General features: G+C 45.3%; 6 protein-coding genes and 1 long non-coding RNA gene across 20 annotated transcripts; 5 read left to right on the top strand and 2 right to left on the bottom strand.

The window, feature by feature from the left end:
• The first annotated feature begins 41,761 nt into the window (after positions 1-41,761).
• PDE3A (phosphodiesterase 3A) lies at positions 41,762-339,088 on the top strand. 2 transcript variants are annotated; one of them, XM_082238785.1, is made up of 16 exons: positions 41,763-46,767; positions 254,176-254,226; positions 302,860-303,120; positions 303,716-303,870; positions 305,410-305,525; positions 307,581-307,800; positions 312,021-312,106; positions 313,620-313,789; positions 317,288-317,425; positions 321,838-321,949; positions 324,098-324,211; positions 325,580-325,779; positions 327,120-327,323; positions 329,200-329,355; positions 330,270-330,510; positions 336,285-339,088. In XM_082238785.1, the coding sequence occupies exons 1-16, from the start codon at positions 45,724-45,726 to the stop codon at positions 336,491-336,493; spliced, it is 3,477 nt and encodes a 1,158-aa protein (XP_082094911.1). In that variant the 5' UTR covers positions 41,763-45,723; the 3' UTR covers positions 336,494-339,088. The 2 variants fall into 2 exon arrangements, with proteins under 2 accessions (XP_082094912.1, XP_082094911.1); XM_082238786.1 differs by lacking the exon at positions 254,176-254,226 and having other exon boundaries at positions 41,762-46,767.
• Positions 339,089-355,370: 16,282 nt separating this feature from the next.
• SLCO1C1 (solute carrier organic anion transporter family member 1C1) lies at positions 355,371-387,865 on the top strand. Of its 2 annotated transcripts, none has more exons than XM_082238897.1 (15): positions 355,371-355,844; positions 358,437-358,588; positions 360,194-360,335; positions 360,425-360,557; positions 361,348-361,424; positions 361,592-361,738; positions 362,235-362,333; positions 363,281-363,526; positions 363,803-363,967; positions 367,958-368,153; positions 373,610-373,766; positions 376,962-377,146; positions 381,919-381,983; positions 382,483-382,600; positions 384,374-387,865. In XM_082238897.1, exons 2-15 carry the CDS (start codon positions 358,460-358,462, stop codon positions 384,594-384,596), a joined length of 2,082 nt encoding a protein of 693 aa, XP_082095023.1. In that variant the 5' UTR covers positions 355,371-355,844; positions 358,437-358,459; the 3' UTR covers positions 384,597-387,865. The 2 variants fall into 2 exon arrangements, with proteins under 2 accessions (XP_082095023.1, XP_082095022.1); XM_082238896.1 differs by having other exon boundaries at positions 355,372-355,844; positions 361,303-361,424.
• A 6,206-nt stretch (positions 387,866-394,071) lies between these two features.
• Positions 394,072-424,852, top strand: LOC309541257 (solute carrier organic anion transporter family member 1B3-like). Its single transcript, XM_082238901.1, has 15 exons — positions 394,072-394,205; positions 397,094-397,262; positions 406,961-407,102; positions 408,164-408,296; positions 409,838-409,944; positions 410,699-410,845; positions 411,970-412,068; positions 413,567-413,800; positions 414,759-414,923; positions 415,775-415,970; positions 418,319-418,481; positions 419,188-419,372; positions 421,847-421,911; positions 422,713-422,830; positions 424,528-424,852. Exons 2-15 carry the CDS (start codon positions 397,131-397,133, stop codon positions 424,739-424,741), a joined length of 2,100 nt encoding a protein of 699 aa, XP_082095027.1. The 5' UTR covers positions 394,072-394,205; positions 397,094-397,130; the 3' UTR covers positions 424,742-424,852.
• A 5,704-nt stretch (positions 424,853-430,556) lies between these two features.
• LOC309541260 (solute carrier organic anion transporter family member 1C1-like) lies at positions 430,557-462,285 on the bottom strand. Of its 4 annotated transcripts, XR_014223679.1 has the most exons (16): positions 461,762-462,131; positions 452,869-453,002; positions 452,507-452,648; positions 452,256-452,388; positions 451,002-451,129; positions 447,657-447,803; positions 446,181-446,279; positions 444,500-444,745; positions 443,026-443,190; positions 442,724-442,919; positions 441,720-441,885; positions 440,161-440,336; positions 438,030-438,094; positions 436,885-437,002; positions 431,451-434,047; positions 430,557-431,394 (listed from the first exon to the last, which is right to left on the bottom strand). XR_014223679.1 is itself a non-coding variant. In XM_082238906.1 (15 exons), the coding sequence occupies exons 2-15, from the start codon at positions 452,965-452,967 to the stop codon at positions 433,831-433,833; spliced, it is 2,097 nt and encodes a 698-aa protein (XP_082095032.1). In that variant the 5' UTR covers positions 452,968-453,002; positions 462,170-462,285; the 3' UTR covers positions 430,557-433,830. The 4 variants fall into 4 exon arrangements, 3 of the variants coding, with proteins under 3 accessions (XP_082095032.1, XP_082095030.1, XP_082095031.1); XM_082238906.1 differs by lacking the exon at positions 461,762-462,131 and adding an exon at positions 462,170-462,285 and having other exon boundaries at positions 430,557-434,047; XM_082238904.1 differs by having other exon boundaries at positions 430,557-434,047.
• LOC309541498 lies at positions 453,037-475,001 on the top strand. The gene is made up of 3 exons (XR_014223755.1): positions 453,037-453,297; positions 453,455-453,559; positions 474,772-475,001. It is a non-coding gene; the product is annotated as an uncharacterized lncRNA (long non-coding RNA).
• On the bottom strand, positions 472,651-508,857 carry SLCO1A2 (solute carrier organic anion transporter family member 1A2). Of its 6 annotated transcripts, none has more exons than XM_082238881.1 (15): positions 508,821-508,857; positions 498,542-498,649; positions 495,328-495,469; positions 494,221-494,353; positions 492,482-492,588; positions 490,252-490,398; positions 487,896-487,994; positions 485,751-485,984; positions 484,257-484,421; positions 483,850-484,045; positions 480,102-480,267; positions 479,019-479,188; positions 477,678-477,742; positions 475,981-476,098; positions 472,651-474,537 (listed from the first exon to the last, which is right to left on the bottom strand). In XM_082238881.1, exons 2-15 carry the CDS (start codon positions 498,587-498,589, stop codon positions 474,324-474,326), a joined length of 2,004 nt encoding a protein of 667 aa, XP_082095007.1. In that variant the 5' UTR covers positions 498,590-498,649; positions 508,821-508,857; the 3' UTR covers positions 472,651-474,323. The 6 variants fall into 6 exon arrangements, with proteins under 6 accessions (XP_082095007.1, XP_082095006.1, XP_082095005.1 ...); XM_082238880.1 differs by lacking the exon at positions 508,821-508,857 and adding an exon at positions 503,962-504,067; XM_082238879.1 differs by lacking the exon at positions 508,821-508,857 and adding an exon at positions 503,577-503,727.
• Positions 490,427-528,273, top strand: IAPP (islet amyloid polypeptide). Of its 4 annotated transcripts, none has more exons than XM_082239357.1 (4): positions 490,427-490,446; positions 520,446-520,542; positions 520,759-520,896; positions 527,640-528,273. In XM_082239357.1, the coding sequence occupies exons 2-4, from the start codon at positions 520,463-520,465 to the stop codon at positions 527,809-527,811; spliced, it is 390 nt and encodes a 129-aa protein (XP_082095483.1). In that variant the 5' UTR covers positions 490,427-490,446; positions 520,446-520,462; the 3' UTR covers positions 527,812-528,273. The 4 variants fall into 4 exon arrangements, with proteins under 4 accessions (XP_082095483.1, XP_082095480.1, XP_082095481.1 ...); XM_082239354.1 differs by lacking the exon at positions 490,427-490,446 and adding an exon at positions 519,799-519,978; XM_082239355.1 differs by lacking the exon at positions 490,427-490,446 and adding an exon at positions 519,988-520,128.
• The last annotated feature ends 20,816 nt before the right edge of the window (positions 528,274-549,089 follow it).

A 549,089-nucleotide genomic window follows, 5' to 3' on the forward strand; every position in this document is an offset into this window, starting at 1 on the left:
GGAATTGGAAACGGATGAAGCAGAATTCACTCAAGTCGCACACAGCAACTTTCTGTCTAAGGAGTATTTGGGCCTAATTAAGTGAATTATCATTAATGAGTATACAAATGTTATTCTCTATATGCTCCACATTTGGTTATAGAATGCAGAGGCAAACAAAATGGCTAAGGATAAATAACTTAAAAACCTAGAACCCTATATAAAAGAAGGGGTTAATTTGTGACTACCTAGGCCTAGTCCACACTCCTGCTTGTCCAACCACTTCCCCCCAGGGAAAACCTGCTCTTTACAGCTGAATTTGAGAAAACGTCAATCAGGTTTTCTGTGGACTGATGTTTGCTCCAATTCAGCAGGAAGGAGCGCGTTTCACCAAGCAAGGGACTAGTGGAAGTGGGGATGAGCTCTTAAACAGCTCCATTCTCCTATTATCGTGGATGGACAGCCATATGTTGTTGAACTACAACTCCAATCATCCCTGCCCATTGACTATTCTGGCTAGGGCTGATGGGAGTTGAGGTCTGTGATGGAAAAGTTTGTTTTTGCTGGGGCAGGTTGGGTCCCCAAGTATTTTTCTTTTTCTTTTCCCCATGTCAGAAAATGGTGAATATACGGCAGCCTCTGATTGGCCGAGGTTCCAGGAGGGGGAGTTGAAAAGGAGAGGCTTTGGAGAGACAGGGAATGAGTTTTGGAGGGAGTGTTGGGAGGAAGTTTTGGAGTAGGTTGGGATTGAAGTTGGGAGGATAGGTAGGAAGACAGGGAGTGAGAAAAAGAGTCTCTGAGCTTGGTGTGAAGGACAGTTTGTGGTGTCTTGTAAGAGTAATTAAGCCAGGAATAACTGGGAGGCTGAGGTTGAGACAGGAGAAGAAGAAGCTGTAAAGAGACAGTCTACTTAGGTCTCATTCCAGTCAGAAGGGGAGAAATTCTTCTAGTAAGAGAAGACTCCCAAACCAGTGAAACCTTGGGTCTATTACTTGGAGTACCACAGGAGTAGGGTTGTCTGAGGGATGTGTAGCTGACAGAAAGTAGCACCTTGTTAAGAACCAAAGTATTAAGTGAACCAAAGTATTAAGTGTGAAACAACGGAGACAACCTTAAAGTGAAATAACATTGTAAACTGAAGTATCCTAAGTTTTATCCGCTCGTGTCATAGACTTCCTTGCTAAATAAAATCGTTATTTTTTAGGAGTCTCAGGCTGGATTTGTTCAAATAATTATCAAGTTTTACCTCACGCAAGTCCTCAACATAATCTGAGGTAGTCTGCGGAAATCCGTGGGACTGGTGTTCTGTGAGTTGGGTGCACACTCTATTTTTAGGTGAGAGGACGGGCCCAACAGTGCCAGGGGGAAAAGTGCCGTTGCAAGTCCAACAACATCTGGAGGGCCACTGGTGTAGCATGTTTTGACATATTTTCCATAAATGCTTTGAAATAAACTTGTGAATGAACAGGGGTGGACAAACCTGTTTCTGCATGGTAGGGAGTCATGATGGCTACAAAATATTGATGATTTTAAACTAGGTGGCAAACCCAGAAAATAAGATATGCCCGAAACCAAAAGTTCATCGAAGATTGGGGAAAATTTGTAGATTATCTGAAAAATATATGTGAGGTACAAACAACGCTAGTGGGGTTTCAAGAAGCACTGTAAAACCTTAAGAGGTATTGCTGAAAGAAAATAGAAGGGGAGGGAAGACAAATGGCAATGCAACTAAAGGAATGCGTATCAAAGGGTAAAAATGGATGATTACCAGAGAAGTAGAAGGAAGTCAAAAGTTGTATTTTGTTAAAATTAGGTAAAATTTGGATAAAATTGTATGACTATATATAAAACTAATAAAAATGTATGCAAAAAAAATAATAATAAACTAGGTGGCAAACCCAGCTTTGCCTCTGTATAATTAATGTATGAAATGGCCCCTTAACTCTCGTTTATTCTTACTGAATAACACACGGCAATGTGGATGCCTCTCTAGATGTTGTGACACAACTGAGCACAAAGGTTCATGAGGTGGAGGTGCTGGTCTTCAACTATGTTTGGATGCCGGGTGCCATTTTGAATCAAGATGGCACACCAAAACATGATTTCAGCATGACTTCACCCAGTTTGATGTGATGGTTACAAACGAGGTTTCCTGGGGTGGAGGGGTTGCTTTTCAGCTATGAATGCCATTGGAGGCACCCAGCCATGCATCTGTATATGTTTGTAAAGCCCCCAAACTCACAAATTACACTATTCATTTAGAAATCTCTTTTGTTTTTTTTGTTTCTTAGCAGTCACAGGCAGCTCTGGGTAATTTCTGCTAGTCTTATATAATAATGCCTTCTAATCTAGTTGCAATCCTTACCACAGGCATACCTGGATTCCAAATTATCAAAGACCCTCAGAAGTTTTGTATATATTTAGTCTGAACACCTAAAGCAGCTCTGTTGGCTTATATCATGTTTAAATACTGTTTAGAAAGGTGCGACAGGGAGAGAGAGAGAGAGAGAGAGAGAGAGAGAGAGACTTAAAAACAACCCCGAGCGTTCTTTGCTTATAAGCAAATGATTGGGTCTTTCAATGAGGAGATTAGTGCACTGAACCATCCATAATATAGGCTTCATTTGCCACTCTTACACGAGAGGGAACTGGAGTATGAAGTTATAGCAAGGACTTAAACAACCTTTAAAACTTAATGAGGGGTGCCCAGATTTGCCTGTGAAAGGAAGATTATCGGACAAAACCGGACACCTTCCTTCTTCATTCATGTTGCATTTCCATTACTCATGTCCTCGTTCTTGCAGTCAATGGTTTGTTAAGCCACATTGCCTAATGTCAGGGAAGGGTGGGGATGTGCATGGTGGGATTACTTAGTAAAAAACAACAACCCATATTCTGACTGACAGGGAACACGTCAGACCAATACTTGGCAGTCAAGCCACCTTTCCACACTTAAAATGGTCTTGACAAAATGGCCCCCTTGGTGCCTTCTATGTGGTATTGGATATACATACTTTCCATAATTTCAGAAGTTAAAAGAAGGACACTTTTCTAACACAGAAGGAGACACAAGAAACTAGCTTAATTTGCGGGGTATCGTTTGTAGAAGCCAATCCTGGGTCACCTGTGAGAATTGCTCTGCCCATGTGAATAACATACCATGAGAAGCCAGTGGGCTGGTTCAGATGTAATGTCTAACCATAGCTGGGCACTTTCTGCTCAACCATAATGTGCATGCCCTCCCTCTCTACCTCTCAATTGCTCACATTCCCTCCTTTATTTCCAGTTTCATGGCAAACCATAGTTTACCATTTTGTCCAGCTGGTATCCATCGGGTCAGGTATGGCAGAAGGCAGTGAAGGCAACAGGAGGTGGAGTCAGTGCCATAGGCACCAACTCCATAGGGCTGAGGTGTCTTCACCTCCCCCAATGCCAGCAAAGTCTCACACCTTTGGGGACACCTTCTTATTTTAGCTGTACACCTTACATCAAACAGATTTCACAAGGATTTCCATCACTAGATCTCCCCAAACCTACAGGACTCTGCTTCCACAATGAGCCACCAGGCAGGGGGACATGACCCACGACAAACCGAAGAATAATATCCCTCCTTAGCCAGAAGTCTCTGCACCAACGTTTCGCTCAAGAACCAGAATTTTTGTTCTCAAGCCTTAGCAAACTAACCACATATTCACTCTTCCCTGAAAACACACAATTTGCAGGGTTCCAATGTTATGTTTGAGTCTGTTATGTACTGAGTTGAATAGGATCCAAAATGCAGCAGTCTGATTGGTCCTAGAACAATAGGATTCAGAATGCAGCAGTCTGAATTGGGAAACCCATTCCTTCACTAGAACAATGCAGCAGTATGATTGGTCTGCAGGAGCCACCCAATCCAGCTCCAGGTGGAAGTGAATCCACAACCTGATTGGCCTACAGGAGAATACCGGAATTAGCCAATCACATGCAGCCCATTGTGTAAATAATGTATATAAAGCAGATACTTTGGGGGAACTTTCATTCCTCCTCGCCACTATGAGCTGAATAAAGAGCATGAAATTCACTCTTGACTCTTCAGTATATTTCAATTCTGAGATTCTATGCAGCCATTTCAGGTCATCCTTTAACATGGAGCAGTGATCATTTAACATTACACTTTGGGCTGAATTAAGCTACGCCTGGTATAACTCTAAACCCTGAAGGAATCCTTAGGTGAAGTGCAGTCTATTCAGGCCACAAGCTTGCCGGGTTCAGTTAGATTGCTTCATGCCTTCAACGCTGAGCCTGACTTCCTAGTTCCTCGCAGCTACACCTAAAATTTAAGATTGCCTTGGGATTGCAATCATTTCAGCAGCAACCCTGCCCCCCGCCCCCATTCTTGCAATCTTGTGTTGGGCTATTAGAAGCTCACAGTACACAGTGCTTATATAATGACAAAAATATATCAGTATCAAGATCCAAGTGCTCAATGTCACCACTTCCACTGTGTATTATTATTAATCAAGCTTTGAATCAGATATTTGTACATATTGAGGGCCCAAATGATATTTGCATTTAATTTGTTAGAAAAACAAAAACAAAACAGCATCATGTGTGGTGGTGATGGTGGGAATTAATTGGGATTATAGCAGATGAGGGAGAATAATAATTTTATTATTTATATCGCACCCATCCAGCTGGGTGACCCTTTGCTCCCTCCTATGGTCCTGAGGCTGTCGCTCACACTCACATTGGGAAGAAATATGCTGTTGGCATCACAGGCATTCCTCTCAATACAAATGCCAGCTTCAGAGGAGGGATTTTGCTCAGGACTGCAGCAGGGAAGTCATAGAATCATAGAATTTGAAGGGACCACGGAATTCATCTAGCAATGCACGAATCTTTTGCCCAGTGTGAGGTTCAAACCCATGACCCAGAGATTAGCAGCCTCATGATGTACTGACTGAAGAAAGGGCTTCGCTTCGCTTCCATGACTGCTGCAATTCTGATAATTATCGGCCTCCTCAAACTGCACGTGCTGTTTGCATTTTTTAAGCCCTGCACATTATGGGCAAATATTCATTTAATGCCATGTTGAGTTTGCTCTTAAAGGGGAAGGTGTGTGTGTGGGGATCATTATAACATAAAGTTATTGATTTTACCTCAGTATGGGGACTGAGGTGCTGTTTGAAGTGAGGAAGGGCTTCACCCTTAGGGGTGAAGACACTTTATTTCAACCTAAGGGTCACATCTGCATCTTGGGCTCCATGATCACTGCAGATGGTGACAGCAGTCACAAAATTAAAAGACGCCTGCTTCTTGGGAGAAAAGCAATGACAAACCTAGACAGCATCTTGAAAAGCAGAGACATCACCTTGCCAACAAAGGTCCGTATGGTTAAAGCTCTGGTTTTCCCAGTAGTGATGTATGGAAGTGAGAGCTGGACCATAAAGAAGGTTGATCGCCGAAGAATTGATGCTTTTGAATTATGGTGCTGGAGGAGACTCTTGAGAACCCCATGGACTGCAAGAAGATCAAACCTATCCATTCTTAAGGAAATCAGCCCTGAGTGCTCACTGGAAGGACAAATCCTGAAGCTGAGACTCCAATACTTTGGCCACCTCATGAGAAGAGAAGACTCCCTGGAAAAGACCCTGATGTTGGGAAAGATGGAGGGCACAAAGAGAAGGGGACGACAGAGGACGAGATGGTTGGACAGTGTTCTCGAAGCTACCAGCATGAGTTTGACCAAACTGCGGGAGGCAGTGGAAGACAGCAGTGCCTGGCATGATCTGGTCCATGGGGTCATGAAGAGTCGGCCACGACTAAATGACTAAACAACAACAAAGGGTCACATTCCCTCCTGAGCAACCTTCGAAGGGCCATATGCCAGTGGTGGGAGGAGCCAGAGGCAAAAATGGGTGGAGCAAGAAATGCAAATATGACCTTTGAACAGTAGGCTACTTTCCACATACACTCTTCATGCTTCTTTCTCTCCTCCATCCAGGCAAGCAAAGGGCATTTTCAGAGTTGGAGGACACATTCCAGCCATGCAAAAGCCAATCAGTGTCATCTGGGACCTGTAAAGGGAGTGGCCTGAGAGGAGTTCTGAGTGCCAGGCAGAGAGACCCTTGGAGGCCATATTCAGGCCATTGACCCAAGGTTCCCCAGACCTGCCCTGCCTGCTGATGCTGCATTCATTTACTCTGCAATAGCTTGTCCACCAATTCAGAAGCCCCAACTGTGTTTATGTTTAAAGGTCTAAGGAAAAGCGTATACCTCTGCAGCCACAACAGGTAAAATGCAGAGTACGGATTCACGAAGCCATGCATTTCTGTGGTCTCTGGCAATTTCACATGTTGCCATTTCTAATTCCATTCTGTCCTGTATTTAAATTCATATTTTAATGAATTTTACCCCAAATGCTGCATGCACAAGCTCACACATGCTCTGCATTTGGGGGTGTGTTTTGAGCCCAGGATCTGTAGCACAAAATTGAAAAATTGAAAAATCCCAGGCATAATTGTGCTGATATCTACTGTCGGGAGGTGCAAATTAGGATAGATTGCCTAAAAAATGTGGATCAAATGGAATCTCTCTCTATCCGAACTGCCGGGACATAGAGTTAGCTGCTAGAGACCCTGGAGTAGTGCTGGGAAGAAGAAGAAGAAGAAGAAGAAGAAGAAGAAGAAGAAGAAGAAGAAGAGGAGGAGGAGGAGGAGGAGGAGTTTGGACTTGATATCCCACTACCCTAAGGAGTCTTAAAGTGGCTAACAATCTCCTTTCCCTTCCTCCCCCACAACAAACACTCTGTGAGGTGAGTGAGGCTGAGAGACTTCAGAGAAGTGTGACTAGCCCAAGGTCACACAGCAGTTGCATGTGGAGGAGCAGAGATGCGAACCCAGTTCACCAGATTATGAGTACACCACTCTTAACCACTACACCACACTGGCAACTCCCCATAACAAAAAAAAAAATTAACAAGCTGCAACTCTAAAGCTGGGGCAAGGAAGCTGTGGCCCTCTAATGGTCACCCTCCACAATGACAATGTTCAATCTCCACTGTAGACGCATTGAGCCTCTGAATACCAGTTGCTTTGAACTGCAGGTAGGAGGAGCAGACTTGCTCTCAGCTTGTGGGTTTCCCACAGACATCTGGTCAGCTCCTGTGAGAACAGGATGCTGGACGAGATGGGTCATTGACCTCCCATCAGCCCCAGCCAGCATGGCCAATGGCAAGGGATGGTGGGAGTTGTAGCCCTCAACATCTGTAGCACACAACCAAAGGCAAAGGACAGGGACAAAGCAGGAACCGCAACTTTTCATGACATGCAATTGCCATTGTCAGCTCTAGCTTTGCTTCCTCCCCTGAGATGATCTTCAGTTCATTTTTTTCCTGGATGCAGAGCAATAAGAGATCAGAAAACAGTGGTGACTTGAAGCGGGTCCTTTGCCTTGCTTTGGGATCAAGCTTATTCCTCACTATAGAGATTTTTTGTGTGAGAAACACACCTCTTTATTATTATCTGCAGCTTTTCTGCTGTTCTGTGGATGAGCTTGGCTCTTGGTGCAGTTGGTTCTGTTTGGGAGCACAGCATCTTTTGGATTCAACTGTGGAGGAACGGCTATTGTGCCTAAGCAACATGTGAGCTGTATCTGTCCAAATCTAAACCCACAGTGCTTTTTTCATTGACATATAAGGCAAGGCCCAGCCACCTCAAAACTAAACAAACCTTTTTCCAAGGAACTTACATTTAAGGCCTGCTCCAGCAAAGTGCAGGGAATAAGAACGTAAATAGTTTTATATTTCCCTTGTACTTATCTCTCCAAATAGCACGCTCTGCCTTGCACCCTGGATAGGAACAGCTGCACAGCATTACAAGGAAACGGCAGATAATTACATAAGATGACTTCAGGTTGGTGGGGGTTTTTTTGTCAGTTTGCTGAAGATACACGGAGGAGGGCAAGATATGTGAAGATGTGCTTTATGAATTTGAGGAGGAAAGAGAAGAGGCGTTATGTCAGTTTATCTGATGTTTATTAAAAATGTTTTGTTGCTGTTGTCGCTTTGTTTTTGATTTGCCATTGAAACTTCCCCTTGGGCAAAATCTTGAGGTGAATTTGGAGGTTCCTGCTTGGAGCAATCTGAAAGAACTCAGACGAGACTAGCGATATTTCTTGAGGGAAGTTTCTTGTAAAACCAGAGAGGCCAAAAAACCCAAAGAGCACTGAAGATGTGCAGATGGAACTCAGGTTCTTACGATACTCCCCGCCAACCAGGAGATTCTGTGGAACATCTGGCAAAGAAAGTGCAACCGGAATTTTAGGATGCTAAACGCAAGAAGCTGTCTTCTACCGAGTCTGTCAACAGGTCCTTCTAGCCCAGAATGTCTTCTACGGTTGGGTCAGGACCCATAAATGATCCAACAGCAGCACTAGTACCATGCAAATGTATGGTGAAAGATTAAGAAATGAGCCCCTAGATATATGTTTGGGTTAAAAGTGGTTCTTGGGTTTGAAAAGGTTGAGATACCTGGATAGTCAACTCTGACTGGCAATGGTTCTCCAGGGTTTCAGGCAAGGGTGAAACACAAGGGTAAAGAGTTGAGTCTTGAACTTTCGCCAAAAGCTATATAACGAAGATATCCGATGCCCCTCTGTGGGAAGGAAGTTCCACAACTTAGGGCTGCTACAGAGAAAAATGCATGGTCCCCTTTAAACAGGGATCAATACCTCTTTACTCTTAAGGAAGCCATCACTACACAGCACCACCATGTAACTTTCAGACAGAAGAAGCCGAACTCTTGTGCTCTTCCTTGCCAATGGAAGGCCAACAGCAATGGGTTGAAATGGAAAATTCAGGCCACAACTTACCAGAAAGCAAATCCCATCAAACCAAATGGGACTTACTTCTGAGTAAGCATGCCTAGAGCTGCGTTTTAAGTATCCACTTAGCGCAGTGTGGATATTGTCACCTAAAGATAGACTATTGGATTCTCATATCATAAATGTGTATAGACTGGTTGGTTGCCTTCCAGCATTTGGAAAAGAAACCAAATGGTGTATCACCATTAACTTTGTATGCAATCCATACAGAGAAATTAACACTGAAGCACAAATACTTTTGATTTTTTATTATTATTGTTAAATATGACTTGAATTGGATCAGGCACTAAATGTCTCCTCCCTTGTAATCAATAGTGTTCTAATTCCGTGCTTGTTTTCCATGAATTTCTGCCAATTTTCAATGCTTTTCAAGCTCATTGTACATAGCCTGGAGGGACTTTGCCACGCCCCATGTAAAACCAAAGGCAGCAGTAAATACGATGAATATACAGTAGATGACTCAGACTAATTTGGATACATGCCGCTTGATTCTACTCTTCTTTTTTCCGTATTCAAAGCTCTCATCCCCTATTTTTCTGCTCCAAGGAGGAAGAACAGTAATGCGCTACAACACAGAAGCACATGCGCAGCAAGCAATCAGCTTCTAACACAAAATAAAAAACATCTGAATTCTTTTTCTAACCCTTGTTGTAAACAAAAATTGCCCTTTTCCCTTATGGGGTATCCAAGAGCCCATATAGAGTCCTTACATAGGTTCCCTATTGGTAGGAGAGAATAACAGAGGCCAACCAAAGAATATTGAGAAGCAAAGCAGCTAGTAAGCTTGATCTTTATTGATCTGTTGCAACAGGGTGCTCCCCTCACCCACAGGAGAGGAGGAGGACCCAGAAAAATGGCGCGCAAGGCCTTATAAAGACTTTTGAAATTCCCACCCTGTAGATCAAGACCAACCCCAGAAACATCATACGTACATCACAGAAGGGATGTACCCCTCAGATACATCATAGCTACATCACAGAAAAGGTGGTCTTAAAACAGAAATTTGAATGTTGTTTTTCTCCTGTCCTTGTTTATCTCCTGTCTGGCAGGTTACTTGATTGGATTGCCTGGGTAGCCTGGCCAGTCTTTTGTAATGATAAATACTTAGTTCCTGGGCCATGTCACAGGCTCACACCCTATTCAAACACAGACATACCCTTAAGACAGGATTTGTGAAGGAAAAGACAATGGAGAGGTTTTTTCCATTTTCCTTTTACCTTGCAGAGAAAACATTTGGTCAGTTTGGGACAGTTTAGGAATCAAAATGGTTCCAGGTCGGTCTTCCTGTGCTGATCTATGTATGTGCTTGGTTGGTACACTTATGATCATTTAACATATATCTAAGACCTCAAAATTCCTATCACACCCTGAAAACAAATTTTGCCACTGTGGAAGTGGGGGACTGTTCTATAGCCTGGGGGGCTCATCAATACCATCAGAGGGGTCACAATATTTCACATTCACATTATTTGTGTGGCTGGTGCAAGCCCATTTGTCTCTGCTCTGACACCTGACCACTGGCTCTTTTTAGAGCCAGACAACAGAATGTGTAGGGTTCCTCTACGCCTCTTGTTTTTCTTTAATTAATTACAAGCATGCATGTGGAGGGTGATTGTTTTTGGGATTGCTGCGTGAAAGAAGAGGAGGTTTATCTCTCTTGACCCCGTTGGAAAACGCTCTCCTCTGGCGCAGCTCTGAAGTTTAGTGAAAGAAAGAGCTCCCCTCAAGACCAATTGAAACTGCTTGCCTGATCTTTTTTTTGGGGGGGGGGTGGATTCCACATCACAGCTGGAGTGGGAAGTGACAAACCTCCTCTCCCCTTGCCCTGCAATCCTGACAACAATCCCACCCCTGCAATTAATTAAAGAAAAACAAGGGGTGCGACTGCATTGCTATGCAGTAGGCGCAATGTGTCGTTCGGCCGTCAGACCCCGTCTTTAACTCCGACCTCACTTGGCCCTGACAGCTGATGCAAAAGCAGGCGAGAAAACGGTTTATTAAATGCTTGCTCTGAAATAGTCCTTCAATGCGAAGTCTCTTCCAATCCTTATCACGTTTGAGAAGTCCATTGCACAGAAGGCGGCAGCTCTTTTGCCGACTGATGTATTGGTATTATTCCTTGTTACAAATTAACTCAAGAAGTCTAGTGTAAGACAACCGCAAAAAGCAAAAAAAAAGAGGGTCATTCGGAGGTTCTCCTCATCATCCAGGGCTTCAGAAATAGCACAATATGCAAATGTTTGCTGGGTTCATTCTCCAGTGTTTCATGATGTTGATTTATTGCCTACCACCCAGTGGCCTCTGGTGAAGTTTAGCATGCCAGAGTCTGTTTTAAGTTTTATGTTTTATGTTCCACCTTTTACTTTAAGATGTTAATCAGTTACCAGTTTCTCTTTCATCTCCACTTCCTTTCTTCTCAGTCATCACGTGTTCTCCGCAACCGGCCGGTTTGCATGAGTGGCCTGTTTCACTAAACATGTTATCTTCTTCTTTGCCACCTCCGCCTCCATCCTATTTATATATCCCTAGGACTCTCAGATTTTTGTTTTAATTTAGTTAAGCTGCAGTAGCATTGGATCACACATAGTTATGTATTTAAACACATTTTTTTTACTGCTTAATTAAAAAAAATAATAATCACTAATTGGTATACAAAAATACAGCAATAAAGCAGTATCACAAAAAGAGAGAGAATATAAAAACCAGAAATAACAGGATCCAGTTTTATGGATCATGGAAAGGTTAGGAGGGAATGATATGACTTTACAAGACAACTGGTGATGCTTTATATATGGCAGGGGCAATGGTAGAAAGTGCCTGTTGATGGGGCCATTGCCCTGTGATATTCTGTAGGCTATAGCAGTGTTTCCCAACCGGTGTTCCGCGGCACACTACTGTGCCGTGAGACACTGGCTGGTGTGCCGTGGGAGGGAGGCGGGCGAGTCGGGCGGTGAGAGGCGGCGGCGGCGAGGATCCGCGTCCGGGCAGCAGCAGCAACAACAGCAGCAGCAACTCCCGGCGACGGCTCCTCAAGCCCCGCCGCCGCCCCCTCCTCCGCCCGCTATCGCCGCCACCACCACAACAGCCGCCGCCGCCTCAGTTGCCGCCGTCCCTCAGTCCCTCGCTCTGCTGCCTCCTCCCACCCCCCAAAGCTTGGAGGTTCCCCGGCAAGGGGGAGGGAAAAAACTTTCACTTTCGTGCGTCCCTCCCGGCGTGACGCTGCGCGCTGACGTCACGGGGCTGTGCCGCGAGATTTTTTTCCTTAAACAGGTGTGCCGTTGCCCAAAAAAGTTTGGGAAACACTGGGCTATAGTGCCATGAGTAAACTTTCCCTAGTCGATATACTGTGATATACTCTTGAAAGACCTACATTGGTTCCCAGTATGTTTCCGAGCATAATTCAAAGTGTTGGTGCTGACCTTTAAAGCCCTAAAAGTCCTCGGCCCAGTATACCTGAAGGAGCGTCTCCACTCCCATCATTCTGCCTGGACACTGGGGTCCAGCTCCGAAGGCCTTCTGGTGGTTCCCTCAATGCAAGAAGTGAAGTTAAAGGGAACCAGGCAGAGTGCTTTCTTGGTAGTGGCACCCACCCTGTGGAATGCCCTCCCGTCAGATGTCAAGGAAATAAACAGCTATCTGGCTTTTAGAAGACATCTGAAGGCAGCCCTGTTTAGGGAAGTTTTTAATGTTTGATGTTTTATTCTGTTTTTAATGTTCTGTTGAAAGCCGCCCAGAGTAGCCAGATGGGCAGGGTAGAAAATGATAATAATAATAATAATAAAAATAATAATCTGATATTATTGATCTTCACTTTTTAGGAACTGTATTTGGAATGAACCTAACCCTCCCCCTAGTTTTGCACACTTCTCCCACTTATCTTCCAGCATGGTCCTTAGAAGGTGCTAAGAAACTTGTTTCTAGCTTGTTTTTGTGGTTTTAAGTTAACTACAGCTTGTTGTTCCATTAAAACCTGTTAAACTGTGGTTAACTTTAATTATGGCTTGTTAGAACAAAAGGTTAACTAGAGTGCAGTCATAATGCTGAACTGCTGTGAATGGAAACAGTAAGTGACAGCTTTCAATCTCATTCTCACAGCCACAAGAGAGGTAGGCTCACCTCCTTTCCATCATGATAAACCGTAGTTTGCATGATATCCCAACACAACCACCATCTTGCACCAGAATTTGTATTAAGAGGAGGATGTGCATATTTATGTACTTACGTACATATAATCAATGACTTCCCTTTTCACGATCCCTGACAGATGGCCATCCAACTTCTGTTTAAACATGAAGGAGAGTCCATCCCCTTCCGAAGGAGTCCATTCTACTGTTGAACAGTTCTTACCACCAGAAGGTTCTTTCTGGAATCTCCTTTCTGGTAACTTGAATCCATTGGTTCGGGTCCTACCCTCTGGGGCAGCAGAAGAGAAGCTTGCTCCATCTTCCAGGTGACAGCCCTTCAAGATATTTGAAGATGGCTGTCTTCTCTTCTCCAGGCTAAAGATGCCCAGCTCCCCCAACCATTCCTCAAAAGGCAGGTTTTGCGGATGCTTTACCATCATGTTCTTCTGATGATGTTCAATGAACCCAAGTTTTATTTATTCCACTCTACTGAGAACACAAATGAAAGGGTCACCGCGTTCCATTTCAGGAAAGCATAAGCACTGATGATGCAAGCCCTCACGTATGTGTTGTGCTTTACATGTGCACCGATCACCCAATTATGTCCACTAAAACAAAATAAGCATCTGAAGCTTGAAAACCCATGTGCAACCCAAACAACAGCAGAGTCCATCAAGAGGGTAGCGCTAGAATGGCACGATCCAAATACATTGGGAAGATGATTGTTTACAGTCATAGAGTTTCATCTTTCCTAGCTTCCTCCCCCAAAAATAAATTAAAATCCTCCTATTGTGCCATTTGCTAATTTGACAGCACTGTTGTTTGGCAGACGGAGACTTCTCTACAGTCTCGGAACAATGCGCAAGGGCACATTTGTTGAACAGCATATGGTACATTTTCTGCACCACTGGGTGTGAAGAATTTGGGAGCGATGCAGACAGTTTTAACTTTCTACCGATTTTCTTCAGATTCGACTAAACAAATACAGATACATGACACATGCTTTCCTTCTTCATGCGTTGCTGATGCATAGAGCTAAGCCAGCCATTTGCAACTGCCAAGATCCTCCTGAAGCTGGCCATCTATCTCAAGTGCGGAGCCATGGCCACAGTTTTGAATTGGTCTGTTCATTTTATTTAAATATTTCTGGCCCATCTTATGGCCCAAAGGATCCTCAAGGGAGCTGATCCATAAATTATTGTGTAATAAAATTGGATTAAGCGCACGCAAAACCATCCCAGCGAACACGGAATCACCAAAAACAAATCATCATAGCTCATCTTAAGGAGGTTCACCTTTAAGTGTAAACCGAATTGAATCCCTACCCATCACCACACCCCTTATTTCAGCCCCTCCCCTTTATGGGTGTGGGGAGAGATCTTTTAATGTGAATTAGAGTTTATGCGCATCAATGCCTATGCAATTCAGCCCCAGTCAAGTAATACCTCGACCCCCTTTCTGTTAAAACAGCAAATGGATGAATGAGGTCTACTTGCTTGGGTGTTTGCATACAAAAATTGTTGTTCACATTAACACCTGTGGCAGTTGCAGCTTTATTCTTTAGATGAAGCTATGGTCATCTAGGCCTGACACAGGCGTGACAGTGCCTAGCTAGAATTAAAAGTGAAAAGAGGAGACATGGGTGTGTGTTACTGGGGCCAAATTTATCCCAAGTTGCTCTTTCTCATCTATACATCTCATTGGCCTAGAGTATTGACCGTTTGATGAAGGGGGAAAGTCTTTTCTGCAGATGATGCTCCTATAAATTTCCTCCGGTTTCCTGCACTTTCTGCCTTCTATAGTTCATTGGAGAAGGATGTGGGTTTGCGGGGTCCTTTTCCTTTCGTTTCTGAAACTGTTCTCTCGCTACTTTTGCATAGAAGCCCAGGAGAGACTGGAGATCCTCAGCTTATGAACTCTGCAAATTATGCAAGACTCCTCTCAAAAAGAGGACACAAGCAGATAACAGATCTGCATCATTTTTGCATATGCTGATTTACATGTAGAGATGCAAATAATTGCTGTGATTTAAATAGAAGTGCAATATGCCTCATTGTTGTGGGGGACACTGTGACCAGATACACTGTGTGCCTGCTTACTCTGCTACCCATTTACTCTTGATGGGCAATGTCAAGGACCCTGAACATAAGAACATAAGATGATCCTGCTAGATCAGGCCAAAGGCCCATCTAGTTCTGTATCCTGTTCTCACAGAGGCCAACCAGATGCCTTTGAAAAGCACACATGCAGAATAGGAGTGCAACAGTGCTCTGATCACCTGTGATTGCCAGCAATAGAGGAATCTTCTTCTTCTTCTTCTTCTTCTTCTTCTTCTTCTTCTTCTTCGATCACTCGTAGCCGAGTAAGATTGTCTTCCATAAACCCGGTTTTAACAATGAGTGACTGTGGATTGCCAATGCAATTCTGGGCCTCATCAATAGGAGTATAGCATCTAGATCAAGGGAAGTAATAGTGCCACTGTATTCTGCTCTGGTCAGACCTCACCTGGAGTACTGTGTCCAGTTCTGGGCACCACAGTTCAAGAAGGACACTGACAAACTGGAACGTGTCCAGAGGAGGGCAACCAAAATGGTCAAAGGCCTGGAAACGATGCCTTATGAGGAACGGCTAAGGGAGCTGGGCATGTTTAGCCTGGAGAAGAGGAGGTTAAGGGGTGATATGATAGCCATGTTCAAATATATAAAAGGATGTCACATAGAGGAGGGAGAAAGGTTGTTTTCTGCTGCTCCGGAGAAGCGGACACGGAGCAATGGATCCAAACTACAAGAAAGAAGATTCCACCTAAACATTAGGAAGAACTTCCTGACAGTAAGAGCTGTTTGACAGTGGAATTTGCTGCCAAGGAGTGTGGTGGAGTCTCCTACTTTGGAGGTCTTTAAGCAGAGGCTTGACAACCATATGTCAGGAGTGCTCTGATGGTGTTTCCTGCTTGGCAGGGGGTTGGACTCGATGGCCCTTGTGGTCTCTTCCAACTCTATGATTCTATGATTCTATGTGGAGGCCAATTCTGGATCCACATGTCCTTCCACAGTGGGACTTTGGTATCTGGGCAGCAGTTGATCATGGTGTGGATTTGCCAAGCATGCCTTCCTCTTAGCACGTTTCTCCCTTGCGTCCTGAGTTCAAGTATCTTCAAAGCCCTTTTGGGCTTTGGGAAAGGCTGTTCTCCAATTGGAGCAATTGTTAGTGTTTATACTACATTTTTTTATGCTTTGCCTTGAGACAGCCTTTGTTGACCACCAGCATTACGCTTTCCATCCTTAAGTTTGGAATAGAGTAGTTTCTTTGGAAGACGGTAATCAGGCATCATGTCCAGTCCAATGAAGCTGATGTTGAAGAATCATTGTTTCAACACTGGTGATCGTTGCTTCTTCCAGTACACTGATATTAGTTCACCTGTCTTCCCAAGTGATGTGTAAAATTAATCATGCCTCTGCCAACAGAGGTAGAACACAGTCATTGTGGTTAATAGCTGTTGATAGCCTCACTCACACCTCCCATGGTTTTTCATCTTTATATTGGAGTTGCACCAGACAGCCCTTCAAACAGAGAACCTCCTCTTACAGAAGACGGTCCTCTGTCAAGTAGGACACAATGATCTCCATATCCAGCAGCCACCATCTTTATTCTGCCATAGTGCTGCTAGGCACAACATTGTCTCTCTGCAACCTTATGCCAGGTAAGCTGGTAAGCTCGCTGGGGAGGTGATGTCTGAAGGCACCTTGGCCAGAGCTTCCTTAGACCTGGTGGCAGCCCTGGATTGACACATACTTTTCTCCTGGCAGTGGGTATGTAATAAGAATAATTTCCCTCTGAAATGTAGGCTGCCCAAGATGACAAGGCACCCGGTAGGCTGCAAACTCTTTTCTCACATGGCAGGAAAGCTGTTCATGAGTTTGGCTCAAGGGCCCTCCTTCCCTACTGTTGGAACAATAATATTCTGAAAGTAAGAAGCATAACCATTTTTGCTCGTTTATTTGTTTTGCATCTAATATGTACCAGCAGAATAGGCACGGAGTACATCATGTGCACACTTTGAGAGGTGTAATTTTAAGAACCCAAGTATGTGGATGTAGGCGTGCAGAAATAAGTGTGTCTTCGGTTGAAACGGTTCAATGAAATGGAACTGCTGTTGTTATTATTGTTTCTGTTTCTGACTTCAGTGCTGAAATACTCAGACAACACCCAGGAAAGCAACTGTAGGAAACAGTTCGAATTGTAGTAAATGCATTCAGCATGACCCAGCCAAACCCACAGTTTATCCAGTTTATTTGGACCACAGACTCCTCGGAGGATCAAGAAAGTCCTGAGAAACTTCCACCAAAGATGCTCAAAACCCTGCTGCATCAAAGAAGCCAACAGCTGCAGAGAAAGACTCCAGGCCTTTAACCGATCAGATGCAGCACCTAAAAGGCAGGGATGTAATCCTTATGGCCAGTGGTCAAGGTTGACGAAGGTGTGATCCAATAGCCTTTGAAGACCTGCAAGATGTTCTGCCCACCCTGCACCCACTTCCTAGTTGTTCCAAGAAAGACAACTTGCTCTGTCTGCTTCAGACTGCTAACCATGGTCCTGAATGTAATAAGGACCTTAATCCTTGTCCAGGGTCCTGACCCTGCCTTAGTTTCCACTCTATTCCAAAGCCATGGCCCTCCCAGTCTCAATCTTTACTTGGATGGTCACTTCCTCTCAGTGATGGAAATTGAAATGGACCAAGACAAGGTTGTGGAGGGTCTGTGCTGAAGGGCCATAACTTAAAGTCCCAGGTTCTATCCCTGGCATCTCCTGGTGGGTCTGGGAATGTCCCCTGCCTTAAACGGATCGAGATAGAGGAAATGGATCAGAACCGAGGAAGAAATATCTCTGATGTAGAATGATCTCATAAACACCTGGGACTTAAGACATCATCATCATCATCATCATCTTGAAGTGGTCTAATAAGGAGCTGGCAACAGGGAGATGAAGGATCAAGGGTACCAAATGAATGTGGACATGAAGAGAATAGGCCAGTTTCATGGCTACTAGCACTAGCCATGATGGTTGTGTTGCCCTCCTGGAGGCAGTATGCTTCTGCATACTAGCTGCTGGGGATCACAAGCAGGAAGAGACTGCTGCTGAACTCAGATTCTGTTTGCAGGTCTCTCATAAGCATTTGGTTAGCCAGAGCAAGATGCTGGACTAAAGGGTTCTTTGATGCAGCAGTGCTCTTCTTACATTCTTAACTATATCCGCCACGGCCTCAACCTGGTTTAATACCCTGGCTTGTAAACAGATGAAATCACAGTTTCCCAGTTCAAATGTAACAGTTAAACTGTGATTTAATGAAGCACAGAACTGTCGAATTGAGTCTCGCAAGAGAAAGGAGGAGGCAAAGGGAGAAAGCTGGGTGGTTCATTAGACCAAGCATAGTTTATTACACTAAGATGTTTACATCCAAATCTGTGCAGGGACTGGTAGGCAGATAAAGAAGAGCAGAACTTTGGCATGAGGTTGTATCTTAGAGCACTCTGCAAGCATTTATGAAAGACGTGTCTTAAAACCACTGTGTTTACAGAAAATAATGGAAAATATGACTCACAAGGTGTTTGTTGAGAGATTTTCCTTTGTAGCTTTATTGAGCCACAAGCAAATGTAGGCAATTTAAAGTTGGCTAGATAACACAATACCTTTTATTGTACCCAGAATAATTCATATAATCTTTTACATGATAGAGTAACAAGGAGAAAATAACAAGTGGGACCTGAATGATTTGTGGATTCAACATTATTCTTCCAGTAAAAAGTATCCCATTATCCGCTTTGGCTAATTACACACATGTTATTAGAAGCGATATGTTAATAGATATTTTAAAGATTTGTTTTTATTATACTGTTAACACGTCTCGTCCTGTATAACCATCACAACTGTTTTTCCCCAGTTGCAAACATGCACCGTTTCATATAGCAAACTGCTTAAAAAAACCAAAATCTGATCCACCATTTCTAGCTATGTTAGAAGAGGAAGAAATGTTACTGTTCTGTGCAGTGAATGGAAAGAGTAGCTGAACTTTTAAAGATCATATTTAAGTAAGAATGCAGCTTGTAATCTTTTCTGTTGGCATAGACACAATACAGTGGTACCTCGGGTTAAGTACTTAATTCGTTCCGGAGATCCGTTCTTAACCTGAAACTGTTCTTAACCTGAAGCACCACTTTAGCTAATGGGGCCTCCTGCTGCCGCCGCACTGGCGGAACCCGATTTCTGTTCTCATCCTGAAGCAAAGTTCTTAACCTGAAGCACTATTTCTGGGTTAGTGGAGTCTGTAACCTGAAGCATATGTAACCCGTGGTACCACTGTATCTGATAAATGTGAACTGCTTATTAAGTAATTATTAAAGTTGCAAGAACTTCCCCAAGAAGGCAAGGTGGCAATCCCAGGATGTCAACAATTCTCTGAATTTCTTGTAACACCATTACGCCTTGAGTGACTTCAATTCAGATATTAGATGACCCGCCCATTCAGTACTAACTTCACCACCAAGCAACCTGCTTCTGGTTTCTCTTTCTCTGTTCTCCTCCTCTCATCTCTGTTTGACCCTTTCTTTTGCAGATTTGCCTTGGAAATAAATATTCCAGTGCTCATAACCAAGGATACAAGTAAATATGCAAAAGAGGGGAGGGGGGCTTTTTGACAAAGCAAGCAAACAAATACCCTTACTTAAAATTCTGTGGTTAGATGATGAATGGATAAGCAACTGCCCTGATGAATAAGCAGCGGCTGAGACCCAACACTAGGAGCGGTAAACAAAGCAGTCCTGAAAACACATGGATCCACTTAAAATCTTAGCCTGCTTCATTCAAGACATGCTAATGAGGTAAAATCACTCACTGTGTGTGTGTGTGTGCGCGCGCGCAAGCATGCTAACATTGCCAGGGACTGCAACTGAGAGGCCTGGGCTCCCTATCCTCACTTACACAGGAGCCAGTGACTATTGTAAATAGCCTGAAATTTCATGGCTGACCTTTGAGCAACGGCTTACAAGACCCCATTTCAGCTCCAATTCTATGAAACCAAGGCTCTCAAACTTCGCAAAACAGTTCCTGAAACAGAGCCTCCCTTTAAATGGTATTTTTTCTCACAACACCCTGAGAATACGGGCACTTCATTTGCTGTATTCGCTTCAGGGATGGCGAACCTTTTTTCAGTGCCAGTGGTGCGCGGGGCCAGAGGAAAAGGGGGCAGAGCCATGGATGCAATTTTTACCTTTGTACAGTAGGCTGATTTCTAGACCCACTCACAAACGTGTCTCTATCCTTCATTAGGACAGGCAAAGGGCACCATCGGAGAGTTGAAGGGCACGTTCCAGCCAGGTGAAAACATTGAAGGTACACAGTAGAGCCCCTGAGGGGTGTGCATTGAAGAGACGGGTGTGTGGCTTGAGAGAGATTGCTGAGGGCCAGATACACAGGCCTATAAGTCTGGGTCTGAGGCTTCCCATCCATAATTTACCTCAACAGAGATTATGCTCTCCATTGCTGATAGGGGAAGGTTTGTCATCGCTCCAATGTGACTTCCGACACGATCACATAGCCAAAGCTCATTGGCTACGTTCCACTCTCAAGAGTGCAAAACAGAGTGAGAAAAGCACTTTCTGCCTTCGCTCTGGTTGAAATCTATTACATAAGCTCAGGGGTTGTTAAAGCTTCACAAAGCTACTATGTATATCCATGTAATGGTGACCAAGCTTCTTCAGGCTCAGTTTGGAATAGGCTCACCAAAAAGGAAATCTTTTCAGATCAATTTGGATTGGGCATTAACATGGCTCACTTTGAGTACGGGCTTGCTTTGAGCCCCAGGGCACAGCCTCTGCCCAATGATGCCATTAAGAGAATGACCTCCTGACCCCTCACAATTCCCCTCTGCCCCCTTCACTTTCCCCAAACACATATTGGGGGGTGGGCTGGCAGTGACCAAAGAAGATCCCCTGTTGTTGTGGCAGCCTAAATTAGCTCTAGAGCAGTTTCAACTTTCCATCCCTGACCACTTGCAAATTGCTGAGAGTTTGGTTGGACCACTTAATGGTCTTTCCCCCCTGCTTACTGCAGCAATTGAAATGCACTCTTCTACATACTGTATGATTTTTAATTGCATTTTTAATTGCTCCTTTTATTTCCTACATATTGCTTTTTATTCCATGGAATTCAGATTGCAAAATAACACAATACAATAAAAGGAGCAATAAAAACAGAATTTAAAAAATCAACATGGCTGCTTAAAGCGATAGAGGTATCACCTCCTGTCTTCGACCTTAAATCCACAAGCATGTTGCGGACCACTTAAATAATAATAATAATAATAATAATAATAATAATAATAATAATAAATTTTATTTATATCCCGCCCTCCCCAGCCGAAGCCGGGCTCAGGGCGGCTAACAACACTAAAATAGTGCAACATTATAAAAACATCATAAGAATTAATTAAAATCAGAATTGATGGCAACCATAAACTAAAGTATTGTAAGGATTGCCAAAGGAGGGAGTCAGGCTGTGCCCTAACCAAAGGCCTGGTGGAACAGCTCTGTCTTGCAGGCCCTGCGGAAAGATGTCAAGTCCTGCAGGGCCCTTGTCTCTTGTGACAGAGCGTTCCACCAGGTTGGAGCCGCAGCCGAAAAAGCCCTGGCTCTAGTTGAGGCCAGCCTAACCTCTCTGAGGCCTGGGACCTTCAAGATGTTTTTATTTGAGGACCGTAAGTTCCTCTGTGGGGCATACCAGGAGAGGCGGTCCCGTAGATACGAGGGTCCTAGGCCATATAGGGCTTTGAAGGTTAAAACCAGCACCTTAAACCTGATCCTGTACTCCACCGGGAGCCAGTGCAGCTGGTATAGCACCGGATGAATGTGATCTCGCAGCGAGGACCCCGTAAGGAGTCTCGCTGCGGCATTCTGCACCCGCTGGAGTTTCTGGGTCAGTCTCAAGGGCAGCCCCACGTAGAGCGAGTTACAATAATCCAGTCTGGAGGTGACCGTCGCATGGATCACAGTGGCTAGGTCAGGGCGAGAGAGGTAAGGGGCCAACTGCTTAGCTTGGCGGAGATGAAAAAATGCTGCCTTTGTTATAGCTGTAATCTGCGCCTCCATAGAGAGGGAGGTATCGAAGATTACACCCAAACTCTTGACGGACGGTGCTGGCACTAATTGCACCCCCGCAAGAGATGGGAGTTGCCCCCTCAATCCCATATCGTCCCGTCCCAGCCAGAGGACCTCTGTCTTCGAAGGATTTAACTTCAACCGGCTCCCACGTAACCATCCAGCCACAGCTTCCAAGCATCTGATCAGTGTGTCTGGGGCCGAGTCAGGATGGCCATCCATCAACAGATAGAGCTGGGTGTCATCAGCATACTGATGGCAGCCCAGCCCAAAACTCCGGACAAGCTGGGCGAGGGGGCGCATAAAGATGTTAAAAAGCATCGGGGAGAGAATCGCACCCTGAGGCACTCCACACACCAAGGAGTGGCGGGATGACAGTTCCCCCCCAAGCGCCACCCTCTGTCCCCGACCAGAGAGAAACGAGCGCAGCCATTGAAGGACTGTGCCCTGGATCCCCACGTCGGCAAGGCGGTGGTCCAGGAGTTCGTGATCGACCATGTCGAAAGCTGCTGACAGATCTAGAAGAATCAGCAGCCCCGACCCGCCTCGATCCAGCTGTCTACGAAGATCATCTGTTAGGGCGACCAGAGCCGTCTCGGTCCCATGACCAGCGCGGAAGCCGGACTGGAATGGATCCAGAGCCGATGTTTCATCCAGAAACCTACCAAGCTGTTCAGCAACCGCTCTCTCAATCACCTTACCCAGGAATGGAAGATTCGAAACTGGGCGGTAATTGGATAGATCTAAGGGATCTAATGATGTTTTCTTTAAGAGCGGACGCACCACTGCCTCCTTCAGTTCTCCTGGGAATGTCCCAGTGCCAAGGGACAAATTGATGATATCCCCCAGGGGGGCCCGCACCTCGTCTGGACATGCTCTAATCAGCCAAGACGGGCACGGGTCGAGAGGACAAGTGGTGGGCTTTCCAGCTCGGAGGAGTCTGTCCACATCGGCTGGGGATATCCGGTCAAAGTGGTCCAGTACTGGACCCGAGGACAGTCGAGGGGCCTCCAGTTCCTTTATTGTATCCAAATTGGCAGGGAGGTCATGGCGGAGCGACAGGACCTTCTCCGCAAAAAAGCTCGCAAATGCCTCACAGCTGTGTGTCAGATTGTTATTTAAATTTGGCTGTCCTTCGAGGGACGTTAAAGACCGAATTATACTAAATAATTGTGCCGGGCGAGAGCTAGCGGATGCAATGGAGGCCGAGAAGTAAGACTTCTTAGCGGCCTTCACTGCCATCTCATAGGTTTTCATAAAAACCCTATAAGATGTTCTTGAGGCTCCGTCACGGGCACCCCGCCATACTCACTCTAGCCGTCTGAGGTCCCGCTTCATTTTCCGAAGCTCCTCGGTAAACCGGGGAGCCCGGTTTCTGCGGGGTCGCAGAGGGCGCTTAGGTGCAATCTCATCGATGGCTGCCAGGAGCTGGGTATTCCAGCCCTCAACAAGCTCAGTCAATGAGTCACCAGGGGGAGAAAGGTCCCGGAAGGCTTGGCGGAATCTATCAGGGTCCATCAGCCTCCGCGGGCGAGCCCAAATCGGCTCACCACCTAAGCAGGGTGGAGGTGGAACATCAATCCTGGCTTTCATAGCATAGTGATCAGACCATGGCACCTTCATCGAAGGAAACATGATCACATCTATACCAGCGCCAAAGATCAGATCCAGCGTGTGGCCTGCTTGATGTGTGGGGCCCGAAACAAACTGGGAGAGCCCTAGTGTCGCCATGGAAGACACCAGGTCCAGAGCCTGTGAGGAGGGAGTGGCATCAGCATGGATGTTGAAGTCCCCCAATACCAATAGGTTAGGGAACTCCAAGGCCCAGCCGGCCACCGCCTCCAGCAGGCCTGACAGGGTGGCTGCTGGTGCGCTAGGTGGCCGGTACACCAGCCAGACAGCCAAGCTCACCTCGGAGCCCCACACTAGGCCAACACATTCAATGCCGGGGATCGATGGCGGTGGTAGAGCCCTGAAAGAACAATCTTCCCGGATTAATAATGCCACCCCTCCCCCCCCGGCCCACAGTCCGTGACTGGTGGAGGACGGAGAAACCCGGGGGCGCCATCTCTCGTAAGGTAACAGTTACCCCTTCGTGCACCCAGGTCTCCGTCACACAAGCCAGGTCGACCCCCTGCGAGATGATGAAATCTCGCAGGGTGGCGGTTTTGTTGCCTATAGACCTGGCATTGCACAACACCAGTGACGGAGGTGAGTAATCCTTTCTCACCCTACCCTCGTCTCTCGGGATGGGGCGCAGATTGGAAGGGGTACGAGCATATCCGTATCTCGATCCCCTTCGCCTATGCCATCTGCCCCCACCGCCATACCTCCCTCGCCCCTCCACAGTAGGAATCCCAAGCCTCATACTCGCCTCCATTTACAGAATATAAAAGCAAACAAAAAATACACCGGAACAAAACCAATCCCCACCCCACTCAACAAACCATCCCACCCCAACCCAAAATAAAACAAAACAAAATAAAAATACATGGATAAAAAACCACCGTTTCTGGTGGTACAACAAAATAAAAAGTAAAAACACCTTTAAAACATTTTAAAATATATAACACGCTTAAACATTTGCTGCCACAGCAGCAGTGTCCTTAGAGTTGTGGCGGTGGTGAGTATGGGGGTCGCCCCCAGGCCCAAGGTGGAGAATGGGCTTGCAGGGGGAGCGGTCCTCCCCAAGACTCACTGGCAATAAAACAATACAAACAAGAAACAGTAAAAATTACAAAAACATCAAATAATAATTCTACAAGCCCAACCAAACATCAATCCCACCCCCACCCCCCACATACAAAAAAATCCAGAATTTAAAAAAAAAATTAAAAACACTCTGTGCCTCTCCGGCAGTAACAACTGTCCTAGTGAGGCCTGTCAGGCCCCGCCCTGGGCCAGGTGGTAAGTGGCAGGGAGGAGCAGGGCCCTCAGGCACTCACTCAGGGGAGTCCTCCTGGGCAGCAGGCCGCAAGCAGCACGCAGTCCTTGTGAGGCCCCAGGCCCCGCCCCAAGCCAGATGGTAAGTGGCAGGAAGGAGCAGGGCCCTCAAGCACTCACTCAGGGAGTCCTCCTGGGCAGCAGGCAGCAAGCAGCACACAGTCCTTGTGAGGCCCCAGGCCCCGCCCCAAGCCAGATGGTAAGTGGCAGGAAGGAGCAGGGCCCTCAAGCACTCACTCAGGGAGTCCTCCTGGGCAGCAGGCAGCAAGCAGCACACAGTCCTTGTGAGGCCCCAGGCCCCGCCCCAAGCCAGATGGTAAGTGGCAGGAAGGAGCAGGGCCCTCAAGCACTCACTCAGGGAGTCCTCCTGGGCAGCAGGCAGCAAGCAGCACACAGTCCTTGTGAGGCCCCAGGCCCCGCCCCAAGCCAGATGGTAAGTGGCAAGAGCAGGGCCCTCAAGCACTCACTCAAGGAGTCCTCCTGGGCAGCCTCCTGTGGACCACAGTTTGGGAACTCATGCTCCAGAGATCTCTGGAGGAACACCATCGTGTACATATTTCTGAGAACTGAAGGGGAAACATATCTCCTGGGGTCTTGCTACTTGCAATGCTACTAGCAATGACCACCAATTTGCAGTGGTGTGGCATGGGTTGCCAGCACCCAGGGCTGCACCCAGGGGAGGGGGGTGGTAGAAAGGGAAACAGATGGTGTATGCATGTGCATTCAACTGCCTAATGGCATCCACGTCACCCAGGAGATCGCAGCTGCAGAGATAAGAAACGAAGAGTCATTTCGTTGTCTGGAGACGTCACTTCCTGGTTTGCATGGAGAAACCATTTTCAACAGAGCCCAGCAACAGAAGTGCGCAGCACCAGGTGTTGAAATTTTGTGCCCTAACAATTTTGTGCCGAGGGCAACTGTCCCTGTGGTCCCCATGCTATGTCACTGGCAACTTAGAGGTAAAGGTACCCCTGCCCATATGGGCCAGTCGTGTCCGACTCTAGGGTTGTGCGCCCATCTCACTTAAGAGGCCGGGGGCCAGCGCTGTGCGGAGACACTTCCGGGTCACGTGGCCAGCGTGATGAAGCTGCTCTGGCGAGCCAGCACCAGTGCAGCACACAGAAATGCCGTTTACCTTCCCGCTATAAAGCGGTACCTATTTATCTACTTGCACTTAGGGGTGCTTTCGAACTGCTAGGTGGGCAGGAGCTGGGACCGAAAGATGGGAGCTCACCCTGCCACGGGGATTCAAACCACCGACCATACAATCGGCAAGTCCTAGGCACTGAGGTTTTACCCACAGCGCCACCCACGTCCCCATTGGCAACTTGGAAGGCTTCAAAAGAGGAGTAGCCAAATTCATGGAGGATAAGGCTATCCATGGTTACTAGCCATGATGACTATGCTCTAGCTCCCAGTTGCTGGGAATCACAAATGGGGAGAGCAGGTCCTGCAAAATCACATCCCTGATTTTGAGTGTGTGATGACTCTCACACAAATATAGTTGCAGGTTCATTTTTCAGTCAAGCTGCTTCTTGGTTTTTGCTACATCCATTTCTGAGTTCCATGTTAGCATGGCTTTAAACTCTACTGTCATCACGTGGTTGCAATTGTAGTGTGTGTGTGTGTGTGTGTGTGTGTGTGTGTGTGTGTGTTTGGTGTGGCAATGCACTTTCCATTCTCACCCACTCTGCAGTGCTGGCTGATCCTGATTATAATTTAGTATTCAGGTGATATACAGATTACAGTTATTCAGGATTTAGATACGGTGTTTGCACAAGAACCACAGGGAATGGAATACATATTTGCATTATTTAGTCAAGGTTTGGAAAGGTTAGGCACATTGATAGAAATTACTTGTTTACCAAAGTGGGAAGCCCAAATCCCCCTGTGATCTACAGACCCTCCAAGTGTCCCTATTTTCCAGGGATGTCCCTGATTTAGAGAAGCCATCCCGGTTTATGATTTGATCCCGGAATGTCCCACTTTTCCTTAGGATGTCCATATTTTCATTGGAGAGAAGCTGGAGGGTATGGAGTTATCCAATCCCCAAGCCGTCTGAAGGCAATCCTGTATAGGGAAGTTTTTTAAAAAAATGTTAAATGTTTTATTATCTTTATATATGTTGGAAGCTGCCCAGAGTGGCTGGGGCAACTAAGTAAGAAGTGTGGGGTATAAAGAGTAAAATTATCATTATGGAATGAGATTTCCCTATTTTCATTGAAGAAAAGTTGGAAGGTATGGATCTAGTCAGGTGGGAATCTCAAAAACTCCCCCTTCCCCCCTGTGTTCATAAAACCCTTGGCCAGGATGTAACATCACAACAAAAGTATTCATTCAAACTGAAAAAGGAGCAATGGAATGTGCTGGATCCCAGTCTTTAACTTGGTCACAACCTGTGTGTCTTTGAGCATACAGGAGCATTTGGTAGAGCTGACATTTGTTTTATTGGGTGCAGGATTTGCTCCCACTTATCTGGAATGCTGATCATAAAAAGTTAAACATTTCTCTAACTAAATGTCAGGCCAAAGCCATAGTTAAACAAACAGCAGGTACTTCCCAATTGACTCCACCAGAAGGCTGCAGCCACAAATGGAGCCTAACTTTCTGTTCCCATATACTATACTCTAGCTGTGGTTTATATACCTCGTGTTTGCATGTGTGGGGTGATTGTTTGTTCAGGAACTGTCAAAAGAAGGGATTACTTGGGTTAGCAAATATTGATCAACTTCACTCTGAAGTGAAACTGCCCCATTATTTATACTAGAGTTTTTAACAGGAAAATTTTGTCCAGTTTGGCAATGGCTCTGGAAGTTTGATCTGAGGCTGGCACCTGCCCTAGGGAATGACTTGAGACTGTATGTCATTAGGCCTTAAATCCAGGACTGTACCGGTCACCAATTTATTTATGGTCTGAATTCAGGGATTTGTCAATGACATATTAAATCCTGGATGACTTGGGACCTAGGGAATCTGCACTGGCCCCAGCATTTGCCTTGGATCTGCCTTGGGACATTAAAAAATATAACCCCCTAATCTGTTTGTGATCAATGATTTTAGTTACTGTCTTAGTCCACGCATGTTGTGGCCATAGCATCTTCTGGTTCTCGCTAAAATAACATTGCAAAAGAGGATTTAGAGCTTATACTGACAATAGAATGTGTAATGCAAAACTTGGACTCAGGTCCAAGTGCACAGCTATAGCATCTCTAAACCCAACCAAAACATCCGTTGTGATGTTTAATCTTGATCAAACACACTTAAGGCTCGATCTTATGGGCCACTGCATGGGCAAATAAAAGATCTGAAGTTAGCAAGTGTTTTTTTGGCACACTAACGCCTGTTCTTATGCAGTGTCATGACTTATGGTGTGACACTGGTGCTATAAGCCAGCCCACGTCAAAACGGCAATGCTAGCAGCAGACATCATTGCCAGAGAAGGGACACACCAAGCTGTTGAGCAGATGATGAACAACAGCTCACCTGTGTACCATCACAGTGGCACTTTGACCACTTCAGAGCAAAAAAGAATGTCTCACCTCTTACATAAACAAATGATCACTGTTCTAGGCAGGAGGGGTCTCCACAGATACCATTTCAGCATGGAATCTGTTCCACACAATGGAGAAATTAGGCCTTTAATATGGGGGCAGCTACCCATTAGATGTAAGGGATGCAGGTGGCGCTGTGGGTTAAACCACAGAGCCTAGGACTAGCCAATGAGGTGGTCAGCGGTTCGAATCCCTGCGACGGGGTGAGCTCCCGTTGCTCGGTCCCTGCTCCTGCCAACCTAGCAGTTCGAAAGCATGTCAAAGTGCAAGTAGATAAATAGGTACCACTCCAGCGGGAAGCATTTCCGTGTGCTGCTCTGGTTTGCCAGAAGCAGCTTAGTCATGCTGGCCACATGACCTGGAAGCTGTATGCCGGCTCCCTCGGCCAATAAAGCGAGATGAGTGCTGCAACCCCAGAGTCAAGTCACCTTTACCCTTTAGACATATGAGCCAATTCCTAGGGGCCTAAGTTCCTTTGCTGACCCCAATAAAATATTTGGAAGGGCTGCACGCCCCCCTTAGTTGATGGACACTGCTATTCAAATGTGGCTTGTGATAGATTATGCGGGGTGAGGCTTATCTGTCCCACCCCCATATTTTATTCAAGATGGCACCCCTGCCTTTAGAACTGCCTCTCATTTTATATATATCAGACAGGCAGTGTCTATTGTATTTCAGACTTTTCTTTTTCAACTATTAAGTGAAGATTATATCGCTGTCTGTATCCGCATTGGTTTGAAATTGCTCCATGAAATCCTCTTGTTCGTGTTGCTACTGTTAATCACTTTGAGATGATTCACGCATGGAATTGAGTATAAACAAATACACAAATCAACCACATCTGCACAATGCACTTATTTGTTATAACTTCTTATAACAGGATTGCAATGGAAAGCTGCTCGTTTGACCATCCTTGGGCAAGATGTTCGAGTTCTTCGTGCACATGCATTCCAGGAGTCCAAGATGTCCAAACCTTCTTTGAGAAAATTCTTTCCATCCACCAACACAGTCGGCAACACCTGGTTCCAGAGGCCACAGTCAACATCTACATCCCCAAGTGACTTCTGCTGGACTGTATTAGCAGGAAACCCATTCTTTCAGTTTATTAAGGTGGCAGATCAACCTTTCATATGAACAGAAGAGAGATGCTGGATCAGGCCACCAGCCCACCTAGTCCAGCGCTCTTGTTCTCACAGTAGCCAACCAAACGCATATGTGAAGAAGAAGAAGAAGAAGAGGAAGAGGAAGAAGAAATGGAACCTCTTGCTTCGGCCTTGCAAACAGATCCAGGGATCAGAGAAGAAGAAGAAGAGTTTGGATTTCATATCCTGCTTTATCACTACCCTAAGGAGTCTCAAAGCGGCTAACATTCTCCTTTCCTTTCCTCCCCCACAACAAACACTCTGTGAGGTGAGTGAGGCTGGGAGACTTCAAAGAAGTGTGACTAGCCCAAGGTCACCCAGCAGCTGCATGTGGAGGAGCGGGGAATCAAACCCGGTTCACCAGATTACGAGTCCACCGCTCTTAATCACTACACCACACTCAGGTTCTGCTTGCATCTGAATGCCAGTTTCCAGGAATCAAAGTAAGGAGTGAGGCGCTGCACTCATGAGAGCCAGTGTTGCCACAGTGGAGCCTAGGGTTGCCATATTTCAAAAATACAGAGACCCCCAAAATTGTTGAGCAACCCGATTTTTCGATTGACATGCCTAAGATCCTGGACAAAGTGCTGCCTTTCAGAAATCCCCCCAGTATATTAATTCCACCTTTGAAATGCCAGCAATGTCCATGAAAATCTCAATGTATGGCAGCCTCAATTCTCCCCATCTGTGATTCCCAGCGACAGTGGACATAGAACACAGCCATTGTGGCTAGCAGCCATTGATAATGAATCAGAATATGTAGTTCTAGAGGGTTAGAATATTCTTTTAATAATTTCCTATCTCTAGAAACTTGTAACAGACAGTTTCAGTACCATTTATTGCTAACGTTGTTGTTGGGAGGGAATTGCAACTCCTTTTGAATGACTAGGTGGCTACCGGCAGCTTACTGCCCTGGTGCTCTTTCTTTCTGAGGGATCATCAGTGAGCTTGGTGCATTGCAAAGTAGCACAAACAAAAGATCCCTGCCCCAAAGAGATTGCAGTCATAAATCTTGACATGGTGGAAGGCAACAGTGAAGGGAACGGAGGAAATAAATTATAATAATTTGGCTTTGTGTTGACTGGGGAAGAGATTATAAATAAACAGCAAGTCTGTTAATCTGTGCCAAACTGGCAGTGACATCAGATAAAATAATAATAATTCTTCCTGTTGTCAGAAATGGAAAAATTGGGGCTCCTGCTAGAATGAAAGGTTATGTGGCAATGTATCATTAATAAACCAATGCATTCTCGATCCCCCTCCCCACAAATCACAATGCAAGCTTCATACTTGCATTCAGGATGGTTTCGACTCCGGGTTCACACCACACCACTGGATTCTAGTTGATTGCCAAGAAATATGTACAAAAGAACATGTTGGTCATTTTACGTGTGCTTCAAATTTTGGTACCAACTTTATTTACTCAGGCACTGGGAAGGTCTGGGAATTTGATCTTGGCATATATTTTGAGCCAGGGAAGAAAGATGAACAGGAGATGGGCAAAGGCAAGAACTGGCATGCGTTCATCTTGTTTTATCCCAAAATACATTCTTGAGCATTCGTGGGGACCTTTTGAAATCCTCTCTCCCAGCTCAGCTGGCAACACTTCTTTGCAAGACTGTTTGCATTTCTAATGAAAAAGCGAAAGGTCAAATTTCAGCTGGCTGAAGATCTTCTGCTAAAGCGCAATGTGGCTTACAAGTTAAACCTGTGCACTAGTTACGCCCGAGTTCAGCGGTACTTAACTTCCAAGACACAATGCACGGGATGGAACTCAAGCTGATCCTCACAAATTGGGTATGATGCTAATTACTGCTGCTCCCTGGTATGTGTGCATACTGTATGTTTACTAATAGACCAACCCAACTGCCTGCATTTTGGACTTTCCTAGTGAGCCTGGAAATGGGAGTTGCCATAGGAACATAGGAAGCTGTGCTGTACAAAGTCAGACTGTCAGTTTTCCAGGATTTCCATCGAGATAGAATCATAGAATAGAATCATAGAATCATAGAGTTGGAAGAGACCACAAGGGCCATCGAGTCCAACCCCCTGCCAAGCAGGAAACACCCTCAGAGCACTCCTGACATATGGTTGTCAAGCCTCTGCTTAAAGACCTCCAAAGTAGGAGACTCCACCACACTCCTTGGCAGCAAATTCCACTGTCGAACAGCTCTTACTGTCAGGAAGTTCTTCCTAATGATTTTCTCCCTGCCCTACCTAGAGATGCAGCAGGACTAACCTCTGAGTAAAAATGCATTGGACTGATCTGAAACTAATTAACCAACCATGCATCCAAATTCATAAGGGACTATTCTCCCCCACCCTCCCTTTTACCCCATTCCTTAGAAATTGAAAGAAGCCACATAGGACTCCTGTTTCTACCATTTCTTGCCCAATCCTGATGGCAAGTGGCGTGCAAGAGCTCCCATCTATTTAATTTGGATTTAAGAAAGGGTGCAAAGAGCTAAGGAGGGCTGAATTTCACGTATAAGATTCATATACCCGGTTCTGCTCTCTGTGTATATTCTAAACAAAACACAATGTAGACTGGAGCACAAAGCAAGCGGCTCTTCACCCACATTTCGTTTTAATTTATTCAAAGAAATAGGGCATGAATAACACTGCATGGCACTCTCCCACTGATGTCATCTGTGTACACCACTCCAAAGAAGGTCATTTTCACATCAGAGAAACATAAAATTGCAAGCACAATGCGCAACCCATTTCCTCTCCAAAATGCCCTGCGTTGACGCTTGTAGGAAGAAGCAAACCTCCTTCTCCTCCTCCTCCTTTTTAATCCTCTACTTATAAATATTTTGAAGACAAAGGGGAAAAGGGAGACTTGAGAAAGAAAGAAACAAACAAACAAGGGAGAGTAAGATGCAGATGGGCACATTAAAAATAATGAGGATTTTAAAAACCAACGCATAGAGGTCAAATCACTGGAGAGATTACTGCCAAACTGGTATCCTGCAGGCTAGATTTTAACAGAACTCCATTATACTACCATGGTTATATCTATCCTTCTAACACAGGTGTCGTCAGCCTTTTCTGACCTAGGATCCACTGTAAACCCAAACACACATTTAATATTTTACCATATATTTGCATGGTAGCAGTGCTCCTGTTGCGACTCACCTTTGAAGACCAGTGTTCTAACAGGAAACTTAGGCCTTGTTTGCATGTCATGTTATTCCAAACCATGGTTTAACGTGTGGGCTTCTGGAGAGGAGCTTGTTTTGCTGTAATGCTTAGTGTATCATCTGAACCCAGGCATGAGCTCTGCTGGATGAGCCAGGGTTAAGAACTTAATTCGTTCTGGAGGTCTGTTCTTAACCTGAAACTGTTCTTAACCTGAGGTGCCTCCTGTTGCCACCGTGTTGCCGCTGCGCGATTTCTGTTCTCATCCTGAAGCAAAGTTCTTAACTGAGGTACTATTTCTGGGTTAGGGGAGTCTGTAACCTAAAGCGTCTGTAACCTAAAGTGTCCGTAACCTGAGGTATTGTAGATGATAATAAAAAAAATAAAAATAAATTTCTTACCTGCACTGAAGATAGTTATTGTTTGGATGGGGATTTATCCATTTCCGCAGTCACACAATCAATCAATCAATCAATCAATCAATCAGTAGCTCAACTGGGTTTCACACAGTCACAAAAACAAATTAAGCAAAAAAGCCTCAAAAATGAAAACACAAAATAAATAACAAAAACAAAAGTGCCAAACTTAATCAATTCTGAAAGTCCATTTGACTTCCGAAATGTTCAAAAACCAAGGCACAGTTTCTGATTGGTGCAGGTCCCCCGGAAACAATAGGCGATAGCTGCATCAGATGTTTGGCTTCCAAAAAACATTCAAAAACCAGGACAATTACTTCCAGGTTTTTGGAGTTTGAGAACCAAGGTACCACTGTACAACTCAAACTGATTAGGACTTGGCTGTAGTTGGCTGTGGGACTAAAGGCAGTGCCAGTCCTCAAGGAGACTGGATGGGGCTGAAGGAAATCTATACATTCTGCTAAGCAAGTTAGCAATGGGAGTCTTACAATTCAGTTCCCATTTAAAGGCAACTTTTGCACTTTGCAAAGAAAGAAAGAAAAAGCAAGCTGAAATACAGACACTCTTCAAGATGGGCACTTTTCCGAATTCTGCAATGCAGGTCTCCAGTCAAGTGACAAGACACAAAATGCCAAGAGGGGGGCAACCAAAATTTGCAGATTTCATCCATCCCTATTCCGGAGTAAGTCCTGCTCAAGTTCAGTGAGACTTACTCCTGGGCTGTCGCCTTTAAATCCCATGAATTTTCCTTAAGGAGTTGCCTTGTGTGACTTCATCTGTAAGACAGAAATTAAAAGTGATGCTATTGATACTTTAACAAAAAAGAAAAGACAAAGAAATCAAAGCTAAATTAGCAAATGGAACCCTACCTTTTTAAATGTTATGTTTCCTTAAAGACAAAAAGAACTAGTTACTCTTTTTTCTTTCTTTTTTATAAAGTGGGTATTAATAGAACATTCTTTTTATAAAGTGGGTATTAATATACAGTGACATGTAAATATAGAAGTAACCAAAAATGAATTGTCCTTCCTCCTCTCCCCATATTTTGTCAGTGACTTATAAAAGTTTTAACTTTTACCCCAGAAAAAACAACAGAACCTTCCCCTATATTGCTTCTGCTACCTCTGACACTATTCTCCACAGTGGTTGTATGAAAACCCATCTTGTTTGCAAGTGATGGACTGGATGACTAAAGGCCTAGATATTCTTTTAATCTGTTCCCCCAGAGTGGAATTGTGGAATCGAGACATGAAGTCAGTCGATACGTTTCATAAAAGCCTCTCTTCATTTATTTATGCGGATTTTTTGGGGGCGTCCTTTCCCTAAAAGCATTAGGCCTCCCTTGCACATTCCATATTTGTCCATGTGTTTGAGTTAGCCTGTGGTAATAACAACCACACAGACAAGCCTCACAGCTGCCGTAGGGTTCCAGGAACAGGGACCCAGCTCACTTTTTGTCCTCCCTCCTCCGCACCAAAGTCTAGTCAATCCAAGGTGAAATGTCATCCTTCTTGAAACATTTTCCATAGAAAACATGACAAGGGGATGTAGAACAAAGAAATCCAATGGTTACAATAGCATCAGCAAAACCATCAAAAACATATCCAAAATAAATGGTTAAAAAAGAAAAGAAAATCAAGTTCCAAAACAGGCCCACCTGAACAATGCAGTTTTTGAAGGAGATTTAAAATAAAGCAGGGATGACTCATGCTGAACTTCTGCTGGCAAGGTGTTTCACAGGGCAGGACATGCCACACCAAAGAGGGACCCTTGTCTCCATGAACACAGCAGGCTCTGAGGCAGAGGGAGCAGTAGAGGGGTGCTCCAGGAGGTTGAGTCAGGCAAGGGCCCACAGCTGGCTATGTGGGGCTCACTAGCTCTGGGAGGAGGGGTTTGATTCCTTAGCTGGAGTAGGCTTGGAACAGGTGAGGGTCACCTGCCTCGTCAAGCCCAGATGCTGCAATCAGCATGCAAACTTCAACAGGGGTGCAGAGCTGAGATGCTGGGTCTGCTCAACTGCCCATGTTGATGGACCTTGGCTTAGATCAGGCACCCCCAACCTTTGGCCCTCCAGATGTTTTGGCCTACAACTCCCATGATCCCTAGCTAACAGGAGCAGTGGTCAGGGATGATGGGAATTATGGTCCAAAACATCTGGAAGGGCGAAGGTTGGGGATGCCTGGCTTAGATGCTCCTCCTGGACCTCTACGGGACTGTGTTTTGGGTTTGACTCTGGACTGTATCCTGGCGGCTGGACTCCAGACTTGGCTGACCTTGGACTACATTTCTTGACCTTTGGACTCCGCTTGCATGGACTGACCCCCCAGACTTTGGCATCATGACTTGCAGCCTGGTAGGCCATGGGTTCAGGACATCATCATCATCATCACCATTTGTTTATATGTCATCCATTTGACTGGGTTACCCCAGCTACTCTGGGCGGCTCCCAACAACAAACACTAAAAACACAATACAACATCACACACTGAAAACTTCCCTGTACATGGCTGTCTTCAGATGACAGTGGGGGATGTGGCCGGAGAGTCCAGAGGCCTGGAAGACTGTATTCAGCCCCCAGGTCTGAGGCATCCTTTAACAGAAGCCCGACACATTGAAATAGCACAGGTGAATCTTCTCCCTACCACATGAAGAAAAATGTTCCCTGCTAAATTTCTGTGTATCAAACAGAAGAGCAGGAGTAGTATAGAAAGTTGGCAACCCTATGGTTTGCCCCTAGAATTTGTAAACAAGAGCCAAAGGGTTGCCACCTTATTTTGCTCAGGATGTGTGATACAGGCCCCAAGCCTTTCCAAAACGAGGGGAATTGTGGAGAGCAGTTTCCTGCTTGGCAGGGGGTTGGACTCGATGGCCCTTGTGGTCTCTTCCAACTCTATGATTCTATGATCCTATCCTTGAGCTTCCCAGCTCTTACACTCGCTCTCATTGTCAGCTAGTCAGGCAGGATTTAGTAATCTTTTCCAGATGCTCCAGAAGCATTTAAGAGAGTTCTGCATTTTTCAGCGAAGGTCAAATGACCAGCAATTTTATTACAGGTTTCACTGGCAGAGTCCGGTCCAATCGCCGCTGAAGTCGGCGATAAAAAAAACCTCCCATGGATCTTATTGGCGCTGGATGGAACCCGCACGGCCGTTCGATCTGATAAGCGCTATAAATACCATGCACGGATATTGGTTGAAGGCTGCTGTGGGAAAAGTACCACGGCTGAATCCCCAGCAACAATCCAGATGCCTGTAATCCAAAGGGCTTAGGGAACAGTAAAATAAGCAGAACAGAATATTTCACTGAGATCAAACTGTCTGCACTATCTCAGTAAAGATTTCTGCTAAACCGCGGCTCGTAAACGAGTCATTGCTTAGCAAGCTGGTTTTCAAAAGTTACACAGTAACTCGGGGAACCCAGCAGAGCTGGAATAGCATAGGAGCTAAGAGTTTAAGGCTGCAACCCAAACTGCGCTTTCCTGGGAGTAAGGCTCACTCAATTCAGTAGAACAGGGTTTCCCAAACTTGGGTCTCCAGATGTTTTGGACTACAATTCCCATCATCCCTGACAACTGGCCATGTTGGCTAGGGATGATAGGAGTTGTAGTCCAAGAACAGCTGGAGACCCAAGTTTGGGAAACCCTGTAGCAGAACTTATTACTGCATCAATATGGTCAGTATTGTTTCTAACTGACTGGCCATGTCTTTGGCTGCAGGTCTGCACTGTCAGCAGTGGACACCCTGCGTCAAGTCATACCTGTGGGATAACTTCTCCAGGGACGTTAGGTCATTTGCCATTGCCTTCCACAGGTCAGGACAATGCTGCCTCAGGCAGCGACTATCAGCCTGTAATCGTATTACTGTAATAATCGCACATATACAAAATAGGCGTCGCTTTCCGAGGTGCCCTGGCAAGTGGCTGATAGTGCTTATAAATAGCCATGCACAGCAAACAAGTGATAAAAACCTAATGCACATACGCAAATATTTAAAAAACAATCGTGGTTTGTCTGATAGCATTTCTTTCAAGTGTGATCGTCATAACATGCGATAAGGAGTAACTGGCAGTGAGTTCCGTGCTACACATTGGTAAACATCACGTGGCGCTATCACAGTCAATTCCCAGCACGGAGGCACAACAGACTGTAAGAGAAGCCGTTTCAGACTCGGCTCCGAAAGGTCCATTGAAGGGCTGAGACTCATCCTGTAGCAATATAAAGATAAGTTACATACAGTGGAACCTTGTGTTATAGACAGGATCCATTCCAGAGGCCCGTCCATAACACGGAAGTGATGTAAGCTGAAGTGCCGCGTCTGCACACGGCACAATTTAGTGCTTCTGCGCATGCGGCGGAACCTGGAAGTAACCTGTTCCAGTATTTCCAGGTTGCTGTGGGACGCAACATGAAAACACGTAACCTGAAGTGGACACAGCATGAAGTATGACTGTATAGTACATGCTGCCAGTGTGGGCTTAGTTCATCGTCATCATCATTATTATCAAATTCTATACCACCCTTCACCTGGACATCACAGGGTGGTTCACAAGAAACATGAATAGAGGAGAGTATCTTCAAGCCAGCTGACAAAAGGAATTGGATTAGAGTCTTGGATTGTAAAACATAAAAGCTAGGCATTTGAGCCTGCAAGGGGGGTGGGGTGGGGATTATTTCTCATCCCTGACATTGTGATGTGAATTTCAGGGCAATATTTACATGCTGAATAGGTAGCTCTTTGTTTTATTTCTTACATTTACATACAGTGGTACCTCAGATTACATAAGCTTCAGGTTACATACACTTCAGGTTACAGACTCCGCTAACCCAGAAATAATACCTCGGGTTAAGAACTTTGCTTCAGGATGAGAACAGAAATTGTGCTCCGGCGGTGCGGCAGCAGCAGCAGGAGGCCCCATTAGCTAAAGTGCTGCTTCAGGTTAAGAACGGACCTCCGGAACGAATTAAGTACTTAACCCGAGGTACCACTGTACTGCCTTTTTATCTGGGGAACTTAAGGCAGTGTACGTGGTTTTCCCCACAACCACCCTGTGAGGCTGTGGCATAGCATGGATTGCCGGAGCCCAGGGCAAGGAATGTATTCTGCTTCCCAACTGGCACCTCCATGCAGCACTGTTGCTGCTGAATGGAGCTATGGAGCTGCATAGTGATGTGATCTGAGGGAAAGAGTGGGAGAGTTCTGGGGGCCAAACAGCCGCCATCAGGCCATCGTAGCAAGCATTAAAGTTGCAGCCCTATGCCTACATACCTGGTAGCAGGATTCATTGAACTCGCTGCAGTAGATGTGCACAGGACTGTGTTGTGAACACCACTGCTTACTCCCATGCCATTGGAAACTAGTCGATGTGTCCCTTGCACTTTGAGCACTTCTGAATAATGTCAGAACTTCGATGCATTCAGAGGTTTGTGGGAGGTTTTTTTTGTAGCAATGGCAGCTGCCGTGAATGCCTCTATTTGTACCCGGGGAATTGATTTGGTACACCAATTGTATGGTCACAAGCTGGCCTGCACAACTGTGCAAATTTAATAAATGAATGAAATACGATTAACATTCTATACTCTTCTAAATGTGTTTGTGGGAGCCGTGGGGGGGGGTTATTGGTTTGCGTTTTTTCGTTCTTGTTTTTATTATGTGTTTTCATCTTGTGTTTTTATGTCGCGAGCCACTGTGAGATCTACAAATTTGAATAAATAAAAAATAATAATCTTGGAACCCCGGCAAAACACTTAGGGTGTTGTGCAGTGCCAGCAAAGGGTGTGCCCTGGGGAGAGTTTGGGGGGGGCAGAGAGAGAGAGGCCTAGAGACGAATGTTTGGCCCCTGGGACTGAGGTGCCTCCCCTTGATGTGCTGGACTTGGCTAGATGGATCGCAAATTTCTGTATGTCTTGGCGAGGGAGTGCTTTTGACTTATCTTAAAAGACAGCGGTGAAACGCACAGCAAATTGTATTTAGGAGTAGAAGCTCCTTGCATTTGATAAGGCAGAATTCCGTAACCTCAATAGTGCCAAACTTAAATTCTTTGAATAGTGTGTTTCTTTCCTTCCTGGGTTTTCTGGGTCTAGAATTATTCTCCACATAAAATATTCACACTTCCGGCTTTACATTAGTTCACAGCAATTTCTGGGACGTTATTGTATTTGCACTGGCAAGTAAAAACAGATGATCCTCTGTGATCAGCGAGTATATTCATCATCACACCCATCTCATGCTGTAGGTTGCTTGAATGAAAAGAACAGGATATTGATCAAAGTATTAATGAAAAATAGCACACTTTTTCAAAGAAATTAATATGTATCTGAAGTCGAGCTGCCCAGAGTTAACACCTAGTCCCCAAATTACTATATTGGTGCAACAGTGGTGGCTGGTGCCCAGTAGGGAAGGAGGGAGGTACAGTCAGAGCCAACAATAGGTGAGGCTAATTTACTGTCGCTTTGTCTCCACCCTCTTCCCTGCACTGATACTGAGGAGGAAGGTGACAGACAGGGCTGACAGCCAGTGCAGAATGAGCTTGGTGAAGCAGTGTCCTCTTCACCATTGGTTCAGCCTGCACTGTAGTACAAGTGTCAGTAGCTGGCAGCCTTTTTATTGAGATGCAGAGCAGGAGGAGATGATAAACAGACCTGTGGGAGATCAGTGTCTTTTGTTGTTCTGTATGTAAGAACGTCTGAGCTTTCTTTTTTCCTCTTCCCTCCACACCACCTTTCCTTGTGTGCTATGTTTTTTAAGATTGTAAGCCGAGAGCAGGGACTGTTTCACTACTGATCTTTGCAAGCCTCTCCAGGGGCCTCTTTGGCTTAAAAAAAATGTAACTCCCCCCCCCAACCCTGCTATGACTAAATCTGAATGAATAACATCCATACTTGGCAAAATGGTCAAAGACAATCCCTGAGTCAATTAGGCTGTACTGGTTCTCCCAAATACAGAGTAGTAACTTTTTAAAGTTTTGCCTCTGGGTACAGAACAACAGGAAGAGCTTTCATGTGTACTTTCCCCTTTCCTTTTTCAGGTGGGACACATTTCTTATGCATTCCTGAGAGTCACCCAGACTCAAGCTAGGAACCTTCTGCTTTGCCTGCTAAGGTCTTAAATGCAATGTGTGGCTGTGACAATCCTCTTTCTGCACAGCCAGGAGATGTGATCAGGCAGAGATTTTAAACCAGGTGGCAAACCCAGCTTGACCTCTATATAATATGTGAAATGGCCTCTTAAATCTGATTTATCCTTACTGAACAATCCGTGTGGAACCATTGAAAAGATCCAGGCAAAGAGCTTAAGAGGAGCTCTGTTGGGTTAGGCCAAAGGCCCACCAAATCTAGCATCCTGCTATCACAGTGGCCAACCAGATGTTCCTGGAAAGCACACAAACAGGACTTGAGAACAATACTACTCTCCCCACCTGCAATTCCCAATAACTGGTATTCAGAGGCCTACTGCCCTCCGATACCAGAAGGAGCTCACAGCCATAACAGCTAGAGACATTAACAACCTTATCCTCACAAATTTTAAAACCACCCGTTGGCGGCCATCACTCCATCAAGAAGCAGCCAGTTCCATAGTTCACTAGCCATGTGAAGAAGTTTCTGTGTCTGCCCTTAATCTCCAAACATTCAATGTCATTGGATGGTGCTAGGTTCTAATATTAGGAAGGAGAAAAACATCTCTACCCACTTTCTTCACACATAATGGGATTCACAGGTTTTGCTCCCCATTGCTCGCCTCCCACCTAAACTAAAAAGCCCCTAATACAGGGGAATCCCCACTTGCACAGGAGGAGGACTACGTGAAGGAGAGTCTCCACCCCCATCGTTCTACCCGGACACTGAGGTCCAGCGCCGAGGGCCTTCTGGCAGTTCCATCGCTGTGAGAAGCCAAGTTACAGGGAACCAGGCAGAGGGCCTTCTCAGTAGTGGCACCTGCCCTGTGGAATGCCCTCCCATCAGATGGCAAAGAGAACAACAACTACACTGGTACCTCAGGTTACATACACTTCAGGTTACATACGATTCAGGTTACAGACTCCGCTAACCCAGAAATAGCACCTCAGGTTAAGAACTTTGCTTCAGGATGAGAACAGAAATCATGCAGCAGTGATGTGGCAGCAGCAGGAGGCCCCATTAGTTAAAGTGGTGCTTCAGGTTAAGAACAGTTTCAGGTTAAGAAAGGACCTCCGGAAAGAATTAAGTACTTAACCCGAGGTACCACTGTACCAGACTTTTAGAAGATATCTGAAGGCAGCCCTGTTTAGGGAAGATTTTAATGTTTAATAGGTTATCGTATTTTAGTGTTCTGTTGGAAGCCGCCCAGAGTGGCTGGGGAAACCCAGCCAAATGGGCAGGGTATAAATTATTATTATTATTATTATTTTCCTAGCTGCCACGTGCATCATCAGGACACGTGAGTGGGGGTTCCTGCATTCTGCTACCACCCTGCCCCATTGGGCTCCCGTTTCTGCTCCCTTTCAGCACTGAAAATGTTGCATGCATCTGGAGGAGTGCATGTGCTGATCATGCGCACCTGGGGAATTGCTGGTATTTTAACCTTTCCTCAAAGGGGAGTTGATCCCGCTCCTCCAGGAAACTTTGGGACACCGTTTTCAGAATCCCGGTTTCCTGAAAAACCGGATCCAGCTAGTGCTCAGTTCCACAGCGCCATCCCAAGGTGTTCTGAAAGCTGCTAGTGACAAACATATTGGCTGCAAGTGCGCTGGGAATTATTTTACACCTCCACTTTCTGTTCCATTGCTGCTGTCTATTATGGTTGTGGAAAGTCATGATTTAAGACGATGCCCTCTGACAGCATCTAGCAGAACAGATGCATATTCCCCTCTTGTCCTTTTAACCCAACAGGGTCAGACAGTGAACAAGGCATAAAACCTCAGACAGACACAAATAAATATTAAGACGCTGAAACTACCTTGAAATCTTAAAACCAGTGATTTATTTTGCGGGGTGGAAAGGCCAGAGAATTTCCCTTCTCCGATCGGCCGATTCCTTAGCTTTCAATGTTCCCAAGCTGGCAAATAGGTTCCCCCCCTCTGTGGTTTCGTGCTAAATATATTGCTACTCTCTGTTGACCTAGACTGTGGCTGTGAGAATGAAGGTCTTTAGGCCTGCGAACAACAAACGCCTGTGTGTTTCTGGACTTGCAGGAAAGGTTCTATTACACATGCATGTGCCCTAAACCTTTAAGGGATGGAAGGCTGTGGTTCTCCAGTTTAGTTAAAATGGTACCACTAAAAAAGGAACAGAGCCTTTATAAAGTTCATTTAACTAGTTCAAGTTCATCCTGTCCAAAAAAAGAATCCAGCACGTCCCTTTGTAAAACTAAGCAGTTCGGGGTCACATTCTGCTCACTGTTCATACGAATGATGCTCTGCAAAAAATGTTTGGCATTCAGAATGTTTCAAGATTCTGTGCTGAAATATAAAATATGCTTAGCCCCCTTCTATTCTGTACATATAAAGCAGTATCATCATCACTTGAAATAGACTAGATTGGCCTTTGGCCTGTTGCAGCAGAGCTCTTCTTGTGGGCTTGCTTCCTGGAGATGAAGCTACATGCCTTTAAGGAAAGGTTATGACATTTGGGGCTTCTTAGGTTAGACACAGCGGTTCTCAACGTATGGGTCCCCAGATGTTGTTGAACTTCAACTCCCATCATCCCTGATGCTAGCTAGGGGTGATGGGAGTTGTAGTTCAACAACATCTGGAGACCAACAGGTTGAGAAAGACTGGGTTAGAGGAAAGGTGAGGAAGAGGGGACATGATAGAAGAGCACAGAATTATGCATGTTATGGAGAAATAAAAGTTCACCCCTCTGTCAAAACACTAGAACTTCGGGATTTGTTGGATTGGTCCCCAAGTCCAACTCCAACTCAAAGGTGTAATGTTGGAAAATGTTGATCATTTCTCCGACCTAGGCAGTTCTCTTTCCACAACGGTCAAAATTGATGCCGAAATCCAGCATCGCCTGAGTTCTGCGAGTGTGGGTTTCTCCAGATTGAAGTGCAGAGTGTTTGAGGACCAGGACATTTGCAGGGAAACCAAACTGCTTGTTTACAAAGCTATTGTACTACCAACCTTACTGTATGCTTGTGAAACATGGACCACTTATAAACACCATCTCCAACTCCTTGAAATATTCCATCAATGGTGTCTCTGAAATTTTTTACACATCACTTGGGAAGACAGGTGAACTATTGCCAGTGTACTGGAAAAGGCAAATATCACCAGTGTCAAAGCAATGCATCTTCAACATCAACTTCGTTGGACTGGTCATGTTGTGTGGTTGCCCAATTATCATCTTCCAAAGCAACTACTCTATTCCGAACTTAAAAATGGAAAGCATAATGCTGGTGGTCAACAAAAGAGGATTAAAGATTGTCTCAAGGCAAATCTAAAAAAATGTAGTATAAACACCAACAATTAGGAAACACTTGCCTGCGAGCACTCCAGTTGGAGAACAGCCTTTACTAAAGGTGTCATGGGCTTTGAAGACACTCGAACTCAGGACACAAGGGAGAAAGGTGCTAGGATGAAGAAGGCACGCTTGGCAAATCCACACCGTGATCAACTCCCACCTGGAAACCAATGTCCCCACTGTGGAAGGACGTGTGGAGTATGAATTGCTGGGAACTGAGAGGCCTGTTGCACTCAGATGCTGTTTGCACTCCCCATAAGCACCTAGACCGGCTACTGCAAGAACAGGTTGCTGGCCTGATTACGGGCTTAATTCTTGGGAAGAAGGCAGGCAAATATCCTGCTGCAGCTGCAACCCTGTGCCAAGTGAGCCCTGTGGAACTTACTAATCAAACATTGCACACAGTTATTTGCACCCCTTTTCCTTGCAGGCCTGTCTTGTGCAGAGTGTGGAGGTGCAGACGCCTGTCAAAATAAATGGGCATCCTTTGCAGAAAGCTCTGCCAGTTGGCACCGAAAGCAACGCCCAAGCACAATTGCACAGAAACAACCCCCCCCCACCAAAAAGTGTGTAAATACTCTCCAGGTGTGTGGATCTGTGATGATAAGCCCCAATCTCACACATGGTTAGTACAACCTGAACATGGCAGGCCTTCCTTCCCAAGAGTAGGAGTGCTTAGGACAAGGTAACTTGACTGTGACCTGTAGCAGCAGCACCACGAGGTGATCGCTGCCTGGAGGCTGTGGTGGAGGTGCCAACCAACGGGAAATCCATGTGCTATCTGAGTCTCTCTCTCTCCTTTAGTTACTCACTCACCCGGTTTGCAGAGCAGTGCAAAGACTAGCAGCAAACACTGCCCGATCCTTTCGCTCCCTCCCCTCTCGAACAGGAGCTGGTGCACGCTTGCACGAAAAGGAGAGGGGGGAAAAGAGGGGCGGGGGCTAACGCCTTTCCTCTCCGAGCCCCCTTCCTCCCACCGACCCTCTCTTTGGAGGAAGAAAGAGGCTAGAAAATCCTCGCCAGGTCTGCTCGCTCGAGCTTTCTTCTTCGCGGCTCGCCGATCTCAGCGGGACCTTTTCGTTTTGCAAAGGCACCGCGCGAAGCGAAGGGGGAAGCGGTTTCTCCACCCCCACCCCACGTCTGGGGCTTGCTCTCCTGCGCAGCCCTCCTAAACTATCCCGCTTTGCATCGGCTGCCGTTCCCCCACCTTCGGCTCCTGCGATGAGCGGCAGCCGCCTCCTCCTCGTCCCCAGCCATGGGGGGCGGCGGCGATCGGCGGCTTCTGCTCGGGACCCCGCCGGCAAGGATCGCCCCAGCAGGAAGGCGGAGTGAGAAAGGCGCGCGGAGCGGCAACACCAAGGAAGCGGCGGAGGCGCGGGGAAGAAAGGCGGCGGGAGAGGAAAGGAATTCCCAGCAGCAGCAGCCTCCGGCCCGCCCGCCCTGCGCGCCTCCTCCCCGGGCCGAGCGGCGAGGGCGCCCCGCAGCACCCATGGCCTAAGAGGAGCACCAGCCTGCAGCCCTCCCGGATATAGAAAGCCCCATGCCTGGCCAGCCTTCTGCGATACTTAGGGTCTTGGGTTGCCTTCTTTCAAAAAACAGAACAAAACCTGGGCTGGAGGAGACTGGATTTTCCAAAGCCTTTGATACGCGTTACAACCCTCTGGAGCCCAACTCCTCCTGAATTACCATTGTTTCCACTTTTACAGCAACAACATTCGCTTCTTTTGCACGTAGCCCCTCAAACCTACTTCAGCTTGGCTTTTGTTTTTTAGGGGAGTAGGGGGAAAATATATTTCGGGACACTTTTTTGGTAATTCCCTCCCCTTGCAAGGGCGCTGTTTGGGGGCATCGCTATACTTGCGCGCGTGGAAAACTAGCAAATAAAAGTATTAGGTGGGGTGGGAAGGGGTTGGGAGTTGCATTTCCTCCCCCACCTGGAGAGAAAGTGGGAAGGGAGAGAAGGGAAAGACCTCTCGCTATGGCTGGCAGCAGCGACTGTGCGAGCAGGGTCCGAAGCCAAGGCAGCTGGAGCTCGGGCGAGGAGAAAAACTCTCCGTCTGCAGCGGCGGCAGAGGGAGCCTTAGGCGCCGGTTGCAACGGCTGCTGTTCCTCTGCTGGGCCGGAGGAAGTGGAGAGCAGCAGCAAGGAGAAGAATGACCATCATCCCCATCGGGTAGGAGGCTGGAGGAGTGGCGAAGAAGAGGCTCTTCCCAAGGTCTGGACGTCCTGCAAACTTTCCTGCGCTCTGGGCGCAGGCTCTCTGGCTCTGCTCTTGGCGCTCGGGACCCGCTTGGTGCGCAGCGCCGGCGAGGAAGAGGCGGAAGAAGGAGGAGGAGGAGGAGGAGAGGCCGCTGAGGGCGACGGGGCGCCCGGCCCAGGTGCGAGCTGGCCCCCGATCCCGGGCTCGGCGCTGTGCTGCCTCCTCCTGGCCGCCTATTTCTGGCTGGGCTGGGCCTTGCTGCGCGCCGGGGTCCGCTTGCGCACGGCGGCGCTGCTCGTGGCTGCCTGCTGCGTTGGGGAAGCGCTCGCGCAGCTGGCCTTGGCCCCCGGGGAGGAGCGCCTGCTCTCGCTGGCCGCCACTGGGGTGGTGCTGGGCTGCTTGGCCGGCGGGACATGGCTGGCGCTGCGGCTCCGCCACGGCGTGCTCATGATCGCCTTGACTAGCGCCCTGCGGATCGCCTCGCTCGCCTCCCTGGAGAGCATCCGCGCGCCTTGGAGACCTTACCTGGCTTATCTGCTCGCCTTGCTGGGCATCCTTGGCGCAGGCTACGCGCGCCACGCCTTGCGCCGCCGCGCCGCCGGGAAACAGGAGGAGGCGGAGGAGGAGGAGGAGGAAGGCACCGAAGGGGCGGAAGGAGCGGGCTGTGGCGCTGCTGCTGCTGCTGCTGCCCGGCCGGCCAAGGAAGAGGTGCCGGTTTTTAAGCGCAGGAGGAGATCCAGTTCGATGATCTCCGCCGAGATGGCTGGCTGCGGCAATAAGTCCCATCGCAGGACCTCCTTGCCTTGCATCCCCCGAGAGCAGGTAAGGGGAGATGGGCGAGGGGATGGGAGAGGGGCTCTTGGATGGAGAGGGGTGTGTGCGGGCGGGATGGGGAGCAGGAGTGAGAGAGAAAAGAGACTTTTGCAAAAGCCCACTGCTGCTTTTTATTCTTGGCAAGGGACGCGCGCAACTTTGGGAAGGAAACTTCTACGCGTTCAAACTTTTTTTGCACTCGCCATCCCAGTTCTCCCTTGAAAGCAGAAACCACGGTTCTCGGCATCCCAGAATAGTAATTTAAAAAGGCACTGACGCAGAAGGGACCAGACATTTCGACAACCGTTTGGCCCTTCGCGTTCCTCCTCTTGCATTTTTTTGGCTTTTGTTTTGGACAGGACCATATTCTGTTGTGTGCATTGCATAATTTAAAATCTCTCTCCGAAGATGATGCGGAGAATAATTGCTCAGCTGGGAACTGGGAAAACAGATGTTCGTATGATTTTTCTTTTTAAAGAAAAGTGTAGTTGCTGTTCTTCATCTGTACAGTTCTGTGCACATTGGAGTCCTTAGAGATGTTGCTGTTTTAATGTCCAGTGTTCCTTTAAGGCACGTCTTCATTACAGAAAGAACAGATGTTCAGCGTTGTTATGTTTGGGCCATGTTTCGTGCCGAATAGTTTGAATGCATCCTTTTAACTTTGAGGCCCATAATGGCGCAGCTGACACTTTTGCACACCTACCTTTTAATCTTGCATTTTGGATTCTGCAGATGAGACAGCTTACATTCTGTCCAGTATCACCTCATTTTTTATTTTATTTTTACAGTGGATGCACAGCTTCTATTTATTTGAGTTTGGCTGCAGAAAAAGAAAACGTTGTGGGAATCGGAAGGTTAAGATGTTTTGGAAACTTTTCCGTAACTTGTGGAAATCTGTGTAGAAACTGTGTTTCTTTGTGAAACAAGGGGAAATGTAGAAAATAAACACCCTGGAAACATAACATTGCATTTGAGTTAGCCTGAATTGCTTTTTAAAAAAAGACCTGCAGTGTGATACACAACTCGGTGGAGCTGAGGTATTCACATTTAACTCTGTTTTCGAGCATTTAAAGTTCTTGCCCATGGATTTTGAAGACACCAAGGTCCAGATCCTAAGTGAACTTGTAGCTTGAGCTTCAACATGTTTTCTTGGAAGTAAGCCACACTGAACTTCAAGTAAATGTGTATAGGATCACAGCTGTACTTGCAAGCAAGCTCAATTCACGAGCCTTTCACTTAGCATGCTAAGAACCAGTCTTGGTAGTCCTTTTTAATCCAAGTATAAGTGGTTTGTTGTTTAGTTCACCCAGATGGCAAGATGGAATAATATTTTTCAGTAGATTCTGCAGGGATGATGTCTTCTTTCGTCGTGGCATGAACTCTTTCAGTATTGCACCCAAATCTTAATAATGTAGTGTGGAAGCAATTCTCAGTTATTTTTAGTGAGACTTACGGTACTTCCTTGGAGTTGTTTCCGAATCAAGGGGTGGGATGTTAGGTAGCCTGAGATCCAAAACACACTTACTTGGAAGTAAGATCAGTTAAACCCATGGGATTTTTTTCCTCATTGAAATGTGCTTGGTGTCAGGTGCTAGTTAACTCTGTGCGAATAAAGTTTAGTATTGTCAACCAAAGGGATATTTTTGTGTCCTTGGAAGCAAAAGTGGTTATTTTCCAGGCAATGACATCAAACCATTTGGTGTGGATCACAGGGTTTTTTCCTCCCTCACCCCTCTTGGCCTGGGTAGATTTACATGGTTTTGTGGTTGCTCGGGACATTTTCTCAGCTATACATCTTTGAGGTTTAATTTGCCACAAGTGCAATTTGTTAAAAAAAATATTCTGGAATACAATTTATATTGAGCACACTTTCAAAGTGAAAACAACATGAAGAAAATCTTGGGAAACTGACCTGGATTCCTGTGCTTTGCCGTGTTATGTGACGCATGTTAAAATGTGAAACCTCACATTATTATTATTATTATTATTTAAATTAGGTCAAAAGAGACTATTATTGAATAGCAGGTGATTCGAGTTTTATTTTGTTTTGAAATTTTAATGTGCGACTGCCAGGACCGTCCCACTACTTTCTGTAGCAGTTTAGATAACGGTGACTTTCAAGAAAACATGTTTGTATTTAATCACTTTAATGTGGTCTGTTAAACTCTATTCCGGCTGCTCTCATTTGCTTACAACAGCTTCTGAGATCGCCTTATTTCATAATGTATGGAGTTAAGGATACAAGAGGCATGAAATGAGTGGTGTCAAACATCAGTGCTGTTGAGTGGCTTATAGTTTATGAGTTTGCAGGACATTTTGAGGGTCTCTGATCAATACAGAGAACTCGAATCGCCGCCGCTTACATCTTCAGGAATTCTAAAGCAACTTGTTCCTTTCGGCTTGTTGACCGCAAAACAGACTTGTCATTTGTGAAGGGAAGAAATGGATAATTGTGGGTTATGAACAGACCTTTGCTAAATGCTGCATTCATACTGTAGTACAGTATTTAAATTATACTTTAAACTCATTGATTTAGATTTGTAAATTGTGCCGCCTCCCCCCCCCGCACCACAAACACACACACAAGGTTTTGTAAATGTTGGTTTTAAAAGTATGTAAATATTGCATTGAGAATCAGCACCGTCGGTGTTAGCCCTATATAGAGGATGAGGGTACAATGGCAGAATGTGTGCCTTGGTGTATTTTTGTAAACGAACATTTAATATTTGAAAGTGAATGTTCGTAGGAGGTAGAGAAAGATGCAGTCTTAAAGATGACACCCCCACAAAAACAAACAAACAAAAAACCCCACCTTGTGATATGGTAACTCTTTCAGGCCTGTGAAACAACTGGATTTTACTGCATAGTACATGCAAAAAGTTCAGGGTCTGAATCTGAATAGTCAGAAAAACAATATGCACAAGTGATTGAAATAACAGTGTTACTGCAGGATGGCCACATTTTCTCCTAATTTGAATTCCATTGCCCTCTTGAAATGAGGACTACATTCCCTAAAAAGAAAACCTACACTGTCACGCTAATTAAGTATAGATTATAATGTTATTTTGATAAATGGTTGTTTTTGAATGGGCCGAAAAGTTGACTTTTAAGTGTACTTTTCTAACTTGAGGAGGGTCGGGAGATCTGAAATCTGAAAAGATTGTGACTCCTTCCTTACGATGAATAGTGATGCTGGAATTATTTTCTGTATGCCACGGTACATGCATTTTGAGGAGCAGAGGCCGTAGTCGCAAAACGAGGCACAAGGGATGGTTGCATTGTTCAGCATCCAATTTTGTTCATCTGCAGCAAGTTTTTGCGAAAGGTTTCAACCAAAAAGTAGGAAGAGCAAAGATGTAACGAATTATTGCCATTAACCACTCATGGGCTTTGGATTTGCCTTCCACACGAGTAGATTCGGCGGAGGTAATTCTGCTTTTGATATTTCACAGCTGGAGCTGGAAGTGTTTTTGTCTCCCCACTTCTCCGATATATTTACTCTTTGCATCAAGGTTTGTGATGCATTACAGGAAGAAACAAGGAAGGGTCCCTGCCTGAAGGAAATTGCAATTGAAACTAAGCCTATCGTAGTTGTGACTCCTCAAGTCGAATGCAGCCCCTTTTGTGAGTTTGCTGAGGTTCCTGGTTGTGCTACCTGCCTGGGATCACCCGAGAAGGACATTGCCGGACATTTGGCAGGTCACCGTACCTGGCTGGTGGGCTGCTGTCCCCGTGGCTTGTCACAAATTGTCTAGGTCTCATCTGAAGCTTGACAATGGGGGGAAAGAAGAGAGCGAGGATTGGAATGGTAGAACCAAAACTAACAAGGAGGAATGCAAGCAAATGCAGTTTTGGGGCTTAGTTGTGGATGGGGATGCGATATGTGGAAGGATCATAATAGACTCATAGAATTGTAGAGTTTGAAGGGGTCTTGAGAGTTTACCCCCCTGTAATGCAGAAATCTCAATTAAAGCCTTCATGACAGATGGCCATCCAACCTCTGCTTAAAAACTTCCATGGAAGGAGAGTCCGAGGGAGACCGTTTCACTGTCAAGCAGCTTTTACTGTCAGAAAGTTATCCCTGATATGTGGTCGGAATCTCCTTTCTTCTAACTTGAAGCCATTGGTTCAAGCCGTTGCCTCCGGGGCAGGAGAAAACAAGCTTGCTCCATCCGTCCCTTTAGATATTTGAAGATGGCTATACAGGGACGTGGGTGGCGCTGTGGGTTAAACCACAGAGCCTAGGGCTTGCCGATCAGAAGGTCGGCAGTTCAAATCCCTTTGACGGGGTGAGCTCCCATTGCTCGGTCCCTGCTCCTGCCAACCTAGCAGTTTGAAAGCACGCAGTGCAAGTAGATAAATAGGTACCACTCTGGCGGGAAGGTAAACGGCGTTTCCGTGTGCTGCTCTGGCTTCGCTAGAAGTGGCTTGGTCGTGCTGGTCACATGACCCGGAAGCTGTACACTGGCTCCCTCGGCCAATAAAGTGAGATGAGCGCCGCAACCCCAGAGTCGTCCGCGACTGGACCCAACGGTCAGGGGTACCTTTACCTTTACCTTTACCCTATATTTTCTCAGTCTCCTCTTTTCCAGGCTAAACATTCCCAACTCTCTCAACCGTTCCTCATAAGGCTTGGTCTCCAGACTGCTGATCATCTTGGTTGCCCTCCTCTGCAAATGTTCTAGCTTGTCAATATCCTTCTTAAATTGTGGTGCCCAGAACTGGACACAGTACTACAGGTGTAGTCTGACCAAGGCAGGATAGAGCAGTCCTATTATCTCCCTTAACCTGGACACTACTTCTGTTGATGCAGCCTAGAATAGCATTATCTTTTTTTTGTTTTGTTCAGTGGTAGAACAACTGCTTTGCACACAGGTGATTTCAATCTCCTGCATCTCCAGTTAGAGAGCTACTGGCAGTCAGTGCAGACAATATTGAGTGGTCTGGCTTGGTATAACCCAACTTCTTGCATTCCTAGCATTTGATCTTAGGTTTGATTTCCCATGGCTGGGCTTGAAAGCTGCATTGTGCAAATGATTATTATTGGTACTATGCCATCCATACATGATATCTTAACAGAAGTACCATGACAGGCTGTTGCTCCAAAGGACCTGGCAATTGCAAATAGGTGTCAGGGAAACTTGAAGATAGGCTTAGTGATGGGAAAATGTGGGCAGATATCATTGCATGTATTGTTTGGTTTCCATATTATGAGATCACCACAAGTTGCTTTCTGGCAGGTCAGCCTTCTTTTGTCTATCAAGCCCAGTACTGTTGTACCCTGACTAACAGCAGCTCTCTAGGGCAAATTTGTGAGTTGGACTCCATCAACCTCTGTAACCAGATATAATGGGAGTTGTAGTTCAGGAACATCTGAACTACAAATGCCACTTCAACTCTAGGGTTTCCAGCAAAGGGATTCCCCATTGCCAGTTAAAAGGATCAGGTAGGAATTGAACCTGAGACATTATGAATACAAAACATGAAATCTATCACTGAGCTTTTGCCATCTGTTAATGTGAATGGCTTCCTTTTGTGCCCACTACCACACACCAAGGAAAGCTGAAATTTAGGCCCCAGGCTTCCGGGTAAATACCTGATCAGAGATTTGAAAGGGATTTTCTGGCAGTACAGTGTGCAAACTAACGACCTTCGTATCTTTTTGCATTTATGCTCTCAGTGTACACAGCGCTTTGCAAAAGTACGCGATGAGAGGTCCCTGTCCCAAAGTGTCTCGCAGTCTTAAAAAATTGACACAGGTGAAGGAGAGGGAAATGGGAGACTGGGTAAACAGGGCGAATTACGCTTGGGGAGCAATCCTATGCACAGCACCCGATCCAAAGCCCATTCAATAGCAGGGCGGCTGCTGCTTTGCCTAAGCCTGGCAGAGGGAAAACAAGCCTTTAAAATATTGTTGCCAGTGGAGAATCCAGCTTAAGTCCTGCCCCTGGAATGCCCCTTTGCGGGGCTTAAACCAGCCTCGGCTCAGCCATCTTCAACGGGCCTGGCCCCAGCTGAGCTGGGATGAGCAAGTTTTGCAGGTGTATCTTTAGCTGAGCTGGGGTTGAGGATGTCATGCCAGCTGAACAAGTGATCCACTTCATCCTAGGCTGTCCATCTTGGCAGATCTTGGCACCTGACTGCCCCCTAGCAGTGGGATTTCGGGAGGTTAAGGGGTTATAAAAAAGGATTCTCTGAGGAGTGTCTATTTTACCTCCTTATCTGTTTCTTCCTTTATCCCTCTCATCTGCCTTCTTCATTCCCATTGTTTGTTATACTAAGGTGTGTGTGTATATATAGTACATAGGATTGCAGTGATACAGTAGCTTATATTATTGACATTTGGTGTATCCCAGGACAAATACTTCATGCTGTAGCAGTGTATGGATTAGATCAAAATTGTAAGCTTCATTGCAGTTTTTAACAACTTGGGTTGATGGTGGGTTGTTTTGTGTGTGTGTGTGTGTATTTTGGCAATATTTGCCACTGTTTTTATTTAGTATGCTTATATACTGCTCCCCCCCAAGTGATTTCAAAACAATTTACATGAAAAAAATAAATCTATCATCATTACAAATCACAGAAGCTTAAGGTAACAATTGTTGGACATTGCATATGTGTGTGTGGGTTTATATGTGTGTATAACATAACAAATATAGTTTTAAATAAATATAATTTTATATAATTTAGTAAAAGCTTAATTATAATTTTTATTTCTTAAGGCTCTTTTTTCATTTTTTTTTTTAATTAAAAAAATACCGATTTACCCCATTCTTGGAAAAGGCAGACCTGGATTTCAAAGGCATTTTTCTGATTTTGCTCACTTTATTGATTAAAATGTAATAATAAATTTTTTTTTAAGCCCTTACAATTTGAGAGGTGTTGGTGGGGGTGGGGGAGTTTGGCAATTAATAAAACTGTTTGTTAAAAGTGTGACATGAAGTCTTTTTTTTTTTTAAAGGAGAGCCTTACTGGAGGTAAAGAAGTCAAAATACAGTAGAGGCTTTCAGCTCTTTTTAAATGGTGTTTAAATACACACACGCGTACATAAAGATGCTGTGCTGAAAGAAATGCAGTGTGTGCTGGGGGTTGCCGTGTCAATTGGATAAACATCTGGAACAGTGACCCACTGATGAAGTCTGTGTTTTGATTTTGTTTGTGAGTGTGTGGTGGGCGTGAGCGACCCACAATGTTTAGGGTGTTAATTGTGCCACTTACATGAATTTGTCTGCTGTACGAATTTTTCCTTTCTGGGAAGTTCTTCCTTAAATTTCGGGTGCTGCTGAAATGAGCCGTTCTCCATACCTACCAGTAATCAAAATTAAAAGTTTTTGAAACCGACATTAATTGTCTCTTTTAAAAAAAGAATTATTTTTTTTTAAACCCCCACATAAAATATCTGGCTTGTTTCTGAGAAATGGGGTTGCATCCTTTCAGTCTTTCTATCTGATGTTAACCAGTTTGACATGCTGGCCAATTAGGGATGGGGAGATCTGTCAGTTTGGGTTTCTTTCTGTTTCTCAATTTCCCAATTTCAGGTCCACTTTACCTTTCTACGCCGGTTTGCGATTTTTTAAAGAACGGGTCGACATAAAAATTCACAGCATTATAGTACCAATTTGTCCTACCATTTCAGCTAATGTACAGATATTTACATCTTCACATATATAAAGTCCTTTTTTTTATATGCCATTTTCACAAATATGTGTCTATATATCTGGTTTTGGAACAGTAAGGACTGAGGTCTTTAACCGGAAGCAAGTGTATTAGGATTGCAGAGCAAAGAGGTGAAGATTGTTTGCAACCTCACGTGCTGGACCCTAATATTTTTACCTTTCATGGCGAAATTGCTATAGAGTTCCTTTGATGAATAAGAACGAGAAAGCAAGCAACATTAGCTGCGGTTGCTTTAGATCAGTGTAGATAAGTTTCTGGGAATTTGCATAATGTAGATGGGCCCTTCATTTGCTTGCTTGTGCTTTGAAGCTGTTTTTGCTGTGTTTTTGTAGTTTTTGGGGCCGGTCCTTCGATCCTAACTTTGACGAGAAAGGCATTTTTCTTATAGTCGACGATATTCTAATGAAGGGGAGGACTTCCATTTGTTAAGTTTGCAACAGTGTTCTCACACTTAGAAAGGCTGCCCCCCTTCTTTGCCATTCTAAAGCAACAACAACAACACACCACCCTGTTGAGGTTTTATGGTATGTAAATATATATGTTTAGTAGACTAATGTATTGGCTGGAAGCCTGAATAGTTGGCTGACTGCCCTTTTGTAGTTTAAGATGTGTCCCCCCCCCCCCGGTGAAATAACTGGTATTATTCTCTTGCAGGGCTTCTTTTATGCAACCACTTACTCTGAGCTGATAACCCTTTAAAGCTGTTTTTAGTCTTAGGTGAACTGAGTTTGAAAGCAAGGAAGAGACTATCCAGGGAGAACTTGATAAGTAATCGGGTAAACCGTAGTGGTACAGTATCGCTGCACTTAACTTGGTTTTTGCAAATACGGGTTGAATCCAGAAGATGTGGCATGAGGGCGATTTCAGTGAGAACACATGGTGTTATGGGAGTGAATTCAGAGGCTGAAACAATATGCATTTCGCAGCCTGTGAAAACTGGATCCCTCCCATCCTCGTTTAATGTCAAGCCGATAGCTCTGAATACCGTATTTTTTGCTCTGTAAGACTCACTTTTTCCCTCCTAAAAAGTAAGGGGAAATATGCGTGTGTCTTATGGAACGAATGCAGGCTGCACAGCTATCCCAGAAGCCAGAACAGCAAGAGGGATTGCTGCTTTCACTACGCAGCAATCCCTCTTGCTGTTCTGGCTTCTGAGATTCAGAATATTTTTTTTCTTGTTTTCCTCCTCCCAAAACTAGGTGAGTCTTGTGGTCTGGTGCGTCTTATAGAGCGAAAAATGTGGTGAATTGCTTTCCATGTTGATACGTGTAAGGTCAGCTACATCAGGGATAACCAAAGCTTAGTGGCATCTAGATGCCGTTGGACTACAGTTCCCATCACCCTTTACACAATTGGCCTTGCTGGTGGGGGCTGATGGGAGTCCAACAACATCTAGAGAGAACTACGTTGGCTATCTCTGCTCTACACAGTACAGAAATTGAAACTGGGGATGAGGACCCTGTGGTCTCCAGCCCCTATAAGCCCCAGTGGTCAGGGATGATGTAAGTTGTATTGCAACACCATTTGCAAAGCCTCAGGTTTTCCCATTTTCTGGTCTTCATATTACTGCCCACCATTATTCTCCCCTGCCTGTTTCCCACATTAATAGGGTAAAGGTAAAGGGACCCCTGACCATTAGGTCCAGTCGTGGCTGACTCTGGGGTTGCGGCGCTCATCTCACTTTATTGGCCAAGGGAGCCGGCGCACAGCTTCCGGGTCATGTGACCAGCATGACTAAGCCGCTTCTGGCGAACCAGAGCAGTGCACGGAAACGCCGTTTACCTTCCCGCCAGAGCCGTACCTATTTATCTACTTGCACTTTGACATGCTTTTGAACTGTTAGGTTGGAAGGAGCTGGGACTAAGCAATGGGAGCTCACCCCGTCGCGGGGATTTGAACCGCCGACCTTCTGATCGGCAAGTCCTAGGCTCTGTGGTTTAACCCACAGTGCCACCCACGTCGCTTCCCACATTAATATTTGGTTGTAAAGTGTCAGCACAAGGGCTGGTAGGCATATGTGGCAAACCATAGTCTTCGTTAGTGTGCAGCTGCTTTCATTGCTACAGTATGATGTCTTGCTAAGGTACCATTTGCCAGCCTGGTGCCCCGCCCCCAGTATTTTGGACTCCAACTCCCATCAGCCTCAGCCATTATGGGCAGTGCCTGGGGGTTGATGGAAGTTGTGGTCCAGCAACATCTGGAGGGTCCTGGGTTCGCATGTTCGGAGGGAAAGGCCGGCCGGAATTTTTGCAGGACCAAAATTTCACACGCCACCTGGTTCGCTTTGCGTCTTTCAACCAGCATAATTCTTTTTTTCCAGGGCGAATGCAAAGCCTGTGAAAACGTAAACCTTTTGACTGAGTCGGAAATAGTTTTGAGATGGGTCCTCTTCGAGCCCCCCTGCCATTTCTGCGACAAAATGTTCCAAACTAAAATACCTTGTTTATATAAAGCCCCGTTCTGTTCATGACCATGTTTGGGGTGTCTCTCTCTCTCTCTTTCTCTGTGGTGCGCGTGTATGAAAACAAGTAACAAAATTATTTTTCAGATTATTCTCCGAAGGTATTTTCTCCTCAACCACTGGCAGTAAGTTGATGAGTATTCCTACCCCCCTGCCGACGAACTGTTTTAATTTCCGAGGGAAAGCTTCAGTCACAGCTAACAAAGGAGAGCCAGTAGGGTTCTCTTAGCGTTTGCACCCGCCCTGCCGCTTTCCGAAAGGCGTTCGAAATAAATTTCTTGAAAAGGTTTTTGCAAAGATCTGCTGGGGCCGTATTGATTTTTGTTCACTCAAAACTGCAGTGGGAAAGGTCAAACTTTCCCCATGCATGTCTGAACATTACCTTCTCTCTCCCCTGCTGCCTCAACGAGGAAGAACTAATTAAATATAAACTGATTAGAATATAATTGTCCTTTAGAACCCGGTTGATTGTGGTGCTTCATCATTAGTATATTTAGTACTTTTGTACAGTCATACCTCGGGTTACAGACGCTTCAGGTTGCGTTTTTTTGGGTTGCGGACTGCCAAAAACTGGAAGTACCAGAACAGGTTACTTTCGGGTTTCAGCAGTCGCGCATGCGCAGAAGCGCTATATCACGCTTTTCACATGCGCAGAATCGCCAAATCACAACCCGCGCATGCACAGACATACCGCTGCGGGTTGCGAACGTGCATCCCGCACGGATTACGTTTGTAACCCCAGCGTCCACTGTATGTGGTTAGGGAGACCAAATGCAAAAGGAGAAGGGCAAGTGAGACCTGGAACAAAATTTTGCGGTGTGGAGTGAGTGTTCCTGTTCCCCATTGCTTTTTATGGAAATGGAAATACGTACTCCTGCAATTCCTGGGTTCTCCTGAGCTTGTTGATTCTGCCCTAAGGAACCACACTTTCAGAAAGGGTTTGCAACTAGTATTAGCGAAGATAGAGAATCCTTTTGTGTCTCTCTGTGTGAGAGAGATCACTTTCTCTTAAGGTGACTGTGGCGATCACATAGGGTCCCCGGACGTTTGACGGTCTATTGATCCCTGTGCTTGCTTCCCCGCTGCCACCAACCCGTTTCTCTCGGGTACATACAGAGTCCAGACAGTTGTTAACATTAAAACAACTAAGCAAGTTTATTTTATAAGCATTAACAAGTTTATGGTTTCAGAGAATTTTTCTTGTCAGTTTCTTAATCTTAGTTTCTTTACCGGCCTATACCTTCCTAATAACTGCTAACTGATTATCCCAACTGTCTGTCTGACTCCTCCTAACAGTTTCTCTCACTCTCTCACATCAAAACTAGACCAACCCAGAGACTTATCCTCCCTCTTCCTTCTCCAACTCCCAACAGCTGACTTCCCAACAACTCCAACTCTAACTCTAACTCCTCCCCTTGGGTTCCCACTGGCCAATCACTTCACACTCATTTAACCCTTTCCTTATGACCCACCTAGGAGGGCAAACACCACAGTGACCTACCACAGACTGCAAGCTGGCAGTGGGCAGAGTCAGAGACAAATGTGGGTGGGGCTGCCCCATCTCTTTCTCCCCTCCTCTTTCTAACACCCCTGCTTTATTCACCCTTCCCAAATGACCACCACACTGGCCATGTCACTTGTGATTTCTCCTCTTTATCCAGGCTCTTGGGATGTAATTCATTGTAATTTTGCTAACTGTGCTATGTCACTGTGGTTTGTTGTGTTTTTATTTTTAGATGTGATATATTGTAGTTTTATTGGGGTTTGTTAAAACTTTTATTATTGTGATTGTGATATTTTTAATCGCTAGCTTGCCCAGTGCTTTAATTGGTACATGTAAGAACCAAGACAGAAATAAATTTTAAAAGAATTTCGCCCATGCTTCAGCCGAAAAATGCTTCCTGAGCAGCTTACAAATATCAGTGATTTTATTGTAAACCTATCTAAATGACATATAAGGAAAGGGGGGGGAGGTTGGGGAGGCAGGAGGAAAAAAACAAGCTCAGGGTCTAGTTCTTAGTTACAAGGTTTTTGTAACGATCAGCTGGAAGGGAAAAATGTGCAGAGGAGGAGCCAAAGGTTGTTGGTGTCTCAGTGGAGTGCTGCAGTTCCATCTCCTCTTCTCTTGTGGCTGAGGTAGATTAGGGTTGAAGAAGGAGCCTGATGGAACTGGCCTTTAAGCAGAGACCCCATCCTTAGTGAACCTCTTGGGAAAGATCTGTCCCCCTGTCCCCCTCTTTCTCTATATACAGCTTCCTCCAAACCATGGGTAGGCAAACTAAGGCCCGGGGGCTGGATCCAGCCCAATCACCTTCTAATTCCGGCCCACGAATGGTCCTGGAATCAGCTTGTTTTTACATGAGTAGAATGTGTCCTTTTATTTAAAATGCATCTCTGGTTTATTTCTGGGGCCTACCTGATGTTTTTACATGAGTAGAATGTGAGCTTTTATTTAAAGTGCATCTCTTGGTTATTTGTGGGGCATAGCAATTCGTTCATTATTATTTTTTTGAAATATAGTCCGGCCCCCCACAAGGTCTGAGGGACAGTGGACTGACCTCCTGCTGAAAAAGTTTTCTGACCCTGCTCCAGACCCCTGAAATTAGGATGAAGGCAGTATTCCCTTGAGATGCAGGTTCTCTGCCTCTGGCATATAGGATCCTGTACCTAAAACTTTGCACAAGAGAAGGATTTTTTTGGCAGGTAGCAACCATTAGCCAGGAAAAGGTGTCCTTGATTTAAATAATAATAATTTTAGGGTGTATTTATTTTAACATTTGGCTGGAGGAGACTCTTGAGAGCCCTATGGACAGCAAGAAGATCAAACCTATCCATTCTGAAGGAAATCAGCCCTGAGTGCTCACTGGAAGGACAGATCCTGAAGCTGAGGCTCCAATACTTTGGCCACCTCATGAGAAGAGAAGACTCCCTGGAAAAGACCCTGATGTGGGGAAACATTGAGGGCACAAGGAGAAGGGGACAACAGAGGATGAGATGGCTGGACAGTGTTCTCGAAGCTACCAGCATGAGTTTGATCAAACTGCGGGAGGCAGTGGAAGACAGGAGTGCCTGGCGTGCTCTGGTCCATGGGGTCACGAAGAGTCGGACACAACTCAACAACAACAACAACAACAACTGGCTGCAAAATTAGTATTCCCATATACAGCGAGAGTACTGTCCATTCTACCCCTTCAGGACCTGAACTACTGCATTCTGCTTCGTGTGTGCTATGAATGGGCGAATCTCTCCATTTTGGTTCCCTTCCTTCCTTCCTTCCTTCCTTCCTTCCTTCCTTCCTTCCTTCCTTCCTCTCAGTTTCTCATTTTCCCAGTCCTGAGTTCACTTCTCCACAATTCCACATCAGTTTTCATTTTTTTAAAACTTATTCATGAAAATTCACCAGCACTGTAGTGTGAATTTCTTTTACTGTATGTGTGCAGTTCTGCCCAATGTACACAATTTTCTGCAAAGCAGTTTCCCATAATATAATGCCTTTTTGCATGTTATTTTCTTCTAATATATACATTTGGGTTCACCCTTTATTGTATGTGTTGCTTGGTTGGAGAATTCCATCACAAAATTCGGAGAAGTACGAATTTTGAAGGTTGGCCGTTTTATTGTTTTCAATAGTTCAAATAAGGTAGTTTTTCCTTTACACGTGAGCTGAACTGAATTTCTCTTGCATCCCTATGTATGTTTGCACTTTCCAAAGAGGCAGTTTACATCACTTGTAAGTGGGATGCGGGAAAGTTGTGGATGCTGTCGAGACACGGACAGGACTGGTGGTCCCCGAAGGCAGTTCTGTGATGCAATTGGAGCCCTGGAGCCCTCCCTTATTTTCCTCTACAGATGTCAACATCCCCTTGCAAAAATGGTATTATTTGAGGATTGCTGAAAATTACAGTATCGAGAACAAGGTTTGCACTGCAGACTTTTAAATTACAGATTTGTGGTGTCTTTATGTTGAAGAATGTGTGTTTAGGGGAATGGGAAGCATGCTTCAAAATGTTAAGTTTGCCAGACTTCTGTAGTGTGCTGTGATGGTTGCCCATGGGATCTGCTTGTGTATGATTTAGGCTTACTACCCCTTTGCATATGGAGAGAGACTCAGGGCAAGAGTCGCTTTCTCTGGAAGATTTTGAAGGATCCAGGCACTGACCAGACCCAGACCTGCTCAGTGTTAGTGACATCGTAGCAGATGAGTACCTTCCGTCGATGCCCTGGGACATAAAGAATGCCCCATCTGGATATGATCTTCTTCTACTTGGCTGGTCTTCTATGATGAGTAAGAACCTTGGGTTCTCAGCAAATAATCTGGTTAATTAAGATTATTTTCTTTAACCCCCCCCCCCAATCTCTTGGCCCAAGGATGTACATATAATCACATTACATAAGTATGTGTGGAACAGTAAAAATTCATGGGCTTGTTTTCAGGGTCATTGCTGCATATTATGAATGTAAAGCTATGCAGTGTTCAGGATCACCCCGGCCGTATCCCAGTCCTGAGCTGATCTTAAGGGCAGGCTTTATATTTCGTTAGATTTCAGCCCTGGTGAGTTCGATAGGATGTACTCTCCAGCAACCGCGCCTAGGATTGCAGCCTTAGAAAAATGAGCATGTAGTTATTTCAGTTTTATTCCAAATTAATGATGTCATTTAGTTGTAATGGTGAAGCTCTGGGGTGCGCTGTTTGCATTCGGCATCTGATTTTCAGTGCATTTTTGGGACCGACTTAAAACACAGGTAATTAAAGCTCTTAAATACAGCCCTTATTACTGGTTTGCCAAGAGCTTCGGGTGAATAAACCATTTCTTTTATTAATGAGCTCACGTGCCACATTCCCCACATTTCCTCCTGTCTTCCAAGGGGGCGTTTAGTTACTGAAATGAATGGGATTTATTTTTCCTAAATGAAATTCTCAAATTGCTGCTGCTGTGTAAATTTCCAGATGTGTGACACAGCCTCATGCACACCAGTGGAAAATGAGCAGCTCACAGGTCTAGCCCCATAATGAGTAATGTTTATCTGGTGTGACCGTTTTTAACTGTAATATGCTGCTTCCTTGAACCTACTGATTGAATTAAGAGCAGTTGTGCTACAGTTCATGTGTTTGTTTAGATGCTTAGGCCATCCTATTCTGACTCTGTAGAATAAGCAGAAACACAATAAAAACCAAGTCTATGGCCAGATTTAATGGCACCCCAGTTGAGTAAGTCTGTTTTAAACCTGCATGAATTTGCGTATGAATCAAATCGGATCAGGCTGCGACACACTAGTCAGAACCCACCAGTTGAAGACCAGTTTAGATTGGTTTAGATGGCGCAGTGGTGCCATCTTAGGACGGGGTGCCCTCCTGTGTGAGAATCAAATAGGAATTCTAAGATGGCATTGCCAGCTGCGGGGCCTGGCATTACTTTTGTTAAAATAATAATTAATAGCTTCAAAAACAACACCACGGCTGTCTGATTACTCAGGGGACCTATTTTAATCAGTAAAAAAAACAAAAATACCTGAATGTATAAACATGGCAGCCTAATAAAAAACCTATTAAAATTAAAATATGCTACCTTCCGTTGCCAGACATTTTCCTCAGAGAGGCTCATTTATTTTATTTTATTTTTGCCTTTTATATTCCGCAAAGTGGGGAGAAACTAAAAGGGAATGACATTCCCTGACACCACTGTGTTTATTCATTTGCTTTCTTTCTTCATTTATATCCCAGCATTACTCCAAGGAGTTCAAAATGGCGCCCGAGCTTTCCCCTCGCCTCATTTTGTCCTCGCAGAAACCCTGTGAGGTAGTTTTAGGCTGACAGGTAATGACTGACTCAAGATCGCCCAGTAAGCTGTGTGGCCGGGTGGATATTTGAACTGGGGGATATCCCCCAATCGTAGTCCCAGCCCTCAAACCCAGGGTTGGCGAATTGGATCCAGACAGTGGACCAGATCTTGATGGGCGTCTTTGACCGGAGGAATGGGCATGGCATCAGGCGAAGTGTTTTCCTTTTGCCAGACTGGCTCGAATTCAAGCTGATCTGTAAAGGAGGAGGGGAAAGTTTCTGTGCTTGCATCAGCCACATTGGGGAGTTGGTCTTTGTGGGATTGGGTTTGACACTGAATCTAACTGCTGAATGAAAATTCTGCAGGGATGGGCTCTGTTTGGGAATCATTTCTCCCCTGTGAAGAGGGATAGGTGGTTGTTATTTTTCCAATCATATTTTATTAATTTTTAATTTTTTATCATATATAATAAACACACAATTGCATTTTTTCTCTTATTTAAAGAAAAACAAATGGTTTTAACAATTCTGTCGGTGTCACCTATAACCTAAATACACACTTCATCATGAACAATGCAATTGTGTTTGACTGACTGCTATTCTCTTTAAAATTCATCTGAATGGAAGTCACAGGAGGGTTAATTCCCTCCCTGTTTGTTTTCAAAGGGGAGAGTGGCAGTTTATTGGTGTGAATGACATTTGTAAGTGAGGAATTAATTTTTAGGGTGCACTTGGGTCCCATTTACTTAACAACTGTAGGTCTCTGAATCCGATTCTGTGTATTAGGTGGCGAGGGAGATGGAAGAGAAATGAAGCCAAATTGTAGGTGTGCTCGAAATGATGAAAATTGGCATTGTTTTGTTGGAACCTGGTTTCCTTAGGCCAGGGGTCGGCAACCTGCGGCTCCGGAGCTGCATGTGGCTCTTTTACACCTTTGCCGCGGCTCTGGGGCGGATACTAGCAAGGGGAGGAGGCGCATTGTACGCCCCAACACTCCCACTGTAGCGGGCGCTGTACTGGCTGTGACATGTCCCGACGTCACCTTACCGCCCGCCTGCTACATTGTAAGGGGCATGTACGCTGGTCACTGCATTGAAAGGGGGCATGTACGCTGGTCACTGTTTTGAAGGGGAGTGAAAAACACACACACACAAAAAGGTAACTTGTTAATTTAACGTTTATTTCTATGAGGAGGAGTAATTCTGAGGGGTCAAACAAAGAAGTAATAATAAAAAGTGACAAAAAAGTTATTTTTATAATGACGAGTTTTGCGGCTCCCAGTTTTTTTCCCTTCGGAATAGGGTCCAAGTGGCTCTTTTTGTCTTAAAGGTTGCAGACCCCTGCCTTAGGCGGTTGCCAAGTGTTTGTGGTGCTGCTAGCAGGACTGGGCCCACCTATAGTGCTGTGCTTTTGGGAGGCAACTGCAACTTGTCCGCCATTTTTAATTCCCCACAATGCCTCAGCGTAATGCAGCACTGTGTGGAAATAAAAATAATGTGGGGTTCTCAGCTGCCCAGTGCGGATTGCAACACTGTTGTTGCCCACCCATGCTGCTAAGCATACTGGGAGTGGTGGATGACAGCAGATCCTCCCACCCCCAAACCTGTTTGTTTCGTTATTGCATTTCTATCCCACCTCTTCCCCCAAAACTCAAGGTGACAAACATGCTTTGTGTCTTCCCCATTGTTATGATCACAACAACTCTGTGAGGAAGGTTTGGCTTAGAGACTGTGATTGGTCCAAGGTCTCCCAGTGAACTTCATGGCTCAGTGTGGTTTTAAACCCACATTTTTCCAGGTCCTAGTCCAGCACTCCAACGACTACACTGACTCTCTTGCCTGTTTCCAGCCTTGTCTGGTACCCAAAGCTATCCTAATGGGATAACAGTGATGTGCTGAGTAGAGTCTTATTCTGGACCTGATGTCACACACCTTTGTTTTTTAATGAACCATTTGGATCAAGGACTGGCGGATATCATTTGCCAAATTTGCAGATGACACAAAATGGGGAAGAGGGTGCAAGCACTTTGGAAAATAGGACAGAAAGTCAAAATGGGCTAGCTAGAATGAGCTTGTCTTTTTGATAAAGCTTCTCAGAGCAGATTGGAGCTGTTCCTCTGTATGACCAGTTTGTTAAGAAACAATATTACCAGACTCCCCTTCTCTCTCTCCCTAAATATTTGTCATACCAACCTTGATTAATGGATTGTGTTTAGGTGGTGGCTAAGAAGCTGTCGGGTATGTGTTCAGCTATCAATAAATCAACTCTGGGAGATAATCTGAACCCCAGGGGCATTTTGTGGCTTTGATTCTGCCCAGGAGTGGGTTGAGCCCTTCTGACATCTTGCAATTGGATGAGTTTTTGCTGCTCTTTGGAAAACACTACAGCGCTGTTGCTGCTGCCAGAATTAAGAACAAAAAGCAAATTCCACCAAGTGTTTGCTGCCACTTCTGTATTTGCGTGTACTTGCCTTTCCAAAGTTTGAAGAGAATATAGCTGCAATGTCCCCCTGTTTTCTTTCTTTCTCTGGCAAATTTTATAAGCAAATTCAAGTAGATTTAGCATTAAGGCACCGTATTCCTGAAGGGAAGCTTGAGGGAGCTCAAAAATCTGAATTTCTTTTCACCATCTGCATTTGGGCTTTCCTTCATTGCCTCTTGCAGTGGCTTTGAAACTGCACTGTGGACAACCCTGAGATTTCGTCTCTGACGTGGTGTCCTCTGGATTTCATGGACTACAACTCCCATAATTCCTGATCTTTGCCCAGACTGGCTAGAGCTAAAGTCCACAATATCTGGAAGACACCACATTGACTATCAGATGGGGAACCTGCTGCCCTCCAGGGGCTGCTGAGCTCCTGCTTCCATCACCCTTGACTGTTGGCCATGCCAGCTGGGTCTGATGGGAGCTGGAGTCTTAGCAGCTGGAGGGCTGTAGATGTTCCCCATATCTACACTATAGTGTGCCAGGGTCCTGTGATAGATGTGGGGCCTCTGTATAAAGTAGTGGCACCCAACTTTGTGCTCCTCCAGATGTTGGACTTCGATCAGCCCCAGCTAGCATGAGCAGCGATCAAGGATGATGGGAGTTAGTCCATAGACAACTAGCAGACAGGATTTCTAAATGGCTTGGGCATAAGTAATCTGTGATTCATGATCCTAGGAAGCTGCCATTGTAATGAGTAACAGCATTTCTCCAACTCAGTATTGCTGGGAAACAGCTCTTGAAGGTCTCCCAGGATCCAGTCCTACCTAGAAACACCAGGGTTTAAAACATGCAACTTTGGTATTCAAAACATGTAAGACTTAGCCTATCTTAAGTATGTTTTTTTGGTTAAGAACATAAGCACTGTCCTGCTGGATCAGACCAAGGTACAGCTCGTCTAGTTTTCTTTTGCCAGAGTCCCACAGTCCATCAGAAAGTGGTCAGTTGTCCACAGTTGGACCACAAGTGGGGAACTTGTGGACCTCCAAATGTTGTTGGATGCTGGCTCCCATCAGCCCAAGCCATCATGGCCAGTGATCTGAGTTGTAGTCCAGTGCCATCTGAAGGGCACCAGATTTCCAGGCCTGGCCCACCCGTGAGGCAGAGTGAAGCCACACCTCGGGCGGTGGCAGTGGCGTAGCGTGGGGGGTGCCAGGGGTGCCGGCCGCACCAGGCGCAACATCTGGGGGGGGGGCGCGAGTCCAGAGGGAAGGGACAAGTTCCTTCCTCCGCCGGGCTCCCCGCCACCACCGCCAGCCTTGGGCCCTAGCGCGCGCGCGCCCCCCACTGCCGCTGCGCTCCACTCACTGTTCGCAGGAGGAACAGCCGCTGCAGCAGCGCCGACGCCGCCACCGACGCCTGGCCGGGCACGGGCAGCCTCCGCACCCTGACGCCGCTGCCATCCCCTCGGCCCAGCCACAGGCGGCGGCTGCTTCTGCCGACTGGCAGGGAGGAGAGCTCCGAGGGGCCTCGCCATGCCCTGCACTCCCCAAAACCCTCCGAGAGGAAGCCGGCGGGCGGGCGAGGGTCTCCCGGCAGAAGGGGGCGCCGCTGGCGCCAAGCCCGGATCTGGAGGGGGCTCCACAAATAATAAATTTAATAAATTCCTGCTGAGCCTTTTTTTGGGGGGGGGTCCTTGGCTCCTTTGCTCGCCCCCAGCCCCAGTGGCGTAGCGTGGGGGGTGCAGGGGGCCGGGCGCAACATCTGGGGGCGCTCGCTCGCACTCAAGTGCTAAAATCCACGGGTTAGGGGGCGCAAATTACTTGCCTTGCCCCGGGTGCTGACAACCCACGCTACGCCACTGGGCGGTGGAAACCCCAAAGCAATGCCCCGTCTTCCCTTCTGCCTCCACGACTGGCCTCAGTGCCAGTTTCCGCCATGATCTCACAAGATTTGATCTCTCCGGGAATCATCAAGATCTTGCCGGAAGCACTTCTCTGACAGCAACGTAGGCGGCGTGATTGGCAGCAGCACAGCAACAGGGTGGGGCGGCACTTCCTGTTTTGCCTCAGGCAGCAAAATGGGATGTGCTGCCCCTGTAGATTCTTCATCCCTGATCTACCTTCTGATTTATTGGGTATTTGGTGGCATGGGGATAAGGTTTTCCTGTGTGCTCAAGCAAGAGGTTTGTTCCAGGCAGACGGCGTCAATAAAACTAATTAAAACTGCTTGTTTGTGCAGTGAAAACTGCAAGATTTCAAGTTTGTTAAGGGGTGATTAAAGTGAAGCATCTGTTTGTGTGGGTATGGTCACATGGCGGTGTGTATCTGAGGTATGAATCTCTGTACAAACGGGGACATTGCTAGGGCAGGTACCAAGCTGGCGAAAGACCCCAGTGTAACAGCTTTGTACAGCCGCATTTGCAATCTTAATATGAAGCTAATGAATAAACAAATACAGGTATAAACATTGTGTAAACATGCACATAAAATCGGCAATAAAACAGCCATAAATATCAGTTTTATGTGTCCTTGGAGGCATTGCATGTCTGTTTATGGTCAGAGATATAGAAGGCAATACCAGCGTACCAGCTTTGGGGCTGTGAAACACCAAGATTGACACGAAAACAAATATTATTTTAGTAAGTAGAGGAAATTCTTTGTAAGGCATGTACAAGAAAGGTATTTAACCCACCTCAGCCATTTCCTGCTCAACTACATCCAAACAAAATCTTTTTTTTCTTTTCTTTTACCTTTTAAAATTATTTTAAACCCGTGGTAAATGGACTCATCGGAAAAAAGAGGTTTTAGATAACTGAAATATCAACCGTGTTCATTTTTCACTATTCCCCCCCCCCCCGGTTCCTTCTTGTAACCAAACTTCTCATTCTTTGTCTTTTAGAAAAGTCATGGCATGGAAAATAATTTCTCTAGCCGTTTAGCTGTAAAATCTAATGTGTTGATTAAAAAGAAACGACGCTGCTGCTTAGATGGTTGGGTTTGTGTAATTGCTTTTTACAGAACAAATTGCCAGTTCTTTGCTGCAATAACTTGCATTTTGTCCCAGAAAACTGAGAGGCTTGTTTAATGGGCAATTCATTTCAGGGTTTGAAGACGCATGCATCTGGTTCCTTGCAGTTCACTGCTAACCAAGTTTTACTCCAAAGTACGATTTATAAGGAGCTAGCTTTCGGATAAATATGTCTAGGGTTTCAGCATGAAAGGGAAAAACAGGCAACTGTTGTCTGTTTGCAGACCTCTCACTTTAACCATGACTGTTGTTGTTTTTGGTGGTGTTTGAATACCCAAACTAGTATTATTACTATCATCATCATCATTAGTGGTATTGGTATCGTGGTCTTGAGTTGTTGAAGGCTTTAATGGTCAAAATCCTGAGATCCTGTGCCCACCTACTTGCAAGCACACCCTACTGAACTTACTTTTGAGTAGACAGCTGTAGGATTGCACTATGCACGTTAAATTTAAATGGAGCAAACCGCAGTGAAGGTACTGGACTTACCTATCCAACCTCTCTGTTGGTAAGGTGAGAACCCAGTCTTGCTGGTGCCCCTTCGCTCAGAAAGCTAAGCTATGGTTTGAATGCACATTTATAGTCTTAGCTAGGGGTCTGTTGAATATTCTCCAGCAAACACTTGTTTTATAGAAAAGGGGCCTTCTTAGGGCTTGAATATTTTTTTTCCTGAAAGACCTCCAAAAGTGTACTTTTTCACACCTGCTTGATGACATCCAGCTTAGGTGTCTTATTTATTCATTCATTTTATTTATGAATTGCTTCCCACGAAACATTATAAAGTGATTATTAATATAAAACATCAACAAAAAAGAAAAAAAGCTCCAGACAATTCAGTTAAAAGCAATGACAACAACAACCCTAGTCATGGTTAGGTGTCTGCATGCAAAAATCACACAGGTCTCTTGCACCTTTTTAGGGTTGTGTAAAAAAGAAAATTGCATGAGAAACTACGCAATGCAAAGTCTGAATTCAGAGTGAGAGCAATGCTTATGCAGGAAGCGTTCTCCTCTCTTGGCAATAGTAGCGCCTCTGTATCTGCCTAATAAGACTTAGCGTGTTGACTCCACAGTTTGCTTTCTACCTTTTTTTAAAAAAAGATGTCTGAATGACTTCCTTTAATAAAGAAAGAAAAGAAAGGCAAGCATCTGGGCCTCCTGCTATTGGTGAGGAGAAAATGAAGACGAACTAGAAATCATTCAAAAGCTGCACTCCCAAATGAACTTAATACATCTTTAGTTCACCCGGGTATTATGGGAACTACTTTCAATCAAGTAATTCATCTGAGTGAATCCATTGCAAACACTGATTTAGTGTCATTTTAGGTAACCTCTTAAGGGGCACCACACACATACACACAGTCTGTTGGCACCAACAGAATGTGTTTTCCCCAAGCCTTTCAACAGGAGAGAGTCAGAAGGAGGGGATCCTGCAAGCACCAGGGAAGGCCTCATGTGGGCACCACTTTGGCAACCCCCGTTACCTTAAATTGGTCCTAGTAGAGTTTAGACAGATAAGGTGGTTTTGGGGTTGTCAGCATGGCACTGTAACAGCCTGATAGGGCAAGCAAGCCACTGGGGCTGCTTGCATTGTTCAGTATGAGGGAGGAAGTGGAGATATGGATCTTTTGAATGGTTTAACGGTGGAAGTGTTTGTTTCTTTTAATGGGGATTGGTCTGGAACAACCTATCAAGCCCTCCCTCCCTCCCACCCACCCCATATCCTGTGTGTGCGTACGTAGGGAGGTTTGAATTAGAATTTTTAACATTGTTTGATCGTAATGTTTTGGCTTGGCTTTTCTTTTTTGCTATGGTAACTATATGTATTCTGCTCTCTCCCCCCCCCCTTCTGAATTGTGCAATTTAGTTGAGATAATAGCTCGACTAGCTGGATCATTTGGGAGCCATTATGGCCTTTCTCAGATAAATAGAACCTCAGACTTGACAGCTTTAAAACCGGGATGTTTCCGTTCCTCTCCCTACCAAAGCAGAAACCCCAAAAGGGAGGGAGGGAGAGAGGGAAAAAAGTAAAAAATAAAAATCACTGCCAACAAGAAGAGAGACAATTCCATCGGAGATCTGAGCCATGCAAAATGAATGGTTTGCTCTGCCTCCCCCCCCCCCAACCCTGCTATTATTGTTTACAGTTCCAGTGCTCCTCTTTTCCAGTGGTTATGTTTTGTGGCTGAGATAATAGTTTGTAAATTATCCTTAGCTATGGTTCTCTAAGGGTGTGTGTGCATCTTCCCTCGGGATATGTGGATGGTTGGCATTGGAAGCTGCCTTTGGCAGACCTGCTGGTCTGTCTAGGTCAGTATTGTCTACACTGACTGACAGGAGCTCTCGAGGGTTTTCCGACTGGGGTCTCCCCCAACCCTTCCTGGAAAAGCTGGGGATCAAACCTGGGTCCTTTTACCTGCAAATGCAATGCTCTACCACTGAGCTACAGCCCCTCTCCAAAGCAGGATTGAAGAAAAGAGGCAGAAAGAGGAAGCCCGGATCTGCCATAAGGGAGACAGCACATGAGGAAGTTTGCTTGTATGCCCCCAGAATGTGACAGGGCACTTAATTTGCTGAGGGTAGGGAGATCTGCTAGTCTGTCTGCATTGCCACTGGCTAACACCTTCTGTGCCAGATAAGGACCTTTCTGTTTGCCCAAGCCTTTAAAATATATTGCACATTCTGAGCCTCTTTGTATTCAAAGCTGTGTTTTAATTTTGGCGGGATGCAAGGTGAATTTTCGTCCTTCATTGTACACACTTAATTCATTCCGGAGGTCCATTCTTAACCTGAAACTGTTCCAGAGGTCCGTTCTTAACCTGAAACCACTTTAGCTAATGGGGCCTCCCGCCGCGCAATGTCTGTTCTCATCCTGAAGCAAATTTCTTAACCCGAGGTACTATTTCTGGGTTAGCGGAGTCTGTAACCTGAAGCATATGTAACCCGAGGTACCATTGTATTAAGGCAGCTGTTTATTTTTACAGTTGTTGTTGTTGTTGTTATATTACCCTATACCCAAATGTCTCAGGGTGGTTCGCGTAAAGGATGCCTCGTTTTGTTACTGTAATTGCTTTTCGCTTTTGGCTTGGGAATCGTAAGCCACCGAGAGAATTTTGTGAGGGGGGCTTGAAAAAGTTATAAGTAAATAATACCACTTCAGACGGCAGGAATTTAGGTTATCAGCTCAGCATGGTCCAGGTAATTCAAGGGTCCAGTAAGATTCCACATTGTTCTCTAAAGCTTCATAATCTGACCCGGCTCCATCATCTGAGCCACTCGCAGACCAAGCCGCTTCCAGGCTCATTCGATTAGCTTACATGTTGCACACCCCTGATTTCCATTGTGCTTCTATGCTTCGCCGATCTGTATCCCTTCCATTTTTGCCTTTTATTTTCAGGGTGGATGGTCCTAAGGCTCGTGGTATCTACTTTGCATTTACTAAAATCCCAAGATCCACCAACCAATGCCCAAGCTGCAAAGGGCGTAATTCTTACCCGAGGACTTGGTTTTCACATCAGAATTGAACTGAGCTGATGGCCCTTCCATTAAAAAACAAAAAAAACCCTCTGATTACTACCACACCAAGTTTTCTTCATTTCTGTTATGATTTGGTGTGAGTATCTATCATTTCACTGCTGCTGCTGTTATAAGCGGTTGAAGGTTAGGAATCTTCAATGTTCTACTACTTCAAATCACATAGAGATCTACCAGGAGATATCACAATCTACTTTCTGCCCATCGGTGCTGTAGCCTATAATTTATTGTTCAGTTAGCTTTTCTGCTTCCGTGTGTATATGTGTGTGTGTGTGTGTGTGAGAGAGAGAGAGAGAGAGGGGGAGAGACAGTGTACACAAGGGAGCGTCCAAATAGTCCATTTGCTGGGTCTCGATGAGTGGAAATTGGTAGCTGGCAAATATGGCTGCTGCCAGCCAGATCCGGATGCCTTGGTGCTTAATCAAAAGCACCGGACCTCAGCTGGCAGCTCAGCTCGGCAATGATGTTGAGGAAAGGGAGCAAAGTATTTCCTAGGCTTTGATGGAGAGGAATTGGAGAAGCTTAAAAAAGAAGAAAAGTGCCTTTCCTGGCTTGAGAGCTTAAAGCATTTTACTTGTTTGGAGAGTGCTGGTGTTGAGATTCATATACAGGTTTTCAACACAATTCTGTTCCTAGATAATTGAATTCTGAACATTTATATGAAAATGGAGTGTTAACCTTTCTTCTCAACTTCTGCATTACAGGGTGTTTCTCTCTCTTTCTTTGAAAACTATTAAGTAACTATCTAATACAGAACTATCATTTTGATTTTGCAACCTGTCCAGCTTGTCTACCTGTCATCCTAAGTGTCAGCTGAGGCATAGCAGAAATGTTTGAATTCAGTTTCATATGGGGGGGGGATAAGGTTTTCAGGAGTTTTACAAAAAGTCCACTCCTATTTGTGTGTTTCTTTTGGGTTGTCGGTGAATAGCCAGCTCACACGTGATGCAAAGCCATGGTTTGTTTTACAAACCACAAGTTAACCACAAGTTGTCCCACAACGCTTGTTTCTCCAAAGTTTTCTTTGTTTTCCAGGTGTTCTTGCCTCATGCCCTTGTCGTTTAGTGAATGTCTGGACTGGAGTTTCCAAACAAGCCATGGTTAAGGAAGGTCACTGGGTTCAGTTTAATAAACCATGGCCAGGTTTTATGCGTAAAGCAGTGTGCTGCTTAATCTGACCATCTCTGAAAATGTTGGACTGAATAACAAAACAACACGGCATCAGCAATTTAGTTGAAGGAAACATGAGAATAAGTGAGATTTCAAAAAAAAAGAAGATGAATTTTGGAACAACATTATGTCAAAATTAAGTATTTAAGTATTTGATAAAAATATTTAAAGTCGGAGACATAATATTTGAAAATTACAAAATAAGAGTTGAAACAAGGTGATAAATTGCTGCTTATAAGTTTACAATTGGGAGCGCAGGAATGGGAGATGTGAGGAAGTCCAAAAGGTTAATGAAATATGGTTGTTGGATATTTGATTCTGTTGTATGTTTTTTATTATATGTTAATCCCTTTGCTTTTTTCTGTTTTTCTTTGTCTGTTGTATTTTGGGGATGGTATCTTATGTGCTTGGTGAATTTATTGTTTAAAACCTTTAATAAATATCTTAAAAAAAAACAAAAACAAACTCTGAGCATATTTACATCACAGGTAAACATTGAAAATGGAAGGGAGATAGTAATTTGTATGATAAAGAGGATGAGGGAGGATGAGAGTGCTAATGGAGCACTCCCTATCTCATGCCCAGGTTTACACATACTACTACACCATGGTTTATGAAACAATGGTTTATTAAATCAAGGTTTTGTGTTATGTACAAACCCTGCCAAAAAGCTTAACTATGGCTTGCCTTTTGCCTGAAAATTATGAACTGAAGCCATGGTTTCTTGTTAGTTTATGAACCTTAGTTCAACCATGGTTTGGCATTGTGTGTGAACCCAGTAGCCTTCCTTAACCATGGTTTGTTTGGTGCCAGACACTCGCTAAATTACAAAGACACAAGGCAGGAGCTGCTAGGAAACAAATATGATGTTAGAAAACTTCGTTTGATGGTTTGTGGGAAACTTGTGGTTAGTTAAGCAAATAATGGCTTGTGTTATATGCGAACCAGTCATAGATGAAAGATCAGGAAATGTTATAATTACACTGGGCCCGTAAGTTGGGGTCCTCCATTGTCAGTTGTTGATTGCAGAAAGCGCCAAACACACAACTTCAGTTCCTACTTGTGGCACTCTAGAGAATTCTTCTATTTCCTTTGTGCCGAAAACAGATACCTGAAAGCGACTTTGTCCTTCTCAAGACAATTAATTGAACTGACAGCCTTGTCCTAGCAACCCAAGATTTGTCAACAATGTTGGAAAACCAGTTTTTGTAAAAGACACCTTTGTCGTTTCAAATGTCGTTGGCTACTTTTTAAAGTGTAATTGTGTCAGTAATGAATATTGTGACATTGTGTTCCCTTTCTAAAAAAATTTTTTGGAAGAGCAGTTGGTGGTAATTTTTCAGCACAGCAGAAAAACAGTCCAGATAGAAAAGGGCATTGCTGCAGTTACAGTTGTGGTAGAATCCTCATCTTGTAAACAGCAGGAATACTGCAGCTGTTGTGGAAGCACATTAGACTCTCTTAAATTTCTGTTTTTTGATTTCCTTGTGGCATATCCAGACTTTCTCATTTGAGGGCTGAGAAGCCGAGCATGTTGAGTTCAGATGAGTCCCTCTGCCCTTCAGTGCCCATTTGGTGTTTATCATGCCCTGAAGGGTTAACAGACATAATTTTTAGAACAGAACTGAGTGCCTCTTATAAATGCATAAATTCTGGAGACTATCAGGAAAAAGCTTTTGGTGTATTCTTCCACAGTAACGTTGTTGTTGTTGTTTGTTGTTGTTATGTTTAGCTTATTACAGCATAGAAAAGGCCAGGGATGTCTGTTCCCAGATAGTGCCAGTTTTGTGCTGGGACACAGTGTTAGTGTCATCGTTTGGGGGGGGGGGTGGGCAGGTTGTGAGAAGCCCATCACCCCCAGTAGGCTTATTCCTGGCTGAATTGTGCCCTTGACCTGCGAAAATGCCTCTTCCTACATTTATGGAGGAGCGGAGAGATGTGCATGAAGAACCTTCCGAGCTCTGCATGGCTGCAATGGAGGCAATTGTCCAGAGGTAAGAGTCACCTCCATTGTCCTGCCCACAGTGGCTGCTGGCTCTGTGCTCCACTGCCATATGGACTTTGGAAGGTTTCCGCCAAGGGAATGCGGGCCTTGGCTGAAAACTGCTTCGAATCTCTGGTTCAGATGGTCACAAGCAAATCGGCACCGATCCTTTGCTCACACACTGCTTGCCCTCTCCTTTGCTTTGCGGACAAGGGAAGGATAAGGCCCCACCTGCACCACGCATTTAAAGCAGTGTCCTAGTGCTTTAAATAACCATGGCTTCCTGCAAAGAACCCTGGGAAATGTGGTTTGTTAAGGATGTTGAGAGGGTTTAGGAGACCCCTGTTCCCCTTAGAGAGCTACAGTTCCCAGAGTTCCCTGGGAGGAGGGATTGATTGTGAAACCACTCTGGAAACTAGCTCTGTGAGGGTCTCCTAGCTACGCTCAGTCAACAAATAGCAAACCATAGTTCCCAGGATAGTTTGACAGTAAATGTGCTATAATAGTAGTTTAAATGCATAGGGCAAATGTGGCCCAATCAGTGTGTCCCATTACACACAAATCAGGGAAACGATGCTTTATTCTAACTCATGTTTGCTAAAACAAACCGGAATCCAGCAGTAGCTTGGCATAATTCTTTTGCTAAATTAGTACGAACTGCAGTTTCCCACAGTTCAGTAGTGAAGGAGGCAGAGATTCTCTACTGGAGATCTTTGGACACTGTGTTCCACATTGCCATTTTGGAGGTATACCTTTTTCACCTTGGCTTTCCTTTCTGGTTCTGGAGCACTGCATTTCATTTCTCTTTCTCCCCTCACCCCTTGTCCTTGCAAAAAAGAAAAAAGAAAAAAAGGAAAGAATGAAAAAGAAAAGGTAGTTCGACCGAGTTATGTTCTAAAGCAAACAATAACAAAGACCTCACAGTTTTGTCCACTGAGATGGGGCAGGGAAATTCTCTGTGTGTGTTTGTGAGAGAGAGAGAGGCCCAAATCTCTACTGGCTACAGAATCCTGGGAGGCAAATATGCACTTGAGTGAAAGTTAATTCAACATCCCCCCGGCTTTGCTTTTTTATTTTCCCTTTTTGCACATAAGGGTCTGTGTGTCCAGCTCTTTCCTCTGACATTCTGAATTCCTTGGGGCAGACGATGGGTTCATTTTGGGTCCTTGCAGTATAGTTCCAATGAAATTAAATTTGCTTTCCTCTCTCTCTCCCCCCCACCCTCTCTCTGTCTCTCCCTGACACCAGTCTAAACTTTATTGAACTTTGAAAGTAAAATCCAGTTCAGATTATAGCTCAGATTATAGCCAGGATCCAAAGGGCAACACGCAGAACACTTAGCATTCACAGCGGTCCTTTAGGAAGTTTCCTTGTACTGAGTCAGATCATTGGCTTAGCAGCTCAGCATGTTTTGGATTACAGCTTCCATTATCCCCAGTCAAGATGACCACTGTTCAGGGAAGATGTGAGTTGCATTCCAAAATGCTGAAGGCCTCAGATTCAGTAATTATAATAATAAATTATAGTAATACTAATAATTCATATGTCGCCCATCTGACTGAATTGCCCCAGCCACTCTGGGGAGCTTGCAACAAATTATCAAGTCACAGTAAAACACCACACGTTAAAAGGCTTCCCCATACAAGGCTGCCTTCAGATGTCTTCTAAAGGTTATGTAGTTACTCATTTCCTTGACATCTGATGGGAGGGTGCCACTACCAAGAAGGCCCTCTGCCTGGTTCCCTGTAGCTTCGCTTCTCACAGTGAGGGAACTGCCAGAAGGCCCTTGGAGCTGGACCTCAGTGTCTGGGCTGAACAATGGGGGTGGAGACATTCCTGCAGATATACAGGCCTTGCCAGGTAGGATTGGGCAGCCACTGCAAGTCAGTGTGGACAGTACATGGTGCAAAAGGAAGTCTGGATGAATCCTTTGTGCAAAGCAGTTGCTCTATAAGGCAAATATAGGAGGAGGAGAAAAAGTATGGGGTGGGGAATGATGTGAGGCCCTCGCTCCTTCATAACGTCTCCTCTTGGCCCTGATACCTCACAGGCTGTTTTGCTTGTAGTAAATAATATCCTCCACCCACCCACCCCGCAGCTTCATCTCCCTTCAGAAACTTGATATAGCTCCTCCAGCAAGACTGCGAGTGAGCAAGGCTGTGATGATGTCTCATGCGATTGCTCAGTTTGCGTGTCTTGCGTCAGAGAGAAATTCTTCTTTGTTGGCCTGTGTACACATTGTCCTCTCTTGGTCTGCAGTTTCCTGCATGTGTTGCAGGAGCGGCTATGCGTAGGTATGGGGATTCATGTTCTCTCACTGGTAGTTTTCCACATGAAGATATTTGGCAAAGAAAGCTTAAGAATGCAACCACGGAGAGAGAAGGGGGGGCATCTGTGTGTGTATCGAAAGCCGATAAAACTGAGATGAAAAAGTGATGACTTTCAACTTTTAAAGAATTGCATCTAAGCAATGTTTTTCTTTCTTTCTTTCTTTCTTTCTTTCTTTCTTTCTTTCTTTCTTTCTTTCTTTCTTTCTTTCACAAAAGGCTGAATTTTTACAGAATGAGAGTTATGGGGTCCAGAAAGGTGTCTAAAATATGGATCGAGGCTGTGTTTATGGGACAGAAAGTGGAAATCCTTTGACCCTGTCCCCATGGGTGCTCAGAGTTGTCAGGAGACCCCTTTTCCCTCAGAGCTACAGTTCTCAGAGTTACCTAGGATTGTTTGTTAAACCACTCTGGGAATTGTGGCTCTCTGAGGGAAATAGGGGTCTCCTGACAACTCAGAGCACCTGTAAGAAACTGCAGCTCCCATGATTCTTTGAGTGGCGCCATGACTGTTAAAGTGGTATCATAGTGTGAGTGGGACAGGAGAAGGTATGAATAAATCCTTCTGTAGGGGGGGAAGTGTGTATGTGTGTGTTTTCAGGTTGTGAGTTTGATTGGCGCTTATCAACTCAGGCCTAAATTGCACAATTGCGTTAAGTTTGTAAGCCAATTGAAACAAATCATTTAGCCTCCCCCCAATTTTAGGTTGCGGGGGTAGCACCTAAAAACATTTCATACACAAAACACTGTCCCAGTCACCCATCATTCCAATAGCCTGGCCAGGTGGGCCAATATTATCCCCCCTAGATTGCATCTGAGGGGGGAAGGCAGAGGAGGTCAGGCAATCTAGTGTCTTGTGTGAGACCACCTAGTGAGTTGAGGCGAGGGTTGCCCTTGGGGGGTGAAGAGTTTCTGATTGTCAGTGTTCATTCATGCATGTCAGTATTCACTAAATTTGGACATTCATCAAAATATGGCGTTGATATGCTTCTGTCTCATTCCCTGCATACTGAGCTGAGTTCTTCAAGTACAGTCATACCTTGGGTTACAGCCGCTTCAGGTTGCATCTTTTTGGGTTGCAGACTGCCGAAACCTGGAAGTACCGGAACAGGTTGCTTCCGGGTTTCAGCGGTTGTTCATTCGCAGAAGTGCTGAATCACGCTTTGTGCATGCGCAGAAGCGCTGAATCGCAACCCGCTCGTGCGCAGATGCGGGTTGTGAACGCTGCGGGTTGCGAACGTGCATCCCGCACGGATCACGTTTGCAATCCGAGCATCCACTGTCTATTGCAAAAATGGAACCATCCACACAGTAAATATCGGTGGGCTCAAGGTTTGCAGGAGTGCAAAAAGTCCAAACAAACCTGAGCCCAATCTAGAATTATAGAATCATATAACTGTAGAGTGGGAAGGGTCTCCAAGAGTCATCTAGTCCAATCCCTTGCAATGCAGGAATCTCAGCTAAAGCATCCATGACAGATGGCCACCCAACCTCTGCTTAGAAACCTCCAAAGAAGGAGAGTCCACAACCTCTCGAGGGTATACCGTTCCACTGTCAAACAGCTCTCACTGTCAGAAAGTTATTCCTGATGTTTAGCCAGAGTCTCATTTCTTGTAACTTGAAGCCATTGGTTCGAGTCCTGCCTTCCAGAGCGTGCAATATAATGCTCTCCAGCTCTGTTTATGTGAACCATTGGGTGGGCTGAATGGAAGGCGGTATCCAGGAAAAGCACATGGCTGGCTGGGATACCGGAGAGGAGTTGCACTCCAGCGCTGCAACACTTTGTTGCAGTTCCCGTTTGTGCTGCCTCTCAATGGGCAGGCTTTGCCTCCGTTGTAGCCATGCTTCTGTTAATGACCTCAGCTGGCAGCCTCTCAGCAGGGCAGCCTGTCGCTGTGGCTGCTGTCATTCAAAAACAAAAGCTCTCCCGGCTTCCCTTGTCTCCAGTCTCCACCCCTCCCGCCTCCCTGATGCGAAGAGCAGGCGAGGTCTCCATTCAGAAGTAACTGTAGGCAGTCACTCCTATGGCGTGGTTAATTGCCCTGCGTCAATTGTGAAACTGATTCAGCCTTATATTGATGTGCCATGCTTCATTTCCTCCTAATCTGGAGAGCACAAGTCCCTTTTATCACTTGCGATACCTGCCTGCCTGTTCTCTTTCTGTGTGGCTGTGATGCGGCAAGGACACCCCACCCCCCACCTGCCCCCCACCTTCTCCTGGATAGATCACGAGCCCATTTAAAGCGGGCTTTTGGTGCTCATTACTGAACAAAGTCCTCAGCTGGTGTGAATTGAAATAGCTGCATCCAACCTGTGACAATTTTCGCTGGAGTCAGATGGGCTATAGCCTGTTGATCTGGGGTGGGGAAGAGATGAATTGGTACAGGAGTTAACTGTTTCCCCACTTTCTAAGTCAGTTTAGGTTGGTCCAGCGCAGAGTTGAGATACCTTTTCTCCTTTTTATATATATATAAATTTTTATTAGTTTTTTAACATACCATTTTCAACAATAATTAAACATACTTTTACATCTTATTCTATTTTTTTGACTTCTATCAGTACTCTCTGAAAATTTTCCCATCTAATCTCTTAGTATGCATTTCTTATTTTCCCTATTACATTTCAAACTCATAACCAATATTTCTATCTTTTTCTACTTTGTAACACTTCGTATATTTCTCCTTACAAAACTTCTTGTAGTCCTACTAGCATAATTTGTTGATTACAGTTGCTCTTCAAATAATTCATATACTTCTTCCAATCTTCTGTAAATCTCTGGTCCCGCAGGTTTCGAATCCTTCCTGTCATTTTGTCCAATTCTGCATAGTCCATTAATTTTGTCTGCTATTCTTCTTTTGTCGGAATTTCTTCTTGCTTCCATTTCTGGGCTAACAGTACTCTTGTCACTGTTGTTGCATATAAGAACAATTTTACATCTTGCCTATTAATGTATTGGCCTTTAATGCCAAGTAAAAATGCTTCTGGTTTTTTTAAGAATGTGTATTTCAACATCTTTTTCATCTCATTATATATCATTTCCCAGAAGTTCTTTACTTTCTTACATTCCCACCACATATGATAAAATGTTTCTTCTTTTTCTTTACATTACCTTTTCTCCTTCTTGACCTACTTGGGCTCCCAGTTCCCTATCACCTCCAGCCAGCATGACCAATGGTCAAGTATGATGGGAGTTATAGTCCAGCAATGACTTGAAGGCACCACAAGGGCTGCTTTGGCTACATATGGATCAGGAATTGCTATTGAAGTAGCACCTGGTGCCATGCAGGGACAAGCAGAAAGTTGAGCTGGAGTGTACAGTTGTGAAAGCCACATTCTAGAGCTTGCGACATTCTAGAGCTCATGCACACTCTATCAGCAGATAATTCACAGCAGAAGTTGCACGCAGGAGAGCATTATTTACAAGTTTTATTCAGCGTTGATCAGAACAAAGAAAGACATGGCTGCCTGCGTCAGTGTCTCCAGCACAGAGAGAAAACGAAAGCAATAGGAACATAAGCATCCTGTGAAAACAGGAAATACGCAGACTCTGTGACTCACAGCCTGCTCCCTTTTAAGGTGGAACGGAAATATCCTTACATCATCTAGCTGCTCAGTCAAGGAATCCTGTTAAATACTTGTCATGCTTTCAGACTCTGAAGTCCTGACATCTCCACTGTTTGCAATGTGGCTTCACTCTGGCTGTTCCTCCCTAGAGGAATCCTAGAGGAATCCTAGAATCATAGAGTTGGAAGAGACCACGAGGTCAACTAGTCCAAGCATGTCCAACTCCCAAGGGAGTGCAATCTACTCCCAGTATAAAAAAGCTGGCTGTGATCTACCCATTGTCATTGCTGCCAGGGGTTGTTGAGTTTTGACCAATGTCACACATTAAAAACTTCCCTGAACAGGGCTGCCTTAAGATGTTTTCTGAATGTCAGGTAGTTGTTTATGTCTTTGACATCTGATGGGAGGGCGCTCCACAGGGTGCCATTACTGAGAAGGCCCTCTGCCTGGTTCCCTGCAGCTTTGCTTCTCGCAATGAGGGAACCGCCAGAAGGCCCTTGGCGCTGGACCTCAATGTCCGGGCAGAATGATGGGGGTGGAGATGCTCCTTCAGGTATACTGGACCGAGGTCATTTAGGGCTTTAAAGGTCAACACCAACACTTTGAATTGTGCTGGGAAACGTACTGGGAGCCAATGTAGGTCTTTCAAGACCGGTGTTATGTGGTCTCGGTGGCCGCCCCTAGTCACCAGTCTAGCTGCCGCATTCTGGGTTAGTTGTAGTTTCTGAGTCACCTTCAAAGGTAGCCCCACATAGAGAGCACTGCAGTAGTCCAAGCGGGAGATAGCTAGAGCATGCACCACTCTGGTGAGACAGTCCGTGGGCAGGTAGGGTCTCAGCCTGCGTACCAGGTGGAGCTGTTTGAGCTTTCTTGGGGAGGAGTGTCCCAGAGTCGCCTCTGAAATTTTTTTTGGGATCAATAATGACCACCCAGGCGATCATTTCACTTAGTAAGGCAATCGACCAGGGACACCCCCACAAACAACCAGTAGATCATGATCGACCTGTTGGACATGCCTGATCTAGTCCAACCCCCAACAATGCTGGAATCTTTTGCCCAATGTGGGGCTTGAACCCACAGCCCTGAGATGAAGAGGCTCATGCTAAGCCTAAGACTATTGAATTTTGCCCATGAAGCCCTCTGGATGCAGGCATGAGTGTATCTGATGAGTCACAAATGCATCATGCTTCTTCAATGTAGGGGGTCCTTGGCAGCCCTTCTACATGGGTTCTGAATAGATGACTCCTTCCACACAGGGGAAAGAGTGTTCTTGGTGTTCAGCTCCCACCTCCTTTGACGCATCATTGTACTGTTTTCCCCAAGTTGTGTTTTACACTTCTAATTTACAGTGGTACCTTGGTTCTCAAATGCCTTGGTTCTCAAACAACTTGGGACCCAAACACTGCAAGCCCGGAAGTAAGTGTTCTGGTTTGCGAACTTTTTCGGTTTGCGAACTTTTTTCAGAGGCCAAATGTGCTCCGTTTTGAGTGTTATCCTTCCAATTTGAGTGCTACACTTCCATTTTGAGTGTTATGCTGAGATCTGTCTGTTTTTGCTATTTATTTTGCGTTTTTGTTTTTCAGGCTCTTTTGTTGTTGTGACTGTGTGGAACCCAGTTCAGCTACTGATTGATTGATTGTGCGACTGCAGTACATTGTTTATTGCTTTCATTTTATGGATCGTTAGATAGTAAAATTCATGTTAAGTTGCTGTTTTAGGGGTTGTTTTTAAAAGTCTGGAACGGATTAATCCATTTTGCATTACTTTCAATGGGAAAGTGTGCCTTGGTTTTGGAACGCTTTGGTTTTGGAACGGACTTCCAGAACGGATTAAGTTTGAGAACCAAGGTACCACTGTACAACTAAACTACAGAATCGGGGTCATAGGAAGCTCCTCTCTGGATGTGCCTTTTGTTCCACCAATTTTGTCTTCTTCTTTCTCCCATCTATGTCTCTTGCTTGATCTTTTCAGTTAGCACCATTAAACGCAAACAGACCACAAAACCTTCTGCAGTCCTGCTTTGTGTTGTTCCATTTTATCCATGCCAGTCTTTGCAGGATGGGCTGCTTTTGAGAAACCAGCTATTTCTAATGGGTGTTCCAATAGCTTCATGAAACCAGCTTGGATTCAAGTGGATTCCTTTGTCCTTTGAAAATAAATAAACGAGAGGTGTTACTTTAGTCTTGTTGAGCTCCTTCAGATGCATCCACTAGGCTGCCAATACATTGATTTGGTCTCCAGAACTCCCCCCCCCCCAGCAAATGGAATTGCTGTTATTTGCATTTTGCAGCTAACTTTAGGTGTTTGGTTTTGCTGACTGATCTTAAAATCAATTTTGCAGGTGCTCTCAGAGAAGAAGGGAATTCTTAGAAAGGGATCAGGAGAGCACTGTGACTTAGGGGCAGAGGGAGAAATTCGATTCTGTTCACATTGGAAGGCAAACATACCCGATTCACATTTCCCCAAGCAATATGTCAACCGGAGTATAGCAGAATTCTGCAGTGCATTTCTCCAGACAAGTAATATGTACAAAAAAAGCATTATCCTGATGGTAAAGTGTATTTAAAAATACATGTTAGGAAAAATTGTTTTGCAGACATTCGTATATTAAATGAAAGTGCATTGAATTTTGTATGGGAAAATTCACACAAAATATGCTGATGAATTTTATGAGTAAGATGTCCTTTTGATGGTGCATTTGTTATTTCTTTCTTTTAAACTATTTATATTCCACTTGCAATGTAAAACATATCTAGGCAGCGTACAAACAACAACAACAACATTACAAAAGTTTATATGTATAATAGCTCAGGCCAGGGGCAATTTACAGATTCAGCTGCTCACGCTAGAAGTGCAATAAACCAAGGCTGTAGTTTTTTATGTACTTGGAAGTCAGTTGCACTGAACTTTTTTTGGCATTACTTCTCAGCAAAGGTGCATAGGATTAGGTTGAATCTGGTACACGTTTGCTTGTGAACCAGTCGTAAGAGTCCATTCATAACTCAGTCTCCCCCGTGGTTTTGTAGAAAAGGCTGGTGAGGGTTTCTTTGGAGGTTGCAGAACTGATTGTCTAACAGTGAGCATACTGGAACACTGCAACTGTGTGTGTGGGGGGGGAATGCAACTGCTTCCTATCTCAGTGCAATTTTTTTTTAAAAGATATTGTGGTTGACATATCAGGATCTTATTTCTGCTCCTTGCTTTTCTGAATTAAAGGAAAAAGGATTCAAATGGCAGGGAGCATGACTTTTAGCAGGACAGTAAGATGAGGGTTTTTTGTGTGGTGGGGAGACTGCTATTTGTGTTTTTATATGCAATAGGTATCTTTCCAGTTTTGAAAGAGTCTGTCCCCGAGAGCTTACAACCAAGCAAAAATAAATGAATTGATTTTACTAGTGGGCAGCAAAGATGCAAATTTTCGGGAAACTAAATAACAGTTTTCGGACAAGTAGCCATCTGTGCAGACTTTTTAGTTAAAGCAGCAAGATGGCTGTACTTCCCTCCCCACTCGCCCAAACCCTGCACTTCCAAGTGAATATCTGGCTCTGTCTCCTCCTTACTTGATTTAATAACTCAAGGTATTAAGGAAAAGTCTCTATCCTTTCTTATCTTATTCGCCTTTCTTAGCAACGAGCCTCACTGCTTGCGTGAGACTTCAATATTACGACGCCCAGTCCTGCAGACTTGTGCCAGCATTGGATTCGTTCCCGTTCATTCAAGGAAGTATTATTCTTTTATCCCTTCCCCGGGGGCAAAAGTCGTTCCCGGTCCACTTAATTACTTCAGGTTATTGTAATTGAAATTTCCACTAGATCAGTCTAGCAAAAAGCTGTAAGTGAAGTTACTTCCAATGGACACCCCGTGCTTCTGTTTTCACTGGGTGCATAATCTTCAAATCTCTCAAGGTCTGAGCCGAAACTCTGCTTGGCTCTTGGATTCTACTACAACAAAGTTTTGGTTTCTTAAGAAATCAAATCCACTGTGTGAGTGTGTGCTGCTAAATGAGTCATGCAGAAATCTTCTTCAGTTCGGTGAGGAAACATACTGAATTCTGGAGCAGGGACTCTGATGTGGAAACCGACAGTTTATGCAGGGGATTCCGGGCATCACACCCAAAGCCAAAACTGTGTACAGTCAAACTTTGGTTGTCGAACGTAATCTGTTCCGGAAGCCCGTACGGCTTCCGAAACATTAGACAACCGAGGCACACCTTCCGATTGGTTGCAAGAGCTTCCTGCACTCATGCGGAAGCCGTGTCAGATATTCAGCTTCCGAAAAACATTCAAAAACCAGAACATTTATTTCTGGGTTTTTGGTATTCGGGAGCCGAAATGTTAAAAAATGGAGCCGTTCAAGAACAAAGGTTTGACTGTATAGTCAAAACAAATTGGGTTCAGTGGCAGGTGGGATTGCAGGTGGTTTTTTTCCTGGAAGTTCACCCCCTTTTAAAAAAGGTTTTTTTGCCTAACACATGAAGCTGAATTTGCAGAAGTAAAGTGTGCATAATTTGTGGACTTGCTGTAGTTGTTTTGGTTCATCCATTAAAACTACACACATACACATTATTTAGTGTCAATGATCTAAGCTAAGGAAAAACTTGCCGCTTGATTCAACCAACCCTCAGCTGAGTCTAGTGAAGAATTCTGGTCTTTTTTGCTCTAATTGCGGCACCCTTCCTTTTTCCAAAACCTTACCCCCAGTAGAGCTGTAAAGGTGACTTTTATTGGTTATGGGGAAGTAAAGTTAAGGATGAAGATGGACATCAAATTTCAAGAGAAGTTGCAACAGCTTCATCTAAATTGAGAGCTGTCTGGCTTTGCAAGTGGCATTGCAAACTTAGATGCCCTAAATTTGAATGCTGGATGAGTTCTCGTTTCTCTCCATGTACAGTGGTACCTCGCAAGACGAATGCCTCGCAAGACGAAAAACTCGCAAGACGAAAGAGTTTTTGGTTTTTTTAGTTGCTTCGCAAGACGAATTTCCCAATGGGCTTGCTTCGCAAGACGAAAACGTCTTGCAAGTTTGTTTCCTTTTTCTTAAAACCGCATTCCTATGGGAAACTGTGCTTTGCAAGAAGAAAAAACTCGCAGAACGAATTAATTCCGTCTTGCGAGGCACCACTGTAGTAGTTCATAAATTTTCTCTGTGTGTATAGATTCATATGTTCATCCTTCATGTTATCTTTTGTTTTGTTTTTAAGCTAACAAAAATGGGAGGAGTTTTGTTCATGATGTTGTGGGTGCAGGCCAATTGGTGCCTTCCTCCACACTGCCACGGAGAGGCCACGCAGAAGGCACCAGGTTTGATCCATAGCATGTCTAGGTACCACTGGGAAAGTCCTCCTAGTCTGGAACCCTGGAGAACCACTGCCAATCAGTGTGGACGATGCTGGACCAGAACAACCTTCTCAAACCCAATTTCCTACAGATATTTGTTGGATGCCCATGTCCAACAACATCTGGAAGGCAACGGGTTGGGGAACATTGAACTGGGTGGGCCAAGGGTTTGACTCTAAATATCGCACATTTCTGTGTTCCTCCATTCAAGCTGAAACACTCTGGAAACTTTCAGGGACAATCTCCCTACCCTGCCCTCCGATAATTTACACCTAGAAGAGAAAAATGTACATTTGTATAAAGTGAGGCAGAAACATTATCACGACTTTGCTGGAGAGAGTGCCTTAGGGTTTCCAGCTTCTGCAAAAGCACTTGTCCAATGATAACCAAATTTAGAGTGTGAGTCTGCAGGCGTGGAATTATCTGTTTAAACCTTGCTGTACAGCACACAAATAATTCCAAGCGCTTGTTGTAAATAAAGTAACTAAGACAGTGGTGCAACTCTGCCATCCTTATCTGCTTGTTTGACAGGCAGACTTAACTGTATTTCCAATCCTTCCTCTTCTCATGTGACTTTCTTCTCCCCTGACCCCCCCCCAAAGTACAAATTTTAATACCCTCCCCAATCCCCTTTTGTGCCAAATGTACCTTGGCAGCATCTAGAAAAACCCAATAAAGTGGTGCAACACTCTCACTGCTGTGTGATGGTTAAATTTAAACCATCTGACTTTGAATGTCTGTTTCATGGTCTGGGTCATAACAATCTGATTCTCGGCCCTCTATTGACGTCAGCTTAATGGGAAATTTCAAATAGAACCTGTATTAGATTTTCACTATTAAGTTAACAATACAAAGTTTTTGCAGATGCCTTACATAGAGGAGGCTGTTAGCAGAAATATTGCATTAATAAAAGTCAGGCCTGCAGACACACACATGAACTGGCTCTCTTTGGCTTTCGAGCCCTCACCCCCCCCACCTTGCCACATTTGAATAAACAGGCTACTCCTGTTTTTTTTTTGAGACTAGGATCTGTTCTCTGCCGTATTTTGATGTCTAGCAAAACAAAGGTCTTAGCTACTTACGGACACTCTTACGAAGTCAGCTGACTTTTAAAAAGAACAGTGTGGTTTCTTCCTGTTTCTTGCTCACATGCATACATTCCCATTGCACATTGTTTTCCCTTTCTTTCCTTTCAGTGCAAAGGCTTCATAGACTATGTTTCCACAGTAAAAATAACAAAAGCTTACTAGATTTTGGCCATCTTTTGTGTGGCTGTCTGTGACTGTGTACACACCATACATTTAAAGCACTCTTGCGAAATCCTGGGAACTATAATATATACTCCCCCAGAACTACAATTCCCAGAACCCTTAACAAACTATAGTATCATGTATGAGCCTTCGTGATTGACCAAGGACCAGTGTTAGAAACTCAGGTATGTAAGTTACTGTATTTTTTGCTCTATAAGACTCACTTTTCCCCCTCCTAAAAAGTAAGGGTGTGTGCATCTTATGGAGCGAATGCAGGCTGTGCAGCTATCCTAGAAGCCAGAACAGCCAGACGGATTGCTGCTTTCACTGCGCAGCGATCCCTCTTGCTGTTCTGGCTTCTGAGATTCAGAATATTTTTTTTTCTTGTTTTCCTCCTCCAAAAACTAGGTGCGTCTTGTGGTCTGGTGCATCTTATAGAGCGAATAATACGGTAAATGGCACCCTAAACCTAGGTTATGGCCGCCACAACAGAATATAGGCATCATTTCTCCCTGATGAAATTTATTGTTAACAACAACAACAAGAAGAAGAATAATAATTTCATTTCTACATTCTACATTTAAAGAAAAAATATCAAAGTGGTTTACAACATATTAAAACATCAACTAAAACAATCTGGAATAAAACAAATTCAAGCTTCAAGGAAAAGGAAAACATTTCAGATCTCTAAATGACTTTTTGCTTTCCCCATATTTATTTAACTACTTAATTTATATTGCTGTCCATAGCAGAAGTACTATTGCATGCCATTGTGGTGTAGTGGTTAGAGCAGAGTTTTCCAGACTTTTCATGTTGGGGACACACTTTTTAGTCACACATCATTTTGTGACACAGTAATTCAGTTTTGTTAGCAAGCTTGTGGTTAAACTAACCCCTTTCCAGCCCTGGGAGGAGCGCAGGGAGCATTTGCATGACACACCTACACCCTGCAACCGACATACTAACGGGTGGCGACACGCCGTTTGGAAAGCTGTGTCAGGCTAGGACCTGGAAGATCAGGGTTCAGATTCCCACTCAGTCATGAAGCTCACTGGGTGAGCCATAGTCTCTTAACCTAACTCACAGGGTCGTTGTCGGGGTTAACTGAGGAGGGGGCAGAACCCTGTGGTCCTTGGAGAAGAAGGTGGGATATTAATGCAGTAAATATGCTCTTCTGCTTACCTGCTTAAGGAAGCTGAAGGGGCCAGTCAGGTAGAGATGTCAGTCGCTGACTTGGCACCCTGAGATCTCAATGTGGTCGCAATTGAACCTGCACCAGTTGCAAAATGCGCCTGGTGCCTGGGAGATTTCAAACACTGCTAGGACCACACTCCCCTGCGGGGTTTTGAACACCTCTAGGGCCATCAGAACTCAGTTAAAATGCCTACTGGAAAAGAAAAGAAGAAGGGTACAGTAGGAAGGGGGCATGTTTGACCTTAATTGCAAGCTAGTTCCATAAAATTGGGTCCACGATATTGAAGGCATGGTTGCTGCTGGGTCTAAGCTGTGCACCAGGGCCATGGGGGGCCGCTAACCCCTTTATTGGGCATGGATGTAAGCCAAGTTGTTAAGAGCCTTGAGGATTAATTCCAGAACCTTGAACTTGGTCTGGTAATAATAGTAGTAGTAGTAATAATAATAATAATAATAATAATAATTATTATTATTATTATTATTATTATTATTATTATTATTATTATTATTATTTATACTCCGCCCTTCCCGGTTCAAAAGCCGGGCTCAGGGTGGCTAACAACAAATTTAAAACACTTTAAAAAACACTTAATTTTAAAAGCAGCACAAAACACAGTACAAAAACATGAATAACAATAAAATTAAAAAAATCAATTAGATAATCCCCAGGGCCAGCTGGCTGAATTGGTCCTACTTGGGCCAGTGAGGAGGCCAGGGGAGAATTAGCTGTGGGGTCTCAGAGCGGGTGATCTTCATAAAAGGGGAGAGGGAAGGAAGAGAAGGAAAATAAAAGATCAGGCTGAATTCAAATTAAAGGCCAGGCAGAATAGCTCTGTCTTACAGGCCTGACGGGAGGAGGTTAAATCCTGAAGGGCCCTAGTCTCATAGTAGTATACGAGCAGCCGCTTCAAGCTTCTGATCACTGGAATTCTGTGCTGGCGGTTGTGGCCCCCAACCACAGTCTTGCTGCAAAGTTTTGCACCAACTGGAGCTTCCGGGTTAGGCTGAAGGAGAACCCCGCAGCCCAATAATCAAATCTTGAGGTTACCAATGCACAAACCACCCTGGCCAGACTATCCCTGCCCTTATTTTTGAGAGACTGGGGTGAAGGAGACCAATGGATTAATAATTCCAACCCCCCATCTCTGCTCTTTTCAAAAGTGATGGCTTCATATACTCCCTATTATTGGATGAGTGCAGACTTGGATAAACACTGCCGCTTTGCCTGTTTGCAAGATGACAATATTCTGGTGAAATGTTTGACAGTTTCAAGTACCTGACAACTCCTCAAGAAGTTTGACATTTATCTCAGCGGTATGCTATGTGGAATCTGAGAAGTGACACTACACTTCAGCGGGAGTCTGTCTGTTCTGCTGGGAGCGTGAAAACATCAAAAAAATGCCATTACATTCTAGAATCCTAGCAGACTCTAGGATTCTTGGAAACAAGACATTCCTTTTTTCTCCTCCTCCTCTAGAAGCCTAAGTTAAGAAGGTTACATGTATTATTAAGGATGGATGCAGTTTCTATTGGCTTTCAGCTTTGACTGCTGTAGTATCTGTTTGCTGTGTTTATTCTGCATGGGGATTGCTATCGGATTATTGTCTAGTGTCTACAAATTCCAGGGTCTTGCTAAACCTAATGGCTGGTTAGTGGTCATGTGCAGCTGACCTTAGAAAAAGAAGAAATGTTTTTAATGCTTTAACTCAGCACGTTAAGACAAGGATGTGGAATCTTCAGCTCCCATCCAGCTTTGACCATTGATCATGCTGGTTGAGGCTGATTGGAGTCCAACCTTGTTTGAAGCTGCCAGCATTCTCCATTCCTATTTTGGGCGAGATCTGCGTACAATACAGGCTCAAGTATATTCACAGATGCTATGGCATGCCGAAATCTGTTGCTTTTAAGTGATGTTAAGCAAAGGCAGCAGAGGAGCACGTTCCTGTAGCCAGGAAGAGCAGGGAAGAATTGGTCTGGAAGGCTGTCTTAAGAGTCAGGAAGCACTTGGATAGCTTTGTCTTGTTGGTGTAAAGAAGTTCTTCTTGACTTCTGCAGCTCCTCCTTTGGATAGGGCTAACAGCGTTCAAAATTCGCCAGGCCCAAGGAACATTTTTCTCCTGGCTATTGGCCACTCTCGACCAAGTGAGGATGCCTGGGCGCTAGGATGGCACCTGATGCCTGGGGATCTTGCCTGTTTCCACACACTTAACAACACATCCTGTAGAATTCTGCCGGTGATATTTTATCTGCACAATCAGAATAAATTTCAGAAACCAAAAATTCATATTGAAAAATACGACTTTTGAACTTTCTGTGCCCCCAAGTGGCAACAAAGCATTCCGTTTTGGCGACTGTAACCCTGGTTTATGGGGTTTATTTGGTGCCTAGCTTACATATCTGAGTTTTTTTTAAAAGAAATATTTTTATTAAACAATTTCAGCATAAGAAATTATCAGTCCAAATGATCAATTACGTTATTTTCCCCCTCCCCCCCACCATCCCTCTCACTCCCCCCCACCAAGGGCTTCCCTCAGCTCCCCTCTCTGATTTCTTTACACATATCGTTCTCTGCATGTTATAAAATTGTACATATCTGTGCCTTATCTATCAAATGTTCAACTCATAAATTTGTGGGTGTTTATTCAAAACTTGCCAAGGAGTCCAGATCATTTTGTTGTCTTTTTAGGTAATTTGTAAAAAGTTCCCATTCTTCCTTGAAGTCACGATCGTCCTAATCACACAGTTTGTATGTCAATTTGGCCAATTCCGCATAGCTCATCAATTTTTCTTGCCGCTGTTCTTTCATTGGGATTTCCTCCTTCTTCCACATTTCTGAGTTTCTAACACTGACTAGGTGATGGTCTGTAGCAGGCGTGAGAAAACTCCAGTCCCATAGGCTTAATTTGGCCAGGCATGGGTACCAGAATGGGCCACCAAGGCCTTGCCCCTCAAACCATGAGCTATGTACATGATGTCAGGTGTTGGGCAAGTCGAGATGTGGCTGCCAGTGAACCATCTGGAGCCTTGATGTGTGCTCCTGATTATTCCTTGGCAAGGGAGGCTTGCTGTCAGTGCTGAAAGTGACAATAAGTCTGCTGGGCTCGGCTGTGTTGCGGACATCCCCGTGGGGAAATCAGTGGCACAGCCAGCTCTTGCTGAAATTAGCTGTTGAAGTCAGAAGTAATCAGCTGATCAGCAGTCCTGCTTGGCTCTTTCCTTTACAGCATGGCTGGGGAGGGCGGTGTATAAATAAAAATTATTATTATTATTATTATTATTATTATTATTATGGCTTGAACCCAAGCCATGCTACAAAGAAAATGGGTCAGCTTATATATTTTGATTGATTGATTGATATTTATTACGGCCATTGGCCCGTCACACGACAGTTTCCCACCAACATATATATACTTAAACCTCCAAATTTAAAACAGCCAAAAACTTACAAAAAACAGACAAGAACCAAAGCAAAATAAGCAAAAGACCAACAACATACATTACAATAAATTTGCAACAAAAATATCGCCCTCTGCTCATAAATTAATAAAAGACATCAGTGGTGATATCACCTAGTTACATCCTAAAACATAGATCATGGTTTAAAAGGGTTATCCGAGCCACACAGGAGTCCGTTTTTCTTCTTTAGGGATAGGACGCTGATCAAAAATCTGGCAACTGTGAGTGATCTTAGGGGGTCTTCATCATTTAGTAGATATCTCAGTTTGGCTTCATTATATATGTTTCAGCCTACCACTGCTGAAAGCCAGAGGGTCTAAGCTATAGGTTTGCTTAGCATTGTGGAGAACTTGGCTTGTGGTTTTCTCTTCACCAAACAAGAACAACCTTTGGTTACTTGGAAGTGAGACAAAGCAACAGCCTGGGTAGTGCTAAGCCAAGCCATTGTTTTGTTCTGGGTAGCACAGCAAGGCCAGGTGAGGAGAGAAGTGTCTGAATGTTTCTCTGGATGAATGTTTCATCATGCTTGCTCATTTGTGGTAAGCAATTGTTTGGTTTGCCGTTATGTGCAAACTGGTCCAGTTGGTTAGCATAAGCAGTAGTTTAGGAACTTAGGAAGTTTCCTTATACTGAGTCACATCTTTTGTCCATCTACTTCAGTACTGTCTGCTTGGACTGGCAGCAGCTCTCCATGATTTCAGACGGGGAGTCTCCCAGAGTCCTTCCTGGAGATGCCAGCAATAAAACATGAGACCTTTTGCTTGCAAGTCACATCCTCTACCACTGAGCAACAGCCCTTCCTTTAAGAAGACCTTAAATTCCACGTGTGCTAGGAAGCAGAAAACCTTTTCTTCCTTCTTTGTATTACCGTATTTTTCGCTCTATAACACGCACCCGACCATAACACGCACATCGTTTTTAGAGGAGGAAAACAAGGGAAAAAATATTCTGAATGAAACAGTGGACGTATCATTTTTGTGCTTCATGCTGTGGCCACAGACATGTGATCTGATGGTGAATTTGGGGTGACCCAATGCAAAAATCCTGAGAATCCCTGTGAATCCATGCTTTGTAACCATGTTTTTGCACCATTGCAGCCCCAGGCAACAGTGGGTGCGTGATTTTGGGGGCCAGGCTGTAGCTATGGACATGCTATGTGCTCTGATGGTGAATTTGGGGTGACCCAATGCAAAGATCCTGAGGATCCATGTGGATCCATGCTTTGTAACCATGTTTTTGCACCATTGCAGCCCCAGGCAACAGTGGGTGTGTGATTTTGGGGGGGGGCAGGCTGTAGCCATGGACATGCTGTGTGCTCTGATGGTGAATTTGGGGTGACCCAATGCAAAGATCCTGAGGATCCATGTGGATCCATGCTTTGTAACCACATTTTAAGTGGGGAGGGAAGGAAAAACACAGAAGGCTAAGAATGCAGGAGAGGGCTATAACGTGAGGAAAGGAAGGCAAAAGTTTCCCCCCACCCACCCACACAAGCCAGCCAGCGTGCTCTCTCTCTCTCTCTCTCTCTCTCTCTCTCTCTTTCTCTCTCCCTCTCCCTCCCCCTCCCACCTGCATGTTTTCCGGCTGCCTGATATTTTTTTTTTTTAACTGCCTTGACAGAAGAAAGCATTTTAACTGCATTAAGAACTATTTAGCAGCGAAACCTAAGCTTTGCCATCCCTTAAGAGGTACAGACACTGTAATCTTCCAGATCGCATGAATTTACAGGCAAAACACTGTTTAAGGATTTCATCCTTTTAAATGGAAGAAAGCATATTTGAATGCTGTGTGTCTCCAAAAACAAAAAGCAGAAAGTCAAATCAGAATTTTAAACTGAACCTGTAATCTCTCTTCCCTTCACAAACATTGTTCCCTCCGGAGCAGGGAGAGGAATTAGAGGGACGCTCTGCTTTCCTCTCTGCTTGCCTGGAGGGGAGGGGCTTTCCCTGCTCTTTGTTCCGTTTGAGCAAACACAGCAACGAAACAGAGGAGGGTGGGCAGTAAGACCCTGAGGCAGAATGCAGGAAAGCACCCACTTCCTCTTTCAGGTTTCCCTTTCAGGTTTCCCTTCTCCCTGAAGCGCGGTTTGATTTTTGCCTCATTTTTTGGCTCCAGGGACCACACATTCGCTGCATAACACGCACAGACATTTCCCCTTCCTTTTTAGGAGAAAAAATCTGCGTGTTATAGAGCGAAAAATACGGTAAATATGGGAATCAAAGTACCATGAATTCACCCTCATTTTAAAATTTCCAGGACATTTCCTCCCGTAACAGAATAATTTGTAATACCGATTTCAATATAAGCATGCAAATCATTTTTAAACAAAGTTGTGTTGTGCTGAAACAGTTTCATACGATTTTCTCCCCTGCCCACTGCTATTGACTTTTTCCGAGTTCCACACTCTTCTTCGGTCCAGCACACTCTTTGCTGTTTCAACCTTATGTAAAAGTTCCTCTGTTTTTTGTGTCTCCCACTCCAAAGCCATCTTTACAGCCTAGGAAGACTTCATTAAGCTGGACTGGAAAAAAATAATATATCTCATTTTCCCAGGCAAGTAGGCATCAAATTCCTGGGCCTGGCTAGAGCTCAGAAAATATTTTGAATTCCTAGGCCCCAGCATGAAATTACTAGGTACCCGTGCAAAAAGGCCCCTGGGATTTTCCCATCATGTTTGGCAGCATGAGCCTTGTAATGTTCAGCCCAGTTCAAAGATGTGTGGTGTTCCGTCGCTGTTTGATTTGCTGGTATAGCAGCTCAGAGGAACTGGGTTGTTGGAAGATCATTTGCATACTCTCTCTCTTTCTCTTGCAGGGTTTCTCTTGCAGCGAGTAAATACAGGAGGCATCCCAGGCAGAGGGAAATAACTGTTGCTTTCTTGTGGGTTTGATTGTTGAATAGGGCTGGACAGATCTGTCAAATTCGGTTTTTTTATTTTTCCTCCCCCCCCCCATTAATTTATTTATTATTAATGTTGCAATACATATATGAAATCTTTACATATTGATACATATACGTTATATTCGTAAATTCACATTTTCACATTTCATGATGTAACAACATTTATCCATTTCTTATTTCTTGCCCTGTGTCTTTCCTCCACCCGTGCGTGACTTCCTTGTTATTATTTTGTAACTTTATTATTGAGATTGTAATTTTGTATCTTAATAATTAAACATTCAATCTTATATATCTGCTTAGCTTAACTCAACTTTGTGAAATCAGTCTATACATATCAATAAATTCTTGTTAGAGCATCTTTTGGTCATGTATTCTTCTACACATTTCCATTCCTGTTTGAGATTTTGATTAGATTGCATTCTAATTGTTGCCGTCATTTTTGCTAATTCAATCATTTCAAAGAATTTACATTGCCAATCGGTTTCTTAATTTTTCAACCCCTGCATTTCTACATCAGCTTCTGGATTTTTATTTTTAAAAAGCTCATGAAAATTTACTTATATTTTAGCACAATTTCTCCCCCCCATATGCATATTTTTGCAGTTTCCCTGCAATATAATACATTCTTGTATCTTGTTGTCACCAATGTATGCATTTATATGCAAACTCTGCCCTAGTATACGTGACATTCTTTGGCTGGAGAGCGGCCTTGCAAAGTATGGAGAAGTACGCGTTTTGAAGGACGGCTGCGTTTTGGTTCTCAAATCATTTTGGAAAATGCAAATTACGTCCGAGTGCCTTTAAATGAGAACTGAGGCAAATTTCTCCCCATCCCAAATTGGGACATAGGTTAGCAACAGATAACGTATTGTGCTCAAGGCCCGTTCTTCTGCTATTGCCTGGTCAACAAAATACAGTGGTACCTCGGGTTAAGTACTTAATTCGTTCCGGAGGTCCGTACTTAACCTGAAACTGTTCTTAACCTGAAGCACCACTTTAGCTAATGGGGCCTCCTGCTGCTGCCGCGCCGCTAGAGCCCGATTTCTGTTCTCATCCTGAAGAGTGACTAGTGGGGTGCCACAGGGTTCTGTCTTGGGCCCGGTCTTATTCAACATCTTTATCAACGACTTGGATGATGGACTCAAGGGCATCCTGATCAAATTTGCAGATGACACCAAACTGGGAGGGGTGGCTAACACCCCAGAGGACAGGATCACACTTCAAAACGACCTTGACAAATTAGAGAACTGGGCCAAAACAAACAAGATGAATTTTAACAGGGAGAAATGTAAAGTATTGCACTTGGGCAAAAAAAAATGAGTGGCACAAATACAAGATGGGGGACACCTGGCTTGAGAGCAGTACATGTGAAAAGGATCTAGGAGTCTTGGTTGACCACAAACTTGACATGAGCCAACAGTGTGACGCGGCAGCTAAAAAAGCCAATGCAATTCTGGGCTGCATCAATAGGAGTATAGCATCTAGATCAAGGGAAGTAATAGTGCCACTGTATTCTGCTCTGGTCAGACCTCACCTGGAGTACTGTGTCCAGTTCTGGGCACCACAGTTCAAGAAGGACACTGACAAACTGGAACGTGTCCAGAGGAGGGCAACCAAAATGGTCAAAGGCCTGGAAACGATGCCTTATGAGGAACGGCTAAGGGAGCTGGGCATGTTTAGCCTGGAGAAGAGGAGGTTAAGGGGTGATATGATAGCCATGTTCAAATATATAAAAGGATGTCACATAGAGGAGGGAGAAAGGTTGTTTTCTGCTGCTCCAGAGAAGCGGACACGGAGCAATGGATCCAAACTACAAGAAAGAAGATTCCACCTAAACATTAGGAAGAACTTCCTGACAGTAAGAGCTGTTTGACAGTGGCATTTGCTGCCAAGGAGTGTGGTGGAGTCTCCTACTTTGGAGGTCTTTAAGCAGAGGCTTGACAACCATATGTCAGGAGTGCTCTGATGGTGTTTCCTGCTTGGCAGGGGGTTGGACTCGATGGCCCTTGTGGTCTCTTCCAACTCTATGATTCTATGATTCTATGAAGCAAAGTTCTTAACCTGAAGCACTATTTCTGGGTTAGCAGAGTGTGTAACCTGAAGCGTCTGTAACCCGAGGTACCACTGTAAACAACTATCTGACTTTCAGAAGACATCTGAAGGCAGCCCTGTTTAGGTTTTTAATGACTGATGTTTTAATGTATTTTTAATCTCTTGTTGGAAGCCGCCCAGAGTGGTGGGGGAAACCCAGCCTGATGGGCAGGGTATAAATAAATAAATAAATTATTATTATTATTATTATTATTATTATTATTATTATTATTATTATTATTATTATTATTTCGGGGCACTAAAGTAGTCATGAGCACCCACTTTTTCAGTGTGGTCTGATCACTTTGGCCCTATGAGGTGAAGCCATGCACTAAACTGTAGACCTTTCCCTTGGACTCTCGTGGGGTCTCCTTCTCCTCCAGATGTCTTCTTGCGCAGGGCAGAACGCGTGGCAAGAAGACATCTGGAGGAGAAGGAGACCCCGCGTGGAACTGTGACTGCTGAAGGAGGGAAGCCTCTGAAATAAGACTCCACAAATCACCAAGGATCAGACCAGAAAATGTGTAATGGTGAACAGCAGCTGATCTGGGTCTTCCATTTGATAGCCATAAACATGCCTCAGATGGTTATTAGGGAAGACTTGGCAGAAAAGAAATTGAAACTCTAGAAAATAAAAGTCTGCTATACAAAGAGCTCCATTCTGCATCATTCGCATGGCCACCTCTGTGGGGATGAAGCTACCACTGCTGTTCTCTGCTTTGTCCCTGGGCCAGGGGAAAAAAGTAATGCCTATCCATTGAGTAAGGAGAGACAGAGCACGCTGCCTTTGAGAAGGACACTCTTATCCAGCTGTTTATGGCCAGGAAGAGAGAAATAGCTACACAGTGTGCAAAAAATCCTTTCCTGTAACGTCTTGGATGAAACAGCAGCTGAGTCTTCAGCCAGTGGTGTATCACAGGGGTCAGCAACCCTTTTGGGGCCTCTGAGCACATTTGCAGAATGAGAGAAGCTGTTGTGGGTGCCACAGCTACACCTGTAGCCAAGCACACACAGTGCAACTTGGGTTTTTGCTGCTTTTAGTGGTATAGCTTTTTAGATTCAATTTGTAGCTGATTGTCTGCACCTTTGGCCACATGTCACTGTTACAGAACCTCCAAGTGTCCCTATTTTTCCCCAGGGAGAGTCCTGGATTTACAGAAGCCATCCTGGTTTCTGATTTGATAGGACGCCCCTGTTTTCATCGGAGAAATGCTGGAGGGTATGGAGTTATGCGACCCCTGAGCCAAGGAGATAAGTAGCTATGCAACCTTTAGAAGACATCTGAGGGCAGCTCTGCCTAGGGAAGTTTTTAAAGATTTATTGTTTTATTATGTTTTCACATATGTTGGAAGTGGCCCAGAGTGGGGCAACCTAGTCAGATGAATGGAGTGTTGTTGTTGTTGTTGTTGTTGTTGTTGTTGTTGTGGAATAGGACGTCACTGTGTTCCTCGGAGAAATGTTGGAGGATATGCTCATTAGCGGGTGCTTTCATAGCTTGATAACGGAGTGGGGTGTATTTAGAAACTAGTTGACTGTACAAAGGTGTGCTCGGTGCTTCAGCTTCTTTAGAAGAAGAAGAAGAAGAAGAAGAAGAAGAAGAAGAAGAAGAAGAAGAAGAAGAGTTTGGATTTGATATCCCGCCTTTCACTCCCCTTCAGGAGTCTCAAAGCGGCTAACATTCTCCTTTCCCTTCCTCCCCCACAACAAACACTCTGTGAGGTGAGTGGGGCTGAGAGACTTCAGAGAAGTGTGACTGGCCCAAGGTCACCCAGCAGCTGCATGTGGAGGAGCGGAGACACGAACCCAGTTTCCCAGATTACGAGACTACCGCTCTTAACCACTACACTTTGTCTCCACCCTCTACTTGAATGTGGCCCTTGGAAGGTTACTCAGAAGAGAATACGGCCCTCGGGATGAAACAGTTTCCCCGCTCTAAAACCATTCCACATACTGAATACTTCATTTCCTGCACTATCGAGTGTGATCAGAGAGCAGTCCTCTTTGGGAAAAAGCTCTCAAGGGGAACTGAATGAAATGGCTCATATTCCATTGATATTCCTGGATATTCAGATGGTCCAGCGAAGAAGGCAGAGCAGGTAAAGTGTCTCCACCCTCATCGTTCTGCCCAGACACTGAGGTCCAGCACTGAGGGCCTTCTGGCGGTTCCCTTGCTGCGAGAAGCCAAGTTACAGGGAACCAGGCAGAGGGCCTTCTCGGTAGTGGCGCCCGCCCTGTGGAACGCCCTCCCACCAGATGTCAAAGAGAACAACAACTAGCAGACTTTTAGAAGACATCTGAAGGCAGCCCTGTTTAGGGAAGCTTTTAGTGTTTAATAGACTATTGTATTTTAATATTTTGTTGGAAGCCGCCCAGAGTGGCTGGAGAAATCCAGCCAGATAGGTGGGGTATATTTTTGTTGTTGTTGTTGTTGTTGTTGTATTGGAAGGCCTTTCTCCCAATAACTTTGGAGCAGCTTCGTACTTTCTGGGCCAGGCTGAGCTGCTACACTCTTTCTGCCAGACCACCCTAAAATTCTATGACTACGTCATGAGAACATCCACCAACAACTTGCTTTAAGGAGAAAATGGGGTGAGAAATCACCACACATTACCCTTGGGAATATCGGCACACTCTGGATTGCTATTCAGTGCTGTTATTACTACAAACAATGGATCTAATTAGCATGTGCAAATTTTATGCAGCGCTCTGTTCTCTGTTTTTTTGTTTTGTTTTGGAGACGTGTGTCACCTTCCTTTTTGGTGACCCAAAAGCGGCCATGAGCTTTAGGAATCTTTGACTTAAAAACTTGTCCAGCTTTTTCTGCGTTACTAAACTCAGCTTGGGAATGGAGATGGAGGAGGCTCCCATTTGATTACTTATTTTTAGTATCCAGGGTTTTTAAAAAATATATTTTTGTGGATGAAATAATTGGTGTCCCAGGGAGAACAATCCGGAGTGATGAGGCCTTCACTCTGCTTTCGTTTCTCGAATTTATTTTTTAATGGGAAGGCCACATAGTAATGCACCGTATGCATGCAACCAGAAACCCATGTGACGAGTTTGCTTAACTTTACAGAAGTGGTAGCTTAGGGGGGAAAAGGAAGAAGGAAGAAAAAGTTGAGAGTGGGAGGAAATAACTTACAGCATCCCACTGGCAAACGCGCAGGTACAGTTTGGCAGGAAAGTGAAACTGATTTAATTAAATCCTCTTCACAGGCTTATAATAGCTCCGTTCAAAAGGAGGAGGATTGCAGCTTCATTAGCTGATGCAAAGCTTTCTGGAGGCAGGTGAGGAATGACCACGTTTGTGGTCTGATCACAGGGATTCCAAGTGAGAACACATCTTTCCACAGCAGGTAGTTGATGGCCTGATTTTAATTTTGTGTGTGGCTTTCTTATATATAGAAATAGTTGTTGTAAACCACTTTGATTTATAAAAATAATGTAGAGGTATCATTTCTACCCCCCCAATAAAATATTTGAGGGGACCCTCCCCCAAGTTGATGGACTGCCATTCAAATGTGGTTCATGTGCCACATCTTGTGATCAATTATGTGTGGTGATGCTTACCTGCCCTGCCCCCCCAATATTTTATTCAAGCTGGCAGCTCTGATGCTCATAACTCTTCCCTCCAAATTGGCAAAATTACCTAGCTCACCAATAAAAACAGTAAAAAAGAGAGTAGGAAATGCTACCCAGCAAACAATCCCCTCCCAAGCAGCACTCAGGTACAACTCTTCTCATGTCTTGTTTTTAAAATACTACTACTACTACTACTACTACTACGAATAATAATGGGGCAGGGGTCTTAGCAAAAGCACCATGAGATGTCAAAAGTATGTGGTGCCCATGGGCTCTGCCTTGGGGAGCCCAGACTTGTCAAGTAGACATCTAGTGTCTCTATTTAGTGCCTTGATTTAGGGTTTGATCCCATCATGTACTCCTTTTTCTAGGCGGGGGTCAGGCTGCTCGATGACAAAGAGATCCTTGCCTCTGTATGTGATCAATACTGCCTTTAGCAGTGCTCAGCATTTTTTATTTCTTAAAAAAACACACGACCTGCTGGTACGTTATGATGGGTGTGAACAGCACCTATACGTCTCCGCACTTAACAGTTGCCAGCTGGGACGGAAGGTGCGTGCAGATAAGTGTCCCATCTGCTTCTTTCCGAGGGACTTCTCGTTTACCTTCCATCTAATTAAGATAAATGACCACTGTATGTTCTAGCCGGCGCTTGTCAAGGACAAGCGTGCCCCTTTCATGTTCTTTCCCTGTTCCAAATGGGGCAGGGTGGGAAGAGGAAGTGGCACATGATCAGGGCGAGAACTTGCGTGTTCATAAGCATGATTGGAACAACTGATTGGTTCAAAATTTAGAAAGGAGTACGACAAGGGTGTATATTGCGTCCCTGCTTATTTAACTTATATGCAGAAAGCCTGGTCTGGATGAATCCCAAGCCGGAATTAAGATTGCCGGAAGAAATATCAACAATCTCAGATAGGCAGATGACACAACTTTGATGGCAGAAAGTGAGGAGGAATTAAATTAAATGAGGGTGAAAGAGGAGAGCGCAAAATATGGTCTGAAGCTCAACATCAAAAAAATGAAGACCATGGCCACTGGTCCCATCACCTCCTGGTAAATAGAAGGGGAGGAAATGGAGGCAGTGAGAGATTTTACTTTCTTGGGTTCCATGATCACTGCAGATGGTGACAGCAGCCATGAAATTAAAAGATGCCTGCATCTTGGGAGAAAAGCAATGACAAACCTAGACAGCATTTTAAAAAGCAGAGACATCACCTTGCCAACAAAGGTCTGTATAGTTAAAGCTATGATTTTCCCAGTAGTGGAAGTGAGAGCCGGACCATAAAGAAGACTGATCACCAAAGAATTGATGCTTTTGAATTATGGTGCTGGAGGAGACTCTTGAGAGTCCCATGGACTGCAAGAAGATCAGACCTCTCCATTCTGAAGGAACTCAACCCTGAGTGCTCACTGGAAGGACAGATCCTGAAGCTGAGGCTCCAATACTTTGGCCACCTCATGAGAAGTGAAGACTCCCTGGAAAAGACCCTGATGTTGGGAAAGATGGAGGGTACTAGGAGAAGGGGACGACAGAGGACGAGATGGTTGGACAGTGTTCTCGAAGGGACCAACATGAGTTTGACCAAACTGCGGGAGGCAGTGGAAGACAGGAGTGCCTGGCGTGCTTTGGTCCATGGGGTCATGAAGAGTCGCACACGACTAAATGACTAAACAACAACAAAGCATCATTGGGGTTGAAGGCAGCCCATCCAACCAAGGAAGGTGCTCTTATGCGTGAGTGTGTGTGAGATCCTATTGTTAACAAAAGTTGGGAGCGTTCCCCTCTCTTTGCTGAGCTGCAGCAAAATCCCATGGGGTTCCATGCACTTACCCCCAGGGCCTGTGGTCCTTTGGAGAACTGAGCCACTGTAGAGACTGTTGTAGCTTTAAGAAATAGGGTTTATTCACCTGTTTACAGCTTCAGTCTGCATGGAAGGAGACCAGATCTTACAGCATGGTCATTTCAAGAGGGACTTGTCCTGCACAGCAGTGTAGCCCTGGAGCCCAAGGCATCTCTCCCAGTCTCTCCCTTTTTTTGACCCCTCCTTCTTCCCAGCAACCCTTGCTCAGGACTCTCTTCCTATCACCTTACACACAGTTACCCTGGCAACCTCCCAAATCCCCAGTCTCTATTCACGCCTCAGGGCAAGGGGGGCAGTTCTTTTTCATTGCCAATGTCTCTCAATGGCCCTGTATGGCCCTAACTTGGCCAAGTTGTTTTGCATAGGCTAGCTCAGGAATTCCTCTGCAGCTGGTATTTCTTCCTTCACATCCCAAGTAATCAAAATCCCACCATTTATTAATTTCTAGAGTTGGGGGGGGGGGAAAGTCCCCCTCCCAAATCCTTAACACCATTTTAAGGCAATAATTCCAAGCATAACTTACATGAGTTTGTAGGAACATGCTGTTAGTGGTTCCTGCCGGTGTGTGTGTACGTCTGCATCTGTAATAGTATTTATTTATGTGATGTTTCTATAAACAATGAGCTGGTAGGATTTCTTGGAGGAAGGCCCTGGAAAATTCGTCAAGGGACTGCCTTGAAAGCAGATGCCATTCATACAGTGGTAATAAGGAGCTAATTCCTGGAGCTGAATAGAAAGCATATCTATGCAATGCATCATGCCTATTTGGATAAATATTATTTTCAATATTCTACACATAGCATGAATGAAGGCATGTAGCTCACTGCCAGTTATCTCTCCAGACTTTGGTGAGTCTACCCCTTTCTTTACATCCAGATGCCAAAGATCTAATCTTGGGCGGTCTTCACAGAAAGTGTGTTCTTTCCCTTCCTCCCCCCCTCCCCCAAGAAGCTCTGTGTGGCCTATCAGTTACCAAAACTAAGAGGGAAGATGTGTGGGGGAAGTGTCTACTGCTACTTCGGTGGGTGGTTGTTAAGGTGGCGGGCGAATTAGTCAATTTCAGTCCCTCTCATTTTGTCATTTTCCCAGCCTTGCGTTCAGTTCTCCACGATTTCATGTCGGTTTGCGAATATGGGAAAACAAATCCCTCCTGAAAATTCACCGGCACTTTAGTAGTGCAAATTTCGCTGAATCTTTGCGTGCTGTTGTGCCCAATATTCACATTTTTGCGAAGGAGTTTTCCCTAGTGCAATGCAATTTTGTATGCCGCTTTCACAGATATATGCATTTTCATGCAGAATTTACCCTAGTATGCACATTTTTGAACGCACATTACTTCGCTGGAGAACTGCACTGCAAAATTTGAAGAAGTGCAAATTTCCAAAGATGGCTATGTCTGTGTTCTCGTATTCTTCCAGAAAGCGTGAATTAGGTAGATTTGCCTTTAAACAAGAACTGAGTTAAATTCTCCCCTCAGCCTTTTGCTCCTTTTACTCCCATCTCAGGCTTCCAGGAAAAGCAGTTGCTGACCAGGAGCCTGGGAGTTCCCAAAACCCTTCCACTCTTTCCTGTAGGATGCGTGATGCAGAGAAAAACGCCATTGCTTTAAGTGTGTTTCATGCTGCAAGCTGGCGCTGTGCGATGGAGCTGGATCACACGATGCCATCAGGTCTTCCTCATTCGATGTGTTGCTGGAGGCCACAGTGAGCAAAGCCATTTAACAGTTTGCCCAAAGGCTAACTTGCCACTCTGTGTGTTGTCGTGGCCTTGATTGTCACCTATTGTGCTGTGTGTGTGTGTGTGTGTGTGTGTGTGTGTGTCGAATTGCAGGGCTTAGTGGAAAATTGGGCTACGTGACTTAGCTTGAGCAGCCCTGTGACCGCGTTATGGCAAGCACTCCACTCTGCAGCAGCGTGTTCTGCCCTGTCCGTTTTCCTTAGCTTCGCTTGACTAAACATGGATTTTTCTTTTCCCCATCCCCACAACGGTCGCTGCTTTAAGTTGCTGCATTTCTCTCTTTGCTTTTGGCAGGACCTTATCTGTTAAGGCGCCTGTTTTGCAACGCCGTCTCCCTGCTGATGCTCATCCACCATCACCTCTATGGACTTTCCACCAGCTAATAAAAAAGTCTTTTCTTCTTCTCTCCTTGCCCCCAGAATTTTCAATGACTTTTCACTGCACTCACAAGATTACACGTAAACATTGAACTTTTAATTTTTTTTTAAAAAAAATAAGTTTCATGAACTTAATCTGATGGCCTTGTCCAAAAGTTGAATTGCTGGTCATTTTCAGCCTTGTGCACCATCATGGCAAATGTTGAAATTAACAACTCCCATCCTGTAAATCACTTGCAAATAAATAAATATATTTTAATCAGAAATGGATAAAGAGTTGGGCATGCAATTGTGTGTCACTGCATACGGGAGGGGGGTGGGGGTGGGACAATTATGCCAGTTATAGTAAGAAGAACAGTGGCTATATTTTAAGGAGTGTCTAAAATAGTATGTGCTATAAAAAGGGAGAAGGATGAAGGGGACATCTGGGATTCGGGAGGTAAGACAAGTTTCGGGGTTTACGTTAGTCATAGCCATTGCAATGTGGTTGAGGTTTATGTACAGTGGTGCCCTGCAAGACGAATGCCTCGCAAGACGGAAAACTCGCTAGACGAAAGGGTTTTCCATTTTTGAGCTGCTTCGCAAGACGATTTTCCCTATGGGCTTGCTTTGCAAGACGAAAACCTCTTGCGAGTGTTCCAATTTTTTTTCGCTCCCCCCTTTTTCTAAGCCGCTAAGCCGCTAATAGCCTTTTAGCCGCTAATCCGCTAAGCCTTTAATAGCTGCTAAGCGTTTAATAGCCGCTAAACCGCTAATAGCGCTAATCCACTAATAGGGTTGCTCCGCAAGACGAAAAAACCGCTAGACGAAGAGACTCGCGGAACGGATTAATTTCGTCTTGCGAGGCACCACTGTACTCTTCAGTATGATTAGGTCTGCACCCAACCCTATATACAGTATATGCACCTGCATGTATACAACTTATTTTAGTCCCCTACCTGTTTAAAAAGAACATGGAGTGACTTACAAAATAATAACATAATTTAAAATGTCTAAGAATGACTTGGCAGCAAAATTTGTAGTTTGGAAAAACGGTTGTAAACAAAATTGTCTTCACCTATCAGTCAAGGACAGGCCAGGAAGTGGCTCAATGTTAATATGCATGTTGGTATGGCTTGCGATGGGAAATGTGGGTTTTTGTTTTTTAAGTGGGGGGTGGGATTTGTTTCTGCGTAACTTTGTAAGGCATTCTTGTCCTTCCAGGGCAACGGGGAATCGGGAGTTTTCGGGTTTTGGCTTCAACAGATTTGTTGATTTCTCATCCAGCTTTTCTGCTGGAAGGTTTGGGGGCTCTCCTGTGAATGGGGATCAATGGTGCAAAGGGTTTTTTTGGGGGCCAGAGATGCCAAGGATATCAAGTGACTTGGGTAAGAGCGTCACAGACTGAGGAGACTTGGATTCGGAACAGATGATGGGAGGCTGAATTGGTGCCTGGTGGCGCGAAGGCATAAAAAGAAGCCCATCTCTTGTTTGTTTGTGAGTGTTTTGTCTGTCTTATGACACTGCTAGCATTTCATTCGTCTTGAGCTGCACAGCCTCCATGAACATCATTGTTGATGTTGCCCTTTTTGCACGTCCAAAGCATTTTGCATTGATTATCTGAGTCACCTGTACGGCGACATACAGAGGCGTTCATTTGCACCCTCGTATTGCAGGTGTGTGTGTATGTATAGGGTGAGGGGTGGAAATGGGGGCTTGCCTATGGCAGCCTGGCAAGTTCATAGGTGAGATTTGAACCATGGCTTCCCCATATCACAGTAGCTCATGCCCAGAGCCATCTGCTGTCCAAGCTGGGACAAACATGTCCCAAGGGCAAAGGGCTGTAACTTGATGGTCTGTGTGTCTGCTTTGCGTTCAGAAGATCCCAAGTTCAATTCCCCAGCTGGGAGAGACCTGCCTCTTGAACCCTTGAAAACCACTGCCAGTCAGTGTCGACGATACTTAGTTAGATGGACCAATTGGCTGGCTCTGAATAAGGCAGCTTCCTGTGTCCCTACCAGCCAGTTATCTCCTCCCATCCATGCGTTAAATGCAAAGCATCGCATAAGGGCTGGCATATGCATCCTTGCGTCCTGCTCAATCCGCCGACTTCTTGACACCCGTCATGGCGATGTCTGCATTCCATTCCATGCGGCAATTGTCGTGATGCCCTTTTCTGTTTCCCCCCGTTTTAATTAACGGATCAGTCTCCGTTTCTCTAATTGGATTTTAAGTGAAAAATTAATTTTCCCTGCAATCCGCGTGTTTGCGCATGGCTTTGGACAATAATCAGAGGCGTGCATGCGCCTGCCACCGGCTGCGCACTGCTGCTTAACAGTCATAGCTTGGAAATGCTGCGCTGGTAAAACTGGAGCCTGCTTTAACCCCCCCCCAAAAAAAAACACACACACACACGCTCATCATTACATTGCACTCCTACCTCTTCTACCTTAATGAAAGCATAAACAGTTTCCAGCCGAACAAAGTAAATGCCAACTCCTTTTGTTACAGCCCGGAAGAACGTACCATTTAACGTTTGGCTCGGCCACACCACACCACTGGAGGAGAATAGGAGTGTGTTTTTGTGTGTGTGTGTGGTTCAGTGCCCTGTGGTGCTGTTGCAGGGTTTATTTTCTAATTCAGTCCTGAGGCCCGTTGATGTACTGCATCATTGAATCAGTGCTGTGCTCCAAAGGAGGCTCTTAAAGCCAGATAAAACCCTGCCCTGTATTTCACGTTGAGCTGAGCATTATTTTTTAAACAATCACCTTTGAAAGGCTTTAATGGAATTAGCTTCTTTTTTAAAAAAAGCAAAGGTTGTGCGTATGTGTGAGAGAGAATCAGTGGAGTGTTTTGCTACTACATTATTAATGCTGAAATTTAGAAGTGTTCAAAGCACTGCGCAAGCTCAGCCTCAACAATCCTGGCAACGCACCTGCTACGTAGGCCTTTGCGATTTTCCTTCCTACATGCAACTCCTCTAATTGCACACACATGCGGTACTGGGATCCTGGAAGTTTTGACCAGAAATATTAATACTGCCCTCCCACCCCAGATGGACTCTCACCCAAACACTTTGTTCTCTGCAATGGTGTAGATTGGGGCTTCCTTGCATCCCAGGTGGCAATGGGGCGAATATTTCAGCTGCCCGAGATCTGCTTCGTATCTGTCTTCCTGTCTTAATTCAACTCCGGCGAAGGGAGGGGAACGGGGAGGGGGAAGCGGCTACATGTTTGTAGGCAGGAAACATTAAATGATTACGGTTGATGTCAATTTCCTCCGAATAGCGAGGTGCCTTGGGATTGCAGGTTAATCAGAGGGCACGCTGATTAGCAAACCTTGTTAAACCTCATTGCCATTCTCTGGATTGGAGGAATTAAAAACGATAATAATAATAGTAACAACAAGGCACCACTTTATGCCAATAAGTGGCACTTAGCCATGCGCCCAAAGACTCTGGCCATCAATCTCGTTTGCTTGGCAACAGATGGCCGGGATCAGAGGGTTGCAGCCAGAGACAGAGCAGAGGGCAGTACGCCTCGGCGGTTTTAACACCCATGCGTTTGCAGACGGTGACAGGCATAGGATGTGTTAAAGGAGCGGAGGGGAGAGGACAGTAATGAGAGAAGCCTCTGGCCTACTCATCCAAGGAGCAGGGATGGGAGCAGTAGGAGGCCTAGAATTTTAAGAACAGGATAATGCACTGAAGCGTAATACCTCTTTGGCTTGGCACCCCTTGCAGAAGGCAGCAGCAGAGCTCTGACTAATGATGTCTGGCATGGCGGCCGCCTGGCCCTTGTCCCTGCCCACCTTCAGGGCAGGCCTTGCTGCTGTGAGCTCTCCTCCCCAGCTTTCCCGATGTGCATCGCCCCAGAGACAAATCTCTCCTCCTTCTTGACCCTGGGAAGGGTGCTTCTGCAAGGTTCTGCTTTGGCACGGGCCTCACCCTGCACATTAAAAGTGCTGTGATGCCCCTTTAATAATCACGGCTTCCCCCAAAGAATTGTGGGAAGTGCCATTTGCAAAAGGCGCTGAGAGTTGTTAAGAAACCCTGTTTCCTGCATGGAGTTACAGTGCTCAGTTTCCCGAGGAGAGGAATTGATTGTCAAAGCATCTTGCCCTCAGATGCCCAGGCATAACGCTCTGCAAGGCCTTTGGCTTTCAGTATGCTTATAGGGCCATGATGGAAGGCTCCTTTATCCTAGGTAGGGATGGATAAACTTGCCAGTTTTGGTTTGGGTCAGTTTCTCCTTTTCCCATTCTTAAATTCAGTCCTTCACATTTCCATTTCAGTTTTTTTTTTAAAAGAAAAATCCTGATGAAAATCCACCACCATTTTAGTATGAATTTCTACTAATGAATACAGTATTTGTATGCAGTTTCCCCTAATATACACATTTTTGCAAGGATAATTTTTTCTGCAATATAATGCACATTTTCACTAATATGCACATTTGAGTGCACACGTTACCCTGGTACATGCTTTTTCGTGCATATTCCTTGGCTGGTGAACTGCACTGCAAAATTCGGAGAATTATGAATTTTAACATACTGGTGTGTTTCGGTTTGCGAATTCTTTCTGCAAGTGTCACTTAAATAAGTTTGCGCTTGTATGTGTGAACTGTCCCAAATTTCTCCCCCATACCTAGATCCAGTTTGCCACTAGCTTGGAGTTGCCAGAGGCTCATTGCCTATTGGGCAGCTTTCTATGGTCTTGAATAACATTTGCTTTTTAAAATTCATCTCCCTCTGTTCAGATAGATCAAGAGGTGATTTCAAAACAACTTACTGCATAATCCTATGCAGATTTCCTCAGAAGTAAATTTCACCAGGCTATGGATCTTTCTTCCAGACGAAGTATGCATTAGCTTGACAGCCTTAGTCTTTTCTTTTTTCCCTTTTTTTTAAAAAAAACAACAACCTGTTTCATTCATATTTAAGTATACTTCTTGCAGCTCTTTGCTGCCCTCAGAAGCCCATGTTTCACAAACGCAAACGTTGGAATCAAAAGGCAGCACTTGAATGGAGCTGCTTGTGACGCACACGTCTGCTTTCACAGTCAGTTCTGAACAACCTTTGCCCTTCATAAGTTGCCTACTGATTATCGTTTGAGCTCCCTAAATGTGAATGGGCTGTGAATAGCTGGTAATTTTAGGTACCTGTTAGGGGCAAAAACAACGGAATACCAGAAAGTGGGGACATTCTTTTTTTTAAAAAAAATCAATCATCAGCAGCAGCCAACCTCCTTCCTTTAAACTCTTCCATAAAACACATTTTTATTTGATCATATTCACCATTGCAGATGTCAAAAGTGCCTCCCATTGCAGGGATGATGTAGGGTTTGTAGGGGGATTTTTTTTTATGATGAAGATGATGAAGATGATAGTGATGATGCATTTAGTTTGGGACTTTCAAGTGCATAATGGAAAAAGCCAGAAAACAACGGCATCTAAAATAAGTAAAATGGGAGTTGTTGGGTTTCTGAGTCTTAGTTTCTATAAACAGTAGAAGTGATACAATTGTTCTTGGACTGTACCACCTGACTGTGGGTAGAGGGGGAGGCATCACTGTGACTGAATGGTAAATCATCTCACCACTCCTGAAAAACTGGCGCATGAAGAAGGCTAGGCAAGAATTCTTGCAGCTTGTGTGTGTGTGTGTGTTTATGTGAGTGTATTCAGTCACGTGGCTCCCCCCCCCAAAAAAAGCAATATGAGGTGGTATTGTCTAGCACAATGGCTGTCAATGATGCAGTTGTAATGCAGTAACATGACAACTTCTTGAAAAGGAGAAAAGAAGCTGTTTCTTTACCTCTCCAAGCGCTGAAGTTATGTCTCTCTGGCCGTATCCACACCAGACATTTAAAGCAGCATCGTAGCACTTTAAATAATCATGGCTTCCTGCAAAGAATCCTGGGAAATGTAGTTTGTTAAGGATGCTGAGAGGTGTTAGGAGACCCCTGTTCCCCGCCGAGAGCTACAGTTCCCAGAGTGGTTTAGCAACCAACCCCCCTTCCCAAGGAACTCTGGGAGCTGTAGTTCTGTGAAGGGGACAGGGGTCTCTTAACTACCCTTCAGCATCTCTAACAAACTACGGTTCCCAGGATTCCTAGGCTGTTAAAGTGGCGTCAGACTGCTTTAAATGTGTAGCATGGATGTGGCTTCTGTCTCTCTTCCTCCCTCAAGCACAGAGTCCTGCTTTTGAAAGCTGTGTCCGTGTCGATGAAAAAGAAAAGGTGAGGTTAAAAACACATCCTATAGCAGGGAGGGTGGGTTTTGTTGCGTCACGAGCACTCGCATCTTCGTCATTGTAATCTTTTGGTTCTGCATCAGGAGCATCTTCTCGTCGCAGATAGGCAACCACATCCTCTCTCTGGGTTTCTTTCTGTAGGGTTTCCTGTGTCATTGGCTCTTGACAAGCAGATGGTGTTCTTGTGGGGAGGGAAGGAGGATGTGGGGGAGCTTTACTTTGCTTTGAGACCGGTGCCGGCTTCAGGTTTTGGAAGGCCCTTCTGGACGACCCTCTACATGCTACCCACCCTCATAAGAATATAGAAAGTGTGTTTCTGGATCATGCCAGCAGCCCATCCAGTCCAGTATTCTGTTTACACAGTAGCCAAGCACATTTCTCTGGGAAGCATTCTCCTCACTTACAACTGCCAACAAGAAGCCAAGTTACAGGGAACCAGGCAGAGGGCCTTCTCGGTAGTGACACCCTCCCTGTGGAACACCCTCCCACCAGATGTCAAAGAGAACAACAACTACCAGACTTTTAGAAGACATCTGAAGGCAGCCCTGCTTAGGGAAGCTTTTAATGTTTGATGTATTATAGTATTTTAATATTTTTTGGGAAGCCGCCCAGAGTGGCTGGGGAAGCCCAGCCAGATGGGCGGGGTATAAATAATAAAACTATTATTATTATAATAATTATAACCAGCATTCAGGTGCCTATTGTTTCAGACAATCGTGGCAGTGAATTCCGTAGTTGCATAAAGAAATACTTGCTTTTGTCTGCCCTGAATCTCATTGGAAGCCCTCAAATTCCAGTGTTGTAAGAGATGGAGAAAACCTTATATCTACCTGGTCCACCGCATGCATAAGGCTTTCATGCCTTCCCTTGCCTTCCTCGCCACCCAGCTAAAGAGCCCAAAATAATACCGTTCCAGCTCTATTTCAGGCCTAAGATTCAACCATTCTTCTCTCAGGGCTTTTAAATAACTGCTTGCTTCTTGTCACATGTGGCAAGCGAGGCTCTTTCCTTAGATGACCAGTCAACATATTTCTATCCAAGTCAGTGCTTCTTGGATGTTGGCATGCTTTTCTCGGGAGACAATGGAGGGAAAGGCGCCTTCGGGGGTGAATTCAAAACTGTTGGAAGGTTACAGCAATTGTTGTGGCTGTAGAGACTGCTATGGGAGAGACATGTTTTGTTGCAGTTGGGGCAGATGAAAGCATCCAGTTGTGCTGCCGCAGATCAACCATGGCGGTTCTCCCTGCGGCCATTGGTCTCTGCAATGGATACACAACCTGATTGTCTGTCTCCAGGCACTGGGGTGTCATCTGTGAAGGATTCCCACATGCCAGAGTTGATGTTGCCAGCCACTTTCATGCCATGTTTGCAGACATCTTTTCTAATGCCTCTTGGATACGCCAGGCTATTTGGGCAAACTCACTTTCCCCCTTGGGCTTTTTCATCTGAAGCACGTTTTCTCCCTCTGGGGACTCTGTAGCTGACCCCTCACAGAATTACAACTCTCAGCAACCTTTGACAAACTACAGAGCCCAGAATTCTTTGAGGGAAAGAATTCCTTTGCCTGAAACCCTGTGCAGAGTTTTGATCCTGTTGTGAAATCCATGAGGGTATAGCAGCCTTGATTTTGGCGCCTATGCACCCTCCTGCCCTCCTTTTGGACAAGGGAATGTGATCTCAAAGAAGGAATAGAGGATGCTTGTCTGATTTATAATCTCTTTGATGTCAGCCCTGCTTCGGTCAGGGCAGGAACAAGGTAATAAGTGTTAGGACTCTTCGTTCGATAATCACCTTTCTTGTTGTCGAGCGCTAGCCATCTGCTGCGGCAGACAATATGCAGAATTTTTTTATTTTTATTTTATTTTGGGTGAATGTTTAACTTTTGATGAATGCTCTATTGTTCTGGGGGGCAGGTAGGAGGGCAATGACCTACCACTTGGAAGCTGTGCGATCTGGGCACCTTTTTCTAATTACCATGCTGGGTTTATACAAAAGCAGAAGTACAGTGAGTACCCTCTTTTTTGTGGGGTGGCTGGGAGGGAGGGAGGGAAGGTATGACTTCCCTGTAACACCTCTGAAAGATTTAACCCATTAATGTGTTTGGAAAACCCTTCTTTGACGCATATGAAATAAGGCCTCTTATGTTTGACTGCCACATTCTGAATATTCTAATACTAAAGTACCCTGATAATCTGGGATGTTGGAAGAGAATGAAGTATCTCCTGCAGTGGGGCTGGAAGGGCAGAGGGGATACTCAGCTAAGAGGAGAGATGGATAGAATATAGTGGTGTAGGTTCTCTGGATTCCCCCCGCTCATTTTCATTGGAAATTTCCGGTTTGCATTGGGAAGCTTTCTCATACAGTATTTATCATTTTGTTGTTGTTTAGTCATGTCCGACTCTTGGTGACCCCATGGACCAGAGCACGCCAGGCACTCCTGTCTTCCACTGCCTCCCCCAGTTTGGTCAAACTCATGCTGGTAGCTTCGAGAACACTGTCCAACCATCTCGTCCTCTGTCGTCCCCTTCTCCTCGTGCCCTCAATCTTTCCCAACATCAGGGTCTTTTCCAGGGAGTCTTCTCTTCTCATGAGGTGGCCAAAGTATTGGAGCCTCAGCTTCATGATCTGACCTTCCAGTGAGCACTCAGGGTGGATTTCTTTCAGAATGGAGAGGTTTGATCTTCTTGCAATCCATGGGACTCTCAAGAGTCTCCTCCAGCACCATAATTCAAAGGCATCAATTCTTCGGCGATCAGCCTTCTTTATGGTCCAGCTTTCACTTCCATACATCACTACTGGGAAAACCATAGCTTTAACTATACAGACCTTTGTCTCTGCTTTTTAAGATGCTGTCTAGGTTTGTCATTGCTTTTCTCCCAAGAAGCAGGCGTCTTTTAATTTCGTGACTGCTGTCACCATCTGCAGTGCTCATGGGGCCCAAGAAAGTAAAATCTCTCACTGACTCCATTTCCTCCCCTTCTATTTACCAGGAGGTGATGGGCCCAGTCGCCATGATCTTAGGTTTTTTGATGTTGAGCTTCAGACCATATTTTGCACTCTCCTCTTTCACATTTTGCACTCTTTCCAGTATTTATCATTTAAAAAAGAAAAATACCTGTCAGGGAACTGACATCGGAGGAAAGGGAAGTGGTAGGGCTCCCAGAGACTGGGAGAGAGTCAACAGCCAAAGCAGGGACCAGCAGGGGGAGCGCGGGGTCTCTGGAGGAGGATCTCAGTAATGCTGAGAGAGACGCAGCAGCCCAGGCAGGAAGCAGAAGGGGAGAGAAAGGGGGGAGAGACACTTCGAGCGAAAATAGCGGGGAGGTGTCAGAAGCAACTGCAGGGAGACCTATGCTTCGCCGGAAGCTGTCACGTCGTGAGTCCAGGAGACGCGTTTCCGTTAAGGAACTTCTTTGCTGGAAGCGCTTCCGCAGACAGCCACTGTCGGACTCTACAAGTGACTAGAGCAGACATGTCTGAGGAGCTCTGTCACACACAGAGGTTTGTGGGGTCGCACAAACTCTGAAGGGGCACTATTTTAAGCACAAGCAGCTAATCATCCCCTGACAGCAGTCCGACAGTCTCTGTACGCTGCCTGTGCAGGAGAAGGCATCATGAGCGACCCAGCAGGAGCCGGAGCCGCAGGGGGTGGAGCTGGTCCAAGCTTGGAAGACAGATACCGAGCATTGGAGGTCCAACTTGCGCTGCAGACGGCGAGGCTCGAGGAGAGGAGGGCTCAAGATGCAGACAAGAAGGGGAGAACCACTCAGTTCCCCAGAAAGGTACCAGGATTAGTGCAGAAGTTTGGGGGGGACCCCAAGGATTACCATGCCTTTAGGACTGAAATGCAATATGCCCTGAATGTGCAGTTTGATGAGTTCCCTGATGAGGAATCCCGAGTTGCTTTCGTAATTGGGCATCTTGAGAAGGGGGCGCGAGATTGGGTTCGACCCCTGATGGCAACGCACAACGATATCCTGAAGGACACTATGAAATTCTTTCGTGCAATGGATATCATGTTCTCCAGCGATATTGAGGAGGGGGTAGTGCGCAGACAGCTAATGGCTTGCAAGCAGGGAAGCAGATCTGTCCGTGAGTACTGGACTGAATTTACCATGCTGATTCACAGATTGGGGTGGGATTTATCGGCTGCACCCATTCAGATGCTATTTGAAGAAGGTCTTTCTTCAGCTGTGAAAGACGAGCTGGCCAGGAGCCCCAGGGCGGTGTCTATGGATCAGCTGACCAAATCTGCGCTGACCATTGGAGCGCGCCAGGAGGCAAGAGCCTTGGAGAGGCGGGAAGGGAGAGGGGAACGTTGGAAGGAGTTACGCATTCCAGACATTCCTGAGCCAGCTTTCCCGCCGGCAGAGCCAATGGAAATCGGAACAGCCCGCGCGCGCGCAGTTTCAAAGCCCAGTGAGGGGGCGAAGAAGGAGGGAAAGGGACCCCGGAAATGCTATCTCTGCCAACAGCCAGGCCACTTTGCCAGAGTCTGCCCCCAGAGGAAGGAATGGCAAGGGATGGTGGGAACTGTTGAGGGGGAAGAGCAGGGAGAAACGGAGCAGGTAAAAGCCAACGCCTGGTTGCCAGCAGGGCACTGCAGCCAGGCCAAAGAGCAGTGAAAGTGCCCCTTCCCCAAGTGCCAGTGCCAGAAGCTCCTCGACCTGCTCTAGTGATTGAAGTGTCGCTAGAGTTGCAAAATGGACACCCCCTAAAAATAAAGGCGCTGTTGGACTCAGGCAGCTCCTGCAATTTCATGAGCAAGGAGTTTGCGGCTGAACACCAGATACAGACTATCCCCTTAAGCAACCCCCTGCAGGTGACCACGATCGATGGCAGAGAACTGTTGGGAGGAGGCGTCAGCTTGCAGACCATCCCAATGATAATGAGGGTGGCAAGGCACACAGAACTGATAGCGTTTAATGTGGCCACCTTGGGAGGCGCTCCCATTATTTTGGGAATGAGCTGGCTAGCCCTACATGATCCGCTGGTGGGCTGGCATCAAAGAGTGGTTTCCTTCGGTTCCGCACATTGCTTAGAACACTGCAGGGGGGAAAAGGGGTCAGCAGGGGCCCAAGCCACCCTAGCAGGGACGGAAGTGATGGAGAAGGGGAAGGTGCCATCACAGTATGCTGATCTCAGCGACGTGTTCAGCGAGAAGGAAGCTGACCAACTACCCCCGCATAGGCCCTTTGATTGCCAGATCAATTTACTCCCTGGAGCACAGCTTCCTGTAGGCAGGTTGTATGCCATGTCAGACAGGGAGATGCAGGAGTTGCGAGCGTTCATTGACAAGAACCTGAAAAGAGGCTTCATCAGAGAGTCCAAGGCAGCGGGGGGTAGCCCAGTGTTTTTTGTGGATAAAAAGAACACGGACCAGCCGAGACTGGTATGTGACTTTCGGGCCCTAAATGCAGTGACAGAGCCGGTGGCTTTTCCTATGCCCAGGATTGATGATATTTTGACCAGGGTGCGAAAAGGAAAGATTTTTACAAAGCTGGACCTAAGGGGGGCGTACAACCTGATACGTATAAGGAAAGGGGATGAATGGAAGACCACCATGTTCACCCCTTTGGGGGCATTTGAATATCTCGTTATGCCTTTTGGATTACAAGCAGGCTCCGCGTGTTTTCAAGCCTTTATGAACCATGTACTGGGGCCTTTGCTCTACAAGAATTGCGTGGCCTTCTTAGATGACGTGTTGGTGTATTCGGAGAATGAGGAGCAACATGTGAGAGACGTCAGAAAAGTGTTGAGCAGGCTGCAAGCCAACAGACTGTGGGTGAAACTGGAGAAGTGTCAGTTTCATACCAAGGAGGTGGAATTCCTGGGGTACCGCTTGTCAGACAAGGGGTTGGCCATGGACCCCGGCAAGGTCCAAGCGGTGCTGGAATGGAAAACCCCCAAGACTAAGAAGGATGTGCAGAGGTTCCTAGGGTTTGGAAACTTTTATCGTAAGTTCATCCGAAACTTCGCTCACCTGACGGCGCCCATCACGGACTGTCTTAGCAGCAAAAAGAAGTTTGTTTGGACGGGGGAGGCGGAGCGAGCGTTTGAGGAACTGAAAAAGGCCTTCGCCTCTGACGAACAACTTCTACATGTGGATTTACAAAAAAAGCTGAGGGTCGAAACAGACGCTTCTGACAGAGCCATAGGGGCGGTGCTTCTTCTGCAGCCGGGGAAGGAGGGGTCCGAGTGGCGACCGTGTGCCTTCTTTTCGCGAAAGCTGAACAAATCTGAGAGAAACTACACGGTGTACGACCGGGAACTTCTTGCGATTTATGAGGCCTTCCGGAGATGGAGGCACCTACTAATTGGTGCACAACAGAAGGTGCAAGTGCGCACGGACCATAAGAATCTAGAGTATTGGAGAACTGCGCGAGTGCTCAACCAACGGCAGTTGAGATGGGCCCAGGAGTTCTCCAAATTTAACTTTGAGATTTGTTACGTACCAGGCCAGGAGAACGTTAGGGCGGACGCTCTCTCACGCAAACCTGAATATTTGGAGGGAGAGGGTGCACCCGAAGAGACCCATGTCATTCCCGAGGATCGCTGGGTGTGTGGGGCGGCATTGGTGGGGCTAAGGGAACTGATAGAGGGAACGGTGCAGGATGAATATGCCCAGGACAAACTCAGGGGTCTCAGGAGGGAGGGAGACAAACCCGGGGGTTTTGAGGAGAGAAACGGGGCGTTGTACTACAAGGGAGCGTTATACGTACCTGAAGGAGAATTGAGGGAAAAGGTACTCAAGCAACTGCACGATAGCCCCACAGCAGGGCATTTTGGGCAACACAAAACCATGTGGCTGGTTACCAGGGAATTCTGGTGGCCCAAGGTCAGGGAAGATGTGCGGGAGTATGTGAGAGGGTGTGACCGATGTCAACGAGCCAAGGGGGAGAGGCGGGCACCGGCAGGTTTATTAGAACCACTACCCACGCCGGAAAGACCATGGGAGGCAGTGGCAATAGATTTCATGACTGATCTGCCCAGGTCCAAAGGGAAAACAGCCATTATGGTTGTGGTAGACCTGTTAACCAAGATGGCCCACTTTATAGCCTGCTCACATGCGGTCACAGCAGAAGAAACCGCTAAATTGTTTGTGGAAAATGTGTTTAGATTGCATGGTGCCCCCTTGAGGGTGGTTTCGGACCGAGGGAAACAATTTACTTCCAGGTTCTGGAGGAAGCTCATGAGCTTATTGCATGTAGAGGTGAATTTTTCCACTGCCCGCCATCCAGAAACCAACGGGCAGGCGGAAAGAGCTAATGGTGTCCTCCAGCAATATTTGAGGTGTTATGTGAATGACAGAGAGAATGATTGGGTGGAGAAGCTGGCGTTGGCAGAATTTGCCTATAACAATGCGGAGAACGTGTCCACGGGAATGAGCCCTTTTTTGGCCAATCACGGGTGTCATCCCCGAGCCTTCCCAGGGGGGGAGGGGGAGAACTGGAGCGTTCCAGCCGCAGAACAGTTCGTTGAAGAAATGGAAGCGATCCATCGCCAGCTCCAACTTAATTTAAACAGGGCGAAGGAGGAATATAAGAGGCAGGCAGATAAAACCAGAAGGGAAGGAGAAAGCATTAGGGTGGGGGACCAGGTGTGGTTGTCCACCCAAGGGTTACCATTTAAAGGAGGTTGTAAGAAGTTAAGACCCAAAAGGCTGGGCCCATTTGAAGTCACGCAACAGGTCAACCCAGTGGCTTTCAGACTCCGGTTACCTAACCACATGAAGTTGCACCCAGTGTTCCACAGATCATTGCTGTCACCGTATATAGGGGACAGAGAGGGGAGGGTCAATAGGGGACCAGCTATGGAGGAAAAAGAACACAGCTACCATGTAGCGGAGATTCTCGATTCCAGGTGGAGGGGAGAGCAAGTAGAGTATTTGGTAATGTGGGAAGGGGAGCCGGAGTCGGAAAACACCTGGGTCAGGGCAGAGGATGTAGATGACGAGGTTTTGATTGAAACTTTTCATCAGAGATTCCCTCGGAAACCCCAGCCAGTGGCGAGGTTCCGGAGGGAATACTTCGCCACCACCGACGAAGAAGAAGAGTTGGAGGGGTTCGCTGATTCCGAGGTGGAGGAGGATTCAGCGAGTCGGAACGAAGACCGATGGAGGGAAATGTTCGAGACGTCGGAAGATGAAGAGGATTCTTTTAGGGGTTTCAGCTCCTCACCGCCCAGAGGAGAGAGTAGGGGCGGGGGAGAGGGGGGCCCTGGAGGGGAGGTGGATGTCAGGGAACTGACATCGGAGGAAAGGGAAGTGGTAGGGCTCCCAGAGACTGGGAGAGAGTCAACAGCCAAAGCAGGGACCAGCAGGGGGAGCGCGGGGTCTCTGGAGGAGGATCTCAGTAATGCTGAGAGAGACGCAGCAGCCCAGGCAGGAAGCAGAAGGGGAGAGAAAGGGGGGAGAGACACTTCGAGCGAAAATAGCGGGGAGGTGTCAGAAGCAACTGCAGGGAGACCTATGCTTCGCCGGAAGCTGTCACGTCGTGAGTCCAGGAGACGCGTTTCCGTTAAGGAACTTCTTTGCTGGAAGCGCTTCCGCAGACAGCCACTGTCGGACTCTACAAGTGACTAGAGCAGACATGTCTGAGGAGCTCTGTCACACACAGAGGTTTGTGGGGTCGCACAAACTCTGAAGGGGCACTATTTTAAGCACAAGCAGCTAATCATCCCCTGACAGCAGTCCGACAGTCTCTGTACGCTGCCTGTGCAGGAGAAGGCATCATGAGCGACCCAGCAGGAGCCGGAGCCGCAGGGGGTGGAGCTGGTCCAAGCTTGGAAGACAGATACCGAGCATTGGAGGTCCAACTTGCGCTGCAGACGGCGAGGCTCGAGGAGAGGAGGGCTCAAGATGCAGACAAGAAGGGGAGAACCACTCAGTTCCCCAGAAAGGTACCAGGATTAGTGCAGAAGTTTGGGGGGGACCCCAAGGATTACCATGCCTTTAGGACTGAAATGCAATATGCCCTGAATGTGCAGTTTGATGAGTTCCCTGATGAGGAATCCCGAGTTGCTTTCGTAATTGGGCATCTTGAGAAGGGGGCGCGAGATTGGGTTCGACCCCTGATGGCAACGCACAACGATATCCTGAAGGACACTATGAAATTCTTTCGTGCAATGGATATCATGTTCTCCAGCGATATTGAGGAGGGGGTAGTGCGCAGACAGCTAATGGCTTGCAAGCAGGGAAGCAGATCTGTCCGTGAGTACTGGACTGAATTTACCATGCTGATTCACAGATTGGGGTGGGATTTATCGGCTGCACCCATTCAGATGCTATTTGAAGAAGGTCTTTCTTCAGCTGTGAAAGACGAGCTGGCCAGGAGCCCCAGGGCGGTGTCTATGGATCAGCTGACCAAATCTGCGCTGACCATTGGAGCGCGCCAGGAGGCAAGAGCCTTGGAGAGGCGGGAAGGGAGAGGGGAACGTTGGAAGGAGTTACGCATTCCAGACATTCCTGAGCCAGCTTTCCCGCCGGCAGAGCCGATGGAAATCGGAACAGCCCGCGCGCGCGCAGTTTCAAAGCCCAGTGAGGGGGCGAAGAAGGAGGGAAAGGGACCCCGGAAATGCTATCTCTGCCAACAGCCAGGCCACTTTGCCAGAGTCTGCCCCCAGAGGAAGGAATGGCAAGGGATGGTGGGAACTGTTGAGGGGGAAGAGCAGGGAGAAACGGAGCAGGTAAAAGCCAACGCCTGGTTGCCAGCAGGGCACTGCAGCCAGGCCAAAGAGCAGTGAAAGTGCCCCTTCCCCAAGTGCCAGTGCCAGAAGCTCCTCGACCTGCTCTAGTGATTGAAGTGTCGCTAGAGTTGCAAAATGGACACCCCCTAAAAATAAAGGCGCTGTTGGACTCAGGCAGCTCCTGCAATTTCATGAGCAAGGAGTTTGCGGCTGAACACCAGATACAGACTATCCCCTTAAGCAACCCCCTGCAGGTGACCACGATCGATGGCAGAGAACTGTTGGGAGGAGGCGTCAGCTTGCAGACCATCCCAATGATAATGAGGGTGGCAAGGCACACAGAACTGATAGCGTTTAATGTGGCCACCTTGGGAGGCGCTCCCATTATTTTGGGAATGAGCTGGCTAGCCCTACATGATCCGCTGGTGGGCTGGCATCAAAGAGTGGTTTCCTTCGGTTCCGCACATTGCTTAGAACACTGCAGGGGGGAAAAGGGGTCAGCAGGGGCCCAAGCCACCCTAGCAGGGACGGAAGTGATGGAGAAGGGGAAGGTGCCATCACAGTATGCTGATCTCAGCGACGTGTTCAGCGAGAAGGAAGCTGACCAACTACCCCCGCATAGGCCCTTTGATTGCCAGATCAATTTACTCCCTGGAGCACAGCTTCCTGTAGGCAGGTTGTATGCCATGTCAGACAGGGAGATGCAGGAGTTGCGAGCGTTCATTGACAAGAACCTGAAAAGAGGCTTCATCAGAGAGTCCAAGGCAGCGGGGGGTAGCCCAGTGTTTTTTGTGGATAAAAAGAACACGGACCAGCCGAGACTGGTATGTGACTTTCGGGCCCTAAATGCAGTGACAGAGCCGGTGGCTTTTCCTATGCCCAGGATTGATGATATTTTGACCAGGGTGCGAAAAGGAAAGATTTTTACAAAGCTGGACCTAAGGGGGGCGTACAACCTGATACGTATAAGGAAAGGGGATGAATGGAAGACCACCATGTTCACCCCTTTGGGGGCATTTGAATATCTCGTTATGCCTTTTGGATTACAAGCAGGCTCCGCGTGTTTTCAAGCCTTTATGAACCATGTACTGGGGCCTTTGCTCTACAAGAATTGCGTGGCCTTCTTAGATGACGTGTTGGTGTATTCGGAGAATGAGGAGCAACATGTGAGAGACGTCAGAAAAGTGTTGAGCAGGCTGCAAGCCAACAGACTGTGGGTGAAACTGGAGAAGTGTCAGTTTCATACCAAGGAGGTGGAATTCCTGGGGTACCGCTTGTCAGACAAGGGGTTGGCCATGGACCCCGGCAAGGTCCAAGCGGTGCTGGAATGGAAAACCCCCAAGACTAAGAAGGATGTGCAGAGGTTCCTAGGGTTTGGAAACTTTTATCGTAAGTTCATCCGAAACTTCGCTCACCTGACGGCGCCCATCACGGACTGTCTTAGCAGCAAAAAGAAGTTTGTTTGGACGGGGGAGGCGGAGCGAGCGTTTGAGGAACTGAAAAAGGCCTTCGCCTCTGACGAACAACTTCTACATGTGGATTTACAAAAAAAGCTGAGGGTCGAAACAGACGCTTCTGACAGAGCCATAGGGGCGGTGCTTCTTCTGCAGCCGGGGAAGGAGGGGTCCGAGTGGCGACCGTGTGCCTTCTTTTCGCGAAAGCTGAACAAATCTGAGAGAAACTACACGGTGTACGACCGGGAACTTCTTGCGATTTATGAGGCCTTCCGGAGATGGAGGCACCTACTAATTGGTGCACAACAGAAGGTGCAAGTGCGCACGGACCATAAGAATCTAGAGTATTGGAGAACTGCGCGAGTGCTCAACCAACGGCAGTTGAGATGGGCCCAGGAGTTCTCCAAATTTAACTTTGAGATTTGTTACGTACCAGGCCAGGAGAACGTTAGGGCGGACGCTCTCTCACGCAAACCTGAATATTTGGAGGGAGAGGGTGCACCCGAAGAGACCCATGTCATTCCCGAGGATCGCTGGGTGTGTGGGGCGGCATTGGTGGGGCTAAGGGAACTGATAGAGGGAACGGTGCAGGATGAATATGCCCAGGACAAACTCAGGGGTCTCAGGAGGGAGGGAGACAAACCCGGGGGTTTTGAGGAGAGAAACGGGGCGTTGTACTACAAGGGAGCGTTATACGTACCTGAAGGAGAATTGAGGGAAAAGGTACTCAAGCAACTGCACGATAGCCCCACAGCAGGGCATTTTGGGCAACACAAAACCATGTGGCTGGTTACCAGGGAATTCTGGTGGCCCAAGGTCAGGGAAGATGTGCGGGAGTATGTGAGAGGGTGTGACCGATGTCAACGAGCCAAGGGGGAGAGGCGGGCACCGGCAGGTTTATTAGAACCACTACCCACGCCGGAAAGACCATGGGAGGCAGTGGCAATAGATTTCATGACTGATCTGCCCAGGTCCAAAGGGAAAACAGCCATTATGGTTGTGGTAGACCTGTTAACCAAGATGGCCCACTTTATAGCCTGCTCACATGCGGTCACAGCAGAAGAAACCGCTAAATTGTTTGTGGAAAATGTGTTTAGATTGCATGGTGCCCCCTTGAGGGTGGTTTCGGACCGAGGGAAACAATTTACTTCCAGGTTCTGGAGGAAGCTCATGAGCTTATTGCATGTAGAGGTGAATTTTTCCACTGCCCGCCATCCAGAAACCAACGGGCAGGCGGAAAGAGCTAATGGTGTCCTCCAGCAATATTTGAGGTGTTATGTGAATGACAGAGAGAATGATTGGGTGGAGAAGCTGGCGTTGGCAGAATTTGCCTATAACAATGCGGAGAACGTGTCCACGGGAATGAGCCCTTTTTTGGCCAATCACGGGTGTCATCCCCGAGCCTTCCCAGGGGGGGAGGGGGAGAACTGGAGCGTTCCAGCCGCAGAACAGTTCGTTGAAGAAATGGAAGCGATCCATCGCCAGCTCCAACTTAATTTAAACAGGGCGAAGGAGGAATATAAGAGGCAGGCAGATAAAACCAGAAGGGAAGGAGAAAGCATTAGGGTGGGGGACCAGGTGTGGTTGTCCACCCAAGGGTTACCATTTAAAGGAGGTTGTAAGAAGTTAAGACCCAAAAGGCTGGGCCCATTTGAAGTCACGCAACAGGTCAACCCAGTGGCTTTCAGACTCCGGTTACCTAACCACATGAAGTTGCACCCAGTGTTCCACAGATCATTGCTGTCACCGTATATAGGGGACAGAGAGGGGAGGGTCAATAGGGGACCAGCTATGGAGGAAAAAGAACACAGCTACCATGTAGCGGAGATTCTCGATTCCAGGTGGAGGGGAGAGCAAGTAGAGTATTTGGTAATGTGGGAAGGGGAGCCGGAGTCGGAAAACACCTGGGTCAGGGCAGAGGATGTAGATGACGAGGTTTTGATTGAAACTTTTCATCAGAGATTCCCTCGGAAACCCCAGCCAGTGGCGAGGTTCCGGAGGGAATACTTCGCCACCACCGACGAAGAAGAAGAGTTGGAGGGGTTCGCTGATTCCGAGGTGGAGGAGGATTCAGCGAGTCGGAACGAAGACCGATGGAGGGAAATGTTCGAGACGTCGGAAGATGAAGAGGATTCTTTTAGGGGTTTCAGCTCCTCACCGCCCAGAGGAGAGAGTAGGGGCGGGGGAGAGGGGGGCCCTGGAGGGGAGGTGGATGTCAGGGAACTGACATCGGAGGAAAGGGAAGTGGTAGGGCTCCCAGAGACTGGGAGAGAGTCAACAGCCAAAGCAGGGACCAGCAGGGGGAGCGCGGGGTCTCTGGAGGAGGATCTCAGTAATGCTGAGAGAGACGCAGCAGCCCAGGCAGGAAGCAGAAGGGGAGAGAAAGGGGGGAGAGACACTTCGAGCGAAAATAGCGGGGAGGTGTCAGAAGCAACTGCAGGGAGACCTATGCTTCGCCGGAAGCTGTCACGTCGTGAGTCCAGGAGACGCGTTTCCGTTAAGGAACTTCTTTGCTGGAAGCGCTTCCGCAGACAGCCACTGTCGGACTCTACAAGTGACTAGAGCAGACATGTCTGAGGAGCTCTGTCACACACAGAGGTTTGTGGGGTCGCACAAACTCTGAAGGGGCACTATTTTAAGCACAAGCAGCTAATCATCCCCTGACAATACCAAAGCAGTTTACAGGGACTGGTGAGGGGTGTGGCTCGGGGAGACTTTTGAGGTCCATAGAACATTGAATCACTGGCCCTGAGGTTCCCCCCTCCTGCCCTAGAAAGTGACCAAATTTATCAGGTTTGTTTTACTTGTATTTAGCAACAAAATGATAATAGCCTTGAAGCTGCCATGCTTTTGCCTAATACTGCCTTTTGCATTTGGCACCAATTCACTATTGCTTATGAACTACTGAAGCAGAAGCTTTTCCATGGTGGAAAAAAAATCCCTGTTTGGGAACATATGCCATGGAAAATTTCCCACCTCACATCACTGGTAGTATCTGCAAGTTTGGATTCTTCTGTCTCCTCCTCCTTTTAATGAAAAAATGGGTTCTGCACATAGAAGATTATTCTCTGTGTTTCCAAGACCAATACGCTTTGCAGATGAGTGGATAACCAACCCAGTCTTAGCCTTAAGGTGCAAGTGAGAGACTGGGATGAAATCTAGGCTCAAGGCAGTCTATGTTCAGATCCATGAAGGAAACCCCAGAACAACATGATCCATGCATGTGAGGTGGCTGTTTACCAGACACAGAGTTGGGTTTTCTCTTTGTGAAGTCAGGAAACTTGGGTTCTCCTGTTGTGTTCTGATAACGTTGTATTTTCCTCCTCATGGGCACAGCCTGCATTAAATCATAAAGGAAAAGTATAATTAGGCACCCTTAACAATCAGCTCGCACGTTGGCAATAATAATCAAGAGTTCTTGAACTTTTGTCTGTTGGTTTATTATTTTTTTGTGAAAAGTGCAAATAATGGTCAATGGAAACGATTCCCTAAAAATGATGTTTGTTTGTTTTTAATTTTAAAAAATGCAGTCTCAATCCATGTTGAGAAAAAGAAAACGTTCCAGGTCTACAAGTGGAATAAAAATAACACAGTATGGATAATACTAATCTTCTTTGGTTGTAAAAGCTAATTGGCTCCCTCCCACCTCTACCTCAGATCTGTTTATGCTTGCATCTCAATAGTTAAAAGGGGTGGTTTACATTTCAGAAGAGATCAAAGTTTTTGACTTACCAACTTGCATCCCTTTGCATGAGGATCTTTGGACTTCCAGATGTTGTGGCCCTCCAGATGTTGTCGGACTCCAGAGAACCGCTCAAGTCAGAGTCATCCGTTGGGGTGCCCTCCACATGGTGCTAGATTACAACTCCCACTAACCATTGAACAGGTTGCCTGAGGCTTATGGGACCCTCACAGCATCAGGATGACCACAGGGTCCTTGTCTTTGTTTCAGATAACCTTCCAAAGGAAGTGATGAGACGCCTTTGGTTTCTTCCACCAAAACCATAGCATCGTCTTGTTGTGGGACTGGGTGAAGGAGGGCTGACAGGGACTGCTGGGGAAGCAAGCAAGCAAGAAGTGCCCCATCTGCTTTCTTTCTCTTGCCTAAGACCAGGGCCAGGCATCTTTTTCCAACCAAGGGCCTCATTCTCTTATGGACAATCTTCTGAGGACCACAGGCCGGGGCTGGACAGGGTCAGAGGCAAAAAGGAGCAGAGCAAGCAATGTCAGTTTCCCCCTTCTACAACAGACTACTTTCTAGGCACACTGACACGATCCTTTGGCAATTTCTGCCAAAGGGCAGTGCAGAGTTCAAGGACACATTGTTGAGCTTAATTTAAAAACAAAAGACAGGCATCCACCTCACCTTGTGTTTTTATCCTCTCTCTCTCTTTTTGCTTTACTAGTTCTCCAAAGAGCTCAGGATGGAAAAAGTGGTTTTATTTTTGCAGCATCCCTGTGAGATGTGATTGTGGCTGGCTGGGAATTTGAACCTTAGTCTCACTATTGCACAGTGGCTGAAGGTGTTCTTACTGTAATGTGTTTTACTGCGTATTGCTGCACCCTGAATGATCGTATTTTACTGCAGATTTCTGTACTTTGCATTACTCTGGTCTGCTTACTGTATTTTGCAGAAGGATGGAGGAGGCTTTAGTTTGGTCTGCATATTTAAACAAGCTGACCTAATTTGTGCCTCCTAAATTAGAATGCAGCTCGAAACATAATTATCCTATGGGTTTTTCTAAAATCGTTATACGGTAGTACCAAAATGCTTAAATTTGCGTATGCATACTTAAGGATCAAATGAATTGGTTGAGATGAAACATGCATTTTAAATTGCTGCTTTGGGATAAAATGCATTTTAAGTATGCATTTATGATTTATGATTTTTTAAATAAAGAAATTGCAGATTAATGTGTAAATGCGACTAAATGGGCTTTGAAAAATATGGAGTAGCATAATTGGTGATATTCAGTGAAGTTTTACTCAGAGTAAACCCGTTGAAATTAATGGGTCTTATTCATTAATTTCAGTGGGTCTGTTCTGTGTAAAACTTTATTGTATAGCACTTAATATAATAAACCTGTTCACAGTTCTGTATTCTACAATCTTAATTTATAATATTAATAAATATGGAATGGGGTTCAACTGCATCATTAAGCATATCATTCAAATAGTGTATTTAAAAATCTCATTTTTTCCTATGAAAAATACCATTTCTGCCTCTCTGGTACAAAATAATAATAATATTTTTAAAATTAATAATATGTATTTTTTTTTTTTATTTCCCCAGCCACTCTGGGCAGTTTACAACATACATAAAAACACAATAAAGCATCAAACATTATAAAACTAAATATCCTATACGAGCAACAACCCAACCAATTAATCAATAGAAACCAATAATAGCAACAATAAAAATAACAATAATAAACATTTTCGGTTAAATCCAAATTTAAATAGATGACTTATGAATTAAAATACAGATATTTAAATAAACATATGCAAACTTGTCACAGACTTGAAATAGACTGATGTCTCCTTCCCTAATTTTGCATGACTTGTCTTGATTGCAGAATAAAAAAAAATACTATAAAATGAGACTTTCAAAACCAGTCGGGTCATTTGAATTGTAAAGTTGGCTGCAAATATTTTTTATGTGTTGTACATGAGTATATCGTGCTTCTGTAACCTCTTGCAGGGCTTAGGTTTAATAAAGCTTGAAACGGCTTACCGTATTTTTCGCTCTATAGGACGCACCTTTTCCCCTTCAAAAATGCAGGGGAAATGTGTGTGCGTCCTATGGAGCGAAGACGCCATAGCCCCGCGACCCTCTCCCGGCTGGAGAGGTGACGCGCGGCTATGGCAGGAGCCTCTCCGCTGTGCCTTTCCGCTGCTCCCTGACCTGCTCTTTGGGGCTGGTGGTGGGCTTCCCCGCCCCAAAGAGCAGGTCGAAAGGAACCTGAAGCCTGGAAAGCGAGAGGGGTCAGTGCACACCGACCCCCCCTCTCGCTCTCCAGGCTTCCAAGGTAGCCGCCTGAACGCACCTTAAACGGCACCTTGTTTTAGAGCGGGAAAACAAGAGGGGGAAAGTTCTCCCCCTCTCTGTGCATCGCCTCCTGCCGCTTCACTGAAGGGGCGCTGGGCAGAGAGGGGGAGAATTTTCTTTTCTTGTTCTCCCCCCTCTAAAACAAAGTGCGTTCTATTGTCCGGTGCGTCCTATGGTGCGAAAAATACGGTAATTATCTTCAGTAGGTATCATAATTATACAGATCGAAAAGAGCTAAATGCACAAACAACTTGCAACACACAGACAATGCAATCAATAGTCTGTCTGTGTCAAAGAAGAATATTAGACATTCTTGCTTGTGACTTCTGTGGCCTGTCCACTCCAAAGAGTTCACTTAAAACTACCAAAGTAGCAGGACAACTACAGCAGACTCTGATTTCACTGTCAGAGACAACATGCCTTTGAGCACCAGCTGCCAGGAATCACCATCGAGGACAGAGCTGTTGCTCTCATGTTCTGCTTGTGGGCCTCTCATGGTCATCTGGATGGCTGCTGTGAGAAGCAGATGCTGGACTAGATGGGCGCTTGGCTTGATCCAGCAGGGCTCTCCTTGCAGTGAGATTCCTAATCTCTGGGTTGTGGGTTTGAATCCCACGTTGGGGGCAAAAGATCCCTGCTTTTCAGTGATTTGGAGTAGAAGACCCTTGTGGTCCCTTCCAACTCTACAATTCTATGATACCATGGAACGGCAGAGTTTAGATTTGGTGTATTTGGCTTTTGTTCCCAATTCTTCTTCTTCTTCTTGTTTAGTCGTGTCCGACTCTTCATGACCCCATGGACCAGAGCACGCCAGGCACTTCTGTCTTCCATGGCCTCCCGCAGTTTGGTCAAACTTATGTTCGTAGCTTTGAGAACACTGTCCAACCATCTCGTCCTCTGTCGTCCCCTTCTCCTCGTGCCCTCAATCTTTCCCAACATCAGGGTCTTTTCCAGCGAGTCTTCTCTTCTCATGAGGTGGCCAAAGTATTGGAGCCTCAGCTTCAGGATCTGTCCTTCCAGTGAGCACTCAGGGCTGATTTCCTTCAGAATGGATAGGTTTGATCTTCTTGCAGTCCATGGGACTCTGAAGAGTCTCCTCCAGCACCATAATTCAAAAGCATCAGTTCTTCGGCGATCAGCCTTCTTTATGGTCCAGCTCTCACTTCCGTACATCACTACTGGGAAAACCATAGCTTTGACTATATAGACCTTTGTCGGCAAGGTGATGTCTCTGCTTTTTAAGATCCTTAACTGTTTACTATTAAGTTTTGCAAGGTATGGAGAAAGTACATAGAGAAATGTCCCCAAGAAAGAAAGAAAGAAGAAAGACTAGAAATTGGGGACTTCCAGTGACGCCAAACGTTGGAAGATTCATGGCAGACAAAGACAGGGTGCACTTCTTCACACAGCACTTTAGTTAAGCTATGGAATTCGCTCCCAGAAGAGGCAGTGAAGGAACCAACATGGATGGCTTTAAAACAGGATTAGACAAAATTCATGGAGGAGAGGGCTGTCGATGGCTGCTAGCTAGCATGGCTTGTCTCTGTTATTATTACAGTTGGATATAATGCTAGTGAACACCAGTTGCTGGAAATCACAAGAGGGGAGATTACTCTTGAGGTTGAATCCTGCTTGCTGCCTTCCTACAGGCACCTGTTTGGCTACTGTGAGAACAGGATGCTGGACTCGGTGGGTCTTTGGCCTGATCCAGTAGCGCTCTTTTTCCATTCCAGGGTCTGCTGGGCTCAGAACCGGAGATTATATAATGCAAAAACAAGACCTTTGGGCTGGGGTAAACACAACTTGGAAATGACCTTCCAGTTTGGGCAGAGAGGGAAGAGAAAGATCCGGCCTTTTCTGATTGAATCAGTGGTACTAAAGTGGCTTTGGGCATCTGATGCGATAGTGCCGCGAAGCATTTAGCATGCCTGTTTTTAGTTCTGTAACAGCCACAGCGGACTTCTAAAATAAACTGTGAAGTTATGGGCTGAAGTGCTTTGGCAAACTTCCCCAGAAGGTCCTCCGCTGGTGTGAAGCTTGTGACCAAAGCTGGCGTGAGTCCCCAGCCCCGTCCCCAGCCTAAAGCATGTACGGTTTTCTACCTGAGACTGGCGACAGCTTAAAAGGTTTCATGGCTTGTAAATGTCCCTGACTAGCAGGCTTCGCTAACACGTTGCTTATGGCTTTAGCAGACCATTCCCCTTTTTCTCAGTCCCCTTGTTTTTGTAGTTTCAGATCTTTGGACGGAGCGGTAGGCACGTGGTTTTGAGACCCTTTAGGACAGGCATGTCCAACTCCCAAGAGACTGCGATCTACTCCCACTATAAAAAAAACTGGCAGTGATCTATCCATTGGATTGACCAAAGTTATTGAGCTTTTTGGGGGGAGCCTTCACCAAAGTTATTTAGCTTTTTTGGGGGAGGAAAACCCTAAGCTGCCGAGCTTTTTTGCCCCCCCTTTTTGGGGGGAGATCAATCAGGATAAAGTGATCCACCAGTAGATCGCAATCGACTGGTTGGACATGCCTGCTCTAACAACAACAACAACAACAATTTACTATTTATACCCCACCCATCTGGCTGGGCTTTCCCAGCCACTCTGGGCAGCTTTCAAACAAATAATAAAATACAGTAATATAGCAAACATTAAAAGCTTCCCTAAACAGGGCTGCCTTCAGATGTCTTCTAAAAGTTTGGTAGTTGTTCTTTTTGACATCTGGTGGGAGGGTTCCACAGGGTGGGCGCCACCACCGAGAAGGCCCTCTGCATGGTTCCCTGTAACGTGGTTTCTCGCAGTGAGGGAACCTCCAAAAGGCCCTCGGCGCTGGACCTCAGTGTCCGGGTAGAACGATGGGGGTGGAGATACTCCTTCAGATATACTGGACTGAGGCTATTATAAACTCTAGTCTTCCAAATCTGTTAATGTCTGCCAGCAACACCCAGCGTAAGAGATGGTGACTTGGAAAAAGGTAGCCTCAGGACCGATCACACATGCAGCACATTCAGCTCTTGGCTTTGCATTTGGCACAGAGTGTTTGGATTTGCCTGGATTGCTGGGAACCTCAACTTTCATTTGTCCTAAAGCAAGTTTCTAGTCCTGAGTGTGTGCAATATGCTTATAGAAACCGTTGGAACACTTGGGATCGGCTGAGATGGCACAGGTTCAAAGCATTTTGTTTCTTTTAGAAATGGCCTGCATGGTGCTGTATTCCTTCTCCCGGTCTTGGAGGGTAAGAGAGCGGGGATAAAGGCTTCTGGCTTTTAACACTGGAGGGTTTTTTTAAAATATGGATTATGTTTTGTGTATTTCAGTAGGTGAACAGAAACTGCCTGCTTCACTCAGTGAGTTGGGTCAACTCCTTTGCCTCTTCCTTTGAGGTTACACTTGCTTTACCCAAAGGTTGCCTTCAGACAGAAGACTGGCCTCCATTGTCATCTCTTCAAAGTAGGGTCCACGTTTTTAGCTGTGTTGGCTTTCCTCCCCACGGCTTAACAAATCGAACCTGCCTGAAATCCAGTCTGTGCACAGGAGTCCTGAATTTCTTTGCAAACGCTTTCCCCTTGAACATGTGGCTGGACTTCTGTCTCGCAGGATCTATTTTGCCTTTTCACTCATGTTCCAATACCCCTCAATCAGAGCCTGGTGCTAACGGCATACTGTGTTTAGAGTTTAAGAATTCTGATAAAAATCTACATTGACAAATTTTGAAAGGTAAAGAATGCATGGTTTTGAATGCTAGCTAAGTATTTGTACATTTACTTAAAAAGAATTCTGAGCCTGGGATTTGTTCGGAGTCCTTTCCACACGGGAATATACCGTAAAGTTTTTGTTTTTCATTTCAGCAGTAAAAAATTGACATGGGAAGCGAGCAAAGAGTTGTTTTGTTGCTCCTACTGCTAAGCTATTGGGAATCAGAAATCCTTAGCAATCTACGGCAAATCACCTGAAATCTACCTGTAGATCCTGATCTACTGTCCTCCCACCCTGCCATTTGATAATTTCGGTGTTAGGTGTGTTGAAATGATATCCTTTTGGTATCATTTCTTTTCCTCTGTTTTCTGTGTTTTACTTTTAACAGTTGGTTGCTAAGTAGCAAAAGCCGTTGATATCATTTGTTGAGTCACCTAAATGTTGTTGTTGTTAGCAGGATCATTTGTGTGTATGTTTGATAACCTGCTGTCTTCTGAAGATGGGTCATCAGCAATGTGCCTTTACATTATTGGGTGCCAAAATATGCACAAGATATCCCCGATATTCGCATAATCGACTTGGCTATGGCTTTCAGTTACCTTGCTTTTATCATGTCTGGTCTCTCTCCAATAATAATAATAATAATGATGATGATGATGATATTCAGAAGGATCGATAAATTAAGGAGACAAACCAAGCTTTTCTCTCTCTCTCTCTCTCTCACTAAAAATTGTTAAAACTAAGCATCAGAACAGACTCTTCCCTGCCTATCCCCCTAAAAATAAAGTTCATGTTTCCATTTCAAAATATGGGTTTGGTTAACCCCCTTTGAAGTGCTGCTACATTGTCAAAATGAACGTGTTATTTAAGATCAAAAGGAACAGGATATGGACGAAACATATTTCCGTTTATTCAGTGTTGCAAAAAATATATTAAAAATTATTGCCTCCCCAAAGTTCAGTGTATGGTTTTGATATGTTTTAAGTTTATAAGCACTCTCTCTTCCTTATCTTAATGTGGACTGTTTTATTTTCCTTTAAAAACGATTCAAAGAGTATGTGAAATCTGGAAAGTCTAAAAAGGCTGAGCTTTTAACCCTCATCATCTTCTTTTTTGCTTTTCCTTTCTTTTTACTCTTTCTTGAGACAAAGATGAGGCTGGTTAGCTCAGTTGGTAGAGCATGAGACTCTTAATCTCAGGGTTGTGGGTTGGGTGAAAGATTCCTCCACTGGACTAGATGACCCTTGCAGTCCCTTCAGAGGGCACAATTCTATGATTCTACGTACCACACATTATCATTGACTACAACCAAGGGAGAAAACCTATGTGCAAGAAGCTAGTTAGGATGGTGTGAGAAAAGCCGGGGTAAAGTTGCACCAGATCCAAACCCTGGGCATTCAGCGGGGCTGCTGCTCTGATTAAGCCTGGCAGAGGGAAAACAATTGGATTGCCAGATCACCTAACTGAGCTCAGGATGCAGCCTAGGTCCAGCCTTCTGGTCCTAATAATAATAATAATAATAATTTATTATTTACACCCCGCCCATCTGGCTGAGTTTCCCCAGCCACTCTGGGCGGCTCCCAATCAAGTATTAAAAACCATACAGTGTTAAATATTAAAAACTTCCCCGAACAGGGCTGCCTTCAGATGTCTTTTAAAGATAGGATAGCTGCTTATTTCCTTCACATCTGAAGGGAGGGTGTTCCACAGGGTGGGCGCCACTACCAAGAAGGCCCTCTGTCTGGTTCCCTGCTCCTGCAATGCCCCTGGAATACACCTTTTCTGAGACTTAAGACCAGCTTTGACTCAGCCAACTTTGGAAGCTGGGATGAACACGTTATGCCAATGTATCTTTGGCTGAGATGGTGTTGGGGACTTAAAGTTGGCTGAGCCAGGAATCGGCTGACTCAACCAGAGGTCCACTGCGTCCTTATCTGCTCATCCTGATGGACTTTGCCATCGGATTTCCCCCTCAAACTTATCATGAAGAAATGAAGTATTGCCACATTTAGTGGCTGCTTCTGTGATAAACCATAGTTACGCAGGTCAAACTAAGAGTACCTTGGTATTGTCTGGATTTCTGTTTTATTCACTTTAAGGTCTAAGCAGCAGCATGCAAGGGTTAAAGAGGGAAATCCACTGCAACTAAATTGTACAAATTAAAAACACGTTACAAATTGAGTATTAAGTGTTCTGGACTCTCCCTCCAAGCGTTTCTTGTAATGCTTAATAGCGGAGGCTGACACTTAATTGTAATAAATCAGACCAGTTGACTTATTCCATTGCACTTTGTTAATCGACCGCATAGTTTTCCAGCGTGAACCAGAAGTAAAGCATTTCCAGAGCTATGCTTGGACCAGAACTCAGCGAGAACCAAGCATAATGGTAGCTGGACCTCTGCTAGAACCAAACCCAAAAGTTTAAACGATTTGTCTCCATGATTAAAAGGGTGCATGTGAGGGAGAGAGATTTTAGAACAATACGGAAAATGGAAATATGCAGAAGTTAATTCCAGTAACTCTAGTCATGGATGGAACAAGGCCTAAAACTTTCTGGAGCATCGTTAGCGGACTGAAACTCTGTCTAGGGCAAGTGGGCGGTTCCTGTTAACTGACGGGAGATCCTTAGCGAGATGACTGAGGTCCAGCATATCGTTGGGCCAAGTGAGATGCAATGCAGATGCTACACGTAGCCATTTCTGCATTCCAGCTGGTGCCAAAGGAGGGAGCCAGGGCTTATCCGGGGGCCTGTGTGGTGTACGCCTTCAGTATTGTCTGAGGTGCATTGGCTATTCCCAAGCACAATTCTGTTCTGAGCATAATGCAAAGTGCTGGTTATTACCTTTACTTCTTAAGTAGTAAGAAGTACTGAGAGCCAGTGTGGTGTAGTGGTTAAGAGTGGTGGACTCGTAATCTGGTGAACCGGGTTCGATTCCCTGCTCCTCCACATGCAGCTGCTGGGTGACCTTGGGCTAGTTCCACTTCTCTGAAATCTCTCAGCCCCACTCACCTCACAGAGTGTTTGTTGTGGGGGAGGAAGGGAAAGGAGAATGTTAGCCGCTTTGAGACTCCTTCGGGTAGTGATAAAGCGGGATATCAAATCCAAACTCTTCTTCTTCTTCTTCTACAGTGGTACCTCGGGTTACATACACTTCAGGTTACAGACTGCGCTAACCCCAAAATAGTACCTCGGGTTAAGAACTTTGCTTCAGAATGAGAACAGAAATTGCATGCTGGTGGTGCGGCGGCAGCGGGAGGCCCCATTAGCTAAAGTGGTGCTTCAGGTTAAGAACAGTTTCAGGTTAAGAACGGACCTCCGGAACGAATTAAGTACGTAACCAGAGGTACCACTGTACTAGAATATCAGATATGACATGACTCTTTGACATGACTCTGCCGTGAGGTGGTGTTGCATAGTGGCGAGCGTGTTGACTGTGACGCCCCCAGTTTTAATCTTGCATTGTCCACTAGTCTCTCAACTTGGGTCTTGAAACCCCTCAACACACATTTAAGAGATTTGTGGGTGATGGGGGAAGTAGGGCGGCACAGGAGAAGTGATAACAGTGACAAATTTAAATTTATTCTGGGGCAGATGCTAGTTTCACCGATCTAGGCCATCTCCCCCAACCTGCCCCGCCCGTTGAAAGTACTCTTGAGCAACACCAATCCTAACTCTTGAAGACACTTGCGGAGACACGTGCGGGATTTCAGCCCACATTTCCTATTTAAAAAATGACAGGCAAATTTATGTATTTAAATTCATTCCGCCCCCATCCTGCCTGCCTGCCTGCCCATTTGTTACGTGGTAATGAAAGACCCCAAGAGTGTAAAAATTCAGAGTTCTGCAAATGGTATCTTCAAAGCAAAGCACAGCTGAAACTAAATAATTCACCCAAGACGGAGTAGAATCTCTCTCTCTCTCTCTCTCTCTCTCTCTCTCTCTCTCTCTCTCTCTCTCACACACACACACACACACACACACACACACACTGCACCCCCTCTCAGCAACCCCCCCAAAACCCCCAGAGAAATACTGTAGCTTTCCAGCTGTTCTACTTTTTTCTCTCTCTCCCTCCCCTGCTCTCTGTGACGCAAATCCAAGCAGCATCAGCCTTGCCGTAGGGTAGGGGTTCAGAGCTCCTCTCCCTCCCTCGCTCGCTTCCATCCCCATGCTGATAACTAATCAGAGCAGGGACGAAACTGGGACAGTCAACCGACTCTGCAGTGTTCAGAATAGAGATGTGGAGGGTTTGAAGGGAGTTGCATCTGAGGGTTCCCTTGCTTCAGTCAGAGAAAGCAAGAGTGCTCCGTGTTTACCTTTCCCATTGCAAGCACCCTGAGAGTGAGGACAATCCAGCTTGGAGCATTTTGGAGCGTGTTACCCAAATCAAGTCAGAAATTTTATTGATCGACTAAATGCAGGTCGTAGCCAAGGATCCATTCTTAGCAACCAAGCCGAGATAATAGATAGAACATAATCATGATAATATATAGAATCATAGAATCATAGAATCATAGAGTTGGAAGAGACCACAAGGGCCATCGAGTCCAACCCCCTGCCAAGCAGGAAACACCATCAGAGCACTCCTGACATATGGTTGTCAAGCCTCTGCTTAAAGACCTCCAAAGTAGGAGACTCCACCACACTCCTTGGCAGCAAATTCCACTGTCGAACAGCTCTTACTGTCAGGAAGTTCTTCCTAATGTTTAGGTGGAATCTTCTTTCTTGTAGTTTGGATCCATTGCTCCGTGTCCGCTTCTCCGGAGCAGCAGAAAACAACCTTTCTCCCTCCTCTATGTGACATCCTTTTATATATTTGAACATGGCTATCATATCACCCCTTAACCTCCTCTTCTCCAAGCTAAACATGCCCAGCTCCCTTAGCCGTTCCTCATAAGGCATCGTTTCCAGGCCTTTGACCATTTTGGTTGCCCTCCTCTGGACACGTTCCAGTTTGTCAGTGTCCTTCTTGAATTGTGGTGCCCAGAACTGGACACAGTACTCCAGGTGTGGTCTGACCAGAGCAGAATACAGTGGCACTATTACTTCCCTTGATCTAGATGCTATACTCCTATTGATGCAGCCCAGAATTGCATTGGCTTTTTTAGCTGCCGCGTCACACTGTTGGCTCATGTCAAGTTTGTGGTCAACCAAGACTCCTAGATCCTTTTCACATGTACTGCTCTCAAGCCAGGTGTCACCCATCTTGTATTTGTGCCTCTCATTTTTTTTGCCCAAGTGCAATACTTTACATTTCTCCCTGTTAAAATTCATCTTGTTTATTTTTGCCCAGTTCTCTAATCTGTCAAGGTCGTTTTGAAGTGTGATCCTGTCCTCTGGGGTGTTAGCCACCCCTCCCAGTTTGGTGTCATCTGCAAATTTGATCAGGATGCCCTTGAGTCCATCATCCAAGTCGTTGATAAAGATGTTGAATAAGACCGGGCCCAAGACAGAACCCTGTGGCACCCCACTAGTCACTCTTCTCCAGGATGAAGAGGAACCATTGATGAGCACCCTTTGGGTTCGGTCAGTCAGCCAGTTACAAATCCACTGAGTGGTAGCATAGTCAAGACCGCATTTTACCAGCTTCTTTACAAGAATATCATGGGGCACCTTGTCAAATGCCTTGCTGAAATCAAGGTAGGCTACATCCACTGCGTTCCCTTCATCTACCAGGCTTGTAATTCTGTCAAAAAACGAGATCAGGTTAGTCTGACATGACTTATTTTTCAGAAATCCATGCTGACTTTTGGTGAGCACAGCATTCCTTTCCAGGTGCTCACAGACTGTTTGCTTAATGATCTGCTCCAGAATCTTCCCTGGTATTGATGTCAGACTGACTGGGCGGTAATTATTTGGGTCCTCTCTTTTCCCCTTTTTGAAAATAGGGACAACATTTGCCCTCCTCCAGTCTGCCGGGACTTCGCCTGTTCTCCAGGAATTCTCAAAGATGACTGCCAGTGGTTCTGAGATCACATCTGCCAGTTCTTTTAATACTCTTGGATGCAGTTCATCTGGCCCTGGAGACTTGAATACATCTAAACTAGCCAAATATTCTTGTACTATCTCCTTAGTTATTCTGGGCTGTGTTTCCTTTGCTGAATCATTTGCTCCAAATTCTTCAGGTCGGGCATTGTTTTCTTTATCGGAGAAGACTGAGGCAAAGAAGGCATTGAGTAGTTCAGCCCTTTCTGTGTCCCCTGTTTGCATTTCACCATCTTCTCCTCTGAGTGACCCCATTGTTTCTTTGTTCTTCCTTTTGCTACGAACATACCCATAAAAGCCTTTTTTGTTGCTTTTAACCTCTCTAGCAAGCCTGAGTTCATTCTGTGCTTTAGCTTTTCTGACTTTGTGTCTACACGTGCTGGCTATTTGTTTGAATTCCTCTTTGGTGGTTTCCCCCCTTTTCCATTTTTTGTACACATCCTTTTTTAATCTTAATTCAGTTAAAAGTTCTTTAGATAGCCACCCTGGCTTCTTTAGGCACCTTCCATGTTTCCGTCTCATTGGTATTGCCTGATGTTGTGCTTTTACTATCTCCCTCTTAACAAACTCCCAGCCATCATGAACTCCCTTTCCTTTTAGTATTGTTGTCCATGGGATCTCACCCAGCACTTCCCTAAGTTTTATGAAGTCGGCTTTCTTAAAGTCAAGAAATTGAGTCCTAGTATGCTTGGCTGCTCCTTTCCGCTGTATAGTAAACTTCAGAAGAGCATGATCACTCGCGCCTAATGATCCTTCCACTTCTACCCCACTAACCAGGTCATCAACATTGGTTAGGACCAGATCTAAAATGGCTGTTCCTCTTGTTGCTTCTCCCACTTTCTGGACACTGAAGTTGTCTGCAAGGCCAGTGAGGAATCTGTTTGACCTTATGCTCTTGGCTGAGTTTGACATCCAACAAATATCCGGGTAATTGAAGTCCCCCATTACTACTATCTCCCTTCCTTTTGCATGCTTGGCCATCTGTTCCAGGAAGGCATCATCTATGTCCTCCGTTTGGCTTGGGGATCTATAGTAAACTCCCACAATGAGGTCTCTGTTATTCTTCTCTCCCTTAATTTTGACCCAAATGCTCTCACTTTGGCTTTGAGGATCTAAATCTTGGATCTCTTCACAGGTATACACATCCCTGACATATAACGCCACTCCTCCTCCTTTCTTGTCTGGTCTGTTTCTCTGAAATAGATTGTATCCCCCCATTATTACATTCCAATCATGGGACTTATCCCACCAGGATAAGTCCCATGATTGGAATGTAATAATTATCCCATATAAAGCATAGACTTTCCCGAGTTGGGAAGTTTTCACCGTGAACTTAGCCTTGTCGGACATAACAGGCTTAGAGCCACGCTAAGGCAACAGATGCTTAGATTTGTTGATGCCACTAAAAGTGGCTTTAAGAATTCCTTTGAAATATTTATAATTTACAATACAACCTATAGTGCTATCTGGCAAGGAAAGGGGCGAAGGAAAGGAAGCTCAGATAGACATTTCTCTTGTCCGAAAAGCAAATGTCTCTGTGAGGCTTGCAGCAAGCATATGCTAAATAATGCATAATGGTGCAAATAAAATTTCATTGCTGTCGTAAATGAACATGATGTCCTTCTACAGATGCTCAATTTATTTTTACGGGCTTTCTTCAGGTGTTTCAATGACTCTGCTGCCAAGTTTCCTTAGTGAGTGTGTGTTTGCAGTTACCCAGAGGATGCCTGTGGGTTAAAAATCAGGACTGCATCAGATAGCCTTTTCTTTGGATTTTTTTTTTTGGGGGGGGTTGCAACTTGCGTTATGGTAAAATTGGAATCTTGCCCTGAACCCTCCCTTAATTGTCTGAATGTTCGCCCTGCCTGGCCTCCAGCTGTTTCTTCCTGCTTCCTAGATTTATGCCATGAATGACCCCGACTCAGTCAGGGATCGTGTAGTGAATGGTATAAGATCACAGAGGGTTCTTTCCTCCCTGTCTCCTCATAATACAATCCGGGGTCAGCGAGTGAAACGGAATGGTGGGAGATTCAGAACAGACGCACTGCGTAGAGTTCTTCACACAGTGCATAAACTATGGAGTTCCCTGACACAAGGTGTTTATGTCAGTCACAAAACCTCGATGCCTTTAAAAGGGAGATGAAATTCAAGGAGGATCAAGCTACCAGTGACTGCTACTCACAGTAAAGGTAAAGGTAAAGGGACCCCTGACCATTAGGTCCAGTCGTGGCCGACTCTGGGCTTGCGGCGCTCATCTCTCTTTATTGGCCAAGGGAGCTGGCGTACAGCCTCCGGGTCATGTGGCCAGCATGACTAAGCCACTTCTGGCGAACCAGAGCAGTGCACGGAAACGCTGTTTACCTTCCCGCCAGTATTTATCTACTTGCACTTTGATGTGCTTTTGAACTGCTAGGTTGGCAGGAGCAGGGACCGAGCAATGGGAGCTCACCCCGTCGCGGGGATTCGAACTGACGACCTTCTGATCGTCAAGTCCTAGGCTCTGTGGTTTAACCCACAGCGCCACCCACGTCCACAGTAAAACAATCCCATCAAAACAACACAGGAATTAAAGCAGGACGTGGAATGCCCACCAGCAGCTAATAATAAAAAACTAACTGGGTTCTGTGGGCACACCAAGGATGTTTGGTCTGCCTGAAACAAAAGGATGATCCTTTCAAATCTATACCTCTTATAGCTGTCTCCATAGGCTCCTTTTTGGCCGTGGCCCCAACCTGGTGGAACGCTCTCCCACAAGAGACCAAGGCCCTGTGGGATTTGGCATCTTTCCACAGGGCCTGCAAGACGGAGCTGTTCTGCCAGGCCTTTGGGCTGGATGCAGTTTGACTTACTTTCTTTTGTACAAAACAGGCCCGAAGGAGGCCCCCAAGCCGCTCACAGGTCCTTGTATGATCAGTTAGTTCTGATCTCAATTCCAACCTGATAATTGCCACCTGCCCAGATTTTAACTTGCCTGAATTAATTTTAAGATGTATTTTAATTAATTGATGTCTGTTTTTATGCATATTGTGTTGTTTTTCTGATGTTAGCCGCTCTCGGCCAGGGAGGGTGGGATACAAATGAATTATTATTATTATTAATAATAATAATAATAATAATAATATGATATTCTCACTTTGCTTCCATGCTGGGTGCTGGCTTCTCTATTGAAAATTGTAGCTCTTCTGGAATACACTATAAAAGTGGCTGGCTTGAGCAGCTGTGATGGTTAACACAGACTCAATGGGTCCTGGTCAACCCCCAATGTGACATGATGCTTCAAGTCAGTCGCGGAGCTGAACCGTTTACGGAAAGGATTAGTTAGAAAATGGACGGTTTCATGCAATTTCTGGCATCACTTATTCAGCCATCTTGATTCCTTTCATAAGCTATCCTGAATTAGAAACCTGGGGTTGATTAAGATGTGCCGTTTGATGGTTTCACCTATATAGGGCTCCTCTCATCAAATGCTGTGCGGTCACAAGAAGGGAATGGTCTTAGGTTTTCCTTTTCATTGGGGAAGTTGGAGGATTCTGATGAAAACAAACAGGAGTGGAAATTGCCAATGCTCACTTACTCATCTCAGAGTAAGTGGAATTCAGAGTAACTGAAATTCAGTCCAGTGGATACAATCAATATTTGCTGTTGTTGTTTTCAATCTGCAGACAATATGTAATTGATTAGGTCCTCTCCTCCTAGGGTGGATTTGATTTAAATCAAAACAATTTAAATCACAATTTAAATCACTAGTCAGTAAGACTTGATTTAAATCACTAGTCAGTAAAACTTGATTTAAATCATTTTTTAATTTTTTTTACAGAAAGACTCATTCTTGCTGGTATAAACTTGATATTTACAACCAGATGAAGGTTTTATTTTTGGAATAATAAATTTTCAGAGTAGTTTTTACAGTTATATCAAAAATTATTGATTTGGCTATACTATTAGAAATACATTGACAGATAATTATGAAATTATTTTGAGGTTTAATAAGTTAACTGTTTATATTTGGACAACTTTTCTGCTGTACTTTATTGGAAGGATAAAAACAATCATTTCCTTAATAACAATTTAAACAATTTATTTAACGAAACAATAACATTATAGCATATGTATCCATGTTTGTTAACTGATATGGTTAAATGATTTTTTTTAAAAAAAACAACCAACAACCTTAGACTGAGTTTTAGCACACATGTAAAACAAATCCTTATTTCCTGATGAATAGCCTTTGGACTATAATGTAACTTAAATAGAAAACTATCTTCAGAAAGATTTTTTTTCTCCAAAAGCATTTTATTTTAAAATAATTTGATTTAAATAACAAAATCTGATTTAAATAAAAGAAATCCGATTTTAATAATAATAATAAATCATTGATTTTTATCCACCCTGCTTCCTCCTTCCATTTGCCTTGTGTTTCATTTGCACTGAAATGAATGGGCTGAAATAGCACAGGTTACCTAATTTCATCCCAGTGGACAGCAGTACAAGTGATTTAGTTCGTGGAGAGAGATGGAACTGCAGAGGAAGGAAAACAGTGCTGCTTGCAACGAATATGGAGTGAAGTGGAAAATGACGCCTTTTTACATCCTTGTTCTTCTCCCTTTAAGATGGATTTCTATGTGTCCAAATGTAGGATCCCTAATGATAGTAGGAAGGGCACCTCTTAGCTGTATACTTGCAACAAGGGAATAGAGTGTTCCCCAGTCTTCCTGGTCCTGAGGAATTCTGCGTCAAAACACTATATGTTGTCCCTTCAACTAACTTCTGCTTTGACGTGGTTTGGGAAAGAAGAAAGTCACTGATTAGAAAGCATCCCTTTATTTATTTTACGAGGCTCAGCTTGTAAGAACGTGCACTTTAGATCTGAGTTTATGGCTTTATTTAACAGCTCTGATAATCTGAATGAGTCCACAACAACCACCCATTTTACTTTTATACAACTCTTGGTTAAGATAAGCAAATAGCGAGGGACACTTGTATGGCTGTCTTCCCAGCAATATTTCACGGGAAACAACTTGTCCAACTTGCTGTAGTTAGCAGGAGCTGAGAGAGAGGTGTCGACACTTTTTGGTACATACACACAAAGCATGAACACGTAGCACACAAGGCGTGAGGCAATACTAGCCCATCTCCTACACACCAGTGACAATCATGCTATCCTGGTTTCACATTATAGTGCAACAAAATGTTGCAGCGTGGAGTGCTCCTCTTCAGGGACACCCAGTTTCCCTGTCCCTTCCTCTCAGAAGTCAGCCATCATTCTGTGGCAACCTGACTAAGCTCAGTCCTCTGTGTGCTGTTTTGAGGTTCTCCCTGTCGTAATTTTTGTTGCTGTTTTCCCCAAACCCGCTGAAATCTTCACCTCACACATGGATCAGTCCATTTCTTCACACTTGAAGAAAGATGCAGTTTTGCATAATACTCACCTTTTTTTTGGTAAGCAGTATTCCCAAATATAATGCATTTCTTCCTGTGGTTTACACTAATACTTGCATTTTTAGACATACATCATCCTAGCACCTGCATTTTTATATGTATTACTTGGCGGGAGAACTGCATTGCAAAATTCAGAGAAGTGCAGGTTTCATAGGAGGACTGTGTTTTAAGTTCACGCGTTGTTTTGGAAATGGCAAAACAGGCAACTTCAATGTTAAATGAGTCAAATTTCTCCCCTACCCATAGCTGAAAGGGTCAAGCCCTTTACGCAGCAGAAATAAAGTTAAAACGCTGGCAAATTGTTTATAGGAATCGCGATCTCCCCTCTGTCTTCCAGTGCAACGTACTCCTCCCCTCTTTGAAATGTCACGGCGGTAGAATGAGACTACAATCTCATTTTAAAAGAGTCCTCTGGGCTGCTTGATGTTCCAGAAGATTTCTCGGAATTGAACTTGGGGAGGCAGATTGGAACACAGTGCAAGGCTTTCCCCCCTTTTCCTTTCTGCTGGGTGTAGCTGGAGAACTTAATTGGGTGTTAAAGGCTTTCCACTGAGTCTGATGCTTCCTTTTCTCCTTTATACTACTTCCTGTTGCTAATCTGCCTTTGGAGAGAGGCTCCTGGCTACGGAGAATACACAGCTATTTAGTGCCAGAAGAACTTGGTTCTATTTGTAGGGATGTCGAGGAAATGAGATTGCCCAGCGGGAGTTAGGATGGTTCCCCCGCCTTTCTTTTTATCATTCTTTACCTTTCTGCATTGGGACAGTTAGGGATTGTATCCAAACCCCATTGTTGTTCCCATAATGCCATGCCAAACACATTCATTTAATGGCTGCTGTTAGAGCTGTGAATGTGTTCTGTTATATTTCATTCCTGTGTGTGTGTGTTTTTTAAAAACGTGAACTGTGAATGGGAAGGATTAGTACCTCGAAGCCTGGCTTTATGGTGCATGTGGGAACAATGACTATACGAAGTCAAACCATTGGTCCATCTAGTCCGGTATTACCCATTTTTGGCTTTTTAAAGGTCTCAAGTGGATATCTTTTCCGCTTCTTGAGCTGGATATGCCAGAGGGTATCTCCGGTCCACCCTAGTTTTGTGGGAGAGATTTAAGTGCATACCAGGAAACGTAGGTTTTTGTGCTTGAAGCGGCTCCAAGCCCTTTGTTGCCCTAGCGCAAAGCAGATCCACTTTGAAAAACATACTTTTTGCTGTTAGGAAAGTGATGGGGAAATGTATTGAAAAGTGTGGAATGAGCAAATGATTAATGCATCTGACAAGCAAATCAGGAAGAATGTAGGAGGAATGCTCGTCATTGTATAAACTCCCTGCAAACAAATCAGCAGATGGTGATGATCAATAAAATTGATTCTGTATACCTTTTGTCCAAGCAAATCAAGATGAATGGATGGTCACGATCTGGAGGAGTCCAGTGGCTGAAGCTGTGACTGCAAAGCTGCAGGAGCTCTTGACAACATCTCTTTTCAAAAAAAGCAAAAGTTTCTATAGAGTATAACTGTCTCCAAGAGAAAGGAGTGGCTTTTGTCTTCAGTCCTAAAAGGTTGACCATTTTTGACAACCTTCTGTTGGCTGAGCATCAAGGAAGGTGTCCATCTGAACCCATCATTGTCCACTGTGCTGCAAAATAATAATAATAAATAAATCCTTTGCATGTGTTGAAGATGGTTGTGTGCATTTCTTAGATGCACGAATATCCCTTCATTTCTAAAATATCCCATTCATTTTTCTCTGTGTGAATGGACCTGCGTGTTATACACCTCTCGCACACAGGATGCATTTATCATAGAATCGCCCAGTCATTTGAGACCCATATCACATTTTCTCTTTGGGTGGAGTTGGAGAGCCATATTGTTCCAAAGGCACCCATTTTTTGCTGGAAGATTATCTGATCACCAGGATGTTTCTTCAGATGGTGTCTCACATGAAATAGTCTTTCAATCACTAGGTGCCAAAGGGTGGGAAATCTCCCCATTGCCCTATGAGTTGGTTGAACTGACATGGGGTGTCCGAATCCACCCTCTCTCTTAATGGAGTTCACCATCAGAGTTGTTTCAACATGCAGATGCATTGACCATCAAAAGGAGGAAGGCTCAGCACATTTATTGAGTTTCCAACGAGATAATCTGCACCCACATTGAGACACCCATTATGCACCAGACCTTTGAACAGGCACGTCTTAATTACTGAGAGGAGAGCTTGAGAATGAGAAATTGCCCTGTTTTCAAAATACGTTGGTGTGCGTATTCAAAACAGTTCGTCATTGAATTTTTCTGTTTTTATGTGAACTGCAGTTAAACTCCTCCTCCCCTCCCCCGGTAACTTGTTGCATCCTTTGGTATTTAACTATTTGCTGCTATTTGTTTCCTGACGACGATCGGAGGCAACTCCTTTTGTAAAATTCTGCTTCTTTCCTAATTGGCTTCTTCATGCTTTTAGGGCGAGTTATAGGCTGGTTGAGGGTTGCCCCCCCCCCCCGCTCCCCAAATCCCTCTTCCCTGGCTCTTTTACTTTGGTTCACGATAGGGATGAAACACCTACCCAGTTCTGGTATAGAAACCGCCTGAATAAAAAGGAATAAAATAAAAGTGATGAGATCTCTGTATGAACAAGAGCAATTGCCTCTGGCTCTCCCAACCTCCTCCAGCTTTCCCCTCTGGCTCTCATCCTCCTTGACAGCCTTTGATGTTGCCATTCCTGGGCTCGAGTTAGTTCCTGCTTCTCCTTTCACTCATTTCTCCCTTTTGCTTGTTGCTGTCAAGTTGAGTTCTGCTTGCATGCTAGGGAAAGAGAGTCTGGCTCCGTAAGAGCTCACTGCGAGGCAGCACAGACCGCCCAGCAAAGCTTAGGCCAGAGGACCTATTGATGGAGCAGGCGATGGAACAGCTCTCCTGCCTTGCACCCAACCCTTTTTGTATGCCCCTGTCTGCTTTCACTGGTGTTATAGGGTGTAGGGCTTTCAGGTGTACCATACAAACAAAAATTCCAGGGTTGGAGCGGGTGCACCCTCTGTGCATTTAAAGGCCAAGTCGCCGAGTTGTAGTTTTGCAACCCTACTTAGAGAGACAGGAGGACAAGGTCGTTTCTTGGCTGAGAAGTGGATCGCTGTGAGATGATACACCAGAAATCGTAGCGAAAACTGCACACCAGTTGTTGTTGTTTTAAACCCTACTGCATGGTAGGGCTTCTCTTTGCACACTGCCCAAAAGCAATGGTGGGAATAATCTTTTAAAGATGTTGGACCAGTTGAGTGCCGAATGCGAAAAACTGGCCAGTGAGTGGCGGTCTCATAGCAGCAGTGTTGTTGTTTATCATTTTTCACAGGGTATGTTTAATGCTCAAAGTACTTTGCAATTCTTATCTCATTCACCCCCTTAGGGGTAGGGTGTTGTTGATGTTCCCTGCCCCCCCATTTTTTTCAAAAGGAAAAATAGGATGGAACTGAGGCTGAGTGATGAAGCCGTCGGCAAGTCTCAAAATATCTTTTTGAAAGCTTGGGAAGGGGGGGGGGAGTTGCATCTTTTACTGATTTTTAGAAGTATGACCCAAATTAAAAGAAGTTTTAGAAGACAGATAGACATTCCGACTGTGATGGAAGAGCATGTGCATTTTAACACACGTTCTCTGTTCTTGAAACAGATTCCTCGGAATGCTGTAAACATGCGGTGAAAAAAATACTTCTGCGCCTCGCCAGAATCTCCATCTTTGTTCTTTGTAGAACAAGAACAGGAACAAGAAGATTAACCAAAACCTACTGTATTTTTTTTTTTGCGGGGACGCGGGTGGCGCTGTGGGTTAAAGCCTCAGCGCCTAGGGCTTGCCGATCGAAAGGTCGGCGGTTCGAATCCCCGCGGCGGGGTGCGCTCCCGCTGCTCGGTCCCAGCGCCTGCCAACCTAGCAGTTCGAAAGCACCCCCGGGGGCAAGTAGATAAATAGGTACCGCTTACCAGCGGGAAGGTAAACGGCGTTCCGTGTGCGGCTCTGGCTCGCCAGAGCAGCGTTGTCACGCTGGCCACGTGACCCGGAAGTGTCTCCGGACAGCGCTGGCCCCCGGCCTATAGATGTGAGATGGGCGCACAAACCCTAGAGTCTGTCAAGACTGGCCCGCTCGGGCAGGGGTACCTTTACCTTTACCTTTACCTTACTGTATTTTTTGCTCTCTGAGACTCACTTTTCCCCTCCTAAAAAGCAAGGGGGAAATGTGTGTGCGTCTTATGGAGCGAATGCGGGCTGCGTAGCTATCCCAGAAGCAAGAACAGCAAGAGGGATTGCTGCTTTCACTGCGCAGCGATCCCTCTTGCTGTTCTGGCTTCTGAGATTCAGAATATTTTTTTTCTTGTTTTCCTCCTCCAAAAACTTGTGGTCTGGTGCGTCTTACAGAGCGAAAAAGAGGGTATGTCTTTACAGTATTTTTTTTCTTTTTCTTTTTAAAAAGCTGCTGGTAGGAACATAGGAAGCCGCCTTATATGAAGTCAGATCCTTCGCCCATTTAGCTTAGTATTGTCTACACTGACTGGCAGCGACTCTGCAGGGTTTCACACAGGAAATCTCTCCTAGTCCTGCCTGGAGGTGCCAGGATTAGAACCCGTGTCCTCCATGGAAAGCAGATGCTCTAACCTCCAAAAAAAATGGGCTGCAGAACTATCAGAGGCAGCAAGCAAAGCTAGGAGGTAACTTGCCATTGCCTTTTCCCTCCCACCCTGAAAGCTTGAAAACTTCGCTGACAACCCTTGGAAATGGTAAAGCTAACCAACTGTAACTGCATGCATTTACTTACTTCTCTTCCTGGTTTTCTGTTGTAACTTTGCATAGTGTGGCAATAGCAATTCTGCCTTCTCTTCAGCACAGCCGGATTTGAAGCTGAGTGGGGTGGCCGAGAGTGGGTGGGTGGGGGGGAAGCGCTCCTCTTTTCCACAATGGCTGTGTTAATTTTAAATCATTGATAAAAGAGGGACTTGCTCTATTCACTGTTCTTTGCAATTATGTCAAGCGGCCCCAGTGTCTGCAGAGACAATGGCAGACAATCAATTGTTCAATATCCTCCCTGCTTACACTTGCACCTGTTCCCACTTGGACCAGTAGGAGGTTGCTCTGGAGAAGTGATTTTGCTCCTCATTGTGTGGAGTGTGTGTGTGTGTGTAAAAATAAAAAGAGATAGAAACACAGAAACCCCCTGGATTTAGGCAGAGCTAACTGGACGGGCCATTAGCAGGGGACAAAGGCCAGTAATGGCACATCAAGGAAACCATCAGAGGGCAAGGCCGCCAGGCAAGAGGAAGTGGGGGCCCTATTGGGCAGAGGCAAAGGCCGTGGTTTAGGGATTGAACTTTGGATGACTTAGGCTGGGAGGAGGTCCTTGGAGTCTGTTAGCAGTGAAGAGGATGGGCAGAGCTCCATGTGAGCTGGTAGTAACAAGCTGAAACCAAGAGACACAGAGGATGGCTTTCCGCTGTCCTTTGAATTCAATGCTGCCTTTATGAGGAAAGCCAGACCTTCTTGGATGTGCATGCTCTGCAGCCCCTCCATCTAGGTACAATTTGGGTATATGCATAAAACCATGCGTCATAAAAACACTGCAGTCTCTGTTGTGCCTCATTGTTCCCAAAGGGAACACAGGCTCTAGTAAGTGTGCCTGCAACTCCTGGAATCTTTGCACCGCTCATGGAAATAGGGGTTCCGTGTAACAATACAAAACGTTTAGAGAATGTAAGGAAATTTTTGCTTGCATCCATCTAAATCCGACTCCCCGCCATAGTAGTAACGAGGATGTCAGGGGTGCCACAATGACAAGTTGAGCATGTTGGTGAATGCATTCATTTGCTGTCTGTGTATTGCTTAAAACAGTATTTTGTTTAAAATAGGTGTGTTTGTAGTGTGTATGTATGTATGCATGCATATGCTTTGGAGGTAGTGGTAAAAAGAAACCAGTATAGGCAACAATCGATTTGCAGATGTCGAATTGGCGCACGATCGCGCATGTGCGCATTGTGGTGACTTGGAAGTAGGCAGAATGAGTCGGGGCAAAGCAGACTTAGGCATGCTCTGGCGTTGCGCAATGACCCAGAATGCAACCCCCATGCAAATTGGGGGGTGCCTATAATTAAATTCCATCGCCCCACCTCCGGTGAGCTAAGTAATATCAAGGCGTTTTTTTATTTTTATCTACAGTGGTACCTTGGGTTACATACGCTTCAGGTTACATACGCTTCAGGTTACACACTCCGCTAACCTAGAAATAGTGCTTCAGGTTAAGAAGGTTGCTTCAGGATAAGAACAGAAATCGGGCTCCAGCGGCGCGGCGGCAGCAGGAGGACACATTAGCTAAAGTGGTGCTTCAGGTTAAGAACAGTTTCAGGTTAAGAATAGACCTCCAGAACAAATTAAGTACTTAACCCGAGGTACCACTGTGTTTTGCAGCGCTTATTTACAGCCCAATTGTAATAAAACCCCAAAGCACTTTACAATTCAGAATGCTTGTTCCGAGGGGCAGTTCAGGGAGGGTGTTCTGTCACTCGCCACCCATCCTACACCGACAGGAAGCGAAAAACGGGAGTGGGATAGAGCTGCAAACCGGAGGCTTTCAATCAGCATTAAAAAGGGCCCTTTTGTTGCATGGATCGTATTGGTGATTATCTATTATAGGAGGACATTGGCCTGGGGGAAGGGCATCTCTGGATAATAATATAGCAGCGCGTCACAAAGAAGCTCCCTTTGAATCCCAGCTGATTGCGGAAAAACAATGCTCCAGCTGTGAGGAAGTCCACCTCTTGTGCCGGGAGCAAAACGTTAACTCTTGCAATTAAATTCGGACAAGGTGGATTTCTGGATGCCCTCCCCCCTTGTTTCTAAGCAGTTTTGCCTGATACTGTACGCACTTCAGCGTACGCACTTGGGACCTGCCGCTCACGCCTGGGATTAACTGTATTGTAGTTGGAAGCAAAATGCACCAGAGAGCAAGTAGGTCTGGGCCCTATGACGTCCCTTTGTAAGAGAACAATGCGGCGGTTGCAACCGGAACTGTTAAATAACTGCAACTTTGGAGCATTAGCCTGCCTCCTGGCATTGCTTTGATGTTATCATTTTTTTAATTGCTGCTTTATTTGGAAAGGCAACTGCTGTGCGTGGAGTATTCCTCTAGCGGCAATTTGCATCAGATCAGAGGACACAGAGTACGGTGAACTAAACTGCACGCAAAGGGATAGGGGTGGTGGTGGTGGTTTGGGCGGTCTCTGCTGCTGCTCCCACTCGCCTTCGGTCATCCCACCGACTTGGCCCCCCTTGGGCTTACGGCTCGCAGAGTGTTGAGCAGGCCCTTGTGCGTGTCGGCATGGGACCATGCGAGAAGGAAAACCGAGTGGACAGTGATGCCAGGAAAGCTGTGTGAGCCGTGTGCTCCTCTGCAGGCCCCAGAGGGCCTTTCTGTTCTCTGTCAGTGGTTCATCTGAATACCATATGTCACCAAACAAATGTTCCCAGCCATTCCCCTCTAACGGGCACGGCAGACATCACGTTCCAGGAAATTTCCATGCCCGGCTCCGAGATAAACAGTAACAGGGCCAGACTAATTGTCAAGTGGGTTAAAAATGCAGAGAGGTTTTGAAATGCCTTTGCTTTCCCTTTTAAAATATTTTGTGTGTGTGTGTGTGTGTGTGTGTGTGTGTACAAACACACACAAACACAAAAACACACATATATCACTTTTTAAAAAGGAAGGTCCATTTTCAGGTCAAGCTGATTTACAAAACAAGCAGTAGAATAAGCATGCGTTTTTATATAAATATATAAAGTACAAATATTTGTAAAGGGGATTTATTTATTTATTCATTAATTCATTTCCCACCTTTTCCCCTGACAGGGTCTCAAGGCAGCTTACAGATAAAATAAGAACAGTTAAAAAACATGGGGGGTGGGGTGGGGATGGAAACAATCATTAAACAAAAAATTAAGCATAATTAGAATTAAAACTATACCTACATATGTATATCATTTATTGAAAACATACAACTGCAACAAAAATAGCCTGGCACTACGCCTTTCTGGCTTCTACAATGTTGAGCTGGATTGTCTTGAAACCTAGAGATGCAATCTTCATATATCAACTATGTTATCTCTAAGCAAAGATGCACCAGTCCGTGGTGGCAAATTGGCTGAAAATGGGCACACACACACCAAGCCTTGACTGGGTCCCTTGATTTTTCCAGTTTTCCCTTTGAAGCAGTGCATTCCTGGACTTCCTATCTCAAAAATCATCACAGCACCAAGTAAAGGTATGTCTAGGTAGCACTGAACATCCTGCTGTGCTCGTCTCATCTCTCTCTGATTCCTAAAAGAGGCAGCCAGATTGATAGGTGGGCAAAAACCTTGTTCTCTACAAAAAGCATCTGGCTATCACAGCATCCCAGAAGTCCGCTCACCTCAGCTGGCCATGTGGTGCCTCAAGTGTACCTGCCCACTTTTGAAAATCAGAAAAAAGGGGGAAGGGAGCTGATCTATTTGCAACTTAATTAGTCTGCGCTTTGCACCACTGCTCAACTCCTGCTGAGGAACTCAGCTGTGTTGCAAGCTCAGCTGGACTTGGAGCACAGGCCGAAATCAAGATATCTGGTGTCAGAGCAGGAGATAGATAGGTAAAGGTAAAGGGACCCCTGACCATTAGGTCCAGTCGTGGCCCATTCTGGGGTTGCGGCGCTCATCTCGCTTTATTGGCCGAGGGAGCCAGCATACAGCTTCCAGGTTATGTGGCCAGCATGACTAAGACGCTTCTGGCGAACCAGAGCAGCGCACGGAAACGCCGTTTACCTTCCCGCCGGAGTGGTACCTATTTATCTACTTGCACTTTGATGTGCTTTCAAACTGCTAGGTTGGCAGGAGCAGGGACCGAGCAATGGGAGCTCACCCCGTTGCGGGGATTCGAACCGCTGACCTTCAGATCGGCAAGTCCTAGGTTCTGTGGTTTAACCCACAGCGCCACCCGTGTCCTAATGGAGATAGATAGTGCATCCTTTAAACCAGGTATGCACTTGTCCATCTTACCTCCCACAGGGCACCGAGAAGTGAAGAATAATCATTGCAAGGATAGTGGTTTTTAGTATACGGTTTCCTTGCTTCGCAGCTGTCTGGGATAAATGGCTTTTCATTTTTTTGGTATGCTGGTGACACGCGATGCTTAGTGGATGCCTTTCTAAGGATGGATAATTGCATAAAAGAGACATTTTTTATTGCCTTTTGCTTTTAGTACAGTAAAGTCTCGCCTAAGCTGTTTTATCCTCGTGGTTTTTGTTTTTTTTACTCCTTCCCTCTCTTTTCCCCCTAATCCTCATGTCCTAGAGCCATGTTTTGTAACTTGTCTTTCCATAAAAATTAAAGTAAAACCATGCTGGTATACTGTAACCACTCTTCGTTACAAAAGTCCAGATCAGGTGTATTCTAGTTTACTCCCAAACTGTGCGCCGAGAAAAAGAAGAAGAGATTGCAGTTCCTATTCATGAAGCTGTTACCCGTGCATGCGTTGTCATCCACACATGTGCAGTAGCTGTATGAAATTTCCACACCTCGGCTTAACTGCATGATAGGTCATGCTGTGTGTACACTGATTCAGAAGCCGTCCGAGGAAATATACTGGAGCCAGAGTAAACGGTAAAGCGCAACCAGTTTATATCATGCAGTGCAGCATGTTTACTCAGAAGTAAGCCCCATTTACTCCTGTGAGACTGGCTGCAAGGTTATCAGGCACGGGATTGCAGCCTTGCTGACAAAACTGAGAGATTCGGGTTTCATCCCTTGTTGCATTTCTTCTATGAAAAGCAGAAGGGTGGGGGGAGGGTGTTTTCTAAATGCCTGTTCTGACCTTTTGCTGTGAGAGTGTCTCTTCTTTTTCCATCCCAGCTCCTAATACTCTATTTGTTTGTTGTTGTTTTTAAGGAAAGGCCAAAGTTTTCATGGCTGGTTTTTTTGGTGTGTGCTTAGAATACAAAATGGGAATGGGGTAGCTGCCTTAACAGTGGCTTTCTCTGCAGACACAAAGAGTTGTAGGGACCGCGAGCATCATCTAGCCCCCATGCAATGCAGGAATCCTTTTTGCCCAACGTGGGGTTCAAACCGAAAAAACCCTGAGATCAAAGTTGCGCATGGTGTCAAGTCACTTGATGCCATTCATGGGTTTCCTTGGTCCTCCAGGATCTCTGTGTTCCTTCCAATTTAGAATCATAGAATCATAGAGTTGGAAGAGACCACAAGGGCCATCGAGTCCAACCCCCTGCCAAGCAGGAAACACCATCAGAGCACTCCTGACATATGGTTGTCAAGCCTCTGCTTAAAGACCTCCAAAGAAGGAGACTCCACCACACTCCTTGGCAGCAAATTCCACTGTCGAACAGCTCTTACTGTCAGGAAGTTCTTCCTAATGTTTAGGTGGAATCTTCTTTCTTGTAGTTTGGATCCATTGCTCCGTGTCCGCTTCTCTGGTTTAAGCTCCAGCTAAGCCATGTAAAAACCAGTTTCTACCCTATAAAAGTGCTTTGATGTGTCTTGCCTATTCTGTGACAAGGCCTTCATGGAGGAGGAGGCCATTGATGGCTACTAGTCATGGTGCCAGGCTCTGCCCTCAAAAGGTAAGAGCTGCAATGCTTCTGAATGCCAGTTTCTGGAAACTACAGGTGGGGTGAGTGCTCTTGTATTCGAATCCTGCTTGCAAGTTTCCCAAAATGGTTGGTCACTTTGAGAACAGGATGTTGGACGAGATGAGCAAAATGCTACGTTCTTAACATTTGGTTAATTATTTCATTAAATAATGAAGGAGCTCAAGGTGGTATTCTTGGAGGATGTATTCAGAGCAATGTTTACTCAGAGTGGACCCCACACTGAAATGAATGGCCAGTAATTTCAATGGGTCGACTCTGAGTCAACGTGAGTTGACTACAACTTATGCTTTTGCCTCTCCCACTTTTATCCTCGCGACAACCCTGTTATGTAGCTTAGCCTGAGAAGCTGTCAATGGCCCCAGGTCACCCAGTGAGGTTCGCAGATGAGCAGGAATTCAAATCCCAGACCCAGATTTAACATTCCATGACTGCCAACAAAAGAGCTGTTGTGCTAGTGTAAAGTGGGAATTATGGTTGCATGCCCTCCAACAATTCTCCAATGAAAATAGGGATGCCTAATAATAATAATAATAATAATAATAATAATAATAATAATAATACACTGGCCATCTGACTGGGTTGCCCCAGACACTCTGGGTGGCTTCCAATATATATAAAAACATAATAAAACATTAAACATTAAAAAAACTTATAAAAAGTTGTATAAAGGGTGTATAGTTACTTATATCCTTGGTTTTGGGATTCCACAACTCCATACCCTCCAACATTACTCTGATAAAAACAGGGACATCCTAAGGAAAAGCAAGATAAAATCAGGAACTGGGATGGCTTCTTTAAATGCAGGTCTATTCCTGGAAAATAAGGACACTTGGAGGGTCTGTGGTTGAGCAATATGAAGCCAACTCATCAGTTGCACTAGCAGAAGTTTGTTTTAAAGCAGCCTTGGGTGCAGTGCAGGATTGAGGAAACCTTTTTCCCAGCCATCTCACTTCCCAGCGCAACCTCCTGGGGATCGCCTGGCATTGTTGGGTGGGACCAGTGGCAAAAGTTCAACGACACTTCCAGCCAGGCTGAAAGCACTCCAGGAAGGCATGAAGCAGAACTGGTGAGGGCCTGTGTGGCCTGGAGAAAGTGCTGGAGGGCCAGATTCGGAGACGTTTCTTGATGACATTTGTTCCCTGAGATGAGAGGCTGTGGTGACACCAATAAATAAGTTGGGATACTTGGCCCTGAACCTCTGCCATCGACATTCCGTTCTCGTTGCCTGCCTGGCTCAGAAGCCAAAGGATCTTTCTGGACCACTGAACAAAGAAATGCACACCACATCCTTTGTCGCTTTATTTATTTATTTACATGAAGCCAACCCACAGAGATGGGATTAAACTCCAGAGGCTGGTTCCCTTTCAAGTGCAAATGAAGGAGAGCCCCTGCCCGGGAAGAAGCTTGGGAGCTTACACAACACCCAGAGGAATGTTTATATGGCGGGGAAAATCAGCGCCTGATAGCAGAATATCAACAGACACTTCATTTATTTAGTGCCCTGGCTTAAGAGGAGAGAACAATATGTTTTAAAACATCCTGGTTTGCATGGGAGCCTTATCTTATCTCTCTGTGGGCCTATTTTATGGCCTTCCTATTGAAGTTATGTCAACTGCAAGAGAGATTGTGGGGTGACCGCTCTCTCCCGCTCTCTTTTTTTCTGTTGGAAGGTAGGTCAACAAATGTTACTGTGGAAGGGAGGCGGGTCGCTGAAACACCTTTATAACCTGCTGTGGGAAGCAATCCCAGGCGGTTGTGATTTACGGATTGAGCCTGTGAAATATCTCTTCAAGGCCGACCATTTTGCTGATAAAAGACCTATCTGTATAAATACCCTCCCACTTCTTGCGTTGCCACAGTTGTCCCAGGCGAACGTCTACTGATTCAGATTGGGTGAATAGTTCTGAATCGGTGGTGGGAGTGGCGGTGCCTATGTTTTCAGGTGCTCCAAAGGCCAGAGCCTTTAAGGTTTTCACCTCAGGTGTCTCCTGTTGTTCTCACAGCTGAAGCACATAGACAGGAGTTTAGTGAACTTGCCCACGAAAAAGCACAATAGAGAGAAAGCTGCTCCCAAGAAAGGCATACCTTGCTGTGGATCGAGGGAATTTGTATTTTGGGACAATGGAAACGAGCCATTGGAAATAATATTGAAACAAGGCCTGCTGGGAGATGGAAGGTTTGAGAGAGATAAAAGCATGCAAGAGTCAAAGGGAAGTAGTTTCCCCTCTGAAGTGGGTGGCAACACCAGGAACGTGACTTCTGGTGATATGCTGAGCAGGCTGCACTTCTGTGAGGTCATCCGGGCTTTGCCAATCAGGGAGTGGTTGGGAGAGCTGCTCTGCTTTGTGAAGGTCCATATCCTGCAGGTGAGTACAGCAGCGACCTTGTCCTGAACCCCTGGCTGATCTGGCGGCAGGTCAGTATGTCAAGTCCCCAGTACAGGGTCAATCCATGTGTCCGAAGTCAAAACCAAAGCACAGTCCTGCAGAGTTTCTGGAGCATCCAAACTGAGGTCCATCAACATGGGCAGTTGAGCAGACACAGCACCTCAGCTCTGCTGTCCTGTTAGACTTTGCCTGCCAATTGCAGCATCTGGGCTTGATGAGGCAGGTGACCCTCACCTGTTCCAAGCCTACTCCAGCTGAGGAATCAAACCCCTCCTCCCAGAGCTAGCGAGCCCCACCTGGCCAGCTAGGGAGCTGGGCTGTGGGACCTTGCCTGTCTCAGCATCCTGGAGCACCTCTCCTGCTGCTCCCTATGCCTCAGAGCCCACCATGATCATGGAGACAGGGACCCCTCTGGCGATGGGCCCTGCTATTCTGGTTCCTGTGCACTGACCCCTATCTTCCCATCATCCTTCATCACCCCGTGAGTACTCCCTCCACCAACCTCTCCTTCCCCATCCCCAGCTTGCCCCTTTGTGTCCCAGTCCTGGCTAAACCCCTCATGGGGATCCTCTTCCTCCTCCCCATGGTCTATGACAGATCCTGGAGGTGCAAATGCACCAAGTGAATTTCTCCCAGTGGGAAATCTGAGCCAGGTCAGGTTTCCAGAGCATGGTAACGATGCTGGCCATAGAAGCTTGTGCAAACGGCAACTTTGGTGTGGGTGAATTGCCTCTAGGAAGAATGTGGGTGCTGTAGGAATTGTCTCTGTGAGGAAGTAGGGATATAGAAGGATTAGATACTGAGTGGCAAAGTTCAGGTGGGGAGGAGGGACTTGCCAACATGATGCACATGCTCTCAACATTGGAAGCAGCCTTTATTCCGAGTTGGACCATTGGCTCACCTAGTTCATCACTGTCTGCATTGATCAGCTAAGGCCCTCTGGGGTTTTAGCCAGGGGTCTAAGCCCCCAGCTGGAGATGTCAGGGGTTTGGACCTGGGACCCAACGCATGCAGAGTGCATGTATTCCCACTGAATTGCTGCCCTTCCTTCCCCTTGGAGATAAGGGCTTATCTCTAAGGTTGACACATTTCTCTTCTGGCAGTGTTCCCGTTGCTGGATGACAGAGAGCAATTTAACAAGGGAAGACTTCCTTGTAAGTGCACCTCTCACCCTTAAAAAACAGCAACGAAACCTTCCCCTGTTGAATTTCTGCATGCAGAGAACTCTGACTCGACTCTCTTCCTTGCCTCCAGCATCCATCCATTGTAGTCTGACAGCAGTGTAAACATTAGTAATTGTAATAGCAGTCATCTTTGCATGGGGATTTTAAGTCCCGAGAGTTTTACAGGTGCAAGCTTGCCTAATCTTCTTCCACTCTGGAGGGGCTCTCAACTTGGTGGTTTTCAGGACAGAGAATTAGCTGTTGCTGTGGATGGTTAGGTCTTCATTAGGAAGATCTTGATGAAGATCACTGGGGATGCTGAGAGCCCTGTTAGCTGCTGCTTGTTAGAAGGTTACAGGGGACATATTTTGGATCAAAACTTGGATAGTACAGTATGGGGTGAGGCTTGTGGGAGACTTCCCTACCCCTCCCTCCATAATTCACTCACTGGCAAATGACATATTGCTGCCTTGGCAAGAAGTGCTTTTCTTTATAGGGAAGGTGGCAATTCTGATTTATTTATGTACTTTGAATTTTGTATCTTACCTTTTAACCTCAACAAGGAGTGTCTATTTATTTTTTCTTAATCTGAAGCCCAGCACTTCTGGACTCTAGACCTTATGGATCTTTGCCTTCTCTTTTGCATTTTTTGGTGTTAGTTGCAAAGCTTTGCGTGAGGGGCATGGGACTAATACATAGACTTGTGGAAAATATGGACTGAGCCCATGTCCATATGGGAAAAGAGATTAACTAGCACTCTTAAACATCTGCCTTAATGACCGTACATCTGTACTTGTAAGGGGAGGGTCTCCATATCCCCTTCTTGACAGTCTAAAGGTTGTATATACAGGCAGGTAGCCATGTTGATCTGCTGTAATTGAAACAAAATAAAAAAAAATCCTTCCAGTAGCACCTTATAAACCAAATAAATTTGTTATTGGTATGAGCTTTCGTGTGCATGCACACTTCTTCAGATACCAAAGGTTGTAACCTCCTTGGCTCGAGGGTTGCATAACTCTATACCCTCCAACATTCCTCCGATGAAAACAGGGATGCCCTAAGGAAAAGTGGATCAAATCAGAAACTGCAATGGTTTCTGTAAATCCAGGACTATCTCTGGAAAATAAGGATACTCAGAGGGCCTGTGTTTCTCATGTTCTAGTTTTTAGATCTGTTGGTGGTTATTCAGGTTCGAACATTTACAGAGTGTAAGGGCGGAAGTCAGATCATGTATGTTTCTTGTATAGCATATTTTCTTTGGCAGAGACCAGCCAGGCACCCCTGGAATGGACATTGTTGTGATGGCCATGGTTTTACTGCTTGTCTCCAGACTCTTCATCATGAATAGCACATGAAACCCTCAGAGTTTACCAACAATTTAAAATAAATTATTATTATTATTATTATTATTATTATTATTATTATTATTATTATTATTAACCGTTGGTAATCTCTGAGGGCTTCATGCGCTATTCATGATGCAAAGTCCCAGTTCTCCCTCTGTGATGTAGGGTTTTAGGTTCAAAAAAAGAGAGAGGACGAGGCTTTCCTTACTTTCTCCCAGAAACATTTCTTCTAGAAAGCACAGGAGTTGCGTATTCCTGCTAGATTGGGACAAACAAATGTTGAAGGTAGATGGAAAGTGGAGCTGGGAAGAATGGCATTTACTACGTAATGGAAAACGAGAATAAAACATAACGAGCTGGATTGGAAAACTGTGTGTTTGGCTTAAGGTTTGGGCTGTTAATATTTTTAAAATAAACTCAGATTTGAAGCCTTGTTTCTTTCTGAGCAATAAAGATACCGCTTGGTTAATTATTACATGGGGCTCAGTAAGTTCCTTGAGAATTTTTCAGCGTTCCTCGTAAACTCTCTTAGTAACAGAGCAGGATTGCCACATTCTGCTGTTTCCGTTGATGAGTGCCACTCTGATGGTTCTCTTTTTGTTTAATGCTGCTCTGCTTGGAGGTGCAAATGATGGCACCGGAGGCCAGCCGGGTTAGGCTTGCTTCCTAGAGTACCTGGCTTGCAAACAGTGTCCCAGCGGACTACAGGCTTTCATGGTAGGAAAAACTGCAGATTCACTGTACCCATGGTACCAGACCTTCTAGCCTTGCATTGAAAAGCTATGGTTGCCATTTGTTAAAAATGAACTATCTGGGCATGCCATGGGACTAATAAAAATAATAATATGAACAGCAGAGTAAGCCAGACTCTAGAGATGGAAGGATCTCTTAAATTTTGCTTTCCCGGTTATTTCTTCCTTCCAGCCTTTTATTCTATTCTCCAGATTCCTGATACATTTTATGAGTTACTTGTTCTTTTTTCTTCATGAAAATTCATCAGCATTTGAGTGCAAAATTATCCAATTTTTAATGTAGTTTTCACAAATGTACACATGTTTTGCGGTCCATTTTTCCTAACAAATGTATTCTGTATGTTATTTTCATTAGTTATTCTAATTTTTATGTGCACTTTCCCTCCAATATATGCACTTCTGTAAACATTTATTGTTTGGAGAACTCCATCACAAGATTCGGGTAAGTCTGGATTTTGAAAGATGGCCATGTCTAGATTCTCAAGTTTTTTGGGAAAGTGTGGATTTTATATTCACCTTTAAAGGCAAACTGAGCCAATCCCCCCCCTTCCATAGTCTGAGCATGTAGTATTTTGAGTCCCCCCCCCTCACTGTCCTAGAAATCACAGAGGAAGCCCCCCTGTCTTAATAGAGTATTGCTGCACTTCAGTGAGACAGCTTTGTATCATGCTGGCGGGGGAATGGGGAACTTGCAAGATCCTGGATTAAACCCCATCCAATTCAGGATGGAAATTATTGGAAACCATAGATCACCTCTTGACAGCACTGTATAGACCGCAGCCTGATAGCATCCAGATGTTGTTGATCTACAGATCCCATCTTCCCTGACACATTGGCTGGGGCTGATAAGAGTTGCAATCCCCCTCCCCCCAAAAAATCTGGAGGGGGCACCAGGTTGGGGTAAGATGGGGTAAGATGGGGTAGACCAAAGGTACCCTTTAGACATTGTCAGACCCCAACTCCCTTTAGTCTCAGCATGGTCAGAGATGATGGGAGCTGAAGTTCAACGAAGCTATAGGACACTGTGTTAACTTTCTCAGGTGTAGTCTGTGTAGAGCTAGATCCTGGACTCAGGTTTGTTACCTGGTGCTCATGTGAAGCTGTATTAGTTTTCTTAATGAATAGCAAAGCTGAGGTTCTTGCATTCCTGTTTTAATTGGTGTTCAGATATTTTTAATGGAATATTTTAGCTGTGCTGAAGTATATTGTTAAGGAGTGTTCCTCCCTTCTTTTTTGGATGGGGGTAGCTACTTGGTGCAGTTCTTTCGATTGGGAAAACAATTTGTGAGTAGATGCGTCAGAGCTGGTACTTATTGATGAAAGTTACTGTTCGGCAAAACAATGAAATAAGGTTTTAATTGTGAGACTTCCTTCTGGACAGAGGCCATTTGTTCCCAGTGTTGTTGTTCTAGTGTTGTAAAATCCCACAAAAGCAGAGAGTCACGCCAAAAGAAGCAGGACCCTGGAATCATGGTGCTTATTGAATTAATTACTACATTGAGATCCCACATGGGAGGTTGACTTGAGCTGAGTCAGATCATCTAGCTCATGAGTAGGCAAACTAAGGCCAGATCAGGCCCAATTGCCTTCTGGATCTGGCCTGCGGACGGTCTGGGAATCACCGTGTGGATCGCCAGCACACGCGTTCTTTCCCTCTCCCTCACACAGTGGCACCGGCACCTCCTCCCTCCCTCCTCCTGGCTTCTCCCTGCCCTGCCTAGAGGAGGAAGGGGGCTGGGCTTTGTTGGTGCCAGCAGCAGCGCTTGAGCAGCCGCCATTTTTAGCAGCCCCTCTCAGGAGGCCTTTCGCGTGCCGCTCATCGTCCCACCGCCAGCCCCTGCCGCTCGCAAGACACAGGTAAGCAGCTACCGGGGCTCGTGGTGCTCTTGCACCATCTTTCCCCAAAATGTAGTCTGGCCCCCCACAAGGTCTGAGGGACAGTGGACTGGCCTCCTGCTGAAAGTTTGTTGAATATTGTCTACACTGAATGGTAGTGGCTCTCCAGGGTTTCAGACAGGAAGTGCTTCCCAGCCCTACCTAGAGATGCTAGGATTGAACATGGGGCCTTCTGCATGCAAACCACATGCTCTCTCACTGAGCTGCAGGCATTCCCAAGGTGGCATGTGTGGTTCTCTAAAGAGCTCAAGGTATGTTTGTGGCTCTCTACCTTCCTATTATTTTCCTTACAGCTGCTCCATGAGTTAGGTTAAGTCCAACCAGTTTGTAAATAAAGTAGTCCACACTAAGTCGTGCATTCTGTTCCCTCCCCCATGGGGTATTATTATTAGTATTATTGCTGTGAGGTCTGAGTATGGTTGCTCACGAGTAAACAGCCAGGACTCTGACCTGCCTCTTTACAGGTTTTATTTGGTGCAAACTATGTACAGTGCGGGTGGTGCTGTGGGTTAAATCACAGAGCCTAGGACTTGCTGATCAGAAGTTTGGTGGTTCGAATCCCCGTGATGGGGTGAGCTCCTGTTGCTCGGTCCCTGCTCCTGCCCACCTAGCAGTTCAAAAGCACGTCAAAGTGCAAGTAGATAAATAGGTACCGCTCTGAAGGGAAGGTAAACGGCGTTTCCGTGCGCTGCTCTGGTACGCCAGAAGCGTCTTAGTCATGCTGGCCACATGACCCGGAAGCTGTATGCCGGCTCCCTCAGCCAGTAAAGCGAGATGAGCACCACAACCCCAGAGTCAGTCAAGACTGGACCTAACAGTCAGGGGTCCCTTTACCTTTATGTACAGTGCAGACACCCAAAGTTCATGTCTCCCTCAGTCGCTATCAGATTCCGAGAGTGGGCTTTTCCTGCCTCTTTACAGGTTTTATTTGGTGCAAACTATGTACAGTGCGGGTGGTGACAGCTTGAGACGCCCAGTCTCCGTCTTTTTCCCTTACGCTTGAGAACCCTGCCAAAACTAGGCGACGGAAGTTGTATCTCTGCATCCCTATCGCCTCCCTGGGATCGGTGCTGGGGCTCGCAGATAAGTCTGCGAGCCTTTGCCTCCCCTCTCCCTACCTTCCTTCTTCCGTTTCCCCTGAGGCTTCGCTGACACCAGTCTCTGACGAAGTGTTACTGCTGATCAAAGTGGGAGGCTCTCTGTACGTTCCTCCCTCCCCCCTCTTGATGGCAGTCCCCTGACAGCTACAGTCATACCTTGGATCCCGAACGCCTTGCAACTCGAATGCCGCAAACCCGGAAGTGAGTGTTCTGGTTTGCAAACGTTCTTTGGAAGCTCCTGCAGCCATTCGGAAGCCGCGCCTTTTTGTCGAACGTTTTTGGATGTCGAACAGACTTCCGGAACAGATTCTGTTTGACAACCAAGGTATGACTGTATCTTCATTTTTACACCACTCTATATTTTAAAGAACAAATCTCAAACAATCTTGCAACATGTTAAAACACAAAATAAAACAATCCAGAATAAAACTAATTCAAGCTTCAAGGAAAAATATTTCAGATCCTTCTCTAAGTGACATTTTGCTTTCGCCAGTCGCCAACCCGGCATCTCCACGTGGTTGCAGTTGGACCCGTGCCAGTCGCAAAACGTGCCTGGCACCTGGCTAAGACTGAAGGGTAATAAAATACCATTTAAAACTCCAAATACAGCCACACCTTATAACAACACAAAAATAAATACACAGAGTAATAATATTATTAATATAGTGATACCTCAGGTTAAGTACTTAATTCGTTCTGGAGGTCTGTACTTAACCTGAAACTGTTCTTAACCTGAAGCACCACTTTAGCTAATGGGGCCTCCTGCTGCTGCCGCACCGCCGGAGCACAATTTCTGTTATCATCCTGAAGCAAAGTTCTTAACCTGAAGCACTATTTCTGGGTTAGCGGAGTCTGTAACCTGAAGCGTATGTAACCTGAAGCGTATGTAACCTGAGGTACCACTGTAAAATTGGCCCAGAAAACAGCTGCTAGCCTAGGGAAGCTTTCACCTGAAAGCAAGGGTTGCAAGTTTCAAGATAACCCTGTTTCTCCATTCTGTTTTTTATTTTTAAAGAAGCGATAGTCTGGTCCATTAAAAGCAGTTGCTGCTTGAAAGCCAGTAGCAAGTACAAGGGGGAAATATATCTGGAGCCAAACCAAGCAATGAGATTTTCAGTTCCACAAACCAGGAGAAAAGCTTTCCTGATGACAACTGATACAGAAAACAAATGTTTTCCACTCTCCCCCACCTTTTTTATTATTATTTTCACCATGACAAAGTGCTGGTGCATTTTAAGAGTTCTCATGCAAACCGTCGCGACACAAGGGGATCTGAAGGCTGTGTCCACTCAGATTCAGAGGCTCAGAAAGGCAATGCTGATAATTGGTTTTGCATGTGGCTGTGTTTTTTGCTGGGGAGTGGGGCCAAAACAGCTCCCTTGGCTCCTTAACATGTTGTAGGCTGTGTCTTTGTGCGTTGGGGTCCCTTGACTGGCTTCTTCCTGCCCATGTTTTCTGCAGAAGATCTGGAGATCAGAGTCACAGCTGTGTGAACTAATGTTCCGATAAATAAGTGAATTATCTTGCTATTTGGGCTTCGTGTTTTGAGTTTTGACTTCTGGGGTTTTATTCCCCACCACCACCTCCCATAATCTGTTTTCTTCCTCAAACTTAGTAACATCTTCTCTTCCTGTAGTAGCAGGAATCATACTTGAGAGCAGTATTCCACAAGGTTTCTCAGGAAATCTAGTCGCGATGGCGATGTTCTGCCTCCACTCTTGGAGCTGATGTGCCTCTGCTTACATGCCTGGACACCATGGACCTATCAGGCCACAATTGTGAACCTGAGGACCACAGGCAACATTTAGTGGGGTTGAAATCAGGCCAGAACTTTATTGATTACAGATATAAGTGACAGGTAGGTAGCCATGTTGGTCTGCCGTAGTCAAAACAAAATAAAAACATTCCTTCCAGTAGCACCTTAGAGACCAACTAAGTTTGTAGCTCATACCAATAACAAACTTAAGGTAAAGGTAAAGGGACCCCTGACTATTAGGTCCAGTCGTGGCCGACTCTGGGGTTCTGGCGCTCATCTTGCTTTATTGGCCGAGGGAGCCGGCGTACAGCTTCCTGGTCATGTGGCCAACATGACTAAGCCGCTTCTGGCGAACCAGAGCAGTGCATGGAAATGCCGTTTACCTTCTCTCTGGAGCGGTACCTATTTATCTACTTGCACTTTGACGTGCTTTCGAACTGCTAGGTGGGCAGGAGCAGGGACCGAGCAACGGGAGCTCACCCCGTTGAGGGGATTCGAACCGCCGACCTTCTGATCGGCAAGTCCTAGTCTCTGTGGTTTAACCCACAGCGCCACCCGTGTCCCTATAACAAACTTAGTTGGTCTCTAAGGTGCTACTGGAAGGATTTTTTTTATTTAGATGTAAGTGAGTTTGGCTTAGCATTGGGGTAGCCACCCTCTCCTGCAGCCCATGTGCTGGAGGGATAACAGACCTGCGATGTACATCAGATAAATGCAACCCCCACAGACTTGCCATATCAAGGTGGAGCCATGGCCCTCAGCCCCCATGTGGACAGAAGCACCTCCCAATGGATCCCTTTAATTGGTTCCCCCACCCCCAAGGAGATGGAAGCAAAGGTTTTCCCTTTCACCAAAGACTAAGCGCTTACCCAATGCCGCATCCACCAAAGTTGTCATGATTGATACGAGGTAGGCGAAACCCTCAGACAGGCCCAATTCGTCTGATGGCGGGGGGGGGGGGTTCTCCCTGGCCTGAATATGGCGACCGTAAGAACCATAGCAACGTCCACCAAGATACAGCATAATTACAGAGCAGAACATTATAAACATCATAAATGGTTTATGGGAATGGGGGAGGGAGCTCTGAAGCTGAACGCTGTGCCAGCTTTTGTTCCCGAGAAGACCTGACTCCCCAGGAACCTGCCTCAGGCCGGCCTGCCCACTCCAGTGGCCACGCCTCCAAGCCCACCTGCGATTGGTCCAAATTGCAGGCGGGCATGTTTGAATCTTGCAGCTGGCTGGAGAGGTTGGAACCTCTCCTATTGGCCGCTGGAGCTCGAGATCATGCTGTGGAACAGAAGATGGCAGTGGAGGCATCTCTAGGCCAGAAACACGGTGTCACCAAGGAGGGGTGAGTGCGGATAATATCAGTTGCTTGGAATCACAGGTGAGGAGAGCACTGTTGCATTTAGCTTCTTGATCTCAACATGGCTCTTGTTACGTTCTCACTTTGGTGGCCAACCTTATTTTCAGGTAGTGCCAGGACTTGAGCAGGCATGCCACAGCTCAGTGCCCAGGTGCCTGGAGGTTGGAGCCAGTATCGGCGTGGCTCTTCCCACCCAGGCTGACCATTGGCTGTCGCCAGTAGGAAGGCCGATCAAGGCTTCTGGTTCAGGCCACAGTAGTCTACTGATTTTGGCACCTCTCTGGTTGCTAGAGTGTGGGAAACTACCTTCTACTGAATCAGACCATTGGGCCATCAAACTGAGCATTGTCTGCACTTACTGGCAGCATCTCTCCAGGGTTCCAGGCAGAGGTGTCTCCCTGGCTCATGTGGAGATGCCAGAATTTGCAGCTGGGACATTTGTAGGCAAGGCATGTTCTCTGCCACTGCACTGAGACCCTTCCTGGGAACTGAATAGGTCAGTGACCTTTGCCACAAGTGCGGAAATAGAGCTGTGGCCAGCATCTGTGGCTTCTTTGTGCCGTGCGCGCATACACACACACACACACACACACACACACACACGAGATGATAATCCCTCTTAGCCTTGCATGGAACAAATATGAGGCTTCTGTTAAATGGAGTATAAAGATATTACCCTCTCCACTTTTCCCCTCAGCCTATAGGTATAAATAGCACAGTGACGCTTTGCGCTCCCCAGACTCCGTGAGTCTCATTCATGCAGTACATCTCCTTTCTAGGTCACAAAGCTTTGAAGATACTAAGTAAAGCAGCCGCCGCCACGAGACTCTGAAGGCATTTAAGAGTCTTCCCGCTTCTTAGCGAACTGGAGGACGGTGCACGTGCAGGACTGCTGCTAGGTACCTTAGAGCAGTAAGTCCTGAACGGAGCGCATTTGAGGGTCATTGGCTTTGTGCCTCAGTTTGCGTGCAGAAGATCTGATCTCCAGCATCTGCAGGTAGGGCTGGGAGAAAGCCCTGCCGAAAACCTTGGAGGGCCACTGCCAGGCAGCACCCACAGTGTGGAGCCGGTTCAGGGTTTCCCCAAACTTGGGAGATACCCATTTAATTCAGCATTCTGTTCTCACAGTGGACAACGACTTATCAATGGGAAGCACACAAGTTAAACCTGAGGTCAACAGCATTCTCCCCACTTGTGATTCCCACAACTGGTGTTAAAAATATACCGTATTTTTTGCTCTATAAGACTCACTTTTTCTCTCCTAAAAAGTAAGGGGAAATGTTTCTGAATCTTACGGAGTGAATGCAGGCTGCGCAGCTATCCCAGAAGCCAGAACAGCAAGAGGGATTGCTGCTTTCACTGCGCAGCGATCCCTCTTGCTGTTCTGGCTTCTGAGATTCAGAATTTTTTTTTTCTTGTTTTCCTCCTCCAAAAACTAGGTGTGTCTTTTGGTCTGGTGTGTCTTCTAGAGTGAAAAATACAGTATATAATACTCTACCTGTGTCCATGGAGGTAGAATATACTCATCGTGGCTAGCAATCGTTGATGACCTTATCCTCCATGAATTTGTCTAATTGCCTTTCAAAGTCAATGAAGTTGTTGGCCATCACTAGCCTCTTCTGGAGAGAATTCCATAGTTAGCAAAAAAGGACTTTCTTTCGCCCATCCTGAATCTTCCAACATTCAGCTTCATTGCATGTTCTGAAGTTCTAGTATTAGGAAAGACACCTCTATCACCTCTTATTACTCACCTTTTCTCTAAACCAGTGTTTCCCAAACTTGGGTCTCCAGTTGTTTTTTGAGTACAACTCCCATCAGCACCTAGCTAGCAGGACCAGTGGTCAAGGAAGATGGGAGCTGTAGTCCCAAAACAGCCAGAGACCCTGAGCTAGATGGACCCATGGCCTATAAGGCTGCTTCCCACATTGCTGTTGGGGTGCAACAACAAATGAATGCATTGGGACGTGAATCATCCAGGATCCCAGAGCAACTGCCACACACATACACAGGAAGACTTTCTAATGGGAGAGAACCTTTCCATGAGTTTGCTGCTGGGGATTTGTAGACTTGGAGAGCTGGGAGGGATCCCAAGGGGGATCCAGTCCTTCAATGGAGGAATCATAGCAGAGGACCACCCAACCTCTGTTTAAGAACCTGCCATCGAGGGAAGTCCACCACATTTCATCAGAGGTGGATTGAAGGGTGCATGAGCTGTTCCATTGCACTGAATGCAGAGCCTCAAGGGTGCTGCAGGTGTGTTGTAGAATGGAAGGTGAGAGGCAGAGGCAGGCACTGAAATTTGAGGCGCCAAGGTCCACCACTGCTTCCAGGGTGAAAAGTAAAAAAAGGAACTGGGCCCTGCTAACGTTTTGCATGGCTGCGGTATGTCTCATGCTGCGATGATGCCTTTTGCCTGCCTGTTTGGTGGCGTGTGTACGTCTGTGGAAACTACTTGGCTTCTGTGTGGCTGGTATACAATCTACTAGAAGCTGCAATGGTTATGTTTTACCTCAACTATCACTGGTGCGTTCATCTGAGAAACAGTTGTTGGGAATTGCACATGGGGACAGCACTGTTCCCCTCACGTCCTGCTTTCAAGCTCCCCATAGGCATCTGGTGGAGGACGGTTGAGAAGAGGATGTTGGATCTAGCTGCAGTTTTGGCCTGATCTAGAAGGGCTCTTTTATGTTCTTGCTTCATCTCTGGAATGTGACCCGCCCCTGGAAGGTTTTACTTATGAAGGGAATATAGCTACATCTTCCCTGGTGTAAAATCTTCTGGCTTTCCCACCCTCCACAGATGTCTACTCAAGGTTCTTGATGTTGGTTGTGGTGGGTAAACAGGTATTCCTCTCCAGAACAGCCTGTGGTCCCTACTATATCCTGTGCTCTCTATTCGGAACAAAATTAATAAGCATGAGATCATAGATATGTTCTTCTCAGTTACATGCTTATGAAAGTAAAGCTATTTTGAATATAAAGAGTCTGGACATTGCAAATAATCTATACATGCACCCTACAGTTTTCTCAAGAGGCAGTTGGCTTGATAGCAGTTGGATTCAGTGATGGTAAAAATTACAGGAGCCTCTTTGAGCATCCTTTGTTACTAAGCTTCCTTCCCTCGAAGAGTGGAACATAGGAAGCTGCTCTGTACCGGGTCAGACCATTAGTCCCTCTTTCTCAGTAATGCTCTTTGGGGTTGCAGGTAGGAGTTTTTCCCTAGCCCTTCTGGAGACGTGCGAGATGAAGCCTGAATATAAAGCAGTTTTTCATCCACTGAGCTGGCGACCCTTCCCTAGTTCGTGGCTCAGTTGCCTCACTCACCGTGCAAAAAAGCAGGGAAGGCTGCCGTTTCCCACTGGGTGAACTCTCTCAGTGCCTGCGGAGGACTGAGGTCATAGGGAAATCTACAGGGACGCGCTTTGGAGATGGTGGTGGCTGGCAGAGCAGTGACCCGGTTCTGGAGGAGCACAGCTGCTTCTCCTTCTTGTCTTGGCAGCGATCTCTCCAGACTGCCATTTGGGACCGAAGGAATCTTGAAAAAGTCCTGTTTAAGCTTGACATTCCCTGGGAAGGGTCACCGTCGCTGCAGCGTGGACCGAGGTTCCCACCTTTTGGACTCGGGAGCTAAAAATACCCTTTTGTACTTTTTAGTAAGCAGCTTTTTTGAGTTTCCGCTGACCGATCTTCCCTCAGAATGCATGGGGGGAGGCAGGGCAGGATTGCAAGGGAAAGACTGGGCTCTAGTTTAAAATAGAAGCAAACGGCATCAAATTGGGCTAAGTCCCGGTGTAGTAATTGACTTGTGGAAGCTTAAGGAATCAATGTTGAACTCTCCTCTTTCTTTCTCTCTCTTTCTTATTGGTAGATTTAGGAGGAAAGTGGGACACTGAGGGGGTGTGTGATTTAACAAGCATCAAAAACACAATTCTTGTATCAGAAGCTCAAAACTCCATCCCACCTGGGTACTCCCTTGACCTGGAAAGAATATCAGTGCAAGCTGTTTGTGGACATGGAAATGATGAAAGGTGCTGTGTGTGTTTTTCGATTTCACAGGTGTACAGGAAAAGGGCAGGGTTTCAAGTCTGGGTGCAAAGTTCAGCGTTTGGAGAATGTGAGCTTTCATTTGATCTTTTAAAGCAAGCTTCTGACTTTCATGACTGCAAAAATATATTTGAATTTACATGGACCAGAAGGATCTCCTTGCTTCTTCTCATAATGTGTTATGTAGAATAAGAGGTTCAAGCACATCTGTATAATGTATCCAGGTTTCAGGTTGGGTTTTTTTGAGCACACAAACACACATACATATGAACACACACAGGCCTGCCAATGTATGATATATGTTCAGAGTCAAGATGGCAAAGCCTAATATGCGAAGCTGGCTTATCTGGTAAAAAGAGTTTCAAGGATGGAAGATGCAGGGACACAACAGCAGCCTTGTTACTAAGCCCCCTTTAATTTAGTAGCCTGCAACAAATGTGCCAAGAGCAATCAAATTATTTGCTCAGAACAAGTAGTGCAACATGTTGTGGGAGGAAGGGTGAAGTTTTCTCTGGCCCTGTTTAAAATCCAAGTCAGAGAGGAACTTGAGGGTTGTAATGCTCACCTTGTTTTATTGTTTGAAAAATGTTGAGCACTCCAAGCCACTGGGGTTTACGTAGCAAGCTGGGGAAAGTTTGGTGACCTGTCTAATCAAAACACAATATGAATTGCAGTAAAAATTACAGAGGACGGAGAATAAGACATGTGGCTGTTTCCTTCAACAGCAGTGGCTGAATGTTTTGGACAATGTAATTTGAGCCCAGAGATTGAACCACTTACGCAATGAAATATGACTTGGATTTATTTTCAAACTCCTATAAACTATAGCTATCCATTTTCCCCAGAGGGGTGGAAAGCCATTGATTGTTTTATGCATGTTAGTTGAATTAGACACGTGCAAAGTTAAACTTGCTTATTGACTGCTTTTTGCATTTGTGTTTTAAAATGGCCCATGTAGGCAAGCAGAAGCCCGTGTGTGTGTGTGTGTGTGTGTGTGTGTGTGTGTGTGTGTTTCTTTGGGAACCAGAGATTTCCACTACTATTCCTTGTCTCCTCTTAAAGTTGCATAAAAATTGCAAAAATATTCATGGAATGTTTTGTAATTCGCTCAACATCAGGGTCTTCCACTGAAACAGATTTGGGTAGGGCAGGCAAAAAGAAAGGAGAGCATGCAATGCATAATAAAATTGGGGGATTCATTTTGACCCGCATCACAGGTAGCTGTTGTGGTTCTCTCCAGTTGCGGTTCAAGTCCAACTCCCATCAACTGCATCCAGTATGGCTGATGGTCGGAGACAATAGACAAGAATACCTGGAGATCCATAGGTTCCCAACCTCTGGCGTGAGAAATGACTCACGTTCATGCTCAGGAAACACATTTTCAGTTGCTCTGAGCTGGCAGAATGGAGAACAATAAGGTGAGAATGAAGGAAAACATTGCAACCTTTTAAAGTTTTGAACACAATTGGGTGAAATTTGCACCCTTTCTGCAGGCAGGTATCCTGTCAAATTTCAGTTGAACATCTGCAGTGGCTTTCTCAAAAGGGGCAGCCAGTTTGCGGGTGGGTAAAAAAATATATATATATCACTTCATCTTTTCTGTTTTATGGACAATTGCCCTGAAAACTGCAGGAATGAGAGCCATACACCTAGGTAAGAAACCTGAGAAATGGCAGACAAACCGGTTTAGGGGCTTTTGACAGGCACCTCTTTAAAGTTTGGCTTTTCAGGGGGAGTGGACAAACACTAAACTGAATTTGTTTTCCATGTAAAATTGTTCCCTCTGATTACAAGCCTGATCTTTCAGTCGCAAGGGAGCTCTCATTCAATTTTACTCCCACTCTGGTGTTTGCTGTCTGTTCGTCCGTCTCCCTACCCTGGCATTATTCCATTTATGGTAAGTTTAGCAACATTACTTTTAGAAGATGTTTGTCTCCAGCATCTTGCAGTTGTTTCGACTACTGGAGTGCCACAGAGTCCTTCAGGGGTCTTCATTTTGACTTGTGTCACCTTGCACGCATCTCACATCACCTCTGACAAGCCCAAAGCACTTCTGAGACACTCTGGTTCAGATTGGGGCTTGTGCAAATCTGATACGTGTCATTACTTTCTCTGCTGCCGTAATTAGAAAATTGAGCATTGGGGTGGGGGGACGGGACGAGCCAACGTGGTGGTGTGGTTAAGAGCGGTGGTCTCGTAATCTGGTGAACTGGGTTCGCTTCCCCACTCCTCCACATGCAGCTGCTGGGTGACCTTGGGTGACCTTGAAATGTCTCAGCCTCACTCACCTCACTGAGTGTTTGTTGTGGGCAAGGAAGGGAAAGGAGTATGTTAGCCACTTTGAGACTCCTTAGGGTAGTGATAAAGCGGGATATCAAATCCAAATTCCTCCTCTTCTTTTTCTTCTGACTCCATAGGGTAGTGATAAAGTGGGATATCAAATGCAAATTCTTCTTCTTCTTCTTCTTCTTCTTCTTCTTCTTCTTCTTCTTCTTCTGGATGACGTTGACATTTTTTATTCTTGGTAAATCGGGTAGTATTTTTTTCTAACTTTGCTTGGATTATTTTTATGCTAAGACAGTTTAAAGCGCCGGCACCTTTGTAAATGATCCAAATCTGATTTGCTTCCATGGTGCTGCAACAGCAATGCTGTAAGGCAGGCTTAGGCAAACCCGGCCCTCCCGATGTTTTGGGACTACAACTCCCATGATCCCTAGCTAACAGGACCAGTGGTTAGGGATGATGGGGATTGTAGTCCCAAAACATCTGGAGGGCCGAGTTTGCCTATGCCTGCTGTAAGGCTAAGTCTGCAGCTGTTGAGACTTCCAGTGCGATACGCGGTGGATTATCTTTTAAGTGTCTGGGATGTGCATGGGTGCATAAGAGGGTGCTGTTTTAAGTAAACAGTACAGTCATGCACTTGAGCACAATTTTTTTTTTTTTACTGTGTCAGAATGTGGGTCATGAACCCACGAGGGAGTGTGTTCTGTGCGTGTGCAGAGAAAACCATGTTTGCACTTACGTGACATCAGCAGGCTGAGAGGAGCTGAAACCATCAAGCTTTGGGTTGTGCAGGGGGAGGTAGTCTGCATCCCTGACTTTCGCTGTGGGAAAAGCCTCACATTTGACCACACAATTAGTCCTTTCTAAGAAGAACATTAAAAAACCTTCCTTGATTTCCAGAAGTCTCTGGCAAAGCATGTTGATTCTATTTGTGGTTTTATGCTGCCTTTAAATGTTGAGGTTTTTGTTTTGTTTTGTTTTGCTTTGCTTTGCTTCTTTTTATGGCTGTGTTCTCCACTCACACAGTGCTTTTTAGCTGCTAGAGTAGTAACTTGGGGCAAAGTACAGTCATATCTCGGGTTACAGACGCTTCAGGTTGCCTTTTTTTGGGTTATGGACCCGCCAAAACCCGGAAGTACTGGAACGGGTTACTCCCGGGTTTTGGCGTTCGTGCATGTGCAAAAGCGCTAGATCACGCTTTGTGCATGCGCAGAAGGGCTGAATCGCAACCCGCAATTGTGCAGACGTGCCGCTGCGGGTTGCGAACACTTTGGGTTGCAAACGTGCATCCCACACGGATCATGTTTGCAACACAAGTGTCCACTGTACCCCTAAGAGTGGGGTAGGAGAGCTGCTATATTTTAGTTATCTGGCTGAGAAATGTAAACAAACATGCATCTTAACGAATCTTCAGTATGAGTGCCTGTTTAAGGTATTGGAAGGAAGTGTAAGATAACTTCCAGTTTCATATAACCATTCACTCTTAGGTGGAATGGCTGCCTCACAACCTTGTCCTTTTCATTCACTTTTGCATTAGCAGACTGAAACAAAAATCTCCAACAAATGAATGTGCCCTCACCAATTGAAATTTCACTCACAGCAACTCATAAACTAACAGTTTAGTTTATTTGCCTACTGATATAATGTTTGCAGCGAGATACTAGTTCCTCTCTAAGATCCAAAGACCTTTTCATTGTTTGGGGAGGCACTATATGTGTTTAAGTTTAAGGGCTCGTGCGAATGGGCGGTAGTTTTGTGTCATCTCCCCACACCACCACACATTGACTTCTGATGATGTGTAACTGCCTGAAGAAGTGGGAACAGATAAGTGGTCTCCAGTGACTCAGTCACATGACGACAACAGTCGTGCACTTTCATCTTATCAAGGAGAACAGCCGGGACCATGTGGCTTGTGTCTTGCGTCAGTTTCCTTCAGAAGCTTGTGGTCCAGTGTGGGTTGGATCCAGATCAGGTCTAGACTTGATCCTGTGTGTGTGTGTTTGAGGGATGTTTCTACCATGGACCCCACAGGACATTCATTTGCCGCCTTCTTTGCCCCACTTTCCAGGGGTTGTGTCCACATATCCATATCAGAAAGTGGTTTTGACTTGACCGCCTTGTTGTAACAGTATAGGGATCCAAATAATGCAGCCTGTACACTGCCCAGTCGGGGGGGGGGGGCTGTCAGTGGTGGACGGGGCCATGGGTAAGAGGCGAGTGTAGCCTGAGGCAAAAGTAGGCAGGGAAACATTTGTGATTCTTACCCCCATTCCACTAAAAATAAAAACATTTCCTGCATTTTATATGCATTAGGATATTGTTTTATGTGGATTATTATGCACATTAGTACATTTATAATAATATACACACCCCACAGGGACCTGTGGGTTAAACCACAAGCCTAGGACTTGCTGATCAAAAGGTCGGCGGTTTGAATCCCTGCGACGGGGTGAGCTCCCGTTGCTCGGTCCGTGCTCCTGCCACCCTAGCAGTTCGAAAGCACGTCAAAGTACAAGTAGATAAATAGGTACCGCTGTGGTGGGAAGGTAAACGGCGTTTCCGTGTGCTGCTCTGGTTCGCCAGAAGCGGCTTAGTCATGCTGGCCACATGACCCCGAAGTTGTACGCCGGCTCCCTCGGCCAATAAAGTGAGATGAGTGCTGCAACCCCAGAGTCAGTCATGACTGGACCTAATGGGACCCTTTACCTTTACCTTACACACCCCACACCCCAGGTTTCCTAAAGTATCCAACACATACATTGCATACAACGTACAAGAATGCATATGGCTATATTAAAGTTTGTATGCATTAAATTGTTGCACAAATATAGTTTAGCATGGGACTTGACTCTTTAATATGTTGCACGTACATGCGCGCGCGCACACACACACAGTATTTTTTTTGCATACAATTACATTTGCATACAAATGGGGGATGGGTACAAAAAGTGACCCAAGGCAGTCCAAGTTCAACCAGGTGTGAACTACCAAATTTCATGTACAAATCAATTGTGTAAATCCTCGTTCATCTCTGTCCCCAGCCTCCATTCAACCAAGTAATATAGCAAAAGGATTCCTGCCCATGATCTATGCAGTCCTAGTCAAATCAATCTGAATTATTTCATTGTAGATCTGTTGCATTCTTAAAGCATTTCTGCAGCAGGAGGGCAGCACAACAGCGATGAGTTATGCTAGCAGGTACCAGTGATTGCAAATCATATGTACTGGCAGATAGCACAGCCCAGGAATTAAGCCATCAGGCTAGAACAGCACCTGAGGAAAAGAGGTCCGCAGCTTGTTTTTTTTATTTCATGGAATCCAAGGTAGGGTACCTGTGGTTCCCGGGCAGTCACCCATCCAGATATTGACCATACCCAGACCTACTTAGCTTCAAAAAGTTGGTGGTCTCATCTTCCACCAGACCCTGAAATTGCACGTGGCTTGTGTCTGTGAACACTCACTTTGTAATGAGAAATATCAGGTGGCATCTACAGTATGTGAGCTTTTGTAAAATAGCTGCCTCCTATACATGGGAAACTTACAGACCTATAAGTCATCAGAGTGAAACAGCACTAGAGCGAATTAAGGAATCATTGCCATTGAAATGTGTTATTTTTGGTGAGGAAATAATTTGGGAAAGTAGCTACTACCTGAGGCTGGATTATCCTTGAGGTGGGGTGATCTATGATTTCCATAGATTTTTAGCCTAACTGTGATCATTTGTTGTTGTTTAGTCGTTTAGTCGTGTCTGACTCTTCGTGACCCCATGGACCAGAGCACGCCAGGCACTTCTGTCTTCCACTGCCTCCCCCAGTTTGGTCAAACTCATGCTGGTAGCTTGGAGAACAGTGTCCAACCATCTCGTCCTCTGTTGTCCCCTTCTCCTTGTGCCCTCCATCTTTCCCAACATCAGGGTCTTTTCCAGGGATTCTTCTCTTCTCACGAGGTGGCCAAAATATTGGAGCATCAGCTTCAGGATCTGACCTTCCTGTGTGCCCTCAGGGCTGATTTTCTAAATAATGGATAGGTTTGATCTTCTTGCAGTCCATGGGACTCTCAATAGTGATCATAGCCCAGGCAATTAAGCATCTCATGGATCAAAATATTGCCAGAATGAAACCTTCCCAGATCTTTTCGACTAGGCCAGGATAAACACTGGGACTGTATTTTCATTCCATCCACCAACCAAGAAGAGTATATCAAAACACACGCATACACCAAATAATCAGTGCAGGCTGATTTTGCTGACTGCCTCTTTTCCCTCCTATTCACAATGACTGCAGTCGTCTTTAAATAACAATAATAATAACCATTGTAATAAAATACAAAGACTAAAGAGAATAGGGCTGGGGGAAGAGGATGCGCTTAAGCTATAAAGCTCTGTTGCTGGCCAGTATCAAGGGTTCCCACGTTGCTGTAACAGCCAGGAAGTTCTAGGCAAACGACCAAGTCGTGAGACGGTGCCGTTGTTGGCCTGGGCTTCGTCCCCGACTTCGGCTGCTGAAATGTTTGCATCTGTAATCCTGCACCCAGAGGGAAGGCTTGGTGAGCCTTGCCATGGATGCTAGTGGCAGGACGCAAGGCACTCTAGACTACTGCATTGTCAGGAAAAAGCAGCAATGCGAAAGCTAGCTGCAGGTGTCTGGAATGCAAAACAGGATGTTGATGTGTGGGACTGTACTATTGGAACAAAGGGGCAGTCTATTCTCTGTACTGAGCACAGGATGTTAGCTCAGAGTGTCATCTGACCTGTACTGGAAGTACAGGGGAGGAGTTTCTAGCCCTACTGTTGGAGTCTGGAGAGTGCAGACACGTTTCTCTGTACTGCTGCAATGACAGAAATAAAAGCATGTAAATAGATTTCTGTCGGTCTCTTTACCCCTCCCTGAGGGAAGCAGGGAGGAGGGGGAGGGGTGTGTCCCTCTCACGTTGAGTGGGATCGCAGATAGTGACCTTGCCTGTATCCTGCCGGGAGACGCAGATGGGGAGGTCAACTAGGATCTCAAGCCGAATGCCTGGAATGTGGCCAGTTACCTCTGCATATGGTTCTGTAAACATTATATAAATGAATATTTACTTATCTGAAGCATTTTTAGAAGAAGAGGGAAAAGGTTCCCAGGATGGCTTGTGGAGATTGGGTAGTTAAAAAAAACACCACAATTCTTGCCAGCATTACTGGAGAAGATGTATACTCCCATTCAGCCAGATTTGGCTCTGATGTCTTTGTGTTTGGTGAGTCTATGACATGAGGAGGCAACCTCAGGCCCGGGGGCCGGATCTGGCCCATTCGCCTTCTAAATTCGGCCCCTGGACAGTCTGGGAATCAGCATGTTTTTACATGAGTAGAATGTGTGTTTTTATTTAAAATGCATCTCTGGGTTATTTGTGGGGCATAGGAATTCATTCATCCCCCCCCCAATATAGTCCGGCCCCCCACAAGGTCTGAGGGACAGTGGACCGGCCCCCTGCTGACAAAGTTTGCTGACCCCTGGTCTATGATAAAGCATGTCTGGGCCGTGTGCATAGAGGGCATCCCTCTTTGGCTACTGCCTCCCAGAATGAAAGCCAACAAAGTAAAAAAATAAAATAAAAATCAGTTGTCTATATTATTTAGCTTACAGAAAACAAACAAACATACATACAGTGGTACCTCGGGTTACATACGCTTCAGGTTACATACGCTTCAGGTTACGCACTCTGCTAAGCCAGAAATAGTGCTTCAGGTTAAGAACTTTGCTTCAGGATAAGAACAGAAATTGGGCTCTGGCGGCGCTGCGGCAGCAGGAGGCCCCATTAGCTTAGGTGGTGTTTCAGGTTAAGAACAGTTTCAGGTTAGGAACGGACCTCCGTAACGAATTAACCCGTAACGAACTTAACCCGAGGTACCACTGTACTGTAATGGTGGCCCAGCTGTGAATTTCTTTTTAGCGTCTTTGGATCTGCTATGGTGTTTTCCTTTTTCTGGAGTTCTCTAAAGGAATGCAAGAAGCTGGCTTGTCCTGAGTCAGACCGTTAGTCCATCTCGCTCAGTATTGTCTGGGCCATAGGCCTTCAGTTAGTGGATCGGGACCCCCAAGTGGCTGCAACACCACACCAGGTAGCTCTCAGCAAATCTGGTGCCCCCATGTTTCATTCCAGCTTAAGCTGACCAGACCAGATAAGTACAACTATGTGTCTGGACTACGACATGCTCTTCTGATCAGATGTTTGTTTTATCAGTTTCCGAGAGTGCTGCAATAGGGCAAGAAAAAGACACAAGCCATTTTTAAAAAATATTTCTGACCAAACGCTAGCTCATGCCACTTCGCAGGACCAGTCTGCATTTAGCAGCAATCCTGAGGTGACACGATGCATATTGCTCTGTGAAATGCCATTTTAGGATTAATTACATGCATTGTGTTAGGCAGTGTTAAGTATGACTCAGAAGTGAAATTGTGGGTCCCAAGTTGCAGCTTGGGAGTCAGATGTGGGTCTCACTGGTCTTCACTGGACAGAAGTAGCTCTCCAGGGTGTCAGGTAGGGGACAAAGATGGAGACACGTGGGATTGAACCTGTGAACTTCTGAATGCAAAACTAATAATAATAATAATAAATTATACTCTGCCCATCCCCAGCCACTCTGGGCAGCTTCCAACAAAAGATTAAAAATACATTAAAACGCCAGTCATTAAAAACCTCCCTAAACAGGGCTGCCTTCATGGTTTTGTATGTGTTGTGATACTTTATTCATCATAGTTTAGTAATTATTGACTGTAATTGTTAAGAGTGAACTTCTGCCTACCATTAATTATTATTTGCTGATGTTTTGAGAGTTAATTTTATTGTGCCCTATTGCATTCTAATAGATTGTGGGATATTACTTTATTTGATATGTCGTTCCTTTTTAAAGTTACAGTTTATTTTGACTTTTTGTATTGGATCCGATTGTTGTGTGTGCTCTTTGTTGTATACTTTGTTGCTAAAAACCGCCTCCTGTACAGTAATATAGAAAGGTTGTACAGTGGTGCCTCGCAAGATGAAAAGAATTCATTCCGCGAGTCTTTTCGTTTTGCGATGTTTTTTGTCTTGCGAAGCACGGTCTGTCGCAACTGCGCCTCTTCAAGCGACTTTTTTTTTAAAAGCGCAAGACGTTTTCGTCTTGCAAAGCAGGCCCATAGGGAAATTCGTCTAGCGAAGCAACGCAAAACAGAAAAACCCTTTCGTCTAGCGAGTTTTTCGTCTTGCGAGGCATTCGTCTTGCGGGGCACCACTGTATACAAATCAACAGTGAAATGAAATGAAAGCAGATGCTGTACCACTGACCTACCATCCTTTGTGATGTTGCCAAGATGAGAGACGATATTGCCAAGATGAGGGACGATATGTTGCCAAGATGAGAGACGTACTGCTGCCACTGGCAGGGTAATGGCTTGGGGTCTGTTGAGCCACTCAGAAAGCCTTGGTAGGCCAGGTGAAACCATTGAGCCATCTCCAAAGACCTCTGTCTTTGGAGAAGGGCTTTGGAATGCAGATAACAAACACACAATAAAAGCACAGTTGAAATTTGTGTAACATGAATAATGCATATGCCTTTCACCTCTGCTGTGCTGAAGATGGGATTCTTAAAATGGAATGTGGGGTTTGTTTGCCTTCATTGCTGTTGTCTCAGCTTCTTTAGCAGCCTGACTCCATGAAAAAGTATTACTACATATAATTTGCACAGTGTGTGACTTGAGAGATGGCTTGCGATGGTTTGCTGACAGTCGGGTCACCCTTGTGGCTGGACAGTTGATGAAACTGGGAGAGCTTTTTATAGGGGAGAGATGTGAGATCCCAGGAGATAGGTTTTTCTCTTTCCAGCGATAGCAGAGATGTGGAAGGTAGGGTGTTAATGATTATTTTCCTAGAATAAATGCATATTATGGTACCCGATGGCAGGGGGACAACTTTCTCCTTTCTAGTGTTCTGAATGAGCATGTACCATACAGTTTTACAATTGTCTTTGTGTTCCTTAGTGTTCTAAGATGCTTCGTTAGTTTATCCAAAGGAGCTATGTTCCATAGTCTGTCACACCATGCCTCTAGAGTTAAGTTAGTAACTGTTTTCCAAAACTGTGTTAATATATTTCTGGCTGCAGAAATGAAAAAGATTAGTGTGTCTTTAAACAGTAAATTCTTATGGTCATCTCTAAACAGATAAATACAGTGGTACCTCAGGTTACATATGCTTCAGGTTACAGGCGCTTCAGGTTACAGACTCCGCTAACCCAGAAATAGTACCCCGGGTTAAGAACTTTGCTTCAGGATGAGAACAGAAATCATGTTCTGGCGGCGCAGCAGCAGCGGGAGGCCCCCCAGTAGCTGAAGTGGTGCTTCAGGTTAAGAGCAGTTTCAGGTTAAGAATGGACCTCCAGATTGAATTAAGTACTTAACCTGAGGTACCACTGTAAAGCGTGCCCTGTATCATGCGTACATGCATAATTCTGCTTTTCCACATTTCAAACCCTGCCCAAGGCAGCTAACAACATGAAAACATCTTGAAAGACCTATATTGGCTCCCAGTACGTTTCCGAGGACAATTCAAAGTGTTGGTGCTGACCTTTAAAGCCTCAAAGGCCCAGTATACCTAAAGGAGCGTCCCTACACCCATCATTCAGCCTGGACTGAGGTCCAGCTCCGAGGGCCTTCTGGCAGTTCCCTCCCTGCAAGAAATGAGGTTACAGGGAACCAGGCAGAGGGCCTTCTCGGTAGTGGCACCCGTTCTGTGGAATGCCCTCCAATCAGATGTCAAAGAAATAAATAACTATCTGATGTTTAGAAGACATCAGAAGGCAGCCCTGTTTAGGGAAGTTTTTGATGACTGATGCTTTAATGTATTTTTAATCTCTTGTTGGAAGCCGCCCAGAGTGGTGGGGAAAACCCAGCCTGATGGGCAGGGTATAAGTAATAAATTATTATTATTATTATTATTATTATTATTATTATTAACAATACACAACTGCCACATGACAAAAGCGGTCATAAACAATAAAACGTCAAAAAATACATAACCTAGCTGAACAATTTCCACTCTTTCTTCCCACCCAAAAAAAATATTTTACCAGTGTTGAACTCCTATTTCCCCTCTCCCATTCCCCCCCCTTACATATCTATATTAGGATTGGATACATCATACAAGACACTTGTGTGTAATGTTGTACATCTGCTGGATATTCCCAGAGCTGGACCCTCTATGACCTTGAGCGCAGTCTTTACCTCATTTATCAAGCTGTAGAGCTATCTCTCGAGGTGTGGCGGAGTTTATTAAATAAATGTTTGAAAGCACTTTCATGTCTTGGGATGAAAGAGTTGTGTTAAAATGTACTCAGTGTTGTCATTATTGATTTATGCTGTTTCCTACCTTCCTTTTTAAAAAGCCTCCAGATAAACAGCATAGAAACAAGACATTCAGCCCTTGTTCCTAGTGTGTGACCTCTCCCCTTCTCCTCCCCATCTTCTCTAGGAAGAGAGCAGCCACCAAATTTCATTGGAAGGAAAAATTGAGGACAGTTGCAGAGGCAGTTTGAAAGTAAAATGAATTTTGCTACGACTAGTGAAATTTTCCAGGATTTATTTTTATACCCCCCCCCAAACATATCCCTACTACATAAACCTGCCAAACAAACAAGGCAAAGATGGGAATTGAGGAAAAGCCAGTTGGAGAGGAACATTGAAATATACTCAGAGTCGAGCGTGAATTTCATGTTCTTTATTCAGCTTGTAGTAGCAATGAACGAAACTTTCCCCAAAACGTCTAGCTATGTATACATTATTTACACAATGGGCCCCGCGTGATTGGCAAATTCCGGGCTGCTCCTGTAGGCCAATCAGGTTGCTGATTCACTTTGTCAGGAGCCTGATTGGCTGCTCCTGCAGGCCAATCAGGTCGCTGATTCACTTCCACCTGGAGCTGGATTGGGTGGCTCCTGCGGACCAATCAGACTGCTGCATTCTGGACCCTAGTGTTCTGGGATTCAGCTCAGTACATAACAAACATCTAGAACTGTGGACTTATCTTCGGAAAGGCAGCTGAGGACTGTTGACGCAGTGAGTCAGGACTGTGGCCACGTGGGATTGAAATTCAGATCCAGTGCGTCCTATCTTGATCCTGAATTTCTAGCCAACATGGTACCGACAAGATGGCATTGGTCTACAGCTCCTGCCATCCCTGATCATTATTGGCCATGCTGGTTGGGGCTGATTAAATCTGGAGTCAAGCAATATCTTGAGTGCACCATGTTGGCTGCTGCTCTTCTAGCAAGACAAGGGGGAAATGAAGAAATGTGAAGGTTTCACAGACACTTTTGTGGTTGCATATTTTCACCCTAGTTGGTTTTGCTGCTAAATCTTATTAGATATTCTGGAGAAAAAGAAACCCAAGTCAGGCCATCAAGTCAGGCTATTGGTCCATCTAGCCCAGTATTGTTGACATTAAATAGTCACTGTTCTCTAGGGTTTCAGACAAGAGCTGGAGATACTGGGGGATTGGACCTGGGACCTTTTGTATGCAAAGTAGATGGCGTTGCCACTAAGCTACAGTGGAGATGGTTTGCGTGGCAAGTCCCCTCCCCCCATGTGAAATGACACTGGACACATTATTTAAGGTTAATGGGCATAAAAGGCCACAGCTTTATTGATTACAGGAATTGAAAGGTATTAGCCTTAGGCATTGGCTCCTATCGACTACCCGGCATGGAGACCGGGAAGGTTTATCCACAAGCCGTGGGAGTCCTGTTGAAGTACGCCAACTAGGATCCCACGGGTGTCACTGCTCGGGGGCGTGCCGGAGGCCCTTACCTCCCTAGGAGTCCTCTACCGGACTACCCTTTCCTTGGGGGAAGGTGATGGCGCTTCCTTCCCCCTTCATTTGCATAACAATAACCCCTGCCAATGCCTAACCGCCAATACCGAGGAAGTTGTGACGTTTGCTACGAGGTAGGCGAAAAAACCAAAAGGCTGCAAGTGCGCCAAGTTGGAAAAATTCCTACCAGACCCTTTGCGGCGACCAACCGGAGTCCATATCAAGGTCATAGCTAGCTAAGCCTCAAGGGTGGGTTGGGAAAGCTGGTCAGCTGGAACAGGGCAAAGAGGGCGGTCCCCAGGCACGCCTGGCCTTAAATGGGCTAGGCCATGCCTCCCCAGCCCGCCGATTGGCGGGCAGGGTTGCAGACACACCCAGGGATTCCCTCGTTCTCACGGGGGCAAAAGGCCAGCCCCCACGGGTATGGGAGGGGGTGGCCCGCAACCCCCTCTCCTCTCTCCAGTTCGGAAATGGCTTAAGGAGATGTGTTAGGAAGAGACCAAGAGCCAATCGTTTTGAGTTGGGCCTGTCTATCCCTGCTTGAAAAAAGATGACTCTGACATGTGAACAACAGGATTATAAGGTAAAGGACCCCTGGATGGTTAAGTCCAGACAAACTATGGGGTTTTGGCGTTCATCTCTCTTTCAGGCCGAGGGAGCCATCATTTGTGAACAGACAGCTTGACTAAACCGCTTCTGGCGCAACAGAACACCGCAACAGAAACCAGAGCGCACGGAAACGCTGTTTACCTCCCCTCCGCAGCGGTACCTATTTATCTACTTGCACTGGCATGCTTTTGAACTGCTAGGTTGGCAGGAGCTGGGACAGAGCAACGGGAACTCACTGCCATCGTGGGGATTTGAACCGCCGTCCTTCTATCGGCAAGCCCAAGAGGCTCAATAGTTCAGACCACAGCGCCACCCGTGTCCCATTCAGGATTATAGCATCCTATGTGGACGGTTCCTCAGCAACTATTCGCTGCTATGGAAAAATCATATGGGGCTGTATCAGCAGTCTTAAGCTGCACAACCAAAACCTCAGTGAGAATTAGACCCAAGAGAGGCTGCAATGTGTTTTTGTGGACTACTCACCAGCACCAGATTAAACCCTCTGAAGGCCTCTAGGCAGTCAAAATCTTGGGGACTCATGAATTATCTCTTAATACTTTTTATTTTATTTTAGCAGCCAGCCATTTTATTAAGCCAATTTTATTATGCAATATTATTTTGATCCATTGTCTCAGGGCCCTTAGAAGGCATGGGGCCCATAGGCCAGTGCCTATTCTGCCTTTTTGTTAATCCGCTACTGCTACTTGCCATTCCTCATGTGTACAGTATTTTGATCCCCACTTCCTTCTGTTTTTGGGTATACTTGGGAAAATATGAATTCCCTGACCATTGCACTGCAGTTTTTCAGATGGTGATCTCTCTCTCCTTCTCTATTTCTCTCTCTCTCTCTGTCCAATTTTAATTGAGGGGAAACCTGGTTTGGAATGCCTTTCTAGGTGCTGTACAGTCGATCCTTTGTGTCAAGATAAATGGGCTGTATTGAAATCTCTGCTGCTTAGGGAATATGCCCAGAGTCAGTGACCAAGTGCGTAAAAGGCCCTGGCCTTCGATTTAAAGTGTAGCTGCCCAATCAAGCAGGATGTTGTACGAATTTGAAGTTCAGGTTTAGGTGAACCTTACAAATGCAAGTTGGTATTTCCTTTATTCTGCCCCCTTCGCCAGAATTTTCATTCTTGAAACTTTTCCAAGATGACCCAAAGCATTTTTGGTGTGTGTGTGTGTGTGTGTGTGTGTGTTTAGAGAGTGGAAATTTCCCAGTAACGATGCACGCTCAGATTGTCGTAGTTTGATGGGAAGACAGCAGGAACCCAAATACAAGCAATGCAGATATTTTAAAAGTGGAAGTTTTAATAAATTAAAAATAAATAGTATGTTTGTCATTGGGCTCTTGGCTTTTTGTGTGTGTATTAGGCAGATTCTGGACACTGTGAGGAGATCCATTATTTAGGTCTACATCAGGCAATCAGTCCTCCACTCCAGAACTGGACCACCCTCCACAGCCTATAGGAGCTGATGTGCATCGCACTGCAAAATGTCTGTTCCGTGTGATGTTGGCGAAGTCTGGACTATATGGGGCTGCTTTGCCTCCCAGAACAGATTGCACTCAGTAGTTGGGTGGAGATGCAGATGCTGTTTGATGCCTACATGGGACACAAACCAGAAGCCTTGAGGTTTGGGCAGTGAGGCTTCCCACACAAGAACCGGCGTAGAGCAACAAAATTATAGCCCTTGCTAAATTCCTGCAAATCTGTGGGCAGAAAAGTGCCGGAACTGATTAAACTATACGTTGAAAATCCTAGCGTATGTAACTGCTGCGTGTTGTTCAGCCACAGCCAACCCTGCATAATGCGTTGTAATTTCTTTATTTTAGTTTTAATGCACGGAGGTAACCCCAGATCCTGTATGAAATGTGGCACTGGTTTACATTACCAATACGGGAAATTTTGTACTGGTGTGTACATTAAGCGGATCTGATGTTATGACGGTTTTGGCTAATTGTCGAGCTGAGTGAACTAGGCATAGGCCAGATGTGATGGTGGAAGCCGGTTTTGCAAGTACAGTTGTGAGGGTTCAGTTTATTGAGTAAGTTACAACGTAAGTTGGCGTGGGGAGCTGAACCATCCTTGCATCTCCTGCTTTACTTCCTGCAGTCCCCCAAACCTGGTTCTTTTCCTCCAGCGAAGTTTACTTCTGGGTATAGGCCAGGGGTCGGCAAGGCTTACCGGGCATGGGCAGACATCCCCGGTTCACTCCTGCAGACATCCTCCGTGGGCTGGGCCAGCGCAGTGCGACGCTGGAAATTGCTTCTGTGCATGTCCGTGGTGCTAGAAATTGCTCCTGCGCATGCCCAGACACCGGAAATCACACCTGTGCAGAAGCTATTTCCGGAATATGGGCATGTGCAGAAACGTTTTCTGGAGCCACAGAAGAGAGTCCCTGTGCTGGTGGCTCGGTTCGGGGGCGGCTCATGGGCCGATTAAGTGACCCTCATGGGTTGCTTCTGGCTTATGGGCCTTAGGTTGCCGACCTCTGGTATACAGTGGAACCTCAGGTTAAGAAGAGCTTGGATTTGATATCCTGCTTTATCACTACCCGAAGGAGTCTCAAAGCGGCTAGCATTCTCCTTTCCCTTCCTCCCCCACAACAAACACTCTGTGAGGTGAGTGAGGCTGAGAGACTTCAAAGAAGTGTGACTAGCCCAAGGTCACCCAGCAGCTGCATGTGGAGGAGCGGGGAATCAAACCCGGTTCATCACCAGATTACGAGACTACCGCTCCTAACCACTACACCACACTGGCTCTCAGGTTAAGTACTTAATTTGTTCCGGAGGTCCGTTCTTAACCTGAAACTGTTCTTAACCTGATCTTCCAGGTCCTAGCCTGACACTCTAACCCACAGCTTTCCAAACTGTGTGTCGCCACCCATTAGTATGTTGGTTGCAGGGTGTAGGTGTGTCGTGCAAATGCTCCCTGCGCTCCTCCCAGGGCTGGAAAGGGGTTAGTTTAACCTCTAGCTTGCTAATAAAACTGAATTACAGTGGTACCTCACGTTAAGAACTTAATTTGTCCTGGAGGTCCGTTCTAAACCTGAAACTGTTCTTAACCTGAAGCACCACTTTAGCTAATGGGGCCTCCCACTGCTGCCGTGCCGCCAGAGCACGATTTCTGTTCTCATCCTGAAGCAAAGTTCTTAACCTGAGGTACTATTTCTGGGTTAGCGGAGTCTGTAACCTGAAGCGTATGTGACCTGAAGCGTCTGTAACCCGAGGTACCACTGTAGTCCATTTAAGGAAGCCCCCCTCCTTGCCCCTCTGGTGTGAGCAGCACGGGGTGTTGCTCAGCTGACATGGGAAGACTTTTCATTCTAGACATGATGTATCAGTACATCACGATATTTAGCTGGTGATATATCATGATGTTGAAAACCAGATATCTCCCAGCCTTGGTGGTTCTCAAGAGTCTCTTGTTGCAGCCTTCCTTGGGACCGTAGTGGGTAAAATTGCACCAATAGGAACACAAGAAAAAGCCCATTGGGATGGGAAAATTCAAGGGAGCTTGTCTGTAAGCTTCTCTGAGGAGCTTGGAGGAAGCATGGAGTGTAAGTGTAATAAATTAAGTTAAATAATAAGCTGCCTGGCTCCATCTCCTCAACTTGGCTTTGCCCCCACGAGGTCAAAATAGCAATACATTAGGCAGAGATTAAAATCCCCTCTTCCTTTCTCAAGGTATCGGTTTCTAGGAATTGGGACATAAAACACAGGCTCAGAACGTTAGTGACGACATGAACTGGCCAACATCAACAAAAGCATCCCAACTGTTGCAGCGGGATTTGTTTTGCAGTGCCGGGTTTAACCGTTGTGTGAAATGCAAGATAGGCCCCTCTGTCAAATTTATAATATGGTGCAAATTCTTTTCAGCTCACGGAATGGCGACCGTTTGTTTTTCTTGGGATGTGGAGCGAGTGGCCATATTTCCTAGGGGAAGAAAATTTGGAGAGCTGGTGGCAGGAGACCACAGCTTATCGGATGTCCTGCCACACCACATATTTAAAGCTTTAACAGTCGTGGCTTTCCCCCCAAATAATCCTGGGGACTGTAGTTTGCTAAGGGCGCTGAGAACTGTAGCTCTGTGAGGGGTTTCCTAGCAACTCTCAGCACCCTTAAACTACACTCCCATGATTCTTTGGGGGGTGGGAGAGCCACAGCAGTTTAAAGTGGTAGAAAAGAGCTTTAAATTTATGGTGTGGTAATCGTTTCATGTTTCCTCTCTTTCCTTAGTTGTGAGAAGTTTAGGGCAGTTTTTTTTTTTTTAAGTCTCAGCTTTCGTTGGACAAAAAGAATAGCACACACTTGAGTGTTATTGCACCTCTGTTAAAAAAAAAATATGGATTTGGGTTTGGCCATCAGTATGGATGAGAGTCCGCTGACAGGCAAATGTAAGGAAATGATTTGCATACAATTAGCTTTGGGGCAGGGATCTATTTTAAAGGGGTTCTTTATTGCCCAGATGTGCAGTACCATAAAAGATTTCAGGGGGAAGGTGAAATTTGGGTGGTTGGAATGAGAAAGGCAGGGTGCGTACTTGTGTGAAGAAATAATAATAATAATAATAATAACAACAACAACAATAATAATAATAATAATAATTTTATTTGTATCCCGACCTCCCCAGCCTCAGAGCGGCTAACAACAAGTAAAAATAGCACAGTGTACATAAAATCACACAGTCAATTAATTAAAATACATTCTAAAATCAATTCAGAATCAAATTAATGCCAACCATTGGGTTAAGAGTTCTATGAGGATTACAGAAGGAGAGAGGGGGTCAGACTGTGCCTTGGCCAAAGGCCTGGCGGAACAGCTCCATCTTGCAGGCCCTGCAGAAAGATGTCTAGTCCCGCAGGGCCCTAGTCTCTTGTGACAGAGCGTTCCACCAGCCCTGGCTCTGGTTGAGGCCAGCCTAACCTCCCTGTGGCCTGGGACTCCAAAATGTTTTTATTTGAAGACCGTAAGCTCCTCCATGGGACATATCAGGAGAGGCGGTCCCGTAGGTATGAGGGTCCTAGGCGGTATAGGGCTTTAAAGGTTAAAACCTGCACCTTAAACCTGGTCCTGTACTCCACTGGGAGCCAGTGCAGCTGGTATAGCACTGGACGAATGTGATCCCGCGGCGAAGACCCCTTAAGGAGTCTCGCCGCGGCATTCTGCACCCACTGGAGTTTCTGGGTCAGTCTCAAGGGCAGCCCCAACGTAGGGTGAGTTACAATAATCAAGCCTGGAGGTGACCGTCGCGTGGATCACAGTGGCTAGGTCAGGGTGAGAGTGGTAAGGAGCCAACTGCTCAGCTTGGCTGTGTGTCTTTCCCCATCCTTGTAGGTGACCATTGTCAGAGAGGAAAGCATAGATTTATCGGTAAGCAGGCCTTAAATTTGGCTCAGGTTCTGCCGACGTGGGACCGATCAGAACGTTTTGTAGTTGCAGCTGGGATTCTTCCAGTTGTGACACACTGGAAATAAGGGAGAGGTTATGCAGCCCGGCTCCTTGGGAGTTCCTCCTGTTTGAAGTTGCTGCCACGCGTTTGCTAAGTAATGAATAAAACTGAGAAAAATCCATCCTTAGCAGGAAATATGGTGTGTAAAACCGGATGGAAGCAGCTGACTGTACATTTCCAGATGTTGCAATGCTTGGTCCTAAGAAAGGTATGCAATTTCTGCAAGGGGAGTTTTAATATTAGTTTTGGGTGCTAACTGGAACACTGCTGTAGTGCAAGAGCCTGATTCAATTATTTTCTGTGTGTGTGTTTAATTGAAAACAGTTTTTTACTGTGATGTTGTTATCGTTAGTTAGAAAAGCAGGACGCTCAATGTGCATGCTAAAATTCCACCATTTGTGTATTGTGCTGTATCACATTAATTTAATAGCCGTTTTATATCCTTGGAGGAATTAGTGTCTCAAGGAAAAGGCAGGAGAAATCTGGTTCATCTTCCAAGCACAGGAAGAGACTTTTAAAAGGAGAATTGGGTTTGGAACACACAGCTAGAAGTACAATTTAATTTTGAAATTTGAAGTTCAGATTCGGAGAATTTTTATTTGTTTTTCAATCGGCATATTTGACAGATTCCCTCTAAACACAGATGTGTTCAAAGAGAAGCAGTGTTTTAGACTGCGTATTCTTTTGAAAAAGCAGGTAGATATTGTTTTGCAAAGCGGGTAGGTTTGCCTGCATTGAATTTCCACCCCATCCCTAATTGTGTCTGTCATGGGGTTGCAAGGCAAGTGGTAGAGACAGAAGATCTGGAAGGTTTATAAGTGGAGCGTCTACTTTACTGGTTCAGTCCTCAGCATTGCCAAGTAAGGATCAAAACCAGCCTGTAATTCTTGGTCAACAATACTGAGCTAGAGAGACCAATAGTTTGACTCTGTATCAGACAGCATCCTATGTTCTCATGTTCCTAAGGCAGTATCCAAATTGTTTGGCTGCTGTCACGGCAGCGTATATATATATTTTTAAGACGCGATTTTCCTGTATGACATGGCGAACCACTCTACTTTATTTTAGAGAGAGGGGGGCATGCACAGAGAACCTTACCATTTGCTTCTCCTTGCTCCGTGCCGTTCCCAGGTTGTATGTCCAAAAACGAGCACATCTCACATTTACTATTTTGGCCCACAACCTGAAAGAAGTGCGGTTGGAGAGAGAAAGAGAGAGATTCCGATTACGCAGTGGCTGCTTTGGACTGGTGGCTGTTGCATCTGGGATTGCTTAGTAGATTTTCACTACTGATCTCTGGTCCCTCTGGAAATCCTCTCGCCTGCTAATGGCAAGTGTTAGATAACGGGACCGTAAATCACTCGCAAGGCAGCTGGAGATAGAGAAGGGAGCCTTTCTGACCAGAATAAAAACTGCAAGGTCAATGTAGACCCTGGAGTGAAGTCTTTAAAAATTGTAACATGAGTAGCAGTAATAAATTGTTGTTGAAAATAGTACTAAACCATATGAAAATGATAAACCAGCAAGAATTGCTGCTATTATTATTATTATTATTATTATTATTATTATTATTAGATTCAAATGTTCCCTCAGCAGCCTCCAGCCACTTATTTCTGAATGGCCTACGTAGCAATGTTTCGAACTGTTTCTCAGAAACAAGTCCACTTTCTGGTCTACATCCTGTTCTCCATATGTTTTTTCTGGATGGGCTCCAAAACGGGGGTGGGGGGGAGAGAAGAAGAAGACAGAATAATCTGGGACAAAAATCAGCCGTTTGAAGCCTGCACTACTTTTGCTGACTTAATTAAAACTCAGGATTCGGCCGTCAAATGGAAAGGGGCCAAATTATACAGGGCTTCAATACAGCAAATATCCCCGTTATAACTTCTCAATAGTTTTGTTTCGTTATTTTTTTTAAGGTTTCTTGAGCCAGATTCTTCTTCCCTCTCCTTCCCAATTCAAGTATTTATAACTTTCAGGGCTCAAACTTACTATTTTTTGTTTTGTTTAGGAAGTTTTGGACAGCAAAGAAAATAGCATAGCCTTTAATCTCTCTCTCTCTCTCTCTCTCTCTCTCTGTGTGTGTGTGTGTGTGTGAGAGAGAGAGAGAGAGAGAGAGAGAGAGAGACAGACAGACAGACAGACAGACAGACAGAGTAATATCTTTAGGCAAGGCTTTTCCTGAACAATGTTCCCACTGTCCATAAAAATGACCCCTGACCGCTGGGGCTTATGGGAGTTGTAACTGAAAACTTAAGAAGGGCGCCTGGTTGGGGAAGGTTTGAAGATGAAAACTGACACTGTATTTGAAGATGAGTTCAGGGGTATTATTAATATATATATATATATATATAGTGTGTGTGTGTCCTTGTTTCTCAGTTTGATACTTTTACACAGTTTTGTGTTTCTTGCAGTTTTTTGTGCATTGTGACTTGCCGTTATTTTCATTTTATTATTTTTGTTATATAGTTTAGTAATTTTTCTACTGCAATTGCTAAGTGCAAACCATTCAGTTAGTATTTGCTGATACTTAATTTTGATGCTTACCATTATATTCCAATGGATGATTGAATATTGCTTTATTCGGTACAGTGGTGCCCCGCAAGACGAATGCCTCGCAAGACAGAAAACTCGCTAGACGAAAGAGTTTTCCGTTTTGGAGGTGCTTCGCAAAACGAATCTCCTATGGGCTTGCTTCGCAAGATGAAAATGTCTTGCGAGTTCCTGCGGGTTTTTTCCCTCCCCCCCCCTTTTTCTAAGCCGCTAAGCCGCTTATCAGCTGTTCCGATAAGCCACTAATAGCACTAATCCGCTAATCCGTCAATGGGCTTGCTTCGCAAGACGAAAAAACGGCTAGACGAAAAGAATCACAGAACGGATTCTTTTCGTCTTGGGAGGCACCACTGTATAAGTTGTTTATTTTTAAGCTGTGTTTTTATTATGACTTTTAAATTGTTTTTTAGGTGTGATCTTTTCTGCCTTATTTTGCTGTTTCTTTAGCTTTGAAAATGCCTTGCTTATCATAATATAGAAAGGTGCCATACAAATTGAAAGTGGAATGAAAGGGGGGAAAGTGATTGAAATATTCTTCTGATTGCAGTAGCGAGAAAGCTGCAGTGCCACCTACCACACCACTGCGTGAGCTGATGGAGGAGTCAGTGTGGAGACCTGGGTTCGAATCCCCGTTCACCTATGAAGCTGAGCCCAATCACCATTTCTACCTACCCTAGGCTACCTCACAGGGTTGTTGTGAGGACAAAATATAAAAGGGGGGCGGGAAAGAACCATGTATGGCAACTTTTGGTCCTAAGAGGAAGCGTGGGAGAGAAATGTAGTAGTTGTAATATTCCTTTTGGTGCCTGCTGAAGACGTCCTTATTTAGACAAGACAACCCAGATGGTTAGAAAGCTTGCACGAGTTTTAATTTGTTTTAGTCTATTCTATTGTGGTTTCAGCTTTCTGTATGATTTGAATTATGGTTGTCAACTTTTTAGTGGGTTTTCTTTTTTCTTTTCTTTTTTGTGTTTATTGCTTCGGGTTTGTTTTTCCCCCTGCAATCAAGTGGCCTGTAAATTTTACGAAATAAATAAATAATTGGAAATAACAATAAACAGGCAGGTGTCTGTGGAGTGCCACAAAGGGCAGTCCCATCTTCTGCTATCGGTTCTTTCAGTTCCGATGCAAAATTCAGCCGTTCTTCTTGGCCCTTAATCCTGATTTTATTTTTTATTTTTTAACGGGCCCCCAGCCTGTTGTTCTAACGAGTCAGCTTCAGATTGCATCTCTTGCCGAAACTATGTGTTGGCTGTGTTTTCCCACAACCTACCATTTGTGTTTTTAAAGGGCCTTTTTTGGACAGGTCTCCAAATAGACGTGCCTATTAAAAGCAAATGCTTCCCCCCCCCACGGTGTTTGCACTCGTAATTAATGATCTTTTAATGAACAAGCTACATGAGACATTTTCCAATTTGGTAAGGAGGGCAAGCATCCAATTGCACCCTTTTTGTGTGTGATATATATATATATATATATATATATATATATATATATATATGCAGGTTTTGGTGTCTTCGGGTGTCTTCCCGTGTAAGAGTCGGGGTGTCTGTGCGACGTTTCGACGAGGTCTCACTCGTCATCTTCAGGCTGGTGCTTTCGGCTTCTTGTTACTGGAACAGAGCAGAATCTGGTGTTTGAGTTCCTATAAATACTGTTGAGGGGTGTGGTGTATAGCCTCCAACGTTCTGGGCGGAGAGGAAGTTCCTAGATTAGTGTGCCTTTTCTTCTTTTGTTCCTTAATTACTTGAGGGATATCTTGAGTGATTTCATGAGTGATATTCTGAATACCACTGGGTGGGTCATTAAGTGTAGATTAGTTGCTAAAGCTTTTGTGTCTTGACCTCTTGAGCTTGTGAAGAGTTTTTCTGAGAAGATGGCTGTGCTGCATTTAGTTGTGCTCTGGCTTGGCTTCGTGTATAGGGGCGAGCTGTGGTTTTGTGCTTTGTGCCAGCCAGATCTGTGTAGGGATTGCAGGGGGGTGCAGCATCCGGAGGTGCCACTATAGTTTGGCTACTGGATGGAGTCTGTAATATGTCTGTGGAGAGGGTCTGGGTTTGGGTCTGGTGTGGTTGATTGGTGACGGCGTTCTGTGTGCCTCTGGTTCTGGTGTCGGTTTTTGTGGGGAGGGCTAATTTCCAGATGTCTGGCAGGCGGGACGTGTCGTCACGCTTGTTCATGTTGTGAGGGTGTTTCTCTATCTCGATGGCTTCCATGATTATTCTCTTGTGGTGATGTTCCATGTTAAAGAGCAATTTGGAATCTGCAAAATTAATTTCGTGTCCTGTTTCTTTCATGTGTTGGAAAAGAGAGGAAGTTTTTTCTTCTTTTTTGACGGCATTCTTGTGTTCTGCGATACGTGCATTTATTCGTCTGTTTGTTTGTCCAATGTACGTGGCTGGGCAGACTTTGCAGGGTATTTCATAGACCCCTTGGTTTTCCAGCTGGATTTTGTCTTTTGGGTTTCTGAGGATATTGGCTATTTTTTGGTTGGTGCAGAAGGCTGTTTTGATATTGTGTTTATGGAGGATTTTGCTGATTTTGTCTGTAGTGCCCTTGATATAAGGAAGGAGGGCCATGCCATTGTTTTCTTCTGTGTCTTGGTTTTTGGGGGGTGTTTCTTTTTGGATTAGCTTCGTAACCCTGTTTTTCTGGTATCCATTGGCGATTAACACATTTGAGAGATTCTGTAACTCAGTTGTCAAGTGGTCTTTGTCAGCCAGGCGTTTGGTTCTGGAGATGAGAGTCTTGGCTACGGAGTTTATTTGTGCAGGGTGGTGGTGTGATTGTGCATGTAAGTAGCGGTTGGTGTGTGTTTTTTTCCGGTAGATAGTGTGTCCTAGGGAGCCATCAGGTTTTTTGTAGATTAGGACGTCAAGAAAGGGGAGTTGGTTGTTGTCTTCTATTTCCATAGTGAATTGTATTTTGGGGTGTAGGCTGTTGAGATGTGTGAGGAAGCTATCTAGTTTTTCTTTCCCGTGTGGCCAAATTACAAAGGTGTCGTCAACATATCTGAGCCAAAGTTTGGGTTTGTGTTCTGACTTGTCTAAAGCATTGGTTTCAAAGTGTTCCATGTACAAATTTGCGATGACCGGTGAGAGGGGTGATCCCATAGGTGCTCCTTCTATCTGTTTGTATCTTTGTCCATTGTGGATGAAGTACGTGTTGGTTAGGCAGTGGTTGGTCAGGTCCAGGATGTATTTGGGGGGGTTGTATTTGTTTTGAATGGCTGTCAAGGCTTCATTAATGGGCACTTGAGTGAAGAGAGATACAACACCCGAAGACACCAAAACCTGCATTCCTGTACCCGTGAAAATCTACGAAAGCAAATATATATATATATATATATATATATATATATATATATATATGCTTTCGTAGATTTTCACGGGTACAGGAATGCAGGTTTTGGTGTCTTCGGGTGTCTTCCCGTGTAAGAGTCGGGGTGTCTGTGCGACGTTTCGACGAGGTCTCACTCGTCATCTTCAGGCTGGTGCTTTCGGCTTCTTGTTACTGGAACAGAGCAGAGTCTGGTGTTTGAGTTCCTATAAATACTGTTGAGGGGTGTGGTGTATAGCCTCCAACGTTCTGGGCAGAGAGGAAGTTCCTAGATTAGTGTGCCTTTTCTTCTTTTGTTCCTTAATTACTTGAGGGATATCTTGGGTGATTTCATGAGTGATATTCTGAATATCACTGGGTGGGTCATTGAGTGTAGATTAGTTGCTAAAGCTTTCGTGTCTTGTCCTCTTGAGCTTGTGAAGAGTTTTTCTGAGAAGATGGCTGTGCTGCATTTAGTTGTGCTCTGGCTTGGCTTCGTGTATAGGGGCGAGCTATGGTTTTGTGCCTTGTGCCAGCCAGATCTGTGTAGGGATTGCAGGGGGGTGCAGCATCCGGAGGTGCCACTATAGTTTGGCTACTGGATGGAGTCTGTAATATGTCTGTGGAGAGGGTCTGGGTTTGGGTCTGGTGTGGTTGATTGGTGACGGCGTTCTGTGTGCCTCTGGTTCTGGTGTCGGTTTTTGTGGGGAGGGCTAATTTCCAGATGTCTGGCAGGCGGGACGTGTCGTCACGCTTGTTCATGCTGTGAGGGTGTTTCTCTATCTCGATGGCTTCCATGATTATTCTCTTGTGGTGATGTTCCATGTTAAAGAGCAATTTGGAATCTGCAAAATTAATTTCGTGTCCTGTTTCTTTCATGTGTTGGAAAAGAGAGGAAGTTTTTTCTTCTTTTTTGACGGCATTCTTGTGTTCTGCGATACGTGCATTTATTCGTCTGTTTGTTTGTCCAATGTACGTGTTTGTCCAATGTACGTGACGACACGTCCCGCCTGCCAGACATCTGGAAATTAGCCCTCCCCACAAAAACCGACACCAGAACCAGAGGCACACAGAACGCCGTCACCAATCAACCACACCAGACCCAAACCCAGACCCTCTCCACAGACATATTACAGACTCCATCCAGTAGCCAAACTATAGTGGCACCTCCGGATGCTGCACCCCCCTGCAATCCCTACACAGATCTGGCTGGCACAAGGCACAAAACCATAGCTCGCCCCTATACACGAAGCCAAGCCAGAGCACAACTAAATGCAGCACAGCCATCTTCTCAGAAAAACTCTTCACAAGCTCAAGAGGACAAGACACGAAAGCTTTAGCAACTAATCTACACTCAATGACCCACCCAGTGATATTCAGAATATCACTCATGAAATCACCCAAGATATCCCTCAAGTAATTAAGGAACAAAAGAAGAAAAGGCACACTAATCTAGGAACTTCCTCTCTGCCCAGAACGTTGGAGGCTATACACCACACCCCTCAACAGTATTTATAGGAACTCAAACACCAGACTCTGCTCTGTTCCAGTAACAAGAAGCCGAAAGCACCAGCCTGAGGATGACGAGTGAGACCTCGTCGAAACGTCGCACAGACACCCCGACTCTTACACGGGAAGACACCCGAAGACACCAAAACCTGCATTCCTGTACCCGTGAAAATCTACGAAAGCAAATATATATATATATATATATATATATATATATATATATATATATATATATAAAATATTATATATATATATGTGTGTGTGTTGTCAAGCGGACTGTATCTCTGCCTATCTGTTTATTTCTAATGGCTCGCTTAAATGACAGTTTCATAAACTGAAGTATCCCAAACAAAGGCCACGAGGTTTACTTTGGCCATCTTGAGTAAATTCTCCTAATCTAAACATAATCAGTGGGGTAATAAATCATTCCAGTGACTTCACCTTTTTATTCCCTCTCTCTCTTTTATCCCCCCCCCCCAAGTTAGCAAACATAGTATGTTCTGCAAACATTGTGTGATTAGCTGGGGCTTTGAAGTTTTGTGTCACACCAGAGGTTTTCTTCTTCTTTTTTAAAAGAAAAGCTGTTCATTGAATAAAATTCGCAAGTATCAGAAACTGGATTTCCCCCCCTTACACCACTGTTTTCAAAACTGGCCCTTAACTCATGTAGCATATCTGAGATTGAAGCAAAGTTTATATATATATATACCGTATTTTTTGCTCTATAAGACTCACGTTTTCCCTCCTAAAAAGTAAGGGGAAATGTGTGAGCATCTTATGGAGTGAATGCAGGCTGTGCAGCTATCCCAGAAGCCAGAACAGCAAGAGAGATCACTGCTTTCGCTGCACAGCGATCCCTCTTGTTTTTCTGGCTTCTGAGATTCAGAATATTTTTTTTCTTGTTTTCCTCCTTCAAAAACTAGGTGCGTCTTATGGTGTGGTGCATCTTATAGAGCGAAAAATACGGTGTGTGTGTGTGTGTGTGTGTGTGTGTGTATATATATATATATATATGCAGGTTTTGGTGTCTTCGGGTGTCTTCCCGTGTAAGAGTCGGGGTGTCTGTGCGACGTTTCGACGAGGTCTCACTCGTCATCTTCAGGCTGGTGCTTTCGGCTTCTTGTTACTGGAACAGAGCAGAATCTGGTGTTTGAGTTCCTATAAATACTGTTGAGGGGTGTGGTGTATAGCCTCCAACGTTCTGGGCGGAGAGGAAGTTCCTAGATTAGTGTGCCTTTTCTTCTTTTGTTCCTTAATTACTTGAGGGATATCTTGAGTGATTTCATGAGTGATATTCTGAATACCACTGGGTGGGTCATTAAGTGTAGATTAGTTGCTAAAGCTTTTGTGTCTTGACCTCTTGAGCTTGTGAAGAGTTTTTCTGAGAAGATGGCTGTGCTGCATTTAGTTGTGCTCTGGCTTGGCTTCGTGTATAGGGGCGAGCTGTGGTTTTGTGCCTTGTGCCAGCCAGATCTGTGTAGGGATTGCAGGGGGGTGCAGCATCCGGAGGTGCCACTATAGTTAGGCTACTGGATGGAGTCTGTAATATGTCTGTGGAGAGGGTCTGGGTTTGGGTCTGGTGTGGTTGATTGGTGACGGCGTTCTGTGTGCCTCTGGTTCTGGTGTCGGTTTTTGTGGGGAGGGCTAATTTCCAGATGTCTGGCAGGCGGGACGTGTCGTCACGCTTGTTCATGTTGTGAGGGTGTTTCTCTATCTCGATGGCTTCCATGATTATTCTCTTGTGGTGATGTTCCATGTTAAAGAGCAATTTGGAATCTGCAAAATTAATTTTGTGTCCTGTTTCTTTCATGTGTTGGAAAAGAGAGGAAGTTTTTTCTTCTTTTTTGACGGCATTCTTGTGTTCTGCGATACGTGCATTTATTCGTCTGTTTGTTTGTCCAATGTACGTGGCTGGGCAGACTTTGCAGGGTATTTCATAGACCCCTTGGTTTTCCAGCTGGATTTTGTCTTTTGGGTTTCTGAGGATATTGGCTATTTTTTGGTTGGTGCAGAAGGCTGTTTTGATATTGTGTTTATGGAGGATTTTGCTGATTTTGTCTGTAGTGCCCTTGATATAAGGAAGGAGGGCCATGCCATTGTTTTCTTCTGTGTCTTGGTTTTTGGGGGGTGTTTCTTTTTGGATTAGCTTCGTAACCCTGTTTTTCTGGTATCCATTGGCGATTAACACATTTGAGAGATTCTGTAACTCAGTTGTCAAGTGGTCTTTGTCAGCCAGGCGTTTGGTTCTGGAGATGAGAGTCTTGGCTACGGAGTTTATTTGTGCAGGGTGGTGGTGTGATTGTGCATGTAAGTAGATTGTGCATGTAAAACCTGATGGCTCCCTAGGACACACTATCTACCGGAAAAAAACACACACCAACCGCTACTTACATGCACAATCACACCACCACCCTGCACAAATAAACTCCGTAGCCAAGACTCTCATCTCCAGAACCAAACGCCTGGCTGACAAAGACCACTTGACAACTGAGTTACAGAATCTCTCAAATGTGTTAATCGCCAATGGATACCAGAAAAACAGGGTTACGAAGCTAATCCAAAAAGAAACACCCCCAAAAAACCAAGACACAGAAGAAAACAATGGCATGGCCCTCCTTCCTTATATCAAGGGCACTACAGACAAAATCAGCAAAATCCTCCATAAACACAATATCAAAACAGCCTTCTGCACCAACCAAAAAATAGCCAATATCCTCAGAAACCCAAAAGACAAAATCCAGCTGGAAAACCAAGGGGTCTATGAAATACCCTGCAAAGTCTGCCCAGCCACGTACATTGGACAAACAAACAGACGAATAAATGCACGTATCGCAGAACACAAGAATGCCGTCAAAAAAGAAGAAAAAACTTCCTCTCTTTTCCAACACATGAAAGAAACAGGACACGAAATTAATTTTGCAGATTCCAAATTGCTCTTTAACATGGAACATCACCACAAGAGAATAATCATGGAAGCCATCGAGATAGAGAAACACCCTCACAACATGAACAAGCGTGACGACACGTCCCGCCTGCCAGACATCTGGAAATTAGCCCTCCCCACAAAAACCGACACCAGAACCAGAGGCACACAGAACGCCGTCACCAATCAACCACACCAGACCCAAACCCAGACCCTCTCCACAGACATATTACAGACTCCATCCAGTAGCCTAACTATAGTGGCACCTCCGGATGCTGCACCCCCCTGCAATCCCTACACAGATCTGGCTGGCACAAGGCACAAAACCACAGCTCGCCCCTATACACGAAGCCAAGCCAGAGCACAACTAAATGCAGCACAGCCATCTTCTCAGAAAAACTCTTCACAAGCTCAAGAGGTCAAGACACAAAAGCTTTAGCAACTAATCTACACTTAATGACCCACCCAGTGGTATTCAGAATATCACTCATGAAATCACTCAAGATATCCCTCAAGTAATTAAGGAACAAAAGAAGAAAAGGCACACTAATCTAGGAACTTCCTCTCCGCCCAGAACGTTGGAGGCTATACACCACACCCCTCAACAGTATTTATAGGAACTCAAACACCAGATTCTGCTCTGTTCCAGTAACAAGAAGCCGAAAGCACCAGCCTGAAGATGACGAGTGAGACCTCGTCGAAACGTCGCACAGACACCCCGACTCTTACACGGGAAGACACCCGAAGACACCAAAACCTGCATTCCTGTACCCGTGAAAATCTACGAAAGCATATATATATATATATATATATATATATATATATATATATATATATATATATATATATATATATATACACACATATATATATATATACACATTTTATATATTTTTTCTACCTGCACGTTATTCATTTATTCATGGGACCATTTATTTTTTTTCCCAAGAAGGGGGATCTTTGCAAAGTGCATGCACTCAGAAAGTCAGCATTCTCTGAACCTATGTTGAGACATTTCACACCCTCACCTGAATTAGAACTGGACCCATTTCAAAACAAAACAAAACAAAACAAAACAAAACAAAACAAAACAAAACAAAACAAAACAAGAAACCCTTAACTTCTAGGTGTATAACAATAAGAAATCTGCTCTGTCCCAGCCACCATGTTGTTTCTCTATGCGCCATGTTTCTTTCTGATTAGCCTTCCCTGACTCATTCAGGGATGCAACAGGCAACCTCTTCAGAGGGTGGGGAATTCTGCGCCACCTCCTCATTGGGCGGATTGAGAGGTGGACAGAATTACCCACAGCTGATTGGAAGGAGACTGGGCCAGATAATCATACAGAGATGGCTGGAACCTCCAATGTGGCTGGTATTTGGGGCTTTAAATTACTTAATAAATATACTTATCAACAAACGCTGCTAGTTCTTTCTTGGCACACCATCATGCCCCCCAAGCACACCATTTTGGTGGAGGCTTTGAAGGAATAAGAGCGCGACTTTCCTTTTTCTTTCTTGCCGAAAGACTCCCTCTTCTGTGGAAATAATAGCTACCAAGGGCTGACGTCAGCTGACAAAAGTGAGTAAATTCAAAGCGGAGGCTTAAACCCTGTCCTTAGCTCACCCTGGCAACACACTTAGGAGCTACAATGCAAGATGCTATGTCAGGTCATTCACAATTTACAAGACCCTTTCAGAGTTTGTGTCGGAAACACCACAGCCTCTCTTCAAAGGAAGCAGAATTTTTTTTGCCGCAGGTGGTGCAGGGAATGCTCCAGAGTCGTTCGATTGCAAAGAACCTGGATTCAGGTGACATATTTTGCATGCTTAACTGTTGTGGGGAGGCCGCGGCAGGGTTTATTGAAAGGGGTTGGGGAGTGTGGTGGAAGGGAAAGGGTTGTTGGGTTAGGCCAGCGCTTTTCCAAGCATCCTAGCACTTGCTGAAAATCCATCGCTTGTGCATGTGACCGGCCCTCTGTGCCCAACAGTTGTGTGTCGGAGCTGAACCATAGAGCTCGAAGGGACCCTGAGGCAAACTAAGGCCTGGGGGACTGTATCTGGCCCAATCGCCTTCTCAATCCGGCCCGCAGACGGTCCGGGAATCAGTGTTTTTTACATGAGCAGAACGTGTCCTTTTGTTTAAAATGCATCTCTGGGTTATTTGTGGGGCCGGGCCTTCCTGGTGTTTTTATATGAGTAGAATGTGTGCTTTTATTTAAAATGCATCTCTGAGTTATTTGTGGGGCATAAGAATTCGTTCACCCCCCCAAAAAAAAATGTAGTCCGGCCCCCCACAAGGTCTGAGGGACAGTCGACCTGAAAAAAATTGCCGGCGCCTGATCTAGTCCGACCCCCTGCAATGCAGGACTAAGCAGGGATTTTTTTAAAAAACATACTTTATTATTATTATTATTATTATTATTATTATTATTATTATTATTTATTTTGTACATTTTAACATAACCATTTCAAACATTAAAGTACAAGGTTCTTTTGAACCGTCGGACCGCCTCACCTCCCTTCATGGGTTCCATGTTTAAGATTAAATTTGCTGCATCTTTTACCATTATCCATCTGTTAAATAACCATAATTATCATGAATAGTTCCACATTGCAAGAGTCATTACATCTCTGCCAAACATTTTAACTGTTTACAGTGGTCTTTTAAATAAATTTTACAAATTTACTCCAGTCTTTAGAAAATACTTGATCCTCCTGGTTTCTGACCTTCCCCGTCAGTTTCGCCATCTCTGCATACTCCATCAGTTTCATCTGCCATTCTTTTGTTGGTAGTTCTCCTTCTTTCCATCTCTGGGCTAGTAGCATTTTCCCTGCCGCCGTTGTGTACATAAAAAGTATTTTCTCTTGGTAACTCTTCACCTATTATACCTAGTAAAAAGGCTTCTGGTATGTATTTTTAAACATTTTCTTTAGTTCATTATATATCATTTCCCAGAAAGCCTTTACCAATGTACACGTCCACCACATATGGTAAAAAGTACCCTCCTTCTTTTTACATTAGGAATATGCAGGGATTGAACCTGCAACCTTGCCGTTAACAGCACCACGCTCTAACCAAGTGAGTTATCCAGGCGTGTTTTCATCTGTGCCATAGAAAACCTTCGTGGGTGCTGAGAGCTGCAGGTCTAACTGGGAAGTCAGAGCCCAGGATTCAAAGCAAGCTGGGACCGGGAGTCGTTGCCAAGGAAGCTTATAATTGTCGAGGCAAAATCTCCCACCTTGCTCCCTCCTGTGTAGCCCTTCCTGTCAAGGAGAATGAATGGCCAACCATTGGTGGCTGGGGGTGCCATTTATTTCACAGGCCCCTCCCACTTCTTAGCGTTTCTCAGCAGGCTGTGCCATTGTGCTGTGTCATGATGTCGTGTTTCTTAGAGGCTGGCGGAGGAGGAGAAATTGGCTGAGCATCTCCTTTGCATGCCAAAGCCCCTGGGTTCCATCCCTGGTAGGTCCAGGTAGGGCTGTGAGAGAACCTGTATGAAAACCTGGAGAGCTGCTGTCAGTCAGTGCAGGCACTACTGGGTGAGATGGACCATTAGTCTGGAGCTTCCTATGTTTCCAGGAGCCCCATTTCTGCATTGAGACAGGAGAAACAGGAATGGATGTGACTATAAATAAGGTAAGCCAGAAGGACCAAACTGGCATTTGTTGAAACGATTCAAAAGTTCTCAAGAACTTTTTGATAGTTTGAGGATGCAACAAATGCAAGTTCTCTTAGGAGAACTTTTGGATTAGGCCTAATTCATACACACTCTGGTAGTGCGGAAGACACTGCGGGGAAAGGCACTTCAAATGCCCACTAGCGGCAGATGTAAACAGGGTGTAAGATTTAGGAGAACCCCACATTTATTTAATTTCCTCAGGTAAGCGAACTCACATGCCTGTGATTCATCTGAGCATTTTTTAATGAGCAGGTACCTTGCCAATAAATAAAGAAATATCCCGTTACAGGTTTTATGGTGTGTTGACATTGTATTAATCATCCTGAGCATCAGGGATGGCTCAGGTTGGAAACTAAAATGAACGGGCATCTCTCTGCCGCTGGGAAAACCAGCTTGAGTCTTCTTGTGTTTTTTTTAAAAAAGAAATCTTCTAGCTTATTCCCTAAAATGGGCTGGATCGGCTTGTTGTCAGACCCTCTAAGTGTCACTATATTCCAGGGACAGTCCTGGATTTACAGAAGCCATCCAGGTTTCTGATTTGATCCCATTTTTCTGTGGGACGTCCCAATTTTCATCAGAGAAATGTTGGGAGGTATGGAGTTATGTGGCCCCCAAGCCAAGGAGATAAGTAACTATACAACCTTGAGAAGACATCGGAAGGCAGCCTTGTAAAGAGAAGTTTTTTTTTGTAAAGTTTAATGTTTTATTGTGCTTTTATAAAGGTTGGAAGCTGCCCTGAGTGGCTGGGGCAACCCAGTCAGATGGGTGGAGTACAGGGGTACCTCAGGTTAAGTACTTAATTCATTCCAGAGGTCCGTACTTAACCTGAAGCACCACTTTAGCTAATGGGGCCTCCTGCTGCCACCACGCCGCCAGAGCACGATTTCTGTTCCCATCCTGAAGCAAAGTACTTAACCTGAGGTAATATTTCTGCGTTAGCAGAGTCTGTAACCTGAAGCGTATGTAACCTGAGGTACCACTGTATAAATAAAACAATAATGGTAATGATGTAATAGGACATCCGTATTTTCATTGGAGAAATGTTGGAGGGTATGTGTTGTTACTTTTGAGCAGGCAGGAATCCTTGGAAGCTGAAATGCACCCCCCCCCATCCCAGCCCAGTGTTTCCAGGAGCAAAGGAAGCTGCCTTGTGCAGAATAAGACTTTTGGTCCATCTAGCTCAGAATTACCAACACTGACTGGCAGCAGCTTTCCAGGGTTTCAACCATGCTTCCATCCAAGCCCTACCTGGAGCTACTGGGGATTGAATATGAGATTCTGTACCACTGATACAAAACATGTACTGCATCAACAGGCCATGGTTCTGTCCTCCATAAGTGGTGAATGGTCCCATATTTTCAAAAGAGACTGATGCCACTCCCCTAGCATCTGCTGCCTAAAGCAGTTACCTCGTTTTGTCCAATGGCAGTGGCGCTGTGGTCTAAACCACTGAGCCTCTTGGGCTTGCCGATCGGAAGGTTGGCGGTTCGAATCCCCGCGACAGGGTGAGCTCCCGTTGCTCTGTCCCAGCTCCTGCTAACCTAGCAGTTCGAAAGCACGTCAAAGTGCAAGTAGATAAATAGGTACCGCTCCGGCGGGAAGGTAAACGGCGTTTCTGTGCGCTGCTCTGGTTTCGCCAGAAGTGGCTTAGTAATGCTGGCCACATGACCCAGAAAAACTGCGGACAAACGGCTCCCTCGGCCAGTAAGGTGAGATGAGTGCCGCAACCCCGGAGTCGTTCGCGATAGGACTTAACTGTCAGGGGTCTTTCACCTTTATATTTAGGACCTACAAAAATGGTGCTTGATGTGATCCAGACATTCTGTCTCTCATGGTAGATGTGCCATGCCTAATGCACGTAAATTGTGAAGACTGCACATGCAAAAACCAGACCCTCATCCTGCATTCTGGCTGTGTTGTGCTTAAGAAAGACGCACACACAACTGAAGGAGTTGTTTCCTCGTTATAACAAAGGAGGAAGCCGTTAGAACAAAGGAGTCTGTTATTACTGAAGGGGTTGTTTCATTGTAGAAAATCGGTATTAAATTACATGAGCAGCTAATCGTTGCAGAGTGCTTTATAATAGCTGCGAAAGTTTGCAGCTACAGAAGTGAGGATCAATGTGTACAGCCAAATGCTGCGAATTTAAGAGCCTGATAGTCAATTCAGGACTCTTAATACTGCACAGTATTCTACTACCAGGTCTCTTTATGGAGTTCCATTGAATCCAGAGTTTTCTTGTATTATTTGTGTTTTTGGTGATGTCTGGAGAGGCCCTCAACCACCACCTCTCCCCCCTTGGACTACTGATGTCATTCAGGGGTTCCTAAGTTTTATTCTTTGAAGGTCTTTTTTGTTGTTGTTTAGTTGTTTAGTTGTGTCCAACTCTTCGTGACCCCATGGACCAGAGCACGCCAGGCACTCCTGTCTTCCACTGCCTCCCACAGTTTGGTCAAACTCATGCTGGTAGCTTCAAGAACACTGTCCAACCATCTCGCCCTCTGTCGTCCCCTTCTCCTTGTGCCCTCCATCTTTCCCAACATCAGGGTCTTTTCCAGGGAGTCTTCTCTTCTCATGAGCTGGCCAAAGTATTGGAGCCTCAGCTTCACGATCTGTCCTTCCAGTGAGCACTCAGGGCTGGTTTCCTTCAGATTGAATCAGCCTTCTTTATGGTCCAGCTCTCACTTCCATACATCACTACTGGGAAAACCATGGACCTTTGTTGGCAAGGTCTTTTTTACCCCAATGCATCTGGTCTTTGTGGACTACACCTTTTCGAATCCTGCGGCCGGAGTGTGACAGGACACTTGTGGTGGTTGCATAGTGTCCTCTGCTAGAATCATAGAATTGTAGAGCTGGACCAGCATGACCAGGGATGGTGCAAGTTGCAGCTCAGGAACATCTGGGGAGCTCCAGGTTCCTCACTCCAGTTGTAGACAGGACTGAGACGGATAGACCAGTGATTTGGCAGAGAACAAGGCAGCTTCCTATGTCTCTCTCAAGCAATAGTAGGATGGAGGCGAAAAGTGGTGCACTTGCAACCTGATCCATCCTTGGATACTTCATCTGAGCGCAACTTGCAAGCCTGGAAGTGGAGCCTTGCATATACTTCTCAGCTTCTCTCCTTTGAGTGTCCTAGGCAGACTGCAAAGTGAAGTTCTGCAGAGTTCAGGAACCACATGTTGAATCACTGAACAGCAAGGGCTGCGTTCGGTCTGGTGGGTCATGCCGCATTAAAAAAGGTAAAGGACCCCTGACTGTTAGGTCCAGTCGCAGACGACTCTGGGGTTGTGGCGCTCATCTCACTTTACTGGCCGAGGGAGCAGACGTTTGTCCGCAGACAGTTTTTCCGGGTCATGTGGCCAGCATGACTAAGCCACTTCTGGCAAAACCAGAGCAGCGCACGGAAATGCAGTTTACCTTCCCGCTGGAGCGGTACCTATTTATCTACTTGCACTTTGACGTGCTTTCGAACTGCTAGGTTGGCAGGAGCTGGGGCCGAGCAACGGGAGCTCACCCCGTCGCGGGGATTCAAACCGCCGACCTTCTGATCGGCAAGCCCAAGAGGCTCAGTGGTTTAGACCACAGCGCCACCCGCATCCCTTTCATGCTGCATTAGAAACTATTAAACCATGATGAATGACCTTGAAGATCAGGGGATTTTTTAATGGGTGTTTCCTCTCTGGCAGGGCAAGTAACGATTAAATTTGGACTTGTTATTAAAGGTTTGCTGTAAGGACCCGGTGGAGCTAAAAATCAAGGAAGGGGCTTGTGCTGCATAATATTTTGTGGACATAATATTATGTCGGAGAGGGCTGTGGAGAGTTGAAATAAATAAATTCATGATACTTCCGCTTGGGTGCGCAAAACTGAGTTCTGTTGGGTCACTAAAATCACCTTATTAAACTACCCCTGCTAACTTTGAAGTTAGATCTCAATTAGTTACTGGGACCAAAGGGGAAATTAAAAAAGGAGACAGAGAAGCAAAAACCAGAATTGGAGCCGTCAGCCTGCACATCTTCATGGAAGAATAAAAAAAGCTGTGTTTGTAATTATTTCTGCAGCGTGGGACCACTGGCTGATTCTCGGTGGCAGGTCATTTGGAGCAAAGGAGCACGGCTGCAGAGTCCATCCATGTGTTGTGAGCTTAGCAAAAACACCCTTCAAAGGCAAGCTTTTACTGTACAGACTCAAGATGTTGTAATTTCTTAACAATGCCTTTTCTCCCCACCCCCGTGGGGCTGAAGAGATGGGGAGTGGTGCGGGGGTGTGTGCCTGAATTGCTAAATTGATTATCTTTCCAGCCATGCAATAATCCTCACCATCATATTACGCTTTAGTGAGGTTCATAAAATTAAACGGCTGTTTTCATCCCAGCAATGAGCACCTCAAATATCTCAGAAAGTGCGCTTAGTCCAAGGGTCCCAAAGCTGTGGTGTCCAAATGGCTGGACTTGACTTAGCGCTTTCCCTCCAAATCAGAATTTTATTATTCTGGTTCAGTGTACAAACCTTGACTGTGGCAAGCTATGGGGAGCAGTAATGTGATACTGAGAGAAATGCCAAACACGAAGGAGAGAGAGATTGTGGTTTGTCCATGTACCTGCTAACCATGATTTGGAGGGTTTGTTGGTGTATCTGCTAACCATGGTTTATTTGGCCATGTGTCTGCTAACCATGGTTTCCTTATGGTATTGATTGAATTAATAGATGCATGCAGATGCTGTTATCAAGAAGGTGTTCTCAGTTTATGTCGGAGAGGGCTGAAACCCAGTGGTTTGCTACATGGCATTTTACTCTTTGTGTGTGTGCATTTTTTTATTTTTAAAAAACCCATGTGAACAAGTCCTCTCTCAGTACAGTACAGGTCCAGCAAGCATCAGAGCACATTTGATTTTCAGATCACTGCAGGCAGCCACTGGAATTGAAAAGCGACATCTGCGATTTTGGCAGGTTCCTCTGTTCTGTGAGAAGTATTCTTTTTCGAAAATGTGACAGAACTGTAATTCTGGATTACTTTAATTACTAGGCACATGATTGAATGCTTTTGCAAAGGAAAAAAGAAAAAGCGAGCCTTCCAAGACCTGCCGTATTGAATGTTTCTTTACTGTGTAGCTTCTGGATATGCAATTACTGGCGAGTCGCGTTTCTTATTAAACGCAAACACACACAGAATATGTGCTGCTGCTGCTGTTTGAAATAAATACCTTTGCGAAAGAGCTCTGTTTTAGTGGGAAAAGATCCAAGCCGTCTGTGCTTATATTGCTCTCGGTGTAAGCCACGTGACTCCTTTGTCCTTATATTTTACTTCTGTTTGTACTTGTGTTCATTTGCAGTGGCTACGAGCTAGCCAAGTATGGGCACGCAGGGCACTTGAAAAAAACAAAACCCTTCAGCAGCTGCTACTGCTGAGGAAGAACCATACATGAATCAAGCTGTCTGGTGATCTGTTTTTGTGTTAATAAGACCAGCAGAACTCAAGAAGCCCACTGTCCCCTCCCGATCTTGTTCGGAGGACTGTTCCAGATTATCGGTTCAGAATTCCTTGCACCAGAGATTCAACGTTATTGAATTTTGCTCAGAACTCCCATCCAGAAGAAGACCTCAGGCCTATCCATCCCTGGCACCTGCTTCTGTTTTACCTCACAGTTATGTCTTTAACCACTTCGACTCCTGCAGGTGCCTTAGCGGTTGCCACAACTCCCAGGAGAATCACCTTCTCAGGAGGCAGTGAGTCCAAGAATATCCAGTTTGGCTTAGTGGTTAGGGTGTCGGATGAGGACCTGGGATTTCAGGGTTCAGATCCTCTGTTGTGAAGTTTGCTGGATGGCCTTGGGTCAGTGACTGTCTCTCAGCCTACCTCTTCACAGGGTTGTTTTGAGGGTAAAACGGGGGTGGGGAAGAGAACCATGGTACGCCATCTTGTACATGAAGGAAAGGTGGGGTGGTTCTTGGCATCCGTCTGTCTCGGGAGACAGTGGAGGAGTGAACCTTTGTGGGTGAAGTTAAACTGTTGGAAGGTTGCAGCGCCTGCTGTGGCTGTGGAGGCCCATATGAGAGAGACTGGGCTTTTCCCCCAGCACCTCTCAGGTGGACACTATTGGCATTATAAGAGAGCAAGGAAGGCATTCATGGTGAGTTCTGGCACCTCTTTTTCTAGAAAAATAGCACTGGAGAGAAATGTTTTATTGCATCTGGGGCATTTCCTAGTGGAGCGGTGTAAATGTTTCTGACTTCCCCTATTCTTACACAAAGAGGGCTCCTTCATCCTCTTCTCATGCCACATGGAGAACCTATTCCCTCTTGTGGATGCGGGTGGTGCTGTGGTCTAAACCACTGAGCCCCTTGGGCTTGCTGATCATAAGGTCAGCGGTTCGAATCCCTGCTACCGGGTGAGCTCCCGTTGCTCTGCCCCAGCTCCTGCTAACCTTGCAGTTTGAAAGCAGTGCAAGTAGATAAATAAGTACCGCTGTGGCAGGAAGGTAAACAGTGTTTCCATGCGCTCTGGCACTCGTCACAGTCCTCTGTGCGCCACGTTTAGTCATGCTGGCCACATGACCGGGAAAACTGTCTGTGGACAAACGCCAGCTCCATTGGCCCGAAAGCAGATGAGTGCCTCAACCCATAGTTGCCTTTGCTTGGACTTAACCATCCAGGGGACCTTTACCTTGACCTACCTGTTGTGGAAAGAAGGGCTTAGGAGACTTTTTTCAGCCCTTCCTCTGAGAGGTTCAGCTCCCTGTCTGCCATCCCGCAGGGCCCCTCCCCTGGGCCTAACTCCTCCAGCTCATGATCACTTTTCTGTTCATTCTCCTCATCACACCACTCCCACCAATATATTTCCATGGGGCTCATGACCCCATAGTCCCATCTGCCTATATTTGCTATGGGGTTAATTTTCTGTAGTTCTTGCAATTGGCAAACCCTGTTTGTTCTACTGCTTGCTCCACAAATGCATGCAGTTTGGAAATCTAGTGTGCGTTTGTGTCTGTTGTTGGTTGGTTGTTGCTGTTGTCACTGCGTTGTGCATTTTTGTGTTCTTATGTTGTAAACCGCCCTGCAACCCTCAGTTGAAATTCGGTGTAAATAAGTGAATGAATAAGCCAGTGGCAAGATGAAAAAGCAGCCCGAGGCAGAAACTATAGTGAAATTAGCAGTGGTGGAAACAAATTGTGTTGGAGCTGATATGGATAGGAAGCGTAGGACCACAAGAGAGCTGCTTTACGGAGAATCGGACCATTAATCCGTCCAGCTCAATATTGTCTTCACTTTCTGCCAGCAGCTCTCCACAGTTATAGGCGTTTCTCTCAGGAAATGTTGGGGATTGAACCTTATCACTGAATCACAGCCCTTCGGCCAAAGGGGATCCTCATTTGAGAGCTGATCTGGAAGCTCCCTTTGAGTATCTGTGGCCTGATAAGACACACTCGCTCAAAGGCATTTGCGTCAACAGACGCAGGAGGAGAGGGTGGAGAAGAGATTGAACTCTCCCCAAGTCCCTGGTGCTGTGGACGAAGGAGCTATGGGAAGATCGCGGGACAGACTTCGGAACCCAACACTCCTGGAAATGTGAGTCCTGAGCATAAATTTTCTGAATCCCTTCTCGGGGCTCAAACGTCTGTTGGGTGTCAAGTAGGAGATGAAAAGCCGATTGTACTGCCTCCAAACCAGTCAGTCAGGACTCAGGAAGTTCACCAGATGATTGGATAGCGAGAATGGCTGGCTGAGCACAGCTGTAATTCATACTTGCATTTCTCCTTCCCTGCTCTCTCCTTATTGGCCTGGAAATATTGGCCTTGGAAGCTCCAAGAGAAACAGGATCTTCCTCTTGCAGAGCTGAGCTTGCATCATTCAACCTCCTTTTGCCCTGCGAGAGTTTGCTTGCGGGTGACGTAGCGAGGAGAAAAATGTGGATGTGCCGTTCTTCAAAACCTCGCTCCTGGCTTGTGCGCCAAGCCTGCACAAAAGGCTCAGAGGATGTGTTCAGGCTTATATATTCACAGGTGCACCGGCGGCAGCCAGAAGCACTCGGCGTAACCTTGGCGTCTTTTGACACATTGCAAATGCCTCTTGACTCTTTTCTCTCCCTACCCGCCTGCCCCTCCCACTCTGCACCGGAGGAGATTCGGAGGAAGAAAAATAAAACAATGCCTATACTGGAAAGTTGTGAATTTCTTCTCCAGAAATGTTCCTGTGCTGCCTTCTCCCTCCCTCTCTCTTTCAGCTATACCATTTGCTTCATTTTGTGTGCATTGGGTTGTCTCCAACTAATTTCTCTTCCGAGTAGACCCACTGATGTTGGTGAACCTGAGAGTTCATGCGCTTTCACTTCTGTGGGTCTACGCTGCGTAGGATTAACACGGAATGCAAGCCAAAGTCGGGAGGGTATTTATTCTGCAGCACGAGGGTGGTTTCTTCTTCTTCTTTTGCAGAAAACACACCTCTTTTTAGTAACACCTGTACGCATTCTGCATTGCAAATGTCCTGTGTCAGACCCTGCGCTGTGGTGGACTGTGAAGAAACACTTGCTGGAGAACAGAAACCAAATTTTCTCACCAGGATTGCTACAAACCGATTTCATCTTCTGAGAAGATGGTTGGTGTATTTTTTGTTTTATTTTGCCCCGGGGGTGGGAGTGAAGTTGCATAGTGGTAAGAGCACATGCTTTCCATGCAAGAGGTCCCAGATTCAATATCTGACACCTCCAGCTTTTCCACTGTGCAAAGGGCCCCAGCATTTCAATCTCCCTATGCCATCGATGCAATCCCTTTCATACTTATCGGAAGGAAGCAGACGCTTGTTCATCTGAAGTTCCATTACCAATATTCGACATTCTGAATTGGAAAAAGGAGCATGGCTGTTGGCATTTGCACTTACTTTGAATTTTGCATTGGATCTGGGCTGATCTCCAAGTGGCATAAAAAAAGAAAAGTCTAAGGGTGCTTCCAGACAAGCTGATTATTCACACAAAATTTGGTTGCTTTGCGCACTCCCTATTTTTTTTTTTTGGGGGGGGTCATTATCCTATAAGAAAAGTAGTGAGAATTTTCATTGCAAAATAGCAGACACTAACTGGCAATGTCGTATAACCTCCATGTGCATGCATCAGGATGAATGCTCAGTAAACAGGCCACACTGTATAACCTCCATGCATGTTTTGTGCAAACATGTCAGCATGACTGCTCAATAAATAGCCAATCTGGTGTGTGGGGGGAGGGGAGAGATTCAATTCAATTTGCATTTAAAGGCAGACTTACGTAGTTTGCACAGTCCAAACAACATGCAGACGGCAATGCAGCCATCCTTCAAAACTCACACTTCCCCAAATTTTCCAGTGCAGTTCTGAAGCCGAGGAAGGTGTTTAAAAATGCATATACAAGGGCGAAATGTGCGTTAAAATGTATATATTCATGAACATGACATTCAGAAATTAGTTTGCAAAAGTGTGTATGTTAGGCAAAATTGCATGAAGAAATGCGTACAATTAGGAGAAATTCACTCAAAAGTGCTGATGAATTTTTGTGAAGTTTTTTTTTTAAAAAATCGCAGGCGGAAGTAGGGAGCTGAATTTAAAACTGGGAAAATAAGCAATTGAGGGAAACCAGAATTGACCAATTTGCCCATTGCTTATACTCATGGCTTGATAAAACCCACTTGATCACAAATGTTTGCATCAGTATACACATCAGGGTTTTGCATAAGTTCAAGAACTCAAGTGCCTTTTTCTAGTTGCATAGCTTGCAAGCTGTGGCCCAGCAGTGGAACTTCCTCCAGCTTTGCTTCCCTGATAGCAGCTAAGCTACTTGACCTAAAGTGACTTAATACTGGTGGTTTTGCATAAGCGTTGTACGTCGTTGGCTTCCTGCGGTGGAAACCACAGTGATCTCGGAAATGCGTAAATGAAAACTTAGGCGGGGTTCCTCCTCCAAATGGTGTGTGTTTGGTAGATAGGACAGTGTCTTGCAGGGTCATGAGGAGCGAAGCACTCCTTCTGAACTATCAGTGCTTGCACACAGATGCTAGCGAAACCACGGCAGGCTGTCGTGAAATCATAATCCAAACACTGCATCTGTTGGGGAAACTGTTTATAAGTGTGAGCTGTGATGCATTCTCCCCCTACCGCCGCCCCTCTGTGGCCTACACCGTAGGAGGAGTACACATAATAATGCCCATGCAAAATTTGCAAAAAGTGAAAATACCGTTGGCAAAAGGTTAGCAATGTTTCTCAGATGGTAGTTTACACCTCCCTAATCCACTGTCCAATTTCATCATCATGATTTAATTTTTATGTCGCCTTTCCACACTTAAAAACAATGCTCAAGGCAGCCAGAGTGGTGTAGTGGTTAAGAGCGGTAGTCTCGTAATCTGGGGAACCGGGTTCGCGTCTCCGCTCCTCCACATGCAGCTGCTGGGTGACCTTGGGCCAGTCACACTTCTCTGAAGTCTCTCAGCCCCACTCACCTCACAGAGTGTTTGTTGTGGGGGAGGAAGGGAAAGGAGAATGTTAGCCGCTTTGAGACTCCTTAAAGGGAGTGAAAGGCGGGATATCAAATCCAAACTCTTCTTCTTCTTCTTACAACACAACAAGATTTACATAATTACAAAAGTTTACACCTCCCTAACCCATTGTCCAATTTTGCTGAAAGCGAAGCATCCTGCCCAGGTCTAATAATATATATGCATATGCCAGAATTTTTGATGTAAACAATAATAAGAATAAGAATAATAGTGTTGTTATTTATTAAATTTGTATACTGCTCTATACCTATAGGTCTAAGGGTGGATAAAAAATAAAACCCTAATATAAAAACACAAAATACATAGTAAAAGTAAAAATGAAAGCAACCGAATAATCCCACAATCACCCCCCCACACACACATTTTAAAAGGGCATTGGATGTCAATCAGCCAAAGGCCTGGTGAAAGAGGAACAGTTTTGCCTGGCGCCTAAACTTGTACAGTGGTACCTCAGGTTACATACGCTTCAGGTTACAGACTCCGCTAACCCAGAAATAATACCTTGGATTAAGAAATTTGCTTCAGGGTGAGAACAGGAATGGTGCTCCAGTGGTGCGGCGGCAGCGGGAGGCCCCATTAGCTAAAGTGGTGCTTCAGGTTAAGAACAGTTTCAGGTTAAGAATGGACCTCTGGAACAAATTAAGTACTTAACCTGAGGTACCACTGTATAATGAAGGCGCCTGGTGAGCCTCCCTGGGGAGAGCATTTCACAGACGGGGAGCCACTACAAAAAAGGCCCGTTCTCGTTTTAAAACCAAAAGCGTTATTGAAGTCTTCAGATGTGTTTTCTGTGCTGCATCAGTCAAAGAAGGCAAGAATACAATTTGCCCTCCGTGCCAGATTCATGGAGGATAAGGCTATCAGTGGCTACAGGCCAGAATGGTTATGTTCCAAACTTCCTTTGGAGGGAAGATGCCTCTGAGCACCAGTTTCATGGGACGTGAGAGAGCTAATCCACTCCAGTTCAGCTTGTGCATTTCCAAAATGCAGGATGCTGGACTGAATGGACCACTGGTCTGAACCAGCAGAGCCCTTCTTGAAATGACACGCCCTAGATTTCCCTTGGCGGGTCCCAGATCAGTAGAATATCAAAAGTGAGTTCTGGTTTGCTTACGTTTGCTCAGAATAGCCGGTCTTGAATTTGGCTGGAGATATTTAGGGTGTGTTGTTGCAATGTGGTATGGCAAAAGTGGGCGCGAGCAGGCATTATTTAGTGAAAACTCAGCTCAGCTTTGACAGTTTGCACGACGAGACATATTTCCTTCATTGCTGCCTCTCGCTGACTTGCCTTCCCTTTGCCATGCTTTGTAAATTCTCCGTATAATTTCCCCATCCTTTGTCGTGCTCTTTTTGCTCATAACTCTTGAGTGTACAACCTGTGGTTTTTTCCCCTTTGTTGTTTCTGCATAGTGCTTAAGACATTTGTAAGCACCGGGACTTAATCCTGGCTAACTTTAGCTGGATTGTGTGTGCGTGTTCAGGGGTGGGGACTGTAACTGCAACCAGGGTGTGCAATCATTCAGAATTTTGATGCATTGCCGTTCTGTTTTTTATGAGAACGCTGGATTTGCCTGATGCTCTCTGGAAGTCCTCTGCACAGAGTAATGAGATTATGTAGCCCACATTGCTTACGGCAACTGGCGAAAATCTAAGGGAAAGCCATTGGGGGAGAAACCAAAACAAATACGCATTGAAATTTGCTCTTCAGGAGAAAACAGTGCTCTCCTTTAAAATGTGCTGGCCCCCAAGGAAAAGTGCTGCGTCGGGTTCTTCCGGAAGTTGCTGTGTTTTATTTAGTTTTACATCGTTTGTGTTCTCGGTGGCGGAGACCAGAACTGCACGTACTGAACTCCTCCCAAAACCCATGTGTGCTCCCAGCTGTAGGTCTTTTGGTTGGTTACAGCCGCAAAACGGCGGCAGCAGCCCTTTTTAGTGGCTTTGCTTGTGAAGCAATAAAGCCTTCTGTATTTTCCCTGCAAAGGGGGGGGGGGCAGTGTTTGTTTTGGAGGAGCTGTGGCAGGGGCATGACCCCGTTGGAGACTACCCCTTCGGGGACGCCACGTGACCTGAGGCTTGTCTCTCTTCTGCAGCTTGGCAGCCTCCATCGCCTTGAGAAAGGCTTTCTAGCTGCAGGCTATTCGCTTAGCAGGCTTATTGGCGTCAATAGGTTCCAAGCTGCGGTCTGTTCTGAGAATGGTGTGCATGTTGCAGGGATGAGGCAGGGAATTTATTGTTTGGTGTTTTAAGGAGAAACAACCGTTATTTGCACTTCTCGAACCAACGAACCCTTCGAAACACACTGTCCTTTTAAAATCCATGCTCCTCCGAATTTTGCAGTGCTGCTCTCCAACTGGATAATGTGCATTAAAATGCACCTATTAGCAGAAAATGTGCATAAAAGTTATATCTGGGGACTTTTGATGTGACTATGGAAGCATTGTTCCCCTAAATTTCGATTTGATTGTCCCCACTCATCCCCATCCATTTCCCCGCAACTTCAGGTGGCCACCAGCATAAGAACAACTGTCCTAAAGCATGAAAAATCTGAACGTCTTAACTTTCGCTGGGAGGATTGCAAATCTTGAATGTGATTGTGGCAATACGTTACCGAAAGGCCTATTTTTAGTTGACAAGAGATGGTCAGAAATAGTCCAAATGGCTTTGAAATTACTGTACATCACCAGCTGAATATGCTTTGCGGAAGATGCAGGCATGGTTATTTTGTTGTTCTGCATTCTTAAATGGATGCGCCGTCACTATGTACCCTGCTATTGACACATGCCAGGTTCAGTGACAAGGACAAAATTAGCACTTGAATTTAAGGGCTTTGCAGCAGGGCCCATTCTGGCTTCTGGTGGTACAAAGAGAGGGTGCCGTTTAGAGGACACAGAGATGTGGCACCGAGGAAAATAATTTCAAATCCTTGTTTGAGCCATGGGTCACTTGGAAAGGGGCTGGTGAGTTGTGTTTCCGGAACTCAGCTCCTCATTCTGTGTCGAAGTGGCCTGGCCTGCAAGGTTGTAGTGAAGGCAGTCAATGGAGGAGAGACAACTTTGCACATTAGAAGAATCTGTTACCGGAGCCACCCCTGATCTATAGGAAATCACTTTCATTGAGCAACGAGTGCTACACGAATCTCTACACTGTGCATAAGTTTATAAATTTGTATCATGCAGCCTGATGTATTGCAAAAGCACATATAAGGATCATTTCCTCCTCGTTGGCTTCACCTAAAGGTCATTAAACATCCAAGTGACCTCTTCAAAGGAGAACACATCACCCATTGCCCAATGGAGAACTTCCCTGCTGTCGGAATTTTGTGGTGTGTTTTCCTAAACCAACAAGTGAAATTCTGAATGAGGGAAGACCAAACAACTCTGCAGGCAACCTAATATGAAGATATTAAAAATACAATGTGGTGCCGAAACACAAAAACAGCAAGCTACCATCCAATTAAAAAGGGGGGGGGAGGTGCTTTTCAATTATGCCTTTGCTTAGATATTTATTCCAAAAAGAAATGAACGGGGAGCCCTGTCTTTTCCTTAAGGTGGTTGTCTATTCTACCCAACCATGTCCCATGTGTTGTGGGACATATGGTTAAGTTAGTCTTGCAGGAAAAATAATAAAGACTTTTGTAGCACCTTAAAGATTGAGGTTGATGATGACATCATATTTCGTGGATTACAGCCCACTTCATTAGACACAGGAAGTGTTTCCCTAAGTTACTAGCATTGGGGGGTGGGGAGAGGGTTGTGAAGAGTGTGAAAATGAAATACAGAGATGTACAGACAGAGGCAAGCACTTAATCAACAAGGGCAGTTCACAAAACGGTTGTCGATAGCACAGGCATCCTGGCATTAGCGAGCCAATGTAATGTAGTAAACATCCTTTGCATCAGTTCAGTCCACCAGCAATAGCGCAGAATCTCTTGCTGAATTGTATGTAATTCAGTGGTTTAAGGCTGCTGGCTGCCTTTGAAGCTCCTTTGCTCCAGGATGACCTGGAGCAATCATAGTTCTGAAGCTTCATGGCCTGAGGTTTGCTCAGAAACAAGTCTTTCTTTCACATGGAAAATGTGGGCTGCATCTTATGCATTTCATCTCATCCATTTCATTTCGCCTCGGAAGGTGGCGGCCTCTCCTGCGCTGGAGGGTTTTAAACAGAGGTCGGATGTCCACCTGCCAGGAATTCTTTAGCTGAGATTCCTGCATTGCTAAAGGATTCAACTAGATGGTCCCTTCTGATTCTGTGACATACTTCTTATAAAGCATCTCTGAGCAATTTAGTAACAGGAACATCAAGAATAAAAACATGCACAAGACAAAGAAACCCAAAATGATGTCAGATATTTTAAAAGCAACAACCTGAGGCGATTTCGTGTCTATTAAAACCAGTACCAGATTTGGAATGGGCACAAATTTTCTGCTTGTTGAAAAATGGCATTTAGTGGGCTTCAGAAATACAGTAAATACATCCTTCTTCTGCAGAGCACAGTATTCCTTTAGATACATAAAGGGTGAGACAATCTTTTTAGCATTTAGGGTTAACATCATCTGTATGGCTTTGAATATGATGTGCTTGCCCTTCCGTTCTTTCTTTCTTTCTTCTTTCTTTCTTTCTTTCTTTCTTTCTTTCTCACTCCCCATCCTCCCTACTTCCCCCAGCCTCCCTCCCCCCCCTTCTCCTACGTTTCTTGGCTTGGTTCAGCTCCTCGTCTGTTGGAACTGTGACGTCAATGCCTCTCTGCGACTGACCCTCGTGGCAAACCTGCAGAACATTATACACTGTGAATAAAAACTTTCTTATTAGATCTTGCAGCTGGCTGCATACAGACATATGGCAGCGAGGAAGTTTTGGAAGAAAAGGCTCCGTCTGACAAAGAACCCAGTCTCTTCCATCAAGGTTTATCCTGGCACTTCTCTCTGTTTATGTTAGAAGGTGCCAGGGGCATGGCTTCTTTCAGTTCTTCTCTTTCGTGCGTCTCCCCCAGCCCCCCCCCGGCTTCGTGCGCAGATACACTTAAGCTTCATATAGTTGTTCAAACCTTGTCAGTTCTTATGTTGAGATGTAGGAGGGGGTTTTTGTTTTGTTTTTCGTTCGGAAGTCCTATTTTGAAATTAAAAAAATACCTTGTTCCTAGCCTTTCTCGGGAATTCAAAGAAACCAAAATAATAGTAAGAAATCAGGGCAGTTTTTAAATTGGTGGCTAAAATCAGGGCAGTTTTGAAAGGCTCAATTCGCCATCTTGATTCAAAACAGTGTCTGATCCACTTGTATCCAGACCTAGAAGAGAAGCCTGCTCCTTTATCTCAGGAACCCAAAATTTGATTGTGATAGCTTAAGAGATGTTGAGGTTCATCACCCAGTTTAGTGCTATATAGATTTTTTTTTTTGAGTGGGGGGTAAGGAAGCTGCCATGGGGTGGGGGGCTGGTTAGAACTGTGGCATGGATGGAAGACTTTTCCCTCCCCTCCTCCCACTGTGGTTATGATCCGATTATAGACTCTCTTCCTTCACTTTCATTTTGCTTTGGGGGACAGCTTGGGGTGGTGTGTGATTCTGATCGGGAGTATTCAAAATTCATGTTGGGCAATCCCAAGGCTTACTTCTCTGATCTCAGCAGCCCCTGCCCGTTTTGTCCAGGTTGGAAGCCTACATACTGATCTCCAAAGTGTTCATTTTGGTCCAAATTCAACTGCAACTCTGGACTTAAATTTGCTTCCATTTGGGATGACTGAATATGCTTGTCAAGACAAGCAGTATCTCTTTAAGGGAAGATTGCATTCCCCCACCCCCCTGAGTGTACCAGCTTTCATATATTTTTCCATTTATTTATTCTTAAAAAATATATTGTTCTAGGGTCACTGTGCACAAATCTACAATCCAAGATGTGAGGCAAAAGGCTGAATTAAATCGATTCACTAATTTCAGTTAGCAGATACTGTACTACAGAATGACTGGTGATCTTTTCAGTGAATAGCCAAGCGGTCCCATAAATGGATGAAAAGATGCTTTATGCTCCAACAGAAACACGGTCTAGTGTGTTAGTTCAGTCATATTCACAATGTTCCAAAACAGCACCAATAATTCCTCAGGAATTCTTAACATCACTTTAGCTTTAAGTATCACATATTTATTATTCTTTATTTAAAGCATGTGTGTGTGTGTGTGTGTGTGTGTGTGTGTGTGTGTGTTTTACCATTACAATTCATCTGAAGAAAGGCTGCCAGGGTAGTTTGCAAATGTCTGTCGTAGCCCTTAATGAGACTGAGTTCAGTACTGAAAGCCACCAAAAGGGTGAAGACAAACAGGGCATTGATGATTTCTGACTTGTGTCTTCAGCTTGCAAGACTTAAGTATTTTGCAACAGCTTCCTTGATTACAGGCAGCGTACCTCTTGATTGTTGGGTGCTAGAAGGGAAAATGGAGGCATAGCTGTCAACCTCACACAACATCCAAATAGTGATAACCTGCAAATCTGAAACTAAACTATAAGAAAGAAAAGTCCACCATACAGGCAGAGACTGTTTTAGGTACGTCCAATATGTGCACAATCGCGCCAAACCCTGGAAGTGACCCAAAAACTTCACGAAAAGAGGTGGGGGCAGAATGGGGCACTTGCAGGCTTTTTCAGTGGTGTTTCAGATATATCCTGAATATATATATTCAGATATATTCAGATATATTTCACTTAAAAGCATGGTGCCTTGGAGCGTAAACCCCACGTCAATTGGGAGCTGCCGGTATGGAATAGAAGTGATCAGGTTCATCCTGTCTCTTAGAAGCCTGTAGATTATGTGGTGTTGTTTTTTTATCCACATGAAATAAGTAAATTCCAGATATTTTCATACCTAAAAGATATGGTCATATTTCCCCCCTAACCGTTTCCATTGTTGTGTTGTAGAGATCCTGGGAGTTGCTAGCATCCATGTCAAAAGTTCATTTTGGCAAAATGTCTTCATAATGTTGTTGTTGTTTAGTCGTTTAGTCGTGTCCGACTCTTTGTGACCCCATGGACCAGAGCAGGCCAGGCACTTCTGTCCTCCACTGGCTCCCGCAGTTTGATCAAACTCATGCTGGTAGCTTCAAGAACACCATCCAACCATCTCATCCTCTGTCGTCCCCTTCTTCTTGTGCCCTCCATCTTTCCCAACATCAGAGTCTTTTTCAAGGAGTCTTCTCTTCTCATGAGGTGGCCAAAGTATTGGAGCCTCAACTTCACGATCTGTCCTTCCAGTGAGCACTCAGGGCTGATTTCCTTAAGAATGGATAGGTTTGATCTTCTTGCAGTCCATGGGACTCTCAAGAGTCTCCTCCAGCACCATAATTCAAAAGCATCAATTCTTCGGCGATCAGCCTTCTTTATGGTCCAGCTCATCTTCCAGCGTCATAACTTTTATATGCCTGTTGTCTTTGTCCATGGAGTTTTCTTGGCAGGGATACTGGAGTGGCTTGCCGGTTCCTCCTCCAGGTGAATCACGTTTGGTCAAAACTCTCCACTATGACCTGTTCATCTTGGGTGCCCTGCTCAGCATAGTTCATAGCTTCTCTGAGTTATTCGAGCCCCTTCACCACGGCAAGGCAGTGATCCATGAAGGGGGTCTTCATAATACCAGCACACATACTAGAAGGGATAATGGAGTAGAAATTTGAATAGGTGTTTTAATAACCTTCGGTACCTCCTGCTAAAGTTCATTCTGAAAGTGTGGCCCAGAGGAAGAAGTTTGAGAACCACTTCATTCAGGCTATTCACCCTTCTGTTTGTGAATTTTTATTTTCATCTCTCTCTATTTCTCTATCCATCCACACCCCCTTTTCTTCAGTCATGGATCCCAAGGTGGCACATATGTGATTCTCAAGTGTCCTCTTTTCCAGGCACCGACAAGTCCCAAATCTACTTTACTTTCAGCAACATGGCGTGGCCTTTAGGGCAGGGTAATATATTGATATATTGTCCAAAACCAGTTTGAAGTCCATAGTGTTATATCGGTTTCATAACTTTTGATCTGGCAATATAGTGTGAATCATGGTGTGTGTGTGTGTGTGTGTGTGTGTGTGTGTGTGTGTGTGTATGTGTGTGTGTGTGTGTGTGTTTGTGTGAGCTATACAAAAATCACAAGGCGGGGAAAAACATCTATGAAGCCAGCCAGTGCCTCTACATAGCTCCATCCTTATTTCAGACTTTGTAATATATCAGTATATTGCGATGTTTAGCTGGTGATATATCACAACGTTGAAAACCAGATATCGCCCAGCCCTTGTGGCCTCTAGCTTCAGACCATACCCCAGGATGACACATTTTAATTTGTTGTTGTTTAGTCGTTTAGTCGTGTCCGACTCTTCGTGACCCCATGGACCAGAGCATGGCAGGCACTCCTGTCTTCCACTGCTTCCCGCAGTTTGGTCTTAGTCATGCTGGTAGCTTCGAGAACACTGTCCAACCATCTTTTCCTCTGTCGTCCCCTTCTCCTTGTGCCCTCCATCTTTCCCAACATCAGGGTCTTTTCCAGGGAGTCTTCTCTTCTCATGAGGTGGCCAAAGTATTGGAGTCTCAGCTTCACGATCTGTCCTTCCAGTGAGCACTCAGGGCTGATTTCCTTCCGAATGGATAGGTTTGATCTTCTTGCAGTCCATGGGACTCTCAAGAGTCTCCTCCAGCACCATAATTCAAAAGAATCAATTCTTCGGAGATCAGCTCTCACTTCCATACATCACTACTGGGAAAACCATAAAACCATAGCTTTAACACACATTTTAATTTAGGGGGTTCTTTTATATTTTGAAATAATAATTTTTTTATTCTGACTTGTTGACCGCTTTGTGTTCTTCAGAGAGTAGGTAGAATGCAAGTTTTAAAAATGAAATGAATAAATTATCCCCATGAGAGCAGAATAACGGGGCATTTATACTTGGAATCAAAGGAATATTCCTGGGTTCCCACTGGAAGCCAGCTACAAGAAAATTTAAGGCTCCTGTTAGGGATGTGACATTAAACAGCTGCTTTCTGGTAATTATAACTCCTTTATAAGAAGGCCAGACGCAGCCCTTTTATAAACTTCGCCTATCTCTTAGAGTATTCACTGTTTGTCTTAAATCTTCACTCCTAAAACTCAAGTATTGCTACTTTAAAATTCACCCTCCACCCCCTTTTTCCCTCGAAAGAAACTACAGATTCAAGAGATACGCAGAAGTATGGTGGCTCAACTCTGCCTAATTCAGAATTGGCTTGAGTGTTGTTGTTTTTTGGCACATCTTCCAAAGAGAAAAGCTTGTCAGTTTCTGAGAGTCCTCTCCCAGCTTGTTGGAACATCTGTCTTGCTGAAGCCACACAAGTACCATATTTTTCGCTCCATAAGACGTACCTGACTATAAGACGCACCTAGTTTTTAGAGGAGGAAAACAAGAAAAAAAATATTCTGATCGAAACAGTGGATGTATGATTTTTGTGGTTCAAGCTGTAGCCATGGACATGCTATGTGATCTAATGGTGAATTTGGGGTGACTCAGTGCAAAAATCCTGAGGATCCATCGGCTCCCCCCCCCATGCAGCCTCCTTTATCTCTAGCGTCCCTTATCTCCCTCCCTGATTGCTTGCCGATCAGCTGCTTCCTTTCAACACGCACTTCCCTCTTTTTTTTAAAAAAAAAAAAGCATGATCTGCTTTTCGCCCTTGGGCAATTCGGCTCCAGGGCAATTTGCTCCATAAGATGCATAGTGATAAAGCAGGATATCAAATCCAAACTCCTCCTCCTCTTCTTCTTCTTCTTCTTATCCTCTGTGAAAGTCACATTAAATGTTTTCAAGCAACAACTCAGATACATGACCCCAAAGGGGACAAGATGCTCACAAAACAGACAATTTCTTGTTCTGGTGATGCAGTTATCCGGTTCTTAGCAATCAAAGGAGAGTTTTGTCAGGAGCAAAATTTAGGAACTTTGGTACTGCATTCCTCCTATAAAGTTGTGCTGTTAGCTTGTCAAAGTAACGTGGTTCTTACATTATTATTTTTAAGGGCCACCTCCAGTTTATGCTTCTGTAAATCTTTTTGATCCAAGTTTCAAAAGCAGCCATGCTCTAGCAGTGATTGCATTCCCTTTGCGTTGCTAAACAAGCAACACTCTTAGGACGTGGTGTTGAAAAATTGCTTTTAAATATTGCAGAATACGGAACGGCTCCAGGTGTTTTATGTAAGAGGGCAATTTGGTTGTTTGCCAAGGCTAAGTCTGCTGCTCCTGCAGTATGGAGACAAGGCCTCTAACTGCTATTGCTTCTCACTGGCCTTGGATTCTTCTGTCTCGGGCGTGAAGAGAATTAATGTTTGAAAACTTTATACACACCGTAATATGCACATGCACAAAATCCACGGGCAAATCAACATATTGAGTCTCTTCTTTCTGTTTGTGAAAGTGTGAAGTCCATGAAGCTCAAAGTCAGAATTCAGAAATGGAAGCTATGGTTCTTAATATTATCCCAAATTCCATATTAGGGTGAAAATGTTATTAGACCAACCAAAATCCTACAAAATAGCTTGCAAGCTTTGGGATTCTGCAGAACTCTTCAAACAGATGGTGAAATATTAGAAAAAAAATAAACTCCAAAATCTATATTAAGGCAATACTTTTATCAGGTATTGCATGCTTTCTTGAATCAGACGTTGTTTTACTTCTTTGCAACAGTCCTGACAGCACCCCAATATCTGCATACCACCTAAAAGAGCCTCATTTAAATATTTGTTACACCTTTCCCTCATTGCATCTTAAAAAGGGAGAGCAGGAGACTACAGCCAAATGCAGACTCCATCAGGCTTTCACCATCATACAGTTTCCCCCCTTCCACTACTTGTTATGTTGCCATCTAGCTTGATCATATAACTGTAGAATGTGGAGTTGGAAGGGACCCCAAAAGTCATCTAGTCCAACCCCCTGCAATGCTTCCCTGATGTCAGGAATGAGCCAGCTCCCAGTGGAACTTTACAGTCAGCTGCAGAATACAGGCAGGAGCAGAGAGGTTTAGATTTGACGCAGGCTGAGCAGAAGCCAGAGCTGCCAGCGTCAAATCCCTCTGACCTTGGATGGCCGGTTGCCAAGGGAACAACTGAGAGCAGGCTGAAACACAGCCAAAGCTCTCAGGAAGCTCAAGCAGGCGCAAACAGACACAGCCTTTCAGAACAGGAAGAGGTTGGAGCTGATCCAATAAGTCTGAAGAGTCAGCGAATGGGAGGGCTGCTGGACAGGAAGCAAAACAAGAGATGTAAGGGGCGAAGGTTCAGTATCTTCTGTAGGAACTGGAATGAGTCTTCAGAAGGGTCATCTTGAGTGATAATGTTGGGTGCTTTGTTGGAGCCGTCCAGAGCTATCTCTTTGTTTTTGCAATAAATCCTCCTTTTTAATTATGTGCACTTACTGTGTTATCAAGCTGGGACCTGGACTCCTGACACTTGGGTGGGCTTGAACCACCAACCTTCTGGTTAACAGCCAGACACACTCAACTCAAAAGCTTACATGCTACTTTACGATATTTTGGTTGGTCAAATGAAGGCATCATCCCAATAGGGGTTTGAGATGTGTGTGGATTCCGCCCCTCCCCCCCCGATAGGCCAACATGGTAGCCACCTTTTACTTTTAGAAAAATAAATCCTACCTCTGCTACCATTTTCAATGGTATAACTATTTACCGGGATTGAGCAAGATAATAAATGTGAATTCAGGAGAGATACTTTTGTTATCTCCAGTTATTATGGTAGTTGCAGTGCAATCCCAGAGATAGAGAGATAATACAAATTATGAAAATGTAGTATTGAATAATTCAATGTTACTATAAAGGTTATCTAAATTTATTGCTGTTCCTTTAATTAAAGTTTACTGTTTATTTCCACAATGTACTTGTGCACACGTGGAGAGAGGTGTGTGTGTGTATCTATATATCAGTCTATTTCCAATTTTGCATGTTCTCCTTCATAAATCTATTATTATGTCTTTCTGCATTAATATCCACATTACACACTTATATATATCCTACCTAAAATACAGTCTCGCCCAATTGAACAAGTTGAAATCTTATCATAATATTAATGCAATGGTGAAAAATGATGTTGATGATGATGAAAAGGCTTGGAAAAGATTAACATTAAGGTTGACTAGGGCGGGGGGGGGGAGATACCTCATGCAGCTGCTACTGCCCTGTAATATACAGATGTCCCTTTTTGCAGAGATGCATCAAAGTCCAAGCCTTAATACGTTCTCCTAAACAGCTAAAGCTGTCTTCTGTTTAGGCTGGCATTCAGCAGCCAGGCTTTGGGTGGCGTGGGCAACTTGGATTTAATTGGGGGTTTTGTTTTATTCCGTTTTTTCTCCGTTCCAGCTGTGCAGCGAGATTCAGTTCCACAGAGTGCTGTCTTCGTAGCCAGAATGTAAAAAAAAAAAAAACTGCATACCTTTTGATTTGTGAGAATTTGGGAGGGGAGAGAGAGAGAGACTTTTCCCCCTCAGAAGGAAGATTCATAGGGTTGGACTGGCAGTGGAAACACCATAAACTGGCAAAAGTGTGGGATGGGGGGGACGGGACGCTGCAGAGGAATCTACACTTCATACAACTTTTTTATTATTATTTTTATTGATTCCTCTGGATGCAAAGGAGTTATTATCTTTGGTCCCTGCTTTTGCTCTATAGTTAACACGGTGACTGGGCCTCTTTTATGCACGGTGTGTCTGATTCATTTTTGAAAGACACCCCTTATTTTGTCTCGAAAAGGCTGGCGCCCAGAGCGTAACTCAAGGGGGAAGTTGTGAGAGGCGGAGGGTTTTTTTTTAATTAAAAAGTTTGCCTTTGGTTTTATCTGGCTTGAACCTGGAACTCCTTTGCACATCTTATAAATGTAGAATTGCAGACTGGCTTCTTTTACAGCTTAGTTTCTGGGACTTAACATCCTACGGAAGGAAAAGTGTCTCTTCTTCAAACCATCCATACAACCCTTCCAGAAAGCCTCTGGATTCCCCCCCCCCCACCTGTGCTATCTATCAGAGAATATAACCAGAACCCTGTTGGATCAGACCAGTGGTCTGCCATGGTCCAAATCCTGTTCTCACAGTGGACAACCTGAACCCACAAGCAACCTCTCAACCTCCTTGCTGTTCCCAGAAACTGCTATGCACTGTCTCTTAGCAGTTACAGATGGGTAGCCGTGTTGGTCTGCCATAGTCAAAATAAAAAAATTCCTTCCTGTAGCACCTTAAAGACCAACTAAGTTAGTTCTTGGTATAAGCTTTCGTGTGCATGCACACTTCTTCAGTGTATCTGTGCATGCACAGAAGTGTGCATGCACACGAAAGCTTATACCAAGAACTAACTTAGTTGGTCTTTAAGGTGCTACAGGAAGAAATTTTTTTATTTTGTCTCTTAGCAGTCATTAATAGCTTTATCCTCCGTGAATTGCATTTCCTCCAACATTTCTCTGATGAAAATAGGGAAGTCCTATTATTATTATTATTATTATTATTATTATTATTATACGCCGCCCATCTGACAGGGTTGCCCCAGCCACTCTGGGCAGCTTCCAGCATATATAAAAACATAATTAAACATTAAAATTCCCCATACAGGGCTGCCTTCAACTATTCCCTTGCAGCAAACTAACTTAACTCCCCCCCCACTTAGATATTTACATGCATTGCATTTACACCCTGCTCCCAAAGCAGAGTCACTTGAACTTGTTTCCAAGTGAAACTGCTTGGGGTTGTAGCTTCTCAAATTCAGTCGCTTGATATAAGAGAGTAATATGCTTGGCCTTTATATAGCATTTGAGCGTTCAAAGCATTATCTCAGCAGTTCTTGCAGAATCACTGCAGTGGAGATCAGCAAAGCAGAAATGATAATACAGTGGAACCTCAGGTTACGATGAGGATCCGTTCCGGAGGCCCCGCCACAACCCGAAAATGACGCACATTGAAGTGCCGCATCTGTGTGAAGCGCGATTTAGCGCTTCTACACATGCGTGAGTGGTGAACCCGGAAGTAACCCGTTCCAGTACTTCGTGGTTTGCCGCGGACATTCACCGAAGCGGAGGCAGATGCAGAACGAGATTTGACTGTATTGTTGAGGGATGAAACCAGGGCTGAACATAGACAGGGCAGAAGGGGAGGGCTTTGCATGCCCTCAAACTTGTGGCACCCGCTCACTGTCCCCTGTCCCCATTTATCTTATTTCTCAGCATAGGGGCCAGTGGATGGGCTTACCAGCAGAGTAGAAACACAGTGAAGCTCCTCTGATGGGCAGCTACCATTGCATTTGGCCACAGGGCCCTGGAATAATATAGCATCTCAATATTTACCATGGTAGATGCCTGGAGATCTACTCTGGTCTTCCTGTAGACATCAGATTGGCCAAAACAGGACACTGGAATTCTGGAGACCCAGGACAGTGGAGTCAGCGAAAGTGGGCCTGCAATAGTTTTCTGAGGGTGAATTTGAATTGGGGGCATCTTGATTGACTGTGAATTTTGCACTAGTTCTTCAGGGTCTGATTACAAATGATAGCCATTAATCAATCTACATTTCTAATTTCTGATGCTCTTCTGCTTCCGAAGAGTCTCTAGTCTTCTGCTTTAATTTTGATCTGGCAGTTTCTATCACCCCCATCCTAAATTTCCTTGTCTTCCCATCCGGCTTCCTCCCCTAAACGTCTCACCAGCAACTCAGTGTCCTCTCATTAAAGCCTTCCCCTGTTTGACTTCAGTCGGGTCCAAGTTGTCCTTATTAAATACCATCTGCCCTATATTAGGTCCAGTTGTAGGCCTTCAGGTGTTGGTGGTCTGGGAGCCGGGACATAGGCGACATCGCCCAGTAAGAAGATTGACTTCATTCACGGCTCCCCGATCTTGTTGCCAATCCTGCATGCTTCCTTCCTCTGCAAATATACCCCACCCTTCCCAGGTCAGGCATCCTCGGCCAACGGAACAGTTAGCTCAACAGAAATACTCTTTGTCAGAGATGTTTCTCTGCCTACCTAGTAAACTGCCTACACAGAGGCAGGTAAGCCTGACTCAGCAAAAATGGGAAGATAGGCAACATACAGGGGAGCTTGCTAATTTTCCAAGTGGAGACCCGTGAAATTGTGGAATACAACAACTGTAGACCAGGATTTCTCAACTCATGTACCCCCTGTCCGTTCAGACAACCAGGCTTTCTGTGATCTACCTGCTATGGAAAACAGAGAATCATAGAATTGTAGAGTTGGAAGGGGCCATAACCCCTTGTAATGCAGGAATTTTTCACCCAATGTGGGGATTGAACCCACAACCTTGGGATTAAGAGTCTCATTCCCTATGCCCTTGTATTGCTATGTGCAACCCTATTTAAGAAGGGCAGAAATATCTGCTCAAATGGACCATGTGTTTATTTTTCATGGCGTTATATTCCTCCAGAGCACCTTTCTTCCTTATCAATTTGACAGAATCTGCACAGTGTGTGACTATCATTATATGTTAATTAAAGGGTCTGTATAGAACAGAGGGACGCGGGTGGCGCTGTGGGCTAAAGCCTCAGCGCCTAGGGCTTGCCGATCGAAAGGTCAGCGGTTCGAATCCCCGCGGCGGGGTGCGCTCCCGCTGCTCGGTCCCAGCGCCTGCCAACCTAGCAGTTCGAAAGCACCCCCGGGGGCAAGTAGATAAATAGGTACCGCTTACCAGCGGGAAGGTAAACGGCGTTCCGTGTGCGGCTCTGGCTCGCCAGAGCAGCGTTGTCACGCTGGCCACGTGACCCGGAAGTGTCTCCGGACAGCGCTGGCCCCCGGCCAATAGATGTGAGATGGGCGCACAAACCCCAGAGTCTGTCAAGACTGGCCCGCTCGGGCAGGGGTACCTTTACCTTTACTATAGAACAGAGGTAGGGGATCTTTTTGAGGGCCACATTCCCTTCTGGGTAGCTTTCCGGGGGCCACATTCCAGTGTTAGGCAGGGCCAGGGACAAAAATGATGGACCGAGGAATGAGGTTGGCCAACCAGTGCCAAATAATAATAATAATAATAATAATAATAATAATAATAATAATAATTTATTATTTGTACCCCGCCCATCTGGCAGGGTTTCCCCAGCCACTCTGGGCGGCTTCCATTGTAACAAAAAAACACAAAAATATCATACATTAAAAACTTCCCTGAACAGGGCTGCCTTAAGATGTCTTCTGAATGTCAGGTAGTTGTTTATCATTTTGACATCTGATGGGAGGGCGTTCCACAGGGTGGGCGCCACCACCGAGAAGGCCCTCTGCCTGGTTCCCTGTAGCTTTGCTTCTCACAATGAGGGAACCGCCAGAAGGCCCTCGGCGCTGGACCTCAGCGTCCGGGCAGAACGATGGGGGTGGAGACGCTCCTTCAGGTATACTGGGCCGAGGCCGTTTAGGGCTTTAAAGGTCAACACCAGCACTTTGAATTGTGCTCGGAAACGTATTGGGAGCCAGTGTAGGTCTTTCAAGACCGGTGTTATGTGGTCTCGGCGGCCGCCAAAGGCTTTGTTGCCACAAACACCACGGCTGGTACCAGTGCCGTTGTGTGTACCCTAGTGGCTAGGCCATGTCGAATATTGGGAATTTCCCCGTGTTATGTGTGAGGACTGTGACGCTCCAGCTGCGAGCCTGACTGAATTAAGAGCAGCCCATGAAAATAAAATCTTTCCCCTTGCTACTTTATGTATAGTTGGCACGCAAAGCATCTGCTAACCAGATGCTTTCTTCCAAGGCAGGACTCGCAAAAGGGGGAAGAGAAGAAAGAGGAAGGTGGAAGAGTGTCTTTGGATCATGATGTATCTGAAGGTAAAACAAGCACTAGGCAAGTATGGCTTGTCTGAGCAGCCTTGTTTTCGCCCACACCACAAATCGCAGGAACTGAAGACCTGAGCCAGAGTTTGAGGTGTTACATAGCAGGCCGTGGTCACACCGTGTCAGCTGACAGCTTCTGAGCAGTGAAACTGCAGCACTTTGCCTCTGATCAACTTTGTACCTAAGTAGGGGCAAGTCCACCTGTCAATTCCTGTTCGTCTTAGCTTCTCATTCCCCCCCCATCTCAAATTCAGTTCTCCACATTTCCTTATCTGTGGATTCCCCCCCCCCCCAGAAAAGAATTCCTCGTGAATATTCATCAAGATTACATAAGAAATGCTTAATTTTGTATGTACTTTTGCCTGATACATTTTTTGCTTTCCTTAATACAATGCAATTTTCATATCGGCTATTTTTACACACAGTTTGCCCTGGTTGATGTCTTTTTTTACATGGTACTTGGTTGAAGAGCTGGAACGCAAAATTCAGAGAAGTGCTGAATTCAGAGAACGGCTGTGCTCCTGTCGGGTTGCAGCCATCAAGCCAACCACGAACTCATCCAGATGACTCCATTCTTCCTTTCCGCTAAATATTCTGCCACATTTTGTGCTCACAGACCATGCTTTAGCCTCACTGGAATGTGTGTGTGTGTGTGTGTGTGTGTGTATGTGTGTGTGTGTAAGTAAACCAGATGCCTACACTGGTCACAAGATTCTGGCCCTTGCAGTTAGCATGGCGTGGGTGGGTGTTCAAGAAGATCCCACATGACCCCTAACCCACCCGTGACCCCCGAACCATGCAACATCTGCATTCTACAGTATGGTCTCTGGTTGCCTATTTGCACTCCATCCTTGTAAACATAGGATTGCCATAGCTTGGGGCTGTTTCCATCCCAATCTGTACAATTACAGCAGTGCATATCTTCATGCCAGATAGCTTTCTGGATGTGGTACAATTGCTCCCTGGCCTTGTAATGTGGCTCCTGCTTTTTGTCTTCTCAAAGGGCAGTCGAGATAATTTGTCCTGTTAAGATACTGATAAAGAGAGAGAGGAGTTGCTGTTATTTTTAGTGACCACTTAATTTTGCCCTTTGATTGTGGTGAATGCTATTTGTTTGTCCTTTTCAACATCCTTGCAAATATAAAGTACAGTTGCAGGCCTGAGATCATTGTATTAAAATGCATAATACGATGTCTGGTTTACAGATTAATCAGGCAGAATTTTTTAGCTGTATAGCTTTTATTGGTTCTAGAAGGACACCGAGAATTCCTTTTACTGCCGTATAAGCTCATTTTCCTATCTAGCTATCTTTCTATCCAGATAGTCATATACAAACTGGCACAATTTTGCACTCATTTAGCTCATATTAGATACCATGAAATGTTGGGTTCTTAAGCCGTTAAAGTTAACATCATCCTGCAGTGTTTACTATTTTATATAGTAGCTTCAGTTTGGGAGATATAATGAAGGCCACAACTCACTCAAATCTTATTGAGACACTTCTTTTGCATAGCACATGCAGTTTCCTTTTGAAACACTGCCAAGAGCTTCTCTTTTACCATTTGTTGGGTGGGTAGGCAACATTCCCCACCAAAAACAAAACAAAACACCCCAAATCAGCGTAGTTCAAGTGGGGAGATTTTGAGAGCGAATTTCCACTTTCTTAACCTGGACATGGGACATGGGTGGTGCTGTGGTCTAAACCACTGAGCCTAGGGCTTGCCGATCAGAAGGTCGGCGGTTCGAATCCCCACGATGGGGTGAGCTCCCGTTGCTCGGTCCCTGCTCCTGCCAACCTAGCGGTTCGAAAGCACATCAAAGTGCAAGTAGATAAATAGGGGAGGTAAACGGCATTTCCATGCGCTGCTCTGGTTCGTCAGAAGCAGCTTAGTCATGCTGGCCACATGACCAGCATGTACGGCGGCTCCCTCTGCCACTAAAGTGAGATGAGTGCCGCAACCCCAGAGTCAACCACGACTGGACCTAACAGTCAGGGGTCCCTTTACCTTTAACCTGGACATGGAAGAAGAGAGACTTGGAAGGAGAAGGTTCAAATCCCCACTCAGCCATGAAGGTCATTGGGTGACCTACCTCTAATCTACCGCACAGGGTGGTTGTGAACACAAAACGAGGAAGTGGGACCACATATGCCACCTTGAGCTCCTTGGAGGAAAAGTGGGCTATAAATATAATAATATTTAAAACTATTTAAAACTTTTTAAAATATTTAAAAATATTTAAAACTTTTAAAACTGCCCTCCCAAAAAAATAACCTCATGGCGCAAGGCTCTCTTTGCAGTTTTCAACTAACCTCCCCTCCAGATACGCCTTGAGAGTGACGCTGTGTCTTGCTTCATTCCAGAAGTGTGGCGAGTGGAATGTAAGTGTGTCATAGTGACGTAAGCAGCCTGAAAGTTCTCAATGACAGAGTATCTGGCAGATTTCCAGCTAGGGTTGGGAATGAAACCCTGGAAAGCCGCTGCCAGTCAGTGTCGGTGTTGCTAGAGTTAGGTGGGGCAATGATCTGACTCAATATAAGGCAGCTTCCTAATGTTTCAGAGAAAGCCCTTTCCTCAGAAAGAATGGGAGAATTGTCTCCTGTTTTCACCAGGGAGGGGGTATTTTGGAGAAGGGGGGAACTCATCTTAGCCCTAGTAACTTTATTGGAATGAAAGCTGATTTTTTTCCTGGAGTCTCAGCTCCTTACCCAATGCCACACCTCGGCGAGTCTTACTATTTTCCTCCTGTGCCTCTCTAGCGTCCTGACATAGATGCAGCCTTGTACTAGATGCTTGCCACCCAGTGTTAAAAATACACACGTTTGTTGCACCCTCCCACTGAGCGCTTCTGTTCTGCTGTGCCATGTGCCCACAGCACAGATGGTTGGAATCATCATGCTGGAAGGAAGCAGAAGGCCACTGAGCCCCATGCCCAAGGTAGAAAATCCAAGATCCTTCACACATTAGCTTACATAACTCGAGCCACAGTTTGCCGCATGTGTTCAAGTTGGGGGGAGGGGAGTGGCAGAGAAAGCATGAATGCTTTTTTTGCAGTTCGGAAAGATGTGCCCTTTTGTCACAGGCTGTGTCTACATCGCTGATGGCCGAACATCAGTCCTGCAAGCAATAACTAGAACTTCCCATTTGGCCCATGGGGGCAAGTCACACCCACCTGCCCTACGCTGGACATCATCTGTGATGTCAGGTGTGCCGACAGACAACATATAATATTGTGTGTGTGGCAGTGGACCAAAAGGAAGGTGTGCAGTGGCCAGTAATCAGCTGTTCAGAGGCCCCTCAAAGTCCTCATTGCCAGTGCTTCTGTGATTGCTGTTGTTGTTTAGTCGTTTAGTCGTGTCCGACTCTTTGTGACCCCATGGACCAGAGCACGCCAGGCACTCCTGTCTTCCCCTGCCTCCCGCAGTTTGGTCAAACTCATGCTGGTAGCTTCAAGAACACTATCCAACCATCTCGTCCTCTGTCTTCCCCTTCTCCTTGTGCCCTCCATCTTTTCCAACATCAGGGTCTTTTCCAGGGAGTCTTCTCTTCTCATGATGTGGCCAAAATATTGGAGTCTCAGCTTCAGGATCTGTCCTTCCAGTGAGCACTCAGGGCGGATTTCCTTAAGAACGGATAGGTTTGATTCTGTGATTGCTATTCACTTGCAAAACGCTGCACCTTTTGAGTGTGTGGTTTGATTTGTTTGCACTTGTGGCATCAAGTGATTGACAGGAGAGCAATCCATGGGGCAAGTCTGTCGAGGATCCTACACCCCAGTCTACAATAATTCAGAAACAATAGCCAGGGTTGTGTGTGTATGTTTCAGAGTTTTGTGATTAGAAGCTTATAGGTTGCCATTGGGTGGATCATGGCTTCTGTGTCAACAAGCAAACCAGCTCTTAAGGCTGCACAGACAAATTGGAAAGTCTGTGGTAATACCTGGAGGAACCTTGGAAGCCAAGAGCTGTGTCCAAGGAGACAGGGAGCACGGTGTGAGGGCCTGTCCCAGCACTATCGGAAGCAATATAAATTCAGCCCACAAAAACAAAAGCAAATATATGCAAATTGACTTGTTTTGAATATTGTACTCAGATCGTGGCATCTGGCTTTCTGGGCACAGAATCTTGCTTTCAGGAAAGTTTGCTCATTTGTCAGAATATTCTAGTGGCTTATCTGCATCTATAAACGCCAGCTCTCAACATTCTTTCCCACCCACCCCAGGCAGAAAAGCTCAGGTTGGGGCTTTGCAAGCAGGAGCAGGCTTGGTCCATTACGACCAGGATCAATACAGGCAGGTTGGAAGTTCCTTCCCCTCACAGTGGTGAACCTAAGCACACCTCTTTGCAGCCATTCCCAGAAAATCTTCAGTGCACCAAGTTTGTTTCCTGGCTTGATGCAGAAGGCTCAAAAAGTACAAAAAGAGTCCTTCCTCAGCCAACCCACTTTCTCTATTTTTCCGTAGCAGCACTAGGGAAGACAAGGGTTTTTTAAGACCTCCTCTCCTGCTACATAAGAACTTGGGGAAGGGCAGAACATCAGCTTTGCATGCAGAAACTCCCAGATTAAATCCCTGGCATCTCTGGGAAGAAGACTTCGTTAAGTTGTGGGTGAACATATCAGACAACACAGCGATTCTTCAAACAGCTCTTGTTTATTCACAAGCCAGAGCAGAACTGAACTGAAGGGTTCAGCCAGCCTGCTTATATAGAGCTCCACTACAACGCAACTGTAACACTTTCTGTAACTATCCAATCACTGAACGTCACTTTCAATCCCTTATTTGCATATGTGGACCTGAGTAAAAACTATCTACAGTTTCCCCCCTGCTGGCCCAGGGTGAGAACTTCAGTACATAACAGACTTCATGTCTTAAACTCTGCATAGCTGCAGTGTAGACAGTACAGTGGTACCTCGGGTTACATACACTTCAGGTACATACGCTTCAGGTTACAGACTCCGCTAACCCAGAAATAGTACCTCGGGTTAAGAACTTTGCTTCAGGATGAGAACAGAAATTGGGCAGCGGCAGCGGGAGGCCCCATTAGCTAAAGTGGTGCTTCAGGTTAAGAACAGTTTCAGGTTAAGAACAGACCTCCAGAATGAATTAAGTTCTTCACCTGACGTACCACTGTACTGAGCTCAGTGAACCAAGGTCTAGTTCAGTGTAAGTTACTTGGTGTGTTTTGACTTTAGGATTTGGTCACCACTCTTTAAGTCATGATGCTCTGTTCTGCAGAAAAGGTGGAGAACCCCACCCCTTCTCTGTTCCTACTTCTGACACCAGGTCTACTTTTTGATATGCACATTGTGGGGAGGTTACTTCCGGGAGGTGGTGGCCTGACAGGGAGGACTTGGGGAGATGAGAAGTGCTGGGAGAGATGGGTGGGGGAGAAGCCAGGAATCTTCCTCAGGCTGATACATAAAATACATATGTTAGGGGGAAGTGCATTATATTCGGGTAAAGCTCTTTCCCAAAATGTCCAGATTATGAAAAATTCGCACCGAAATGCCAATGAATTTTCAGGACTTCAAATAAAATAAAATGAAATAAAGCAACCCGATGTGGAGAACTGAACTGAAGTTTAGAAAAAATGAGAAACTGAGAAATGGACAAATTTGCCTATATCTAGATTTGCCATTCAGCCAGAAGATCCAGAAATACACATTTGCAAAAGCGTTTTTATAGTCTCCTATAAAATTAGGCTGTGCTGCTGTAGCCATGAGTTGGTTGTCTGTAGTGGCTGTTTCTTGGGACACGTCGCTGGGATGGGTGTGAGAGAGAAATAGAACGGGCGGTTCGATTTTGTTAAACCTCCTTTTACAATGCATAACCTCTGCTTGTGCTAATGTCGAGTGTCTCGTCCGCCGGGTTTCCGCACATGGGCCTCTCCCTGCCCGTGGGACAGATGCAAAAGTCGCCTCATGACGAAAGAAGTCATTGTGCAAGTCCCTCTGCTGGGCTGGGAACCAAATGCTCCAGAGCCCCGGTGGTTTGTGAACCAGACTGTACGTTTACGGAGTGTCTTAGCGTGCATTGAGGCCAGTGGTTTTGCTATGGAAAATCACACGGGAAGGTTGTGCAGGGTCAATGCGGCTAAGTGTTTGCCCACAAACGGATTTTACTAGCCCACCTGCCCAAGCACAATGCTTCTGTTAGTTCTTTCTGACCTAAAGAGAGAGAGAGAGAGTGTGTGTGTGTGTGTGTGAAGCTTCTCTCCCTGAAGATGATCTATATATATATATCTATATATATAAATTCATTAGTAAATCCAACTTATAAATAGCAACTTGCTTGATTACCCATTGGTAACTTTCCACTGGAGGTAGATAACTACTGGGGAAGCCAGCCTCCTGGAGACATTATCCTGACATTTCTATGGACTGCGATCCTTCTTTGCAAGGTGCATTGGAGTGTAATGGGAATGCGACGCATGAGCCTAATCACAAGGGTCTTCCCCACATGTGCTCAGCTGGAAGACCTAACTGTAGGGAAGGAACCAAGGTCACCAGTTCCACCCTTGTGGTTGCATTAATAGCATCCTCTGTGGGAGCAGGTCTGATGCTACTGGAAGTAGGTAGGAGGTGGGATCATCATATCATTTACCAAAGGTTGAGGTCAACTTTATCCCACTCTTCATTCCAAAGATTTCTCATCAGGTGTGGAAGGCTTGCTAAATTCATGTGGCATATGTGAATGAATTGTAGGTGTTCAATGAAAACATGATTGTTTTGCATTATTTCCCTCCCTATGGTGTAATGCATTTATGCTTTTAAATGCAAGTTGCCAGGAGATCTTTTAGGTAGCAAGTGCCTGGTGAGTTTAATTAATTAATTCTTGTAGGAAGGTAAAAGCAGAAGACTTGCTGAATGGTCATGTTGTTAGTAAATTAACCGTTAAGTAGAAAGTCCAGCTATGATCAGCAAAGGTGGCTCCCGCTCTACAATCTAGTAATCAGGGGTCAGCAAACTTTTTCAGCAGGGCGCCGCTCCACTGTCCCTCAGACCTTGTGGGGGGCCAGACTATATTTTTGGGGGGAGGGATGAACGAATTCCTATGCCCACAAATAACCCAGAGATGCATTTAAAATAAAAGTACACATTCTACTCATGTAAAAACACACTGATTCCCGGACCGTCCAAGGGCCGGATTTAGAAGGCGATTGGGCTGGATCTGCCCCCGGGCCTTAGTTTGCCTACCCATGATCTAGTTGTATTACACAACCCCTCTGCTAGTGCTCTTTGGTGGGGACCCACGAACTCAGGAGATCCTGGTGGATTTACCTGGACATGGGTGATGGGGTGGCAGAAGCTTGGAGTCACCAGTTGAAAAGTAGTTGTACTAGTAGTTGTTCCCCCCACAATCCTTCATATACTTATTTGAGGGTAACCCTCTCAAATGCAGCTGGGCTCATTTCTGAGTTGAGCTTCATGTGTTTGTGAACACTAATCTGAGGCAGTAGTCATGGTGCAAATTGAATCAGAACACCCTTTATTCCAAATTAGCTAATCCGGAACACTTATGTATTTGACTCCTTCTATTGTTGGTTCTGACTCCACCCATCCATGACTTTGGCTCCGCCCAGCACTGGCATGCAGCCCACTTAACAGATTATTTTAAGGAGACACAGCTCTCAACAGGGGAAAAAAAAAATTTGCCCACCTCTGGTGTGGACAGTGCTAAGCTAAACAGACCTTTTGCCTGATTTGATGTTTGTAGTCCAGCAATATCTGAATGGCACCACATTGGCTACCGCTGCCCTAAGAACAGTACTGGTGCAGGGAGGGAAATGAAAACTGAAATAATATGTGATGTGCATGACTGTAGATGCGCACTCTTAGTTCCACAGGGTTTGGGGGTTCTGAATTTTGAGAGAATCAAGTTCTTTTGACCGACGTGGTTATAATAACCCCTCTATTAGTAACCTTCCCAGTGGCATTTTAATGGTTCAGGACTGAAAGCTGCAGCCAATAATTGCGTAGCCAGAGTTGATTGAACTCTTTTATAATCCTCACTTTAGGGTTTGGGTGGAACTCCTGGGTTGACTGAAAATATGTCTCCTTAATTAAACCTTCTAATTGGGTAACAAGAGTGGTGGGACATCTGAATGCCCGACATCTGGGAGGAAGGGAAACTTTCAATATTTATCTTGGATGTGGGTGCACTGAAGGCAGCCCTGTTGAATTTAACTCCCCTTCTACTCTCGCCATCCCAAAGGCATCCTGTTTGCATTAAGAGGCTGCCCTCTGTTTGGACGCCACTGCAGAACAGTAGTGCTTCAGGAAGCAAAACGGAGCGGTCTACCCAGGCATTCCTGCTTACTGGTGTGACCACTGTGCAGTTTTTAAAAATGGGAAGTGGAAACGTTGGTGGAAGTTTTTTGGAATTCTGCTGTCGCCAGATTCAGAAATACTAAGGAAACATGTTTTTGCATGTTGATGTGTGTGCACTGACTTTCTCTCTCACACACAGAGGGAGTGGGAGGGAAGTTGAGCCTGCGACAAAATGTTGCAGTGTATTTTTATGTGGATGCTGCAGAAACCTGCATACAGCATCCCGGAATAAAAATACCATCATGGGAAGGGCCGTAGATCAGAGGTAAAGCATCTGCTGTGCATGCAACAAGTCCCAGCTTCAACAAGATTCGCTGGAATCTCCAGGAAAGACGGGGAATGCCCCATGCCTGAAACTCTGGAGAACTGCTGACAATACTGAGCTCAATAGACCAGTGGTCTGACTCAGTAGAAGGCATCTTCCTATGGTCCTGTGTCTGGAAGCACTCAAGAAGGAACATTCTAGGTGTTTTGGTTGCAATCGTTTCAGAGTATTCTGCACTTCTAGCCCCTCAGAGTTAGTCCTCTTCCCTCCCCATCTCTGATTTGTGGTGCCAGAAGACAGCTGTGTCCCTGTTCCACTGATCTACCTGTTTCCATGTTCTGTACGGACAGCAAAAAGTTCTTGAGATTCCAATTTCTCCTTGGGGGAGACAGTGGCCATTTCTTCGAAGCCACCCTGTGATAAAGCCTGAGATGTTTTCTTAATGGATAGCAACGTTAATAGAGGGGTGTCCACAAATAGCATTCAGCGAGTGTACACCACTCGTTGAGCTGTACACAGTTATTCATAGTAACATTCAACGAGTGTACATTCTTTGCACCTCTGAACACAATAGTTGTGCAAACCTACAAGTGTACACTCTTTCACACAAGCACTTGGGTCTGTTTTCAGTGTAGTGTCTGAACAAGCATACTGTCAGCTAGCTAAGACAACAATAACAATTTCCCAGGTGTCAAAGGTTTGGCAATAGATGGGCTTCAGGAGTTGCCAGAAGGAGGCATACAAGGTACCGTCCAACTGTCTTAGGGACTCAACTCTGGATTTGTGTAGGGTTTATTCCTGAGCCTTTTCTTCTCTGAATAAGTCCTGCAAGGAGGTGGAGATTTGGAGCAGCGTACATATTACTAAGCGAATAAATAGGAGGGCGGGTAGTGCGGAAAGCTGGAGCAAGGTATCTGAAAGGGAAATAGACAGAGGTGTCATGACCAAAAGCTGCAGAGGTGGCAAATCGCATGTTGGTTTCCAGCGCGGATCATTGGCTCCAAGCCTGTAGTCTGTTGTTAATTTGCCTACTTCATCTTAATTCTAGGAAGGGAGTGGGGAGGGTGTTGATTTGTTGATTCCCTGGGTGCATATCTAGTATTTGCTCTCCTGACATTTGCCTCTTGATATCGAAGGAGCTGTGTGCAGTTCAGCTGAGCTGGAATCCACGTGGTGGTAACAAATGTTCTTGGAAGAGAAACAGCTTGGTGTGAATTGTGTCCCTGTGGACACCTAACTTGGTAGATTGTCAGGGCGGTTTGCTGATGTGTAAATGAGCAAGTGAAAAGATTCTGCTGGAGTTGGGCGTTTCTGGCATTTGATCTCCTGTCCACACTTTCCATTTGGTATCAGTACCAAGAAATCCTCCTAGCTCTTTTTATTTCTGGAACATTCAACCAGGTTGAAATGTCATTGTGGGGACTAGCGGCAGAGTGTGTCCGGCAGGTCTGCTCACCTTTTCCAGGTGGGCGGCATTGTGGCCAGGCATCCAGGCCCCTGCAGTGATCTGGAGGGGGGCAGAGATCAGCACCCTCCACATCACTTTTCCGGTTACATCACTGGCACTGGCTGGGGACCTGCCCATGGGTGGCCCCAGTGACCAATCAGTGCTGGCGGGAGGTATGTCTATGACACAACTTTGCTATGGACAAATGTTGAATGCCATATTGTTGGGGCTGGGTAGGATTTTTTTCCCACTTGGCAAATTGGCACCAGCCATTTGTTTTTTGCCTAGGCTGTAGCAATTGTCACAACTTTGTGAGGTTAGGCATTGGGTAAGCCTTTGTTTGGATGGAAGGGAGGTTGTAGCCTCCGCCTGCCCATCCTCATTAAGGATATCCTGTTAAAGGGATCCAGGGGTGTGGATTATGTCCGATGCCCGGGCGTTGGCTAGGGTAATTCCACAACCCCAATGGTGACCCTTCGGGGTGCCCCTATTTGATGTAAGTCATAGGGCTTCCCCTATTGGTGGTTTACCCTTAGATGGACTCCCTGTAGACGGGCAGGAGTCAAGATATAGCCTGGCTTCACCCAATGCCTAAGCCAAACTGCTCACGTCTGTAACCAATTAAGTTGTGGCCTATTTGAACCCATAAACCTAAATACTTGTGTCCATGTGTTTATTGTCCACTAGGGAACTGCGGGCCACAGGGCACGCAATGCCTCCAAGGGCAAAACAACCAGATGGGGCACTCCAGAACAGACACTGGTTGCGGGTGGGATTTTCATTGTCTAGAGCACAATTTCCCAAACTGGGTCTCCAGCCACTGGTTAGGGGTGATAGCTGTTCTGTTCATTATTATCTTCATCGCCATGAGGACCTCTGCTTCCCCATCCCAGATATATTACTGCCTGCTACAAGAGGGACCAGGGCGCAGTTCTTTGAATCTGCTCCCCTCAGGAAGCAAACATAGCTGTTTTGAATTTGTTCTCAGTAAGAACAAGCATGACTCCTGATAGGAAGCATGCACAGATTATCTTTTTTTCTTCTGTTGGTTAGAGAGAGATTTGTGCAGCAAATGATTATTATCCTTGCAGATGACACACATTTTAGTCACTGCGGATGACACACAATTTTGCATGTGTTCAGCCTATGCATTGTGGGAGTTGAGAGTGCAGTTCCCACCCTTTTGTACATCTGTCCTACCTCCCAGCCTCTGTAAAGACCGTCAGAGCTGCCCCAAGACAGTTGGTTGCCTGGAAGGAGGACATGGTCTCACCATCTTCTCCCTTCCACATACAGGATCTGACCACCCAGGCAGTTGCAGTGGGGATGGAAGAACCCCCCCCCCCGCCAGGCCTGTGTGCAACAGGCCAGCTTAGGAGTTGCAGGGCAGGCTTTTGTGTGGCACACACACCTCTGTTTTCAAACACCTAACTGCCAGCATTGAAATTTACCAGGGGCACCAGGTGAACCATCTGGAAGTGCGTGCCTGGGCAACACATCCTGTAGAATTCTGTCAAGTTATATTTTATCTGGACCATCAGAATGAATTTAAGGAACCAAAAGGTCATATTGAAAAATGCGACAGCCATCTGCCCCCAAAATGGCAACTAGACATTCCATTTGGGCAACTATAACTATAAGAGACTATAACTCTAAGGGGCGCGGGTGGCACTGTGGGTTAAACCACAGAGCCTAGGGCTTGCTGATCAGAAGGTCGGCGGTTCGAATCCCCGTGACAGGGTGAGCTCCCGTTGCTCGGTCCCTGCTCCTGCCAACCTAGCAGTTTGAAAGCACGTCAAAGTGCAAGTAGATATAATAGGTACCCCTCCGGTGGGAAGGTAAACGGCGTTTCTGTGCGCTGCTCTGGTTCGCCAGAAGCGGCTTAGTCATGCTGGGCACATGACTCGGAAGCTGTACGCTGGCTCCCTCAGCCAATAAAGCGAGATGAGCGCTGCAACCCCAGTGTTGGCCACAACTGGACCTAATGGTCAGTCTGGTTTAAGGAGCCATTTGGCATCTAGCTTATACATCTGAGTTTCTAACACTGCTGCTTCCCACACCCTGACATATGTCACCTGTGAAAGCCACCTTTCCTCACCTTCTGCCCTAATGGTAGGGCTGGCCCCGCTTTGAGCTTACACTGAAATGTGTGCCTACATGCACAAATTCCAGCTTGTATAGCTCTGATTTCTGCACACATGGCCTCCCAGTAATTTTGTGGGGTAACACTTGAGCAGATTGGACATAACATGCACAGGCTCTTATTCCAGAGTGTGGAAGCCAACGTGCAGCTGGGAATTTGGAGGGAAGGTCCCCTACAACGTTTTTAGCCAACAAGCTGTGTTCTCTTCTGGACAGCTTTCTGGGGGCTGCATGCCAGTGGAGGAAGAGGCCAGAGACAAAAGTGGACACAGCAACCAGTGCAATTTACCTTGGTGCAGTGGGCTAGTTTCCACACACACTCACACTCTCTGTACTCCATCCAGACAAGCAAGAGGCATTATGAAAGAAAGGATCAAAGGGGTATTTGAGCCAGGAGGGTGCAAAGCAAGGCTGGCTAGAGGGGTTGTGGCTGAGGTATAGGAAGATGCCCATTGAGCAGAGAGAGGTGTTGCATTTGCTCCCCGGGCATGAGTTCCTTCACCCCTGATGTACAGGCTCAGCACAATCAGAAATCCCTCTGAGTCACAGGGCTTTTGTGTAGCCCATGGAGTTGGGAGGCTGGGCTTCTCTGCTCAAGAAAACAAAGCGATGTGTCACACTAGAGGCGAATCACGGGACCGATTTTATTAGCTGTGTTTCAGGGGGTGCACTTTTGCTCTGGTCAATGCTACACGCAGCCAGATACTTCTCTGTACAGAGTGCTAATTAGTTTGGTCGTTTTGATTGAGATTGAACGGAGGAGAGGCGAGCTTGTCCCCGTCCCCAAGAGTGATGCAGTATTTGCTGGTTGAACTTGAAAGTGAGTGGACCAAAATAGCAAGTACTTAGCAGGGAATACCCCCGAGGGCATGTTTGAACTGAATGTATTGTGAGATTTGACATTGAGGGTTTAAAGCGAGCTAGCAGGCAGCCGTTAAACGTTACGGCTTGTAGCAGGACGGTTCCTCCATTCAGGATGGGAAATAGCAAATGATGAACCGTAGCTTAGTAGCATAACACGTACTTTGCTGTGCAGGAGGTCTCAAGTTTGATACCTGGCATCCCCAGTTAAATCTCAGGTAGGAGATGATGGGAAAAGAGCATTATCTGCCTGAGACCCCGATGACTCCAAGCAAGTCTAGGGTGGCCACAAAGCCGGAAATAAACCACGAAACAGAGGGCACATGTTTGCATAAACTGTGAATAGGCTATTTTATATGTGCAAATGCATATTTAGAAATGGTTGCCATGTTTTAAATAGAAATGCAGTGTTTCCCACCATAGTGTGACCAGGTGAGCTGTGTACCTGCGACCAGGTGCTAACCGATGATGGGCAACTCCTTTTATCAGGACAGTTAAAAGAAAGTCTCGCATCACAGGGCATATGGTCAAACCACGGAACTTGCAGCCACAGTGATGGCCATCAACTTGGATGGTTTAACAAGAGGATTAGACAGGTTCATGGAGGGCAAGGCTATCAGTCACAACAGCAATGATGATGATGATGATGATGATGATGATGATGATATACTATTATTTATACCCTGCCCATCTGACTGGGCTTCACCAGCCACTCTGGGAGGCTTCCAACAAAAGATTAAAAATACATTAAAACATCAGTCATTAAAAACTTCCCTAAACAGGGCTGCTTTCAGATGTCTTCTAAACGTCAGATAGTTGTTTATTTCCTTGACATCTGGTGGGAGGGCATTCCACAGGGTGGGTGCCACTATGAGAAGGCCCTCTGCCTGGTTCCCTGCAACCTCTCAGGGAGGGAACTGCCAGAAGGCCCTCGGAGCTGGACCTCAGTGTCTGGGCTGAACGCTGGGGATGGAGACGCTCCTTCAGCCCTACTGGGCTGAGGCCGTTTAGGGCTTTAAAGGTCAGCACCAACACTTTGAATTGTGCTCGGAAACATACTGGGAGCCAGTGTAGGTCTTTCAAGACCAGTGTTATGTGGTCTCGGCAGCCTCTCCCAGTCACCAGTCCAGCTGCCGCATTCTGGATTAGTTGTAGTTTCCGGATCACCTTCAAAGGTAGCCCCATGTAGAGCGCATTGCAGTAGTCCAAGAGGGAGATAACCAGAGCATGCACCACTCTGACAAGACAGTCCGCGGGCAGGTGGGGTCTCAGCCTGTGTACCAAATGGAGCTGGTAGGCAGCTGCCCTAGACACAGAATTCTCTGCCCTGCCTCTACAGTCGGAAGCAGGAATGCTTTTGAATGTCAGGAGAGGGGAATGCTCTTGTACTCAGGTCCTCCTTGAGGGTTTCCCACAGGCATCTTGCTGGTCACTGTGAGAACAGGATGCTGGACTAGATGGGCTCTTATTCTTATTCTTATTCTTATTCTTATTATTAGATTCAATTTATATTTCTTGAATGGGGTAACGGTGCCCCTGAAGGACCAGGTGCACAGCCTGGGAGTCATTTTGGACTCACAGCTGTCCATGGAGGCACAGGTTAACTCTGTGTCCAGGGCAGCTGTCTACCAGCTCCACCTGGTATGCAGGCTAAGACCCTACCTGCCCGTGAACTGTCTCGCCAGAGTGGTGCATGCTCTAGTTCTCTCACACTTGGACTACTGCAACGCGCTCTACGTGGGGCTACCTTTGAAGGTGATCCGGAAACTGCAATTAATCCAGAATGCGGCAGCTAGACTGGTGACTGGGAGTGGCCGCCGGGACCACATAACACCGGTTCTGAGAGATCTGCATTGGCTCTCAGTACGTTTCTGAGCACGATTCAAAGTGTTGGTGCTGACCTTTAAAGCCCTAAATGGCCTCGGTCCTGTATACCTGAAGGAGCGTCTCCACCCCCATCGTTCAGCCCGGACACTGAGATCCAGCGCCGAGGGCCTTCTGGTGGTTCCCTCATTGTGAGAAGTGAGGCTACAGGGAACCAGACAGAGGGCCTTCTCGGTAGTGGCGCCCGCCCTGTGGAACACCCTCCCATCAGATGTCAAAGAGATAAATAATTACCTGACATTCAGAAGACATCTTAAGGCAGCCCTGTTCAGGGAAGTTTTTAATATTTAATGCTGTACTGTTTTTAACACTGATTGGGAGGCGCCCAGAGTGGCTGGGGAAACTCAGCCAGATGGGCAGGGTATAAATAAATTATTATTATTATTATTATTATTATTATTATTATTATTATTATTATACCACCCTTTATCCAAAGATCCTGGGGTGGTGTACCACATTAGGAACATAATTTATATAGCTTAATAATAAAAGCATAATTCATCATTTGACAGGCCTTAGATTATTTAATGGCCGAAGGCCTCGTTAAAGAGGAATGCTTTCACCTGGCACCTAAAGATATGTAATGATTGTGCCAGGTGAGCCTCTCTGGGGAGAGCATTCTACAGACAGGAAGCCACTACAGAAAAGGCCCGTTCCCATGTTCTAATGAATGAATTCTGATGGATGAAAGAAAATACCAAGTCTTCATTGATTTGGAAATAACAACATGAAGTGGGCAGTGAAGAGACTTTGTTTTTGCGTTTTGCCATCCGTACAGTCCTACAATACTGATCTAAGAGTTCTGCAGTAGACTTTGTTCCACGCCAGAAACAGCATGCCTGTGGGGATGAAGAATTGTTTTGGTCTAGATTCTTTATGTTTAGGGAAGTTTTTAATATTTGATGTCTTACTCTGTTTTTAATGTGTTGGGAGCTGCCCAGAGTGGCTGGGGAAACCCAGCCAGATGGGCGGGGTATAACTATATTATTAATTAATTAATTGACTTTAGGGCACCTCCAAGACTAGTGGGGTTTGCTCAGCCCAGCGTTTTCGTGGGCCTCAGACAACTTTCTCAAATGCAGGAATGGGACCAGAGTGCCACAGTTTTCCCTCAGTGTTTTCCCTCACTCTTGCTGTCACAAGTTCCACAAATGAATATCTCTAATTGGTGCTGAATACTTCAGCGCTTCATAACCTTTACACATCATGAATGAAAATGATGTCGAGTGGGGGCGTCTCTGCTGACTGTTTTGAAGCTCAGTAAACACTTAGCAATGCCCAACTGCAACATCTGGAAATGTCATTTTTTTAGCCTCTTATGATTACTGGCACACACACACACACCCTTTTGATACACTTGAGCTTAGTAAGAATTAATATGCCTTTCATCCCTCCTCCATTAATTATATTTAGTTGTTTGTTTGTTATTATTACATTATACCTGGGGCCCGAATTCAGCCCTCTGGGCGTCTCTAGTAAAACAGAAAACCGGAGGGATGGAGATAAGAAAAAATTGGGGGTACCAAACTGGGGAGAGATGGGGAAGCAATGCAGATATAGGCTAGAAGGATGAAAAGTGGGTCCCATACAGAAAACTGGGATTGAAGAAATATCCTAGGACAGAGAAGCTTGACAGGTAATGCACTAGGCTCTGCTAGTGCTCTGTCGATCATCCAGACTATTTAAAGCATACATAGTTTAGTGCGCACACATGTGGGTTTTTTTTTTTGCAAGCAATGGGTTGAGCAATCAGTGTAGCACACCCCCTTCAAACAGTTTACTGCCGACAGCTCATGCCTTCCTCCAAATGTTTCTTGGTGTCTCTCACCCCCGCGCACAAGAACTCGGATTCCTACTGAAGTCAAACACAGTTTACGTCTTGGAAATAGGATAAAAAGGTCATATGCTGCCATGAGAAAAGTCCTAAAATATGTAGTCTTCTCTTCCTCTCCCCTCTCCCCTCCCTGTTCCCGTCTCTTCCAGCACCAAATATGATCTCATCCCTTGACTTTCTTTGGAACCAAGATCACAGTTCGGAGCTGGAGACAATTTCTTCACCATGAAGCATACAAATGCTTGCATTTCTTGTTTATGCTGTTTCTCATGAACTGCTGGACCCAACCAGAGCCTTTTCTCATGTGCCTGATTTTTGTTCCTAATATATATATATTGTTTTTCTTTTAATTGAACACTTAAGATAATAATAAAAAAACCAGAAGAGTAAAAATCATTAAACCAAGGGGCGGAAACATGGATTTGATCTCATCTTATTGGACTAAAGAAAACAATGAATATGGTCTCACATCATCACCAAATTCCTCATTCCACATGGATATAGAAATCACCCATCGATCAACAAATTTGCTTTCATACATTATAATTTCTCTTGATTTGATGTAGAAAGTTAGCTTATATGTTACTGCTGTAGCCCAGATTCTTAAAAATAACAACCCTCCTGATGGAGGAGGATTCTTCCCGCTGCGAAATATATTGTTCCTCATCTTCAACTACAAGTTGATGCTATTTGTTTTTAATTTGTGTTGTTCATGTAGCATTTTGAACATTCAGCTTGCTTTAACATTCGTGCCTGAATTATTAGGTTTCCCTGTGGAGCACAAAAATTCAGTAGGCATTGGACAAACTGGACCATGCCAATTTCACATATGTTCACACATGTGGACATTTTTTTAAAAAAAATAAAAAGCCCAGTAGCACAGGCACTGTATTTAATTATGTATTCCAGAATCTATTTTATCCTAAAATGCATAATCTATGCATGTTTTCTCTCCAAATAAACACTTAAAAAACCAGCAGCACATTTTAAAGTCAATAATTGCACCGAAACATTCAGGAAGTGTTAATGGGGCAGTAACCGCTCGATCCTATGCATATCTACTCAGAAGTAAGTCCCATTGAATTCAGTGGAACTTAATTCCCAGATTCTAGCGTTTGTTCCAATTTTTGCATTAGTTCAGGAGGTGTAGATGCATCAGAATTCACAATTTGAATTCCACAAGCAACCCTGTTTATACTGCATGAAAATGAATAAAGTTACACAATGTTTGTGTAAGCTGCATTTGGTGTGTTTTACACATAAAGGTAGCCTAATGAATATTTTGGCCACCTCATGAGAAGAGAAGACTCCCTGGGAAAGACCCTGATGTTGGGAAAGATGGAGGGCACAAGGAGAAGGGGACGACAGGGGATGAGATGGTTGGACAGTGTTCTCGAAGCTACCAGCATGAGTTTGACTAAACTGCGGGAGGCAGTGGAAGACAGGAGTGCCTGGCGTGCTCTGGTCCATGGGGTCACGAAGAGTCGGACATGACTAACGACTAAACAACAACAAAAAAATGAATTTTAAACTAATGAACTTTTTAAAATTCAGGTTTACGTTAGGAGACCTTTTAGGTAACTAGTAAATAAATAATACTTAATTAAAAGTAAAGCAAACTGCATTCTCACATAATTTGATCAAATAATAATGAGAATAATACATTGGTCAATTGACCAGCCAGTTGACTAGCTCCCTAGGGTGCAAACCCTACCACATCTGCCATGAATATACCTTCTGGCTGAACATTTTAATGGAAAGAGCCAAGGACTTAGGGAAGCGATATCAGTTGCAGTAGACAATTCTGGTCGGATTGCATAAAGAATACTTTACTGAGTGAGCTCCTGCACATTTGAAGGCTCACATGGGAGGTATTTAGTGAAGAAGAGACTCCATTTTATGTGCAGCAAGATTACTGTGTTTTAGAATCCACCGTGAACACTGATAAATTGAATAGAGTGTTGGGGTGTTTCTTCTCTGCTTGGAAGAAAGAGAGCCAAGCTGCAGGAGAAGGGAAAAGTAGGAATCTCTCATAGGAGCTGCAAGGCATGGCCTAATCGAGATACAGAAGGCGGAGTGCTGAGCTCTGGAAAGAGGGGAAAATATAGTCGCTTGGAAGTTAGAAGACGAGACTAAAAACCCATGCTTGGAGAAGCATGTGATTGTAATTATTAGGCTTTAATTCGGTTATAACTATAAGTTTCTGCAAGTTTTTCAGTGTTAAAGTTTGGGCATGGGTTTAATTCCAAAAGAAAGGTATCAGCCTCTCATATATAATACATTGGTTTCCGTCTCACACCTTTGGGTTTGCCCTACTGTGTTAATTTTGTGATTGGCGATAACAGATTATATTCTGAGGGTGTGGCTAAACCCCAGTGTTTTCCACTGTTTGCTTTGCAGCCACAAAAGGCGATGGCTATGCCAGATTTCACAAAAGACATGATTCTTCCGGGGGGGGGGGGAGAGAAATGGAAGACATATGGGTGCTATAGTTTGCTACTATGAGTTATTATGATGGTTTTGAGCAAGAGACTCTGTGCCAAGTTTATTGCTGGCGTCAGCAGCAGCAGCATTGTTCTCAATGGGCTTTTAAAAGTTTTATTTTTTTCTGGGTTGGGAAATGTGTTCCAAATTCAGGAAACAAACTTTAGAGTGATGTTGTGAGAGCGGAGGGAGATGGTCTCAGGACAAAACAAAGGAGGGGGGAAACTTGTTCTTTTGCAAGAACAAAGAGTACAGAAATGCTCCTCTCATAAGGGGCTGGTGAGAAACCAAATTTGATTATTAAGAGAGATATCTATCTCTGGGAAATGGGTACCAGAGTTTTAGTGTTTAGCTGCTTAGGAGGTATGTGGGCATTATCAATATATACATTAATAATAAATAATGTAAGTGCATGTGTTGTTAGTGGAATGCACGGCAGTGGACTTTTTCCTGTAATCCGAGAAGAAATCTGTGGGTGCGGCTTTGTATCTTATTCACAAAAACGTGATGGAGTCTCTAGACTCCAAAATATTCCAGTTCCAAAGCAAAAGTGTCAAACTTTTTGGTTCCAAATGCACTAAGCCCCTTAAGCTATTCTGTTGGCCCATTAAGCTCAGCATTGTCTGCGGTGACTAGCAGAGGGTCTCCGCGATCCTCAGCTGAAAGTATTTCCCTTTATTTAGATATTCCATGCTAAGATGGCTGGATGGCGCCTTAGAATCATAGAATCATAGAATCATAGAATCATAGAGTTGGAAGAGACCACAAGGGCCATCGAGTCCAACCCCCTGCCAAGCAGGAAACACCATCAGAGCACTCCTGACATATGGTTGTCAAGCCTCTGCTTAAAGACCTCCAAAGTAGGAGACTCCACCACACTCCTTGGCAGCAAATTCCACTGTCGAACAGCTCTCACTGTCAGGAAGTTCTTCCTAATGTTTAGGTGGAATCTTCTTTCTTGTAGTTTGGATCCATTGCTCCGTGTCCGCTTCTCCGGAGCAGCAGAAAACAACCTTTCTCCCTCCTCCATGTGACATCCTTTTATATATTTGAACATGGCTATCATATCACCCCTTAACCTCCTCTTCTCCAGGCTAAACATGCCCAGCTCCCTTAGCCGTTCCTCATAAGGCATCGTTTCCAGGCCTTTGACCATTTTGGTTGCCCTCCTCTGGACACGTTCCAGTTTGTCAGTGTCCTTCTTGAATTGTGGTGCCCAGAACTGGACACAGTACTCCAGGTGTGGTCTGACCAGAGCAGAATACAGTGGCACTATTACTTCCCTTGATCTAGATGCTATACTCCTATTGATGCAGCCCAGAATTGCATTGGCTTTTTTAGCTGCCGCGTCACACTGTTGGCTCATGTCAAGTTTGTGGTCAACCAAGACTCCTAGATCCTTTTCACATGTACTGCTCTCAAGCCAGGTGTCACCCATCTTGTATTTGTGCCTCTCATTTTTTTTGCCCAAGTGCAATACTTTACATTTCTCCCTGTTAAAATTCATCTTGTTTATTTTTGCCCAGTTCTCTAATCTGTCAAGGTCGTTTTGAAGTGTGATCCTGTCCTCTGGGGTGTTAGCCACCCCTCCCAGTTTGGTGTCATCTGCAAATTTGATCAGGATGCCCTTGAGTCCATCATCCAAGTCGTTGATAAAGATGTTGAATAAGACCGGGCCCAAGACAGAACCCTGTGGCACCCCACTAGTCACTCTTCTCCAGGATGAAGAGGAACCATTGATGAGCACCCTTTGGGTTCGGTCAGTCAGCCAGTTACAAATCCACTGAGTGGTAGCATAGTCAAGACCGCATTTTACCAGCTTCTTTACAAGAATATCATGGGGCACCTTGTCAAATGCCTTGCTGAAATCAAGGTAGGCTACATCCACTGCGTTCCCTTCATCTACCAGGCTTGTAATTCTGTCAAAAAACGAGATCAGGTTAGTCTGACATGACTTATTTTTCAGAAATCCATGCTGACTATTGGTGATCACAGCATTCCTTTCTAGGTGCTCACAGACTGTTTGCTTAACGATCTGCTCCAGAATCTTCCCTGCTATTGATGTCAGACTGACTGGGCGGTAATTATTTGGGTCCTCTCTTTTCCCCTTTTTGAAAATAGGGACCACATTTGCCCTCCTCCAGTCTGTCGGGACTTCGCCTGTTCTCCAGGAATTCTCAAAGATGACTGCCAGTGGTTCTGAGATCACATCTGCCAGTTCTTTTAATACTCTTGGATGCAGTTCATCTGGCCCTGGAGACTTGAATACATCTAAACTAGCCAAATATTCTTGTACTATCTCCTTAGTTATTCTGGGCTGTGTTTCCTTTGCTGAATCATTTGCTCCAAATTCTTCAGGTCGGGCATTGTTTTCTTTATCGGAGAAGACTGAGGCAAAGAAGGCATTGAGGAGTTCAGCCCTTTCTGTGTCCCCTGTTTGCATTTCACCATCTTCTCCTCTGAGTGACCCCATTGTTTCTTTGTTCTTCCTTTTGCTACGAACATACCCATAAAAGCCTTTTTTGTTGCTTTTAACCTCTCTAGCAAGCCTGAGTTCATTCTGTGCTTTAGCTTTTCTGACTTTGTGTCTACACGTGCTGGCTATTTGTTTGAATTCCTCTTTGGTGGTTTCCCCCCTTTTCCATTTTTTGTACACATCCTTTTTTAATCTTAATTCAGTTATGCCTCCTTCTGGCAACTCCTGGTTGGACTATATCAGTGAGGCCGAGAGAGGGGTTTTCTCATCTGGGCAGCCCAGGATGTCCATATAGCCCACATGAGTGCTGCTAATGCATCTGTTTGACTTCACCCCTGGGAGCGCACGTCATTTGTCTATACCCAGAGGTCTCAGGGTGGTTCATACTAAAAATCAAAATATAAAACCACAAAATATAGAGTTGTATTGATTTTTCGAAACGCTACCGGAACCAACACAACCAACCTAAATTCACACTTCTCTGAATTTTGCAAGGCAGTTCTTCAGCCATGTCATGAGTAAAAGAATACATAGACTAGGGTAAAGTGTACATTAAAAAATACACAGATTAATGAAAATAACACAAGAGAGATGCATATTTGAGAAAATGTAACCATTAAATGTCCACCCAGAGTGATTTCCTCAGTTCAAATGTCTTTTGGATAGCTAACGATAAGTGTGGGGCAACTTTGTTGGTAGTTGTGTTGATTTTCACATGCAGAAATCTCAGTGTGCTTGTATGGATGGTGACCACAAAGCGCTTTTGCTGTGTCTGTGTAATGTTTGCTTATGACAATCTACAAAACAGTCCTTAGGTTGAACCCCCTGTGTCTCCTTTGAGAGTTGGACGGACAGCATTAAGCCGTTTGTTAAGGATGATGCACGACTGGAATGACTTCATCTGGGAGTCTCTTGATTGCAACCTTCACAAAATGTCAAAGAAGGATGGTCTTCCAATTTGCGAAATCTCTGCATGAAGGCAAAAATGCCTCTCGGTCAGATTGTGGCAATGTTAAACATGCAGCGTTGACAAGGTAGACTCAGATCACACAGCTGGATGCTTTACATAAGCAGTTTGCTTGTGGGTTGATCGTCGAAGTAGGAATTTGAAATGTGCTTGGTGCCAGCGCAGTTCATTAGTAAGTTCTGGACACCAGGTTGTGGACCAGAAGTGCTGCATTGGTTAAAACTCCTGCAACTTGTTTCGTTTTATTTTTTATTTGGTATTTTGCAAGAAGCTTACCTGCACGAGAATTCAGTGTTTCTAGTTGCACACCAAAACGCCATTTGTAAAGGCGGCTTTTGAAAGAAAAAAGAGAAAAAACTTGAGTAATTTACTTTAAGAATTATTTATCCAAAGCTGCTCACCAGATGGGATGCAGCTGCCATGCTATTTTTCAGGCAGGTGGGTCACTGTTGCTTTCTGAGAGAGGTGAGGGGGCAGAGAGTTCAACACAGAGCCAATACAGTACAGTGGTACCTCAGGTTAAGAACTTAATTCGTTCTGGAGGTCCGTTCTTAACCTGAAACTGTTCTTAACCTGAGGTACCACTTTAGCTAATGGAGTCTCCTGCTGCCGCTGCGCCGCAGCCGTGCAATTTCTGTTCTCATCCTGAAGCAAAGTTCTTAACCTGAGTTAAGAACCTGGGTTAGCGGAGTCTGTAACCTGAAGCGTCTGTAACCCGAGGTACCACTGTACTAGATTGAGTTTGCATCTTGCAGAACTTTCCTCCCTCTCTATTTCCGGGTAAGCAGTCACAGTCCACCTGCTGAGAATTGGGCATCGTGGCTGCTGAGCTGCTTCTGATACTATTTTTGATAACGCTGTGGTTAGGGGGTGGGTCTTTTCTGTTGCGGTGCCCACTCTTTGAAAACCACCTCCGATTTCGGGGCCTGTTAGATTGACTTACTTCTTTTTACTCAGGTATGGATTTTGGCATTTTTATTCATTGTTTACTGTATTTATTTTATGGATTCAGCCATATTTATTCACAGTAGTTTATTGTGTCGATTTTAATGAGTGTGTGTTGTAAACTGTTTTACTCTATATTTTTTAATGTTAGGTGGCATTTGAATGGTTTTAGAATATTTTTTTATAATCCCCCTTTATATAAAATGTTCAATCTGACTTAGAACAAAATAATAAAACATACACATGGATACTGTAACATGCATTTTTTTTACTATTAGCAAGCATGAGGAAAGTTCACCAGTCCCTTTTATTTCACCATAAACTAATTGCAAATCCCCTTTACCAAAAATTGCAAGCTCCTTGGGGCAGAGATCTCTCTTTTTTATTCTTCTTCTAAGGTAAGTTTGTTGAGCAGGAGACTCTTATTAATTCTCACGGTCGTAGGTTCGAGCCCCACATTGGGTGAACAATTCCTGCCATTGTAGGGGGTTGGACTAGATTACTCTTGCTGTCCATTCCAACTCTATGATTCTGTGATCATATTAATGGTAATCTCTCCTTTATGTTTCTGCAGATCATGGGACATTCTGATTGGGATCACAAACGAGGACCCAGAGGATCTCAGGTGAGTTTTTGCAAGGTTTTTCTACAGCTGGTTTGAAGGAGGGCTGGGGAATGTGGTTGTTTGGGAATGTGAGTCTACGTTGGGTTAAATATTTCTCCCATATATTTTGTGGTCAATCTGGGCAATCAAACGTACCAGCAGTGTGTAGGGATTTCTCAAACCTATCTGAATGGTGACCTGTAATGAGATATCGATCCTTATTTCCTTCCTGAAATCAGATAAAGCTCCTGCAGAATATATACAGTGGACGCTCAAGTTGTGAACATGATCTGTGCGGGAAGCTCGTTCACAACCCACAGCGTCCGCAGCCCCGCGGCTACACATGCACAGGTTGCGATTTGGCACTTCTGCGTGTGCGCAAACGCAATTTAGCACTTCTGTATATGCGCAACCCGTTCCGGTACTTCCGGGTTCAGCACGGTGCGCAACCCGAAGCGTCTGTAACCGGAGGTATGACTGTAGTTCCGCTTGAGCTCTACAAGGAATATATAGAATGGTGAATACCTATCCTGACTGGATATTTATTTACCACCATTAACAACACAGACCAAATGTCCTCTGCATGGAAAATGACTGTCATTTTCCCAATGTGTATAAGAAAGGATACAGAGATGAATTATCTACGTAACTATTGGCCAATCAGCTGGTTAGACTTCTCCTCAAAGCTATATACATGGTGTCAAATTACCAGTTTTAATTTATTTGAATCGAATAATTTCAAAGCTTTTTAAACGTGGCCATCTTTAAGCCTTTAGATGGTTGGTTTTTGCGTATTTGCTTTGCATTTATCCCTCTAATTTATATCGGAAATACTGTGTATGTTTCTCATGCATCTCTTGGTGAAAACAGTTCTGCTTTTACGTTTTTAGTCTGAGGAGCTACAACCACACGCTTTTAATTAATCAATAACGAAGTGTCATCACGGATGTTTCAATTGTTTAAGGCTGTTGACTTCTTGGTGACATCTGCTGTTGCATTTGAGTGTTGCTTTGCAATATTAGCATATGTTTGTGCTGCGCAACCCTATCCCAGCCTTCCTGGGAGCCGACACCATTGAATTCAGTGGGATTACTTCTGAATATACATGGTTAGGATTGTGCTGTAAAGCTGTAATCCTAAAAATGCTTACTTGGGACTAAGTCCTGTTGAACTCACTGGGACGATTGCATTAACATCCATAGGACTGGGCTGTTAGTCCTATAATACAGACAGATATGGATAATGGGTTCTGCCCAACTAAGTTGTACTTGGCATTAATGAATCTTAAGTTAGTTGTGTCTATTAACTTCACTGGGTCTACTCTGAGTAGGACTACCATGGGATACAAGGCGCTATTGCTTATTTATTAATTCATATTCACCCCATATATATTAATTCATATTCACCCCATATATATATATATATATATATATATATATATATATATATGCAGGTTTTGGTGTCTTCGGGTGTCTTCCCGTGTAAGAGTCGGGGTGTCTGGGCGACGTTTCGACGAGGTCTCACTCGTCATCTTCAGGCTGGTGCTTTCGGCTTCTTGTTACTGGAACCAGTAACAAGAAGCCGAAAGCACCAGCCTGAAGATGACGAGTGAGACCTCGTCGAAACGTCGCCCAGACACCCCGACTCTTACACGGGAAGACACCCGAAGACACCAAAACCTGCATTCCTGTACCCGTGAAAATCTACGAAAGCATATATATATATATATATATAGGTTTGTTAAAAAGTAGTACATTCCATTTTCTTGCATAATATCCGTCGGCGTCTTCCGAAATTGCTATGTTTTTGCACGTGACCAGAAAACATGTATGCTTTTAAGAAAGTATTTTAATGTAAAAGCAAAGGAAGAGTTAGAAGTCACATAAAAGGGTGTTACAAGAGTGAGGGGCTCTTAGGGGAAAGAGGTGGTAGCCCACAGTGGAAAATTGGCAAGTGTCAAGTGAAAGAGCAGCATATAGAGAAAGGAGAGAGAATGGCTACAGAACAGCACAAGACCTTGGAGACATCTGGTTAGCACAAGATGGAAGAGAATCTTTGGCCACTGGGAGAGTGGGAACAGGACATATTGCCCAATGGTTGAACCAGCTTCTCCTTGTTTTCTGCATACCTTGATTAGTTTTTGAAAGGACAGACACTGGGAATGAGAGCTGAGGAATGGAAGCTTATTCCCAAGGAAATATAAACATATTTTCGGCCACAACACTGAGCTGAATTAAAACGCTGACATACTGTGTGCTTTTATTTTATTTGTATTTATTTGTTTGGCTTTGCTGCCATGGAAACGCAACAGATTTTGGGGATTTTTCACACAATTAGGTTGCCAATTCCATATTTATTTGAATCATGTGCATATAAAGAAGTGTGGTCCATCTCCAACTACTATGTGATTGAAGAGTTGCTAGGTTTAGTTTTTGAAATAAAATAAAATAAAGAGTACTATAAAGACTAGTGTTATGCTTGTCTGTTTCGTGATGAGTGAAAAACTCCTCAGGTTTGCGAAATTCAAATGAACTTGGTTGTTTGAAAAGAATAACCCCAGTACCTATGGAAGGAGAAGCCCTGCAAGGAGGAGAGCAGAGGAAAATGGAAAGAAGTGTTGATGGGAGAGTCAGGAAGGGAGAAAGGGAAGAGAAGAGAGAGAAGTGTTGTGCTCTTCCATTTTCTGAACTTTCCCCCATGATGCTGACTGCTGTGAGATTTACCATGGACTGCAGAATGGTCGTACTGTTGAAATCTTCTTCCTCAAACCGAAACAAGTGGGAAATTTGTCTCTTGAGTTAATATGTTTCATAGGATATATCACCTATATTAAATAATTTTGAGTATTAAGTTAAAGATTTAAGTAATCTTGAAGATGTGCCCAAGGAGAAATAACTCGGACTTCACAGGGATGGGTTAATCTACCATGAAATTAGACCTGTGGTCTTCAGCTTTTTGAGACATAGGACCTTTACCTCCAACACAGAATGTGAGACTCACTTTTAGTATGTATGTCATCTTTATCCTTTGGGTTTCCATTTGTTGGCCTCTATCAGCCTTTCTTCGTCTCTTCTTTGAAGAAAAAACAGGGGGGGGGGATAACCAAAGCAAAATAGAATGATGGTGCCCTTCATCCACCTTGGGTAGGGATGTGACTTGAGATGGAAGAAAAATCTCATCCAGTTTGTGTTTGAAGGCCAATCTACCTATTTTGCACTTTCGAAAACAACAAGGGAACAGAAAGACAGCCATTCTCCAAAATTCGCACTTCTCTGAATTTTGCTATGCAGTTCTCCAGTCACATAACGTGTACAGAAAAGTACATAAAACGGAGAGTGTGCATTAAAATGAATGTGTTTGTGAAAATAGCATATTCACAATTATATTAGGGAAATTAGTCTGCAAAAATGTCTATGTTAGTCATGATTTCATGTAACGATGTGCATATATTGGGATCAACGTGGACTTAAATGCTGATGAAATTTCACGTGAATTTAAAAACGGGGGAGGAATTGCAAATTAATGTGAACTGACCTCGAGACAAAGAAAAGGAAGAGAGAGAGATAAAATGCAAGAAACCAAAATGGACAGCTTCGCCAATCCCTAGCTGTTACCCATATATGGGTCAGGAACTGCTCAGGTGAGGACCAGTGGCATAAATCAACTTTCTCATCAATCTCAGGATCTGGCTCTCTGGGCTGACTGTAATAACAGTTATTGGAAAAACTGAGCTTACTCTTTTTCTTGGGTTTTTGCTGAGATGCTGGTAGTCTGGTCTTAAGCTCAAGCCGAGACTTTGGCTTGTGTTGCTTGAAGCTTGGTTTGCAGGTTGGGCACCAGCCAGGACTTTGTGGAGCAGATGCATCTTATACAGGATAGAAAGGGATGGTTGTATCTTCAAGAGCCCTAAAGAGCACAATTGACACCTGATGTTATGTATGTAGAAGGCCTGCTCATACTCAAGGCCCAGTTTGAGTCTCAGAGACTGAAGGAGGTTGTATGAGGCCAGAGGATTGGTGGGGCCATTTCTGAGAAATTAAGCACCAACAGCTGTTCTTCCTCTGCTGCTACTGATCTAATCAGCCTTCTGTGCCAGTTTTTTTAATCATGGGGAAGGCTAAGGGCCAGATCTTAAGACCCAGTTGGCATTTCATGGATGATATATTGTGTGTCTTCAGATAGGCCAATGTTTACTGCAGAACAGTTTAGACCTCTTTGGCTTTGTTGACTCCCCGCTTCACAACTCTACTCCACCCTTTCGTAACAGCATGATCAATGTGGGTAGAGCTTGTGCACAAGGAGACTCAATTGCACAGCCACGTCATCATCCACCTCAACTGTCAATTGTTCCATAGATGAACCTGCCCTGTTCAGATGCCCTGAATCTTCCATCATCCCGCTTCATTGGAGGTCCAGTGTGTTACGAGAGAAGGATAAAATCCTTTATCCACTTTCTCAGCGCCATGCATCATTTTCTAAACTTCTTTCATATCACCTCTTGGGTTTTTCTCTAAACTGGAAAGCCCCAAACGCTGGAACCTTTCCTCATTGAGCGGGGAGAGGTGGCTTCATGTCCCTTTTCCACTTTTTGAGGTGAGACAACCACAACTATACCCAGTATTCCAAATGCGGTTGTACCAAAGATTTGTACAGTGCCACTCTGATACTGGCATTATGATTTCTGGTCAGCAAGGCTGCCTCTATTGGAAATCCAAAACTTTTCATCACACACGTTGCTTGCAGGCACACAGATCTTCACCTGTAGAGGTGTGCTTCCTGCAAAAGTGTACACCTTTCCATTGGTTCTTTTGTGTAATGCTCCACTCCTAAGCTGTTTCCCCTTCTGTGGGGGACTTGCAAAGCATTGCTTTTTTTTTCTTTAAAGGAAAGTGAGAGATAGAAAAAAGACGCCAGTTTATTGAGGATGCCATATGGACAGGATTTAGCTGCTGATACAGTTCTGGTGCTGTTGGTTTGTTGAGTGGGTGTTGAGGCATAACCCCTGGTCTTCAGGGAACAGGCAGTCCTTCCTTTTGCAGACTTCCATGAGATGATGCTCATATAGAGAGAGAGAGGGAGGGAAGGAGGGAGGCAGGCAGGCGCACTGGTCCGGTGTGTTTTAATTCACATTAAATGTAAAAGCTCTCAATTATATATAGCTGAGGTGCTGCAATTTACCCTTCCAGTTCCTAAGCAACAGCTATTTTCAGATTGAGTGTGTCTGGTGGTGTTGTCTACCTACTTCATGCGTCTATGAGGTAATTCATCATCGAATGCTGCTGGGTTGTTTTTTTCCCCCCTCCACCCAACTATCTCTTCCGTGGCTGCTTCCTATATAGAGATCAAGGCATGCAAAACTGGGGAGAGTTTGGACCAAACAAACAAACAAATCCACCATTTCCCCCACGGCTTCCTTGCAACACCTTTGCAAACACAAAACTTTGGGATCCTTGAAGTCGACTTGAGCGATGCAACGTAAGGATCGGGAATAATATTTTTTGCTTCTGGTTTGAAATTATTCTGAGGAAGAGCCTTCTTGAGCAAAACTGGGCATCATGAAGCGGCGACCTTTGCTCTTGTTGAAGCGGCGATGGGAGTCTATCCCTGTTACTGAGCAGGTACTGTGGGCTTCTCTTTATATTTTCCTCTCTTGGTGATAACGGCACAAAGAACTGCCAGTTATTGTACTTACGGTTCTAGGAAGCTGGTGGGCATTGCCTGTCGTTTCTCTCAAGCTTGTTATTATGGTTTTGGCTTCAAAATTGCAGTTGGTGCTTCTCTTAGAGCTGTAGAAGCCAGATACCTTGGTTGCTGAAAAAGATCATGTTCATCACAGCACATAGCAAATCTACAAGGCAAGATCTGAAGAGCACGGTTCTGATGAGAGTTGCAGAGAGTCAGCAAATAGTGTAATAGTTTTAGATTTGTTGGGTAGCCTTTGGAAAGGAACCCCAGCCTAAATATTAGGGGTAGTGTGAGTTGCACATTTATATAAGTCTACATTTAAGTAATGAATAGTTGGTGCCGGTGAATTAATGGCTTATGTGTTCCTGAGAAATCCTGAAAAGTGTATTGGTAGTGGTTGAATGGTGACAAATTAATAAACTTACTGCATATGGTTATTCTTCAAAGGATGTCAGTTTGCATGCAGACCTTTGGTTAAAACTCAGCACGACAGACTCAATTATCCTTTGCGGAATATAATTGCACATTTGTGGCATTAGTACAAATGCAAAAATCCCAAGTATTCGTCATCCCCCCTTAAAATATTGCTGTAAACATCTAAGAATGTTGACTTCTTTTTTTAAAAAAATCCCTGTGCAAAGTTGGTTCATAAAAGTTGCTCCTGGCTCCATTAAGCTTCATCAGTATCTGAGCTTTCTTAGCTCTGTGGTGGAGATTGCATCACTCTTGCCAGCAAGAGTGTCGGGGCATATGTGCTCAAAGGAGTGGAGTTTTTGTTTTATAGACCAGGAGAAGACAAGGAAGCACAGCGTCCTTTTTGGATGCAACAACCCCGGCTTCCTTCAACCTCCTTCGCTGCTCCCACCATGTCCTAACCCCAGTGCTACCACACATTGGGGTGTTTAATGCTGGTTGACAAACCAGATTCTTAAACCCAGAAAAAGGCATTGGTTTGTTGCATAGTTTAAGATCCTAACGATTGAACCAGCATCTTCCCACAGCTCCCTGATTCAGATTTATTGGAGGAGCTGAAGTTTAAGCAAACCAGAATCAAAACACTGGCAATCTGTGGGGAACAGGAGCATCAGAGTTATGGGTCATTAAACCCAGAACATTACATCTAAAGTGACCCACTGAGCTACCACTTTCTGTGTTAACACCTGTTGGGTGTTGCTTAGCTGATCAGAAAGTTTTCTTGTATAAGGTTCTCAACAGCCTGGCGGGGGGGGGGGATTCAGTGTGTGTGAGGAGCACCAGATCAGTAGCTTACTACATGCAAGGCTTCCCAGGGTATGAGCTGGAAGACCTGGAGTCAATTAGGAACTCTTCTTCATTTAAAACTCTGCTTCACTGCACCACCACCAAGTCTGTTCAGAGAAGAAGAAGAGTTCGGATTTGATATCCTGCTTTATCACTCCCCTTCAGGAGTCTCAAAGCGGCTAACAATCTCCTTTCCCTTCCTCCCCCACAACAAACACTCTGTGAGGTGAGTGGGGCTGAGAGACTTCAGAGAAGTGTGACTAGCCCAAGGTCACCCAGCAGCTGCATGTGGAGGAGCGGGGAAGCAAACCCAGTTCACCAGATTACAAGTCCACCGCTCTTAACCACTACACCACACTGGCACTCTCCCTCTGCAAGAGGGACTTGCAGGCAGTTGACTCCTGGACGCAACAACAGAGTTGTTCTGATCAGGGGGGGCTGATGAGCCCATGTTTCTTCCTGCTGGAAGATGGAGCAAGCTTGCTTTCTGCTGCTTCCTAGGGTACAGCCCAAACCAATGGATTCAAATGACAAGGAGATTCCAACTAAACATTCAGAATAACTTTTTGATGGCAAGCGCAGTTTGACAGTGGAAGGTGGTAGGCTCTCCTTCCTTGGAGGTTTTTAAGCAGAGGTTGGATGGCCACCTATCAGGTGTGCTTTAGCTGTGTTTTCTGTATTGCATGGGGTTGGAATAGATGATCCTTGGGGTCCCATCCAACTCTACAGTTCTATGAGTCTCTGCTGTGCAACTATGTCATCTGCTGAGCTCTGGTCAAAGTGGGGCAACTTGCCGAAGGAAGCTATGGGGCTGTCTCTCTACATGTCCAGACGGATGGCAAGCAAGCCAGCTTCTCTGCTGCCTGCCAGTCGGTTTACCATCTGTTCCCATTATTTGCCATCTCTCTGCCCTTTGAGGGCTGGATCTTGCTAGCACTTGGACTCAGCCACTTGGCAATATCAGCCATCTCGTGGAGCAGTTTTATTAAAGTGGCCCTACTCTGGTGTCAGAAATGGTGCAGACCAGCCATTACAGTACACAGGAGAAAAATGCAGGTGAGCGGACTTTCAAACAAACTAATTATTATTATTTATACCCCGCCCATCTGGCTGGGTTTCCCCAGCCACTCTGGGCGGCTTCCAACAAAATATTAAAATACAGTAGTCCAAACATTAAAAGCTTCCCTAAACAGGGCTGCCCTCAGATGTCTTCTAAATGTCAGGTAGTTGTTTATCTTTTTGACATCTGGTAGGAGGGCGTTCCACAGGGCGGGCGCCACTACCGAGAAGGCCCTCTGCCTGGTTCCCTGTAGCTTTGCTTCTTGCAGTGAGGGAACTGCCAGAAGGCCCTTGGCGCTGGACCTCAGTGTCCGGGTAGAACGATGGGGGTGGAGATGCTCCTTCAGGTATACTGGAGTGAAAAGATAGGAATAAAGTGATAGGAATTTGTATCCCCCCCCCACGTACTTCTCTAGTTATATTGTAGTGTTAATGTGTTTAACCCCAGAGGCATCCCTAGGGTCCCTTGTGCCCTTGTCAAGCAGCTGTTTCTCCCCCCCCCCCAAAAAAAAATCAGTTTACCACACTAGGCACATTAGAAATCACTACATATTATGTGACTTGAGTAGTTGAAGCATCCAGAATGATGGCAAAGTGAGGAGGAAAGGCAGAAAAATTTGCACACTTTTGTGCCACGGCACGAGAAGAATGGGCAGTTTCTCTCGCAACAGCGGTGTCTCATCGCTGCACAAAATGTGTCATACACTGCATAGTCTAGTGGGTGATTTTTGCACGACCTATGCCCCCAGCGTGGGCTGGTTTCGCCAACCCCTAGATAACCCCTCTAGCTAACCCCCACCTGCCTGCCTTCTTAGTTACAACCAGTTCAGGGGGTGGCACTGCCTATCATCTTTCTCTGAGACTAAGTCCTACAAGGGTCAATACTAAGACTAAGGAACTCAGGAGGGAGAAGTATAGGGGGGAAATTAGAACTAGTCGGCTCTGTCTATCGTTGGCTCTGTCGCCACTTACTGTTTTCGACCCTACATGGACCAATGGGCACCAGCCACCACTGGAGGCAAATGAACCTCCAAAATATACTGTAGAAAACGATATTTTTTATTATTTATTTATTTTGCTTTGTACTTTTCCACCCCGTTCTGGAGCGTGCTTCTTGTGTGGGTAGTAATTGACGCCGCCTCTTGCAGTCTAAAACAATTGAATGAGTTTTCTTGTTCATCTAAATGCACAGAATCACATCACAGGGAGCAGTGGGGGGCGGAATGTTGCTTATTGATCCGCTGTATCTCGTGAGGGGAAAAAGAAGGCTTGAAAAAGCTACTTGTGTGCAGGTTTCGATTCTCTTGAACAGCCGCAAAGTGTTGATTGAGAGCTTTGGGAAAATGCTTCTTTTTCTTATGGAGAAATGATCTGGGTTTAATAACTCTTCCACTTGTTTTAACTATCAGTGCAGTCGTATGAGGAATTGCAGCGACGGTGAGCAGATCACGGGTAATTCTCCCGCAAAGCTTGTCTCAAGGGGCAGCTCTAAGCTCTGATGATCGCTCAAAAGGTAATTCTGGCTGTGGAGCACTAAGGACCATGCTAAGGACTAAGGACAAGGCCTGGGGCTGGATGCGGCCCAATCACCTTCTCAATCCGGCCCTCGAACGGTCTGGGAATCAGCATGTTTTACATGAGTAGAATGTGTCCTTTTATTTAAAATGCATCTCTGGGTTATTTGTGGGGCATAGGAATTTGTTCATTTCCAGCCCCCCCCCCCCAATATAGTCTGGCCCACCACATGGTCTGAGGGATGGTGGGCTGGCTAATGGCTGAAAAAGGTTGCTGAACCCTGTTTTAGATGAAGAGAGGGAAAGTAGTAAGGAGGAGGGGTAAAGTGTTTTGCTTTGATCCCAGAAACTTACTGGTGGTAGCAAGATTTTTTCTAATTACTTGTTTTCAAGGGAAAAGAGCTGTGTGAATTTGGGGGGGGAGGGTGCCCTACCCTTACCCAATACAGCAGATCCATTTTTTTAAAAAGACATTGAAAAAATTGGGGTCATCCCTAAAATGTTGGGATCTGCTTAGTACTACTTTTAGAGTTAAATGTGTTTTCTGTAAAATGTAAAAAAGCAAGGACCTCTTTTACCTATGTTTGCATTTTAAACCACCTGAAATAATAAACTTTGGGGAAAGGAGATCTGCAATTGCAGTTCTTAAAGCTGTCAAGACAGATCAAGCTCTTACTATCTGCCGTGTAGCTTGGATTTTTCAAATGGTTCCTTTTCCTACTGACTTACCTCCAGGTTCCCTGGCAAAAGAGAGCCGAGTAAACATTCCTTCATCATCTTGATTACATTAAGAGGCTGTAGCGAGACCATCGTGGTCTCAGAAGATAGCTGCATTCCAACATCAGGTTCTTCCACACGCATAGGGACTGAGACAGATACTTGGCTTTCATACCAATTGGCCATGCGAGAGGGCTCCATAAAATTGCATTTTGATTATTAGCTCTTTTTTATTTGGCACCGTCACAGGGGTTTTTTTTTTTTGCCTTGACATTAAACTCATCGTTGCATTATACCTTGATATATCAGCCATTGCTGCAGTCGGGATTTAGCAAGGTATGTGCATGTGTGTGTCTGTGTTTTAATTAAGAGAACCCTGCCTAATCCGTAAGTCTCTTCCATACATGGTGGATGGTGGAGCTACTCTCTTAATGTCCCAAATGTTCTTGTTGATGCAAACTCTTCAGCCAAGGGATGAAGCACGCAGTCAGCAGCCTCATGCTGGCGATGAGATTGCATGTTTGAATTCTCCCTCGTCAAAGATCTTTCTAAAGTGGCTTGGTATATATTGCAATTGCTAACCATGTCAATTGGCTCTTCTGTTCACTAATATTATCTGCACCCCATCTATTTTTCTGGGAGGGGTATCTCAGTCGGTAGAACATGAGCCTCTTAATCCCAGAAGCATGGGTTCAAGATTCCTGAATTTCAGGGGGTTGGACTAGTTGGCAATCACGATCCCTTCCAACACTTAAGTTTTATGATTCTTTGAACCACTGCTGGCCCCAGAATTTCAGGGGCTACCAGAGAACCCACTAAAGCTGGAAGAGAAGGGACAAGAAAATCAAGAATGCATTTTTAGGCTGATCTCCTTGAATATTCTATTAATAGTAGGAATCGTAGCTCCATCAGGGCACGGGGTCCTTCACTGCTCTTGGGGCCCTGGCAAATGCCCAGCATTCCCAATTTCCGGAGCCGTTCTTGTACATTGCCAGTTGCCAGGTTCTCTCTTTCCAGATCCTCTTTGATTTAAGGACCGTTGTGAACTCATTTGTTTCCAGGCACGACCTGAATTGTTTGTCCACTTTTGTGTCTTCCAAAGGACACCATTCTATGAAGGTCTGCATTTCACGAAATTGTATCATTATGGGTTCTCAGCAGCTGCTCCCAGAATCTGGAAAGCCTTACCGAGGGAGACCTACCCTCTATTCTAGCCTGGCTCCTCAAGTGTATTGGAAAACACTATCACTAGTATTGACACAAGTTCAATTTGCTTTTGTATGTGCCTTAGGGAAGGGCACCATCTTCTCTTTTGCCTCAGGCAGCAAAATATCTTGAACTGGCCCCATACATAAATAGTGCCATCTCCTCAAGCTTTGTAAATAAGTACAGTCATACCTCGGGTTACAGACGCTTCAGGTTGCACATTTTTGGGTTGCGCACCGTGCCAAACCCGGAAGTACCAGAATGGGTTACTTCCAGGTTTCGGCACTTGCACATGCGCAGAAGTGCTAAATTGCGCTTTGCGCATGTGCAGAAGCGCCGAATCACGACCCGCACGTGCACAGATGCGGCGCTGCGGGTTGTGAATTCTGCGGGTTGTGAATGTGCCTCCTGCACGGATCACGTTCGCAACCCGAGCTTCCACTGTATTTAAAAGCATGTTTCTTTATTTGCTTCTTGAACTCCACATTGAAAATATAAATTGATTGCAACCCTCAAAACAGATCCAACAAATTGAACAGAGGTTTGGCAGTGGGGTGTGTGTGTGTAAACATAATTCAAATTATTGTAAACAATATAGTTTTATGCTTTTACTTCAATGTTTCTGTTCTGTGGAAATGTATTGTAAGTTGGCATTAAGAAGAATATTGTTACTGAAAAGTCCCATAGGAGGGTTTTTGTTTTTTTGTGTTTTTTTAGGTGAAAGAACAGAAAGAGGAAACAGAAAGGGGAAATATTAGTAATGTGGTTTTCATTTGGCCCTGTCTTTTGATTTGAGAGATTTTGTATGAATGGTTTGCATTACGGACCTAAAAGGCAGGAAATGCGGGCTCGCTGGCTGGAATTCCTTTTCATAGCTGTCCTGTTTGCTAAAGAGGCTCACCAAGAGCGCTTCCAGGTGACGGGCAGTTTGGTGCTCATGGGCAAAATCAGAGCAGGAAGCGAGGCAAAACAAAAAACAGGTACTTTGGAAAATGACAGATTTTACTGGGTCAGAGCAGGAGTCCTCTATGCAGCTTGCAAAAGTTGCATGAAGATTCTCATTTTAAATACATATTTCTAAAGGTATTTTCTCCCAAACATGCCTTTTGATAAACATGCATTGATAAACTGGAATTCAGAGCCATACTGTTTCCAGCAGAGGAGGTACTGGAAGTGTCAACACTGTTGGATAGCTCAGTTCTGGTCTGCAAATTAATCTGGGATGTGCCAATCAGATCAGTTCGATATGACAATTTGACAAAGTTGATTTTTTTAAAGGTATCATGGGGATTGAATGGGATGGGTTGAAGCCCCAGTAAGTATTGGGGTTCAGTTGTGTTTGAATGCATGTCTTTCCCTCTGCAAAACCATTATTTTGGCACACCGAATCAAGCGGGCACAGTCCCACGACCCAAATGCCTTTGCCCTTGTTGTGTCCACATTTGTTGGGTATATTGGACCCAGTTAAAGCAGCATCTACCACTATTATAATTGGAACAGGGCTTGTAGCAGCAGTGTGTTCACTGATACATGGAGCATAGAGGTGTTTAGGGATTTAAGAACGTGCTTCATTCTGACCTGACATTCATTTACACTTTGGTGCCTGTTATTTCATTGTGCTGCAATTTTCCAGCGCACATCCCCGCATCTTTAAAAATCTGTGCCTGCCTTTATATATTCCCATCAAAGCTTGGCTTACGAGATTTACTACCAGTCGGAATCTTTGCCCTTTAGTCATTGATGGAAAACTGTTGTTGACTCTCTCTGTTTGTGTGTGTTTGTGTAAGTATAGCAGGATGCTGGGTTTAAATGAATGCTGTAAAGGATCAATAATTGCTGCAGTCAGTTCATAAAGCCATAAAAAGGCTTCACTCTGATATGACATTGAAGTAAGAAATCCATCAATCATTTTACCTTAGCTAGAACTGTACTTTTATAGCAGGATAAGGGTTGCTTTTCCTGGGGAATAGTCGTTGGAAGCAGCTTGATAATTTCATGCTGGGCCAACAAGCAATTGTCAGGGTTGCCTCCTAGATACACTGTGGAGATACCCACTTTGAGGAGCATGTCCATGAAGAATCATTGGCCCTGGCAAGGAACCCTTTTCAGCTAAGTGTTGTGGACAGCATCCCGAGAACTGGGTGGCAGTGGTGGGCAGGGCCAGAGACCAAAGTGGGTGGAGTAATGGAGGTAAATTTCACCACTGCACAGTAGGTTGATTCCCAAACACCCCTCTCAATCCCCCATCCAGACAGGTGAGAGGTATTAAGGGCACATTCAAGTCAGGCAAAAACACTTGGGGGGGGGAGTAAAGCAGAGCCAGGTAGTGGTGTAACAAGGAGAGGATATGGAGGACCAGATAGACTTGGAGGACCAGTTCCAGTTGCATCTTTGCATCATTGGGAAGCTCTTTGGAGGTCCTGCCTTGTAGTCTCTCCTCGTGAAATCCAAGGGAAATAATGAAATCCATGCCTTTGGCTTCTTGTAAAGGTAAAGGGACCCCTGACCATTAGGTCCAGTCGTGGCCGACTCTGGGGTTGCGACACTCATCTCGCTTTATTGGCCGAAGGAGCAGGCGTACAGCTTCCGGGTCATGTGGCCAGCATGACTAAGCCGCTTCTGGTGAACCAGAGCATCGCACGGAAACGCCGTTTACCTTCTCGCTGGAGCGGTACCTATTTACCTACTTGCACTTCATTCTTTCGAACTGCTAGGTGGGCAGGAGCAGGGACCAAGCAACGGGAGCTCACCCCGTCGTGGGGATTCGAACCACTGACCTTATGATCAGCAAGTCCTAGGCTCTGTGGTTTAACCCACAGCGCCACCCACGTCCCCTTGGCTTCTTGCACGAACCATAAAATCCTGTCCAGTCCTTTCGTTGTAGCTTATTAAATTAGCACACTGCCCTTCATCCATAGATCTCAGGGCGGTTTACAGCATAGAAATACAAGATAAAAACACAAAATACATGATAAAACAACCCAGTAACACTCCCTCCTCTCACTGCTTCCCTTCAGTCTCCAGGTAAGGGGAGAGACATTTGGACCCCGTACCCCTTTTGGAGCAGAACTTGCTTTGTGGTATGTGGACAACCACCACCACTGGTCCAAGGCCACCGTTCACACTATTCCCAGTCTTGCTTAGCTTCAGCCACGTTGCTACATGACATGCTTTCATGCCAATAGATCTGGGCTGCTGTTAGCAGGAAGAGCTCCATGGGAAGCAAGGAACAATTTAGAGTTCAGAATGGCAAAGAACAGCAATCTCTTGGAAATGGGAGAACATTTTGGAAATGGTTTTATTGCAAGACATAGTTCTCTGCTTCCTGGAGGCCTGTGTTGGTGGGATGGGGGTGGATGGTACTCTTCAGATATAGCTGCTTTGGGCTGAGAGAGTTTAAACGAGTGAAAGTTTTCACCATTTCTCCCCCCCCCCCTCCAGAGACTCACAAACCAAAGGCTCTAGTAGTTCATTTTTTTTAAGCGTTGCCCGTTGGGAGATCTTGTGGCTGATGGGCTGTGCTTTCTCACCAGATGTTCTCCTTTACTGTAGATGGAAGCCACAATTTTGTACTGACTTAGTCATGATGGATCTGTGTTCAAAATATTAGTGGGCGGGGCTGGGGGGAAATGAATTGACTGGAACAGGCTCATAGAGATTTGGAAATCAGGCAGAATTGAAATAAAGCCTTCAGCTCTCTCTCCTTTTCCCCTTTTTTTAAAAAGAAGAAGAAAATGTCCTATTGTGTTGTATTTTTCAGATCGTGGCCTCATTGTGTAAGAAGACAGAGTTGCTCAATTATTGAGTAGGACACAAGTCTACTACAAGATCAGTCTTTGTTTCTGCACAATGAACCCAAGAAATCTGGAAATCATCAACAAGAGAATTGAGATTATTTATTTGAGCGTCTATTTGTTTTATTAAGCGCAGTTCTATCCTGCCATTCCCCCAAAAGCTCAGGGCTCTGTATGAGACTTCTCATTCTTCAGACTGTTTCAAACAACTGGTGGCCATCAAGCAATCAGCTTGAAGGGTGTGCAGGGCACAGGGCTTGTACATTTTCCTGCTAGAAATAATGTGAAACTTGGTCATTAACCAGTCATATTTAAATAGACTCATGGATGCCATGAAACATCTTGGAATGCACAGTGAATTTGGTTAACAAAGGAGTTGATTGATTAAGTAGCTCCCATGCAGCCATGTGCTGAAGCACATGTCCTGGTGTGATGTGGTGAAAATCGTTATTTTCTAAGCTTTTTAGAGAGTCAGACCACTGGTCCATCTAACTCCATATTGACTTCAGTGTGACTTGCAGTAGCTATCCAGCGCTTTGGGTTGCCACAGATTGAAACTGAAACCTTCTACATGTAAAACAGATGCTGTTAACACTGAAGTACAACTTCCATCGTGGGGTCTATGCATATGGCCACTGTGGTTTGTATGACTGTGTTGGGCTTCTTTAAAGGCCCCTGTGCAATTTTTCAAGGTGAAAGATGTAGTCCCTGTGTGGAGTTTCTTCAGCCAGTACCTCCTCATGGGTCTGAATAAGGCTGCATGTTCTCTGGGAGCCTTGAATGCTCCCAGAGGTAATTGTAGACTCATAGAATTGAAAGGGACCTCGTGGATTATGGAACGCCGTCCCATCAGATGTCAAGGAAATAAACAACTATCTGACTTTTAGAAGACATCTGAAGGCAGCCCTGTTTAGGGAAGATTTTATTGTGCTTATAATTCTGTTGGGAGCCGCCCAGAGTGGCTGGGGAAATCCAGCCAGATGGGTGGAGTATAAATAGATTATTATCATTATCATTGTTATTATTATTAGTTCAGTTCCTTGCAATGCAGGAATATGCACCCATACGGGAATCAAACACATGACCTTGGTGTTGTTAGCACCAAGCTCTAACCAGCTGAGCTAACCAGTGTGTCAGGCCTCTGGCTGTATGTATGTAGTAACCAAGGCAGTGAATATGGGGTTGACCAGAACCAGACTTGAATATTTATTTGTATGATGTTGCCAGGAAATGCCACCATGCTATCTGCAGCATATATCTCACCCCAGACGGCACTCCACTTTTAGGGTTTCAAATACGAAAGCTGGCGTTTCTGAAAACAGGGACTTATGTTACGATAGTGCCTTTGGCTGCTTGGATTGTCTTTTTACAGTGTCTCACATCAAGTTGCTTTCTTCCTCCTCTGCTGCTGGAACATTATTCCTTCTGTTTCCAATGTTCAGGCATCCATGTGCCAGATAGAGGTATCAGCAGGCTGTAGGGAACTTGTCCAGTTCCTCAGATCAGGAAGGCTATAGCTTGGAGCTGTTGCAATGAGGCAGCTCAGGGAACTTGCAAAGGAGCTGAAGTTCTCCACCCTTTCCTGAGAAATCATCCCAGATAATATAAGTCTATTTTTGTTTATCTCAGTTTCTTCTCCGATCGTAAGTTCAGTTCTCCACATCAGTTTGTAATTATTATTATTAAAAAAGCAGCCCTTGTGAAAGTTCATCAACATTTCTCCTAATACACACAATTTTCTATCATTTTTGCAAACAAGTTATCCTGCATGTGGTGCATATCTGTATGTTATTTGCACAATATATGCATTTTAATGCACATTTTGTTCCGATATATGCATTTTTGTGTACGTTATTTGACTGCATAATGGAATTTGGAGAAGTGCAAATTTTGATTGATGTCTGTGCTTTAGTTCTCAAATAGTTTCAGAGAGTGTGAATTGGGGAGACTAGCCTTTAAATATGGTCTGAAATGTGCATGCACTATAAGCTTTGCAGATAACTCAGTTGGTTAGAGTGTGGTGCTGATGACACCAAAGTTGAAAGTTTGATCTGCATAAGGGACAATTGCATATTCCTACATTGCAGGGGGTTGGACTACTGATGATCCACTGATCCCTTCCACCTTTGATCCACCGATCCCTTCCAGCTACTGATCCACAGGATCCCTTCCAACTCTGCAGTTCTGTAATTCTATAATCAGAAGTGTTCTGGTGAAATTTTCAGCAATGGCTTTCGATAGCCTTTTCTACACACACATTTTTTTGTTGCCATTGCATCCTTTTTTGCTTTCTTTCAGCGAGGGTTTGATCTGCCCCACATCTTGCACTTTTTCTAGGTCTTTCTAGTGCCACACAGAAGCCATTCTAAGAGAACAGCGGGATATTTTATGAAGACACCCTGACAGTCTATTTTTACTGCATCATGAATTTACAAAATGTTCTTCCAACATCTTTGCTACGAGTTATTGTGAAAGATTTAAAGCTCTGAAGTCCAGGAATTCTTAGTAAGTCGTCACTACAGAAGCAGAGGGTAGGGGGAGATATTCTCTCTCTCTCTCTCTCTCTCTCTCTCTCTCTCTCTCTCTCTCGTTTTTGTTTAAAAGCACATGATTAATGTGTCAAGCGAAATATGGTGGCAGCGTATTTTGGGAGCAAGTTGGCGGTCTCAGCGCTAGGCACCAGGAGTCTTGAACCAATTACTGGACACCTTATTTCTCTCTTCCTTCAGAGAAATTTTCCAGGAGAAGAACATGTTCTCTGCTGCACTTAAGCACCATAGATGTGTTTTACGGAATCCCGGAGTCGGAAGGGTCCTCAAAGGCCATTTCTCTTACTGAAAAGCCAAAGTTGTCCAGAGCAACTGTTGGTGTGATGACAGCCCCTTGCAGCCTTTATCTTATCTAGCTAGTTCTCTGTGCTTTAGAATTAGCCTTTCTCAGAAACAATGTCGTCAAGTATTGAGAAATTGTGGTATCAGTCTGGTTCAAAGCAAAGAGTTTTGACGTACATTGTTATTGGGGAAGTCCTTTGATTTCCCTGATTGATAGCACTTATCCTGCTCCCAATCTCCCTTTATCAGCATAATATAATCGCAGGATTGTACCCATGCTTAATTCTTTATTGTGCACAGATATACCCACTTGTGCCCTAAGAAAGTCTATTGGAGATCTTCCACCAAGGACCCCCTTATTCTGAAGCACAGAGGGTGGCAATGGACGGGGGCTTGTCAGTGGTGGTCCCCTTGTTTGTGGAATGCTTTCCCTGATGAAGCTCACCAGATGCCTCCTTTAATGTACTGTTGTTGCCTGGCAAACACCTCCTTCTTCCAGGCCCTCTTTTAAGTTGTTTAATGTTATTTTAACGTGGTTAAATTTGGTCTCTGCTTGATCTGAGGATGATTAGTTTTCGCTTGAATTTGAGGTTTAAGTACTTATTTGATTGTAGTGGTGTTGGCACTTGTTGATTGGTTACGCTATTCAGAATCGTTTGGAGTTTTTGCTGGTATTTTGATATGCGTTACTTTTTGTTTGATAATGTATTGTACGTTACCTCACTGCTCCTTTTTGTGAGCCAACTGATTAATACAACAAGTAAATAAACAACAGAACCCTGGATGCCTTTTAAAATAGAGTTTATTTGAAGGAAAAGCTGCCTCACAATTTGTGGAAGAAGCGAGGAGGGAAAGGTATGCTTAACCCTTTCCCCACCTGCCATTTCTGAGCACCAAATACAGTGGTACCTCGGGTTACGAACTTAATTCATTCCAGAGGTCCGTTCTTAACCTGAAACCGTTCTTAACCTGAGGCACGCTTTTGCTAATGGGGCCTCCTGCTACCGCTGCACCGCCGGCGCGTGATTTCTGTTCTCATCCTGGGGCAAAGTTCGTAACCCGAGGTACTACTTCTGGGATAGCGGAGTTTGTAACCCAAAGCATTTGTAAACTGAGGTGTTTGTAACCCGAGGTGCCACTGTACCCATTTCCTTGTGTTGCTTTTCTTCTCTCTCTCTGCATGTGTTCCAAACACATATTTGCAAAGGGTGAATACATGGTTTGAACGCAGTGGGAAGAAATGCAACTCTCTGTGGCAATTTGGAATGGAGAAGAGGCAAATGGGAAATGAGTGATATCCCAATCTCCTCCCCTACTTCTCCATTATAAATCAATCTTGCTCAGTGTGTCTTTTCCATATACAAACAAAATACTATAAAGGCTTCATTATCTGCAGTTGCCTTTATATGTAGTTAGGCTTGATCCAGTATATAAGGTGTCACTTTACCTCTTTTCTTATCACATTAAGGCTTAAAGGGAAGTTTCCCACTTCTTTTAAACAGAATACCTCCAGGATCTCATTCTGTCCCTCTTTGAGTTCTGCTTCACCGTACTTTTCTGTGTATAAGACTGTGTATTTTTACTCCTTTTACCTAAAGAAAAACTCAACAACTCTGGGCAATCCTCCCCAAAAAAGCTCAACTCTGGGCTCATCAACAACTAAAATTTTAGTACCCAAAAAATAGAGGGCGTCTTATACACGGGGACGTGTTATACACTGGGAAATATGGTAATTAATTGCATTACTTGTTAGTTAAACTCCTTTGCTTCCAGCTGACCTGCACATGCCTGGCAACGGGCAACTTCCAGTCTGCAGAAAGTGGTTGTTTTTTTAATAGCCTGCCCATAAATCGGGTAAATGGAATTTGCAAACTTCCTGTACTGGTGACCTCCTGTCTTTATATTCTTCTTTTCATCTCCTCAGTTCCATCTGTTACGTACCTTTGATTACATACCTTTCACCTTCATATATCAGATGGAACCGGATTACCGTTTGCAATGCAGCGACTGCTTGAAGTGTTGGCTGTAACCATGGAAGGACCATCTTCTTTGAACACCTCACCTGTGTAGCAGATTCCTGTCCCGATCACAGGCAGGAATGGGGAACCTATGGTCTTCCAGATGCTGTTGGACTCCATCTCCCATCATCCTTAGCTATTGGCCATGCTGACTCAGACTGATGGGAGTTGGAGTCCAACAGTCTCTAGAGGGCTGCAGGTTTCCCCAGCTGTGTGGTGAGTGAAGTTAGGCTAGAGTTGCAGTACCTTGGACAGCTCTAAGCAGACAACTTGTCCCCAAATTGAACTAGCGCCCTGTTAAAACCTTTTATCCCTTCTAGAGTAGACTACGCCTCCCAGACTACACCCACTTTGTGAAGAGCGCAGAGTTCAAACGGGGTAGTTTTCTGTTAGATAAGGCGTTGTTTTCCCTCAAACTCCAATTAAGTTGCTGTAGCTCTCTTGTTTGCCAATAAGGAAGATGTCTTCAGCTGTGATTGCATACAAAACAAAGCACTTTCTACATATTCTTCCCAGTGAACCAGAAGTTCATCACACATAGACTTGAAAAAAGACTCAGTGTTGTCGAACCAGACTTTCATTGGCATTTTGCTTAGTGCACCATATATGGCTATCTGCATTTGTTTGTTTGTTTACTGGTTCGTTACATTTGAGAGTAAAATACAAATACTGTTTTTGTATGTGTCTGTGAAGATGCTTGCTGGATTAGGCCAAAGGCCCATCTAGGCAGCATCTTTCTTTCCACGGTGGTCACATGCTTGTGGAAAGCTCACAAGCTGGACCTAATCACAATGGCACTCTCGACTCCTATGGTTTCAAGCAACTATGGCTTCAGAAGTATTTCGGAGTCTTCTAGTGGAGGTAGAACATAGTCATCAGGGTTAGTAGTCATTGATAGCTTTATCCCCCATGAATTTGATTAATTCTCTTTTAAAGCCATCCAAATAGATAGCCATCACTGCCTCTTGTGGGAATAAAATCCATCGTTTAACGGTCTCTCTTGAATCTTCCAACATTCAGCTTCACTGAATGTCCACAGGTTCTCGTGTTATTTGTGGGAGAGGCAGAAAAACCTTTCTCTTTTCACATTCTCCACAGTTTCATGTGAACCTGATTTTGTACATTAAGGGTTGTTGTTTTATTTTGGATGATATAATTTGCAAGTTTTTAATATTCAGTTGGGAGCTGCCCAGAGTGGCGGGGTATAAAATAATAATAATAATAATAATAATAATAATAATAATAATAATAATAATTATAATTCCTAGAAACCCATTGTGTTGGAAACATAGGAAGCTACCATATACAGTCATACCTTGGATCCCGAATGCCTTCATACATGGATGTTTGGCTCCCAAATGCCGCAAACCTGGAAGTGAGTGTTCTGGTTTGCGAATGTTCTTTGGAACCCAAATGTCCGACGGGGCTTCTGCAGCTTCCAGTTGGCTGCAGGAGCTTCCTGCAGCCAATCAGAAGCTGCGTTTCAGTTTCTGAACGTTTTGGAAGTCAACAGACTTGCAGAATGGATTCCGTTCGACTTCCAAGGTACAACACCCTGATCATTAGTCCATCAAATTTAGTATTGTCTACAGTGGTTGGCAGCCTTTTTACATAAATGATGCAAACAAAACACATATTGTGGAAGTGAATGCATTGCAAAACATTTTAAAATGTGCCTTTTGCGTTAAAAGTGTCAACAGCATGTGTAGAAAATGCAACCAATGGGGGGAAATGGGCTTATGATTGAGTGCCCACAAGACCATAACAGAATTAGCTTCTCAGCCCATCCCTATTTGAGAGTGGCATAAATGTTTTGTTTTTGGAAGAGCATCGGTTTCATGAGAGAGAATGAGATTCTTCCACTTCCCCCTCCCTTTTCATATTTTTGCTGGAGTTTTTGTTTTGTTTTGTTTTTGTCCTGCTGCATCAGTTCTTTTTAATGAAAAGAGCAGAAGTTCCAGAAGAGGTTTTCAAGTGCAGGATGACATACACAGATGATTGTTTTCCTGATTATTTTTGTCTGTCCAGTGAATGAAACACTCAGTGACACTCCAGTAAAATATCTGACGTGTAGCGCTGAGCCACAGATACTTGTTTCTCCCCCCCCAAAAAAAAAACTGGTATTACTCTTCCTGAGAGAAAGACAGTGAAAACGATATATCCCCCCCCCTTTTTAAATTAAACAAAGCCCCATTGAAATATAGTCATTTCTCTGTGTGTGTGTGTGTATCTGTTATCACAAACATTCAGAATTCAGCACAAATGAATTTGGACAAGTGGATTCTGAAAACAAATATCCACCCCCTCCCCATTCATAAGACACATTTTTCTTCCACCGTGTTGAACATGCAGGCAAAACAAGGTGAGCATGTCCCCTAACTAGGGATGGATGAATTAGTCAACAGTAAATGTGAACAGTTGGGATGCGAGTGGCGCTGTGGTCTAAACCACTGAGCCTAGGGCTTGCTGATCAGAAGGTTGGCGGTTCGAAGCCCTGCGATGGGGTGAGCTCTCATTGTTCAGTCCCTGCTCCTGCCAACCTAGCATTTTGAAACCACATAAGTGCAAGTAGATAAGTGCAAGCGGGAAGGTAAACAGCGTTTCTGTGTGCTGCTCTGATTTTGCCAGAAGCGGCTTAGTCATGCTGGCCACATGACTCGGAAAAACTGTCTGCGGACAAACTTTGGCTCCCTTGGCCAGTAAAGCGAGATGAGCACCACAACCCCAGAGTCGTTTGCGACTGGACTTAACTGTCAGGGGTCCTTTACCTTTACCTTTAAAGGCTAATAGTAAAAATGTTTGGTTGGTTTGAATGACAACTAAAGGTCTGGGAGAATTAAAAAATTTTGACAGGAGACAAAAATACATTAATGTAGGTGTCAGGTGAACCTCTCTGGGAAGAGCATTCCACACCCAGAGGCCACCACCAAAGAGGTCCTTTATCTCATAGCCACCATTCAATCCGTTCATCAGATTGAGGAGACTCTCAGAGAAGGGCCTCTGTTTATGATCTTAGGGCAAAGGTAGGTACATGTCAAAAGAGGTGCTGCTCCAGGTATCAGTGTCCCAACCCTTGTGGGATATATAGGTCAAAAACAGCATGAGCCTTAGGTCCTTTGCAAGCTTATGGTTTATTTCCAGGATGAGTACAGAGTATAGATTTCTAATGCCCTCCCTCCCCCTTGTTTCCTTTCCTTTTGGCGCATAGGACTTCACAGCCCTGCCTGTGAGATCATCCCACTGCATTTCCCTGCCAAAGAAGGATTAATCTACATAAGTTTTCCGGGGCGAGTATTTGACAGAAGCGCTGCGGGAAATGAGAGAGCAATACTTCAGTGTCTCTGCTGCCTACACAATCTTTCAACTCGGCTCAGTGTTTTCAGTGCTTAATCCATTAAACATTATGCCCTGGCTTTAATTAGGAAACATTTGCATTGGTTGCGCAAAATTGCTGTGAACTCCGGCTTTTAGGTGGATACTGTGACGCGCTATCATTGGGCATGTCCCCCCACCCTAACCCACCCCCAAAAGCCTTTTTAGTAGGCAGTGCGACTTCAGTGAGCAGAAATGTGTATATAGGTAATCTCTTACCTGATGTGCTGTTACGTGGATTAGATTAATTTTGCACTTGGATGTACAGAAATGCAAGGGAGGGACAGAGGAAAGCTAGTTCCATTCTTCTGGTTGTATTTGTTCCTCTAGCAAGGTGGAGAGGCATGGCTTAGTTCAGATGAATTACATGAGAAAGTAAACTTTGGAAGTTTCCCCATAGACAACATTTAACTCATGTGATCTGCTGTCAACACAGCGCCGTTGAACTTCCTGAACAATGCCGTCCTAAATCTGTTCAGTGTCAAGACTGCAGCATGTTGGGATTTTAACAAAATTAATTCCCCAAACAGGAAAGAAACGTCCCTTTGAAGGCCCAAAGTTTGTTCTAAGTTTGGTCATAAATCAAGAACTATTGCGAGTCAAACATTCATTTCAGGCTCTGCTATTCAAATAATAATCTTTTGGGCTGGTCACCAGTATTATGAAGGAGAAGCAGGGATTTTACTTTTTCCACTCCATTTGTCTTTTAACTATCTTTAGTACACCTTTCCATTTATAAGGGTTGAAGAAGTGTGCAGTGATACCTTGGTTCTTGAACAGCTTAGTTGTTGAACAAATTGGCTCCCAAACGCCACAACTCATGAGTGTTCGAGTTTGCAAACTTTTTTTGTAAGCCAAACATCCAACTTGGCTTCCACAGCTTCCGATTGAGTGTAGGAAGCTCCTGCAACCAATAAGAAGCCCGCCTTGGTTTTTGAATGGTTTCAGGAGTTGAACGGACTCCTGGAATGGATTAAGTTTGACAACCAAGGTACCACTGTACTTTTGTTCCACCTAATCCAATTTTCTAGAGCAGAGAAGGGGAATCCATTGTGCTCCAGATCCCATTTGTGGCGTTTGCCCTCCTAGCTGTGTGACATCATACTGAGTTCATAAGGAAAGGGTTAACTAATTGTAAAATGCCTAACCAATAGGAACCCAAGTGGAGGAGTTAGAGTTGTTAAGAAGTCAGTGGAGTTAGAGAAGACATGGAGATGATAAGTCTGTTGGTTGGGCTAGTCTGATGTGAGAGAGTGAGAGAATCTGTTAAGAGGAGTCGGTCAAAAAGTTGAAATAATCAGTCAGAAGGTATTAGGAAGGTATAGGCTGGTAAAGAAACTTAAGTTAAGAAACTGACAGGAATATTATCTGAGAAACCATAAACTTGTTAAGGCTTATAAAATAAATGTGTTTATTTGGTTCAATTTTAATAACTGTCTGGACTCAGTAAGAGAGTAATGGGTTGGTGGCAGCGGGGAAGCGAGCACAGTGGTGGCACAGGGATCAATAGACAGTCAAACGTCCGGCGACCCTGTGAGATCGCCACACCATTGGACTCCAATAAGCTCCAGCCAGCATGGCTAGCGGTCAGGGGTGATGGGAGTGGTACTATAATGTTGTGAGTCCCACAACCTTGACTGGCTCAGGGTTGTAGTGGTGGATGCTTTCAGATGAAGGGGATGCCAAGGGAGCAGCCCAAGAGGGAGTGTGGTCCGCCCACCCCTGTGCCTTTAGAGGCTGTGAAAGCTCGCTGTCCTGGCCCATGCATCGTGTGCAGAGATTCCTTAACAATGGGTGAAGGCGACATCCAGGAAGGGCAGGGGAAGCCAAAGGGGCTGATCTCTGTCCCATTGCCCAGACTGCAGCACCATCTTTTTTGGCAACAGATCCAACACTGTCAGAAAGGCACACATGTCTCCAGTTCCATTGAGAGAAATAGTCTTGCAAGGGAGTGTGAAACAACTTGCCTTTAAAAGCTGGTTAGAGGGGCGTGACCGTTTGTTGAGACATGTTTGCCTCCTCTTTTGGACCCTTGGTGCTGTTTTTAAACGCTTTAGCCATGCCTTTGGCAACTTAGCCTTGAGTCAAGCTTTCTTTCTATCTTATTTGAGTGTGAGAGCCTATGCTATAACATTTGAGCAGGGGGTTGTTTTCTAGAGAAACAAACCATGAACCTGGGTTTGTACATAATGCTAAGTTAAACCATGGTTGGTTTGTTGGCATGGACAGCAAAGCACATGAAAATATCTCACCACCAGGAAATGCATCAAGCTGCAATTGTGATATCTCCCTGCATGTGGTTGCTGCTGAGAATTCCTGGTCCTGCCTTTGACGGCTCCTGACACCTTTACGTTCTTCTTTCCCTGGGAATGATCAAGGACTGAACTGGCTAGTAGAAGAAAAACTGATAAGTTCTTGGCAAGTATGTGGTCAAATGTTTGGCAGTTCCAATAATTAAGATAGCATGCTTTACACTTTGTGCTGAACTTTGCCTTTTATATCTGGGTTTATGATGAACAACATAGTTTGCGATATCCATTCCCTACGTACGTGTCACATATGTTATAAAAGAAGTAGATATTGCATAATGCATGTTCTGTAGGGGTTTCTCCTCCAGGTGTGAATGGTTGTGGCCAGATCATGATGTTCCCGAGGACTGCTCAGGAGATGCTCCTTAGGTACCCAGAGTAAAGCTGCAAATTTCTGTTCTCGCCAGTCTGTTCATACAGTACTTTTTAATGGTTAGTGATTCCAAATATAAAGAATGATTTACTCTTTACTCTTGTTCCATACCCAACGTAATATAGTTGTTTCCTCCTTTGGTTTCTTGGCAAGTTTCATGGTTTGGCTGTTTCAAAAATACATAGGAGCCCATAAATCTTCGTTTGCGAAAGTTGGGAGGTGTTTTTGTCCATCCACCACCACCATGATTTATGATATGGGAACATAAATCTGTGTGAAACATACTTCAGTTGAGAGAACTCAACTCTTGTAGGAAATAGTGTGACAAAGCGGTGAAAAGGGATTATGATCAGACGATAAGAATGCTCTTCTTGTTAATGAATGTGGTGTGGGAAGGAAAATATAATGGCGTGCAGTGCAATTGTGATGAATGGTGGTGTTTCCTTAGCCCTAAAATGCCCCCCCCAAAAGGGGGGAGCAAAAAGAAAGAAAGAAGCTGCACCTTCAATAAGCTATTTTTGGTTGTTAATTGCGTTGGAGTTCTCTTTGACTTGTTCAAAAAGAAAGTGTTCCCTTTGTTCAGGGGATGATGCTGGGGTTAGGGTTAGAGCAGGCATCCCCAACCTGCGGCCATCCAGATGTTTTGGCCTACAACTCCCATGATCCCTAGCTAACAGGACCAGTGGTCAGGGCTGCTGGGAATTGTAGTCCAAAACACCTGGAGGGCCCAAAGGTTGGGAATGCCTGGGTTAGAGGGAGAAGGAATTGCTCTATGGGCTAGTCCCAGGTGTTCCTAGCCAAGCAGAAACACTTGCCCAAGAGGCTTCTGTTGAGTTAGTGCTTCTTCAACCTGAGGATGTTGTGTTTCCCTCTGCAGTTCCCCGCATTCTGTGATTGCTGAAACACACTTGGAACGTTTGTGATTGTCAGCAACTGCAGAACTAGCAGCCGTGAAATTTATTGCTGCATCTCCTATTTAAGGCTCTGTCTGATGGTGACTGCTGCTGCTGAAACAACATCTGAGCTTGGCTCTTATGGAGCCTCCAGCTTGGACGGAGCTGTCCGTGGTACTCCGTCTGCTGAGGCCGTTGCTTAAAACTTTCCACCGCTTTGGGTTATTTTTTCAACCAAGCAGTGTATTAATTTTATGCAATGAATGAAGGTTTATGAAGCCAGGGCTAAGTCCTCCACGTTCTCAATTTCCCCTGCTCACACCACTTGCCCGATTTTTGTGTGCAGGTCCTGGGGAAACTGGCTTAATGTTACTTAACAGACCAGGAAGTCAAGTGATCCTGGCTTTTTTCCTGGGTTGTTAACCGGCATTAAAGTAGAGTTCCCTGGTTTGGATGCAGCACAAACTCTGGCTTAATACAAGTCAGGATTGTACAGCAGGAAGAGGAGCAAGTGGATGACTGCTGGGGCCCTGGTGTTCATTCGCAGTTTCATAAACCATATATAATGACATCTCAAAACCATTTTTTTAAACTGGGTCAGGGACTCAAGCAATGGATACAGACCATGATTTTTCAGAGAGTCGTTTTTGGAATGAGAGACGAAAAGGTGACACCACACATTTCTTTAGAAATACATATACCAGCGTATGCACACATACACCACGAAACCATTTGATGAAAGACTGTAGTGGGGTGGTAGATGGAGAGTTGTATATATCAACGGTCAGTGATGGCTCTAATGTATTCACCTCTGAAAAGAGCTAATAATCTGTCTCCAGTCATAACGAGAGATCATGATTTCATATGGAGGCTACAAGCCCTTTAGGGGAAAGAATGTTAATGTATCAAAGAAGAAAACCATTAAGTCCCAGAAGCTCAAAAACAAGCAGCATAGCAACAAGGCTGATGCTACTTAGTTTGTTAACCTAGTTTTCAGAGAGGTGTTGGGTAATATATCTGTAGGTTGCTTTGATTTGTGGAGCTAGGATTTCAATCAACACACCTTCCGCATGAGAGCCCACAGAGGAATCAGAGTTTTGTTTTCCTTTGTACAGTACTCTGTGCAGTTCCGGTCGCCAGATCTTTATCTATATAGTAGAGCTGGAAAAGTTTCAAGAAAGGGCAACCAAAATGATAATAATGTTGATCAGGGGGCTGGAATAAGACCCCTTGAGCTTCTTGGTTGTTTGTTTCCATTTTTTAAGGTGGGGACATGTTCAAATGATGAGTGGTGTGGATAAAGTGAGTAGAGAGAAGAATCTCCGCCCCCTCACCTTGTTCCTGGAGGTTCAGTCTGGGATGACTCCCCTCAGCGTTCAAGGGAAAACACAAATCTTGGACTCAGATCTTCACCACTCTGCCACCCCCAGCCATCCAGCCCCAAGGTAGTGAGTGATGAAGCTGAAAGCATCCAGATACCGTACCATATCAGCATTGCTGAAGTAGTGCAATTTTCCCTTCATTTTCAAGTCAATATGGGAAGCCCTTAACACCAAACAACCCTTAAAAGTAAAAGATTGCTGTTGTGATTTGAACATATTGTGTTGCATCCATTTAAGTTCTAATCTGAGTGGACCCACTGAATTGGACCAACGGGTGGTGCTGTGGGTGAAACCACAGAGCCTAGGACTCACCGATCAGAAGGTCGTGGTTCGAATCCCCGTGACAGGGTGAGCTCCCGTTGCTCAGTCCCTGCTCCTGCCAACCTAGCAGTTCAAAAGCACATCAAAGTGCAAGTAGATAAATAGGTACCGCTCCAGAGGGAAGGTAAACGGTGTTTCCGTGTGCTGCTCTGGTTCGCCAGAAGCTATTTAGTCATGCTGGCCACATGACCCGGAAGCTGTACGCCGGCTCCCTCAGCCAATAAAGTGAGATGAGTGCCACAACCCCAGAGTCGGCCACGACTGGACCTAATGGTCAGGAGTCCCTTTACCTTTTTAAGTCATGTCCATTAACTTCAGTAGGTCTACCCTGACCATGCCCAGCATTTGTCTATGGCCATACTACCCTGAACATGCCCAGTCTAGTCTGAATATGGCTAGCATTTGATGCAACTTAGCTGTAATAAAACCACATAGCTGCCTGTGTTTTTGGTCTCTCCTTGGGGTCATCAGGCTGTCACAGTGAGAAGAGACCACTACACCCATTCGTTTTGATCTATTGGGGCTCTTCTTATGACTCATTGCCCCTCACAACCACCAGCCTTTCTTCCAGGGACACCTTAGCCCCCAGATGCATCACCTCTATTGGAAGATCTTCAGAGCCTAGGGAAATGGAACCACCAGACAGTTGACTCAAGGAAGCGTGGACTCAATAAAAGCCTGCTCCCTGCTAATTAAAAGCGAAATTGATGAACGCTTGGCAGATGGATCAGGTTAATGTGAAAACAGGAAATGGGTATGGGATGCAGTTCACACAACTCTCAGAATAGAAGTAATCTTCTGGGAACAAACGCGACAGAAAGAGATTCTTCAGAGATGATAAAATGAGACTATTCTGAAAGAAAGCTTCCATGTAAAGGCGTAATACCATCATCATAACAATCACTGTAAAAGTTGTTCTGTTAGTCATCACCAGGGATAAATACCGGTAGGAGAATGAGGGGCGGCTAGAGAGGGAGCGGGGAGGAGAGAGGGGGGGGAAAATGTGTGCAAATGGCAAAATGACTTCCCTGTTTTGTTCCCAAGTTTTGAAGAGTCTTTGTCAGTATAGGAGAGAGTTCTATTTGAAAAGCACAGCAGGTGAATGAACGGGTTAGTTGGTTCCCCTCTGGTGCGAGTCCTCCATTCACAAATACATATTAACTGTCTTAGGAGCATAGGAAACTGCTTTGAGAACATGAGAGCATAAGAATAGCTCAGGAGGGATCAGGCCAGTAGGTCATGTAGTCCAGCATCGTGTTCTCACAGTGGCCAACCAAAGACCGGTGAGCACAACAGCATTCTTCCCCAATGTGCTGTCCAGCAACTGGTGTGCTCAGAAGCAGGCTACCTCTGACAATGTTCTGGTGCTTCAGTCCAGCACATCAGCCAGATGCCTTATACTGACTGACAGCATCTCTCCAGGACTTGATGCAGGTATCTTTTATTAGCCCTACCTGGTGATGGGACCTGAGACCTTCTGCACACAAAGCAGATGACCTGTTATTGAGCTACAGCCATCATCAGGCAGCAACTATATGTGTGCATAGAGATATCTTTATTTATAGGCATTTATAGTGTGTCTTATAAGAGACTGAAATGGATAGATTTTTCCATCCCTGTTTTAGTTCTCACACATATCTGGGATCCCAAGAATCATCTAGTCCAACCCCCTACAATGCAGGAATCACAGCAAAAGAACTCTTGACAAAAGGCCAGTTTGTTAGCTGCCATTCTGAGATCCACTCTGCTTTGTACAAAGCCCAAATCTTGTGGACTTGACAAAGAAGGATGGCATGCACTTCTACTCAGAAACTTTGCCAAAGAGAAAGCCTCCTTCGTGCTTTTTAGGCAAGGAAAGTTAATTAAGAGTCTTTGCAAGCCTTTAATGCTGTAGCACTTCCAACAGAATTGCTGCATCCCCAGCTGCAGGTTTTATTTCTATTTTTTAGCAACTGGAGCATAAAGCTTCAACCCATAAGACTTCCTTTTTGTCTGCCCTCCGGGTTAATGGGTTGTTACTGTTGTTGTTCTGTGGGTGTTGTTTTGTTGGCACAGTAATAGTGTATTAGTGGTGGACAGGCCATCCAGACATAATTCCGCCTTATTAGTTATTGGTTAGAGCCTATATTAGAGTATACGTTAGAGTTCATTTCGATTCATTCAAATCTGTACAGTGTCAGTGTCACACTCCAGAGACTGCTGAGTTTTTCTTAGGAAACCAGGTGTCCTTTTGACAGCTAACACATACACACCCTATTCCAAATGCACATTAATGTACAAGCTGAACTGGATTATAAAGAACCTGGACACCCTTCCTTGGTCCATATTCTGGTGCTCCATCTTTATGTAGTGTACATGCTACATATTCTCTCCTAAGCGTCTGTATGGGAAGCCCTTTTACTTTGACACTTTTGCATCCTGTAGGAAGGCTGAGATAGCAGCTTCAGGAAGATGCAGTGATTTGGCACAGGCCAATGTTGTTTCTTATGCCCGGTGGGAGAACACTAGATAACTGCATCCAGTCTCCTAGCCAAGGATGGAGAACCTCAGGTGGGGGGGGCAAATTTGGCCCTCCAAGCTTCTCTTGTCTGACCCTCAGACTCCCCTCCTGACTACACACCCTCTCACCAAGTCACATCCCTTACCAGTTGTGCTTTGCACCTTCCTTGAGTTATTTTGCCTGTTTGCAAAAAGTCCCTAGACTTTGGTAATGCCTCTTGCTTACCTGAATGGGGTGTGTGTGTGTGTCCAAAAACAAGCTCTCTGTATAAAGGTAAAAATGTGCATTCATTACTCTACCTGCCATGGGCATGTGTCCCCTAGAACAACCTTTCTCAACCTGTGGGTCCCCAAATGTTGTTGAACTACAACTCCCATCACCCCTAGCTAGCAAGGCCAGAGCTCGGGGATGATGGGAGTTGTAGTCCAACAACATCTGGGGACCCACAGGTTGAGAACCGCTGCCCTAGAAGATTGAGCAGGAAAAAAAATGTTAATTCACCCTTGCTTAGACAGATGTTCTCCAGAAGTCGCACTTGATGGTCCTCATCTATTCCAGTAACTCTACTCCTTGGAACTGCCTGGCAGTTCTCCCACTTTTGAGTGGGAGGTACCAGTTGCTGCATGACTGACATTCCCTCCCACCTGCTCTCCCAAGTGTTCCGTTTCACCTGCATTGGAGTTACCTAAATATTATCGGCTGCTGAAGTTAGCTTCCCAAGAAGTGAGTGGGTTAGATCAAGCAGGTCTATACGAGCTCATGTGTTGCCATCCCAGATACGTAAAGTGTTGGCTAACAGTTAAACCAGCAATTAAAAGAGCAGCTTCAATTCGGGAGATCAGGAGAATGCATGTCTAAGCAGGCATGTCTTCAAGAGTTGGCAGAATGCCCATAGGGCGCCCCATATTTCAGAGGGGAGAGCATGCCACAGCCCTGTTGCTACCGGTGAAAAAGCCTGCCTCCTTCATCGAGTATGAATTTATATTTCAGAAGGGCAGAATCATGAACACTTGAACTTTTATTTTCACACCCACCCAACCGTTCTGAACATATGAAATATACAAATCTGTTGTTGTTTTGTTTTATGCATGTAGTTTGTTCTTCTGGGCTCCCCCATCAAAGCAGTTGAGAGTAGATGCTTCCATGTATCAGGTGCATCTCTAGAAAAGCAAGGTCTGCTCATTATTCCAGATTAATAGATCCAGATTTTCCTTTTGGAGGTGATTTTGCTGAACATATTCAATAGAGGCTGTGCGGAGCACTGAGCAAAGAGATTATATGTTGACAGTTTTAGTACTGAAACTATCTATTATTGTTGAATGTATGACAGAACAGGAGCAATTTTTGTGATGGAATAATAGCAGAGCGGTACCTTTGGAGAACATGAATTGGGTGCTGAATGCGTGTGCGCACTTATTAAGTGTTGTTTCAAAGAATATATATCAGAGCATCAATGCTCAAGAGTCCTGTTTTCCATTCCTGGTTGAAAATAGAGCATCTCTTTGAAGCCACATTTATTCAGCTTTATATTAGCTGTGGGGTGTACAGGGTGTTGGATAGTACCTTTGGTAGGGAACACATTGTTCTCCTTCTGGGGTTGTTTGTCCACCTTCAGTTCCCACCCTGCGCTCAGCAATCTCTTATGGCTTCTAGAAACTGTTAGCATGTGGCAGCAGCCAAACACCAGGAAACAGGTTTGAATGGCCAGCTAAACCAGGTGAGGGTAGCTGATAGGTCCCAAACCTTCCATGAGGACTTCCTCTGCATGCAAAGACAGGTTTGGGTGGATGGAGCGGACAAGACCAACAGTGGGGTGGGTAAATAAATAAATAAGATAAATTCCTAGGAGTTTATCTCAGTGAAGACCTTACTTGGAAAATCAATACAACCCAGGTGCTTAAGAAAGCCCAACAGAGACTCCATCTCCTCAGAGTACTGCGAAAGAATGATGTCAATCAACATTTGATGATCTCCTTCTACCACAATAGAAAGTGTCCTTTCATACTGTATCATGGTGTGGTACGCTGGTTTGACATCAACTGATAGGAAGTGCCTACAGAGGGTGATGAATACAGGACAAGATATTATGGGCTGTCCCGTGAATCCACTGGATGACATTGCAGAAGAACGTTGCCTCAGGAGAGTGAGGAAAATTCTAAGGGATGATTCACACCCTGGCCGGCACTTTCCTGATCTCCTGCCCTCGGGCAGAAGATATAGAAGCATGATTAGTCGCAGCAACAGGGTAAATAACAGCTTCTATGTGTGGGCTGTTAGGTTGCTGAATGAAAAGATAACAACAGGGCAACTGACGTTTGGGTTTGGTGGGTGTGCGTCAGTTAACCAGGGGAATTAAGACTAAGAGAGCTGAGTGGGGGGTGCTCACTGTATACAAGTTGTACAGGTGACAATAAAGTATTTCATCATTTCATCATCAGTGGATCCATCAGTCAAGAAGGCGGTTTTTGCACTTCTGTAGGGGGAAGTCAGGGGCAGGTGGGGCTCATCAACCTGGGAAGGTAGCCAATCTAGGAAAACTCTGATCTGAAACCTCCACTGCCTCTCAGGATATTTCTTCAGGAGAAGTAAAGGCTAAGGAGTAAAACCTACAAAAATCCGAACTAGAGTCCCTAAGACAGTTTGAGAGCATCTTGTGTGGCACCTTCCAGCAATTCCTGTAGCCAAGCTAGTGCCAAACTTATTGCTCTGCTTTTCTTTGGACCGCAGTAAAGGGACCCCTTACGGTTGGGTCCAGTCGCGAATGACTCTGGGGTTGCGGTGCTCATCTCGCTTTACTGGCCAAGGGAGCTGGAGTACAGCTTCCAGGTCATGTGGCCAGCATGACTAAGCCGCTTCTGGAGAACCAGAGCAGCGCATTGAAACGCCACAGTAGCGAGGCTGAAATCGTCTAGGTAGCCCTGCCCAAAAAACTTTAAGAGCCTTTTCCACTCAATGCATAGAAAGCACCGAGCCAAATGAACCAGTCTCTTCCTGTGTCCTCCCAGCCCTCATGCGTGTCCTTCACCTCATTCACAACTGCCACTTTGTGGGTAACTCTGGCAATTGCTCAACAAATACCAGTTCCCTCAGCATGCCAGTAACCAAATCCTTTGTGTTGCGATAGATGTTTACAGATGGCTTGCCACAGACAGAGTTATCTTTTCTGTGCGTCACAAAAGCTCTATTGTTGACATTCTGTGACATCACAGCTACTCATCCAATGGCTGCAGAGGGAGTCTTGTCAAGTGGCAAGCAGGAAAAAGCCACATTTTGAAGTTATCCCCCCCCCCCCACCGGCTTTTACACAGTGATTTAGTTCACCCAACAGAAGGTACAGAAATGTAAATGGATCTAGTTTTGGTCAAATGAGAGAAACCTAGGGAGATGGATGCTGCTTGCTGCGTGTTAGCCCTATAGCAAGAGTTGGCCCTTGTGCTCTGGTGCCTAAATTTAATTTCACAGAGGAACAGCTACCCAAAAGCACCCTCACCCAAGACTCAGGGGCAGCAACGTGACAAAATGCAGGGATGTTCAAGGGAAAGAGAGAAGGGCGGGTGGGGAGAAACTAGGCCACTGGTTTCTTTTCAAGGAAAAATTCATTCCCTCAGGTTCACTGAGCTAATTTCACTTTGCCTGTGTTAGCTGGCGAAATTGCTGTGCAGATGAATTTCACTCAGCCTGCAGAGAGCTTTTGTGATGAAGGCTAAGCACAGTTGTGGAGTAGCTGAATCGGAAGATCGAATGTGTGTGAAGCTGTGGCAGACCAGGAATATTTGTGTGCTTGTGTGTTCCGTTTCTATCCCGCCTTTCCTCCAAGGAGCTCAAGGAGGTGTAAATAGTTCTCCTTGCCATTTTATCCTCACAACAACCCTGGGAGGCAGGTTAGGCTGAGAGGCAGGGACTGGCCCAAGGCCACCCAGTGAGCTAGATGGCCGAGTGGGGATTTGAACCCTGGTCTCCAGGTCTGAAACTCAAGCCACAGCAGCACACTGGCTCATGTAGACTTATAGACCAATCTAGATCCCCTCCTGCCTTACAAATGTAACTCGCCTGCAGGGGAAGCCTGTTGTCTTCCGTTCAAGCCTCTCGGTGCGAAAGGCGATGTTGATGGGCGATGCATCTTGCAGGTCCTTCTTTATAATCTCCCGTCCAACCTGTCAAAATAAAAGCATTCTTTTTAGAGCTGTCGCTGCTGTTGAGCGGTGACCCCCGCTCTGGGTCTCATTGCAATAGCTCCTGTGCCAAGGGCTTTTGTGATTTGGTGCTGCAGTGGCAGCTTGTGGAGTGAAGAGGTTTGCAGCTCACTTGTCCTGGTGATAAAAAGGGGACTAACTGCAGAAACTTGGTCTTCATTCTCGGTTACTTAGCAGGGGGTTAGGAGAACCGTCTCCTCCGGTTGCAACTTTTTGCAGGCCATCTGTTCCTGGTTATTGCCACAGGGAAGAATCCATGCCCACACAATTTTGCTCAAGGCCACTGGTGGGGGGGGAAAGAGACATCTTTTTCAGGCAGGCAAAGTAGCTTTGGGGTCATTCTCTCCTTGGTCCAGCTCAAATAGCCACCTGATGGGGAAGGACCATAGCTCAGTGCTGGTGGGTGTGCTTTGGGTGCAGAAGGTCTCTTGTTCCTTCATCAGCATCTCTAGGTGGGGTTGGGACTATTTTCCATTGGAAGGTAAGGAAAGTGTGCAATTCGTGGCTTCCCATGGACACCTGATTGGCCACTGCGAGAACCGGATGCTATAGTGGTTTGATCCAGCATGGCTCTTCTTATGTTAACCATAGCTTCCTACATGCCTTTGTGCTATAGAAGGATGCTTACATAGCAGATTTGCTCAAGGTGACCTCATCCAGTGAGCCAAGGCAGAAAACAAAGAAATTAAAAAATAAAACAAACGAGCCCAGGGCCTCTGCCGATCCAGCCTGAGAGGAAAATTCCTCCATGCCTGCAACTAAAGATGTTCTGTCAGACTCTGAGCATGCACAAAATCCATCTGCCTAACCGTGAATTCCCAATGGAAACCAACATCCTGTCTTAAGCCTTTAGATTTTGTGCATTCAGGATGCATCAGTGTTGATATGTAGGGCGAGGAGTTCTTTTTAACCTAGTTAAATTTCTGACCAAAAAAAAAAAAAAGATAGAATCAATGGCAACATTTGGAATTCAGTGCCTCATCTCAAGTCTTTCCCTTTGCCGCAGTTAAATATTAAGATTTTCGTGACACTCCGGGGGACCTTTGGAGTGTGGAATCTGCAGACACAGTTATTTGCTTTGCCTTCTGTGCAATCTTAAATGAGCAGGGCTCCCAGGGCAGAGTGCTCCCCGCTTCCTGCCCCTCACCTGGTGCCCCTTCCAGGTGCTAAGCCCAAAGCAAAGCATTGCCGCTTGCGAGAGGGGCCTGGACCCATGAAACACTGACGTCAAGCATTTTCCTTCGGCTGAGGAGGCAGATAATCCCACTTGCTGGTCGCAGGGTCCTGCAGCCTGTCAGGTTCGACCACCCAGCCCTAAAAACAATGACCCTCTTTCTGTAACTGGCATTATGGGAAAGCAAGATCTTGCAGCTGGGAGCTGTAAATGGGAAAAGTTGCACCATAGACTCTCAAGACTCTTCGTCTTTTGGAAGAAATGGAGGAAGAAGAAGAGAGTCTTTATGTCTTGTTTATTGGTCAGCCTGCTTGTGTTGCTGCTCTAATACAGGGTTCGTATCAGATTAGCTCTGCTGTTTATTATGAAATGCTTTATTTTCTAGCAGAGAATCCTTTTAGCGATTCATGGAGATCCTGCCATTCAGCTGATCCTGTAATCCGAGAGTGGGCACATTCTGGTCAGGAGAAAGCACAGCATGATGGTCTAGAGCAGGGCCAGAGAGGGGTGTGTTGCTCCAGAAAAAGTTGCAGTACTCATAGAATTCCAGGGGCCAGATAGGTCAATTTGGATGACCACATTCGGCCCTCAGGCCTGTAGTTCCCTGCCATTGTTGTAAACATACTGATTGTGTTTCTTTGCTATGCAAGAGCGTGGGAAGTACTCAGAGGGAAGAGAAGCATAAGATACCGGTCCCACATCAAAATGGAGTGGCTGTCTGACCCAGTTCCTGCCAAATATGGAGGATGGGGATGGGAATGGAGATGTTAGAATTCCTGCTCCATGATTGCAGTCATGAGATTGTTGTCTTTCACATGACAGTGTATGTTTTGACTCCACAAAGTGGGAAGTGACAGAGACAGGATGTTTGTGTTACTGTGTTCTGTGAAGTGGGACTATTGTCCTTTGTTCTTTTTCTCTTTGTTGTCTGATGCTAGAGAGAGAGGGAGCCATGTTGCAGTGCTCCGTGTGTGTTTATATGTAAATAAAGTAGATTAGCCAAAATGCTGAGTTGCTGAGGTCTGTTACGCAAGCTGCAAAGACTCTGCGGATCCCTAAGTGTGCCAGTGTCTGTTGGCATCGGTCGCTGTGATGTTCGGGCTGAAGAAAGCTTTTGAAGCTCCCGAACGATCGACCAGGAGGGAGAGAACATGCCAGTCGGGCATGTGTCTCTGCCAGGGTCCTACTGGAGTGTAGGACAAGCTCCTGACAGGAGATAGGCAAAAGTAAGGTAAAGGCAGCCTATCAAAGCTCATATGCCACAGACCCCATTATTGCTCATAGTAATGAGCATTCCTAACCGGAAAGTTTTTGCAGGGGACAGGCAGATGGTGGGAGCTGCCATTCAGTACCATATTGAAGAGCTGTCCAATAGTGAAACAGAATATTCCGTGGAAGTTGGTGGACTTTCCTGCATTGGAAGTTTTCAAGCAGAGGTTGGACGGCCATTTGTCATTTATGATCTAGTTGAGATTTCTGCATCGCAGGGGCTTGGACTAGATGACCCTCGGGGTCCCCTCAAACTCCACAATTCTATGATTCTCTGGCCTATTTCACTTAAGAGCCTTCCTTGTTGGGAGGTCTAACTCAACACAAGTTTGATTCAGGAACAACCAAGAGGAAAAGTGGCTGCAGAAGTTGTCCCTCGTGGGCTTTTCTTCATTTTTAATTATTTACTTACTCCTGATACGTGTTTATAAGCGGTTTTGTGTTGAGCTAGACAGAACAGAGGTGTGAACTGGTACAGTTCCCAGTGTTGTCACTTCCGTTCATGGCTGGGGTGTGTGTGTGAGTGCGAGAGAGGAAAGACTTGCGGACAAGAGTTGGTTGGGTATATTAGGATGGGCCAGCAATGTTTAGACCAGGGTCAACAGAAAGACTCGTTCAGCACATCTGGCTGGCTGATTGCAACATCTGTTCGTACCACCAGAAACACGATGTCCTTCAGTTACCCATGTATATATCATAGCACATGGTTGTGCAACGAGGGAGCGCATTCCAGAGCTAGGGGGTCCCGCCAATCGCTTCCACCCCTTCTCCTTCTCTCTTTCCTTTCCGCTGGAACAGAATGTCGAGTTCACATAAGGTGCACTTGCAAACACCGCAAGTAGACGGTTGCAAGCAAGAAACAGTGCAGGTGCAAGTAATTTGTTCATCTTTGAGCAGCAAGGTTTCTTTTCCCATTGATTTTCGTGGCCGTAGAAACCTTCATGCTTTTTTGTACAGCATCCTTTCCGCCAGTTCGTAGTTCATGAACATGCAAACTCTCCTGCAAAGGCCACCTGGTCCAGCGCTGGCTTTTCTTCAGTGACCAAGCAAATGCTCCTGGAATTATGAACAGTCTTATTTCGTCCTGTTTCAGTTTCCCTAGTGTTCAATCATAGCTCCTGTCTCTCCCATCAATAACAACAACAACACAACAAATTTTATTAATGATAAAAAATATTATTTTAAAATTATTATTATTAAAATAAATTGTTTTATTAATAATGAAATCACCCTATACCTATAGATCTCAGGGTGCTTCACAACATAAAATCACAATATTAAATAACTAAACAAAATACATACCGTATTTTTCACTCCATAAGACACACCTGACCATAAGACGCACCTAGTTTTTAGAGGAGGAAAACAAGAAAAAAAATATTCTGAACGAAACAGTGGATGTATGATTTGATGTGGTTCATGCTGTGGCCACAGACATGTGATTTGATGGTGAGTTTGGGGTAGCCCAATGCAAAAATCCTGAGAATCCATGTGGATCCGTGCTTTGTAACCACATTTTTGCACCATTGCGGCCCCACGAAACAGTGGATGCGTGTGTGTTTTTTTGTGCAGGCTGTAGCCATGGACATGCTATGTGATCTGATGGTGAATTTGGGGTGACCCAATGCAAAAATCCTGAGGATCCATGTGGATCCATGCTTTGTAACCACATTTTTGCACCATTGCAGCCCCAGGCAACAGTGGGTGCGTGATTTTTTGGGTGCAGGCTGTAGCCATGGACATGTAATGTGATCTGATGGTGAATTTGGGGTAGCCCAATGCAAAAATCCTGAGAATCCATGTGGATCCGTGCTTTGTAACCACGTTTTTGCACCATTGCAGCCCAACGAAAGAGTACAGTGGTGCCCCGCAAGACGGAATTAATTCGTTCCGCAAGTTTTGTCATCTAGCGAATTTTTCGCCTTGCGAATCACGAAATCCCATAGGAATGCATTGAAATTCAATTAATGCGTTCCTATGGTCAAAAAAAGTCCAAACAAAGCCAAATTTGGTACAACAACAGTTTATTAACTGCTCTTTAAAGTCACACATTTTGTAAAGAGCAGTTCAAAAATTGAAGGGAAAATAAATTAACTTTATAAACAAAACATGTCTTTGTTTTTAGACAAAGGAAACAAAGTTGCGAGACGTTTTCGTCTTGCGAAGCAAGCCCATAGGGAAATTCGTCTTGCGAGGCAAATCAAAAACGGAAAAACCTTTCGTCTAGCGAGTTTTTTGTCTTGCGAGGCATTCGTCTTGCGAGGTACCACTGTAATAAAAACAAAAAGACAATCCAGGAATCCCTCCTTCCGCAGCACATTTTAAAAGGGCATCAGATGTGAATCTTAAAAGACTAACAGATTTACAAACCTGTGCTCTCACTCTCAAGTAACTGATGGTTGATTTTCAGAAAGAGTGAACTGGAAATGAGTTTTTAATTTTAAAAAAAAAAAACTTTTAAAAATATCTCCCCCCACTTTCTGTCCAGCACACAACTTAGCAATGAAAGAGAGGTTTTACTGGCACTTGTGATATTGTGTTCAAGTGCTCCATCTGGTGGTTCCCATTGTGAAAGGCATTGCAAAGGCATTTATTCTGCCTTTTCCATTGACCCATTGTTCTTAATTATCCTTCTAAACCATGTGTCAAAAACACCAGCCATCACTTAGCAGCTTCATTAGCCAATTTGGGCATTTTAACATTTACTCTGTGAGAGAGATGAGTCAAAGTTTTCTCAAACCTTTACTAAATAAAGTCATTCATTCTTGCTTTTGTTTCTCTGCAGAGAAAAGCCTTCCAACACTCTTCTTTTTCTTATTCTTCATGCAAAACAAAGGGCTTGTTTATCCGATTTCAAAGCTTGCATTTGTTTTGGGATATTTAGTATTATTATTATTATTATTATTATTATTTTGCTTGTGTTATTCAGCGATGCCAGGCCATCTTAGACGCCTGAAGACATTCCTGGGGGAGAGAAAATGAGACTCTTGAGAATTCTCTCTCTTCAATAAATAACGAAAAGTGATTATAATCGTGTTTCTTTAGTGCCCCTATTAATATTGCCGCTTGTAAATAGTGCCGCTTGGGTTAAGTTGGCTGGGGCCCACTGCAAAACCTAAGACATTGTTTAAGCCTGAAGTTGGAATTAAACATTATGGTTAGGTAGGGAAGGAAAACTTCATTTATTTTGTTCTCCGTCTTTCATAAGGGGCCGGTCCTAGCTCAGCAGAAGATCCCACACAGGGGTAGCACATCTCATTTTGCAGCTTGAGGCGAAACAGAAAGTAAGGTAAGGGTAAAGGGACCCCTGACCATTAGATCCAGGCATGGCCAACTCTGGGGTTGTGGCGCTCATCTCGCTTTATTGGCCAAGGGAGCCGGCCTACAGCTTCCGGGTCATGTGGCCAGCATGACTAAGCCGCTTCTGGCGAACCAGAGCAGCGCACGGATATGCCGTTTACCTTCCCGCCGGAGCGGTACCTATTTATCTACTTGCACTTTGACGTTCTTTCAAAGTGCTAGGTTGGCAGGAGCAGGGACCGAGCAACAGGAGCTTACCCCGTCGCGGGGATTCAAACCGCCAACCTTCTGATCAGCAAGCCCTAGGCTCTGTGGTTTAACCCACAGCGCCACCCGCGTCCCGAAACAGAAAGTACCGCCCTGCTATTGCTGCACTGGCCATTGGCGCTGCTTCTCCACCAACCCGAGGCCGCTGTTTCACCCTATCTCATGGGTGGGCCAGGCCTGGTCCCAGGATCAATCATCTCCAGGTAGGGCTGGGATTAAGACCCATGTCTGAAACCCTCTAGAGTCAGTCAGTATAGATAACACTGAGAGAGAAGGACCAGTGGTTTCAGTCTGTAGAAGGCAGATCCTCGGGTTCCCAAGTTACCGTATTTTTCCGTGTATAAGACAAGGTTTTTTTACTCTAAAAAAGAATGTTCAAAATCAGGGGCCGTCTTATACACAGATAGTGCAGAATGGGGAGGGGCGATTGGTTGCAGTCACAAGCAGGAGCTTGTCTTTTTCTTCTTTTGAGTTTTATTTATTTATTAACGTTCTTATGTTACATCAGTAAACATTATCATATTACATCACAAGGCTTATTATAATATAATTTTCAGCACATACAAAAAGTTTATATACAAAGTTTATATACCTAAAGAAAAGAAACAAGGACAAAAAACTATTCCAAAATCATATATGTACCAACACTTTGGACTTCCTGTCTATCCCGTTGTATATTCCTTATTTACAAATTAATGTATTCTTATTATTGTATATTTCTTTACATTTTATCTAATACAGTGGTACCTCGGGTTACATACGCTTCAGGTTACAGACTCCCCTAACCCAGAAATAGTGCTTCAGGTTAAGAACTTTGCTTCAGGATAAGAACAGAAATCAGGCTCCGGCGGCGTGGCGGAAGCAGGAGGCCCCATTAGCTAAAGTGGTCTTCAGGTTAAGAACAGTTTCAGGTTAAGAACGGACCTCCGGAACGAATTAAGTACTTAACCCAAGGTACCACTGTACATTCCTATATCAATATGTACCCTTGGTCTTATTTCTCTGTCTCTCTCCAACATCAATTGAATGCTAGCATAGATAGTGAACCTTTACTGTATTTTTGAACATATATCTTATATCTATCCCACTTTTCCATAATTTTTTGTTTCGAATTGCCTCTCAGGCTATTTGTCAACTGCGCCATTTCAGCAAATTCTTGTAGCTTGTTATGCCAATCCATTATTGTCGGGACTTCTTCTTCCTTCCACCCCTTTGCCACCAAAGTCCGAGCTGCAGCCTTTGCATATAAAAATAGAGGAGCTTGTCAGCGGCGATAGGGTGGGTGATTGGTGGCTGTGGCAAGGGCTGCTGTGGATTGGCTGCTGCTGCAGCAATTGGGTTGGTGATTGGTGGCTGGGGCAAGGGCTGATGTGGACTGGCTGCAGCTGCGACAATTGTTCATGTGCTTGCCAGCTGCTAGTGGCGAGCGGGCAGACGCTTTGCGGCTTCTGTGACATGTGCGATTGACAGCGTTTGTCAGTCTGGTCAGTGATTTTTGGCACCCCCCCCAAAAAAAAAAAAGCTCAACAACTCTGGGCCATCTACCCCCATTTTCTTAAATTGGAGCCCCCCAAAACAGGGGGTCGTCTTATACATGGGTGTGTGTTATGCACAGAAAAATATGGTAAATGGTGTTAGATGAATATTGTAGTGATGGGATCTCTGAAATGGAAATGTAACATGTGAAAATTCTGCCCCAGGATAGAGCTTCTTATGTACCCAATTATGTACCCCAGCCAATCAACATCTCTCATGTCCTTTCCATCACCCTGCCCCATGCTAGCAAATGTCTTTTGGGTTTTGTGTTAGTCAGCGAGGCAACTGTGTCTCGATCGGCAGTCCCCTCTTCCATCTCCTCTAGGCTAACATTTGCTAGGCAGCCCAATTCAAATTTAGAACAAGCATAAGTTGCCATTATTTCTCTCTTGTCTTTTTATTTACCATCCCCGCTTGACCATTTCAAGTTATCAATTTATAACCATCTGAATTTTTACAAATTGAACAGGCTATGAAGAAGGCCAAGGCCAGGTTCTCAAAGAGGGAATCATGCTAAATTCAATGCATGGTTTAAAGCAGGCATCCCTAAACTCGGCACTCCAGACATTTTGGGACTACAATTCCCATCATCCCTGACCACTGGTCATGTTAGCTAGGGATGATGGGAGCTGTAGTCCCAAAAACATCTGGAGGGCCGAGTCTGGGGATGCCTGATTTAAAGCAATCTTGAGTCCCATTATGGATATATAATCCCTTCTGTCCTCTACATTGTAATAAAAGTGAAACAAGATTACACACACACACACACACACACGTGTGTGTGTGTGTGTGTGTGTGTGTGTGTGTGACTGATTCTTTTATCTTATTCACTGCCCCCTCCCTTCCCTCTCTGATGCCGAATATTAAGGGAGGTTGAATGGCAACTGCATTTCCGACTACACAGGAAATTCCTAACCCTTGACAATCTCTTCGTCTCATCTCAAAATGGGACAAGGCTTGAGATCGTCAGACTGGAAACGTTATGATTTGTTGCTGTTGTCCAAAAATAACCAGAACATAAAAATCCAATGTGGAGTCCAAATTATCCCAAAATCCACATTAAGGCCAAATCTTTATTTGGCCAACCAAAATGTAAAAAGAAAAGAAAATCATTTGCAAGCTTTTGAGTTTCTTCAGAACTATTCATCTGACTAGATGATAAGCAACGCAAAATAAAAATAAAATTGGGGGGGCTATTCTCTGCATTGTAAGAGTCTTACTGTGCAATCATGTTGTACAGAGTCTTCCCAGAAGTACACCATGTTGAATTCAATGGGGCTTACTTCAAGCTAAATTATATTAGGCTTACCCTGTTAAGATGGAGGGCGAGAGGAGGCAGCAGACATTCAGATGAGGCTGTGTTAGGTTCTGTGTAGATATCAGATCTCTTGGAAAGCAAAAAAATAAGGAAACGATGTAGCATCTGCTTGGTCCTTGGTTCATTCCTTGGCATCTACAAGTAGGGGAGGGAGAGACCCCTGTCCATCAATGTAGACAATCAGCGAGATGGATCAATGGACCAGTGGCCTAACTCCATCTTTAAGCGTAACACAAAGGTTCCTTTGTAGATAGAGGGAAAGTAAATCATTGCATAGTCCTTTTATTAGCAAAGGTGGGTGGTGCTGTGGTGTAAAACACTGAGCCTTAGGCTTGCTGATCGGAAGGTCGGCGGTTTGAATCCCCGCGACGGATGAGCTCCCGTTGCTTGGTCCCAGCTCCTGCCAACCTAGCAGTTAAAAAGCAAGCCAAAGTGCAAGTACAGTGGTGCCTCGCAAGACGAAAAGAATCCGTTCCGCGAGTCTCTTCGTCTTGCGGGTTTTTCGTCTTGCGAAGCAAGCCCATTAGCGGCTTAGTGGATTAGCGCTATTAGCGGCTTAGCGGGCTTAGCGGATCAGCTGATAAGCGGCTTAGCGGATCAGCTGATAAGCGGCTTAGCGGATCAGCTGATAAGCGGCTTAGCGGATCAGCTGTTAAGCGGTTTAGCGGCTTAGGATCAGCTGATAAGCGGCTTAGCGGCTTGGGGAAAAGGGGGGGAGGGGAAAAACCCCGCAGGAACTCGCAAGACATTTTCGTCTTGCGAAGCAAGCCCATAGGAAATTCGTTTTGTGAAGCACCTCCAAAACGGAAAACCCTTTCGTCTAGCGGGTTTTCCGTCTTGCGAGGCATTCGTCTTGCGGGGCACCACTGTAGATAAATAGGTACTGCTCCAGCAGGAAGGTAAACAGTGTTTCTTTGCACTGCTCTGGTATCGCCAGAAGCGGCTTAGTCATGGTGGCCACATGACCCGTAAAAACTGGCTGCGGACAAACATCAGCTCCCTCGGCCAGTAAAGCGAGATGAGCGTCCCAACCCCAGAGTTGTTTGCAACTGGACTTAACTGTCAAGGATCCTTTACCTTTATCTTATACATTCATTTTAAGTGAAATGTCAGTTGAAACCAAAATTTGGTACCTTTACAGATCAGTTAGGGATGCGGGTGGTGCTGTGGGTTAAACCACAGAGCCTAGGACTTGCTAGTCAGAAGGTCAGTAGTTCGAATCCCCGTGACGGGGTGAGCTCCCATTGCTCAGTCCCTGCTCCTGCCAACCTAGCAGTTCAAAAGCACATCAAAGTGCAAGTAGATAAATAGGCACCGCTCCGGCAGGAAGGTAAACAGCGTTTCTGTGCACTACTCTGGTTCGCCAGAAGTGGCTTAGTCATGCTGGCCACTTGACCCAGAAGCTGTATGCCGGCTCCCTCGGCCAATAAAGCGAGATGAGCGCCGCAACCCCTGAGTTGGCCACGACTGGACGTAATGGTCAGGGGTCCCTTTACCTTTACAGATCAGTTGGAGGGAATGTTCTCTCTGAGAAGTGAGTCCCATTCCATCGTCACGTCCCTAGGAAGTGGAGGTGGGGAAGTTTGTTCCAACAGTAAGGCGTGTTATTAGCGACACTTTTCCCGATCTTTGGAACACAGAATTTCAAAGAACCAAGGTTCTGATCACGGAATCCTGATGCGGACACGACTGTTAACCCTGGTTAGCGCTCTCTGTGGTTTGTTGCCTTGACCCTGGTTAAGTGTCAGGGACTAGGGGTCAGATTCCTCTTTTGTCAGGTAATGGAGTCCAGGACTCCAAACCTGAAGGTGAAGATCGCGCACTGCTAAGAGGTTCTTATGAGGTAAATACTATACCCATTTTTAAAAAGTAAACAAACACCGAAATAGTTTCCAAACGGTACAGCTGGGTCAGCTTGACATGAGTTACAGAGATGGCACGCAAACTCTTCCTTGGGCAAAGCTACAGATCATCCTTATAAGGTCTCCAAAGTCAACAGTCTTTCTTTGCCTTTTGCAGAAGAGCCTCCATCCTTCTGAGAAACGTGTCAAACAAGTATATGGAGCATGTTTTTCATCCCTGCTTAATCTTGGGGATAGAAATCCCTAGGGAGACTTGTCTGCAAATTCTAAAATAACCTGTTATTTCCACCGAAGCTGCCGGCATGTGCTGCTCAAGGCTTTTTGGAAATTAAAAGAGTCGGGAAGCAGGGGGAGGAGAGAAAGGAGCTGTGTTTACTTTTAATTTTGTTTTAAGACACTTGGCCAGAGAGTTCATGATGTGACTTGGAAACTATATCGAATCATGATTTATGGTTGGGCTGTTATTTTATAAAGGGCAAAGACAAGCCAGGCACAGCTGCCTGCCTGTTCCTTGGTTTGCACCCTGCATGCCAATAACCTGCAGTCTATCTTAACCCTTTTCATTGTTTCTTTTCTCTGTGCGTCTGTTTGTGTGTGCACCCGCTTGTGTTCATGCATGCAGCCTGTGGCTTGCCAGAGAGCTTGATTGATAGGACATGTAGAATGACCAGGGTCTCCTTGTCTGCTTGGTGAACCTGTTTCATGTTGGGAAAAGGTTGCAAGCCCTCCAATCAAATGAATCGACCAATTTTGGCTCAAGCTGCTGTGGGTTCTGCCAAGGTGGGCTGAAGGAAAACAGCTTCCTGCAGCTCTACGGTAGCATCCTTTGGACATGCATAGAAAAGTAGAGTTGAAAGGGGGACCTAGAGGATCATTTAGTCCAACCCCCTGCAAATATGTGGCTGTCCCGTGCAGGGATTGAACCTGCAACCTTGGTGTTATCAGCACCACACTCTAATCAACTCTTGGATTATACAGTGGTACCTTAGGTTACATACGCTTCAGGTTACAGACTCCACTAACCCAGAAATATTACTTCGGGTTAAGAACTTTGCTTCAGGATGAGAACAGAAATCGTGCAGCGGCAGCAGCGCAGTAACAGCGGGAGGCCCCATTAGCTAAAGTGGTCTTCAAGTTAAGAACCGTTTCAGGTTAAGAACAGACCTCCGGAACGAATTAAGTACATAACCAGAGGTACCACCATACTGGCAAATCTGGGGCAAGCAACAATATATGACTGCATTCGCACTGCCGGATCCACACAACCTGCAGCTTAACTCACACAAGGATATGAAGCTGCCCCTGTACAAAGGACCAAGCTAGATGTCACGTCAGATGTGTCTTGACCCTGGAGAACACACCAAGGGGACGATCAGGATAAAGTAGAGCAGTGTGTGTACATGCATGGGGGACATTAAATTTGCTCCATCCATCCCTACCTCACCTGTAGCATTCAGCTGACTTCACAACTTGTGTCCTGCTCATCACCCAAAGAGCTTCCCATGCCCAATCCATATCAATGGTGGCTGTTGGCAAGGATGGGGAACCTTACTCTTTGATGGGCAGGAGTCAAGTTGCACATTTCGCAAAACATACAGGTAAACATAGCACCAGGAGAATTGACTCTTGTGCTGAGTATCTGCATGTATGAAAGCAATAAGGAGGGCTATCGTCTATTTTTTGGTACACTCCCTTCAGTTACTAAACATTTGGTAAGTCTGCACCAGGAAAAGAAGTGTTTGTCATCTTTGTTCATCTGCGAAACACACACACACAATGCTTCTGTAAATCCTATGAATTGTATTGGCAAGGTATACATTTCCTCTTTCAGTGGTATATGAGAGCGGCGAGATATGCAGTATTTATTTTAAGAATGTATGCAGCACATCCTTTCCCAAAAATGGATTTCAGGGCATTGTACGTGTTCTAGGGGTTCTAGGGGTTGCTTCTGTGTAAACCAACGCCACCCTTGGCTGGTTGCCTGAGTGAACCCTTTCTGTCTGCGCCCGTGACTGTCTCAATTGCTGGCAGGGTCCGTTAGTGGGCGTTTCTTGAACTTCTTCCAGCAAAGAAGCTCTTTGACGCCTAGTCTCTGCCTAGTCTCCCTGCGCGGAAGCCTTCTGTGCAGGGAGGGTGTGGGCATCGGAGGACCCGAGCTCTCCCCACTGGTTCCCGGCGAAAAGTCTTGGAGCCACCTTGCCGATTCTCCCATCTGCCCCCCTTCTCCACTGGTGTTATGCTGATTTCCTTCCCCAGAAGATGTGCTGCTTCTCTCCCTCCTGGGACGCTCTCCGGAACCCCTCTGGAGCCCTCCCTCTTCCTCTGGCTACGATGGCAGTTCCCTGACAGTATGTAACAAATTTTAAATCTCCAGCACAGTGTCGAATATGGCATATATGAGGGCAAACATTGCAGTGCAGAGATCACCTTGGTTTGGGTTCTGATTTAGCCATTTCCTGACTTTCTTCTTTGCTGAAGCTTCACTCTTTCTCTACTTCCAGTCTTCGGGCACCAGTATTACAGTTGACATTGCAGTCATGGGAGAGGCACACGGACTCATTACAGACCTCCTGGCAGATCCTTCCTTACCACCAAACGTCTGCACCTCCCTTCGGGCGGTGAGCAACCTGCTCAACACACAGCTAACCTTCCAAGCCATCCACAAACCGAGGATCAACCCTTTGGCATCTTTCAATGAGAACTACACCTGTTCTGACTCAGAGGAATGCTCAGAGAAGGGAGAAAAGCTGACTATTCCCAAGGTGAGCGTCCCTCTTTCAGGTTGTGGGAAATGTTGGTTCTTCTTTTCCTCGGGTGTTAATTCTGTGACTGTAAGAAAATACATTCTGTGTGAAATAGTTGCTTCAGGGTGCGGCATGCATAGTCCCCTCACCTTTTATACTCACGACAGCCCTGTGAGATATATTAGGCTGAAAGACAAGGGCTGGCCTAAAGTCACCCAATCACCTTGTTATTTGCGGCTGAGTCAGAATTTGAACCCAGGTTTCACTAATATAAGTCCAACACTCACATCACTACTCCACAAGGGCTCACAAGCAAGCCCAAGGCCACCCCGAGTGCTGTTGACTATCAGTCAGTAGTGTAATGGGAAATTCAGACGTGCAGGGTCCCTTTGTAATAGTCACAGCTACTCAACCCCCTTCTAAGTTTATACAGTAATCTTGTAATTATACAAGCTACAAGAAGAAGCTAACAGGCTACTCATTTAAAAATAATTCTTTCCCTCTCCTCCCTACCCCATTCACAATGTTTTCTTTGCATACTTACTGCCAGTAACTTCTGGCGATCATGAACAAAATACCACCCAGTTGAAAAGTCTTCCTGTCTTATCCTTAGCGCTTCCGGAAAAGTCTGCCCCCAGGTCTTTTGCGACGAGTGTCGTCCACTTGGACAACAACCACATCTGCAACTGGTTTGCCCACTTTGGAGCCAGCTCCAGTGAGAAGAGACCGCAGTGCTAGCATCAAACTTCATGATACTTCATCATCCGGGTGAGGAAATAATTGTGTGTGGGGGTGGTTCTATGACAAAAAGTCCTGTGATTCTCTGTAGCATCTGAGAACCTTAAGAGTGTTGACCTCTTCCTGGAAACTGTAGATGTTTTGGATTGGATTATGACTTGTCTTTTGATAGTGTACTCACAAAGACTAAGACCACCGTTCTCGTAGATCTCCTGCTTTGGGATCATGCCAAGGTCCCACAGAGATTCCCAATTGGACTTGAAGGAGATTATCAACAGGGCAGAACCTAACTAAAAGCATATTCTGCAGGACCTTGGACAGAAACTAACTAGTTCAGATGTTGCTCCAGGAAAGGTGAAAAGTTGAGTCAAGCCCTCAAGTGCTGCTGCAATTCCTTTTTCCGTCCCTGGCCTTGTCTCCCAGATAATCAGTAAAGGAGGGAATTATTCAAATGACTGAAGACACCAGAGAATAAATAACCCCACTGTATATCTAAGAAAGTGAAACATGGAAATAAAAAGGGTGGTAAAAACCATTGGATAATCTCTCATGGACAATTTCATAAAATTGAAAAATCTTAACCAATTAAATGAGCATTCAGTTATCACACTTTAAATTGATTCATCCATCAAATGTTGCTTTATAAGTGTCAGATCTGATTGAAAAGGATATCTTTAGCCTGCAGTTGAGGGATTAAGTATGCTTTTTCGGCATATAATGAAGAGGAACAGATGCTATTCTCAGATTGGGAATGGAAATCCTTTTCTCAAAAAAAAAAGGTTAACCAATCACCTCTAAAATTCTTTACCCCCACACATACATCTAAGTAGTGCTCTCACGCTTTTAAAACATTGAGTCCCAGCCATTGCCTTGACCCATTCCACAATTGGGAGGCGATATCAGATAGATGGAGGAGGAGCGGGAGAGCTGGAGAAGAGCAACGGATTGCCAGTCCAGCTGGGCCAGAAGTAAGTGCATGATCCAAAATTTGCAGGGGTTAATATCTATGACAGCAGCAGAGGTGCAAGAACACCAGGCACAGAGGCATAATATCAGGGATAGGTTGGAGGCAAGAGTGTATTTCTCAGTGTTTTAAATTGGACATTCATTGTCAGACAAGGGGCATTAGCCAGCTGCATTTGGTATCCATATCTGTTCATCTAGTCTTCCTCCTTTGAACATTATGGAGAACGTATGCAATCATTTGGGGTAGCAACTGTGGAATTTCCCCTGCCACTCCACACCCCCCCCCTCTGAAAAGTAGCTTATCTTGGTCAGAGATAGCACTGGTCTTTCACAAAACAACATCATGAATTATATGGCCATGGGATAGCAATGATAGACTCCCAAGTCAAACGTCTTGGCCTGCACTTATAATGGGTGCAATAGAATTGTGGTGGTGAAATGTCTCACTGGGTTGGTCATTGTGAGAAGCAGGATGCTGATGGGCTAGGCAGGGCTCTTCCTGTGTTCTTGGAGATGGCGAGCCCCACTCTCTCCTAACACTTCTGGTCCAAGCAGAAACAGCTGATTATAACCCCTCGGTTGATCTCTGCTCTCTTTTCACAGCTCCGACGCGTGGAACAATTCCCTCCTGATGAACCTCACCAAAAGCAGGTCGTTCTCTGCCTCCTATGCAATGTCCGCTGCAAACCATCTGAATTCCAAGCGGCCAAGTCGGCAAGGTTGGTTGGCTCTTGGGCATATAGATGTGCTGTGAGGTTATGTGTTAGGGGTGGTCTCTTAAGTGTGCTGTGTTTAAACTCACTCAGTGGGGAACAGCCGAGGTTATGTTTCTTACCTAGCTGCGCTAAATTTGCACCTGTAGCACAGACTGCGCTTTGAATTGAGCCACAGGTGGAAGACCAGAAGTATTAGCTGTGATTGCTGACTTACTCCGCTGCAAGCTGAGTGGCAAAGAGCTCTTTCCCATCCTACGTTAAGGACTGTAGCTTGTTGATAGAGCATCTGCTTTCCATGCAGAAGGTTCCAGGTTCTATCTCTGACATCTCCAGAGTAGGGCTGGGAATGCCCCCTGCCTGAAACCCTGGGAAGATGCTGCCAGTCAGTGTAGTCAATTCTGAGCCAGATGAACCCAATGGTCTGGCTTCCTATGGTCCCCAGCATGAACTGCAAGAGGGGCTTGGCAGAGACCTTCCATTCTTCTGGATCTCATGAGCAATGCAGCAGACAAGCATCTCTCTGCATTTTTGTTTTAAATTTAAGACAAAGGAAGCCTCTAGATTTCATCAGAGCAGCAACAGGCTGGGAAGAAGGGAGGGAAGAGCAGGGGAAAAAACCCTTTCTCTCCAGTGCATTTGTGTGTTTAAGAAAACCAGCTATACCTTTTGGAAATGCAGCCAATGCGAGAGTGATTTTGATCTGAAAAATGCCCTGCAGGGAAGGTTTAAACACCTCCTACCTGCCCCCAGCTTCTCAAATTTGAGAGGGGAGCTCCCCCTGAAGATTCACGAAAAGTTTTAAAAATGTTTTGCGCACTTTGTCCAGTTTGTTACGTTTAGATCTCACCCTTTTCCAAAGAAGCCCAAGACAACCACATATAGTTCACTTTGTCAGTGGCGGATTTTGGGCTCTGATTTCAGCGGCGCCCTGTGCTATGTGAAAATTTGGCAGCACCTTGAAACTGCCGCTGACTCTGTCTCCCTCCTGCTCTATGAATGTGTGTGTTGGGTCCCTAAGCATGCTAATAATAAATAATAAATTTTTATTTATACCCCGCCCTTCCCGGTTCAGAAAACCTGGCTCAGGGTGGCTAGCAACAAATTTAAAACACTTAATTATGATACAACAAAAAGCAGCATAAAATACAGTATAAAAGCATGAATAACAATAAATTCCAAGTTCTAAAATCAATTTAGGGGGAAATCCTTCCAATAAACATTAGACGATCACCAGGGCTAGCTGGCTAAATTAGTCCTATTTGGGCCTATTTGCTAGCTAATGCAATTCCCATTTTGAGCTCATCCTACTAGCATATGGAGTATTTAAAGCTGTGATTGGAACTTCTTCCCTGTCCTGGCTACCGTCTTGTGCATTGTAAGAACTTCCAATGAAATCTCTGTCAGAGAAGCTTTGGTCTGGGACCTGGGAGAGACCAGGGTTCAAATCCCTGCTCAGCCATGAAGATCACGGGGTGACCTAGGGCCAGTCACAGTCTCTCAGCCTTACCTACCTCACAAAAGGTCCTTTACCTTTTAGGGAGCGGGTGGCCCTGTGGTTTAAACCACCGAGCCTCTTGGGCTTGCTGATCAGAAGGTTGGTGGTTCAAATCTGTGTGATGGATGGGGTGAGCTCCTGTTCCTCTGTCCCAGCTTCTGCCAACCTAGCAGTTCGAAAGCACACCAGTGCAAGTAGATAAATAGGTACCGGTGTGTCGGGAAGGTAAACGGTGTTTGCATGAGCTCTGGTTTCTGTCACGGTGTCCTGTTGTGCCAGAAGCGGTTTAGTCATGCTGGCCACATGACCCGGAAAGCTGTCTGTGGACAAACGCCGGCTACCTGCCTGAAAGCGAGATGAGTGCCACAACCCCATAGTCACCTTTGACTGGACTTAACCGTCCAGGGTTCCTTTACCTTTTACCTTTTATACCTCAGAGTTGCTGTGAGGGTAAAATGGGGAGGAAGAGCACCAACCTTGCTTGAGCTCCTTGGAGGAAAGATGGAATATAAATGCTTTAAATGCATACCCCTTTATTTTTTTGTCATTCTTCCTCCTAATAGGTATCCCACCAAATATTTCGCCTCTTACCTCCCCAAGCCATTCGCCCATCCATGGCACTCCAGCCAGCAGCCCCATCAGCAAGACCTCCAGCGAACAATTCCCCGAGTCGACGGTCACTGCCACTAAGCAAACGCTGAAGCCCCATAGGGTCTTGGGTTGTACCCAGAGCGCCCCTAACCTTTCGGAGCCTGTTGTGGCCACGCCTGTCATTTGCAGCAGGTAAGATGCTTCTCTGGCACTTGTTGGAACCATCTTTCGTTTCCCTCTCCCCACCCTCGTCCTCAAGGCTCTGTTCTGCACAACGCAATCTTATTATCCATAACCCAATATGTGTGTGTTTCTTTTTTTTTTATAAGATATTTATTGAAGATTTTAAACAGTCCACACAATCAATAAAGAAGAAAACCAAAAAAGACAAGAAAAACATACAAAACATACAAAAAAGCAAAAAGAAAGAAAAACAAAACTTAAAATTGTCATAAAGGGAAAAAAATTCAATTTCCCAAATGTTATTTCCATAACCCTCTTTCTTGACTCCCTCACATCTCCCTTTTCTGTGTTCCCATTTAGAAAGTCTTATTCAGCAATGCTTCACCTTCTTTCAAACCTTATTTTACATTATATATTTCAGCTTTATGTCTCCAATTTTCCCCTTTTTATTAAATATTTATGACATAATATTCTTCAAATTTTACCTTTGTTCTTATAAACCAATTTTGCAAATTCCTTTCAGATATGCCACTAATGCCATGCTATCTTTATATCCTGCATCATTCTAACATTCATACAGTTTACAATACTTTTGCAAATAGTCCTTAAATTTCTTCCAGTCCTCTTCCACTATCTCTTCTCCCACGTCTCGGATTCTGCCAGTCATCTCTGCCAATTCCATGTAGTCTATCAGTTGCGTCTGCCATTCTTCCAGAGTGGGCAAATCTTCTGTCTTCCAGTACTTTGCAATAAGTATTCTTGCTGCTGTTGTCGCGTACATAAAGAAAGTTCTATCCTTCTTTGGCACCATTTGGCCGGCAATGCCCAAAAGGAAAGCCTCTGGTTTCTTAAGGAAGGTATACTTAAATACCTTTTTTAGTTCATTATAGATCATTTCCCAGAAGGCCTTAACCCTTGGGCAAGAATGTTCCTTCAGTCTCTTCAGTCTCTTCAATATGTGTGTGTTTCGATGGGGTGGGAGAACCGCGGCTGTGATAAATTTGCCCGTTTCCACTGTACCGAAGGGGACCGTGGCTCAGCTAGCATGTGCAAGGTCCTGGGGTTCCTGGATTGTCCCTTATCTTCCACTTGCCCCCTAAAGTATTTGAAGAGTTGATCTAAGACTCTACGTGTTGTTCCGGCTCACCCCATCTGCATCAGGTCCCTCAGACAATATCAAGTCCCTTTGACCGTCGCTAGGCAGACTTGCCTTTCTGTTGCGTCCTATATTTTGACTTCTTGGAACTAGATCCATGGCAACATCCGAAAAAGAAAACAAAGGGTTCCAAGAAACAGGCTGTTTTGGTCTTGCTTAAAAGCTCAGTGGCAATAGGTTGTGTTTGCTTAATGCTATTACGTAACACTCCACATTGCGTCCAGGTTTGAGTTTTTGCTTTTTAAAAATTGCACTTTTTTAAACTTCTCCCCGCGAAAGTTGTGTGGCGTTCCAGCAGGCTCGTTTGTCACTGCGTACTCCGGTCTCTCTCCATTGTGTTATTCTGGTGGGAAAGAAAGTCAGAAGGGTGATATTTTAAGCCATGCCAAGCGGCCAGCATACATGAGTTTATATTATCTTGACTGCAATGGCATTGTCTAGTTTAAAATATCAACAATTCTCACATATTATATGCATAATAATAATAATAATAATAATTTATTTATACCCCTCCCATCTGGCTGAGTTTCCCCAGCCACTCTGGGTGGTTCCCAATCGAGTGTTAAAAACAATACAGCATTAAATATTAAAAACTTCCCTAAGCAGGGCTGCCTTCAGATGTCTTTTAAAGATAAGCTAGCTGCTTATTTCCTTCACATCTGGTGGCAGGGTGTTCCACAGGGCGGGCTCCACTACTGAGAAGGCCCTCTGCCTGGTTCCCTGCAACCTCACTTCGTGCAATGAGGGAACCGCCAGAAGGCCCTTGGCACTGGATCTCAGCGTCCGGGCTGAACGATGGGAGTGGAGACGCTCTTTCAGGTATACTGGGCCAAGGCCGTTTAGGGCTTTAAAGGTCAGCACCAACACTTTGAATTGAAAGGGTGCTCATCAATGGTTCCTCTTCATCCTGGAGAAGAGTGACTAGTGGGGTGCCACAGGGTTCTGTCTTGGGCCCGGTCTTATTCAACATCTTTATCAACGACTTGGATGATGGACTCAAGGGCATCCTGATCAAATTTGCAGATGACACCAAACTGGGAGGGGTGGCTAACACCCCAGAGGACAGGATCACACTTCAAAACGACCTTGACAGATTAGAGAACTGGGCAAAAATAAACAAGATGAATTTTAACAGGGAGAAATGTAAAGTATTGCACTTGGGCAAAAAAAATGAGAGGCACAAATACAAGATGGGTGACACCTGGCTTGAGAGCAGTACATGTGAAAAGGATCTAGGAGTCTTGGTTGACCACAAACTTGACATGAGCCAACAGTGTGACGCGGCAGCTAAAAAAGCCAATGCAATTCTGGGCTGCATCAATAGGAGTATAGCATCTAGATCAAGGGAAGTAATAGTGCCACTGTATTCTGCTCTGGTCAGACCACACCTGGAGTACTGTGTCCAGTTCTGGGCACCACAATTCAAGAAGGACACTGACAAACTGGAACGTGTCCAGAGGAGGGCAACCAAAATGGTCAAAGGCCTGGAAACGATGCCTTATGAGGAACGGCTAAGGGAGCTGGGCATGTTTAGCCTGGAGAAGAGGAGGTTAAGGGGTGATATGATAGCCATGTTCAAATATATAAAAGGATGTCACATGGAGGAGGGAGAAAGGTTGTTTTCTGCTGCTCCGGAGAAGCGGACACGGAGCAATGGATCCAAACTACAAGAAAGAAGATTCCACCTAAACATTAGGAAGAACTTCCTGACAGTGAGAGCTGTTCGACAGTGGAATTTGCTGCCAAGGAGTGTGGTGGAGTCTCCTACTTTGGAGGTCTTTAAGCAGAGGCTTGACAACCATATGTCAGGAGTGCTCTGATGGTGTTTCCTGCTTGGCAGGGGGTTGGACTCGATGGCCCTTGTGGTCTCTTCCAACTCTATGATTCTATGATTCTATGATTCTATGAATTCTATGTTTGAGAACATACGAATATCTTGCTGGGTCCCATCTAGTCCAGCATCCTGTTCTCACAGTGGCCAAGCCGATGCCTGTGGGAAACCGGCAAGCATAAGAGCTCTTTCCCCTCCTGTGGGTTCCAGCATCTGGGATTTGGAAACATTATTGTCTCCAGCTGTAGATGCAGAATCATAGAGTTGGAAGAGACCACAAGGGCCATCGAGTCCAACCCCCATCGTGGCTACTAGCCATTGATAGTCCTCTCCTCGGCGAATCCGTCCAATCCATTTTTAAAGATAGATGGCCATCTGTCATGGATGCTTGAATTGAGATTCCTGCATAGCAAGGGGGGGTTGGACTAGATGGCCCTCGGGTTCCCTTCCAATTCTACAATTCCATTATTCCATGAAGACCATCTAAGGTCATGGCAATCATGTGGGAGTGAGTTCCGTAGTTTTAACCCTGTGCTGTGTGGTGAAGCGCTTTCTTTTAGCTGCCCTGAATCTTCCAATCCTCAGCTGCATTGGATATAGTTAAGCCTCGGTTCCTGAACACCTCTGTTTTGGAACGTTTCTGGTTTTCAAACAATTTTCGGAAGCCAAACAGCTTCTAAGCCTTGTTATTCATTTTTTCCCATTGACTTTGCAACCAGCCCATTGATCCTAAGTTTTCAAACTTTTCGGAAGCCAAACGGTCTTCTGGAATGGATTAAGTTTGAAAACCGAGGTTCCACTGTATAGCATTATGCACATATATGATCCAGGTTTCCTAAAGGAACCAGTGCAGAAAAAGATAACCTACAACAATTTATGTAACGGTATTAAAATAACTATGCATTAACATTTATAGTTATGCTATAGAAATATAGTTCTGCATGGGACCTTATATGTGTTATACATATTTTTGCACATAATTATTTGGGCTTTAAAAAAAATGCACAAGCAGCTCAGACATAAATGGGTGCTCAGTGCAAGAGTTTAATGCAGGTGAACATCAACAGACTGGTTTCCTTGTACGAATACGCTTAAAACGGATTCCTATTCCATTCCTATTTCACGCACCCAGCTCTCCGCATACAGGGCACAGTCCTTTGCAAGCTGTGCAAAGCAGGCAACTGCTACATATTTTCACCCCTCTAGTTTTACATGATGTCTGTCCTTTGACCTGTGCTCTAGCTGCGGCAGACCGTATAACCCAGCAGACCCCGCCGAAGGATCTCTGAGCAGACGGGAAGGCGGAACGCACACCCTGAACAGAGCAGGTGGGCAAGTTGTGTCTGAAGTTAAGAGGGAAAAAGAATCACTAAAATTGACAATTTATTGCCACTGCTGTTTGTTTTTATCCAAGCATTTGCCACTTGCGTTTCAAGACCCCTTATGTTGAATAATAACACCTGGACAGAATATATTAGGTTAATGGGCAAATTTAGGCCACAACTGTATTGGTTACAGAATTTGAGTGGCTTAGGCACTGGAATTGAACCAACTATATCTGACTGCTGCTCTCCATTCAGGTAGTCTCATAAGGGTCAACTACCAGTAGGGGGAGCCCTGTTGATGTACATCAACTAGAGCTCCCCCAGGGTCCCCAGTGGGGTCATGGCATGGCCCTAGCCCATACCCGGGCTTCGGACAGGACCTACATCCCTGGATCCCTTTAACGGAATACCCTTAAAATGGAGGGGCAAGTGATGGCCACACCTCCCCTCCCCCAGACCAGGTTTTACCAATGCCTAACCGCCAGTCGAGCCAAAGGCTCACCGCACACACAGCATATGTGTGTTTTGTGTGTGTATACACACACACACACACACACACACACACAAATATATACAGTGGATGCTCAGGTTGCGAACGTGATCCGTGCGGGATGCACGTTCGCAACCCACAGCGTTCGCAACCCACGTCTGCTCATGTGCAGGTTGCGATTCGGCGCTTCTGCGCAAGCGCAAAGCACAATTTAGCGCTTCTGCGCATGCACGGCCACCAAAACCCGGAAGTAACCCGTTCTGGTACTTCCAGGTTTCAGCGGTCCCTAACCCCAAAAAACGCAACCTGTAACCCGAGGCATGACTGTATATATATATCAGCAAATTTTAGTAAAACAAATTAGAGTGGGTCTCATTCATATATGTAGATAGTAATTTTAAATTGCTGTAACTTCTCCTGGGATCTTATCTTATTCCCAGAGTTTTTTGTGTACAGTGGTACCTCAGATTAAGTACTTAATTTATTCCGGAGGTCCGTTCTTAACCTGAAACTGTTCTTAACCTGAAGCACCACTTTAGCTAAGGGGGCCTCCTGCTGCCGCCGCGCCACCGGAGCCCGATTTCTGTTCTTATCCTGAAGCAAAGTTATTAACCTGAAGCACTATTTTTGGGTTAGCGGAGTGTGTAACCTGAAGCGGATGTAACCCAAGGTACCACTGTACCTTTTAAAAAAAATAATTCCCTTTTCCTAGGACACTCTGGGAATTGTAGCTGTGTGAGGGAAATAGAGATCTCCTAACAATTCTCTGCACCCTTAACAAACTACGCTTCCCAGAATTCTCTGGGGGAAGCCACAGCTGTTTAAAGTGGCCTGATGCAGCTCTAAATGCATGGTACAAAAGGGGGCCCCTGTCTGTCTCTCTGTCTGCCCTGAGCAAATTTGCAGATTGGCAGAGCGAGCCACACAGGAGCGTAGGCAGCAGCTTTTGACAGCCCAGAGGAGCTGTTTCCGTTACCAGCTTGATCCCTGACAGCAACTAACAGGCAGCTGCGCTTGCATTTTCAGAGGACCCAGCACAAGCCACTTCCGACTATGAAACAAACAACAGCGACAGCAGCGACATCTTGCAGAATGACGACGAGACGGAGTGCTCCAAGGAACGGGAGCGCGTGGGGTCCATCTGCAGGACGTACGCGCCAGAAACGATCATACTGCATACTCTGTTGCCGCCGGAGGTATCTCATTCACTTTTCTGCCTGTGTGTTTCTAGCATGCCTGTTGCGGGGGGAAAGGCACTGCCTCGAGGTTTGCAAAAGTAAATAAATAATAATTTCCCATTTGGATCACATCTCTGTGGCTGAGCCACGCTAAAGGTTTCACACTCAATCCATAACATCTCCACTTAAGGTGTGGAGTGTGGGGCCCACAGGCACAGGAGACAGACGCAGCCATCAAGACTCCCACTGGGCCACAAGCCTCAATGGCCCTTTGAACTGCGATGACGCCTCTTGGTCATCTGGTTAAAGGACAGGCACTTCTAGGTTTAACGTGGCTGGAATGTAGCTTTTGCTATTATTATTATTATTATTATTATTATTATTATTATTATTATTATTACTACAGTTGTACCTCGGGTTAAGTACTTAATTTGTTCCGGAGGTCCGTTCTTAACCTGAAGCTGTTCTTAACCTGAAGCACCACTTTAGCTAATGGGGCCTCCTGCTGCCGCCTCGCCACCGGAGCACGATTTCTGTTCTTATCCTGAAGCACTATTTCTGGGTTAGCAGAGTCTGTAACCTGAAGCGTATGTAACCCGAGGTACCACTGTACAAAGCTGGGAGTCTGTTGCTGCGCCTACTTTCTCCTCTGGCCCCACCCGCTGCTGACCTGGTCTCCCCCAAAAAGTTGCCCATAAGTGAATGTGGCCATTAGGCTGAGAAAGGCCCCACACAATCTTCCTTCAAGAGAAGCTCAGGCAGCAGGTGTCCTCTGAGAGCCACTACCTGTCAGAGTTAAAGGTAAAGGACCCTTGGACGGTTAAGTCCAGTCAAAGGTGACTATGGGGTTGTGGCGCTCATCTTGCTTTTAAGCCAAGGGAGCCGGCATTTGTCCACAGACAGCTTTCTGGGTCATCTGGCCAGCATAACTAAACCGCTTCTGCTGCAATGGAACACTGTGACGGAAACCAGAGCACACAGAAACACCGTTTACCTTCCCGACACAGCGGTACCTATTTATCTACTTGCACTGGTGTGCTTTCGAACTACTAGGTTGGCAGGAGCTGGGACAGAGCAGCAGGAGCTCACACCTTTGCGGGGATTCAAACCACCGACCTTCTGATTGGCAAGCCCCAGATGAATCAGTGGCCTGAACCAACTGGTATATATTTTCAGGGCTGGTCTGGGCACTTTCTTGTCAATTTTTCTGCCAATCCATGCTCACAACTGCCTCATCGGGAAGAGTTGCTGTGATTTCTAGGCCTGCACTCTTTTGGTTCCTTTGAATAAGGAGTTAATTTCACAGACACCAAATGCTTCATTGCTTACTCCTGACTCCAGCTCTTGACAGAGTGGAGAAACTGCCAAGGGGGCCCCTTCTCTCAGTCTCAGCACCCAAAAGGGTCTGTAGGAAAGGAGGCAGTCTTTGTTTGGGGCCTGAGCCATTGAGGGCTTTAAACACTAAGAGAAGCACCTTGAGTTGTGCCCCGAAACAAACTGGCAACCATTGCAGCTTGAAGCTCAACATTATTCCATGAGTGCTTATTATTTCTTACTATCTTCCCCTATATTTCCAGCATTCAGGCTGTGAGTGCCATTGCTTATGTTGCCCTATGCAAAAGAGGGCGGTAACAGCACACTCAAGGAAATCCAAAAGTTTGTAGATGTGCAAAAAATTATTTAGGGTGGAGGAATGCTAAGCATGGGAGAGTCCCTCCCCTAAAGAAAACCCACTCGGTTAAAGACTATGTTCAGTGGCCATGGAATGCTGATTTTGTTAGGGGTGGTGGTAGGGAGATGGAAAACCATGGGGAAGAGGGGGAAAGGACTAGGGAGTCTGGAATCCTGTACAGAAACTCCCCACACTGCAGTGTTCTGTTGCAAGCCGCCCCTACGGGTGTGTATAAACTCTTATTATCGCCATCCCATATCTCGTTGTACTTAGCTAGAGAGAGTCAAACTACCCTCTAAAGAGATGAGAACTCCCATGCAGCTTTCTATTTTTGATGGCACAGATGAAGAACTCCAAAACAGCAAAATCCATTAAATAAAAAAAAAATTAAGTGAAAATCAAATGTATCACGCAAACCAAGAAAAACATTGGGCGATAGAGAGCGAAATGGAGCAGGGCTGCTGCGAATGATTGTGCAACAAGGTGCAGATGTGGCCTAAATTAAGCTCTTAAATATCCACATTTGGCTCATAACTAATAGCCCCCCAGGGGGTGGTACAAAAGAGTCCAAGCTGAAGATTTGAAGAGAATTCCTCACTTCCAAGGGCCCACCCTCCAAGCCCTCCAAGCCAGTTTGAGGTCTTTTTTAAAAAGCAAATAACTTTCCCTCACCAGATGCTAGCTGGTAACGTTCACTTCCAGCTCAGTTAGCCCTGTAAACCCGGGTGGAGAGCTGTTTGCAGAAAGCATACAGTTGCAAGCATCTACACAAGAGTGGAAACCTGTGCCCATCTAGATATTGCTGGACTACATCTCCCATCATCCTTGACTTTAGCCATGCTGGCTGTGACTGATGTCATGGACTGGTTCGGCACGGAGTTGCCCAGCAGGCACTATCAGGGAGGCACTGGCCGGAGAACCCCCAAAGGAACAAGGCTCAGAGCCAGGAGGTTGGTGGTGGGATGACAGTGAGTGTTCAGAGGGAGAAGACTGGGAGGAGGGGGTGTCAGAAACAGAAGAAGTAACAGGGTTTAGTGAGAAGGGAGAGTCTGTGGCAGAGAGAAGTTTAGAAGCAGGAGAGGAGAGGAGCAAAGAGGCAGGAATGGGTTATGGGTTAGGGTGGTGAAAAGTCACAGGGGTCTCCCCTTTCTGCTGCAACAAGCTCCCCTTCAGCCCTGGTCTGCTAAGACCAGAAGAGGCATGAAGTGGGAGAAGCAAAGGCAAACATACCAGCATAGTCTCAGATTGCTTCAAAAGGCGGGGATTTTGGCAGCTGTGGAAAAGAAGGAACTTTAGTCTCTGCAAGAGTTGCTGTGGTCATTAGGCCTGACATTGCTGTGCAGATTGTTTTTCTAATAAGCAGTTAACTTGTGTGATTTACTGCCGGCTCGTTTCTGACAGCTGATGGGAGTTGCAGCCAAGCAGCTTGTGGAAGGCTACAGGCTTCCTCCCTTCCTCACCTGAAAATCTCACGCAGTCGTAGAGAAACTCTTTCCCTCCAGGGAATATGCTGGTGAAGCAAACTTTGACCCCAACCTCTGTGGGTCAACTTTGACAAGTGGGCAACACTGTCTAGCTATCAAGTCAGCTGACTCCATCATAAGGAACCTGCCCGTCATAAGGAACATGCCCACCTGTCAAAGTTTGCCCCCTGTGGCGATGGGTGGATAAAGTTCTGGTCCGCCAGTTCAAAAAGTCCCCCCCCCCGCTTGATCCCAGCCAACCTGGGATTGATATGCGTCAGTAATAATGGCACAGTGTGTATATTTAGAGAGGGGCTTAGTAACCCATGTTTTTTGCAGTGTTTTGGTAACCCTCAAAGCATGTGTTGTTTCTTGATACAGGACAAGCCTATTCTTGCCCCAGAGCCTCTAATAATGGACAATTTGGACCCTCTTATGGAGCAGCTAAACAATTGGAATTTCCCAATCTTCGATTTGGTAGAGAAGATAGGCAAGAAATGTGGTCGGATCCTCAGTCAGGTAAGGAAGTGTGCGTTGCAGACTTGGGCTGGGGCCTCACTTTGGGTAAAGTGTGTTCCTGGTTAGGGGGAAGTACAAGAACTGTGATCCACAGCTCTTTACATGCACAGAGCTCCCATGCACACAACAAAGTCACCTGCATGAGTTTAGGGAATTCTTGTTGCTCAAAGAGAATTAGGTCCCACTGTACCAAGTTGAAATCCTGAAAGGGGAGGACAAATGTCTTTATAACTATGGTTGCTATTTAGGAAGAGTAGTGGGGGTAATTCCCCTCTCCTTTATTGCAAACCACATGATATTATTTCTTGCACTGCATCTATTTTCTGACCAATTTGCAGACCCTGCCCCATGGAAGGAAATCCATGTCCCTTCAAATGTTGCTGGACTGCAACTCCTGTCATCCCAGAATATTCCTGATGCTGGCTGATTCTCATGGGAGTTGGCATTCAGGGATATCTGGAGGAACACATACTTCCAGCTTTGTTCAGCACCTTCTCTGCTTGGTGCTAACCATGGTTTACTCAAAAACCAGTTCACTAACCATGCTTACAGACTGTGGTTTGGAGCTGTGTCAGGGCAGATGCTAAATTAACCTTGGTGAGTACCAAAAGAAGGAAAGGAGATGGAATGCACATGCCAGAGGAAGGGTGAGGTGCTAACCATGATTTGGAGATTGGGAAGCATAATATCTGCACTTGGCCCAAATGTGTGAGATCAGACCAGGCTTTTGAAATGGATGCATCCGTTTATTTAAAGCCTAGAAAATTAATATTTGTGCTTCCTGATGCAAGAAAAAATTAAACACCTTGTGATGGTGCATAGCAAAGGACCTCGGGGGTTTGGAGTGATTCATTCTTAGCTTTCTGCAATTTGCATTGCCTTCCTGATTTAAACCTAGTGAGAGGGAGAAAGAAATTAGTGAAATGAATTACCGATGTGTGCCACATAGCCTGAAATTTATGAAATGGAATAAAGAAGAGTTGACATATCCCCCACCCCCTGGGGGAAGCATATGCCTTTGGAAAGTAGAACCAATGGATCTCCTTGAAGAATATTTGAGAAGCCATCTACGTACATTAAGAGGGATGCTAAAATGGTCTAGATTTCTCTCTCTCTTTTTAGAAGTAAGCTAAAAGCATCCATCTGTGGTGCAATAGAAAGCACTCAAACACAGCACCAGCAAATCACAAAATGCAACAGACAATAATCCATGCAAAGGGGTTGGGGGGAGACTCTGGACTCAGAATGGAAGAGCAAACCCTTTCTAATCTGCACTGCAGTTCAGTAGCAAGCTGTGTAGATGGGTAATGCCTTAATTTATGGCTTCCGTTTGCTTAACGGCAACCCCTGTCAGGATAAATCAGGTTTTGCTTGGAAAGGAGGAGCTGGAATTGAAGGCTGCAATTAAGGGAGAGAAAGACCAGATCTGGTTTAAAATTAAAGCTACCTTCCCCTTGCTACTTCAGTCAAAGTACTGAAAAACAATATATTGGGCAGGGGGTCAGATTCTAGGAAAACCTGTTGGGATGCGGCTCCAGGAGGTTATAGCTGCAAATGAGAATTTGGGAGGTGTTTCACGACCAGGCCTGCTAAATAAGAGCTATTAACGTCCATGTCTTTGCGCACAAAGAAAATTAAGCAACTGAGGAAGGTGTTGGAAGGCGTTGCCTTCCTGTCATTTGGTGAGAGGGTCTATTAAAGTGTTCTGGGAGCAGCTGTGATGGTGAGAGCAGAAACCCTACTCATTTCAACACATTATCGTTGCAGTACTTATTTTTGTTGCTATTCATGGATCGTTATTATGTTCAATAGCAGCAAAACATAAGAACACAATAGGAGCTCTGCAGGACCAGGCCAAAGGGGCATCTAGGCCACAGTCACACCTAGTCCAATCCCCTGAAACACAGGAATCCAGCTAAAGCATCCACGACAGATGGCCACTGAGGAAGCAAGTGTCTCCAAGGCACCACCTGCACCATGCATTTAAAACACTTTAAACCAGGCTTCCTCAAACTCGGCCCTCCAGATGTTTTTGGCCTACAACTCCCATGATCCCTAGCTAGTAGGGCCCAGTAGTCAGGGATGATGGGAATTGTAGTCTCAAAACATCTGGAGGGCCGAGTTTAAGGAAGCCTGCTTTAAACCGCCAAAGCTTCCCCCAAAGAGAAGTTTGTTAAGGGTCCCGAGAGTTGTTATGAGACCATCCCTTTCCTTTCTCAGAGTAGTTCAACCATCAATCCAGGAAGTTGGAGAGTCAGTTCATGCGGGAATGTTCAGGGAGGCAGGAGAAGATATATTGTTTTTTAATATCCTTCCTAACTTGTGCTAGCAAGTTCTATAATTGAGCAGAGTTTTAGCATTCCCCTTTAAGCACACAGTGGGTAGCTGGTTGCAAGCTTGTTTAAGCTTCTCACTATGGCTTCCTAGTAAAGGTAAAGGGACCCCTGACCATTAGGTCCAGCTGTGGCTGACTCTGGGGTTGCGGCGCTCATCTCGCTTTATTGGCCGAGGGAGCCGGCGTACAGATTCTGGGTCATGTGGCCAGCATGACTAAGCTGCTTCTGGCGAACCAGAGCAGCGCACGGAAACGCCGTTTACCTTCCCGCTGGAGTGGTACCTATTTATCTACTTTCACTTTGATGTGCTTTTGAACTGCTAGGTTGGCAGGAGCAGGGACCGAGCAACGGGAGCTCACCCCATTGCGGGGATTTGAGCTGCCGACCTTCTGATCAGCAAGCCCTAGGCTCTGTGGTTTAACCCACAGCGCCACCCATGTAAGATCCCTTATTTCCCTCTTAAAAGAAGAAACACGCCACAATCTTATTTAAGATATATAAAAGTAGTTTACTCACAGCTCCATCAGTTCACAGATGGATCCCTGAAGGCAGACTTAGTTACAGATACATACATGTGAGTCTATCCCATAAGGAGATAGTCTCTTTGTCCTCTGCTGGCTGAAAGCCAACAGGGCATCTCTAGCTAAAAAGCTACTGGTCCAACAACGAAGTCCAAAAGAGGGAGGGAGTGGCTTCGTGCTTTGTGCTTTTGTTACCTGCACAGGTAAGGTCACGTCCACCTCTAGTCACATGCAAAGGGAGTATGTCCCAGCCAGGAGGAAACAGGAAGTTTTCGACTGGCTGGCCCAAACATCCCCTTGCATGTCCCCTCTAGGAAAACAAGGAATGTTGCATTTGTCTGCTACTTATGTATCACAGTTCACAGGGAACTGTGCCATTGTAGCTCTGTGTGGGGAACAGCGGTCTCCTAAGAACTCTCAGCACCCTATAGTGCAACACCTAGAATTCTTTGGGCGAAGTCATGGCTGCTTCAACTTGTTGGGATCATATGGGTACAGGGAGGCAGTGATGGCCACCGACTTGGATGGCTTTAAAAGAGGAATGGACAAATTTATGGAGGAGAAGGCTTATCAATGGGTACTAGCTATGACAGCTATGTTCTTCTTCCATGGACGAAGGCAGTAATGCTTCTGAATGCCAGTTGCTGGAAGCCACAGGAGGCGGAGGGTGGCTCCTGTGCTTGAGTCCTGCTTGGCCATTGTGAGAATAGGATGACGGAGTGGGTGGGCCATTGGCCCTACCAGCTGGGGCTGGTGGAATCCAACAGCATCTGGAGGGTCAAAACTTCCTCACGCCTGCCTCACAGGATTGTGAGTTAGATTGTAGAGATGAGGTTAAAAATGAAGCTCTTGAAATGGCTAGAGTTCAAAACAGACGAAGTGGCTTGCAGGCTATGATGGAAAGTATTCTGGTCAGACCTCACCTGGAGTACTGTGTCCAGTTCTGGGCACCACAGTTCAAGAAGGACACTGACAAACTGGAACGTGTCCAGAGGAGGGCAACTAAAATGGTCAAAGGCCTGGAAACGATGCCTTATGAGGAACGGCTAAGGGAGCTGGGCATGTTTAGCCTGGAGAAGAGGAGGTTTAGGGGTGATAGGATAGCCATGTTCAAATATATAAAAGGATGTCACATAGAGGAGGGAGAAAGGTTGTTTTCTGCTGCTCCAGAGAAGCAGACACGGAGCAATGGATCCAAACTACAAGAAAGAAGATTCCACCTAAACATTAGGAAGAACTTCCTGACAGTAAGAGCTGTTTGACAGTGGAATTTGCTGCCAAGGAGTGTGGTGGAGTCTCCTTCTTTGGAGGTCTTTAAGCAGAGGCTTGACAACCATATGTCAGGAGTGCTCTGATGGTGTTTCCTGCTTGGCAGGGGGTTGGACTCGATGGCCCTTGTGGTCTATTCCAACTCTATGATTCTATGATTCTATGATTCTATTCCACAGAGGCCTTTGGAGTTGTTGTTGGAGGCCATATTGTGTGTTGTATAGCAGTGTGGATTCTTCCATGCCAAGCTCTGTGTTTTACAGTTACTTCTGCTCTGTTTTTCCAGGTGTCCTACAGGCTCTTTGAGGATATGGGGCTATTTGAAACCTTTAAAATTCCCATGAGAGAGTTTATGAACTACTTCCATGCTTTGGAGTGTGGATACCGAGAGATACCTTGTAAGTATTGTCAGGAGCTCAGCCTACACTCGAGTAGGACTCTGGCAGAGACACATGCCCGACTGGCATGTTCCCTCCCTCCTGGTCTATCGTTCGGGAACTTCATAAGCTTTCTTCTGCCCGAACATCACAGCGACCGATGCCAACAGACACCAGCATACTTAGGGATCCGCAGAGTTTGCGCACCTTGCGTGACAGACCTCAGCAACTCAGCATTTTGGCTAATCTACTTTATTTATGTATAAACACACACGGAGCACTGCTCCTTCTCTCTCTAGCATCAGACAGCAAAGAGAAAAAGACCAAAGGACAATAGTCCCACTTCACGGAACACAGTAACACAAACATCCTGACTCCGTCACTTCCCGCTCTGTGGAGTCAAAACATATCATGTCATGTGAAAGACAACAATCCTATGACTGCAATCATGGGGCAGGAATTCTAACAAGTATGACAGCAAGAGTGCGATACTTGCTGATTCCTGTTTTTCCATAATGAACCTTCTTTCAAGGCTGAGAGTGCCTAAGGCACAGCACAACCCCCCAAAATTAAATAATTTGAATCCAGAGCACGTCCGATAAAAATGCCGCAGAAACCTATAAAACTCAGCTAAGTCCTGCTTAGAGTAGACCCACTGATATTCCTGTTAGTCGTGCCCATTAACTTCAGTGAATCTGCTTTGAACAGTGTTGCGTAGAGCCCCAGATCCATAATGCACACTGTTAAACTTTCACAGTGCGGTGTACATGTCTACTCAGAAGCAAGTCCCATTGAGTTCACTGGACTTGCAGAGATGGAAGGTGGCAGCGATTTCCATTCTGTCTTGTTGTTGCTGCATTATTCATCTCGCCACCCACTATGGCCAGAACTAACCAAATTAAATATGTAATGAATTTCAGTGCATTTTCATTGGAAAGGACATGTTTAAAATAATGCATCTGTTCCTCAGACCTGGGGTCTACCACCCATTCTCATGCACAAGGCTTTCTAAATTATACAGAATAACGAATGATACTTCACTTTATGATTGGGGATCAGGGTTAATGGTGTGGTAGCCCATTTGTGGACAATACTGAAGTAGAGTACAAACCAAAACAGATCAGAATTGATAGCAGATGTCATTCTGCCTGCCCTTAACCACTGCCCACTTGATTCTCCCATATTTTCATGTATTACTGAAATGAGCAGTGATGTATAACTCACTTTGAGACAGGGAAGATTAGACACCAAGAGGACATTAATTTAGAAATGAATGGATTAACTTTATAGAATATATGAAGGAGCATTGTTAACATTGAAAAACGTTAGCAGGTTTGGATTGGCACGTAATATAATTTGATAAAGGGTATTGAAAAAGGAGGTTTAATAGATTGGATAAAAGTATTTAGTCACAGAAAAGAGAAGAGACAATTATTGGAAACCAGGGAGAGGAGTGGGGGGAAGTCCGGGGGTCGGAAGAACCCCTATAAAGATATTGAATTTGTTATGGATTAACAAATCCATTGGGGACGCGGGTGGCGCTGTGGGTTAAAGCCTCAGCGCCTAGGGCTTGCCGATCGAAAGGTCGGCGGTTCGAATCCCCGCGGCGGGGTGCGCTCCCGCTGCTCGGTCCCAGCGCCTGCCAACCTAGCAGTTCGAAAGCACCCCCGGGTGCAAGTAGATAAATAGGTACCGCTTACCAGCGGGAAGGTAAACGGCGTTCCGTGTGCTGCGCTGGCTCGCCAGATGCAGCTTGTCACGCTGGCCACGTGACCCGGAAGTGTCTCCGGACAGCGCTGGCCCCCGGCCTCTAGATGTGAGATGGGCGCACAAACCCCAGAGTCTGTCAAGACTGGCCCGTTCGGGCAGGGGTACCTTTACCTTTACCTTTAATGCAAATAATACTGTATGATATAGATAGATAGACAGACAGACACACACACACACACACACATTCATATAAAAACTCACTTTGAGAAGGTTGGAAACACCTGCAATTTTATCATAGCAAATGAATATTCCTATCCCCCTTCAGCTTTTTCCTTAGCTCAGCAGTTGACCTTAGTTCCTGCGAGAGAATTGAGCCGCGAGCAGGGAATTGATTCTGTCTGTCCAACAGATGGTGCTGTTGACCCCCCCAGCAGAAGTAATCTGCCTTTGTCTTAACAGATCACAACAGGATCCATGCCACTGATGTTCTCCACGCTGTTTGGTACCTTTCAACACAGCCTATACCAGGACTCTCAACTGTGATTAATGACCATGGGTCAGCAAGCGATTCAGGTAATTCTATTAGCATGCGATTTTGGGGAGCCCTTAAGCTGGTTTCTTGGCCCAGTGTCTATTTCCGCAGGAAATTGGACATGTTTACCAGTTGCGTGTAGAAGAAGCACATAGAAGAGGCTTGTGATGGCCACTAACTTGGATGGCATTAAAAGAGAACTAAACAGATTTCATTTTTCATTTCACTTTCAATTTGTATATCGCCTTTCTGTATTACTATACACAAGGCGATTTGCAAGCTGAAGAAACAACAAAAAAGACTGCAAAGATTGCACGCCTAATGACAATCTGACAAAAACGTCATGATAAAAACATGACTTTCAAATAAACAACTTACATCAAATAAAGCAATTTTCAATAATCCATTAGAATATGATGGTAAACGGTAAAATTAAATATCAACAAATAATAATTAAACAGTTTTCACTTAACAATTACAATAGAGAATTACTAAACCATGATCAATAAAAATAACAACAATGCATAAAACACCACAATACCATGTAGGATCAAATTGAGAAACAAGGACACACAACTTATAAAATTATCTTTTAAAATATCCCTGAACTCATAGAGGATAAGTTGATCAGAGGCTACTAGTTCTGCCTCCCTTGTTGCTCTCTGTGTAACAGAATAACCAGACAAGACAGTAGCAGATCGAGTTTTGGGTTCAAATAGGCCACAACTTTATTGGTTACAGATGGGAAGGGTTTGGCATAGGCATTGGGTGAAGCCATTTAACTACCTCCAGCCCATCTGCTGGAGGTGTAGCTAAGGGTAAAGCACACCGTATCGGGGCTATGACCTATATAAAATAGGGGTACCCCGCCCCAAGGGGTTTCCATTGGAGTTCTGTGGCCCTAGCCTCTGTCTGGCTTTGGACAGAAGCAACTCCTCATGGAGTCCTTTAACCAGGGAGGGTCAGGCAGAGGCTACAACCTCCTTTCCAACCAATACTAAGGCTTACCCAGTACATAACCACCAACTGTGCCAACCAAGGTTTTCAGCTGCCCAACCTCTCATGCTCCCAACCAACCCCTTATGCCCTCAAAAATCGAAGAGGAGTGATGGGCCAGTCTCAATTTATTCCCCTGGGGGTGGACCCAAGCGATGTCTGCCTTTGCAGGTGCCCAGAGTTCTCAGTTGCTGGTGCTGCTTTTTGGGTGTGGGTACTGAAGTAGTAGATTTGCAGCTGTGATATATATATAATTTTTAGGATACAGCAGTATAGAATTTTTTTTTAAAGAACAAATGAGCAATGGATACAAAACTGATCCAGGTTAGGCGTGGCAACTGGGCACAAAACCGAACCCCGGTTGTCCCTGTTCTTCACAACAAACTCAGCAAATGTCCTGGTTTTCTGCTCAGATTCAGATAGCGGGATCACTCACGGCCACCTGGGCTACGTCTTGTCGAAAACATACGCACCAACAGACGATGGCCATGGATGCTTGGCGGGCAACATCCCTGCCCTCGAACTGATGGCCCTTTATGTAGCTGCTGCCATGCACGATTACGACCACCCGGGGAGAACCAACGCCTTCTTGGTTGCCACCAGCGCTCCTCAGGTAAGGATGGCTGAGATCGACCCTGACTTGGGTCCATAGAATTGACGCTTTGACAGAATTCTCGTAAGAGTGAATCTCAAGTCAGCTCTGAGCTCTACAACAAGCCACAGCTTGTCCACACACGTCAAAGCCAGTCAGTGCTGGTTCAAACAAGCCAAAACCAGTTCTATCATGCAACACACTCCGCTTTAGGATACATTTTTAAATGAAAAACCTTCTCAGATACTTTTTAATTGAATTACTTTTTTAAAAAAATGCCTCAAGTAACATATTATTGCTTGATTTCTTGTTTATTCTCATATTTTGCCACACCCATTTATCCTAAATGGAACCCAGTAAGGCAGACATTCATGCACAATTTTTTTAATGTGATCTCATTGAGATCCCAAGATGAAATTTTGCAGCTCTTAGTAATATGAAATAATCAGTATTTTTTTGGAATTTTTAAAACCATAATGTTTTTTAAAATCACTTTTTTAAATTTTGTAACTTAACTTTAAAATTTAAAGTAAGTCCATCATGTGCCATATTGCATTAAAGCAGGGGTCGGCGAACGTTTCCGCCAGTGCGCCAGATCGCCTGTGCTCACCCGTGCACCCGTGTGCATGCGCACACTCCCGCTGCTCTTTGCCCGCTGGCTTTTGGAGCCATGGCGGGGGAGGGGGAGGTGTCTGCGGCTTCCGATTAGCTGCAGGACCTTCCTGCAGCCAGTAGGAAGCTGTGGCTGTGCCCTGCAAGTCAGTCCCCACACAGAGCTAAACTGCTGCACCGGTTTAGCTCTGCGCGGGGACTGACCGAGCTGGTAGCAAGGGCCAGGGGCTGGTTTAACGACCCCCTCAGGCCATATCTGGCCCGCGGGCTGTAGTTTGCCGACCCCTGCATTAAAGCCCATGAAGTTCTGAAGGGATTGGTATTTTTTGTTTTGAAATACCTCAGTTATCACTTGATATGGAATGACCCGTCACTAATCAATCAGGGGCATTTTCAAAGGGGACACCCATTGTCTGTGTGTGAATGTGTGTTTGTTCCCTCTTGCTCATGACTAAATCAAACAGTGTGTAGAGAGACATCTTTAACATTGTTTGCATTTTTTGCCCCACCCACTTCCTCTCCTTTGCCTCTGACCCTTTGCCCCTGAGGTGGTTGGCAGTGTACAATCCCATCCTTCAGGTTGAAAGAGGTACGTCCCTTCACAAGGCCTAGTTTAATACCAGGAGCTGGAGGGGATCTAAGCAGAGTCTCCAGAACATGGATAGGCCCTCAGTGCTATATGTGGCCTCTCAGGGACTAGTAGAAATAAAATAAATTGTGCCAAACTGTCTATCCTTCTCTCCGTTTAGGCTGTTCTGTATAATGACCGTTCTGTTTTGGAAAACCATCATGCGGCAGCTGCGTGGAACCTCTTCATGTCCAGACCAGAATATAACTTCTTAGTCAACCTCGATCATGTGGAGTTCAAGCACTTTCGGTTCCTTGTCATTGAGGCAATCTTGGCCACTGATCTGAAGAAGCACTTTGACTTTGTAGCAAAGTTCAATGCCAAGGTAAACTTGATTCCATGTATGTCCTTTGCGCTCCAACCTTTGTATATCCAAGTTGGCTGGGGGAAAGGTTTTATCATCCTAATGTTTTGCAAGGATGGTGCCCCAGGAACAATATCATGTGGTTCTGGGACTTGAATCAACAAAAGGTGATTTCCCTTATTCAGTTAGAAGTTATGCTGCTCAAATCTCATGTAAATTCCCATTTCCACTCACTGCAGCCTGAAATGAAATTGGAGGCGCCCAATTGTTTTGGCCGTAAGACAAAGAAGTGTTTGACCACCCCTGACTCTTACAGATACAGCAGGCAAAACGTTACATGAATACAGTACACTGTCATTTAAGTCCCAGCACTTTGATGGGTAGAGAGTGAGCTTCAGGTGCCAACAGATGATATTTTCCCACAAACTGGCATTAATACCAAACTGTGGGTTAAACCACAGAGCCTAGGACTTGCCGATCAGAAGGTCAGCAGTTCGAATCCCCATGATGGGGTGAGCTCCTGTTGCTCAGTCCCAGCTCCTGCCAACCTAGCCATTCGAAAGCACATCAAAGTGCAAGTAGATAAATAGGTACCGCTCCTGCGGGAAGGTAAACAGCGTTTCCATGCGCTGCTCTGGTTCGCCAGAAGTGGCTTAGTCATGCTGGCCACATGACCCGGAAGCTGTACGCCGCTTCCCTTGGCCTATAGAGCGAGATGAGCACCGCAACCCCAGAGTTAGCCACGACTAGACCTAACGGTCAGGGGTCCCTTTACCTTTACCTTACTTGGCATTAGATGTTGGATCCGCTACAGCAACTCAGATTGGAAATCAGCAACAACAAAGAAGGCTGTGCATTTCTAGCACATAGGGAATGTCCCCAATTTCCAGCTAGTTGGGACCAAGGATGCATGTCCTGCCTTCAAAATGGCAGATTTCGAATCTGTATGGGCAGGAGTTGATAACACATCACATCTCCTTTTGTCTCAGCAAACACGCCCCCCCCCCCCCCGGTTCACAATACTGTCGTACCTTGGAAGTCGAACGGAATCTGTTTCAGAAGTCCGTTCGACTTCCAAAACGTTCAGAAACCAAAGCACGGCTTCTGATTGGCTGCAGGAAGCTCCTACAGCCACTCGGAAGCTTCGGAAGCCGCACCAAACATTTGGCTTCCGAAAATCCTTCGAAAACCGGAATACTCACTTCTGGGGTTTGATCATTCGGGAGCCGATTTGTTCGGGAGCCAAGGCGTTTGAGATCCAAGGTACAACTGTATAGGAGAAAGAGTTTCCTGTTCCTGTTCTTTTCCTGATCTCACAGTCCTGGCCTCTCCTAAACTGAGCCCAGCTCCTCAAACATACCCGTATGTCCCTGGATGCCAGTATTGGGCATTCACCCTCCCCTCCATTCTGAACAGAGGAGAGTCCAAAGAGCAGCAGTTCCTGATTTGGATGCCATTTTCACATTTCCTGGGGTAGGTAGGGGGCACGCCTGCACCGTTTTGCAGTCCTGTTTCTCTTTCTGCTCTTTGGTGTTTTGCCACTCCCCCGTGGCAGCCCTTCTATGTCAGGCACCCATGGCTGGCACATTCTCAAAATTCCAGATATGCCCACTGACACAAAATGTTTGCCAACCCTTGGGTGGATTGGAGCCAGAGCCCCAGTCAAATATGCTGGTGAGGACAGATGCTGCTGGATTTGCTTAAGTTAAGCTCTATAAGTATATGTGTGTAATGGCAATATAATTTATGTAAAGCAAATATAAATGATACGTCAGCCGCCACCCCCAACAGTGCTGTTCTGTGCAGCTGACATCGCATCCTCGTTCTCCAACTGTTTTGCGTTATGCGTGGCTGCGACGGTATCGCACCGCTCACTGTAGTCCCGTCTGTCTGCCAGGTCAATGATGATGTTGGCATTGATTGGACGAACGAGAACGACCGCTTGCTGGTTTGCCAGATGTGCATCAAGCTGGCAGACATCAACGGGCCCGCGAAATGCAAAGAATTGCATCTGCAGTGGACGGAGGGCATTGTCAACGAATTTTACGAACAGGTAACTAGCCTTAAGTTGTTGCTGGAAGGAGCAAGGGGACACACAAACCTCTAGGGGATGGGGTTAGGGCAGTGGCTCTCTAAGGTTGTGGCACATCACCCTGGTGTGAAAGGAGAGTGTGGCAAGCATGGTGGGAAGATTCAGTGTATTGTGGGTGTATAGCCAGAAACTATATGTATGCATGCCTCTCTTCAAGAGCATTGGCTATTCTTCTACAGTTCTCCACAAATTATGGCTGTGAACAGGAATATTCAACTCTGACAAATCAGATCAGAAAAGAGAAAGCCTTCTTTGTGTTGATGAGGAGATGAGAGTTGGTTTGTCTCAAATTAGACGTAATAGAAACGAGATTACCTGGCAAAAGCAAGCTCACACCTCTCTTTGAGTTTGTAGACATACTTAAGATACATATGTAAGAGGCTCACTTAGAATTATATTTTGGGGGTGGTTTGTGTTCTTATGATGTCCTGTGATCGTATTATAAATTAGTTGTGTTTTGTGTTACAAATCAAGCACTGCTGGGAGTTGTTTCTTTTTGTTTTCCAATGTATTTATCTATTTTTAAAAATGGTGTTGCATGAGCAACTTTTTTATTCCATAAGTGTGGCCCAGAGAAAAAAAATTGAGAACCACTGGGTTAGAGTTAGGGTTAGATTTAGCTCTGAATTACACTTCTTTTCTCTGCGGTTTGTTGGCTTTGGATAGGCACATGATCAAGTTCTAACTGATAGCTCCCCTGTGGGTTGTTATTGTTGTTTTTGAAGAGGGAATCGATTTGCACCAGGTCTCTGTCCTCACTTTGTTGGACTCACCCGGTGAGAGTCCTGGGTCAGGACAGCAGTGGGAGACCCATTGTGCATTTCTGTTCTAAGGGATCAAGACAGCATTATAACAGACCCTCTCCTTTTTCTAAGGGTGACGAGGAAGCCAGCTTAGGCCTCCCCATCAGCCCTTTCATGGATCGCGCTGCCCCTCAGCTTGCAAACCTCCAGGAATCCTTCATCTCTCACATTGTGGGACCGCTGTGCAATTCCTATGACTCAGCAGGGCTGATGCCAGGGAAGTGGGTCGAAGATAACGATGAGTCGGGCGATACTGATGAACAGGAGGAGGAAGATGCAGCAGACATGGACACCTATGAAAACCCCGAGTCAAGTAAGTTTGTTATTTCTGTGTGTGCTCGCTCCCGCAGACTCAACACCTTGGCTTTTAACCCTTCCCTCTTCCCCTGCCATGTGGTGTTCCTAGTTAAAAGTCCACTCATCCCCAAAGCTGATATTTGCCCTAGGGGGAAATAAGCAACTTCAGTTTAATTGGGACAATGGTACAAAGGAAGAGGTTTTTTGGTTTGTTTGTTTTTAAACCCTCTTCCGCAGTAACATACCACATGGATGGCGGTCCTACTGTGGCTGTGAAGACCCCTCTTCCCCCACATTCGAGGCCAGATGAGCTTGTACATAAGCACCTGGGTCGAGGGAGGTCACAGCTGCTGGGGAAGTCCTTCAGTTGCTGCATTGGGCAGTCACATACATACATACATACATACATACATTTGTATGCCACCTTTCCACAGTTGAAAATCCATGTGTATATATATAACTGCAACGTAACAAAAGCAGTCATCAAAAATAAATAAACTATATAAAAAACACACACAACCAAACTGGACAATTTCCACATAAATCGCAAGATCTAAAATGAAGATACAAAAAACCAAGAGCAACAACAGGGAGCAGGTCCTATTATTCTTACTAAGTTTGTATACCACCCTTCACCCCAGGATCACAGCACTGTTCACAACATAAAAATACAAAACCCGAAAAGTAACCCAAAAAGGATAAGCTGTGCAAAGGAGGACATATTTTCTGGTCCCTGCCTACCCCTCAGACAATTACTTGGGCAAATATTCATGGCTTATGACTCTTTAATGCAGCCCTCTCTCTTTGTGACAACATAGTGCAAGATGGCACTTTCTCCTTAGTACATGGGAAACGTTGGCCTAGAATCTCTTCCATCTTCTTCCAAGTTCAGTCAGGCATGCCACCAACAAAAGCTCTCAGTGGAACTCAAAAGGTCTACTAATTCCTCTTACTGTATGGCTCATGGGTACAAAAAGAGCAGAATTCTTAGTTTTCAGATACCTGGAATTATCAAGATGGGCTAGCAGAAAGAGTGGGTTTTTTAAGAAGGGAAATAGCTGAGCTATTGCATGAGAGCATGATGCCCCAAACAGTGTTAGAAACTGAGGTACGAAAGCTAGGAGCTACATGGCACCTTAAACCTAGGTTATGGGTGCAGCAACGGAATGTCTAGGCTTGCTTTCTTACAACAAGAATACATGAATGAACTGCAGCTAAAATATTATGTTCATTTCTCACATGGTCTAGTCCTTCCCCTGCCCAACCCCCTAATATTCTTAAGAGGGTCTCTTCTCCAGTCTTCAGAGAGTAGCTGGAAGTGGGGAGGCAGAAAAAGGTCCTCCTTTACTTCCACTCTGCAGTTTTAATCTGAAATCTTAGGTTCAGTACTGTGCCCAGAGCTCAGAAACTGCTTGCACTAATGAAATTCCCTGTCGCAAAATGCGCCTGGGGGTTGGGCTGGGCAGAGGAGGAATGGTGGAGACCAGCTCCCCATCCTGACCCTTCCAGGGACGAGGAAGAGGAAGACAGTGTAGATTTACAACAGGGCTTTGTGGGAGGTCACAGCTCAGAGGCAGATGAAAGGGAAAGTTGGGAAATAATGGGAGGGGAGCAGCAGCTGGCTGACACGTTGTCACAAGAAAGCATTCCAGACCCTCCATCTCCCAGAACCCAGCAGGCCTCAAAAGTAGGGGAGCAAAGAGCTCAAAGACAGAAGGCACTTAGCAGCACCCATAGAGGAGGGGATGATGATGACGAATGAAGAAGTGAGAGAGACAGGGTGGAGATTCACTCGGGACGACACCATTATCCAAGAGGCTGTGTTCTATAGCCTCTCTCCGTAATGTCTGAAATAAAAAAGGACAGTAAGAAACTTTCCCTTGTCTTTATAGTTTCCTGGGCAACCAGCTGGGAGCTGCTGACAGCACTCTGACACTAGAGCAATGGAAGTTTCAAACACTGCCCCCCAAACACACAAGATTGTGGCAACTAGAAACACACATTTGGGGGGGGGGTTGTGCTCTCTCACAGGTCACATGACTTGCACAGGAGACCACCCAGAAGGTGCACATCCTGGTTTTGAGCTGAGACATCAACATTTCCAAAAGTAGGGGGTCCATGGCTTAGCTTTTGAAAAACGGGATCCACAGTTCTTAGCTGGGTACCACTGCTCTAAGCCCCAGACACCTCAATGTGTCTTCATAGGAGAGTTCCTCCATTCCCTTGAAAGGCCCATCTTGGTGGCCCTTCTCTGAACCTTTTCAAACTCTCTACAATATCCTTTTTGAGGTGAGGCCGCCAGAACTGTACACAGTACTCCAAACGCAGCCACACCTGCATAGCAGCACGGTGCAGACTGTTTCATTTTCAATTCCTCTCCTATCGACCCCTAGCATGGAGCGTGCCTTTTCCACAGCCGCCGCACACTGGGTCAGCAGCTTTGTTGAGCTACTTCTGTTTTGACCCCAAGATCTCACTTCGGGTCTGTTGCCTCCTGTTCAGACCCCAAGACCCCTCTCTAAGTTCTTGCATTCCCCGTGCAACCCCCTGACCTAAAAGCAAATGAGTGCAGTTGCAGCAGTTAGTCTGATTAGGTTTGCAGTGGTTCCGAGCAGAATCTCAGGTGGTGATAAATGCTCTAATGACCTCTGCGGAGAGCTGCAAGACTCGGGAGGGTGGCGAGGGGGGGAGTGTTGTCTCCCGGGAAACCAGGGATAGAATGTTCTAACACGGAGCGCTGTGCGGAATAGAGTTTTCTCCTGATTAAACCTTCAGGTTTCCTACAGGGGAGTGAAAGCTTTCTAATGAAGGATTGAACTGGATTTGGGCTGTGCCACAGTGAAAAGCTCTTTGTTTGCCGTTGAAAAGCTTGAAGGACTCAACGGTTTGGCTCCTGACACACACTTAAGGCCACCTGGAAACGCTAATCTATGCACACATTTCTTTGCGACAAAACATTCCTCTACGTCATTTTTTTTCCCCATCCCCACCGGCTCTTCATTAAAACCTTCAAGAGGTTCATATCGCTGAAGTTTGTAGCTGCTGCTGCTAAGGATAGGTGATGGGGGAGTTTGCAAAGGAGCAACTTTTAAGTGTTTGTTTTGCTAAGATTCTTAGCTTGAGAACTCTTGCCACTTCAGCTCAGTGGTTCTGGAGCCCAGAGTGGGTACGTTTGCCTCTGTGGCGTGAGAAGGTTTCAGCACACAGTTGTCTCGGGAAACCTCCACAGAAGCATGTGGGATTATTATTCGTACAGCACATGGTTCATTTGCTCAAGTGGTACAGATCAGTCAACTGAACTTTTTAGTTGATAAATCAGCGGTGGCTGGTTTTAATTGGTCAGAGGTTAGGGCAAATTGTAATACGAAAACGAAAATATTGGTCAGATGTTAGGGAAAATTGTAATACGAAAATATTAAAAGTCTTAATATGTTTTCTTATAGCATTTATTTAATCATTTCATAAAAGTTACATGCCGCTTGACTATAATAAAACCTTAGAGTGGTTTGTAAAAAGAATGGAACAATAAAATAAGTTAATAAACAAAACCAGTGTAAAACAGCTATTTAAAACATTCAAAAACAGATACAAAAAAACCAATAAGATGAAAACCAGATTAAAACATGTGTCGGCATTCTATGTGTCTATAGGTTTGCCTAAACAAAACAGTTTTCATCAGGTGCCAGACAGAAACAGTGAATTGTCAATAGGCAGGGAGTTCCACAGTGTGGGGAAATGAGCAGTAGTGTTTGATAATTAAATCTTAATCTATGTCTAAGTGCCTTCAATACAGCCTCAGCTAGCCTGGGCCCCTGCAGATGTTTTGGACTGTATCTCCCATCATGGGAATTGTAGTCCCAACTTAGCTTGGAGAAGGCTACTTTAGTACCTATGGTGGGGTACTATGATGTGCACATTTTTGTAAATTTGTTCAGGTCACAGCCACACCATGTGCTTAAAGTACTGTCTTGCCACTGGAATAATCATGGACAACCCTGAGAACTGTAGTTTGTTAACGGTGCTGGGAATTGTAGTATGGTGGGTCAGCACCTTTTGCAAACTGCAGTTCCCAGGATTCTCCATGTGGCACAATTGGGCTTTAAATGTACGGTGCAAGTGTGACCTCGATTGTAAATAAAAGGGGGGGACACAGAGAATGAGGAAGTGGAGCCACACCAATAGCTTCCCAGCAGGTGGATCACTGTTGCTTACTGGGAGGGTTGGGGCTGTGGACAGGTTGATTTTTAAAGTAATGTAACCATGCTTTAAATTTATGGTGCAGATAAGGTCTGTGTATGGGACACAGGTGGTGCTGTGGTTTAAACCACACTGCTGCTTGGACTTGCCAATCGGAAGGTCGGCAGTTCGAGGCCCCGCAACAGGATGAGTTCCTGTTGTTTGATCCCAGCTCCTGCCAACCTAGCAGTTCAAAAGCACACAGTGCAAGTAGATAAATAGGTACCGCTCCGGCGGGAAGGTAAATGGCATTTCCGTGCACTGCTCTGGTTTCGCCAGAAGCGGCTTAGTCATGCTGGCCACATGACCCAGAAAAACTGTCTGCGGAAGCGGACAAACACTGGCTTCCTCGGCCTGTAAAGCGAGATGAGCACTGCAACCCCAGAGTCGTTCACAGCTGGACTTAACTGTCAGGGGTCCCTTTACCTTTAAGGTCTGTGTATACACAGAATTAAGCCCTAATGTGCTTCCAGAGAGGTGTCCATTGTGGGGTGGGTGCTCTTGATTTATTCAGATTTTTTTGCAGGGTCCACACAATGGCATGGGCAAATGCTAAGCTATATTCTCTACCCCTACCCTAAATTTAATCTGCAGAAAATCCTGTAATGAAACAACCTGGTGACAGCGACCCATTTGAGATAGCTTAATCCATTTGCAATATTAAATCCCGATCTGTGAGCATAGGAACATAGGCTTTCTACTTTAGGTCTATCTAACTTACCATTGTCAGCACCAGACCAAAGTAGAAGAGTGATGGACCTTGTCATTCAGCAACATTAGGAAGACCATACCCGGTCTCTGCAACCTTGACTTTCAGCTGGTAGGTCAGGGGAGCAGCTCCGCCAACGTGCAAATAAATGTCAACACTAGAGGCTCCCTGCACCCCGGCCCATGTTGCTCACCGACACTGCAGCAACAACAATGGCAGCCATGAAGTCCTGCCTGGATTGGCCTCCTGGCTGGCTGCTTGCTCAGTCCACTGAACTATCTGCCCATTGGCTCACTCAGCTGGGTTGCCTGCTTGCTTAAACTCTGGGCTTCCCTCCCTCTGCTGTGTGTGTGAGTGAGTGGGCAGGCAGGTGGTGGTGACGACAATGGCAGTGGTAACGTGGTAAGGCCCTTCTGCCCACTTGCTTGCTTTGTGTGTTTGTTCACTTGCGCCACCAGCCTGCCTGCTTCATTCGCCCATTCTGCCCATTGTTGTCGCACTGCAGTTCATGTGGCCCCCTGCTGCCAGCCACGTGAACTGTAGCGTGATGCACGTTCCCACCTTGCATAAATATTATATAGTAAGAAATTAAGAAATGCTTGCTTGGGTTAAAGGTGGGTCCCGGTCTTAAAAAGTTGAAAACTACTGATTTACACTGATTGGCAGCAACTCCCCAGGGTTTCAGAGAATGAATTTTTCCCAGCCCCGAATGGAGGTGTTTGGTATTGAGCCTGGAGCACCCTGCGTGCAAACAGATCCCATCTACCACTGAACCTTCCCTTTCTATTCATACTCTGTGCACGGTTGCAGCTTAAGGCATCATTTTCCCCTGTGATGTTTTGCAGGGAAGAAGAGGAGGAAAATCTACTGCCAAATCACTCAGCACCTACTTGAGAACCATCAGATGTGGAAGAAAGTCGTTGCGGAGGAGGAACGGAAAGCCAGCGCAGAAAAGCAACCCTCCGAAGAGATTGAGGCTATAAAAGAGGAGGAGGAAGAAAAAGGGAAGCCCAGAGGGGAAGAGGAAAGCAAAGCACCCGAGACAAACCAATGACAAGGATAGGATGTTGAGCAGTATTTTGAGACAAGGATGACTTGCGCACCTGTTCCTTTTTACAAGCCAGCACAACACTTAGACACAACACTGTAGAAATACGGGATAATGCACCTACAGCTGTTTAAGTTGTTTCTCTTTACCTTTAAACTCCTCCGCTCAAAGAAGCTTTCACACTGCAACACCAACTTTTACAGACTTTCGTATGGGATGGGAATATTAGCTTGGGTTTATCAGCTTCATTTTGTTTTGTTTTGTTTTCGTTTTTTTAATGATGGCATATTATGGTAACTGTGATAATGAAAGAGAAAAAAAGGAGGAGAAATTTCTGCTCGCAGTGAAGGGGGTGGCGGTTGCCTTTGTTCTTCTGTCTCCATGATATGGCGTCAGTGATCTTATCCGTGAAATATTGGTTCTGTTGTGCCAGTATAGAGAGAGACACATGTGGGGTGGTACGCATAGCATCCCTGAACAAATGGATGTGATGTTGCATTTGAGGCTGGCTGTGACACTAGAGTATGTTATCTCAGCACATGCACATAAGGTTCCGACCCCAGAATGTCAAGAAGATGGCTCCTGCATGGGGTGTAAATTTTGTCTGCAAATGTGACCTCCTTATCTTTCTCAGCCTCGGGGAGCCTGTGTTAGAAGCACTCTGTCTTTCTTCTTCTTCCGCACAACTCAGAATAATTCAGGCAGGCATAACCCAGGGGCAGCTTTGGGCTCTGCAAAGCAAGGGCAGCCAATGGCTGGAGCAATCTTTTCTGCAGCTGGCTGGTAGCTCGTTTCCTAAAAGGGGCATCCATTGGCAAGTTAACACTAGTTGTATTCACACCTGCAGACTGTACAAGTTTACACTGGATCACACGTGCGCTTTGTACAAGTTGCAAATGACCGACACCAGTCATCCGCAGAAGGGAAGGCACATCCAACCACTGGCGTTCATCCGTCATGTCCAAGGTCTCTTGAGTCAGAAAGCGCTGGGGAGAGAGATTTGCATGGCCCTCTTCAATGCCTCCTTTGATAATAATCATATGATTCCAGATGTCTTGTGGGCTTATGAAAAAAGAGGCATATTGGCTGATTCTCAGTTTAATGTCAAGTAATGACCGAAGATGCTTGGTCACGGCTTATTGTGATATTTTCAGTTCATACTGGAATTTGCAGGGAGGGTCATCAAACTTGGTCCTCTGCAACAGTGGCTTTCAGATTGTCTGTTTTTGGGGAACGCGTTCGGCATTGATTAGTTTGCTGCAAATCATGTGTATATCGCTGGTAGTGAGAAGCAAGCTATATTTTGGGGAGAGTTATTCTTCCATTATGGATATTCCCATAAAAGCAGTGGTGGGGAACCTGTGGCCTTCCAGATGTTATTGGACTCCAGTTGCCATCAGCGCCAGCCAGAGTAACCAAGGATGATGGGCATTGTAATCTTTCAACATCTGGAGGGACATAAGTCTCCTTCCTTGAAAAAGCCATGGCAGATTTCCAAAGAGCCCCAGAGTTCCCCCGAAACACAGTTTGGGAAACTACTGACGGGTTTAACTCTTGGCAGAAGTGCCTGTGAAAAGCATCTGTGCAGAAGTTGGGGGGACTTTTGAGGATGGGGTTATCTTTCTGCTCCTCTTTCAGGACAGGAATTAACTGTGCTGTTCCTTTTCAGTGAAGGGTTTTCCCATGTAGCCTTTGACATCCGCTGGAAAAAATCATATGTAGAATAAGTTATAATTTAACTTTTCCTATATAGGTATGCTTGCAGGGCTACAATAATCTGGCAAATGCATGTATTTAGTTTCAAGTCCCCCTCAAAATACCTTTAAGGAGGCGTTGTGACTGGGTGGGTGCAGAACAGGTGTGGAGAAGCTTTGGCCCTCCAGATGTTTCAGACCCATACCTCCCAATGACAGTGCTTGCTGGGGCTGATGGAAGTCGTTCAGAAACCGCTGGAGGACTGACAGTTCCTCACACCCGGTGTAGAAAATGATATGAACTTAGGGGCCGAATGCACATTGTCAGTGTTTATTTTTTCTGTTCTCATTCTACTCACGGCCCCTAATGTTGGTCATGTGGGGTTTTATTTTTAAAAGGAGGTTTCACTCTCAGTCTTTAAAAGCAGCAGGATGAGAGATGTGGAACCATCCAGGATCTCTGAAGTCAAAGGACCTTTGCAGTGCTTAAACTGAAGAGCACAGAGACCTACTCTTTGTGTGTGAGAGAACAGCCACTGGAAGTGAGGTCAAAGCATGTCATTCCGCAGCAAGGAATTAATTGGCAATTAATAGCTTGCTTAGATTCTCCTTGATCCAACAGAAGGATTTATTTATTTTTACTTTGGAATTCGGTTTTGCTGTTTTGAAAAGCAAACAGAAGATCAGGTCTTCAGCAATATGCTGTTGTTTTTTTGGTCGCTTAACTGATTATTTTTTTTAATCTCCTTGTCCATGATTTGCTTATCTATATGTAAATATGGAAATGCCTTTTGGGTCTTGTAGATAATAAGGGGGAAGAAGGGTGGGGCATTTTTGTAAAGATAATTTAAGAAAAAAAGCTATTTTTAAAAAATAAAATGTAGCCATTTGCTCGTTCGACAAATAAGATCTTGCATAATTGGTAGTGAGACTTCAGCATCAATCCTCAGAGGCAGGTTTTACCAAGGATAACTGAGTTTCAGTATCAAGAGTCTAGCCATTGATCACTGCCCAACTTGAGTTTCAGTAGCACTATATGTGGAGACGGATCTGCTTGCATAACTTAAAAGTGTGCTCAGAAATTGTGCCAAAGTTAGTGTGCCAATCCTGAGACCCAGTACCTTAGGTCTTGTGCATGATGCTTCTATGGTGGTTATTTACCTGCCTTCTTTTCCCAATCTTGCTTCTCAGTGGCCTCCGGGTACCACACCTTCAGGATTACTAGCATCAGCTACCATGTGCAAGTTAAACATTTTCCAGGGAAACAGATCTTCAGCATCTGGAGTCTAGTCGTTCAGTGTCCTTGACTTCTTTGTGCTAGGAAAAAGTCAAAGGCAAAGGAGAGGGAACTTGATTAGGGGGCTGTTGTCTCTCACACTGTTTCAGGCCACATCCTCACCCAACTTATAGCATGGTTATGTTGCTTTAACTGTCACAGCTTTGCCCATGGAATCCTGGGAACTGTAGTTTGTTAAGGGTGCTGAGAGTTGTTAGGGGAAACCAGTTCCCCCTCACAGAGCTACAGTTGCTGGAGAAGAGGAATTGATTGTTGAACCACTTGGGGAATTGCAGCTCTGTGAAGGGGAATATGGACCTCCTAACAACTCCCAGCACCCATAACATACTTCAGTTCCCAGGAATGTTTAATAAAGTATCGTAGTATAACAGTGCTTTAAGTGAATGGATGCAGATGCGGCCTTAGTAATGTCCTGTAAGTGGCAAGAGTAGACCAAAAAATAGAGATTGAGGTGAATCACAGGAATGACCGTCCCTTTACACACACACACACACACACACACACACACACACACACACACATTTTCCCTCCCATGGTTGTCCCAAAATGTAAAAGATAGATGTCAAACACACGTGTTGTATAAATGCACTTGTCAAAGAAGTGGGATTAGAGCAGTCAGGTTTGGCGCAAGACATCTCACTTCCTGAGGCAAATGTCAAGATGGTGCCCTCCCTCGATTCCATAGACAGAATCCAACTCAGCTAGTAGTTTGATCTTTCTTAGGTGCCACCTTGTGGCCTCCTCCACCAAAACTCAGGTCAGCTGGATAATTTGGCAGGTACAGCTTTGTTCTTCAATAGCTTGCCACCACTCCTCATCTCTTCCCCCCTCCCACTGCCTCACTTTACCTCATAGTAAGGCTGGCCCCAATGGTGACTTCCTACTGAGTGTGCCCTTAATGTCCGGATTTGTCGATGTGTGAGATGACCCTTATTTCAAAACTTAAGAATCCCAGGCCTGTGATTTATATGCCAGTGTGATTTCATGATCACAGGATCAGCCCTTTCTGTGATTTTTCTCAGTGCTTATCCTTGTCCCTGTTATGGCCTCTTCGCCCTTCAAGGTGCTTATCCTTGTCTTTGTTTATGGCCTCTTCGCCCCTCAGGTTGAATCTAGCTGTATTTTCATCTAGCTTGGCGCCATTGTGGGAGAGGTTGTTTCTCTGCCTGCTTCCTGTCGTCTTGTTCCCACAATTCCTGCATTCAATGAAGCCCCTCTTCCTTTTCAGGAGTGCTTACATTCTCATATTATCCCGACTTTTCCGGCCTCCTCTAGTTCCTTTAATACAACTCAAAATCGCCAGGAATTCTCTGGCTTATGCACCCAAAAGTTTGTGCACAGCACCCTCCCACCACCCTATCTGTAATTTGAGGACCAGATTTCTGGGAAACCCATGAGGCTCCTTTGGAGGGGAACTCCAAAGTCCCTTCATGCTCAGAGTGTTACCTACACAGCCCTCTGGGTTGGTGGAAGAGAGTTGGGGAGGGTTACCATTCTGTACTAAAATGCAAGGGTTGCTCTGGGCTGCTGATATTTTACAAAAATAAATAAATTGTTAACCTCACCAAGCATGGGTTAAACGCAATGCTTGTGGTCAAAGGAATATTCTTCTTCACAGTTTTCTCTGAAGCACAATCAGTGACTGCAGTCCAAACTCATATCCCCCAAAAATTAACCAAAATTCCAGTTCCAGGGTGTGTGCATTTTTTGTGGGGAGAGCTGTGTGTTTTGCATAACCTTTCTGCGTATCATGCCCAAACACATTTCTCATGGTGTCCGGAACCCCTTGAATGTATTTTGGTAGACTCGCTGGGCCTTTCTTCATCAGCATGATTTCTTTTGCAATAAATGCACAGGTCAACAGTTTGCATCGCTTGCAACCCTGAAATCACAGCTCAGAGCTGTCTGTAGCTTCACAGTAATTGTTTTAATGGAGAGACATTCCTAACTCCAGGCCCCTGCCTGCTCCTAAAAACTAGCTCTGCTGGAAAGCTCCTGGGAATCCTTAGGTGAGCAAGAAAGAGAATATTTGAAAGGAGGGAGTAACTTTGGAAGCAGGGTAAAATCCAGAGATTATCTGTTGCCAGTGGTGGTCATTAGAATTAGATCTGCTTTTGTTTCCAATGTGCTGTTGGTTTCTGTAGCGTTGGTTTGACCGTTTCTAACTTAACTTGACAAGCCTAACCTCCTTATAAGCCTAAAGTGTTTCTGAGTGATGAGGATCAGGAATGAAGAGCATTTTTTAACCCAAACTGATGAGAAGAACGCAATAGTGATGAAGGCAAAAATAGACATAGTTATAGGATCAGGTGCAGAGACCAACTAGTAGTAGCCATTGATAGCCCCATCCTCTCCTAAATTTATATCACAGTGGCTAAGTGGGGATTTGAACCCTGTTCTCCCAAGCCTTAGTCCCAATCCCTTAACTGCTACACCACACATAAAATGACATGGCATGCTTGCAGCTCCCACACAGCCCAGAATTTTTTGTTCCTTGGTGTGGGGGATTGCTCTTAAAGTATCCATTTCAGGATAAGGACTAATCCTTTGGAAAATATTGTTATGACACACTTACAGGATTTTTGGTTTCGGTTTTGTTTGGCTGAAAGGAATATAAGTGGCTTTATCAAACGCCAACTCAGTTTTGCCCTTCATTGACAATGCTCAGTGGGAGAGATTTCATATATGGTGTCGCTAGGAATTGGACAACAAAGAGCCGTGCCGTTTTCTGGTTTCTTGAAAATTTGGGTGTCGCCCAGCTGGCAAGCACGATTCCAGCATAATTAGCCTTGGAGCTGATGGGATTTTGAACTCAGATGGTTGAACGGGCAACACGAGAAGAGATCATGTAATTTGAGGGCGGGGAATGGGTGTCAAAATCATTTCCACCTCACTCAAACTCTTATGTCTGCTTTTGAAACTCTCGGCCAAGTTCCAAATCTGTACTGAATTATGCACTGAATTTGGGCCCGGCTTAGTTACAAATTAGGAAGTAAGCCCTTCGGGGCAGTCAAAAAATTCAGCATGCTTTGTTTGTTTATATCGCTAAAGATGCAGTGGACATTGTTAGAGGAAAAAATGGATTGAGATGGAAGGAACTGTTCCATCCAGGCAATGAAACTGTTGCTACAGGAAGTGCTAATGGTGGTTTCATACCATCATGCATGTTGATGGAAGTTATGAACAGCAGAGCCGGCTCTTTCATTTGGTAGAGTGAGCAGGCAGGTGCATTCTGGCTGTTCCTCGTAAGCCTCCCCAAACTGCTCCCCTCTGAGGAGGACAGGCCACACGGCCTGCTCTGGACCCTCTCTACGAATCTACTCTAGTGCCTCGGGTATGGTGGAGAACACTCTCTTCTGGCCAGCATCGAAGCAAGATTCGTCTGCCAGCCCAGTCAGCTTCTGAAAGTGGAATGGAGAGCAGGGCGCCATCTTGACCTTCACCTCAAACAGTAAAATGTCTTGAAAAGTAAATTGAAACAAATAGAAAAGCCCTTGCAGGTAGGTGAGTTCCATACACACCTTGGAGCTCCAGCCTTCAATCAGGTTATAATTGGATTAGAGCATCTGAATGTGAGCGATAGAAGAGTTGTGGCTTTTGTATTTCAACTCAAATCTCAAGCATTTGCATTATCTGAACCTCTGGTTAACCAGTCCCAGTGGCTCAAATGTTATTATTCCTGATACTGCCTGATCCTATTTTACTGGAGAGGCCTATTAAGAGATGTGGTGGTGTGTGGAAGACCAAGGTTCCAGCCTACCGACAGAAGGGATCTGCTAGGCCTCTTGTCTCTGTTTGGCAACTGGAAGACCCAGATGCTGCTACTCAGAGGGTCAGGCTCTTCAGTTGCCAATTCCTGGCCCACACTATTTTGTCCCAGGCATGCCTTTTCAGATGCGTGATCCCCGCCGATTTGCTTGCGCTCGTTCTGATGCACGGGATCCACACCAGGTGATGCTTAACCGTTTGTTTCCCAGATGCAAGCACATAGCCTCACGACGTTTGCATAATCGCACATCCTCACATTTGAAATAACGTTCTGCAGCTACGTCCAGCTTTGAATCCTCCAAGGTTAAAAATGGTGCCCTAGGCAACCCTTTGAAAGATGATTATGTACTTGACTGTCACAAGACTTGAAACCGATTCCTTTGTTAGTTCAAAATTCACATTGGAACAAATGGGTGTGCACTCCCTGTAAAAACATTGCATGCCCATTTGTCTCCCCAGCGAATCATTTTGCTTCCCAACTCTCATGGTGTGGAGCGCCTCCTCTGAGCTGTGTCTGTTGATGACACAGGCTGTGTTTTCTAATCAAGCTGAGCTTTCGGCAGACCGTGACAGTCCTTGTTTATTACATGTTAAAGAATGCATTCTCAATGTTCCATTAGATAGGTTTGCACCTTTCTTTTTTAGAAGAGTCCTTTTGCAGAGTTTACGGGCGCTAAAATCTTGCAGGTTTTCCTCTAAAGCAATATCATAAGCTATCCACTTCTTTTTTAAAAAAGAAGAAAACTACGAAAACATAAGGGCATGAGCCAACCAGAGTTCAGCACTTCCAGTGCTTGATATTAAAGGTAGTGTTCAGCCTCACACTCTGCCTCTCCTGCATGCCATCAAAGCCTGGTTGCTATTTCTCTCAGAAACTATTATTTCATAAGGTCTTGGAGCATGAGAATGAAGCTCAGGGGTAGCAAAAGTGCCAGATGTGTCAATTCAGCCCTCTCTGTCCAGCACCCCAGGCCATGCTCCTCTCTGGTCCTGATTCTCCCCCCCCCCTTGAGAGTTCCTGCCAAGTGGGAATGTCTCCTTGACCTCAGACCGTGCCTCTTCCATACCTGCACAACGGTAAAATTTGCATTCGCTGCTCCTCCCACTCTTCTCTCTGGCTCCGCCCACTGCCGGCATGCGATTTCTCCCTTTCCCCAGAAGGGGGGTGCGGCCGTTAGGCTGAAAATTGTTTCCCAGTCCCTGAAGTTGCTGAAAAAGGAGAACTGGGGAGTGGGGAGCTAGCGGCTTCAGAAACACAATGTTCCTCCTTGAGGCTGCAATTCTATGCAGATGAACCCGGGAGCCAGTCCTGTTGAGGTCAGTAAGTGGGACTGGGCTGCAGATTTCTCCTTGAAATTGGGACTAAGTGCCTCACTTTTGGCTGACTCGTGCCCAAAGGGAACTGCCAACCAAAGTAGGAAGTGGGGGGGGCAGGGACTTGCCATCAGTATTGGTCCATTTTAAACACGGTGTTCTTTTCACTAAGTACTACATTCATTAATTTATATTTATATATTGTCAATATTGTTGTAATAACCAAGCCTCCTCTTTTCATTTTGAACACTTCAAGAACAAGGCCTTGTATTTTGTGTGTGTGAGTGTGTGTGATTTTCTTTTCTTTTTCTTCTTTTTTAAAAGATGATGCTCTTTCACGGTCCGGCGGAAATCTTTTTTTTTTACCTTTCACTGATATCCTTGCACTTAAGACATGTAGCAATACTTAATATATTCCCTTCACAAGTATTTGTTAAGTGATTTTTAGTTAATGGCTGATAAATGTTTTGTACAAAATAGATTCTGTACAGGGATTTAAACAAAAAAAGAAAAAACAAAGAGAGAAATCTTTTAGATAAACATTATTTATTTTTACTGTTTTTTGTAAGTTAGACACTATAATGATGCTCCTCTTTTTTGCCAGAATTACTGGAAGTGCCTCTTGGTATAAATGTATAATAGTAAATATGTATTCAGAATTATTAGAGATAAAACTTGTCACACAAAAAAATGAACAATGTGGATGTTGCAATGTGAAGAAAAACAAATATAATTCTGTGGTATCATATTGGTTTGCTGTTCTTTCTTTGAAGGCTGGTTGTCTGATGCTACTTTCTTTTTTTCTTTTTGTTTAAAGAATAATACTTTGTTTAGAATTCAACAATAACAAGGGGAAAAACCACATCAGTTGCTACATCAATTCATTACAATTAACCAATTTTAACAATATATAAATAGTAATAGAAAAATTACACACCACTTTTAACTTACTGAAATTGTTATATTACACTCTTATCCCTTTATCTCTTTCTTAACATATCAGAAAGAGAAAGACCAAGAAAGGAGGCACAAAACAGAAAAAAGAAGAGGAAGAAGGGGGGGGGGATGAGGGGAAGGGAAAAAAGGAAAAACAAAACAAAAACATTTGGCTTCCAGTTAGACTCAATGTGTTATTATTTCTACAATTTTCTCTGATGCTACTTTCTGCAGGGGGGAAAAAATAAAGGCTACAAATGCCGCTAGGATAATGGTGAAAATACAGCATTTGTATAGCACTTCGATGACACTGCCTAATTTTGATCCTTATCTCAGGGGTTAGGGGATCCTTCAGTGCAGGAATCACAGCTAAAGAATCCCTGGAAAGACTGTGCATGACTTGAACTCAGCACAAAGCAAGTTCATTCTGCACCATAGGAACATGTCACGTCCCAGACTCAGTGGCAGGCAGTTGACCAAATTCCATCTTGTAAATTCATTATTCTATGTTCTCCATTTTGTGGCTCAGCCCCTCCATCCCCTTCTTGCTCCTCGGATAAAAGGACCACATTCCACATTCCACCCCCACTATTATCTCAACAGCCTTCCCCTCATCTCTCTGTTCCTTCCTCTTCAAATCTCTCTCTCCCCCACCCCACAATAATTAGGGCGTGTTGAATTTTTCAGCTTTCAAATTCCCAAAATGAGAGGTGCCGAAGAGTTGCGGCATGATGATTCGTGAATTTAAAAAAAAACACATTTTGGTTAAATTAATTTAGTTTTGCTTGGTAAGTAAAACGTGTGTATAATTTCATAGACATCGTTAGAAATGATTACCCAGTACTTGCAGTTATATTCCATATTGATATTATTTTTATTGTTGCTTTTATTTAGCATCGCCTGACATTTTCAGAAGGGAAAATCAAAATTGTTTGGTTTTCCAAAAGCAGATTATGTGCTTCTTCATCAGACGTAGACTTACCAAGCTAAATATTGTCCAGTCATGAAAATAATAGCAGATTTGAATTCCTCACACCCATAAGCATTTTTTTAAAAAAAAACCTCACTGAAGAAATTTGCAAAAATTAAGTTTCACACCCTAAAATGACACAAAATTACCCAACCACCCCATTTCTTTCATGCATGCAGACATTCACCTACCAGCTACACCAGGGTAGCCAAAATGGTTACCTTCAGACATTTTTGGACTCCCAAGTCCTATCCCCCAAGCTGTTTCTTCTGGATACGTTATCACAGTCACTTAACCTGGGAATATGCCCCCTTTGAATCCAATACTTCTGAGCAGAAGTGTTTAGGGTTGCCTTGAAAGGCGATAGTTTGTGCTGTCGCCTTTCATGGCCAACAGCCGTATTTTGTCAGACGCACAAATCGGATTGAGAAGCTGATATTTATTTACACACCTGCTTTGAGGTACACCGGAGCGTAAAGCCAAGCTAACTAGGTGGAAAACAGGCATACAATGAAGTGCACCTCCGATTCATTAGATCGCTAAATATACCAGAAATGTGATACGACACATCCAAGTGGGAACCATTTTCAGGTGAAAGGAGTGCTTAATGAGACACTCTTCTGCGTTTGTTTTTCTGAGGCCTTCCCTACTGCAAGACGTCCTGCAAGATAGCTGGACCACCCTGGGAAGAAAGCTAATCGGATACCATTAAGAGACCACACACAGATAACCGTCCTTTGCTAATAAGGAAAACCGGTCACAGAGACAAGATCCCAAATCCACGTAGGATCTTCCCAGGCGAGGCGGTGCGGGTGGGGGGCACCTTATCCTGAGCATTACAGTGGGCTAAGAAGGAGAGGGACCCAAAGGACTTTGGCTATAGTGGGCTGAGGGGAACACAGCTCATGGGAAGCTTTGAAATGTCTTACCTTAGAAACAATCTGGAAGAAAAAATAAAGGAAGGAAGGAAATTAAGGAAGAGCAAAAATTGTGATCATGGGGGTGGAGCAGCTCCATGAGGAAAAATTCGGCTATATGTTGTCTTGTAAAGTGGCAAGTGCAGTGGTACCTCTGGTTACAAACTTAATTCGTTCTGGAGGTCCGTTCTTAACCTGAAGCACCACTTTAGCTAATGGGGCCTCCCGCTGCTGCTGCACCGCCAGAGCACGATTTCTGTTCTCATCCTGAAGCAAAGTTCTTAACCTGAGGTACTATTTCTGGGTTAGCGGAGCCTGTAACCTGAAGCGTATGTAACCCGAGGTACCACTGTAATGAGAGGGTCATGATAATGGCATGTAGGTTTCTGCATGATGTGGAGAAAGGTCTTGTAACATGATTGATTGATTGATTGATTGATTGATTGATTGAATTTATATACTGCCCTATACCCAGAGGTCTCAGGGTGGTTCACAGAAAAGATCACAATATACAAAATAAAAATAAAAACAATAAACCAATAACACACACACGCACACCAAAAAAGAGCCGCATTTCAAAAGGGCATAGGATGTCAATCAGGTCAACCAAAGGCCTGGTTAAGAAGGAACGTTTTTACCTGGCGCCTAAAGGTGTATAATGAAGGTGCCAGGCGAACTTCCCTCGGGAGAGCATCTCACAGACAGGGAGCCACTGTAGAGAAGGCCCTGTTCTCATGTTGCCACCCTCTGGACCTCTTGAGGAGGAGGCACACAAAGGAGGACCTCACAAGATGATCTCAGGGTCTGGGTAGGTTCAACTGGAAAGAGGCGGTCCTTGAGGTATTGCAGTCCTGAGCCATTTAAGGCACTAGAAGTTCTTCGCAGCTTAGAGAAACTTTGGAATTTGCTTCCGCAAGGTGTAGCCATGTCCTCCTACCTGGACAGCTGTTAAGAGGAAGCTAAACCGATTAACAGAAGATAAGGCTATCTGTCACTGCTCATTGTGATGACTATATATATCTTATCTCTGGTATTCAGAGGCAATATGCCTTTGGGAGAGTGGTGTTGCTTGTGGGGTTCCCACAGGAATCATGTTGGCCGCTGTGGGAACAGGATTCTGGAGCACATTGGCCTCAGATCTGAGTCAGCTGGTGTCTTCCGATTTTGCAGTGTTCTTGGGGTTTTCAGAGTACAGTGGTGCCCCGCAAGACGAATGCCTCGCAAGACGGAAAACCCGCAAGACGAAAGGGTTTTCTGTTTTGGAGGCGCTTCGCAAGACGAATTTCCCCATGGGCTTGCTTCGCAAGACGAAAGCCCATAGGGAAATGCTGGCGGTCGGGAGCAAAGACTTTCGCCCACAGCCAGCCTTCAGAAGAGGACCTCTTCTGAAGGCCAGCGGGGGGCAAAAGTCTTTGCTCCCCCCCCACCTGCCTTCCCCCCGCCTGCCCCGGGCGATCTTAAAATGCTGGCGGGCGGGAAAGAAGCGTTCGCTGCCGACCCCCAGCATTTTAAGATCGCCCGGACAGCGGAGAAGTCCTCCGCTGTCCCGGGTTTTTAAAAATGCTGGGGGTGGGAAGAAAAGCCCTTGTCCCCCCCCCCCAGCCTTCAGAAGAGGTCCGGGGACAGACTGTCCCCGGACCTGGTCTGAAGGCGGTTTCCCTAGGAACGCATTAATTGATTTTCAATGCATTCCTATGGGAAACCGTGCATCGCAAGACGAAAAACTCGCAAGACGAAGAGACTTGCGGAACGAATTAATTTCGTCTTGCGAGGCACCACTGTATTTATTTGTGGTTATTTTTTAGACCTATTGAGGACTAATTGCATGTGTTTGGAAACACAGGAGTGTGGGCCTTCCCCGTCCACTAGGGCACTCCTGCACAATGTGTGATATTGAAGGTAAAAAAGAGGGCAGGTCATCCATCTTTTTCTGGCTTTGTTGTTGTTTAGTCGTGTCCGACTCTTCATGACCCCATGGAACAGAGCACGCCAGGCACTCCTGCCTCCCACAGTTTGGTCAAGCTCATGCTGGTAGCTTCGAGAACACTGTCCAACCATCTCGTCCTCTGTTGTCCCCTTCTCCTTGTGCCCTCCATCTTTCCCAACATCAGGGTCTTTTCCAGGGAGTCTTCTCTTCTCATGAGGTGGCCAAAGTCTTGGAGCCTCAGCTTCACGATCTGTCCTTCCAGTGAGCACTCAGGGCTGATTTCCTTCAGAATGGAGAGGTTTGATCTTCTTGCAGTCCATGGGACTCTCACGAGTCTCCTCCAGCACCATAATTCAAAAGCATCAATTCTTCGGCGATCAGCCTTCTTTATGGTCCCGCTATAGCACAAATTGTACAGCAGGATATACATGGGACAATGTTGCAAAATGTTAGGATGCTAGGGGATGGGCAGTTCGTGCAGCTTCAGTTTGCTTTTATTTCTAACTAGCCTGCGTTCTCTTACGGCCTCCCTTTTTTGTGCCTTAAGTAAGCTTTGCAAGTGTTAAGTTAATCTTTGCAAAGCAAAGCCATTGCGATTTATGTAACTTTTTATCACGACAGGTGGTGACAAACCATAACAACTAGTTACTTATCTCCTTGACTTGGTTGTCGCCATAACACCATACCCTCCAATGAAAATAGGGACGACCTAAGGAAAGTAGGACATTCCGGGATCAAATCCGAAACTGAGACAGCTTCTGTAAATCCAAGACTGTCCCTGGAAAATAGGGACACTTGGGGGGTCTGCACCAAAAGAAAATGAATGCCAAAAGCAAGCTTCTGAAATAATAATAATTTGTAAAATATTTTTTTAAAATGATAAACATAAATTAAAAGCTAGATGATCCATTTGCAGCACCTAATTCTATGCTGTTAATTCAAGTTGTTCCTAACTTATTTAGTTCGATATCTGAGACCAAGAAGGCCTGGTCCTCTCAAACACTTCGCTGCTAACAACATTGAGCGTAACCTGTTACGGAGTAACACTTGATGTTTCAGATCACCAAAGCAAGCCATTCAGAGGAGGCTAATTTGGGGCTTAGTCTGCTTCCCCCCTTCTTTGGAAACAGAGGTGGTCTGTCTCTGTCTCCCTGCAAATACAAAGGAAGCCTAAATAAATTTAAGTGAAATGAAAAGAACGCCCATTCATAATGAAAATACTATTCAGGGTTTTATGACACAGGGTTGCTACACTTAAGATGCCGAAATTGCATTTAAAAAACAAACAAACCCAAAACCAATATGATGACAGTCTGTTGCTTTCTTGCTTTTGTCTTTTAAACACCTTTTCCTGTCTGAATAATTTTTCAGGGAATCGGAATCGGAATGGACAAATCTGTCAATTTTGGATTTTCTCTGTGTCTTGTTTTCCCAATATTATATTAAGGTCTCCATATCTCCATATTTCCACATCAGTTTGTGAGTACATCCATCAGGATTTTAGTGTAGATATCTCCTAATATACACATCTTTGTATGCAATCTTCCTCAGTATGTGCATTTTTAAATGTTGCTTTCACTAATGTATGCAATTTTATCCACACTTTACCCCAGTCTATGCACTTTTTGCACACATTACTTGACTGAAAAAACATTCATTTCAAAATTTGCAGTAGCATGAATTTGGAAGGGTGGCTGTTTTGTTCCACATCTTCTTTCAGAAAGTGTGAATTAGGTAGGTTTCCCCTTTAAACGTGAACTGAGCACTGTATGCCCCTATCCTGCCCAAAGGTTGTCACTTTACTCCTGCAATTTTGGGGGGTTAGGGGGGCTGCAAATGGATTTCTTCTAGGATCAGATAACATGGAAATTACCTGCTAAACACAGCCTGTATACTATTAGTGTTCTATAAGGCTGATCGCCGAAGAATTGATGCTTTTGAATTATGGTGCTGGAGGAGACTCTTGAGAGTCCCATAGACTGCAAGAAGATAAAACCTCTCCATTCTGAAGGAAATCAGCCCTGAGTGCTCACAGGAAGGACAGATCATGAAGCTGAGGCTCCAATACTTTGGCCACCTCATGAGAAGAGAAGACTCCCTGGAAAAGACCCTGATGCTGGGAAAGATTGAGGACACAAGGAGAAGGGGATGACAGAGGACGAGATGGTTGGACAGTGTTCTCGAAGCTACCAGCATGAGTTAGACCAAACTGCGGGAGGCAGTGGAAGACAGGAGTGCCTGGCGTGTTCTGGTCCAGGGGGTCACGAAGAGTCGGACACGACTAAACGACTAAATAACAACAACAACAACAACAACAACAACAACAGAAGTGACCATATGGGCTGTATTCACCTGGCAATTTATTCAGCATGGATAGTTCAGTTGGTTAGAGCATGATGCTGATACTGCCAAGGTTGGAGGTTCGCTCCCCATATAGGACAGCTGCATATTTCTGCATTGCAGGGGGGTTGGCTTAAATGATCCTTAGGTTCTCTTCCAACTCTACGATTTCTTTTTCATGACTTTTCCCTAGCTGTTGCAGTCCACGTTATCTTTGAGCTTTCTTTTACAGAACGTAAGAACTACTTCCAGAATATGGGGCAAGTTTGGTGCTTAATTTCAGAAATAATCTATTTGCAAATAATGTGGAAATGAGAGCTAAACTTGTGCCATATTCCACCGTAGTTCCGGAAGTGGCATTTTTACATCATGCAAAAGCACAATTATAATGCAGAAATTAACAGGTAGTAAAACGTCAGGGAAACAGAATAAACTGGCATGTAGATGCTGCCTTTATCCTGCTTCTCCCTCCCAGCATGTAAGGTTATAATTGTACAAATGAGGGGAAAAAATCAGGGTCAATATTTCCTTCTGTCCCATACTGTTTCCCCTCCTCCATAATGACTAAGTAGCTAAAACTACAGCAAGACTCTGGCTGACTGAGAGCCAACCACACACAAAAATGAAATAAAACACCTTGAACAGATCCCAACTAGATTTAATACAAATTATTATCCATTCTTTAATCATCCCCCCCCCCCACTAATCTTGCTGGAATTTTATTATGCCTCACGCAATGTGCATGTGGTGCCTTTACGTGCCTTAGATAATGTTCACGTTTTGACGTAGTGGGGCCCACCCCCCACCATTTTCACCCTCTAAATGATTCAGAATACGTTGTTGTGGGCATAGAAATGGACGGGTTGCAACAGCAAGACAATGACTGGAAGCGAAATCTGAGATTAAGAGCACGCCAGTCTTCTTAAGGGAAATCCACATGCATCAGCGGCTGTCTGGCTCCAGAAAGTCAAAAGTGGAACAGGGACCTAAGTGCCTTCCCATGCTGCTGTCTGATATTCTGAGATATGTTGGCTTTGAATATGGATGTTTCACATTGGTGTAATGGCTAATAACCATAGGTAGTCATGTGCTCCGTGGGCTTGTGGCCATTGCTACATGTCAGTATTCTCCATCATTTAGGACTTGCCCACACTTCTGCTTGTCCATGCCTAGAAAAAATGGATCCAACTGGTTTAGCCCTTGTCCCACTGCTTTTCCCTGGAAAGCCCACTCTTTAGCGCTAAACCACAGCAAATGTCAGAGGAAACCTGATTCATGCTTGCTCCAATTGAGCTGTTCCCCTGGGGAAAAGAGGCTGAGCAAGCGGAAGTCTGGATGAGCGCTTAATGATGCTCACTACAAAGAGCAAATGTTAGCTTTGGATATAGTTCCACAGGTTATTAAGAACTGGTCCCTAGTTCAGACTTGGAGATATATAAAGAAGAAGCTATGTGATTTCTAGGCTCAGTAAGATCCACAGGCAATCCAGAAATCGATGTTCTCTACACAGCTGTGTTTGGGTTTGACAAACATGGGTTTGACATGATTTGCCAGTTTGTGCGACTTCACGATTTCAGGCTATGCCTTCAGAATGTTTAGATGGATGTTACAGGAAACATCTGGTGGAACATCATCTGTGCAGGTGTGGTGCCCAAGCAGTAGAAGACCTATATCATTATTTACTGCACTGCTCCTTGTATTATGAACCAAGGGCACAGTTTATTCTGGATTGATTAAAATACCTGATGGGGATGATCAAGCAAAAATTACACATTTGACTCTGGCATATCCCTGACAGAGTTACGAGATTTGCAGTGGCTGCCCAAAAGCTGATGAGAAAATTTATGGAGGTGAAGATGTCAAATTGCAAAGATTTAATTGAGTGATTTAATTTAAAAAACACACACAATTTGGATGCTTTTAAATTTATTGGTTCTCTTCACCGTTTGCATTTTAGGATATATTAGGAGAAGGAGGAGTATTTTGGTATGTATTTTAATGTAAAGGCATATTTTGGTCACCATTGTTCCTCAATTTTGTATGTATGTGTGTCAGACGTGGAGAGTCCTCCTCTCCCTTCGATAACTTCACAGATAAGAATTAACGAGCAGTTGATAGATTTATTGTCCTTTTATTACAGCATCATGTTGCAAGCACAAATGCACAGCTCTGCAAGGAGAGCAGTTGGCTACTCTAAACCCGACTTCCGACTTCCGACGCATTTTAGGAGCCCTCTGACTCCTTTGCTCTCTGATACATTCAGACCTCTGAGTCCACGGAGAGGGGGGATCCCCACACTCTCAAGTGGCGTCTCGACTAGCTGCCCCCTCCCTTCTGGTTCCCTTGCCATTATCTCAAAACTGGGTAATTCCTCCCTAAGCTGTTCAGCTTCTGTCTCTGCCTCTGTCTGTCTCTGTCTCTCTGCTTCTGAACATGCTGTGGACAAGGTGGGGTGACTCTTCCCCCTCCAGTTCTCCATCGGAGAGAAGGTGGTCTGCCATAGAATGCATTCCCCAGTCCTCATCTTTAGACCATTCCCTGACAGTATGTATGCATGATGGTGACTTTTCCGTGGTTTTGTGACCATGATCTGGTGGAACGCTCTGTCACAAGAGACTAGGGCCCTGCGGGACTGGACATCTTTCCGCAGGGCCTGCAAGACAGAGCTGTTCCACCAGGCCATTGGCCAAGGCACAGTCTGACCCCCTCTCTCCTTCTGTAACCCTCACAGAACTCTTAACCCGATGGTTGGCATTAATTTGATTTTGAATTGATTTTAGAATGAATTGATTTTAGACTGCTGTGTTACTTTTATTGTTGTTAGCCGCTCTGAGCCCGGCTTCAGCTGGGGAGGGCGGGATATAAATAACAAATTATTATTATTATTATTATTATTATTATTATTATTATTATCAGAACAACAGTGATAAACAAAGTAGGTCTTCAGGGTTTCAGACTGACGTCTCCCACAACTCTACCTGGCGATTGAACCTGGAGCCTTGTGCGTGTAATGTAGATGTTCTACCACTGAAATGGGGTAGTTAGCTTGACCTGATGTAAGGCAACCTTCTAGGTTTGTATGGCTGCTCAGACATCATTGACTGAATTGCAGAGTGGGTCACAGCCAAGATGCGTTGTTGCACACCATGTCGCCAGTCAGGAACTAGAGAGATGGAGTTATGGATCACACATCGGCACGGTACAGCATCATAAAACCTGTTGCGATCCACACACTCTAAAGAAGGTGAAACAAATACCACCGTGTCAGTTCAAGAATCGAACTGCACCTGCTATGTAAGCTTCCAAAAACTGTAACTGAGCAATTAAAAGCAAATGAGCAGGATTATATAAAGGTCATGGTTTTTTGGGGGATAGAGGGGACCACCATCTAGATTCTTAGAAATAACTGAGTAAGTGGATGGTATCAACACTGGAGAAGATGACTGGTAATGGAGATATGCACATTTTCTAGTCCTGATTTCCCCCGCTACCCAAGAAAGAAAGAAAGAAAAGCTGCAACGTTGTTCAAAACATTACAAGACCTAATAAGGAAGCTTCCCATTAAATAACGGGGGGGGGGGGTGCTGGCTTTGCAGAGAGATTTCCGTGTAGGCAGAAGAAAGTTTCTTCGTTACACCATCCGCCCTCCCCTTTGGTTGGCAGGTTCCCCCCCATGAAGTCTTTTATTTCCTGGGAACCAGCAATTAAGAAGATCAGGGCTTTAGAAGGAAAGGAGAGAGGGAGAGAGAGGGAGAGAAAGAAAGAAAGCTTTATCACATGCATGCTGTCCAACTTGCTACATGTCGCGAAGAAAGATCTCAAGAACTTTTAAAACCATTTCTGCTGTGAAGAATTCCAGCTCCTGCTTTGCTCATGTCCTTTGTGTGTCCTGGAATTTGTAGTGGGGGAGAAGAAAGACCAGACTTGAAGGTGGAGGAGTAAACAAGAAAAGACCGAGTGAGAGGGTGATACTGACCACACAGGCAAAACAAAGAACTGTTCTCCCCACCCCTTCGGTCTTTCTTGTCTCCTCTTTCTACCTCCAGATATAAGATCTACCTCACTGCATCGTGTCTCAGACTGGGGTTTCGCTTGAGATTCTTCCATTTTAAGGCTAGGAGAAGAGATACATATTTGTTTCTGAGTTCACCCCCAGAAAAGAACTACCAGGGACTGGAGGTCGCTACTGCCAAGGTAAGGTTGTGTCTTCATCCGCTCTGCCTTCAACCTCTTCTCAAAAGTTGTCTGTCTTCTTTGTGGACAGAGGCCTTTCTCCTCTCATCACCTGTGAGTAAGAAAACACACACACATTCATTCATTCATTCATTTATTCATTCATTTCATTCAATCAACTAAGGGGACTGTCTAGAAATATGACTTTTTCTATAATGTCAGTACTTACAAAGAAACGAATGGTTCTTTAGAGAAAGTTGTTGTCAAGGAGGGAATGGGGAAGCTATCATTTGCAATCGTTTATTGGTCATGGCAAAAGCTTGAAAATGATTCAGATTAACGTGAAAGCCACTGCATGAATGGAAAGCTCTTGTGCCTTTGGCGTTCTCACTGATACTTTAGAATTTTTAGCAAAAGCACTGCTGTATGGTAAGTTCCTTGGAGGCAGGGACCTGCTCCTTTACTTTTTTTAGAACAATTTTAAAATTTATTTTTAAACAAATACAAAAACAAAAAAAACCCTGTTATCCTTAAAAGGGCAGTGTACATTGATGGCACTTTAGAAATCTTGATCATGGTTGCAGTTGTCATCATCAGCATTATTATTATTATTATTATTATTATTAATATCATTATTAACTGCAATCTTCTGAAGTGTTCCTTTACAGTTATTAACACCAGGAACCACAATTTATTTATTTTTTTGCTTCTTCTTTTATTAAATTTGCATTCCAGTTCTTTGTCCAAAGATTGCAGGGAGGTTTACAACACAGAACACAAAAGTCAGTACATAAACACAGTATCTATTTAACACACACACACACACAAAAATCAGATGCAATTATAGTAAGAAATGCCTAACAAAATACAGATTCTTACCAACATCACAGCACGGTCCACAATATTTTAACATTTATTATTAATGTTTATGTTTTCAAAAGATGGAACTATTCAGAGAAGTTTGCTTTGGGAATAATAATAATAAAGGGATTTTAAATTGTTAAAGGTTCTTTTTAAAAACAACAACCACCGTGGAGCTCCTCAGAATGGCGCACTCTTTGAATGTTCATAGGCCCTCTGTCCTTCTGTTTGCTTCTTGGCGAAACCACTTCCCATTCAAACCACAGTTTGGGAACTTCTGGGGGTCGGGACTTTAGGTGGGACACCACGTTTTCAGAGTGGCAAGGGAGGCTTAAGTATCTTTTCAGCAGAGTGCTGGGTAGACTAGAGAAGTGAAGGTGTGTGGACCCGGGTGGAGAAGGTTGCAGCAGTCTAGCAAGAAGTGGCCATGGTATGAGCCAGAGTTTTTGTGAAGGGACAGAACAGCTATATTTTTGTCAGGCTATCTATTGATGTTTTTACTGGTGTTTTTATTGACATTATAATTTTGTATGCTCTATACCACCTTGCTGTATTTTTATGAAAGCGCAGCCTATAGATATTCCAATATTATGATATATCCACCTATTTCAGTATTGTCTATTCTGCTTATCAGGTCTCAAAAGAAGCCCTTCTCATCACTTGTTACCTTCTTTTAATTTGAGTAGTTGGGATGGCTACCGAGACCTTTCTGAATGCAAGGCAGGTGTTCTGCTACTGAGCTATGATCCCTGCAAAGGAGCCTGTCTGCTGCGTCTCTGCGTGATTATCTGCTCTGACTTTGAATCTTCCCTATCAGCCTTGGCTGGAGACAAGCTGTTCTGTCTCCATCTCTGCATCCAGTGTGACTAGGTGACAGGAGTGAGCCACGCAAGAACTCTGCGTAGACTTGTCGGAGTGTCAGCCTTAATGAGCACAGCCCCCCAGTAGGTCTTGCCCCATGGATCAGTTGCCGAGGCTGAAAGTCCCTGCCTCCCCACAGCCATCTAAGTTCCCACCTCTCCAGGGTTTCCACCCAAGCAATCAGAGACTGTGCCTATGTGAATTCAACCTCTCCTCCACCATCTTCATGCCTCTTCTGGTTCTAGGTGACCAGGGGGGAGGGGAGCTTGTCACAGCAGGAGGGGGAGACACCCGTGCCTCTTCACCAATTGGACTCATCTCTGCCTCTTGGCCGCCTTCTGCTTCAGCTTCTGCCTTTGATTCTAGACTTCTCTCTGCCACTGACTCTCCCAGCTCACTAAGTTCTGTTACCTCTTCAGCTTCCGACACCTCCTCCTCCCAGCCTTCTCCCTCTTCTCCATCTGATCACTCGTCATTTCCCCACTCCACAGGCTCTAAGCCATCTTTGCTTGGTGGTTCCTCCAACCATTCCTCTGTGTCCAACTAGTCCATGACTCCTAAGGCACAGCTGCAGCAGAAGTGTCTACCCTCTGAGGAGGTTGCCCACTGGATCTCTGAATGAGTCTTCCAGTTGGTGACTCCTGCAGAAACACGACAGGGAGAGTGTCCCCTGGGGGCAGGTCATTCTTCCTCCTATACCTACTCAAAAGTGCATTTCCAGGTGCAAAGTGAGCACCTTAGAGCATGTCCCATCCGGAAATGCTCTGTACCACACAGGTGTTCAGTTGATAATGTGATTCCTTAGGAAACATCTTTCACATTACAAGAAGATCTCCCTGGAAGTAATAACAATTAAAATGGTCTATATAACCATTTATTTATGTCTTTCAGATTGATTGAAAGGGAAAATTCCGATGGAGAATTCATCCAAAGAAAACACTCAGCTTTTTTCAAAAAACACAATCCTGCCCATTGACAGGTCTTCTTCAAGATCAGAATCCTCAGCTTCGAAGGAGAAAGGAACAATCTGTGGAGGAATGAAGGTATAGTATAAAAGAGCTGTGGATTGTGGCCTTGGCTCATTTGAAGGGGCTGAGAATTCGTCACTGGGCACATTATTTCCCTGATACTTTTCAGCCAAGCCTTTTCTTCTTACAACCCAACTCAATTACAAAGCATCCAATCCCAATCACAGCATCCATTTAAAGCTCATATTTTCTCCTGTGAACTGTTGTTTACCCCCTCACAGAGCTATGCTTCCCAACTAACCGGGGAATTGTAGCTCTGTGAGGGGAATAGGGGTCTCCTAAGAAGTCTCAGCACCCTTAACAAACTACACCTCCCAGAATTCTTTGGAGGAAGTTGCGGCTGTCAAAACTGGTACCATAGTTTTTCAATGTATGGTGTGAGAGCGGCCTAAGTCTGTCCCAATAAAAATGGAGCCCAAACTGAAGTTTGCTGCCAGTTTGGTACTGTGGAAGTGAGTTGGGGGAAAGAATTGTTCAGTGCCTGTCAGGTGTTCAGCTTGGCTGACGGAAAACAGCACTTCAGACTTTGGAAATCATCAAGGCATCTCTGAACTTGTGTTATCGTTGGTGCGGGTGAGTCGTATTGCAAGACATGCACACAGCAAACTTGCACACAGAGGTCAACACCTTTTCCCGGCACCAGAGCACATGCTGACACAAAGAGACCAAATCGTCTCGTCCAAGTCTCGGTGCAGAGTGGCACTTAACTACTTCCCCGGTTTGGAGAATTAAAAGCAAGTTGTGTTCATTAAACTTGCATTATGAGACAAATAAGATCATTCCCCCCCTCTGCCTGCTTCAGAGGTAATCCGATTCCTTCACTGAATAAACCTTCAGTTGCCACTGAGCCATTAAGGAAGCAGCTTATTGCCTCCAAAAATAGACAGACAATCATATTAAAGCGCCAGCAATTTCCCCAGGGTTGGCGTTCTCTCTGCGCTGCATATAGGATTGCTGGCTAACCAGAAAAAAGGAGGCTTTTTGTTGTTGTCGTCAATGGATTTCAGCTATTTTAACAGGTCAGGGACATGGAAACTCAAGCCCAGGGGCCAAGCCTCTCTATCTGGCCCTCAGGACTTTTCCTACACCACACCCATTCCCTAGCCACACCCCTCACTGGCCCTGCTCCCAACCCCACTCCACACCAGACCCAGGAGAAACTGGGCTTTATACCCCAGGAAACCAGGGAAATTTACCACTGGGTCTTAACTCTTGGATCTGCCCCCTGTGCCCAGGAATCTCTGCTCCTAGGCATCCTTCAGATACCAGACCTTTATTTTAAAAATTCCTGCTGCTGGAAGAATGAGAAAGATCCAGTACCTAATTGTGCATATTAGGGAAGATTACATATGGGAAAATGTTCATATAGTACAATAAATCCACACTAAAATCCTAATGAATTTTCATGGTTATTTTTAAATTGAAGATATTTTGATGCAATCATGTAATTGTTATTTTGTAATTATTTTTTGTAATTATTTTTTGTATTGATTTTAGAGCTGTGAACCACTTAGAATCCGTACTAGCATTTAAGTGGTATATCAATCAATCAATCAATCAATCAATCCAACACTGGTGAAACATTTTTAAAGCGCTGCCTCGTCTGTTTCCTCATTGCAGATTTTTCTTGCTGCGTTATCGTTCGTTTACTTTGCGAAAGCTCTGTCAGGAAGTTACCTGAAAAGTACCATCACCCAAATAGAAAAAAGATTTGATATCCCTTCGTCCCTGGTTGGCCTGATAGATGGCAGCTTTGAAATTGGTATGTGACACACACAGCAAGATTTTGTTGCTATATAGGCAGATGACGAGCTAAGTGTGCCTAAGTTAGTTTCTCCTTGCTTCTTAAAGGGAACCTTTTAATAATAATCCTGGTCAGCTACTTCGGAGCCAAACTTCATAGGCCAAAGATCATCGGAGCCGGTTGCCTGATCATGTCATTCGGAACATTTTTGATAGCCATGCCGCAGTTCTTTATGGGACAGTAAGTACACCACAATTTGTAGCAAACAAATGTGTAAAGCTTAAACGTTCAGGGGTGAGTGCCATTGCTTGTGTAGATAAAATTGCACAATTCATGCTTAGAGAAACTCCAAGGTTTGCAGAACTATGGGCAACTTGGGGGGAAGGGCACGATACAATATGATACGATATGATAATCTTTATTGTCATTGTCCCATACAGAACAGCGAAATTGAAAAAAATCTATGGGGAGGGGGAGCCAGAGAACAGTCTGAGAGTGCTGAATGGCCATGTAATGTTGAGTGGCTGTTGGAGGGACCCGCCACCCAGAAAAACAGGTGGAAAAATAAATGGAATAGAGTATTCTTTTAAAGGGGGGCATGTCTGGCTGGCTTGTATTTCATACTGCAATGTTTTGCAGTCTTTTTATAGGAAACAATTTATATGAGGGTGACTTAGAATGGAAAATAAGATTCTCTCCCTATGGGATTCCAGTTTTGCCACTTGTGGCACCATGCAGCTCATGTTGACAGCTGTGGAAATTCAGTACAGGGTACAATACGGCGACCAAGACTCAAGCCGGCTCTACCATTAGGCAGAATGAGGTTCACCACCATAGTTCATATACATGAACTATTCGTTTCAGTGTAGCCCTTGCCTTCAGTTCAGGTAGCCTTCAACAGGAGCCTGGAATAAGCTTAAATATATACCCCCCCCACCGTGTAACAGGTGGTAACTCTGTAAAGAAACTGTTGGTTTTTACACAGCTATAGGTATGAGATATTTTCTTCCTCCTCCAATTCAACTGTCAGCATCTCCCCGTGTCTCCAGGATCAGAACCAGCTGCCTGTCTCTGTCTTGGAAAGAGCTCAGGCGCAAATCCATGCAGGTAAGGATAAAAAAATAATGGCAGCACTGCTCCAAGAAATATAATGTTTTGGTGTGGTTTGATGGGAAAGGGTGTGTATATGTTGAAAGTCCCATTAGTTTAATTAGTGTATTAGGGGAGAATGATGTCAAAATACAAATGTCGGTCTCTTGGGTTTGTGCGAACAGGGTGTGAAAAGGAAGCTGGAATTTCCATGTGGATTTACGTCTTGCTGGGAAATCTGCTACGTGGAATTGGGGAAACCCCGATCCAGCCTTTGGGGATTGCGTACATTGATGACCACGCCACAGAAGAGAGCGCAGCCTTTTACATTGGTATTTTGTTTTTCAAACCAGGTCGTATTTCTTCTCGTTTCTCCCTCTGCCATACCAGATGATTTGTCCATTCTTATTGACCAGGTCTGGGACACGGGTGGCGCTGTGGGTTAAACCACAGAGCTTAGGACTTGCCAATCAGAAGGTCAGCGGTTCGAATCCCAGCGATGGGGTGAGCTCCCGTATCTCGGCTCCTGCCAACCTAGCAGTTCGAAAGCACGTCAAAGTGCAAGTAGATAAATAGGTACCTCTCCGGCAGGAAGATAAGTGGCATTTCCATGCGCTGCTCTGGTTTGCCAGAAGCGGCTTAGACATGCTGGCCACCTGACCCAGAAGCTGTACACCAGTTCCCTCGGCCAATAAAGCAAGATGAACGCCGCAACCCCAGAGTCGGCCACAACTGGACCTAATGGTCAGGGATCCCTTTACCTTTATATTGACCAGGTCAAAGTGTAACTTTTCAGTCTTATATGCCTGTTCTGCTTCCTTTTCTCAGGGTGTGTGCAGACGGTTGCAATAATAGGCCCTATCTTTGGCTTCCTCCTGGGATCCTTATGTGCCACACTGTATGTTGACATCGGCTTTGTAGACATGGGTGAGTCTGAGCAAAGCTGCAATGAGTCTGTTGAACACATCCCAATCTCTGAGGTGGGTTTGGCTGAAAGGCCCTGGGTCATCCAGCGAGCTTCGTGGCCAAGTGGAGATTTGAACCCTGGGCTCCTCCGTCCTAGTCTTCTTCTTTTTTTAATATAAAATTTAGTTTTTATTAGTTTTTTAACATACCATTTTCAACAATAATTAAACATACTTTTACATCTTATTCAATTTTTTTGACTTCCATCAGTCCTGTCTGAAAATGTTCCAATCTAATCTCTTATTATGCATTTCTTATTTTCCCTATTACATTTCAAACTCATAACCATACCTCTATCTTTTTCTACTTTGTAACACTTCTCATATTTCTCCTTACAAAACTTCTTGTAGTCCTACTAGCGTAATTTTTTTATTACAGTTGCTCTTCAAATAATTCATATACTTCGTCCAATCTTCTGTACTTCATATACTTCGTCCAATCTTCTCGCCCCGCAGGTTTTGAATCCTTCCTGTCATTTTGTCCAATTCTGCATAGTCCATTAATTTCGTCTGCCATTCTTCTTTCTTCGGAATTTCTTCTTCCTTACATTTCTGGGCTAACAGTACTCTTGCCACTGTGGTTACATATAAGAACAATTTAACATCTTGCCTATTAATGTCTTGGCCTATAATACCAAGTAAAAATGCTTCTGGTTTTTTTAAGAATATATATTTCAACATCTTTTTCATCTCATTATATATCATTTCCCAGAAGTTCTTTACTTTCTTACATTCCCACCACATATGATAAAATGTTCCTTCTTTTCCTTTACATTTCCAACATTTATTATTTGTCATACATTTTAGCTAATTTCTCTGGTGTAATAACCTCCGTCCTAGTCTTGACACTCTGACCACTGAACCATTCCTACTGGTGGCTGATGTCTTCATTTCTTCCTCCCTCCTCAGACAGCATAAGCATAACTCACAAGGACTCCCAATGGGTAGGAGCTTGGTGGCTTGGCTATTTAATAGCCGGGGTGGTCAGCATCCTTGCCGCTATTCCTTTCTGGTTCTTACCGAAACATCTTCCAAGACCAGACACCCGAAAGGATTCCAGCACTTCCTCTGAGCAGTCCAAGTTCATCAACGAAGATAACAGAGAACACCGCATCACCTACCAAGAGCAAGTGAAGTTTATCGAGATGGCTAGAGGTGAGGCCATGTGGCTGGTGAACTGAGTCACATTCAGACTTTATAAAATCTCTTTTTTCAAATCAGCTAGTTTGGTAACAGTCTCTACTAATTACCCTGCCTGGCTTTCCTACCCTTGGGTGATGAACCATCAAATGAGCGCATTGAGGATGTGGCTGAACCACATTGCATTGTGTTGGAATATTCCGAACCCTGCGAGGTCTTTGAAAACAATTTTGCATTGCATGTTGTTTTCCAGTCACTTTGTCAACAGCAGGCCACCGTTTTGTTTTGCAGATTTCCTGCCGTCACTGAAAAGCCTCTTTGGGAATCCAGTGTATTTTTTATACCTCTGCTCCAGCATCACCCAGTTCAATTCTCTCATTGGTATGGTGACTTACAAAGCAAAATACATTGAGCAGCAGTTTGGGCAATCATCTTCGAAGACCAATTTTGTCATAGGTATGAATGCCGTGCTTTTTCAAAATGATTACCGTATTTTTCTGTGCATAACATGCCCCCATGTATAAGATGCCCCCTATTTTGGGGGACTACAAATTAAGAAAATGAGGGGAGATTGCCCAGAGTTTTTTTTAGGGGGGATTGCAAAAAATAGCTCACCCACATGATCTGCATGGCCACTCGCATGCGTCACAATAGCCGCTTACTGTCTGTTCCCTCGCCGGCAGAAGCCGGCAGTTGTCTTCCCAATTGATGCAGCAGCAGCCAATCAACAACAACCCTTGCCGCAGCCACCAATAGCACACCCAATATCCACTGACAATCTCCGGATTGTGGCAGCAGCCAATCACACGTCCCCCCATGCACTATCTGTGTATAAGACAAGCCCAAATTTTGAACCTTATTTTTTAGTAAAAAAACCCACCTCGTCTGATACACAGAAAAGTACGGCATGTAAATAGATGCCACTCTGTGCTAGCTTTGCTGAGTGGGAGCTAGGTATGGAAACAAAGCCTGCTTTTTGGGTCAGAGTTTTCTTTGGGTATGTCAAAGGCTGCAGAATTGTGAGGCAAACATGGAGTTTCTTATATAGTGCCACTGTATTCTGCTCTGGTCAGACCTCACCTGGAGTACTGTGTCCAGTTCTGGGCACCACAGTTCAAGAAGGACACTGACAAACTGGAACGTGTCCAGAGGAGGGCAACCAAAATGGTCAAAGGCCTGGAAACGATGCCTTATGAGGAACGGCTAAGGGAGCTGGGCATGTTTAGCCTGGAGAAGAGGAGGTTAAGGGGTGATATGATAGCCATGTTCAAATATAGAAAAGGATGTCACATAGAGGAGGGAGAAAGGTTGTTTTCTGCTGCTCCAGAGAAGCGGACACGGAGCAATGGATCCAAACTACAAGAAAGAAGATTCCACCTAAACATTAGGAAGAACTTCCTGACAGTAAGAGCTGTTTGACAGTGGAATTTGCTGCCAAGGAGTGTGGTGGAGTCTCCTACTTTGGAGGTCTTTAAGCAGAGGCTTGACAACCATATGTCAGGAGTGCTCTGATGGTGTTTCCTGCTTGGCAGGGGGTTGGACTCGATGGCCCTTGTGGTCTCTTCCAACTCTATGATTCTATGATTCTATGATATACCGAGGGTTGAAGCCCATGCTAGTTCTATTCAAAATGCACCCAACTGAAAATAATATCCCTGTTGGACTTGGGTCCATTAATTTCAGTGGATCTGCTTTGAGCAGAACTTAGTTGGATGCAACCCAAGTGTTTTATTTTTGGACCAGCTGCGTTACACTTTGTTGTTCTCGTTCCTCGAAGATGGAAGTTGGAATTTCTTGGCATGGCACCTATTCAACTAGTATAATCTGTGAATGCTGTTTAGGAGGAGAAAAGGCACTCAGCAGCAATTATTGCCCATAGCACAGTGCCTTCCATTGTATGTCAAGCTTTTCTTAGTGCTAAGCCGCTAGCTATGTGTGAAACAATTTAAGATTATGCAAAGCAGAGGAAGTGCCACTTGAGAAGAATAGGCAAAAGGTTTATTGCTGTTACTATAGGACAACAGTCACTGATCCGGTGCCCTCCAGACTTTTTGGACTGTTGACCATGCTGGTTGGGGCTGGTGGGAGTTATAGCTCAAAACATCCAGTGGGGACGAGGTTGGCAAAGACTGCTATAGCATAATAATGCAAGACACCCAGACAGGTCCCGATATGTTGTCTTTGGACAGTAGGGAGATAAGAGGGGGTGGGGGGGGTGGAGAAAAAATGGTCCACCTCAGATATTTCCACATTCAGCAACTATAAAAGTATATTAAAACTAGAGGGGGTTTCCCAGTGCTACCAAAACATATTGTGATTTTTAAATGGACAGTGTACCGTATTTTTCGCTCCATATGGCACCTGACCATAAGACACACCTAGTTTTTAGAGGGGGAATGCAAGAAAAAAATTATTTTTAAAGGGAGCGCTGAGCAGAGCCTGTATGCATCCCAGACTCTGCTCTGCGCCCCCTTTCACGAGCCGCATGGAGCGTGTGTAGGCTGACGGGCTGCCCTTCTCCCTCCTTGGGGGAAAAGCCCCCAAGAGCCGCACACATGCTCCACGCGGCTTGTGAATGAGCGTGCGGCTCTTGGGCACTTTTCCAGGAGGTGGGGGAAGGGACTGAGGGGCTGCCCTCTGTCCCTTCCCCCACCTCCCGCAAAAGCCCCCAAGAGCCACACACCCTTTAAAGAGCGCACGACTCTTGTGGGCTTTTCCCCGAGGAGGGAGGAGGGACTGATGTGGCCATGCTCTCAGGGGCTTTCCCCGCCTTCCTCCCGCCTGCATTCGCTCCATAAAACGCACACACATTTCCCCTTCCTTTTAGGAGAGAAAAAGTGTGTCTTGTGGAGCGAAAAATACAGTAATTTATAAGCTTGGACCCATCGTGCCAAAGAAAGGTGTGAAGTCAGACCAAAGTCACCATATTGAATCAAAATGGCACCTGGCATCCAAACTTCAATTATCCTCTAGTGCAGGCACGTCCAACTTCCAAGAGACTGCAATCTACTCCCACTTTTAAAAGACTGGCAGTAATCTACCCATCAAAGTTGTTGAGCTTTTTTTGGGGGGGGAAGGATTGTCCTTTTGGACACCCCTGCTCTAGTGGATATCAGGGTTAATTCTAAACAGGGGTGAGCAACATAAGACCTGGCAGGAGTGCCAGCTTGGCCCTGTAACTGTAGGTGCCTGGAGCCATGGGTGCCATGCACCGTGCATGGCCCTAGCACTGAAATTTGTGGGTACCTTAATGCAAGAGCACCCAGAGCCCCAGGGATTTGGTACCTATGAGGCCCAGGGACCAGCTCCAGCCCTCCCAGCTTCTCTATTTGACCCTGAGAACTCTCCCCCCCCCAGCCACATTTCTTACTTGCTGTGTTTCATATCCTCCCTGAAACATTCTTCTTGGCTGGAATGTGTCTTAACTCTGATATTGCTTGTTGCTTGCCTGGGTAGAGACTAGAGAAGGGCCTCTGAGTGTGTGCAGGAACTCGACTATTGCATAAAGGCAAAACTGACATGATATGCTCCACGAGCGTTTCCCTCTGGGTCTAATTCAGAAGGTATGGAATACCAAAATCATGTACAAGTGCAATACGGAATGTGTCTCAAAGCCAAAGTTCCATCCATATGACCATTCATTCAAGAGAATTGAATGATTTTTACACAGCTGAGGCACTGCTACTGCAATTTGGGTGACTGAGGGCAACAGTACAACACTCCCGGGGATGTGAATAGGTTCCCCCCCCCCCAGTCTGTGGATTATCCTTTAGCAAGAAGTACACTTGTAGGAAATCAGCCCTGAGTGCTCACTGGAAGGACAGATCCTGAAGCTGAGGCTCCAATACTTTGGTCACATCATGAGAAGAGAAGAGAAGGCTCCCTGGAAAAGACCCTGATGTTGGGAAAGATGGAGGGCACAAGGAGAAGGGGACGACAGAGGACGAGATGGTTGGACAGTGTTCTCAAAGCTACCAACATGAGTTTGACCAAACTGCGGGAGGCAGTGGAAGACAGGAGTGCCTGGCATGCTCTGGTCCATGGGGTCACGAAGAGTCGGACACGACTAAACAACAACAACACTTGTAGAGATTCTTTGCTCTTGATTGAATGAATAACACTCATACACTTGTACCTGATTTTGATATTGCATGCATTATGTAAAAACTATATTTAACGAAACGGACACTTGGTGGAATGTAAATGTCTTATTTTTACATTTTGCCTTTGGGAAATTCTATATAATTACATACAGAATTATGTGAGCCGTGTTTCTGTATTTCTCTATATTCCTTTGTGTTGCGTTCCTACGGAAGGAGCAATAACTGGTACTGGCTGCTTTTTAAATTTTTTATTGGGCTACCAGAATTTTTCAGGGGAATTATGTAGGTTGCTAAAAACGAGACCGCACCGTATTGATTTTCCTCTTTGTTTGAGGGGCTGTAGGTCTCATCAATATCCCTGCTGTGGCTTTGGGGATATTCTCCGGAGGCCTGATCATGAAGAAATTCAGGCTGAACGTTTTGGGGGCGGCCAAGTTGTCCCTGGGATCCTCTTTCTTTGGCTACCTCCTCCTCCTGCTGCTCTTTGCCATTGGCTGCAAGAATGTCGATGTGGCAGGCCTGACCGTCTCCTACAAAGGGTATGTTCAACTGGCCTGGGGCTGGGCTGGGGAGTGGCTTTGGTGAAATGCTGTTCGAAATGGACTTGCAAGAGCACCTTCTTCTTATACAGTGGTACCTCTGGTTGCGAAGGGGATCCATTCCGGAGGCCCATTTGCAACATGAAAAGAGTGCAACCCGCAGTGGTGCGTCTGCGCATGTGCAGGTTGCGATTTGCCGTTTCTGTGCATGCGTGAGCGGCGAAACCCGGAAGAAACCCTTTCTGGTACTTCCGGGTCGCCGCAGGACGTAACCTGAAAGAACGTAACATGAGGCGGACGTAACATGAGTTATGACTGTACTTGTGTGGACTAACTTGACCGCTTTGATCTAGGGAACTCACAGCTTTCCAAGTGCCTCATCATTTTCAATCTGCACTGGCAAGAACTTGATTTTCATTAGTGTAGCGGCACCTGCTCTCTCGAACTCCCTGCCTTTTGAGATTAGGCAAGTGCCTTCATTGTTGTTTTTTTGATGTCTGCAAAAACGGTTCAGGTTAGCTTACTAATACATGTGCTTTCATTACATACATGTGTTTTTTAAAAAAATCTGTGGATTTTATCTATATTTATTATTTTCTTGCTATTTTTAATGAATGTTTTGTAACTGCTTAGAGACAGGGTTTTGCTTTTTTCTGATTCGGTGGTATATAAATTTTAGTAAATAATTAAAAAAAAGCTTTGAAAATATACTGCAGCTAATGTGCTGCTTTTCACTGCTACTGAAGTTTCCTTCAGGAACTGCAGCACACAGAGTCAACATGTGTGTGATCTGCTAGTTGTGTTCTCAGCCATGTGAATTTTTCAGACAGTCTTAGTACCAGCACCCTGCATTTAGAGCACTCTTGCGCCACTTTAAGGGGAAACACATCATGCTCCTTCTGGGGTAGTTCGCCCACCTTTGGTCACCATCCTGCACTCAACTGAGCCCTCACCTGTGGCTCCTAGAAGCTGTCAGCATGCAACAACACAGGAAGGGCTTCGACTGGGCAGCTAATCAAGTGAGGGTAGCTGATAGGTATTAAACTCTTGATGAGTTAGGGCAGGCATCCCCAAACTCGGTCCTCCAGATGTTTTATAATAATAATAATATTTTTTTTATTTATACCCCACCCTTCCCGGTTCAAAAACTGGGCTCAGGGCAGCTAACAACAAATTTAAAACACTTAAAAACACTTAATTATAAAAGCAGCATAAAATAGAGTATAAAATAAAATTCAAAAATTAAAAATCAATTAGATAATCCCCAGGGTTACAGTTTTTTGGGGGGACTACAATTTCCATCATCCCTGACCACCAGTCCTGTTAGCTGGGGATGATGGGAGTTGTAGTCCCAAAACATGTGGAGGGCTGAGTTTGGAGGTGCCTGAGTTTGGGGCTTCCCATGCATGCATGACAGATTGAGTGGATGAGACCAATAGTGGGTCCAACATTTAAGACAGTGGTTTCTGCATATCCTGCAGAGGGAAATGAGGGGCAGATGAGGCTTGTCAACCTGGAAGTGTAGCCCATCTAGGAGAAAGAAAACTCTAATCCTCAACCTCCTTCGCCTTATCTAAAGAGTAAATTCTGCACAAATCTGGAGTGGAGTCCCTAAGATGTTTGGATGGCGCCTTGTACGCCTCCTTCTGGCAACTCCTTCAGCCAAGCTGGTGTCAAACGTCTTGCTCTGCTTCCTTTGCATCACATCAGTGAGGTCGAGAGAGGGGGTCTTGTCATATGGGCAGCCCAAGACTTCCATACACACTGCCAAGGCTTGCACCTCAGGAAGGTCACTTTGGTGCTGCTAATGCAGCAATTTGATTTCACCCTCAGAGGCTCACTCCATTGCCTATCGAGACAGACAGATGCCAACAATTGTTGTTGTTGTTGTTTAGTCGTTTAGTCATGTCCGACATTTTGTGACCCCATGGACAAGAGTACGCCAGGCACCCCTGTCTTCCACTGCCTCCCGCAGTTTGGTCAAACTCATGCTGGTAGCTTCGAGAACACTGTCCACTATCTTGTCCTCTGTCGTCCCCTTCGCCTTGTGCCCTCCATCTTTCCCAACATCAGGGTCTTTTCCAGGGAGTCTTCTCTTCTCATGAGGTGGTCAAAGTATTGGAGCCTCAGCTTCAGGATCTGTCCTTCCAATGAGCACTCAGGGCTGATTTCCTTCAGAATGGATAGATTTGATCTTCTTGCAGTCCATGGGACTCTCAAGAGTCTCCTCCAGCACCATAATTCAAAAGCATCAATTCTTTGGCGATCAGCCTTCTTTATGGTCCAGCTCTCACTTCCATACATCACTACTGGGAAAACCATAGCTTTAACTATACGGACCTTTGTTGGCAAGGTGATGTCTCTGCTTTTTAAAAAAGTCACTGTTTCCCTCAAAGACTTCTGGGAGCTGTCGTTTGTTAAGGGTGCTGCCAAGAGCTACAAGGAAACCCGTATTCCCCTCACAGAGCTACAATTCCCCAAGTTCCCTGGGAAGAAGGGTTGATTGTTAAATCACTCTGGGAATTGTGACTCTGTGAGGGGAATAGGGGCCTCCGCACAATTCTCCGCACTCTCAGCAAACTACAATCCCCTGGATTGTTTCGGGGAAGGTATAATTCTTTAAAGTGGTATTTCATTGCTTTAAATGTACAGAGCAGAAGGGGCTTTAGTCAGATGGTAAATAGCTTTTCAAAAGATGCCCCCCCCCATACACACATTATATAAGCCCTCTAAAATTCTGACTCCGGAATCAGTATCCTGAAAGGAAAAACGATTTCCTCAGTCAACCCCTGGTCTCATAAACACAGCCTCTGGAGTACTGGAAATGTTAGCATCTTTGACTTCAGAGAGCTTGATGACAGCGCCTGGAACAGTAAACATGGAAAAGCTTTTCTCAGATAAAAGCATGTCATGTCCTTGAAAGCAGGCTTGTTGAGCATGTTCGACATTAGAGGCGGGGGACAAGGAAACAGAGCTTGAATCAATATCCAGTCCATAGGCCTTCCTGTAATCTTTTGAAAGGTTGTGGTAATCACTGTTGGCAGTGACCCCATCGAAAGAGACTAATATAGAGTGTCACATGGCTTTGCAGAGCTCCTATTGGCCATTCTTCGATGAAGCACTATTTCTGGAGTATTTTCTGATAACCTCTGCAACCTAGTCCTAGTCATTCATAGCCCTGTGCACCTAGAGCCAGGCGTAAGGAAACTTTTTGACTAGATAAAGACCGGTTCCCACCCCACAGACGAACACTGACAGGTGGGCTGTGAAACCCACTTGTCAATCGTGCAATGCCATTATGACATCATATACTGTAAAAATCCCTCACATGGATTTGGCGCTGCCTAGTGGACAACTGGGAACCGCAGTACAAGGGGCAGAATTCCCAAGGCACTGATTGTTAAAGCAGTTTTGGGAATTGTATTCCTGTGAGGGGAATTTATTGCTGTTGTTTAGTCGTTTAGTTGTGTCTGACTCTTCGTGACCCCATGGACCAGAGCACGCCAGGCACTCCTGTCCTCCACTGCCTCCCGCAGTTTGGTCAAACTCATGTTAGTAGCTTCAAGAACACCGTCCAACCATCTCGTCCTCTGTCGTCCCCTTCTCCTTGTGCCCTCCATCTTTCCCAACATCAGGGTCTAATCCAGGGAGTCTTCTCCTCTCATGAGGTGTCCAAAGTATTGGAGCCTCAGCTTCAGGATCTGTCCTTCCAGTGAGCACTCAGGGCTGATTTCCTTCAGAATGGAGAGGTTTGTTCTTCTTGCAGTCCATGGGACTCTCAAGAGTCTCCTCCAGCACCATAATTCAAAAGCATCAATTCTTCGGCGATCAGCCTTCTTTATGGTCCAGCTCTCACTTCCATACATCACTACTGGGAAAACCAGAGCTTTAACTTTACAGACCTTTGTTGGCAAGGTGATGTCTAGGAGCCTCCAAACAACTCTCAGAACCCTTAACAAACTACACCTCCCAGAATTCTTTGGGGTAAGCCAAGACTGTTTAAAGTGGTATCACCACAATTTAAATGTTTGGTGTGAATGGGGCCGTCGATGAAATTATGGGCACCTAGCACATCATTGTTTTCTTTTAGAAAACAGATGGAAGACATGCTTTTTTTCCATCAGGCTTTCGGATGTGGAGAACGTCATGGAATTTTATGAATAGTTTGCTGCTGTTGTTACGGGTTGTATTGAAAAGTTTGCTTTTCGGTTCTTGTGTTGTACAGTTAGAATGTGGTTTTGTGTTGCAAACTGCCCCACAGCCTTTTGGTGAAGGACTATAGCTACGTCTGTTTTGGATGCCAAAGTTCAAGTTCAATCTATGACATCTCCAGGTAGCACTGGGAAAGATAACACTGAAGAGCCACTGCCAGCCAGTGTTGACAGTACTGATCTAGATTGGCCAATGGCCTGACTCCATATGAGACACCCTCCTCTGTATATTAATCAATTACATTTCCGTTGATCAGGCTAGCTGGGGATAATGGTTACTGGAGTCTGCAATGTTGCCCACTTTTTAAAAAAATAATTTTTATTTTGCTTTAAACAAATACAGATAAATATAAACAACCAAGACTACAAAAGAAAAATCCTTTATAATAATAATGGAAAAGGCTAAAAAACTACAAAAAATATCAAAGTACATGGCATAGAACATAAGCCATTATGGGAAAGAAAAAGGAAAGGAGAAGGAGAAGGAAGGAAGAAGAAAAAGAGGGAAAGAAAAAAAAGGGGGGAATGATCCAAAACACAAGAAGGCTCATCTATTGTACGTCAAGGTCACAACAGATCATTATTCTTATCAATTCTCTCTATCTGCATTCCATAGAATCCCTCATCTTGGTTTCAGAGAACATTTCCCTATGCGGTAGCATTCTAAACATAACCAGGTCTTTATTGATGAACACTTATCCCCTAGATAATTATTTAAACATTCCCATTCTTCTTTCACCATCTTTTTAGGTTTATCTCTTATTGCATCGGTCAGTTACGCGAGCTCCAAGCACTTGCACAATTTGACTACCCATTCATCTTTGTGGTTGCCTACTTATTTCTGTGACATAAGTGGAAATTCAGTGACTATTGGGTTGTATCCAATGGAGTATTAGTGGCAAGGAGAATTCTCCCCTCCTCCCTCCCTACACAGACACAGCTTGCTAAGTGGGGCATAGCTGCTATGCTATCTTTTTGGCTGGTGAGTCCCTGTTGCTTACCAGGAGGGAGGCTGTGGGGAGGTCAGCGCGGTGCAAAAGCACCCAGAGGACTGTGGGACTGGCTCCTCTAGTGCATTTGCACCGTGCTGACCTCTTTGCTGTCTTCCTCCTCTTCTTCCTCCTCTCCTTTCTGGAGAGCCCAAAGGTTTGCACAGTGGCTGCACCCCAGCTGCAGAGCTGCTTCTGTCCCCACAGCAGCCTCTGAAAAGCCTCTCCTAATTATTTCCCCCTCTCCTTTCTCCAGCCACAAACAGGTGGAACGAACTCTGTTTTCGGAGTGCAACTCGGGCTGCATCTGCTCCAAGAATGAATGGGATCCCATATGCGGGGAAAACGGAATCACCTACATCTCGGCTTGCCTTGCTGGTTGCAAAACATCTAATGGAAGTGGGAAAGACATGGTAAGTGGCTTCTTTCTGACTGGTCCTTCCTCTACTTTGATAAGTAAAGGAGCAATTCACGTGTTTTTGCAATGTCTTATACTCACAAAGTTTTGGGAGAAAACGGTGAATTATATAAATATGACTGCACAAAAAAAAAGCTAAAATTTTTGGAGGATATATTTTTTTTAACTACATACCTGCTATATCGAATTTGACAACTGGACAATGTCAATGGATTCTCTGTGACCTTACTGTGGTCAAAAGGGCGATGTTGCTGCATTGGAAAAATAAAAGTGTATGGCTCCAATTTATTCAGTGGATTGTAGGCACGACTACACTTGCCACCTATGAGTGGATTTCTTATAGACGTAGACTTTCCATGGACAAGTATAATAATAATAATTATAATAAATTTTTATTTATATCCCACCCTCCCCAGCTGAGGCCGGGCTCAGAGGGTCTAACAACAGTAAAATAATTGTTGTTGTTTAGTCGTTTAGTCGTGTCCGACTCTTCGTGACCCCATGGACCAGAGCACGCCTGTCTTCCACTGCCTCCCGCAGTTTGGTCAGACTCATTTTGTAGCTTTGAGAACACTGTCCAACCATCTCGTCCTCTGTCGTCCCCTTCTCCTTGTGCCCTCCATCTTTCCCAACATCAGGGTCTTTTCCAGGGAGTCTTCTCTTCTCATGAGGTGGCCAAAGTATTGGAGCCTCAGCTTCAGGATCTGTCCTTCCCGTGAGCACTCAGGGCTGATTTCCTTCAGAATGGATCGGTTTGATCTTCTTGCAGTCCATGGGACTCTCAAGAGTTTCCTCCAGCATCATAATTCAAAAGCATCTATTCTTTGGCGATCAGCCTTCTTGGTGGTCCAGCTCTCACTTCCATACATCACTACTGGGAAACCATGGCTTTAACTACACGGACCTTTGTTGGCAAGATGACAGCTTTTTAAGAGCTGTCTAGGTTTACCATCGCCTTTCTCCCAAGGAGCAGGCGTCTTTTAATTTCGTGGCTCAACATTCTAAAATCAGTTCATTATAAAATCAGTTCAAATCAGATTAATGGCAACCATTGGGCTAGAGTTCTGTGAGGATTGCCAAAGGAGGGGGTCAGGCTGTGCCCTGGCCAAAGGCCTGGTGGAACAGCTCTGTCTTGCAGGCCCTACGGAAAGATATCAAGTCCCACAGGGCCCTAGTCTCTTGTGACAGAGCGTTCCACCAGATTGGAGCCACAGCCAAAAAAGCCCTGGCTCTGGTTGAGGCTAGCCTAACCCCTCTGTGGCCCGGGACCTCCAAAGTGTTTTTGTTTGAAGACCATAAGGTCCTCCATGGGACATACCAGGAGAGGCGGTCCTGTAGGTGAATTTGGAACTCATTTCTATGAAATGCAGTAGGTGAAAATGGTAATTGTTAACTGTTAAGAAAAATGCAATGAGAAAAATGCTTTTTGCATTTTTCTTTCCTCGCTGAAAAAACAACTACACTTTTCATGTGTTGTATTTAAATTCAATTTAATTTTTTTTAAGTAAAGGAACAATTCTCACAACCCTTCTCATGCTCATTTGCAATGGTGGAATCAAGCTGAGATCCAGGTCAAGAATTAGCTGCCAACATGGAATTGCAAATGTCAGGAATCAAAAGGGCTGACAACTCCCCCCCCCCCTTTTTACAAGAACAGTTGGACCAGTGGCAGTCAGATACAGAGGGTAGAGTGAGACTGCAGCTCACACGCATGCACCCCACCACACCTCCTGTTCTCCAGAACGTCCTCTCCATAGTCTGCTGCCTTGGTGGTCTTTGTGCTCTGCTTATAAATGTCACCAGCCCTACTACCCTAGCATCAGGGACTGGACTGAAGGGGACAAGATTGAGGAGGAATGGTGGAGCTGGCCCCTGCCTCACTTCTCTTCCTGAAGCTTCCAGAGAAGATGAAGGCAGTATTGAATTACAGCAGTGGTTTGAGGAAGGTCACAGCTCAGAGACAGGCAGAGACAGAAGAGTTGGAAGGTGTTGGGAGAAGACAAGCTGAGCAGCCAGCTGACACCTTGTCACTGGAGAGTATTTCTGACCCCCCTTCTCCCAGAACCCGGCGTTCATTGAGAGTGCAAGAGCAAAGGACTCAGAGACAATTAGCCCCTGGTGGCCACCATAAGGAGAAGTGCTGTTGCTAGGAAGGAAGGGGGCAGGAGCTCAGTTGGAGCAACGCCATTAATGGGAGACTGACTGGATTCCTTTGTCTCTCACTGTGATGATTGAATAAACTCATTAGTAAGAACTCTTCTTTGTTTTTCTCTGCTTCTTGCTGTCACTGGAGGAGGGATAGAATTCCCCGAAGCCTGACACCTAGTTAAGAAAGGAAAGGAAAATGGTTGTCCATGTCTGCTCATGCAACATCATAATGTTTTTTATTGGTGAGGGAAGGTACCCATCAAAGTAGAATAGGATGTAGGATCCATCATATTGAGGTTGGTTAGACCTAGAGGGTACCTTGCTCAAGATCCCTTACAAGTGGCACTGGCCCTGCCCAGAACAGGTTGATTCCACCCTGCCCTATATCCATGGATGGCCATCTGTCATGGTTGCTCTAGTTGAGATTCCTGCATTGCAACGAGTTGGACTAGATGACCCTTGGGACCCCTTATGATTCTATGATTTCGGCACAATGTAGCTCATATCTGTGCTTGTTTCGGCACCTCTCCCCATTGCAAGTCCATTGGTTGGATCCAGAGACATGGATAAGACACAGTCAGCTCCTGTGAATGGATGGAGTGGGTGCCAATCTTTGCTTCCCCACTTCTCTGTGCCCCCTAAAAAATTGTTACGGAGGGGCCCTCAAACAGTGTTGGAATGAGGAATATGGAAGCAGCACCTCTGCTGTATGAAACCTGATTTCATTCCTGGAAAGACAACTTTCTTGAATAGAAGGACATTTTTGAATCCAACCCATTTTGACCTTAGTCAAATGTGATGGTGTCAAGCTGTAATGCCAGGACTTTTGCAAAAGTGTATTGCTATCTGAAGTCATCGCTATGGCCCTTCTAGCATTCAAAAACTTCTCACAGTGTTTGGGAATGTTTTGCTTTTTAAACTGTAAGGGACAATGTGCTGGTTTTATTTTTATTTTTTTTAAAGGCCTTGATGTTCTGTAACTTGGTCCACGATTAGCCTTGCATGTCATATTTACCATACATTTTTACGTGCTTCATTCCAGATATTTTATAACTGCAGCTGTGTGGGGATCACGGAATTGTCGTCAAGGCAGTCTTCAGCTGTGATGGGACCATGCCAAAAAGGAAACGAATGCCCCAAAATGTTCCTCTATTTTCTGGTTGTATCAGTAATCACATCTTTCACCCTGTCCATTGGAGGGACTCCTGGATACATTTTACTCCTACGGTGAATAGCTTAGTCCTTCCACTAAACGCAATACGTATCCCCAAGTGCTAAAGGGAATTATGTAGGAATGGAAATTTAGCAGGAGTGGACAGATCAGTCTATGGCTGTGTCATTGTCTCCTGTGCTCATTGATTCCATCCTATGTCAGCATTAATCTGCATTTTGTGTGTGTCATATTTATATATATTATTTATATCACACACACATTCACATGCATACCCAATTTTTCAAAAACCTTAATTCAAATATGTAAAAAAAAAAAAATACCGTATTTTTTGCTCTATAAGACTCACTTTTTCCCTCCTGAAAAGTAAGGGGAAATGTGTGTGCGTCTTATGGAGCGAATGCAGGCTGCGCAGCTATCACAGAAGCCGGAACAGCAAGAGGGATTGCTGCTTTCACTGCACAGTGATCCTTCTTGCTGTTCTGGCTTCTGAGATTCAGAATATTTTTTTTCTTGTTTTCCTCCTCCAAAAACTAGGTGCGTCTTGTGGTCTGGTTCCAGTTACAGATAGGTAGCCGTGTTGGTCTGCCATAGTCAAAATAAAAAATTCCTTCCAGTAGCACCTTAAAGACCAACTAAGTTAGTTCTTGGTATGAGCTTTCGTGTGCATGCACACTTCTTCAGATACACATTGTGGTCTGGTGCATCTTATAGAGCAAAAAATCTCATTGCACACAGTTCTCAACATATTTTATCCTAAAATGTGTGCTTTAATGCTTTGTAGTACGGTAACATTTTTTTCCACCCAGGAAGTGTGGATCAGAAATCAAATTCCTTAAGCATCCTTTGCCATTGGTGTCAAATTCCCCCTCCTCAACAGCTAGCCCAGAAGTAGAGCACCTGATCTACGTCTAGCAGAGGGCCTGAGGTCCCCCAGATTTGTTGGACTTAAGTTCCCACCATCTCTAACCGTTGGCTGAGCCAACTGGGGCTTATGGAAGGTGGACTCCAGCAACACCTGGAGGGTAACAGGTTTTCCAGCTGGGATCTAGTGGAACTTGCCTGATGTTGACGTGATGGTTTTCTGCATTTTTGACATGAGAAGTTGAGTCAGTCCATCAGTCCATCAACTCAGCACTTATCTACCCCAGGGTTTCCCAAACATGGGCCTCCAGCTGTTTTTTTGGCTACAGTTCCCATCATCCCTCACCACTGGTCCTGCTAATTAGGAGTGATGGGAGTCGTAGTCCAACAACAGCTGGAGACCCAAGTTTGGGAAACTCTAATCTACACTGGTGGGACACGGGTGGTGCTGTGGGTTAAACCACAGAGCCTAGGTCTTGATGATCAGAAGGTTGGCGGTTCGAATCCCCACGACGGGGTGAGCTCCCGTTGCTTGGTCCCTGCTCCTGCCAACCTAGCAGTTCAAAAGCAGTCAAAGTGCAAGTAGATAAATAGGTACCACTCTGGCAGGAAGGTAAACGGTGTTTCCGTGAGCTGCTCTGGTTCACCAGAAGCGGCTTAGTCATGCTGGCCACATGACCTGGAAGCTGTACGCCGGCTCCCTCTGCCAATAAAGCAAGATGAGCGCCGCAACCCCAGAGTGGCCCACGACTGGACCTAATGGTCAGGGGTCCCTTTACCTTTACCTTTAATCTACACTGATTGAAAGTAGTTCTCCTGGATTTCAAGCTGCGTTCTCTCCCAGCCTTACCTGCAGATGCTGGGGATTGAACCTGGATCATTCCTTATGCAAGACAGATGCTCTATTGGCATATCCAACTCCCAAGAGACTGTGACTTTTTGTACAGGATAAGGATCCTGTGATCTACCAGGATCAGCTGGGCATCTACCGGTAGATCACGATATACTGGTTGGACATCCCTGCTCTACCACTTGAGTTACAGCTCTTCCAGCATTCCATATCAGTGGCTATCAGTGGAAAGTGGGGCAGGAAACCACAAAACATTTTGTATTTATTTATTCATTTCACAAAATTTATGCGCCACTTGATTGCAAAACGAAAACAGCAACCCCTCAAAGCATTATACTGAAAGCTAAAACGAGAAAACTGAGGGAAAATGACAACCCTACTTATGAAGGTAAAATACTGAAGCTGATTAAGAGTACCCCAACTTTCTAAGGTGGCACTGTGGGTTAAACCTCAGAGCCTAGGACTTGCTGATCAGAAGGTCGGCAGTTCGAATCCCCACAACGGGGTGAGCTCCTGTTGCTCAGTCCCTGCTCCTGCCAACCTAGCAGTTCGAAAGCACATCAAAGTGCAAGTAGATTAATAGGTACCGCTCCAGCGGGAAGGTAAACGGTGTTTCCGTGCGCTGCTCTGGTTCGCAAGAAGCGGCTTAGTCATGCTGGCCACATGACCTGGAAGCTGTACGCCGGCTCCCTCAGCCAATAAAGCGAGATGAGCGCCGCAACCCCAGAGTCGGTCACGACTGGACCTAATGGTCAGGGGTCCCTTTACCTTTACCTTTAACTTTCTAAGCATCTGGGTAGGCTTGTCAAAATGAGAATGTCTTTAGCAGGCGCAGAAAAGAGGTCAGTGAAATCACCTGCTTAGTATCAATAGGCAGAGAGTTCCAAAGTTTGGGGCCTGCCACACTAAACGATTGAGTTCTTACAAATGCAGAACGTTGTGGGGCTGTGATGCAAATAAGGTCTGCAAACTTGAAAACAATGTTGCCGAGTGGAAGCCAGGCATTTATAGTAGAGGTTAAAGGACCCCTGGATGGTTAAGTCCAGTCAAAGGTGACTATGGAGTTGCGGCACTCATCTCGCTTTCAGGTCAAGGGAGCCGGCGTTTGTCCACAGACAGCTTTCCGGGTCATGTGGCCAGCATGACTAAACTGCTTCTGGCACAACGGAACACTGTGACAGAAACCAGAGCACACAGAAATGCCATTTACCTTCCCGCTGGAGCGGTACCTATTTATCTACTTGTACTGGTCTGCTTTCGAACTGCAAGGTTGGCAGGAGCTGGGACAGAGCAATGAGAGCTCACCCCGTCCCGGGAATTCGAACCACCAACCTTCTGATCAGCAAGCTCAAGAGGCACAGTGGTTTAGACCACAGCGCCACCCACGTTCCTAGGCATTTGTAGGAACAACAACAAGAAGAAGAGTTTGGATTTGATATCCCGCTTTATCACTACCTGAAGGAGTCTCAAAGCAGCTAACATTCTCCTTTCCCTTCCTCCCCCACAACAAACACTCTGTGAGGTGAATGGGGCTGAGAGACTTCAAAGAAGTGTGACTAGCCCAAGGTCACCCAGCAGCTGCATGTGGAGGAGCAGAGACGCAAACCCAGTTCCCCAGATTGCGAGTCTATCGCTCTTACCCACTACACCACACTGGCTCTCAAGGGCTGAACGAACCAAGTCGAAGTCTCTCATTATAGGCCTTTACTAAATGTATGGGTATTAGGGGTGGAGCTAGTCAAGTGCAACATTAGGGGCAGAGGGATATCCCTTGGTCTTCTTTTGCGTGCAAGTGGCTTACAGACAAATAATAGGTTCACTGAGTTTCTGTTACTGAGTTTGCAAGAGGGAGGGTTTATATCGCATCTGAGCGATACCAACATTCTATCCGCATTGCCGAATGTGTGCTGTTTCCTAGGTCCCTGATTTGCCAGGCGCACCTGATAAGCTGATCAAAGTTTTACTGCAGGTGGTACATTTCTTTTGTTACCAACTGCAAGATTGGGAAATGCCCCAATCCCTCCTCTTTTAAATTTGAAGGCTTTCTTCGGTTGTGGAAGCTTTCTGGTTTTAAATTAAGCATTTGGGATTAAGAAAAGACTAGCAGACCACCTGATGGAAGCCTGTTTCTGAAAATATTTCTTCATATTAGATCTGAGAAGGTAGGAGGGGGGTTTAATAATGTTGAACTTCCAAGTGTAATTCATCTTAGAATCCTAAAGGTGCCAGTATAATGCCAAGACTAACTCCTGGGACTTTTAAAGGGAAGCAATTTTATTTAAAGATATAGTGTATGTGATAAGGTTTATGCAGACGTAGAAGTGTAAACGCCCAGATTAATTATTGGTTAAAAATTAGAATGAAAAGGAATCACATCCTTTTCATTATACTGCCATATACAGGAATATAAAGCAGATCCAATAAGCCTGATGCGTGCCCAGCGGCGTAGCGTGGGTTGTCAGCACCCGGGGCAAGGCAAGTAATTTGCACCCCCTAACCCGGGGCAAGGCAAGTAATTTGCGCCCCCTAACCTGCCACGTCAGGTGATCTGAGGCGAGTTGCCGCTGGCGCTGGCGCCCAAACGATGCCGCTTGCCCGGAGGAGGGCAGAGAGGCGAGGAAAATGCAACATGGCCCAGAAGCTGCAGCAGCAGCGGCGGCGGCAGCGGCGGGGCTGTGAGGAGGGGCTGCCTGGCACGCCCTCCGCGGCCCTGACGCGCGGGGACCACGGCGAGCGCTGAGAGCCGCTGCCAGCTCGTCGGTTCCGCGAGACATGGGGCTCTGCTACAGCCTGCGCCCGAGGCTCTTCGGCGACTCCGGAGGCAGCGAGCACGCCCCCCCAGAAGTTGCGCCCGGTGCGGCCGGCCCCCCTTACACCCCCCACGCTATGCCACTGTGCGTGCCTACCCCTGGACTAGAGTTTACTAGCTTCTCCAACCCTCTTTCCACCCCTGCAAACCTCTCTCACTTTCTTTGCTGAGTCACAACTGTCCTGTAAGAAGTACAGGCAGTTCCTCCTCAAGATAAGCACACCTTTGCAGCTAAGTTCCCGCAACAATGTGTTTTGAACGTCATGCCTTTTATAAACGAAGGTTTTGTGCTTCATGTATTTCAGATGCATCAACCCACACCTCAAATCTTTTGCATTGGGCATCTACACTTTAGCCATCCGAGTTCTTGGTAAGTATGAGTCAGAATTTGCGTCTCACTGGCATTTATTCATTTGTTGCATTTGTGTTGTTGATTTAATAGGCATACCGCCCATCACCCGCAGGCCTCAGGGCGGTTCGCAACAGCACCCATTGGCATAGCTGTCAATGTTTTCCTTTTTTTAAGGGAAACTCCCTTATTCTGAATAGGATTCCTTGCAAGAAAAGGGAAAAGTTGGCAGCTATGCCCATTGGAGGATTTGCAGTGCCACATCATGACTCTGAATTTGCATGAAGTCACCTTAGTGGGGTGGGAAGGGCGAAGCCCTAAGGGGGTCAATTCCAGGGTTGTGGGTTCGAGTGCCACATTGAGCAAAAGGTTCCTGCATTGCAGAGGCTTGGATGAGATGACCCACGCCGTCCCTTCCAACTCTCCAATTCTACATATGACTCTATGAATGGCAGGGAAGTTGATGGGCAGAGTGAGCAGGGACATGACCCCTAATATATAACTGTTTTTCTTTGTACAGCAGGAATCCCGGCTCCTGTGTACTTTGGAGTCTCAATAGACACAACATGCCTCAAATGGGGAAGCAAAAGGTGTGGAGGTCAGGGGGCTTGCAGGCTGTATGATTCAAATGCGTTCAGGTAACTGCGTTTGAGATTTCTTTTCTGCATTTGTAACCCTCAGGTCTTCAGAATCTTCTCTTAAGGTAAAGGGACCCCTGACCATTAGGTCCAGTCATGACCGACTCTGGGGTTGTGGCGCTCATCTCGCTTTATTGGCCGAGGGAGCTGGTGTACAGCTTCCGGGTCATGTGGCCAGCATGACTAAGCTGCTTCTGGCAAACCAGAGCAGCACATGGGAACACCGTTTACCTTCCCGCCGGAGTGGTACCTATTTATCTACTTGCACTTTGACGTGCTTTCGAACTGCTAGGTTGGCAGGAGCAGGGACCGAGCAACAGGAGCTCACCCCGTTGTGGGGATTCAAACCGCTGACCTTCTGATCGGCAAGTCCTAGGCTCTGTGGGCCACAGCGCCACCCGTGTCCCTTCAGAATCTTCCCTTAGTTTAGTAATAACTGGAGAACCTAGATCCTTTGGGAATCAGCCGTCGGTAGGTTGCTGGTCACCTCTGATGTTATAGAGGATGTGAATAAGCAAGAGGAGTCCCCTCTGGCTGCCATTGGTTTAACTGCTCTGAAGTCACAGAAGGGCATGGCAGCCTACATCTAAGCCAGCTAAATGCTGATAGAGACCTGGAGGACGTTTGCCTCTAAATTTTAAGGTCAGCAAGCAATTTCTGCTAAATTAAAGGTTGCCCACAGTTCATGGCCTTACAAATAGCATGTTCTTAGCACAAATTGGTTGGTTGCCTATAAATGGGAAAGCCATTTAACAGGCAAGCATTTGCTTAATTCTATTGATGTGGAATATGTTTCGTATTACCTGGAGTGTGCCTGATGAAGCTGGTCTGTCAGCAGAGTTGGTGGAAGGATGTGCTGTAAATGACCTCATGAGAAAAAGAGTTCAATTCATGTTGATTCAGACCATATATAGAACAATGGAATTGTTTTATTACATGTTTTCAACATGGATCTTTAATTCTTGATGCTTGTGTAATTGGGTTTTTTCTACTTGTAATAATAAAAATAATAATAATAAAAATAATAATAATAAAAATAATTATCGTAATCAATAATAATCACAATCAACAAAATATAACAATTATATTATAATTAGCTTATAATTAATAAATACAATAAACAATAGCAATTTTATTACCATTAACTAATAATGAATAATGCTTCTTAATTATGAATAATAATTAATAACAGCAGCAACAACGATACATTATATTATATATGCAACTCGAACTAATGGTTGCAAGTTACAAGAAAGAGATTCCGACTTAACATCAGGAAAAACTTTCTGACAGTAAGAGCTGTTCGACAGTACAGCTGACTCCCTTGGAAGCTGGTGATACTGCTTTTTTGGAGGTTTTTAAGCAGAGGTTGGATGGTCATCTCTCATGATGCTATAGCTGAGATTCCTGCATTGCAGAGGGTTAGACTAGAAGACCCTCGGGGTCCCTTCCAACTCTAGAGTTTTATGATTCTATGGTTCTAATATCGCATCTGAGAATTAGCACTAAGGCAAATCCATATTCTATGTCAAAATAAAAAAATTCCTTCCAGTAGCACCTTAAAGACCAACTAAGTTAGTTCTTGGTATGAGCTTTCGTGTGCATGCACACTTCTTCAGATACCAAATATGACTATGGCAGACCAACACGGCTACCTACCTGTAACTGGAACCATATTCTATGGTAATTCAGGTAATTATGAGTTTTGGCAACACAACCAAGCAAAGAAGCACCAGTGCAAGTAATGGATTCAAAATTCTTCTTGCCTCACAGGTATATCTATCTGGGCTTGACTGTTGTTCTAGGCACCATGTCCACCTTCTTAAGTGTTGCTGTCTTGATCATCCTGAAGAAAAGATACAGCCCACACAACGAAACCATCCCAGCCATTGGAGAGAGAGAGAGCACCTCTGTTAAAAGCAGGAAAAGCGACTTCGTCAATAGTGACCACGTGATTCAGACAACCTACTGGCCAGAGAAAGAAACTCGACTTTAGGAAGACTCGGTGTATTTTCAAGCGGTCTCTCTTCCAATGTGGAAAATTCTGGCCTACGTTTCATTATAAGTTAACGTGTTTGAATGAGAGAGCTGGGTGGGCGGGCACAACTTTTTGCTAAATACAACAACCTTCCAAACACCTTTCTAGAACTTGTAGAGGCCTTTAAAAATGCAGTATTGCATTTGCCTTTCTCAAAATGCAGAACAAAACTATTCCTTCTCCACATGAAACAAAAATATGGCTTGATGTATGCAGCGTTCCTTGGGAGAATCTTCCGTTTGGAGTGGTTGTGGCTGGTTTGCCATCTCAGCGTGACTGAGAAGCCATTGTGCCGTTGTAACAAATGATCCCAATTATTATTATTATTCTGTTGATGTTTAGAGCAGGGACAAGAAACTTCCAGCGCTCCAGATGTTGTTGAACTACAACTACCATGATCCCTGACCATGGGGGTGATGGGAAGTGAAGTCCAACAATATCTGGCATGCCAAAGACTTCCAACCCATTTTACAGGGCAAAATGTCAACTCCGAGGCACTCATAGGATGACGATTGCTCACCGCTACGCTTAAAAGGTAGGGCAAGCATCTTAGAAGCCTTCTGCGTCTGAGTGAATTCAGCCTATGGTGGACTACTTAGCTGTCTAATCAACTTATTTTTGGGGTTTGGTTTCATATAGCACTCAGTATGGCGGCCAGGAGGGAGATGGGGAAGGGCAAGGCAGTGGGGAGGTCAGCGCGGTGCAAACACACTCACAGGAGCACTGGCTTGGCTCCACTGGGGTGTTTGCACCGCAATAGCATCTCCGACACCTCATAGCTCATCGTGCCACTAAGCTGCAGCAATTCCGCTGCCCAGAAGCTATCGTTGCAGCTCCACCCCACCTGATGAGCAGCTTCTGTGGAGAGGGTAGCTGCAATGTTATCAACCCTTCTTCTGCAATAGGTTGTCATTGAAAAGACACCCCTCTTTGAAAAAAGAAGACTGACGTTTTAATCCCAAGCCTATCTACTATTAAGTAAGGACCAACTCGCAAGTGAACATGGCTAGGTCAGGCTGATGAGGAAATAACTTCTTTGACTCTCCTACAGGCAGCTTGAAGGGCAACTATTGTACTCCAGATATTTGGAAGGGTTTGGGTGACTTTTTGGTGTGGTTTATTGGGGGATGGGGGTGTAGGCTGCTAACTAACAATGCAATTTCCAATCTGGTTGGGGAAAGTATATCCTTTACTCCAAATACATAAATAAGCAGCACAATTCTCTTTCAAAGTAACCCAGCTTCTTTCTAAGAAAAGTTGCGTTCTACAGCCTCTGTCAGTAACGCAAATTTGCACGTATTTTGCTATTATATATAAAAAGGATTGTACTTTCATAATTTACAGTCTGATCCCATAATGTTTATTCACATGAAGGTCAGTGGGGCTTATTCGCAAGCAATTATTCATAGGATTGCTGCCTTAATCATGGTGAGGGACAGGAAGCCACTAGATCACTGAATCCTCTGATTGGGGGTAGGAAATGACTGAAAACATTTTGGTGGGTGCCCAATAAACCCCCCCCCTTTTGTACATTTTTAAAAAAATCTTTGTAGTTGCTCCAAGCAACTGGGATGCTTTTTATTTAAGAAATTTTCCCAAGAAAGTAAAGAAGATAAACACAACCTCTTGCCCATTATTATTCATTTGTCTATCATACTAACCAAGGTAAGTCAAGCCTACCAACTCCATAAGTCTCTAAAATTCTCAGAATTTTTTCCCAAAGCAGCCAAAATTCACCCTTCACCTTCACAGGAGACAAATGGTCCCATGAAAATTGTGCAGGAAATAATAAGGCTTCCATGATTCTTTGTAAACTAGTGGTGTTTATCAGACTTAGAAAAATTCCAGGGTGCTGTGGGCCACCTCCGAGAGATTTTGGGCTTGTCAGAGGTGAAGTGGGATCTGTATGAGGCAGCACACACTGAAATAGGGAGCCCTGAAGTGCTTTGTGTCCCCTCGGTGATCCAGACATTTTTAAAAATGTTGCAGGCAAGTGTCTGCTCAAAATGATTGTGGTTCTCTAAACTTACCATTGTGTCAAGGTGGAGTGATTGATGGAAAGGAGAGTAAATGTCACAATGAGGAGAAAGTAGTGGAGGAACCCTGCTGACTGATCAACAAAGCTTGTGAACAGAGGGAATAATTTTACCTGGAAAGTGAATCCCTTTTAGTTCTTTCCAATCCCAAATCTATTTTAAAAGTGGCAATCACAAAAGCTCCTGGACTTATTTGTCTCAGCTCATACATTTCTTACTCAGGGGCACCTTGTGTCTGTAATTTTCAGACCAGTTGCCCACAAAACCCATGAAAAGATGAAGGGCTTCCATTCTTTGTTCACCCTACAACTGCAATGGCTGTCCTTTGTCCAATACCACCTCAACATAGAAAAGTTATCCATATTTCCTTTCTTTTCTAAAAAGAAATTTTACAGCTGCCCTGCACAAAACCCACTATTTGCATATTAATTGGCAGGTTTTATCCACTCTGGAGGTGGTACTATGCCTGAAAATTTCATCCACTTCTGTCTAAAGGAAGGGGGAGTTATAGCCATTTTCAGATTTCCCAATTGTAAAGGGGGGGGGGAATGGTGGACTCAGTGATGGCTGCCCTTGTGGGGAAACTGCTGCAAGCTATCCTTGCGAAATCTGATAGGATATATGCCTTTTAGAAGCTGTGACCTTGTCTGCAAATTTCATCAAATTCTGCCATCCCAAATTATAGACAATTCATTTTTTGGAGGGGGAGGCACATTTTAGTGGTGTCCAGAACAGAAGCCCCTGCAGCTATATACTTTCAGTTTGGCAGGTTTTATGTACTCTGGATGGTCTAGTATCTCTGAAAATTCAACCTACTTCTGTTCACCCGCAATTTCTCAATAGTGAAGGGGGACAGGACAAACCCCAAGCTGAATCAGGCAGCTTACGAAGTGCCTTGGGCCAAGATGGACTGTTTCATGAAGTGCCAAACTGGGATCCAAACAATATCTTGTGGTTGGTGCAGACCACTTTTGGAAACCCTTATTTCGCTTATGGAATATGAGGAATTGGTACTGCTTTCAGTACAAATTCTTGCACTTTGGAACCATGACAGAAGAAAAGAACGTACACAGATATGGCCACATCATTCCACATCTTGGGGGGGGGGTTATATACAGTTTATAGCTTTGATGTAATAAGTGATTTTGAAAAAATCCTTTGGAAACAAATTAAAATATATTCTAAGAGCAATGCCTATGATTTTCTTTTTCTTTCAATTCACGTGTTTCATTTTTATGATTTTTTACATTAATATACACAGAAACGTCTGTTTCTATTTGCAGTTCACCTTTCCCTAAAATTTGTAAAATCTCCTTTGCCAAATACAATCTCCTTTGAACAGCCAGATGGAAAATAATAATAATAATAATAATAATAATAATAATAATAATAATAATAATAATAATAATAATAATATAACAACCTGCCCATCTGGCTGGGCATCCCCAGCCACTCTGGGTGGCTCCCAACAGAATATTAAAAACAATGAAACATCAAACATTAAAAACTTTTCTAAAATGGTAGAGTGATTTGATGGCATCGAAAAGATTGGAACTGAGCTTGAATTGAGCCATTTCATAGGAGCTTGTCATCTCCAGTTAGGCTAACACTCTACCCAGCCCAGTATTTTCTACAACTTTGACAGGCAGTGCAAGATCTTTCCAATCACCCGCTGAGAGCTATATTTGCTTAGGGTAAGTAGTTGGGGGCCACATACTGGATGAGAGGAGAGCCTATGCATACAGCCCTCGTCTGTGTACATTTAAAGCAGTATCATACCACTTTAAACAATCATGACTTCCTGCAAAGAATCCTTGGATCTGTGGCTTTTTTAAAGGTGTTGAGAGTACAGAGGTACAAAGCTACAGTTCCCAGAGTTCCAAGGCAAGAAGAATTGCAGCTCTATGGAGGGAGTAAGAATCCATCAGTATTCCTATTATGAAGGGACACAGGTGGTGCTGTGGGTTAAACCATAGAGCCTAGGGCTTGCTGATCAGAAGGTCGGTGGTTCAAATCCCGGCGACGGGGTGAGCGCCTGTTGCTTGGTCCCTACTCCTGCCAACCTAGCAGTTCAAAAGCACGTCAAAGTGCAAGTAGATAAGTAGGTTCCCACTCTGGCGGGAAGGTAAACGGCGTTTCCGTGCACTGTTCTGGTTCGCCAGAAGCGGCTTGGTCATGCTGGCCACATAACCCAGAAGCTGTATGCCGGCTCCCTCGGCCAGTAAAGTGAGATGAGCGCCACAACCCCAGAGTCGTTCACGACTGGACCTAACGGTCAGGGGTCCCTTTACCTTTATTCCTATTATTAGCTTGGTGTCATCTGCAATTTGATGACTTAATTAGTCATCAAACCTGCAACTTAAAAAGATTTGCAAGCCAATGTGGAGAACTGAACGTAAGGCTGGAATAATGAGAGACCAAAATTCCCCCATCCCTAATAAAAGATTTGATCATATTTATCTGGCCTGTCGTCTTATTCGCCAGCCAGCTTATTGAGACTGAAATTCCTCCAAGGTGAAAAATATCCCACTCTGCAGCTGAAGGAAGACTATCCAGGTAATCCCAAACATTTGCAGATTCTGGCACGACACAGTCCTGGGCTTCGGGTCCCAACCTTGTACAAGTTTAATCTCAGCCTACCCCCAGCCTCAGTCAGGGCAGCAGACATTGGCAGCCTTCCCAGTTCAGAATGCCAGGCATTAATTTACCCCCTGTTTCCAGGCCAAAGGGGTCTGGCTACCTTCCCAGTCTTCTGCTTAGAAAAGGTTCAGCTAATCCAAAAGCAACGAAACAGCTTCAGATTTTGGGGGGGCCGTTTGGTGAAAACAAGTGCTGTGCTCTCGTTTGAGGGCCTCTGTATATACACACACGGCCGGGTGTTGCCTGCCCCCCATCGCCACCACTACCACCACAGAAAGACGCTAAAGGTAAAACTGATTTTGAGGTCTCTCCTCCCCCTCCTCCCCAACACCCTCCTTTGGCACCTCCCTCCCACTGGTTACAGAAGAAGTAAGGGGCCATTAGGTTGCACTCCGTATTTGCCCTTGCATAAAATAATTGCTTTTCTTCTCATTTCATAACACACTAAATAGCAGCGCTCAGGACAAGGGACGACAGCTAAATATTTGCCTGCTGGCCTTGAGTCTTAAACTGCAAAAGGCCTTTGAATTGGGAGGAAGTCCCATCCTTGTTCCTGGGAGATCAGACTTCATTTCTATTTCCCCTGCCCCCTTGGGGGATAACGTTATATATTTTTGATAGGTGTGTCTGTGTGTGTGTGTGTGTGTGTGTGTGTGTGAGAGAGAGAGAGAGAGAGAGAGAGAGAGAGTGTGTGTCAGGGTGGTAATGCCCTACTTTACAAAGGACTGTCCTTTATTTGATCGAGTCATCTATCTGAAGAGTTGTCTGGTACAAGCCCAGTGTCAAGATCAGGACCATCAGAAGGGAGAGCAGTCGGGGCCTTGAAGTTGCCCATCATCCCATCATCAACAGTTGGCACCTGGACAGCAGATTGAGCCACCTGGTCACAGACTTCCCTGCTCTGGTGAGACGCATTTCTCTTTCAATCTCGCTTATTCTTTCAAAATGCACATTGATACCTAGCGTTTAGCACCTGCAAAGCTTATGCTCATCCTTCTCTTACGCTCACTGTCCTCTTTCTTGGTGATGAGGTGCCTCTTTCCTGGTGAAGCGTTAAGCAGCAGCAGCCCTAGAGAGAAGGTTCATTATTGTCTCTGATGCACATTCACAAACATGCATGCGCAGGAACGCTAAAGCAACATGTGTCTTGAACACTAAGTCAGTGTGGTGCATTGCTGCTTGCCATCTTGCACACGGCGCTGTGGGTTAAACTACAGAGCCTAGGGCTTGCTGATCAGAAGGTCGGCGGTTCGAATCCCTGCGACGGGGTGAGCTCCCGTTGCTCGGTCCCTGCTCCTGCCAACCTAGCAGTTCAAACGCATGTCAAAGTGCAAGTAGATAAATAGGTACCGCTCTGGCAGGAAAGTAAACGGCATTCCCATGTGCTGCTCTGGTTCACCAGAAGCAGCTTAGTCATGCTGGCCACATGACCCGGAAGCTGCATGCTGGCTCCCTTGGCCAATAAAGTGAGATGAGTGCCGCAACCCCAGAGTCAGCCACGACTGGACCTAATGGTCAGGGGTCCCTTTACTTTTACTATCTTGCACACAGCAAGTGCCGGGGTATGTTTTGAACCATGGTAGCCTTTTGTCTGACACTTACGCATCACTTCCATTAGATTCCTTGGCTATTCTGTCGATGGAGAACGGGATATTGCAAATAAGCGAACCAACAGGATAGAGCCTTCAGCAAGGCAGGATAGAAGGCGGGTCTCCCCGGCGGTGATCAGTTGCACGAGAGCAAGTTTGTGACAAGCATGGATCTAATCTTCTTCTGCAAAATGGAGGGGATGTTGACTTTGTCCAGTGATCTACAGTATTTGGATTCTAGCACCATTAACTTTGCAAATTGGGGCCAGTCTGGGATGCGTTTGCCACATAAGTGGAGCAAAAGGAAGTGGACAATAAGAAGTTTATTGTGGCCACAAGAAAATAACTAAGGGTGCTACCAGATGGTGGCTATTTTCTGGTGGGATTCAATTCCATAGAGGCAAACCCAAACACCCTTAACAAACTACAATTCCCAGGATTCTCTGGTGGAAAGCACGACTGTTTAAGTGGCATCATACTGCTTTAGGTGTAAGGAGAAAGTGGCCTCAGACACCCATTAAGCTTTGGAAGCAAAGAAAGATGGAAAGACCACCTGAGACCTTTGCTTGATTGATACCCCCAACCCATTGCCCTGCTTGGCTTTCAGTTTCTATATGCAAACTGACCCCATTCAGGAGTGAGCTATGGATACAACATGTTTCAGTGGCACAGCAACATATTTGGGAACCTTCTGTGTCATCAGAAGCTCCTCTGTTCTGCTTTTCTCAGTTTCCTTCGGCTTTCCATGTGTGAGTTAAAGTTTTCAGTCGGCTTGCTTTCCCTTTGTTTAGGGATTAGTTCCAGAAGGATTTTAAGAATGGCCTAAATAAAGGAGCCAAGTTGCTCACTGCGGCGCTCTCTCGATGCCTGGCAAGAGACTGCAGTCGCGAACGTGATCAGCTTCCAAGTCCGCTGAAGTATGCGCGGGGGAACTGCTGGCTCTGGTGACCTCTCTCAGTAGGGCTGCACTGCCACCTTCTGGCTGGAGGATTGTACTAATCACAGAAGTTCTAAAAGGGTGATTTGTGGTCTAGTTGGAACAGGGCCATTCTGCTACAGTGATGCACTAGGCAGCACAATCCTTATGCAAGTCCTGCTGAATTCAGTGGTGACAGCTGCCAAGTAAGTGTGCACAGGATTATGCTGTAGTTATCAGGGTGAGCTCTTGAAGAGCTCAGGTCTGAATTTTCCTGCATTGAGCTTGGGGGGGGGGGTTGGACCGGGTGGACCAACTCTACAATTCTCCCATTTCTTGTTTTATTTTAGCAAGTGACTCCAAAACATAGCTGTCAACTTACAGATTTGAAAATAAAGGACCAGCAGCCTCGAAAATAAGGGTTCAGCAGCCAAAATAAGGGATCAACAATTACTTTGATAAAATACATATTTTGTTGCGTGCAAATGGCTTTAGATACCTATTAGGTCCTATAAATTACCATATATCATATATTCAACACAAAAAACAGCAACAATTTGTTGTTGACAAAGCACAGCTGGACATAGTAAGGGCCCCATTACCTTCAGTAGCTTATTTAAGGGACATCATCAATAAGGGACAGCAGCAGGACATGTCCTGGGATAAGGGACTGTCCCGCCAAATAAGGGACGCTTGGCAGCTATGCTCCAAAATGACTCCCTCTCTCCTCCCAAATAGGAACTGTGACTGACCAAACCAGGACTTTCCTGATAAATAGTCATTTGGGGCAAAATATTTAATAGGGGATGTAGGGAACTTTTTTCAAACCAAGCACTACGTACCAGGGATGAGTGCACCCAGAGGCAAAAGTCGGTGGAGCAACAGATACAGATTTTACCTCTGTACAGTAGGGTAGTTCTATAGTGAGGCAGCCCTCTGTCATCCAGCAATAAAGCAATGAACAGGGTGGTGATACAATAACTACTGCAATCGACACAAGATAATGTCACCAAAGCAACTATCTGTAAACAAACAATAAACACCCATAAAAATGGCAAAAGTCGTTTCTTTCCCAAATAGGTGTTATCTTAAACAATAGCAAACACAGTAAATAAAGAGCCCACTTCTAATATATCAGTGGTTCAGTGCTCATTTCTTCTCTTTCCAAAACAGATCTTATCTTAAACAATAGCAAACACAGTAATAAATAGTCCACTTGTGATATACCAGTGGTTCAGTGCTCGGACGTCTTTTCAGTAATCAGACGTTTCGTTGCTAAAGAGCTTAGTCATCGAGCCTTGTAGTAAATAATATACAACTTAGGAGGTTTAACTAACTGAACAACATCGTTCTCTTTCTATGCTCCTCCCGATGGAAACATGCAGATGGGGACAAATATACCCCTGCTTTAAGTCCTTCAAATACTGTCTTCTCTTGTGTATTATTTGGGAAAGAAACTACTTTTGCCATTTTTATGGACGCTTATTGTTTGTTTACAGATGGTGGTATTATCTTGTGTCACTTGCTATATTCAGCAAAGCAAGAGGCGTTTTCAGAGTGCAAGGACATATTCCAGACAGACAAAGACTCTGAAGGTTGGTGCAGGTCTGGTGAGGGGGTGTGGCCTGAGGAGAGGGGGTGTGGCTGAGGAAGAGGAGGAGGAGCCTGAGGGGAGTCCAGAAATAGATGCCTAGTGGGCAATTCTCTATCTTCGCCTTCATTGCTCCTGCTTAAAATACCATTCCTCTTTATCTCCTGTCTCCAGAAACATCAGCACTCACATTCCCAGATAAAGCAAAGGAAATCCAAGTATAAAACTCAATAAAACACTCTAAACGCAACAGATTACCTGCCAGGACTGTAAACTTTAAAAAGCTATGAACTGCTGCAAAAACACAGGACTTTCCATTTTCAGTCAGTAGGGGACTACTCTGGAATAGCTGGTTTAAACACTTGTTTAGGCAAATGGGACATTATGCTCTCGTCTTTATTTATTTTTTCAGTGATTAGATGGATACATCTTTTTATGCACTCGGATGCAAGGAAGAATTTAGCCATAGGAAACAATGAGTGTTTCTGTCTACAAACAAACCACGGGGTGCTTTCAAAGCAAGGTTGCAAATATGCCAGGATCACATTCAGAACATTTTCTGCCTAAATCATTTCTTTTGATACCAGAGAGAAATGCATGAATTTCCAAGAGTGAGAGCAGAAGGCCTGGGATTACACAAGTGGACCCTAAACACAAATTGGTTTTTGTTTGCTTAGGAAGTCGGGAAAGTTAATGATTTCCCATATGGACCTCAGAACCACCTTGTTTTAGGGGGAAATGCTGTATTGTATTGAATGATGCCATAGCTGCCGCTGACAAGGATCCACAACGCAGGTAGGCTAAGCTTTGCTTCCTATTGGGCATGATGAAGTACACTGATTCTCTCTGGAAAAATGGCAAAGCCATGTGGGCTTTAAAAAATACTTAAGTGACCTATGTTGCTGAAGAAAGAAAGACTGTGTTCTTTTGTTCTTCTGGTTCAAGAGAGCAACAGAGGATAATAGGCTGATTCACACATGCATGGTCAACACTTGATGTGTCATCATGTGATGGCTTCTAATTGGATGCCTTTCTGCATGCCATGTGTGAACAACCTCCATGAAAAAGTAGTGTGGGTTGTCAACTTAAAGAACAGATGCCCAAGTTTCCTTCCCACCCACTTCCATATCCCCCCCCCCTTCTGTGTCGTGTCTTCTAAATAGGAAGCCTTTTCCTGGCTGAAATGTTGTTATGCTCACCCTAATCTCCAAGAGCAGAGAGATTTCGCAGGTGCCAACACTTACCTTGGGTTTGAGTCCCTTGGGATGAAGGTCACTGAACACCGTACAGTGGTACCTCTGGTTACGAACGCTTCTGGTTACGCATGCTTCGGGTTATGAGCTCCGCTAACCCAGACGTAGTTGCTCCTGGTTGCAAACTTTGGCCCAGGATGCAAGCGGAAGTTGCGTGTCAGAGGCGCATGCAGCGGGAAGGACCATTAGCGAAAGCGCGCTTCAGGATAAGAATGGTTTCAGCTTAAGAACGGACCTCTGGAACGAATTAAGTTCATAACCAGAGGTACCACTGTAGTGTCTTTTTGAAATCTAGTTTTATTTGCAAATATGTACAACCTGAGCATAAGAGGGCAGGGCTAGCAATAAATATTACTCATAGCTTTGGTTTTGACACAGAGAGCAAGTGTGTGCCTTCACTGCTACAAGTTCCAGGCCTACCTAGAATGTTGACTGCAAAGTTCTGAAGAGCTCTGGAATCATAGACTCATAGAATCATAGAGTTGGAAGGACACCGAGGGCTAGATAGTCCAACCCCCTGCAATGCAGGAATCTTAACTAAAGCATCCATGGCCTCTGCTTAAAAACCTCCAGCGAAGGAAAATCTGCAACAACCAAGGGACTCTGTTCCATAGTCAAACAGCTCTCCCTGTCAGAAAGTCCTTCCTGATGTTTCATTGAAATCTCCTTTCTTATACAGTGGTACCTCGGGTTAAGTACTTTTTATTTCACATGGAATGAAGTGGGGGTCTTCAAAACCATTCAGTCAGGAATTATTTGTAATTGTCTCATCCCAAGAGCTCTTCTTCATACCAATGCTGAATAATGTGGAAACTGGGGGGTGGGGGGAGGACACATGTTGTCTTGTGTTGTGAGCAAGATGGATGCTGTAGAGCAGTGAGGGAGGAAGTCTTGAACCAAGCATCTTGGCAGTTGGACTGTGGGGCCACAGCACCACTGCAAGCTTGGCAAACTTTGCTTTCAGGGCCAGCCCTACCATTAGGCAAAGTTAGACCACCATGCAAGGGAGTTGTTTCTGTTGAATCCTTAGCTGACCCTTAAAAAAAGGACTCCCTGCCCTTGACTTTTGGTAGCCAAGATTTCATGGTCTATGAATGCTTGCTTTTAATTTCCTAAAATAAAGTTGATGGAAACAAACCCACCCCATCATGTACAATCATAGTCCCTTCTTGCTGTAGCTATAAGAACACAAAAGAGCATCATCTAGTACTTGTCTAGCCGACTAGATGCAAATCCAAAGCCCACAAGTAGGACATCAGCACAATAGATCTAAACTGTGATGGTTCTCAAGTGCTGGTTTTAAGAAGATATTCTGAGCATCATCTAGCCCAACTTCCTGCAATGCAGGAATCTCAGCTAGATTATACATGGCAGGTGGCCTTCCAACCTCTGCTTAAAAATCTCTAAGGAAGGAGAGTCCATCACCTCCCAAGGGAGACTGTTCCACTGCTGAACAGCTCTTACTGTCAGAAAGTTTTCCTGAATGTTTAGTCAGAATCTCCTTTCTTGTAACTTGAAGTAGTTGGTTTGAGTCTTATCCTTCAGAGCAGGAGAAAACAACCATGTTCCCTCTTCCATCTGACAGCCCTTCAGATATCTGAAGATGGCTATCACATCTCCTCTCACTCTCCTCTTTTCCATGATAAGCATACCCAGCTCCCTCAACCGTTCCTCATAAGGCATGGTTTCCAGACCCTTGATCATCCTGGTTGCCCTCCTCTGCACACATTCCAGCTTCTCAACGCGTCCTTTTTAAATTGTGGGGCCCAGAACTGGACATAGTACTACAGGTGTGTTCTGACCAACGCAGAATAGAGTGGGACTATTTGCCTAACCCAAGGAGGAATGGATGCATCGTGTCAATTTCAGTTTCTTATTTTTTCCCCAATCTTAAATTCAGATCTTCACATTTATTTTTATTTTAAAAAACTTATATACTGCTTGCTTGTAATTAAACCTCAAAACAGTTCACAGAAAAATAAAGCTAAATATTAAAGTGATCAATAAAAGACAGTCTAATGCACAATGTCAGTAAAGGATTCCAAGCTAGATCAGGGGCTGTCACATGGAAGCTGGAGCAAGCATGTTTTGTGCTGCTCTGGAGGGTAGGACCCAAGCCAATGGATTCAGGTTACAGTGGTACCTCGGGTTACATACGCTTCAGGTTACAGACGCTTCAGGTTACGGACTCTGCTAACCCAGAAATAGTACCTTGGGTTAAGAACTTTGCTTCAGGATGAGAACAGAAATCGTGCTCTGGCGGCGCGGTGGCAGTGGGAGGCCCCATTAGCTAAAGTGGTGCTTCAGGTTAAGAACAGTTTCAGGTTAAGAATGGACCTCTGGAATGAATTAAGTACTTAACCCGAGGTACCACTGTACAGGGAAAATGTGGTGTGTCTTATGTTAATACGTTGAACGTTTTCTTTGCAGGAAACGGGGAAATCACTGAAGATAAGAAATCGCAATCATGAAGGTTGCTGAGTCAGAAAATGTGAATGGAGCCGTTGTGGAAACAAAAGCAGCAGGCCTGTCTAAGGAGGATGAAGGTCCCAAGGAACTCACAGCCAGGACAAAAACCTCGTGCTGCAAAGGGCTGAAGGTCCAGTGAATTCCTTACTATTACTATGTCTTTTCTTTTCTAAAAAAAAGTCTAATGTTTTCTGCTTTGCAACAGTCTTTTTCTAAAAAGACACTTCCATTTGGAAGTGTTAGGTTTTCATTTGATACCCACCACTGATAGGGTTGGGGTTCTGCCTTTTTCAGTTTCATGGACCTGGGGAGTTACTAAGCTACAGATGAGGAGTCAATGACTCTCCAGGTGTTTTCAAATTTGGGGGGGGGGGGGCGAAGCTGGTACCTATGTAGCCACTCCTCTACTCACTTTATCCCTTCTCTTGTTCTTCAGAAAACATGAAAGGGGGTAGAGTTAATTTCAGGACATAGGCATCAAAGGAAGCCAACAGGGTGCCCTCCACATGGTGTTGGGTTCAAACTCCCATCTGTCGCAGCCAGTTTGGCCAATAATTAGGGGCGGTGATTGTTGTTGTCTTGTACCATGTTCCCCATCTCTGTTGTAACTCCGGATAACCCTGGTTGCACATATTGTTGCTTTATGCGTGAGATGCAGAATCACCGCATGGGAATCATTAACGCAAAGGATCGTTAGATGTCAAGGCTAGGTCTGTGCACCCTGCCAAGGCAGTTCCCAGACACGACATCATCAGCACACGACAGCCTTGAGCAACTGCCAGCCACTCATGATGCAGGATCTATCCGCCACGCCATAAATATTTTTTCACGAGGTTCCCTGGGGACTAAGAGTGAGGTTTTCATTTCCCTCAGTGCCCCAAAGCATCATTACAACAACCTCACCCTAATGTGGGTCCCTCCAAGCATTCAGGACCACAACTCCCATCATCCATCATTATTGGCCATGCCAGCTGGGGCTAGTGGAAGCCAGAGTCACAAACATTTTGGGGGCACCACATTGGGGGGGGGGAAACTGGCTTATAATGATAATCAACAAAGAACTGATCAATATGATCTGTAAGGATGAGGCCAATGAATTTGCAGATGACATCAAACTGGGAGGGGTGGCTAAAACTGCAGAAGACAGACTCGGAATTCAATATGGCCTTAACTGATTGGAGAACTGGGCCCAAACTAACAAAATGAATTTCAACAGGGACAAATTTAAGATTCTGCACTTAGGCAGGAAAGACCAGTTACACAAATATAAGACGGGGAACACCTGGCTGAAAAGGATCTAGGGGGTCTTAGAAGCTTAGCCTGTGGCAACAGTGTGAGGAAGCGGGGGGGGGGAGCTAATGTTGTTCCAGGCTTGTATCAAGGGAAGTGATAGTATCACTCTGTTCTGCCATGGTCAGACCACACCTGGAATACTGTCAGGGGTTCAGGAGCAGAGACGCAGAGAAGGGAGGAAGCAGAGAGCGAGGGGGAGGAATCCGAAGGGAAAATGAGTGATGATGACGACCCGAGATCTCCAAGCCTAAGCAGTGAGTCAGAGGACTCCCAAAAGGGAGCCCCAGTGAGCAGAGCAAGGGGGGGATCCGGGGGGACACCCCAGGAGGAAGGGAACAGAGGAGATTCAGAGAGTAGCAGCTGGAAGTCGGGACCCACGCTCATAACTGAGGGCGGCAGCAGCTGGAAGTCGGGACCCACGCTCAAGACTGAGAGCAGCAGGGAGGAAGGTAGCCAGGCATCGGGTTCCGGAGGCTGTCAGCAGGAGGGAGGGCACGAGTCAGGGGTGGTCACGCCCTCCTCAGAGAGCGAGGCAACGGTTAAGAGGAAAGTAGAGAGTTGGGCGCGCGCGCCAAGTTCAAATGCAGCGGAAGCTGGAGCAGTAAGCAGCCCGGAGAGTGAGCCAGGTCCCAAAGCCCGCCGCAAGGAGGCAGAAGGATCAGGGGGGTCAGCGTCAGAGGAGAGTAGAAGGGAGGAGGCCCAGGGGGGCAGAAAGACCCAGAGACGTAGGGAGAGGCGAAGGAGGTGGAGCAAGGCTAGGGTATTAAGCTGGTGCGCAAGAGGCGGGGACTCAGACGGGTCTTCGCCGACCTAGGGCAGAAGGTGTAGAGCTGCACGCTGCAGTTCGGAAATGAAACCTGTAACTTAATAAAGACTCTTATAAAGTGAACGCTGGCGGACTTGGTCCTATGTGAGCTGGGACTGGGTGGCAGCTCTGACAGTAAGACCCGTCTCAGAAAAGCTTCGGACACCTGATATCTCGCAGCGGAGAGAGAGGCAGCTGGAGGAGGGGATCGGTGTTTGGGAGCAAGCTCACGACGGTTAGCAGAGATGACGGAAGCAGAGACAGTTGCAGCGCTGCAACAGGCAGTTACCCAATTGAACGCGGAGGTACTGGCATCCAAGAAGAGGGAGGAGGATGCGGCAGCCGCCTACAGAGATCTCCACGCCAGGTTTGAAGCATGGGTTAAACACGGGCAGCCAGGACCCAGACCGGAGGGGGTTGGGTTGGCACGGAGAGCAGGAGGGCTTGTGGCTCACTTCGATGGGAATTTACAACAGTACCCCAATTTTCGAGCAGACGTAATGTGCGCACTGCAACTGCTGGCAAAAGACTTTAGAGATGAGGAAGAGAAAGTGGGGTTCATACTATCCCATTTGCATGGGGATGCTAAAGCGTGGCTACGCAATTTGTGGAGGGATAAAGATCCGGCGCTTCAGAATGCAGATGCCTTTATCAAAGCGATGGATGCGTGTTTTTTGTCTACTATTGATGTGGATCTTGCCCGACGGGAGATTCATGGACTAAAACAAGGGAGGGCAAGCGTCCGGCAGTACCACGCCCGCTTTTTTGCGCTGGTCAGTGCCTTAGAGTGGGACCGGGATTCGCCCCCTGTCAGAGACCTGTTCTGGGAGGGTCTAAGCTCTGCGGTCAAGGATGAGATTGCAAGGGGGGAGAGGCCCCGAAGCACGCAGGAGGTGGTCCAAAGGGCGCTGACTGTGGGGGTGAGGCTGGAAGAACGTCCATGGTGCAGAGATGAAGGACGTGGAGGGCGCGAAGCAGCGAGAAGTTTCTCTTTCATTCCAAGAGAAGCAGCGCGTGCGCAATCCACACCTCCGCCTGGAGGGGGAGGGGAACCGATGGAGGTTGGAGGTGCAAGGGCTCAGTCAGCAGCCAGAGCCCAAGCACCGACAGCAGTGAAAGCGAAGCCTCCTAGAGGGAACAGGAAGTGTTACATCTGCGAGGATCCAGGCCATTTGGCGAAAGAGTGTCCCCGGAGGCTCCACAAGCACACTGCAGCCTCAGCAATGGTGACTGCAGCAACGCAGCAAGGAGAACCACAGCAGGGAAACGACGATGTCTGGCTGGAGACAGAGGCACTGGGGCCCAGCCAGACGCGTCAGTGAAGCAGTCCCCAGCGATCTTGCAACCCACGGACCCCCTCCCACCCAAACCAGTAGTGCAGCTCACAGCATCTCTCCAGCTACCCGATGGCGTCACTATCGAAGTGCCGCTTTCTGTGGATTCTGGAAGCAACGCAGACTTTATAGCGCAGGATTTTGTGGAGCAGCACGCTATACAGCTACTGCCTGCCACTCTGCCCCTGCAAGTCGTCACAGTGGATGGCAGAGAGTTGCTAGGGGGGCAGGTGGTGAAGCAAACGCCACCGATGGTGATGCGCCTTGGCAACCACAGGGAAGTCATCAGTTTTAATGTCACCCAACTGTCGGACACGCCCATTGTGTTGGGCATGAGTTGGCTGGACAGGCACAGTCCGACACTGGCTTGGTACCAGAGACAGCTGATCTTCGGCTCCTCTTATTGCGCAGAACACTGCATCCTGCCCAGACAGGAGGGAGAGGAGGAGGAATCACAACTGCAGTTGGGAACGTTGCAAGCAGTCCCCCACAAATACGCAGACTTTCTGGAGGTCTTCTGCGAGAAAGAGGCTGACAAGCTACCACCGCACAGGCAATATGACTGCAAGATTGACCTCCTACCAGGGGCGACGCTGCCGAAAGGGAAGCTGTATTCCATGTCTGAGGACGAATTACAGGAACTCAAACAGTTCATAGATCACAATTTGCAGCGCGGTTTCATCCGGGAGTCCAGGGCAGTAGGGGGCAGTCCTGTTTTCTTCGTGAAGAAGAAAGACACGCCCCAAAAAAGACTGGTGGTGGATTTTCGCCTCTTAAACAAGATGACCAAGCCTTCTGATTTCCCCATGCCCAGGATTGACGACCTACTAGCGACGGTGCGCAAGGGACGCGTGTTCACCAAGTTGGACCTGCGAGGTGCGTACAATCTCATCCGCATGAGGGAGGGCAATGAGTGGAAGACAGCCATGTTCACGCCTCTGGGCACCTACGAATACAGAGTGATGCCGTTTGGATTGCAAAACGGTTCTCACTGTTTCCAAGCTTTCATGCATCATGTGTTGGCGGGACTCCTTTACAAGAAGTGCGTCTGCTTTCTGGATGACATCCTGATATTCTCCGAATCGCAGCAAGCCCATGACCAAGATGTTCGGGAGGTGCTGAAGAGGCTGCAGCAGCATAGACTGTACGCCAAACTGGAGAAGTGCCAGTTCGACACGACGGAGGTGGATTTCTTGGGTTACAAGTTGTCGGACAAGGGGCTAGCCATGGACAGCGCCAAGGTTCGTGCGGTGTTGGATTGGAAGAGCCCGCGCAACCGGAAGGAGGTCCAGCGGTTTGTCGGCTTCGCCAACTTCTATCGCAAGTTTATCAAGGGGTTCGCGATGCAGACGGCGGCCATTACGGACACGCTAAGCTCCAAGAAAAAGAAATTCATCTGGACGGAGCAGGCGGAGCAGTCCTTTCAAGCACTCAAGCGTCTCTTCGCGTCGGAAGAGCAACTGCTGCATATCGACCCCAGCAGACCGATGCGGGTAGAGACAGACGCGTCCGATAGAGCAGTGGGAGCTGTCCTGCTGCAAAGGGACCCACAGGGGGTCTGGAGGCCGGGAGCGTTCTACTCCAGAAAGCTCAGCAAGTCGGAGCAGAACTACACCATCTGGGACAGGGAGTTGCTGGCCATTCATGCAGCTTTCAAGGCGTGGAGGCACTTCCTGATCGGCGCCAAGCACACGGTGCAGGTCTGCACGGATCACAAGAATCTGGAGCACTGGCGCACGGCTCAGTTCCTGAACCAGAGGCAGATACGTTGGGCGGAGTTCTTTGCTGACTTCAATTTCCGAATAGAGTACGTCCCAGGCGACACCAACGTCATGGCGGATGCACTGTCCCGCAAACCGCAATACCTCGAAGAGGCGACGCCAGCGGCAGCCATGCACATCTTCGCGCCAACAGCGTGGGCGTGCGCTTCAGCCACAGTAGACCTGGATGCGGTGCGGCGGGCGTTGCAGGACGACTCCTTCGCGCAGGCGAAGATGGCAGAGGTGCACAAGGGCACGGCGAAGGGCGACGAGTTCCAGATACGAGACGGCTTGCTCTTACGTAAAGGGGCCATCTACGTGCCGGGAGACGAACTTCGCGCCAGGGTACTGCAGCAGCTGCACGACGCACCCACGGCCGGGCACTTTGGCACGGAAAAAACGGTGGAATTAGTCGCAAGGGACTTTTGGTGGCCCAGACTGAGAGGGGAAGTCGCGGACTACGTTGCGAGGTGCGACACCTGCCAGAGGGCCAAACCGGTGCACAAACCACCGGCGGGACTGCTGGAACCGCTGCAAACGCCGTTTGAACCGTGGGAGAGGGTGGCCCTGGACTTTGTTACGGATCTACCCAGCTCGAGAGGCAAGACAGCGGTACTAGTGGTGGTGGACTTGTTCACCAAGATGGCACATTTCATTCCGTGTGCGAAGGTGGCCACGGCGGAACAAACCGCCAAACTGTTCATAGATCACGTGTTCAAAGTGCATGGTCTGCCGCGGTCTATCCTGTCCGACCGCGGGCGCCAGTTCGTCTCGAATTTCTGGCAGAAGCTGATGAGTTTTCTAAATGTCAAGGTCGATCTGGCATCAGCAAGACACCCGCAGACCAACGGGCAAGCAGAGAGGGTCAATGCCATCATGCAGCAGTACCTGAGATGCTATGCCAATCAACAACCTGCGACCTGGGTGGATTACCTGCCGCTCGCCGAGTTCGCTTACAACAACACGAAGCACGTGTCCACAGGGGTGACGCCGTTCTTCGCCAACAATGGGAGGAATCCCAGAACCTTCCCGGGACGGGAGAGAGTGGGGGACGGAGAACCACAGACGGCGGACGCGTTCGCGTCAGAGTTGCAGGCGGTACACGATCAACTCAGACGGCAGCTGGAGCTAGCTAAGCACGCCTACAAGGTGCAAGCTGACAAGCACAGGCGGGTTGGCGAAGAGATCCAAGTGGGAGACTGGGTCTGGTTGGCAGCCCACGCAGTGCCGACCAGGTCACTAGCCAAGAAGAAGTTGGGGCACAAGCAAATTGGTCCGTACCAAGTCGAAGCACAGATCAACCCGGTAGCCTTCCGACTGGTGCTGCCGGAGGGTTCCAGAATGCATCCGGTGTTCCACAGGTCGGTGCTCACTCCCTACAAGGCACCTCACAGATTCCAGGAGCCAGGGACGGCACCGAGTCCGTTCCGGGAGCGGACGGAGACGCGAGGGGTGACGCAGCAAGACCCCATCAACGAGGTCACGGAGATTTTGGACTCCAGATGGGGGGAAGAGGGAGTCGAATACCTCCTAGCCAGAGAGGGCACCCGGGCCAGCGCCAATAGCTGGGTGCCAGACTACGCTTTGGAGGAACCCCTGCTCAAGGACGAGTTTCATGCCCTTTTCCCACACAGACCCATGCCAGCGAGCTTCTTCGACGACTGGCTGTTCACGCCCACACTTTCTTCCAGCACGTTCCATGGATTCGAATCGGACGGGGAACCCGCATTGAGCACCCGTTCCCCAGAAGGATCGCCGGCGGGTTCGGCGTCAGACACCTCGTATTGGTGGGACGATCGACCGGAGGAGCAATGGCGCCGGAAGTGGCTGGAGATGCCAGGTCGAGCGACCGACGCAGAGACTGACATGGACGTGTTCGGGGAGGACCTTGGGTTCGAGCACGGCGGTACAGAGATGGAAGCGGAACAGGTCAACGTCGGCGACCGCGAGGAGGAAGACTCGGAGGTCTTCAGTTGGCGGCCAACCACGGGGAGCGAACTGTATCCGGCATTCCCTCCCGTGATGATGGAGCACCCAGCACCCACACCTGAAAGCGGGGAGGGGGGAAGGGGGGGCTTCGAGGGGGGGATGGATGTCAGGGGTTCAGGAGCAGAGACGCAGAGAAGGGAGGAAGCAGAGAGCGAGGGGGAGGAATCCGAAGGGAAAATGAGTGATGATGACGACCCGAGATCTCCAAGCCTAAGCAGTGAGTCAGAGGACTCCCAAAAGGGAGCCCCAGTGAGCAGAGCAAGGGGGGGATCCGGGGGGACACCCCAGGAGGAAGGGAACAGAGGAGATTCAGAGAGTAGCAGCTGGAAGTCGGGACCCACGCTCATAACTGAGGGCGGCAGCAGCTGGAAGTCGGGACCCACGCTCAAGACTGAGAGCAGCAGGGAGGAAGGTAGCCAGGCATCGGGTTCCGGAGGCTGTCAGCAGGAGGGAGGGCACGAGTCAGGGGTGGTCACGCCCTCCTCAGAGAGCGAGGCAACGGTTAAGAGGAAAGTAGAGAGTTGGGCGCGCGCGCCAAGTTCAAATGCAGCGGAAGCTGGAGCAGTAAGCAGCCCGGAGAGTGAGCCAGGTCCCAAAGCCCGCCGCAAGGAGGCAGAAGGATCAGGGGGGTCAGCGTCAGAGGAGAGTAGAAGGGAGGAGGCCCAGGGGGGCAGAAAGACCCAGAGACGTAGGGAGAGGCGAAGGAGGTGGAGCAAGGCTAGGGTATTAAGCTGGTGCGCAAGAGGCGGGGACTCAGACGGGTCTTCGCCGACCTAGGGCAGAAGGTGTAGAGCTGCACGCTGCAGTTCGGAAATGAAACCTGTAACTTAATAAAGACTCTTATAAAGTGAACGCTGGCGGACTTGGTCCTATGTGAGCTGGGACTGGGTGGCAGCTCTGACAAATACTGTGTCCAGTTCTGAGTGCCACCATTTAAGAAGGTTACTGACAAGTTCAGAGGAAGGCAACCATGATGATCAAGTGTCTGGAAACCAAGCCTTATGAGGAACAGTTGAAGCAGTTGGGTGTGTTTAGCTTTGGAAAAAGGAGACTGAGAGGAGATATAATAGCTATCTTTCAAATACCTCAAGGGGTGTTACATGGAAGATGGAGCAATCTTGTTTCTTCCTGCTCTGGGGGGTAGGACCCATGCCAATGGCTTTAAGGTACAAGAAAGGAGATTCTGACTAAATATCAGGAAAAACTTTCTGGCAGTAAAAGCTGTTCAACAGAGGAATGGACTCCCTCGGGAGGTGGTGGACTCTCCTTCCTTGGAGGTTTTTAAGCAGAGGTTGGATGGTCATCTGTTGTGGATCCTTTAATTGAGATTCCTTGAGGTCCCTTCCAACTCTACGATTCTGTGATTCCAGGAACAATAACAAAAATATTGTTGAGCCTCACTTGTGGTGTGAAATATTTGAGAGGGAGGACTACCCACTAAACTTCCTAAATGGCTCTTCATAATACTGTTTCTTGGGCATGGCTTGATAGCTGCTCAAGAAGCATTTGCGGATGACTTAAGTCACACACAGCCTATCAGATCCTAGGAAAATACAGTTGAGGGACTACTTCATATCTCTGCTGCTGGAGCAGAGCCTAATTCCTTTATTGCTTTCTGGGAGGAGGAGAAACAAATCTAGGGGTCATTGCAGTGGCTTAAGACCTGTCCCACACCTGTTTAAGACTTGATCTTGAGGGACTACTCTGGAATCTAAGGATCTCAACATATCACAGTTCTCATGGAACATCTGAAAGACAGCTTGTCTCCTGATATTTTTTCGTCCCAATAAACCAAAAAATAAACCTGCCTGAGAGAAAAAAGCCTATGCCCTTTTGACGGCAAACTCTCTTCTCCCTTTGCACAGAGAAGTCAACAGCACCCCAAAGTTCAAAACCCAATCCATGCTGTTTACTCACTTGTAACTATATTATTCAAGCACTTCTAACTTTTAACCGGTGCATCAGGACTTTGTTTGTTTTGGGACCAGATGAAATACCAAGAGGGCTGTGTTGACAAAGCTGGAGACTATTTGGATAAACATTGAACCCAAGACTACCCGCCTGAACTGGCAACGGAGTGAAATCAGTTCAAAACGTATATTGGCTTCTGTTTTTCATAAGTCTGTGCCTCTCTGGGAGGGGGAATTACTAGCTTGCAAAATATATCGGAAGTGTCTTGTGACAGCCAATCAAATAAGTATGTTGTAGCATTCTTGCATAGTTGAAATACACCATCAGTGACTGCATATAAAGAGTTTCTGACTTCCATCTCTTTGTCACACTGTGCCATTACCAAGAAATAGCACTCGGGGCAGGGCTATGCTAATGAGCAGGAGAGATTCTCAGTTGTTTGCGTATTTTTTCTTGTGTTAACAGCAAGGCTGTTGGAGAGGATAGACCTAACCCATTGAAATGAATGACCTCAAGTTTGTTGCATGCATTAATTTCAATGGGTCTACTCTGAGTAGGACTGACGTTGGCTATAAGCCATCGACTACATAAAACTTTTTCTTCTGAAGGACAAAGTTACTTCTGGAAGGACTTTAATCTCTCAGAGAATAGGGAAGGGTGGCTTCCATTATCCTGGAGAAAGCTCGTTGATGATGTGACATTACCCAATCCCACCCCTTTTCCCATCTTTCATTAGGCCTTCCTTGCTGCCCTGGCATTCACCTACTTCAGTAAAGTGTTTGCTGGGGCTATGATGAAAAGTTCCTTCACCCAAATGGAAAGGAGGTTTGGCATCTCTTCCTCTACGGCTGGCTTCATGGATGGAAGTTTTGAACTGGGTAAGTAGTCAAAGAGAAGCCATGTAGTGAGAAGCAGGAGGGGAGGTGAGCTGAGAATAATGTGGGTCGCCATCTTCCATTCCTTGCTCTTCCTCACAACACTACATACACCTTCTGGGTGAGAAAGGTTCCTTCTTGGTGGATGCTGATTCAAAGGATGATGAGTGATAGGGACAGAAGGAGAGTCCTGCTGGTTCACAACAAAGGCCCATTGTCATGATTGACTAAAGAAATGGTGGGAGGCACCAGCTGGGGAACCCCAAAAGGATGAAGGCTCAAAGCCTGGGGATTGATGGTGGGACAATGATGAGTGGTCACAGGGAGAAGAGGGAGAAGTCTATGAAGAAGAGGCATTGGAAGCTGAAGAGATATCGGTGTTTAGTGAGCGGGAAGAGTCTGTGGCAGAAAGAAAGCCAGAATCAGAGGCAGAAGAAGGAAAGGAGGGAGGCCAAGAGGCAGAGATGAGTCCAGCTGGTGAAGAAGAGTCAGGGTGTCACCCCCTCCTGCTGGGACAAGCTCCCCTCCCCCCTGGTCTCCCAGGACCAGAAGAGGCATGCAGAGGGAGGAGCTCAGACAAGCATGCCGGCAGAGTCTCAGGTTGCTTGGGAAGGGCCTGAGCGAGGAGGAGATTTAGGCAGCTGTAGGAAGGTGGGGACTTTCAGCCCCTGCAACTGTTTCATAGGGCAAGACCCACCAAGAAGAATTGCTGTGGCCATTAGGTCCCTTTGTGACAGTTGCAGGGAACCCGTGTCCCTCCTCATGTTCCTGGACTACAACTCCCAGCAGCCCCAGGCAACATGGCCAGTGGTCAGAGATAATGGGAGTTGCTATCCAAGAACATCTGGAAGTGCATCCACGCCGTAGGATGTGATGCAACAGCCTCATCCACAATGGTAGCCAGTCATTGACCAACTGTGTAGGGAAACCAATTTTACCATAACTTTACTATCCCTGTTTCCTTGCGGTGCCCCCCCCCCCCCAAAGAACACCAGCGGGTTCTGAGAACAAGTGCTAAGTGATTTAGCAATAAATACTCTATCATTATTTACGTTGTTTTCCAGGGAATCTGTTGGTGATTGCGTTCGTGAGTTACTTTGGGGCAAAATTCCATCGGCCAAGGGTGATTGCTCTCGGGTGTTTTATCATGTCTCTTGGGAGTTTCTTAACAGCAATGCCTCACTTTTTCATGGGATAGTAAGTACAAGCATGTTTACATTTAGTTTGTTAGATTGGCCACACCGCTGTCTCTGAAGGATATTATTTGAGATGCAAAATGAAACACATATAAAGATGAATGGTAGAGGTGAACATATCCGTCCCTTTCTGGTTCACAACAATTTCAAATATGTATTGGGACATGTTTCATCCCAGTATAAACGTTTCAAAAATATGTTGGTTTGTATCCAGTGCTAGTTCAACTCAGGACAGACACATTGAAATGAACGTCCATGCCTAACTTAGGTCCATTAATTCTATCGGGTTTACCCGGAGAAGAACTTCATTAGGTACAAACCCTTTAATATTAAAATAAGCATTTTTGTACTTTTTCCCAAAAAAGAAGAAGCTTGAGGCTATATTGCAAAATTCAGTGAAGTGCGAAATAAGAAGAATATAATTACATGTAGAGATACAGGACATTCACCACCTTCGCTGGTTCCGATTTAACAGACACAAATGCATCAAGGCAGCTTAAAACAATCAAAACACAAAATACAGTAAAAATAACATTGCCGAAACGATAATGAAATGTAGCAGATTGGAGCCAGGCTAAGACTGCAGTCCTAATCCTCTTTGGTTATCCTTCCCATGTTGTCTGTGTCTGCTTAGAAATTAATCCCACTTATGTCTAGGATAAGTGATTTTGGTGTTTCTCCAAGATGGCCAGTGTCAGCTAGAGCTACCAAACTTCTTTCTAGCCACTTTGACTACGCAACTCTTGACGATGCATTAAATTGTTCTGAAATTTAGAAAGAAATCCCCATTCTTTACTTCTCCTTATCTGCATTGTCTATAATTGCAAATGGCCACCATGCTATTCCCACTCTCCAGTGCCAAGGCATCTCTCTGCATCTTTCTTCAATAATAATAATAATAATAATTTGTTTATACCCCACCCATCTGGCTGGGTTTCCCCAGCCACTCTGGGCGGCTCCCAATTGAATGTTAAAAACAATACAGCATTAAATATTAAAAGCTTCCCTAAACAGGGCTGCCTTCAGATCGTCTTCTAAAAGTCAGATAGTTGTTTATTTCTTGGACATCTGATGGGAGGGCATTCCACAGGGCGGGTGCCACCACCGAGAAGGCCCTCTGCCTGGTTCCCTGTAGCTTTGCTTCTCGCAATGAGGGAACCGCCAGAAGGCCCTCAATGCTGGACCTCAGTGTCCGGGCAGAACGATGAGTGTGGAGACGCTCCTTCAGGTATACATGACTAGGGGCTTATCCAAACTTGCTTTTGTCCCACATTTCTAGGCACAGGTTCGTGTTTTAACACTCCTCATCCAAGCCCCCTTTTTGGGGGGGGAGTGTTTCCTCCATGAAAACCCCCCTCAACAATCTGTGGAAAACCCGAATTGCCATTTGCTCTGATTTGCTCTTTAATGCCATTTGCATTAAAGAGTGTGTTTTCTTGGAGAAAGCGGGTAGCTCATTTTGTTACAGAACCTTAAAGTGTGGACCTATGCCTAGAAAGGAGCTGTGGGATGAACCTCTGGTTTACCTTTCTTTCTTTTCAGTTATAAATATGACACATTATCACGAGGATCTGAGAACTCGACATCCAGCCTCTCTCCTTGCTTACTGAACCAAACAGTCCCAGAATCACCAGGGATGTCTGTGTCGGGTAAGGTTGTGGTTTCTCCATGGAAGTTTGTAAGTAGCCCATCAGAAGTGCTGGGGAGGGGGCAGAGATATGCTGGCACTGATCCCAATATCCATGCATTGAGCATGAAGGTTGGGCAGGGGAGCTTCTAATAGTGCTCAGTTTAATGCGTTTGGAAGCCTTCCAACCTTTCCATTCAACGTGGGGAGATCAGGGGTTGAACAGGGAGGGGCAGAGATTTGGGGAGCAGAGCCGGTGCCTCTACTCAGTATTTGCCCACTCTTGTTCTTTTGAACACTTGGAGAAGGCTAGTGTAAAGTGCTGGACTGTACAACAGGTAGCCCATTTTGTCAGGCAAAATGAGCTTCTGATCCCCAGACCACAGTGTGGAGAAGTAATAATAATAATAATAATAATAATAATAATAATAATTTATTATTTATACCCTGCCCATCTGGCTGGGTTTCCCCAGTCACTCTGGGTGGCTTCCAACAAAAGATTAAAAAAACATTAAAACATCAGTCATTAAAAACTTCCCTAAGCAGGGCTGCCTTCAGATGTCTTCTAAACGTCAGATAGTTGTTTATTTCTTTGCCATCTGACGGGAGGGCGTTCCACAGGGCGGGCACCACTACCCTGGGAGCATAGGAATTGGACATCCCACCACCAGAACATCCTTGGTGAACATCTCCTGTTTGGGATTGCTTGGGAGGATATGTGTTCCTGTGCAAAAGGCATGACTACGTTCTCCTGCTATATTTGCTGTTATTTGCAGGCTGTGCAAAAGAAGTTGTATCTTATGCGTGGATTTATGTCTTGATGGGGAATCTACTACGTGGAATAGGTGAAACGCCAATAACTCCACTGGGCATATCGTACCTGGATGATTTCTCGAGAGAAGAAGACACTCCTTTTTATATTGGTAATGTCTCGTAGGGAAATCTCATCTCTAGTACTAAATAAAGTAAAGGTAAAGGGACCCCTGACCACTAGGGGTTGTGGCGCCCTGACCCTGACCCTCTGGGGTTGCAGCGCTCATCTTGCTTTACTAGTCGAGGGAGCTGGCATACAGCTTCTGGGTCATGTGGCCAGCATGACTAAACCACTTCTGGCGAATCAGAGCTGTGCATGGAAACACTGTTTACCTTCCCGCCGGAGCGGTACCTATTTATCTACTTGTACATTGACATGCTTTCGAACTGCTGGGTTGGCAGGAGCTGGGACCGAGCAACGGGAGCTCACCCCATCGTGGGGATTCGAACCGCCGACCATCTGATTGGCAAGCCCAAGAGGCTCAGTGGTTTAGACCATAGTGCCACCTGCGTCCCATGTACTAAGTAGTGCCTGGCAAAAACAAAGGCAGATTTTCAAGCTGCAGCACTCAGATTTTGCACCTGCTCCTGAGTTGGATAGCATGTCCAAAAGCCTCTTTATAGTAAAATCTGGCTTTGGTCATCAGCAGAGTTACATTCATATTGTCTAAATTTGAATTTTCTGTCATCACATTTTGACTCACTCACAATTAGATTTTTTTAAAAAATCTGCTTTGACCTGAGAAATGTACAATTTCTTCAAAAAATTGTCAAGCTTTGGAACCAAATGAGGTAAAAAGTCATAAAAACAGTATCGCAATGCTTTATTATTCAGGAAAACGTTTGTGAATCTCTTTAAGATTCACCAGTTCTGACAGAGTTCCCCCTTACATTATGACACCTGCTGAAGAACACTATGAATGTACCGGTATGTATGATAAGGCTGCAACCCTGTAACCACTTACCTGAGAGTAAACCACATTGAACTCTATGGACCTTATTAGCAGACACGCGTAGAATTGCACTGTTAAATGTGTGTTCGGAAATGCAAGCTTGATCCCAGTTATTCGTAACATGATTCTTTAAACTAGGGCTGTGCTAACTTTTCATCCGTGAAGAGTGGTCTTTCAAGGGGCATGAAATATAGGATATACCATCCTGCTCTGCAGTCCCAACCTGCTCTGAAGCTTGTGTGCACTGGAATATACTGATAATATTTTCTTTATAACTGCAGGCTGTTTGCACACAATAGGAATGATTGGCCCAATGGCTGGTTTCCTTTTGGGATCTCTGTTAGCCAGACTGTATGTTGACATTGGCTTCGTGGATCTAGGTGAGTTGCAAGCTGAAGATTGGTGATTGTAACATGTGGCGTGCAGCATAGCTTGACTTACGGCTTTGAATCATATGGAGCTGTGAGCTCTGTAGCCTTCACATTTTACCAGACTTTTAGAAGACATCTGAAGGCAGCCCTGTTTAGGGAAGCTTTTAATGTTTGATGTATCACAGTATTTTAATATTCTTTTGGAAGCTGCCCAGAGTGGCTGGGGAAGCCCAGCCAGATGGGCGGGGTATAAATACTACTACTACTACTACTACTACTACTACTACTAATAATAATAATAATAATTTGGATAGCTTCCAAGCCCAAGTGGGATGCTTTGGAAAGATTCGGAGTTCTTGTTATTAAATATCCCAAGAAAAAAGCACACCAAGAACTCAGGCCAATATAAGTTTCAGTAGTGGGAGATTACGAGCTCAAACAGAGATTACAAACTCAAACTCATAAAGATACAGATAGGTAGCCGTGTTGGTCTGCCATAGTCAAAATAAAAAAAAATCCTTCCAGTAGCACCTTAAAGACCAACTAAGTTAGTTCTTGGTATGAGCTTTCGTGTGCATGCACACTTCTGAAGAAGTGGTATCTGACGAAGTGTGCATGCACACGAAAGCTCATACCAAGAACTAACTTAGTTGGTCTTTAAGGTGCTACTGGAAGGAATTTTTTCATAAAGATACGTATAACACAATAATTCGTTACAGAATTAAAGATAAGAGTTTATGAGTAGAGATAGGTCTGATGAGGCCCTAAGCTACTGAAGGTAATGGGGCCCTTTAAATGTCCAGCTGTCCTTTGTCAACAACAAATTGTCGCTGTTTTTTTGTGTTGAATATATGCTATATGGTAATTTATGGACCTAATAGGTATCTAAAGCCATTTGCGCATAACAAAATATGTGATATTTTAGGGAGCAGGCTAGCAGCGGGGGCCATTACTTATATCATAGGAGCCTACACAACACAAAACACTGTTGCTGTATGTAGGTTTTATTTCATTTGTTTTTTATCTTATATTTTGGAGATGTACATCCAGTTTTTTCTTTTATTTTATTTTTTTGGGGGGGGACCAAGCGAGTGGGGCCCTAAGCTATAGCTTGTTTAACTTATACGTAAATCTGGCACTGCTGCCAGCGTTTGTACACAGTTATTTCCCATATATTCAATGAACGTTCCCCAATTTTCTCTAAACATATGTTCTTCTTGTTCTCTCATTCTATATGTTAAATCTGCAAGCTGCACATATTCTGTCAACTTAAGTCACCATTCTTCTTTGGTTGGGACCTCGCTCGTTTTCCATTTTGGTGCTAACAAAACACAGGCCGCAGTAGTGGCATACATTAATAACCTTTTTTGACACCTGGGAATTTCAGTCTGAATTATCCCCAACAGAAAGCAGTCTGGCTTTTTTTGGGAAAGTGCTTTCTCCCTTTTTCATTTCTTACCATGGATAGTTGATGAACAGACAGACTTTGACCTGTCTTTTACTCTAGATACGGTAACGATAACTCCGACTGATTCCCGCTGGGTTGGCGCATGGTGGCTGGGCTTTTTGATCGCTGGCGTCTTCAATCTGATTTCCGGCATCCCTTTCTGCTTCCTGCCTAAAAGCCTGGAGAAAGAAGGAGCGAGCGATCCTGAAAAGAAAAAACTGGAAAGTCATGCTGATGAAAGCCATATACAGAAGCCTGAAAGTCAACGAGGAGCTCGCTTCTCAAAACTGAAAGGTGAAAGATCTGCCCTGGCGGCCTAGGACCTATTCCATGGGTCGGCAAACTAAGGCCCGGGGGCCGGATCCGGCCCATTTGCCTTTTGGAAACGGCCTGCAGATGGTCCAGGAATCACTGTGTAGATCAGCGTGGGGATTCTGATCATTCGGGCCATGCCATTCCCCACACACACACACCATGGCGGCGCCTCCTCCCTCCCTCCTCCTGGCTTCTCCACGCCCTGCCTAGAGGGGGAAGGGGGCTGGGCTTTGTTGAGTGCCATTTTAAGCAGCCCCTTTCTGGAGCCAGCCCTTTCGCGCTGCTCATTGTCCCGCCGCCAGCCCCTGCCGCTCGCAAGGCACAGGTAAGCAGCCACTGGGGCTCGTCCGGTGCTGTGGAGAAGGGAGGGGAGAGTCGTGGGGGGATCCCCCCAATATAGTCTGACCCCCCCCCCAAGGTCTGAGGGACAGTGGACTGGGCCCCCTGCAGAAAAAGCCTACTGACCCCTGACCTATTCAGTCGTGTCAGGCTCTGGATGGTCAGTTGAATGGAGAAGGGGAAGCACTGCAGCAAAGGAAGGTCGTTGGGCAGTGGTAGGCAGGGATGTTAGAGAGAAATAGAAATGAGAGAGGAAATTATTATTATTATTATTATTATTATTATTATTATTTTCATAATTTTTTATTCATTGCATAATACAATGCAATTAAAAACAAACCAAATAAAAGCAAAACCAGAAAAAATGAAGAAAATGCTAGTGATCTGCAGTTTTGCCACTTATTGCTGCCGCAGCCCAGAGATACAATTAACAGCAGCAAATAAACTAAGATATCAGTTCATGACTGGGTAGTGACTCTCATGGGTCCAAATGTTTTCATTTCTTTGAATTTTATGTTTTATAAAATGATGTGCAGATCATTCATAAAATGTGCAGATCTGGCCTGCACTAAGCACCACATCTCTCTCTCTCTTTCAGAGTTCTATAAGTCCCTGAAGAGAACACTGGGCAACCGAATGTTCTTTATGTTATTGTGCTCAACGTTGCTGCAGTTCAACAGCTTTATTGGTTACTTAACATACAGCCCGAAATACATAGAGCAGCAGTACGGTCAGCCAGCGTCCAGGTCTAACTTTGTAACAGGTGAGTCCTGTGTGTGTGTATTAATGAAAGGGACTTGAGCAGTAAATGTGCATAGTAACTGGCCATTGTGCACATTCACCAGGCCTCATGGTGAATGTGCACATAACCCTTCCTAGAAGAGGGTGCTGTGTACATTTACCAGTCAATATACATAACCTCCAACAGGCTTTGGGCACTGTGCATATCTTGAGTGATCTTTGTACATTCTCTAGCCAATATGCCTTGATTTGTGGGAGGAGGTGATTGGTTTGTTTTGGTTCTTGTTTTTATTATGCATTTTGTGTTCTCATTTTGTATTTTATGTTGTCAACCACCCACTGACCTTTGGATGAAGTATTTGGATGAAATTTCATTAATAACAATAGCAGCAGCAGCAATAATTGCCAGTCGGTATTGGGGAATGTGCATATTTCACATGTGTTTTGTACATTCTCCAGGCAATTTGCAGATTATCCAGTCAGTATGCATGCTCTCCAAGAAACACGCAGTCTTTGTACCCCAGGCTGCTTCTGGAACACTGCCTAATCCTCATGGCCCACCTGAAGAAGTAGGAAGAAGGCAGGCCAGCCCCTTTTCACCACTCTCTGTTGTTCCTGATTCAGATTACTTTTGTATTTCTCCCACATGTGTCTAACAGGAGGTTAAGATCTAAATCTACAGATTTAATCCACAATCCATTTCCCACAAAGAGGAGGAGCAATACTGTATTCTTAATGTTGCTCCTTTCCCCCTTTTAACATTTCCAGGGTATCCTTTCAGTCTCCCCACCCGTTTGCTGTCCCTGTTAAGTCATTTGCAATGTGGGGGGGACAGGACATGACCCTTATTTCCTTCTTTGTCTTTTATTCCAGCCGTCACAGCCATACCAGCAGTCTGCCTTGGTGTATTCCTAGGAGGCTTCATCATGAAAAAATACAAAATTGGCATAGTCGCCGCAACCAAAATGGCATATGTACTGTCATTTCTAGCATTTGTCATTTCGCTATTCTACTTAATAGTGGGCTGTGAGAACCGCACAGTGGCTGGATTGACAGTATCATATGATGGGTATGTGATACAGATGCACTGTGTGTGTGTGTGTGTGTGTGTGTGTGTGTGTGTGTGTGTTGCAAAGATTGGTACATAGCTTTGGAGGTACATTGGTACCTCAGGTTACAGACGCTTCAGGTTACATACGCTTCAGGTTACAGACTCCGCTAACCCAGAAATTGTGCTTCAGGATGAGAACAGAAATCGAGCTCCGGCAGCGCGGCAGCAGCAGGAGGCCCCATTAGCTAAAGTGGTGCTTCAGGTTAAGAACAGTTTCAGGTTAAGAACGGACCTCCAGAATAAATTAAGTACTTAACCTGAGGTACCATTGTATTCCTGGATCCGTCTTTGCCATTGGAGGCCCACATGACCTTGGCAGCTAGGAGTGTCTTTTACCAGTGTCCTCTGGTACGCCATCTATGATCATATCTGGCCAACGTGGCCATTGTAGCATTTGGTAACCTTGACATGGGACTTCTGCAATGTGCTCTGTGTGGAGCTGCCCTCAGGCATAGCCTGGAAGCTCCAGCTGGTGGGAAATGAAACAGCTAGACTGCTGGTGGGAGCAGACTACGTGTGGCACCTCTGCTAAAACATCTCCACTGGTTCCCCCATGTGGGATTCCCAAAAATAGACCAGAGGCAGTTAATATTTCATCCAGAAGAGCTTTACTGCTACTGAAGGCAAATGAGCATAACGGTCACGAATCCAATACATTCAGGATTGGCACTGTCCGTAAGAAATCCAGTTGCAGCAGACTTAACTTAAATTTACAATAAGTTATAATAAGACTAAACCATAACACTAAGCATACTGTGCACAGAACACCACACCAGAAGGAAAAGAGACAGAAAGAGAAAGTGAAAACGCAGGCTCCTTTTGGCCAGAGTGGTGTAGTGGTTAAGAGTGGTGGACTTGTAATCTGGTGAACCGGGTTCGCGTCTCTGCTCCTCCACATGCAGCTGATGGGTGACCTTAGGCTAGTCACACTTCTCTGAAGTCTCTCAGCCCCACTCACCTCACAGAGTGTTTGTTGTGAGGGAGGAAGGGAAAGGAGAATGTTAGCCGCTTTGAGACTCCTTCGGGTAGTGATAAAGCGGGATATCAAATCCAAACTCTTCTTATAGTCAGCATGACCATGACTGAAGAGATAACAAAAGCAGTTTAAGCCAGCTGTGCTCAGCTTCTCTGAAGGAATAACCCAAACTTCATGAACCTTCTGCTTGTTTCTTTTATGCAGAGAAGCTTCCAGAACCCTCTTGAATTAATTAGAATAGGAAAGTTCATCAGATCAATACTTTCTGTACCTAGAAATGCAAATTGACAACTGGACAGGGGTGGCCCAACACATTTTGCCACCTGAGGCAAAATGGGGAGTTGCTGGTTCCACCTCCTCCTTCCCCCTGCTGAAGCCGAGGTCCTGGTCCTCTCCTCGCTTTTCTGGCAGCAGAGGCACCAGGTGGGCTTGGTGGCAGGGTAGACACAGCAGTGGGGTTTGCCACCTCTGGATCCCAATGGGTAATGCCAGCTCTGCTACCAGGCCAGGTTCAACGTTCTCATGTTCAGAGACAAATTTCTGCACAACCTGGGTGGGTCCAGGGAACCTTAAGGATCCGTGAGATCCTCTGGAGGAGAGCTGTTTGCTGTTCCCTGTGCGTCATGGACTGGAGGGACACAGAAAAATGGTGGGAGGAACCCCTGAGGGAAGAAGGTTCAGAGCCAAGTGATTGATGGTGGGACAACGAAGAACGATCAGAGGGAGAGGACTGGGGAAAGGGGGTGCTGAAAGCTAAAGAGGCAACAGGGCTTAGTGAGCTGAGAGAGTCAGTGGCAGAGAGAATTCCAAATCAGAGGCAGGAGCTAAAGCAGGAGAGGAGGAAAGCCAAGAGGCAGAGATGAGTCCAGCTGGTGAAGAGGCACGGGTGTCTCCCACTCCTGCTGTGACAAGCTACCCTCCCCACTTATCTCCCAGAACCAAGAGAGGCATGAAAAGGGCCAAGAAGAAGTTGACTTCTCATAGGTGTAGTCTCAGATTGCTTGGGGGGAAACCCTGGAGAGCAGGGGACTTAGGCAGCTGTGGGGAGGTGGACCTTCAGTCTCTACAACTGCTTCATAGGGCCAATATCTGCTGGAGATGAGCTGCCGCGCTCATTAGGCCTGCCACTCCTGTGCAGATCTGTTTTTGCTAATAAAGAGTTAACACCGACTTGCTTGGTGTAATTTACTACTGTCTCACTTCTCTGTCCAAAATCACTAGAAGTTATTTAGTCATTCTTCCAGCATCTAGAGGGCACCCTGTTGGTTACCCCTGTGATAGATGTGCCTTTGGATGAACTAAAGAAAAACCTCCCTGCTTATTCCACAAGGCAAGGGGTTGCACGGGGTGCAACTCCTTTATCTTCAGCCTGCAACCTGAATTGCAACTGTGCCACAAACCAGTGGGATCCGGTCTGTGGAGAAGATGGGATGACATATGTGTCGCCCTGTTTCGCTGGATGCAAAGCTGTGACAGGATCCAGGAAAGACACAGTAAGAGCTTTGTTTTTGTGAAAGTAGTAGTAGTAGTAGTAGTAGTAATAATAATAATAATAATAATAATAATAATAATAATAATAATATATTTATACCCCACCCAGCGGCTGGTTTCCCCAGCCACTCTGGGTGGCTCCCAATAGAATATTTAAAACACGATAAAACATCAAACATTAAAAACTTCCCTAAACAGGGCGGCCTTCAGATGTCTTTTAAAAGTCAGATAGTTGTTTATTTCCTTGACATCTGATGGGAGGGCGTTCCACAGGGTGGGTGCCACTACCGAGAAGGCCCTCTGTCTGGTTCCCTGTAACCTCGCAATGAGGGAACCGCCAGAAGGCCCTCGGAGTTGGACCTCAGTGTCCGGGCTGAACGATGGGGGTGGAGATGCTCCTTCAGGTATACTGGACCAAGGCCGTTTAGGGCTTTAAAGGTCAGCACCAACACTTTGAATTGTGCTTGGAAATGTTCTGGGAGCCAATGTAGGTCTTTCAGGACTGGTGTTATATGGTCTCGGCGGAGGCAGTGCTGCCTTTTACCTTGAAAGGGGATTGGGGGCAGAGAAATGAACTCTTTAAAGGAATTTCTGGTGTCCCCTACTTCTTTTTCAAGAAAGGTGGGCAAAGATAGGCATATGGAGTCCAGGATTTCACTTCTATTCATTTATTTACCTTATGCAAAAAACTTTTAAACTTCTTTTCAGGTTTTTCAGAATTGTAGCTGCATTGAAAAAAGGGATTCTGGGCTGAGGAATTCCTCGGCAGTTTTGGGAGAATGTCCAAGGACTGACAGTTGCTCAAGAAATTTTATTTATTATGTAGTGATCAAAACAGTGGCTTCCTTTTTCTATGCACTGGGAGGGACTCCTTTTTACATGATCATGATTCGGTAAGTAACAAGTTGTGCCTGCCACAAGAAAGGCCATACAGGTAATATCCGCTCCTGTCCTTGTTTCATATTAAAAGTTCCCTGAAAACAAATACAGTACCGTAATTCCATTGCCCTCTGCTGCAGATTTCCAAACCCCCGGCAAGAGACCCTTAGTATACTGTGGCAACTGAACATGCTAATTTCTCAATTGTTGCCTACTTATCTACCGTATTTTTCGCTCCATAAGACGCACCTGACCATAAGATGCACCTAGTTTTTAGAGGAGGAAAACAAGAAAAAAAATATTCAGAACAAAACAGTGGATGTATGATTTTTGTGGTTCATGCTGTTGCCACAGACATGTGATTTGATGGTGAATTTGGGGTGACCCCGTGCAAAAATCCTGAGGATCCATGCGGATCCGTGCTCTGTAACCACGTTTTTGCGCCATTGCGGCCCCACACAACAGTGGATGCGTGATTTTTTTGGTGCAGGCTGTAGCCATGGACATGCTATGTGATCTGATGGTGAATTTGGGGTGACCCAGTGCAAAAATCCTGAGGATCCATATGAATCTGTGCTTTGTAACCACGTTTTTGCACCATTGCGGCCCCACACAACAGTGGATGTGTGATTTTTTTGGTGCAGGCTGTAGCCATGGACATGCTATGTGATCTGATGGTGAATTTGGGGTGACCCAATGTTAAAATCCTGAAGATCCATGGGCTTTTACCTCCCCTCTCCCAGGCAGCCTCCTTTATCTCTATTGTCCCTTATCTCCCTCCTGATCGCTTACTGATCAGCTGCTTCCTTTCAACACTCCCTTCCCTCTTGTTTGCCTTTGTGTCTTTTCCTTAGCTGGAGCAGTTTTTTGCTCATCCTTTTCTTCTAATTTCTTTCCTCATTGCTTTAGTCTTTCTGTCTCCTCTCCTTGCAAGTTCACTGTCTTTACCTCCCCCCTCCCAGGCAGCCTCCTTTATTGCTAGCATCCCTTATCTCCCTCCCGATCACTTGCCGATCAGCAGCTTTGTTTCAACACCCACTTCCCTCTTTTTTTAAAAAAAGCATGATCTGCTTTTTGCCCCAGGGCAATTCGGCTCTATGGACCACTCATTCGCTCCATAAAATGCACAGACATTTCCCCTTACTTTTTAGGAAGAAAAAAGTGTGTCTTATGGAGCAAAAAATATGGTACTTTAAAAAAGAGAAAATAACCTATTTGTTTAATTACTCAGTTTCTATCCTGCCCTGATTCCCCCCTCTTCTTTCACAGTGGCCCAGTCTTCCATCAGGACACCTTTTCCATTGGCACTCATAAGCCGAGTTCAGTATTAGAGGGAGTCGTACCAATAATACACTGCAATTCCTCTTTTTTTACCCCAAATCCCAGCCTTTCAGAGCTGTCTAAATTCACTGGAGGCAAGGCTTGAGTTCACATAGCTACCCTTCCTCCATGGTCATAAAGTTTGCTGAATCGGGCAAACTCCTGAACTCACCTTTTGCACCAGGCTTGCTTTTGTCACACTTTTCCATTATCCCATCATGCTCTGCAGTGACTACGTCGATTAGATTGGAGGGAACATTAGAAGCTCTCTTATTCTGAGTCAGGCTATTGGTCCATCAGCTCAGAATTATCCACACTGATTATCCACGCTGACTGGAGGCCTTGCTGACCCTTGCGTTACACTGGAGAGGCTCACAATTGAATCTGGGACCATCAGAATGCAAATTGTGCTCTCCTCCAGTGAGCTTCCCCCCGCAATTGCTGCTTAAATGCTAAAATAAAAAAATTCCTTCCAGTAGCACCTTAAAGACCAACTAATTTAGTTCTTGGTATGAGCTTTCGTGTGCATGCACACTTCTTCAGATACACTGAAACAGAAGTTGCCAGATCCTTCTATATAGTGAGAAGGTGGGGAGGGGTATTACTCAGAAGGGTGGTGGGAATGGGAGATTGGCAGATAGCTGAGATGAGCCTGTTGACGACTCTTAACGACTGCAATAGGTCTTACAGGAAAAGGCAAGGGGTGAGAAGGTGAAGAATGGCTTAGTCATGTAAAATGAGATAAGAATCCAATGTCTTTGTTCAAACCAGGTCTCTCCATGGTTTTAAGTTTGGTAATGAGTTGCAATTCAGCAGCTTCTCTTTCCAGTCTATTTCTGAAATTCCTCAGAAAAGAGAACCAAGAACTAACTTAGTTGGTCTTTAAGGTGCTACTGGAAGGAATTTTTTTTATTTTGACTATGGCAGACCAACACGGCTACCTATCTGTAACTGCTTAAATGCTAGGAAGGGTAGAATCCGCTGTTGGTTTACTGAGCATCACATTGAGACGCTTATGCAGAAAGCAAATAATAATAGATGATAACACAGCCAAAGCACTAGCAATGGATTGCTCACTGTGTTAGTAACATGACAGATAATTTATAGAGACTTGCAGGAATGTATAGAAGCATATTTTCCACTAATGCTGATTTCTTTCATCATTTAGGTGCGTAGATCCAGAACTGAAGTCACTTGCAGTTGGACTCTATATGCTTGTTTTGAGAGCTTTGGGTAAGCAACATCACCATTCTGGTCATTTTTGAATATCACTGGACACCCCCCCCCCCGCCCCAGTTCACACACTCACACTCACACTCACACAGGCAAGTAAGCAAGAAGTATGTGGGGCAGGCTTCTGTTGGAGCGACACTGACATTACTCTGATGTAGGCCAGCGGGGTTGGGCAGAAGGACCCAGTCCAATGTAAAGAAGATTTGGATTGGTCTCTCTGTGAAAGAGATGTATGGGGGGTGTGAGGGAAGGGTGGGAGAGGGAGGTATGTGTGCACAGTCTGTGCATGCCACTGAGATTGCTCCTCATCAGGCTGATTTTGGTCCCCCCCAAAACTTCTGTACTTTTGCAAATGTTGGGTTTCCCCTATCTAACTGAGATCACTCCCTTTGTTTGTGGCTGTTGCCAGTTTTGCTCCATACCTGAAGAATGTTTGCTGTCAGTTATCTGTTAAGATGATTTGGTTGAGCAATCCCCCAAGTGGCTTATGAAACCTGCATGCTCAGATGTGGTGGGGGGGGGTTGGGAGGGGTGTGTCTGTCTCAGAACCATGGATGTATAAGCCGATAAGGACCATCAATTCCCTGCTAAAGGCAACTAGTTGACCACTGCTGGAAAGAAAATGACCTGAGCAAGGCAGGCCATGCATTATTGCAATGATCTGCTCAGTATTTTGGGTTCCTGGGGTTCTAAGACTTACACACATACAAACACCCTGTCTCTACTATCACCCTACCCAAGAATATTGTCTAAAAATGTGCTTTAGATGACAACCTATATTTAGCGCTTGATGTTTTTCAGCTGGAATTCCAGCCCCTGTTTATTTTGGAGCAGTGATAGACAGGGCTTGCTTGAAGTGGGCAAGCAGCAGCTGTGGCAAGCGAGGAGCTTGCATGCTTTATGATGCGACAGTATACAGGTGAGCTCCATTGGAATCCCACAGCTTCTCTGTCATCTCAAGGGCAGCTGTCTCATTAACTTAATGCAATGGCTGGGCTCAATCTAGATGACTTCCTGCCTGGCAGCCATCCAGGTGGAGTCCTCTGAGGCTAGCCGTCTCTCTGTCAATTAATTTTAATGCCTGGCGCCAGGATCCATCTCTCTTGGGCAATTTGTTAAGAGAACAATAGGGCTTCAAGTTATAGTTGGCTAAATTACATTGATTAATGGACTAGAGCTTTGGGGTGCAACCATAGAATCATAGAATTGAAAGGTCTCATGCAGAAGGACTCAGGTTCAATTCTGGGCACCGCTAGGCAGGACTAGGAGAGACGCCTGTCTGAAATCCCAGAGAGTCACTGCCAGGCAGTGTAATCAATGGTCTGTCTCATTATAAGACAGCTTTCTATGTTCTTATCTCCCCCTCTGGTGTTGGAGGAGGAATCGCTTAACCTGACCTAGTAAGCATATGGACAGCCAGGGTAGATGTCTTAGGAAAGATGACACACACACTGTTTGGCCACAGCAGCAGTTTAGTCACTGCATTCTGTACTGGCCGTAGTTTCTGGACCAGTTGCGTGCCCAGCCGCAGAGTCCCCATCTCCACTGAGCGTGCCCAACTAGGGTATATGAATAAAGGGACACCGCAACTGTCTGGGATTAAAAGGTCACAACTTTATTGGTTAAAGAAATAGGTAAGGTAAAGGTAAAGGGACCCCTGACCATTAGGTCCAGTCATGGCCGACTCTGGGGTTGCAGCACTCATCTCGCTTTATTGGCCAAGGGAGCCGGCGTACAGCTTTCGGGTCATGTGGCCAGCATGACTAAGCCACTTCTGGCGAACCAGAGCAGCACACGGAAACACCGTTTACCTTCCTGCTGGAGTGGTACCTATTTATCTACTTGCAGTTTGACGTGCTTTCGAACTGCTAGGTTGGCAGAAAGAGGTAGGTAGGCATAGGTATTGGACATGTAGCCCTCTCAGCCTCCTAGTGGGGGTATGGAGTATGACAGGGTCTGCTTGGGGCGGGGGGGGGGGAGGCGGAAGAGAAGCGGCCATGGCAAAACACAGATTTACACGGATGGCCCGACCCTAAGAGTTGAGGAAGCTCTATGGCCCTTTAGCCACCCGCTTCCGGCTCTATGCTCCTGGCCGACTGCGCTGCCAAGGGCTGCCTCAGCAAGCTAATTTATGCCTGGGGAGTGGACCTGAGGGAAGACTGCGTCCCTAAGGTCTGCTCCCCAAGCTGTACCCCACCCCCCACCCCCGACTGCCGTGGATAGGCTGATTTGAATAGTGGGCTTGGCAGATGAATCTGACAAATGCATTTTCTCAAAATTAGCAAAGTTTCCCCACTTTGCTGCTTTAATGAGGCTGCAATATTTGGAGGAGCACTGGGTTCACCCCCTAATCAAGACTAATTTATTCCTGTGATCTTTTGTTTTGTTTAGCAATTGAACCTTGTGGCTGCTACTATCTGTTTTACTTTCTGCTAAATATTTTGCACATTATCACACTACAATTTCAAATTAATATTATGATGTTGTGTTGCAACTTACACCGTAAGCCGCTCTTAGGATTTTTTGTGTGTTTGTGATATATAGATAGATAGAAAAAGCAGGAATGAAAAAGTCAAATATAAACACAATTCCTCTGTGGGTTCTTCTCTTATGCAGACATTATTTCTTCGGTTTAGTATTTGCCTTAAGAGCTCCATCCTATCTGCTGGGCATAGTCTTCTTCTTGCTCGTGAAGAAACATTTTGGAGCAAAACAGGCTGATTCCCCCGAAACCAGGAGGAAAGAAGATGCTCTGAATGGGGAAACAAAGCTTAATGGCGCTGAACATACGGCAGGCCTTTCAGATGCAGAAATGGACACCTGCATCTAGCGCAAATGAACCATCGCACTGTACTTAGGCAATCATGCACAGACCATTGGAGGGGGGGCATCTTGACTATATGAAAGATTAAACCGTCCAACACAGCAGTGCATTATTTAATAGCATTTGTTGTCATTACTTTCTATGTTTGATAATAACATGAGATTGGGGGTGGGGGGAATCCCGTCAACTAAAATTTGGAGAGGAGCTTGTGTGTGTGTGTGTGTGTGTGTGAGAGAGAGAGAGAGAGAGAGAGAGAGAGAGAGAGAGCGCATCTGTGTGCATAAGACTGTCCCTGCTGGATAAAACCAATGTCCTGTTTAGCATTCTGTTGTCGCAATGGCTATCCAGATATCCAGTGCTATTTTCCCAGAAAAAGAGGTTCCAGAACTCACCATGAATGCCTCCTTTGTTCTCTTATAATGGCAATGGTGCCCACCTGAGTGGTGCCGGAACTGAATTCCAGCTGGGGGTGGGGGAGCCCTATGCAAAGCCCACAAAGCAGGGCATATGGGGGGGGGGACAGCTATATAGAGAGCTACAGTGGTGCCTCGCAAGACGAAATTAATTCGTTCCGTGAGTTTTTTCGTCTAGTGAATTTTTCGTCTTGCGAAGCATGGTGTCGGGAAAGTTTTGGGAAAGCTTCAAAAATCACCAAAGTCTTCAAAAACCTCAAAAAGGGCTACCACACCGCGTTCTATGAGTTGCTCCTCGAAGTCAAGTCGCAACTGTGTTAACGGTGTTAAGAAAAAGGAAACAAACTTGCAAGACGTTTTCGTCTTGCGAAGCAAGCCCATAGCGAAATTCGTCTTGCGAAGCAGCTCAAAAAACGCAAAACCATTTCGTCTAGCGAGTTTTTCGTCTTGCGAGGCATTTGTCTTGCGGGGCACCACTGTATAAGGAACAGTAAAGGATGGAAGCAACAGATCAAAATGATGCTTTGTGAGGGCTCTCATTTGGTACCGAGTGTGGCGATCACACAGGGTCCCTGGACATTTCACCGTCTATTGATCCCTGTGCCACCACTTGATTTCTCGCTGCCACCACCCAGGCCCTACCTGGTACAATACTAGGTTCAGTCAGGGTTAAACTGGAACATAAACTTCTGTTTATTTATTGCAGTTTAACAAGCGTGTGGTTTCATAAAGGGTATCAGTCAATTACAATCATAGGGTGCCTATCCGGACCTATAACTTCCGCTACCTGCTCTCTCTCACTAAACCACCTCTCAGATATTGTCTTCCTAGCTCCTAACTGTTCCTGACTCAGCTTCTTTCTCTACACTAACTCAACCTACCCACAGACTCTATCCCAATTCACTCCCACTCCAACCAACCTCCCAACTCCCAACGAACTCCCCCCTTCGCCCCTCCCAGAGCTGGCTTTATAGTCCCTTTGACTCCACCCCCTGGGTTCTGATTGGGTAACCTGTTTAACTATTTCAACTCCAGCACTCTCATATGATTTTTAAACGTCCCAAAGTAGATTCTTTCCATCTACATGCTAGGAAGACACCCACCTACAATTTGCAACGAAAGAAAGCAACAAAACCTTGGGAAATGTTTCCCACTCCCCCATGGTAAGGTTATCTTTTTGAGTTCTCTTAAGACACCTTGGAAGGATGGATCATGTGTGTGGGGAATCTTTGGCCCTCCAGATATTGCTGAACAGCATCTCCCACCAGCCCTAGCAAGCCTGGCAAATGACCAGGCATGATGGGAGCTGTAGTTCAACAGCATCTGGAAGGTCAAAGGTTCCCCACATGCCTGTTCTAATTTAGTCACATGTGTCAGGCAACTCCTTCAGTGGAATGTGGACTGCTTCACCTGGGCTTGTCAATTAAATTTGTAGCCTAATGCTCTAATGTGAGGAGTCTTATCTATTTTGATGAGTAACTTCCATCCGATGATAAAGTTGACATCCTGGCATTTCTGTCTTCTGCACTAGCACTAATGAGCCACTAGGATCCTCTGCAGGAAACATCCACAATAACATTAAACAAAGAAAAATACCTCTCTGCAGACTAGAGACAGAAGTCACACTCTCGGCAAGCAGCTTTACCTCCTTATGGACCTTGATCCCGGTTTGAAATGAGCTCCGTCTATCAGAGCACCAGGATAGCTTCAGAAACAAGCCATCAGACTGTCAAGTTAGAATTCAAAAATTGCTCCAAAATAGCACTGGGGAGGTTAAATTTTACAGATGCCAATTCACTTTTCTTTGGGATATATGTGCTACTAACAGCACTCACACAAAGTCTGAAGAGAGCCTGGGTCCACCAAGTGGCGTAGCATGGGAGGGGTTGCAGGGGTGGTTGTCCAGGGCGTAAAATTTTTAGGCGGTGCAAAATCTAAACATCTAGTACTGCCTCAATATAGCTGTGTGTTTCCGTTGCTGGGCTCTGTTGAAAACGGCTTCTCCATAGGAACCAGGAAGTGACCTCTTCAGACAATGGAACGACTCTTCTTTTCTTATCTCTGTTGCTGCAGTCTCCTGGATGATGCAGACACTGCTAGGCAGTTGAATGCACATGTGTACTCTGTTTGTTTCCCTTCGTCCCCACTTCCATGTGGCCCCAGGCACTGGCAACCCATGTTACGCTACTGGGTCATTGTCATTCCACAGGAATCCTGGGAATGGTCATAGTATTGCAAAGGAAGTTTTCAATTTGCAGCTGGCCATTCTAAGCCTTTCTAAGAACTGCAATACATCAGAATGTGAGGAGGGGAGGTGTGTCTGGTAAAGTGGTAGATAACCAATACAACTGTCTTTGGTCTCACACCCTTTGTATCCTGCTCCAGTTTCTGGTTTTGGATTCGTAACTTCTTTGGGTTACTACTGAACAAAGGTTGGCTAGAAACTGAACCAATGAATAAATGTTCTCTAAGGCTGTTCCTTGCCCCTCGGTTCAAGCTCTCCTGCCGGCATCTCTTGTGCAAGAGGAAATTCCAGGCTCTTTCATTCGTCCAAGTTACTAATGAGAGGGATACATTCCATTCAGCCTACTGTGTGCACATCGTACAATGTTGTGTTTTTTAAAAAACAACATTCAGAACTAATTTTACAGGACGTTTCATTTGCACTACAGTGTTTTCTGTGGGGCATTCTGGGGTCTTACAGGAGGGGTGGATCTATCAATTTCAGTTGCTCTTCCTCATTTTTTTCAACATTAATTTCAGTTCATTTCCCTGTCAGCTGGTGATTTTTTTAAAAAAAGTTTTCATGTAAACCCATTAGTATTTTTGAGCGAATTTCTCCTAATCCCAGTTTTTCATAATACATATTTGCAAAGCAATTTCCCCTAAAACTCGGATGGAGAACTGCACAACAAAACTCAGAGAAGTGCAATTTTCGAATCATACTAGCAGCGGCTTTCCATGTTTTCGGACCATGAATCTCCCCTATGTCTACTTGGAGATGCTGTGTGGTGAATTCTCTATTTGGCCTCATCCTCTTTTAAAGCCATCCAAGGGTCTGCATTGTGTGAGCAGAGCAGAAGTCCTTTTCCAATCACTCAAGACACCTTTTGGAATTCAACCCTTGTTATTTTTAAACATTTCTGTTCCAACTGTCTGATACCACCCCCACCCCTGCAAAAACAACAACTCTTAAGGCATCTGTAAGAGAAGGAATTAATGAATGATAGAAGGAAAGGGGCTGTAGGAGGAGGAGATGGAAAGTAAAAGTGCTGGATTCAGGGCAGTGCAAGTGGTTTCCTTACAGTGAGTCGAGCCAAGGGGCCCCAAAATATTAGTAGTAATAGTAGTAATAGTAGTAGTAGTACCACCTGTACTTGTCCTCCGTTCTTCCTCAGTAGCCTGTTGTTGGGAAAAACTGAGGGCACAAGGAGAAGGGGACAACAGAGGACAAGATGGTTGACAGTGTTCTTGAAGCTACTAATATGAGTTTGACCAAACTGCGGGAGGCAGTGGAAGACAGGAGTGCCTGGCATGCTCTGGTCCATGGGGTTATGAAGAGTTGGACACGACTAAATGACTAAACAACAACAAAAGTAGTACCTGCTGAGAAGATCCATTTAAAAAGCAACTGTACCAAAATATATTATTGTGAAAATAAGAAATATTGTGTGTGCGTGCACGCGCCAAATTTTGCCCTCACTCAAGGTGCCATCATACCAAAGTCCGCCCCTGAGAGGGGGAACAGGATCAGAGGGAAGGGACAGGTATGTGTGGGGTCTGCTGAGAAGGAGAATTCGAAGAGGCCCTCAAAAAAGACCTGGGGAAAGGTGGGAGGAGGTCAAGACCGTTAGGCAGTAGGCAGAGGAGTTGGGTACGTTGAGTCGGGAACATGCTCTCCTGTTCCTTATTGAATGATTGCATGTTCCTTCTTGCAACGTTCCCTAGATAAATATGACTGTTGGTTCCAATAGTTGTGTTTTGTCCTGGGTGGATTCCAGGCTAATAAATCACATTCTTACCGTTACCAGCACAGTCCAGCAGATTTAAGGAGGCATCTCCTCCTGCGCTATTCCTCTTGTTTATTCAAGCGTTTATAAACTGCCTCCCAATGAATGTTTGCCAAGCACTGTGTGAGGAAAATATTAAAAGAACAACATATACAGTATAGTAAAAATAAAGTAGGCAGAATCAAACGCACCCATCTTTAAAACATCAAATTATGAGGTTCAATATCAGTATAAAATGGATGAATCATATTTCTTGGAATGCCCTCAATGGCCTAGGTCTTCAGCTGGTGGTTCGGGAGCCACAGGGGGGCTGTGAGGCCTCACCAGGTGGGTCACAGCTAAGTTGCTGCCGCCATGTTGGATTCTGGCTAAGGCTGACTAGGCCAAAGGAACACTATTTGCAATGTCTAGGCACATTCATCTGACGAGATACTCATTTTTTCGATTACCGTGAGTCCTGCAATATGGCATGAGAAAAGCATAAGCCATTAAAAAACAACAACATATTTCTGGCCAGCCACATCTCCCACCTTCCTTTATCTAGTCTAGTTTTATGGCTTTCTAGGCTTCTCCTAGAGTGCAAAATCACTGCTTTTCAATAGCTTTTCAGCTAAGATTAAGTGTAAAAATCACAGTATTTTATTCCCTAACCGTTCCCCATCAATTAAACAAGAAAAAAATGCATTAGGAAATTATCAAAGGGAGGAGAAAATTTCAGTGTAAGTCTCATGGGTGGCATGCAAGCTTTTAGTTTTTTGTTTTGCCTTGCTGCCTTTTTCGGTGGCTGGGAGGTGTTTGTGGGTGTCCTTTCATTCTACAAAGCCTCTTTCTTCTGCTCTGCACTCTGCAGCCTTCCTGGGTGCCCATGCTTTGATGAAAGCCCAGGAAAGAATGTCATGATGAGGTAATTCCTCCCACGGGGCTCTTTCAACTCAGGAAGCTTGAGCAGTTGGGGAGGCCTCAGAGCACTGGACAGAAAGTTCATTGGAAAGAAACACACACACACTCACATTCAGCCACCACACAACGGGAAGCCAAATTCAAAACACTGTAAAGACTGAAATTCTGAAAAGATTGCACCTTTGATGGAAAAGGGCCGAAAACCTCTTTGACATGGGAAGACGACTTTGGAGAAATCAGAGTTCAGCAGTGAGGAGGTGGTACTTACACCCCTTCCTGAGGTCACTCAGGCAGCAGAGAGAGTAGGGTTTCTGCCTCCTGCTAAGAACCTCCCATGTTTTGGTTCTCTGGTGAAGCAACCCAGGAACATCCTAATGATAGGCTTTCTTGGTTTTCTTTACATCCGCTTTCAGCTTACTCTGTTCTCGGTGCAAAGGCATGCTCAAGATGCATTCTTCTTTGGCATAAACTGAAACAAACCCATGCAAACATTCCCCATATTGTCCAAAAGGGTTTTATTCATGCACATATTTTGCTCTTTAATAAAGTGCATCTGCTTAGCAGGAGCAAGACAAAGGAGGTTTCACAGAAGGGGAAGAGTGCGCTTGTGCTTGCCAGATTCCCACAAGCATCTGTTCGGCCACTGAGAGAGCAGGATGCTGGACTTGATGGGCCATCGGCCGGATCCTGCAAACTCTTCTTGTATTCTTATGCCAGTGGATGCAATCCCACTCCCCACTCCTGTTTACTGAACACATAACAGCTCGATTTTCATGATGTGATGTGGGGACAGCAAAATGCCGAATGTGAAGAAGTCAGAACATGGAAAAGTACTGATACCCATTGTGGTGGTAATTCCAGTTGAGGGCTGCCATTTTGGGCAACATCCCTATGTCTGATGCATAGCCAGGTGCTTAGCTTTGATTCTGGGTGGGATGAGGCAAGGGAAGCCTGCTCATTACTCTAGCAACCTCTTGTCTCTCCTTGATGGAGGGGACAAAGCCCAGGTCATGTGTTTTGCATATGCAAGGTCCCAGGCTGAACTCCTGTTCCCTTTAGCTCTAAGGATCTCACTCAGGTGGTCTTTGTCACCCCTGCTATCTGTGCTAGAAGAACCATTGGTGTGACTCCATATAAGGCAGTTCTGCATAGCCTTGAAAAAGGACGCAGTCATGCCCCAGAAGTCTTCTATTTCACAGAACCATAGAATTGCAGAGCTGGAAGGGACCACTAGAGTCATCTAGTCCGAACTCCTGCAAAGCAGGAATCTTTCGCCCCAAATCAGGACTCAAGCGCATGACCCTGAGATTAAAAGTCTCATGTTCTACCGATTGAGCTATCCCAGGGAGGTCTTCTATTTGAAGGATGGAAGCTCATTTTAGTAGAGAGGACTTGGGCTAACTAAGTAGTAGCTTGTGTGTGTGTGTGTGTCCAACAACATTTGAAGGTCCACAGATTTTCCAGCTCTGCCAAAATATTATATAAAAAACACCGGACCTAGGTCTAGCATCTCAGCAGTTTCTATCTCCAACAACTGTTAATCATGCACATGGAAATCCATTCCCCATGCTTGTCATATGATTCAGTGATCAGACACAATTTTGTCCAGCATTTCTCTCTGACGCTAGCGTTAACTAGGCCAGTGGCTGTCAACTGTGACACGGCTGCGTATTATAAACAGAAACAGATCCGGTAGAGAGATCAGCGATTGAGGAGGTGATTACGCATGTACAGAAGTTACAGGATCAAAAGGAGGTGGAAACCTGTGCTTGAAGGTATTCACAACAATAACCCGTTTTCAAAATATGTTGGCTCTGTGTGGACACTGCACCATAGGAGCTAACTCCAGGAGCCATAGGTGCTTCAGAAGCCACATTAATATAAATGTGGGGGCCGGGCACCCACAAAGTCAATGAGAAAAGCTGCCAGCGGCAGCAGTGCTGTCTCCAAGAGAGAAGCAGTTCAGCTCCACCCTCCGTGGCCAGTGAGCAAGGCACCCTTTTCCCGGGAGTAGCGGGGCTCAGACATGGAGGCAGAGGCGTGTGCAAGTGTGTGCATGTGACGTCGCATGTCCACATTACAGTGGCGGGCACCCACAACCCTGAGGGCCAGTTAGCACTCCTGCAATGCACCATGAAACCTCCACAGAGAGGATCAACACTGAATCAGCTCGAACACCTTTGTGGCTGCCATGATCTAGCTAGGTAGGGTTGGGGGTGTGTGGAATTGATCAGGTGGGTCCAATGTAGTAATCTGTCTTGCAGGACAGAATGGTGCCTACCGCCTTGAAGGAGGCAATGGTATTTAAAAAGAAAAACACATTGGAACCGGGAGTTTGTAACACCAACCCCCACCCCACCCCAAACCAAGTAACTGCGTGAGAAATTATACTGTACTTGAAACCCATTTCTAAGCATTTACCATGTGAGTAAAACCCACTCTCCATTAAAAGCTACAGACGTTCTCTTTTGTGGTCTCAAGGGGGTGTTCCTGTCATTATCTGACTCAGTTTTCCGAAAGGGAAGAGGGCTTCCTGCCCCCCACCCCCGGTCCCATAACAAGAAGTAAAAAGCCTCTATTTGTACGATAGACCTTCTTGTTTTTGGAAGCTGGTCTATTTGGAGAGCTTTTAGCACATGGCGGTAATTTGTCAGGAAATGGAGGTGTTTCTTGACAGCTGCTTTTCCAGTGGGTCACTATAATATGGCTTATGAGGCCCTCTTTCCCACCACTGTAATGAGGCTGAATGATGACTGCTGATCTCTGGAGACTGCTTTGAATATGGCAGGAAATTGCTTCCCTTCCAAAAAGCGAAAAGGAAAGAAAAAGCATCACACTTCTGCGATTGGATAGTCAAGCCAAGAGACCGATTTGCACAGATAATCCGTGCTATAAACGGCAACAGATAGCACAAGGAGTTTTCGTCCCAGTGGCAAAGTTAAAAAGAAGAACCCCACGCACGCAGAGGCTGCTCAGAGATAACAGGGAACCGGTTTGCGGACTTTCAATGAGCGCTTGTGAGCAGGGAGGAAAATGTCCCCCACATACAGGGTCACGCAATCCTACCCACCAGCTCTTTAGCTTAACAAAATAGATATAGCTTTCCCTCTAGGTTTCATTTGGGGGGGGCGTTAACACTCCAACCCTGTTGAGGACTGTAGAAGGAAGGGCAATATCTCAGTGGCGGGGCATGAGGAATGTTCCAAGTTCAATTCCTGGCACCTCCACCTAGGGCTGGGAACATCTCCTGCCTTGAAACCCTGGAGAGCTGCTGCCAGTCCGTGCAGACAGTACTGGGCTAGATGGACCAGTGGTCCCACATGGCACAAGTGAGCTCCCTTTGTTCCTAAGCAAATGTTTTACATCAGTCTCTCTTCTGTATTTTAAAACTCGCAGCCTCCTTTCCAGCTTCCATAGTGCTCTGCAGCATGAGGAACTTCACATGTAAACAGGTGCTACACTTAAGGTTTCCTGACATTACAAACAAGCAGCTGCATCGCAGTCTTGGGTGGATCATTGGCAAGAGCACCAACCATTCAGTTCTCTCTTGCCCCTCTTCTAGGTGATTGGTGCTCTTGCCACAATGATCTGCTACAAATAACTGATGCCTTTGCCTGTGGGCAATTGGTGCAATCTGAGCAGGGCTGTATGTATCGAGCTCTGATCGCCAGATAGGGCTTTGGCCTGGGTGAGGAACCGCTCGTGCTATGGATTGCTCCTGAATGCCCAAACAGCAGCCGCTCGTGCAACGATCCAAACCAGCTTTCCTTTCTCACAAGCGGGTATCGCCGTTGACGGACGCCTCTACGCAAGAGGTCTCTCCTTTGTTCAGTTCAGGCACAGGCAACTTGGCGGCAGACAGCTCACAGTTTTGGGTTGCCGTTGCCTCTTCCCCTCGTCTGAATTGCTTTGCAATTAAAACGCAGAGGATGATGTATAGGAGGCAGGTTGCACCTCTTATCGAGAGAAGGAATCCCACATAGACGTTCCTAGGAGGAGGGTAGACAGAACAGCTCAGTGCAACAGAACTTAAGGAAGAACAAAAGATGTCATTTAGCCAGGCTAGGGCCATTCCACTCCTCCAATGGAGATCACTTGAGGGACACCCCAATTTGACGTACGTCTTGGGTGTTCTCTGCTGGTTGGCTTCACCCTTAGAGACACTGGAGTGGTATTTGCGTGGCTTATCCCAATGCCTATGGCCAAAACCTACACATTTGTAACCAATAAAGTTGTGGCCTCATTTGATCCCATAAAACCAACATCCTGTGTACTGTCTAGTTCGGTGGTTTTCAACCAATGTGCTGTGGCACCCTGGGGTGCCTTGAATGATGGTCAGAGCTGCCATGGCCATTGCTGGCCTCTGTCCCTCTTTCCTTCCCTCCCTCCTCTGATGCCCTCTTATGTCTCTGCTCCCTACAAGCTCGCCAGGCGAATGGTGCCTCTGGGGCTGGCCAGGGGGTGCTTCCCAGGCCCCTGTGGGGCAGAGTGAGGAGGCACCTTTCTTTGGGGCGGGGGGGGGGCAGCTCAGAGACCAGGGGTGGCAGCAGTGGCTGCCCGGAGGACTCCCAAGGAGAGGGGAGAGGAGAGGGGGCTGAGGGAACACTCTAGGGCATGGGTAGGCAAACTAAGGCCTGGCTGCCAAATCTGGCCCAATCGCTTTCTAAATCTGGCCCGCAGATGGTCTGGGAATCAGTGTGTTTTTACATGAGTAGAATGTGTCCTTTTATTTAAGATGCATCTCTGGGTTATTTGTGGGGCATAGGAATTTGTTCATTCCCCCCCCCAAAAAAAATATATAGTCTGGCCCCCCACAAGGTCTGAGGGACAGTGAACTGGCCCCCTGCTCTAGGGTGTTTGAAAAGGGGTGAGGGGCTGCCAGCTCTGCAGACAAGGGGTGACATAACTGGGCTCCTGAGCCCTACAGGGGTGCCGCAGAAAGAACGAAGTTGATCAAGGGAGCCATTGACTCAAAAAGGTTGAAAACGTCTGGTGTAGTTATTTAGCTCCCAGAGAACCGGGTGGTTACAGGGCATTGACCCGCAAACAGTGCAACAAAACTTAAGGAAGAACAAAACAAGCCATTTAGCACTTTTGGGGGAGGGGTGACATACCTGAGAATTAAAAGAATTCAAAGCAGATCATGGTTAATCTACCCCAGAGAAAGTGGGGCAGGGAAGGTGTCAAAGGAACTCATTCTGGATAGCTCAGTTGGTTGGAGTGTGGTGCTCATAATGCCAAGGTTGCAGGTTCGATCCTCTTATGGGACAGAGCCACTTCCGAACTAGAGAAGAGGTGGAGTTGCGGGCTTCATGCCCTCTCCAAGTGTGCGGGGGCTGGCCCCTAATCGGCTGGCTTAGGGGGAGTGGCCTGGGTTATTTAGCTCCGGCGCGGCCGGGGATCTCCCTCTTTTGCTTCAGCTTCTCCAGTTTCCTACCCTCCCGGCCTTTAAGGTTTTCCTTTGACCTTGCTATGGACCTCAGTTGGTTGCTGTTAAAGGGCCTGGAAGGAATTTTTTCCACTTGGCAAATTGGCATCAGCCACTTGGTTTTTCGCCTACCTCGTAGCAAATCGTCACAACTTCCTGGGATTGGCGGTTAGGCATTGGTAGGGGTATTGTTATGTAGATGAAGGGGGGAGGACGCACCATCACCTCCCCCAGATTGCGAAGGGTAAAGGATTCCAGGGGGGTTGGCCCTGTCCAAAGCCTATGGAGGTGAGGGCCTAAGGCACGCCCCCGGGGGGTGACCCTGGGGGAGTTCCTAGTTGATGTGCATCAGCAGGATTCCCCCCACTGGTGGTTAACCCTTCCCGGTCTTCAAGCAAGCAGGCTGAAGCTGGATAGTCGGTAGGACCAATGCCTAAGCCAATACCACTCATCACCTGTAACCAATAAAGTTGTGGCCATTTTTTGCCCATTAACCTAAATAATTGTGTCATGTGTCTTTATTTCCATTGGGGGGAGGCCACACCACTCCATATTCCTGCATTGCAGTGGAGTTAGACTAAATGATCCTCAGAGTCCCTTCCAGCTCTACAATATGATTCCATAATGACCAGTTGGTTTCTTCTATATGCAATTAACTCAGCAGCTGCCAATGTGGGGTAGTGGTTACAGTGCTGGTCCAGGACCAGCGAGAGCAGAGTTCAAATTCCCACCCAGCCATGAAGCTCATCGAGTCACCTTTACCTACTGCTCACTCACAACCTCTCCTTCCCCACAGGGTTGTTATGAGGATAAAATGAGGATTTTTGTTCTCTGTGTTGTGAAGTTGTATGAAAGGCAGCATCTTAATATATTATCCCAATAAATAAATGAGAATACAGTGTTTTGTTTTTTTGAAGCTTCTTTCTTGGGACAGGCTGGGAGAAGCCAGCTATATGACTGAGACCGTTTAAGAGGTTTAGAAACAGGGAGGGAAACTAACTTCAACTGCCTTGCATATTAGTAAGATGAACCAACCCTCACGTCTTAAACAAATGCCGTAGGAGTTTCCTCTCCCCCTGAGAAAGGAGCCAGTGTGGTGTAGAGGTTAAGAGCAGTAGACTCGTAATCTGGTGAACTGGGTTCGCTTCCCCGCTCCTCCACATGCAGCTGCTGGGTCACCTTGGGCCAGTCACACTTCTTTGAAGTCTCTCAGCCCCACTCACCTCACAGAGTGTTTGTTGTGGGGGAGGAAGGGAAAGGAGGATGTTCGCCGCTTTGAGGCTCCTTCGGGTAGTGATAAAGCGGGATATCAAATCCAAACTCCTCCTCTCGGTTTTCTCACGCTGAGAATGCTTGCATGAAAACAGAGAGGGAATCTCAGCTCCCGTTGAGACTCACCTGAACATCTCTGTGCTGTACGCTCTGCAAGACCCCGATTCGCCACAGCTTTTCACACCCCATTTCAAGCAGGTTGTATCGATCAGAGCTCCAAAATAAAGAGGCGCGGGAAGTCCACCTGAAAAGAAGAACCACCAGCAGTGACGTGAGCCTGGCTAGATCTTGGCAACGTGGGTTTTTTTCAGCGAGAGTCAGAAACCGGCCGGGGGTTCATGGTAGACCTTCACATGCAGAAAATCTTGAGACTTACTGTATTTTTCGCTCTATAAGACACACTTTTTTCCTCCTAAAAAGTAAGGGGAAACGTGTGTGCGTCTTATGGAGCGAATGCAGGCTGCGCAGCTATCGCTGAAGCCAGCACAGCAAGAGGGAGAGCTGCGCAGCGCCTCTTGTTGTGATGCCTTCACAGCAATGCACCATGAGGGACGGAAGGGAGCACTTCCATCCCTCATCCTGCTTCGCTGGGAAGCCAGCAGACCAAGAGGAGCAGAGCAGTGCCTCTTCAGCGAAGCGGGAGGAGGAAAATAAGGGGCTCCATAAGGGGTAAGTCTGATCCTCCGTCCTCCTCCCTCTTCAACAACATTTGATTCAGAATATTTTTTTAATTGTTTTCCTCCTCTTAAAAACTAGGTGTGTCGTATGGTCGGGTGCATCTTATAGAGCAAAAAATACGGTAATTCCCGACTTTTCCAGTTTTTTTAAAAACAACAACAACAAGGGAGATAGAGTACAACAGAGGCTGACCCGGAAGAGAAGGAATCTTTGATATCAGTGTGATACATATGAAAAACTCCATCTCCACTGCTCTACGGACTTTGTGTCGTCTTTGCCCTTAACTTTAGAACACACTACCTGGAAGTCTGTTTAAAGCAGTGGTTGCCATCGTGGTCACCACCCAAGCGTGCCTTTGTGCCTTCAGAGGCCTTGCCTGGCACCCACAGTGTTCCCTCCTCCCCCACCCCGGGAATTAGCTTTCCAAAAAGCAGTCTATTGTAGGATGTCGGACCCCTGCCTGAAGCCCTGGAGAGCAGCTGCCAGTCAGTGTAGACAATACTGAGGTATATTGGCCAACGTAGAAGGCAGCTCCCTTTGTTCCTTCCTCTGTTTCTGATCTTCAAACAAAAGGAAAGGGAAGAAACATTTACCGAGTGTTCTTCCACAGAAAGCTTCGAAGCCGACAGCAAGGGATTTTAATTCTGGAGAAACCGATCTGAAAAAAACAGGATGCAGAAGTTCAAAAAATTCCCTTCGACATTAATCAGATACACTTTGCTACAATGGCTGCAGTCCAGAAACATTGAAATAAATGGAATGTCATGGCTCAAAAGGATATGGGGTTGTGTAAGCTGCAGAGCGTTAAATAACTAGAACTGCAAATTTTCAAGGGCAAAACTTACACCTCTCTTGTTAGAAACCAATCAATCCACTGGAATTAAAGAGGCCCAAATGTGCAGAATTTGAAAATCCACAGAAATTATTTCAATAATGCTTCTGTTGTTTTGTTCCATGTATTTATTCAGCAAGATTTATATAATGCTTTCTTAAAACAACAACAACAACAACCCAACTCTAAGTGGTTTACACAAAATGGTAATAATATTTTTATTATAAAATATAAAATTACCTTTATTATAAAATATAAAATTATCTTTATTATATTATTTTATTATAAAATAAAACACTTTTTTTAAAAAAAAACAACCACAGTCTGCGTAATGAAATTATCAAAATATAGTTAAAATCTACAGCTTTGAGAAGAAAGATCTATGATGAAATTGCAAACAGATTCCTCCCAGGCTTGGAACGTACATTATGTGGCACTTGTGAAAGTGCTAATTCCACAAATCAAAGTGCTTTAAGAGGCATGTGTGGGATAAGTCAATCCTTCCAGCACATTCGTTCCAAGCTCTTGATATCTTTATACATTAGCAGTAACATCTTGATTTTGTCCCAGTAACAAAGCAGCAGGCAGTTAAATTGGCCAGCTCTTGAGAGGAGAAGACTCCCTTGAAAAGACCCTGATGTTGGGAAAGATGGAGGGCACAAGGAGAAGGGGATGACAGAGGACGAGATGGTTGGACAGTGTTCTTGAAGCTACCAGTATGAGTTTGACCAAGCTGCGGGAGGCAGTGGAAGACAGGAGGGCCTGGTGTGCTGTGGTCCATGGGGTCACAAAGAGTCAGACATGACTAAATGACGAAATAACAACAAAGCAAATTGGCAGGCACTGAAAATCTTTGAGAGCAGAGATGTAATATGTTCCCACTGCAGCCTTCCACGCTAACTACACTTTCCAGACCAAGTGTAATGGAACAGAGAGCAATTTAGCCATTGCCTTGTGCCAGAGCCTTGAAGAACACAACTAAAAATGACCAAAACACCCAATATACGTACTTCAATAGAAGTAAACCTAAAAAACAGAACACAGCAAACCGGCAGCTTAAACAGTAAAAACAGCAATAGGAAGCCGCACCACAAGCCAAAGTGCCACGGTGACAACCAACATTAATGGAACCAGACTGAAGAATACCACCAGCAGCAGTAGCAAATAAAAGATGTTAAAATCATTCCAAGGCTTGAAACAAAAGGCTCTGCCCAGTGCCCAGAGAAGATGTCAAAGTGAACACCTGGTGGGCCTCTTTGCTGGGAGCCACCACTGAAAAGGCCCTGTCTTATGTCACAAGCCTCCTGGCTTGCCTCTTAACTATTGGTGCTATTTCCAAGCATGTCTGAGCCGGGGCAGCTGGGGAGAGGCAGGCATGCAGAGAGGTAGGAGAAGCATGCGGTGGGAGGCAGGCAAGCAGGCAAAAACTTCTTGTGAGCACACAGAGAGAAAGAGGCGAGCAAGTGGGCAGTTGTGAAGGGGAGGCCTGCGCCCAGTTGTGCATGGCAGAAGAAGATGCTCTCCACAGCAATTCAATCCTATGCTCTAAAGAGCACCTTTGAATATGAACCTTAGGGCCCTGGTAGTTTTGTAGAAGATTTTTGAAATCCTGATTGTAAACACCTTTAGGAAAAGTTAGCAAAACGGCTATATTTTGTCCTAGATTTCAGCTTCTAGCATTCAAATTTTCAGTGATGCACCCCCCCCACCAACGTTGGCTACAATTATTATTATTATTTTCAAACAGAAAATGGCACCTTTTTTTGCAATCCAGGGGCATTCTGCAAAGGCAACCGCTGAAATACAGGAGATTTGGTGAACTGTGCTACAGAGCTGACCTGCCCCAAAACTTGATGGAGACAAACAGGGGGATTTTTAAAAAATGTGCTCACCTGAACATAATCATGTACGTCGGAGTTCCTCCCAAGGAAAAACCAAATGCAAATAAGAACGTCAAGGCTAAGAAATAAGGGAAGCTTTTAGTACAACTATCCCTTGGGCATTGACCCAAAACTGCCGATAGATTTCCAGGACCCGAAACTCCCACACAACTGCAGTTGTGAAATACCTGCGAGAGAGAAGAGGGTGTGCGTCATTATCAGGGTGCCTTGCATTTTTTCACATTCCGCACCTCCGCTCCCTGTGGATTTTTCCCTGTGGGCAAAACATTTGGTACAAGATGTCCTGAACCCATTGCAGTCTATCTAGTTGAAATGAAATACTTTATTGTCACTTGTACAACTTGTATACAGTGAGATTACACGAGCACTCCCCACTCAGCTCTCTTAGTCTTAATTCCCCTCATTTACTGGCATACACACACCAAACCCAAAAGTCAGTTGCCCTGTTGTTATCTTTTCATTCAGCAGCCTAACAGCCCACCGATAGAAGCTGTTCTTTACCCTGTTGGTGCGACTAATCATGCTTCTATATCTTCTGCCCAAGGGCAGGAGATCAAGAAAGTGCTGGCCAGGGTGTGAATTTTCCTCACTCTCCTGAGGCAACGTTCTTCCGCTATTTCATCCAGAGGACTCACGGGACAGCCCATAATATCTTGTGGTGTATTCACCACCCTCTGAAGGCACTTCCTATCAGTTGATGTCAAACCAGCGTGCCACACCGTGATGCAGTATGAAAGGACACTTTCTGTTGTGGACCGGTAGAAGGAGGTCATCAAATGTTGTTTGACATTGTTCTTCCGCAATACTCTGAGGAGATGGAGTCTCTGTTGGGCTTTCTTAGCCACCTGGGTTGTATTGATTTTCCAAGTAAGGTCTTGACTGAGATACACTCCTAGGAATTTAAAGGAAGAGACTCTCTCCACACAGCCCTCCCCGATGTACAGCGAGGCTAGTTCTCCTCTCTTCCTCCGAAAGTCCAACACCATCTCCTTTGTCTTGCTTACATTAAGGTGCAAGTTAATATTTTACATACTCCAGAGCCAAAATAGAGAGAACTATACCGCATATCTGCCAACTGTCCTGTTTTAAGCAGGGCATCCTGGAATCACAGAAGACAATCCCAGCTTCTGTTTGCATCCCAAGATATCCTCTTTTTTTTGGGTCTGGCACTCTGACACGAGTCCTCATGTCAGAACACCGGACCAAGTGACCCTCACTATGGTGCAAGTCAGCAGTGTTGCCAGAGGGTAGGACCCAAAGGATTCAAAATACAAGGAAGGAGATTCCAACCAAACTTTAGGAAGAGCCTCCTGACAGCAAGAGCTGTTTAGCAGTCAAATGGACTGCACATCAGAAGGTGGCAGACTCTCTTTCATTGGAAGGTTTTAAGCTGAGGTTGGATGGCCATCTGTCAGGGAGTCTCCAGCTGTGATTTCTGTGTTGCAGGATGTTGGGCCAAATGAAACCTGGGGTCCCTTCCAACTCTATACAATCCTACAAACGCATGAACCTCTTAAGAAGCAAACCTACAAACAGGTATCTGCATTTACCATATCTTTTCCACTTCCCACTGATGCTTTGCAGCCAGCTAAACATGCGCTCATGTAGGTGACCCCGTTGCTTCCACAAACAGGATCCCAGTGGCTTGCATCACAGCTGCAGTCCGAGTTGCAGGCAGCTAATGATACTTCCTTAGAGAAGGATGGTTCTTTGATGCTAAAGGGAACAGAAGCAAAGCCTTCAGGGAAAACAAGGCCAACACACACTTATACACAGTCAGTTGGGTGGGGTACAAGTAATAAATTGTTATTGCTGTTATATCTGCATTTTGGCAAAGCATGTTTTCTCAAATACAACCCATTTTTGCATGTTAGTTTCACCAATTTATTTTATGCAACAAAATTCATATACCACCTGATAGTGATGAAACTTCTAAGTCGGCGGTTCTCAACCTGCTGGTCCCCACATGTTGTTGGACTACAACTCCCATCATCCCTGAGCTAGCCTTGCTAGCTAGGGGTGATGGGAGTTGTAGTTCAACAACATCTGGGGACCCACAGGTTGGGAAAGGCTGCAAAGTGGTTGACAAAAGATCAGTAAAAGATAGTTAGCATGCATTCTTATGCACATTTTACCCTCCTATATGCTCTGAGCCCGGTTTTGGCTGGGGAGGGCAGGGTATAAATAATAATAATAATAATAATAATAATAATACGGAAATGCACTGTAAAATTCAGAGTGACACCATGATGGCTGCATGTTAGTTCTCGTGTACGTTTGGGTAAGTTCCAGCCAGGTAGATTCACCATTAAATGCGAACTCAGGAGACCGTAGATGAGTAGATGAGCAACAAGTAGACAGCAGAGGAGCAGGCATGAAGAGACATCCCCAGCAGATGGTACTCAGTTAGATCATTATTCTTTATTAAATTTGTATATCACCCATCATCTGAAGATCACAGGGCAGTTCACAACATAAAATGCACCAACAGTCTGAATCAGTATAATATGGAATTTCCCGCCCCACAGTCCTAAAAATGAATACCGCAACTTACCCAGAGTAGTTGATGTTCAAGCCAGCCACCTGGAGGTCTTTGCAGTTGAATACAAAGTAAAGCAGATTAAGTAGGAAGGAAATCATAAAAGTGACACAGGCAAACTTCACCATAGTTGTCACTTGCATCTTGAACTTCTTGATGATAAAACCTCCAAGGAACAGTCCCACGATTGTAGCAGGTAAAAGCAACACACCTAGAAAAAGAAAAGGGAACATTGACATAGGTTGTATGTGCTTACACACACACACACATACCCCAGCAAGCCAGAAACGCAACAACAAAGAGAGGAGTTTACCTACCAATATAGAAGATGGCGTTTGAAACAGGTATGTTAAATTGCTGTTCCATAAACTTTGGCTCATATGTTATCATGCCAACGACAGAATTGTACAGAAGGACAATGAGGAGTAAATAGACCAGGAAGATGGTGTTTCCAAGTAGCTTCTTCAAAGTGGGGAAGAAATCTGGAAAGGAAATATAATATATCCATGTCTAAAATAAACATCAGCAAGTGTATTCGCAGAGGAAAGGCTTATGATTATCTCTATTGTCATCATCGGGATCAAAAGCCATTGCTGATTCTGTCTACTGCTGAGACTAATTTACATTGCCTAGATTTGTGTGTGTGTATTCAGATTTGTTACTTCAGATCTGCAGTGGTGCCTCAGGTTAAGAACTTAATTCATTCTGGAGGTCCGTTCATAACCTGAAACTGTTCTTAACCTGAGGTACCACTTTAGCTAATGGGGCCTCTGAAGCAAAGTTCTTAACCCGAGGTACTATTTCTGGGTTAGCGGAGTCTGTAACCTGAAGCGTCTGTAACCTGAAGCGTCTGTAACCCAAAGTACCACTGTAGTTGTAAATTGTACAGATGGGAGAGAGGAACGCAGTGTGTAAAATGGTTCCATTCAGCAAATTGTTAGTTAACTCTTCTTAATGACTTTTAAGTGAAGAATGTTAAGGATATGATCTAGGTCTGTGGCTAAAATTTGAGAAGACCTCCTCAGAGGATGGAGCCCATGGCAGATACCAGCATGTACCGGGAACCAGGGCAACTTGAGAGGAATCCTGGGACCACAATTCATGAAGGTACCCCACCCAAGAAACCAGCGGAACTGGGTGACTGTATGTACCCTGACTCAAGTTACTGCTCCTGCATCTGTTTTACATGCAGAAGGTCCCAGGTTCAATCCTTAGCATCTCCAGGGAGGGCAGGAAGAAAGCCACAGGAGAGCCACCCCCAATCTGTGTAGACAAAACTAGATGGACCAGTGCTCTGACTCAGTAGAAGGCAGATTCCTGTGTTCCTTCCTGACATGCTTACATGGACATCTGCTTACAAAAAGAGACCATGGAGACCAATTATCTGAATCACCACACATTTTTCACCACAGATCACGTCTGTTTTCAAAATAGTAGGGGTGAGTGCCAGCTGTTAATAAAAGGGATCGTGACCTTCCAATAATATTTGGGGTGTATGTTTATGCTTTAAATTGCAATCACCCCAGAATAAGGACACTGTGTTTCTGGTCTACAAATCCCATCATCCCTGAGCAGTGGCCATGCTGTGGGAGCTGGAGTCCAGAAACATCTGGAGAGTCAAGTTTCCCTAGTCCTGTTCTATTTTGTTTAAGGAGATGAGTGCATTGCAAAAGTGGGCCACCCACCGAGCCGATTGCTCTTAAGAAGCTCGACATTAACTAGTGAAGGAAAGCCGGAGGAGGAGGAGGAGGGGGAGGAGGGGGAGGAGGGGGAGGAGATTCAGCAGTCAACCTTTTGTTGCTTTGGAGATCTTCAGCCGTGGTGGCTTTGGAGATTCCGTTTTGCCACAGCTATCCTTGGAGTTTCCGTAAACGTCACCCGACTTCTTAATTATCCTTTCTTCTCCTTGTTTTGGCAAAGAGTAAGGCAGGAACCAGAAAGGGAAGGAGGCCACAACGCTGATGGCTCCACATAACAGTATTCCAAGCCACCAGGCACCAACCCAACGCACATCCTTAGAATTTATTGTCAGTGTATCTGGGGGGAAAGGACAGAGATTGAACTTTTAGCCTCTTTAAATGGAAAAAAAGATTATCTACATCTTTTGCTCTACTTTGCTTATTCATCACTGCAGTTCTCAGTTGGCTCCCAGTTTGACCTTTCACCTCTCCACTGTATGGTCCAGCTGATAAAAAGTTAGATGTGGACCTAAAAGATCTAAACTGCAATCACAGCTCAGTCATGGAAACCATGGGTGATTTCTCAGGCATATTGTAAGACATTCAGAAGGATCCTCCTGGATCAGACCAAGGGCCTATGAGTCCAGCATCCTGTTCTCACAGTGGCCCACCCGATGCAATAGCACCCTTCCAGCTGTGATCCATACCAACTGATATTCAGAAATATTTTTTCAGTGCCTCACTGGGAAAAGGGATTGACCGTTAAGCCACCCTAGGAATTGGAGCTATGTGAGGGGGAATTAGGGTCTCAGCACCGTTAACAAACTACAGCTCCCAGGATTCTTTAGGGGAAGCCATGACTGTTTAAAGTGCTATAATATTGCTTCCAATGCATGGGGCAGATGGGGCCTAAGAGACAGGCTAAGTGGAGGTAACACTGCAGGAAGTCAGGAATTTAGATGATGGAGGGTGTTAGCGCCAGAGAAGGGTTAAGAGGATAATATCCGGCAACTGGAGAGATTGTAGGAGAATGTACTTAAAACCACAAATGGGAGTTTAGTTTAGTTTAACAGGGAGTCTGGGCTGGAAGCCTGAAATTTATTTGTGTGCAATAGTAAATATTCTAGGACGTGTCTATGGATGATAATACACAGCTTCCCTCTGATGGAAGAGAGCTGGTTGGATGCTGGGCTTGTCCACACCACAGCAAAATGTGGAACTGCACCTTCCTGTCTCCCCACTAATGTAAGGACATCCACAAGACATCCTGCACATCCCAGTGTTGTCCTGGAACTTCCACCCTTTAAATGCAGGGCTTTTCAGTCTTAGCCACTGCAGATCTTCCAAGGATAGGAAAAGCCCACATTCCCAGTAAGGTCTGGGACAAAACTGGGATGGGGAAGGGCGTCCTATGATTACATCCCCCTACATTAATGGTGAGAGTAAAGAGGTGGAAATCCACATTTTGGTTCTGCAGGTGGAGAAGCTCTCTGAGAACCTTAATTTTGTGAATTCCTAACAGGCCCTTTCTGCATCATGGGATGAAGTCCCTGGAACCCAAAGCCTTGCCCACCTTCTTCAGTCTTCTGATGGCTGTGGTCCTTTGCTGAGACAATATTTTCCAGAGCTCAGGGCTCCAGAAGGACCTACTGGGGGTTGTCTAGGGTCTGGCCTGACAATTGCTACCAAGCCACAGCAGAAGAGGACAATTGGCACTCAGCACTCGCTGGACAGGAGAGTCAACGTTAACAGAGACGAAACACTGGATACGATTATGGGTATTTGTTCCTTACCAGTATCTACCAGTCCGATGTCAACCCACAGATTAGCACAGTAGGATCCAAGCAGAAAGCCAGCTGAGGGTCCAAACATTCCCAGCGCTCTGACTATTCCTGTAAAAGATCACACGGCAGCACAGTGACTTATTTACAGCGCATGGTGAAGAAGATTATCTATGAAGAGAAGAGGCAATCTTTGGGCATGCTACTCTCTGCCAGGGTAGAAGACTGGGCAAAAGTCTGGGTCATCTGCTGTCTGCATTGCAGAAGAACAGGGTGGGGAACCAGAGCGGCCTGCCATGGCCCCTCTCCGCCCTACCAGAATGCAATCCCAACCTGATCAAAGACCCAGAATGCAATCCTATATATGTCTCATCTGAAAGAAGCCCTAGAAGTTCAGTGGATCAATTCTTCCAGGTAAGTGAGAGTGGGAATGCAGCCACAAGTCTTTGGGAAAGGCTGTGTTGAAACCTTCAAAAGTGGAGTGAATCTCCATCCAATTACACAGGTGTTGTTGTGTTTTGGGGACGGGGAGTGTTTTTTTGCAACTGGGGTTCTGGGGGAAAAGAATGGTAAAGGTAAAGGGACCCTTGACCATTAGGACCAGTTGTGGCCGACTCTGGGGTTGCGGCGCTCATCTCGCTTTACTGGCCGAGGGAGCCGGTGTACAGCTTCCGGGTCATGTGGCCAGCATGACTAAGCCACTTCTGGCGAACCAGAGCAGCGCACGAAAACGCCGTTTACCTTCCCGTCGGAGCGGTACCTATTTATCTACTTGCACTTTGATGTGCTTTCGAACTGCTAGGTTGGCAGGAGCAGGGACCGAGCAACGGGAGCTCACCCCGCCACGGGGATTCGAACCGTCAACCTTCTGATCAGCAAGTCCTAGGCTCTGTGGTTTAACCCACAGCGCCACCCGCATCCCTAAAAAGAATGGTAGTCTCCACTAAAAACCATCATCTCGCTCCAATCCCAGGTACCCCACCTTGGAGCAATGCTATGCCATGACTCGGATCTAATCCGCACCATACATTACTCCTCCCTTGATTATTATTTTTAGGGAAGCAGTTTTTCAATGTGTTGGGAATGGGGGAAACCATGTGTCATTCTGGGATAGAAAGGATGGCAGCTAGCAATTGCAGGCCACTGTGAGGCTCTCCACTGCTACCCAATGATAGTTCCCCCAATTTTATTTTTCAGAAACCTGACAAAATGCCTTCTTTGATCAAAAACCTGCAAATGAGGCAGGGAGGAGGCACACAAATTTTGCTCACTTTTTTATCTGTTTGCCTCGGTGGTTGATATGCATTCTTAAGCTGCCTTGTGACTGAGAAGGCACAAATATTTTAAACCAGCACATAAACAGCTGTAAGATATTTTAAAGCAACCAAGAAACAGCCAAGAGCTGGTAAGACAATGCAGACCTTCAGAAGGCTGCTTTTCAACCCAGTTCTGATCTTTAATGGGATGGGATCGCCTCGCTTATTTTACCTATGTAAAAGGCCGAGTTTTGTTCCGTGGCAAAATCATCGATGTACGACAGCCCCAGGGGCATCACGGGAGCTTCACCGATTCCACGAAGAATATTCCCAGCAAGGACAAACAGCCACAGGTAGGAGCTCGTCGATTTTTCACAGCCTGCGGGCAAAGGATGGCACACAGCTTGGTGAACGAATCTGCTGTGCCCTATTCATTTTCCCTTGCAGGGCTATTGGCAGCTTCAAAGGGTCAGGGGGGCAGAGATGCAAACTGCAGAGGTGGCACAGAGCAAAAGGTGGATAGATTCCACCACCAGTGCCACTGCCGTGCCATTGCACCAATGAAATCTAGAGCACCTGTCTCACAGAATTGTAGAGATGGAAGGGACCCCATGGGGCAATGCAGGAATCTCAGCTAAAGCACCCATGGCAATGGAAGACACAAGATTTACCCACTCTGGAAGAATGGCAGATGAAAGTGATGGACTACATGGAATTGGCAGAAATGACTGGCAGAATCCGAGACCAGGGAGAAGAGGTGGTGGAAAAAGACTGGAAGAAATTTAAAGACTACTTGCAGAAATACTGTAAAATTAATGAATGTTGAAGGGATTTTGGATTGAAAATAAGCGGTATTTGTAAAAAGATTAACAAGAATATGTAAATGCGGATTGATAATGGCTGGAAATATATAGTTATAATAGGTTAAGATAATAAGTAAAGATAAATGATAGAGGGTAAGGATTTGCTGAACTAACCATGTGAACTGGAATACAGAAAAGGGGGGGTGAGAGGAGGTCAGGAAATAAGTAAATGAAATATAAGACATGAAAACATTGATTATTATTTTTTAACTTTCTTTTTTACTTTTTATGTATTTTGTCTTTGTATTTTTGTATTTCTTTGTCTTTTATTATTGTTACGCTTTTTTATTTTCTATTCTTAATTTTGTAATTTCTTATTGTCTGAAAAAGTTTAATAAATATCATTTAAAATAAATAAATAAATAAAGCACCCATGGCAAATGGCCACCCAACCTCTGCTTAAAAACATCCAAGCAAGGAGAGTCCATGGATCACAGCGTCTGCTGTGGCTGCAGAGACCAGTAACTCATAACTGCTGCCTCCCATGTTGTTTTTGTTGCCTTAGCATCACCAAAGTGACCTCCCCTGGGCGCAAGCCTGGGCAGTGTGTCTGGAGGTCCTGGGCTGCCCAGATGACAAGACTCCCCTCTCAGTATCACTGACGTGGTCCAAAGGAAAGCAGAGCAAGATGTTTGGCACCAGCTTGGCTACAGGAGTTGCCGGAAGGAGATGTACAAGGCGCCATCCAACCAGCTTAGGGACTTCAGGTTTGCATAGGGCAGGGGTTGGCAAGGCTTACTGGGCATGGGCTGGATAACTCCCATGATCCTCCATGGGCCAGACCAGCACAGCGCAATGCCAAAAATCACGTCTGTGTATGTCCGCGGCGCCAGAAATCGCTTTTGCGCATGCCCAGACACTGAAAATTGCAGGCACAATTTTTGGCGTCTGGGAATACACAAAAGCTATTTCTGGCGCCGCGGACATACGCAGATGTGATTTTCGGCCTCTGGGCATGCGCAGAAGCAATTTCCGGAGCCGCAGAAGAGAGTCTGGCCCATGGGCTTTAGGTTGCCGACCCCTGGTGTAGGGATAGCCCCTTAGCCTAATGGGAAATGACTGGCTTGGGTGTCAAATGTGGCCCACCAAGTGACTCTCCCCAGGCCACAACCCATCGCTGTCTCCCTTGCACCATCCATGGGTGTTTTTGCCTGTGTGGAATGTGTCCTTGAACTCTGATCGCGCTTCTTGCTTGCCTGGGTGGAGGATACAGGTGTGTGTTGGTGTGCGTGTTGGTGTGCAATGAGCATTTGTTGTTCTGCCCTCTTTTGCCTCACCCACCCAGTTGCATGCTTCTGCTTAGTGACCAAAGGCTGGGACAGCAGCAAGAACAACTACAAAAACAAAGTCAAAGAGATAAAGAAGAAGAAAAGTTGTTTGTACTATCATTATTCCATGAGCACTGTATGTGCTGAGACTTCATTGAGTCTTTTGCTTTTGTTTCCCCCTGCAGTTCTGTTTCCCGACTTTTTATTTTGGTTTTTTATATTCCTGTAAACCTTGGAGTTCCCCATAAGTCTGCTTGTTCCCCAATGACCTGGTTCTGGCTTAAATCCTGCCAGCTCTCAGCCATCTAAGTTTGCTGTTGGAAAAAGGGAGATCGCAAAGTGCACTGTGGACACTCAACCAGCTGAGTTCCTGGTTAAAGAGAATGACGATGGGAAACAGATTTTTCAGCTACAGATGTTCAATTCCAGCCAAACCTGGACACTGAAAACTGAAAGCCTTGGTCTGGCAAGCAATATTGAAGAGGAGCAACTGTAATAACAACTGTAGTAGCAGCAGCGGAGGGCATAAATCGATTGTAACTGTTGGTCTGGATGATACCCAGCAGTCCCTTCCAAAGCTGCAATCCTGTATCCTGTGCAGGTAGGATGTATAAGAGAAAACTTGGTAAACAGGTCAATCTATTTCCTTTGCTAAGGGAATGGTCATAGCTGTCCAGTTAAGTAGCACAGTTTACATGTCCAAAGACATGTTGCCATAGAGACAAATGGGTGGGCCTTTCATCAACTCACTTGGCTCAAGCCTCCTAGGATGGAGAACAATAGGCTAAGTGGAGCTGTGTGAGTTTTGGCTGGTGCTGGAAGCTGGAGACCCAAAGTAGAGGCTTGGGGCTAATCCTTCCAGCCTATGCTTGGGTTGTATAGATGTGCAAATAACTGCATATATCCCAAAGACACCAGCATTTCCATTGGCTTTCACCTGGGTAAGCACAGAAACCACTGAAGTCTCTTGCTGCTCAGAGATCAATGTGCGTTCAGCAATACATTTAAACCACATTCAAAACACACACATATGCCCCAAAGAATTCCGAGAACTGTAGTTTGTTAAGGGTGCTGGTAATTGTAGCTCTGTGGGGGTAAACTACAGATCCCTTGATTTTGAGGGGTTGGGAGGTGTTTGGTTTGAATGAATGGTGCATATGCAACCATTGTTTCATACAGGGCTAGTTCTCTTATGGCTACAATAGAGATGGATATTAGAGGGCTGTTGCAAGAGAATATGAATTGTTCAGCCTGGAAAATCACAGTACCAGTTGCTACATAAAGAGGTGTTGGTGGCATAAGGCCATAGAGCAACCTGCTCAAAAGGTGTTGGGGCATGAGAGAGACTATAAGCCTACATGATGAAATTATGTCCTGCATCTCTTCATGTGCACACCAAGAGACTGGGACACAGCCCACCTCGGGAGCCACCAAAGTTTTGCTTACCAAGAGCACTTGCATTTTGAAAACTTTCCAAGTCGTCTATTGCATGGTGGAGAGGAACGGTTGTTGAGCAAGCCGACACACTCGCAGAAGAATTGGTCACAGAAACCGCAATGCTCTTGTAATTGTAACTTTAAAAAGAAGAAGGAAGAAACAAATGCCATGTGATGGAAATGTGGAAGGTTTTAAAATATTTGTTAATAATAACAATGATGATAATGATGATGATGATGATGATGATGATGATACTATTAGGTAAAGGTAAAGGGACCCCTGACCATTAGGTCCAGTCGCAGATGACTCTGGCGTTACAGCTTCCGGGTCATGTGGCCAGCATGACTAAGCCACTTCTGGCAAACCAGAGCAGTGCACAGAAACACTGTTTACCTTCCCACTGGAGTGGTACCTATTTATCTACTTGCACTTTGATGTGCTTTTGAACTGCTAGGTTGGCAGGAGCAGGGACCGAGCAACGGGAGCTCACCCCGTTGCGGGATTCGAACTGCCGACCTTCTGATCGGCAAGTTCTAGGCTCTGTGGTTTAACCCACAGCACCACCCGTGTCCCTGAAGATACTATTAATACCCTTTAATTCTGAGTGGTACATAGGAGCATAGAGAGCTAACTTATATTGAGTTAAAGCATTGTATCCATCTAGCGCAGCCTTGTCCACACTGACCGGGAGCAACTCTCCAGGGTTTTAGGCAGGGTGTTCCTCCCAGCCTGACCCAGAAATGCAGCTGAAAATTGAACGTGGTATCTTCTGCATGCGAAGCAGATGGTCTGCTACGACCCTAATTTTATGTCCTGGTTTCCTCGTGGGAGCAGTGCCATCGCAACCAGACTTTGGGGCCTATGCCCATGACCTCACAACCAAGGCTTCTCGACAACAGCCCAAATGCTGCCATGCCCAACGGCTATCCTTGATATTTGGTATGCCCAAACTTCTCCAGCAGAGCCCCAATGAAGAGTGTGATATCCAAGCATCCGCTGCCAACAACGCAGGGCCAAAACAAATGTCTGCGCTGCCCAGCAGAAACTCTCCGAGGCTTCAGATATGGTTCACTCCACTCAGGCCACCTTTGAGATGCTGAGAATTGATCTGCTGCTTAACTATAGTCCTTCCCTCTACAAAGCATTCACAACACTCTCAACCGCTGTTTGATGCTCATCTGTCTTGGCTCATGGACCACCCTCCCTGATGACAGGCATTTCACTGGGGATGTTAATGTTGGTAATTGTTAATGCTCTACTTACCGCCCCATTATGAAGTGAGGCACAATCGACACAAATGATCCCATGGACATGATGAGGCACCCAACCGCAATCACTTTTGGACGATGAACTTTCGGCCCCAGGTAACTCACCAAGATCAGCACCAATAAGTTTCCTACATCAGGAAAAGAGATGTGATGAATTCTAGGGTGGGGGTGGTTCAGGGAGAGGCAGAAGGCGAAACTACAGTAGTTTCCCTCCTGTGAGGGGGTGTGGGAAGGAAATAGGTATACCTATCTCAAAGCTTCCATCGATCAGTCCGACCACAAATGATGGGATTTCAAATCTCCTCTCAATCTGAGTCATCACACTCTTCATGTAGCTTCCCGTAAATGCTTTGGAGAAGAAGGAAAACGACAGCGCCCCGAGGAATATCTGGGGTGAACACAAAGGAAAATGTGAGTTGACAAAGGAGCTATTGTCTCAAGATAATATAACATCTCAACCCCAGAGATAAAAACAGACAGGTCTCTGGCCTCAAGGAGCTTACAATTTAATATGTGGAAGGAAAATAGAGGGAGACAAGGCTAGGGACCATGCTTTTGAACCATCTGGAAATTTTTGCCATTTATTGCAGAGAAAGGGAGGTTTTTACCTTTAGCTTTGAAACAGGGAGACATGCTCTCTTCACCAGGCTTTTGTCCAAGAATGGGGGGTTGTCTTTAGCTTGCTGCAGAACCATTTTTCCATCCATGATGCTGATCTTCTAGCTCGGGAACACAGACCTTTCTGTCGGGGGAGGGGGGATAGGAACAACAGCCATGTCATTTCCTTAATGATAGCACTTCATGTATTGGACTGAGTCCAAACCTTCAGCATGGCTTCAGTTTAGGATGCAAAATGGGAGAACCAGGAATCCGGATTTGGATCTGAGCCCCCTCAGCTGTTTACACAGAGCAATGTCACATCAACAAGCTGCCTCCATCAAAGGTCCTGGTAGTGCCCGGTTTATGCTTGCCTGGATAGAAAACACAGAGATGTGCAGCCACTTTTCAGTGGCTGGAATGTAGCTTACTGGACACAGGTAAGAGCTGTACCCGTTGTCTGTTTTTGCAATTGCTTGCTATTTGATTGCAGACCCGCTAGCCATTTGCTCAAGCCCTGCTCCCCACTGGCAAGAATCCCTGGCACAAAAGGAATCTCGTTACTGATTGCTCAGTTTAATTGTCTGTCACCCTTAGGACCCTTTGTGAGACGCAAGGAAGGGGAAGATCTTCCAGGGTGGGAGACCGGGAGAATAAAGGGAAGCTCTCAAGTGAAAGCTGTGAGGCTCCACCCCTTTCTGTGTGAGACAAGAGTTAAGACTTTGCATTTTCTTTTCTCTTTCCTTTTCCTTTTTGTTTTTATTTAAATTAGTACAGTGGTACCTCGGTTTTCGAACATCTTGGAAGTCGAACGTTTCGGTTTTTGAACGCCGAAAACCCTGAAGTTAATCCTTCTATTTTCAAACGTGCCCCAGAAGTTGAACGGCTTCCGCTGAGTGTTTTTCTCAATTAAATTTGCAGACCACCTTTTGCGCCTCGGTTTTCGAACGTTGCAGAAGTTGAACCATCTTCCGGAACGGATTACGTTCAAAAACTAAGGTACCACTGTATTGTATTATGAAAAAGCTTTCATAAAATTTTATGGGAAAGGAAGAATTGTTTGTCACCCTTAATTCCAACTAAATTTGTTTTGATTGCTCTCTCTCACCGAGTTTGCCTCCTGAGATACAACCGCAACTCTGGATAACTTTGTGGTACAGTAATTATTTTAACGGTACAGTAGGGGTCTGTTGATGTCCAGGTAACAGAATCAGCACATGCTGCCAGTGTACAGTGGACCCTTGGGTTACGTTACCTTTGGGTAACGGAATCCTCAGGTTGTGAACGTGGCAAACCTGGAAGTGTATACTTCCAGGTTTCACCGCATGTGTATGCGCATGCACAGAAGCACTCTGCAGACCATGCATGTGCACAGAAGCGCTCAATTGCACCACGCACATGTGCAGAAGGGTGCCTCCTGTTACGAAATTTTCAGGATACGGCCGGGCCTGCAGAACAGATCCCGTTCGTAACCGGAGGTACCACTGTACTCTCTTTTCTCTTCTGCTTTTGGGTGTACGATGTACATAAAAAAAAAACCCTCATACCAATAGCTAAAAGTCAAGACTCAGTTCTGCATAGGATAGCATTAAAAATTGCCATTAAAGTATCCCACGGCAGCAAGTTCCCAAGATACCAACTGTTCTTTTTTGAGCTTGTGCTGCCTGTCTGTTTCAGCTCTGGAGCTGGGGTTTATTTTGACCAGCTCCTGTTGCCAAGTAAAAAACTATTTAAAATTCCGCTTGTAGCCAAAAAAAGGCCTGACTTCACAGATCTGTGCCCTCAAACATCAGCCACGTCAGCATTTTGTATGCAAGAGTTTTAACCTTTTAAGCAAGCCATGCTCAAGATCTCTAAACAAACTTCAGTTTCAATGCAGAGCAAACACACTTTGGGTCCCTTTATCTCCTGCTGATGATTAACCAGCCAGGGAATCTGACCTCTTAAAAAATAATTAATTTTTAATTTTTAAATATTTTGACCAGCCCTCCTTTTCTTCCCACTTCAATTCATTCCTCCCCTTCTTTGAATGGCTTGACAGCACAATTGTCACTGCATTTCGGCAGAGGGCAGGAATGCACCCGAATTCTGCTTAAGATAAAAAAAATTAAAAATGGGCAATGTTCAGATGCTTCACAGAACTCTTCAACACTTCTGTTTCGTTAGATTTTTGTCCAACCCTTCCTTTCAAAGGAACTCAGTATTTTTTAAAAAATAAAACAAACTCTAAACGTTTCAAAAGCAAACAAAATATTATCACAACTAAAAACACAAGCTAGACCTAACAACCGACAAAAGATCTTATATGATGACTGCTGACTTGGATGGGTTTTTTATTATTATTAAAAAAGCAGGATTCTTTATTTAGGAATCTGCTCCATATTGCACAGAAAATCTCTGAGAGGATTTGCAACATCCTAGAAAGAAAATCACAAATATACACAAAGTACAAGCAAAAGAATCCACATGTTAAAAGTCCCACAGATTACAATTAGATAAGTATCTCTTTAAACGTAAATAGAAACCGAAGCAGAAAACATGTGGGGAATAACACAGACCCGAAACACAGAAATTCCAGAGAGAACCACTTCTACCTACTAATTATGCCAAGTATGTATTTATAGGGAGTAGTATAGCTCTCTTCTCTGCTGCTCTCGCTCTCAAATGAAGCTCAGGCTAAAAATGAGGGAAAGGCTAGCTCTCCCCACCCCTGGACCTCCCTGCTCTCACCAGGGAACACCCACAGTCATTCCCTTAACAGCACCATGTGCGAAGTGCCCTGACCCTTGCAGCAACTCAGAAGGGCGATTTGCAGAGCGACTGTTTTATCCTTCCATGGGCTGGGACTGGGAGGGATTAGATCGGCTCAGGATCATGATAACAGGGCCTTCCCTAAAGGTAAAGGTAAAGGGACCCCTGACCATTAGGTCCAGTCGTGACCGACTCTGGGGTTGCGGCGCTCATCTCGCTTTATTGGCCAAGGGAGCCGGCGTACAGCTTCTGGGTCATGTGGCCAGCATGACTAAGCCGCTTCTGGCCAACCAGAGCAGCGCACGGATATGCCGTTTACCTTCCCGCCGGAGCGGTACCTATTTATCTACCGTATTTTTTGCACCATAACACTCACTTTTTTCCTCCTAGAAAGTAAGGGGAAATGTCTGTGCGTGTTATGGAGGGAATGCCTACGGGTGGCATGCCTACGGATTTTCATCCTCTAAAAACTATGTGCGTGTTATGGTCGGGTGCGTGTTATAGAGCGAAAAATACGGTACTTGCAATTTGACGTGCTTTTGAACTGCTAGGTTGGCAGGAGCAGGGACCGGGCAATGGGAGCTCACCTGTCGCTGGCCACGGGTGATGGAAGTTGAGGAGTCCAGCAAAATCTGGAAGGCTGCGCTTGGTGTACTCTATCAAGCCATTTCTTACAAGCTGCCTGGGGCAAGTCACTGCTTCAGAGCCTAAAACCTTTCATGCAAAAGCAGAGCACAAGCGGGATTAAATAGGGGATGCGAAAGTCACTGCAGCCAAGAGCTAGGTGGGTCTGTGCTCACACATGTATACTACAACCTCAAAGGCTTTGCTGGATCAAAACAAATGTTTTTCTGCCTAAGCCAAGACCAGCTTTGCACACGCAGGTTAGCCACTGCATTGCGAAATAGCTTACATGTGTGAATGGGATGACCCAAATGACCATTGCTAGAACTTGCATGTAGCCTCCTAAGCAGGCATGCATGAAGGCTTTGTTTCCATTCCACCATGTAGTTGTTGCATGCAGCGCTGTTTGCATTCCACTGCAGTTCGTCTTAGGCCAAAAACCTGCATTCTTAATCTCGCTGTCCACTGTGGCAAAATGGATCGATTTGTGCAAGTTACATTGTCTTTGTGTCATTGCACCCCTTTCAACACAATGCAAAGGAAGCACAATGCAGATCTGGGGTCAGGTTGGGGAACACAATCAACTCTGTACCGTTTGCAGACTGAAAGCAACACCACAGAAAATACTGTTCATATTCCCTGCACTGATTTCTGCTCTGGTAACAACAACAACAACAACAACAACAACAACTTATTTATACCCCGCCCATCTGGCTTTGTTTCCCCAGCCACTCTGGGTGGCTTCCAATAGAATATTAAAATACAATAACCTATTAAACATTAAAAGCTTCCCTAAACAGGGCTGCTTTCAGAAAGAATAAGCCAACATCCACTTCCCTTTCTGTTTTCTTCAGAATTCTCCAACATGCCTTGTAAGTCATTCTTCCTCTTTGCCCAATTGTCAAGTTGTAAAGTTGTAAAAATCTCTATAAATATAATGAATGGTGTGGAGGGGGGAAAACAAGGAGGAACCTCTCACACTTACAAAACTGCAGCTAAATGAGACAAAATGCCCTTCTAATCCAGTTTCCAATAATGACCGTCCAAATGCCTGGGGTTCCCACAATGAGGGCAGAAAGGAAAGTGTTAAAATTTAGCTCTTTATGTTTGTTTTAAATATTTGTGTATTATTTGTGCATTTGTGTATTATTAATAATTGGTTTATGTCAACCACTTAGAAGTTGGTTCCTTCCATCAATTAAGCAGTTTCTATTTTTCTCTCTAAATGAGGATGTGTACAAAAAATGGAAAAGGGGAAACCACCAAAGAGGAATTCAAACAAATAGACACAAAGTCAGAAAAGCTAAAGCACAGAATGACCTCAGGCTTGCTAGAGAGGTTAAAAGCAACAAAAAAGAAACAGTGGGGTCACTCAGAGGAGAAGATGGTGAAATGCAAACAGGAGACACAGAAAGGGCTGAACTCCTCAATGCCTTCTTTGCCTCAGTCTTCTCTGATAAAGAAAACAATGCCTGACCTGAAGAATTTGGAGCAAATGATTCGGCAGAGGAAACACAGCCCAGAATAACTAAGGAGATAGTACAAGAATACTTGGCTAGTTTAGATGTATTCAAGTCTCCAGGGCCAGATGAACTGCATCCAAGAGTATTAAAAGAACTGGCAGATGTGATCTCAGAACCACTGGCAGTCATCTTTGAGAATTCCTGGAGAACAGGCGAAGTCCCGGCAGACTGGAGGAGGGCAAATGTTGTCCCCTTTTCAAAAAGGGGAAAAGAGAGGACCCAAATAATTACCTCCCAGTCAGTCTGACATCAATACCAGGGAAGATTCTGGAGCAGATCATTAAGCAAACAGTCTGTGAGCACCTAGAAAGGAATGCTGTGAACACCAATAGTCAGCATGGATTTCTGAAAAATAAGTCATGTCAGACTAACCTGATCTCGTTTTTTGACAGAATTACAAGCCTGGTAGATGAAGGGAACGCAGTGGATGTAGCCTACCTTGATTTCAGCAAGGCATTTGACAAGATGCCCCATGATATTCTTGTAAAGAAGCTGGTAAAATGTGGTCTTGACTATGCTACCACTCAATGGATTTGTAACTGGCTGACTGACCAAACCCAAAGGGTGCTCATCAATGGTTCCTCTTCATCCTGGAGAAGAGTGACTAGTGGGGTGCCACAGAGTTCTGTCTTGGGCCTGGTCTTATTCAACATCTTTATCAACGACTTGGATGATGGACTCAAGGGCATCCTGATCAAATTTGCAGATGACACCAAACTGGGAGGGGTGGCTAACACCCTAGAGGACAGGATCACACTTCAAAACGACCTTGACAGATTAGAGAACTGGGCCAAAACAAACAAGATGAACTTTAACAGGGAGAAATGTAAAGTATTGCACTTGGGCAAAAAAAAAATGAGAGGCACAAATACAAGATGGGGGACACCTGGCTTGAGAGCAGTACATGTGAAAAGGATCTAGGAGTCTTGGTTGACCACAAACTTGACATGAGCCAACAGTGTGACGCGGCAGCTAAAAAAGCCAATGCAATTCTGGGCTGCATCAATAGGAGTATAGCATCTAGATCAAGGGAAGTAATAGTGCCACTGTATTCTGCTCTGGTCAGACCTCACCTGGAGTACTGTGTCCAGTTCTGGGCACCACAGTTCAAGAAGGACACTGACAAACTGGAACGTGTCCAGAGGAGGGCAACCAAAATGGTCAAAGGCCTGGAAACGATGCCTTATGAGGAACGGCTAAGGGAGCTGGGCATGTTTAGCCTGGAGAAGAGGAGGTTAAGGTGTGATATGATAGCCATGTTCAAATATATAAAAGGATGTCATATAGAGGAGGGAGAAAGGTTGTTTTCTGCTGCTCCAGGGAAGCGGACATGGAGCAATGGATCCAAACTACATGAAAGAAGATTCCACCTAAACATTAGGAAGAACTTCCTGACAGTAAGAGCTGTTTGACAGTGGAATTTGCTGCCAAGGAGTGTGGTGGAGTCTCCTTTTTTGGAGGTCTTTAAGCAGAGGCTTGACAACCATATGTCAGGAGTGCTCTGATGGTGTTTCCTGCTTGGCAGGGGGTTGGACTCGATGGCCCTTGTGGTCTATTCCAACTCTATGATTCTATGAACCGCCAACCTTCTGATGGGCAAGTCCTAGGCTCTGTGGTTTAACCCACAGCGCCACCCGCATCCCTATAAAGTGCCTATAACTTCCCCTAAACCTGCCTTCAAATCAAGAAGGAAGCCACAGCAACCCTGGAGCTGGCATAGTGAATATCTCTTCCGCCATTGCCAGTGGTGAGGAAATCATTGCATGGAGGCTGGACTACTTGGGTGAACAAGGTTCTGCCCCACCAGCTGTTGCCTGCCTTCTTACTTTCAGCAAGTCCAGGGATGGGGTCCTGCCTGTCAACTTTCCCCTCCTCAGGCTCAAGATTGCCCCCTGCGGAACTCAGCAGGCGAGGAGGATGGGGACAAGACTAAAATCAGTTGGCTTCTCTTCTCGTTGGTTCTGGTTCCACCTACTGTTGGTCTTCCACCCTCCCAATGGACACCACTGCACACAATCCCTGGGAAGGGTTAGGAGTTCAAAAGTCACTTTGTGCTTATAAGAAACCCATCTTTTAGCCTAGCAGCACTTTGGAACTCACTGCCAATTGATATCAGGCAGGAGCCTTCGCTGTATTCTTTTTGATGCCTGCTAAAAACTTTTTGGTTTAGACAAACCTATCTGGATATTTACAATGCTGATGTGTTTTTAGTTTATTGCTGGTTTTAATTATTTGAATGTTTTGATTGTTTCAATTAATAACATTCTTCTATTCTTTTTGCTTGGAGGTTGGTTGGTTTTACAATCTAGCGGGATACAAATCTCATGAAATAAATAAATAGGAAATAAAATACTGCTCTGCCCTACATCTGCCTGGCACAAGCCTGGTTCAACCACCTTTGGTTTCCTTTCTCTCCTTCCCCCTTTACTTTATGATTCCAAACTTTGGACTGCATGGTTTCATGCCCCTGATTTAGATGGGTTGTTTTTTGTTTGTGTGTTTGTTTGTTTGTTTGCTTTGCAAAAAAATTATTAGTTTTTACAATATCAACGACAAACAAAAACATAAAACAAACAAAACATAACAAACATAAATCATAACCTTATTGAAAATAACAGTTATTTACTTTGTAAAACGACTTCCTCGTTTCCCCTTAGTTGAATTTCATTGCATATCCTTATAACGGTTTTCCAAATCCCAATTTTAATACCCTTTAAATTAAGCATTAACATCTTTAAATCTTCTCCTTCTTGTATAAAACATATTATTTTATCAGTTAACATAAATACAATCCTAAGGCCATTAAGTATCTGGACGCTACTTCCAGTTATTTTAGCTTAACAAATTTAGCTAAATAATCATTAAATTTCTTCCATTCTTCGTGGTGTTCCTCCTCTTTCTGGTCGCAGACTCTTCCGGTTAGATTGTTTTTTTTAACTTACTCCAAAAAGTGGTAAACCAGAACCAATTAATTTGGTGGCTTTCCTACTCATTGTGCTGGACTCTGGACATCTGCCCCAAAGTCCTTACCTGATCATGCCAGTGCCCAACAATCAGGTTCCAGGGTCATTCTGCCCCTGAATCTGGAGATTATCAGTCAATGAATAATCCTGCATGATTTAAAGGCCAACAGAACTCAGCCGGTTTTTCTCCTTCTTTTCTTCAAAACGTTGCCTATTTATTTTTCTCATTTTTGTGCACCCGCTCTCCCACCAAGAACTGCATCAGAAAGTGCAAACAAGTGCAAAATCTGAAGAAGGATTCCATCCCGGATCTGCAGAGTTGTGCACTTCAATCCACAGAATTGCAGTTCCTCAGCACAGCCCTACTGGCAGGTCTCTGGGTCTCAGGTTCAAAGATAAGCACCTTCGTTTTGAATTGAACAGACTGGAAACTGGGGCAGTTCTATTTTGCATCGATATTCATAACATAGGAAGCTGCCTTATCCTGACTCAGACCATTGGTCCACCTAACTCAGTATTGTCCACACTGACTGGCAGCATCTCTCCAGGGTTTCTAGCAGGGGACATTCCGAGTCATAGCTGGAGGTCTCGGGGATTGAATCTGGGATCTCCTGCATGCTCTCTCACTGAGCTACAGGTCTTTCCCTCCAAAGAACATGGGGAGCTCCCTTATACAGAGAACACCCAGCTCTATATAGCTTGCACTGACTGGCAGAGGGTCTCTGAGAACTCAACCTGGGACCTTATCCATGCAAGGGTTCTGCCACTGAGTTAAAGCCTTGCTGAGCAAGTAACATATAAATAGGCATTTAAAAATAAGACAACGAACAGTGGCTGAGAGGCCTGAACAAGTCACAATTCATGAGCGTGCTAAAAAAGGAGGCTTTTGCGGGATGGAAAGAACAACAGTCCCCTGTCCATTTAAAGCAAAGCTCAGTCAAGAGGTCATCGTGCATTTGCTCGGCAACACATTCCTCAAAGTGTCAGAGCATTAAATGGAAGCAACAGAAAGAGCTGGACAGAAGCAGACAGAGAGAACTTACTTGGACCCCTGGTCAGTCAAGCAATGTTCCTTGTTGCTTCTGGAGCAAGGAGGAGAGAGCTCAACGTCACTGTCAGGGACCGGCCTCCTTTAAAAGGTGGAGACCGGCCCACCATGTTGCAACACGGCTGGCTTCCCAAATTCCCCTATAACCACCAACGCAAAGGCATTTTCTGTTGTTGTTGCTGCTGCTGCTTGCTTAAATGAACTGCAGATTATCGCACGGCTGCTAAGCTGGCAGGTTGCCCGCAAAGTTAGCAAGCCGAGCTATTCCAAAGAAAACCACATGTTTTCAACGTTTCCTTTCCTTTTTGAAAAAGGAAAGGAGAATAGAAGGAGGGGTGGGATCCTGGAAGTTCTTCAGTCCTGAGGGCATCAGGTGAAAGAGAATGTGGAACTGTTCCCTCACCAAAGACAGGTGATCGTCTCATGAAATCCACAGCGAACGGGTGTATTCCTCACCCTGGCTGGAGGCCAGAGCAGGAAAAAACGAGCAAACAAAATTTAAGTAGGCAGAAGTTATTGCAGAAAGACTCACGTCTAGAGTTTTGGGAGCCTATAGCACTGCTAGAGTACATTGCGAGCCAGAGGTCATGTGGTTTCAGGAGAGACTCAAACATGCCTTGTTGTTCACATGAATCAATTGCGGCTTGTAAGACGAAGCTTGCATATGACCATACTAAATTATATCTGAAGCAGAAACAAGGCACAGCCTTCTCTCCGGCGTGTTTTAACACGCTGCCCGTGTGACCCAATTGTGGCTTGCGAGATGCCTGCTGAGGACCTCAAAGCAAGCTGTGCCGTTCAGCCGAACCCTGTCAGAGAGAGAAGCAGGTGGAAAGAATGGAATTGTAGAATTGTAGGGTTAGAAGGGACCCCAGCAGTCATCTAGCCCAACCCCCTGTAATGCGGGAATCGAAGGGCGGCGGCTGAGTGGCAGAACATCTGCTTGGCATGCAGAAAGTCTGCTGTTCAATCCCCAGCAGAGCAGAGAAGGCCTCGTCTAAAACCCCTGAAGAGCCACTGCCAGTCAGTGTAAGACAATACAGTGGTACCTAGGGTTAAGAACTTAATTCGTTCTGGAGGTCCGTTCTTAACCTGAAACTGTTCTTAAGCTGAAGCACCACTTTAGCTAATGGGGCCTCCTGCTGCCGCTGCTGCGCAATTTCTGTTCTCATCCTGAAGCAAAGTTCTTAACCTGAGGTACTATTTCTGGGTTAGTGGAGTCTGTAACCTGAAGCGTCTGTAACCCGAGGTACCACTGTACTGAGATTCCTTCATTGCCAGGGTTGGACTAGATGACCCTCAGGGGTACATGAGGTACAGGGACCTGTGATGTGACAGTTGCCAACATCCCTACGTATATTTTATTCACACCACTTTAGAGAACACAGCTGTTCCCACTCCCAGTAATTTTGGGGAAGGGCTGTAGTTCAGGGGTATTAACTTAATACAGTGGTACCTTGGGCCACATACACTTCAGGTTACATACGCTTCAGGTTACAGACTCCACTAACCCAGAAATAGTGCTTCAGGTTAAGAACTTTGCTTCAGGAGGAGAACAGAAATCGTGCTCTGGAGGCGCGGTGGCAGCAGAAGGCCCCATTAGCTAAAGTGGTGTTTCAGGTTAAGAACAGTTTCAGGTTAAGAACGGACCTCCAGAACGAATTAACCCGCGGTACCACTGTATCATTAATATTATTTGTCGTCATGATCATCATCACACCTAGCCCTAGTCTGGAGTCCTCCAAGGACAAACCGGACACGTCACAGGGCAGAGTCTTGAGGAGTTAGACATTCCATCCTGAGTATCTCCTGGGTGGGCATTCCTGCTGAAGAACTCTTGAGACCCTCAGAGCAGGAGGTGGAGCTGGGCCACAGTTCTCGAGAAGGCCCTCAAACCCCTAGGCTGAAGAGCATGTGTCTACAGACATGGAGTCAGCATGCGACTTGTGTGAGAGAAGTCTACTTGAGAGTAATCAACCCCAGAGGTTCTTTCATTACCTGCAGCTGTTTTTCGGGTGTGGCCTGGGAGGGCAGAGTGTATGAGGTTCTCCTCTTGAGCCTTCTCCAGTGTTGGGGAAAACACAACCCTCCACTTGAAGCTAATGCCTCCCTTGTCACTGAATTCCTTGTGATATTGATTTTGGACCGCTGCCCAACCTCTTCTCGGGATCAAGTCTGTTTCTCTGTGCTTACTGTGGTTTGTCAGCTTGGCTGTAGGTCCAACCCTTCCCTTTCATGAGAGATTTGTATCTCCTAAGGCTGGGCTCCTAGTTCCTGAGGTCAATCCCTGGTGTGTGAGACACAGCTTGTTGGGATTTTGCCTCAGTTTATTGTTCTGTATCCAGCCCATTACTGGGTGGATCCAAGTACCGCTCCAGGGTCTGCACAGATTTAGATGACCCAGAGAAACAGCTCCGGGTGTATGCATTGTGATGGGCCCTTGCTCCAGATTTATTTATTTATTGGATTTATAAACCACCTTTCTCTCTCCAGTGAGCTCAAAGTTGTGTACGTGGTCCCACCCCAATTTAATCTCCACAACAACCCTGCAAAGTGGGTTAGGCAGGGTCACCCAGTGAAATTCATGGCCAAGTGGGGGTTTGAACCCTGGATGTCTGGATCCTAGTCAGATGCCCTAACCCCTTACACAGCCAGTGGCTCCAGACAGATGCTGAACAAGAGGGAGGGGGAAGCAGAGTCTTGCCTGTCATACGTAGCAATAAAACTGCGCCAGGATTTGCCATGTTCAAATACTGGCATTGTTTAGGCTATTATCTTATCAAATTGCTTGCAACCCATTGAAAAGAGCCCTTCCCTTATTATGGTTTAATCTGATGTGTCGGCAGTTGGATTTTCTTTGGAAGGAAGAATTATCTGCAGGGCCAGTTTCAGAAGGTATAACGGGGAGGTGGGTGATTGTCCCCACCTCTCTTCCCAGCCCCACCTCTTTTCTTTCTTTCTTTCTTTCTTTCTTTCTTTCTTTCTTTCTTTCTTTCTTTCTTTCTTTCTTTCTTTCCTTTTTAAATAATTTTTTATTGATTTTACATAAAGTTATTCAATTGCCATAATTGTTCCAAAACATAAAAATAAAAGAAGGTTCTTTCGAACCTTGAGACCTCCTTCCCTCCCTCCATGGGTTCCATTTCAAAAAGTTTAACTTTTTTTCCTGCATCTTTTACCGTTATCAGTCTATTATATAATCACATTAACCAAAGTTCATTTCACTTTACAAGTGTCATTGTTATCCCTGCCAATGATTTCAACTGTGGTCTTTGAAATATATTAAAAAGTTATTCCGATCTTTTAAGAATACTTTGTTTACCTGGTTTCCGATCTTTCCCGTCAGTCTTGCCATTTCTGCATACTCCATCAGTTTCGTCTGCCACTCTTCTTTCCTCCATCTTTCCTTCTCTATCCTTCCATCTCTGGGCTAGAAGCATTCTTGCTGCTGTCACTGCACACTTAAACAGCTCCCACCTCTTTTGTGACTTCCCTGTGTCTGTTTTGGATAGTAAGCCATGGATTGGGAAACTGAGACCTGGGATGTGAATGCAACTTCCCAAGCCCCTCTATCTGGTGCTGGAGATCTCCTGCCCCGCAAGTCCCCTTCTCAGCTATACCCCTTACTGCTCCTGCTTCACCCTCTCTGTGACTGTCATTTACTGGCTGGAATGTGTCCTTGAAGTGGATTTGGACTTGCTTGCCTGCATGGGGGCTTGCGAGCAGCATGGGTTTGTAACTTTTTTTTTTGTACAACCTCATGTTCCTGTAACTGAGTTAGATGAACTTTTGCCTAAAAGCAAAGGAATGAACTGCCATTTCCAAATCTTTTGAAAAAAGGTCACCCTGAAATTGATAGATCGATATTTGTATATGTAACTGTATAACGTTTTGTGTCACGTGCATAGCCTGTATTATATAATACAGGAAAAATAGAGTTTGCAAAAATTTTCTAATCCAGTAGTACCTCGGGTTAAGAACTTAATTCATTCTGGAGGTCCCTTCTTAACCTGAAACTGTTCTTAACCTGAGGTACCACTTTAGCTAATGGGGCCTGCCGCTGCCGCCGCACGATTTCTGTTCTCATCCTGAAGCAAAGTTCTTAACCCGAGGTACTATTTCTGGGTTAGCAGAGTCTGTAACCTGAAGTGTCTGTAACCCGAGGTACCACTGTATTTTTGCAATTTTTGATGTTACTGTGTACCATTTTGTGTTCCACAGCTGCTGATCTTACCAGCTGCATAGGATCTTACCAGATGTGCAGAAAATCCAAAGAGAGGTGTTGCTTAACCGAGCTTCAATTCAGGGAGTGAGATTGGATTTTTTTTACAGATAGGTAGCCATGTTGGTCTGCCATAGTCAAAATAAAAAAAATCCTTCCAGTAGCACCTTAAAGACCAACTAAGTTAGTTCTTGATATGAGCTTTCGTGTGCATGCACACTTCTTCAGATACCTTCAGATACCTTCAGATTCGTATCTGAAGAAGTGTGCATGCACACGAAAGCTCATACCAAGAACTAACTTAGTTGGTCTTTAAGGTGCTACTGGAAGGAATTTTTTTATTTGGATTTTTTTTGCAAAGCATAGCCATGGAACAATAAGAAAAACTCTCAGACCCAGGGGGATTGATTGGCACACAATATGATTAAAATACAGATCAAACGAATGCGTACCAATTTGTTTCTGATTGTGTACACACCAGGAGGCATTTGCCTCATGCAAATATGTTCACACCTTGGCAGAGATGAATTAGGGATGCTAACTGGTGTGAAACTGGTTTGCGAAACAAGGTATGAAACAGAAGCATTTCACAACTAGGTAAAGGATACATATGAGTTCTGGAAGTGTGAACACAGATTAAGAGTTTGGATTTGATATCCCGCTTTATCACTACCCGAAGGAGTCTCAAAGCGGCTAGCATTCTCCTTTCCCTTCCTCCCCCACAACAAACACTCAGTGAGGTGAGTGGGGCTGAGAGACTTCAGAGAAGTGTGACTGGCCCAAGGTCACCCAGCAGCTGCATGTGGAGGAGCGGGGAATCGAACCCAGTTCACCAGATTACGAGTCTACCGCTCTTAACCACTACACCACACTGGCTCTCACTGGTATAAATAAAACCCCAGGGCTGAGAGTGCACTGCAAACAGAAGTGTTAGCGCAGCCTTAGAAACCTTCAGTCACATGAAACTGAACCCATGTAGCAGTAGACCCACATTTGCCACCCTCACCTCAGAAATGTGTTAAATTATCAACTCATTTAAACCAGTGACATAACCGATGTGCTTACTGTTTAATCCCCTGCTAAACCCGCAACACAGTGTCAGTGGAAAGGGACCAATAATTAGAAGGCTGGGTTCCTTCACAGATGTTTAATGGTTAACAGTGAATCTCCTCATCAGTATCACAGCCAAACAAATGTGGACCAAACTGAAAATGCGAAGCCAGCATCAGGTGTTTAAAATCTGAATGTTTTAAGTTCTGAAGTTTTAAAAGCAAAAAGGCAGGAGTTGGCTAGAGGAACGGCCCCTGCCAGCAGTATTGCAGAGGCAAGGCTTGGTCACGAACCGTAAACGGTGTGTAGCAACCGTCCTACCTGTTGATCCAACTTTCCAGAAAACTGCGCCGGGACAATGAGCCCATAGAAAAGATGCATTGCAAACAGCATTGTTCCGCTTCCCCATCCATCAGGATGAAATGGGCAGTATATTTGTGTTCATTTAAATAACAGCGTCTAAACTTTGATACGGAACAGTGATTAGACAAACTTCATATTTTAAAATGGATTCCTAGTACGTGAGTCCAGATCAGTGGCATAGTAGGGGGGTGCAGGGGACCATGGCCCTGGGTGCAAATTTCCAAGGGGGTGCAACCAGATGCCCCCACGATGGGCTTCTTCATCAAGACTGGAGCCACAGGGAAGCAAACTGCGCCCACGTCAGGCCTTTGGGGCTGGGGCTGTGTTGCCTCCTCCTCCTTGTGGCCAGCAAAGGGATGCACAGACACACACTTACCCTGGGCCAGCCAAGAGGGGGGAGGCAAGGGTGCCTCCCATGTATACCTGGGAGGTCCAGTATACCTGAAGGAGCATCTCCACCCCATCCTTCTGCCCGGACACTGAGGTCCAGCACCGAGGGCTTTCTGGTGGTTCCCTTGCTGCAAGAAGCCAAGTTACAGGGAACCAGGCAGAGGGCCTTCTTGGTAGTGGCACCCGCCCTGTGGAACACCCTCCCACCAGATGTCAAAGAGAACAGCAACTACCAGACTTTTAGAAGACATCTGAAGACAGCCCTGTTTAGGGAAGTTTTTAATGTTTAATTGGTTATTGTATTTTAATATTCTGTTCAAAGCCGCGGGGTATAAATAATAATAATTATTATTGTTGTTGTTTGTTGTTGTTGTTGTTGTTGTGTACATTGCCCAGAGTGCCTTGCTGCAAGGACAGGAGAGTGGGGTGACCCAGCAGTGCTCCTGGCTTCGTCTTTCTCACCCTTGTTTCCAGGGCTGGGCCTAGTTTGGAAAAAGAGACTCCCTCAATTAGACGTTGGCTGGCAAAGAGATTAACTGCTGCCCAGTTCATCCAGGCGGCACAAAACATGTCCCGCCCTGGGTGCCAGCGACCCATTCCATTCTTCAGATTCTATGCTCTAGGGACGCGAGTGACGCTGAGCCTCTTGGACTTGCCGATCGGAAGGTCAGCGGTTTGAATCCCCGCGACGGCGTGAGCTCCCTCTGCTGTGTCCCAGTTCCTTCCAACCTAGCAGTTCGAAAGCACACCAGTGCAAGTAGATAAATAGCTACCACTGTAGTAGGAAGGTAAATGGCATTTCCGTGAGCTCTGGTTTCCGTCACGGTGTCCCGTTGCACCAGAAGCGGTTTAGTCATGCTGGCCACATGATCCGGAAAGCTGTCTGTGGACAAACGCCGGCTCCCTCGACCTGAAAGCGAGATGAGCACTGCACCCCATAGACACCTTTGGGTGGACTTAACCACCAGGGGTCCTTTACGGGTTGTTTTTTTTTTGTGTGTGTGTGTGTGTTTTGCTCAAGGTTCCGGTTCTTCATAATTCTCCATTTTGTCCACCCGTCTCTAGAATCCCTTTCTTGTCAACTTTCTGTTTTTTGTTTTACATTTGCAGTTTTCGAACTCATGGCAAGATATGGCCACAGCTCAGTAGTAGAACATTAGGGCTTATCTGTGCACCTGCTTGTCCCATGCCTGGAAAGCAATGAGCGGTTTTCCCCTTGTGCTGCTCCTTTCTCATGGAAAACCTGCTCTTTAGTGGTATATTGGAGCAAACGCCCATCCAGAGAAAACCCAAGTGGCTGTTTGCTCTGACAGAGCACTAAAGAGCAGTTTTCCCTGGGGAAAAGCAAGTGGACAAGAAGAATTGTTAGCTTACCAACCCTTAGCTTAACAGGCATCCCCAAACTCAGCCCTTCAGATGTTTTGCGACTACAATTCCCATCATCCCTGACCACTGGTCCTGTTAGCTAGGGATGATGGGAGTTGTAGTCCCAAAACATCTGGAGGCCTGAGTTTGGGGGTGCCTGGCTTAGCATAAAGAAGGTCCAGCCCTGTGCGTCTTTGGGTAGGGCTGGAAATATCACCTGTCTGTATCCTCTCAGAGCTACTGCCTCTCAGGGTAGATAGAAGATGGACTCAATGGCCAGCCTTGGTAGAAGGCAGCTTCCTATGTTCCTAACATAGGAGTGTATTGTGTATATTATTGTTTTATTATTATTTATTGAATTTTTATACTGCCCTATTCCCAGAGGTCTCAGGGCAGTTCACAGAAACTGCATCTCTGTGGCGATGCACCACTGCCAGATCAAATGCGAGAGAGGCTCCCTGCCCTTTTTGCACCCTGGCACAAAGGTGTGCAATTCCTGCCCCGCCCCACCCCAGGGCTTGGGCCTCTCATCTAGCCCTGGGCCCTGCTCCAGAATGGAGTTTGGATCCAGAATACTTTGCTGCAGCTGAACTTTGCTACAGCTTTTCTTGTGTACAAGATGGTGGGGGAAAAGGATAAGGGCAAGAGACAAGATGCATCCCTAGCTAACAGGAATAGTGGTCAGGGATGATGGGAATTGTAGTCCCAAAACATCTGAAGGCAGCCCTCTTTAGGGAAGCTTTTAATGTTTAACAGACTACTGAATTTTAATACTTTGTTGGAAGCTGCCCAGAGTGGCTGGGGAAACCCAGCCAGATGGGCGGGGTATAAATAATAAATTATTATTATTATTATTATTATTATTATTATTATTATGCATTGACCCGCTCAAAGCTATGATTGCTTGTGGTTAATACAGTCATACCCGCTGTATGGCTATAAAATTATCAGGTTTGGGGGTCTAGCATCCATCCGCTGCTATGGTATTGTAATGGCTATATAAATATATATACCGTATTTTTCGCTCTATAAGACGCACCAGACCACAAGACGCACCTAGTTTTTTTGGAGGAGGAAAACAAGAAAAAAAAAATCTGAATCTCAGAAGCCAGAACAGCAAGAGGGATCATTACGCAGTGAAAGCAGCAATCCCTCTTGCTGTTCTGGCTTCTGGGATAGCTGCGCAGCCTGCATTCACTCCATAAGATGCACACCAGTGGCGTAGCGTGGGGGGTGCAGGGGGGGCCGGCCGCACCAGGCGCAACATCTGGGGGTTAGGGTTAGGGGGCGCAAATCCACGGGTTAGGGGACGCAAATCCACAGGCTAGGGGGCGCAAATTACTTGCCTTGCCCTGGGTGCTGACAACCCACGCTACGCCACTGATGCACACACATTTCCCCTTACTTTTTAGGAGGGAAAAAGTGAGTCTTATAGAGCAAAAAATACGGTATATGGTAATGGCTATTATATATTGTCTAAGCAAGAGCGCTAACTAGGTGTGGGGGAGGAATTTGGTTCGGTTTGCATTTTAGTGCATTTTCAGAAACAAAATGTGAACCAAATCACAGCTACCCTTTGAAATTCACATTTCCCTGCATTTTGTGATGCAGTTCTCCAACAGAGAGAGGTGGGGCATGGAAAAATGTGTAAATTAGAGGAGAATGTAGCTAAAAATGCATGATAGCCAAGCAAACCCCCCCAAAAAAACAGCAGTATATCAGTGGGAACTGCTTGTTTAAAATGTATGCATTAGACAAAATGCACACTAAAATTCTGCAATTTATTTTTTTGTTAGGGCTTAAAAAAAAAGAAAACTGATGTGGAAACGCAGTGAAACACTCTTAAAATAGGAAAAATGAGAAGCTGAAATTGAGAGATTTGTGCATCCCTACGGTCTACCACGAGGTGGTGCTGTTCCATGTCCTTTGTGCTTGCCCTGTTCCGCTTTGGAAATGTTCCTGCGAAGAACAGATGTGTGTGAGAGGCCTGAGCTGTCAGTTTAACTTACAGATCTCTAATCAAGCCTGTTATTCCAATCAGGATACCTACAGGATATAGCAGAGCAAGGGAAGTCCCTGAGAGGAGGGGGGTGAGGGGGGGAGAAAAGGCATCATTTGTCCTTTCCCAACTTCTGAAGCGACTTGAATAGCATGGCAAGGCTTCTACACCAGAACAGCTGAAGCCCTGAACAAGAACACTCCACCAAGCAAGTGGGGATGTGCTGCAACACTGCGTTGCAGCTCCCACTTGTCTTCCCATAGCTATTGGATGCATAGCACAGATTCATAGAGTTGGAAAGGACCACGAGTATAATATAGTCCAACCCCCAGCAATGCAGGAATCTCTTGCCTCGAATCTCTAGGGCTCGAACCCACAACCCTTAGGTTAAGAGTCTCATGCTCTTGGATCCAAGGGTTGGGGGGGGAGAGGTCAATGAATTTCCTCCCCTGCCATTAAGATATGAAAAATGTAACTTAAGTAGGTCTGGAAACACTTAGCAACTTGAGAGAGAGAGAGAGAGAGAGAGAGAGCACAGGATGATATTCAAATCCACTGATTAACTAACAAAGGCTTCTTGTTTTCTCCCTGCTGTGGGACTTGAATGCAGTGTATCCTTTCATGTTTCCCCAGTTACCTTGGCGCAAGGAGAGGAACTTGAGAGAAACGCTGAAAAGGTTCTTAACTCTTGCTTAGGAAGAGGTGGACGGCTCCCCTGGCATTTTTTGAGTGAGGACACTGCGCTATGCTTGTTGTCGTGTTGAAAGCAGGCCTGGTGCCAGCACCTGGCATTATTTGGAGAGCTGGGAAGCCAAGCTCACTCCATCAGGTAAAAGGTAAGGTAAAGGACCTCTGGACGGTTAAGCCCAGTCAAAGGCAACTATGGGGTTGCGGCACTCATCTCGCTTTCAGGCTGAGGGAACCGGCGTTTGTCCAAAGACAGCTTTCCGGGTCATGTGGCCAGCATGACTAAACCGCTACTGGAGCAATGGGACACCATCACGGAAGCCAGAGTGCACAGAAACGCTGTTTACCTTCCCGCCACAGCGGTACCTATTTATCTACTTGAACTGGCATGCTTTCGAACTGCTAGGTTGGCAGGAGCCGGGACAAAGCAACGGGAGCTCACTCCGTCATGGGGATTCGAACCGCCGACCTTCTGATCGGCAAGCCCAAGTGGCTCAGTATTTTAGACCACAGAGCTACCCACATCCTCCATCAGCTCTGGTGTGACAGGCCAGCTCCATCAAGCTTCCTCTCACCTGGATGCAACCATTCCATCAGGCTGCCTCAGTAGGAAAGGTGGCATACCCTCCAACATTTCTCCAATGAAAGTAGGGACGTCCAATTCCATAATGATAACCTTACTATTTATACCCCACACATCTGATTGGGTTGCCCCAGCCGCTCTGGGCAGATTCCAACATATATAAAACCATAATAAGACAGTTATAAAAACCTTCACTGTACAGGATTGCTTTCAGACAGCTCGGGCGTTGTTATTATCATTATTTATTGAATTTATATACCGCCCTATACCTGGGGGGTCTCAGGGTTAGATAACGCCATACCCTCCGACATCTCTGCAATGAAAATAGGGACATCCTAAGGGACAGTGGGACAATCCAGGATCAAATAAGAAACCAGGACGGTTTCACTAAATCAGGGACGTCCCTGGAAAATAGGGACATTTGGAGGGTCTGAGATTGAAAGCAGGGCTCATTCCATCAGCTTTGCTGAAAGCCAAGCTCCATGTAGCATCTCCTGCCTCTGCACTGTGCCAGTTTCCAGCAACCTGCCTGAAGACAAGCAGGTCTGGGTCTCCACCACCTGGGAATCTTCTGCATGCCCTCTTGAGATCCATCCTGAATGAATGCCCCATCTACACTATACATTTAAAGCACTGTTATACCACTTTAGACAGACATTGCAGTGGGGAGCTAAGAATCCCCGGAACTGTAGTTTGTTAAGGGTGCTAAGAGAGAGTTATTGGGGACCCTTCTTCCCCTCACAGAGCTACAATTCCCAGAGCGGTTTAACAAGTAAATCCTCTTCGCAGAGTCACGGGGGTCTCCTCATAACTCTCAGCACCCTTAACAAAGCACAGTTTCCGAAAACGCTGGCGGCACTAAGGTAAATTCAACAGTATAACCTATTTAAAAGGGATGTAAGAGGGGAGAATTGAATTAAGACAGATATATAAAAATATGTAAGCCAATCAATAGAATCTTGGAAGGGGAGGGAGGGAAGTTGTTGAACGCATGGGTATAATGAAAGATGCCTATTTTGAAATGTAAAATTTGAAAACTTAGTGAAAATTATTTTTAAAAAACCAAACAAAGCACAGTTCCCAGGATTCTTTGGAGGAAGCCATGATTGTGTTAAAGTGGTATCATTCTGCTTAAAATGTACAGTGCGGACAGAGCAACAAATGTACAGTGGTACCTCGGGTTACATACGCTTCAGGTTACAGACTCCTCTAACCCAGAAATAGTACCTCGGGTTAAGAACTTTGCTTCAGGATGAGAACAGAAATTGTGCTCCAGCGGCGTGGCAGCAGCGGGAGGCCCCATTAGCTAAAATGGTGCTTCAGGTTAAGAACAGTTTCAGGTTAATAACGGACCTCCAGAACAAATTAAGTACTTAACCCGAGGTACCACTGTATTAAGGACTCAGCTACATTAGTCAAGAAAAAGCGCTTTAAACGTCTTATAACACTGTGACACCAAATGGTGCTGTAGAGTTCTGTCTTTTGCCAACGTGATTTCCCATTACGAGGTTTACAACACATTTTCCTTAAACATTTTTTGGATGGTTTTAGCCTAGATCCAGCCTAAGTGAAAAATTGGAGCGAATGAAAGCTGCCATGGCCCCTTCTCTCCTTTCCGTTATTTTGTAGAAATCTTGAAATGATATGTGGGAACAATTATTACAGAAACACGTGCGCACCCAAAAAAAGCACAAACCCAAAGTCTCAGCTATGATAATATAGAACACACAGTACTTACAACTTTAGTCATGAAGAACGAGCCACACTAGTCACCCCATACTCTGCTGTATGTAATATATGTATTCTGGAAAGATCTCTAGAGGTGACTTGGAAAAGTGATAATGGCCTACATTTGACGTACAACCTTAAAGCCACCAGTCCTCTTTAAAGTCTGCTTTTTACAAGTCTCTTGTCTCTTGATGTAAATGTGTGCTGTTCTGGGCTGCAGGTGCATCCTTCTGTTCTACTGACCCATTTTCCTCTTCTCTGGCTTCCAATTCTTTGTCCTCCTGCACCAAGGTCTTGTTCTGTTTCCTTAAAATGAGGAGCACAAGCACACACGGGATGTAAGACACAGCGCGGAGGGCTGAGGGCACACCCAGGTACAGCTGCCTGGAATGCAATTTGGACAGCATCAGTAAAGAGCACACATAGAAGACCGTATCCAGAAGTTCTCATACTCCAGAAGTTCTCCCAAGGAGAATCAAGTTGCCTCCATGCACTGATGGAGCTTATTTTCATTGGCCTTCTTGTTTGCATGTTACACTGAACACAGATACACACTTCTATGTGTGTGCCAGTGTTTGTGTGAAACTGTGTTATGTATTTGTTATTTGTTTACCAAAGGTGTCATGGACTTTGAAGACACTCAAACTCAGAACGCAAGGGAGAAATGTGCTAAGAGGAAGGTATGTTTGGCAAATCCACACCATGATCAACTCCTGCCCGGGAACCAATGTCCCCACTGTGGAAGGACGTGTGGATCCAGAATTGGCCTCCACAGTCACTTACGGACTCATTGTTAAAACCATGTTCATGGAAGACAATCTTACTCGGCTACGAGTGATCGCCAAAGAAGAAGATACATTAATAATAATAATAATAATAATAATAATAATAATAATAATAATAATTTATTATTTATACCCCGCCCATCTGGCTGGGCCTCCCCAGCCACTCTGGGCGGCTTCCATAAAAACCAAAAATACAATAAAATATCACACGTTAAAAACTTCCCTGAACAGGGCTGCCTTAAGATGTCTCCTGAATGTCAGGTAGTTGTTTATCGCTTTGACATCTGCTGGAAGGGTGTTCCACAGGGCGGGTGCCACTACCGAGAAGGCCCTCTGCCTGGTTCCCTGTAGCTTTGCTTCTCGCAGTGAGGGAACCGCCAGAAGGCCCTCGGCGCTGGACCTCAGCGTCCGGGCAGAATGATGGGGGTGGAGACGCTCCTTCAGGTATACTGGACCGAGGCCGTACATACACCACTTAGTGGCTGTGGCAGCCTCAAAGCTATCTTCCAAGGCTCTGGAGCAGACCTAATCAATGCAGTGCCTGTACAGCTCCCATCAGACCTAGAATGGTCAGGGATTTGGGTGTTGCAGTCCATCAAAATCTAGGCAAGGCCACAGGCTTCCCACCCCTCCATTCATTCATTCATTTACTCAGCCTGATATGTGATGCTGCAGAATAAACTGGACTGAACCCAGAGGCATCAGCTGCATCCATTTGCAGCTGTGCCCCTCCAGATGTTGTTGGAGGCAATTCCAAACAGCATGGCCACAGGTTGGGGTGATGGGAGATGTAAGTGCAGCAACACCTAGAGCAGGCTTCCTCAACCTCAACCCTCCAGATGTTTTGAGACTACAGTTCCCATCATCCCTGACCCCGGGTCCTGCTAGGTAGGGATCATGGGAGTTGTAGGCCAAAAACATCTGGAGGGCTGAGGTTGAGGAAGCCTGACCTAGAAGCTACTGTGTAGGCTGCCCTCCCAGCTGCTCTACAGTATTCTAGGGATAGCACAAAGCAAGAGAGACAGGGATCTGCCAGCGATACCTGTATGTGTCAGAATCGTACATCCGGCAGGCTCCTTCACCACCGCAGCTCTTGGTACCCCATTTCAAACAGGTAGTGTCAATCATCGCTCCAAAATAAATAGGTGATGGGATTCCAGCTACATGGAATACAACATGAAGACAAGAAGGGTCATTTGGGGGTTTTTTGTAAACAGTACACTGTTACGATAGGGTGGGTTTTTTGGGGGGTCGCGCATGATTCTGCACCAAGGAGGTTTACAACCTAACAGAAGAGGCCATTGAACTGGTCAGACAAGTTTCTTTGAAAAACAACAGCCCAAGTTGGCCAGCTGAGTCCTGCCATTTACATGTCCAAAGAGGTTGCCCTGTTGCCATGGAAACAAAGGGGGTGCTGCTCCCACTTCACCCGGCTAGATGCCATGCCATGCTAGTATGGAGAACAACAGGCCAAGCAGGACTGCATGTGTGTGAGAGTTTTGGTTGATTCTGGAAGCTGGAGACACAGAGACATGTCTTGCTCTGTGCTGGCCATAAAGCTATGGCAAGATCCGTTGAAATGTTTATGCTGTGAGCCCCTTCATCTTTTGCCTAGACTGTATATATGTGTAAATAGAACCATATACAGTAAGACCGCAATTTAAGCACATTTAATTTGTGTGCATTCAGCTTTATGAGCTTAGCAAAAAGAATAATAATGAAATTCAAAAGGGGCAGAAAGGGGATGGGCATCCGGGGGGGGGGAGAACTGTGACCGTTCCACCTGCTATTGCACCCAGTCTGTTTTGACTAGATGCAATTTTGGCTTTAGGCGTGGTCCCTGGAATGTAACCTCTGCATAATTTGTCAGCTTGTTGTTGTTGTTGTTTAGTCGTTTAATCGTGTCCGACTCTTCGTGACCCCATGGACCAGAGCATGCCAGGCACTTCTGTCTTCCACTGCCTCCCGCAGTTTGGTCAAACTCATGCTGGTAGCTTCGAGAACACTATCCAACCACCCCGTCCTCTGTCATCCCCTTCTCCTTGTGCCTTCCATCTTTCCCAACATCAGGGTCTTTTCCAGGGAGTCTTCTCTTCTCATGAGGTGGCCAAAGTATTGGAGCCTCAGCTTCAGGATCTGTCCTTCCAGTGAGCACTCAGGGCTGTTTTTCTTCAGAATGGAGAGGTTTGATCTTCTTGCAGTCCATGGGACTCTCAAGAGTCTCCTCCAGCACCATAATTCAAAAGCATCAATTCTTTGGCGATCAGCCTTCTTGATGGTCCAGCTCTCACTTCCATACATCACTACTGGGAAAACCATAGCTTTAACTATACGGACCTCTGTTGGCAAGGTGATGTCTCTGCTTTTTAAGATGCTGTCTAGGTTTATGAAGTGATCCATTTGTCGGCTTACCATATCCTAAAATCCGTCTATCCTGAGAGCTGTAGTTTGTTAAGACGGCTGAAAATTGTTAGGAGGCCCATATTTGCCTCTCAGAGGTACAATTCCCAGAGTTCCTTGGGAAGAGGAATTGACTGTTCAAACACTCTGGGAATTGTAGTTCTGTGTGGAGAACAGGGGTCTCCTAACAACTCTCAGTACCCTCAACAAACTACAGCTCCCAGAATTCTTTGGGGAAAGCTATGGTTGTTTAAAGTGATGTAATAATCCTGTAAATGTATGTTTTGGATGTGCCTGCTCATCTTTTTGAAGTGCAATTTAAAGTAACCAGCACCTTACCAAAAACTCTTTCTGCCAGGGAGTGGAGACCCACACCAAATGACTTCTCCTCGGGTTTTAGGGATCTGGAGAAGAAGAGAATTTTCCATGAAAATGAGAAAAGGCGCTATGCATAACATTGCTGTTGAACTGCAGCGTCAAACAATTAACTCTTACGCTCCATTAATCGTATGTGAGCAAGGGACACATTTTGCAGCCAGAAGATTCTTCCTTTCCAGCTACAAACTGATGCTGCAGTCCTATGGCATCATATGAAATTAAAATCATATGAGAACTATATGTCAAAGTGGCCTCAGGGAAGGTTGGCAACATCTGGATGCAGCCCCCCCAACTGAATCTAGTTTCCTACCCCTGCCCAACTGCTTTTATTTTAATTTTTAGTTTATTCACCATATGATCACAGGGTGGTTCACATAATAAAATACAGGGAAAATCATGAAAATACGAAGAAGAAGAGTTTGGATTTGATATCCCGCTTTATCACTACCCAAAGGAGTCTCAAAGCAGCCAACAATCTCCTGTCCCTTCCTCCCCCACAACAAACACTCTGTGAGGTGAATGGGGCTGAGAGACTTCAAAGAAGTGTGACTGGCCCAAGGTCACCCAGCAGCTGCATGTGGAGGAGCAGGGAATCGAACCCGGTTCACCAGATTACGAGTCTACTGCTCTTAACCACTACACCACACTGGCTAAACAAAACAGCAAAACAATAACCTCCCCATTTCACAGACACATTCAAAAGGCTGTAGGATATAAATCAGCCAAAGGCCTGAGGAAAGTTTTTGTCTGGCTCCTAAAAATATACAGTGAAGGCGTCAGGTGGACCTCCCTGGGGAAAGCATCCCACTTCAGAAGCCACTACAGAAAAGGCCCTGTTTTCGTGTTGCCACCTTCAGACCTCTCATGGAGCAGGCACACAAAGAAAGGTCTCAGAGGATGAACAGAAAGTTTTGGACGGTTTGTATGGGGAGAGCTTGGGAGCTGTTTCGGCACAGTGTGATCCCACGCTCCAAAGGGCACGTGTATTAATAACGTGACCACACTTCAGGGCATCTGTGTGGCTGTTTCCCACAGGAAAGGTACTTCAACCTGGACTTCAGCTTTTGCTCCTCATTGTCACACAGAAAATCCTCGTCTTTTGCACGGAGCATTATTCGCCAAAACCGAAGGCGGGCAGGAAGATCGTTTTACTAAGCTGACCAAATCTGCTATGAAATATAAACTTCGACACTCTGAGGAGGAGACAAATGCGCCGTTCTGCGTCAACAACGTCGCAAATGGGACTCGCCTGTTTCCCAAGACCTATATATCCTGCTATTCCCACCTCCCTTCAGTTGGTACCTTATGAGGACCATGTAACCCGGCATGGCTCCGAAGGAATAAATTAAACAACAGACTAAGGATAAAATCAGGAAGTACTGCAGCATTGTGCCACAGTTCTCTCTGTTGCACTGGCCCAGGACCGCAGTGTCATTTCCGAAGGCTGAAATGCAGGAGCAGTTTCTAAATACCTGCCAAAACATAAGAGAAAATCAGTTAAGGAAGAGGGTGGGCAGCCTGTGGCGTTTTGGTCACATGCTTGACCTCTGTAAGTGATCTATTGCATAGGGCAACTGGGCCCCTGAAGGACTGGTGCCCCATGGAGGCACAGGTCAATTCTGTGTCCAGGGCAGCTGTCTACCATCTGGTACGCAGGCTGAGACCCTACCTGCCCATGGACTGTCTTGCCAGAGTGGTGCATGCTCTGCTTATCTCCTGCTTGGACTACTGCAATGTGCTTTGAAGGTGATCCGGAAGCTACAACTAATCCAGAATGTGGCAGCTAGACTGGTGACTGGGAGTGGACACCAAGACCACATAACACCGGTCTTGAAAGACCTACATGGCTCCCAGTATGTTTCTGGGCACAATTCAAAGTGTTGGCACTGACCTTTAAAGCCCTAAACAGCTTCAGCCCAATATACCTGAAGGAGCATCTCCACCCTCATCGTTCAACCTGGACACTGAGATCCAGCGCCAAGGGCCTTCTGGTGGTTCCCTCACTGCAAGATGTGAGGTTACATGGAACCAGGCAGAGGGCCTTCTCGGTAGTGGCACCCACCCTGTGGAATGCCCTCCCACCAGATGTCAAAGAAATAAAGAACTATCTGACTTTTAGAAGACATCTGAAGGCAGCCCTGTTTAGGGAAGCTTTTTAATATTTGATGAATTCTTGTATTTTAATATTTTGCTGAAAGCCGCCCAGAGTGGCTGGGGAAACCCAGCCAGATGGGCGGGCTATAAATAATAAATTATTGTTATTGTTATCTTCCTTGCCCAAACAGCCCATTGGGGGAAAGTGGGTGTGGATGGAGATGACGAGAAGGTGGTACCAGAAAGAGAGAGGGAGAGAGGGAGGTGGGGGACAGTTTTGTGCTGCCTTACCGTATTTTTCCCAGTTCCGTTTGAGATGTCGCATCCTGCAAGACATGCTGAAATGTACGCTATGCCGTTTTCTCCACAAACAGGGTCCCACACCTTAGTGGAGCAGCCACAATGGCGGTTGCAGTCCGCGTACAAGTTTGTTTCCATGTAGGAGACTTGTTCAAGCCTGAAAAATACCCAGAAAGGTGTGCAAAGAGCCTGCAAACAATGAGAAAAATGAATAAACAAACCCAGAGCCCCCTCTCTGAGATGGAGAACTCGGCAGCCACCCAGCACAAAAGGAGTTTATTTGTAGATTGTCTGAAGTTGCGTACACACCGTACATTACAGTACGTGGTTTCCCCACCACCACCCCAAAGAATCGTGGGAACTGTAGTTTAGCCCACAGAGTTACAGTTCCCAGCACCTTTTCACAGACTACAGGTGCCAGGATTCTTTGGGCGAAGTTTGTTGTTGTTGTTGTTGTTGTTGTTTAGTCGTTTAGTCGTGTCCGACTCTTCGTGACCCCATGGACCAGAGCACGCCAGGCACTTCTGTCCTCCACTGCCTCCCGCAGTTTGATCAAACTCATGCTAGTAGCTTCAAGAACACCATCCAACCATCTCATTCTCTGTCGTCCCCTTCTCCTTGTGCCCTCCATCTTTCCCAACATCAGGGTCTTTTCCAGGGAGTCCTCTCTTCTCATGAGGTGGCCAAAGTATTGGAGCCTCAGCTTCACGATCTGTCCTTCCAGTGAGCACTCAGGGCTGATTTCCTTCAGAATGGAGAGGTTTGATCTTCTTGCAGTCCATGGGACTCTCAAGAGTCTCCTCCAGCACCATAATTCAAAAGCATCAATTCTTCGGCGATCAGCCTTCTTTATGGTCCAGCTCTCACTTCCATACATCACTACTGGGAAAACCATGGCTTTTACTATACGGACCTTTGTTGGCAAGGTGATGTCTCTGCTTTTTAAGATGTTGTCTAGGTTTGCCATCGCCTTTCTCCCAAGGAGCAGGCGTCTTTTAATTTCGTGACTGCTGTCACCATCTGCACTGATCATGGAGCCCAAGAAAGTAAAATCTCTCACTGCCTCCATTTCTTCCCCATCTATTTGCCAGGAGGTGATGGGCCCAGTGGCCATGATCTTCGTTTTTTTGATGTTGAGCTTCAGACCATATTTTGCGCTCTCCTCTTTCACCCTCATTAAAAGGTTCTTTAATTCCTCTTCACTTTCTGCCATCAAGGTTGTGTCATCTGCATATCTGAGGTTGTTGATATTTCTTCCGGCAATCTTAATTCCGGCTTGGGATTCATCCAGTTTATGCAGATAAAATGATGCATAGCATGGGGAAAGGTGGATAGAGAAAGTTTTTTCTCCTTCTCTCATAACCCTAGAACTCGATGACATCCAATGAGGTCAAATGTTGGAAGTTTCAGGACAGATAAAAGAAAGTACTCTTTCACATGGACGCGAGTGGCGCTGTGGTCTAAACCACAGAGCCTAGGACTTGCCGATCAGAAGGTCGGCGGTTCGAATCCCCGCGACGGGGTGAGCTCCCGTTGCTCGGTCCCAGCAGCTCCTGCCAACCTAGAAGTTCAAAAGCACGTCAGAGAGAGATGAGCGCCTCAACCCCAGAGTCAGCCACGACTGAACCTCATGGCCAGGCATCCCTTTACCTTTACTTTTACTCTTTCACACATAGCACGTAGTTAAACTCTCCCACCAACCTAAAAGGTAAAGGTAAAGGGACCCCTGACCAGCTGCGAACGACTCTGGGGTTGCGGCGCCCATCTCGCTTTACTAGCCGAGGAAGCCGGCGTACAGCTTCCGGGTCATGCGGCCAGCATGACTAAGCCGCTTCTGGTGAACCAAAGCAGCGCACGGAAACACCGTTTACCTTCCCGCCGGACAAGGTACTTTATCTACTTGCACTTTGACGTGCTTTCGAACTGCTAGGTTGCCAGGAACAGGGACCGAGCAACGGGAGCTCACCCTGTCATGGGGATTCGAACTGCTAACCTTTAAAAGAGGATTAGATAAATTCATGGCGGAGACGGCTATCAATGGCTACTGGCAATGATGGCTATGCTCACTGCCTCCACAGTCAGAGGCAACAACAGTTCTAGATACCAGTTGCTGGAAGCCACCAGCGGGGAGTGTGCTATTGCACTCGAATCCTATTTGCAGGCTTCGTACAGAGATCTGATTGGCCACTGTGAGAACAGATGCTGGCCTTGATGCTGATCTAACAGGCTATTCTTACTTTCTTATGTTTTTAATCCCTGTCATCTCCAAGTAGGGCTGGGAGAGATACCTGAATCTGAATCATTTTTTTATTATTATTGAGTTACAAGCTTGGTGGATCAGGGGGATGCTGTGGACATAGTGTATCTTGATTTCAGCAAGGCTTTTGACCATGTCCCCCATGATATTCTTGCAAGGAAGCTAGCGAAATGTGGATTGAATGAGGTAACAGCTTCGGCCCAGTATACCTGAAGGAGCGTCTCCACCTCCATCGTTCAGCCTGGACACTGAGGCCCAGCTTTGAGGGCCTTCTGGCAGGTCCCTCATTGTGAGAAGTGAGGTTACAGGGAACCAGGCAGAGGACCTTCTCGGTGGTGGTGCCCTCCCTGTGGAACGCCCTCCCACCATATGTGAAGGAAATAAACAGCTATCTGACTTTTAGAACACATCTGAAGGCAGCCCTGTTTAGGGAAGTTTTCCATGTTTGATGTTTTATCGTGTTTTTAATATTCTGTTGGGAACAATCCAGAGTGGCTGGGGAGGCCCAGCCAGAGAGGTGGGGTATAAATTTATTATTATTATTATTATTATTATTATTATTATTATTATTATTATTACTGCCGTATTTTTCGCCCTATAGGACGCACTTTTCCCCCTCCAAAAATGAAGGGGAAATGTGTGTGCGTCCTATGGGGCGAATGCAGGCTTTCGCTGAAACCTGGAGAGCGAGAGGGGTCAGTGCGCACCAACCCCTCTCGCTCTCCAGGCTTCAGGAAGCTATCTGCAAGCCTTGGGAGCCTGGTGGGAGTTCCCACCGGGCTCCCTAGGCTTGCAGATATCAGCCTGCACCCCGAAGCCCGGGGCGTGCTGAGCAGCGTGCCCTGGGCTTCGGGCAGATATCCGCAAGCCTGGAGAGCCTGGCAGGAATTCCCGCTGGGCTCCCAAGGCTTGCGGATAGCAGCCTGTTCTGGGGGCTGGGGTCGAGGGAAGCTCGGGCTTCCCCTGCCCCCAGCCCTGCAAGCTCCAGGACCGATGGCGAGGTTGCGCAACCTTGCCTTCGCTCCCGGACCCCCAGCCCCAAGGCTAAAAACGAAGCCAGGACAGCTAGCGGGATCCATCCTGCTCGCTGTCATGGCTACTTTGCTCTTAGAGGCTCAGGGGGGGGGATAAAATTCTTTTTCTTTATTCCCCCCCCCCAAAAAATAAGTGCACCCTATGGGCGAAAAATACGGTATGTGACAAGTGGCATACCACAGAACAACTCTTTATAAATGACTTAGATGAAGGAATTGAGAGGATGTCCATCAAATTTGAAGATGACACCAAACTGGGAGCTAATGTCACAGAAGACAGAATTAGGATCCAAGATGATCTTAACCGATTGGGGTTCTGGGCCCAAACTAACAAAATTAATTTCAACAGGGACGAATGCAAGGTTCTGCCAAAATCCCTGTCTTTATGCAATCTAGTCAGCACCACCCAATAGGGTGAAATCAGGCTTAGGTAAGAGCAAGAACATACCCTTCATAGGACATGGTTAAGCCGGCAACCTTAGCATTCTTGCAGACCATGAAAAAAGCAGAGAAGTAGATGAGATACTCCACTATAGAACTCCAAAACCCAATGTGGGCAGCTTTATAGGTGCTTATCTTGAATTTCTTCATCATGAGGCCACCAAAGAAATAACCAGCACATATAATTGGTAAATTGTAAACACCTAGAGAGAAAACACAAAAGAGCAGGTTGAGGTATGGCCCTGTCCGTGGCCCTTGCAGAACCACGAGTGTTTTAAGAACAACAAACCTACCTTCAAGGTGTGGCTCCTCCTATTCATGTGTGCTCATGGTTGTAGGAGTTCATAATCAGCCCTTCATTCAAAATAAACATTTATTATTATTATTATTCATTCACACACACACACATTTTACCTATGAAAAAGATGGCATCTGCCGCAGATATCCCATACTGCTGCTCCATATATTTTGGCATAAATGTAATCATCCCAATCCAAGCGCTGAACTGGATCACAGTGATCAAAAGAAAAAGCATATAAACTGGATTGTAAGCCAGACTTTTCAGGTAGGGGATGAAATCTAGAAACCAAAGAACCAGAACAGTTAGTCTCAGTTGCATTATTATTACTACTACTACTACTACTACTACTACTACTACAGTGGTACCTCGGGTTACAGACGCTTCAGGTTACAGACTCCGCTAACCCATAAATAGTACCTCGGGTTAAGAATTTTGCTTCAGGATGAGAACAAAAATCGCGTGGCAGTGGCGCGGCAGCAGCAGAAGGCCCCATTAGCTAAAGTGGTACTTCAGGTTAAGAATAGTTTCAGGTTAAGAACAGACCTCTGGAATGAATTAAGTACGTAACCAGAGGTACCACTGTACTACTAGTAGTAGTAACATTATTTCACTGCTTTTTACACTGAAGCGTCTCAAAGAAACTTACAAATTAAGGAATAACGAGAGACATTTGAATGTTTTCATCCAGTGTCTAAAGACGGACAGTGATGGGGCCAGCTGTGCTTGCCCAGGGAGAGAATTCCATAAGCAGGGAGCCACCACAGGAAAGACCCCTCCTCCCATGAGCCACTGTCCGCACCAACCTTGGAAACAGCAAACAGAGAAGGCCCTGTGACAATTATTTTACCCACAATGGAGGACTGGGCTCTTTGAAATACATTTTAGGTTTGTATATGCACGTACCCAGATGCTAGCTCTGTCAAAGCTGTTTACAAAAGATGCTGGTGGATTTTTTTTATGGGCAATCTTAATTATGGACATTTATATATTACTGTTATAATGGGATTGTTTTATTGTGCATTTTAATTATGGTGTGTTTTTAATAACATTTTTTAAAAAACATATATAATAAAACTATACAGTGGTACCTCCGGTTGCGAACGGGATCCGTTTCGGAGGTCTGGCCGCATCCTGAGGAATTTGCAACCAGAGGACTGCTTCTGCGCATGCAGGCAGTGCAGTTTAGCGCTTCTGTGCATGCATGCACAGCGAAACCCGGAAAAATACTTCTGGGTTTGCTGCGTTTGCATCCCGAAATTTATGTATCTAGAGGGATACATAAGGGGAGGTACGACAGTACAGTGGTACCGCTGGATGCGAACAGGATCCGTTCCGGAGCCCCATTCGCATCCTGAAGCGAACGCAACCCGCGTCCGCATGTCTGCGCATGCACGGGTCACGATTTGCTGCTTCCGTGCATGCGTGTGATGTCATTTTGAGCGTCTGCGGATGCGCAAGCGGCGAAACCCGGAAGTAACGCGTTCCGTTACTTCCAGGTCGCTGCAGAGCGTAACCTGAAAATGCTCAACCTGAAGCACATTTAACCCAAGGTATGACTGTATTACAAAACATTGGCGGGGAAAGGGTTTTTAAAAAAATCCGTTCACCTTTAGCAATTTCTCGAATTGTTGTGCTGACATGAGCTGTGTTTTCTGCTGGTAGCAAAGTTTTGTTGCCCTTTGTGTTTAACTCGGCACTGTTTTCCTCTCCTTCCTTCGGAAGAGACTTGGGCAGGAAGCAGAAAGGGATGGCGACGATGAAGCTCACGGCGGCACAGATCAAGACCCCCAGCCACCAGGCCCCGACCCAGCGAGCATCAAGGAGGCTCAAAGTCACATCCTCTGGAGAGAAAGAGATTAATGGAGAGGACTGTATTAGTAGCGCCAAGGTAGCCATCATTCTCAGTGGTAGATTCTCCCCTTCTTGCTTGTTTGATTGCAATAAGCAGGGTTACTTTCAAATGTGAACACTGCATTTCTGGAAAGAAATAAAAAGATGCCTTTATAAACACTTGTTAGGAATGGCATTCATAGCTAGCTGTCATGGATGCTTTAGCTGAGATTCCTGCATTGCAGGGGGTTGGAATAGATCAGGGGTCAGCAAACTTTTTCAGCAGGGGGCCGGTCCACTGTCCGTCAGACCTTGTGGAGGGCCGGACTATTTTTTTTGGGGGGGGGGGAATCAACAAATTCCTATGCCCCACAAATAACCCAGAGATGCATTTTAAATAAAAGCACATATTCTACTCATATAAAAACACCAGGCAGGCCCCACAAATAACCCAGAGATGCACTTTAAATAAAAGGACACATTCTACTCATGTAAAAACACGCTGATTCTCGGACCATCTGTGGGCCAGATTTAGAAGGCAATTGGGCCAGATCCGGCCTCCAGGCCTTACCCATGGACTAGATGATCCTTGAGATTACTTCCACCTCTACAAGTCTATGATTTTTTTTTAAGGCATAAGTGGTAAACTTGAGCAGATGCTACAAGTTTCAAAAAGTAGAAGTTAGTCGCTGTCCTGGACCAGGGCACAAGGACACAAGGTCTGAATGAAGCACCTCAAAGCGGTTTTGCAATATAATAAAAGCAGAAATAATACTATTGCATCTATAAAACCAGTTAAGCCGTTCCATATGTGAAAAAATTAAGAACCATTGCATATGGTTAGAACATTTGCATGTATTTTAAAAATTACCTACAGCTGAACCCCTTGACCTGGGACATCTGGAAACCAGATTCAAGAGACTGGGTTCTGCTGGCTAGTGCTTGGAGCAAAGCAGAATGGGGAAGGATGTAGGGATGAAGGGAAAATGCACACTTCCCAAACCAATGTGCAAACCAAAATACAGATCGCCTTCAAAATCCTTCCTTTCCCATATTTTGCGTTGCAATTTGCCAATCGAAAAACATGTACTTTTTTTTCCTTGCAAAAATGCATACTCCATTATATATAATGAATTGAAAAGGATGTTCAAAATAACCTTTGTAAAAGAAGAAGAAGAAGAAGAAGCTTTTCTTTTGGGAATTTCAGGGACACAACTACCTAAATTTTATAGAAATTTATGTATGCTATTACAGCAGCAAGAATGCTACTCACCCAAAAAATGGAAAGAAGCTGAAATCCCAGCAAAGGAAGAATGGATACAAAAACTTATGTAATATGTAGAAATGGCGAAACTTACCGGAAGAATAAGAAATCAAGATAACAAACTTTTTATAAACGAATGGACATGGTTTATTGAATCTTTACAGATAAATTGCAAACAGATAAAAACATTGGCAGGATTATTGTAATAACCTGCAGTTTCGTAAGAGTACATATTTAAAGTAGATAATTAAATGAGCAAATTAAATGAATTTGGATATGCAGAAAATATTTAAAAAATAAATTTAAGGAACCGCAGAAAGAGGGGGAAGGAAGTCAAACTTTGAAATGTTAAAATGATTGTAAAATGAAATTTGAAAAGTATAAATAAAAACTTTTATAAAAAATGCATACTCCAGGCAAAATTGCATCAGCAATGCATATCTTTGGATAAATGTCCACAAATTTTAAGGCAACTTAAAAAAAAACAAAACACCTTTGCACCTGTGTGAGGAATGGGGTGAATTGAACTTCCTAAAAATGAGAATCTGAAATTGAGAGATTTGTCCCTCCCGAACTAGATGCCATCCAGGTATCCCGCCCCTAAGAAGCATGAAACAGGAGTAGCCCTTATGGGTTTTGACCATTTCCATTGCATTACCTGGGTCTACAAAACCAACATCCACATATAGCTTGGCACAGTAGGAGCCTATCAGTAGACCAAACAGAGGGCCCAAGACAGTTGCTATCTGCAGGCAGCCTAGCAGCAGAGGGAGAGGCAGAAGAATATATAAAAAACAAGTTATTGTCATATTTCACACAGCTTCTTCTCCAACATTTGTTTGGCTTCCTGTCCTCAACCTCTCAAGGACTGTTTTTTTTTTAGAATAGCAATGCACTGAAGCATAAAATAGACCTCCAGGCCCCATCATCATCTGTATTAAAAGTGAACTCATTATCCTTACATAGTCAAAAGAGGGGGAGAAGCACAAAATGGAGGCAACTGCAGGAAGGAACCCAAAGGTTAGAAGTGCAAAAGCAATCTTAAGGGGGGAACCCGAAGGTTTGTCTGTGTTATGTACTGAGTTGAATAGGATCCAAAATGCAGCAGTCTGATTGGTCCTAGAACAATAGGATTCAGAATGCAGCAGCCTGATTGGTCTTAGAACAATAGGATTCAGAATGCAGCAGTCTGATTGGTCCTAGAACAATAGGATCCAGAATGCAGCAGTCTGATTGGTCCTAGAACAATAGGATCCAGAATGCAGCAGTCTAATTGGTCTACAGGAGCCACCCAATCCAGCTCCAGGCGGAAGTGAATCTGCAACCTGATTGGCCTACAGGTGAATCCCGGAATTAGCCAAACACGTGGGGCCCATTGTTTAAATAATGTATATAAAGCAGACATACTGGGGGAACTTTCATTCCTCCTCACCGCTATGAGCTGAATAAAGAGCTTGAAATCCACTCTTGACTCTGTATATATATCAGTCTGGAACCGTGCTCAACGTGCACAGAATACTGGCTGGCTATTGGGAGATGGAAGCGACACAGAATCTGTGGCATACATTATCTGCTGGAAAGCACCATCCATGGCTCCAACATTTATGTATTCTTTATTCGTTTATTTATTGCCCTCTGTTCGCCTTAAGGTCCCAGGGCAAGTTACACCATTAAAACACAACTTAACACTGATAAAAATGAAGTAGGTCATGGCAACTTCAAGCATTAAAAGCCAGGGTAAAGAGGTATATCTTCATTTGTTCCAAATGATCAACTTCCACTGAGTGGGATTTGCCTTCTGAATAAATATGCAGAGGACGGCACCATGAGCATCCCCCAAAACGTACTTTTTCTAAGGCATTTGTAGTCTCCCTTTTGATCCAAAGCCAGAATGATTCTATGGAAGAAACCAATTCACACCATAAAGCTCTTTAATGCCACTTTAAGCAGCCGTAAAGGTAAAGGGACCTCTGACCATTAGGTCCAGTTGGGGCCAACTCTGGGGTTCTGGCGCTCATCTTGTTTTACTGACCAAGGGAGCCGGCATACAGCTTCCGGGTCATGTGGCCAGCATGACTAAGACGCTTCTGGCGAACCAGAGCAGCGCACAGAAACGCCATTTACCTTCCCGCCAGAGCAGTACCTATTTATCTACTTGCACGTTGATGTGCTTTCGAACTGCTAGGTTGGCATGAGCAGGGACCGAGCAATGGGAGCTCACCCCGTCATGGGGATTCGAACAGCTGACCTTCTGATCGGCAAATGCTAGGCTCTGTGGTTTAACCCACAGCGCCACCCGCGTCCATTAAGCTTCACCCAAATAATTCTGGGAACTGTAGGGTGCTGGGAGTTGTTAGGCAACCCCTGTTCTCCTCACAGAGCTACGGTTCCCAGAGATCCCTTGGAAGAGGGATTGGTTCAACTCCTCTGGAAACTCTGTGAGGCGAATAGGGGTCTCCTAACAACACTCAGCATCCTTGACAAACCACAGCTCCCAGAATTCTTTGGGGGAAGCTATGGTTGCTTAAGGGATGCGGGTGGCGCTGTGGGTAAAACCTCAGCGCCTAGGACTTGCCGATCGCATGGTCGGCGGTTCGAATCCCCGCGGCGGGGTGAGCTCCCATTGCTCGGTCCCTGCTCCTGCCAACCTAGCAGTTCGAAAGCACGTCAAAGTGCAAGTAGATAAATAGGGACCGCTTACCAGCGGGAAGGTAAACGGCGTTCCATGTGCTGCGCTGGCTTGCCAGATGCAGCTTGTCATGCTGGCCACGTGACCCGGAAGTGTCTGCAGACAGCGCTGGCTCCTGGCCTATAGAGTGAGATGAGCGCACAACCCTAGAGTCTGTCAAGACTGGCCCGTACGGGCAGGGGTACCTTTACCTTTTATGGTTGCTTAAAGCATCGTCTTTGTGCTTAAAATGTATGCCGTGCATGTGGTCCAAGTGTATCTAAGAGCTTGGTTTGATTTTTAAATCCAAGACACAGTACTGAGGAAGGGTCTTTTTCAGGTTTACCGATGTAGAAAGGAGAGTTTTCTGTCCTTGCGAAATCCTCAACATACGAAATCCCCAAAGGAGCGATGGGAGTTTCACCAACTCCCCGGATGATGTTTCCCACCAGCACAAAAACCCACATCAAGGATCCAGCCTGTTTTCGACATTCTGGGCATAAAAGAAAGAAAGGAAAATCTCCATGGAGGATTTTTGCCGGTAATGAAATACTTTAATGCTCCCCATTCATCCGTAACCAGATGCTCGTGGCAAGGTGACTCGTTCCTGTCATTCCTGTCCCTGAATTCAGAAGTTAAATCAGCTGATTGTGCATTGTTGTGCATATTGTTTTACTTCCCCCATTCCCTTTTGTGCTAGGGCAGAAGCAAAGAACCTGTGGCCTCCCAGAATGTTGCTGGACTTCCATCATCTCTTACCTGTATACCTGAAGGAGTGTCTCCACCCCCATCGTTCAGCCTGGACACTGAGATCCAGCACTGAGGGCCTTCTGGCGGTTCCCTAATTGCAAGGTTACAGGGAACCAGGTAGAGGGACTTCTTGGTAGTGGCTCCCACCCTGTGGAACGCCCTCCCATCAGATATCAAGGAAATAAGCAGCTATCCTATTTTTAAAAGACATCTGAAGGCAGCCCTGTTTAGGGAAGCTTTTAATGTTTAATAGGTTATTGTATTTTAGTGTTCTGTTGGAAGCCACCCAGAGTGGCTGGGAAAACTCAGCCAGATGGGTGGAGTATAAATAATTTATTATTATTATTATTATTATTATTATTATTATTATTATTATTATTACCACTACTACCAGTGACCATGCTGACTGTGGCTGGTGGCAGTTGGAGCGCAGGAGCATCTTGAAGCCACAATTTCTCCATCTCTCTCCTAAGGAGGTCACTGCCAATCTGGCTTCCATTGGCTTAGCATACCCTCCAACATTTCTCCAATGAAAATAGGGACGTTCTATTCCATGATAATAATTATATATATATATATATATATATATATATATATATATATATACCCTGCCCATCTGACTGTGTTGCCCTCAGCCACTCTGGGTGGCTTCCAACATATATAAAAACATAACAAAGCTTTAAACATTAATTTTTTTTAAAAAACTCCCTTCAAATAGCTTCTAAAGGTTGTATAATTATCTCCTTGGCTCAGGGGTTGCATAACTCCATACCCTCCAACATTTCTCCGATGAAAATAGGGACGTTCTAAGGAAAACCTGCACATTCCAGGATCAAATCAGAAAATGGGATGGCTTCTGGTAAAGCCAGGACTGTCCCTAAAAAATAGAACACTTGGAGTGTCTGAGTTATTTTATGGGGTTAAATCTTCAGGCAGCAAAATATCCTGAGCCCTGCAGTGGAGCTGCTGAATCACACACAAAGAAAATATATGTGCTGGTGCTATGGCACTGTCTGTTCCCACACCCATTCCAACTCTCAGCCACCAGTCACACAGGAAGGTAGATGATTCAGTTCTCATTTAAAGTCGACCTAACCAAATTCGCATTTTCTGAAACAATAGACTGAATTTTGCAGGGCAGTTTTCCAGCCAAGTGATATGTTCAAAAATGCATTTACTGTGGTAAGGTCTGCCTATAAATGCATACATCAGTGACTATAACATACAACAATGCATTATTTTAGGGGAAATGGCTTGCCCAAAATGTATACATTAGGCAAAATTGTGCACAAACATGTGGATGTATAGCAGGAGAAATTAGCAGAAAAATGCTGGATTCTCATGAGAACATTTTTTTTTAAATTAAAAAAAGCAAATGGATGTAGAAATGTGGAGAGCTCAGCTGAAGACTGGAAAAAGCTGGAGAAAACGAGAGAAACTCAAAATGGCAGATTTGGCCATCCCTAGACACAGGTGGAGTAGGCATCAAAAACACGACAAAAACATAAGAAAAGCTGGCATCTACAAAGGCAATACAGTGGTAACTTGGATTACATATGCTTCAGGTTACATACGCTTCAGGTTACAGACTTCGCTAACCCAGAAATAATTATTCAGGTTAAGAACTTTGCTTCAGGATGAGAACAGAAATCGTGTGGCGGCGGTGCGGCAGCAGCAGGAGGCCCCATTAGCTAAAGTGGTGCTTCAGGTTAAGAACAGTTTCAGGTTAAGTACGGACCTCCAGAACGAATTAAGTACTTAACCTGAGGTTCCACTGTACAGTAGAAAGAAAGACAGTGAGAAATGAATCTAGGAAGGAACCTCACCTTCTGAGGATTGTTCTGTCGCCATGGAAAACTGGCTATGATTTGCAAGGCAAACAGCTATGGTTGAAGAATTTTCAGATACAGAAAGAGAGTTTTCATAGCGGTACCTGTGGAGTCAGAATAAAATGTACACATGAAATGAGTGTGGCTCCTTTGCAGACCATTTGTTTTGCATGCAGAAGGTCCCAGGTTCATTCCCTGGTGTCTCTAGGTCTGGTAGGGAGAGATTCTCTGTCTCAGACCCTGGAGAGTTCCTGCCAGTCATGAATAGATAATACTGAGCTAAATAGACCAGTGTTCTGACTGAGTGTAAGGTAGCTTCCAGTGTTCTTGTGGCTACACATTACAGAAACAGATCAGTAGTTATGGGTGATGAGAGTAGCATCCTTTTATATAGATTTACTCAGTACTTTTCTCTGGGGGGACGCGGGGGGACGCATACCCCTAAACATTTTGTGAATCTTTGTACTTTTGTCCATTTACTGTATTTATTTTTCCCCGATTTGAACTATAAAATGGTGGTTTTCTTGAGTCAAAATGAGAGGACCCCTAAACATTTTTTAAGAAAATAAAGCCCTGGATTTACTGATCAGCTATGTTCAGGTGCCCATCTTCCAGGAAACCTATCTGGTAAAACCAGCACTGCATTTAGGATGGCATGGGCAGTTACCCCCATAGGGTGCCAAATCGAGGGGGTGCAAAACTGAGAAGATCCTTAACTGAGAATATCACCTTGGATGGTTGGCTTCAATGATCTGTTGGTAGTTCCACATGCTTTTGCATCAGCCTTCAGAAACCACCTGTGCAACTCCCTGCATTATGTGCAAACATTCCATATACCGTATTGGCCCGAATATAAGGTGCACCCACAAATAAGCTGCAACTTTAAAATTCAATATTTATTTGTGGGTGCAACCCGCCTCCTGGCACTACTGCCCTGAATGGGGGGTGGCTGGTGCCCCGCTCCCCAAGCCAGCACCAGTGCTTGGTTCCGACCACGCTGTGCCGCTGCTTCCTGGCACTACCTCCCCAAGCTGCCCCGTCCCCTGTTCAGGGCGGTAGGGCCGGAAGGTGTGCGTGCAGAGCTCGGTTCTGAATATAAGCCGCACTTTAACTTTTCACAGTCGGAATTTGGAAAAAAACAATGTGAGGGTTATATTCAGGCCAATACGGTATTTTCTCTTGTGATGTGCTGCGTTCTGGGACATTGTTCATTCTCTCTGCTTCCATGATCAAACTGCTTCTGTGCTGCTAATGCAGCAAAAAGAAGATGGGAGGCAGCAGTGGTGAGTTACCAGTCTCTGCAACCACAGCAGCTGCTGTGATTCCGTAGCTGTTTGTCTTCAACCCAGGGAGCGCAATCCATTGCTCTCAAGAGAGACGGATACCAACAAGCATACAACTCCCCCCCCCAAAAAAAACTCGTATTAAAGATACTTTTCTAATAACGTCTGCAAATGTATTTCTTAAATGTTTACACTGATTTTATACATATACATACAACTCTCCCAGCATCAAAACACTGATATTACAATTAAAATCTTATTAATCAGAGGCCCCTTACTAACTGTTTCTGCAGATTTATTTCTTAATTCTTCCTCTTTAATTTGATGTTCAGGTGTGCATGGGATAAATGGGGTGGGGTTGCATATTCAATGTTATTTCAAGGAGAAGAGCCCAAGGTTCCAACAGGAGCACATAGACAGGTATACCTCGGAAGTATGAGTAATGGGATTTACCTTCCCATCAAGAAATGAGGTAGTGCTATCAGAAAACATCCGAAACCCATAACTATGCAACCAATGGCGATCATGCGTGGTCTGTGGAGTTTTGATCCCAAGTAGCTCACAAAGGGTATCACCAGCAAGTTGCCTGTGGAAATAGAGAACATAGACTATCATCCGTCCAAAGTTATTCACTCTTCAGTCCCATGAGTCTCAGTAGGAGAGTTAGGCAAAGGCAGTCCAAGCTATTTGGCTGCCCTAAACACCTCATTCAATCGTCCCCCTTGAAGTTGCCTCCACAATCTTGTTGGGTCCAGGATGGGGATTCTGTTTCTTGTGTGCAAGCAGGACCCAAGAGCAAGTGCACTTTCCCCTCCTGCAGTCTCCAGTTATTCATATTCAGAAGCATACTGCCTTAGACTGTGTTTGAAGAACATAGCAATCGTGGCTACTAGCCATTGAATGAGCTAATAGTGTTCTCCTAATAAGGCGTTATTCTCACGCTTTATAACAATTTGGTGACAACCTGTCTGGCTCTCGAAGAGAGTGTTTTGAGCTACCAATCACTCTGGATCGATTTGGGTCAATCCAAACTGCTCCAGAACAATCCAGACTTTCTTCAACCTGATCTGGATTCATCCCAAATTGTCTCAATTCAGTTCAGGGTTGGGCTTTTCTGAGTTGCTAGCATCACCATCCTAGCATGTAGCTCACTAAAGTGAGCTTTCATTTCTTTTCTAGAACAGTAGCTCTATTGGTCTGTTGTACTAATCTTTTTATATACCCTGCATATACTTTTGAGAGTGATCCCCCATCATTCTCAATGGGGTTTACTTCTGTAAAGACTTGCGTAAGTTTGGGAATTCAAGGTAGCCATGGCGAAGATAAAAGCAGAGTGTTCTTTATTCTAGATAGTTCAGAACATTTTTGTCTCTAGCTCCACCTATCATTGCTCTGATTCTACCAATCAAAGGCATGTGACCCTCAACAGATTACAACAGAAGGGATGTGGACCTTGCCAGGTTTTAAGGATGTCCACTATTCCTGGATTGGTCGTTCTATGCATTAAGACATGCCTGTTAAGCTATGGTTGAATTCTCATCAACCTTTTCACTTGCATACCCATTTCAAAGCTTCCATTTATCACACCAACCAACGAGGCAGGGATGTTGAAACGGCGTTCAATCTGTGTGAGCATGCTGTTCATGTAAGCCCCAGACATGGTCTTGGCAAGATAAGCAAAAGATAGCGACACCAGAAAGACCTAGAAGAGAATGTGGAGAACTCATTAAATCAACAATAGGACCTTGTTGTTGTTGTTTAGTCGTTTAGTCGTGTCCGACTCTTCGTGACCCCATGGACCAGAGAACGCCAGGCACTTCTGTCTTCCACTGCCTCCCGCAGTTTGGTCAAAGGGACCTTGTTAGGTGGATTCAAAGATCGTCAAGCTCTTGAAATTGCAAAACGAAGGGCTGGCGTAAATGTTATCCTGTAATTTAGGGTGGAAAGGTATGGAGAGGTGCAAGAATATTCACATGCTCCACCTCTTGACTCCATCCAATCGTAGCCAAATGGAATGGGGTTAGGCATATGCACACACAAGTCTAGCAACACTTGCAAATCTTGATGGTCAATGTCATGGGCTGGATGATGCAAAGGAGTGGTGGGAGGCACCAGCTGGGGAACCCTCAGGGGAAGAAGGGCTTAGAGCCAGGAGCAGACAATGAGTGGCCAGAGGGAGAAGAGGGAGCAGACTGGGAGGAGGAGATGTTAGAAGTTGAAGAGGCAACAGGGTTTAGTGAGGAGGAAGAGGCTATGGCAGAGAGCAGTTCAGAATCAGAGGCAGAAGTAGAGGTGGGTCAAGAGGCAGAGAGGAGGCACACTGCTGAAGAGGCCAGGGAATCTCCCCCTCCTGGTGTGACCAGCTCACCTCCTCCCGGGTCTCCCAGAACCAGAAGACGAGAGCAAAGAGAGACAAGGCGACAAAGCCTGAGGAGGAGGAGCCTTCGAGAGTGCTGGGAAGGTGTGGTCCTTCTGTTCTTGCAACTGTCTCCTTGAGGCAAAAGAGTTGCTGTGACCACAGTGTCTCTTTGAATAAAAAGTTAACTTCACTGACAGCAGTGGCTTTATTGCTGACCTGCTCCTGACTCCGGCTCCTGACAGCTGGCAAGCTCTGTGAGTGTGCATGTGTATGTAATTGCCCTTTTCTCTGTGCATGTGAACAATTTCCATAGGCGTATGTGAAATTGCCCCTTTCTTGGTATGTGATTGCTTCATTCCCCATGTGTGTGATTGCCCCTTCCATGTGGGCATGCAAAATTACCTCTTCTTCTCTCTGCCTCTGACTGACCCTTTCTCTCTGTGTTATATTGCCCCCTTTCCTGTCCTCCCTAATAGGACACTGAGAAGGACCCTGGATCTACTTGACACAAAGTGAGAAACAACAGTGTCATGTTTAATCCCAAGACTTAAAGAGGCCATGGAAATCCAATACTGATAAGGCTTAATCCCATTAGTTCTGCTTGGGACCACAGACAGACCATAAACCTGACACCCAGAATGCAATTCAGTTGGCTGTCCTTCTCTTCCGTTATCCCATGCCTATGGAGTCGATGCCAAGCACTTAAATCTCGAGAAGCGGTGCCCTTAAGGAAACCGGATAAACTGTGGTCTTTGCTCCTTCCTTTGGTTTTCTCATATAAACAAATTAAAGGATAAAGGGGGGGTTAAAAGATGAGCTAAGGCTTATGGACACAAATGGTTAGAAGCCCAACTTTTATACTACACAAGTAAATCCAGCCTGTGCCGACCTGCCGTCTTACTTACAACCAGTCTTGGGCAGGCATAATCTTGGCTTCAGTCTTGCACCATGTAAAGGAGACAGGCAACACTAGGTTGAGGTGGCTCCATCTACAATTGGTTCTGGCTCCATCTATTCCCTGCCTTCCACCCCATTGGTCCCAATGGGATCAGACTACCATATAAAGGGACGCGGGTGGCGCTGTGGGTAAAACCTCAGCGCCTAGGGCTTGCCGATCGCATGGTCGGCGGTTCGAATCCCCGTGGTGGGGTGCGCTCCCGTCGTTCGGTCCCAGCGCCTGCCCACCTGCAGTTCAAAAGCACCCTTAAGTGCAAGTAGATAAATAGGTACTGCTTTATAGCGGCAAGGTAAACGGCGTTTCCATGTGCTGCGCTGGTGCCAGCTCGCCAGAGCAGCTTCGTCACGCTGGCCACGTGACCCGGAAGTGTCTCCGGACAGCGCTGGCCCCCAGCCTCTTAAGTGAGATGGGCGCACAACCCTAGAGTTGGACACGACTGGCCCGTACGGGCAGGGGTACCTTTACCTTTACCTTACCATATAAAGTAAGAAGAACCACAGCCAAGGTTCCACCAACTTTTGCCTCTGGCCCTGCCCACACTCAGCATGTGGCTCATGGGAAAGTTACCCATCAGAGAATGTGGCCCTTGGTTGAGAAGAGTTCCTCATTCCTGATCTATCCAATGTATGTGGGTGGACGTGGGTGGCGCTGTGGTCTAAACCACAGAGCCTAGGGCTTGCTGATCAGAAGGTCGGCAGTTTGAATCCCCCGACAGGGTGAGCTCCCGTTGCTTGGTCCCTGCTCCTGCCAACCTAGCAGTTCGAAAGCATGTCAAAGTGCAAGTAGATAAATAGGTACCGCTCCGGCGGGAAGGTAAACGGCGTTTCTGTGCGCTGCTCTGGTTTGCAAGAAGCGGCTTAGTCATGCTGGCCACATGACCTGGAAGCTGTACGCCGGCTCCCTTGGCCAATAAAGCGAGATAAGCGCTGCAACCCCAGAGTCATCCGTGACTGGACCTAATGGTCAGGGGTCCCTTTACCTTTACCTATCCAATGTAAGGGCTGGTTAGCAAATACTGCTTGATTTATGTTAATACAATTACCATTTTCTTTGCTTGCTTTGCTCTTGAATTGTTAATGAGTATCTTAAATTAGAATCCTTGGGTTGAGTACTGCAAGTTTTCTTGGATTATCTAGCCCACACTGACTGTTCTGCTTCATGCTGCTTAATTGAGATAGGAGGGCAGATAACAGACGTCTGCTTTTCTCCCCTTTAACATGCCGTCGGTTCCAATTCCTATGTGCTCAGGTATTTGGATAATGGTCACACAACCATTTGTGTGTAAATTACACAAGGGGCATCTCTCCTTTGCAAAGGAGGCGGAAACTCAAAAGTCAGTATTCATTAATTTACAGGATTAAAAGGAAAGTCAACCAACCTTCTTAGGTGCTCAACAACTTTCCCAAGGGGTCTGCACAGATCCATCTGCAACAAAAGAGTCATAGCATTTTTCTTACCTTCAGCTTGCTCATACAGAATATAGATGGCTCCTTAGCTCCTTTCATTGTGCTTTTTGAATTGGCTGCAGAATCTTCCTTGTGGTTATTTGTATCTTTCCCAGCATCCTTTAAAAGGAAAAGATGAAAAGAAGTGTACTGGTCATAACAAAACTAAGTTTAAAAATACTATAGAGTATTATGCAAAAATAGCTTGCGGGTAGGGTGGTGGGGTACACAGCTAATAAACTACATTTCCTGCATGTTGGTAGCTATTGTTTACTGGGTGGGATGAGGTGGCAGGGAAGTCAGCGAGGTGCAAACCCATCTCCTGGTATGTCCCACAGAGGAACCTACGGTCTTCAAATAAAAACATTCTCAAGGTCTCAGGCCTCAGAGAAGTTAGGCTGGCCTCAACTAGAGCCAGGGCCTTCTCGGCTGCGGCTCCAATCTGGTGGAATGCTCTGTCACAAGAAACTAGGGCCCTGCGGGACTTGACATCTTTCCGCAGGGCCTGCAAGACAGAGCTGTTCCACCAGGGCTTTGGCCAGGGTGCAGCCTGACTCCCTCCTTTGGCAATCTTCACAGAATTTTAGCTTAATGGTTGCCATCAATTTGATTTTAATTAATTTTTATAATGAAATGTTTTTAGAATGTTGTACTATTTTATTGTTGTTAGCTGCCCTGAGCCCGGCTTCGGCTGGGGAAGGCGGGATATAAATTATTATTATTATTATTATTATTATTATTATTATTATTATTATTAAAGCCAATCCAATGCTCCCGCCAGTGTGTTTGCACTGTGATGACCTCCCTGCCACCTCTTCCCTCCTGATAAGCAACAGGGACTCATCTGTCAGACAGCTTGCATAGTACAGGTAACTGCTTATGGATGCATGGTGCTTTCAGTTTACCTACCTGGAAATAATCTGCAGTGAAATCAATAGGACTGACGTCTGAAAACATGCATAGCATTGGGCTCTTAGGCACACCTGATGTACGTAGGACACAGAGAAACTATTGATCTTGGTTCATGCATAAATACCCATAATTGACAGCAAGCTGATAGGTCTATAATTTCCTTGGTCATTGGCTTGACTCTTTTTTAAAAATGGGCATGACTACTACTACTCTCTTCCAGCTGGAAGGAATCATACCAGAACTATTTATTGTAGTAAAAAAAGGGCAGCCACCAATGTTGGTTTGCTTTTATAAGCTACAAAGGAAGACAGCCAGTCCTCAGGGCCTCACTTGGGAAAGTGCCAATTCTGCAGATCAAAGTGATTGTGTGGACACATATGGAGTAAAATGATCCTTTGAGTAAACTAATCAAATCATTATTCCTGAATATGACAATATAGGGAAATAGAGATATATAGCTAAACATGTTGGGTTATATCCAACTACTCAAAGGAGATCTACTGAAAATAATGAACCTAAGTTGACCATATCCATTTATTTCCATAGATCTACTCTGAGTGCCACTAGCATCAGCGACAACCCATTGATTAATGATGCCACTCAAAAACTAGCACATTCATAAGTCAACTCTTGTAGTTTCATAATTCTTCAAAGCATTGTGAGCCCTGATCCAATGATTTTTGAAAATGTTTTCTTAGTTTGAAACAACGAGATTATGAGCAAACAACATGAGATCACAACCAATCATAAAATGCCATGATACCGCAATGCATGTGTTGGGAAAGAATGTTGCATTGTGCATGCCACATTCCCCAGATGCACTTCGGTGATGTGCAATAATTCAGACACTTTGAAATCTGGTGGTAACAAATAACTTCATAGCAGAAATAAAAAAATTCCTTCCAGTAGCACCTTAAAGACCAACTGAGTTAGTTCTTGGTATGAGCTTTCGTGTGCATGCACACTTCTTCAGATACACACGAAAGCTCATACCAAGAACTAACTCAGTTGGTCTTTAAGGTGCTACTGGAAGGAATTTTTTTATTTTGACTATGGCAGACCAACACGGCTACCTATCTGTAACTGGATTCATAGCAGAGGGTCTCAAGTTCAAGGTCTCCAGCATCTCTAGGTCAGGCTGGGTTGCATCTCACACTGTGAAGGCAGAGTTTTGCTTGCCCAAGGAGACCTCCAGTTCCTCTCCTCCTGCTGCCTGCTTCCACAAACTACTTCAGAGGGTCCCAGAAACTGGAACTGATTTGGTAGGGTGGAAGGGGCAAATGATGAAGAGAGCATTCCATCGGTCTGTTGCACCAGTGGAACTTCAGCGGTGGACAGTGCCCCCTGTCTGAAACCCTGCCAGAATATTGTTGCATGCTATCCCAATCTCCAGCCAGTTTACAATTCCAGAGCTTCCAGGCACTTACCCAGGATTCAGTTTCCCCGAAATGAGGGAGTTGGTAGTGTTTTTAGGCTATATAGTTTATTTACACACATATACAACCTTAGCCTATGAAGACCCTGAGGCCCCAAAAAGGTCTTGCTTTTCCCATAGCCACAGTCTTGGATTCAAGCATAAATCAAGCACGTCTCTCTCACTCAGGTTTCTGCCTGCATCCTGCTTCTAGCCCAGCTCTCTCTCACACACACCTCTGGCACAAAGCCACTTCCTTTGTTACCCTAACGACCCATACTTTGTTGTTGTTGTTGTTTAGTCGTTTAGTCGTGTCCGACTCTTCGTGACCCCATGGACCAGAGCACGCCAGGCACTTCTGTCCTCCACTGCCTCCCGCAGTTTGATCAAACTCATGCTAGTAGCTTCAAGAACACCATCCAACCATCTCATTCTCTGTCGTCCCCTTCTCCTTGTGCCCTCCATCTTTCCCAACATCAGGGTCTTTTCCAGGGAGTCCTCTCTTCTCATGAGGTGGCCAAAGTATTGGAGCCTCAGCTTCACGATCTGTCCTTCCAGTGAGCACTCAGGGCTGATTTCCTTCAGAATGGATCGGTTTGATCTTCTTGCTGTCCATGGGACTCTCAAGAGTCTCCTCCAGCACCATAATTCAAAAGCATCAATTCTTTGGCTCTCCTCTCCTGCTCCTCTCCTCTCCTGCTCCTCTCCTCTCCTGCTTCTGATTCTGGACTTCTCTCTGCCACAGATTCTCCCTGCTCACTAAACCCTGTAACCTCTTCAACTCTTCTCTCTCTAACCACCAATCTCCAGGCTCTGAGCTTTCGTCCCTTGGGGGATTCCCTGGCTGGTTCCTTCCACCACTCCTCTGCATCCAGCCAGTCCACAACACCAACTGACAACAGGTAGGTGTACTCTTTTTTCGCACCTGCTAAAACTATTTCTGTTTAGGCAAGCCTGCCCAGCTACGTAGATTGGTAGGGCAGTGCTGGCTTCCACTGGCACTTTCTCTTCCCAAGTGTGTAGAGCTGCCCCAGGAACTGCTTAGAGAGCAGGGCAACACTGTTCTCCCCAATGGGAATATTACACATGTACCATAACAGTTTGGCCATAGTTGAAAAATCTGCACTGTACACTTGGAGTGGGCAACATTTTCCAGCTTAGCCCCAATGGGTGGGGACTATGGGCAAAGTGGTTTTTCCCCATTGACTCCCACTTTCTATACATGGGTCAAGTGGTTTTGCCTTTGCTCAGCCACCATCCCCTGGTAAATCCATTCTTTAGCGCTAAATCAGAACTAACAGCAATCTGGGGGGAAACCCAGTTGCTGTTTGTTCCAATTTCACACTAAAGATCAAGTTTTCTGGAGAAAAAGCAGCAGGGCAAATGGAGGTGGGAGCCGTAAAAGGAAGCAGATTTTTGTTGAACATCAGGCAAAATGTCCTATGCTAAGAGCTGTTTGGCAAGGCTCTCACTCGAGATATTTAAGTGGTGTCTGAACAGCTGTTTATTAGAGGTGCCATTCCTCCATCATGCATAGAAGGCCCCACATTGAGCACAGAGGTAATTTTAGGGCAGCACAACCAGTTTGCCCACACTGAGCACTGAGCAGAGAGGGCACCTGCGAAGCATTTGCTTGGCTACAGGGAGGAGGCGTGAGGGCTCTGTCAAGGTCCTAGAGTCCACCCATCTCCTTCCCAAAGCCCAGGTGATACTTGCCCAGCATTGGGAAGGAGGTCAGTGGCCTCCAAGACCTTGCCAGAGCCCTCACACCTCCTTCTCAAAGCCTGGCAGGGTGCAAGGACTGGGGGGAGCCAAATTCTGGGTAAGCAGAAGGTGCCATAGTACCAAACTCCGTCCTTGGTGTGCAGAGAGTTGTCTATGGTGCTGTGATCCTCTGATTCTATGCCAATGCCTTGCAGAGGTGTACAGTTTGCCTCTCAGCAGGTTCAAGCCCCCTTTACACACATGCGCATGCACACACACAAAAATGATGACCGGCATTTTGCTAGTTAACTCGATGTGCCCTCAAATATACAGAGTGCTGCGATTTGGAAGTGCTGGCTGTTCCTTTAGGAAAAGTTTTAGGTGCAACACGGGAGAGATATCATGCCCCCAATCCCCCGCCACACACACACCATCCCCATTGCAGCATCGTCGGTTATGAAAATCTGCTTGCCGGAAAAATACAATACACAAAAGTCCTGCGAGCTCCGTGCCAAGGAATGCTTTAAAAGAACGTCAGGTGTTTTATTTCCCTGAACTTCGGGTTACACAATTATTTTGGACGTTTCTTCAGGTCACTAAAGGGAGCAGCATTTTCAGAATGCTTGTACAGTGCGACTCTTTTAATCGCTTGATCTGTTAGTTCAAAGGGAGCCAGCAAAAAAACTAAAACAAAAAACAACAACCCAAAACATGCGACAGTCTAGGATTTGATGGCATGCAACCTAAAGGCTTTGTGTGTGTGTGTTAGAATCTTGCAAATCCCAACATTCTTTAAAATGTTTCTTGAAAAAGGACTCTTCTAGTCCTTTCTAGATAAATGTAACGTCATATATTCCCTGTGCCAAGCAAGCTTCCCATCTCTGCATCAAACCAAAGCTCTGATCGTTTATTTTTAACATTCCCATTAGATGACTTTTCTCCCCATTTACAATTCTGATCTTCCCTCCCATCTCTTTCTGTCTTGTGGCATCTTTATGGCTTTATTGCTATCCATACCTCGTTGATCCTGTTAGTGGCAAATCCATTGGCTTCTCTCCTCAAATCTAACCCATATCGAAGTTTCTTTTGGGATAAAGCCATTGCAGTTGTGGAGCAATGAAAGGATCTCTTACGAGAGACACAAAACCAAGACAACGGGGGAAAGAACAGGACTGAATGTACTTCTTTCTTAGAAGAAGTCTAAGTGAAACTTTTGTTATATTCAGCAGTGACCTGCTGAGCTTGAGAAAGAAACAAGAAACAGGGGGACCTTGAGCCAAAATAAATAACCCAGAAAACTGCCCCATTTCAAGACATGGTCATATCTCTCTTTACAGCTCCCCTCTCTATTCTTGCAAGTGCGTTTCAGACAATAAACTAGGCACAACCTTGGATTGCCTACCTTGATGCTATCACTCATCTTGGCTTCCGTTTCCATTTCAGACCAGGATCGGACCACACACTACCTGAATGTCTCCTCTGCTCTCTCTTCCTTTTTCAGCTAAGCTTGTAAAAAGACTTGAGTCTTGGGTAATTCCCTAAACAATTTTAATCCCTGCAGGTCTTTGATTACCTTGAGTTCTGGCCAGTCGGCTGCCATTAACCCCTAACAGGATCCAAAATGTTGCACTGATGTGCTCATTAAAGGCAAAATATGTACACAGTGAAACTGAGATAATGAACACTGGTGCCTCCAGATGAACTGTTTAACTGAGCATTTGTTTTGCTTTGCTTGCATAAAGCTTGCACAGCAGTTGGGAGTCCAGGGGCAACCAATATGGTGCCTTCTGTTGGACTACAACTCCCAGCATGGCCAATTGTCAGGGATGATGGGAGTTGGAGTCCAACAGCAGCTGAGTGGGCACCACTATGGACTCCTGCAGGAATCCTTTTCATGATGGCACCAGGGCACATACACGATCTTGCTTTCAATACAGTTTTCACAACTCTTGTTTCTGTTTTATTATAAAATGAAATCATAATAAACTTTACAAAACCCTAAAACACTGTTTGCGTCCGCTAAAAATTGTTGTATACATGCTGTTTAATTTCGGACTGGGGTATGATGTCCTGCAGCTTCCTACTGAAACAGTGGCATAGCATTCGTTGCTGGCATCCAGGGCAGGTGTGCAGGCACCGGGCAGGGGGTTGCCACTGCCAGAGCAACCTCACCCCCACTGGAGCAAAATGGGGCCAAGCTGAACTGTCTGCCCGCCCACACAGGGGGGAATCTGACTGGTCAATGTGGCCCTTGGCAGGCAGAGAAGAGCACAGGGCCACACCGCACTGGGGGCACTTTCTTCGGGGCGCGGGTTCACATCCCCTCCAATTTTGTGCACCCAGGGGCATGACCATCAGGCACCACCACACTACACCCCTGTTTTGAAAACCTAAAAATGGTCCCACCACAAATGTTCCAGGTTTTTCCCTTGTTTCGCTTGGGTTGTGCTATAGCTCCCCTTCTGACAGCAATAATGCAATAAAATTGGGGAAGCATCGGAGAACAACTAATAGAGCAGAATGGTGTGTGTGGACGGTCCATTATAAATCCACCACTGCTGCGCTGTTATGATGTCAATGGCATTTTGCAGAAGACACCCACCCTCAAAACAACCACAAGTCCACAGAGGCCTTATGTCTGGATGAGGGTGGTGCTGTGGTCTAAACCACTGAGCCTCTTGGGCTTGCTGATCAGAAGGTCGGCAGTCTGAATCCCTGCCACAGAGTGAGCTCCCATTGCTCTGTCCCAGCTCCTGACAACCTAGCAGTTCAAAAGCACACCAGTGCAAGTAAATAAATGGGTACCACTGTGGCAGGAAGGTAAACAGCATTTCCATGCATTCTGGTTTCCATCACGGTGTTCTGTTGTGTCAAAAGCTGTTTAGTCATGCTGGCCACATGACCCAGAAAGCTGTCTGTGGAAAAACGCCGGCTCCCTCAGCCTGAAAGCGAGATGAGCACCACAACCCTATAGTCGCCTTTGATTGGACTTAATCATCCAGGGGTCCTTAACCTTTTTACCTTATGTCTGGTATTTACTAAGCATTCGTTCTGATTTGGTTACAGAGCAGTTGCAGCGCCATCACCCTGCATCCTGAACTCAAACTGATTTGCTTGCAAATTATTTTTTTTTACAAACCTTCTTGTTAATCATTCATCAGTCCCACGCTTTGCAGTGCATTTCCCCATCACTTTTCCAAAAGGCAAAAAGTTTGTTTCTTTCCCTTTTTTCAAAGCAAGTTTATTGAATTTTGCAGCAGAGCTTTAATCCACTGGGCAAACCTAAAGTTCCAGGATGACCGAGAATCCTTCCAGCAAAATACTGCCAGTCTGGGAGCACCTGTATTCGCCGCTGGACCCCTTTGTGCAGAACTCATAATGTGGTCTTCCAGGTTAAAGAACCTATTTGCAGTCTACAGCAAGGGGGAGGGGTGTCAACCTTTGGCTGCTCAAGGAGCTGCATTAGCTCTTGGGAAACTTTCTGTTTGTGTGTGATTGTTTAAACTATATAACTATGACAATATTTTAAATTGTATTATATCCCTCCACTCCAATATACACCTTTTTGTGTTTGATCCCCTGGGCAACTTTGCGAAGAAGGGCAGAATATGAATATAATAAATGGAAAGGAAAGAAAGAAATTGGTGCTAGCTAGTGGTAATATTTATTTATTTTATCAGAGTCTTTCTACCCCTGCTCCCTCCTGCAGCTCAAAGTGCATGGCAGCTTAACAGCACCACGTATAATATAAACAGTAATGCAAAACATAAAAGAGAACCATCCCTCCATGACCAAACAGGAACACTAAGGCTGAGTCTAGACATATATATATATATTTTAAATGCTGTGAAAATGCATTTAAAATTTATTTAAAAAAATAAAATATATATTGAATTTGCCATTAGCTCACTGTCACCATCTAGTGTCACATTTGTATAATGCACTTAAAGCACGCTTAAAATGTTATATTTGCAGCTGTATAGCTGAGCCCTAAGTCTCAACTCCAACCAACATCAACGCCCTCAGGTTCCAAAAACCCTGGACAAAGACGTACATTTTCACCCGTCATCTAAATACAGCTACAGTGGTACCTCGCAAGACGAATGCCTCGCAAGACGAAAAACGCGCAAGACGAAAGAGTTTTCCGTTTTTTGAGTCGTTCTGCAAGACGAATTTCCCTATGGGCTTGCTTCGCAAGACGAAACGTCTTGCGAGTTCTTGCGAGTTTGTTTCCTTTTTCTTAAAGCCCCTACGCCGCTAAGCCGTTAATAGCCGCTAAGCCGCTAAGCCATTAATAGCCGCTAAGCCGCTAATAGCCGTGCTTTGCAAGATGAAAAAACCGCAAGACGAAGAGACCCGTGGAACGGATTAATTTTGTCTTGCGAGGCACCACTGTATTGCTATCACATCGAAAGAAGATGCAGGGCAACAGGAATGTGGGGAAACAGGTTATATTTATTAAAGTTTTTTTTTTAAAAAAAAGGTAAAGGATCCTGGATGGTTAAGTCCCATCAAAGGTGACTATGGGGTTGTGGCACTCAACTTTCTTCAGGCCAAGGGAGCCTGCTTTCTGGGTCCTGTGGCCAGCATGACTAAACCGCTTCAGAACACCGTGATGGAAACCAGAGCGCACAGAAATGCCATTTACCCTCCTGCTGCAGTGGTACCTATTTATCTACTTGCACTGGCATGGTTTCAAATTGCTAGGATGGCAGGAGCTGCGACAGAGCAACGGGAGCTCACACCATCACGGGGATTCGAACTGCTGAACAGCTGAAGGATCTGCCAGTCAACATAACCAGAACAAGGAGTCCAATCAAACAAGTCTGGGCATGTGAGCGAAGCAAATGGGAGGATCCAATCACTCCTCTTCTTCTAGGGGGGTTGGGTGTGGCAAATATGTTCGCCTCACCCCACCCCTCCACAGACAGAAGAAAGGGAAGGGAAATGTAGTAGACTGTCATAATCTCATTATCACTGTTTTATGTGCAAAGCTATACAGTGGTACATCAGGTTAAGTACTTAATTCATTCCAGAGGTCCGTACTTAACCTGAAACTGTTCTTAACCTGAGGTACCACTTTAGCTAATGGGCACTCCTGCTGCCCCCGCGCCACCGGAGCACGATTTCTGTTCTCATCCTGAAGCAAAGTTCTTAACCCAAGGTACTATTTCTGGGTTAGCGGAGTCTGTAACCTGAAGCGTATGTAACCTGGAGCGTATGTAACCCGAGGTACCACTGTCTAAGCTGCCTAATCAAGACCTCTCATAAGCAATGTACACAATAAAACTGTAGATAAAACACAGCTGTGATCTGCAAAACTATTTTGTGTGTGTGAAATAACCACTACTAAAACACAGATAAAATCTGTAAAATTTCCAAAACAAATATGGGTAAACCACACATAAATTGATCACTGCTTTTAGTTAATCAGGTACGCCTTCATATGTTGCCATTTAACAGGAAATCCATTTGATTACCTCTTACTGTTTCTGCTCTCAAACCAGGGCTAGGTCTCTAGGGGGCTTGTCACGATTCCCCCCCCCTCCATATTCTGCCAACCTGCCCCATTTTGGCGCATTTCAAGCCCTTCTGACTCCTCTTCCCCCCTCCACCCTATCCAAGTCCACTTTGAGCAGATGGATGGAACCAACCTGAAAAAGTTGACAACAGGGAACGAGACAAGCAACAAGGAGGTCAGGTCTGCATGTCCTAGGCCTGGCAATGCTACCTGGCATAGCTTGAACCTGCCTAGAGCAAGAGAATCAATCTGCAGAAACAGTGGCGTAGCGTGGGCTGTCAGCACCCGGGGCAAGGCAAGTAATTTGCGCCCCCTAACCCGTGGATTTGCGCCCCCTAACCCTAACCCCCAGATGTTGCGCCCGGTGCGACCGGCCCCCCCCTGCACCCCCCACACTACGCCACTGTGCAGAAACATCACTTATTTCGGAACCCACAGGAGTCTGTACATTTTGCACTGCAGACGGAACCCTTCAAAAACAGGGTTGCCAAGTTTTTAACCAGACTGTGTAACGAAACCTGCAACAGCACCTTGGCATGAAGAAATCTAGCAGGAGACCGTGTTCATCTCCACACCATGGCAAGCTGCACCGTTTTCTGATTTCTGCACACCAAGTGACACAGTCAAAGGCAGAAGAGCTGAGATGGCCCTTTTTCCTGCTCTGTCAGCAACCACACTTGAATATTAAAACAAACCCACACTCAAGATCTTTAGTAAAACAGATGCTGTCATTCACTTACCGCTGTGACTGTTTAGGAACATGTGGAATGATGTTTCCTGATTTTGCCTTTGATCTTTTATTTCCCAACGTGTTGAAAATTAACTAGCATGTGGCAGCCATTATATGATAGGCTTCTGTCAAATATTTGCAGCCTCACATTTTAACTTGCTTCACTCTAGCTGAGTAAATAATGCCAATCTGGCTTAGAGGTCTAAACTACTGAGCCTCTTGGGCTTGCTGATCGGAAGGTCGGTGGTTCAAATCCCTGCAAAGGAGTGAGCTCCCGTTGCTCCGTCCCAGTTCCTGGCAACCTAGCAGTTTGAAAGCATGCCAGTCCAAGTAGATAAATAGGTACCGCACTCGAATGCTGTTAGCCCAAAGATGGAAAGAAGAAGCAGTCCTGACTAAAGAAGAGTGTCAAACTAAATTAATGGATTATGCTGAAATCGCGAAACTAACTGGAAAGTTCAGAAATCACGATGACAATAAATTTCAAAAAGAATGGGAAATGTTTATTATGTTTTTGCAAATGTATTGTAAACAGATAAATACTTTGGCAGGATTTTAAGAACACTTGTAATTTTAGAAATAGTACAGTAAATCTGAGGTTAGAAAAGGGTTGGAGTAGAAATGATTTGCAGTTGATAAGAAATTTAGGGAACCAGGAATGGGAGGGGAGGGAAGTCAGGGGATTCGGAGAATTCCACTTTATGGAATTCATATGGTCTTATGCATAGTTCTCTTTTGTATGCATAATTCTCTTTGTTTATGGATGTTATTGCATTTGTTACTGTTTGTTTTTTATTATATTTTGTTACTCTTGTTGAAAAATTAATAAAAATACTATTTAAAAAAAATATAAATAGGTACCACTGCGGCGGGAAGGTAAACAGCGTTTCTGTGCACTGTGGCTTCCATCAAAGTGTCCCGTTGTGCCAGAAGTGGTTTAGTCCTGCTGGCCACATGACCCAGAAAGCTGTCTGTGGACAAACTCCCTCAGCCTGAAAGCGAGATGAGCGCTGCAACTCCATAGCCACTTTTGACTGGACTTAACCGTCCAGGTGTCCTTTACCTTTACCTTTCTGTATGGGCACGGCTGTGCAGTCTGGGACTTTGGATCAGCCCTCACTAGGGCTAAACTGCAGCTGACATGACCTGCAACTGGGCCCTGAATCAGTTCAGTGGGAGGGGGCAGTTCTTCCTCCACTGTCTCCCAATCGCACATTTTATTTGGGTTTTTAAAGCACAGAGGAGGGGATGGGGAGGCTGGGAAAGAAGGGGATACAGGGTCTCCTCCCCCTCCCCACTATTTCACCAGTGCAACCCCTGAGGGAACATGCTGGTGAAGCATGGTCCCCCAGGAACATGCTGGTGAAGCATGGTCCTCCACTCTGCCAAAGCACAGTGCAAGGCTGTTTAAAAGCCTTTTTGCAAACAGCCCAGCCCAGCTTACAGGCTGCCTCTCCTACTTCCCCTCTGCTGCCTGTCCGCATTGCCTTCTGGCAGTCCGGAGCTGGGGTGATCTGAGGCTGTCCTCCCAACTTGGTTAAACACTTGGTTAAACCCTGGTTCCACCTAAATAGGCCCAGTTCAGTTCAGAAGTTAAAGGAAACCAGTGCCACTACTTAATGGCTATAATTGACTCATACATTTCGCGTGCACATAAACAGGTATCTGGGTCATAGCAGTCTTCTTCTCACACATCATAGGTTTCCAGTGGGGTGGAATAGATGACATTTGAGGTCCCATCAAACTCTATGATTCTACATAACTGGGAAATAAGGACTTCCCCTTATTGATATGATGTTGGATGAGTATTTTAAGTATTATTCGTTTTAAAATATATATATATATGGTTTTAAATTGCATTTATGCATTGGATTCTATTTTGTCATTTGAAGATTTTCTATTGTATCAGGTGGTTCATAAATCATCATTATAGCTTCCATTGGAATCAATGGCCTTTTCCTCCCAGGGAGAATAGCAGGTTCAAGGAACATTAGCATAACTGCTGAGCTTCAGTTTCAATGTGCAAAGGTTGGGGGTGGAGTTGTGGGGGCAGGGCAAGCTGGCCAACTCCCCTTCCCCCTGTTAAAAGGCACAGGACCAAACTTGGCTATCTGAACTTTCACAAACACACAAATGTAACTGACTTCCTGTCTACCCTGAGTTGGGTGGCAGCTGATAGAAAAGGCTCCTGGAACCATGTCTTGATTTGTAGCAATGGGCATGTGTGCCACTGGCAGATCGAGTGGCTGTTTAAGCGCAGCTCCGATGACTGGTTGGAAAACTGGCAGCCATAACCACAGGCTGACACAAGGCATCAATGAGTAGTGTCAAAGGTGAAGTTTGTCAAGCATGTTGCATGCCAGGGAAAAAAAACACAGAACCTAAACAAACAAAACAGGAAGGATTTTAACAGAGGTGCTCCTGCAGAGGGCATTCCCCTGAGTGCGAACAGCTGCATGCCTGTTCACCCAGCCTGACCTGCCCCCTGTATACATAATGTCCTTAGCAGTTAGGAATTTGCAGTGGTTGTAATTTTCATCAATGGCCAAGGCTGGTGCAGAACACAGATATGGAATTTGATACTTCCGTTGTTGCTTGCCTTTGAACATGTATGTTTGCAAGTGCTTTCATACATCTTTTTTATTTATTGAATTTCTACACTGCCCTTCACCTGAGGCTCATGGTCTGCAGATATGGCATTTTATGCCTGCAGAAGTGGGATTTTATTAGCAAAGTGCCCACTGTCCCAAATAGGGAGAGGCAGATTTGTCAATTTGGTTTTCTCTCAGTTTCTCTCTCTTTCTTTCTTCTGGTCCTCTATGTTTCCACTTCAGTTTCTGCATTTTTTTTAATGCTTTCACAAAAATTCATCAGCATTTTTAGTGAAAATATCCCCTCATACACAAGTGTTTGTATGTAATTCTGGCTAACAGAGACCTTTTTGCAAAGCGATTTCCCCTGATACAATGAATTTCCATTGTGGTTTTCGCCAGTAACATGAATTCATAAGTACCCTGTGCCATTTTGCACACTTTACCAGGCTGCGTTGCAAAAGGTGGAGAAGCGCAAAATTTGAAGGAGGCTGTGTCAATTCCCCCCCCCCTCCAATCCCAAACCTCCCACAGCCATTGTGCTTTACCTGGGCTGCTTTTAAAGGCACTTCTGTGAACCAGAGGTCCTATGTGGAATCCTAAGGATAGGTGAATCTATCATTTTTTGTTTCTCCAAGTTCCTCATTTTCCTATCTTCACAATCATCAATTTAGTTTTCTATATTGGCTTGTGCATTTTTCTTAAGTCTTCATGAAATTTTGCCAGCATTTTACTGCACATTATTCCTGATATACATATTTTTGCATGCAGATTTGCATACTTTATGTCCCCCCAATACACAGCATTCCCCCCTAATACAGTGCATTTTCCTATGTTATTTTTATAAATATATACATTTATGCACACTTTCTCCTAATGCATGCATTCTTGAACACACCATTTGGTTGGAGAACTACAATGCAAAATTCAGAGAAGTGTGAAGGCTTCTTATATTTCGCTTTTACAAGCGAAATATTTCCCCTGTTACAAGGTGCAGTGCGTGTCGTTAAAATGGTTCATGAACAAATGTGTGGCAGCTTGACTGACAGTTCAAAGGCATCACTGCATCTCCCGAGTCCTCTTCCTTTCCCGAAAATGCCATTAACTATGTTCGCTATTTCCCCCCCCCCCAGAAAACTTTAGGGAAGCTTGCATTAAAATGCGAACGAAACTGAATATCTCTTCCTACATACTGACAGCTCTCCTAATTAGATTGTCTAAACAGGGCTTAAGAACATAGTCCATAACCACCTGTAATGCAGCAATATGCAGCTGTCCCATTTGGGGGTCTAACCTGTGCATTTGGTATTATAAGCACCATGATCCAATCAACTGAGATATATTTGCTTCCATGAGAATAGCCTTCTGGCTCAGGCCAATGGCCCATATAGTCCAGCATTCCATTTCCATAGTATTTGTTCACAAAATCTGGTATGGTGGTACCTTGGAAGTCGAACGGAATCCGTTCCGGAAGCCCGTTCAACTTCCAAAATGTTTGGAAACCAAGGTGCAGCTTCTGATTGGCTGCAGGAAACTCCTGCAGCCAATTGGAAGCCGCAAAATCCATGCTGGTTGTTCAGGTTCCAAAGAATGTTCACAAACACTCACTTCCAGGTTTGCGCCATTTGGGAGCCAAAACCTTCAACTCGCAAGACATTCGGGATCCAAGGTATGGCTGTATTTGGAAGCCTTTGCCTCTGACCATGGAGGCAGAGAAGATACATCAGGTCTAGTAGCCTTTTCCTCCACGAATGTGTCTAATCCTCTTTTAAAGCCATCCAAGTTGATGGTGATCAATGCCTCCTGGGGGAGCAAGTTCCATAATTTGACTATGTGCTGTGCGAAATACCATTTTCGCTCCATAAGACACACTTTTTTCCTCCTAAAAGCCAGTGTGAGAGCCAGTGTGGTGTAGTGGTTAAGAGCAGCGGCGTAGCGTGAGTTGTCAGCACCCGGGGCAACGCAAGTAATTTGCACCCCCTAACCCGGGGCAAGGCAAGTAATTTGCGCCCCCCCTAACCCCTAACCTGCGAGTTGCCGCTGGCGCTGCCGCCCAAACGACGCCGCTTGCCCGGAGGAGGAGGGGGGCAGAGAGGCGAGGAAAATGCAACGGCCCAGCAGCTGCAGCAGCACCGGCGGAGGCGGGGCTGTGAGGAGGGGCTGCCTGGCGCATCCTCCACGGCAAGCGCTGAGAGCCGCTGCCTGCCGGGCGCCTTCAGCCCGAACGCGCGCACAGCTCGTCGGTTCTGCGAGACATGCGGCTCTGCTACAGCCTGCGCCCGAGGCTCTTCGGTGACTCCGGAGGCAGCGCGCGCGCGCCCCCCAGATGTTGCGCCCGGTGCGGCTGGCACCCCTGGCACCCCCCACGCTACGCCACTGGTTAAGAGCGGTAGTCTCGTAATCTGGGGAACCGGGTTCGCGTCTCCGCTCCTCCACATGCAGCTGCTGGGTGACCTTGGGCCAGTCACACTTCTCTGAAGTCTCTCAGCCCCACTCAGCTCACAGAGTATTTGTTGTGGGGGAGGAAGGGAAAGGAGATTGTTAGCCGCTTTGAGACTCCTAAGGGTAGTGATAAAGCGGGATATCAAATCCAAACTCTTCCTCTTCTTCTAAAAAGTAAGGGGAAATGTATGTGCGTCTTATGGAACGAATGTGTGGTCAATCGCTGGCTCCCTTTCTGGTCCGGCCCCTTGCCCAGGTCTCCATTGTTGAATGTTCTGCAGATGGAGGCCTTTTATTTCCCCAGCGACATGTGGCTGGCTGATTAGGTTATCTATCTGGAAACTGTAGAAACGGCTCCCTTTCCTTTCCTAAAGAAGCAGCAGAACTGTGAGCTGAACCCCCCAAAAACAGGGCTTTCCCCCTTTCCTCCTCTAAAAACTAGGTGCGTCTTATGGTCAGGTGCATCTTATGGAGCAAAAAATACAGCTTCTTTTATCTGTCTTAAATCTGCCAACAGAATATATAAGCGATCACCCTTATTTCCAGCTTCAAAGCCCTGGACGATATTATTCCATCCGTTCTTCCCAAAACAAAGGTCATCACAAGCATCTTATTTCTGAAACTCCGTGCATTCATTTGTTCCTGCTTCTGTTTGGTTGGTTTTTTAAAAAATGTAAGCAGGTGGATAGCTCCTGGTCTAGAGGCAAATTCGTTAAGACATCTTATTACAAAAACATCCATTTCTGAATGTTAGGAAACATCAAATGTTCTGGTTGTCTAAAGCAGCTCTGTCATTCAGTTTGATTATTTTTTTCCATAGTGTATCAAAACAAAAATAATAAAAGACCCTGTTTTAGGCAAACAAGGCCTTTAATGGAAGGTCCTTAAGGGATCTTTGCATGCCTCTGTTATGGGGTCTGCTTGATCCCCTGTTACGGGGTGCAGTGCATGTCGTTAAAATGGTTCATGAACAAATGTGTGGCAGCTTGACTGACAGTTCAAAGGCATCATTGCATCTCCCGAGTCCTCTTCCGCTCCCGAAAATGCCATTAACTATGTGATTCATCAATCAATGCTTTATATAACCCAAAAACATTTCCGTTTGGTTACCTACCAGGTCCCATTTCTTGAAGTGGGGCACCAATGTTCTCCGTGGGCAGAAACTGTCAATTGTATCTAGTTAGATTCTAAGCAATGCAAGGCGGATTTTATTTTTATTTTTAAAAAGGGGGATTGTTCCTGAATGAAGGTAGTTGGCCAGAAATACCCTTAGATGTTGTGTTTGTTGTTTCAACTATTTTTAGAAGGCTATAGGGAAGACATGACTGGCTAAGATTGGGGGCATCAGAAGCGGCAGAGACCCACTAGGGCTGTTACGCAAACTTGAGCAACAATGCTCCACTGGGCAGCCAATAGAGGAAGACATAGTCCTCCTCTACTTTCTACTCCATCCCTCCAGGAGCAAAGAACTCACCATGGCAGCTGTGGGTGGGGTAGCAGGCAGCGGAGAGGTCCTTCGAAGGCGAGAGAGTCCCATCAGGCTTCTCCTTTCTTACTCAAAGTGTTTGCAAAAGGGAAACAGGGCTGCCTTGGGGACAGTCGGGATGGTGAACCAACAAGCTGAGATTCGGTTGGGACATTTCAAGTTGATTGGCAGCGCTTGCAATGTCTTGCTCAACTCAGGGCTCTCTGCAAGCTTCGGCAATTAGTTGATCACCATGGATGGGCCACCGAGCAACCCCCCTCTCCCCCCCCCTCAATTTTGTGGGGCCAAAAGGTGACCAGGAAACAGCAAGCATGCAAACATCGTGTCCATGGCCACTATCCTGGCAGCGTCTTCCGTTTCCAGGTTTAGCCACATATCTGCTGGCAGCAGGGTCGCTTTGCTCTTTCCTTCCTTCTGCCAAACATTCTATTCTTATTTGCTTGACATATTTTACACTTACTCCATATTTTGTAGGTTGTTCTTCTTACCTCAAACGGGCCCAGCTGTAACTAGGAATGGGGTCAATCTGTCAATTTCGGTTTCTCTCCATTTTTATTTTCCCACTCTTAAGTTTAGATCTCTACATTTAAACAAGAGCTTGCAATGACAAAACACACACACACACACACAGAGAGAGAGAGAGAGAGAGAGAGAGAGAGAGAGAGAGAGAGAGAGAAACGCATCAGAGCAGATCACTCCTAATTTATATACCTTTTAATGGCAATTTTGTGGCATTTGGGCCTAATACTCACATTTTTGCAAGCAATTTCCCCTAACAGAATGCATGTCAGTATGTTGTTTTTGCCAATGTCTCAATTTTTTGCACACGTTACCCTAGTATATGCTGCTTCTTTTTTTGAAGAAATTATTTGGCTGGAGATCTGCATTGCCAAATTCAGATGACTATGAATTCCAAAGGGCTGGCAATGTTTCGGTCCTTGTGTTGTTTTGGAATGATGCAAGTTCACCTTTAAATGCAAACTGAATTGACCCCACCTCCCGCATCCCTAGTTGTAACTAAGCTTCCAATCTGATTTGAATTGTTTGCCTAACCAGCCGCTTTTCATCATGTAACAACGGCTACAATTAATCAATATTTTCAGCTCTGCCGTAGAACTGATCATTCTTGTATTCTAAGTTCCAGTCTGGTTTGTTTTTTTACTGTTATATAGTATTGCACTCCCCTGTATACCAGTGTATGTTGTCTGGTGTATATTGAACCGAAACTACTCTCTTTAAATAGGTAAATGTAAAGGTACCCCTGACCGTTAGGTCCAGTCACGGACGATTCTGGGTTTGCGTGCTAAAAATCTAAATATTTCATAATGTGTGATTAATTGCACATATAGACATGCATGCCAACAGAAACAAGTGCTTTTTACCTGGCGCTGGTTATTTGATAATGTCTAAGTTGAGAAAATGGGAAGCAGGCAGGTAGACAATACCAGAACATCCTAGAGACTTAGGATTGCTTTTTTGGAACTGTTTCTTTGCAAATGTAGAGGTTGCGCAAGTAGGAATCAAGCATGCTGGCAGATAGGTCCACTAGGTAAAGGTAAAGGGACCCCTGACCATTAGGTCCAGTCGTGACCGACTCTGGGGTTGCGGCGCTCATCTTGCTTTACTGGCCGAGGGAGCCGGAGTACAACTTCCAGGTCATGTGGCCAGCCTGACTAAGCCACATCTGGCGAACTGGAGCAGCACACGGAAATGCCGTTTCCCTTCCCGCTGTAGCGGTACCTATTTATCTACTTGCACTTTGACGTGCTTTCGAACTGCTAGGTTGGCAGGAGCAGGGACCGAGCAACGGGAGCTCACCCCGTCGCGGGGATTCGAACCGCCGACCTTCTGATCGGCAAGTCCTAGGCTCTGTGGTTTAACCCACAGCGCCACTGCCAGTCAAAAACAAACTCTGCCTTCCTACATTCAAACTGCAAAAACTTCCTCTCAGCCCATAAATGGAACTTCCTACAGCCAGTCATTCTTGGCACCGTAAGCCCACCTACACAATGAACGGCTGCACGTTTGTTTATTCGCGTGCTCAACTTTGCACCTTGCAGAAAACTATTACGAACATCTCGGTTCTTAGTTAGGCTCAGCTCCCCAAATACTTGGGGGGGGGGGCTGTCGCTATTCATAGCAGAACTGTCAAGCAAACGTCATCCGATGAGTACCTAATGAAAAAGGCAGGTTATCGTCCCCCTCTCTCCTTTTTCCCCTGCCATTTTCAGAGGTGCATGCTTGTGTTGACGGAGGGAAGCCTGGAAAAGAATCCAGATGGTTGAAAGTGAGGGGGGACAGATGAGCACAAATAGCCTCTGCTCCAGATTTCTTCCCAATAAGTTTTGTTCTGAACATTTTTTAGAGGGGGGAGGGGTTTGCCTCTCAGCACAGCCATCACCCCATTCCTGTTCATGCAGGAATAATGTGAAGAGTACAGTGGTACCTCAGGTTAAGTACTTAGTTTGTTCCGGAGGTCTGTTCTTAACCTGAAGCACCACTTTAGCTAATGGGGCCTCCTGCTGCTGCCGCGCTGCCAGAGCACAATTTCTGTTCTCATCCTGAAGCAAAGTTCTTAACCCGAGATAATATTTCTGGGTTAGCAGACTCTGTAACCTGAAGCGTATGTAACCCGAGGTACCACTGTATTTGGTAAGCAACTAGATACAGCTGCAGCTCCTACTTTAAAAGATAAACGGATGAGCAGCCTAATTCAAATTCAGGTCCATGTTACTGGGGGGGGGGTAGGGAGGTTAAGCCTTTCCTCACACATTTTTCTGTGTTTTCCCTAGTACGAGCGTCGCCACATTCAAACGCTATGGGGTCGCTAACCTGTGTAGCCCTCCAGATATTGCTGGGCTTCAACTCCCATCAGCCCCAACACTAACGGTGGACTCAGACTTTTCCCTCTCTGTGAACCATCTCACTTCATGGTTGCAAGGTGCATAGAGAACAATTCAGTCTTACTGTAGAGTTCTGATTATTCAATTCAATACAGTGGTACCTCGGGTTACAGATGCTTCAGGTTACATATGCTTCAGGTTACAGACTCCGCTAACCCAGGAATAGTACCTCGGGTTAAGAACTTTGCTTCAGGATGAGAACAGAAATCGTGTGGCAGCAGCAGGAGGCTCCATTAGCTAAAGTGGTACCTCAGGTTAAGAACAGTTTCAGGTTAACAACAGGCCTCCTGAACGACTTAAGTTCTTAACCTGAGGTACCACTATGCTGTCTGTCACACAAACATGCAGGCATACACAATCTGCACCAAATTATTTCTGTGTGGAGTTTTCCTGTTCAGGTTCCAGCCAGCCAGCCAGGCTTTCAACCAGGGCGTGCCATTTTCTGTTTCCCATGCCCAACAGACATTCAGCATTCCATGGCCAGTGAGCATGCTCAGTCCTAAATGGGTATTTTTTTGTTCTCCCCGAAGTGGAAGGATCCTTTAAGGCAAGCATCCCGAAACTCAGCCCTCCAGATGTTTTGGGACTACAAGTCCCATCATCCCTGACCACTGGTCCTGTTAGCTAGGGATGGTGGGAGTTGTAGTCCCAAAACATCTGGAGGGCCGAGTTTGGGGATGCCTGCTTTAAGGGAATTTTCCCCTACTTTCTGCAAAACTCTGGGTTCTCTCAAGCACACTGATAGCTTCCCCATATTTCTGAATTGCCCTGTGCTGGCTGCAAAGTTGTGGGTACTCAGCTTCTGCAATCAGTTTTAGTGGGAATAGATGGATAAATTGATTGATGGATGAATGAAAGGCACACACACACACACACACACACACACACACACACACACACACACACTGATAGCTCTTCCTTTCTTAAGAACCTCAAGCACCACTTCTCCCCATATGAGCCAACCCGGACCCTGCAATCATCACCTGAGGGCCTTCTTTGTGTGCCTTTCCCCAAGAAAGGGCAGAGGGTGACAACACGAGTACAGGCCTTTTCTGTGGTGGCTCCCTGTTTATGGAATGCTCTCCCCATTAAGACTCACCAGGCGCCTTCATTACATATCATTAGGCTCCAGGCAAAAACATTCCACTTCTCCCAGGCCTTTGGTTATTTAAACCAAAGTGTTTGTGGGAGGGAGGTTATTGGTTCCCTTTTGCTGTTTTGTGTCATTATGTACTTTATGTTCTCAATTTGCATTTTTACGCTGTGAAGTGCCCTGCGATCTTCGGATGGCGGGCGGTCTACAAATTTACTAAATAATAATAAACAAATCCTTACAGAACGCCCAACTTTGTACATTTCATTAGTTCTCCGCCCTGCGTTTCATTTCCTCTTCCTTGCCTCACAATTCCTTTTTAAAAAATAAACTCTGTTTGTTGCCTTATTGAGCATCAGTTAACGCCCAAAGGGGACAGCAACTCTCTGCATCTTATTAGACCTGTTCTCGAAATGCTGGTCTTGGTTCTCATGTCGCGATGCCTTGCGTTATTAGCATCCCTTCACAAGAGCTTCCCGAATTGGCTTGCCTAAGATTTACCGACGTGTAAATGGAGGGATGACCCATCAGCCTCCGCTCATTATCGGGGCACTTTTTATCTATAGGGAGAGAAGTTAATGACAGAAGCTCTCTCGCTCTCTCTTCTCTCTCTCTCTCCCTGCCTGATGTCAGAGCTGAGAAAGCTATGAAGGGTATATAAGCGCTTGTATCGCTTGCGAACAAGACAGGTGGGGGGAAAGGTAACCCAGAGTCAGAAGCAAGTGTGGGATTGTTCCCTGCACGATTGCTTCTAATACTGGCATTTGCTAGATTTCCTCGGCTCCTTCCTCAGCCACTGACAGGTAACCGGGTTCTTATTTGGAAACCAAAATCAGAAAAAAGTATAGAAAAGAGGGGTGGATTCTAAAGTAATGCAAACTGGAAATTTTGCCGGGATTGAGGTGGGAAATTGTTAAGGCAGAATTCTGTTAAAACATCTGGGGAAACAGAGGAGATGTTTTCTAATCGTTTAGATTGGAACGGGGATCTTCGGGTTATTCTTTCTGTTCTGACAGTGAATATTCGGTGTGGATGCAATTGTAGTGCTCAGTGTGCAATGAAGAGCGAATGTTTCTGGCTGAAGTTTGTCTCGTGTGATTTCTTTCCCCACCACTCCCAGAAAGACCCAGAGGAGAGATGTGCAGCCTCAAAGGACCCTTCCTTTTCATCATTTTGTCTATTACTTTAAATTCCCTGGAAGCGACGCCTGTCGACAGGTCAGTAACCATTAAGCATATTCTGCTTTTTAAAAAGAAGTCAAATGATTATTATTTTTTGTAGTGTTGCACATGTGGATTTGGGGGTTTGGGCATTGTTGTGTTTGGCCATATCAATTGCAAAAGGCAGAGGGAGGGCAGGAGATAAAGAGGAAGGGAAGGAGGAGGAGAAGTGTGAAAAGAAAGAGCAATTTTGCTTTTTATCCTTGTTTAAAGACTTCTCTCCTTGGCTGACGATTTATCCGATGGCACTCCCAACAGACAAGAGTGGCTCTTACCCATCGTCTCCCGAAGTAGCGGCTTCTTGGGAATTAACAGTGCACTGATTGGAGAGGAAGCAATAAAGCCCAGAAGGTACCAGATTTTTTTTGGATTGCTTTTGATTCAGATGCAAAAGATACGCAGAGGGATGGTGTGTTGTGAAGTGCATTTGAGGCTTGCCTAGGCATTGCGTTCAAAGTTCCTGTGGTTATTTCATATCTCCAGACAATGTTTGCAATATTCTCCAGCTCCACACCTTCAGATGCAATTTGCACTTTCGCTCATTCCACTGCTAGCATATTTGGCAGTGAATAGTATATCATTGCTTCTGTTTTATAGAGGTTCTGCTAACAAGTCTCTCATAGCTGCCTAAGATTTTAACCCTCCTTGAATTTATTTCTAAAAAGCACTTTACCAATCAGGTAGTAAGATCGAATAGATCACAAATTTGGATTTATTTATTTTTTTATGTGGTGAACTTGACAATGATGCCAGTTTCATTTAATTATGAGATTGCATGAAGTGTTATTGTTGATACAGCAAGGATATAGCTATAGATCTGGGGTGTCTCATGAACTCCAGTGTTCTTTCCTAGAGGTCACTTTTTCCTTGAACATAAACTTTCTTGGAAGTAGAAAAGAAAAATACAAATACTAAATGGCTGTCAGCAATTTATCCTAACTACTCTAATCCACAAGAAATAGCTATTGGGTGAACAAGTGGGAAGATTATTTAGATCCCTAATACCTTGAGTATGCAGTATTTCATTATTTCCCATTTGCTTTAATTAGAATCAAACTGACCCCCAAGGCCATTTTAATGAAATAAAAAAAGGAGGAATGCTTAACATATTTGGGGGGGCATATTAAATATCAGGAAAGCCACAAAGACGCATGACTCAAACTTTTGATACTTTTCAAACTTTGCAAAGGTTTCGTTTGCATGGAGTTACTGCTTTTTGATTTCTCAAAGGATTATTGCCTAGGATTTTTCTTTCCTCCTATCCTAAAAAGATGTTCAGGAGAAAGTGTTAGCAGGCATGGAAATAAGACTTTAGTTTTTAAGTCTTCCTTGCTCAGATAAATGTACACGGTTGTTCACACATTACACCGCACACAGGTATAAGCTGTCACTCCACACATTCAAGCGAGCCCTTGTTCATTTGTACACAGGTGACTGTACACTCATCGAACATTACTTGTGAATGACTGTACGAGTGTGCACAGCTCAACTATTTTCACACACAGACTGTGCATTCGTCGAATGTAATGTGTGAATGTTCCTTACAACCTAAAAAATAACAACCATGTAAACAGTTACTGGGTTTGTGTGCTCTTTGTGAGTTCCGGGAGCATTTTCATTTAAGGAACCATAAATACTGTCTTATTAAACAGCTATAAAAAGAGCAATTTGGAAATAAACAAATGAAACAATATAATAAAGGGCAGCAGGCCATGGTAGGCTTCCTAAGTGCCTAGCTAATTTTAAATTAGTTTCCTAATTTTAGTTAGGGAACCGTGCTCAGCCTCAGACCATGCCTTTTGTAGGGAGATGAATACCCGTCAGAGGATGCTAATTAAAACAACAACAACAACAACAACTATGTCGGTAGCTGTGAATGGAAGTGTGCTCTTGAAATTCTTTGCTGCAATTCCCTCCTCATGTGAGAGACATAAGGAGTGAATGCACAGTGCAGATTTTACAAGTAGGAACCGTGATGCTCATTCAGTGTCGATTCTCGTGCTTCCACTTGTGTGAGTTCTTGTGCAGACAGGCAGACATCACTGGATTTCAGCAGGTCTAGTGTCCAAGCCTTATGAGGAATGGTTGAGGGAACTGGGCATGCTTAACCTGGAAGGTGAATTCTCTTTCATTGGAAGAAGAAGAAGAGTTTGGATTTGATATCCCGCTTTATCACTACCTGAAGAAGTCTCAAAGCAGCTAACATTCTCCTTTCCCTTCCTCCCCCACAACAAACACTCTGTGAGGTGAGTGGAGCTGAGAGACTTCAAAGAAGTGTGACTGGCCCAAGGTCACCCAGCAGCTGCATGTGGAAGAGCGGGGAATCGAACCCAGTTCACCAGATTACGAGTCCACCGCTCTTAACCACTACACCACACTGGGTGGCCATCTGCCATGGATGCTTTAGCTGATATTCCTACATTTCAGGGGGTTGGACTAGCTGGTCCTCAGAGTAATTCATTCAGCAGTTGCTTTATGCCTGGTAGAAGGAGGGGAATTGGAGGGGAATAAATCCTCTCCAAAATGCCCTGTAAATGTATGAATGTTAATAACCCTTGTAAGTTACACAGAAAATACCCCCCATTTAGGTGTCATTCAATCGATTTGAGCAGCAGCTTCATGGTATCTTCAGAGAAAGATAATTATAGTATAGTTAAGTCATTAAGCAGCAACAATGACTCAATGTTAACTTTCAGACGCACTTTTTAAAGGCTATTTAGAGAACTTGCTGATATCATGAGAATGATTAGCATGACAATATCTTACTCCCATCAGCTACTCCTGAAGAAAGAGAAGAGCTCCATTCAGTAGCAACTGCTCCCCCTAAAATACTTTCCTCCAACGTCTTCCCTAGTCACCAGCTGTTCTTTGGTCCAACCAACAAAGATGGAAGTTGCTGGCCTATGTGTTAGCTACACCTAAGCTGGAATCTAGTCTCCTCTGTGATTTGTGGCTCCATGGGCCAAATCTTTATGTGGATTGGCCTGATAGGCCGCCCATTTGTCAATCACCTGACATCACAATGGCATCAGGTCAGAAGTGTTGCTAAAATGGAAGGTTCCCCCTCCTTTGTTTTAGCATGCATACCCCTTCTGTGTCAGAAAGCAATTTTCAACAGAATCCCCTGCCAAAAGAAGGGAACAGGTGCATGTAGTCAAAACAGGATTTAACCATGTCCTCCTGACCATTAGATGATATCACAAAATGTCCATGTGGGCCTGACTTAGATTATTACATTACATTATTCTATGATTCTATAGGTTTTCAAGCAGATGTTGGTTGGTCATCTGTCATTGATGCTTTAGTTGGAATCTCCTTTCTTGGAACTTGAAGTCATTGGTTTGAGTCCTAGCCTCTGGAGCAGGAGAAAACAAGCTTGCTCCATCCTCCATGTGATAGCCCTTTAGGTATTTGAAGATGGCTATTATATCTCCTCTCGGGCTCCTCTTTCCCAGGCTAAATATACCCAGTTCCTTCAACTGTTCCTCATAAGGCTAGACCCTTGATTATCTTAGTTGCCCTCCTCTGCACATGTTCCAGCTTGTCAACATCCTTCTTAAATTGTGGCACCCAGAATTGGACACAGTATTCCAGGTGTGCTCTGACCAAGGCAGCATAGAGTGGTACTATTACAGGGGTACCTTGGGTTAAGAACTTAATTCGTTCTGGAGGTCCGTTCTTAACCTGAAACTGTTCTTAACCTGAGCTACCACTTTAGCTAATGTGGCCTCCCGCTGCCGCCGGAGCACGATTTCTGTTCTCATCCTGAAGCAAAGTTCTTGACCCGACGTAATATTTCTGGGTTAGCAGAGTCTGTAACCTGAAGTGTCTGTAACCTGAAGCATCTGTAACCCGAGGTACCACTGTACTTCCCTTGATCTGGGCATTATACTTCTGTTGATGCAGCCTAGAATAGCATTAGCTGCTGCTGCATCGCACTGTTGACTCATGTTATTAAGACCCTAGATCGTTTTCATGCGTACGACTGGCAAGCCAGGTGTCCCTTGCCTTATATTTGTTCAGCTGCTTCTTCCTGCCAAAGTGTAGAACCCTACTGAAATTCATTTTGTTAGTTTGGGCCCAGTTCTCCAATCTGTTGAGGTCATCTCGAATCCTAATTCTGTTTTCTGTGGCGTTTGGTGTCATCTGCAAATTGGATGAGTTGAACAACAACAGACCTAGTACAGAACCTTGCAGCATCCCACTTGTCGCTTTTTTCCAGGATGACAAGGAACCATTAATGAGCACTCTTTGGGTTCGGTCAGCCAGCCTAACAAATCCACTAAAAATAACCTCATCCAGCCCACGTTTTGCCAGCTTCTCCAGTTTCCCTGCCAGAATTTCCACCTTACTTCACATTTGCTTTTGGCCCTGCCTATCACTGCCATGCAACACCCCCCCTAGACATTTGCCCAAATAGGAGTGCAAACCTCAGGCTGAGAAACATCATGTCTTCCCACCCCACCACCTTAGAAAATCTAGCCCTTGTCTCTCTGAGCTGAAACCTATTTCCTGACAGGATGGCTTGAAGAATCGTTTTCAAGCATTCATGATTGTCAGTGAAATCAGCTCATATACAGAACAAGGTACAATGTCGTTATATGGTTTCAATGCAACCGAGATATTGGCTTCATGCATTGAGCTTCGTTATTTATTAACCTCTTCATTCAGCTTTAAGAAGAAAAGATCTGGAAAGGTCCTGCAAGGATTGGTGTGACAGATTAAAATCCACTAGGTCTATTGTTATTGTGCTTCTTTGACCGCTAGAAGAATCTTTTCATTCTTGTTCCACTAGGAGCAATCTTCAAAAATTGCTTCATGTGGGATCGTAACAGAAAGAAAAGGCAATTGTACTTTTTTGGAAAAGAAAGGAAGAAGAAAAACCCACAAGTCCATGCCTAACTGGTTCGGATTGGTAAGAGGCCCATATACAGTAGATGGGCCAGCCCTGATTTCAGCTACATAATGATCCACACTCAGAGAATAAACTTTAGTACGTAAGATTTGGATCATAGTTGTTTGCAAGATGAGTTTACTTTTCAAATTCAACATGGAAAAATATATCTCTATGTCAGACAGAAGGTGCAATCTTCTATCCATTAGGATTGCAACTTCGATAAAACATTTAACAAAACATAGATTTTAATAGATGGGGATCACTGTAGTATTTAGATGTACTAATAGCTGGAGATGTAAATGTCAAGGGAAAGAGGGACAATACCTTGCTTGATTGTTATATCTCTTGATAGAACTTGTAGAATCATGTGTTGGTTATCCCATGCCATCCAGGTCAGCAAAAACAAGTGAAGGTTCATGACAGTTGAATGAATTTTATTATTATGGTCACAGACCAGTTCCGGCTCACTTACAATATCAGGAAAATCATAAAACACAACAGGAATACATTGAATTGCAATTGGGTAAAACGGAGACAATTCAGATATAGTGACAGATAAAAATATACATTAAATCTTGATCACTAAAATATAACCTAAAATTGTCATTTAAAACCTTGATCATTTTGGTGGTACAGCTTGTTCCCTAAGTTTTATGGCAGTCACACAGAATTTGGCCACCCTTAGCGTGATCTCTAGATCCTCGTCCTCTACCAGGAGTTTTAGACACAAGGTTCATGACAGTTCAGAGAACTTTCTTTCTGAGATAATCTATTTCTAGGTTAATGGAGAAAGTGTGAGAGTCCAAAGTCACTTCACAACACAGCAGAGTCAAACAACGCAATGTGCAAAGTTCAATAAATAAAGAGGAGGCTGACAGGCTACACCAGGGGTAGGAAACCTCAGGCTGGGGGAGGGGGGCAGATGCGGCCCTTGAAGACTGTCTATCTGGCCCTTGGGGGCTTTTCCCAGACCATGCCTTCTCCTCAGACATGACCTCTGCTGACTAGCTGTGATTCCTGCGTTGCAGAAGGTAGGACTGAATGACTCTTGGGGTCCCTGCCAACCCTTCGGTACTATGATTCCAGAAACTGGTGATTCAAGCATCACTGCCTCTGGTCATGGAAGCAGAGCAGAGCCATCACAGCCAGCTAGCTGTTCCACCGATAGCTGTACCCATGATCATGTGCTCTACCTCCACAGCCATGCTTCTGAAGGCCAGTTGCTGGAAACCACAGGAAAGATCTTGTGCTCATGTGCTGCTCCCTGGTTGGCCAATGGGAGAACAGGAAGCTGGACCACCCATTAGCCTGATTCAGCAGAGCCCTTCTTATGCACTTATTTATTTATTAGATTTATCTACCACCGTTCATTGTCTCAGGGCCAGTTATGTTCTAGTGAAACAGCTTAATGTTGCAATCAGCCATGGCAGTAGGAGTGCCTGTCCCAAGGTTTTCTTTTCTTTTCTTTTTTTTCTTTTCGAATATTTTTTATTAATTTTAGCATACAAAAATTTTAAGACATACCACACAAATTATTATACATATATCCTTATTTGGACTTCCTTCAGCATCTCTGATAGCCTTCCGTCTTAATTATTTCTCCTGCAATTCCTAACTTAATATTGCCTTTACATTTTCTAAAAAATCATTTCTTCCTTTCCATTTTTACAATATTTCTTAAATTACTTCTCACAGAGCTTCTTGTAGCCCTACAAACGTAATTTGATCATCGCAAATACTTTCAGATACTCCGTAAATTTAGTCCAGTCTTCGGTAAACCTCTGGTCTCACCGGTCTCGGATCCTTCCTGTTAGCTTGTCTAATTCTGCGTAGTCCATCAATTTCATCCTCCATTCTTCTAATGTTGGTAATTCTTCTTGCTTCCATTTTTGGGCCAATAATATTCTTGCTGCCCGAAAAATCTGATAAAATCAAGTGTTAGGATTTGCTGAAATAATTTTGGAAATTGGGATGTAGAAAGGGGAGGTATGGGGAAGTCGGCGAAGTAAGGTTTAAGAAAAAGGGATATGAAATTATACATGTTTGTTTGTGTGTTTGTTTTTGTTTGTATTGCGTATTGTTTGTGTTTATAAAAACTGTGAAAAACCAATAAAAATTTTATATATATAAAAAAATATTTTTGCTGCCTGTCCCAAGGTTTTCACAGTGGTGTGTCTCTTCTTTTCGATGTCCCCAGCCACCGCCTAGAGAAACGGAAGTGCAACACAGCCACGTGCGTGACACAGCGCCTGGCAGACTTCTTGGTCCGGTCCAGCAACTCCATCGGTGCGATCTATTCGCCGACCAACGTGGGGTCCAACACCTACGGCAAGAGAGACAGAGAGCCTCCAACCTATCTACAGCTTTAACGTTGCAAGATGGCGAGGATCGCAGTCCTCCTTAGGGATTCCCCCTCCCTCCCTCTGTTTGTTTGTTGGTTTTTTTTTAATGTACAAGGACCTGATCCTTAAAAGTCCTCCACCCAAGTTCTCTTTGTCTGAACGAGGCTGCCGCTCGGGCAAGCAGCCTGCGGATTTGGCTGCCCACATGACCCCTCTCCCTTTTGGTCATTGAATACCTGTCTATCCTTCAGAGTGCCTTGTTTTCTTTGTGTGGTATCTGATGTACGTGACTTTCATGGATTCACCATGCCTCTGTCTGTGTGTGTGAAGGATGAAACACGTAGCGCTCCTGCAATGTGGTTGTGAAATGCCTCCCTTCAAAAGAAAATAAACTTCATGCGCCCATGCCACAAAACCTGAAATGTAAAAGTGCGACAGCCACTCGTTTCTCTTTCTTTCATTTTTTAAAAATTAAAACATTTTTTAAAATGACGAAATGCAAGGTGTACGTCCTTGTAGTCCCACCTGAGTGGAACCATGTGTCAGGAGGTCCTACACATGAGTAGGAGTCTGGCACAGACACATGCCCGACTGGCATGTTCTCTCCCTCCTGGTCGTTCATTCGGGAGATTCAAAATCTTTCTCCAGTCTGAACATCACAGCGACTGATACCTTAGAGCAGCGGTGGCCAACTTCCAAGAGACTGCGATCTACTCACTAAATTAAAAACAGGCAGTGATCCACCAGTTGGGTTCAGGTCAACATTGTTGAGCTTTTCTTAGGGAGAGGGAAAGCCCCATTTTATTGGGGTTCAGGTCAAAGTTGTTGAACTTATTTTAGGGAGGGGAAAAGCCCCGTTTTTAGGCTTAGCTTTGGGAGGGGGTCGCAACGTTTTTACACTATTTGGGGGTCAAAGAGAAGCAGCAACTCACCAAAGGATCGCTGGGGGGGGGGCGAAACAGCCTGGGTTTGTAAACTCCATCTTCCATTCTCCAACAATGGAGGGTGGGGCGGGGCGAGGGGGCGGGGCCGGAAGGGGACCAGGGACTGACTGCCATCAACCAAAACCTTGCAGGGATTGACCAGTAGATCATGATCGACCTGTTGGACAACCCTGCCTTAGAGGCATCAGCACACTTCAGGATCAGCAGAGTATAGGCAGTCAGCGTACAGACTCAGTAGCGCAGCATTTGGCTAAACTACGTTTATTTACATATACACACTCAGAGCATCATAACTCAGCTCCTTCCTCTTCAGCATTAGGCAGCAGAAAGAGAGAACAAAGGACAAACATCGTACATCACGGAAATACAGTAATACAAACATCCTATCTCCGTGACTTCCCACAATGTGGAATGAAAACATACACCATCATGTGATAAAAACAATCCCATGACTGCAGCACGGGAAAAGAATCCTAACACCATGGTCTGCCTATTGAACGTGCCTTAAGCCACTCCATATACCAGGGATGGAGAGCCCTGGCAGTGAGGATGAGGGGATTTAGGGTTGTGTGGATGAGGTACATGCACTGGGGGTGCTCTCTGAAAGCCAGATAAGAGATGTGCTGGGCTTTGGGAAGGAGGAGGGAGGCTCTGACAGCGTCCTGAAGCCCTCCCGCTTCCTTCCTAAAGCCAAGTGCCTCCTTACCCACCTTTGGGCTCACACAGGGCACCATAGTACCTAAGTCTGCCACTAGCCCTGGGTCTGGAGACAGAACATGCCCCCCTCAGACATCTCTATTTGGCCCTCAGGATGAGTGGTCAGAGGGAATAGAGGGAGCAGACTGGGAGGAGGAGGTGTCAGAAGCTGAAGACGTATCAGGGTTTCGTGAGCAGGAAGAGACTGTGGCAGAGAGCAGTACAGAGTAGGGGGGGGGAGTTCAAGAGACAGAGTGAAGGCAGGCTGCTGAAGAAGCCAGGGGGTCTCCCCTTCCTACTGCGACCAGCTCCCCTCCTCCGTGGTCCCCCAGGACCAGAAGTGGTATGAAGGAAGAGGAGCAGAGACAGGCAATGCAAGGAAGCCTCAGATTGCTTGTGATGGCATTGCAGCAGGAGGAGACTTAGCTGTGGGAAGTCTCTGACCTTCAACCTTCAGTCCTTGCAACTGCCTCACTGGGGCAAGATCTACCTGGAATAGTTGCTGTGCTCACGAGGCCTGATCTCCTGCGCTGTTTTGTTTCTTTGAATAAACCGTTAACTTCATAGAATCATAGAATCATAGAATCATAGAATCATAGAGTTGGAAGAGACCACAAGGGCCATCGAGTCCACCCCCTGCCAAGCATTCCCTGAACCTTGACATTTATCCTCCCTCTTCTTACTTGTGTAAGAATGCAAAAATACCTATTTCAGCACCATGTGAGTTATTGCTGCCCTGCTCCTGCCAATCGCTCTGCCAACCCCTCACTGCAAGCAAGCCCCACTTGTGTCAAAAGGATATTTCTATTTAATGAGCCTATTTCACAGTTTACAATAAAACACATCCAAATATAACAATAAACACACACAAGTCATGCATGAACTGGCTACTCCAGCAGGCACAGCAAAGAGATCCCAGAATAAATCTTTTGGAGCCTTAGCTCAAAGCCCTCTTAGACCTTCGGCATCAATTGTCACAAATAATAATGGCCTCCATCTAAGCCAGGGGTGGAAAACCTCAGGCCTAGGGGATGGATGCAGCCCTTCAACAGGCTCACAGGTCTTTCACCAAGCTACTCCTTCTCTCCAGGCCTCAATAGCTCAGTCAGTAAAGCATGAGACTTTTAATCTTAAGGTCATGGGTTCAAGCCCCATGTTGGGCAAAAAGATTCATGCATTGCAGGGGGTTGGACTAGATGGCCCTTGTGGTCCCTTCCAATTCTACAGTTCTATGGTTCTTTGACCTTCCTCAGTACCCTTCCAAGTCCTGTAACCTGGCTGGAATGCATCCTTGAACTGATAATACTTCTTTTTTGCTTGAATAGAGACACAGTTGGAGTGTTTGCATGGGATGCGGGTAGCGCTGTGGGTTAAACCACAGAGCCAAGGACTTGCCGATCAGAAGGTCGGCGGTTCGAATCCCCGTGACGGGGTGAGCTCCCGTTGCTCAGTCCCTGCTCCTGCCAACCTAGCAGTTCAAAAGCACTTCAAAGTACAAGTAGATAAATAGGTACCACTCCGGCGGGAAGGTAAACAGCGTTTCTGTGCGCTGCTCTGGTTCGCCAGAAGTGGCTTAGTCATGCTGGCCACATGACCCGGAAGCTGTACATGACTCCCTCAGCCAATAAAGCGAGATGAGCGCCGCAACCCCAAAGCCGGTCACGAGGGACCTAATGGTCAGGGGTCCCTTTACCTTTATCTAGGAGTGTTTGCATAAAAAACCTCTGATTTGTGAGTGGCTGCTGGAATGCAGCCAACAGTACAAAGGTAAGATTTGCACCCATTGTTTTCCCCACCTTTGGATTCTGGCCCCTACCGCCAACGGCAAGTGGCCCCTGGAAGATTGCTGTTAAGGGGAATGCAACCCTTGGGCTGGAAGGACTTCCCCACCCCTGATTGAAGCTGAAAGTATTCCTCTGAGTTGCAAACCGGTTTTGCCCTTCCTTGTGGGGGGAAAGGAAACTCTGTTCTTCCAAGCCCGGGATCGCTGCGTTATTACATTTCGTGCGCCAGTCAAATCAGAAGGATCATCTTCACAAAAGTCATTACGCGCTGTGCTAATCTGAAAAGCCAACAAAAGGCTGAAGTCAAATCTCAGGGCAAGATAAACCATTTAAAATGCTAATCGTTGTGCAACTTTGTTCTTCCTTTGTCATGCTAAAGGTGCTCTAACAATAGAATGTATGAAAATTATCTCCATCGCGCATGCAGGTTTGCGTCGCTATCGTGGGACAATGATGAACTGCTTTGCATGATCTGTTCCTGTTTGAATCCTCAAATTAAAGAGAAGAGTTCAATTTCCATTTGGAGTAATATTTTAGTGGAAGAGAGAGAGAGAGAGCAATAAATGTCTGCACCAGAATCTCACTACTTTCTTTTGACATTGATTGCTTTGAGGTGTACAGAGCTGGCAGCCACTTGACACATAGAGCACATGCCTTTGTTCTACCTCCACCTTTGGAGCAATACGCCTCTGAATACCAGCTTCTGGGAATCGTGAATAAGGAGAACACAGTCCTGCTTCTGGGTTTCCCATGGGCATCTGGTTGGCCACTCTGAGAACCAAACTCTGGACTCTTCTTCTTCTCTTCCTATAACACCATCAGTTGATGCCATTGACAGCACCAGTGTCAGCTTTGTCTCTGACCCCAGGAGTCCTCAAAAGCTCTGGGCAATTCTACACGTGTCTACTAATAAGTCCTGATGGCTATGTTCTGCATCTACAGTCGGAGGCAGCAATGCTTCCAAATTCAAATGTTATTATCATTATCATCGACATCAGCAGGGCAACCACTAAAAAGGCCCCGTCGCTTGTGCCTGCTGGCCTCACTTGGCAGACTAGCAATTCTTGCAAACAGTTGAATAATATAAAGGCTACAGAGTAAAATCAAGAAACTAAGGGCTTATCTATACTTTGCCCTGCTCTTTTCATACACACGCTGTCTCCGAGCATTTTACAGTGGTACCTCGGGTTAAGAACTTAATTCGTTCCGGTGGTCCGTTCTTAACCTGAAACTGTTCTAAACCTGAGGTACTACTTTAGCTTATGGGGCCTCCTGCTGCTGCTGCACTGCCGCCTCGCGATTTCTGTTCTCATCCTGAAGCAAAGTTCTTAACCCAAGGTACTATTTCTGGGTTAGCGGAGTCTATAACCTGAAGCATCTGTAACCTGAAACATCTGTAACCTGAAGCGTTTGTAACCCGAGGTATTGTGTGCCTTGAAGATCCACTTTAAAGCTGAATCAGAGTCAACGTCAGTTTGGCTTTTCTGTGGATTGACATTTGCTCCGATTAAAGAGTGTTTTTTTGTGGGGAAAGCTCTGGAGCAAAAAAGAAAAAGCTGCTCAGACACAGAGCTTTAAATTGCGGACCCTGCCTGGATCACAGCAGCAAGATTTTCATATGTACAAAGATGGAAAGAGTCAGTGTTCTCCAAGATTAAACTAGGGCTGGACTAACTTTCCATCTGTAGTCTTTCAAGGGGCATGAAAAGCTTCCCACAGACATGTGGTTGGCCACTGTGAGAACAGGGTGCCTGGCTACATGAGCCATTGGCCTGATCCCACAAGCTCTCCTGACATTCTGATGTTTTCTCCTGTTTTCCCTGATACAGTTTTTCTCCTTGCTCCTCTTGTACGGTGTCCTCTCCTGTCTGTCTTTTCTCCTCCTTCCTTCCTAGGGATGAGAGCCCCAGACCATTCTATACTATTGTACTTCCTGTCCCCCCTCTTGGTTGTCCTCACCAAAGCCATCCACTAATTCAGCTCGCTTGTTTTCCCTCCATTGCCTAAGACGAATATATGGACATAAGAAGAGACTGCTGGTTTGGGTCAATTGCCCATTCTGTTCTCACAGCGGCCAGTCGAGATGCCTGTGGGAAACCAGTGAGCAGGATTTGAGCACAAGAGCATTCTCCCCTCCTGTGGTTTCCAGAAACTGTTATTCAAAATCATTGCTGCCTCCAACTATGGAGGCAGACCATAGCCATCATAGGTAGCAGCCATCGATAGCCCTCTCCCCCATAAATTTGTCTCCTTCTCTGAAAAGTAATTGTGAAGAACAGACGACGTTTGTAGGGTTGTAAGACATTTTGTGAGGAGTATTATTAGAAGTATTGCAAAAATGGACAAGGGGAGGATGATTTGTTAAGAGATGTAAAGGCAATATAAAGTTAAGAAATACATGTTGTTGTTAGTCGTTTAGTTTTGTGTCCGACTCTTCGTGACCCCATGGACCCGAGCATGCCAGGCATTCCTGTCTTCCACTGCCTCCCGCAGTTTGGTCAAACTCATGCTGGTAGCTTCGAGAACACTGTCCAACCATCTCGGCCTCTGTCGTCCGCTTCTCCTTGTGCCCTCCATCTTTCTCAACATCAGGGTCTTTTCCAGGGAGTCTTCTCTTCTCATGAGGTGGCCAAAGTACTGGAGCCTCAGCTTCAGGATCTGTCCTTCCAGTGAGCACTCAGGGCTGATTTCCTTTACAATGGATAGGTTTGATCTTCTTGCAGTCCATGGGACTCTCAAGAGTCTCCTCCAGCACCATCATTCATAAGAAATACATAAGAAGTGGTTAAAACGGTGGATCATCAGAGGTGCTGATGGAAGAAGAAGAAGAAGAGTTTGGATTTGATATCCCACCTTTCACTCCCTTTAAGGAGTCTCAAAGCGGTTAACATTCTCCTTTCCCTTCCTCCCCCACAACAAACACTCTGTGAGGTGAGTGGGGCTGAGAGACTTCAGAGAAGTGTGACTGGCCCAAGGTCACCCAGCAGCTGCATGTGGAGGAGCAGAGATGTGAACCCGGTTCCCCAGATGACGTGACTACCGCTCTTAACCACTACACCACACTGGCTCTAAAAAGTCTAAAAAGATTGTATAAGTGATAAGTTTTGTGGTACATTTTATAATTTATATGCTAAAATTAATAAGAAATATTATATACAAAAGAATTTGTCTCCCTCTCCTCCTTCCCTTCTAAATCTCTCTTCTTGCTCTCTGAACTAGCCTGATTTCTTCATCATTCCTTCTCTTCTGTTGCTCCAATCCCCTTCCTATTTCTCCTCCATATCAGGACTTGGAGCAGATGCTGTCAGGTGCTACCCTTTAACTTTTGAGGGATGCTCTCAGCATCTCTGTCTAACAACACTTCTGGTTCCCACTTCTCAGCTGTGTGTTGTCTCAGCTGCCGAGTCAAGCATCTGCCAGAATCCCTTTGCAATCAGGAATATGCTAAAAGACAGAAAGCTTAAAGAAGAGGTTCATTTCTCTTGCTTCAAATAACTCAGGCCAGCAGCGTAACAATATTCAGAAAATATATTCGCCTGTGCTTGGATGCACTTTACAGAAGGCACTTTGGGGATTTACTGGCCAAACCCGGGATGCTTTGCAGCAGACCAGCAAGCGTTTCTAACTCCCAGTGGTTTAACCTTTAATAACTGTATTTATTATTTTATTAAACTATTTTTATACTGCCTACAACCTCAATCTCGAGGCAGCTGTATAACAATTTACACAATGTCAATATTAAAATCAACATGCAGAATAATGTGCAGCTGATTAGTCAGGCATACTCCTATGCAGACACACATAGGTCGCACACAGGTAGGCAGCCTCCCCTCCTCTCTTCAGATCAGCTGAGGAAAGGGATTGACACCCTGCTCTCCATTCACAAAATGAACTCTCTGGTGGCCAAGGAGGGGGTGGTTTGCTCCTTCACTAGTGCGCTGGTCTCTGCCCACAGCTGTGCTATTTCTGCTTTAATTTTTTCTGAAGAAGTGTGCATGCACACGAAAGCTCATACCAAGAACAAACTTAGTTGGTCTCTAAGGTTCTACTGGAAGGATTTTTTTTTATTTTGTTATGGCTATAGCAGACTAACGCGGCTACCTACCTGTAACTTGATTTTTTCTGTTGTTTTTACCACCCACCACCAAAATCTTGAGGGGCCAGAAAAAAATTGTTATGAGGAAGGTAAGACCAGTTCCCTCAGAACTAGGGGTTAGCCCAGCTAGGGGTTGGCACCCCAAACCAAATTCAGACAAAAAAGACCTAATTAAAACTTAGGACAGTGCAAGTTCCCTAGTTCAATTTGGGGCCCCAAATTGAATTGGGGTCTGTGTGGGAAAGGGTTTGGTTTTTGCTGAAAAGGGACACTTAGCCTGCCTAGTTTGCTTCTGGGGGAGAAGAGGAGAATCTGGACACCCCTTTCTAGAATCATGGCCCCCGCCTCCCATCCCATCCTGATGCTCAGCCCCATATTGAGATGGAAGGAAGCAAACTTCCTATTTCTCAGTGGCCCTATTGAGTTGTGCAGGTCCCATGTGCATTCGGCGTCAACCAAGGAGATTCTAGCGAGTTCCAAAAGAATACCCATAAATGTAGAGCTGCCTCGATTGTGTTAGATTTATTTCTGTGGTGCCTTCATTGCCGCAGGGGCGACGAGATTGGATAGCTCTGACTAATGCTATGCTTGCGAATCAGTAAGAAGATGAAGGTGAAAGCAAATGCTTGTCAGAGCTGAAGGACTTTATAAGCCTGGCAGCACCTCCTTCTCCTTCTCCTCCCCTCTCTCTGCCCTCCTCCTGCATTTTCATCACTGGAATTGCACATTTTTTAGGGCGGAGGGGAAACAATATAGATAGGTACATCACATGGGGGCTTCCTGTGATGATGAAGGCCGGATGACTAACCAGAATTTCACTCATTTCTCCATCACTCTTTGACTTCAATACTTGCTGAAATTAATAACAGCTGCTGAAATTAATTTGCTTTTAGAAATATATTGATTTTTTTAGCAGGTGGGGGAATCCAAATGTAGCAATAATATAATAGATTTATAAGGAGTAACTAAAGTCTCACAAAACGGTGAACAAGCTTTTCAATTCTTCAGAACTTCACCTGCGATGTTAAGCAAAAGAGGGAAAAGAAAAGGAAAAGGATGAAAAGGAGAGGAGAGGAGAGGAGAGGAGAGGAGAGGAGAGGAGAGGAGAGGAGAGGAGAGGAAGAAAGAATAAAAGAACATGTTGTTTAGTCGTTTAGTCATGTCCAGCTCTTCATGACCCCATGGACCAGAGCACGCCAGGCACTCCTGTCTTCCACTGCCTCCCCCAGTTTGGTCAAACTCATGCTGGTAGCTTCAAGAACTCTGTCCAACCATCTCGGCCTCTGTCGTCCGCTTCTCCTTGTGCCCTCCATCTTTCTCAACATCAGGGTCTTTTCCAGGGAGTCTTCTCTTCTCATGAGGTGGCCAAAGTATTGGAGCCTCAGCTTCACAATCTGTCCTTCCAGTGAGCACTCAGGGCTGATTTCCTTAAGAATGGAGAGGTACGATCTTCTTGCAGTCCATGGGACTCTCAAGAGTCTCCTCCAGCACCATAATTCAAAAGCATCAATTCTTCGGCGATCAGCCTTCTTGATGGTCCAGCTCTCACTTCCATACATCACTACTGGGAAAACCATGGCTTTAACTATAAGGACCTTTGTTGGCAAGGTGATGTCTCTGCTTTTTAAGATGCTGTCTAGGTTTGTCATTGCTTTCCTCCCAAGAAGCAGGCGTCTTTTAATTTCGTGACTGCTGTCACCATCTGCAGTGTTCATGAAACCCAAGAAGGTAAAATCTCTCAATGCCTCCATTTCTGCCCCCCTTCATGGATCACTGCCTTGCCTTGGCGAAGGGGCTTGAGTAACTCAGAGAAGCTATGAGCTATTCTGTTCAGGGCCAGCCAAGATGGACAGGTCATAGTGGAGAGTTTTGACCAAACGTGATCCAGCTGGAACAGGAACCGGCAAACCACTCCAGTATCCCTGCCAAGAAAACTCCATGGACAAAGACAACAGGCATATAAAAAAAAGAACATAGGAATAGACATTTCCCCCAACATGGTGATTTGATGGTATAATTAGAGGTAGGGGCTATAAAAAACTAGTAAGAGGGCACACTCTGTATGCCAAGGGTTGCCAGTTCAATCCCTGGCATCTGTTAGTAGGACTAGGAAAAATTCCTGTCTGAATTCCTGTAGACCCACATATAATACAGTGGTACCTCAGGTTACAGACACTTCAGGTTACAGATGCTTCAGGTTACAGACTCCACTAACCCAGAAATAGTACCTCAGGTTAAGAACTTTGCTTCAGGATGAGAACAGAAATCGTGCGGCGGCAGAGAGGCAGCAGCGGGAGGCCCCATTAGCTAAAGTGGCACCTCAGGCTAAGAATAATTTCAGGTTAAGAACGGACCTCCAGAACAAAATAAGTTATTAACCCAAAGTATCACTGTAATGAGATAGACCAATAGTTGGACTAGGTATATGGCAGCTTTATTTGCTTCTTCCTGTAATTTTCTCCTCTGTGGTGTAAACATACTGCTCAATTCATTCCAGGTCACACTAGAAACTTCAGCACTATAGAGGTTCAGGGCCACTTTTTTCAGATCAGCACTTTGGACAGCTCCAGGATCCCGAGGTCCCCTTTACATGTGCCTTGGAGTGACATATTTGCCACCTCTTCTGTGAGTGCTCTCATCTCAGGCTGGCCCTTGGATTTAGTCAGTCTTCTGCCTCTGGTGTCATGGTTAGCAACTGTGCCGCACTGATGTGGAAATATGATGCTTTGTTACGGCTTGGTCTCTCCCACAAACGCAAGACGACTCTGGCTGCTAATTATTTCAGATTTATTGCTAAAACAACAAACTAAGACGGAGCTCCTCTACTCATCATCCTCCCCAGTTGCCCGGACTGAGCTCCTCCCCCTTCCCCAGCACGGAAGCCCCCACTTTCTCTTCCTGTATCTTTCGTGGGTCTCTGCCACTTTTGAAATCCTACGAGATTTGGCAGAGCATATTTCCTGCATTCCAACATCTTGCCCACTATCATAGTTCTCACACGTCTGTCTGTCCCTTTGGTCAGAGTTCAGATTACAGCTGCTCTCCCCTTCCTCTCTGTTTTCTGCTGTTAACTGTCCTCTCCCTGTGTCTGCTTCTTCTCTCGCTGACATGCTTGAAAGGGAGAGTGGGTCTACCAATTACATCCGCTGTGAGGGAAAGCAATTATTTCCAATTCTTACCTCAGGACCATATTCTATTGCAGATGATATGGAGGCAGCGGCTATTTTTACCTGCAGAGTTCACCTAGGAGAACACCTCACCCCATATATGCCCACACAACCACTTCAATCTGTGGAACTGACCCTGCTAAAGGTGCCACAAAATACCCCATTTTTTGCACAGGAACACCACATGTGAGATATGGTACCCAACTCTCCATACCCCTTCCATCACAATGGCTTATTTTTACCTGTCTGGGAATGTGTTTGCGAAGGTGTGGCTGGAGATTGTTGCTTTTCTGGGACCGCGCCCTCTCCTTACCAACTGCTGACTAGCCACCCATCTCCTCCCAAGCATAAAAGGCTATGGCAGCCTAAAACAGTGCCTTGGTTTAAGCTTTGATGACACACAAAGGCCGATGCCAAGTTTGGCATCACATTCAGCATTGCATGGGAGACCATGGGACCACACCATTCTGGTGGTCTTCAAGAAGACAGAACAATAAGAAGCTGGAGAAAGAGACAGCTCAACACAAAATCACTTTAAGTTAGAATCCTGTTTGGCTGATGACATATGTTTACTCATTTAATGCTAATGTCATTACCTGAAAAACTGCTAAGGGTCAGGTGAGGAGTTGGGTACCAGCCGAAAATTAATTTAAAGCATCTCACCTCTGTGTTGGATGATGCTGAGTGGAAGGGAATAAGACCATAGCTCCCTGACAAATGCTTCTCTAAGCAGCCAGGACGTTCCAGTTTAATAATAAAATTGGAGCCTCTCTTGAAAGATTGTGCCATTGCCAGTATGCTCCTAGAGATGCAGACCTATCGTGGCAGGGTATGATGTAGTTAAGGATGGGTAAGTAGATGCTGTCATAAATCACTACAAATTATGTCTGAATCAGAAATGAGCCTAAAGGTATTGGTCTCATTTTGTTTTATTCAATTAGTCATCATTGGAAATTGCATAGTTATTTACTTTGTAAAGCAAGAAACTTTAACATCGTGAATTAAACAATTTGGCTTGCTCATGGCTTATGCACCCACTCATTACATGATACATCCCATTACTCATTAATGGGATTTTCTTCTTCCCCTTCAGCCCCTTCATCTGGGAGGCTTAATACAGCTCCCCATCTTTCAAATGAACTGAACTTCACACATCCCTGGGAAGCTCTGGACTAGTGTTCCATTTGCTAGAGGTGGCGATTTTTTAATGTACCAACCAAGTCTTCAGTGACAAAAAAGAATAATGGGCTATGGTCACTGTGACCGATTATTTGAGCGAAAATTGCCATCGACAAACCTAATACAACATCAGGTTACTATGGTATTTCTTGAGGAAAGGGGGGATATGAAACAATTATCTTAGTACATGACCTTTGAACTTCAGTATTCATGGTATATTTGATCGGAGAACACACTGAGCCGGTAAGTGAATGGGCAAAAATTAATTGGCCTTGCATCTTTGTCAAAGGAAGGACAAACCAATCTAGAAGAGTTTGGATGGTGCTAGAAGAATCAGATTTGATGGCATTACTGGATGGATGGTGGCCGGCTATGGGCATTGCATTAAGTTTCTCTGAGAAACAGTTAGCAAAGTATAAGGCCAGTTTCTCAGTAGAGGTTAATTCCTATCAGCAAAATGACCCAACCAGAGGGAGAATGCAGCTGTCACTGTAGTTTTCTTACCCAGGACTTTGCTGATTTGATATATAGATAAAGATTACTCAGAGCAGACCCATTGAAATTAATGAATCTAAGTTTGGCATGTCCATTAATTTAATGGGTGTACTCTGAGTACTACTAACATTTGATACAACAACAATACACACACTTCCTCATGTGACTAAAATTTCTTAATTAGCAATTGAACACAGGTAGTCCCAACTGGGTTCAATGTTACATTCGTTGAATTTCATTGACTGTAAAGCCCAGATAGGTGAGTATCAGAGAAAAGACCTTATTGGTGGTAATTGTCATGAGTCCTGTGACGATGTCATGGAGGGGATAGGTGGCTCTTGAAGATGGCGGGGAAGAGATTGGGGAGTTGAAGACTCAGGGGAGGGCATACCAGATACAGAGAATTACAAGTGGGGACTGCTGCTCCAGAGAAGTGGACACGGAGCAATGGATCCAAACTACAAGAAAGAAGATTCCACCTAAACATTAGGAAGAACTTCCTGACAGTAAGAGCTGTTCGACAGTGGAATTTGCTGCCAAGAGTGTGGTGGAGTCTCCTCCTTTGGAGGTCTTTAAGCAGAGGCTTGACAACCACATGTCAGGAGTGCTCTGATGGTGTTTCCTGCTTGGCAGGGGGTTGGACTCGATGGCCCTTGTGGTCTCTTCCAACTCTATGATTCTATGATTCTATGATTCTATGACTATGTCAGGAATGTACCTAGGGGGCTGGCCAGGTTGGCCCCCCCACCAAGGACACAGGCAGGGGGCGGGGGAGGCGCAAAAATTATGTCTTTTCACTGCGGCTGAAAGTGGCTAGGAGACCACCTGCCCGTTCATGTACTCCCTGGGCTGCTTCTTTGCTGCTCTGGGAGGTCAAGCGAGGCACACAGACTCTTCTGGCAAGGGGGCAAGGGACGGTTGGCATCAATACAGCTCCTTGCCAAGGGTACAAGGGACGGAGGTGGCACTGGTATGTCTCCTTGCCAAGGGCACAAGGGAGCCAAAGTCACCTCTGGATAGCATTGTTGAATTCAGTTCTTGGTTGTAGGCTTCTCATGGACAACTTGTTGGCCTCTGGGAGAATAGGATGCTGAACAAGATGGACCTTTGGTCTAATCCAGCACTCCCTTTCCTATGTTATTAACCGTTGAACTCTTTTCAAAAGAGATGTGCCAATCAAACACACACACCTCCCAGCCTGTTTTTACGTCATTTTTATTTCACACTGTATTTAAAAAACAAACAAACCCAAAATGTCCTGATGGCTCTTGTATACAGTGGTACCTTGGGTTACAGACGCTTCAGGTTACAGACGCCGATAACCCAGAAATAGGACCTCAGGTTAAGAACTTTGCTTCAGGATGAGAACAGAAATCGCACGGCAGCTGTGGGAGCCCCCATTAGCTAAAGTGGTACCTCAGGTTAAGAACAGTTTCAGGTTAAGAACGGACCTCCAGAATGAATTAAGTCCTTAACTCAAGGTACCACTGTATGTTGTCATGCTGCTGTGCTTTTTATATATTCTCCCTCTTTAGAATTATAATTTTAAATGATTTTATCGGTTTGGTATGTAAGCCATCTTGGCAAATTTTTATTTTAAAAGGGTTGGGCATAAATGGTGAGATAACTGGGGAGGGAATGGGGCAAACTTAATTCAAACATTTAAACTGAAATTGGCTTTTTAAAAGATGTTGGAGGGCCCCATCGAGTCAAGAGAAGAAATATGGAATTTCCATAAGGGTGTATTACAATAACAAAATGCAGAAGTATGGAAATGTTAAGCTTGCTGTCATCCTGCCAAACGAAATCTCAATTTGAAATGTTGAGGGCTCGTGTGGGTTTATTTTTGTTTATTTATTTTTTTGCAAATTTCCCCACAAGGTTAACAGCAAGCTGACCTTTTCATGTAACGCAAACGGCATGTCAGGAAACTGCTTCTGATAGTTCCACGCTATTAAGCAGATGTTCACAAATGCCTCAGAAGCTGCCCTTGATGTCAGAGAGCAGTGGAGATTAGGCATGAGTGACTTAACCAGAGAGGCAAAGGGTATATCAGAATGTCCAAATTCATCATCTAGACCAGTGAACCAGTGGGTCTCCAAAGGTTATTGGACTCCCATCATCCCTGACCACTGGCCATACTGGCTGGGGACTGATAGGAGTTGGAGTCCAAGTTAGGATCCCTACCCCTAATCTAGAAGCATGATTAGATACTCAACCCAAGGCAGAAGTACTAAAAAAGTAAAGCATTTGAGAAAGATGGTAGCCAGTGGTGGATTTATAGGTATGTGAAGAAGTAGAGGCCTGTGTGGTTGACGCTCCGCCCATCTGGCTGGGTTTCCCCAGCCACTCTGGGCGGCTTCCAACAGCATATTAAAAGACAATAATTCATCAAATATTAAAAAGCTTCCCTAAACAGGGCTGCCTTCAGATGTCTACTAAAAGTCAGATAGTTCTTTATTTCTTTGACATCTGGTGGGAGGACATTTGGTGGGAGGTGCCCTGGACACAGAATTGACCTGTGCCTCCATAGACAGCTGTGAGTCCAAAATGACTCCCAGGCTGCGTACCTGGTCCTTTAGGGGCACAGTTACCCCATTCAGGACCAGGGAGTCCTCCTCACCTGCCCGCCTCCCGTCCCCCAAAAACAGTACTTCTGTATTGTCAGGATTCAACCTCAATCTGTTAGCCGCCATCCATCCTCCAACCGCCTCCAGGCACTCACACAGGACCTTCACTGCCTTCACTGGTTCTGATTTGAAAGAGAGGTAGAGCTGGGTATCATCCACATACTGATGAACACCCAGCCCGAACCCCCGATGATCTCTCCCAGAGGCTGCATGTAGATGACAATTTATTGCCACTGTTGAATTCTGGTATTTTCGTTTGCTGTATTGTTTCCACCCTTCATTTCTCCTACTCCCTGATGACATCTGTGACATCATGTTGCAAGACAATTTGCTTTACAGCACTAGTGTATTCTTTTCCCGAGCTTGCCAGAACTTGCTTGTGGTTGTTCTAATAAGTGTCTGGACAAGCAGAGAGAAATTACCAAGGGTATTTCAGCAAGCATGAAATCAGACCAGGTTGAATAGGAAGGTGAGAGTTGAGCCAGGACTGCAGTTGACTAGGGTTCCATCAATTCATTCTTATTTCTTTGTTATGTGACGTAGAGTGTGGTTTATTTTGACTGTTATTTGTGCGTTGTTCCCAAAAGTGATTTCATGCATATCAGTAAACATCATTATCATCAGGAAGTGGAAAGTGGAAAAAGAGAGCAATACAAAAGCATGAAGAAAAACAGAAAGATAGTTTATTTGTCTTTTTTTAAAAAAAACCTATTCATTAGGTTCGTGAAGCGTCAGAGACACTGGAAGAAACAGATGCTGCAGAGGCTACAACTAGTGAAAGTCAAAAACGAAGGGAAAGGCTGGACCCTCAACTTCATGCAAGTGATGTAGCTCATTTAGTTAGTTTTAAAGGTAAAGGAGATGTAGAAAATACAACTAAGTCTGGTGCAAAATATACCTCAGCCATAACTGAAAACAGCATAGTTTTTAAAGAGGTTCCTTCCATTAATGATGTTGCTTTGTAGCCTAATTCTCTTTTATTATCAGTTTCCCACCACACCTTGCCAGCTAATTACTGGTGGTTTGAGGGTCACACTTCTAGACATAAAGACATTTTTTATCAAATGATTGGTCAACACCCTTAAGAATTCATAATTACTTACATTCTACTATTTCTCAAGCTCATTCCATGAGCTCAGCAGTTTTAGCGACTGAGAGCTCTGCACTGCATGATGTAAATTAGGACAAATTAACCAACAATTTCATGAGAAAGAAATGCCAAAGAAAACATGTATATATTTTTTTTTTTTACTTTAAAAATCCAGATGTATGGCAGTCCATGTTGGTAGTGTTGATTTTGGTGAATTTCATAAAAAGTAGCTCAACAACTTTGGGCAAAAATAAAAAAAGCTTCTACTTCTGTTTCATTGACTACGCGAAAGCCTTTGACTGTGTTGACCACAGCAAACTATGGCAAGTTCTTAAAGAAATGGGAGTGCCTGATCAACTCATCTGTCTCCTGATAAATCTCTATGTGGGACAAGAAGCCACAGTTAGAACTGGATATGGAACAACTGATGGGTTAAAAATTGGGAAGGCTGTATATTGTCTCCCTGCTTATTTAACTTATATGCAGAATTCATCATGCGAAAGGCTGGACTGGATGAATCCAAACTGAAATTAAGATTGCCGGAAGAAATAACAACAACCTCAGATATGCAGATGACACAACTTTGCTGGCAGAAAGTGAGGAGGAATTAAAGAACCTCTTAATGAAGGTGAAAGAGGAGAATGCAAAATATGGTCTGAAGCTCAACGTCAAAAAAACCTAAGATCATGGCCACTGGTCCCATCACCTCCTGGCAAATAAAAGGGGAAGAAATGGAGGCAGTGAGAGATTTTACTTTCTTGGGCTCCATGATCACTGCAGATGGTGACAGCCATCACAAAATTAAAAGACGCCTGCTTCTTGGGAGAACTGCAATGACAAACCTAGACAGCATCTTAAAAAGCAGAGACATCACCATGCCGACAAAGGTCCTTATAGTTAAAGCTATGGTTTTCCCAGTAGTGATGTATGGAAGTGAGAGCTGGACCATAAAGAAGGCTGATCACAAAAGAATTGATGCTTTTGAATTATGGTGCTGGAGAAGACTCTTGAAAGTCCCATGGACTGCAAGAAGATCAAACCTCTCCATTCTGAAGGAAATCAGCCCTGAGTGCTCATTGGAAGGACAGATCCTAAAGCTGAGGCTCCAAGACTTTGGCCACCTCATGGGAAGAGAAGACTTCCTGGAAAAGACTCTGATGTTGGGAAAGATGGAGGGCACAAGGAGGCGGGGACGACAGAGGACGAGATGGTTGGACAGTGTTCTCGAAGCTATGAACATGAGTTTGACTGCAGGAGGCAGTGGAAGACAGGAGTGCCTGCCGTGCTCTGGTCCATGGGGTCACGAAGAGTCGGACACAACTAAACAACAACAACAACAACAAAGCTTTGCCCCCCCAATAAAAGAGTTTAACTTTGCCCCCCGCCCCCCAAGCTCAACTTTTGTGTCTGGATTTTCACTTTTTGTATGACAACCTAAATTTCCAGACATGGTGATTTCTTCAATAAACACGTCACTGTGATGTTTGAGGTGGCTTTACTTAGTCAGAAAAGTGGAGTCCACAGAACTTTAAATTACACAGGTGGATATAGAGGTATTCCCTTGGCTTAGCTTTACACACACATTGAAATTAAGTCACATTCTCTAAGGGAAAGCATGCCCGCATTATCAGAGCTGGATGCCAGATTCGGCAAGAAAAACAGGGTGCCAACTTTCTATCAGGCTAGCTCAAGGCTGAGCTTTTCCAGCACAAATATTCTTGAAACATTCTTAATGCAGTCTGGGTAAGCAGATTATCCTAACGTGATCAAATCAAATATCTTTAATACGGTCAGTGACCAGGAAGCAATTTATAAAATATGACATTAAGAGTAGTATTGTGCTACAAGTAGCAGTAAAAATATGGCCAATTCTCAGAATTGGTGCTTATATTTATGACCAGGTTTCGAGTTTTAAGTTTTTAAAATTCAGTTCAGGAGTCGCTACTGTTTATTATCGTTCTTTCGATGTTTACAGTTTGAACTCCTTTGTAGACATCATTGCTCGTCTTATTCTTGTTGCAATGTAACAGTACTTTGCCACGGACCTGTTAACTTCGGGCTCTTTGTCAGCTAAGAGGTGTCTAATATAGGTGTCGTCTGTACTACGAGGTATTTTCCTCAGAATCGGTTCGATCAGCTCTTTTCTTGAGTCTCGATATAATGGGCAGTATAAGATGACATGCCCAATGGTTTCAATTTCATTGCTGTTACAGGGACATAATCTTTGTTCGATTAGTATTTTATTGTATCTTCCCTCTAGAAGAGCTGAAGGGAGAGCGTTAAAGCGGGCCCTGGAAAATGCCCATCGGTGTTTAGCGTTGTCTAGAACTTTGAGATAGTTTGCTAGATGGGGCCTTTGGGAATTGTATAGAAGTTTAACGTGATCCTTAATGCAGTGTGGGCAAGGGGAACCAGCAGATTCCCCGTACACGTTTATTTAGGTGAATGGATAAGGCTTGCACAGTGGATCATAACTCCACCACAGATGGTAGTTCATTTGAGTTATTGACTCTGCTCCTTGTGGAGCCTTTTCCAAGTTAAACAATTAGTTACTCATTCACAACATACATTCCAACTTTCCAGCAAAGCACTAAAAGATGGTTTACATTTTAAAATAATGGCTCACAAGACGTGATACCAAAGGGAGAAGGAAGAGAGAAGGCAAGGAGAGGTGGATTCTGACTCCTTTGCACTGTCCCATAATGGTTATACAGTGACCAGTTGGAACGTTTACTGCATGAGACAGTTCTGGGTGGGGGAGAGTTGGTCCAGCCCACCCCAGCTATCTAACTTACTGGGCTTCCTCTGATGCAACTAGGTTGAATGGCCATGACATGGACAGACAGTTCTGAGAGAAGCTATGTGACAGTAGATAGCAGCTAAGCCAACAAGGTGGGTCATTGTCTCACCTTTCCCTTGGGTGCAGCCAAATGGAATAGCTACTGATGGAAACAGTCAGAGCCAACTAGGCAGCTGCCTATGGCTCAGACCTTAGAGGGGTCCAGTGCTGACCTTTGAAGGACACAGCTTTATACAGATTAGTTTTTGCTGTATCATATAAATTGATGATACTACTTCACCTTTATATTTTGGAGAATGTTACCATTTCTACAAGGGACACGGGTGGCGCTGTGGGTTAAACCACAGAGCCCAGGACTTTCCAATCAGAAGGTCGGCGGTTCGAATCCCCACAACAGGGTGAGCTCCCATTGCTCAGTCCCTGCTCCTGCCCACCTAGCAGTTCGTAGATATGTCAAAGTGCAAGTAGATAAATAGATACCACTCTGGCGGGAAGGTAAACAACGTTTCCGAGCACTGCTCCAGTTTGCCAGAAGTGGCTTATTCATGCTGGCCACATGACCTGGAAGCTGTACGCCGGCTCCCTCAGCCAATAAAATGAGATGAGCGCTGCAACCCCAGAGTCGGCCACGACTGGACCTAATGGTCAGGGGTCCCCCTTACCATTTCTACAAGACGTCTGCTTTTGAAAGCTGGAAGTCAGCGATTTGGGTGTGTGTTTGCATGTGCAAATAGTTAACCTTGCCCCTTAAGGCACAAAATAGCCTAAGAACGGTGCTAGGAATGGAGGGGATAATTTGCAGGTGATGCCAACCAGTTTCCCAGCAAGGCTCTTTCTCCCCCGCCCCCGCCCCCCAGTGTACCCAAATGGGATGGCCACTAACGTTCCTAGGAACCAAACTGCTGCTGAGTTAAAGGGAAGGATCTTGTTGTCTTGAAAATGCATGTCAGCTGGGTACGGCATGATTTATTTCTATTTTTTAAAAAAATACTCATAAACACAGTTTTATTTTTTAAAATCAAAGCAACTTACAAGTATATATACACTAAAAAAACCCAACACCCCATAAAACTGGAAACCAGAAATAGCCACCTAAGTATTACAGAAGTTTTCTTTCTTAGGGTTGTATCTAGTGCTAGTCCTCAGCAGAGTAAACTATGACTAAAACGGCAGACCCACCCACGAGGCAGGGGCAGGGCCGGATTTAGGTTTGATGAGGCCCTAAGCTACTGAAAATAATGGGGCCCTTTATATGTCCAGCTGTCCTTTGTCAACAGCAAATTGTCTTTTTGTGTTGAATATATGCTATATGGTAATTTATGGACCTAATAGGTATCTAAAGCCATTTGAACATAACAAAATATGTATTTTATTTGTTTTTTATCTTATATTTTGGAAATGTACATCCAGTTTTTTCCCTTTATTTTTTTTGGGGGGGGTGCCCAAGAGAGTGGGGCCCTAAGCTACAGCTTGTTTAGCTTATACGTAAATATGGCACTGGGCAGGGTGAAGCAGCTGCCTCAGGCTGTGGAAACACAAGAGACCCCCCACTGTTTCCACTGTGGCTGGAACACCCCGCTGTCAGTGAGTTTTAGTGAGAGGGAGGTGTTGTGGTGTAGTGTGTGGTGTTGCCGTTCATCTTCTCTGCCCCTGGGGTGAAGACGATCACCAAGGCCTTGCAGACCACCACAGAGTTCAGCAAAAGAAAGACATTCCAGTGCAAGACATTGCTGCTTGTCTTCCCCACTTCTGGGGCAGAGAAGACAAGTACCAAGGCTATGAGGAATGCAATCCCCATCACGGAGTTCAGTGTTTCCCCTCAGGTGGCAAAATGGGCTGCCACTGACTATTAACCTAGGTTTATTGATTTCAGTGGGCCTACTCTGAATTGGTCAGCACCAACACTTTGAATTGTGCTCAGAAACATACTGGGAGCCAATGTAGATCCTTTAGGACTGGTGTTATATCGTCTCAGCGGTGACTCCCAGTCACCAGTCTAGCTGCTGCATTCTGGATTAGTTGTACTTTCCGAGCCACCTTCAAAGGTAGCCCCACGTAGAGCGCATTGCAGTAGTCCGAGCGGGAGACATAAGGCAACTTTCTATATTCCTTTTTTTTATAAATGGTTTTATTAACAATTTCAACATAACAACATATCAAAACATATCATATTCATTATTTTCTCCCCTTTCCCCCCAAATGCTCCCTCCCCTCCCCCAGAGACTTCCCCAGCTCCTCTCTCTGATTTCGCAGCACATATTATTCTCTGCATGTTATAAATTTGTACAAATCCTTACCCTATCCATCTACTGTTATGTACTGAAGTTCTCACCCTGGGCCAGCAGAGTTCTCACCCTGGGCCAGCAGGGGGATACTTAGGTGGGAAACCCTGGGTTGTTGTTGCTACAATGTTGACAGCCGACT

This window comes from Podarcis vaucheri, assembly GCF_965113315.1.
Source record: "Podarcis vaucheri genome assembly, chromosome: 10".
NCBI classification, from domain to species: domain Eukaryota; kingdom Metazoa; phylum Chordata; class Lepidosauria; order Squamata; family Lacertidae; genus Podarcis; species Podarcis vaucheri.

Coding starts and splice junctions, on each gene's coding strand:
- SLCO1C1 (XM_082238896.1), top strand. CDS start 358,460: ATGGAGAATTCATCCAAAGAAAACACTCAGCTTTTTTCAAAAAACACA. Junction 362,334..363,280: donor CATCGGCTTTGTAGACATGG/GTGAGTCTGAGC, acceptor CTCCCTCCTCAG/ACAGCATAAGCATAACTCAC. Junction 377,147..381,918: donor GGATACATTTTACTCCTACG/GTGAATAGCTTA, acceptor CATGTATTTCAG/ATGCATCAACCCACACCTCA.
- SLCO1A2 (XM_082238879.1), bottom strand. CDS start 503,660: ATGGCTTTATCCCAAAAGAAACTTCGATATGGGTTAGATTTGAGGAGA. Junction 498,650..503,576: donor CCACTAACAGGATCAACGAG/GTATGGATAGCA, acceptor TTCCTTTTAAAG/GATGCTGGGAAAGATACAAA. Junction 480,268..483,849: donor TTAACCATGTCCTATGAAGG/GTATGTTCTTGC, acceptor GGTATTTTTCAG/GCTTGAACAAGTCTCCTACA.
- LOC309541257 (XM_082238901.1), top strand. CDS start 397,131: ATGAAGGTTGCTGAGTCAGAAAATGTGAATGGAGCCGTTGTGGAAACA. Junction 410,846..411,969: donor AGACACTCCTTTTTATATTG/GTAATGTCTCGT, acceptor TTATAACTGCAG/GCTGTTTGCACACAATAGGA. Junction 421,912..422,712: donor GCTTGTTTTGAGAGCTTTGG/GTAAGCAACATC, acceptor GATGTTTTTCAG/CTGGAATTCCAGCCCCTGTT.
- PDE3A (XM_082238785.1), top strand. CDS start 45,724: ATGGCTGGCAGCAGCGACTGTGCGAGCAGGGTCCGAAGCCAAGGCAGC. Junction 324,212..325,579: donor TGGGTCAGCAAGCGATTCAG/GTAATTCTATTA, acceptor TTTTCTGCTCAG/ATTCAGATAGCGGGATCACT. Junction 329,356..330,269: donor TCAACGAATTTTACGAACAG/GTAACTAGCCTT, acceptor CCTTTTTCTAAG/GGTGACGAGGAAGCCAGCTT.
- LOC309541260 (XM_082238906.1), bottom strand. CDS start 452,967: ATGGATGGAAAAATGGTTCTGCAGCAAGCTAAAGACAACCCCCCATTC. Junction 443,191..444,499: donor GATCTCCAAAGCAACAAAAG/GTTGACTGCTGA, acceptor TTTCCTTTCCAG/ATTTCTTCCCCACTTTGAAG. Junction 440,337..441,719: donor TGGGAAGTGGAAAAGATATG/GTAAATGCAGAT, acceptor TCTCTCTCGCAG/GTATTTCACAACTGCAGTTG.
- IAPP (XM_082239354.1), top strand. Junction 520,543..520,758: donor GAAGCGACGCCTGTCGACAG/GTCAGTAACCAT, acceptor CCTTGTTTAAAG/ACTTCTCTCCTTGGCTGACG. Junction 520,897..527,639: donor GAAGCAATAAAGCCCAGAAG/GTACCAGATTTT, acceptor CGATGTCCCCAG/CCACCGCCTAGAGAAACGGA.